The 500,006-nt window shown below is 46.1% G+C and overlaps 14 protein-coding genes, 3 long non-coding RNA genes and 4 pseudogenes across 28 annotated transcripts; 8 read left to right on the forward strand and 13 right to left on the reverse strand.

Annotated features, from left to right (window-relative positions):
- The first annotated feature begins 397 nt into the window (after positions 1-397).
- Positions 398-34,047, forward strand: MAPRE1 (microtubule associated protein RP/EB family member 1). The gene is made up of 7 exons (XM_036924695.2): positions 398-551; positions 5,174-5,297; positions 15,021-15,166; positions 16,806-17,013; positions 26,018-26,139; positions 30,473-30,625; positions 32,301-34,047. The coding sequence occupies exons 2-7, from the start codon at positions 5,177-5,179 to the stop codon at positions 32,355-32,357; spliced, it is 807 nt and encodes a 268-aa protein (XP_036780590.1). The 5' UTR covers positions 398-551; positions 5,174-5,176; the 3' UTR covers positions 32,358-34,047.
- An 11,340-nt stretch (positions 34,048-45,387) lies between these two features.
- On the forward strand, positions 45,388-57,004 carry LOC130683890 (uncharacterized). Of its 2 annotated transcripts, XR_008997928.1 has the most exons (4): positions 45,388-45,967; positions 48,213-48,357; positions 55,481-55,587; positions 55,900-57,004. It is a non-coding gene; the product is annotated as an uncharacterized LOC130683890 (long non-coding RNA). The 2 variants fall into 2 exon arrangements; XR_008997927.1 differs by lacking the exon at positions 55,481-55,587 and having other exon boundaries at positions 45,414-45,967.
- A 926-nt stretch (positions 57,005-57,930) lies between these two features.
- On the reverse strand, positions 57,931-65,090 carry LOC130683993 (nuclear envelope pore membrane protein POM 121C-like). Its single transcript, XM_057503285.1, has 6 exons — positions 64,960-65,090; positions 63,909-64,059; positions 59,547-59,638; positions 58,854-58,927; positions 58,274-58,386; positions 57,931-58,146 (listed from the first exon to the last, which is right to left on the reverse strand). The coding sequence occupies exons 1-6, from the start codon at positions 65,088-65,090 to the stop codon at positions 57,931-57,933; spliced, it is 777 nt and encodes a 258-aa protein (XP_057359268.1).
- An 18,769-nt stretch (positions 65,091-83,859) lies between these two features.
- Positions 83,860-84,993, reverse strand: LOC130683889 (rho-related GTP-binding protein RhoQ-like). Its single transcript, XM_057502908.1, has one exon. It carries the CDS (start codon positions 84,758-84,760, stop codon positions 84,152-84,154), a length of 609 nt encoding a protein of 202 aa, XP_057358891.1. The 5' UTR covers positions 84,761-84,993; the 3' UTR covers positions 83,860-84,151.
- Positions 84,994-105,028: 20,035 nt separating this feature from the next.
- Positions 105,029-118,794, reverse strand: LOC130683883 (syntenin-2-like). 5 transcript variants are annotated; one of them, XM_057502900.1, is made up of 6 exons: positions 118,539-118,752; positions 110,942-111,012; positions 110,236-110,304; positions 109,496-109,596; positions 105,836-105,994; positions 105,029-105,446 (listed from the first exon to the last, which is right to left on the reverse strand). In XM_057502900.1, exons 3-6 carry the CDS (start codon positions 110,279-110,281, stop codon positions 105,402-105,404), a joined length of 351 nt encoding a protein of 116 aa, XP_057358883.1. In that variant the 5' UTR covers positions 110,282-110,304; positions 110,942-111,012; positions 118,539-118,752; the 3' UTR covers positions 105,029-105,401. The 5 variants fall into 5 exon arrangements, with proteins under 5 accessions (XP_057358883.1, XP_057358882.1, XP_057358881.1 ...); XM_057502899.1 differs by having other exon boundaries at positions 105,030-105,461; XM_057502898.1 differs by lacking the exons at positions 105,029-105,446; positions 109,496-109,596 and adding an exon at positions 117,377-117,509 and having other exon boundaries at positions 105,469-105,994; positions 118,539-118,794.
- A 38,871-nt stretch (positions 118,795-157,665) lies between these two features.
- On the reverse strand, positions 157,666-163,976 carry LOC130683882 (nuclear envelope pore membrane protein POM 121C-like). Its single transcript, XM_057502894.1, has 5 exons — positions 163,810-163,976; positions 159,449-159,540; positions 158,756-158,829; positions 158,176-158,288; positions 157,666-158,048 (listed from the first exon to the last, which is right to left on the reverse strand). The coding sequence occupies exons 1-5, from the start codon at positions 163,870-163,872 to the stop codon at positions 157,833-157,835; spliced, it is 558 nt and encodes a 185-aa protein (XP_057358877.1). The 5' UTR covers positions 163,873-163,976; the 3' UTR covers positions 157,666-157,832.
- Positions 163,977-170,888: 6,912 nt separating this feature from the next.
- LOC130683994 (uncharacterized) lies at positions 170,889-203,252 on the forward strand (annotated as a pseudogene).
- Positions 183,232-184,736, reverse strand: LOC130683881 (rho-related GTP-binding protein RhoQ-like). The gene has a single exon (XM_057502893.1). It carries the CDS (start codon positions 184,629-184,631, stop codon positions 184,023-184,025), a length of 609 nt encoding a protein of 202 aa, XP_057358876.1. The 5' UTR covers positions 184,632-184,736; the 3' UTR covers positions 183,232-184,022.
- A 1,643-nt stretch (positions 203,253-204,895) lies between the features above and the next one.
- Positions 204,896-218,496, reverse strand: LOC130683884 (syntenin-2-like). The gene is made up of 6 exons (XM_057502902.1): positions 218,416-218,496; positions 210,807-210,877; positions 210,101-210,169; positions 209,361-209,461; positions 205,703-205,861; positions 204,896-205,313 (listed from the first exon to the last, which is right to left on the reverse strand). Exons 3-6 carry the CDS (start codon positions 210,144-210,146, stop codon positions 205,269-205,271), a joined length of 351 nt encoding a protein of 116 aa, XP_057358885.1. The 5' UTR covers positions 210,147-210,169; positions 210,807-210,877; positions 218,416-218,496; the 3' UTR covers positions 204,896-205,268.
- LOC130678885 (uncharacterized) lies at positions 214,605-346,831 on the forward strand. 4 transcript variants are annotated; one of them, XM_057502889.1, is made up of 5 exons: positions 214,605-214,987; positions 228,461-228,512; positions 230,751-230,894; positions 237,589-237,710; positions 345,952-346,831. In XM_057502889.1, exons 1-4 carry the CDS (start codon positions 214,620-214,622, stop codon positions 237,661-237,663), a joined length of 639 nt encoding a protein of 212 aa, XP_057358872.1. In that variant the 5' UTR covers positions 214,605-214,619; the 3' UTR covers positions 237,664-237,710; positions 345,952-346,831. The 4 variants fall into 4 exon arrangements, with proteins under 4 accessions (XP_057358872.1, XP_057358873.1, XP_057358875.1 ...); XM_057502890.1 differs by lacking the exons at positions 237,589-237,710; positions 345,952-346,831 and adding an exon at positions 237,096-237,463; XM_057502892.1 differs by lacking the exons at positions 237,589-237,710; positions 345,952-346,831 and adding an exon at positions 234,919-234,942.
- LOC130683995 (uncharacterized) lies at positions 270,770-301,451 on the forward strand (annotated as a pseudogene).
- LOC130683887 (rho-related GTP-binding protein RhoQ-like) lies at positions 281,518-283,051 on the reverse strand. Its single transcript, XM_057502905.1, has one exon. It carries the CDS (start codon positions 282,731-282,733, stop codon positions 282,125-282,127), a length of 609 nt encoding a protein of 202 aa, XP_057358888.1. The 5' UTR covers positions 282,734-283,051; the 3' UTR covers positions 281,518-282,124.
- LOC130683885 (syntenin-2-like) lies at positions 303,019-316,981 on the reverse strand. The gene is made up of 6 exons (XM_057502903.1): positions 316,894-316,981; positions 308,895-308,965; positions 308,188-308,256; positions 307,447-307,547; positions 303,800-303,958; positions 303,019-303,410 (listed from the first exon to the last, which is right to left on the reverse strand). The coding sequence occupies exons 3-6, from the start codon at positions 308,231-308,233 to the stop codon at positions 303,366-303,368; spliced, it is 351 nt and encodes a 116-aa protein (XP_057358886.1). The 5' UTR covers positions 308,234-308,256; positions 308,895-308,965; positions 316,894-316,981; the 3' UTR covers positions 303,019-303,365.
- A 3,152-nt stretch (positions 346,832-349,983) lies between the features above and the next one.
- LOC130683892 (uncharacterized) lies at positions 349,984-356,124 on the reverse strand. The gene is made up of 3 exons (XR_008997933.1): positions 356,047-356,124; positions 354,353-354,503; positions 349,984-350,075 (listed from the first exon to the last, which is right to left on the reverse strand). It is a non-coding gene; the product is annotated as an uncharacterized LOC130683892 (long non-coding RNA).
- Positions 356,125-363,891: 7,767 nt separating this feature from the next.
- LOC130683996 (uncharacterized) lies at positions 363,892-395,639 on the forward strand (annotated as a pseudogene).
- LOC130683886 (rho-related GTP-binding protein RhoQ-like) lies at positions 373,733-376,024 on the reverse strand. The gene has a single exon (XM_057502904.1). The coding sequence runs from the start codon at positions 375,703-375,705 to the stop codon at positions 375,097-375,099; it is 609 nt and encodes a 202-aa protein (XP_057358887.1). The 5' UTR covers positions 375,706-376,024; the 3' UTR covers positions 373,733-375,096.
- Positions 395,640-396,383: 744 nt separating the features above from the next.
- On the reverse strand, positions 396,384-411,275 carry LOC130678888 (syntenin-2-like). Its single transcript, XM_057502901.1, has 6 exons — positions 411,188-411,275; positions 403,184-403,254; positions 402,484-402,552; positions 401,743-401,843; positions 398,081-398,239; positions 396,384-397,706 (listed from the first exon to the last, which is right to left on the reverse strand). The coding sequence occupies exons 3-6, from the start codon at positions 402,527-402,529 to the stop codon at positions 397,647-397,649; spliced, it is 366 nt and encodes a 121-aa protein (XP_057358884.1). The 5' UTR covers positions 402,530-402,552; positions 403,184-403,254; positions 411,188-411,275; the 3' UTR covers positions 396,384-397,646.
- Positions 411,276-420,370: 9,095 nt separating this feature from the next.
- LOC130683891 (uncharacterized) lies at positions 420,371-441,779 on the forward strand. Of its 4 annotated transcripts, XR_008997931.1 has the most exons (6): positions 422,118-422,604; positions 430,705-430,756; positions 431,309-431,468; positions 433,001-433,144; positions 440,256-440,362; positions 440,675-441,779. It is a non-coding gene; the product is annotated as an uncharacterized LOC130683891 (long non-coding RNA). The 4 variants fall into 4 exon arrangements; XR_008997929.1 differs by lacking the exons at positions 422,118-422,604; positions 431,309-431,468 and adding an exon at positions 420,371-421,921; XR_008997932.1 differs by lacking the exon at positions 431,309-431,468 and having other exon boundaries at positions 422,125-422,604; positions 432,990-433,144.
- Positions 441,780-442,314: 535 nt separating this feature from the next.
- LOC118931789 (nuclear envelope pore membrane protein POM 121C-like) lies at positions 442,315-448,846 on the reverse strand. Its single transcript, XM_057502895.1, has 5 exons — positions 448,683-448,846; positions 444,323-444,414; positions 443,630-443,703; positions 443,050-443,162; positions 442,315-442,922 (listed from the first exon to the last, which is right to left on the reverse strand). The coding sequence occupies exons 1-5, from the start codon at positions 448,743-448,745 to the stop codon at positions 442,707-442,709; spliced, it is 558 nt and encodes a 185-aa protein (XP_057358878.1). The 5' UTR covers positions 448,746-448,846; the 3' UTR covers positions 442,315-442,706.
- Positions 448,847-458,531: 9,685 nt separating this feature from the next.
- Positions 458,532-488,638, forward strand: LOC130683997 (WD repeat-containing protein on Y chromosome-like; annotated as a pseudogene).
- LOC130683888 (rho-related GTP-binding protein RhoQ-like) lies at positions 468,820-470,335 on the reverse strand. The gene has a single exon (XM_057502906.1). The coding sequence runs from the start codon at positions 470,017-470,019 to the stop codon at positions 469,411-469,413; it is 609 nt and encodes a 202-aa protein (XP_057358889.1). The 5' UTR covers positions 470,020-470,335; the 3' UTR covers positions 468,820-469,410.
- Positions 488,639-500,006: the final 11,368 nt, after the last annotated feature.

Below are 500,006 nucleotides of genomic sequence, written 5' to 3' on the forward strand. Positions count from 1 at the left end.
AGGCATAAACAAGATGACCTGTGCTAGGAAGAAAATAAACGGATGATGAAATTACCGGATCATTATAGAGTGGTCGCAGAATGTTTCTAAGGTTACTTTTAAGTCTTTCCTCAGCGCCTCTCAAGTATCGTTATTACCCAATAACCATTTTTGTAGAAATTCATTGTAAAACCTGTTCTTTGGCTACTGGGTGGAGAATTTGTAACCGCTGGGTGGAGAACCCGCCTTCTAGGTGGAGTCATATCCTGCCTGAGGCGAAATCTCATTGGCCGCGACACGCCACGTGGTCGCATCTCTCCGGCAGTCGGTGTCCCGCCCCTTGGACATCTCAGCTGTCAATCAAAGGCCGGACTCCGTCCCTGGAGCGGGGGCTGGAGTCCCTCTCTATAAAGGGAGCCAGCGGGCGATGACGAGCCTTAACGTCAGCGCGTAACGAGGGGGTGCGTGTGAGGTCATCGTGCGACCGGGCGGGCGGGGTCGAGCGGTTTGAACGAGACGAAGACGGAACCGGAGCCAGGCGCAGGCAGTGGACGCCGTCCCGCCAAGAACCGGTGAGCCGGCTAGCGAACACTAGGCGGCGGCCGGGGGGCGGCCCAGTGGGCCTCGGGCCGGGCAGGCGCCTGCGGGCCCTTCGGGCAATGCTTGGGCCACTCCCCAAGGCTATACGGTTTGGGCCGGGTGGGGGGAAGGGAGGGGCCCTGACCCGGCGCGCGCGGGCTGGGGGCGCGCGCTCCACTCTGCCGGGGGCGGGGCCTCGGGCCGGAAGTGGGGGCTGCCTCTCGGCAGCGTGGGGGCTTCTGGGCCACAGCGGAGGTGTGGAACCCGGACAGAAGTGACGGAACCTTCCGGGCGGGTCCGGTACGGGTAGGGGGTGTGTGGTTGAAGTGGGTCCCACTGGGAGTTTTGGGGGCCCCCGCTGTAGGAGGCGGTGTCGCCTGATGGTTAAGAGTTCAGGTTTTGGATTCGGACCTGGGTTTGATTCCTTGCTGTGCGACCTTGGGCAGGTGCTTTAACCTCTCTGGGCCCCAGTTCTTTAAAGAAGGAAGATGATACTGCTAGAAACAGAAAGCTCTTGCTGCGGTGTGCGCAGAATGTACGCCACTCGTTGGGGTCCGTCCTTTCTTCGTCGGGTACTTGTGGAGCGTTTACCAAGTTCTAGGCACAGTGTTAAGCCCTGGCAATAACCTGGTAGCAGGAGGCCTGCTTTCTAGAAGTCTGTATTGTGGTGGGAATACGAATAGGAAATAAGAAAGTGAATACATAAACAAGATAATTCCACATAATTACTGGGAAGACTATAACAGGGTGATAGGAACAAGGCTTCCCCAGTCCCTGCTTCGCAGCTGCCCTGGGGTGCTTTGCTCTGTCCTATTTTGGTGTTGAGGATCCTGAGGAAGGTACACCAGGCCCATATTCATCTCTGTGATGGAAAGTCTCAAAGAGTAGTAATCAGCAATTGTTTGCTGATTGGGCATTTGCTATATGCCAGGCATTGTGTTAAATGGTTGATGTGGCATATTATTTAATACCACACTATCTCTAAGAGATACTATCTTCATTTTATGAATGAAGGGACAGACTGAGAGGGAAGTGATTTGCTTTATGCTCTCCAGCAAGTGGCAGAACCTATGTGACTCCTGAGTCCAGGCTCTTAACCTCTGTATTACTCTGCCTCTCTGAGGTCCAGAGCCAGAGAGCATTTTTCTTTCCATTGTGCCCCTTTGTCATGGTGTGTCAAAGTGCCTAGCACAGTTTCTGGCACATAGGGAAGCTGAGGACATGATGTGTTTTTCACTGAAGTATTTTCACGTAGATCCTCATTTAATTCTCACCACCACCTTACGCAGAAGATACTATTCACTGTCTATTGATGAGCCATTTGTGATCCAGAAAGGTGAGTTTATGCAAGGTTGCATTGCTTTTTCTGGTGGCATCTCCTATCCTCTCTTTCCTTAAGGCTCAATATGGTGCCTTGAAAGTAATATGGTGTAATATGAGAGTAATATTCAGCCATCATTGAATAAGAATGGGTTTGGGAACCTGGTAGAAGAAAGTCTGAAGGAGGAGAAATACCTGGAGAGGCAAGAGAGAGCTTTTTCAAGGCAGAAGAAACCGGGATCAAGGATCCGAGGACCTTTTAAGGGTGAGGTTTGCATGGTAGTCGTGGGGGTCTTCCATTGAGTCCAAGTAGTGAAATACGTATGAAGGAAGAGTGAGCTGTAGCTGGCTGTAGCTCTAGCTCTGAGAACTAGATTCTGTTTTGACTGCCTGGAAGACCAATTAATTGGTTGAGTCAGTGGATGTTTATTGCACTTCCACAGGGTGCCTAACCTCATGTATTCAGTGACTGTGGAGTGTTCCGAGCACATGGGACCAGGTATTAATGTACTGCTAATGAAAGAGTTTTAAATTATATGATGATGAAAGGCTGTTAACATTTTCTGAGCTAGGGTGCAGTCAGGAGACACACGTGGCTTAACCAGATGCTTACATTTATGGTAGCATGACACATACAAAACCCAATTTATGCATGATTGTTGTCAAAATAGATTACAAGTGTTCAACTGGTTTTTTGTTTGGATATGTCTTTCCTTGGTACCTGCTAATAGGATTTTGCACACAGTATGCATTTCATTTATTTATTTATTCAGGGATTTTAAATGGGAGACACTGATCTGTTTTGTGATTCAGAAAATTCAGTCTGGCTGCTGTATAAGAACAAACTGAGCCAGTGAGACTAATTTGAAGGCTGTTAAATGGATCTGTGTGAGAGATGCAGGTCTTAGCACTGTTTTTGGTACAGGAGATAGGATGAGACAAGGTCCCTCACTACCTGGACCTTGTTAGTTTAATACCTGTATGTATTAGATGCCATGCCAGGTATTTTATTTTACCTTATCTCATTTTAACCTCACCTTTTAATTTTCACACAGGTGGCATTGACTCATAAGATAACTGAGGTATATTGAGGTTAACTTGCCCAAGGTCATACAACTAAAAGAGTATTCTTTTATATCCTGCTGTTCAAACCTTGGTCCTCCTCCTGGCTTGAAATCCTCAGCTCTTTGCATAGAGCAAATTGCCTCCTGGCCAAATCTAGCCTGGGAATGATCCAGAAATGAAGACATAATAACAATCCATTGTGATAATGCCTATCATAGAAGTTTGAATGAAGTGCTGTGGGAACAAAGGGATTAATTTCCTAGAGGAGTCAGGAACTAAATTGTGTTGGCTTTCTTGTATAACAGTTTTATCATCTGAGTTAAAGGATGTAAGAGTGTTGACGGTTTGCTTTCTGAGAAAAGTTTACATAATACATTTTTCTCTCTCTGACACTGTCCTGTCAGTCTGAAAACATAGCACTTACTGAGTGCTCACTGTGTGCAAGGCACTGTGTGAAGGGCTGTGGGGAATGTGGGATGTGAGGGCACAGACCTGAGAAGTAATTTAATTTTCCAGACCCTAGTCTCCCTGCTCATAAAACGGGGATTGGATGGGTAGATCTTGATCTCTTGCAGCTCTCACGTTCTGTATTTATGTGGCTTAGGAAGTTTACAACATCATAGAGCAGGAGATGGTGTGGAAATACCACTTGGCACCCAATCACCTGGAGGGAATGAAGTGACACTAGAGTGCATGGGGTCTTACAGTGTTTCCAGACTTATTCTGAGTTTCCCTCCCACCCCCATTGTAATATTGATATCTCAAGAAATGAGGAAGATTATAACTGTCAAAGATCATTATGAAATCCACTGTTTTATAGTTGTGTGTACTCATGGTAATTGCCCGGGATTTCCTTTGGATCTGGATTAGCCTGTCCTTATGACATACTGCTTGAATCTTCCTTTCCCATTGTCTGTGCTTTACCAGCAGTCAAGGTGACCTTTTTCAAACATAAATGAGAGTGTGATTTTACCCCATTTAAATCCTACAACGGATTAACAGTTAGAGAATAAAATTGAAACTCTTTTCCATGGCCTGCAGAGTTCTCATAAAATCTAGCTGCTTCACTTGTGTCCTGCTCTCCCTCTTGCTCCCTGGACTGTAGCTACCCTTCCTTCTTCCAGATCTCCATGGGACTCCTTCCTTCTGATTCTTAAGCTCAGGTGCCCACTCAGAGAGGCTTTCCCTGACCATTGTCTGAATGGTCCATGTGACACGACATTTGTGTATTTGGTCAGTGGCAGACTACTACTACTAGAATATGAATGTAAACTCCCTTTTTACTTGTCTCTCCTGCTTATCTGTTTCCCAGTGCCTAGAACAGTGCTTGGTAAACATTGGTTGACTGAGTGAGAATGACAGTGGTGTCCACATTTAATAGCATTTTAAGTTAATGTGTTCTTGTATGTGTGTTTCGAATTTTAAAGCTTGGCAGAAGGGTGAGGGACAACATTTCCTGCGGAAGATTGTGGATGATGGGTCTGGACATTCTTGGCTACCAATTTCCAGGGTTTCTATGTTGAGTTTCTCTTTCATCATCTGTAAAATGAGGAGAATAAAGTGAACTTGCAGAGAGTTGTCAGGGTTAAATGATAAGTGTTTGTGAAACTCCTGCTACTTAGTAGGCCCTTAGATGTCCCCCTGTCCCCACGTGGTTCAGCAGACAATTAATACCAAGGACTCTTGACTAAAATAATGTAACACCACCTTTGTAGTACATAGGTTATTGAAAAGTTTATTTACTCTTTTGTTATAAAAGTAGATACAGTCCTTAAAGAAAATCTGGAAAACAGTGAAAACTATAAAGAGGAATTAATAAAAAGCCTATCATCTGAAGAAAGCTGATGTAAATATTTGTTATGTTAATGGACTAACACTTTCTAAACAGAGGATATTCTTGTTTGTTCATCAGCCTCCCTTCATAAAGCACTTAATCATCCCTTTATTTTGTGCCTCTTGTAGCTTAAAATTTGATACCAATTGCATTAAAATGAATCCTAAATTTTAGGCTTGTTGGTGTTCGGCAGTTCATTTCAGGTCATGTTTACGTGTGGAAATCCAGACTCATGACTGGAATCCTAGTATCCCTGATTTGGCCTCTTGGGGAAGAAGGCTAGGGTTAAAAATTAAGTGTTCCCCCAGGTCTGCTTTGGGTGACTCTCCAGAAAACGCTTGCTCTCCCTTGCATGCCTAATAATACGAGCCCATCTCTTTTCCTCACATGCTGTAGAAGATGGCAGTGAACGTATACTCAACGTCAGTCACCAGTGATAATCTAAGTCGACATGACATGCTGGCCTGGATCAATGAGTCTCTGCAGTTGAATCTGACAAAGATCGAACAGTTGTGCTCAGGTAAGAGAAATCCACTACCACTTTTCCAGGAAAGCCTGCAGGTCCTTCAGGAATGTGCAGGTCCCTGTCTGACTGCAAAAGCTTCATGTTCAGGTTCTATTAGGGCTACCCTATTTCTTCCTTTCAGCCCCTCCCCACTTCCACTTCTGAGAGGAACTGTGCTTAAAAATGACATGCTTCTGGCCTGTGTGTCCACCATCTCCTGTTGCAGACACTGTATTCTGAGGCCTGCAGCTTAACTCCAGCTGCTCCCTCTGCACTCTTGTGCATCCAGATATGAAATGTTTTGAGGACAATAATTGTAATTTTTCTAGTTCTGTATTAGTTTATCAGTGGCATTTCTTCTTCCCACGTAGCACAGGACCAGAGTCTTCAGAATAAATCTATTTCAGCTGCAATTTTATCGAACTACTGTTATTAATAAGAATTGGCAGTGAGGTGATGATTTAAAAGAAGAAAAAAAACATGTTCTGTTTCTGCATTTAGTAATTATGTAACATTTAGAAAACCAGAAAGATAAAAATAAAATTCCAGTAGTTCCGTTATGCAGAGAAAGCCACTGTTTTATGTTTTCTTTCACTTTTCGATGCACATACATACTTCTATTTGTATCATATACCAGCTTTTTCCACTTAACATTATATTGTGGGTATTCCTTAGTGTCAGTCACTGTCTTGGAAATACTTATTTTTAATGGCTCTATACTGTTTTTTTCTATGGATATACTGGAGTTGTTGAATATCATCCCACTTGTTTGGACATTGAGGTTTCTAATTTTTCCATTGTGAATGATGGCTGGTTGAGCATCCTTTGACGTTTTATTAACACTGTTTATTTCCTCAGTGACACCTAGAAATAGAATTACTAGATCAAAGGGTATGAACTTCAGCCTCTTGATAATTATTTTTCATTAAGGTGTTATCAGTTTCTACTTCCTCTAAAGACTTCCTGTCTTAGCTTTTGAGAGTTCTCCTGACTGCCCCTGACTGTCTTCACGTGTTACAGAATGTGTCAGGGTATTCAAAACTGGATTTACCATAGATAGAAGGTGAGATCAAGAAACAGAAGGAGAAGATACGTACCTGGCTGCTCCTTAAATTCTTACCTTGTTTGTGGGATAATTAGAACCTCAGCTTCTCTTAGTAATAAGAGTAACAGTTATTTAATTGAACATTTGTGTGCCAAGGTCATCTAAGTATTTCTTAAGTATCTCTTCATTTAATTCTCACTGTACCTCCCTGAAGTAGGGATGTTTATTAATCCCATTTTATAGATGAGGAAATGGACTTAGAGAATTGAGTAAGAAGTCCAGGGTTATATAATCTATTACAGAATTGAGACCAAATGTTCACTTTGTTCAAATCAAGAGCCCATACTCTTTGACCCCTGTACCCTGCTCATTCTCCAGACTTTTCCTTTACCAGCTGGTGCCATGTCAGCTTCTGTACTTCTTTATTTTATAACTGGGTCCTTGACTTGGCCTTAGTTTCACTTGCTCCTCTTGTCATTTTCCTTATGAGGGTTCATCTCGGTTTCACAGACGGTTAGAGGGAGGCTCCATGTGAAGTTGTACAGTGAAGCAGGGGTGCCCAAGAGTCTTGCCTATTAGGCATTAGTTACTGAGTTGTGGTGGGCACAGGTTAGTCGTAGGCATGGGTTGTTAGCCTCAGATCTGTGCTGCTTTCCCCCATTTTCTATTAGTTCCTCAGTTTCATCACCACATCCGCATTTGTTTGAGGCCTTTAAAGCACTTGTTTGCCCCATGATTTATGACTAATGTGGGGATGAGATCATCTGAGTCTTCATTGGAGCCAGGTTTTTCAATAGCAGTTTCTCCCTAAAATTTACCTCTCTCTATAAATACCTTCCAATATATATTTCACTTAGTTAATTGGAAAATGAGATCTCTTTTCATGTGTGGGTAAGTTGTACATGTGCTGATCTGGCTCCAGATTTACCTCAGACATGGAGCTGTCATGGACAGTCAGGATGGGCACAAAAAGACTCCAGTCTGCTCTGAGTCCTGTGACTCTGGATGAGTCCCTTGATAGTCTAGTTCCACGTCCATAAAGTGGGGTAGTAGGACCTGGCTCACCTCTTGGGCTACTGTAAGAGTCATCTGTAAAAACAGCTCTCATGTACAGATTCTGTGCCAGACCTGGAGGCGAGTGTAGGTCTCTTGAGGGAGGGCACATCCTTGTTTTACAGGTGAGGAAACTGCCCGTGGGGCACAGCTTATGCAGTACAGAGCCTGGTTTTGAACCTAGATCTCTGACCTGTTAGCCCACACTCTTTCTGCTGTGTACATGTTCTGTCTTTTTTAAAGAAGCATTTGGAAGAGAATTAAGCAAGTGTAAAAAGTACGTGTAATTAATAACAGTGATATCTCATTAAGAACTCTGTGAAGAGTTTCAGTTTTGCTTGCTACTTGTCCTTTTTCTATTCCTAGATAAAGTGCTTTTCCCCAGTAGAAAGTGGTAAGGGCAGGATGGTTAGCGGAGATTTGTAAACAAACTTATTCATTCATAGCTAGTGCACTTCCTGAGAGTTGTGTAGGGCTTCTCTCAGAGCGTGTAGGTGGTTGAATTGTGTTTCACATTGGTGTTTAGAAAACTAGGTCTCGGCTTCCAGTACGAGACCAAACAGGATGAGCTGCAGATACTGCGCCCCTGAAGGCCTGCTGCGGGGGGATTCGTGTCAGAAAGTGAAGCTCCTCATATCTTGTGTTTACTGAGGGCCAAGGAGAATCCCAGTCGCCTTTAACACTGGTGTCTGGCCCCTCCTGTTCTTATCTCCGATGAGCAAAGGATCAGGCTGACCAGAATTCTCTACCAGATACAAGCTTTGCAAGGTAGGAATAGACATTTCCCTTGAGAGGGCAAAAGAGCACAACACTAGTAATGAGCTGGCTGCCTGTGAAATGGCTGAGTTTTGTCAGCATTGTGAGCTCCCTGTCCCTCAACAGAAAACAAGCCTTTGCTTAGCTCTTGTGTTGAGATGTGGAGAGGATAACTCTTCAGTGACAGAGTTGGCAGGTGGTTTCGATTCATTACATTCCGTTGTCTCTCTATTTTGGCGAGCTAGTCATCAAAGAAAAAACCTCTGATCACAGAATGATTTTGATGAGCTTGTGCCAGAGTGGGGATGCTGGTTGCTTTTCACCATCCATTCCTCTGTTCCCTCTGTTCCACTCCAAATTCAGGCCCCTCTGCACTTTCCCTAGGGCTCAGCATGGGGGGTGGCCCCCACTGAATGTTCTTGGCTTCTCCTCCTCTCCTCCTTCTGCCCTCCAGCCTGGCCCCCTCCATAGTTCCTGTTCTGCACAGGATAGAAGAGGTATTCACATACTCCCAGGCAAATGCTAGAATTCCTTTTTTCCTCAGCTTACTATGGGGCCCTGCCAACCCTTGTGTCTCTGTAGAACAGCTGCCAGCCTTGCTTGTGGTGCTCTGAGAGTGTGTGGCCAGGCCTCCCTCACGTTGTTGTCGATTCAGGTTGGCTCTTTTTTCCACACCCTCCATTTTGGGACATGATTCCACTGTTCTTCCAATGTTCCAGGCTTGAGAAGCATCTTTTGGGGCAAATTCACAAAGTTCTGTGTGTCTTCTGAGGAGTCTTTCAGGTCTAGCCCTTCTCAGTTTGCTCACTACTGCCTCAGTGGCCCCCTAACTGGGCACTAGCTGCCCCACTCCCACTTGTCTCGTTGTACCACATGAGTCTGCACCTTTTCTATGAGACCATTTTTATTGAGTGACTTCTCTGCTCAAGGAATTGTCTCTTCAGATTTCTGCCTAACTCTTAAGTACCTCCTTGATTTTATTTTCCTGAATTAAAGCAAAACAAAGGACAAGAAACTTACTTTCTTCTGATTATAAGTACTTAGGTCTTTGTTAATAGAAATACATTAAGAAGAAAACCATATTCTGCTTTAATGTCACAAGTTAGTGGTGGTCATTGTTATCTTTCAGCTGTATTTTTTCTCCTAATTATGGCTTTATTGAGCATTCACCAGGGCCAGGCTCTTTCTAAAGTCCTTTGTATATGTAACCAGAAGGTAGGGACTCCCATCTCCATTTTATAGGTGGAGAAACTGAGGTATCAAGAGGTTAAACAGCTTGCTCAAGGGTACTCATTTTAGCTGTACTTTCAGTATTTTCCTATAATTTTTAAAAAATTGACATTGTATATATAGGTTTTACTTTTTGCCTAACAAAGTCTCAAAATTGTTTAAAATTCAAAAAGAACAAAATAAAATAAAAACAGTAAAAAATCTTCCTCTTAACCCCTGTCTACCAACCACCCAGTTTCCCACCCCAGAAACAACCAGTTGTTAACCAGCTGGGTATCCTCGAGGGAGAGTATGTATGTATAAGCAAAAACATCCATCTATCCATATTTTTTTTTGTGTGTGTGTTCTCTTTTTCCCTCTATTTTTATTTATTTATTTATTTATTATTTTGTTTCCCTAAAATAATAGTTTTTTTTTTCTTTTAAGGTATCATTGATAAACACTTATGAAGGTTTCACAAGAAAAACAGTGTGGTTATTACATTCACCCTTATTATCGAGTCCCTCCCCACGCCCCATTGCAGTCACTGCCCATCAGTGTGGTAAGATGCCATAGAGTCCCTATTTGTCTTCTCTGTGCTACACTGTCTTCCCCGTGATCCCCCACACCATGTGTACCAATCATGATGCCCCACAGTCCCCTTCTTCTTTTCCTTCTTTTTATACAACGGCAATATGTTTAATCACACTGTATATTCTGGAGAGTATTCTATATACAGATATCATATGCCACTTTATTGTCTTTTATGGCTGAGTAGTATGTAATTTCCCTGGATTAGTCCCTTATTAGCACACATTAAGTTTCCAGTCTGTTGCCGTGTATAACAAATACAAACACATTTGTGTTGTACAGTTTTGCTTCCTGCCTTTAAAATTAAAATAAGATAATTTTTCCCAGGTTAAATATCTTGAGGCTGCTTTTAATGTCTGCATTAATGACTCCTCACTGTCCTCTATTTCTAAATTTTATTCATCCTTTAAGATGACTCAAGCCTCACCTATTCCCTAAAGCCTGAACACTCTTACATTTTATAGTCATAGTGTTTGCTGTGTGCGTGTGTTAGAACATTGGGAGTTCTTAAACTGGAGTTTTCTGATAGGAGAGCATACATTCTGTGTAGAATGTTGGCCGCAGCTTTCATCTCATTCTCCAAGGGACCCTTGACCTGAAAGGGCTGAGAGCCAGTGCACTTGAGATATGGCATGCTTTTGGAGCAGGTGTTGCATTATGCCTTAGTTTTGTGTTTTCTGCCTGTGGTACAGATTTGGTGGGGGGGCTGTGGTGGTCAGTAGAGACTTGGTAGTTGACGCAGTGAGATAGCTGGTCCTACCCTAAGTCTGTCAGCATCCTCAAGCCCCACATTAAGTGGTCTTGTTTCCTGCCACAGATCTTTGGGTCAGTGGCCATCTAAGAGGGGTCCTTTTCCAGCCCTGCTTTTCTGTGGGCCTCTGTTACTAAGGTGGAGACTGAAAGGAAGGCCCCTTTTTAACCTGTTCTGTACCCGGTTGAGACATTTATAGGCCAGGAGTTTTCAGCGCTTTCGTAAACAGCAACTGGTAAACTTTTTCCTTTTAAACGTTAACCTTTTTTGTGTGTTCTGATTTTAAAAGTAAATCACTATAGTATGTAATTGAATATTTAAAAAATAGTATTCAATACAGCCCCCCAGCGATGGCCACTTTTCAGTCATTTTTGATCTACAAAACAATTTCATGTGGTTAACCTAATATGTTTTTTTCTATGCATAAATATTAAGATGGATATTTTTACATATGTGAAGACATAGATAGGTTTTTTATCTTTTTCTCTGAATGTTAAATCTTTTTTACTGAGGTAAAATTAATATGTAACATTATATTAGTTTCAGGTGTACAACATAATTGGTATTCACATACACTACAAAGTGATCTCTGCAATTAAGTCTGGCTATCATCTGTTACCATATAATTGACCCCCTTCACCTCTTTACCCATCCCAGCCTCCTCCCCTCTGATAACCACCAATTTGTTTTCTTTATCTGTGTATTTTATTTTGTTTTTACATTCCACATATAAGTGAAATTGTACATTATTTGTCTTTATGTGACTTATTTCTACTATTTAATCATGAGCTTTTCCCCCGCAAAAAAGCTAAACAATGTGTTTTCAATGCTGGTGTAATATTCTCTCAGGCAGATGTTATGTTCAAATGTATGTAATTGATTGCTCCTACTGTTGGACATACAGGTTGTTTCAATTTTTTACTCCTGTGAATAAAGTTAATGTTACTTAGTTTCATGTATAAATCTGTGCCCTATATATTTTTTTAAATTACTTCCTTAGGCTGGACCCCACACTTTCGTGTGTTTATTATCCATTTACAGTTCTTTTGTGGATTGTCCAATTGCTTTGTCCATTTTTAGTGAGGTCTTAATGTTTTTCTTTTTTTTGTTTTTTTTTTTTGTTTTTTTTGTTTTTTGTAGATAGTTATTTTTTTATTGAAGGGTAGTTGACACACAGTATTACATTACATTAGTTTCAGGTGTACAACATAGTGATTCAACATTTATATACATGACAATTCTAGGTACCAGCTATCACCATACCAAGCTGTTACAATATCTTGACTATATTCATTACATCCCGGTTACTTATTATTTTACCACTGGAAGTGTGTACATTTTTTTTTTCTTTTTTGTGAGGGCATCTCTCATATTTATTGATCAAATGATTGTTAACAACAATAAAATTCTGTATAGGGGAGACAATGCTCAATGCACAATCATGAATCCACCCCAAGCCTAATTTTCGTCAGTCTCCAATCTTCTGAGGCATAACAAACAAGTTCTTACATGGAGAACAAATTCTTACATAGTGAATAAGTTCTTACATGGTGAACAGTACAAGGGCAGCCATCACAGAAACCTTCGGTTTTGCTCATACATTATGAACTATAAGCAGTCAGTTCAAATATGAATACTCATTTGATTTTTATACTTGATTTATATGTGGATACCACATTTCTCTCTTTATTATTATTATTTTTAATAAAATGCTGAAGTGGTAGGTAGATACAAGATAAAGGTAGAAAACATAGTTTAGTGTTGTAAGAGAGCAAATGTAGATGATCAGGTGTGTGCCTGTAGACTATGTGTTAATCCAAGCTAGACAAGGGCAATAAAACATCCACGTATGCAGAGGATTTCTCTCAGAACAGGGGGGTGAGGTTCTAAGCCTCACCTCTGTTGATCCCCAATTTCTCACCTGATGACCCCCCTGCGACTGTGCCTGTCTTAGGTTGTTCCTCCCTTGAGGAATCTTACCTGTCTCTGGCTAACCAAATGTTTTTCTTTATATGTTAATTTTGTTTCAGCCAGTTAGAATGTGCACAGTATATCTTTTCTCCCATCCAAGAAAATGCGTCTTTATTCAACTGTAGGATATTCTAAGAGGGTGTATAATGGCACTGGAAAAGAGCAGTGGGTAGGGGAGTCAGGACACTGCGGGTCTGATCCTAAGCTTGATGTCTGGTCTCTGTGGTCGTGGGCCACAGTTTCTGATCCTCAGTTTTAAAATTTATAATGGCTCTAAGGATTCTTCTAACTCTAAAATAAAAAGTAGTCTTTAAGCAGGTTTTTTCTGAGGAGCAGATGACTGCTGCTTTCAAGTGGTTTTGGTTGACTTGAGCAGGAAGTCCCATGGATTGCTTGAGAATAGTCTGGATTTAGTAAGTGCATATTATTTTGCTATTTGAGAAAAATATCTTTCATGTGTAAAGCAGTGCTGGAGGTATTAATGCTTAATAGATTATCTGTGTGTGTGTGTGTGTGTGTGTGTGAAGTTGATTTGTATGTGTCAGAATACAGCCAAGGTCTATACATTGCACTTGGTAAATTATGACTTTTAAATCATTTTTCAAAATGTAACAGGCCTCTTCCTGCTATTAGTTTGTTAAAGAAACTGGGTCATTGTCCTCTGGAATTTAGGAAGCTATTAGTGTCCTTATTTTTAAAATTGTAAGTATTGCTACTTCAGTGCCTGGTACATAGAATTCCCTCAGTGTGTTTTTGTTGGATGAGTAATTAAATCAGCCACCTAAAAAAATCAAGCTTTCAATTTCCGATGCTCCTTTCTACTAAGAATGTTACTCTGGCCACTGAAGTGCTTTTGCTCTCTTTGCATCTTCTTCCCCAAAATAATGATGGCATCAGCCTTTGTGCTAGAACTGGCAGGAGCCAGTTTGGCCTGATTTAAACTAAGTTGAATACAGACATATGACATTGTCTTACTGTGCTTTGCTGATACTGCATTTTTTAAGAATTGAAGGTTTGCAGTAGCCCTGCATTGAACAAGTGTGTTGGTGCCACTTTTCCAACAGCATTTGCTTACTTAGTGTTTCTGTGTCGCATTTTGGTAATCTCAGTATTTCAAAGTTTTCCATTATTATATTTGTTGTGGTGATCCATGACAGTCATATATGACTCACTGAAAGCTCAGATGTTGGTTGGCATTTTTTGGCAATAAAGTATTTTTTAATTTGTATGTAATATGTTCATTGTTTTTTTAGACAATACTATTGCACACTTAATAGACTACAGTATAATATATACATAACTTTTATAGGCACCAGAAAACCAAAAGAATTATTTGACTGGCTTTATTGCAATATTTGCTTTATCGCAATGGTCTGGAACCAACCTACAATATTTCCAATAGTGCTTGTATGCATATTATGGTGGTCTCAGGTTCTGCAGAACACCTATTGCTTAGTTCCTGGATTTCCTTCCTCCTTCCCTTGTTCCTTTGGCAGATTAGCCCTGGAAGGACAGTAAATGCACAGTGATGCCTACCCTGTTTTAGAACAGTGCAGTGTAGTGGGCAGTAGAGAAATAAAGTTATTGGAAGTTATAAGTGCCAAGAAAACATTTCTTGAGGTTGGTGATGGAAAAATATATATAGTCGAGGAGGAAGGAATGTGGAGGATGTAAAAATACAGTAGAGGAGGAAGGAATATAGTAGGGGAAGAAAGAATGAAATTGGGGAGCAAATAGGATCAAATATATGCAATAATTTCCTATAGTTGCCTTTAAACTAAAAAAATTTTAATGGAGGTACACAAAAATGTCTTCAACTTTTTTTTGTAAAATGATAGTTTAGTTTTAAGAGATGTAAAAAGCTCAAGGGACACAGATATCTTAGAAAAAGACATTTTTTAACCTAGGTCAGAGAATGCATCTTTAAAATAGTTGGGAAATTCCTTTTCCTGCAGGTGGGGAAGAGGGTATGTCCTTGTGGAAAAATCAGACAGCGTTATTTCTGTTTCTCTTCTAGGCGTTCATTTTTCTTTGTAAAGGTCATTTCATTGTCATGCTTGTTTTTTATAAAAACACTTTTAAAATTCATAGAAACATTCCTTTTCTCCTCTAAGACTTCCAAGTTGCCAGGGTGTTGTAGAACTCATCAGGTAAAACCACAGTACTGTTATAGATTAGAAGATACTGATTTCGAAGTCAAGTAAGTGGTGAAGCTTTTGGGTTTTGTAGGTCTGCTTTACAACTTAATTGTATTTGGGTTAAGTGGGTTTGGGTAAAAGTTCTCCCTGCTTCTCTGGTAGTAGCATATTATGACCTAATGTGTGTTTAATTTTTTTGTTTTTTGTTTTTCTTGTTCATTTAGGAGCTGCCTATTGTCAGTTTATGGACATGCTCTTCCCTGGCTCCATTGCCTTAAAGAAAGTGAAATTCCAAGCTAAGCTAGAACATGAATACATCCAAAACTTCAAAATACTACAAGCAGGTTTTAAGAGGATGGGTGTTGACAAAGTAAGTTTTATTCTTTACCTAGGTTGGTAATGGTTATTAAAGATACTGGTATTGACCCAATTTATATAGTTATCTTTTCTCTAGTTAACAGAGAATTTACTGGAAGCAAAGTTTCCCTCTTCCCTCCTACCTCTAGTTCCCTTGCTGTCCTTTTCTCCATTTTAAAGTTAGTAGTTTTGGGAAGACTCAACCTGTAACTCTTTACTCATCTTTTTTTTTTTTTTTAACATAATACTGTTTAATCTCTGTTAGTCTGAGATCTAACTCTTTTAATCTATGGATTTACTTCTGTAAAGCATACTATATGGTAGAATAAGTAGTTCTAATAGAGAGGATTCTAGAAATACTTGCTTTTTATAACAAGGGACAGGGACAGTCCTTGATAGGTGTTAGGAAGTTCCCTCTTGCCCCCAGGGTATTTGAAGTTACCAGAAACAAGGTGCACTAGGGTTCATTAGCAAAAATATTATCTCTGTTTTAGGAGATAATAGATTATTGCAAAATAAAGCAGTTTCTCTCCCCTCTACCCCCATTAGAAAGGTTTATCCTTTTAAGCCATTTTGGGGGGGAACCATTTTTCTAGTAAAGCTTGTAATCACTCCCTGATTATCTTGCTCTGGTGTATCTGGTTTTAATTTACTTTGAAGTCAGTCTTATTTTTATTTTAGTTTTGTCTCTATAATATATAAAATAAGTATTTGTATTATAATAATATCACTTAGTTACCAGACATAGTTTAAACTAGGTGTAGCTTATTATATATAGTAATTTTTCTTTATATGGAATTTTATTTTTTTCAATTAGGAATACATCTTAAGTATATGAAAATAGAATAGTACAGTGATCCCTCATGTACTTCAATGATTATTAAGCCAGTTTTGTTTCAGTTACACTTCCATACTGTCCCCTGTACTCCTGGATTATTTAGAAGTGTGTACCAGACACAATGTTTTGTTTGTACATGTTTCAGTATCATACAAAGGAATTTTTAAAAATTATATTTGCTCAGAGGAGTGGGTATAGTTCAGATTATTGCATTTTTTTTTTTTTAATAGAAATACCATCGTAGTTTGAATCCTTGAAGAGTTGAAAGATAGTTAAGCTTTGGCCAGTCCAATGATTAAAGTGTTATCTAGTAACAGTTTTTCTTATACAGACAAATTACAGGCCCCTTAAAATATGTTTTAATAGGGTGGAATTACTTGAAAAACAGCATTTTGTAGAAATCCATCCTGGAACTGTCCTTGACATATTTTTAAGACAGAAGTTTCTTTAACACAGTTCCTTGTAGGTACTTGTGCTTAGTTTGTGCTCTGGATTTCATTTTGTGATAGGCACTGTGGCCATGCAGGTTACATGGGAGATTTGACTCTTTCCAGTGGAATGACATATCTTAGGATGTGTTTGGCTCTTTCCTTGTGATGGACTTAGAGGGGAGTTGGCAGGTGTAAGTACTCTGTGGGAGGCCAACTGAATGAAACTTGCTTTATAAACTTCCTCACTTATTACTAAGTTCTTGCCTCTAAAATAATTTTTTCTCCTTTTGGCAGAGCTTTATACCGATTTGATGCATGGATACATTTGGTGCTTGCCAAAAGCCTCTTGCTTTGGGCTAAACAATGTTGATATTTCTCTGCAGATAATTCCTGTGGACAAATTAGTAAAAGGGAAGTTTCAGGACAATTTTGAGTTCGTTCAGTGGTTCAAGAAATTTTTTGATGCAAACTATGATGGAAAAGACTATGACCCTGTAGCTGCCAGACAAGGTCAAGAAACTGCAGTGGCTCCCTCCCTTGTTGCTCCAGCTCTGAACAAACCGAAGAAACCTCTCAGCTCTAGCACTGCAGGTAAAAAACAAAACAAAAACACCAATTTCCAAATAATAGCATTCATTCAACATTCAACCAGAATTTTTTGAGTAGCCCTAGTCTTAGGGAGCTCCAGGAGCAGAAACTTAGCCCTTGGCAGGAAGGAGCATGGATTGTGGCATTAGGCAGGGCTGTGTTTGTTCCTAAGTCGGTGTAACCCTGTGTAAGCCATGCCACCTCTGCCCACAGTTTCTTCCTCTATAAAATGGGAATTCCAGTACCTGCCCCTGAGGGTTCTTCTAGAGGCCTGAATGAGTTACCATATACAATTTTGCCAACACTATAATAGAAATCAGGTTAGCTCACATAAAAGAGAGCTTTAGTTTGAACACAAGGACATTTCACAAGGTCCTAGGATGGGAAGTAGAGCAGAAGGAGCTTTCTGGGTCTCTGAGGGACTGCGCTTGGCTCTCTGCATCATCGTTCTGTCTGCATCCCAGCTTCCTGTGCTTACTTACGGCTTCTCTGCCCACCCTAGGACTTCAGCTGCTAAGTGGCTTTGGCCTGCTGTGATGTCAGCAGAATCTGGGAGGCTGTTTTTAGAGACCTCTAAAAAGGTCTTGGACTGGTAGGTTTCCCAAAATGTGCTTGCAATAGTATATTCATAGAACATATGTAGACTTTGGGCAGGGTGGATGTTCTGCAGATGCTAACTCCTTTCCCAGAAGGTGGCAAGCACATTAGTTAAGGGCCCGTAGTACCTTGAGAGAGAGAGAGGCTGATCCATCTGGTAAGTAGAGGGAGGAACATTGAGTACTTTTAAATCTTTATTTATTTTTATTTTGGTATCGTTAATCTACAGTTACATGAAGAACATTATGTTTACTAGGCTCCCCACTTCACCAAGTCCCCCTGACATAGCCCTTCACAGTCACTGTCCATCAGTGTAGTAAGATGCTGTAAAATCACTACTTGTCTTCTCTGTGTTGTAGAGCCCGCCCCATACCCCGCCACACACATTATACATGCTAACTGTGGTGCCCCCTTTCTTCCCCCCACCCTTATCCCTCCCTTCCCACCCACCCTCCCCAGTCCCTTTCCCTTTGGTAACTATTAGTCCATTCATGGGTTCTATGATTCTGCTGCTGTTTTGTTCCTTCAGTTTTTACTTTGTTCTTATATTCCACATAAGAGTGAAGTCATTTGGTACTTGTCTTTCTCTGCCTGGCTTATTTCACTGAGCATAATACCATCTGGCTCCATCCATGTTGTTGCAAATGGTAGGATTTGTTTTCTTCTTATGGCTGAATAATATTCCATTGTGTATATGTACCACGTCTTCTTTATCTGTTCATCTACTGATGGACAATTACGTTGCTTCCATTTCTTGGCTATTGTAAATAGCGCAGTGATAAACATAGGGGTGCGTCTGTCTTTTTCAAACTGGGCTGCTGCATTCTTAGGGTAAATTCCTAGAAGTGGAATTCCTGGGTCAAATGGTATTTCTATTTTAAGCATTTTGAGGAACCTCCGTACTGCTTTCCACAACAGTTGAACTAATTTACATTCCCACCAGCAGTGTAGGAGGGTTCCCCTTTCTCCACAACCTCACCAACATTTGTTGTTGTTTGTCTTTTGGATGGTGGTGATCCTTACTGCTGTGAGGTGATATCTCATTGTGGTTTTAATTTGCATTTCTCTGATGACAAGCAATGTGGAGCATCTTTTCATGTGTCTGTTGGCTGTCTGAGTTTCTTCTTTAGAGAACTGTCCATTCAGCTCCTCTGCCCATTTTTTAATTGGATTATTTGCTTTTTGTTTGTTGAGGAGTATGAGCTGTTTATGTATTTTGGATGTCAACCCTTTATCGGGTCTGTCATTTACAAATATGTTCTCCCATACTGTAGGGTACCTTTTTGTTCTATTGATTGTGTCCTTTGCTGTACAGAAGCTTTTCAGCTTGATATAGTCCCACTTGTTCATTTTTGCTTTTGTTTCCCTTGCCCGGGGAGATATGTTCATGAGGAAGTCACTCATGTTTATGTCTAAGAGATTTTTGCCTATGTTTTTTTCTCAGAGTTTTATGGTTTCATGACTTACATTCAGGTCTTTGATCCATTTCAAATTTACTTTTGTGTATGGGGTTTGACAGTGATCCAGTTTCATTCTCTTACATGTAGCTGTCCAGTTTTGCCAGCACCATCTGTTGAAGAGACTGTCATTTCGCCATTGTAAGTCCATGGCTCCTTTATCATATATTAATTGCCCATATATGTTTGGGTTAATGTTTGGAGTCTCTATTCTGTTCCACTGGTCTGTGGGTCTGTTCTTGTGCCAGTACCAAATTGTCTTGATTACTGTGGCTTTGTAGTAGAGCTTGATGTTGGGGAGCGAGATCCCCCCACTTTATTCTTCCTTCTCAGGATTACTTTGGCTATTCGGGGTCTTTGATGGTTCCATATGAATTTTTGAACTATTTGTTCCAGTTCATTGCAGAATGCTGTTGGTAATTTGATAGGGATTGCATCGAATCTTTATATTGCTTTGGGCAGGATGGCCATTTTGATGTTATTAATTCTTCCTAGCCATGAGCATGGGATGAGTTTCCATTTGTTAGTGTCCTCTTTAATTTCTCTTAAGAGTGTCTTGTAATTTTCAGGGTATAGGTCTTTCGCTTCCTTGGTTAGGTTTATTCCTAGGTATTTTATTCTTTTTGATGCTATTGTGGATGGAATTGTTTTCCTGATTTTTCTTTCTATTAGTTCATTGTTAGTGTATAGGAAAGCCACAGATTTCTGTGTGTTAATTTTGTACCCTGCAACTTTGCTGAATTCCGATATTAGTTCTAGTAGTTTTGCAGTGGAGTCTTTAGGGTTTTTTATGTACAGTATCATGTCATCTGCAAATAGTGACAGTTTAACTTCTTCTTTACCAATCTGGATTCCTTGTATTTCTTTGCTTTGTCTAATTGCTGTGGCTAGGACCTCCAGTACTATGTTGAATAACACTGGGGAGAGTGGGCATCCCTGTCTTGTTCCTGATCTCAGAGGAAAAGCTTTCAACTTCTCTCTGTTCAGTATGATGTTGGCTGCGGGTTTATCATATATGGCCTTTATTATGTTGAGGTACTTGCCCTCTATACCCATTTTGTTGAGAGTTTTTATCATGAATGGATGTTGAATTTTGTTGAATGTTTTTTCAGTATCTATGGAGATGATTATGTGGTTTTTATCCTTTTTTGTTTATGTGGTGGATGATGTTGATAAGATTTTCGAATATTGTACCATCCATGCATCCCTGGGGTGAATTCCACTTGGTCATGGTGTATGATCCTTTTGATGAATTTTTGAATTCGGTCTGCTAATATTTTGTTGGGTATTTTTGCATCTACATTCATCAGGGATATTGGTCTGTAGTTTTCTTTTTTGGTGGGGTCTTTGCCTGGTTTTGGTATTAGGGTGATGTTGGCTTCATAGAATGAGTTTGGGAGTATTTCCTCCTCTTCTATTGGAAAACTTTAAGGAGAATGGGTATTATGTCTTCTCTCTATGTCTGATAAAATTCCGAGGTAAATTCATCTGGCCTGGGTGTTTTGTTCTTGGGTAGTTTTTTGATTACTGCTTCAATTTCGTTGCTGGTAATTGGTCTGTTTAGATTTTCTGTTTCTTTCTGGGTCAGTCTTGGAAGGTTGTATTTTTCTAGGAAGTTGTCCATTTCTTCTAGGTTTTCCAGCTTGTTAGCATATAGGTTTTCATAGTATTCTCTAATAATTCTTTGTATTTCTGTGGGGTCTGTCGTGATGTTTCCTTTCTTGTTTCTGATTCTGTTGATGTGTGTTGATTCTCTTTTTCTCTTAATAAGTCTGGCTAGAGGCTTATCTATTTTGTTTATTCTCTCAAAGAACCAGTTCCTGGTTTCATTGATTTTTTTTTCTATTGTTTTATTCTTCTCTATTTTATTTATTTCTTCTCTGATCTTTATTATGTCCCTCCTTCTGCTGACCTTAGGCCTCATTTGTTCTTCTTTTTCCAATTTCGATAATTGTGACATTAGACTATTCATTTGGGATTGTTCTTCCCTCTTTAAGTTTGCCTGGATTGCTGTGTACTTTCCTCTTAAGACTGCTTTTGCTGCGTCCCACAGAAGTTGGGGCTTTGTGTTGTTGTCATATGTTTCCATATATTGCTTGATCTCTAATTTAATTTGGTTGTTGATCCATTGATTATTTAGGAGCATATTGTTAAGCCTCCATGTGTTTGTGAGCCTTTTTGCTTTCTTTGTACAATTTATTTCTAGTTTTATACCTTTGTAGTCTCAAAAGTTGGTTGGTAGGATTTCAGTCTTTTTGAATTTACTGAGGCTCTTTTTGTGGCCTAATATGTGGTCTATTCTGGAGAATGTTCCATGTGCACTTGAGAAGAATGTATATCTGTTGCTTTTGGATGTAGAGTTCTGTAGATGTCTATTAGGTCCATCTGTTCTAGCGTGTTGTTCAGTGCCTCTGTGTCCTTACTTATTTTCTGTTTGGTGTATCTGTCCTTTGGGGTGAGTGATGTGTTGAAGTCTCCCAAAATGAATGCGTTGCATTCTATTTCCCCCTTTAGTTCTGTTAGTATTTGTTTCACATATGCTGGTGCTCCTGTATTGGGTGCATATATATTTATAAAGGTGATGTCCTCTTGTTAGACTGACCTGTTTATCATTATGTAATGTCCTTCTTTGTCTCTTGTTACTTTCTTTGTTTTGAAGTCTATTTTGTCTGATACTAGTACTGCAACACCTGCTTTTCTCTACCTGTTGTTTGCATGAAATATTGTTTTCCATCCCTTGACTTTTAGTCTGTGCATGTCTTTGGGTTTGAGGTGAGTCTCTTGTAAGCAGCATATAGATGGGTCTTGCTTTTTTATCCATTCTATTACTCTGTGTCTTTTGATTGGTGCATTCAGTCCATTTACATTTAGGGTGCTTATTGAAAGATATGCACTTATTGCCATTGCAGGCTTTAGGTTCGTGGTTACCAAAGGTTCAGAGTTAGCTTCTTTACTATCTTACTGTCTAACTTAACTCGCTTATTGAGCTATTTTAAACACTGTCTGATGATTCTTTATTTCTCTCCCTTCTTATTCCTCCTCCTCCTTTCTTCATATATTGGGTGTTTTGTTCTGTGCTCTTTTTAGGAGTGCTTCTACCTAGAGCAGTCCCTCTAAAATACCCTGTAGAGGTAGTTTGTGGGAGGCAAATTCCCTCAACTTTTGTTTGTCTGGGAATTGTTTAATCCCTCCATCATATTTAAATGATAATCGTGCTGGATACAGTATCCTTGGTTCAACGCCCTTCTGTTTCATTGCATTAAACATATCATGCCATTCTCTAATGGCCTGTAAGGTTTCTGTTGAGAAGTCTTATGATAGCCTAATGGGTTTTCCTTTGTAGGTGACCTTTTTTTTCTCTCTGGCTGCCTTTAATACTCTGTCCTTGTCCTTGATCTTTGCAATTTTAATTATTATGTGTCTTGGTGTTGTCCTCCTTGGGTCCCTTGTCATGGGAGTTCTGTGTGTTTCTGTGGTCTGAGAGGCCATTTCCTCCCCCAGTTTGGGGAAGTTTTCAGCAAGTATTTCCTCAAAGACACTTTCTATCCCTTTTTCTCTCTCTTCTTCTTCTGGTACTCCTATAATGTGGATATTTTTCCGTGTCGATTGGTCACACCGTTCTCTTCATATTCTTTCATTCCTGGAGATCCTTTTATCTCTCTCTGTGTCAGCTTCTCTGCATTCCTGTTCTCTGGTTTCTAGTCCATTAATGGCCTCTTGCATCTTGTCCATTCTGCTTTTAAGTCCTTCCAGAGATTGTTTTACTTCTGTAATCTCCCTCCTGACTTCATCCCTTAGCTCTTGCATATTTCTCTGCAAGTCCATCAGCATGACTCTTATTTCAAATTCTTTTTCAGGAAGATTGGTTTAATCTGTCTCCCCAGATTCCTTCTCAGGGGTGGTTGCCTGGGTTAGTCTGGTCTGGATCAGATTTTTCTGCCTTTTCATGTCGAAACTTGCAGTGATAAGCTGAGAGAACCAGGACCCTTTCCTCTTGCCCCTGGCCTTTCTTGCCTGGGACAATGGCGACCCCTAGCGGCTTGTGTTGGGCAGTTGCACGCAGTTGGGGTCTCTGATTCTTGCCCGGCCGCTATGGAGGAAGCTCCCTGCGCGGTTGCTGTGGGTGTGGCCGCTTTCAAGCTGCTGCGGGACTGTGCTGGAGGGGGAACGGGTGGGGGGCTGTTTATCGCCGTGAGGGGTCTCAGAGCTGCACTGCCGCCTAGAAGGTTAGGGCACCCGGAGTTCCCTGGAACTCCCAGCTGCTGGACTGTGTGCTCCGGGATGTTTCCTTCCAGCTGCGAGGCCTCAGTCCCTTTAAGACTTTCAAAAAGTACTCACTTTTCTTCATCCCAAGGGCGCTGGCTGTGGGGACCTGCTCACAGGTTTTACTGTCCTGTTTCCCTGGTATCCAGCACACCATACACTGTGTGTCTGTGCTCCCAGTGCGTATTTAGCAGTTGCTTGCTCCCTCTCCCTCCCACTCCGACTCCTCTCCTCCTGCCTGGAGCTGGGGTGAGGGGTGCTCAGGTTGTGCCAGGCTGCGGCTTGTATCTTACCCCCTTTGTGAGGTGCTGTGCTCTCGCAGGTGTAGATGTAGCTTGGCTGTTGTCCTGTATCTTCTGGTCTCTCTTTTAGGATAGTTGTATTTGTTGTATTTTCAGTAATATATATGTTTTTGGGAGGAGATTCCTGCTGTCCTACTCACGCCGCCATCTTGGCTCCGTCCCTGACTTACATTTTCATAGCTTTACTGTGATAGGGTTTACTTGCCATACAATTTACCCTTTTAAAGTGTACACTTGAATGGCTTTTAGTATATTCACAGGTGTGCTCAGCTATCACCATGATCAATTTTAGATCATTTTCATTACCCCCCAAAAAAGACCTCGTTTATGTCAATAGCAGTCATTTCCCATTTTCCCGCTGCTCCCCTTCCCCAACCCCCAGCCCTAGGAAATCAGTAATCCACTTTCTGTCTATAGATTTACCTATTCTGAACATTTTCATATAAATGGGATCATAGAATATGTGGCCTTTGTGTCTGGCTTCTTTCAAATAGCATCATTTATTCAGGGTTCACCCTGAAAGCATGTAGCAGTACTTGATTCCTTTTAACAGCTAAATAATATTCCACTGCATGGCTATAGCACATTTTATTCATCAGCTGATGGTTATTTGGGCTTTTTACACTTTTTAGCTAATATGAATAATGCTGCTGTAAACATTGCTATGCAAGTTTCTGCACTGACATGTGTTTTTCTTTCTTTTGTGTATAATATATTCAAGAGTATATATTTTTGGAGCAGAATTCTTGGGTTGTATGGTAGCTGTTTACCTTTTGGAGAACTGTTAGTTTTCTGAAGTGGCGGCATCATTTTACATTCCCATCAGCAGAGTATTATGAGGGTTCTGATTTCTCCAAATTGAGTACTTTTGTTCCTTAGCTTCTTACAATGGGAAACTGCCTAGGTAACCCTGTGCATTTCATATTTCAGATGCTGCTAACAGGCAAGTGGAGACTTGCATTAAGCATTTAGTTTTTGAGAGAAACTTGTACTAGAGATTATCCAGAGGAAATGCCTGTAACTGTGGGTGAAAGGCCTTATGGTTATTGAATAGTTTGGGGTGTTAGGAAGACCAGTTTTCTAAGCCTGGCATAATGTATGAGCCTTACAAAATAATTGCTGAATGAATGAATAAAGTGAATGATACATTTCCCTTGAGGTAGCCCATCCTTGGTTACTTTTGATTGTTTTAACTGATAGATAGATTGATGCCTGTACTACTTTTTCCTTGTCTGTCTGCTTTTGGCTATTACTACTGAAAGAAGTCTGTAATTTTCCTAGTCACAGTGTTGCTTTTCTCTCCTAATCCTTGTGAACACCTTCTAAAAGGTGAGCAAGGTATGTGTTTTGAAATACTGCATGATATCACTTATATATGGAATTCATAGAACAGAGAGTAGAAAGGGACAGTTGCTAGGGATTGGGGGGTTGGGGGAAATAGGGAAGGTTGGTGAAAGTTGGCAAACTTCCAGTTATAAGATAAATAAAGCCATAAAATCTAAGTGTCTAATGTATAACATGGTGACTCTAGATAGTAGTACTGTACTGTATAGTTGAGATATGCTGAGAGTACTTGTGTTCTCAACAAAAAAAGGTAAATATGTGAGGTGACGGATGTGTTAACTCAATGGTAATAAACTGTGTGTGTATGTATATTCAAATCACTAAGATGTACACTTTAAAAATATAATTTTATTTGTCAATTGCATCTCAATAAGGCCAGAAAAAATACTCTGTATCTCGATTATGGTGTTGGTGACCAGGTGAATACTTTGGTTGATACACTGAAATCGTCATTTTTATTTTGAAAGCTGTACTTCAATAAAGTTGATTTTTTTTTTTAATGAAAGGAAAAGATACGGATTTTGAAGTAAATTAGTGGTAAGAACGGTGTCTACCACCCTCCTTCCTGGTCCAAAGAGCCCGGGGTTCTAAATTAGGAAGCCCCCTTCCAAAGGGGAACTGTGTACCCAGCAGCAGTTGGGACTGTGCGCTTACTTCTGGCGTGAAGTTTGCCTGTGCTCCGTGAAGCTGCCCTGTTTGTGGATTGGGTTGAAGCTGGGTTAAGGTAAATCATCTGTCTGCACCAGCATGACTGTGCCTCTTTCAGATGATAGCCCTAATCACCCCAGCGGAAAAAAGACCCCAGCGAAGGACTTACTCCCAGCACAAATGATCGTGACTAAGATCGGTACTTAACTCTGGTGTCGGGATAAAAAACCACTTTGGGCAGACATGGGGGTGTTGTCTTGCATGCTGGCTCTCAACATTGGGTCCCTTCACTGTATAGCTGTGGAGGGCAGTTGCTAACAGCCTCCTCTTACTGTCTGGTGGATTCTTTCTGTCTTGAAAATTCTCCTCTTAAATAAACCTCTGCTCCTCTCTCAGCTCCACAGAGGCCCATTGCAACACACAGAACTACTACAACCCCTAAGGCCGGCCCGGGTGTGGTGCGAAAGAATCCTGGTGTGGGCAATGGGGATGACGAAGCGGCTGAGTTGATGCAGCAGGTAGGCACCTCCCCTGTCCAAGATGGGAGTCACTTCTGGGGAAAGGATGCCTGCAGCACTGACCAGGGGGCGCCTGTCTGGGTTCTTGTAGGAAGACCTGCCTTGTCTGCTTGTTGAAGCAATCCTCATGACATGTGCGAACACTTCAGGGGCTGTGTGGGGAGTGAGCATGGAGGTAGAGGTGGAAAAGGGAGTCAGGAGTTCCTGAGATCTATTAGTGTGATGGAAACGGGTGTCTGTTTGGAAACATGCCCATACAAAAGAACCCTTTTGAAAGTCTCTGGAATGCTTTCAGGGTTTTGTGGGATTCAGAGAGTGTCTCTTGAATTTTGGCTTTGACAGAAGATAGAGTTCCTTTCTAAATAATAATTTAAAAAAGAAAAGATTCCATGGTCTCTGTTGAAATCCTAGGTCAGTAGAGATTCAAGTTAAATCTCTATTCAAATGCTATTCCTCTGTTCTTAATAGGACAGCGATTTGACATGTTTTCTTCAGGATTAAATACCTGAAGGTACTTGTCAGAGGTCACTGGATCATAACAAATTTTAGACTTTTAGACATTTTCTCACTAATTCTTACAGTTTTGTTTGCTTGCTTTGGGGTGATTCTCTGGATTATTTCCAGTTTTAGAATTTGGAATGCTTTGGGGTTGAACCTTTTTTCACTTTCCTAAAAGGCACGTCCTAAAACTTGGGGGAAATGGCCTCACTTAACCCAGAACTTCTTGTGCCTCAACCCTGCTCCCAGGAGATAAAGACATAAGAGCCTGCCCAAAGATCCCATTGTGTTTTTTTCATTCTGTGAATGTGTGTGTGCCCTATGGTCCTTGGTGCTTCGGGAGTGTTGAGTGACTGGGTCTCCATCATTAGTGTGGCTGCCTTGAGCATCCTCTGGGCACTGTCACTGTGAAGTCCAGAAGTCCTGGAGAATGGGACTTCTGTGTAACTGTTGGTTTCCAGGCATGGATGGACACAGGAAAGAGTCTCTGAGAAAACAGAGTTGCTAGCTGCCAGCACAGGGTTGATGGTGCACACTCCAGGTGAAGATCCAGCAGGCTCTGTGCTGCCCGTGGCTCAGCTAGTGTCGTGTATTATGGAGCACAGGCTTTGGGTTGCATAGATTTGAGGATTGTCCTGGCTCTGCCACTTAACTTGTAACTGGGAGAGGTAGTTAACCTCTGAACTTACAGCCTCATGTGAAGTGGGGCAGTTACTTTGCTCATAGTTGAGCAGATTATGTAAGCTGATGTTATGTCAAGTGCCTGGAATGGTGTTTGGAATAAATGGGGTAAATGGCATTGGATAAAATACAGTTGTGATTATTATGATTCTTATCTGTGACCCTGATAGAACAAAATAATGTTCTGAAGTATTTTTTAAAAGTTCACAGGAATCAGACTGTTTTGGTGAAATACAGGAATGTTGATAATGAAAAAAAAATTCGTATTTCTAAAGTGGCATCCCATAATCTACTAAGCATGTTAATTCAACTTTTGCATTGCCCTGTGAGGTCACAGATGAGGACAACGCACCTGGGGAGGTTAAATTATCTGTGCCGGCTTTTGAGCCAGCTCATGCCTGGCTGCTGCAGCCCTGCCCCAGAAGTGCTCTGTTTAACTTACACAAAGTTTTAATTTTCATTATTTTTTTTAATAGGAAGGATTTTAGGTTCTCTCCAGGTTACCAAAGTCCTTACCGCATCCTGTTAACTGACTCCCTTGGCTCATTTACATGGTCTCTCTGGCCTCTGGCAGTATTTGAGTTTATGGCCCTTGATGAAGGTGTGAAGGTTTGGGGGACATGAGGGATGTTGGGAAGTAGAGTCAGATGAGCTTGTTAGGCTAAGAGAAGAGAGTGTATTCGGCACAAATTACCTTGTATAGTATTCACTTTCTTGGGAGATCTCCAGCAATTCTGCATTCTTAAATCATCCTGGAGAAACTTCTTTCATTTGATTTTACTCCAATATAGTGCTATTCAATAGATATAGAATGCAAACCAGATAAGTGAGGCACATGTATAAGATTTTCTAGTAGCCACATTAAACATGTAGAAAGAAATAGGTAAATTAATTCTAGTAATGCAATATGCAATATATCCGAAGTATTATATCCTTCTAACATGCAGTCGTGACATAACAATTATCGAGATGTTTTACATTGAAAGACTGTACTAGGTCTTTGAAGTCCTGTGTGTATTTAATATTTACAGCTCTTCTCAATTGCCCTGGCCCGTTTCAAGTTCTCATCTGTGGCTCATGGCTACCTTATTAGCCAGTGCAGGTCCAAAGCATTTCCTTGGGCTTCTCAGGTCATAGTTATTACTTTACTGTAAGAGAAGGTTTCAGAGTGGTAATGATTATCAGCCATAGACTTTTTTTTTTACAACCTCATAGGTGGTAAGTATTTAGATGAGCGCCAAGTGAAAGCCAGTGACTTAGTGTATACTCTTTGTTTCTTGTGAGCACATAGTTATTGAGTGATAGCGAGGAGGAATGTTCTTTGGCTGTAAAGGTGGGGCCTAGAAGGCTGTGTTCTAGTGCCCTTGATAGTTTGTTGGCCAGAGAAGGTGTTAGTGGGTTTGTGAGGGAACCATGAGTGTACAGGTGGGCTCCAGGCACGCATACCTTTTTAAGCTCTTGTGACTCTCTTTCCTCCTCGGTCACTAATGTGATTAGAAGGCCTGTTCCTTGGGTCTTAGATCTTAGAGCTGAAGATGCAGGGTAGCTTCGTACCGCTGAGGTTGGCCCCTTCTTGCCCTGCTGTCTCCCTCCTGAACTCTGCTATGGGGCTCTGGTGGGTTAAGGAAAGGCAGCAGCAGTTAGAGCAGAGACGGTAGGGATGGGGGAAATGGGTGATTTCGCTTTGTTGGCTGCTAGGTGATGGTAGTACTTTAACTATTTTTAAGTTTTTTTGTGGTTGATAAAGGAATAGTGAAAGGTTTTCTAGAGCCTTGATCTGGTTTGGTCTCTTGAGGCCTTTGATGATGAACATGGAAGTTAAGGCTTTGACAAAATGGTTCTGGTGGGTCCAGTCACCTGCCCCTCATCTCGGGATGCTTCCTGACTGCAGGTTCTGAAGGGGGGCATTCTTCCACCCTGGGATGGGGCTTGATCCTTTCATTTGTGTCTAGCTGCTGCTTCATCAGGCTGTAGGGGAGCTGGATAAGCTGTTTGCTTGTTTTGCAGCTAGAAGTTCAGAAGGTTGGACTAGATTTCTGTAGTGCATTCTGGCCATCAGAGTTCCCTGCTACCCAGTCGTTATCAACAGCTGCACTTCTGTGATTTCCTGGCTTGGCTTCCCATGTGACATTAGCCTATAAGTACTGTGCCACGTAATTTGCATTCAGTGAGAGTTAAACTGAATTCACACATCATAGATTTGAGTACACTGGTATGAAGATGCACCATACTTAAAAGACACAAAGGACTGTGAGAGTTGTTAAGACTTTTGTTTTTCCCAGCTAGATAGTCCTGGCCTAAGAACTGAGATTTATTTCTTCATTGCCACATTGTGGAAATAAGAGCCCCTCTGTGGGGCTCATGGAGGATCCTGTAGCACGTGTGGTGAGCAGATGAGAGGCTCAATGATTCTAGCAATGGAGTGTGGTGGAGACTGCTCTCTGCCTCTGCTGTCTTTTCTCCTTTTTGAGACTCTTGGGAGAGAGACAGGTACAGGGACCCTCTCCTCAGAGGACATTTTTCTTTTGAGTCGTGGAGCACACCCTATCCCCAGCAAAGGTGGGCAGGGGAGAAGAGCCATTGTGTTTTCTGTGCCCAGGCCTCCCTCAGCCCTAGCTGTGTCTGGCTGGCATCAGTCACCTTTAGCCAGTCTTCACCCCTGGATTGCTGTTCCACCCTGCTGCCAGATAAGAGAGGGTCTGGCGCCTTATCTGCCCTGGACCAGACTGTCTCTATTGACCTCCACGGCAGAAAGACTTGGACTTGATTGACCAGTGCCCTAGTAAGGGCCCAGTTTGTGATGGGAAGCTACTCTCTGTCCTGGATTGTGGGTTCTGCTGCTCTATTTGTCTCAGGTGTCCACAGTTTTTTCTCCTTGATCTTTTCTCAGCCCCCAGGAAGTTGCTGTATTTTCATGGTTGTAGTCTGCCTTTTCTTGGGAGTTAATATCATCAGGGTGGTTATGAACAAGCCCATATTATTTATCATGAGACTGAATAAAGTTGACATTAATGACATTAACCTAAAATGGGTTTTTGTCCATGTTAGAGTGTTTGAGGAAAGAGCACATCTCCTTTTGGGTTAGGTACAATATTGGGTAATGTTACTGGTACACGAATAACGTGTTGCTCACCCTTTTTAATGTCTTGTGCAGGTCAATGTATTGAAACTTACTGTTGAAGACTTGGAGAAAGAGAGAGATTTCTACTTTGGAAAGCTAAGGAATATTGAATTGATTTGCCAGGAGAATGAGGGAGAGAACAACCCTGTATTGCAGAGGATTGTGGACATTCTCTATGCTACAGATGTACGTGTTGACATGAGGATATTTTCCTGCCGTTTTGCCACCTAAAAGAAAATAAATTTTATCTGGTTGGTTTCAGCAAACTGACACTGTAGGTAAACCCTAAGCCCCCAGAGGACCCATAATAGCTGCTAGACTGAGCCAGCATTAGTGGCATGGGAAAATTCCAGATTCCAGCATAAGATCCGTCGGGATTTTATTTCTGACCCCTCAGAGTCAGTCAGAGGGTCACTGCCCGACCTCAGCCTCTGCCTTGAGGTCTGTGAGCCTTTGAGGCAGGCATAGGATAAGGAGGGGCTGGCTTGCCATGTCTGCTTCTGTAGTTTGTGGCCACTGACAGGCGGTAAGTGCCACAAAATGCTCTTAACGCTGCCATTCTCACTCCAACCCCCTGCAGTTTGGACCCTTCAGCAGGAGATTCCACCTCCATTTTATCAGGGCCTCAGGCATGCTCTGGAGAACTGGACACGTGGCTCCTTTTTGATGTCTGCTGCCCACAGCTGTCACCCTGCACCTTTGCTCCTCCCTCCCAGAGGTGTGCCTGGTTCCCACCCTCGCAGTGCTTTGTGGTCCTGTTTCATGGAATCCCTGTGTACTACACAGCCAAATCTTCTGATATTATTCATGATAAGTTAACTGATCAGGAAACTCCGATTTTCCCTAAGTTTAGGATTTGGTATCCTGTTGATTAATGGCTGTGTTTATTTATAATTTTTCTGCATGCCTGGTAGAGTCCGCAGGATCAAACTGTAGTGTCTGTCTGAGTGTTCTGTCGTATGTGTAGCAGTACAAGTATAAAGTAATATTAGCGCTGTTATTACCACTGTCCTGTGAACATATCAACTGGATTTGGGGGGATTAAGACATGACTGAAAAGTTGATAATGTGTTCAATAAATCCTTATTTTGAGCTTGCTCTGTGCCAGATAATGAAAAGAAAGATAAGATATAGGGGTCCTTGGTCTAGTCTTGAGTATTATTTTAGTGGAATTGTAGCTTAGGTAAATTCAACTGTAGAGATTTCGTTTAAGAAGGAAGTCTAAGTTCTGTGGTAGTGTAGCTGTTCAGCAGCACATGCCGGAGTGCCCTGGAGCAAGTGTGAGGTGGGCACCACGAGTCTGCTGTTTTCCCGTGCCACTCATCTCGGGTCATACTTGAAGCTGTTGTAAGTGTTGTGGGAATTTTGGGTTTACCAATGCATGCATGGTTCCTAAGGGCAATCAAAGGAATATGTAAAGGAAAAGCTGGCCGTATAGATAATTTACTGGGAAGAGGTGGAATGGTACTGAGCTTTATGGTGATGTAAAGGATTTTTTAAGGTAAATTTTCTCTTTTTAAAAAACTTTGTTGAGGTACAATTGACGTAATGAACTACATGTATATTTCAGTATAACTTGATGACGTGAAATTGTCATAATCAAGAGAGTGTACACATCCATTGCCTCCATAAGTTTGGGGGTGAATTTATGCTCAGGCTTTGCCTTTTGTAAGATGTGATTCTACAGCCTAAGTAATAAAATAGTGGTCACATGACTGTGCCATTATTACCCAGTGTGTGGTAGATACAGGAAGAACTGTTGACTGAGACGCTTTACATATGAGGGACGTGAACCCACATAGAAACGGATCTTCCATTCAGTGTTGAGTAATAGCTTTTCCCTCTCATTTCCCCATTTTAGGAGGGCTTTGTGATACCTGATGAAGGGGGCCCACAGGAGGAACAAGAAGAGTACTAACAGCCTGGACCAGCAGAGCAACACCCCAACTCTTCACTCCAAATCATGTGCTTAACTGTAAAATACTCCCTTTGTTATTGTTAGAGGACTCACTGGTTTCTTTTCATAAGCAAAAAGTACCTCTTCTTAAAGTGCACTTTGCAGAAGTTTCACTCCTTTTCCGATGAGTTTGAGTCAGGAGGTTTACGTTTTGGCAGAGCAGCATTAACATCCAGTTGGTTCACCTAGGGAGCAAGGAGGCTGACCGTGGGGCTCACTGTGTGGATGCCGGTGACCCTGGTTGCTGAAGAAGGTGTTCATGTAACATTCTGAGGTGGAGGCCTCAGGAGAGAAATGTCAAGACTGGTTTGGATTTTAAGCTAATGTGAAATCTTGGCAGAGAATGTCAACGTTTTAATAAATAAATGCCTTAACAGTATTTCAAACATGCTTCCATATTTCAGAATATAAAATGTAACATGATAGGAGATTTTGGCTGTTTGACATTATGTCTGGGAAGGAAGGGCCAGACCTTGGAACCTATGGAATCTGCGTTCACAGGCCTTGCGGGGCTGCCTGAATCCTCATAGGCTTAGGCTGTGGCCCAAAAAGAAAGTGTAACAAGTTGCTCTGTAAAGCCCTTTGGTGTCCTTGACCAATTGTGTCCCCGCTAGGAAGTAAGAGGCACAGCCGCCTGGCTGAATAGAGGGTGTGTTTCAGCCCTGGTATGTTGAGTTGAGGAGCTTGAATTTCATTGAGATTTCTCTGACGATTTTTCCAATTATCCCTGAAATTTCTGTGTATTGTGTTTCTTAGGAAAGGAGCTGTGTCCAGTTTTTAAATCTTAACAACTACTTTTTGGGACCTGCCCACTGCTCTGGGATTTGAATGGGGGTTGTGTCCCATTTTACTGTCTTTTAAGTTTACATTTAACATGTTTCTCTTCTCTGCTCCCCTTGCCCACTGGGGACCCCTCTTTGGCTCCTTAAAGTCTGCTATTTGAGTGGGAGTTGAGCAGGCAGGCTGTTATGCTGCAGGCTCTCTCTGGGCCTCTGGCGGAGGGAGTGACCAGTGAAGGCCATCTCTTTCTTGGGATCTGCAAGGCTGGGTGTTTTTGGTACCTGCTGTCCCCAGCCCTCCACTGTTACTGGACTATTTTGCCAGTGCACTAATCTCCTTGGAGATAAAATTCATTAGCGTGTTACTAAATGTTGATTTTCTTTTGCAGAAAATACAGTACCATGTCTGAATTAATTATTAATATTTAAAATATTTCATTCCTTAACACTCCCTCATTTGCTTTGCCCATGGCCTATTCAGTTCCTTTGTTAGGCAGAATTCTGCAAAATGTGTCCCACCCACTACTGAGATTGTTCTGCCCCTGATGTGTTTGTATTGATTTGTTTCTGGTGGTAGCTTGTCCTAAAATGTGTGTAGAAAGCAGGTATTTTATGATAAAATTGTTGTGTAGTGCATGCTCTGTGTGGAATTCAGAGGAAAATTCAGATTCAGTGATTAACAATGCCAAAAAAATGCAAGTAACTAGCCATTGTTCAAATAACAGTGGTGCTATTTCTCTTTTGAGGCCTTTTAGACTTTTGTTGCCCTACAATGCCATTTTACTGGGAACCCATTTGCCACCTGGTCTTTCTTGACAGGGTTTTTTTCTACTTTTAAACAGTTTCTAAATAAAATTCTGTATTTCAAGAGTGTCATGTCTTCTGAAGTTTGTCTTGCCCTGGGTATGTTCTTTTAGGTTCAAATAAAAAGGTACTGATATCTTTTTCTTAAATTAGGACTGGCCCTTTGAGGTCCTTCAATTTTTTCAAATGTGCTTATTTCTAAGCCTGTTCTTTTCTCTCTTTTCTTCACATTACATTTCTCAGCCTCTTGCTATTTCACATTCTCATAGTACTGTGAGAGGTCTTCAGGAGACCAAGGCTTGGCCTAGCTGTTGTGAAGCCCTTTCAGGCTATTTCCTCCTGAGCGATATGGCAGGGCAGTGCTTGGTGGATAGCATACATTTAAAAAAATACCATATTTTTTATAGAAAGTATGTTTCAAAGTCTGTGAATACAGTCTTGACAAAATCTGAAGTCATCACCATTTTTTCCTCTATTTAAAATTTAAAAATTCTACGTAAGAAATGAGTTCAGAAGGATACCTGCTGCCACTTTCAGTAGGAAACAAAGGTAAATGGGCAGCAGGTACCTATGACAATTATGAATGCTCTGTAAACCCAACTTGATTTTGGTGAGGGTTATGGCCACATCACTTACTCTAGAAGTTAATAGTATGATACTTGAAATGTTATGCACCTTCAGAAGGAATTTGGCACCCTGCATATTGGTAATCTACAAGAAGAACCTCCAGGAGTGCATGGCATTTGTGAAGGTTTGGGTAATGTCAGCCAAGAAGCCTCCTTGGAAGGAGTGAAGCTGGTACCGTGAGTACCTCTGGCCTAAGTTCATTGACCTGGCTCTTGAGGCTGAGGCACATCAAATGTGATATGACCAATTCAGGGTAGGGCATAGGTTAGGTGCAGTAAACTTGAATGAGCTGCTTGGTTTGCTTGGCAACTTCTGTGTGGAGGGTAGCTAAACAAATGGGTTCTCTGGCTGGATTTGGCTTTAGGATTCACTCAGGCTGATGATCCTCAGCCTGATGGGCTTCAGGATCACCTGGGGAACTTGATGGACATAACATATTTCTGGAGTCCCTCCCTAGAAATTCTGAGTCAGGAGATTGAAAATCTGCACTTTACTATGTACTTCAGGTGGCCTGGGCGTGAAGTAGTCCTCAGACTTGTTTAGGCTTGAACCGGCAGGTGTATATGTAAGGCCAGACTCTGGCAAGGGGAGCATCAGGTCTGCATCCCTGCAGGTCCCTTCTTTGTGACTTTCGAACTAATCTTGTTCTGACAAAACGAGTGTGATAATGTGGACATAGTGCTTCCCACACTGGGTGCTTGCTGAGGTCAGAATGAGCTGACAAAATGCAGCCACAATGTTTGAAATTTCTGTGTGGCTTCTTCAGATCCCGTCTGCAGTGCTGTTTACAGATCAGAAGAGCATAGGGCAGAGTTTTAGTATCCTGAGAACTCAGGCGGGCATTCCTTAAATAAAATAGGCTGTATTTTGTGAAACAAGCAACAAGTTCTTTAATATTTCTTTGTCAGTCTGGTAGTAGGGATGAGTCTAGCTCCTTTCAGTTCTCAGACTGACTGTCAACCTGTTTTTCCTCAAGTGAAGTCAGGGTCTAAACACCTCCACCATTTTCTTTTAAATGAAGATTCAGTGATTGAATATTCAGATTTGTTGATTTTAAAAGTTTTATTTTCTCAGGGTTTACTCTAGACTGTAATATGGTGTTGGAAAGGAAGCAGTTTTCTTTTGCTATAACCAGAGTGACTCTAGAGGAATTTTTCTTTAAGGGTTGTTTTTTATAAGATTTGGTATGAGGAGCTCCTTTGATGTTTATTTTACCATAGTGCACCATAGGCTTTAGGCCTGATCATCTTACTCAGATTAGCTTGCTGCTATGTGGGTGCCCCATATCTTTCAGCTGTCAGCAGAGAGAGCGGAGGTGATCGCTTTGACCAAGCTGAACCTGAGCCTGTGGTCAGTGTTCAAGATGCACCAGTCATTTTGCTGGCCTGGTGCTGTTGCTGTAAAATTAGGAACATGTCATACTTTTGAGTTGACACATTCCAATTGCAGTGTTTTAAAACCAGATGAGTTCACATTTATTTCTGACACTTGCTGCTGCGTTCTCACAGTTCTCACACGTGAGGATGTAACTGAATGTGCAGTCGGTGAAAGAAAGCCTATGGAGGGATTCTGTGCTTTTACAATGAACTTGACTATAGTTAGAACCCATTAACCCAGATGTCATCAACTGGATAGTTACGCAGCTTTAACTGGTGAAGTTCTGTTTTCCTTTTGGCTTCATCTGTATTGGAAAATAACGTTACCCTAGTCCCTGGAGCACAGAAGTTTGTGGTGTGGTTGTAATCAGGTAGCTTCTTCAGTTTGACTTTCTAGGTAGGCAGGTCTAGCCTTAGAATTGGATTTCTAGGCCCCTCAATCTAGGACTTTAAGTCTATACATTAAAAAAATTAAAATTTAACCTGTATTTACTTTGTATTGGAGGCTCTGAGGTTCTGTGGTATAGAATGAATACAGCCTTTACACATACATTTCTGTGGTGGGGAGAAGCAAATATTTGTCCTATGACCATTTGAAATCAAGCCAGGTTAGCCACCAAAGCCTAGAACTTTGCGAACAGCATCAAGGGAAGGTTTTAGAATTACAAAGTGACCTGTCGGCAGTTTGGAATTCTGTAAGATATCTCACCTAAAAATTTTTTTAAAGGTTTTTCTCTCTTAGCTTTTTCCTGGCTTTCTTTGAATGTCTTTTGTAGTCTGCAGGAATTGTTAGTGAGGATATGGTGGGTTTGGGTATGAGGAAGGGGAGGAAGAGCTATTTATTCCATTTACTGATGTCTTTAACTTTCAGTTTTGGTGGGAGAATGAGATTTGCATAGCTGGCAGGTGAGATTCAGTCCATCAGGATAAGTCTTAACAAAGCTGGCTTTAAGGCTCTTAATAGTTTCTAGTGGGGACAGAGGTGAGGTTCTAAGATTCAGCCTTAATGGATGATTTACACATTGCAGTGGAGACTATTAAAAGTTAAGTCCAAGGTCAAGCATCCAAGTGCATAATTGGAATATATAAAGGGAGTGTGTGGCCAGAGCCCTTCTCTGATCTTTATCAAAGTAAACAAGGAAGACCGTGCGTGGTCAGGAGGCAGAGGACCCGGAATTGAGACTACAGTCCTTCAGGCCTTGCATCCCTGGTATGCAGAACACAACTTTTCGTTGGCTTGATGAGATGAGTGAGGATGGTTTCCCCAAGATCCTTTCTGGGCCAGAAAAGGTTACTTAGGCTGGTAAAAGTGATAGGATACTGGCACAGGAAAGAGTGGAAGAGCGCCCTGTTCTGGCAAATGTTGCCTCTGGAGGTCAATTTTCCTCAGTTGAGGGACAGGTTCCCAAGGATAGTACAATGTTTCTTAGCATCAGCTACATACACTTTGCATGTGAAATTTTGAAAAAATTCACTCACAGTGAAGTCATTTATAAAGCATATAACTTCTGAGTTTTAATTAAAATTTTGACTGAAAGAAGAGGCTTTGTCAAAAGGGGTGGTTCAGCACGTGCATTTGGCCTTTTTTCCCCACAGGTTGCATGCTGCAGGGAGATCTTTACTAGTACAGTGGTTCCTCCTCATCCTTGGGGGATATGCAGTGGCTGCCCGGATCCGTGGACAGGACCGACTTTTGTATATACTGTGGTTTTTCCTATACACAGACCCATGATAAAGCTTAATTTATAAATTAGGTACAGTTAGCATTCAATAACAATTACTGTTAATAACAGGACAGTTTTAACAATATACTGTAATAAAAGCTGTGTGAAAGTGGTGTCTTGCTCCCAAAATACCTTACTGTACTGTCCTCACCCCCTTGTGACGATGTGAGGTGATGTAATGCCTGTGTAGCGAGGGAAGTGAGGTGAATGGCACAGACGTTGTGATGTCGTGTTAGACTTCTGTTGACCGGACCAAACATCAGAAGGAGCATCGTTTTGCCTCTGGGCCGTGGCTGGCTGCGGATGACTGAGAGGATGGAAAGTGAAACTGGGTAAGGGGGGACTGACTTCTCAAATCCCCGCATCGCCCCACAGGGCAAGAATTCTCGGCACTGTACGCGGGACCTGTCATGGTGTGTCCTCGTCTAAGCTTGAGTGACCATCAGATTTCTTTCCTTGCTTTGCAGTTGTTTTGTCATGGTTTGTATTTATATTTCTCATAATGGGGCCTGTTTATGTATTTTGAAGCAGTTATAGTGGCTTTAGGATCCAGCATACCTGAAGGTCATTTGGATTTTAGCATTCTTAAGGTTTCTTAACTGATACTGTCTTTTTGTGTGTGTTTTACTTGTTTTTCTATAAAATAATGTGAGTTAAACATGTAATTATACATGACTGCTGTTTTTACTCTGAAATTTTAAACGCTGCTTGGCAAAATGGGGTAAACCATTTGTGTTTTTACAGTTAGCTGCAGGCCGTCCCAGCTTGCCTGTGTATGTGCGCCTTCCTTCCTGTTAATTTTAAAGGCTGATAGAAGAAATAGTCATTCAGTGTTCAATGAAATAAAATATTTTGAAAAATTTCCTAAGAATTTTTAACTCTCTAACTTTATTTCTTCAATCTTTAATTAAAGTCCCCCTTTTTTTCTGTGGGAAGGAGATGGTTAAGTAGCCACTGAACTACATGGAGAATCTCCCTTCTTTCTGAAACTCATGATTTGGCATTTGAACTGTGCTTTGGCATTTGAGCCCAGGGTTTACTGAGGTTACGGTGTGGTAGGAGCATTGCCGTCAGTGCGTCTTTGGCCTCCACGGAAGGTAGGATCCTGTGATTAACCTTCATGGCCCTCCTGGTTCCAGCAGTCATTGATGTTTATCTTGCTTGTTTGTATTGGAAAAGGAAAAAGCCTCTCTTCTTGGCTATTAAGTTGCATCTTAAAATTTTTGACAAATTATATAAAGCTGAGGATGATACAGGTTATTTTTTTAAACTTTATTGAGGAATAATCAGCACATATGTATTAGGATGCAGGTTTTACATTTCAGAACCCACAGTGGCAAAGCTGAGGAGGACAGCATGTGGAGGGCCTGCGTCTTGCCACTGCGGCCCTCACTGTGGAATTGCTCCCTTCTGCAAGCGTCACATCCCTGCTCTTGGCGGTCACTGAGGCAAGTGACACCTGAGCTAAGTCTCAAGGACTTTGAGCTTTTATCAGAATTACTTTTGCGCAGAGGTTAATCTAGGCGATTTTTTTCTCCTACGTGTCTTCCAGCCTACTTCTGTTGTTCTTTTTGTTAACCTGGGTTTTTGATGATCAAGTTTTCACTCTTTTATAGGTGAGAATCCTCTGAACTTTTCTTTACCTGAAATGTAGAATGTTTCTTAGTATTTCCTCTTTTTTTTTTACATGTTTCTTCCCAAAGAAGGAATAATAAATTGTGACAGAATTCAGCATATGCTAAACCTGTATAAAAATACTGATAAATGCAGGAACTGCTGTAAATTGAAAGGTAACATTGGATTGAAAAGTGAAAGCACTGAGCCCGAATCAAACTGGGAAACAGTCAAATGTAGGGCTATTGGTCTTTTTTAAAAAAAAATATTCTAGTTTATCAATACCTAGTTTAATGAAACGCATTTAAATAAGGTCTGCACCTTTTTTAAATGACATTTCATTGAACCACTGTTAATGTTAGACAATGTGACAAAACCTTTTGTCTCCATTACTGATGAAATGGGAGTAGAAATTTTTTCTGCATGTTGATGTTTCCTTTGTGGTATAGGCCTGGGACCATGTCTTGTTTGGTGGTCAGTTCGCACTTTGGTACCATTTAGGTGATCATGAAAGTGATTGAGCTGGCTTTCTTTGAAGCCTGGAATCCATGACACTGGTTGAAATCCCCCCTAGGGATTTACCTTTGACCAGCTCATCCTGCTGTATTATGGGTGGTCCAAGATTGAACAGTGCTGCATCAAATAGGCCTGCTCTCAAGTCTGGGTTTCTAAGGCCTCTGCCCGCAATGCCCTTGTAGCCTTCCTCTTTTGAGAGAATTGGAGCTCAGGCAGAGGGCGTGTTGAGAGAGCTTTTGTACCTTCCACTCTCCCAGCTTCGGGGGCACTTGGCATTTGGTATTGGTGAACGCAGCTTTCTCATAAGGCGCCCTGGCATTTTCCACAGTTTCCATGAGAGGTGGGCATCCTGTGCTGCATTTGTCCAGTGGGTCATTTTGTACTCATACTTGTTCCGGTCACATGGGCTGTCTGTAGTTCCTGTCACTGTCTGCTGTAAGTTCAACTTCATCAATAAAAAGATTGTCTTATGTTGGAGGAAAAATGGCTTCATGGTCATGGTTTGTGGGATGGATTCTGATACTCTGTTTTGCGTTCCGAACACATGAAATGCTGTCTCATATTCTCAGTTCTAAACGTAGTCAGCTGACTCTGTGGTTGGGTGGCAGCCCTTGGAGTTCCACAGCAACTTCATTGTGAAGCTACTTTGGACTTAAGGACAGCTGCCAAGATGTCCCGCTGTTGAGTTGCAAGTCTAAAGCCAGTAAGTGTCCGTTGAATTGCCAGCTAATATTGCCAGCAAGATTATCTCCAAAAGGTTGGACTTCTGAGATCAAAGGCTGGACAGGAACGTCTGTTAGCCATTCCCAGGAGAGCTTCACTGCATTTGTCAGTAATACCACCAGCGGATGGTCCTGAAGTGTGGCACCCTGAGAGGCACTTTGCTCCCTCATCAGTGATGTTAGCTAGGACTTAAAAGCAGAATGAAATGTACTCGGTTTCTTTATTCATACCCATGCCTTCCTGCTTTATGTAAAAGTGATGATACATGTGCCTTTGATTAGTGTAGACTTTTTAGTATGCCTTTATTTTTGGCCCATCTTTCTTTATTTATTTTCTTTTATTTTTTTTTTATTAAGGTATGATTGGTATACACTCTTATGAAGGTTTCTTATGAAAAAACAATGTGGTCACTACATTTACCCATATTATCAAGTCCCCACCCACACCCCAATGCAGTCACTGTCCATCAGTGCAGCAGGATGCCACAGATCCACTATGTGCCTTCTCTGTGCCACACTGTTCTCCCCGTGACCCCCCACAGCATGTGTACTAATCATAATACCCCTCAATCCCCTTTTCCCTCCTTCCCCACCCGCCCTCCCACACCCCTCCCCTTTGGTAACCACTAGTCCCTTCTTGGAGTCTTGAGTCTGCTGCTATTTTGTTCCTTCAGATTTGCTTCATTGTTATACTCCACAAGTGAGGGAAATCATTTGGCATTTGTCTCTCTCCGCCTGGTTTATTTCACTGAGCATAATGTCCTCCAGCTCCATCCATGTTGTGGCCCATCTTTTTTTTGCCACATTATCCCCCAACTCATCATAACCCATATCCGCACTCTAGTGTGTGCCCTCCCACATTTTTCTCTGTACTCATAATTTTATGCATACAGTAGAGTAACCCCCTTAGACCCAGGCCAGAAAGGCCCCTGCTCAGGGGGTTATCATACTCTGTCCCTCCTCTGGCCATGACACTCTCCATTGGAGGAGGAGTCCAAGGGGTAAAAGGACCCAGCCACCCAGGCCCCCCGTCCCCCTATCCTAAGTACTGGAATTCCCTGCCCAAATCACTTTGAACCTGATTGTAGAGTCTTTGTGGGCTCATTCCCTGGTGCATTGTGTTTGAGGGCAGCCCTCCCTAGGCTTGTGGTGACCATGGAGCAATGGAGGTGAAGTGTAGCCCAGATGTGGGTTGCGATATCCATCCACGTGCTGCCATCCACAAGCCCCTTGAGCAGGACAGGGAGGGCATTGAAGGTAGGCAGAGGGCTTGGAGGCTGGCTGTCCTAAAACTGCCAAATTCTGGCACCGAGCTGAGAAGTTCAGGATTTCTAAATTTGAATCTGGCTTTCCAGGTTGTTAAGAAAGTATATTTGTCAAGGTAGCAGAATATAATTTATTTATTTAAATTAAGGTATCATTGATATATAATCTTACAAAGGTTTCACATGAACAACATTGTGGTTTCAACATTCATGCATATTATCAAGTCCCCCCCGCCCCCAACCCTATTGCAGTCACTGTCTGTCAGTGTAGTAAGATGTCATAGAGTCACTAGTTGTCTTCTCCTTGTTGTACTGCCTTCCCCGTGACCTATCTATATTATAGTGCTAATTATGATGCCCCGTAATCCCCTTCTCACTCCCTCCCCAGTCTCTTCCCTTTGGTAACCACTAGTCTCTTCTTAGAGTCTGTGAGTCTGCTGCTGTTTTGTTCCTTCAGTTTTGCTTTGTTGTTGCGCTCCACAAATGAGGGAAATCATTTGTTACTTGTGTTTCTCTGCCTGGCTTATTTCGCTGAGCATAATACCCTCTACCTTCACCCATGTTGCGGCAAATGGCAAGATTTGTTTTCTTTTTGTAGCTGAATAATATTCCATTGTGTATATGTACCACATCTTTATCCATTCATCCACTGATGGACACTTAGGTTGCTTCCATATGTTGGTTATTGTAAATAAGAGCTGCGATAAACATATGCACATAGGGGTGCATATGTCTTTTTGAACCAGGGATCTTGTTTTCTTTGGAAAAATTCCCAGGAGTGGAATTCCTGGGTCAAATGGTATTTCTATTTTTAGTTTTTTTAGGAATCTTCATATTGCTTTCCACAATGGTTGAACTAATTTACATTCCCAGTAGCAGTGGAGGAGGGTTCCCCTTTCTCCGCACCCTCGCCAGCATTTGTTGTTGTTTCATGTCTTTTCCTTGTTGGCCATCCTAACTGGTGTGAGGGGATATCTCATTGTGGTTTTAATTTGTATTTCCCTGATGATTAGTGAAGTGGAGCATCTTTTCATGTGCCTGTTGGCCATTTTTATTTCTTCTTTGGAGAAATGTCTGTTTAGGTCCTCCAGTCATTTTTTTTTTTTTTTGGGAGGGCATCTCTCATATTTATTGATCAAATGATTGTTGACAACAATAAAATTCTGTATAGGGGACTCAATGCACAATTATTAATCAACCCCAAGCCTAATTCTCAACAGCCTCCAATCTTCTGAAGCATAACGAACAAGTTCTTACATGGTGAACAAGTTCTTACATAGTGAGTAAGTTCTTATATGGTGAACAGTGCAAGGGCAGTCATCACAGAAACGTTCGGTTTTGATCACGCATCATGAACTATAAACAAGTCAGATATGATTATTCATTTGATTTTTATACTTGATTTATATGTGACTCCCACATTTCTCCCTTATTTATTTATTTTAATAAAATGCTGAAGTGTTAGGTAGATGCAAGATAAAGGTAGAAAACATAATTTTGTGCAAATGTAGATGGTCAGGTCTGTGCCAATAGACTAAGTATTAATCCAAGCTAGACAAGGGCAACAAAACATCCACAGATGCAGAAGATTTCTCTCAAAACGGGGGGTGAGGTTCTAAGCCTCACCTCTGTTGATCCCCAATTTCTCACCTGATGGCCCCCCTGCGACTGTGCCTGTCTTAGGTTGTTCCTCCCTTGAGGAATCTTACCCGTCTCTGGCTAACCAGTCATCTTCCGGGGCCATAAGGGAAATGTAAAGTTGGTAAGTGAGAGAGAAGCAATATTCTTTGAAAAGGTTAGCTTTTTACTTCTTTGCAGATTGATGCCCTGCTCCACCCATTTTTTAATCGGGTTATTTGTTCGTTGGGTGTTGAGGTGTGTGAGTTCTTTATATATTTTGGATGTTAACCCCTTATGGGATAAGGCGTTTACAGATATATTCTCCCACACTAGGATGCCTTACTGTTCTACTGATGGTGTCCTTTGCCGTACAGAAATTTTTTAGTTTGATGCAGTCCCATTTGTTCATTTTTGCTTTTGTTTCCCTTGCCTGAGAAGATGTGCTCAGGAAAAAAGCTGCTCATGTTCATGGACAATAGAATGAATTTTATGTAGTAGTATATTAACTAGATTTATAAACATTTAAAATAGCCAGACTTACTGATGTGGACCTATATTTGTTCTCTTGCCCTCAGCCCATAATTATTAAAGGTAGTCCTATTTGCAGTTGTGTGTGTATATACATACACACATGTTCTTACATGTATAAACACGTACCTGTCAGTTCTGTCAAAACTGGCATCGTTCTGTATACCCTTTGCTGTATCTTTCCTTAGTTGTTAGTACTTCATGGAAATCCCTCCTAATTGCTGGAGTCAGACTCCTCCCCTTGAGTGCTTTGGTGATGTTTGAGTGCAGGTGTATTAATTCAGCCGTTCCTATTCTGATAGCCATTTATTTTTGCCTCTATGAACAATGCTATCGCAATGATTCTTCTAGTCTTCATAGATGGTCTTCATAGATGAGCAGTTTACGTCACTACCCACCACTCTACCCATTCCACTGAAATAAATCCTAACGAATGCCATAAATCTTTTTTGAATGAAAAATAGAGAAATGCATGATTTAGACTGTAGAAACACCTTCCATAATCTTACCTGCCAAAGATAACTTCCATTACATTTGGAGTATATTTTTCCAAGCTCTCTTTCTATGCATGTGCCAACATACACGTGCACATATTAACAGAGATGGACTTACGCATTCATTTCAGCTTCTTTCAGTGGTGGTCTTTAACTGCTGACCTTAGTGGCCCTCTTCTTACCATCGGGGCCCACCCGGACACACCCAGCCCTCCTCAGTGACTCACTGTCTTGTATGTACCTCCTCCTCTTCTATCCCCTAAACTGTAGCCAATCCTCAAGTTTCAGTCCCCATATTTCCAGGTATTTGTGCTTTGTTTCTAATTGGACAGCCCTGCATCCCAGGCGTCAGGCCACTTTCCCTCTCTGCTCCCTTCTCTGGGAATGTTTCCTGCGTTTCCCTGGGTTGCCCTGGTTCTTGCTCCCGAATCTCCTTTCCTCTGGCCCCGCTCTCTCCTTTGGTCCTCGCACCGGAGCTCCGCCGGGGCACTGCTAGGTTGGAGGCCCTCGGCCCTCGTCAGCCCTCCTCCTCCTCTCTGCATCTTGCACTGAGGAATTTCATGATGCCCTTCAGCCTGCTCAGACTCCCTGGTGAAAGATAAGATTCTACATTCTGCTTCCACTTCTCTTTTCCCTCTTCTCTTTCACTAGGCCTTCCCCCACTGCCGGGAGCTCTGTGTCACGCCCAGCTGGCTCATTTGCTCTGTCCCCTGAGCGTGTCTGGGCTTGACTCTTTCCTGGCCGTCCCCTGCCATCCTAGAGTGCCCTCTCCATGCCTGCTGGTGGGACTCGCTGAGGAGGTGGATGGACAGTCCGATAATACTAACCAGATCCTGTCTTCCGTCTCATATGGAGGTGCCATTGTCCCAGGAGCATGCCCTTCCTAGAGCAGAGCTCTGCACATGGACCTCTCCCGCTGCTGTGCGCAGGGTTCTGCCAGCTCTCCCAAAGCACTCCTGTCTCCAGGGGTATTGGAGGGCAGGTGAGGGTGTTTGTACTGTCCTGCCCCATCGTAGAGCATGTGTTTAAAACCTTTGGATACGTGCCTGCCCCGGGACCTTGTTTTCCTAATCTGAATATAGTTGGACTACCACATGGCCTCGAAACTGCTTCTAATTCTTTAAAACCTATGGTCTTTTAGGAAGCCTCTGGCATTAAGCCGGGAGTATAGTAACTGGAGAAGCCCCAGGGCTTCAGCAGGACACCTTCACTCCATCACGGGAGAGGAGTCTCACAGGTGTAAGGTTGGAAAAAGCTCCCTGCTGGTGAAGCCCCTGGGGAAAGGGGATGCTCATCAAATGCATTCTGGGTGTCCATGGGTATGTGGCGGCACTCCCCACCCCCACCTTGACCCTGACTTCTTTTCCACCCCCTTGTGACCGGGCTTGGTAAGCCTCCCACATGATCCTTACAAAACTGGAGTTAAAACAACTATGATTCCCTATTCTAGGTCAAAACCAGTGTCTTCTGAGGACTTGAGAGAGAACCCTCAACCTCAAAAGGTAAGAAAATTGTCTGAGTTGATGATGGGAGGAAACATTCTAGAGCTACCCAATCGCTCATCAGCATAGAAGTCTATTGGCTCTCAGTCTCTGTGCCAGGGCTTGCATATTGCCATGTTTACAAGACCATGTAGGTAACTTAAGTGTGCCATGCAGCAGGCTGGTTTTTCCTTTTAAAACACTGCATTGGCCAAATGCAATGAGTCTGAGGCTACCAATTTGCAGTCTCCACATGGACTATACTTAATTCATCCAGCCAAGTTGTGATAATGGTGGGGTGAGCTGTACAAATTACCATCAAGCCAGTTAAGTATCTAGTGTCTATGACATGCTTGGGACTGCCGAATATAGAGATAATTAGTAATATCAAATTAGGATTAAATTAAGATAAACATGCCATTGCCTTCAGAGAGTTCTCTCTGAGGCTGGGAGCTTCCCAAGAACTATCATTTATGGTGCAACTCCAGTTTGCTGGGGCTTCACCTGTGTTCGGGTGTCATCTAGGGCTCACCACAACCCTGCAAGGTGGGTAGTGTGGATTTTGTTTTGCAGATGAGCAAACTTGTGGCTCAGAGAAGTGATGTGATATGCTCAAGATGAATTAGCTAGGAAGTTGAGAGCCAGGCAGAATTCTAACCCAGAGCTCTGGGACTCAGCAGCATGGGTTTCCCATCACATCTTGCTGTCTTTATGTATGGACAGACATGCACAAGTATGTATGTGTGGCAGATAGAAACAAAGAGTTTGGGAGCATGGAGGTGATAGTGAGGACTCTCACCTGAAACTTAATGGAAAAGCTCCTTGAAGGAGGTGCCATATGAGCCAGACTTTGAAGAATGGGTAGGAGTTAACCTCTGGGGGAGATGGTCTGTATTAGGGGGAACAACGTGAGTAAAGTGGAATGTTTGCTTGTGTCCAGGATGGTGGGGAGCAGCTGTTGTCCATGGGCCATGGTGTGTGCATTGCAACTAGAAAGACATGTCAGGGCTGTGCAGCAAAGGGCTTTGCATGCCTAGCTCAGGAGGTGGGGTGCAGGGATCACCTGGAATGCGTCAGAGCCAGGGTAATCAGATTTGCCTTTCAGAAAGAGGGCTGGTGCCAGTGTTGGGAGGTGGATGGAAGGGAAGGCCAAACTCTTGTCCCGGTTAGGGGAGGTCATCATGCTTGTCCCAGCAACAGGCCAGGGTTTGGAGTAGGGCAGGGATTTGGGAGAGGAGGTTTTAGACATGAGAGATGGATCGCAGAATCAATAGGAGCGGCAGTAGGAATGCGTAGGGGGAGGAGGGAAGAGAAACAGATGGTGCTGAGATTTCTAAGCCAGGGGCCCACATGGATGATGAGACCATTAATTAGCTCATCTGTTGGGCTCCGTGAAGGCAGGTCCCCGCTCTGTTCCCCCCTGTGTCCACAGTGCCTGGTGCTCAGCAAGTGTGTATAGACCATGAGGGAATGAATGACAGTTCCTGGGAAGCTGAGCACATTTTCTCCTTCGGTGGAGTTGGGGTGGAAGAGTGAGCAACACTCAGTGGTTATCCCGTCGTCCACCCCTGGAGTCTTTTGGGGGAGGCAGCCTTTGAAGAGCTGAGCTTTTAGCGACTTAAAGCATTGTGCTAAGTGAGGTGTCGGGGCTGTGGAGACATTGCTGAGGGCTGGAGGGGTGGGAAGGCTACATGGGGGACGTGGGGCGGTGAGCAGGAGGAGGCAGCAGAGAGCCCCTGACGGGGGTGGTGGTGGGGTCTGCGTGAGCTTTGGGGTGTGCACAGATGATCAGATCTGACCCAGGGGAATCTGGGCTGGTCAGGATGAAATCAACCTGGCTGGGAAGATGAAGCTGGATTCTTTGGGGCCTTGAATTCTGAGCACTGGAGATCTGAAAAAATATAGTTACTGAACTGAAGCACCTTATAAATTAGAGTCCTTTTAAGTGTGAGGTGGGACTTCAGCTGTGTCCACTAACCTGGCTGAGCCTCAGTTGTGACGTCTGTTAAAGGGGAAGAGTAGTTAACTCTCCAAAGGAAGGAGAAGCAGTTTAGATCTTCCTTCGTCTTTCTAGGTCTAAAAGTGATAAAGACTTAGGTGTTTGCATCGGTAAGCAACACTCTGTAATACACCATGCTCTGACCTTCCCCAAAGAGTCTCTCTTTTAGTAAGATGTGCTTTAAAATGTTCAGTTCAGGAAACCAACCCTCAGTCCCTGGTTCTTGTAGTCATATTTGTTCTAGATGTCCCCACAGGTGGATCCCAGGAGTGCAAGGAGGTTCTTAGCTCCCGGACACCATCCGTCATTCTTAGCCAGAAGTCTGACTTCCAAGAAGAGTCCCAGCTGTTTGCCCAGCTGCACCTGGCTGAGATGGAGAAGGTGTTTGAGGAGGACACTCACTCTCCTGCAGGTAAAGCTGCACTGGAGGTTTAGTCTCTGTGGCTTCTGTGCAGCGGGTGCCCCAGTACCCTGGGTGTGTGGGCAGTTTCGATATAGCAAGTAGTTTTTCTCCTGGTGTCTCCTTTAAAACTTTCTATTGTTATGTAAGTATTATAAGCATATTGGAGGCTATATCCTCCTTAGGAAGATACCCCTAATCCCAATACCCACATGTAACCACTATCATCATTTCAGTATATTTTCTTCCAAATGATTTCATATGTCTGATTTATTATCTATTGCTGCCTAACAATATTCCCACAAACGTAGTGGCTTAAGCCAACACACATTTATTACATGACAGTTCCAGTGGGTGAGGAGTCTGGGCTCTGCTTCTCTGGCTCCTCTGCTTAGGGTCTCACTAGGCTGTAGTCACTGTGTCATTTGGGGCTTGACTGGGGAAGGATCCGCTTCTGAGTGCACTCAGGTTGTTGGAAGAATTCAGTTCCTGGCAGCTGCGGGCTGATGGCTGCTGTTTCTTCTTGGCTATTGGCTGGAGACTGCCTTCAGCTCCTAGAGCTGCCCACAGTTCTTGGTTACACGGGACTCAGCAACATAGCTAATTTCAAGGCTCAAACTAGCTAGGGAAATGGAAACTCCAGCAAGATGTGGTGTGCTTCAGTCTTACAATGTAATCATGTACACATAATTCCATATATCCTGTCACCTTTCCCATATTCTGTTGGTTAGAAGCAAGTCAGAAGTTCTGCCTCATTCAAGGGGAGGGGATCACGGAGGCGCTGAACACCACGAGATAGACACCACTGGGTTACCTTAAGTCACTGCCACAGTGTGGCATCTTGCTGCACTGATGGACAGTGACCGCATTGGGGTATGTATGGGTGGGGACTTGATAATATGGCTAAATGTAGTAATCACATTGTTTTTTCATGTGAAACCTTCACCAGAGTGTATATCAATAATGCCTTAATAAAAAGTTAATTAAAAATTAAGACGCCAGAGTCACTACTTGTCTTCACTGTGCTACACTGTCTTCCCCGTGATGCCCCAACCACACCGTGTACTAATCCTAGTACCCCTCAATCCCCTTCTCCCTCCCTCCGCACCCACCCTCTCGCATCCCTCCCCTATCCCTCCCCTTTGGTAACTGCTAGTCCCTTTTGGAGTCTGTGAGTCTGCTGCTGTTTTGTTCCTCCTTTGTTTCACTTCATTGTTATTCTCCACAAAGGAGGGAAATCATTTGTTACTTGTCTTTCTCTGCCTGGCTTATTTCACTGAGCATAATACCCTCTACCTCCATCCATGGTGTTGCAAATGGTAGGATTTGTTTTCTTCTTATGGCTGAACAGTATTCCATTGTGTATATGTACCACATCTTTATCCATTCATCTACTGATGGACACTTAGGTTGCTTCCATATCTTGACTACCATCAATAGTGCTGCAATAAACATAGGGGTGCATATGTCTTTTTGAATCTGAAAACTTGGTTTCTTTGGGTAAATTCCTAGGAGTGGAATTCCTCGGTGAAATGGTATTTCTATTTTTAATTTTTTGAGGAACTTCCATACTGCTTTCCACAATGGTTGAACTAATTTAAATTCCCACCAGCAGTGTAGGAGGGTTCCCCTTTCCCTGCATCTTCACCAGCATTTGTTGTTCCTTGTGTTTTTGATGTTGGCCATCCTAACTGGTGTGAAGTGTTATCTCATTGTGGTTTTAATTTGCATTTCCCTGATAATTAGCAGTGTGGAGCATCTTCTCATATGCCTGTTGGCCATCTGAACTTCTTCTTTGGAGAAGTGTCTGTTCAGATCTTCTGCCCATTTTTTAATCGGTTGTTTTCTTTTTGGGTGTTGAGGCATGTGAGTTCTTTATATATTTTCGATGTTAACCCCTTGTCAGACATGTCATTTATGAATATATTCTCCCATACTATAGAATGTCTTTTTGTTCTACTGATGGTGTCCTTTGCTGTACAGAAGGTTTTTAGTTTGATGTAGTCCCATTTGTTCATTTTTGCTTTTGTTTCCCTTGCCCAAGGAGATACATTCAGGAAAAAGTTGCTCATGTTTATATTCAAGACATTTTGGCTATGTTTTCTTCTGAGAGTTTTGTGGTTCTATGACTTACATTCAGGTCTTTGATCCATTTTGAATTTACTTTTGTGTATGGGGTTAGACAATAATTCAGTTTTATTTTCTTACATGTAGCTGTCCAGTTTTGCCAACACCAGTTGTTGAAGAGGCTGCCATTTCCCCATTGTATGTGCATGGCTCCTTTATCATATATTAATTGACCGTATATGTTTGGGTTTATATCTGGACTCTCTAGTCTGTTCGATTGATCTATGGGTTTCTTCTTGTGCCAGTACCAAATTGTCTTGATAACTGTGGGTTTGTAGTAGAGCTTGATGTCAGGGAGCATAATCCCCCCAGCTTTATTCTTCCTTGTTAGGATTGCTTTGGCTATTCGGGGTCTTTTGTGGTTCCATATGAATTTTATAACTGTTTGCTTTAGTTCACTGAAAAATGCCATTGGTATTTTGGTAGGGATTGCATTGAATCTTTAGATTGCTTTAGGCATGATGTCCATTTTGACAATATTAATTCTTCCTATCCATGAGCATGGGATGCATTTCCATTTATTGACATCTTCTTTAATTACACTCATGAGTGTCTTGTAGTTTTCAGGGTATAGGTCTTTCACTTCCTTGGTTAGGATTATTCCTAGGTATTTTTTTGATGTAATTGTGAATGGAATTATTTTCTTGATTTGTCTTTCTGCAAGTTCATCATTAGTATATAGGAATGCAACAGATTTCTGTTTATTAATTTTGTATCCTTCAACTTTGCTGAATTCAGTTATTCTAGTAGTTTTTGGGTGGATTCTTTTGGGTTTTCTTCGTACAATATCATGTCATCTGCAAACAGTGACAGTTAAACTTCTTCCCTATCAATCTGGATGCTTTTTATTTCTTTGTGTTGTCAGATTGCCATTGCTAGGACCTCCGGAACTCTGTTGAGTAAAAGTGGGGAGAGTGGAAGTGCTTGCCTTGTTCACAATCTCAAATGAAAAGCTTGCGGCTTCTTGTTGTTAAGTGACATGTTGGCTGTGGGTTTGTCATATATGGCCTATATTATGTTGAGGTAGTTGCCCTCTATACCCATTTTGTTGAGAGTTTTTATCATGAATGAATGTGAATTTTGTTGAATGCTTTTTCTGCATTTATGGAAATGATCATGTGGTTTTGGTCCTTCTTTTTGTTGATGTGGTGGGTGATGTTGATGGATTTTCAAATGTTGTCCCATCCTTGCATTCCTGGAGTAAGTCCTACTTGATCATGAAGGATGATCTTTTTGATGTATTTTTGAATTTGATTTGGAGTATTTTGTTTAGCATTTTTGCATGTATGTTTATCAGGGATATTGGTCTCCAATTTTTTTTTTTTGTGATGTCTTTGCTTGGTTTTGGTATTAGTGTTGTTGGCCTCATAGAATGAGTTTGGAAGCATTCCCTCTCCTCTTCTCCTGTTTTGGAAATCTTTAAGGAGGATAGGTATTAGGTCTTCACTAACTGTTTGATAAAATTCAGCAGTGAATCCATCTGGTCCAGGGGTTTTGTTCTTAGGTAGTTTTTTGATTGCTAGTTGGATTTTGTTGCTGGTAATTGGTCTGTTCAGATTTTCTATTTCTTCCTGGGTCAGCCTTGGAAGATTGTATTTTTCTAGAAAGTTGTCCATTTCTCCTAGGTTATCCAGTTTGTTAGCATATAATTTTTCATAGTATTCTCTAATAATTCTTTGTATTTCTGTGGTGTCTGTAGGGATTTTCCGTTCCTATTTCTGATTCTGTTTACGTGTGTAGACTCTCTTTTTTTCTTCATAAGTCTGGCGAGGGGTTTATCTATTTTGTTAATTTTTTTGAAGAACCAGCTGCTGCTTTTATGGATTCTTTGTATTATTTTATTCTTCTCAATTTTATTTATTTATGCTCTAATCTTTATTATGTCCCTCCTTCTACTGACTTTGGGCCTCATTTCTTCTTTTTCTAGTTGCATTAATTGTGAGTTTAGACTGTTCATATGGGATTGTTCTTCTTTCCTGAGGTAAGCCTGTATTGCAATATCCTTCCCTCTTAGCACAGTCTTCACTGTGTCCCACAGATTTTGCAGTGTTGAGTTATTGTTGTCGTTTGTCTCCACATATTGCTTGATCTCTGTTTTTATTTGGTCATCGATCCATTCATTATTTAGGAGCATGCTGTTAAGCCTTCATGTGTTTGTGGGCTTTTTTGTTTTCTTTGTGTAATTTATTTCTAGTTTCATACCTTTGTGGTCTGAGAAGCTGTTTGGTACAATTTCAATCTCTTTGAATTTACTGAGGGTCTTTTTGTGGCCTACTATATGATCTATTCTTGAAAATGTTCCATGTGCATTTAAGAAGAATGTGTATTCTGCTGCTTTTGGATGGGATGTTCTGTAGATGTGTGTTAGGTCCATCTGTTCTGATGTGTTTTTCACTGCCTCTGTGTCTTATTTTCTGTCTGGTTGCTCTGTCCTTTGGAGTGAGTGGTGTGTTGAAGTCTCCTAAAGTGATTGTATTGCATTCTATTTCCCCCTTTAATTCTGTTAGTATTTGTTTCACATATGTAGGTACTCTTGTGTTTGGTGCATAGGTATTTATGATGGTTATATCCTCTTGTTGGACTGACCCCTTTATCATTATGCAATGTCCTTCTTCGTCTCTTGTTACTTTCTTTGTTTTGAAGTCTATTTTGTCTGATACAAGTACTGCAACTCCTGCTTTTTTCTCCCTATTAGTTGCATGAAATATCTTTTCCCATCCCTTCGCTTTTAATCTGTGTATGTCTTTGGGTTTGAAGTGAGTCTCTTGTAGGCAGCATATAGACAGGTCCTGTATCTTTATCCATTCAGTGACTCTATGTCTTTTGATTGGTGCATTCAGACCACTTACACTTAGGGTGATTATCAAGAGGTATGTACTTACTGCCATTGTAGGCTTTAGATTTGTGATTACCAAAATTTCAAGGGTAGCTTCCTTACTATTTAACAGTCTAACTTAACTCACTTAGTATGCTATTACAAACACAATCTAAAGGTTCTTTTTTTTCCCTCCTTTTTCTTCCTCCTCCATTCTTTACATAGTAGGTATCGTATTCTGTACTCTTTGTCTGTCCGTTGACCATCTTTGGGGGTAGTTGATCTGATTTTGCATCGGCTTAGTAATTAATTGGCCTACTTTCTTTACTGTGGTTTTATTTACTCTGGTTTTATTTTCTTTACTCTGTTGACAGCTATTTAGCCATAGGAATACTTCCATCTATAGCAGTCCCTCCAAAATACACTGCAGAGATGGTTTATGGGAGGTAAATTCTCTCAGCTTTTGCCTATCTGGAAATTGTTTAATCCCTCCTTCAAATTTAAATGATAATCTTGCCAGGTAGAGTATTCTTGGTTCCAGGCCCTTCTGCTTCATTGCATTAAATACATCATGCCACTCCCTTCTGGCCAGTAAGGTTTCTGTTGAGAAGTCTGATGATAGCCTGATGGGCTTTCCTTTGTATGTGATCTTTTTTCTCTCTTTGGCTGCTTTTAAGGCTCTGTCTCTACCGTTGATCTTTGCCATTTTAATTATTATATGTCTTGTTGTTGCGTTTCTTGGGTCTCTTGTTTTGGGAGATTTGTGCACCTCCATGGCCTGAGAGACTGTCTCCTTCCCCAGATTGGGGAATTTTTCACCAATTACCTCCTCAAAGACACTTTCTATCCCCTTTTCTCTCTTTTCTTCTTCTGGAACCCCTATAATGCAAATATTATTCCATTTGGATTGGTCACACAGTTCTCTCAATATTCTTTTATTCTTAGAGATCCTTTTTTCTCTCTGTGCCTCAGCTTCTTTTTATTCCTCTCCTCTAATTTCTATTTCATTTATCATGTCCCCCACCATATCTAATCTTCTCTTAAAACTTTGCATTGTATGTTTCATGTCTAATACTGTGTTCCATAATGATTGGATCTCCAACCAGAATTCCTCCCTGAGGTCTTGAATATTTTTCTGTACCTCCATGAGCATGTTAATGATTTTTATTTTGAAATCCCTTTCAGGCAGATTCATGAGGTTGATTTCATTTTAATCTTTCTCAGGGGTTGTATTCATGTTCATAATTTTCAGGTTCCTTTGGCGTTTCATATTTGTATTTGGCGCCCTCTAGTGCTCAGAAGCTGTACTCTCTGTAGCTGCTCAGCCCCTGAAGCAATGTCAGGGGTTGTAGGGGAGTGGTATTGATGCCTGGAGGGAGGAAAGAGCTGTTTCCCGCTTCCTGGCTGCTGTGCCTGTCTCCACTGCCAGAACCAGTGGGCCGAGCACACAGGTATAAGCCTCTATGCTTTGCATTTGTAGTTGCTGTAGACACTGCTTCCCTCTGATCGGCTTAATGCCAGGGTACGGTTTGTCGGTTTTGGAGCCAGGTGGGTCTGGCCGGGAGAAAGGCGCAGTAGGCTGCTTATCACGGAGGAGTTCTTGGAGCTGTGCAGCCAGCCAGGGAGCTGGAGTTCCTGAAGATCATGAAAGTTCCCAACCTGCTGGGCAGAGTGACCCTGGAAATTTTTGTCTATCTGTCCTTTCTCCTGAGCAGTAAGCTCTGTGTCATCCTTGACCCTTTAGCAGCCCTCTTCCTGTTAGGAAGTCTCTTAGACTGCCCACTTTTCTTTTGTCTCAAAGCTGCCAGATATGGATCCCTGCTTTCCACAAGTGGCTGGAGTCTCAGTGTCTCCAGGAATTCTGCCTGTCTTAGCTTTCCAACCCCCTAATCACGAGAGCACCATGAAAACACCATGAAATGTAGGTTTGTGCTCCCAGAGCAAATCTCCAGAGTTAGGTGTTCAGCAGTCCCAGGCCTCCACTCCCTCCCTGCTCCATTTCTCTTCCTCCTGCCTGAGAGCTGGGTTGGGGGTAGGGCCTGGGTCCTGCCGGGCCACAGCTTTGGTATGTTACCCTGTTCTGTGAGATTTATTCTTTTCTCCAGGTGTTTGTAGTTTGGCGCAGTCCTCTTTCCTGTTGGTTTTTCAGGAGTAGTTGTATTAGTTATATTTTCATATTATATGTGGTTTTAGGAGGAGGACTCTGTCTCACCTCTCACGCCGCCATTTTTTTAGCTGGTGGTCCAGATGTTTCTTGATTCTGTCCAGCCTCACCAGTGGAACCGTTCAAGTAAACAAAGGTATCAATCAGGCTCTGCTCTGCCACATCCTGCCTCCCCTCCTGCACAAAGCCAGAGGCACTGCTTCCTCCAGGAGAGGGCAGTGGCCTCCAGGGCTGCCCCTCCCTCCCTGCAAGCTGAAGCCAGAGATCTGCTGTAGTCAATTTGCTTTATGCAACAGGTCAGAGGCTCTTCCCAGGAGGAGCCGAAGTCTCCATCTGGGTAAGGGGTCCAGGGTGGGGGCAAGGGATGTAGGCTAGTTCCTGCCGATGTCGATGTCTTCGATGTTGTTATCTTCGATGTCGTTATCTAAACACGTGCGTTTTCTCTCAGGCTCCTCGGGGCTTTGATCCTGTACCAATGGAAAAAGACCTCATCAGCGCGCGGCTTCTACCAGAAAGTGCTTCTCTGTGAGCCCTAAGCTGTGGAGGGCCAGGCCAACAGAACACTGGGTGCTTCAACAGGACTTCCCAGGCTGAGTTCCTTGGGAGGCAGGAGGCCCAGGAAGATATTTTTACCTGGCTTTCCTGTGGTTTGGGAAAAGTTCTGCCAGAAACGGCTAGTCTCGGAGCTCTGCTGCTTACCTGCAGATCTTGGTCGTGGGTGACTGCCAGCGAAGTCAGATCTTTCTCGTGCTTCTGATCCTGTTCTTTCCCAGAGGGGAAGGGACTCCACCCTGATAGGCAGGAAACTAGATGTGAGTGGGATGGAAAGAGAATAAGGCCAGAAAAAAGCCCATTAAAGGAGACCCAGAGTTAATCAGTTGAAGCTCAGAAAAGCCATGGAGCAGTTTGGCCTGGAATGTGTGAATATTCCCCAGAGAGAGGAGGGTACCTCAGCAGAGCCCATGGCTTTATTGTGTTAATCATACAGGCCCAGCTTATTTTTTTAACTTTACCTATATACTGTTTTTCCCTAATCAAGTAGTTTGCAATCTGTCCAATTAATAATGACAAGCAAGCCCAGCATAAACAACACAGTAACAGGCAGGAAGGATTCCATCTTAAAAATAAGATTGGGTTTTAACAGCCAGGACATTAAGAAGATTCTTAACTTACACTTTAGCAAACAGACAATAACTCAGCCCACCTTGGGGGCCGGGCAGGCAGTCTTGATACACTCCCAGGCCAAGAAATGCCGGGCTCCCAGGGAGAAATCAGAGCAGGAAGTTCCCTGTGCTACATTAGTTCTAAGTATTGAAAGACCACCTAACAGGTCTGCACCCCCAGCCCATAGTCACATTCCTGAAGGATCCTTAAAAGGGGGAACCCCCAACCTTTCAGGGCACTCCTCTCCTTGAAGTCGCCCGCACTTTCTAAGTGCATGACTTTTTCACTGTAAACTCTCTCTTTTGAACCTTGCAGGGTGCTGCGCTCTCTCTGAGGTCACCTGCTCTTTTTCTCTAAGTAACGTTAAATAAATCTTTTCCTCTGTTTCACTACTGTGTCTCCGCCTTTCAATTCCTTGTCACGGGGGGGACAAGGACCGAGGAAAATACACAATGCCTCCCCCCCAACACTGCCACTGCAGCAGATTCTAGGAAGAACAGAAAACGTGAATTCTGGTATCTCAAATGTGATGGTATTGGTGCTCTAGAAGCCTTGCTGTGCCAGGGATTCAGGTGCCAGCAAATATGACTCATCTCTACCACAGGTTCTTAAAGTATTCATTGCTCAAAATCAGGGAAGGGCTCTTTATTTCTACCCTTCACAGATCATAAGACAGACAGCAGGGGATAAAACTTGGCCTACCAGGGGATAAATGTGTGGACACTAAGGAAAATCCAATCATCTGAACCCAAGCACAGCTGAGAGCAGCTAAGGAACGGGGCTGCAAGCCAGCAGCCCTCTGACTACCAAAATGAGGCGGCCTTCTCCAGCTTTAAGGATGGCAGCCCCTTCCCTACAATCTGCTCCTGACGAGAGGGTCCTGAAGCCATCAGGCCTCCACCAGCTCAGGTGTGCTAAGCCAGAGCAGGTTCAACCGTTTCAGTGACTGACTGGCATGCTGCTTTCACCTAAGCAGAGGCTGATGACACTTTGTGCTCCCCAGAAAGCTGTCCCGCTCACCTGGGAAAGATGGTAGGCCCAGGGAGTTTGCCAACTCCCCAAGCTGCCCAGCAGCAGGTTAGTGCTTGGGGCTGGGAGGGAGGCTGAGGAAGCAGCAGTCCCTGCAGCAGGCAGGATGAGATTAGAAGGTGGAGGGCCAGGAGGGTTCGCACTCTCAGAGTTTGGGGCAGTTTCCAAGGAAGAAAGAAAGAAAGGCTTGTCCTCCCTGGTGGGAGAATTTTTTCCAGGGGCCTCGCAGGGCACGGGGAGGCTCAGGGACTCAGGGGAACTCGTGTAGAAATGCTTCATCTCAACGTCAGTGCTCACTGTGCTCGGAGTCCACTGAGAACCCAAGAGCTGGATTTCTCAGAGGAGAAAGACCAAAATAAAACCAAAGGGAACCATCTCTGGGGTGTGAAATTAACCCGTATTCCTCACCAGTCTTATCCTCGAAGATGGTCTTCACCCAGTCGGTCTGAACTTGCTCATAATCCTCGACTGTGATGGGATAGCCGAGGATGGGTGTTTCAGGCTACCAAGAGGAAAAGGAGAAGCCGAGCCAGTCAGAAGGCAGTGAAAGAAACCTGCACTGACCCTTCCATTCCTGGGACTCAGGGGAGCCAGGCTGGGGTGGGCAGGGGCGGGTGGACAGACCATACCAAGATAAGCGGGATCCCTCGCCTGGAGGGCACCAGTTGGAATTTGCGTTTGCGTGGCCGGGTGCTGCTGGGTGGAGAATCCCTGGAGTTGGCCTTCCCAGATGTGGTTGTAGCTGCAAATAAAATATCAGACTTACTTTCTTCCTCTTCTCTTTGTCTTTCCAACCTAGTTTTTAATACTGAACTTTCACTAGGTGTCTCTGAGATTCTATCTTCCATGGTGTGGGTTCTTGGATGGTGTTGTCAAGATTATTTCTAACAGTCAAGAAGCCATGAGGTGGTAATTGCTCCAAATGTATGCACATGGTTGCTTACTGGACAGAAATTGCCTGGACTGCGCAGATTACCCCACCTAGGCTTACCTTACCCTGAACCCCCCATGTGGCCTGGGTTATGCTATATGAGTCTGGGCCACCTTTCTCCCTTACCGGACCATAAAGCCCGAAGGTGAGGAACATCTATCTCTGTAACTACCAGGCCCCACACAAATCAACGCTTAGTACATGTTTCTGGTGGGTTGTAGTCCATGCGCTCTCCATACACACTACCGCCAACACATGCCATGCGTTCGTCATCTTACCCTGTTCTCCCTGGGACTGCGTGTCACTTCCCAAGGGAGCTGAGGAGCCAGAGTTAGGAGGAAGCTCCTCTTCTCTGTAGGAGGAAGAGGCACAATTAAGTTTAGAAAAGTGCTGGATAACATCTTACACCCTCCTAACTACCAACTGGCCAAAGTCTAGAACAACCAAGAGTAAGATCTCAGTGTGTCAAGACAACAAATAAAATAAATCAAAGAGAATTCCTAAAGAAATGAAGGGAGGCAGTTGAGAGAAGCCACAGAGACACCTTTGTCTTAAAACAAGCACAAAACAATCTCCAGAACCTTACATACATCCTGCCAAATTTCTGAGAGTTCTAGTCACAGCTCTCTCTCTAAGAAAGCAGCATTCTAGTCGGGCTCCTAGAGAGTCAGCTGGGGTCTAGAATGTGAAGCCTGCTGCCCACTCCCATCAGTCACTCTGTTCACTCTGTCCCGTGCGGCCCTTCCCCTTACACCCCAGCCCCTCACACTGAAGATGAGGGGGAGCAGAGGCCAGTGTGGTCAGTATGTGACGACTGCAAGAGACAGAGCGATTCAGGGAGGCACCGTCGCTGTCCTTTGGATGTGAAGTGCTTTGATTCTCCAAATCGGAGTCTCAGAAAGCCTGAGAGCCAAGTGAATTCCCCTCCTTTCCTACCCTCTCATTAATCCACAGAGCAAATCAGCAATTACCTCATTTTCTTTGCTGGCCTCTCTATTGTCTTCATGTAGCACGAGGTGGGGATGGAGAAGGATGAGGCACCGGAACCTCTTCTCTTACGGAGCTAAAAGCCAAACACAAGTCACGTGACTGACCCTATGTAATAACTTAGGAGCTGACCGTCAGCATAATTCTGTGGCTCTAACCCATCACTGTATATAAAGTCTCCTCTCCAAGTGACTAAAAAACATTTCTTTGTGAAGAGGGGCTTCTGAAAAGTGAGTTAATTGCCAGTATTAACTATGGGGAATGAAGTCGGAAAAAGTAATGGAATGCTAATAAATGGCAGAGGAATGAGCGTGCTCTCTGCGTATCCTGGAGAGCGGAACGTCATGCTCAGTAGCGGCTGAGAGCGAGCTCTGATGCATCCTAGGTCACTGTATTAGTCCATGGACATGATAAAGGGAAACTCAGAAACTGTTCCTGTGAAAATAAACTAGGAAGCTAGTTTGGTCTTGCTTTCATTAAATTTTCAGTTTTATTTTATTAAGTATTAAAAATATGCTATTGTGACACTTGCGACTTTTGCAACATCTATGGTATTTACTGTCCCATGATAATTATCCATACAGCCATCCATCCGTGACTAGCCAGGGTTCAGGATAATCCAGTTCAACAATTAGGGGAAAAGTGTTTTCTCTTTACCTCATAGACTGTGCATGCACACACAACACAGACGTGTTAAAAGATTTACATTTGGAAGTGTAACAAACAAAAGGACTATAACAAAACAGACAAGTTGCTAGATCAGGTTGGGTAGGGAGAGACTGTACCAGAGAGAGAAGACAGAAAGCTGACAGACTGTTACATAAAACTAGGAACCTTTCTGTATAGAAATATTGTCACATGGGAAAGAGACTTTACTGTATACCCTTTGTGCCATTTGAATTTTCAACCATACTAATGTTTCCATAAACTATAAAGAAAATAGGAAACCAAAAGACCCCAAAACAAAAATAAAACTATAAGCAACATTAAAAGGCAGGTCTTTTTCATTAAACTGATGAATTAATATCCGTACCATGTAAAAATGGCGTCTTGCAGTTCCATATGAATATAATGAACGTGTCAAATCTAAAGTGGGCAAGGAATGCGCAACAAGGCTACTCATAAAAACAGTCTATGTCTCTGGCAGTTAGTTCTGCATTGGAATTCCATTTTTATTTGCCTAGTTCCTGCTTCATAAGGATTCAAACTATACCTTCAAACTCTACAAAGAATCTGAAGATAAGTATGGCGGTTCCATCATCAAGAAATTTACAATCTGGAAGAGACAGGACAGGACACAAAATGATGACAGCAACCAAAGATAAAGAAGGTCTCTGGCCAGGAGCCTAAGAAGAGATTATGCAGAGTTCAGTTAGAAGAATCAGTGGATGAAGGTGGTATTTGAGATGGTCCTTCATGATTTAACTTTAAAAAAAGAACACTTTTAGACAGACAAACTTTATAGGCTTGCAGTGGGATGGGTAGTCATTCTGGACAGAGAACAGAGCAAGGAAAGGCAAGAAAGCAGGGAAGTATCAGTATTAGGTGCTCTTAGGAACCATTTTGATTTGCCTTAATTATGGGGTATATATAAAGGGATAAGAAGTTAGAAACGCAAGCTTGAGGTTTGACAATTTAAGGCCATTGTAAATACTTCTGCTCTGGAAAACAGTATGTCCTGTTAAGACAAATGGAGACACCAATGCCACACACAGAGAGGTCAGAGGACTGTTCACCTTCTCTGTTACATAATTAGTACCAGTTTGATGCTGGTACTAATTTACATAATCAGTATCAGTTTAATGCTTGTAATGATTTACAATGGCAAAGCTAGAACTTCTAATTTGCACAGCTTAGATTTGGGTGTTTATGAGTGTTCCTCTGGAAAAATCAAATTAAGTCAAGTAGCTATGCTACCACTCCAAACATGAGGGCTGCCATCTGGGCTGATCGCACTGTATTCACTATTCACCGCCCGTTCTTCCCATGAGGCATCATGTAAAGAAGGTTCATATATAGTCTCTGCTTCCTGAGAACTGCTTCTGAGAACTTACATTTTCAAACATTGCACATCTATAGGGGGCTGCTAACTACTCACAACAGAATATCCAAAAAATGTCAGTGTCAGTGAGTGTACATCTTGCAGTAGGCCGCAGGCTCCACTGGTAATGGGAACTTTACAACAAAATGTGGCAAAGGCCTAGTACAGTGTTCCACACCAACCACCTGCTGAGGGCAAGCAGCAAATGCTGAGGAAGATGAAGAGCACATCTGTTTGGAGGCATGGCAGTGTGAAAGAGCTGCTAAAGCAGTGAGACACTGCGGAGACAAGACAGAGAAGAGAAGCCCAGAGACGAGCCTACATTTAGGTCTGCATTTTCCCCCAGGTGACCGCCATTTCCAATTAATTCAAATTAACATAAACTAACGAACATTTCTAGAATAAGAAAAAACAAAACCTATATTTAAAACCCAAGTTTAAAGGCATCTATACAATAAATACCTCATGATTTTCAATGAATAACCTTTTAAATAAAATGATAGTGTACATTATGCTACTGATTAAAGTGAAGATAATTTACAATTATGAGTCCTTCATTTTCTCTATGACTGAAATTCAATCCCATGAGGACAATGTAATTTTGTTGTGATACAAAAGTACATCATAATAATTTAAACATAACTATTGCTCAAGACTGAAGTTACACTATGTGAAAACATGCATAATTTCAAAGCATTATAATTAGATTAAAAGCCAAAAAGGGTACTTCTGAAAAATATAAAACAACCTGTTGAAAAGTTTAAGAATATTGTTACCCTGCCTGCTTGTTAGGCCACCATACATAGCACTGTATAATGTTAAGTCTGAAGCTCTGAGTGTGAATTAAGTTCCCTGAAATTAAATGACTGTACTTATTTAAAATAATAGTAATAGGTGGCACTTCTTGAATGTTTACTATGGACAGTGTAAAGTCTTGAACACTTTATATGTACTACCTCACAACTACCTTATGAAGTAGGTCAGAATCATTATTTCCATAAGTGTACAGTCTTACCTTCAGATTTTTTGTTACATATATTGATTACATACCTTGAATGTTCAAAAAAAAAAAAAGTATAAGAGACATGTGAACCAAATGCAATGAGTTGATTTTTGGTCCCTGATTCAAAGTAACTATAATAAGACAGGGTAATAAGGGCAAATTGGAGTGATAATAACTAACATTAAGTCATAATTATTCAGAGGAATAAAGGTATTGTGGTGATTAATGTTCAAAAAGTTAAAAAAATACACTGAAGTACCTACAGGTGAAACAACATGTTTGTACTTTAAAACACAAGAGCAAAACCAATGTCGGGTGGGGGTAATGATCGAACAGGACTGATAAAACAGTTAACTGCTGGAGCTACATGGAGGTTCATTATGATATTTTCCCTTCCTTTTGTGTATGTATGACATTTGACGTGAAATTGTAATGAGGAGCAATGACTATGTATCTCATAGGTCTGTTGTGATCAGTGATTGAGGAAATGTATGTACAGTGCTCATCAGAGGGCCTAGTGCAGAATAAAGACTTCATACTATTGTCCTCTGCATTGCCATAACTGCCTGGCTGGGGCCTTCATCTCCTATATTTGTCATTTATCATTAACATGTCATTTATATTACTCTAAGAGCCCTCTGTATGGATGAAAACTTATGTCAAGTTCTTTCTCCTCTCAAAAACCTCCTCCACACATGCATTATTTTTTTCAAGCTCCTATATATTGGGTGCCCACTTACTGACAAGCACTGTAATGGGTGCTTTTCAAACATTACCTTCAATCTTTACAACAGTCCTTTAGAGATGAGAAAAAGAGAGTTTGAGTCATTTACCTGCCAAGAATCTATAGCTACTAAGTGCCAAAGCCAAGATTTGAACCCAAGTCATTCTGGTAGCAAAACTTGATCTGTTCTCCGGTCTACACTACATCCTTTCTAAAAAGAATTATAACCACTTATTTTAAAAACTTTCATTAAATTCCCAGTGCCTATAGGATTAATTTATGACCCAATGCAATCCAGACTCAATCTGCCTTTTTAATCAAATTAGTACCACTTTTTGAATTATTCATCCTTTGTCCATTTATCTATAATAATGGCTGTGTCTTGTATTCAGGTATCCACATAAGCATTCTGGGCTTTGTAGTTTGTTCCACTAGTCTATAGCGATCATTCAAGGGTTGGTAACTGCTGTTACCTTAGAGGTGATCTCAGCATCTGACAGAAGGCGGCTAGTAAACTCTGCATAATCAACTAATAAATGCAAAGAACCCACTTCTTCCACACCACTGGGTGAATGTACCTGAGACACCCCTCCAGTCGAGCTGTAGTCGCTGGGAATGGCATTGTGACTGCGACCAGACATAGGGATGCCACGTTTGTAGGGGCGGAATCTCTTATTTAGGTGGCCATCTGAGCTCTGGACATTGAGGCCTCTCTTCAGAGGCCCAGGCCTAAAAGGGAAATGAAAGGGAAAAACACAGATGTGCTACTGAAAGGCAACAACATTGTTTTAGGGCTTTATCCCATGGTCACAAAATCATTCTAATGTAATGAAAAAGGATAATGTTGTTAATTTTACTGTTAATTCAGCTAAACCTGTCTCACAAAGTCAGAAAGGGAAAGCTAAGTATTTAAAAAATTAAACGTGTCATTCTACTTATGTGTAGTCTAGGAAACGCACACAAATCTATAGTGACAGAATGGGGATCAAGGGATGCCTGGCAACAGAGGCAGGGTGAGAGGGAGGTTTTAAGGCTTCATCAAGGGGCACGGGGAAACTTCTGGCAGGAATGATGATGTTCATTATCTTGACTGTGCTGATGGTTTCATGGGTGTGAAATTAGACAAAATAGTTATTGTGGCAAGTTCCTCAAAATGTTCCTCTCTCATTTCAAAGAGGAAAATGTATAGGACAATAATTCTGATAAGGATACGTATCAAAATTTATCAGATAGTACACTTTAAAGAGGCACAGTATTTTATGTCCATTGTACCTCAATAAAGCTGTTAAAAAAAAATTAGGAGGAACCAACCACTTTTTCTAAGATTCAAACTGAAACAGAAATTTCCTAAACATCTTTCCTGTGAACTAGTCATTCAACCTTTGTGACAGCGCAGACAGCTCACTATCTCCTGGCTGATGAATGCCAACCAGAGGCCAGTTTATTCCTACACTGGATGGAAACATACTTCCCCCTTCACCTACTTCACCTATGGATCCCATCTGGAGCCAAACCAGGCCAATTGTCCTCCTTTCCTGTGATAGCCCTTCAGACTCTGGCAGACCATTGTCCTTCCCTCCCTCACTTCCTTGCGCCCCTCAGGTTTTTCTCCTCTGGGCCAGGACTTACGTACCTTTGGAAGCCCCTTGCCCGCCACCGCCACCCCGGGACATCTTGCGCTGCTTCCCTCTCTCACAGTGAATTTCGGTCTGTGTCTGCCTCGTCTTGCAGGGCAGCACAGCCCACCAACCGTGCTCCATGGACCACGGGACTAAGGCATTCAGCACTACCACTGACCGGCCTCCTCCCCATCTTTGTTCTTCTATCAGCACAGAGTAGGAGCACGTTAAGCTTTCTTGGCAGCCGTGACACTGTGCTGACCCAAATTAAAGATGTAAGTTACCCCAAGTCTTTTCACGCACATTTGCAGCCTCTTTCTCTCCCAGCCAATTCTTCCTCAAGTATAATTAAGCTCAAATGCAGAAATCTAACATTTTTCTTAGATTTTGTACTGTTGCATGTTATCCGTTGCACAAACCTTGTGATCTTTTAGTTACATACTTGGTTATTCAATGTATCTACAAACCCTCTTAGCCTTAGCATATTTTATGCATATTAATGAAAAATAGTAAAAGGAATTAGACAAAGTAGTTATTGTGGCTAGTTCATCAAAATGTTCCTCTCTGATTTGAAAGAGGAAAATTTACTGGACAATAACTCTGATAATGACCTTTTTTCAAATAGGAAATCCCACCCAGATGGATTCTCACTTACTTAGGCACAAAAGGAGTACGGACTCCTTTGGTCAGCACGGGCGTAAAAGCTGACCTCACACTGCTGTCTTGGTACCTGTGACAAATCACAAACCCTCAGTTAGATGATATGACTTTCTCTTTAAAGCATACACTCATATTCCTGAGATCTTACACTCTTTCTATGGAACATAGGTTCATGGTAGACGAGAAAAGATTGCTTCAAATCTCAAAGATTCAGGAAGGTAAATTTATTATAGGCCTGTCCTAATCTAATAAGAAAAGTATAAAAATGCTTCAAGACCTTTTGAACTATTGAGGTGTACTGATTATTTCCTACCTTCTCCCCAAAGCACTTCAATCACAAATTTAATATCCTCCCACCCATAAATTAAAGACAAAAAAACACTTTAGTGACCCAACTGCACACATCCCCCAGTGCTCTCATTTAGTTCAGTCTGTAAGAGAAGAACTTCACATATTACACATAAGGGCCTGTGCATGGTGCACATAATCACTGTTTATTCCAATTATGGGAAAGATAATACAGAGCCCTCAGTTATAGGCTCACTGGGGTCTAGAAAAATTACCAACCTGGAGAACATGAGAAACCTGTTTGGACCATAATAATAGTAATTTTCTCTCTGACCTCCACAAGAATCCTTCAATCTTTTATGCTAAGTCATCAGAAATACACACCCAAAGTCAAACGTTTTAAAAACCTGAATGTTCACCTTTTCAAATAAATGTACTTATCAAGGATCTAGTGCTGCCACCCACGTTTTGAATTTTGTTGTTATCAGTCAGCTAGTGGGACCAAACGAAAACTCAAGTCTTTTAATCTAATCATCTTTATCCCAAGTTATATCCATCAAGGAGGTTTCCTGGGTACACCTCTTTGAGCTCCGCTGATACAATGTATTGGCCCAAAGAAATAAAGTAGCAAAACCTATTATAGTACTATGCTTTAAAGACAGATGGTATTTTCATGTGAAGTAGGGATATTTTAAGTGATTCACCAAGTATTCTGCTAAACCCATACTGTATTAAAGCTCAGAGCTTTAAGAACTGAAGGAAGGGAACAGTTCTGGCAGCACATCTCATAGCAAAGGCCAAAGGAAGGCAGGATATGGCTGATACACACCAAAGTGCTTAAAGAGGTCAAACACCTTGTTTTTTGGGTGTTGAGAGGCATGTGAGACACACAAACCCACTTAGGACTTAAGAAGAAAAAAGGATTTCAAAGTCAAGTCCTCCACCCCGAATAACCAAAGCAATCCTGAGGAAGAAGAAGAAATCAGGTAGATTACGCTCCCCGGCTTCAAGCTCTACTACAAAGCCACAGTAATCAAGACAATTTGGTACTGGCACAAGAATAGACTCATAGTTCAGTGGAAAAGACTAGAGGGCCCAGATATAAACCCAAGCATATATGGTCAATTAATATATGATAAAGGAGCCATGGATATACAATGGGGAAATAGCAGCCTGTTCAACAACTGGTGTTGGCAAAACTGGACAGCTACATGCATGTGAATGAAACTGGATTATTGTGTATCCCCATACACAAGAGTAAACTCAAAATGGATCAAAGACCTGAATGTAAGTCATGAAACCATGAAACTGCTAGAAAATAACATAGGCAAAAATATTCTGAATATAAACATGAGCAACTTTTTACTGAATGCATCTCCTCGAGCAAGGGAAACAAAAACAAAGATGAACACATGGGAGTACGTCAAACTTAAAAGCTTCTGTGCAGCAAAGGACACCATCAACAGACAAAAAGGCATCCTATAGTATAGAATATATTCGTAAATGACATATCCGAGAAGGGGTTATGATCCAAAATATATAAAGAACTCACATGCTTTAATACCCAAGAAGCAAATAACCTGATGAACAAATGGGCAGAGGATATGAACAGACCACTTTTCAAAGAAGAAATTCAGATGGTGAACAAGCACATGAAAAGATGCTCGCTCCACATCACTAATCATCAGGGAAATGCAAGTAAAAACCACAATGAGATATCACCTCACACCAGTAAGGATGGCCAGTATGAGAAGACTAAGAACAACAAATGCTGGTGAGGATGTGGAGAAAGGGGAACCCTCCTACACTGCTGATGGGAATGTAAGCTATTTCAACCATTGTGGAAAGCAATATGGAGGTTCCTCAAAGAATAGAAATAGCATTTGACCCGGGAATTCCACTCCTAGGAATTTACCCAAAGAATAGAATTCTCAGATTCAAAACGACATATGCACCCCTATGTTTATTTCAGCACTATTTGCAATAGCTAGAATACAGAAGCCACCTAAGTGTCCATCAGGAGATGAATGGATAGAGAAGAGTTGGTACATGTGCACAATGGAATACTACTCAGCCATAAGAAACAAACAGATTCTACAATTTGCAGCAACATGGGAGGAGCTGAAGGATATTATGCTCAGTGAAATAAGCCAGGCGGAGAAAGACAAGTACCAAATGATTTCCCTCCTTTGTGGAATATAACACGAAGCAAAACTGAAGGAACGCAACAACACAGACTCTCAGACTCCCAAGAAGGGACTAGCAGTCACCAAAGGGGAGGGGTGTGGGAGGGTGGGAGAAGGGGATTCAGGGGTATTCTGATGGGCACACATGGCGTGGGGGGGATCAGGGGGACTACAGTTTAGTACAAAGACGGCAAATAGTGACTCTGGCATCTTACTACGGTGATGGGCAGTGACTGCAATGGGGTTTGGCGGGGACACGATAACAGCGGTGAATGTAGTAACCACATTGTTTTTTCATGTGAAACCTTCCTAGGAGTGTATATCAGTAATACCTTAATAAAACAGAATAAAAAGAAAAAACAAAAAAACGAAGTCGAGTCCTCGGTCTGGGGAGGGTCAGCGTATCTTACCAGCAGGAAGGCCTCCAAGGGGATCGGAGGAAAGGAGTGGGGACTGAGGGGTGAACGGGATAGCGATGGGCCGCGGGAGCCGGCGGGGCGGGGCGGGCGGGTGGGCGGCTCCCGGCCTCCGGGGCGGGGCCGAGCTGCGGGGGGCGTAGCTTGCTGAGAAAATTTCCCATGCGGGCGATCGGCGAGATCTGTCGGGCGAGCGGAGCCCAAGGCTCTCTGAGAGACTGACTCCCTTCGCTGGCGCGCCTGGGCCAGAGGCGAGGCGAGCTTTGTGCGTTGGCCGCGCGCGTTCCCAAGTTGCCGGGAGACGGCGCGCGAAGGCCGCCTCGGGGCTCGCGGCTCCGTGCCCACCCCTCCTGTGGGAGTCAGCGCATGGGGCAAAATCACACCCACCCTTATGCTGCCTTGAGCACTTTGACCATGTTTTTATGAACGTTAACGTCTCTCCTCATTGTTTCCTCCTTTTGCGCCCCTTCCAGGAGGGAAGTAGAGGATTAGGGACGTGCTTAGGCTTCTCTGCCACATGGTACTTGTTGTGGGGAGGGGCCAGCTCATGGTCCCACTGGCTGGGAATGTCCTGTGAGGCCCTCCCCTTCCTCCCTCCCCATCCATTGCCTTGATGGGCTTCGTCATGGCCAGAAATCGGGGAACTCTTGGGCACATTCTGCCCCAAATGTGGGCAGGCATGGGGACAGCCTGTCCACGTGGGCCTGCCTTCTCCCCAGGCTGGGAAGTCAGGGGCCGCAGACCCAGGTCTTTCTAGCCCGGGGGCTCTTAAATATGGTGGTAGGAGGGGCCAGCCTGAAGGACATGGGCCTCTGTGTCAGCCCTAGGGTCAGGCTGTTAAGATACAGTGGGTCAGGGCATGGGTCATATACCAGGGAAGCTCTGCTTGGGGGTGAGGTCCTGCTAAGCCAGGGCCTGGTTTTGAGTCCAGGCTCTGGGCCCAGCTGACCTCTTCATGTGCCAGGGCAGGCCCCCTGTGCAGGCACATACATCCAAACAGCTGGCCAGCCCTGCCCAGCACATAGCCCAGCTGTAGTTGTCTTGGCAAAGCAGCCAAACAGCCGGCAGGCAGTGATTGGGAAAAATCACCACAAACAGCATGTGGCTGGGAGGTGGGCAGCAGTCAGTTTCTGTAGGTCGTCCTAAGCCCACGAGTGAATGGTGTATGCACTGGCAACTGGGTCCCTTTGCACGCACTGGCCATTGCTGGGTGACAGGGTGTGTCATGCAGTAGACACGCATGCGCATGAAGGCTGCTTGCAGAAACTGACCGAGTGGCGGTAAGCAGGTGTTAGTCCTCCACACGGGCATGTTGGGCTAGGGTTCAACCTGATTACAAAAACAAAAACAGGTTTACTGAACTCTAAAGATCACTTTCAGAAACAAAATTTTTTAAGCTGGTAAAAGATTGAAAACTTTTAAATACATTGCTTCCAAATTGATGGCCATTGACAAGGTCAGGATGGAGTTTTAGAGGATGAAGCTTCTCATCTCAGGGTTTTCCATCAGAAGGTGGGTCTGGGAGCACAAATTTTGTTCTGCTTTAGGCATTAAACCCTTCCTTGGCCACGGCCTCCGGACAGCTCCTGTGATTCAACCCCAACTGTCTGGGGACCTTCCAAGAGCAGGACAATGCAAAATTCCCTGTCATCTCTGCTCTTTAAAATGAGAAAGAACGTAGAGAAAGCCATAACTGCTGCTTTGTCCAAGCCACCTTGGGCAGCAGGGACAGTTGACTCCTTGAATCACTGGGGTATAAGCCAGGGAAGTCTTCCTGGAGGCTGTGGCAGGCAGGGCCACAGACAGCCGGCACTCAGGTGGAGGTGGGCGCCCTTCCCTTCCTGTCGGCCACCCCGACTGTGGCTGGGGCCCTTGAGTGGGGAGGCCCCGCCTTGCCCCTGTGGAGTCCTCAGACAGCCCATTGACCCCAGCCTTCCTCTCTTCCTGGTGGCTGAGCACAGTGGCCGAGAAGTCGCGGGTGCCGCAGCTGGAGGAGGAGCTGATTCTGCGGCGCGGCGAGATCCAGGAGCTGCAGCAGTGCTTGCCGCACCCCGGCGCGCCCCCCGCCGCCCACACGGAGGCTGCTGAGACACTGCAGCCGCGGGAGCGGCTGCTGTCGGCCAGCAAAGAGTACCAGAGGGAGAGCAGAGAGCGGTGCTGCGGGATAAGTACGAGAAGGCCCTGAGGGCCTACCACGCGGAGGTGGAAAAGCTAAGGGTGGCCAACGAGAAGTACACGCAGGAGTGGGGGAAGGTCCAGCAGGCCACCAGCGAGAAATGGGGCTCATGGACAACTGGAAGTCCTAGCTGGACTCACTGGCCTCGGACCACCAGAAGTCCCTGGAGGACCTCAAGGCCACCCTGAACTCAGGCCCTGAGAACTGGGGCCCAGCAGAAGGAGAACAGAGAGCTGAAAGTAGGGACGGAGGCCATCAAGATGGAGCAGCCGCTGGAACCGGGCAACCTGCGGACCAAGCGCCGCATCGAGACGGCCATGCACATGAAGGAGAAGGAGGCCCTGCGGCAGAAGCTGCAGGAGGCCCAGGATGAGGTGGCTGGGCTACAGCAGCACTGGTGGGCCCAGCTGGAGGTGCAGGCTGGCCAGCCCCGGCTGGAGCTGCAGGAGGCCCAGGACGGGTGCCGCGATGCCGACCTGCGTGTGCACGAGCTGGAGAAGCTGGATGCGGAGTCCCGGGGGCAGGCACAGGCCATCGAGTCTCTCAAGGAGCAGATCTCCCTGGCCAAGAGGAAGATGCTGGATTAGCAGGTGCTGCAGTGGGCAGAAGCCCAGAGCAAGCAGGAGGCTGAGAGGCTGCAGGAGAAGCTTCTGGTTGATGAAAACAGACTCCAGTCTCTCGAGTCTCTGTGCATTCCCAGCACACCAATGTAGACAGCCACCCCTGCTGCTAGGGCGGACCCATGGGTTGCGTGTGAGGGTCCAGCTGTGGAGGGCCTGGGTGTTTACGAGCCACTTTGTCCCAGCCTGGGGAGGCATTCTCCTTGTCCCCAGGTGCATGGCGGGGAAGATCCTTGTCCCTCCATCAGTCAGAAGGGCAGCTGGGCCTGGTGACTGAGGCCCCAAGCTGGTCTGATCGGACATGGCTGGGACCCCACAGGCCAGGCAGCAGAGAAGAACACCTCGGCACTGAGAACGGGTTTCTCCGACTCCCCGCATCCTGATTCACCCAGATGTCTTCCTGTGGAGGGCAAGCCCTGTGCATTCCCAGGGGGCCCATCTCCAGCACAAGCACCTGAAGGTGGCCCCCTTTCTGCCAGTCCTAATGAGACTGAGCGACAGTCCAGCAGCCACTTCCTGAGAGTGTGGGCGTCCCCAGAGTGGGCTCTGGAAGGCTAGAGGTGGATGGCCAGAGAGGCTGCTCCCACTAGTACCAGTTTTACCCCAAATTCGGAAGGCTGAGGCCCTTGGTAGCGTAGGCTATGTCCACTCCAGCATGACCAGGAAAGGCCTTCACGTGTTTCCTGCCACTAAGGCCGCACACTGCCCCGTCTCCCCCGAACTCCCACGAAGTTGGTATTTTCTCCATAGATGAGCAAACCAAGCCTCTGAGATGAGTAACTTTCCCAGGTTTCTTGCTCATCAATGACAAAGGGCATATCTAGCCTACTGCAGAAGGGCTGACAGGGGCCCAGGATGACAGTGATCAGATCTTGCCTGAAGGGACACCCAGCAGCATAATCATTGATTTCATCCAAGCCCTGGGGCTTGTTGAGCCTGTGGTTCTCCTTGTTCATTTAAACCAGAATTTGGCATCTGAGCAGTAAGTGTTCAGGAATTCCAAGTGCTGGGTACCTTTTTCGTGAAAGGAGCTCTGCCTGCATCATACCTCGAGGTCCCCCTGCAGGGGCCTTCTCGCCCACTCCTCCGTGTTTTTAGCAAGTGCTTTGCCAGGACCCTGGGTAGAGGGAAGAGGAAGAGCCCCAGGTGAGCTTGTGTGCACGTGGCCTGACTGGCTGCCCAGGGCAGGGGTTTAGGCCTGGACCCCTAGTCTCCCTGGACCACCCTATTTAGGGAGGTTTTGGACGGCTGTGGTTCCACAGAACAGCACCCCCTTCAGTCACACACCTTGGGCTGAAGATTGGGTGGTGACCTCAAGAATCCCATCTCTTGACTTCCATACATATGGGGCCTCCACCCAGATCCACATGCCTCCCAAATTCAGAATTTTAAGTCCAGGGACAGCTAGATTTTGGTCTCATGTAGAAAGTGTGGAAAATTTAAAGAAATGTTTTAGTGTGTGTCTCATTTTGGGTGCTTAATCATAGCTAGCTGAGACTAAAATGGGGCTTGGGATGTATGAGCAGAAGCATGAGGGGCAGGCTGATGGAGGTGACTGCCTGTTCAGTGCTGTGCTGCCGTGATTGGATTCTGCAGTGTTCGATTCTGGGAAACTGCATGCTCAGTGGACAGCCAGCTTGGATGGTGCCCCCTACCTGCCACGTCCTGGAGGGAGGTCTCCAGGTGGAATGTGCTAGAGGTGGGGGACTCTAACAGCCCCCGCTACAAGCCTGAGGCCAGCTCTGAGCAGTCCACTGGAGTTTCGTTCCCAGGAAGCCCAGCCTGGCTTCTTCCTCTGTGGTGCTGCGCAAGGCCTTTTCTGCATCTCAGTCTTCTCCGTAGAACAGGGAGTTGAGTAGTTTAGAGGAGACTGCTGGTGAAAGAGCAGTGTCCTGTCTGGCACACAGTAGGTGCACACTGTAACACATGGGATCCTGTCCCCTGCCCTTCCCCTCCCCCTCAACCCAAGTGGACCTCTCACGTCTGCGGTGACCCATTCTGGCAGCCCTAGCCGTCACGGCCAGACCGGAACTTTCTCAAATGCCTGGCTCATGGCTCAAGGCCTGGCACCTTGCTTCTCTGCAGCTCTTGGCTCAGGGAACCACCCCATCTGCTGGGCTGCTCGGGCATTCTGGCCAGTGTGGGGATGCGGGCCCATGGTTCCAGGTGCCCCCTTCAGGGGACAGTTTTGTGTCTTCTGGGACTCAATAGATTGAGAATTGGCAGGACCCTTGGGGTCCCCCAGCCACCCTCCCCACATGCCTGATACCTGCTGTTGTCGAATTCTCCCAGCAGTTCGCAGCCCTGGGAGCCGGACGTCTTCACCTCTGCCGTAGGCCCGGAGGCTGGAGTAGGCACAGGGACGGGCTTGCTGAGATCCTCATGGTCATAGCTGCCCGGCCCTGCTTGAGCAGGGGAGAGGCCCTAGGGAAGGCTCTGTGACTGAGCCTCGATCTCCAAAACTGAGCATGGGGACACCCCTCCTATACGGGTACAGTGCGTGGCAGACATGTAGTGTGGTGGGTGTGTTGGAAGTGCTGGTGCCGTGGACCCCTGGCCCTGCTGCCATGAGCGCCCCACAGCCTCACGTGCCAGGTGCATCCCTGAGGACCCAACTGTGGCCTCTGCCTGTTTCCTCCCCTGCAGAATATCCGTGTGTGGGACTTGCAGGACCACGTATGCCTCCAGCCCTTCTGTGGAAAGCTGTTTGCCCCCGGGAAACTGCCCTGTCACCAGTGCCTACTTCCACCCAAACGACAACACCCTGGTCTGCAGCACCTTTTCAGTGAGTGCTGTGCAGCTGGGGCGTGGCTACACATAGAGGGTGGCCACTGTGGCCAGGGTCTGTGTCCCCCAGGACTCCCAAGGGATGGTCATGTCCTGTCCCTCCTGAGACTGTGCTTTATTTACGCCATGAGGATGAAGCTGAGAGTGTTTCTTTCCCATGAGGATCCCATCTCTTGGGATTTCCTGGAAGACTGTTTGTATTCCCCCAGCCTGTCACCCTCTCAGATGCTGCTCTTTTCCTGATCTGTGCATCCTCCGGACTCTCCTCCTGGAAGCCCGCCCTGATCCCCACTCTGGGTCAGGAGCCTCCCCCCTAAGCGAACTTGGCCCCATGCCTTCCCCTCAGTATTGGCCCTCATAACTGTCCTGTCCGTCTCTTGGGACTTTCCTGCTAAATCATGACTTCCCTCCAGGAAGGCAGGGCCCACACCTGAGCAGTCCCTCTGGAGAGGACTTGGAGAGAAGTGATGTGAAGACCATCTGTGAGCTGTGACATAGCTGGTGCCCATGTGCCCTGTGTCCTGCCCCTGCCCCTGCCCCTGGATGACAAGATATACGGGAGAAGCACAAGGGGCTGACTGTCCGGGTTGATGTGGGGCCTAACGACAATATGGGGATTTAGGAGAGGCCTGGACAATGGGCAGCCAGTGGATGGGAGGTTCTAGAAAGGCTGATGAGGTGTCATTTGTGGTTGGCAGGAAGGGGTAGCTCCACAGAGGCCTGTACTCCCTGTCGGCCAGCCACCCTGGCACATATGCCAGCCTTGTGCCCCTGACTGGCTCTCCCCAGATAGTGAGTTTCATGGGTTCCTCCACCTCTGCTGAGTGCCAGAGCGGCTGCAAGCATTTGTTGAATTAAGCAGACCTTTGAAGCTCATTTCAGGTCATCACACATTATCAAATCCCTGCTCTTTGTCAGGAGCAGAAAATACATTAATTAGACACTGTCCCATCCCTCAAGGAATCTACAGAGTAGAAGGAGAACAGGGAATTGCAGTACAAAATGCCATGTGTTGTCATGAAGATGAGTTAGGTGGCTCGTGGAGCACAGAGGCATTGATCCTTAGACGGTCCCAGGATAGAGGGTAGTCAGGGAAGGCTTCCCAGTGGAGGGACATCAGATTGAGGCTTTAAGCTCCTCTGAAGTCATGAGGGACCTTGGGCTTGGACTTTGGGGGTTATGAGAACACTAGGGTTTGGGAGTCCTGATCTCAGGGAGTAGAGGTCACAGAGTAGGGGTGAGAGGCATGCTGGGGAGCTGAGGGGCCTGGCTGGCTCAGGCGCGTGCACAGTCTGGATGTCTTAATGTCTGAAAAGTCTCTCTCTGGGCCCAGTCACCGAGGGCAGAGCCCTCTGACTGCCCAGCTGTCTACCCCTCTCCTCGCTTACAGATTGGAATCCTAACAGGGTACTTGGAGACCCAGGGGCGTGGGAACGGACGGGAGAAGACCACACTTACAGCTCACCCCTGTGCGCCATCCTCTACAACACGAATGTGAAGCAGGTGAGTGGGCCACGCTCGTCTCTGCGGCAGGCGTTCCCGGTGGCACAGGCAGGACCCAGACCTCCTGATGTGTCTGAATCAGCATCCAAGGGGCAGTCGGTGCCCGTGGTGGGGTGGGGCGGACTCTCCCGGCCGGCAGCTCGGTAGAGACTTGGCCGGAGGTGAGGTGGGAGCTCCGCCACTCGGCCAGTGGATCGCCTGCCTCCTCTGACCTGCGGCCTGGCCACCGCCTCAGTCGGTCCCGACAGGGGGCCTCTCTATATGAGTGGGAGACGGTGTGCTAGGTGAGGGCTGCTCTGCCAGGTTCCCAGGGGGGTTCTGATCCTGGGCACCACTTTCTAGGGGAGCTGTTTTTGGACTTTGTCCACTGTGGGAAGAAAGAGAGGCCCAGACTGTGGGTAGCACCCTGCTCCCAAGAAGAGATCTCTGCACTGGGCAGGGCAACTGGGCACATGGTGTGGGGACATGGTTTCTGAAGTGTGGGGACAGAGAGGGTTCTTGGGACCGCTGCCTCCTTCCCCTGGGACGCCTTTCCTGGCCTGGGGTCTGGGCAGGGCAGGCTGCATCTGCTGCAGCTTCGGCCGCCCGAGGCCAGAGCTCCCGTCTCTGCACTCCCCTCTCGTCTGGGCTCCTGGCACCACCATCCTCCACACTTTGGGTCTCTCGCACGCCTTCAGCCGGTTTTTAGCACCCCCTATGTCTCAGGCTTTTCAGATGTTTTCAGGAGGAGGGGTGGTCAGAAAGAGAACTCACCTACCACTACTGCAGCAAGGGCTGCAATGGCAGCAAAATGTTGTGTTGTATGAGGTGACCATCCTTTACTCTCAACATGTCCCTACTTAGGGGAAAGTTAGCCTATTTCCTGTAGGTTTCCCTGCCTTTCACCCCACCACCCCATGATTAATGCTTCAGTAAATGTCTTTTCTGAATTAGAGATGATTTTGTCTGCATAGATTCTGATACATGCTATTTCCAAGTTAAAGGGGATTTCTCCTATCTGGTTCCTTCCAAAAGAGCTGTGCCTGTTGGTACTGCCCTGTGCACAGAGCAGAGGAAGGCCAGTTTACAAGAGTGTCTTATCTGTCATCAGGGGAGCCCTGAATGCCTGTCTTCTCAATGTATGGAGGGGTGTTGAGCTAGTCCCAGCCGTGACAGGCGGAAGCCACCTGTGGGAGTGGGGACACTCTCCTGTCCAGGAGCCCCAGTTGTGTGCTTCCCCACAGGTGGTAAGCGGCCACCCTGTTTTCCCCTATTGGGAATTGCCTGACAGGGTTATAGGGACAGTCTGTGGGTGTGACATAAACCAAAGCCAGTCCACAGAGCAGTCCCACTTTGGGACTTGAGCATTCCTAACCCTATGACAGTCCTTTAACCCACTCAGGTGGAGCACTTGGCCAAGAAGCTAGGGATCTGAGTGCTGGTCCAGATCCTATCACTCAGATGTTTGACCTTAACCAAGTCACTTGTCTGTTTCCCACTTATTGCCCTACAAAACAGACATGGATATCTACGTTTTCTACCTCCTCCAAGTTCATCTAATGAGTTAATGGGATGTGAAGGCACTCTAGGGAATTCTCACCCTCCTGGGGAGTTTTGACTTCTTGCTTAGTACAGTTAGGAAGGCATTCGGGGCCCAGAACCATTTTCTCTGAGGTGCCTCAGACTTTGACTTTCTTTCATTTGGAACAGATTAGTGGGATTATCCATATGAACAAAGTATTCCACGTGACTGGGTGGAGTAGGAGAGTCACGTACTTCATGTGAGTAGCGAGGGCGCATGCGGGAAGCAAGGGCGACTGACTGTTCTCTCTCTCATTTAGACAGCTTCCTCCCTTCCAGCTTTGCTTGCGGTTGGAACACTAGGCAGGAAGTAAGTGGTGGGCAGCGTCCAGTGCTTCATCTGCCCATCCATCCATTCATCCTCGCCCCTTGAGGTCAATATATTCTAGACTTTGAGCAAGGTGCTGCAGATGGGTATAAACAAGAAGAGTGGAGTCTCCATCCTCCTGGAGCCTCTAAGGGGAGGCAGACACTAATCAAATAACTGCATTCATAATGATAAAGACTGTTGAGTGCTGTGGAAAACAAGTACAGGTTTCTAAATTAGTCTCAGGAGGGGTCAGAAAAGGCTCATGTGAAGAGGTCAGGGGTGAGGTGGGACCTGAAGAGTGGGCAGGAGGAGTGTCAGTGAGGCCGTGAGCACCTGGGGTAAGAGGAGCATTCCAGGCAGAGGGAACAGCCTGGGCCATGCCTTTTCCTCGTTGGAGGGCCTTTCTAGGGCCATGGCTTTCCCTGCTCTAACCCTCAATCCTTACTCAGTTCTCTGAAGGGGGCGAATCTGTCGGGTTTGTTTTTGTCAGCCTCCCAGGACAGGGCCTTGTAGCAAGTACTTAGTAGGTGAGGTCAGAGGAACAGAGCTTCAGTCCTTCTCTGACACCCGAGGGTGTCTTCTGAGTCAGCTCCTGGGATCCCAAAGACCTTGAGTTTCCCCCAGTGGACCGTGAAGGCTGAGCTCTCGCCCTCCTGCCTCTGGCCATGCGTGCAGGATCCACAAGACCGGGCTGGTGCTCCTGTACCACCACTGGCCGACCTTCCACAGGGAGGACGTCCTGCGCATGGGCACATACCAGAGCTAGTGTCTCGGGACCTCCTCGTGCAGTGGGGACATCCTCTTCTGGAACATCAACACGTTCAAGCCCATCTTCGGTTTCAATGCCTCTGTGAGCGCCTTGCCCCAGTCAGCCAAGGAGGTCTGGTCAGCAGGGACACACTCTCCTTTCGCCTCTCTCAGCTGTGGGTGAATCTCATAGGCCTAGGCAGTAAGGAGCACCCCAGGAAGTAGAGAGGACGGTGGCCACTTGTTCTGGAGGAGGGTGGGAGCTAGGTAGGTAGGTGGTGGTTTCTATAATCATCCTCATTTGGCAGATGAGCAAACCAAGGCACAGAGAGGTTAAGCATCTTGCCTAAGGTCACACAGCTAGGAAGCGATAAATCCAAACCCGGGCAATCTGACTCTGGTGGAGCCAGCCGTGTTCCCTCTAGTAGATTACTCTTTCCTTGAAGCTGGCTCCCAACTTACCCATCACCATTACACATTACCTCTCCAGGCTCACTGGGCTCACGGTAGGGACTTAGGAAACCCATACAGTCTCTGAATTCACCATATCTTTGCAGATTAAAACTGGAAGGGGACTCTGAGGTCACTTCCTCTAGTACTTTCCCAAACATTTTGGGGAGAGATGCTTGCAGGCTATTTCAGGAGCTGTTCCAAGAGCAGCACAGTTTTTAAAAATTGCTTTTATACTTTCGAGCTTTCCTTAAGATGAAAAACAACCTCAAAAATATTTGGAAACCACTGTCCATTTTACAGGTGGGGAAGCTGAGTCCCTGAGGGAAGCAGGCTCCTGCCTAGCTGTACTTAGGGCATCAGTGACTGGCCAGGGGTCAAGGTAATAAGCTCCTTGTCCAAGGCTTGATGCCTTTAAGGGCACTTTGTTTCAGGGCACTAAGGCCTGGTACCCGGAGGGTCCTCTGGTATTGGCATTGGGCATGAATTTTCCCTCTGGGACATTGCAGTGCTCCAGGGGCTGCTGTCTTCCTGGCACAGGTGCAAGAAGTAGACGAATGTCTGGTTGAGAGTTCCAGGCCCAGCAAGCCCTGTGTGGGGCACAAGAGATGGGCATGCAAAACCCCCATGCAGCCCCAGGGCCCCAGTGCCTAGACTGTGGCAAACGTCAACCTGAGGCGGAACCTGAGGTCAGCACCCCCAGTGATGTGATGCCCTAGAGACAAGGAGCCAGACGACCCCAGAGACAAAGAGTCAGATGGGCCTGTGCCCCTGCAGGTGTGAGCAAGAGCCGAGCCAGGTGGCCACTTCACTGTCCAGCTACCTGAGTCCACCTGTTGTGTGTTTCTTTTCCTATTCAGACACTTTCCAGAGCACATTTAGATCTATCAGCTCACCTGTCTTGAGCACTGAGGCCTGGGCCGGGCACCTCCTGATTAGCCCACCTTGTCTAGCCTGCTTAAACCTGGGCAGGGTCCCTTCCAGAGCATGGCCAATACCAGACCCCAGTTTCTGGAAGCTTGGGGGCAGGGCCTGGAGAGAAGACAACCCAGAGAACTACAGCTAGAGGTTAGATCCTTTTTCAGCATGTTCCAGCTCATGGCAGAGGTGAGCCACCAGGCCTGCCTACCTCCTCCAAAAAGCATCACCAGCCTGGAGACCAGGTGCCCAGGGCCTGAAGCCCAGATGCAAGCAAAGCACTTTCTGCCCATCTGAGCCCTTGTCTGTGCCCCAGGACTAACCCTTCCAGGCTTGACTGATGGTCCCATTGGGGGAAGAGTAGAGAGAAAGAACAGGGGAGCTATCCTTCCCCTACTCACAGGGTGGTTTGACCCTAAGCAGGGAATACAGGAATCTCTTGTGTGGGGCTTGGGGAGCCTTCCAGATGGTCTCAGGAATTGAAGTCTGATTCCCATTCCTGGGAGCTGAGGCCTGAAAGAGAAGCCCCACCTTCCCCAAACACACAATTCTTGTCATGCAGATGGCAGTCTAGCCCGTGGTCCACATGACCTACGAGGACGCAGTTCTGCTGTCGGGTGCATGCGCTGTCCATTACTGTAAGACACTCATAGCATCTTTGAAATATCAGGGTTGCAGCCTGCATTCAAATCTTCTAGAGCAATGGGTGTGCATCCCTTTATTCTCACCTTTGGCAAGGCAAGGGTGTCTCTTCTAGAACAAAGAAGGGGGCTTCCCCAAAGGCAAACTCAAACCTCTGCCCTGAGAGCAGAAGCTGCTGGTAACTTAACGTGGAGACTACTCAGCATCAGCGTGTCACGCCCAGCACCGTTAGCCCCGCTGTGCCTTCTTCACAGGGTGGTGCTCTGTCTACCGAGTGGGGCTGGGGCGGCCGCCCTTTCAGCATCTGCCTCTGGTCTCTGATCCTCTGTAGGGTGGGAGAAGCCCTCATGATGACCTGGGAGGCCCGTTTTGCTTTCCAGAAACCTCTCAGCACTGGCAGCCCCACGATGTTGTGAAAACCCCATTTCAGGCAGACAGTTATCCAAGAGAATGAAAGGAGCAAAGGGGAATTGCAGAAGATGTTGCTGCAATCCCACCCATCGGTGGAGAAGGTTGACTCTGCCCAGGCAGGGTGTGGGTTGTGAGCTGGGGGCAAGCTGTTGGAAAGCGGCTGGGACACGCTGTGCCGGGGGTCCTGGAAGGTCCAGCCCGGTTCTCCCTAGGGCATGGAAAGGCATGGTGGAGATGATGGAACCACTCAGGATTCCAGCTTCAGGGCTGCTGTGCCTGGGGGAAGCTCCCAGGTGTGGGGGGCCTGGCTATGGAGATGAGCAGTGTCCCCTCCTGGTTGGTGGCCTGGACCTGGGAGGCAGGACTATTTCCAGAATCCACTGTTAAAAATGCCCTTCTGTGCCCTGCTGGTGTGTTTGGTATGACACCTGTGCGGGGATCGGTCACGTGTGCTCTCCCTTCCTCCTGTATCTTTCTGCTTCTTACCATGGACTCCCCTTACTGTGCTGTCCCTGCTGGATGAGGTGACTCCTAAGGCCCCTTGCAGCTTTAATCTGCAAAGATATAGTCATTCAGAGATTATGTGGATTTCCTAAATCCCTACCATGAGTGCAGTGAAAATACAAATTATAGTTGTGTTAGGGTGTGGAAGGACTGTCCCCTTAGTCCCCTCCAGGGACCAGGGACTGGAGGACGTGGGGGTGGTACCCCGCAGAGCAGGGTTGGTTTAGCCTCTGTCCTTTAACTTTTCAGACCAATGATGTAAAATTGTAGCTATGTCCTGCCATTTGCTTTTTTAAAAAATTTAACTGCATATCATGATGTTTTCATATCAGTAATTTAGACTTGGCTTAATATTTGTTATCTTATTTTTTCAAATAATTGCATAATACCCAGTAGTTTAGATGTATTATAATCTACTAAGTCAGTTTGCTATTGATAGACATACAGGTTCATTCCAGTTCTTAACTTTTGTGATGGCAATACATTGAACATCCCTGTACGTAAATTTCTGTGCACTTGTGTGAGTATGTAAAAAGGATGGACTCCTGGAAAGAGAATTGCTCATGAGACCACATCTCTTTCAGTCTGAGAATTGGACCAAGGAATATGAATCAGAGCCCCACCTTTGACTGCGACGAGTCCTGTCAGGGCACAGATAGTTATTATTTTTTTTTATTGAATAGTTAATATACAATAGTATATTGGTCTCAAGTATACAACAGTGATTTGACAGTTATCTGCATTATTAGTTGCTCACCCCAACTAGTGCGGTTACTATCAGCATAGAACGATGTTACAGAATCGTTGACTGTTCTCTAGGCTGTACTACCATGCCTGTGACTAGTTTATATATGATTGAGATTTTGAGGGTACACACAGTTATGTGGTGAGCATTTGCCCCTTGCCAGGCACTGGAGAGGCAGAGGTGAAGGAGACGAAAGCCTGTGCCCTCCTGGAGCTGATATTCTAGTCAGGGTGAGACAGATAATGAACCAGTCAGTAAAATAAATGGGAGGTCATAGGGTGAGTGAGTCCAATGGAGAACAAGAAAACTAGGAAGAGGTAGGGAGAATGGCATGCGAAGGGGAGAGGGTACTGCTGTTTAAATAGGGTGGTCAGGGTGGGCTTTATGGAGGAAGTGGCATTTGCACCGAGCGTGAAGCCTGCAGCTATCTGGAGGGACAGTGACCCAGGCAGAGGGACTTACAGGCACAAAGGCTCTCACAGGGAGCTTATTTGGGGTGTTCAAGAAATAGTCCTTCTCTCCTTCTCCCTCTAATTAAAAAGTGATATGTGTCCTTCATTCAAACTAAACAATTCAAGCCTCATAGGAATGTGTGAAGTAAAAGAATGACTACCTCCCTCCTAAATCTCCAGAGGCGATTGCTGTTAAGACGTGTTCTCCTAGGCTTTTTTCTGGGCATGTGCAAGCACAGACATGTATGAATGTATATATGTACCTGTCGATATTTTTTTCACTAAGTAATGTCATATTATATATATTATTCGGCCACTTGCTCTTTTTCATCCAACACCTGATGGCATTTTTTTTTTTGCGGTGGTGGTTATGGAACCACAGCTTTCCTTTCACTAGTTGCATAGTGTTCTGGTGTTTACTATGCGTAGTCTATTAAATAAATAATATTATTTCGGAACCTAAAAATGAATTATTTTATTTTATCTAGCCAGACTGCTGTTGCTGATGGGCGATTAGGTTCCTAGGTTTTCACTTTGTAAGCAATATTGCCATGAGCATCCTTGTACATAAATTCTGGATCTCTTGTCTGTTTCCCAGGTATAAAACTGTAGGATTAGAAATGCATTCTTGGGAAGTTTTTGATGTGTTGTGTCATATTTCAGTCTAATAATAATATAAACAACAGATAATATTTATTGAGCTCTTCAGTTACATTATTTGTTATATATTCTATAATACATATATTATTAATTATATCATTAAATCTGTTAAAAGTTTACATGAATTATTATTATTATTATTTTTTTGAAAGGTAACATCAGTTTTATTATGGAAGCAGTTGCTTTGTTATAAATTCCATGTAAAACACTTGAATTCTAGGTCTTTCTCTTTAACATGATTTAGTTTCTTGTGATTTGGTCAGCATACACATTTATCATTTCATTTGATATACAAGCCAATGTGGAAATGAAGGAACAAAATTACCAACTAGTTCAGAGAGCTATATTGAGTCCAGTATTGTGGCAAAGTCTGACCCAAAATTTTAATCTATAATTTTAGCATGTATCTCATGCAGTTTGGGGAGCATCAAACTAAATCTACAATCGCCAGAAGCGTTGTTACAGTTAAATGCACATTAACTAAAATATGTACATTGTTAGTGTTCATGATAAATGCAGTTATGACCTTATTACACTTTTGGCGTTCTTTAAGAAAGCACATTAGGCTTTAATATAGAAATGTTTAGGTTACACTTAACTTGTGTTCAGGTTGTAATAAAACATCTGTTCTTTCTGATCTCATACATTCTCTCCTCAGGTATGGCCCATCTCCTGTACACTTGGAGCAACCTTTGGCTACATGGCTGGCCTTATTATTTCGCCCCTCTGGATATACTGGAATAGAAAGTAACTTACAAAGAAGAACAATTAACTGAAGCAAAGGGAGAAGATATTTCTTTGTGCAGATTCCATAAAGACTGTGCAGAAATGCATGCGGTCTAAGCCAGGCAGTTCCATTCACAGCACTGTTTTTATGTAGTTACAACATGATGTGATTGTAGCTTTTTAAACTATGAAACCCCTGAGAGATTGTACCTTCTAGTTGAAATAAAGTATTTATAATAGATTGTGGCTTCAGATGCTGTCTGCTGCTCTTGTACCTTTAAGAAACATTCTTAGTGAACTTGACAGAATTCTGAGGACAGGGTTGTGGGATTTTTTTCTTTCAAATTTTAAACTGCTTCATTCTCAGAGGTCTGGGTGTAGCTGTGGCATTTCATATGCTTTCTGAGAGAAACGGACAGTTCCTTGACCACGGAAGATGTTTCACGTAATCAAACAACAGTTCATACATCTTGATCCTATTCTTTGTTTTACTGTGTGTTTCTTTGGAGTTAAAATAGCCTCATCAAAAACAGTCTTCAATCCCTTCTGGGTTAAAGCTGAACATTCCACATAGCAGCATGCTCCTATCTCTTTGGCTAGTTTCTGTCCTTGTTCCACACATACAGGTTTTTCTTTCATACCATTCAGTCTTGCTAAAGTTTTGGGGTCATCTCGGAGATCAATCTGAGTTCCTATTAATAAAAAGAGTACATCTGGTGCGTATTCCTTCAGTTCTGGTACCCACTCCTCTTTCACATTTTGAAATGAGGCTGGATTTACCACAGAGAAGCATGTAAGGAAGACATCGGTCATTGGATAAGATAAAAGCCTCAGACGATCATAGTCTTCCTGTCCGGCCGTGTCGTAGAGTCCCAGGAGGTACTGCTTGTCGCCCACGGTGACGCTGACTGCGTAGTGGTCGAAGACGGTGGGCACGTACTCCTCCGGAAAGGCGTCGTTGGCATAGCTCATGAGTAGGCACGTCTTGCCCACCGCCCCGTCGCCGACCACCACGCACTTGAGCATCAGCGCGCCGGGTCCGTGAGCCATGCTGCGGCCCGCCGGCCTCCGGGCATGGTCCTCCCGGAGCCCCCGCTCCGGACCCGGGCTCAACCCCAGCCCTCCTGGGGGGTCCGCCGCCGCCGGTCCGCGCAGCACGGCCGTCCCCCTGGCCCCATGCAGCGGCTTCCCCGGCCCGAGAGGAGGGGGTGGCGGGCCCGGGGCGCTGCCTGCGCCTTGGTCCCTTCCTGGATCCCCGTCCGGACCCCGGTCGCCTTGCCCGCCTGCTGCTCCCGCCTCTCCGTGCCCGCCCCCTCTCCCAGGCCCGGCCTCCCCAGGAGGACCCGCTGGATCATAAGACTGTCCGGCCCCGGGGAAGACAGCAACTTTGGGGAGGGAAACGGAGGGGACGGGCCAGGCGGCTCTCTCCGCCCCGCGTCGGCCCACGCCCCCCACCCGGCTGAGCCCGGGAGGAGGGCTGGCTGAGGCGCCACCCCCGGTGCCCGCCGCCGGCCGCGCGCCCCTGCACGCCGGCCCCTGCGCCCCGCGCCGGTGCCCGACAGCAGCCGCCTCGCGTCCCTCCCTGCGCACCCTAGCTTGACTCCCTGCCCGGGCAGGGGCGGCGAGGAGGAGGAGTCCTACATGAATTATTTTCATTTTATCCCTAAAACAGTCCTGATAGGTATATACTATTATTATTCCCATTTTATGGATAAGAAAACCGAGGCTCCACAAAGTGGAGTGATCTGCCCAGAATTCTCACTGCCAGAAAAACGGCTGAGCCAGGACCTGCTTTCAGAGCTGTTTGTTTTTAAAGTCTGAGTCCTTATCTCTTTGTCACTGTCACTGTTGGGAATACCTTGGGCTTTTTATCTGACCAGATGTGTGTCATATGGATTTGTAACATGAATCTTGATTGAATTTTTGACCGGCAAGTTACATGCAAAGGACTGAATATCTGTTGGTGAGATTTCAGGCACTATGGTAGGGGTTGTGGGGTGTGTGTGTGTGTGTGTGTGTGTGTGTGTGTGTGTGTGAGTCACTGTCTAAGGCTGGCCCACTCTGGCTTCTCAGTGTTCTGCCTCCCACCCTACTACTCCTCAAGCAGCAAAGTCCTTTTCCTCTGGGGAGGTGGACAGTGGACAGAGGGAAACTTCTCGGGATGGTGCCCTGGAGAGTGTCCCCAGCTCTTGGGTCACCCTTGACCTCAGGCTTTCCTTAGTGGATGAGGGGGTGAGGGTGGGCTGGGGAAAGGACACTTCAGGGGGTCTTACCTGTCAGGCCTCTCCTCCCACCATTTCTGTCTGGCCATGTCAGAAGAGCACGGGTAAGACAGAAAGGACGCTGGAAAGGAGGCACGGCCACGGATTCAGGCAAAGCTGTGTCCCTTACAGTGTGCAGGTGAAGCCCCAGTCCTCGGCTGCCTCCCTAGGGGTGAAGGTCAAATCGGTGGGGGTGGCAAATTGCTCTGAAAGCTATGAAGTCAAGCTCATGTGTAGGCTCAGCTTCTGAACGGGCCTCCAGGGAGACCGTTAGTCCCCTGTGGCTGAGAACCGTCTGGAACCACTGGGCTGAGTGAGGCTGGGCTGCCCAACTTTGTTCAGGAGTTCTTTCCAAAATGGGCAGGGGGATATGTTTGAGGTGTTGGGGGCTGGGTGCAGAGGGCAGAAGGAATAGCGTTGGTTAGCTGCCTCCTGGCCGTGTGGGTCCTGCTCCGTCCTGTGTAGGGCCCAGCATCCTGTCGGTGCCCCTCTTCACTGTGCCCACTCCTGACCCTGGCTACACAGCCCCGACCATGTGGTCCCATGGCCCCTGGCCTTCTCCAAGCCTGCCACAGTCCCTACCGCTCATGCACCTTCATCCTGCTCTAGCTGTCCCAGGCTGGATCGGGAAGGGTTGTGAAGAAAGCCTTGGCTTCCCCCAGTTCAGAAATGGCACATGCCATCTGGAGATCTTCCTGGCACATGCATCACTTAGGGGAATCCCGTACAGCTGTGAGGAATCACATTTTAGGAGAAATGATCTGGATATTGCTGATGACAAAAATTTTCAAATTTCCTTAAAAAATGACAACTACTATAAAGAAGTAAATGTGTATCTCTGAGATTTATTGTTATTTTCCTATATTCTGTACACACAGGTATGGTTTTGATTTCAACCCAAACTGTTAGCATTTGAGACCATAGTCCAGCTGCTTGCTTTTTCTGGTTTTAACCTAGTAATGTACCATGGACTTTTCCTCTCAGCACAGGTGAATCAGCTTCATTCTTTTTAATAGCTTCATACAGAAGGCCAGTCTATGTGTTTTGGAGCCCATTTGGGAGGCAACCTTTATGAAAAATAACACAAAATTATGAATAAGAAATGAGATGCAAACATGAAAACTTATTTAGAATGAGAAAAGAATGACAACGAATTTCCAAACCTACAAAGCTGACAGTTGTAACAATCACTGCGTGTTACTATTCTTCCCAGGACCTTGGAAGGGCCTTGAACTTGACCTCGGCCTTGAACTTCATAGGTAAATCTGCCTATGTATTTCTGCAGTGTATTCCTTTGGGTTCACGGTAATTTATTTAATGAATGCCCAATTGATAGACATTTAAGTCGTCCCTAGTTTTTGGCTATTATAATCAGTGGTGCAGTTGGGACACTTATAGGTTTGTCTGCGCAGTAATGCAGGGTTTCTATTGTTGGGTCACCAAGTATGCACAGTGTACATTCTGGTTACCAAGCTGATTTGCTCTCCACGAAGACCGTGGGGATCTACACACTCTCCAACAGTGTGTGCGTCTGCCTCTGTCCTCACACAAAGCAGGTAATAACCATTAGCCTTTTCTTAATTTCTGACTGTCTGGTAGGTGGAAAATAGCATTGTTCTTTTACAGTTCTCTAGTTATTGGTGATACTGAGATTTTTGTATATTTGTTAGTCATTTCTGTTTTTTCAGTGCATTAAATTTCTAGGATATGTCTGTGTGTTGCTATTCCTCTCTGGAACTTGGAAGGGCCTTGAACTTGACCTTGGCCTTGAACTTCACAGGTAAATCTGCCTATGTATTTACATATGCTTTGTCCCTTTTTTAAAATTAATTTCTTGGAGCTCTTTATATGCTTTGGATATGAATCCTTTGCCTGTTGTATGTTACAGATATTGTCATCTCATCTGCCTTTGTGTTATGACCTAAGATTTCATTTTTATCTAGCTATCTTTGTTTTTTTTTGTGTGTGACAATAGAGAAAGGCATGGTGTATCCCTAGATCTCAGGAAAGCTTATGTTTTTTTATAACTGTTTCTAATATTATATATATTTAGTCAGCTTTTTGTCCCATCTAAGTAATTTTGTGTATGTTGTGATGTATGAATCTAATTTTTAAAATAAACTGGTGGCCAGTTGTTCAGATACCATTTCTTGAACTGTTTATCTTTTCCCCACCGGCTTAAGATTCTATCATTTTTATATATTATAGTCTTCTATAATCTATTTCTGGATCTTCTCTATTTTTCCATTGGTTTGATCTTGCATGTATATTTCATAATTTAAAAATATATGCTTAAAGTCTACATAGACAATGAGATTAGAAAAAAGCTGGAGGGAAATGCATTTAAATCTTAATGGTGCTGGTTTCTGGGTATTTCTGGGATTCTGTGGTTTCAATTTCTTCCCATCAGTTTGTGCTGTCCACATTTAGTGCTATGCACAAGTATGTTTGCATAAAGCAGGAAAATGTTTGCCCTTTGTCGTTGTTTAGGGGCGCCTGGTTTTGTGACCCTGGCACCTGGAGCAGTGGAGAGTGGGTTGAGTGTTTTGTTTTATCCTCTCTGACAATAAAGATGACTGAGATTTTGTGGGTGGTGGTGACATATTTTGGGGACACATATGCTACCACACCGGACTTAGCAGGAGTGAAGAAACCTCCGATTTCCCATCTAGCATGATTCTCTCTATTTCCACCCGTCTGTGCTCTCTGCCTCATGCAGGGTGGCAGCCAGCAGAGGAGCTGAATCTTCTCATGTCCACTGTGCAGGGTCACTTTCCACCGTGGTCCCCACATGGGCCAGAGAAGTGGCAAGAAAAGTGAAAGTGAGCAAAGGGGAGAATTAGCAAAGGGCATAATCAAAACAAGACCTGAGGAACTTGGCTAAAATGCTTTCTTGGTGAATGGCTGGAAATATGACATTTCACTGTAGATTATGTGAAAGGGAATGAGTCTGTTCTTCAAACCACTTTAAATTGAATTACAAGTCTTAGAAAATCTTGTTTGTTTTAGGATAAATAAAACTTGTATGTCTTCATTCAATAACCACTCATGGTCACATACTATGTGTCGGGCACCGTTGGAATTGCTGGGGTAAAGTAGTGAACAAAAATGATACACATTCCTGCCCTTAAGGAGCTCATAGTGCAGAAAATGTTCCTCATCACTAGCTGGGTCAGAAGGGTAGTAGACCATCACCATTCTCATCGGGTGTCTAGGAAATTTGGGGACCAGATGGGAGTGGTGACTTGCCTGGGCCCCCAGCACCATGCACCGTGTCCAGGGTGAGCCCGGCTCACAGCACCCCTGAGTGGGCGCACCTCTTGCACAGATAATCTTCCTACAGACCAGGCCTTGTCTGCCACACATGGCTGCCCTGCTGAGTAGCTGCATGGATGGCTACATCTATGCCTGGTCCATACACCAGAATGGGGGCCTACTGGGGAAGTTCCCTGTGGACTTTGAAGACAACGGGAATGTAGTCGTGGGCGCCATGGCCACTGATGAAAATGACTGGATCCTTGTCACAGGGGACTGTAAAGGACACATCAAGGTGAGGAAGGATGGGCAATGAGGCTGAGGGCTGGTGTCAGCCAAGCTCTGACACCTCTTTGCCACATGTGGCACTGGCCTAGGCCCTAGGCCCTCTGGGAGTGGTTTCATTTGTAAAACAGTGGGCAGTAGGGTGGATTACCTCTGAAGTCCTTTCCTGCTCTGGTGTGCCTAGTGAAATGAATGAGGGCTTGGTTCAAAAGGCCCCTCCAAAGAAGCCATTCCCAGTGGGTCCCACACTCTATGGTTCTCTTCCTACAGGTCCCTCACCCCCGAGCTGTGCATCTCATCTGCGATCAGCTGTCTCAGGAACTGGTTTTGTGCTTTGTGGTGAGACGTGAGGCAAGACTGTCTTGTCCTTCAGCCAGTCAAACCCTCTTTGCATGCTAGCTCAGATCTGGCCTGAAAGATCCCTTGGGCCCCTTATGGCCCTGAGTGTCTGGGTATTTCAGAGATGTAAGTAAGAACTGCCCCTCAGGCGAAGAGAAATGGTCTGGGAGGAGCCCACAGAATGAGCTGGTGTTGGGGGTCCACTAACTCACCCTTTGTGCCTAGATCTGGGACATCAAGGATTACTGCACATTCACTGACAAGTGGCCATTCCAATCCAGTAGAACAAACAAGTTCTGGTACTTAATTCCTAAACAGGGCCAGATCAGCCTCCCATACTACATCCCCTTGAAGGAGAAGGAGGTAGGCAGGTTACTGAGTGGCTGCCCAGAAAAGTGCCTTTGATCTCCACTAAGGAGCTGGGATCATAGTTCTTTTACTGAGATTCTATCTTTTCTGTTTCCTGTTCAAGGTTGTGGAAGAGTTTCTGTTAACCTAAAGTCATCATTAAACAGTAAAACACAAGTGTGTACACACCAAATATACCCACATACATACACATGCACATGTGTACACACACATACGCACACATTCCATGGGCGTTGATCTTTGCAAGGAGAGCCCTGGAGTCATGAATTCTTTTTAAAAATAATGAAAATATTTATGTATTTTCTCAGGTAGGTAATACCATTTATATAGTTTAAAAATCACTTGATATTTCCCTGATGACTAATGAAGTTGAGCACTGTTTCATTAGTTATTGGAAAAATACAAATTAAAGTGGTATCACAATATGATACCACTACACACACCCCAGTATGGCTAAAACTAAAAAGACAGACAATACCAAATGTTGACAAGGATATAAATCAACTGTAATTTACACTGCTTGTAGGAATGCAACTTGGAATAGTCATTTTGGGGAACTGTTTGGCAGTAGCTATTAAAGCTGAATATGCCTACTCTGTGACCTAACAATTCCACTTCTAATACACAAGAGAAATATGCGGGTGGATAGAATTACTGTGTGCAATAACTCCACATTTGGAAAATCCCAAATGCCTAATTAATGTAGTCTGAAAAAATAAATTGTGATATATGCACTATATAGAATAATATCTGGCATTGGCAATGAATCATCTGCAACTACTCAACACAAAATGAGCAATTCTTTAAACAATTTAAGTGAAAGAAATAAGACGCAAGAGAATATATATGTTTTATACTTCCATTCATATAAAGTACAAAAACACAGAAACCTATGAAAAGTGATCATCTTTGTTGGGGGAGTGGAGTGGCTAGAAGGAGTCACATGGGGAACTTCTGGGGCACTGACCATGCTCTGTTCATTATCTGTCTTGTTCAGTTTGTAAAAATGTATTCAATGGTACATTTATGGTATATATATATTTCCTATATGTATATTATAAATCAATGGAAGTTTATAAAATCAGGCAATGTAACAAGTCTTAGTCCTCCTCCTGTCTCCTGCCAAAAATGGTTCTCCTTGTTCCCTGAAGTAACCACTTTCATTGACTCTTGGTTATTTTTCTAGGGTTTGTTTTTGCAAACACAAATGTGTAAAGTTAGGGTTATTATTTAACATTATAGTAGCGTTATTTTTTACATGACGGTAGCACGTCTTACCTACTAGTACTCACCTTGCTTTTCTTACTCCATAATGTGTCTTAATCTTTGCATAGCAGTACATTAATTTTTATAGCTGTGTAGTAAGCCATAGAATATGTTATTGATCTAATTCCCTTTTAAGGGACATTGAGCTTCTTTTCTATGTTTTGTTTTTAACTAGAAGGGAATAGTGACTATGTCATTTTACATGTGTGAAAAAATATCTGTTGGACAAATTCCTGGAAGTGAGATTGCTAGGTCAAAGGCTTATATACATTTGCCATTTTCACAGTCATCTTGAAGTCTTAGGTGCCCTTTGAATTTCTATAGAAATATATTCTGTCCAGGCTAGTTTTAGTAAGAAGAGAACTTCACTGCACTCAGATCTGTTGGGAACTGATTACCCATGGGTTCAGTATATGAAGAATCTCTAGTTAATACAATCATTATAAGGACAACAATAAAAGTGTCAATTATTGACTGTTTACTATGTTTCAGGGATTGTGATTAGTGTTATTATGTATCCTCTCATTGAATCTCTAGAGTGACTCTGTGAGGGAGATGTTATTTTTCAGATAAGGGAGATGAAACTGAAGAGTTGGGAGGTCCTGTCTGAGCTCACATGGCTGCCAGTGCTAGACTGAGGAGTAAACCCATGTCTGTGTGACTTCAGAATTTGTGCTTCTCACTAGCTGCTCTTAGTTTTTATAATGATATATTTTAAACGAATTGGGATCACACTGTATGAACTGGAAGTTCATATATTATCAAATATTCTTGAAAATCAGACTTTGTAATAATTAATGTTCACTTTATAGAGGTACAGTCATTTATTTAACTTGTTTTTAATTTTTCATTATCAAAATAATGATAGAAAATGGACAAATTCTTAAGAAGATATCAACTACCAAAATGGGCTCAAGAAGGAATAGAAAATCTAAAGAAATGCAAAATCTGAACATTCCAAGTGAAGAGATTGAGTTAGTAATAAAGCTTCCCATCAGGGAAAGCTCAGGTACAGATGCCTTCACTGGTGAATTCTGTGAACAATTTCAAGAAAGATTAATGTCAGTTCTTCAAAAGTTCTTGCAAAAGGACTTTCTATGAGACTGGCATTACCTTGTTACCAAAACCAGACAAAGACACCACAAGAAAATAAAACTGCAGACCACTATCTCTGGTGAATATACGTGCAAATATCCTAAGCAAAATACTAGCAAATTGAATCCAGCAACATATGAAAGGATTACACAGTAAGAATATCTCAGGAATGCAAGGCTGGTTTAACGTCCTAAATCAATTGATATAGATACTAATTGAATGAAGAAAAAAGACACATGATCATCTCACTAGATGTAGAAACAGCATTCGATAAATATTTTTTCTGATAAAAAAAAACCCTCTCAACAAGGAATGGAGGGGAAAACCTGATAAAGGCCACTTACAAAAAATTCACAGCTAACGTCATATTTAATGGAGAAAGATTAAATTCTTTCCTCCTAAGATCAGGAACAAGACAAGGATGTCTGCTCTTGCCACTTCTGAGGGCATCCAGATTACAAGAGCATGAAAAAGAATGAAATATTTAGGAATGAATTTATGAAAGTAGTGTAAAATTTGTACTCTGAAAACTACAAAATGTTATTTGAAGAAATCAAAGAACCTGAACAAGTGGAAACATGGCCCATATTCATGGATTAGAAGACTTAACCTTGTCAATATAGCAGTATTTCCCAAATTGATTCAATGCAATTTATATGAAAATCCCAGCTGCCTTATTTTGCAGAAATTGACAAGCTGATCCTGAAGTTCATATGGAAATACAAAGGAACTAAAAATAAAAACAATCTTGGAAAAGAAAGAATTGGAGGACTCACACTTCCCAATTTCAAAATTTACTAAAATGCTACAGTAAAGATAGCGTGGTACTAGCATTAGGATAGACAATGGAATAGAATTAAGAGTAGGAAAATAAACTTTCATATTTCTGGTCAATTGATTTTCAACAAGCATACCAAGACAATCAAATGGGGGAAAGAATAGTCTTTCTAAACAAACATAGCTGGGAAAACTGGATATACCCACCAATAGAATGAACACAAAAACTTCACGAAACCATGCCTCACAACATTCACAAAAATTAACTTTGGTCATAGACCTAAATGTAAGAGTGAAAATTATAAAACTCTTATGAAAAAAATATAGAGATTTTCATGACCTCGGGTCAGGGAATGTTTCTTAGAAATGACACCAAAAAACACATGCAACAAAAGAAAAAATAAATTGAACTTCATTACAATTAAAAACTTTTAGCCTCCAAAGGGCACCACTAAGAAAGAGAAAAGATAACATACAGAATGGAAGAAACTATTTGCAAATGACATATAAGACACTAGAATCCAGAATTTATGAAGAACTCTTACAATTCAACAGTAAAAAAAGACAAGTAACGCAATTAAAAATGAGCAAAGCCTCCAAATAGACACTTCTTCAAAGAAGGTATACAAATTGCCAACAAGGATATCAAAGGATGCTGACCATCATTAGTCATCAAAGAAATGTATGTCAAAACCATAATGAGATCCCACTTCACCCTCATTAGGATGGTTACAGATACGTGTTGGCTAAGATAAGGGCAAATTGGAAATCTCATACATTGCTGGTGAGAGTGTAAACTGGTGCAGCTACTTTGGAAAACAGTTTGGTAGTTCCTCAGAAAGTACAACATAGAGTTGCCGTCTGACCCAGCAATTTCACATCTAAATATATACCCAAGAGAATTGAAGACATATTTCCACACACAAATTTTGTTAACAAGTATTTATAGCAACATTAGTTGTATAGCCAAGAAGTGAAAACTACCCAAATGTCTAAAACTAATGAATGGGTCAAGTGTGGTGTGGTCTGTCCATATGATGGAATATTATCCAACCATAAAAAAGAATGGAATTCTGATGCATACTACATGATAAACCTCTAAAACATTACGCTAAGTAAGCAAAGCCAGCCACAAGAGATCACACTATATTGTGTGATTCCATTTGCATGTATTGTGAGGTGATGAAACAGTCTAAAATTGATCATGATGGTAGTGCAAACTCTGTCAATGATGTGAGTCATTCCCATTGTCCATTCAGTTCATTCATCCATCAACTGTCCATCTATTCAACATTATTTGCCTTTGTATATTTTTGCAAATCATGTATCTGATAAGGTACACTTCTTTTTCTTTATAAAATGAACTGAATTGTTGTATAATAATGTACATGAAGAAAAGCACACAAATCAAAAGGGTTCAGCTTGGTGAATATTCAGAAAATAAGCCCATATGCAAATAGCCACATCATATCAAGAAACAGAATAATACCAGCACTTGGTGTTCCCCCCATTCCCCCACTCGTCCATTTTGACCTACCCTTCTCCCCTATTCTAAATCCAGATATTAGGTTTGTCTGGTTTTGAACTTTCTATGAATGAAATGGTGAGATAGGTTCTCCTTCATGGCTGGGTCTTTTCTCTCAAATACCATTATGTTTGTGCAGTTCAGTCTTCAGTTGAATGTAGGTGTTGAGTCGTCATCATTGCTGAGGAGTATTCTGTTGCTGATATACCACAATTTATTCATTGGTGCTACTTGGTGTCATTGAGGTTGTTTCTAGCTATGTGGGGCTACTAAACATAACATTGTTATGAAGTTTCTAATTTAATTTGAATTTCACTGATGAGTAGTGAGGTTGAGCATCTCATGTATTTGTTGGTCAGGTGGCTATTATTAAGTGCTTATTCAGATGTTCTCCCCATTTTTCTACTGACTTGCCTTTTTCCTTTGGATTTGTAGGAGTCCTTTCTATATTCTGGATATGAGTTCCTTGACAATCATATTTTATAGATGTCTTCTTCCATTTTGAGCCTGCTTTTTATTCTGTGATGTCTCTTGATGAACAGAAGTTAATTTTAGTATTATCCATTTTATCAATCCCACCCTTCATAGTTGTGCTTTTATAGTCCCTTCCAAAAGTCTTTTAAAATTGTGGTAAAAACAAATAACATGACAACCACTGATCCAGCAATTTCATTTCTGGATATATATCCAAACCAAATAAAATCACTATCACAAAGAGATATCTGTGCCTCTATGTTCATTGCAAAATTATTTACAGTAGCCAAGACATGGAAGTGTGTAGCAACAGATGAGTGGATAAAGAAAATGTGATAAATTGTGTATAACATATATATATTATTGTATAGACACTGTATACGTATATGTATATAGTTTTTATATGTGTGTACATACATATACAATGGAATATTAGTCAGCATGAAAAAGCAGGAAGTCTTGCCATTGGCAATGACATGAATGAAACTGAAAGGCATTATGCTCAATAAAATAAGCCAGAGAGAGAAAGGCAAATGCTGTATGATCTCACTTTATGTGGAATCTAAAGAAACCAGACTCATAGAAACAGAGAGTAGATTGGTGGCTGCCAGGGGCAGGAGGCAGGGTGGGGGAAATTGATGAAGGTGGCTCCAGTTATTGGGTGAGTAAATTCTGAGGCTTTAATGTACAGAAAAGTATATATACAGTTATGAATACTATACTGTATACTTGTAAGTTAAGAGAGATCTTAAAAATTCTCACCACAAAAAATAAAAAACAATGTTAACTGTGACTTGATGGATGTATTAACTAAACTTGTGGCTGTCATTTTCCAATGTATACATGCAGCAGATCATCCTGTTGTGCACCTTAAACCTACACAATGTCAGATGTCAATTATATAATATTCGTGGGGAGAAAAAAACCAGAAATCTACCCTCTTAACAAAATTTTAAGTGTCAGTACAGTAGTGTTAACTTACTTCACTTTTGAACCACAACTGCCCAAGCCCCTCCCCTCTGGCTCAAGCAGCCATTATTCTACTTTTTGTTTCTATGTGTTTGCTTTAGTGGAATCATGCAATATTTCTTTTTAAACAGTAGCTGTCTCTTTCCCTAGTTAGCTGAGAGATTTTTTTATAATTATTAATGAATTATTATATAAAAAAAGAATTTTTTATAATCACGAATGTTGGGTTCGGTCAAATGACTGTTCTGCTTCTATTGCAATGATCATACGGTTTTTCTCCTTTATTATACTAATGTGGTGAGTTACATTCTTTGAATTTTGAATGTTAATCCAATCTTGCATTCCTGGTATAAACCTCACTTAGTCAAGTATTATTCTTTTTAATATACTGTTGAATTCTGTTCAGTAAAATTTTGTTTAGAGTTTTTGCATCTATGTTCATGAAGAATATTGATCTACAGTTTTCTTTTCTTGTAGTTTCTTTGTCTTGTTCAGTATCAGGGTAATGCTAGCCTCATAGGATTTGGAAAGTTCTCTTCTTATTTCTGGGAGAATTGGCATAGAATGGGTATTATATCTTTCTTAAATATTTGATAGAATCCACTGATTAAGCTCTCTGGGTCTAGAGTTGTTTTTTATGAAAAAGATTTTGATTATGAATTTAATTTCTTTAGTAGATATAGGGCTACTTAGATTTTCTATTTCTTGTGTCAGTTTTGATAAACTCATTTTTTTCAGGGAATTTTTCCATTTTATCCAAGTTTCAAATATGCTATCATTAAATTCTTCACAATAGTCCCTTATCATCTTCTTAATGTCACAGGATCTCTATTAATGTCCCCTTTTCATTCTTGATCCTGGCAATATGTGTGTTCTCTTTCTCTTTGAATTTTGCTGGAGGTTTTTGGATTTGTTAATACTTTAAAAGAATCAGCTTTGGTATTGTTGATTTTCTCTATTCTTTGTTCATTTTCTATTTTATATATTTCTGCATTTAAGTAATGGCATATAATTATGTATGTTTTTTCTATAAAATTGTCAAATAACATTTTTCTTTTTTTTTATTGTGGTGAAGACACATAACATTAGATTTACCATCTTAACCATTTTTAAGTGACCAGTTCGGCAGTATTCAGTATATCCACATTGTTGTGCAACAGATCTCCAGAACTCTTCCATCTTGCAAGTCTGAAATTCTATACCCATTAAACAACTACTTCCTTTTTATTTTAAAATTATTCCTTTTCCTTTATTTACTTTGAATTTGATTTACTCTTCTTTTCCTAACTTCTTAAAGTAGAAACCTAGCTCATGTGTTTTACAGCCTCCTTTTTCTAATGTAGGTATGTGAAGCTATAAATTTTCCTTCAAGCACTGCTTTAGTTGCATCCCATAAATTTTCATGTTATAACTTTTTAGTTTCCTAGTCTTATCATCATTCAGTTGGAAGTGATTTCTAATTTTCCCTTTGACCTATGAATAACTTAGAAGTGTTTTGATTAGTTTTCAAATACTTGGCCAAATTTCCAGCTATTGTTATTGATATTCAATACCATTGTAGTCAGAAAATAAATTCTACACTCTATGATTTTGATGATTTGAAACTTTCTGCATCTTTTATATGTCCCATTTTCTTGGCTATTTTGGTAAGTGTTCCATGTGTACTTTGAAAAGAATGTGTGTTCTGCTGTTGTTGGATGTAAAATGTTATAAATGTTAGTTAGGGCCAGTTAGTTGATAGTCTTGTTCAAATCTTTTATATCTCTACTGTTTTGATGTCTACTTGTTGTATGAACAGCTGGGAGAGGTCTTAAAATTTCCAAATATGATTGTGGACTTGTCTGTTTCTCCCTTTAGTTCTTTCAGTTTCTTTTATTTTTGAATCCCTAAATTGCTAGGCATATATGCATTTAGGATTATTATGTCTTCCTGAGGAATTGGTTCTTTTATCACTACAAAATTGACCTTTTAATTTTCAGTAATGTTCCTTGTCCTGAAGTCTTTCTCTGTTTGTAGAGACAGACACATTTTCCTAAGCTTTCTTTGCTTAGTACTTTCATGATATATCTTTTACCATCCTTTCACTTTTAATCTTTGTATTTATAAGTAAAGTCTTATTTCTTCTAAATGATATGTAGTTGGATCTTGCCTTTTCATTTAATAGTCTGAAAATCTCTCCATCTTAATTGTTGTATTTAGTCCATTTTCATTTTATATAACTATCTACATGGTTGGATTTAAGTCCACTGTGGTAATTTTTACTTTCTGTTGGTTTCATCTGTTCTTTCTCTATTCCTCTTTTCATTTTTATTTTGGGTGAATGGGTTTTTTACTTTTGTTTTGTATTCTGTTCTAGTCTATCTTGTGTGTTGACTTTCCAGTCTCTTTGTGTGTATGTCTTTAACTGTGTCTGTCCAAAGCTCTGCTGGTTTCTCTTCCTTGCAGTTGCTTTCTTCCTCCTAATCTGAGCCTGATTCTTACTCAGCCAACGCCCAGACTCAGAAAATGCTCCCAGAGAAGAAAGCAGCTCCTGATTTCAATTCTTCTTTGAAGGACTCTTCCTTTTCTGTAATTTTAGTTTGTCTTGATTTCTTTGCTTCTACAGCTCTCCAATTATTATTATTATTTTTATTTAATTTATCAAATGTACATCACAGTGGTTCAACAGTCCCCCTCTCCCTCCCCCTGCCCCTGCCTATTCCTCTCCCCCTTGGTAACCACTAGTCACTTCTCAGTGTCTATGAGTTGAATGGTGTTTTGTTCCTTCTGCTTTGTTTTGTTTTTATATTCCACAAATAAGTGAAATCATATGGTATTTGTTTTTCTCTATCTGGCTTATTTCACTGAGCATAATACCCTCTAGATCCATCCATGTTGTTGCAAATGGCAGGATTTCATTTTTTTAATGGCTGAATAGTATTCCATTGCGTATATGTACCACCTGTTCTTTATCCATTCATCTATTGATGGACACTTAGGTTGCTTCCATATCTTGGTTATTGCATGTAGTGCCATGATAAACACAGGGGTGTATTTATCTTTTCAAGTCAGGGTTTTTGTTTTCTTTGGGTCAATTCCTAGGGGTGGAATTACTGGGTCAAATGGTATTTCTATTTTTAGTTTTTTGAGGAACCTCCATACTGCTTTCTACAGCAGCTGCACCAAGTTGTAGTCCCATCAACAGTGTCAGAGGGTTCCCCTTTCTCCACACCCTCGCCAGCATTTATTTCTTCTCTTTGGGATGTTGGCTGTTCTAACTGGTGTGCGGTCATATCTCACTGTGGTTTTAATTTGCATTTCCGTGATGATTAGTGAAGTGGAGCATCTTTCATGGGCCTGTTAGCCATTTGTATTTCTTTGGAGAAGTGTCTGCTCAGGTCTTCTGCCCATTTTTTGATTGGGTTATTTGTTTTGGGGGTGTTGAGGCATATGAGTTCTTTATATATTTTGGATGTTAACCCCTTATCAGATGAGTCATTTATGAATATATTCTCCCATACTGTAAGATGCCTTTTTGTTCTGCAGATGGTGTTCTTTGCTGTACAGAAGCTTGCTTTTTAGTTTGATGAAGTCCCACTTGTTCATTTTTTATTTTGTTTCCCTCCAATTATTTTTAAAAAATATTTGTAACATATGTGTTTAGTTTTTCTTAATTAAAGAAAAATTCTGCAGCAGGGGAATAGCCTGCAACTAACTCACTGCACCCTGCCCAGGAGGATTTCATGTTTCACTCTTCTCACTACCTGCTTGCTACCCCAGCCCCTGTTCTTCCCAGCCCCATCCCTAACCTCACATTTGATGGACACCTGATCATTTTGTGCCATTGCTATTTTATACATGAGCTACATGAAGCCTAACTGAGAATCACTTGGTCATTACTGCAGTTCTCTATTTCGGCCTCCATGTGGGGCAAAATGCTTTAGGCCTGAGCTCTAAGTATATCCTATGGCTAGTGTCCGATTCCTCCAGGTATTTGTAGAGTAGCCAGCATAATGCCTGGCATATGGTAGGCATCAACAGGTGTAGGCCAGGGGCAAGGGACTGTTGGCTGAGGGTGGAGGATGAGGGACAGAGGGTTCAGAGGAAGGGGAAGCTCTGTCATTGCTACTGAGCTGGATGTGTTAAATTACAGGGACATTTGGCCTGAATGTTTGGAAAAGGCTGCAGGATGTCCAGATGGTTAGTGAGTATGATCTAAGAATAAGGGTAAAGGAGGATGACGACTCCCTAGATGCTTCCCAGGCCTTCACTGAGCTGCAGTGAGTTATCATGGCCCACCTGGTCTCCTCTGGCCCAAGGAAGGGGATGCTGGGCATTTCCCCAAGTCCCAGGCAGCCTTACTTGGAGAGTGCAGGGCACACTCGGTGGGGGGGGGGGGGGGGGGAGGGGGTGCTCAGAAGGCCAAAGATTTGGGACCTACAAGCACATTTGACTCCACAGGTGTCAGTGGTGGCCAAAGAGCTCTGTTTTAGCCCAGCAAAGCTGAAAGACTCAGAAGTACAAAACAGTGGAAAATAAAAAAACCCAAGTCCCTTCCCCAGAACCAGGTTCAGATTTGTTCAGGCTGGTTCCCTGCAGAGGTTAATTCTGTGTGGCCAGAGTTCCCTGGGAGGATAGACACTCACGTTATTTCCCTGTTTCATGGGGAAGGCAGGTTGCTTGCTTTGGAAACCTTCTCTTCAGGTTTTTCCTCCATACATGTTCCACCCTATTTCTGACCAAGTCTTGGATAATTTAGATCCTTCAGAGAATATTTATTGAGGTCCTGATGACTGCCAGGCCCTGTGCTAGGTTCTAGAAATCTAGCCAGATACAAGTCCTGCCTTAAGCAACTCACAGTCCATTTGGAGAGATGGATATGCAAACTCGTGACTGCAGTTCTATGTGGTAAGTGGCAGGACTGTTAAGAACAGGGATAGCGTAGAGGAAAAATCTCCTGATTGGGTGGATCAAGTAAAAGAAAGGCTTCATAGAAGAATAGATTTTGGAGTTGTGTTTTGAATATAAGTGGGAGTTTTCCAGGCACTTCCAACAGTCCTTGTGGCTCCTATACTCCTGGGAAGGCATAAGTCTTATCTGTTGGGGGGGATATCAAATAAGGCAGAGGCAGGGCTTCCCTAGGAGGGAGAGGATGTTTAAGTATTCCACAGGGGGAGGTCCAGGTAAGGTCAGGATGGGGTGCCAGGTCTCCACGGAGGAGAGCACAGGGTGGTGGGGAGGTGGCAGGACTTGGTGGGAACCAGTTTACTCTGGGCTTCGCTAATGTTAATTGAACACTTGCTAATTGACCAGGCCTGGGCAATATGGCCTCAAGGGAGGGATGAGAAGCTTGGAAAGGCCCAGGCCCAGGAGGGAGGAACTGCGCCTAGGGCACCTTCTGAAAGAAAGCCCCTCATGGCAGGGGGGAGCGGGATCTCGCTGAGGCCCTGGAGTACCAGCAGCGGGAGCAGGTAGCTCCATGGCGCTCCGAACGGGAAGGAGGACGCCGAGGCTGAGGCGTGGGCCAAGCTGCGGAGGTGCAGGGGGCCCTGCTGTCCCCATGGGCCGGAGAGCGCTCCCCAGAAGACACTGAGAACAGCTGGCACAAGTGGGAGCCCAAGGGCAAGCAGGTGAGGCTGGGGGTGTAGAGGGGCCCCCAGCACCTCAAGCCTGAGCCCTCACGCTTGCCCTTGACTCCTGCAGGTGAGCCAAGTCCTGGGAGCAGCATACACGTCCAAGTGCAGCCTCCAAGTCCCAAACTCCTGTTCACCAATGTGCAGTACGCCTGGGTGAAGTGCCAGGTGAGGCGGGGCGGGGCTGTCTCCTTGAGATGCCGGGGCTGGAGGCCGGGGATCCCGCCTCCATCGGTGACCACTCGTGCCCACCTGGCCCTCCAGTGGGGCTGAGGGGAACATCGGGCCTTTCACAGGATTCTGGGCCACAGACAGTTCTGGGATAAAGCTGGTCGGGCTGGTTTCTCTGCCAAGGCCCTGGTTGAGGCCATGGAGATGGGTTTGACCTTGAGGGCAAGCCTCACTGGGCCCTTGTGGGGGGTCCTCTGGGCCTGGGGCTCCCACAGCGTCCAAAGCATTGCCTGAGTGTGTGGTTTTGGTTTATCAGTGTGTTTACTGCTCATGTTGCTCCTGTGCAGGTACAGGGTCTCATGGTGCCAGGTAAACGATCAGGAGGAGATGGAGGGCATGGAGGGGGTTTTCCTTGGAAAGAAGGAAAAGGAGCCAGGGACTCTGGAAAGGCAGCCTCAAGCCCCATCATGCCTCTTGCTGGGCAGATCCCAGCCGTTCCCTCCTCGAGTGCCATGAGGCACTGTGGGGGCTCCCTCCCTCTGTGTCGGGGTCTCAGCATTAAGTGAGACAGCTCCTCTGTGCCTGCTGGGGAGAGGTCAGAGTGCAGAGGGAGATGCGCCCAGAGCCAGCCTGGCAGGCGGTGAGAGCACGTCTGGGCAGTAGCTGGTACCTGGGCCTCCTCCTAAGACAGGGACAGTCCAGTGCCCACCTCGCAGGCTGCTGCTATACCAAGAGAAGGGTGGGTTTGGTCATCAGTGACAGCCGTGGCCCTCCAGAGACTTCTTCTGCATGGAAGTGTCAGGCCCATCCTCCTGGGGCCTCCCTCTTGGTCCTGCTGCCCCTGCACTCCCCTCTCTGTTCCCCACAGATCGCTCCTCAGATCTACCAAATGCTGCACTTCAATGAACTGGCACCCACCCACCCGCCTGACTTGATGAAGCACAAGGTGCTAAGCAGCAGGGCCGGCTCCTTCACCTGGAGACCCACACCTTCCAGAAGGACCTGGATCCTGATAGGGAGACGGCACCCAGCACCACTGCCAGCACGCCCACTGCCTCCTCCACGTACACCTCATTGTCACCTTCAGCCCCGGCCTCTGGGTTTCCGGAGTACAACCTGTCCACCTCCCTAGGGCTGCAGTCCCCCCAGGTGTCCAGGTACATCGTGCAGAGGTCAGCAACCCCCATGCCTGTCAGCTCCTCCCCAAAGCAGCTCTCACGGCCTCTGAAGACCCCTCCTCTGTCCTCCGTGAAGAAGAGCTCCCGCATCAGGTTCTGAGGTGGCCCGTCCTTCTCCCCTGTCCTCCAGCAGGTACCCAGGCCAGGGGGGCCTGGCTTTCCCTGGCTTACCCCTACCAGGGCCAGGGATATAGGCCTCCTGGCTGTCTCTGCCCGGCCTGGCTGGTGTAGCTGACCTTCTTCCTCACCAGGGACTTGGAGAAGGAAATAAATGTTCTCAGATGTTGGAGTCCCACAGGCCCTGAGTTGGGCTGTGTGTCCCTCGTGCTCTTAGGTGCCAGGCTATGTCTCTGAGATCGTTTCATACTCCCCCTGTGAGGCCCTGGGCAGGCGCAGGGGGAGAGGCCTGCCCCCAGGAGGCGGGTGCAGCTGTCTGGCAGGGGGTCTGGGTGATGCCGCTGGGGTGAGCTATTTGGCTCTGAAAAGTGGTTCACCCTCAAGGCAAGAGTGAGGCCCAGCAGTCATCTGGAGGTAACAGTGGCTGTATGTCTCCTACCCCTGCTGTGTGTCTGTCCTCTTCCACCACAAGTGTTGCGGTCGGGGTCCGTGAAAACGAGAAACCGAGGCAGAATGACGTTTAATACAGAGGGCTTAGGCTCCTTTAGAGACTAAGCACCAAGCCAGGGTTCCCATGTGCTTTTATTAAGCTACAGCAAGTAAAAAGACAAGCATCAATTAATGATTATAGGATGAGTTTTTTCATCAAGCTAAATAATTGCAGACTATTCACCTCTTAAAGTTTATCTTCTGTCTCGTCAAGTCAACCACCACGTGAGTCTCACGGTGTGCTCCTTATCTGGGTTTACCTCGGAAAGGACAACGGGAACTGTTTGCAGTCCTTGTCACATCGCTCATGACTCGCACCAGATTCCAAGACGCAGCACCTATTCTCTCTTAGATTAGTTTCAGCTATAGATTAAGCTTAAACAGAAATTAAATTACAGCAAGATTAACTGCTGGAGTATCTACACTGGGGTATCTACAACCAGGCGCTCCTCTGCAGGGAACCCTCTGTTTACAAACTGTTCAGTCCCTCATGTAAGGGAGGCCCAGAGCGTGGATGGCACCTGAGCCTGGCTCTGCTACAGTCTGGCTTTGGAGTCCGCTGTTGACTCTGGGCTCATTGTCCCCCTCTGGCCCAGAGGCATCTGTCCAGGCCTCTGCTGGCCCACCATCCCTCTCAGCAGCACCACACTGGGTTCTGGGGCATTCAGAGACTCTGAACACCCAACAGCAGCCACTGCTGCTGTTCCACAGCTCCCATGGTGCCATCTAGGCTGGGGCTCACTGGAGCCATGAAAGGTGGGTTGCAGGCCTGGTTTCTCAGAGGTCTCTGCAGCTCTTGTTCCCACGGACCCTACTGCCCAGCCAAGGCTCAGCCCTGGGCAATGAATGTGTGGCTTCCCCTCTCTCTCTCTCTCTCTGCTTCCATCTCCCTTTCTCACTTCCCAGGGTGCAAGCACAGGGCTTCTCTCTCCTCTAGCGAGGAGTCCCCGTGTCACTGTGCCCCCTCCCTAGGGCCAGTGCATCCTCTCTGCTACGGAAAACTGTGATCTGAGCCCTCCAAGGCTTGGTTCTTGGATTAAAGATCAGGGACCACCCAGGAGCCCGGATTACTGAGGCCAAAATACATATGCATGCTGTACCCCAATGTCTTCCCTGCATCCATTTCCTAGGGCAGCTGTAACAAAGTACAACACACCAGGGGCTTAAAACAACAGAAATGTATTGTCTCACAGTTCTGGAGGCCAGCAGTCCGGTGTGGGCAGTGCCACGCTCCCTCTGTAGGGGAGAATCCTTCCTTGTTTCTCTGGCTTCCGGTGGTGGCCAGCAATACTCGGTTCCTTGGCTGGCAACGGCCCACTCCATCCCTGCCTCTGCTGTCACGTGGCCTTCTCCCTGTGTTTGTGTCACGTGGTCATCCCCTCCAGGTGTCTCTCCTCTTGTAAGGACACCAGCCATTCCACAGGACGACCTTGCCACACAACTGGGCCGCCACTGAGGCAGGGTTTCAACCCTGGGCTGCATCCCCAAGCTCTGGACTGTACAGGCCTCTCACAGAGGCATCAGTGTCCCTGGCTTCTGGCGACAGACAGCCATCTGGAAGCCAGATCCCTGTCAGTTGTTGGGTAGGGAGGAAGGGAGGTTCTGAGCCACAGGAGCCCCCAGAGGGGCAACCCATCCCTGCTGCTGCAACCCAGGCCAGCCCCAGGCCTTGGGGGAGGCAACTGAGAGGAACAGCTAGCGCCTGGGAGTTAGGCGGCACGCGGCTCTGCACCTGCCCTACTGGGGACGACCGCCCCCTCACCCCACCTCCACCGCGCTGCCGGCCCTGACGCTGACGCGAGTGCGCCGAACAGGGCAAAGCCCAGGACGTAATGGGAGCAGGGAGTGCCCGCAGCTGGGGCCTGCGGGGGGCGGAGGGGGCGCTGTTCAGACGCTCCCTTGTCCTCGGCGGTGCGTCCCCTCCGGCCGGCCCCCGGCCCTACCTGGTCAATGGCCCGCAGCCGCAGCCCGGTCTTCCCACGCTCATCCTTGCACAGGTGGATCTCGCGCACCCCAGGCTTGATCTCCGCACGCCGCGTGCCCAGGCTGTTCCCAGACACCGGCGCCACCAGCATGCCCGGCGAGGGGCCCGAGACCACTGTCTGCAGACACCAGGGGAACAGGGAGTCACGCGGGGCGGGGAGTTGGGGTGGGAAAAGGCGGATGGAGTGATCCCTGGGCCCTATCCCACCCGCGCACCACACACTTCTCAGGGGCAGAGAGGGAACAGGGTTCCATGAAGCCACCAGGGGGCGCCAAAGTCCCCCTAAAAACAGCGAGGAAAATGGGGAGAGGATGGGTATGCACAGAAAGGGGACCCTCATTTTCTAAGATAAACTGGTATTAGGAGAACACCCCATTAAAATACATTTAAAGATGAAAAAGATTTTCACAGCAAGTAGCAATGAGGAAAAGAGGGCTTGATTTGATTTTTGTCTTGAAAAAACTTAAGGTAAAATTGTAATAATGAATGAATGCTTTTCCCCTAAGACCCAGAACAAGGCAAGGATGTCCACTCTCACCACTGCTGTCAAACATGGTACTCGAAGTACTAGCCAGAGCAACAAGGCAGGAAAAGGAAATAAAAGGCATACAGACCAGAAATAAAATGGTCTCTATTTGCAGATGACATGATGGTGTACTAGAAAATTCCAAGGAATCTACAAATAAACGCCTAGAACTAATAAATGAGTGCAGGCAGGTAACAGGATAAACGATTGTCATACAAAATCAACTTTTCCTCTATCTACTAACAAAGAACATGTGGAAACTGAAATTTAAAGTACAATGCCACTTACAATCACTCAAAAAAAAGCCTACTTCGGTATAAATTTCACAAAACATGTGTAAGAATTGTATGCTGAAAACAACAAAAGACGGATGAAAGATAAAAAGATGGCAACAGAGAGATAGTTTCTATTCAAGGATTGGAAGAACACAGTAAAGCTGTCAATTGTCCCCAAACTGATACCCAGAGTGAATGCAATTTCTATTAAATCTCTACAAGATGTTTTGTCAATATAGGCAAGGTTAATCTAAAGTTTATATGAAAAGACAAAGAAACTAGACTAACGAAAACTATTCTGACATAAAGAGTAAAGTGGGAGGAATCATTTTACCAAATTTCAAGACTTACTTTATAGCTACAGTCATCAAGACAGTGTGGTGATGGTGAAAGACAGACACACAGTGAGTGAGACAGAAGAGAGAGTCCAGAAGCAGCCTCACACGTTAGGGCCAAGTGCTTTTTAACCGAGGTGCAAGAGCAGCTCAACGAGAAAGAACAGTCTTGTCAGCAAGTGCTGGGGAGCAACTAAACATCCATTGGCAAAAATATGAACCCTGACCCAAACCTCACACACCTTGTACAAAAATTAAATGAAATTATAAGCTTAATGTAAAACATTAAACAATAACTGTTTTAGAGAACGGTTTTAGAGGAAAACAAAGGAGAAAATCTTCAGGTCCTAGGTCTTGTATAAATTTCTCAAACAGGACACTGAAGCATGACCCACAAAAGAAAAAGAACAAATTGGACCTCAGCAAAATTTAAATTTTGTGCTCTGCAAGAAACCCTTTTGATAGGTTGAAAAGAGAAGCTACAACCCCAGGAGAAAGTATTTACAAACTGCATATCTGATAAAGGACTCTAAAATAAAGAACTGCCACAACTTGACTTAAGAAAGCAAACATTCCATTTAGAAAATAAGCAAATATACGAAGAAACATTTTTATGGTAAGAGTTTGCAGCTGGTAAGTTAAGCACATGAAAAGATGTTTGACACCACTAGCCATTAGGGAAATGCAAATTAAGATGGGGCAACCATAATGACAGGAATTATTATGGCAAAATAATTTGTAGTTTTGACAAAATTATAATGGCAAAAATTAAAAACAGGGACAACACCAAATGCTGGCGAGGAACAGGAACACTCATACATTTCTGGCAGGAATATAAAATGGGACAGCCACTCTGGAAATAGTTTGGCAGATTCTTAAAAAAAAAATTAAGTATACATTTATCACATGACCTAGCAACTGCTAGCAATTGCACTCCTGGGTATATATCCCAGAGAAATGAAAACATATGCCCATATAAACAGCTGCACACAAACATCCCCGATAGCTTGGTCTGTAATAACCAAAAACTGGGAACAACCAAGATGTCCCGCAACAGGTTGAAAATACAGCAGGGCCCACCGCGGAATCCTACACCACAGTGAAAAGGGAAAACCACGATGCCCACAGCGCCTGGGAGGCATCCCATGGGCATGGTGCTGTGAGTGAAAAGGCCAATCTGGAAAGGTCAAACATATATGACTGCATTTACATAACATTCTGAAACAACAAAATTATAGAGACAAAAAACAGCCCTGGTGGCCAGGGCTCAGGGAGTGTGAGGGGGACAGGGTGGCCTGATTATGAAGGGGCAGTGTGAGGAGACCTCTGTGGAGATGAAATAGTTCTATTCTTGATTATACCTGTGGTTACATGAGTCTGTTCAGGTGCTAAAGTAACCCACAGAGCTACAGACACAGGCTGTGCCAATGGAAAATGCCTGCTTTTAATATTGTGATACATTGAGCTACGTGAAATGCAGCCACTGGGAAAATTTGGTGAAGGTACAATCTTCTATACCCTTCTCTGTACTATCTTTGTGACTTCCTGTGAATCCATGATTATTCAAAAGTTAAGTTAAAAATTTTAAATAAAATGTTTTATAAATATATCTGTCATAGTTTCATCAAAATTTAGGTGAAATGAACCTATGTCCTAATGTAACTATAGACAACACAACGTTCTTTTCTATGTGTTTGCACTTCACAGCATAACTATTAAGGGGATCATTTTGGAGAAATATACCAGGGTGTCACCAGTTTTTCTCAGGGTCCCACAGGTCCCTGTCCCTGTCCGTTTCCTCCCGTGAGATCCTCCATCAGCTTTGTATGTGACAGTGGCAGTTCTCATTGTCACTTCCGTCAACTTCATGAAACCTTCCCGCTTTAGCGAGATTTGCAGTTGCCCTTTGCCACCCGTTTTCATGGGCTCAGGGAGAGGTGGCAGACCAGGACACTGACAAATGGCCCACAAGGATGCTGGGGTTGGGGGAGGGGGCTGTTGAGTGGGGATGGAGTCCATAAGTGAGCACATTTTCCAGAGTGAATATTTCTGCATCACCCATTCTTTGGCTCCCTGAAGCCACAGAGAGCAAGAATCGACCATCGCTGTTTAATTTGGGGGACCAGAGCTGGGTGACAAGGTCCTTCTGCTTGGCTCTGCCATCCACACTGCTGCTCTCAAGGCACAAGCAGCCCTTCCTGAGAAGCCCCCGGGTTCAGGCTGTGTTTAATGTCTTCCCTTCTTGTCCAGCAGGCTCAGGCCCACAGCCTGAAGCCAGAGGTCAGAGGGCAGCTAGTGGCCCCCCAACCCCAAGGCCCTCGGGAAACCACAAAGCCCCACAGCACTTGTGCTGAAGGTTCAGAACAAGAAATGCTGCCAGAAACAGTGGCAGGCATGCTGGGGAAAGAGGAGATTGAGGTCTGTTTAAACGTCAAGACCAAGGAACACTCTGTGCCCACACTAGGCAGGAGACGAATACCTACACGGCAGCCTTCTGGAGTCTGAAACAGGCTCCGCTGGACTTCTTGGCTGGAGAGGGAAAGACCCATATAATTTTCCAGTTCTGCCAGGTTTGGGTATAAAACTGATGGGAAGGAAAAGAGGAAGGAGAAAGGTGATACAGGGTGTGAGCGGAGCCATGCCTGCCTGGCTCCCAGGTGGCCGCTCGTTTTCACTGAGAGCCTGGGCCCTGGGATCTCCACGGCTGCAGTACATCCCCGAGAGCGTGTGTACCCCAGGGACATGGGACCTGCGGGAGGGGGCAGGGATGCTTGCTGGGGATGTGGGCCTGCCTTCCTCCAGGAGCACGTGAGACACCAAGTCCCTCGTGTGCCACTTTGGTGGTCAGCTCCACTGATCTTACTTGGCACTGGCAAGACATCCAACACAGAGAGCGGGACTGGTGCTGAGACCATGAGTGCCTTGCTCTTAAGAAATCCACAGTCTGTGGGAGGCGGGCGTCTGACCTGAGGGCTCACTGGCCTGAATCGAGACTGCCGCGAACATCTCTAAGGGCCAAACATCCTAGTCGCCTCGTGTGACCCCAAATCAGGGACGTTAGTGTCCCACTGAGCCGCAGCTTTCTCAGTGTCCCCCTCAAAGGGCTCTAGTGAGGCTTAAATGTGCATACAATGCTCAGCACAGTGGCATGCAAGATACAAGTGCTGGGAAATGGCCAGAGAGGCCACTCTCAGTCAGGAGCACCCCACCACAGCTCACTCACCTGAAGGCTGGGAGACAGCCGTGCCCTGGACCGGCAGGGCGGACATCCTGGGTGTGGTCTGGCCTGGGCCTGGGGAGGGGTGGGGAATGCTGGTCAGCTGTGGCCAGGACCCTGAAACACTTGTTGCCTGGGGCTCCCTGAGGCTGGTGGTCAGGGCATCAGTATGCTGGGGAGGCGAGTCCATACATCTACATCTTCCAGGTGGTGTGCAAATGTAAGCTCTGTAGGTGTCTATGCTTCTGCAGGGAGCTTCTTCCTGGGCCCATGACCTACCCCATGGCATGACCCTTTTACGACCCGAAGCAGCCAGAACACTGAGGCCCAGTTCACAACTAAATGCTCAGTTGAAGAGCCTCAAATTCTCAAAACCCATGGGTCCACAGGTGGGATGGAAGGTGAAGGGGTCTTTTAGGGGCCGAGCAAAAGTACCATGCCATGGGCTGTCATGGGGTGTGCTCTGGAACTGGCCTTATGGTGTGGGGTCCACCCAAACCCACATGGAGGAAGCTCGGGGCAGAGCAGGCCCAAGAGATGCCTGTCTGCAGCTGCTGGGTCTGTTCTGTTCCTGCTGCAACTCCACTGCCAGGGCCCCCGGGCACCTGCTCCACCCAGCGGGCCCTGCACTGGCCCCAACACCCAGCACTCTGCAAGACAAGCCTCCATGGGTTACCCTGAGGTAATCACGAAGGCTGCCGCGGCTGCTTACCTGAATGGCGTGGTCCACCTTCAGGTCCTCCAGAGATGGGTACAGGGTGGACATGGCTGTTCCTTAACACCCTGCAGGGCACACAGCGTGAGGAGGGGTGAGGGCTGAGAAGGCACGGACATCCACCACCTGCCCACGTGCCACTCAACACTCTCAGGATGAGAAAGACATTCGGGAGGCATTGCTGCCCCTGATCTGGAGATGGGGGGCTGGACCTTAACCCAAGTCTGGTTCCAAGTCCATGGCCTACACCCTCATTCCATCCCACCATGTTAAACTGACTTGGGGCTTTAGAATCTGGACCCAGGGTTCCACCCAGGTGGACATGCTGGCCAGGAAAGGCAGGACAAGGGGCATGTCCGTGCCTGATGTGTTTGAAAGGTTGGAAGGGCTTACAAGATCTGATCACTTGAGACCTAACTTCAACCAGCAGGTGTATAGTAGCACCTGCTGCATACCCAGCCTATGTCTGAGGTTTGCACAGCATTGTCCCACAATTACACAAAATCCAGTCCAGTGTCAAGAGGGTGGGGCCTTAATATTACAACAGAAAGGCAGTGAGGCACGTTGGAATTCCTCCCTGCCTCCCACCCTACTTCACCTCTGGGTACTTGCACTTGTACCATAAACCACTTATATGCAGCCTTGATCTTTGCCCCAGTGAAGTAAGACCAATGGAAATTCTTTAAACAGGCACACAGTCTGTAGCAGAATTCAAACACTCATCAGAGTATCGCTCCAAAGGGCAGAGGGGAGGGGTCTGGAGGAGCATCGGGAACATTTATTGAATAGCTTCTGTCCCAGGGAAGAATCAGTGGGACCTCAGAGCAAGGTACCTGAAGAAATGCAAAGGAAGCACCTTGGAAGAAAGGCTGAATTTCCCTCGTAGGTGAAATGTGGTGGGGCAGTTTGTCTTTCTGTGTTCTTTTTGGGTCACCCACTAACCCACTGGCCCTGTCACATCTCAAGGCCTTTGCTGGGCCAGTCCACTCCAGCCAGATGCCCTGCCCTGCCCCACGCCTCATCACCTTTGGTTCCTGCTGGACAGGCCTCCCCGGCTCCTCAGGTGACAAGGTCCCTGCAGCTCCCCGCAGGGCCCTGCTCTCTGGGAGATGCTGGGCCATCTTCCCGCCCCGGACTCATCGGTTATCCTCAGTCTGTCTCCCTGGCTGGACTGCAGTTCCTTTAGGTCAAGGGGTGCCCTTTTCACCCCATTGGGCCTACATGTGACAGGTGAGCACAGTAAAGGGATGCCTGGGTGCCACAAAGAACCAAGTGGGCTGTGGCAGGTGATGTGACTCCAGCCCCAGGTCCAGGTTACTCTGAGTGACCTAGAGGGGCCGAGGTCATCTTCATCCATCACTGCTCCTGCTCCTTCCTCTGTAGCTGCTGCTTTGACCCTTGTGTTAACCTTGACACCCCCCACCAACACACACCCACACCCACACACACACCATTCCTTCTAATCTGCCATCAAATCCCATCTGTCCCACATCCCAGCCCTAATCCCCTTGCTGTGTTCAGGCTTCCGTCATCACCCTGTCCCTCCCCAGGAGCCACAACATCCCCCCACGGGCCCTGCCTCCTCTCTTGCTGTTCTCCAGATGGATGGCAGCCAACAGGCCCTTCTGCAGGAGCCTGGGATTCTGTGCCCTTGCTTAAAGCCCTCCATGGCTCCCCACTCTCAGAATGTCCCCCACATTCAAGAAAGGGGCCCTCAAGGCCTACACGATTTCTCCAGAGACTGGAAAGAATGGTGACTCACAGGCCAGATGCAAACAGATTTTATCTGACCTAGCACAGTACGTTATACATTCAAATTAGCAGCCTAAATGCAAAACTCAAGACACTGCCTTAATAATCTCGTTTTATTAGGAGTACTGCTCCTAAAACACAGGAGGCTTTGGCAACCCTGGATGCAGCTGAGTAGTTGCAGTTGAGTTGCAGCAAACTCCCAGATGCCACAGACCCCACCACTCTCTATTCAGTCTCTTACACAGAGACACTTTACTCACTGGAGCTGAGTCCCAACTGGCACTGAGTCGCAACATTTGTTTGCAACCCCTCCCTAACTCTCCAGCTTCATTTTTTGCCTTGGGTCCTTTTCCAACCCCCACTCTCATCTCCAGCCACAAAGAGCTGCTTTCAGAACATTAAATTAACGGAATTTTCTCATGTCTCCAGGCCTTTGCATGTGCTGTTCCATCTGGATTTCCCCTCCGCTATCTCTACTCCCTGCCTGGCTAACTCCTAATCATTTTGAAGTCCCAAACCAAAAGACACTTCTTTCAGGAAGCTTGCCTTGATTTGTGCTTCCTACCTCCCCTTAACTCTGGCCCCATGTCCTAAATGCTAATGTTATCCATTTATATCTGTTCACATTTGAGTGTCTACTGAGTGCCAGGGCCCCTGGGCCTGTTTTTCTCATACTGGTCCTTCTGCTTGGCACACCAGCCTTCTCTGTGTGGGTGTGGATAAAGTGAAGGTTCCTATGGCCAGGATTCTCACCTGGCCCTGGTTGGCTAGCTCACTACACACATTTGGGCAATACGTTGTTACTGACTCTATATAAAGAGCTCCGCCCAGTGCTTTGGGCGACACGGTGGCACAGCTGCAAAGCTGCAGGAGAGCAGAGACGAAGACAGAGACTGAGATGGCTGAGCGGGTAGAGAGGCCCAGAGGCAGAGACCGGCTTGCTGCACGCAGACTCGCTCTGAGTGGACAGGATTCTAGTGACTGACCTGCCACCATGGAAATAAAGTTGGGTGTAATCCTTTCACCCCAAGAATGTTCTACTGTCATTTCTTTGGTCTCACTGAATCCATAGTGAACTTGCCCCGGCAACACAGTGGGGCTCTTTTCAAGTCTCAGCTCAAATGCTACCTCTCTGGCTGGCTTTGTCAGGCAATGGGAAAACTGCTAGTTGGCTGGTTCTTCTCGTGCTTCCCTAACCCTGATTTGTGCTGCCTCTTTTGTCAAGCTATTTATCATATTATTTGATTAATATCTGGGTTTTTCTCATACTGGACCTCACAAGGGCAGAGGCTATGTTCTGTTCACCACACTATGCTTCCCCATCGAAAGTGGTATAAATTGTTATTTGGCTGAATAAATCAGAACAGATTGGAAATTTGTGTGGACATTTTTGGGTGCCACAGACTGAGGGGACAGAACTAGCCTTTATGAAGCAGGGCATGGAGAACTGGACATCTTGGAATGCACACACAAAAGTTCACCACAACAAACTGTCCTCATGACTTGTACGGCTCACATGACTTTCCAGTATCTTCCCAAAATGTATGCAAAAACCTCATCATAACCTGTTCTACATACAAATACAATAAGATTTCCCCCGGTTTTAATATACAATATATTATCCAGAAATGCACATGTCAGGCTAATCGGGGGGAAGTTCACCCTTTTGGAAAATCAGTCTATCCTCACCAGGTGAGGATAGGTCACTGGTGAGTCACCAGAAACACACCCACGTACATCTGCATTTGTAGCTGTCACAGCAACTCCATGCGTGTATACAAATACATCAGCCTTCGACCCAAGATGTCGAATATAAACTTGGCAAAATTCAGTTGAATATTTTCTTGTATTAAACCTAAACTGCTCGTTTTATTATCTACAAGCGTGACTGAGTGTAATCCAGTCTGATGTTTACATAATGAAATGCGCCGTCTTTCCTTACAAATTACTTTTATTGCCCTAATTTCTCCTCTATAATAAAGACTGGGGCGTCATATTGATTTTTTTGCTCTGGACGAACCCGCCCGCTCCCTCAGACTCAACTTCCCGCTTTGTGAAATGGGAGCACTCCACGCGCTGGGGCAGCAGAGAGAGCCGCAGTGGTCCTGGGGTCTGTTCCGTTCTGCAGCCCCAGGCCTCAGTTTCCAATCTGTCACACCGCCCGACAACCCCCCGAGGACTCCCACCCGCCTCCAGTCGCTGCGGGCTACGGCGCCGGTGCGGAGACCCAGCAAGGACGCTACGGGGCGCTGCGGCGTCCAGAGCGCCTTCGTCGGTGGCCCCAGGAAGCCTTGCGGCTGCCGGGTGGGAAACGGCGGTTCGCTCTTCAAGCCGATGGTCGGCCGGGTGGGTGACTGGAGCCCACCCAGCCTCTCGCGCTCGGCAGGCGCCTGCGGCTGGCGCCGGTATCCACAAAAAGAGATCAGGTAAAGCAGCAGAGCAGAGGATGGGGGCTCGGTCGGGGTCCGCGTCCCCTCTTTGCCGGACTGGAGGTTGCGCGGATCAAATCGAGGTTTAAAGGGAGCGAGTGTCCCTTCGCCTGCCCACTACCCTGACCTCTGAGGGCCATTTACGGCCTCGGAAGGAAGGAGGATGAGGTTGACCGGCCCCCTGTTTGCCTGATAAGATTATGCGCTGAGACAGCTGTTGGGGGTCGAGGAGGCAAAGTCGACGCGGCTGCGCTCTGCGCTGCCTGTTGCCCGAACTGAAAAGGAAGCCCCCTCGCTCTCGGGGCGGTGCGGAAACGCCTTCAGGCCCTGAGTATGTCCTGCCCGTCGTGACGTCACGGTTCCTCCCACTTTTTGGCTCCCGCTCAACGGTTTCTTGCTGCGCGCTGACACCTGACACGGTGCTGAGCTGCAAGGGCCCCGCCCCGTTCCACGCAGACTGACCCTGGGATCTCACCCAAGAGTGCCCGAGTGAGAGAGCCTGCTGCTCAGGGTGGGGGTGTTGTGCTTGGCCGGGCACATCACCTGCCACAGCAGAATTGGACCCACTGCTGGTTATAAGAGTTGTTAGGCAGTTGGGTCTCTGGGGTGCTGGACAAATGGCTAGGGCAGCTGGGGAGGGTGGGGGTGGAGTGTCCTCCTCCAGGGATAGGGAGGCCCAGGTCTGAGTCCATCAGCTTTCCAGGTCTCTACCACCTCTTGCAGGTTATTCAAACTGAACTCATCTTCACCCAGCTTTACTGCCTCTCTGCAGTGGCCCCAGCAAACCTACCCCAAGGTCTGAGCCAGAAATCGGGGGGTTATCCTCAACTCCTGCTCTTGAAGCCACAGCCAGCTCTGTGCTCAGGATAAATCTCAAACCTCAACTTGGCATTCAGATCTCCGTGTCCTGTCTCCTGGCACCATCTTCAGTCTCACCTCCTCACTCTTCCACCTGCCTTCATTCCAGACACTTTGCTTCTTCTAGTTCTCACCTGCTAGTTCCTGATTCCTTCCTTTTGCAGGTGCTGTTCCCAGTCTCTAATACCATTCATGCCTTCTCCCCCTTGCTCATCTGGTGAACCATTCTTCCTTCAGTACTAAGCTCTCCCCAAAATCTCCACACCCACACACCACAGAATTAGGCAAGCCTCCCTTCTCTAGACCACAGAACATGACATTCACCTATTCGTCATTCATTCCACTAATGTTTATTAAGCACCTCTTGTGAGCAATTTCCTGGGTTAGATTTCCACTGTGCTGTATTCGTTTGCCTATCTCCCTCTCTGGTTGCGAATGCTGTTCATTTCTGAATCCTCAGTGCTGGGCCCAATGCCTGGCACACAACAGGGGTCTGGTTACTATTTCTTAAAAGAGTGGAGAAGCAGAGACAGAGGGAAGAGAGAATCCAAAAAAATCCCTTGAAGAAAAACCTAGGCCTGAAGTGAAGAAACATAATCCTGAGGAGGCGGATTGAAAGGCGGGCTCCTGAATCTGACAGTGGAGGAGGGCTCAGGTCAGTGATCATGGCTCCCACAGCCCACCGGCTCCTCTGGCAGGAAAAGAGCCACCTAACCGATCCCTTTTAGAGGAGTTTTTCTCTCTCACTGCACTTTCCAGAATTTCCATCCCTGAGCCAATGTAGTTTTTGATGTTATAAGTAATAACAACACCCACAGCAAACTGGCAGCGAGGCCTCAGAGATGAGTGGGGCTGAAAAGAGGTTGTCAGCCCCCATCTTTGGACTTTGTAATGAGGTCACTTCTTTGTTCCAAAGAGCTGAAACTCCGGGACTCCTACTTGTTTCTGGGGGCAACTCATCCATCCTTCAGAAGACAGCACGTGGGAGGGAAGCATGGGTTAGAATGTCAGAGGAAGAACTGGAAGGCCAGATTAGCCCAGAGATGTGATAAGTGGGGAAGGAGGAAGCTGTTGCTAGGCTGCCAGCATGTGCCTCTCCTCTCAGGGCTGTACTGCCTGCTGGAGAGGAACTGTGAGTTGCTTCAGGGAATGCAGATGCCCCTGGATCCAGGCCCAGGAGGGGCAGAGCAGGAGCAAAGACCCTGGGAGCAGGCAGGGCTGGATTCAGACTGCTGCCTCTGCCTTGTGAGAGCAAGCACGGACAAGTCCCTTTTGAGTGTCATTTCTTCCTCTGTATTGTGGGTAACCATACTTGTATCACAGAGTTATGATGGAGATGAAAAGAGTCTTAGAAGGAAGTGTGTGGAAAGCAGGTGGCACAGTACCTACTCACAGAGGGTGTGCAGGATCGTTAGCTTGGTTCCTTCCTTCAGTGCATCTACTGAGCACTAAGTGCCCCTACTGTTCTGGGGACGGTGAGAAGGGGGTGAGCCGACCAGTCTGTCCTGGAGGAGTGGTACTTCTAGCTGGATGGATAGGAACAAATGCTGTGTCCACTGGTGGGAATTGATGGGCGAAGGAAAGCGGGATGGAGGGTAGCGGGTGTCAGAAGGTCCAGAAGAGCCTCACTGTGGGGCTGACAGGTGCCTTAAGGACTAGGGAAGTGCCTTGAGGCTGAGGGCATAGCGCTGCAGCAGCCCTGAGATGGGAGGGCCCGTTGCGTGTACAGAACGTCTGCCCAGTGAGACTGAAGTCAGTCTTTCAGGGGGCACGTAACAGGAGAGGAGCTTGGAGAGGCAGTGAGGTCCAGATCCTCCCGGGCCTGTGGGCCATGGGAAGGATGTGGCATTTCCTCCACTGAGCTGGGGTCCCCTGGAGAAGTGTGAGCAGCAGAGTGACATGGCCCAACTTTGATTTTAACAAGCTCCCTCTGGCTGATGTTTGGAGAGTGGACTAGAGGGTAAGGGGCAGGAGCCCAGGTGAGAAGGCTGGGGAGGTAGGGTCATTAGTTTGGGCTGCCACATGTAACACCCCTGCCTGCTGCCCAGCCCCCAGCAGCCCCATTTCAGCACCATCTTCTGGGGCTGCTGCGTACACTGGCCCCCTGTGTCCATTACCTCACTCAGTTCTGACTGGGGGGATGTGTCCAGTGTCCACATGAAGAAACCAGTTCTGAGAGTGGCTAAGCCCCTGGCCCAGCTTCCTTGCCTGGTAGAGAACTTGTTGGTAGAAATAGCTTCAGGCAGAGAAGTAACAGAAACTGAGGCCTGCACTCAGTTTCTTAGGACAATCAGTTCTTTGCCTGGCCTTCCATGGGCCCGCTTCAGGGAGCAAGGTGTGGGTCCCATCTCTGTGAACACTGTCACCAGCAGTCAGGAGCCTGGCGCCCTCATGATACTGGAAGAAGGTCACTCGACCCTCAGACCTGGCCCAGGGCTGGGGTCGTAGGAGAAACCCCAGTTCACACTTGGCTCCCAGAGTGACGCGCCTTGAAAGGAAACTGCCAGGAAGTCCCAGAGGGTCAGGACAGTGAGGGAAGGAGGCAGGGCTCTTACCTGTGCCAGGTGCTGCTGCCCGTCCTTCTCCAGCCACTGCCGAGTCTGTTTCTCTCCTTGGAAGGTAGTGGCCCTTGTCCCAGCTGGGTTCCTGCTTGGGGAAGGGTGGTGCCGTGGTCAGCTGACTCACCTGGGACTGGGATGAGCCCAGGTGAGGCCCTTTGCCTGAGTAAACAAATCAGGTCACCTGCCCCAGCCCTAGTCTAGATGTGGTGGTGGGGTTAGGGGCACATACACCTGCTGTTGAGTGATATATGAACCAGGACCTTGTGGTCTTGAGGAAATCAGATTTGGGTTAGACACCGAGGCCTGCTGAGCAAAGTGAGGACAGTTTGGTGGGTCTCCAGGGTGTTTAAAAATGGCCACGCCTGTGACCCAGTATTTTCTCTCCTAGGACTTTGTTACAACAAACAAGTAGGCATTGGGGTCTGAGGGCCCATCACCACACTGGAAATTCCAAATGCCCTTCACTAGGGTCTAGTTAAATAAGCAGTATTTCTGGAAGATCACAAAGCTATCAAAAGTCATTCAAGGAAGAAGCCATGAGGAAGTGTTCCTGAGACACTGGCAAGATAGTGAAAAATCGATATTGTGGTTCTGCTCTTGAGTTTGTGTTTTGCGTTTTGGAAAGTGGATGTGCACTGGCAGCAGGGAGGGCATGTACTGAAATGCTGGTGGTCCCTTGAGGGGATTGTGGGTGGGCTTTTGTTTGTACTTTTGAGTGTGCTCCAGGTGGTAGGATTTGTTTTGTTTTGAAGTCAGTTTTTGCTTCAAATGCTTATGATTTTTACAAGACAGGAGCCGACTAAGTTTGTTTTAAGAAGGGATTTAGATTGGTTGTCCCCAGGAAGGGGAACTAAGGGTGTGGGTGCTGGGTGGGAGGGGACTTTCTTTACAGCACACTTCATGGTGCCTTTTAAATTTTGAAAAACTTGAATGTATAACCCATTACCAAAGTAATCAGATACCATTGATCAGAATTGGAAGTGAAATTTAGTTTAGGTCGTGGTGGGTTTGGTTGGACAGAGGTGCCTGTCACACTTGGTGTCTGGGGAGAGACTGGGGACCTGTGTGCTGGCAGCCCTGTGAGGAATGACAGGGCCCCCACCCAGGGAGGGGTGAGGGTTGGGACTGCTCACCAGGTCTGGCAGCCAGCCCTACGTCACAGTCTGGGGGAGGAGCCTGGCCAGAGCTACACTGGCCTTGGGTGTCAGATCCTGACCAGGGGCCCAGCTGGGGTCAGTCCCATGGAGGAGACACTGATAGCTTGTGAGGAACTTAAAGCCAAGATTCCTATGCAGGAAACAATGGAACAATAGCAGGAAAGGCAGTTGTCACTGATTGAGCACTTACTGCCTGAAGAACAGTAAGACCTGCCCCTATGTGCTTTAAAGGCATCTTCACAATGGCTCATCTCCTGCTGCTAAGGAGCTGTGACCAGCAAAGTACATCTCTCAAGTTACACAGCTGGAACAGGGTTCCAGGGTCATGTTTTCTCTTCTGTTAGACAAATGCAACTTGAAGCTGAGGCATGGACATACCTGAGGACTGAGCTATATGGGCCTGAAGCATGAGGTGAACCATGGGTGATGGACCTTAGGCCAGGACGTCTAGGCCAAATAAAAAGTAGGAAATTGAAATTTGGACTGAACCAAGTGACCCCACATACACACACATTTTACTCAGTCATGGTCTGAAAGGGCCTTTAAGAGAAAATGGTGCAGCATGGATAGGAAGAATTAATATTGTCAAAATGGCCATCCTGCCTAAAGCAATCTACAGATTCATTGCAATCCCTATCAAAATACCAGCAGCATTCTTCAACAAAATAGAGAAAATAGTTCTAAAATTCATATGGAGCCACAAAAGACCCCAAACAGCCAAAGCAATCCTAAGAAGGAAGAATAAAGCTGGGGGGATTATGCTCTGCGACATCAAGCTCTACTCCAAAGCCACAGTAATCAAGACAATTTGATACTGGCACAAGAACAGACCCACAGACCAATGGAACAGACTAAAGAGCCCTGATATAAACCCAAGCATATATGGTCAATTAATAGATGATAAACGAGGCATGGATATACAATGAGGAAATGACAGCCTCTTCAACAGCTGGTGTTGGCAAAACTGGACAGCTACATGCAAGAAAATGAATTGTCTAGTCCCATACACAAAAGTAAACTTGAAATGGATCAAAGCCCTGAATGTAAGTCATGAAACCATAAAACTCTTTGAAGACAATATGGGCAAAAATCTCCTGAATATAAACATGAGCAACTTTTTCCTTAAAGCATCTCCTCGAGCAAAGGAAAAAAATGCAAAAATGAACACATGGGACTACATGAAACTAAAAAGCTTCTGTACGGCAAAGGACACCATCAACAGAACAAAAAAGCATCCTACAGTATGGGAGAATATATTTGTAAATGACATATCTGAAAAGGGGTTAACATCCAAAATATATAAAGAACTCACATGCCTCAACAACCAAAAAGCAAATAACCTGATTAAAAAATGGGCGGAGGACATGAAGAGACAATTCTCCAAAGAAGAAATTCAGATGGCCAACAGGCACAAGAAAAGATGATCCACATCACTAATTATCAGGGAAATCCAAATAAAAACCACAGTGAGATATCACCTCACACCAGTTAGGATGGCTAGCGTCGAAAAGACTAAGAAGAACAAATGCTGGTAAGGATGTGGAGAAAGGGGAACCCTCCTACACTGCTGGTGGGAATGCAAACTAGTTCAACCATTGTGGAAAGCAACATGGTGGTTCCTCAAAAAACTAAAAATAGAAATACCATTTGATCCAGGAATCCCACTTCTAGGAATTTACCCAAGGAATACAAGTTCTCAGATTCAAAAAGACAGATGCCCCCCTATGTTTATCACAGCACTATTTACAATAGCCAAGATATGGAAGCAACCTGAGTGTCCATCAGTAGATGAATTGATAAAGAAGATGTGGTACATATACACAATGGAATACTATTCAGCCACAAGAAAGAGAGAAATCCTACCACTTTCAACAACATGGATGGAGTTGGAGGATATTATGCTCAGTGAAATAAGCCAGGCGGAGAAAGACAATTACCAAATGATTTCCCTCATTTGTGGAGTATAACAATGAAGCAAAACTGAAGAACAAAATAGCAACAGACTCACAGACTCCAAGAAGGGACTAGCTGTTACCAAAGGGGGGGGGGGAGGGGAGGGCGGGTGGGAAGGGAGGAAGAAAGGGATTGAGGGGTATTATGTTTAGTACACATGGTGTGTGTGGGGTCACGGGAAAGACAGTGTAGCTCGGAGAAGGCAAATAGGGACTCTGTGGCATCTTACTACACTGATGGGCAGTGACTGCAGTGGGGTGTGGGGGGATACGATAATATGGGTGAATGTAGTAACCACATTGTTTTTCATGTGAAACCTTCATAAGAGTGTATATCAATAATACCTTAATAAAGAAAAAAGAAGATGGAGCAGCAGGAAAGCAGCGCAGAAGGGTAAAGGACTTGCCTGTGGTCATGCAGCACGTCAGCATAGAGCTGGGACTAGAACCTAGGCCCCTAACTCCCACATACACGCGGGAGCGTCTTCCATTCCATGGTGTAATAACTAACTCCAACTTCTGGCTTCTCCCCTTATTCCAGCCACCAAGAAGTATCTTTCACTGGGCATGCCCTTGCTCCAAGTCGTCATTGGCTCCCTACTGAAGGGTCAAGATCAGGCCTGACATTGAGGTTTCCATGGCTCATCCCATTATTACCTTTTCAACCTTGTTCCCCCTGCTGTTCCACTCCAGCAGGGCAGGAGTCCTCTCCATGCCCACCCACCCCAACCCACTGCACACTCCCATGCCTGTGCCGCTGCTGGGAAGCCCCCCTACCCACTCCACCTAGCCAAGTCCTGGAGCTCTACTGCCAGGAAGCCTCCCTGATCATCCCCGTCCATATGGCCTCCTTGGCTTCTGAGCTCTGGTTCAGACTTCCTGTTCTATGTACTGTATACCTTAGGCTGCCTTGAGGACAGGGCCTAGTTAGGTCTACAGTGGCCATTTTCAAATAAAAATTGGAACCTGTGCTCCAACCAGGATGTTTCTGCTTTGTTACACATTTATACAAACGACCTTCAGAAGTCTAAAATGGGTATCCAATAGGCAGCAAACACTCAGAAACTCCCTAACATTGCCCTTGGCAGACCTGAGTAGTCAGCCACTACACCCCTCCTGCTGGGAAGCTCGGAGTCCTCTCAGCAATGTCACAGGCAGTGACTGCCACCTGGATTTGGCCTATGAGGTGAAACCTCTGTGCCATCTGGAATGGTGCTCCCTGAGGGCAGGGGCTTGGATATGGGCCTCTTACCCCTGGGGCCTAGTATCATGCCTGGCACAGAGGATGCTCTTAGTAAGTATTGAGTAAATGAATGATTGCCTCTGCTAGAAAAATTGATTGCTGTTATGAACTGAAGACCTCACTCTTATTTAAAAGATGGGCTGCACTAGGGCATCTGAGCTGTGAGGTTACACAGGTTCCTAAACCTCTCTTGAGCTTCTGTTTCCACATCTACAAGTGGGAGGAGTGACACTTGCCTTGCAGGCTCGCCCGAGGATTGTGAATTAATCATAGGTGCCTAGGACACAGCTGGCGCTCAATAAATGTGAGTCTCCAACTTCCTCTTGGAATCAGTCCAGCTACAGGTTACAGAGATACCAGTCCTCTGGTACAAGTGAAAATGGAGGTGCTCTTTCTAGAAGAAGGGGGAATGGCTTCTGGGCAGAGAGAAGCACCAGCCGTGTACTATGGTCTCAGCAAGGAATCCAGATGGTGTGGCAAGACCCAGGTTATGTCACCACAGCTGCACCTGTACCACTGAATGACGGCAGGAAGATGTGTGATGAGCTCCTGCACTCGGGGCACTCTGCTGGGCGCAGCACAACCCATCTAATATTGTTCACAGTGGTCCCAGATTCACAGAGAGAAGCACCTTGCCCAACACCACACAGCCTGCGTGGTAAGGAGCGGCCCAGGCTCCAGGTCTGTCCCATCCCTGCGCAGCTGAGTCATAGATTTCCCAGGTGTTAGCTGAGGGAGGGCCAGTGAGTCAGAGGCCCAGGGGCCTGCCTAACATTCCCACACTCCTCACACTTCTACCCCACTTAGTCTTATGCCTGGAGGCACAGGCACTTTGCAGAGACCCGTGCAATGTCCTCACAGTACCCCAAAGTGACATGCTGGAGGGGGCAGAGCTTACTGCATAGGCTGTGGGATCCCAGCCTGCCTGGATTCTAATCCCTACTCTTGGACAAGTGACTTTGCCTCTCTGGGCCTCAATTATATCACCTGTGAGAAGGGGAAAATGATTTTATTGGTATTTATTAGCACAAACACTCACATAATGCCTGGCCCATGGGAAGTGCTAACTAAATTTGAAATACTATATCCATGTTACTGGATTATTACAGTATCCAAGTGAGGAAAATGTGTCCCTTACTGCTCTAAATGTGAGCTAAGATCAAACACAAATTACCTGCATCTTCCTGGAACATAAGTCGGGGTTGGACTCTCACAGAGACGGTTGCTCTAGAAGTTTCCAGCAAGAGAGAAGCTACCGTTTCGAGAGTTTCCTCTGCTGTGGTGGTTCAGCCATCTGGGCCCTCACCTTTCTCCTCAGATCCTTTCCTTCTCCAAATGCAGTGGCCCCAGCTACCTGCAGCAGAGACCTCTAGGCAGGGGATGCTTTTGGAAAATAGAGGTCCCAGGGGCCCACCCAGCCTCACGTCACCCAACTCTGGGTATGTGTCCAGGAATCTGCATCTGACTTATCCTTTCCCGTGATTCTGATGCAAACCACACTGTGAGGACTGGTGTTCTGTGTCTTCCTGACGCAGTGTCTTCTCAAATCCAGTACCTACAATGTGCTAAGTATGAGGCGAGGGGCTTTCCATCCCTTACCTCCTTTAAACCCCAAAACACAAAAAATGACCATTGGGAGTGTTGTGCCAAATAAGGAAACAGGTTCAGAAGTATGCTGTGGGCCGTGATTGGACATATGGTAAGTTGGGGAGCTGGGATTCTTACCCAGAGCCTTCTTGCTTTCCCTTTGCAATGTGTACACATCCCATAAACACAGCTTGTGCCTCCCTGGATCTGGGCCTGGGTCTAATTTTCTACATCCCTGGCAAAAGCTGGTCACTCCCGCCAGCCTTCTTGGCCAGATGCACGGGAGGGGCATCTAAACACATATAGGCAACTTGGAGTGGAGGGTGGTCAGCCGTTTGGAGGAGAGCCTTGAAAGGGAGTGTCATCTGTCCCTTTGTCAGTCCCTGCAGAAACTGTCCCTGGTGGCTGCCGACCCTGGACGCGGGCCACACCGGAATGGGGCTCTGTGCTCCTGCCTCGCTGGGTGGTGGGTTCACCCATAGGTCTGTGCTGAGGGCACGTGGTAGGTGGGGCCTGGGCCATGTGCTTTCCTTTATTCATGGCCATCTTTACTGGAAGCGTCGTTAGGTGGGGACTCACCAGACATAGGAAGGAGGTGTGAAAACAGGACAGCCAGTAAGAACAACAAATGTCCCCAGAGCCCAGGAGTGGGTGGGGGAAGGCCTGCCAGTTACTGAGGGCTGCTATGAGCCAGGCATGGCGCCAGGTGGCTCACATTCATTAGCCACAGGAATAATGCCCAGTTGATGGGTGAGAGCTCAGGCCCAGCTTGACAAGGCACGATAGCGGTGGGTCACACTGTTGAACCCAGGTCCATCAGACACCTGAGCCAGGGCTCCAGACCAAACAAGACGTATGTCATTGCTTTCAGCCTCTTGTGATGGGGACTAGCCCACACAGCCAGACTGCACACTCGTCTTTCCTGTGCCTCCTGTGTGACCCCCAAGCACCCTGAGAGGGAGGCAATATTATTTTCCCATTTTATAAATGGGGAACCTGAGTGCCGGTTACGGGGCTTGTCTGGCTCATGGAACAGTCAGTGTAGGGCTGGGGTGTCTCCCCACTGGTCTTCTCTCCCTCTCTGGCCCTCAGCTTGGGGAGTCGTGGCTGTCCCTTGGAAGGCTGCAAGGGGAGCCAGGTGGGGGAGCTCCCTCTTCCTACCGTTGCTTGGCAGAGAGCCAGCATCTGGGGCTGGGGGTTGGGGGGTGCGGGCTCTGGCAGTACCTGCGCAGGAGAAGGAACACAATGGAAGCTCTAGAAGGTGTGTGTTCAAGGCCCCACTTCTCCAGTTAGTCACTTTGGCCAAGAGTTGCCCTCCTCTGTGGCTGAGGAATGTCCCTAGACCCCAAAGCTCACCCAGAAAGATCACTTCCAGGACCTTCTGTGACTTACTTGATACAGCAGGGCTTCTCTCTAGCTGAGCACAAAACCATGTGAGACTCGTGGCACACCTCCCTGGGGAGTCTGTTTTTATAGGAGGCTACAAAGCATTCATTACGTACTAAAACATCTTCCAAGGCTTGACAGTTTTCACATTCGTTGTGCCACCCCAGATGGCTGCTGGTGCTGTGACACGACAACTACATTCCGGGCAGCAGGAAGGAGGAAGCGAGACCACAAAGTAAACCCCCAGCTGAGTCGGGATCCTATAGGAAGCCCACCGGTAATTCCAGGTAGACTGCAACTCACAGGTGGCAAGATATCCTCACATGGCCACACAGCCGCATGGGAGGCTGAGAAATGGAGTCTGTTGGCTGGGCATTTTGCCATATAATATGGGGGTTCTGTTATAAAGGAAAAATGGGAGCGTGGATATTGGGGTAACAAGCAGTCTCAGCCACTCATGCCAAGATGTGCTAACATCCAACAAAGGGCAAATTCAGGGTCCCCCCAGTCCCTGCTGGGCCTGAGATGCCACAGATACCCAGCTTGGGCATTCAATACTGTATATCCAGGGCCAGACTGCCTCCCCGCTGTGCACCCCGGGAGGCAATACTCTGCTCCATAATCATCCCAGGGCCGGATACCAGGCAAGGAACGACCACCCCTGTAGCCCAGGGCCCACTGAAATTATTCAAACTAGCCCCTCCTGAACCGTTCGCCCTGCCCTGCCTTTACCATGGAAACCCAAACAAAAGTGCGCAAGCATTTCCTGGCCCCCACTCCTGTCTTCCGCCCACCCGCCACCATGCCACCAATGCCCCTGTCTCAGCCCTGTGAGTGTGAGGCACCTTAGCCCAGAGCCTTTTCTCTGTCTCCTGTGGGACCGCACCTGGCTGGCCATCTCGTGAAAAAATACAAAACAGGTCTCCAGACACAACGTCGTCCACACCACTTCTCAGCTCCACCTTCGTTTTGCTTTCTGGAGATTTGTACTAGTCAAGGCCGGCTAGGCCCTGCTGCGGTAACAACCCAAATCCCATGGCTCCTGACAGTATTTCTCACACAAGGCATGTCCATGAAGGGCCCCAGGCTCTCCATGTCCCCACTCCAGAGCCCAGGGCAGTGGGTCAGCCACCATGTGAAAGGCTGTCAGTAGCCATGGCAGAGGGAGAGAGTCTCCATCTGGCAATTAAGTGCTCCAGCTGAAGGTGACAACTGTCCCTTCTCATACTTCAGTGGCCAGGGCTAGTCAGTGACCTCACCCAATCACAAGGGGACAGGGAGGTGCCATCCTACCACAGGCCTGGAGGGCAGAGTATGGGAAATAATATGGAGAATGACATTAACAAGAACCCCAGGCCTCGGGGGTGTCTGCCAGGAGGTGGTGGTCACCTGCGTGGGGGCAGGGGAAGCAGCCGTGTCCTGGGAGGCTGCTGCCTTGGGCCAGCTGGGACCTGCCTGGGGCCCAAGGGGGCTGGAGAGGTGGAAAGACAGCTGACAGTCCGGAGCCTGGGCTGTGCTGCCAGAAGCCTCAGCTTCCGCTTCTGTAAAATGGGAGCAGTATTTCCTCACCTGCGGAACTTCAATGACGATTAACTGAAATACATGAATGGAAACGTGCCTTTACTCCCAGCAGCCTTCCACAGAAGGTGATACTTTTTGATGGAAGAGGCTTTGTCCTGCTGAGAGCCCTTTGATGAATCTGGGTAGGCAAATTGAGAGCAGGAGCTTGACAAAAAGGGGCAGGTTGGAGAGGTTTATTTTAAGACTGTTTACAAAAGAACAACATATTCCCTAAGATTTCTTTGGAGGTAACTCTATTTGGGATGACTTTGGGAGTTGATGGAGATTATGGGGGCATCCAAGCCCCCTACACCCAACCCCCAGAAACTGGGAGCAGATCCACTGTTCTGTGTAACAGAAAATTTGGGGGTTCCTGTGGCAGTTCACAAGATTGGGAAGCAAAAAGGGAGGGAAGGAGCAGGAAAGCAGCATGATGGGTAGAGGCTGGCCGGTAGAGTCATCTCAGGGGGAGGGAAGGTGACAGGAGGGCACTCCAAGAATAGGCTCTGAAGCACTGATATGAAAAAGGCCCCAGCTCCTCACTCCTCAAATACTGCGTAAGCTCCCTCTGCTGACGGGAGGTTCACTCCTGGACCATGGGCACCAGACATGCTGCCCTGGGTCATGCATGTCAACGCCAACCTGTGAACACTCAGGCCCTCTCTGCTTCCTTAGCGTTGGGGTGGGAAGGCAGAGTAGCAAAAGTCATGTGCTGGTAGCTGCCCAGTGAAGAAAGACGTGCTGCTTAGGCTTAGATTTACTCTGCAGAGCCCCAGTTGGTGGCACGGTTCCTCTTCTGAGCAGAGAAATGGGGGAAAGGGTGGCAGAGAGATAAACATCAGGAATTTTCTCATTAATCTGCCTGGCCATGCCATTTTGCAGATAAGACAAACTGACCCCTGGAGTGGTGGGACAACTTTCCCATAGTGACCCAGATAACCAGTGGTACAGCCAGGGTGAGGAGCCACCCCCACCTTCCAAACCATCTGAGGGAAACCAGGACACAGACTGGGAAGGCCTTGCCCAAGGTCACACAGCAATTGGGCAGTAGAGCCAGGATGCAAGGCCTCCCGACTGAGGTCTCCTGTGGCTGCAGCCTGGGAAAGCTGCCCAGCCCTTTCACCTGCTGCTGGTCGCCTGCTGGAGGAAAGCATGAGGCTGCTAGGGACGGGCAGCATGAGTGAAGAATCCCTCAGGCCCAGACATTAGGTGTTGAACGGGTCTCCCTCGCACCCTGTTCTGAAAGCCCACCCCAGCGAGACAACAGCTCTGGGGACACAAGTGCCCAAGGCAGTTAACCAGGAACCGTGCTGGACTTAGTGCACGTGTGACCTCACTTAACCCTCAGGCCGCAGGGAGATGTGGGCTCCTTCCTGTTCCTATTTTTCCACAGAGGACCCCAAGGCGACTGAGACCCCAGGGCTCGCACCCCCGGGTTGGGGAGGCGCCTGGACGAGCGCCCACTGCTGCGTTGGGGAGGTGGCCTGGAGCCCGGATGCTTTCCCCGCCTGGGCTGGAGCTGCTCCCGCCGGATCCCGAGCAGCCCGAGAGGAAGGCCGAAACAATGGCAGCCGCAGCGGCCGGTCCTGGGTTCCACAGCCAGGGTGGGGCCGGCTCGCGGCCAGAGAGCCAGTGGGAAAGAGGTCCCTGCGCAGGAGACTAACAAGATTAACGACTAACATCGGTTGAGCAGTTACTGTGTGCCAGGACCTGCAGTAAACGCCTTAGATGGATTATATCACGGATCCTCACCTTACCCTCGATGATTAGCCCCATTTTACAGATGAAGAGACTGAGTGAGGCACAGAGAGTTTAAGTAAAATGTCCAAGGTGAGTAAGTGGTGGAAGCGTTATCTGAACCTGGGCATTCGGGCTCCAGATCCTGTGCTCTTAACCACCATGTATTTATATACACATTCACGCTATATATGCTTTCTCATAATTTTCTTTTTTCACTTATATCATTGACTTTCTATGTCATAGCATAGTCCTCAGTTAACATCCTTGTTTAAAGTCCTACGATGCTGGGAAGATCTCATCCATGTGCTCTGCTCTCACCCCATACGTCTTCCCACCAGCTGAGAGGCCTGGATTTCAAACCCTACTGGTACTATCATTAAGATATGTTCCTCTAATTTAAATTGGTGATGACATTAGTGACACCAAGGGGTGCCGGAGGGTGCTTAAGCCCCTTCTAATATCCATCTGCAGCCTCTCTGCCACCTAAATTACACACTATCTAGATCAAATAATGTGCTTATTACACAAACGAAACTTTATAAAGACAGGCTTCCTCTCACATCCAATCAGATTGCAGCACCCAAGCCCCTCCCCCAGAGACTACAGAGACAGCCCCGCTGCTGGGTTCACACCTGCGCTGTTCTGGGCTTTGAACACAAGGTGTAAAAACTCTGTGGGTTTCTTAGAATCTGGTTGAGTGAAGATCCAGGGTCACGGAAGACAGGAAAGCCCAGCCTGGCCAGGTGGTGACAGCTCCAGAATCTCCAGAAGGTATGGATGGGGCAGCTGGAGCAGGTTAGAAGCGCTGGCCAGTAAATTACGTAAAATTTACTGCATTTTACGTAAGATTAAGGCCTTAGACTGGGGTCCCCAGTGACTGGGTAGGCCTGTAGGAATCTAGGACACTTATTACTTGTCTCCCACCTGAGACAGACCGGGAGACCCCAGTGCAGTGGGGCAGGTGTGGGCTAGAGACTTGCTAAAGACACCACTACAGCTGTTGGGAAGAAATCCCTTTCCTTTGGGGATTGCTGATGGGCTTCTCCAAGAGTGACGAACCAGCTGGCGTCCCCCTTCCGAGAGCCTCTTTGGCCCTTACAAGGCCAGCTGGGAGCGCTGGATGGGAGCTAAATATCTGAGATTTGTGTTCCGGTTTCATTCCCACCTGCGGGCTACTGCAAAGGCGTCACTCTCCCTCTCTGCGCCTCTAGTTTCCCACTCCTGCCACACCAGGGATCATCCAGGACTCTTCTCGCTGTCGGGTGCTCTTAACAACGATGCTTCCCTTGTGGGGTCACCTGAGCTGCCCGGTGGATGATCCAGTAGAATTCCCTTCTGTAAATCGTCCTTGTGCCCCCCGTTATTATCTTAACAGATGGCTGTTACTTGGGGGCCACCCAGCATGCATTTCACCTTCTTAGGGTAGCAGCCACAAGTTTTCTCAGGGGAAGCCTCCCTTCTCCACCTCAGCCAGGTACAGTGGATGAAGTTGACTATACCGTGGACTCCAAGGGGAGGAGGGTGACCTGGGGACAAAGGCCTGCATTCCATTCCCTGAGCCTCCATGGAGCTGTCCAAGTGGTAGTCATGTGACCCAATTCCAGCCAACAGCAGGCCAGTTTAGGAGTGTGGAAGCATAACACCTGGGAGGGTTGGCGGCTGGAGCTGCTGACAGCCGTCCTGCCTCTACTGGGAGGGGGGCTGTCGGAAACACGATGGAGCTGGGGCCCGAGAGCTGAGGGCCTGCTGCCGTAGCTTCATCTCTCCAACTCTGCTGAGCCTGAAGCCAATGCCTCCCTTTAGGCATGTTCCTTGGACATCCATTGTGGGGCACATCCTCATTCCAGAAACATTAAGATGTGGGGGGGGGACCAGTGTGTCAGAACTAGTTACGGTCTAGTTACTATTTCCTATGGGACAGTTAATGAGCTGATAGCAGAGGTATGACCTTGGGCAAATCACACCTTTTCACCTAAGGCAGTTTGACTTGTGTTTTCTGTTGCTCACAACCAGACTAATCTTGACTGTTCTGTTGGGTTTACTTGCTTCTTGACGCCATCGATTAAGATGATTTTTTTAAAGGAAAATATATTTTATAACAGCTTTTGGTGAAAAAGCATCTCCAGTGTGTCCTTTAGGAAGCTGACAATAGTTTGTTTTCATTTATAAAATTGCATATCATGGTCTCCTTTGGTGATTTTTATCAACATTCTTCACATTCAGAGTTTAAGCTTTCTTTGGATGAATTTGGCGATTTTTACTTGTAATTGCATTGCCTGACTGGTGACAGCTTTCTGTACACTCCAACCTATTTCCATGTGCCATCATTTTAGAAGTCACTTTGAGTGGTAGTTAGGGTTCCAATCTGAAAAAGCAATGTAAACCCTTAGAACAGTGTTGGTACATAAGAAGTGCACAGGGGAGGCGGACGATGGCGGCGTGAGTAGAGCAGCAGAAATCTCCTCCCAAAACCACATATATCTATGAAAATATAACAAAGACAACCCTTCCTAGAATAAAGACTAGAGGACACAGGACAATATCCAGACCACATCCGCACCTGAGAGAACCCAGCGCCTCGCGAAGGGGGTAAGATACAAGCCCCGGCCCGGCGGGAGCTGAGCGCCCATCCCCCCAACTCCCAGCGGGAGAAGAATAGGCAGAGCGGGAGGGAGACGGAGCCCAGGACTGCCGAACACCCAGCCCCAGCCATCCGGGCCAGAGTGCAGACACAGTACATGCCCAGGGGGCCCTGGATACTAGGAAAACAGGGCAGCAAGAACAGTGAGCGGGCACCGGAGGCCGGGCGCCGAAGGACATAAGAAAAGCGCGTGACCAATTTTTTTTTTTTTTTTTTTTTTTGGCGAGCGCTTTTTGGAAGTCTTAAAGGGATAGGGACCCCAATACTAGGGAAACAGTGCAGCAAGACCGGTGAGCAAATGCCTGAGGCTGGCGCTGGAGAATAAAGAAAAACGAGCGGCCAACTTTTTTTTTTAATTAAAAAAAATTTTTTTTTTTAAATTTAAAAACTTTTTTTTTTTTTGGTGGTCATTGTTTTGTTTTGGCGGGTGCTTTTTTGAAGTCTTAAAGGGGCAGGGCGGGACACTTAATCCAGAGGTAGGGAATCCGGGGATCTCTGGGCACCCTAACCCCTGGGCTGCAGGGAGCAGGGAGGCCCCTTACGGAGATAAATAGCCTCCCAGCAGCTCCTGCTCCATCGCGACTCCACCACTTTGGAGCAGCTGCCTGAGCAAGACCATGCCCACAGCAACAGCGGAGATTAACTCCATAGCAGCTGGGCAGGAAGCAGAAACCCTGTCTGCGCGCAGCTGCGCAGCACAAGCCACTAGAGGTGGCTGTTCTCCCAGGAGAGGAGGACCACAAACCAACAAGAAAGGAAGTCCTTCCAGCCGTCACTCGTCCAAGCTCTGCAAACTATTCCTATCACCATGAAAAGGCAAAGCTACAGGCAGACAAAGATCACAGAGACAACACCAGAGAAGGAGACAGACCTAATCAGTCTTCCTGAAAAAGAATTCAAAATAAGAATCATAAACATGCTGACAGAGATGCAGAGAAATACGCAAGAGAAATGGGATGAAGTCCGGAGGGAGATCACAGATGCCAGAAAGGAGATCAAAGAAATGAAACAAACTCTGGAAGGGTTTATAAGCAGAATGGATAGAATGCAAGAGGCCATTGATGGAATTGAAACCAGAGAACAGGAACGCATAGAAGCTGACATAGAGAGGGACAAAAGGATCTCCAGGAATGAAACAATATTAAGAGAACTGTGTGACCAATCCAAAAGGAACAATATATGTATTATAGGGTTTCCAGAAGAAGAAGAGAGAGGAAAAGAGATGGAAAGTTCTTAGAAGAAATAATTGCTGAAAACTTCCCCAAACTGGGGGAGGAAATAATTGAACAGACCATGGAAATACACAGAACCCCCAACAGAAAGGATCCAAGGAGGACAACACCAAGACACATAATAATTAAAATGGCAAAGATCAAGGAAAAGGAAAGAGTTTTAAAGGCAGCTAGAGAGAAAAAGGTCACCTATAAAGGGAAACCCATCAGGCTAACGTCAGATTTCTCAACAGAAACCCTACAGGCCAGAAGAGAATGGCATGATATATTTAATACAATGAAACAGAAGGGCCTTGAACCAAGGATACTGTATCCAGCACGACTATCATTCAAATATGACGGTGGGATTAAACAATTCCAAGACAAACAAAAGCTGAAGGAATTTGCTTTCCACAAATCACCTCTACAGAACATCTTACAGGGACTGCTCTAGATGGGAGCACTCCTAGAAAGAGCACAGCACAAAACACCCAACATATGAAGAATCGAGGAGGAGGAACAAGAAGGGAGAGAAGAAAAGAATCTCCAGACAGTGTATATAACAGCTCAATAAGTTAGGCAGTAAGATACTAAAGAGGCTAACCTTGAACCTTTGGTAACCACGAATTTAAAGCCTGCAATGGCAATAAGTACATATCTTTCAATAGTCACCCTAAATGTTAATGGGCTGAATGCACCAATCAAAAGACACAGAGTAATAGAATGGATAAAAAAGCAAGACCCATCTATATGCTGCTTACAAGAAACTCACCTCAAACCCAAAGACATGTACAGACTAAAATTCAAGGGATGGAAAAACATATTTAAAGCAAACAACAGCGAGAATAAAGCAGGGGTTGCAGTACTTATATCAGACAAAATAGACTTCAAAACAAAGAAAGTAACAAGAGATAAAGAAGGACACTACATAATGATAAAGGGCTCAGTCAAACAAGAGGATATAACCATTATAAATATATATGCACCCAACACAGGAGCACCAGCATATGTCAAACAAATACTAACAGAACTAAAGGGGGAAATAGACTGCAATGCATTCATTCTAGGAGACTTCAACACACCACTCACCCCAAAGGATAGATCCACTGGGCAGAAAATGAGTAAGGACACGGAAGCACTGAACAACACAGTAGAGCAGATGGACCTAATAGACATCTATAGAACTCTACATCCAAAAGCAACAGGATATACATTCTTCTCAAGTGCACATAGAACATTCTCCAGAATAGACCACATACTAGGCCACAAAAAGAGCCTCAGAAAATTCCAAAAGATTGAAATCCTACCAACCAACTTTTCAGACCACAAAGGCATAAAACTAGAAATAAACTGTACAAAGAAAGCAAAGAGGCTCACAAACACATGGAGGCTTAACAACACACTCCTAAATAATCAATGGATCAATGACCAAATCAAAATGGAGATCCAGCAATATATGGAAACAAATGACAACAACATCACTAAGCCCCAACTTCTGTGGGACACAGCAAAAGCAGTCTTCAGAGGAAAGTATATAGCAATCCAAGCATATTTAAAAAAGGAAGAGCAATCCCAAATGAATGGTCTAATGTCATAATTATCGAAGTTGGAAAAAGAAGAACAGATGAGGCTTAAGGTCAGCAGAAGGAGGGACATAATAAAGGTCAGAGAAGAAATTAATAAAATTGATAAGAATAAAACAATAGCAAAAATCAATGAAACCAAGACCTGGTTCTTCGAGAAAATAAACAAAATAGATAAGCCTCTAGCCAGACTTATTAAGAAGAAAAGAGAGTCAACACAAATCAACAGTATCAGAAACGAGAAAGGAAAAATCACGACGGACCCCACAGAAATACAAAGAATTATTAGAGAATACTATGAAAACCTATATGCTAACAAGCTGGGAAACCTAGGAGAAATGGACAACTTCCTAGAAAAATACAACCTTCCAAGATTGACCCAGAAAGAAACAGAAAATCTAAACAGACCAATTACCAGCTACGAAACTGAAGCGGTAATCATAAACTACCAAAGAACAAAACCTCCGGGCCAGATGGATTTTCCTCGGAATTTTATCAGATATACAGGGAAGACATAATACCCATTCTCCTTAAAGTTTTCCAAAAAATAGAGGAGGAGGGGATACTCCCAAACTCATTCTATGAAGCTAACATCACCCTAATACCAAAACCAGGCAAAGACCCCACCAAAAAAGAAAACTACAGACCAATATCCCTGATGAACATAGATGCAAAAATACTCAACAAAATATTAGCAAAACGAATTCAAAAATACATCAAAAGGATCATACACCATGACCAAGTGGGATTCATCCCAGGGATGCAAGGATGGTACAATATTCGAAAGTCCATCAACATCATCCACCACATCAACAAAAAGAAAGACAAAAACCACATGATCATCTCCATAGATGCTGAAAAAGCATTTGACAAAGTTCAACATCCATTCATGATAAACACTCTCAGCAAAATGGGAATAGAGGGCAAGTACCTCAACATAATAAAGGCCATCTATGATAAACCCACAGCCAACATTATATTGAACAGCGAGAAGCTGAAAGCATTTCCTCTGAGATCAGGAACTAGACAGGGATGCCCACTCTCCCCACTGTTATTTAACATAGTACTGGAGGTCCTAGCCATGGCAATCAGACAAAACAAAGAAATACAAGGAATCCAGATTGGTAAAGAAGAAGTTAAACTGTCACTATTTGCAGATGACATGATACTGTACATAAAAAACCCTAAAGACTCCACCCCAAAACTACTAGAACTGATATCGGAATACAGCAAAGTTGCAGGATACAAAATCAACACACAGAAATCTGTGGCTTTCCTATATACTAACAATGAACCAACAGAAAGAGAAATCAGGAAAACAACTCCATTCACAATTGCATCAAAAATAAATAAAATACCTAGAAATAAACCTAACCAAAGAAGTGAAAGGATACTCTGAAAACTACAAGTCACTCTTAAGAGAAATTAAAGGGGACACTAACAGATGGAAACTCATCCCATGCTCGTGGCTAGGAAGAATTAATATCGTCAAAATGACCATCCTGCCCAAAGCAATATATAGATTTGATGCAATCCCTATGAAACTACCAGCAACATTCTTCAATGAACTGGAACAAATAATTCAAAAATTCATATGGAAGCACCAAAGACCCCGAATAGCCAAAGCAATCCTGAGAAAGAAGAATAAAGTAGGGGGGATCTCACTCCCCAACTTCAAGCTCTACTATAAAGCCATAGTAATCAAGACAATTTGGTACTGGCACAAGAGCAGAGCCACAGACCAATGGAACAGACTAGAGAATCCAGACATTAACCCAGACATATATGGTCAATTAATATTTGATAAAGGAGCCATGGACATACAATGGCGAAATGACAATCTCTTCAACAGATGGTGCTGGCAAAACTGGACAGCTACATGTAGGAGAATGAAACTGGACCATTGTCTAACCCCATACACAAAAGTAAACTCAAAATGGATCAAAGACCTGAATGTTAGTCATGAAACCATTAAACTCTTGGAAGAAAACATAGGCAAAAACCTCTTAGACATAAACATGAGTGACCTCTTCTTGAACATATCTCCCCGGGCAAGGAAAACAACCGCAAAAATGAGTAAGTGGGACTATATTAAGCTGAAAAGCTTCTGTACAGCAAAAGACACCATCAATAGAACAAAAAGGAACCCTACAGTATGGGAGAATATATTTGAAAATGACACATCCGATAAAGGCTTGACGTCCAGAATATATAAAGAGCTCACACGCCTCAACAAACAAAAAACAAATAACCCAATTAAAAAATGGGCAGAGGAACTAAACAGACAGTTCTCCAAAAAAGAAATACAGATGGCCAACAGACACATGAAAAGATGCTCCACATCGCTAATTATCAGAGAAATGCAAATTGAAACTACAATGAGGTATCACCTCACACCAGTACGGATGGCTGCCATCCAAAAGACAAACAACAACAAAGGTTGGCAAGGCTGTGGAGAAAGGGGAACCCTCCTGGTGGGAGTGTAAGTTAGTTCAACCATTGTGGAAAGCAGTATGGAGGTTCATCAAAATGCTCAAAACAGACTTACCATTTGACCCAGGAATTGCACTCCTAGGAATTTACCCTAAGAATGCAGCAATCAAGTATGAGAAAGATCAGTGCACCCCTATGTTTATCGCAGCACTATTTACAATAGCCAAGAATTGGAAGCAACCTAAATGTCCATCGATAGATGAATGGATAAAGAAGATGTGGTACATGTACACAATGGAATACTACTCAGCCATAAGAAAAGGGCAAATCCAGCCATTTGCAGCAACATGGATGGAGCTGGAGGGTATTATGCTCAGTGAAACAAGCCAAGCGGAGAAAGAGAAATACCAAATGATTTCACTTATCTGTGGAATATAAGAACAAAGGAAAAACTGAAGGAACAAAACAGCAGCAGAATCACAGAACTCAAGAATGGACTAACAGGTACCAAAGGGAAAGGGACTGGGGAGGATGGGTGGGTAGGGAGGGATAAGGGGGGGAAGGAGGAGGAGGGTATTAAGATTAGCATGCATGGAGGGTTAGGAGAAAAGGGAGGGCTGTACAACAGAGAAGGCAAGTAGTGATTCTACAACATTTTGCTATGCTGATGGACAGTGACTGTAAAGGGGTTTATAGGGGAGACCTGGTATAGGGGAGAGCCTAGTAAACGTAATATTCATCATGTAAATGTAGATTAGTCATACCAAAAACCAAACAAAAAAAAAAGAAAAAAACAAAACAAAAACAAAAAAAGGGCAGTTCCTGTGTGGTAACCTCCAATGAGTTCTACACAAGTGTATAAAGGGCATATAAAAGTGTAGGCAAAGGGTCTGTTTGTGTTTATACAGAGGATCAAAGCCTAACTGGGCTACCCCAAAAATGAACTAAGATACGATATGAAAAAGAACTTCCAACATCAGCACTCTCTGGAAGACTCATGCCAGAAGATGATCATCAAAAAACCCCAACAAAGATCCACGCACTGCTACAGCTGTAGATGCACTCATCCCACCAGCTCCTGGACTTGCCATGGGAATGAAGGAGATATCTAAGCTGGCCTGTGCATACAGTAAAACAAATTTGACTGGATCTATACTGTTGGAACTCAACCAAGAATTAGGCGAAGTGCAAATTGTAGCGCTCCAAAATCTTACAACTACAGACTATTTACTGTTAAAAGAACGTAAGGGATGTGAACATTCCCCAGGAATGGGTTGTTTTAATTTGTCTGATTTCTCTCAGACTGTAAAAGTTCAGTTGCACAATATCCACCATATCATAGATAAGTTTTCACAAATGCCTAAGGTGCCTAACTGGTTTTCTTGGTTTCACTGGAGTTGGCTGGTAATTACAGATATGCTTTGGTTATGTAACTATACTCCTATTATGTTAATGTGTGTGTGCAATTTAAGTAGTAGCTTAAAACCTATACATGCTGTAGTTACTCTACAAGAAGATATGTCAAAGAAATAATCAATCTTCCCATGTTTTCTTCCGCCTGCTATTTCTATAGCTTTTCTTCTTCCTTCCTAATTACAACCCTTAAATAGAATTCGTGCCTCATATCAAATTTACCGAGTATCATAATTCTTCCAAGTGGTAAAGATACCTCAAGACAAATGCTGGGCATAGAAGCTACAGGGCAAAAATATGCAAAGAACTAAAAAGCTAACCATTTCAAACAATAAGGCTTCTCTCTCACTTACCAACTTTACATTTCCCTGTATGGCCCCGGATGATGACTGGTTAGCCAGAGACGGGTAAGATTCCTCAAGGGAGGAACAACCTAAGACAGGCACAGTCGCAGGGGGGTCATCAGGTGAGAAATTGGGGATCAACAGAGGTGAGGCTTCGAACCTCACCCCCCCTGTTCTGAGAGAAATCTTCTGCATACGTGGATGTTTTATTGCCCTTGTCTAGCTTAGATTAACACATAGTCTACAGGCACACACCTGATGATCTACATTTGCTCCCTTACAACACTAAACTATGTTTTCTACCTTTATCTTGTATCTACCTACCACTTCAGCATTTTATTAAAAATAATAATAATAAAGAGGGAAATGTGGTATCCACATATAAATCAAGTATAAAAATCAAATGATATTCATATTTGAACTCTGTTTATAGTTCATAATGCATGAGCAAAACCGAAAGTTTCTGTGATGACTGCCCTTGTACTGTTCACTATGTAACCTATTCACTATGTAAGAATTTGTTCAAAAAATAATTATCTACAAAAAAAAAAAAGAATTTGTTCTCCATGTAAAAAAAAAAGAAGTGCCCAGTTCATGAGGTATTATTATTTTGTTTCATTCTAACTACCACCCTTTGAGGTAAATATCATGATACTATTTTATGGTTTAGCACATTGAGATCGGTGACAAGGGGCATGTCCAAGGTCATTCATCTGGGAAGGAGGTAGTGGACCCCATCTGGATTCCAGCCAGAGGCTGGGCTCCTAAGCACCCCCTGGGGGATTTGGGGGTTAAGTTCTTAGACATGGGGAAGGGGAAGTTTATGCTCGCTCACGAGCCACACCCACTGCCCAGACCTTTCTTTACTTGATTGTGGAATCCTGGGCCTTTGAAAACCCCAGTGAAGGAACATAAGTCCCCAGGAGGGAAAGGACGTGTCTAAAGCTGTATAGCCAGCGAGCGACAGGGCTCAGGCTGGACCCCCATTCCCTGACTCCTCACATCCAGGAAGCCCTGAGCAGCCCAGCCCACATTCCTGTGCCTTGCTCTGGCAGGGTCCCCACACTTGCTGGCATTTCAGAAATGCACTTTGCATTCAGGCCAGCCCTGAGTTTGAGTCCCTTCTGCCACTTATTAACTGTAATCCTGGGTTCATTTTCCCTTCACTGAGTCTCAGTTTCTGCACCTGTAAAATGAGCTACCAAAGCTCTTATCACAGGGTCAGTATGAAGTTTCCAGTGAGGTCAGGGCTGAACACAGTCCAGCACCTGGCACGGAGTTCACCTTCATGCAGCAGCCATTTTTCCCTCCCCTGCCTCACCCATGCAACATACTTATTGACATTAATAATCACAAAATAAAATGAATAATAAGAATGGCCAGAAAAGAAATGCAGATAGTGGCAATTTTCTTTTATTGAACTTTGCATATAAATAATTGTTGCAGGGAAAAATAACAAACTAAACCAATGCAATATTACAGTATTAAAAAACAGTAATGAACTAAGACTTTTAAGTCACATTTTTTTCCCCAAAAAAGGAAAACACCCCATTAGAAAACACTTGCAAAAGAGTAAATCTGGGAGACTCGGAGTGGGAGTTGCACATGGAAGGACAGGGCAGTCACTCACATGCTGTTCCTGCCCTTCACACTCCATGCAGTCACCGCTTATCTCACATTTGCTGTTTAAATGCAGGCCTGTGGGGCATGGGGTGGAGTACCAACCGTGTCTGAGGCTGAGTTGAACCATTCCAAGCTGTTGACAGACTTGAAACAGATGCCTGTAGTTGAGTCTGGGTGTGTTGGAAGCCCAGTGTATAATGAAATTCCCTGAATTAGGTTCTATGTAGAACATAGTGTTTATTACAGGACAGTTTTAAAATGTGCTCATATCATATTAAAGGGTAACAGTAACGACAGTGATTCTGTAGAATTTAGACCAACAAAGGAGTTTCCTGGGGGTGGAGCGGTGGGGGAAGGCAATGTAATCGTTGACTTCGGTTAGCAAATATAAAAAGCAGGCCAACTTTTAGTAGGTTCCTTATTGCTTTTGCACTCTACCCAGTCTGGAGAAGCGGCTTACCTTTTCAATCTTCTAACATTCTTTCACAGACCACAACTTTTTACTTTTAATGAAGTTCAAAGTAATTAATTTTTTCTTCTATGGATTGTGCTTTTAGTGTTGAATTAAAAAATTCATCACCGAACTCAAGGTCACTTAAATTTACCGTTATGTTATCTTCTGTAAGTTTTATGTCCAATTGTCCTAGCACCATTTGTTAAAAAGATTGAATTGCCTTTGCTCCTTGTCAAAAATCAGTTGTCTGTGTTTGTGTGGGTCTGTTTCTGGGCTCTGTATTCTGTTCCATCAGTGAATCTGTCTATCCTTTCATGAATACCACCCTGCTTGATTACTATAGTTTCTATGGCAAGTCGGGTAGTGCCACTTTTCTCACTTTATTCTTTTTCTTCAGTATTATGTTGACCATTCTGGATCTTTTGCCTTCTTATACACACTTAGAATCAGTTTGTCAATACCCATGAAAAAAGTCTTACTGGGGTTTTGATTGGGATTGTGTTAAATTTATAGATCTAACTGGATAGAACTGATATCTTGAAAATATTGAGTCTTCCTATCCTGTACATGGACTGTCTCTCCACTTATTTATATCTTCTTTGATATTTTCCATCAGTTTTATAATTTTCCTTGTGTAGATCCCATACATACTTTGTTACTTTGTGCCTAAGTATTTCATTGTTTTTGGTGCTAACGTAAACACTATTGTGTCTCTAATTTCAAATTCCAACTGTTCATTGCTGGCATACAGGAAAGCAATTAACTTTTACATGTTAACTTTATATCCTATGACCTTGGTATAATCATGTATTAGTTCCAGGAGTTTTCAAGTGTTTGGGATTTTATACATAGGAAATCATATCATCTGTGCATAAAGATAGTTTTATTTCTTTCTTCCTAATCTGTACATCTTTCCTGTTCTTACTGCATCACCTGGGACTTCAGTACAGTGTTGAATAAGAGTGAGGAGAGGGGGCATCCTTTACTTGTTCCTGGTCTTAGGGGAAAAGCATCCAGATTCTCACCATGAAGTGTGATGCTAACTGTAGGTTTATTGTAAATGCCCTTTATCAATAAGTTTGAGAATATCCCTATTATTCCTAGGTCACTGAGAATTTTATCATGGTTGTTGGGTTGTGTCAAATGCTTTTTCTGCATCTATTGATATGATCATATATTTTTCTCCTTTAGCCTGTTGATGTGATGAATCACATTAATTGATTTTGAGCATTGAACCAGATTTTCATACCTAGAATAAATCTTACTTGGTCGTGGCACATAATTCTTTTTATACATTACTGGATTTGATTTGCAGATATTTTTTAGGATTTTTGTATCTACACTTATGAAAGGTCTGTAATATACTTTCTTATAAATGACAATCTGATGTTTTAGTTTTAGGGTAACACTGGCCTCAGAATGAGTTAGGAAGTGATCGCTCTGCTTCTGTTTTCTGGAAGAGATTGGTATCATTTATTCCTTAAATGTTTGTTAGAATTAGTCATTGAAACCATCAATGACTAATACAAGATTATTAATTCTTGATTTTATTTAATAGATATAGGCCTATTTAGATGATTTATTTTTCCTTTTGTGAGTTTTGGTAGTTTGTGTCTTTGAAAGAATTGGTCCATTTCATCTGTTATCAAATTTGTGAACATAAAGCTGATCACAAAATTCCTTTATTATCCTTTCATTGTCCATTTTTCAGTAAAAATGATCCCTCCTTCATTTGTAAAATTTGTAATTTGTGTTCACTTTTTGTCTTGGTTAACTTAGCTAGAGATTTATCAGTTTGAATGATTTTTTTTTCAAAGAACCAGTTTTGGTTTTTTTTAAATCTCTATTGATGATTAGTGAAGTGGAGCATCTTTTCATGTGCCTGTTGGCCATTTTTATTTCTTCTTTGGGGAAATGTCTGTTTAGGTCCTCCACTCATTTTTTTTTTGAGAGGGCATCTCTCATATTTATTGATCAAATGGTTGTTAAGAACAATAAAATTCTGTATAGGGGACTCAATGCACAATCATTAATCAACCCCAAGCCTAATTCTCAACAGTCTCCAATCTTCTGAAGCATAACGAATAAGTTGTTACATGGTGAACAAGTTCTTACGTAGTGAATAAGTTCTTACATGGTGAACAGTGCAAGGGCAGTCATATCACAGAAATGTTCGGTTTTGATCATGTATCATGAACTATAAACAAGGCAGATATGATTATTCATTTGATTTTTATACTTGATTTACATGTGAATCCCACATTTCTCCCTTATTTTTTTTTTAATAAAATGCTTAAGTGGTAGGTAGATGCAAGATAAAGGTGGAAAATATAATTTTGTGCTGTAAGAGGGCAAATGTAGATAGATGGTCAGGTGTGTGCCTATAGACTAAGTATAAATCCAAGCTAGACAAGTGCAACAGAACATCCACGGATGCAGAAGATTTCTCTCAAAACGCGGGGTGAGGTTCTAAGCCTCACCTCTGTTGATCCCCAATTTCTCACCTGTTGGCCCCCCTGCGACTGTGCCTGTCTTAGGTTGTTCCTCCCTTGAGGAATCTTACCCGTCTCTGGCTAACCAGCCATCTTCCGGGGCCATACAGGGAAATGTAAAGTTGGTAAGTGAGAGAGAAGCAATATTCTTTGAAAAGGTTAGCTTTTTACTTCTTTGCAGATTGATGCCCTGCTCCGCCCATTTTTTAATTGGGTTATTTGTTTTTTGGGTGTTGAGGTGTGTGAGTTCTTTATATATTTTGGATGTTAAGCCCTTATGGGATAAGGCGTTTACAGATATATTCTCTCATACTGTAGGATGCCTTACTATTCTACTGATGGTGTCCTTTGCCGTACAGAAATTTTTTAGTTTGATGCAGTCCCATTTGTTCATTTTTCCTTTGTTTCCCCTGCCTGAGAATATGTGCTCAGGAAAAAACTGCTCATGTTCATAGACAATAGAATGAATTTTATGTAGTAGTATATTAACTAGATTTATAAACATTTAAAATAACCAGACTTACTGATGTGGACCTATATTTGTTCTCTTGCCCTCAGCCCATAATTATTAAAGGTAGTCCTATTTGCAATTGTGTGTGTATATACATACACACGTGTTCTTATATGTGTACACACGTACCTGTCACTTCTGTCAAAACTGGCATCGTTCTGTGTACCCTTTGCTGTATCTTTCCTTAGTTATTAGTACTTCATGGAAATCCCTCCTAATTGCTGGAGTCAGACTCCTCCCCTTGAGTGCTTTGGTGATGTTTGAGTGCAGGTGTATGAATTCAGCCGTTCCTATTCTGATAGCCATTTATTTTTGCCTCTATGAACAATGCTATCACAATGATTCTTCTAGTCTTCATAGATGGTCTTCATAGATGAGCAGTTTAAGTCACTACCCACCACTCTACCCATTCAACGGAAATAAATCCTAACGAATACCATTAATCTTTTTTGAATGAAAAATAGAGAAATGCATGATTTAGACTGTAGAAACACCTTCCATAATCTTACCTGCCAAAGATAACTTCCATTACATTTGGAGTATATTTTTCCAAGCTCTCTTTCTATGCATGTGCCAACATACACGTGCACATATTAACAGAGATGGACTTACGCATTCATTTCAGCTTCTTTCAGTGGTGGTCTTTAACTGCTGACCTTAGTGGCCCTCTTCTTACCATCGGGGCCCACCCGGACACACCCAGCCCTCTTCAGTGACTCACTGTCTTGTATGTACCTCCTCCTCTTCTATCCCCTAAACTGTAGCCAATCCTCAAGTTTCAGTCCCCATATTTCCAGGTATTTGCGCTTTGTTTCTAATTGGACAGCCCTGCATCGCAGGCATCAGGCCACTTTCCCTCTCTGCTCGCTTCTCTGGGAATGTTTCCTGCGTTTCCCTGGGTTGCCCTGGTTCTTGCTCCCGAATCTCCTTTCCTCTGGCCCCGCTCTCTCCTTTGGTCCTCGCACCGGAGCTCCGCCGGGGCACTGCTAGGTTGGAGGCCCTTGGCCCTCGTCAGCGCTCCTCCTCCTCCTCTCTGCATCTTGCACTGAGGAATTTCATGATGCCCTTCAGCCTGCTCAGACTCCCTGGTGAAAGATAAGATTCTACATTCTGCTTCCACTTCTCTTTTCCCTCTTCTCTTTCACTAGGCCTTCCCCCACTGCTGGGAGCTCTGTGTCAAGCCCAGCTGGCTCATTCTCTCTGTGTCCTGAGCGTGTCTGGGCTTGACTCTTTCCTGGCCATCCCCTGCCATCCTAGAGTGCCCTCTCCGTGCTTGCTGGTGGGACTCGCTGAGGAGGTGGATGGACAGTCCGATAATACTAACCAGATCCTGTCTTCCATCTCATATGGAGGTGCCACTGTCCCAGGAGCATGCCCTTCGTAGAGCAGAGCTCTGCACATGGACCTCTCCCGCTGCTGTGCGCAGGGTTCCGCCAGCTCTCCCAAAGCACTCCTGTCTCCAGGGGTATTGGAGGGCAGGTGAGGGTGTTTGTACTGTCGTGCCCCATCGTAGAGCATGTGTTTAAAACCTTTGGATACATGCCTGCCCTGGGACCTTGTTTTCCTAATCTGAATATAGTTGGACTACCACATGGCCTCGAAGCTGCTTCTAATTCTGTAAAACCTGTGGTCTTTTAGGAAGCCTCTAGCATTAAGCCGGGAGTATAGTAACTGGAGAAGCCCCAGGGCTTCAGCAGGACACCTTCACTCCATCAGAGGAAAGGAGTCTCACAGGTGTAAGGTTGGAAAAAGCTCCCTGCTGGTGAAGCCCCTGGGGAAAAGGGATGCTCATCAAATGCATTCTGGGTGTCCATGGGTATGTGGCGGCACTCCCCACCCCCACCTTGACCCTGACTTCTTTTCCATCCCCGTGTGACCGGAGTAGGTAAGCCACCCACATAATCCTTACAAAACTGGAGTTAAAACAACTATGATTCTCTGTTCTAGGTCAAAACCAGTGTCTTCCAAGGAGTTGAAAGAGAACCCTCAACCTAAAACGGTAAGAAAATTGTCTGAGTTGATGACGAGAGGAAAATTCTAGAGCTACCCAATCGCTCATCAGTATAGAAGTCTACTGGCTCTCAGTCTCTGTGCCAGGGGTTGCATATTGCCATGTTTACAAGACCATGTAGGTAACTTAAGTGTGCCATGCAGCAGGCTGGTTTTTCCTTTTAAAACACTGCATTGGCCAAATGCAATGAGTCTGAGGCTACCAATTTGCAGTCTCCACATGGACTATACTTAATTCGTCCAGCCAAGTTGTGATAATGGTGTGGTGGGCTGTACAAATTACCATCAAGCTAGATAAGTATCTAGTGTCTATGACATGCTTGAGGCTGCCGAATATAGAGATAAATAGTATAAATTAAATTAGGATTAAATTAAGATAAACATGCCATTGCCTTTAGAGAGTTCTCTCTGAGGCTGGGAGCTTCCCAGGAGCTATCATTTATGGTGCAACCCCAGTTTGCTGGGGCTTCACCTGTGTTCGGGTGTCATCTAGGGCTCAGCACAACCCTCTAAGGTGGGTACTGTGGATTTTGTTTTGCAGATGAGCAAACTTGTGGCTCAGAGAAGTGATGTGATATGCTCAAGATAAATTAGTTACGAAGTTGAGAAGCAGGCAGAATTCTAACCCAGAGCTCTGGGACTCAGCAGCATGGGTTTCCCATCACATCTTGCTGTCTACACGTATGGACATACATGCACAAGTATGTATGTCTGGCAGATAGAAACAAAGAGTTTGGGAGCATGGAGGTGATAGTGAGGACTCTCACTTGAAACTTAATGGAAAAGCTCCTTGAAGGAGGTGCCATATGAGCCAGACTTTGAAGAATGGGTAGGCGTTCATCTCTGAGGGAGATGGTCTGTATTAGGGGGAACAACGTGAGTAAAGTGGAATGTTTGCTGTGTCCAGGATGGTGGGGAGCAGCTTTTGTCCATGGGCCATGGTGTGTGCATTGCAACTAGAAAGACATGTCAGGGCTGTGTATCAAAGGGCTTTGCATGCCTAGCTCAGGAGGTGGGGTGCAGGGATCACCTGGAATGCGTCAGAGCCAGGGTAATCAGATTTGCCTTTCAGAAAGAGGGCTGGTGCCAGTGTTGGGAGGTGGATGGAAGGGAAGGCCAAACTCTTGTCCCGGTTAGGGGAGGTCATCATGCTTGTCCCAGCAACAGGGCAGGGTTTGGAGTAGGGCAGGGATTTGGGAGAGGAGGTTTTAGACATGAGAGATGGATCTCAGAATCAATAGGAGCGGCAGTAGGAATGCGTAGGGGGAGGAGGGAAGAGAAACAGATGGTGCTGAGATTTCTAAGCCAGGGGCGCACATGGATGATGAGACCATTAATTAGCTCATCTGTTGGGCTCCGTGAAGGCAGGTCCCCGCTCTGTTCCCCCCTGTGTCCACAGTGCCTGGTGCTCAGCAAGTGTGTATAGACCATGAGGGAATGAATGACAGTTCCTGGGAAGCTGAGCACATTTTCTCCTTCGGTGGAGTTGGGGTGGAAGAGTGAGCAACACTCAGTGGTTATCCCGTCGTCCACCCCTGGAGTCTTTTGGGGGAGGCAGCCTTTGAAGAGCTGAGCTTTTAGCGGCTTAAAGCATTGTGCTAAGTGAGGTGTCGGGGCTGTGGAGACATTGCTGAGGGCTGGAGGGGTGGGAAGGCTACATGGGGGACGTGGGGCGGTGAGCAGGAGGAGGCAGCAGAGAGCCCCTGACGGGGGTGGTGGTGGGGTCTGCGTGAGCTTTGGGGTGTGCACAGATGATCAGATCTGACCCAGGGGAATCTGGGCTGGTCAGGATGAAATCAACCTGGCTGGGAAGATGAAGCTGGATTCTTTGGGGCCTTGAATTCTGAGCACTGGAGATCTGAAAAAGTATAGTTACTGAACTGAAGCACCTTATAAATTAGAGTCCTTTTAAGTGTGAGGTGGGACTTCAGCTGTGTCCACTAACCTGGCTGAGCCTCAGTTGTGACGTCTGTTAAAGGGGAAGAGTAGTTAACTCTCCAAAGGAAGGAGAAGCAGTTTAGATCTTCCTTCGTCTTTCTAGGTCTAAAAGTGATAAAGACTTAGGTGTTTGCATCGGTAAGCAACACTCTGTAATACACCATGCTCTGACCTTCCCCAAAGAGTCTCTCTTTTAGTAAGATGTGCTTTAAAATGTTCAGTTCAGGAAACCAACCCTCAGTCCCTGGTTCTTGTAGTCATATTTGTTCTAGATGTCCCCACAGGTGGATCCCAGGAGTGCAAGGAGGTTCTTAGCTCCCGGACACCATCCGTCATTCTTAGCCAGAAGTCTGACTTCAAGAAGAGTCCCAGCTGTTTGCCCAGCTGCACCTGGCTGAGATGGAGAAGGTGTTTGAGGAGGACACTCACTCTCCTGCAGGTAAAGCTGCACTGGAGGTTTAGTCTCTGTGGCTTCTGTGCAGCAGGTGACCCAGTAGCCTGGGTGTGTGGTCAGTTTAGATGTGGCAAGTAGTTTTTCTCCTGGTGTCTCCTTTAAAACTTTCTGTTGTTATGTAAGTATTATAAGCATATTGGAGGCTATATCCTCCTTAGGAAGATACCCCTAATCCCAATACCCACATGTAACCACTATCATCATTTCAGTATATTTTCTTCCAAATGATTTCATATGTCTGATTTATTATCTATTGCTGCCTAACAATATTCCCACAAATGTGGTGGCTTAAGCCAACACACATTTATTATATGACAGTTCCAGTGGGTGAGGAGTCTGTGCTCAACTTCTCTGGCTCCTCTGCTTAGGGTCTCACTAGGCTGTAGTCACTGTGTCATTTGGGGCTTGACTGGGGAAGGATCCGCTTCTGAGTGCACTCAGGTTGTTGGAAGAATTCAGTTCCTGGCAGCTGCGGGCTGATGGCTGCTGTTTCTTCTTGGCTATTGGCTGGAGACTGCCTTCAGCTCCTAGAGCTGCCCACAGTTCTTGGTCACACGGGACTCAGCAACATAGCTAATTTCAAGGCTCAAACTAGCTAGGGAAATGGAAACTCCAGCAAGATGTGGTGTGCTTCAGTCTTATAATGTAATCATGTACACATAATTCCATATATCCTGTCACCTTTCCCATATTCTGTTGGTTAGAAGCAGGTCAGAAGTTCTGCCACATTCAAGGGGAGGGGATCACGGAGGCGCTGAACACCACGAGATAGACACCACTGGGTTACCTTAAGTCACTGCCACAGTGTGGCATCTTGCTGCACTGATGGACAGTGACTGCATTGGGACATGTATGGGTGGGACTTGATAATATGGCTAAATGTAGTGATCACATTGTTTTTTCATGTGAAACCTTCAGAAGAGTGTATATCAATAATAACTTAATAAAAAGTTAATTAAAAATAAAGATACCAGAGTCACTACTTGTCTTCACTGTGCTACACTGTCTTCCCCGTGATGCCCCAACCACACCGTGTACTAATCCTAATACCCCTCAATCCCCTTCTCCCTCCCTCTGCACCCACCATCTCGCATCCCTCCCCTATCCCTCCCCTTTGGTAACCGCTAGTCCCTTGTTGGAGTCTGTGAGTCTGCTGCTGTTTTGTTCCTCCTTTGTTTCGCTTCATTATTATTCTCCACAAAGGAGGGAAGTCATTTGTTACTTGTCTTTCTCTGCCTGGCTTATTTCATTGAGCATAATACCCTCTACCTCCATCCATGGTGTTGCAAATGGTAGGATTTGTTTTCTTCTTATGGCTGAACAGTATTCCATTGTGTATATGTACCACATCTTTATCCATTCATCTACTGATGGACACTTAGGTTGCTTCCATATCTTGACTACCATCAATAGTGCTGCAATAAACATAGGGGAGCATATATCTTTTTGAATCTGAGAACTTGGTTTCTTTGGGTAAATTCCTAGGAGTGGAATTCCTGGGTCAAATGGTATTTCTACTTTTAATTTTTTGAGGAACCTCCATACTGCTTTCCACAATGGTTGAACTAATTTAAATTCCCACCAGCAGTGTAGGAGGGTTCCCCTTTCCCTGCATCTTCACCAGCATTTGTTGTTCCTTGTCTTTTTGATGTTGGCCATCCTAACTGGTGTGAGGTGTTATCTCATTGTGGTTTTAATTTGCATTTCCCTGATAATTAGCAGTGTGGAGCATCTTCTCATATGCCTGTTGGCCATCTGAATTTCTTCTTTGGAGAAGTGTCTGTTCAGATCTTCTGCCCATTTTTTAATCGGTTGTTTGCTTTTTGGGTGTTGAGGCATGTGAGTTCTTTATATATTTTCGATGTTAACCCCTTGTCAGACATGTCATTTATGAATATATTCTCCCATACTGTAGGATGCCTTTTTGTTCTACTGATGGTGTCCTTTGCTGTACAGAAGCTTTTCACTTTGATGTAGTCCCATTTGTTCATTTTTGCTTTTGTTTCCCTTGCCCAAGGAGATACATTCAGGAAAAAGTTGCTCATGTTTATATTCAAGACATTTTGGCTATGTTTTCTTCTGAGAGTTTTGTGGTTTCATGCCTTACATTCAGGTCTTTGATCCATTTTGAATTTACTTTTGTGTATGGGGTTAGACAATAATCCAGTTTTATTCTCTTACATGTAGCTGTCCAGTTTTGCCAACACCAGTTGCTGAAGAGGCTGCCATTTCCCCAATGTATGTCCATGGCTCCTTTATCATATATTAATTGACCATATATGTTTGGGTTTATATCTGGACTCTCTAGTCTGTTCGATTGATCTATGGGTTTCTTCTTGTGCCAGTACCAAATTGTCTTGATAACTGTGGGTTTGTAGTAGAGCTTGATGTCGGGGAGCATAATCCCCCCAGCTTTATTCTTCCTTCTTAGGATTGCTTTGGCTATTTGGGGTCTTTTGCGGTTCCATATGAATTTTATAACTGTTTGCTTTAGTTCACTGAAAAATGCCATTGGTGTTTTGCTAGGGATTGCATTGAATCTTTAGATTGCTTTAGGCATGATGGCCATTTGGACAATATTAATTCTTCCTATCCATGAGCACGGGATGCATTTCCATTAATTGACATCTTCTTTAATTACTCTCATGAGTGTCTTGTAGTTTTCAGGGTATAGGTCTTTCACTTCTTGGTTAGGATTATTCCTAGGTATTTTTTTGTTGTAATTGTGAATGGAATTATTTTCTTGATTTGTCTTTCTGCAAGTTCATCATTAGTATATAGGAATGCAACAGATTTCTGTTTATTAATTTTGTATCCTTCAACTTTGCTGAATTCAGTTATTCTAGTAGTTTTTGGGTGGATTCTTTTGGGTTTTCTTCGTACAATATCATGTCATCTGCAAACAGTGACAGTTTAACTTCTTCCCTGTCAATCTGGATGCTTTTTATTTCTTTGTGTTGTCAGATTGCCATTGCTAGGACCTCCGGAACTCTGTTGAGTAAAAGTGGGGAGAGTGGAAGTGCTTGCCTTGTTCACAATCTCAAATGAAAAGCTTGCGGCTTCTTGTTGTTAAGTGACATGTTGGCTGTGGGTTTGTCATATATGGCCTATATTATGTTGAGGTAGTTGCCCTCTATACCCATTTTGTTGAGAGTTTTTATCATGAATGAATGTGAATTTTGTTGAATGCTTTTTCTGCATTTATGGAAATGATCATGTGGTTTTGGTCCTTCTTTTTGTTGATGTGGTGGGTGATGTTGATGGATTTTCAAATGTTGTCCCATCCTTGCATTCCTGGAGTAAGTCCTACTTGATCATGAAGGATGATCTTTTTGATGTATTTTTGAATTTGATTTGGAGTATTTTGTTTAGCATTTTTGCATGTATGTTCATCAGGGATATTGGTCTCCAATTTTTTTTTGTGTGATGTCTTTGCTTGGTTTTGGTATTAGTGTTGTTGGCCTCATAGAATGAGTTTGGAAGCATTCCCTCTCCTCTTCTCCTGTTTTGGAAATCTTTAAGGAGGATAGGTATTAGGTCTTCACTAACTGTTTGATAAAATTCAGCAGTGAATCCATCTGGTCCAGGGATTTTGTTCTTAGGTAGTTTTTTGATTGCTAGTTGGATTTTGTTGCTGGTAATTGGTCTGTTCAGATTTTCTATTTCTTCCTGGGTCAGCCTTGGAAGATTGTATTTTTCTAGAAAGTTGTCCATTTCTCCTAGGTTATCCAGTTTGTTAGCATATAATTTTTCATAGTATTCTCTAATAATTCTTTGTATTTCTGTGGTGTCTGTAGGGATTTTCCGTTCCTATTTCTGATTCTGTTTACGTGTGTAGACTCTCTTTTTTTCTTCATAAGTCTGGCGAGGGGTTTATCTATTTTGTTAATTTTTTTGAAGAACCAGCTGCTGCTTTTATGGATTCTTTGTATTATTTTATTCTTCTCAATTTTATTTATTTATGCTCTAATCTTTATTATGTCCCTCCTTCTACTGACTTTGGGCCTCATTTCTTCTTTTTCTAGTTGCATTAATTGTGAGTTTAGACTGTTCATATGGGATTGTTCTTCTTTCCTGAGGTAAGCCTGTATTGCAATATCCTTCCCTCTTAGCACAGTCTTCACTGTGTCCCACAGATTTTGCAGTGTTGAGTTATTGTTGTCGTTTGTCTCCACATATTGCTTGATCTCTGTTTTTATTTGGTCATCGATCCATTCATTATTTAGGAGCATGCTGTTAAGCCTTCATGTGTTTGTGGGCTTTTTTGTTTTCTTTGTGTAATTTATTTCTAGTTTCATACCTTTGTGGTCTGAGAAGCTGTTTGGTACAATTTCAATCTCTTTGAATTTACTGAGGGTCTTTTTGTGGCCTACTATATGATCTATTCTTGAAAATGTTCCATGTGCATTTAAGAAGAATGTGTATTCTGCTGCTTTTGGATGGGATGTTCTGTAGATGTGTGTTAGGTCCATCTGTTCTGATGTGTTTTTCACTGCCTCTGTGTCTTATTTTCTGTCTGGTTGCTCTGTCCTTTGGAGTGAGTGGTGTGTTGAAGTCTCCTAAAGTGATTGTATTGCATTCTATTTCCCCCTTTAATTCTGTTAGTATTTGTTTCACAGATGTAGGTACTCTTGTGTTTGGTGCATAGGTATTTATGATGGTTATATCCTCTTGTTGGACTGACCCCTTTATCATTATGCAATGTCCTTCTTCGTCTCTTGTTACTTTCTTTGTTTTGAAGTCTATTTTGTCTGATACAAGTACTGCAACTCCTGCTTTTTTCTCCCTATTAGTTGCATGAAATATCTTTTCCCATCCCTTTGCTTTTAATCTGTGTATGTCTTTGGGTTTGAAGTGAGTCTCTTGTAGGCAGCATATAGACAGGTCCTGTATCTTTATCCATTCAGTGACTCTATGTCTTTTGATTGGTGCATTCAGACCACTTACACTTAGGGTGATTATCAAGAGGTATGTACTTACTGCCATTGTAGGCTTTAGATTTGTGATTACCAAAATTTCAAGGGTAGCTTCCTTACTATTTAACAGTCTAACTTAACTCACTTAGTATGCTATTACAAACACAATCTAAAGGTTCTTTTTTTTCCCTCCTTTTTCTTCCTCCTCCATTCTTTACATAGTAGGTATCGTATTCTGTACTCTTTGTCTGTCCGTTGACCATCTTTGGGGGTAGTTGATCTGATTTTGCATCGGCTTAGTAATTAATTGGCCTACTTTCTTTTCTGTGGTTTTATTTACTCTGGTTTTATTTTCTTTACTCTGTTGACAGCTATTTAGCCATAGGAATACTTCCATCTATAGCAGTCCCTCCAAAATACACTGCAGAGATGGTTTATGGGAGGTAAATTCTCTCAGCTTTTGCCTATCTGGAAATTGTTTAATCCCTCCTTCAAATTTAAATGATAATCTTGCCAGGTAGAGTATTCTTGGTTCCAGGCCCTTCTGCTTCATTGCATTAAATACATCATGCCGCTCCCTTCTGGCCAGTAAGGTTTCTGTTGAGAAGTCTGATGATAGCCTGATGGGCTTTCCTTTGTATGTGATCTTTTTTCTCTCTTTGGCTGCTTTTAAGACTCTGTCTCTACCGTTGATCTTTGCCATTTTAATTATTATATGTCTTGTTGTTGCGTTTCTTGGGTCTCTTGTTTTGGGAGATTTGTGCACCTCCATGGCCTGAGAGACTGTCTCCTTCCCCAGATTGGGGAATTTTTCACCAATTACCTCCTCAAAGACACTTTCTATCCCCTTTTCTCTCTGTTCTTCTTCTGGAACCCCTATAATGCAAATATTATTCCATTTGGATTGGTCACACAGTTCTCTCAATATTCTTTTATTCTTAGAGATCCTTTTTTCTCTCTGTGCCTCAGCTTCTTTTTATTCCTCTCCTCTAATTTCTATTTCATTTATCATGTCCCCCACCATATCTAATCTTCTCTTAAAACTTTGCATTGTATGTTTCATGTCTAATACTGTGTTCCATAATGATTGGATCTCCAACCAGAATTCCTCCCTGAGGTCTTGAATATTTTTCTGTACCTCCATGAGCATGTTAATGATTTTTATTTTGAAATCCCTTTCAGGCAGATTCATGAGGTTGATTTCATTTTAATCTTTCTCAGGGGTTGTATTCATGTTCATAATTTTCAGGTTCCTTTGGCGTTTCATATTTGTATTTGGCGCCCTCTAGTGCTCAGAAGCTGTACTCTCTGTAGCTGCTCAGCCCCTGAAGCAATGTCAGGGGTTGTATTGGAGTGGTATTGATGCCTGGAGGGAGGAAAGAGCTGTTTCCCGCTTCCTGGCTGCTGTGCCTGTCTCCACTGCCAGAACCAGTGGACCGAGCACACAGGTATAAGCCTCTATGCTTTGCATTTGTAGTTGCTGTAGACACTGCTTCCCTCTGATCGGCTTAATGCCAGGGTACGGTTTGTCGGTTTTGGAGCCAGGTGGGTCTGGCCGGGAGAAAGGCGCAGTAGGCTGCTTATCACGGAGGAGTTCTTGGAGCTGTGCAGCCAGCCAGGGAGCTGGAGTTCCTGAAGATCGTGAAAGTTCCCAACCTGCTGGGCAGAGTGACCCTGGAAATTTTTGTCTATCTGTCCTTTCTCCTGAGCAGTAAGCTCTGTGTCATCCTTGACCCTTTAGCAGCCCTCTTCCTGTTAGGAAGTCTCTTAGACTGCCCACTTTTCTTTTGTCTCAAAGCTGCCAGATATGGATCCCTGCTTTCCACAAGTGGCTGGAGTCTCAGTGTCTCCAGGAATTCTGCCTGTCTTAGCTTTCCAACCCCCTAATCACGAGAGCACCATGAAAACACCATGAAATGTAGGTTTGTGCTCCCAGAGCAAATCTCCAGAGTTAGGTGTTCAGCAGTCCCAGGCCTCCACTCCCTCCCTGCTCCATTTCTCTTCCTCCTGCCTGAGAGCTGGGTTGGGGGTAGGGCCTGGGTCCTGCCGGGCCACAGCTTTGGTATGTTACCCTGTTCTGTGAGATTTATTCTTTTCTCCAGGTGTTTGTAGTTTGGCGCAGTCCTCTTTCCTGTTGGTTTTTCAGGAGTAGTTGTATTAGTTATATTTTCATATTATATGTGGTTTTAGGAGGAGGACTCTGTCTCACCTCTCACGCCGCCATTTTATTAGCTGGTTGTCCAGATGTTTCTTGATTCTGTCCAGCCTCACCAGTGGAACCGTTCAAGTAAACAAAGGTATCAATCAGGCTCTGCTCTGCCACATCCTGCCTCCCCTCCTGCACAAAGCCAGAGGCACTGCTTCCTCCAGGAGAGGGCAGTGGCCTCCAGGGCTGCCCCTCCCTCCCTGCAAGCTGAAGCCAGAGATCTGCTGTAGTCAATTTGCTTTAAGCAACAGGTCAGAGGCTCTTCCCAGGAGGAGCCGAAGTCTCCATCTGGGTAAGGGGTCCAGGGTGGGGGCAAGGGATGTAGGCTAGTTCCTGCCGATGTCGATGTCTTCGATGTCGTTATCTTCGATGTCGTTATCTAAACACGTGCGTTTTCTCTCAGGCTCCTCGGGGCTTTGATCCTGTACCAATGGAAAAAGACCTCATCAGCGCGCGGCTTCTACCAGAAAGTGCTTCTCTGTGAGCCCTAAGCTGTGGAGGGCCAGGCCAACAGAACACTGGGTGCTTCAACAGGACTTCCCAGGCTGAGTTCCTTGGGAGGCAGGAGGCCCAGGAAGATATTTTTACCTGGCTTTCCTGTGGTTTGGGAAAAGTTCTGCCAGAAACGGCTAGTCTCGGAGCTCTGCTGCTTACCTGCAGATCTTGGTCGTGGGTGACTGCCAGCGAAGTCAGATCTTTCTCGTGCTTCTGATCCTGTTCTTTCCCAGAGGGGAAGGGACTCCACCCTGATAGGCAGGAAACTAGATGTGAGTGGGATGGAAAGAGAATAAGGCCAGAAAAAAGCCCATTAAAGGAGACCCAGAGTTAATCAGTTGAAGCTCAGAAAAGCCATGGAGCAGTTTGGCCTGGAATGTGTGAATATTCCCCAGAGAGAGGAGGGTACCTCAGCAGAGCCCATGGCTTTATTGTGTTAATCATACAGGCCCAGCTTATTTTTTTAACTTTACCTATATACTGTTTTTCCCTAATCAAGTAGTTTGCAATCTGTCCAATTAATAATGACAAGCAAGCCCAGCATAAACAACACAGTAACAGGCAGGAAGGATTCCATCTTAAAAATAAGATTGGGTTTTAACAGCCAGGACATTAAGAAGATTCTTAACTTACACTTTAGCAAACAGACAATAACTCAGCCCACCTTGGGGGCCGGGCAGGCAGTCTTGATACACTCCCAGGCCAAGAAATGCCGGGCTCCCAGGGAGAAATCAGAGCAGGAAGTTCCCTGTGCTACATTAGTTCTAAGTATTGAAAGACCACCTAACAGGTCTGCACCCCCAGCCCATAGTCACATTCCTGAAGGATCCTTAAAAGGGGGAACCCCCAACCTTTCAGGGCACTCCTCTCCTTGAAGTCGCCCGCACTTTCTAAGTGCATGACTTTTTCACTGTAAACTCTCTCTTTTGAACCTTGCAGGGTGCTGCGCTCTCTCTGAGGTCACCTGCTCTTTTTCTCTAAGTAACGTTAAATAAATCTTTTCCTCTGTTTCACTACTGTGTCTCCGCCTTTCAATTCCTTGTCACGGGGGGGACAAGGACCGAGGAAAATACACAATGCCTCCCCCCCAACACTGCCACTGCAGCAGATTCTAGGAAGAACAGAAAACGTGAATTCTGGTATCTCAAATGTGATGGTATTGGTGCTCTAGAAGCCTTGCTGTGCCAGGGATTCAGGTGCCAGCAAATATGACTCATCTCTACCACAGGTTCTTAAAGTATTCATTGCTCAAAATCAGGGAAGGGCTCTTTATTTCTACCCTTCACAGATCATAAGACAGACAGCAGGGGATAAAACTTGGCCTACCAGGGGATAAATGTGTGGACACTAAGGAAAATCCAATCATCTGAACCCAAGCACAGCTGAGAGCAGCTAAGGAACGGGGCTGCAAGCCAGCAGCCCTCTGACTACCAAAATGAGGCGGCCTTCTCCAGCTTTAAGGATGGCAGCCCCTTCCCTACAATCCGCTCCTGACGAGAGGGTCCTGAAGCCATCAGGCCTCCACCAGCTCAGGTGTGCTAAGCCAGAGCAGGTTCAACCGTTTCAGTGACTGACTGGCATGCTGCTTTCACCTAAGCAGAGGCTGATGACACTTTGTGCTCCCCAGAAAGCTGTCCCGCTCACCTGGGAAAGATGGTAGGCCCAGGGAGTTTGCCAACTCCCCAAGCTGCCCAGCAGCAGGTTAGTGCTTGGGGCTGGGAGGGAGGCTGAGGAAGCAGCAGTCCCTGCAGCAGGCAGGATGTGATTAGAAGGTGGAGGGCCAGGAGGGTTCGCACTCTCAGAGTTTGGGGCAGTTTCCAAGGAAGAAAGAAAGAAAGGCTTGTCCTCCCTGGTGGGAGAATTTTTTCCAGGGGCCTCGCAGGGCACGGGGAGGCTCAGGGACTCAGGGGAACTCGTGTAGAAATGCTTCATCTCAACGTCAGTGCTCACTGTGCTCGGAGTCCACTGAGAACCCAAGAGCTGGATTTCTCAGAGGAGAAAGACCAAAATAAAACCAAAGGGAACCATCTCTGGGGTGTGAAATTAACCCGTATTCCTCACCAGTCTTATCCTCGAAGATGGTCTTCACCCAGTCGGTCTGAACTTGCTCATAATCCTCGACTGTGATGGGATAGCCGAGGATGGGTGTTTCAGGCTACCAAGAGGAAAAGGAGAAGCCGAGCCAGTCAGAAGGCAGTGAAAGAAACCTGCATTGACCCTTCCATTCCTGGGACTCAGGGGAGCCAGGCTGGGGTGGGCAGGGGCGGGTGGACAGACCATACCAAGATAAGCGGGATCCCTCGCCTGGAGGGCACCAGTTGGAATTTGCGTTTGCGTGGCCGGGTGCTGCTGGGTGGAGAATCCCTGGAGTTGGCCTTCCCAGATGTGGTTGTAGCTGCAAATAAAATATCAGACTTACTTTCTTCCTCTTCTCTTTGTCTTTCCAACCTAGTTTTTAATACTGAACTTTCACTAGGTGTCTCTGAGATTCTATCTTCCATGGTGTGGGTTCTTGGATGGTGTTGTCAAGATTATTTCTAACAGTCAAGAAGCCATGAGGTGGTAATTGCTCCAAATGTATGCACATGGTTGCTTACTGGACAGAAATTGCCTGGACTGCGCAGATTACCCCACCTAGGCTTACCTTACCCTGAACCCCCCATGTGGCCTGGGTTATGCTATATGAGTCTGGGCCACCTTTCTCCCTTACCGGACCATAAAGCCCGAAGGTGAGGAACATCTATCTCTGTAACTACCAGGCCCCACACAAATCATGGCTTAGTACATGTTTCTGGTGGGTTGTAGTCCATGCGCTCTCCATACACACTACCGCCAACACATGCCATGCGTTCGTCATCTTACCCTGTTCTCCCTGGGACTGCGTGTCACTTCCCAAGGGAGCTGAGGAGCCAGAGTTAGGAGGAAGCTCCTCTTCTCTGTAGGAGGAAGAGGCACAATTAAGTTTAGAAAAGTGCTGGATAACATCTTACACCCTCCTAACTACCAACTGGCCAAAGTCTAGAACAACCAAGAGTAAGATCTCAGTGTGTCAAGACAACAAATAAAATAAATCAAAGAGAATTCCTAAAGAAATGAAGGGAGGCAGTTGAGAGAAGCCACAGAGACACCTTTGTCTTAAAACAAGCACAAAACAATCTCCAGAACCTTACATACATCCTGATAAATTTCTGAGAGTTCTAGTCACAGCTCTCTCTCTAAGAAAGCAGCATTCTAGTCGGGCTCCTAGAGGGTCAGCTGGGGTCTAGAATGTGAAGCCTGCTGCCCACTCCCATCAGTCACTCTGTTCACTCTGTCCCGTGCGGCCCTTCCCCTTACACCCCAGCCCCTCACACTGAAGATGAGGGGGAGCAGAGGCCAGTGTGGTCAGTATGTGACGACTGCAAGAGACAGAGCGATTCAGTGCGGCACCGTCGCTGTCCTTTGGATGTGAAGTGCTTTGATTCTCCAAATCGGAGTCTCAGAAAGCCTGAGAGCCAAGTGAATTCCCCTCCTTTCCTACCCTCTCATTAATCCACAGAGCAAATCAGCAATTACCTCATTTTCTTTGCTGGCCTCTCTATTGTCTTCATGTAGCACGAGGTGGGGATGGAGAAGGATGAGGCACCGGAACCTCTTCTCTTACGGAGCTAAAAGCCAAACACAAGTCACGTGACTGACCCTATGTAATAACTTAGGAGCTGACCGTCAGCATAATTCTGTGGCTCTAACCCATCACTGTATATAAAGTCTCCTCTCCAAGTGACTAAAAAACATTTCTTTGTGAAGAGGGGCTTCTGAAAAGTGAGTTAATTGCCAGTATTAACTATGGGGAATGAAGTCGGAAAAAGTAATGGAATGCTAATAAATGGCAGAGGAATGAGCGTGCTCTCTGCGTATCCTGGAGAGTGGAACGTCATGCTCAGTAGCGGCTGAGAGCGAGCTCTGATGCATCCTAGGTCACTGTATTAGTCCATGGACATGATAAAGGGAAACTCAGAAACTGTTCCCGTGAAAATAAACCAGGAAGCTAGTTTGGTCTTGCTTTCATTAAATTTTCAGTTTTATTTTATTAAGTATTAAAAATATGCTATTGTGACACTTGCGACTTTTGCAACATCTATGGTATTTACTGTCCCATGATAATTATCCATACAGCCATCCATCCGTGACTAGCCAGGGTTCAGGATAATCCAGTTCAACAATTAGGGGAAAAGTGTTTTCTCTTTACCTCATAGACTGTGCATGCACACACAACACAGACGTGTTAAAAGATTTACATTTGGAAGTGTAAGAAACAAAAGGACTATAACAAAACAGACAAGCTGCTAGATCAGGTTGGGTAGGGAGAGACTGTACCAGAGAGAGAAGACAGAAAGCTGACAGACTGTTACATAAAACTAGGAACCTTTCTGTATAGAAATATTGTCACATGGGAAAGAGACTTTACTGTATACCCTTTGTGCCATTTAATTTTCAACCATACTAATGTTTCCATAAACTATAAAGAAAATAGGAAACCAAAACACCCCAAAACAAAAACAAAACCATAAGCAACATTAAAAGGCAGGTCTTTTTCATTAAACTGATGAATTAATATCCGTACCATGTAAAAATGGAGTCTCGCAGTTCCATATGAATATAATGAACGTGTCAAATCTAAAGTGGGCAAGGAATGCGCAACAAGGCTACTCATAAAAACAGTCTATGTCTCTGGCAGTTAGTTCTGCATTGGAATTCCATTTTTATTTGCCTAGTTCCTGCTTCATAAGGATTCAAACTATACCTTCAAACTCTACAAAGAATCTGAAGATAAGTATGGCGGTTCCATCATCAAGAAATTTACAATCTGGAAGAGACAGGACAGGACACAAAATGATGACAGCAACCAAAGATAAAGAAGGTCTCTGGCCAGGAGCCTAAGAAGAGATTATGCAGAGTTCAGTTAGAAGAATCAGTGGATGAAGGTGGTATTTGAGATGGTCCTTCATGATTTAACTTTAAAAAAAGAACACTTTTAGACAGACAAACTTTATAGGCTTGCAGTGGGATGGGTAGTCCTTCTGGACAGAGAACAGAGCAAGGAAAGGCAAGAAAGCAGGGAAGTATCAGTATTAGGTACTCTTAGGAACCATTTTGATTTGCCTTAATTATGGGGTATATATAAAGGGATAAGAAGTTAGAAACGCAAGCTTGAGGTTTGACAATTTAAGGCCATTGTAAATACTTCTGCTCTGGAAAACAGTATGTCCTGTTAAGACAAATGGAGACACCAATGCCACACACAGAGAGGTCAGAGGACTGTTCACTTTCTCTGTTACATAATTAGTACCAGTTTGATGCTGGTACTAATTTACATAATCAGTATCAGTTTAATGCTTGTAATGATTTACAATGGCAAAGCTAGAACTTCTAATTTGCACAGCTTAGATTTGGGTGTTTATGAGTGTTCCTCTGGAAAAATCAAATTAAGTCAAGTAGCTATGCTACCACTCCAAACATGAGGGCTGCCATCTGGGCTGATCGCACTGTATTCACTATTCACCGCCCGTTCTTCCCATGAGGCATCATGTAAAGAAGGTTCATATATAGTCTCTGCTTCCTGAGAACTGCTTCTGAGAACTTACATTTTCAAACATTGCACATCTATAGGGGGCTGCTAACTACTCACAACAGAATATCCAAAAAATGTCAGTGTCAGTGAGTGTACATCTTGCAGTAGGCCGCAGGCTCCACTGGTAATGGGAACTTTACAACAAAATGTGGCAAAGGCCTAGTACAGTGTTCCACACCAACCACCTGCTGAGGGCAAGCAGCAAATGCTGAGGAAGATGAAGAGCACATCTGTTTGGAGGCATGGCAGTGTGAAAGAGCTGCTAAAGCAGTGTGACACTGCGGAGACAAGACAGAGAAGAGAAGCCCAGAGACGAGCCTACATTTAGGTCTGCATTTTCCCCCAGGTGACCGCCATTTCCAATTAATTCAAATTAACATAAACTAACGAACATTTCTAGAATAAGAAAAAACAAAACCTATATTTAAAACCCAAGTTTAAAGGCATCTATACAATAAATACCTCATGATTTTCAATGAATAACCTTTTAAATAAAATGATAGTGTACATTATGCTACTGATTAAAGTGAAGATAATTTACAATTTTGAGTCCTTCATTTTCTCTATGACTGAAATTCAATCCCATGAGGACAATGTAATTTTGTTGTGATACAAAAGTACATCATAATAATTTAAACATAACTATTGCTCAAGACTGAAGTTACACTATGTGAAAACATGCATAATTTCAAAGCATTATAATTAGATTAAAAGCCAAAAAGGGTACTTCTGAAAAATATAAAACAACCTGTTGAAAAGTTTAAGAATATTGTTACCCTGCCTGCTTGTTAGGCCACCATACATAGCACTGTATAATGTTAAGTCTGAAGCTCTGAGTGTGAATTAAGTTCCCTGAAATTAAATGACTGTACTTATTTAAAATAATAGTAATAGGTGGCACTTCTTGAATGTTTACTATGGACAGTGTAAAGTCTTGAACACTTTATATGTACTACCTCACAACTACCTTATGAAGTAGGTCAGAATCATTATTTCCATAAGTGTACAGTCTTACCTTCAGATTTTTTGTTACATATATTGATTACATACCTTGAATGTTCAAAAAAAAAAAAGTATAAGAGACATGTGAACCAAATGCAATGAGTTGATTTTTGGTCCCTGATTCAAAGTAACTATAATAAGACAGGGTAATAAGGGCAAATTGGAGTGATAATAACTAACATTAAGTCATAATTATTCAGAGGAATAAAGGTATTGTGGTGATTAATGTTCAAAAAGTTAAAAAAAATACACTGAAGTACCTACAGGTGAAACAACATGTTTGTACTTTAAAACACAAGAGCAAAACCAATGTCGGGTGGGGGTAATGATCGAACAGGACTGATAAAACAGTTAACTGCTGGAGCTACATGGAGGTTCATTATGATATTTTCCCTTCCTTTTGTGTATGTATGACATTTGACGTGAAATTGTAATGAGGAGCAATGACTATGTATCTCATAGGTCTGTTGTGATCAGTGATTGAGGAAATGTATGTACAGTGCTCATCAGAGGGCCTAGTGCAGAATAAAGACTTCATACTATTGTCCTCTGCATTGCCATAACTGCCTGGCTGGGGCCTTCATCTCCTATATTTGTCATTTATCATTAACATGTCATTTATATTACTCTAAGAGCCCTCTGTATGGATGAAAACTTATGTCAAGTTCTTTCTCCTCTCAAAAACCTCCTCCACACATGCATTATTTTTTTCAAGCTCCTATATATTGGGTGCCCACTTACTGACAAGCACTGTAATGGGTGCTTTTCAAACATTACCTTCAATCTTTACAACAGTCCTTTAGAGATGAGAAAAAGAGAGTTTGAGTCATTTACCTGCCAAGAATCTATAGCTACTAAGTGCCAAAGCCAAGATTTGAACCCAAGTCATTCTGGTAGCAAAACTTGATCTGTTCTCCGGTCTACACTACATCCTTTCTAAAAAGAATTATAACCACTTATTTTAAAAACTTTCATTAAATTCCCAGTGCCTATAGGATTAATTTATGACCCAATGCAATCCAGACTCAATCTGCCTTTTTAATCAAATTAGTACCATTTTTTGAATTATTCATCCTTTGTCCATTTATCTATAATAATGGCTGTGTCTTGTATTCAGGTTTCCACATAAGCATTCTGGGCTTTCTAGTTTGTTCCACTGGTCTATAGCGATCATTCAAGGGTTGGTAACTGCTGTTACCTTAGAGGTGATCTCAGCATCTGACAGAAGGCGGCTAGTAAACTCTGCATAATCAACTAATAAATGCAAAGAACCCACTTCTTCCACACCACCGGGTGAATGTACCTGAGACACCCCTCCAGTCGAGCTGTAGTCGCTGGGAATGGCATTGTGACTGCGACCAGACATAGGGATGCCACGTGTGTAGGGGTGGAATCTCTTATTTAGGTGGCCATCTGAGCTCTGGACATTGAGGCCTCTCTTCAGAGGCCCAGGCCTAAAAGGGAAATGAAAGGGAAAAACACAGATGTGCTACTGAAAGGCAAAAACATTGTTTTAGGGCTTTATCCCATGGTCACAAAATCATTCTAATGTAATGAAAAAGGATAATGTTGTTAATTTTACTGTTAATTCAGCTAAACCTGTCTCACAAAGTCAGAAAGGGAAAGCTAAGTATTTAAAAAATTAAACGTGTCATTCTACTTATGTGTAGTCTAGGAAACGCACACAAATCTATAGTGACAGAATGGGGATCAAGGGATGCCTGGCAACAGAGGCAGGGTGAGAGGGAGGTTTTAAGGCTTCATCAAGGGGCACGGGGAAACTTCTGGCAGGAATGATGATGTTCATTATCTTGACTGTGCTGATGGTTTCATGGGTGTGAAATTAGACAAAATAGTTATTGTGGCAAGTTCCTCAAAATGTTCCTCTCTGATTTCAAAGAGGAAAATGTATAGGACAATAATTCTGATAAGGATACGATTCAAAATTTATCAGATTGTACACTTTAAAGAGGCACAGTTTTTTATGTCCATTGTACCTCAATAAAGCTGTTAAAAAAAATTAGGAGGAACCAACCACTTTTTCTAAGATTCAAACTGAAACAGAAATTTCCTAAACATCTTTCCTGTGAACTAGTCATTCAACCTTTGTGACAGCGCAGACAGCTCACTATCTCCTGGCTGATGAATGCCAACCAGAGGCCAGTTTATTCCTACACTGGATGGAAACATACTTCCCCCTTCACCTACTTCACCTATGGATCCCATCTGGAGCCAAACCAGGCCAATTGTCCTCCTTTCCTGTGATAGCCCTTCAGACTCTGGCAGACCATTGTCCTTCCCTCCCTCACTTCCTTGCGCCCCTCAGGTTTTTCTCCTCTGGGCCAGGACTTACGTACCTTTGGAAGCCCCTTGCCCGCCACCGCCACCCTGGGACATCTTGCGCTGCTTCCCTCTCTCACAGTGAATTTCGGTCTGTGTCTGCCTCGTCTTGCAGGGCAGCACAGCCCACCAACAGTGCTCCATGGACCACGGGACTAAGGCATTCAGCACTACCACTGACCGGCCTCCTCCCCGTCTTTGTTCTTCTATCAGCACAGAGTAGGAGCACGTTAAGCTTTCTTGGCAGCCGTGACACTGTGCTGACCCAAATTAAAGATGTAAGTTACCCCAAGTCTTTTCACGCACATTTGCAGCCTCTTTCTCTCCCAGCCAATTCTTCCTCAAGTATAATGAAGCTCAAATGCAGAAATCTTACATTTTTCTTAGATTTTGTACTGTTGCATGTTATCCGTTGCACAAACCTTGTGATCTTTTAGTTACATACTTGGTTATTCAATGTATCTACAAACCCTCTTAGCCTTAGCATATTTTATGCATATTAATGAAAAATAGTAAAAGGAATTAGACGAAGTAGTTATTGTGGCTAGTTCGTCAAAATGTTCCTCTCTGATTTGAAAGAGGAAAATTTACTGGACAATATCTCTGATAATGACCTTTTTTCAAATAGGAAATCCCACCCAGATGGATTCTCACTTACTTAGGCACCAAAGGAGTACGGACTCCTTTGGTCAGCACGGGCGTAAAAGCTGACCTCACACTGCTGTCTTGGTACCTGTGACAAATCACAAACCCTCAGTTAGTTGATATGACTTTCTCTTTAAAGCATACACTCATATTCCTGAGATCTTACACTCTTTCTATGGAACATAGGTTCATGGTAGATGAGAAAAGATTGCTTCAAATCTCAAAGATTCAGGAAGGTAAATTTATTATAGGCCTGTCCTAATCTAATAAGAAAAGTATAAAAATGCTTCAAGACCTTTTGAAATATTGAGGTGTACTGATTATTTGTTGACTTCTCCCCAAAGCACTTCAATCACAAATTTAATATCCCCCCACCCATAAATTAAAGACCAAAAAACACTTTAGTGACCCAACTACACACATCCCCCAGTGCTCTCATTTAGTTCAGTCTGTAAGAGAAGAACTTCACATATTACACATAAGGGCCTGTGCATGGTGCACAGAATCACTGTTTATTCCAATTATGGGAAAGATAATACAGAGCCCTCAGTTACAGGCTCACTGGGATCTAGAAAAATTACCAACCTGGAGAACATGAGAAACCTGTTTGGACCATAATAATAGTAATTTTCTCTCTGACCTCCACAAGAATCCTTCAATCTTTTATGCTAAGTCATCAGAAATACACACCCAAAGTCAAACGTTTTAAAAACCTGAATGTTCACCTTTTCATATAGATGTACTTATCAAGGATCTAGTGCTGCCACCCACGTTTTGAATTTTGTTGTTATCAGTCAGCTAGTGGGACCAAACGAAAACTCAAGTCTTTTAATCTAATCATCTTTATCCCAAGTTATATCCATCAAGGAGGTTTCCTGGGTACACCTCTTTGAGCTCCGCTGATACAATGTATTGGCCCAAAGAAATAAAGTAGCAAAACCTATTATAGTACTATGCTTTAAAGACAGACGGTATTTTCACCTGAAGTAGGGATATTTTAAGTGATTCACCAAGTATTCTGCTAAACCCATACTGTATTAAAGCTCAGAGCTTTAAGAACTGAAGGAAGGGAACAGTTCTGGCAGCACATCTCATAGCAAAGGCTAAAGGAAGGCAGGACATGGCTGATACACACCAAGGTGCTTAAAGAGGTCAAACACCTTGTTTTTTGGGTGTTGAGAGGCATGTGAGACACACAAACCCACTTAGGACTTAAGAAGAAAAAAGGATTTCATCAAGTCCTCCACCCCGAATAGCCAAAGCAATCCTGAGGAAGAAGAAGAAAGCAGGTGGATTATGCTCCCCGGCTTCAAGCTCTACTACAAAGCCACAGTAATCAAGACAATTTGGTACTGGCACAAGAATAGACTCATAGTTCAGTGGAAAAGACTAGAGGGCCCAGATATAAACCCAAGCATATATGGTCAATTAATATATGATAAAGCAGCCATGGACATACAATGGGGAAATAGCAGCCTATTCAACAACTGGTGTTGGCAAAACTGGACAGCTACATGCATGTGAATGAAACTGGATTATTGTGTATCCCCATACACAAAAGTAAACTCAAAATGGATCAAAGACCTGAATGTAAGTCATGAAACCATGAAACTGCTAGAAAATAACATAGGCAAAAATATTCTGAATATAAACATGAGCAACTTTTTACTGAATGCATCTCCTCGAGCAAGGGAAACAAAAGCAAAGATGAACACATGGGAGTACGTCATACTTAAAAGCTTCTGTGCAGCAAAGGACACCATCAACAGAACAAAAAGGCATCCTATAGTATAGAATATATTTGTAAATGACATATCCGAGAAGGGGTTATGATCCAAAATATATAAAGAACTCACATGCTTTAATACCCAAGAAGCAAATAACCTGATGAACAAATGGGCAGAGGATATGAACACACCACTTTTCAAAGAAGAAATTCAGATGGTGAACAAGCACATGAAAAGATGCTCCACATCACTAATCATCAGGGAAATGCAAGTAAAAACCACAATGAGATATCACCTCACACCAGTAAGGATGGCCAGTATGAGAAGACTAAGAACAACAAATGCTGGTGAGGATGTGGAGAAAGGGGAACCCTCCTACACTGCTGATGGGAATGTAAGCTATTTCAACCATTGTGGAAAGCAATATGGAGGTTCCTCAAAGAATAGAAATAGCATTTGACCCGGGAATTCCACTCCTAGGAATTTACCCAAAGAATAGAATTCTCAGATTCAAAACGACATATGCACCCCTATGTTTATTTCAGCACTATTTGCAATAGCTAGAATACAGAAGCCACCTAAGTGTCCATCAGGAGATGAATGGATAGAGAAGAGTTGGTACATGTGCACAATGGAATACTACTCAGCCATAAGAAACAAACAGATTCTACAATTTGCAGCAACATGGGAGGAGCTGAAGGATATTATGCTCAGTGAAATAAGCCAGGCGGAGAAAGACAAGTACCAAATGATTTCCCTCCTTTGTGGAATATAACACGAAGCAAAACTGAAGGAACGCAACAACACAGACTCTCAGACTCCCAAGAAGGGACTGGCAGTCACCAAAGGGGAGGGGTGTGGGAGGGTGGGAGAAGGGGATTCAGGGGTATTCTGATGGGCACACACGGCGTGGGGGGGATCAGGGGGAAGACAGTTTAGTACAAAGACGGCAAATAGTGACTCTGGCATCTTACTACGGTGATGGGCAGTGACTGCAATGGGGTTTGGCGGGGACACGATAACAGCGGTGAATGTAGTAACCACATTGTTTTTTCATGTGAAACCTTCCTAGGAGTGTATATCAGTAATACCTTAATAAAACAGAATAAAAAGAAAAAACAAAAAAACGAAGTCGAGTCCTCGGTCTGGGGAGGGTCAGCGTATCTTACCAGCAGGAAGGCCTCCAAGGGGATCGGAGGAAAGGAGTGGGGACGGAGGGGTGAACGGGATAGCGATGGGCCGCGGGAGCCGGCGGGGCGGGGCGGGCGGGTGGGCGGCTCCCGGCCTCCGGGGCGGGGCCGAGCTGCGGGGGGCGTAGCTTGCTGAGAAAATTTCCCATGCGGGCGATCGGCGAGATCTGTCGGGCGAGCGGAGCCCAAGGCTCTCTGAGAGACTGACTCCCTTCGCTGGCGCGCCTGGGCCAGAGGCGAGGCGAGCTTTGTGCGTTGGCCGCGCGCGTTCCCAAGTTGCCGGGAGACGGCGCGCGAAGGCCGCCTCGGGGCTCGCGGCTCCGTGCCCACCCCTCCTGTGGGAGTCAGCGCATGGGGCAAAATCACACCCACCCTTATGCTGCCTTGAGCACTTTGACCATGTTTTTATGAACGTTAACGTCTCTCCTCATTGTTTCCTCCTTTTGCGCCCCTTCCAGGAGGGAAGTAGAGGAATAGGGACGTGCTTAGGCTTCTCTGCCACATGGTACTTGTTGTGGGGAGGCGTCTTCACTGGCCAGCTCATGGTCCCACTGGCTGGGAATGTCCTGTGAGGCCCTCCCCTTCCTCCCTCCCCATCCATTGCCTTGATGGGCTTCGTCATGGCCAGAAATCGGGGACCTCTTGGGCACATTCCGCCCCAAATGTGGGCAGGCATGGGGACAGCCTGTCCACGTGGGCCTGCCTTCTCCCCAGGCTGGGAAGTCAGGGACCGCAGACCCAGGTCTCTCTAGCCTGGGGGCTCTTAAATATGGTGGTAGGAGGGGCCAGCCTGAAGGACATGGGCCTCTGTGTCAGCGCTAGGGTCTGGCTGTTAAGATACAGTGGGTCAGGGCATGGTTCATAGGCCAGGGAAGCTCTGCTTGGGGGTGAGGTCCTGCTAAGCCAGGGCCTGGTTCTGAGTCCAGGCTCTGGGCCCAGCTGACCTCTTCATGTGCCAGGGCAGGCCCCCTGTGCAGGCACATACATCCAAACAGCTGGCCAGCCCTGCCCAGCACATAGCCCAGCTGTAGTTGTCTTGGCAAAGCAGCCAAACAGCCGGCAGGCAGTGATTGGGAAAAACCACCACAAACAGCATGTGGCTGGGAGGTGGGCAGCAGTCAGTTTCTGTAGGTCGTCCTAAGCCCACAAGTGAATGGTGTATGCACTGGCAACTGGGTCCCTTTGCACGCACTGGCCATTGCTGGGTGACAGGGTGTGTCATGCAGTAGACACGCATGCGCATGAAGGCTGCTTGCAGAAACTGACCGAGTGGCGGTAAGCAGGTGTTAGTCCTCCACACGGGCATGTTGGGCTAGGGTTCAACCTGATTACAAAAACAAAAACAGGTTTACTGAACTCTAAAGATCACTTTCAGAAACAAAATTTTTTAAGCTGGTAAAAGATTGAAAACTTTTAAATACACTGCTTCCAAATTGATGGCCATTGACAAGGTCAGGATGGAGTTTTAGAGGATGAAGCTTCTCATCTCAGGGTTTTCCATCAGAAGGTGGGTCTGGGAGCACGAATTTTGTTGTGCTTTAGGCATTAAACCCTTCCTTGGCCACGTCCTCCGGACAGCTCCTGTGATTCAACCCCAACTGTCTGGGGACCTTCCAAGAGCAGGACAATGCAAAATTCCCTGTCATCTCTGCTCTTTAAAAAGAGAATGAACGTAGAGAAAGCCATAACTGCTGCTTTGTTCGAGCCACCTTGGGCAGCAGGGACAGTTGACTCCTTGAATCACTGGGGTACAAGCCAGGGAAGTCTTCCTGGAGGCTGTGGCAGGCAGGGCCACAGACAGCCGGCACTCAGGTGGAGGTGGGCGCCCTTCCCTTCCTGTGGCCCACCCCGACTGTGGCTGGGGCCCTTGAGTGGGGAGGCCCCGCCTTGCCCCTGTGGAGTCCTCAGACAGCCCATTGACCCCAGCCTTCCTCTCTCCCTGGTGGCTGAGCACAGTGGCCGAGAAGTCGCGGGTGCCGCAGCTGGAGGAGGAGCTGATTCTGCGGCGCGGCGAGATCCAGGAGCTGCCGCAGTGCTTGCTGCACCCGGGCGCGCCCCCCGCCGCCCACGCGGAGGCTACCGAGACACTGCAGCTGCGAGAGCGGCTGCTGTCGGCCAGCAAAGAGCACCAGAGGGAGAGCAGAGAGCGGTGCTGCGGGACAAGAACGAGAAGGCCCTGAGGGCCTACCAGGCGGAGGTGAAAAAGCTCCGGGTGGCCAACGAGAAGTACACGCAGGAGTGGGGGAAGGTCCAGCAGGCCACCAGCGAGAAATGGGGCTCATGGACAACTGGAAGTCCTAGCTGGACTCACTGGCCTCGGACCACCAGAAGTCCCTGGAGGACCTCAAGGCCACCCTGAACTCAGGCCCTGAGGCCCAGCAGAAGGAGAACGGAGACCTGAAGGTAGGGATGGAGGGCATCAAGATGGAGCACCAGCTGGAGCCGGCAACCTGACGGCCAAGCGCCGCATCGAGACGGCCATGCACATGAAGGAGAAGGAGGGTCTGCGGCAGAAGCTGCAGGAGGCCCAGGATGAGGTGGCTGGGCTACAGCAGCACTGGTGGGCCCAGCTGGAGGTGCAGGCTGGCCAGCCCCGGCTGGAGCTGAGGAGGCCCAGGACGGGTGCCGCGATGCCGACCTGCGGGTGCACTAGCTGGAGAAGCTGGATGCGGAGTACCGGGGGCAGGCACAGGCCATCGAGTCTCCCAAGGAGCAGATCTCCGTGGCCAAGAGGAAGATGCTGGATTAGCAGGTGCTGCAGTGGGCAGAAGCCCAGAGCAAGCAGGAGGCTGAGAGGCTGCAGGAGAAGCTTCTTGTTGATGAAAACAGACTCCAGGCTCTCGAGTCCCTTTGCTTACCCAGCACCCTGCTGCTACGGGGGACCCATGGGCTGCATGTGAGGGTCCAGCTGTGGAGGGCCTGGGTGTTTACGAGCCACTTTGTCCCAGCCGGGGGAGGCATTCTCCTTGTCCCCAGGTGCATGGCGGGGAAGATCCTTGTCCCTCCATCAGTCAGAAGGGCAGCTGGGCCTGGTGACTGGGGCCCCAAGCTGGTCTGATCAGATGTGGCTGGGACCCCACAGGCCAGGCAGCAGAGAAGAACACCTCGGCACTGAGAACGGGTTTCTCCGACTCCCCGCATCCCTGATTCACCCAGATGTCTTCCTGTGGAGGGCAAGCCCTGTGCATTCCCAGAGGGCCCATCTCCAGCACAAGCACCTGGAGGTGGCCCCCTTTCTGCCAGTCCTAATGAGACTGAGCGACAGTCCAGCAGCCACTTCCTGAGAGTGTGGGCGTCCCCAGAGTGGGCTCTGGAAGGCTAGAGGTGGATGGCCAGAGAGGCTGCTCCCACTAGTACCAGTTTTGCCCCAAATTCGGCAGGCTGAGGCCCTTGGTAGTGTAGGCTATGTCCACTCCAGCATGACCAGGAAAGGCCTTCGCGTGTTTCCTGCCACTAAGGCCGCACACTGCCCCGTCTCACCTGAACTCCCATGAAGTTCGTATTGGCTCCATAGATGAGCAAACCAAGCCTCTGAGATGAGTAACTTTCCCAGGTTTCTTGCTCATCAATGACAAAGGGCATATCTAGCCTACTGCGGAAGGGCTGACAGGGGCCCAGGATGACAGTGATCAGATCTTGCCTGAAGGGACACCCAGCAGCATAATCATTGACTTCATCCAAGCCCTGGGGCTTGTTGAGCCTGTGGTTCTCCTTGTTCATTTAAACCAGAATTTGGCATCTGAGCAGTAAGTGTTCAGGAGTTCCAAGTGCTGGGTACCTTTTTTGTGAAAGGAGCTCTGCCTGCATCATACCTTGAGGTCCCCCTGCAGGGGCCTTCTCACCCACTCCTCCCTGTTTTTTGCAAGTGCTCTGCCCGGACCCTGGGCAGAGGGAAGAGGAAGAGCCCCAGGTGAGCTTGTGTGCACGTGGCCTGACTGGCTGCCCAGGGCAGGGGTTTAGGCCTGGACCCCTAGTCTCCCTAGAACCCCCTAGTCAGGGAGGTTTTGGACGGCTGTGGTTCCACAGGACAGCACCCCTTCAGTCAGAGACCTTGGGGCAAGATTGGGTGGTAACGTCAAGAATCCCATCTCTTGACTTCCATACATATGGGACCTCCACCCAGATCCACATGCCTCCCAAATTCAGAATTTTAAGTCCAGGGACAGCTAGATTTTGGTCTCATGTAGAAAGTGTGGAAAATTTAAAGAAATGTTTTAGTGTGTGTCTCATTTTGGGAGCTTAATCATAGCCAGCTGAGACTAAAATGGGGCTTGGGATGTATGAGCAGAAGCATGAGGGGCAGGCTGATGGAGGTGACTGCCTGTTCAGTGCTGTGCTGCCGTGATTGGATTCTGCAGTGTTCGATTCTGGGAAACTGCATGCTCAGCGGACAGCCAGCTCGGATGGTGCCCCCTACCTGCCACGTCCTGGAGGGAGGTCTCTGGGTGGAATGCGCTAGAGGTGGGGGGCTCTAACAGCCCCCGCTGCAAGCCTGAGGCCAGCTCTGAGCAGTCCACTGCAGTTTTGTTCCCAGGAAGCCCAGCCTGGCTTCTTACTCTGTGGTGCTGCGCAAGGCCTTTTCTGCATCTCAGTCTTCTCCGTAGAACAGGGAGTTGAGTAGTTTAGAGGAGACTGCTGGTGAAAGAGCAGTGTCCTGTCTGGCACACAGTAGGTGCACACTGTAACACATGGGAGCCTGTCCCCTGCCCTTCCCCTCCCCCTCAACCCAAGTGGACCTCTCATGTCTGCGGTGATCCTTTCCGGCAGCCCTGGCCGTCACGGCCAGACCAGAACTTTCTCAAATGCCTGGCTCATGGCTCAAGGCCTGGCACCTTGCTTCTCTGCAGCTCTTGGCTCAGGGAAGCACCCCATCTGCTGGGCTGCTCAGGCATTCTGGCCAGTGTGGGGATGTGGGCCCATGGTTCCAGGTGTCCCCTTCAGGGGACAGTTTTGTGTCTTCTGGGACTCAATAGATTGAGAATTGGCAGGACCCTTGGGGTACCCCAGCCACCCTCCCCACATGCCTGATACCTGTTGTTGCCGATTTCTCCCAGCAGTTGGCAGCCCTGGGAGCTGGACGTCTTCACCTCTGCCGTAGGCCCGGAGGCTGGAGTGGGCACAGGGACGGGCTTGCTGAGATCCTCATGGTCATAGCTGCCCGGCCCTGCTTGAGCAGGGGAGAGGCCCTGGGGAAGGCTCTTGACTGGGCCTCAATCTCCACAACTGAGCATGGGGACACCCCTCCTATAGGGGTACGGTGCGTGGCAGACATGTAGTGTGGTGGGTGTGTTGGAAGTGCTGGTGCCGTGGACCCCTGGCCCTGCTGCCCTGAGCACCTCACAGCCTCACGTGCCAGGTGCATCCCTGAGGACCCAACTGTGGCCTCTGCCTGTTTCCTCCCCAGCAGAATATCCGTGTGTGGGACTTGCAGGACCACGTATGCCTCCAGCCCTTCTGTGGAAAGCTGTTTGCCCCCGGGAAACTGCCCTGTCACCAGTGCCTACTTCCACCCGAACGACAACACCCTGGTCTGCAGCACCTTTTCAGTGAGTGCTGTGCAGCTGGGGCGTGGCTACACATAGAGGGTGGCCACTGTGGCCAGGGTCTGTGTCCGCCAGGACTCCCAAGGGATGGTCATGTCCTGTCCCTCCTGAGACTGTGCTTTATTAACGTCATGAAGACAAAGCTGAGAGTGTGGCTTTCCCATGAGGATCCCATCTCTTGGGATTTCCTGGAGACTGTTTGTATTCCCCCAGCCTGCCACCCTCTCAGATGCTGCTCTTTTCCTGATCTGTGCATCCTCCTGACTCTCCTCCTGGAAGCCCGCCCTGATCCCCACACTGGATCAGGAGCCTCCCCGCTAAGCTCCCTTGGCCCCATGCCTTCCCCTCAGTATTGGCCCTCATAACTGTCCTGTCTGTCTCTTGGGACTTTCCTGCTAAATCATGACTTCCCTCCAGGAAGGCAGGCCCCACACCTGAGCAGTCCCTCTGGAGAGGACTTGGAGAGAAGTGATGTGAAGACAGTCTGTGAGCTGTGACTTAGCTGGTGCCCATGTGCCCTGTGTACTGCCCCTGCCCCTGGAGGACAAGATATACGGGAGAAGCACAAGGGGCTGACTGTCCGGGTTGATGTGGGGCCTAACGACAATATGGGGATTTAGGAGAGGCCTGAACAATGGGCAGCCAGTGGATGGGAGGTTCTAGAAAGGCTGATGAGGTGTCATTTGTGGTTGGCAGGAAGGGGTAGCTCCACAGAGGCCTGTACTCCCTGTCGGCCAGCCACCCTGGCACATATGCCAGCCTTGTGCCCCTGACTGGCTCTCCCCAGATAGTGAGTTTCATGGGTTCCTCCACCTCTGCTGAGTGCCAGAGTGGCTGCAAGCATTTGTTGAATTAAGTAGACTTTTGAAGCTCATTTCAGGTCATCACACGTTATCAAATCCCTGCTCTTTGTCAGGAGCAGAAAATACATTAATTAGACACTGTCCCATCCCTCAAGGAATCTACAGAGTAGAAGGAGAACAGGGAATTTCAGTACAAAATGCCATGTGTTGTCATGAAGATGAGTTAGGTGGCTCATGGAGCACAGAGGCATTGATCCTTAGACGGTCCCAGGATAGAGGGTAGTCAGGGAAGGCTTCCCAGAGGAGGGACATCAGATTGAGGCTTTAAGCTCCTCTGAAGTCATGAGGGACCTTGGGCTTGGACTTTGGGGGTTATGAGAACACTAGGGTTTGGGAGTCCTGATCTCAGGGAGTAGAGGTCACAGAGTAGGGGTGAGAGGCATGCTGGGGAGCTGAGGGGCCTGGCTGGCTCAGGCGCGTGCACAGTCTGGATGTCTGAATGTCTGAAAAGTCTCTCTCTGGGCCCAGTCACCGAGGGCAGAGCCCTCTGACTGCCCAGCTGTCTGCCCCTCTCCTTGCTTACAGATTGGCCTCCGAACAGGGTACTTGGAGACCCAAGGGCGTGGGAACGGACGGGAGAAGACCACACTTACAGCTCACCCCTGTGCGCCATCCTCTACAACACGAATGTGAAGCAGGTGAGTGGGCCACGCTCATCTCTGCAGCAGGCGTTCCCGGTGGCACAGGCAGGACCCAGACCTCCCGATTTGTCTGTATCAGCATCCAAGGGGCAGTCGGTGCCCTTGTTGAGGTGGGGCGGACTCTCCCGGCCGGCAGCTCGGTGGAGGCTTGGCCGGAGGTGAGGTGGGAGCTCCGCCACTCGGCCAGTGGATCGCCTGCCTCCTCTGACCTGCGGCCTGGCCACCGCCTCAGGTCGGTCCCGATAGGGGGCCTCTCTACATGAGTGGGAGACGGTGTGCTAGGTGCGGGCTGCTCTGCCAGGTTCCCAGGGGGTTTCTGATCCTGGACACCATTTTCTAGAGGAGCTGTTCTTGGACTTTGTCCACTTTGGGAAGAAAGAGAGGCCCAGGCTGTGGGTAGCACCCTGATCCCAAAAAGAGGTCTCTGCACTGGGCAGGGCAACTGGGCACATGGTGTGGGGACATGGTTTCTGAAGTGTGGGGACAGAGAGGGTTCTTGGGACCGCTGCCTCCTTCCCCTGGGATGCCTTACCTGGCCTGGTGTCTGGGCAGGGCAGGCTGCATCTGCTGCAGCTTCGGCCGCCCGAGGCCAGAGCTCCCGTCTCTGCCCTCCCTTCTCGTCTGGGCTCCTGGCACCACCATCCTGCACACTTTAGGTCTCTCACACGCCTTCAGCCGGTTTTTAAACCCCCTACGTCTCAGGCTTTTTCAGATGTTTTCAGGAGGAGGGGTGGTCAGAAAGAGAACTCACCTACCACTACTGCAGCAAGGGCCGTAATGGCAGCAAAATGTTGTGTTGTATGAGGTGACCATCCTTTACTCTCAACATGTCCCTACTTAGGGGAAAGTTAGCCTATTTCCCGTAGGTTTCCCTGCCTTTCACCCCACCACCCCATGATTAATGCTTCAGTAAATTTCTTTTCTGAATTAGAGATGATTTTCTCTGCATAGATTCTGATACATGCTATTTCCAAGTTAAAGGGGATTTCTCCTATCTGGTTCCTTCCAAAAGAGCTGTGCCTGTTGGTACTGCCCTGTGCACAGAGCAGAGGAAGGCCAGTTTACAAGAGTGTCTTATCTGTCATCAGGGGAGCCCTGAATGCCTGTCTTCTCAATGTATGGAGGGGTGTTGAGCTAGTCCCAGCCGTGACAGGCGGAAGCCACCTGTGGGAGTGGGGACACTCTCCTGTCCAGGAGCCCCAGGTGTGTGCTTCCCCACAGGTGGTAAGCGGCCACCCTGTTTTCCCCTATTGGGAATTGCCTGACAGGGTTATAGGGACAGTCTGTGGGTGTGGCATAAACCAAAGCCAGTCCACAGAGCAGTCCCACTTTGGGACTTGAGCATTCCTAACCCTATGACAGTCCTTTAACCCACTCAGGTGGAGCACTTGGCCAAGAAGCTAGGGATCTGAGTGCTGGTCCAGATCCTATCACTCAGTTGTTTGACCTTAACCAAGTCACTTGTCTGTTTCCCACTTATTGCCCTACAAAACAGACATGGATATCTATGTTTTCTACCTCCTCCAAGTTCATCTAATGAGTTAATGGGATGTGAAGGCACTCTAGGGAATTCCACCCTCCTGGAGAGTTTTGACTTCTTGCTTAGTACAGTTAGGAAGGCATTCGGGGCCCAGAACCATTTTCTCTGAGGTGCCTTAGACTTTGGCTTTCTTTCATTTTCAACAGATTAGAGGGATTATCCATATGAACAAAGTATTCCACGTGACTGGGTGGAGTAGGAGAGTCACGTACTTCATGTGAGTAGCGAGGGCGCATGCGGGAAGCAAGGGCGACTGACTGTTCTCTCTCTCATTTAGACAGCTTCCTCCCTTCCAGCTTTGCTTGCGGTTGGAACACTAGGCAGGAAGTAAGTGGTGGGCAGCGTCCAGTGCTTCATCTGCCCATCCATCCATTCATCCTCGCCCCTTGAGGTCAATATATTCTAGACTTTGAGCAAGGTGCTGCAGATGGGTATAAACAAGAAGAGTGGAGTCTCCATCCTCCTGGAGCCTCTAAGGGGAGGCAGACACTAATCAAATAAGTGCATTTATAATGATAAAGACTGTTGAGTGCTGTGGGAAACAAGTACAGGTTTCTGAATTAGTCTCAGGAGGGATCAGAAAAGGCTCATCTGAAGAGGTCGAGGGTGAGGTGGGACCTGAAGAGTGGGCAGGAGGAGTGTCAGTGAGGCCATGAGCACCTGGGGTAAGAGGAGCATTCCAGGCAGAGGGAACAGCCTGGGCCAGGCCCTTTTCTCATTGGAGGGCCTTTCTAGGGCCATGGCTTTCCCTGCTCTAACCCTCAATCCTTACTCAGTTCTCTGAATGGGGCGAATCTGTCGGGTTTGTTTTTGTCAGCCTCCCAGGACATGGCCTTGTAGCAAGTACTTAGTAGGTGAGGTCAGAGGAACAGAGCTTCAGTCCTTCTCTGACACCCGAGGGTGTCTTCTGAGTCAGCTCCTGGGATCCCAAAGACCTTGAGTTTCCCCCAGTGGACCGTGAAGGCTGAGCTCTCGCCCTCCTGCCTCTGGCCATGCGTGCAGGATCCACAAGACCGGGCTGGTGCTCCTATACCACCACTGGCAGACCTTCCACAGGGAGGACGTCCTGCGCATGGGCACGTACCAGAGCTAGTGTCTCGGGACCTCCTCGTGCAGTGGGGACATCCTCTTCCGGAACATCAACACGTTCAAGCCCATCTTCGGTTTCAATGCCTCTGTGAGTGCCTTGCCCCAGTCAGCCAAGGAGGTCTGGTCAGCAGGGACACACTCTCCTTTCGCCTCTCTCAGCTGTGGGTGAATCTCATAGGCGTAGGCAGAAGGGAGCACCCCAGGAAGTAGAGAGGATGGTGGCCACTTGTTCTGGAGGAGGGTGGGAGCTAGGTAGGTAGGTGGTGGTTTCTATAATCATCCTCATTTGGCAGATGATCAAACCAAGGCACAGAGAGGTTAAGCATCTTGCCTAAGGTCACACAGCTAGGAAGTGATAAATCCAATCCCAGGCAATCTGACTCTGGTGGAGCCAGCCGTGTTCCCTCTACTAGATTACTCTTTCCTTGAAGCTGGCTCCCATCTTACCCATCACCATTACACATTACCTCTCCAGGCTCACTGGGCTCACGGTAGGGACTTAGGAAACCCATACAGTCTCTGAATTAACCATATCTTTGCAGATAAATACTGGAAGGGGACTCTGAGGTCACTTCATCTAGTAGTTTCCCAAACATTTTGGGGAGAGATGCTTGCAGGCTATTTCAGGAGCTGTTCCAAGAGCAGCACAGTTTTTAAAAATTGATTTTATACTTTGGAGCTTTCCTTAAGATGAAAACAACCTCAAAAATATTTGGAAAACACTATCCATTTTACAGGTGGGGAAGCTGAGTCCCTGAGGGGAGCAGGCTCCTACCTAGCTGTACTTAGGGCATCAGTGACTGGCCAGGGGTCAAGGGAATTAGCTCCTTGTCCAAGGCTTGATGCCTTTAAGGGCACTTGGTTTCTGGGCATTAAGGCCTGGTACCCGGACGGTCCTCTGGTATTGGCATTGGGTATGAATTTTCCCTCTGGGACATTGCAGTGCTCCAGGGGCCTCTGTCTTCCTGGCACAGGTGCAAGAAGTTGATGAATGTCTGGTTGAGAGTTTCAGGCCCAGCAAGCCCTGTGTGGGGCACAAGAGATGGGCATACAAAACCCCCATGCAGCCCCAGGGCCCCAGTACCAAGACTGAGGCAAACGTCAACCTGAGGCAGAACCTGAGGTCAGCACCCCCAGTGATGTGATGCCCTAGAGACAAGGAGCCAGATGACCCCAGAGACAAAGAGCCAGATGGGCCTGTGCCCCTGCGGGTGGGAGCAAGAGCCGAGCCAGGTGGCCACCTTCACTGTCCAGCTACCTGAGTCCACCTGTTGTGTGTTTCTTTTCCTATTCAGACACTTTCCAGAGCACATTTAGATCTATCAGCTCACCTGTCTTGAGCACTGAGGCCTGGGCCGGGCACCTCCTGATTAGCCCACCTTGTCTAGCCTGCTTAAACCTGGGCAGGGTCCCTTCCAGAGCATGGCCAATATCAGACCCCAGTTTCTGGAAGCTTGGGGGCAGGGCCTGGAGAGAAGACAACCCAGAGAACTACAGCTAGAGGTTAGATCCTTTTTCAGCATGTTCCAGCTCATGGCAGAGGTGAGCCACCAGGCCTCCCTACCTCCTCCAAAAAGCATCACCAACCTGGAGACCAGGTGCCCAGGGCCTGAGGCCCAGATGCAAGCAAAGCACTTCCTGCCCATCTGAGCCCTTGTCTGTGCCCCAGGACTAACCCTTCCAGGCTTGACTGAAGGTCCCATTTTGGGAGGAGTAGAGAGAAAGAACAGGGGAGCTATCCTTCCCCTACTCACAGGGTGGTTTGACCCTAAGCAGGGAATACAGGAATCTCTTGGGTGGGGCTTGGGGAGCCTTTCAGATGGTCTCAAGAATTGAAGTCTGATTCCCATTCCTGGGAGCTGAGGCCTGAAAGAGAAGTCCCACCTTCCCCAAACACACAATTCTTGTCATGCAGATGGCAGTCTAGCCCGTGGTCCACATGACCTACGAGGACGCAGTTCTGCTGTCGGGTGCATGCGCTGTCCATTACTGTAAGACACTCATACCATCTTTGAAATATCAGGGTTGCAGCCTGCATTCAAATCTTCTAGAGCAATGGGTGTGCATCCCTTTATTCTCACCTTTGGCAAGGCAAGGGTGTCTCCTCTAGAACAAAGAAGGGGGCTTCCCCAAAGGCAAACTCAAACCTCTGCCCTGAGAGCAGAAGCTGCTGGTAACTTAACGTGGAGACTACTCAGCATCAGTGTGTCACGCCCAGCACCGTTAGCTCCGCTGTGCCTTCTTCACAGGGTGGTGCTCTGTCTACCGAGTGGGGCTGGGGCGGCCGCCCTTTCAGCATCTGCCTCTGGTCTCTAATCCTCTGTAGGGTGGGAGAAGCCCTCATGATGACCTGGGAGGCCCATTTTGCTTTCCAGAAACCTCTCAGCACTGGCAGCCCCACGATGTTGTGAAATCCCCATGGCAAGCAGACAGTTATCCAAGAGAATGAAAGGAGCAAAGGGGAATTGCAGAAGATGTTGCTGCAATCCCACCCATCGGTGGAGAAGGTTGGCTATGCCCAGGCAGGGTGTGGGTTGTGAGCTGGGGGCAAGCTGTTGGAAAGCGGCTGGGACACGCTGTGCCGGGGGTCCTGGAAGGTCCAGCCCGGTTCTCCCTAGGGCATGGAAAGGCATGGTGGAGATGATGGAACCACTCAGGATTCCAGCTTCAGGGCTGCTGTGCCTGGGGGAAGCTCCCAGGTGTGGGGGGCCTGGCTATGGAGATGAGCAGTGTCCCCTCCTGGTTGGTGGCCTGGACCTGGGAGGCAGGACTATTTCCAGAATCCACTGTTAAAAATGCCCTTCTGTGCCCTGCTGGTGTGTTTGGTATGACACCTGTGCGGGGATCGGTCACGTGTGCTCTCCCTTCCTCCTGTATCTTTCTGCTTCTTACCATGGACTCCCCTTACTGTGCTGTCCCTGCTGGATGAGGTGACTCCTAAGGCCCCTTGCAGCTTTAATCTGCAAAGATATAGTCATTCAGAGATTATGTGGATTTCCTAAATCCCTACCATGAGTCCAGTGAAAATACAAATTATAGTTGTGTTAGGGCGTGGAAGGACTGTCCCCTTAGTCCCCTCCAGGGAGCAGGGACTGGAGGACGTGGGGGTGGTACCCCGCAGAGCAGGGTTGGTTTAGCCTCTGTCCTTGAACTTTTCAGACCACTGATGTAAAATTGTAGCTATGTCCTGCCATTTGCTTTTTTAAAAAATTTAACTGCATATCATGATGTTTTCATATCAGTAATTTAGACTTGGCTTAATATTTGTTATCTTATTTTTTCAAATAATTGCATAATACCCAGTAGTTTAGATGTATTATAATCTACTAAGTCAGTTTGCTATTGATAGACATACAGGTTCATTCCAGTTCTTAACTTTCGTGATGGCAATCCATTGAACATCCCTGTACGTAAATTTCTGTGCACTTGTGTGAGTATATAAAAAGGATGGACTCCTGGAAGCAGAATTGCTCTTGAGACCGCATCTCCTTCAGTCCAAGAATTGGACCAAGGAAGATGAATCAGAGCCCCACCTTTGACTGCGACGAGTCCTGTCAGGGCACAGATAGTTATTATTATCTTTTTATTGAATAGTTAATATACAATAGTATATTGGTCTCAAGTATACAACAGTGATTTGACAGTTATCTGCATTATTAGATGCTCACCCCAACTAGTGCGTTTACTGTCAGCATAGAAAGATGTTACAGAATCGTTGACTCTGTTCTCTAGGCTGTACTACCATGCCTGTGACTAGTTTATATATGATTGAGATTTTGAGGGTACACACAGTTATTCGTTGAGCATTTGCCCCTTGCCAGGCACTGGAGAGGCAGAGGTGAATGAGACGAAAGCGTGTGCCCTCCTGATGCTGACATTCTAGTCAGGGTGAGACAGATAATGAACCAGCCAGTAAAATAAATGGGAGGTCATAGGGTGAGCGAGTCCAATGGAGAACAAGAAAACTAGGAAGAGGTAGGGAGAATGGCATGGGAGGGGGAGAGGGTACTGCTGTTTAAATAGGGTGGTCAGGGTGGGCTTTATGGAGGAAGTGGCATTTGCACCGAGCGTGAAGCCTGCAGCTATCTGGAGGGACAGTGACCCAGGCAGAGGGACCTACAGGCACAGAGGCTCTCACAGGGAGCTTATTTGGGGTGTTCAAGAAATAGCCCTTCTCTCCTTCTCCCTCTAATTAAAAAGTGATATGTGTCCTTCATTCAAACTAAACAATTCAAGCCTCATAGGAATGTGTGAAGTGAAAGAATGACTACCTCCCTCCTAAATCTCCAGAGGTGATTGCTGTTAACACGTGTTCTCCTAGGCTTTTTTCTGGGCATGTGCAAGCACAGACATGTATGAATGTATATATGTACCTGTCGATATTTTTTTCACTAAGTAATATCATATTATATATATTATTCGGCCACTTGCTCTTTTTCATCCAACACCTGATGGCATTTTTTTTTTTTGCGGTGGTGGTTATGGAACCACAGCTTTCCTTTCAGTAGTTGCATAGTGTTCTGGTGTTTACTATGCATAGTCTATTAAATAAATAATATTTTTTGGAACCTAAAAATGAATTATTTTATTTTATCTAGCCAGACTGCTGTTGCTGATGGGCGATTAGGTTCCTAGGTTTTCACTTTGTAAGCAATATTGCCATGAGCATCCTTGTACATAAATTCTGGATCTCTTGTCTGTTTCCCAGGTATAAAACTGCAGGATTAGAAATGCATTCTTGGGAAGTTTTTGATGTGTTTGTCATATTTCAGTCTAATAATAATATAAACAACAGATAATATTTATTGAGCTCTTCAGTTACATTATTTGTTATATATTCTATAATACATATATTATTAATTATATCATTAAATCTGTTAAAAGTTTCCATGAATTTTTATTATTACTATTATTTTTTGAAAGGTAACATCAGTTTTATTATGGAAGCAGTTGCTTTGTTATAAATTCCATGTAAAACACTTGAATTCTAGGTCTTTCTCTTTAACATGATTTAGTTTCTTGTGATTTGGTCAGCATACACATTTATCATTTCATTTGATATACAAGCCAATGTGGAAATGAAGGAACAAAATAAGCAACTAGTTCAGAGAGCTACATTGAGTGCAGTATTGTGGCAAATTCTGACCCAAAATTTTAATTTGTAATTTTAGCATGTATCTCATGCAGTTTGGGGAGCATCAAACTAAATCTACAATCGCCAGAAGCGTTGTTACAGTTAAATGCACATTAACTAAAATACGTACATTGTTAGTGTTCATGATAAATGCAGTTATGACCTTATTACACTTTTGGCGTTCTTTAAGAAAGCACATTAGGCTTTAATATAGAAATGTTTAGGTTACACTTAACTTGTGCTCAGGTGGTAATAAAACATCTGTTCTTTCTGATCTCATACATTCTCTCCTCAGGTATGGCCCATCTCCTGTACACTCGGAGCGACCTTTGGCTACATGGCTGGCCTTATTATTTCGCCACTCTGGATATACTGGAATAGAAAGCAACTTACAAAGAAGAACAATTAACTGAAGCAAAGGGAGAAGATATTTCTTTGTGCAGATTCCATAAAGACTGTGCAGAAATGCATGCGGTCTAAGCCAGGCAGTTCCATTCACAGCACTGTTTTTATGTAGTTACAACATGATGTGATTGTAGCTTTTTAAACTATGAAACCCCTGAGAGATTGTACCTTCTAGTTGAAATAAAGTATTTATAATAGATTGTGGCTTCAGATGCTGTCTGCTGCTCTTCTACCTTTAAGAAACATTCTTAGTGAACTTGACAGAATTCTGAGGACAGGGTTGTGGGATTTTTTTCTTTCAAATTTTAAACTGCTTCATTCTCAGAGGTCTTGGTGTAGCTGTGGCATTTCATATGCTTTCTGAGAGAAACGGACAGTTCCTTGACCACGGAAGATGTTTCACGTAATCAAACAACAGTTCATACATCTTGATCCTATTCTTTTTTTTACTGTGTGTTTCTTTGGAGTTAAAATAGCCTCATCAAAAACAGTCTTCAATCGCTTCTGGGTTAAAGCTGAACATTCCACATAGCAGCATGCTCCTATCTCTTTTGCTAGTTTCTGTCCTTGTTCCACACATACAGGTTTTTCTTTCATACCATTCAGTCTTGCTAAAGTTTTGGGGTCATCTCGGAGATCAATCTGAGTTCCTATTAATAAAAAGAGTACATCTGGTGCATATTCCTTCAGTTCTGGTACCCACTCCTCTTTCACATTTTGAAATGAGGCTGGATTTACCACAGAGAAGCATGTAAGGAAGACATCGGTCATTGGATAAGATAAAAGCCTCAGACGATCATAGTCTTCCTGTCCGGCCGTGTCGTAGAGTCCCAGGAGGTACTGCTCGCCCCCCACGGTGACGCTGACTGCGTAGTGGTCGAAGACGGTGGGCACGTACTCCTCCGGAAAGGCGTCGTTGGCATAGCTCATGAGTAGGCACGTCTTGCCCACCGCCCCGTCGCCGACCACCACGCACTTGAGCATCAGCGCGCCGGGTCCGTGAGCCATGCTGCGGCCCGCCGGCCTCCGGGCATGGTCCTCCCGGAGCCCCCGCTCCGGACCCGGGCTCAACCCCAGCCCTCCTGGGGGGTCCGCCGCCGCCGGTCCGCGCAGCACGGCCGTCCCCCTGGCCCCATGCAGCGGCTTCCCCGGCCCGAGAGGAGGGGGTGGCGGGCCCGGGGCGCTGCCTGCGCCAGGGTCCCTGCCTGGATCCCCGTCCGGACCCCGGTCGCCTTGCACGCCTGCTGCTCCCGCCTCTCCGTGCCCGCGCCCTCTCCCCGGCCCGGCCTCCCCAGGAGGACCCGCTGGATCATAAGACTGTCTGGCCCCGGGGAAACAGCAACTTTGGGGTGGGAAACGGAGGGGACGGGCCAGGCGGCTCTCTCCGCCCCGCGTCGGCCCACGCCCCCCACCCGGCTGAGCCCGGGAGGAGGGCTGGCTGAGGCGCCACCCCCGGTGCCCGCCGCCCGCCGCGCGCCCCCGCCCGCCGGCCCCTGCGCCCCGCGCCGGTGCCCCGCCTGCAGCCGCCTCGCGTCCCTTCCTGCGCACCCTAGCTTGACTCCCTGCCCGGGCAGGGGCGGCGAGGAGGAGGAGTCCTACATGAATTATTTTCATTTTATCCCTAAAACAGTCCTGATAGGTATATACTATTATTATTCCCATTTTATGGATAAGAAAACCGAGGCTCCACAAAATGGAGTGATCTGCCCAGAATTCTCACTGCCAGAAAAATGGCTGAGCCAGGACCTGCTTTCAGAGCTGTTTGTTTTTAAAGTCTGAGTACTTATCTCTTTGTCACTGTCACTGTTGGGAATACCTTGGGCTTTTTATCTGACCAGATGTGTGTCATATGGATTTGTAACAAGAATCTTGATTGAATTTTTGACCGGCAAGTTATATGCAAAGGACTGAATATCTGTTGGTGAGATTTCAGGCACTATGGTAGGGGTTGTGGGGTGTGTGTGTGTGTGTGTGTGTGTGTGTGTGTGTGTGTGTGAGTCACTGTCTAAGGCTGGCCCACTCTGGCTTCTCAGTGTTCTGCCTCCCACCCTACTACTCCTCAAGCAGCAAAGTCCTTTTCCTCTGGGGAGCTGGACAGTGGACAGAGGGAAACTTCTCGGGATGGTGTCCTGGAGAGTGTCCCCAGCTCTTGGGTCAGCCTTGGCCCCAGGCTTTCCTTAGTGGATGAGGGGGTGAGGGTGGGCTGGGGAAAGGACACTTCAGCGGGTCTTACCTGTCAGGCCTCTCCTCCCACCATTTCTGTCCGGCCATGTCAGAAGAGCACGGGTAAGACAGAAAGGACGCTGGAAAGGAGGCACGGCCACGGATTCAGGCAAAGCTGTGTCCCTTACAGTGTGCAGGTGAAGCCCCAGTCCTCGGCTGCCTCCCTAGGGGTGAAGGTCAAATCGGTGGGGGTGGCAAATTGCTCTGAAAGCTATGAAGTCAAGCTCACGTGTAGGCTCAGCTTCTGAACGGGCCGCCAGGGAGACCGTTAGTCCCCTGTGGCTGAGAACCGTCTGGAACCACTGGGCTGAGTGAGGCTGGGCTGCCCAACTTTGTTCAGGAGTTCTTTCCAAAATGGGCAGGGGGATATGTTTGAGGTGTTGGGGGCTGGGTGCAGAGGGCAGAAGGAATAGCGTTGGTTAGCTGCCTCCTGGCCGTGTGGGTCCTGCTCTGTCCTGTGCAGGGCCCAGCATCCTGTCGGTGCCCCTCTTCACTGTGCCCACTCCTGACCCTGGCTACACAGCCCCGACCATGTGGTCCCATGGCCCCTGGCCTTCTCCAAGCCTGCCACAGTCCCTACCGCTCATGCACCTTCATCCTGCTCTAGCTGTCCCAGGCTGGATCGGGAAGGGTTGTGAAGAAAGCCTTGGCTTCCCCCAGTTCAGAAATGGCACATGCCATCTGGAGATCTTCCTGGCACATGCATCACTTAGGGGAATCCCGTACAGCTGTGAGGAATCACATTTTAGGAGAAATGATCTGGATATTGCTGATGACAAAAATTTTCAAATTTCCTTAAAAAATGACAACTACTATAAAGAAGTAACTGTGTATCTCTGAGATTTATTGTTATTTTCCTATATGCTGTACACACAGGTATGGTTTTGATTTCAACCCAAACTGTTAGCATTTGAGACCATAGTCCAGCTGCTTGCTTTTTCTGGTTTTAACCTAGTAATGTACCATGGACTTTTCCTCTCAGCACAGGTGAATCAGCTTCATTCTTTTTAATAGCTTCATACAGAAGGCCAGTCTATGTGTTTTGGAGCCCATTTGGGAGGCAACCTTTATGAAAAATAACACAAAATTATGAATAAGAAATGAGATGCAAACATGAAAACTTATTTAGAATGAGAAAAGAATGACAACGAATTTCCAAACCTACAAAGCTGACAGTTGTAACAATCACTGCGTGTTACTATTCTTCCCAGGACCTTGGAAGGGCCTTCAACTTGACCTCAGCCTTGAACTTCATAGGTAAATCTGCCTATGTATTTCTGCAGTGTATTCCTTTGGGTTCACGGCAATTTATTTAATGAATGCCCAATTGATAGACATTTAAGTCGTTCCTAGTTTTTGGCTATTTCAATCAGTGGTGCAGTTGGGACACTTATAGGTTTGTCTGCGCAGTAATGCATGGTTTCTATTGTTGGGTCACCAAGTATGCACAGTGTACATTCTGGTTACCAAGCTGATTTGCTCTCCACGAAGACCGTGGGGATCTACACACTCTCCAACAGTTTGTGCGTCTGCCTCTGTCCTCACACAAAGCAGGTAATAACCATTAGCCTTTTCTTAATTTCTGCCTGTCTGGTAGGTGGAAAATAGCATTGTTCTTTTACAGTTCTCTAGTTATTGGTGATACTGAGATTTTTGTATATTTGTTAGTCATTTCTGTTTTTTCAGTGCATTAAATTTCTAGGATATGTCTGTGTGTTGCTATTCCTCTCTGGAACTTGGAAGGGCCTTGAACTTGACCTTGGCCTTGAACTTCACAGGTAAATCTGCTATGTATTTACATATGCTTTGTACCTTTTTTAAAATTAATTTCTTGGAGCTCTTTATATGCTTTGGATATGAATCCTTTGCCTGTTGTATGTTACAGATATTGTCATCTCATCTGCCTTTGTGTTATGACCTAAGATTTCATTTTTATCTAGCTATCTTTGTTTTTTTGTGTGTGACAATAGAGAAAGGCATGGTGTATCCCTAGATTTCAGAAAAGCTTATGTTTTTTTATAACTGTTTCTAATATTATATATATTTAGTCAGCTTTTTGTCCCATCTAAGTAATTTTGTGTATGTTGTGATGTATGAATCTAATTTTTAAAATAAACTGGTGGCCAGTTGTTCAGATACCATTTCTTGAACTGTTTATCTTTTCCCCACCGGCTTAAGATTCTATCGTTTTTATATATTATAGTCTTCTATAATCTATTTCTGGATCTTCTCTATTTTTCCATTGGTTTGATCTTGCATGTATATTTCATAATTTAAAAATATATGCTTAAAGTCTACATAGACAATGAGATTAGAAAAAAGCTGGAGGGAAATGCATTTAAATCTTAATGGTGCTGGTTTCTGGGTATTTCTGGGATTCTGTGGTTTCAATTTCTTCCCATCAGTTTGTGCTGTCCACATTTAGTGCTATGCACAAGTATGTTTGCATAAAGCAGGAAAATGTTTGCCCTTTGTCGTTGTTTAGGGGCGCCTGGTTTTGTGACCCTGGCACCTGGATCAGTGGAGAGTGGGTTGAGTGTTTTGTTTTATCCTCTCTGACAATAAAGATGACTGAGATTTTGTGGGTGGTGGTGACATATTTTGGGGACACATATGCTACCACACCTGACTTAGCAGGAGTGAAGAAACCTCCGATTTCCCATCTGGCATGATTCTCTCTATTTCCACCCGACTGTGCTCTCTGCCTCATGCAGGGTGGCAGCCAGCAGAGGAGCTGAATCTTCTCATGTCCACTGTGCAGGGTCACTTTCCACCGTGGTCCCCACATGGGCCAGAGAAGTGGCAAGAAAAGTGAAAGTGAGCAAAGGGGAGAATTAGCAAAGGGCATAATCAAAACAAGACCTGAGGAACTTGGCTAAAATGCTTTCTTGGTGAATGGCTGGAAATATGACATTTCACTGTAGATTATGTGAAAGGGAATGAGTCTGTTCTTCAAACCACTTTAAATTGAATTACAAGTCTTAGAAAATCTTGTTTGTTTTAGGATAAATCAAACTTGTATGTCTTCATTCAATAACCACTCATGGTCACATACTATGTGTCGGGCACCGTTGGAATTGCTGGGGTAAAGTAGTGAACAAAAATGATACACATTCCTGCCCTTAAGGAGCTCATAGTGCAGAAAATGTTCTTCATCACTAGCTGGGTCAGAAGGGTAGTAGACCATCACCATTCTCATCGGGTGTCTAGGAAATTTGGGGACCAGATGGGAGTGGTGACTTGCCTGGGCCCCCAGCACCATGCACCGTGTCCAGGGTGAGCCCAGCTCACAGCACCCCTGAGTGGGCGCACCTCTTGCACAGATAATCTTCCTGCAGACCAGGCCTTGTCTGCCACACATGGCTGCCCTGCTGAGTAGCTGCATGGATGGTTACATCTATGCTTGGTCCATACACCAGAATGGGGGCCTACTGGGGAAGTTCCCTGTGGACTTTGAAGACAATGGGAATGTAGTCGTGGGCGCCATGGCCACTGATGAAAATGACTGGATCCTTGTCACAGGGGACTGTAAAGGACACATCAAGGTGAGGAAGGATGGGCAATGAGGCTGAGGGCTGGTGTCAGCCAAGCTCTGACACCTCTTTGCCACATGTGGCACTGGCCTAGGCCCTAGGCCCTCTGGGAGTGGTTTCATTTGTAAAACAGTGGACAGTAGGGTGGATTACCTCTGAAGTCCTTTCCTGCTCTGGTGTGCCTAGTGAAATGAATGAGGGCTTGGTTCAAAAGGCCCCTCCAAAGAAGCCATTCCCAGTGGGTCCCACACTCTATGGTTCTCTTCCTACAGGTCCCTCACCCCCGAGCTGTGCATCTCATCTGCGATCAGCTGTCTCAGGAACTGGTTTTGTGCTTTGTGGTGAGACGTGAGGCAAGACTGTCTTGTCCTTCAGCCAGTCAAACCCTCTTTGCATGCTAGCTCAGATCTGGCCTGAAAGATCCCTTGGGCCCCTTATGGCCCTCAGTGTCTGGGTATTTCAGAGATGTAAGTAAGAACTGCCCCTCAGGAGAAGAGAAATGGTCTGGGGGGAGCCCACAGAATGAGCTGGTGTTGGGGGTCTACTAACTCACCCTTTGTGCCTAGATCTGGGACATCAAGGATTACTGCACATTCACTGACAAGTGGCCGTTCCAATCCAGTAGAACAAACAAGTTCTGGTACTTAATTCCTAAACAGGGCCAGATCAGCCTCCCATACTACATCCCCTTGAAGGAGAAGGAGGTAGGCAGGTTCCTGAGCGGTGCTCAGAAAAGTGCCTTTGATCTCCACTAAGGAGCGGGGATCATAGTACTTTTACTGAGATTCTATCTTTTCTGTTTCCTGTTCAAGGTTGTGGAAGAGTTTCTGTTAACCTGAAGTCACCATTAAACAGTAAAACACAAGTGTGTACACATCAAATATACCCACATACATACACATGCACATGTGTACACACACATACACACACATTCCATGGGCGTTGATCTTTGCAAGGAGAGCCCTGGAGTCATGAATTCTTTTTAAAAATAATGAAAATATTCATGTATTTTCTCAGGTACGTAATACAATTTATATAGTTTGAAAATCACTTGATATTTCCCTGATGAATAATGAAGTTGAGCACTGTTTCATTAGCTATTGGAAAAATACAAATTAAAGTGGTATCACAATATGATACCACTACACACACCCCAGTATGGCTAAAATTAAAAAGACGGACGATACTAAATGTTGACAAGGATATAAATCAACTGTAATTTACACTGCTGGTAGGAATGCAACTTGGAATAGTCATTTTGGGGAACTGTTTGGCAGTACCTACTAAAGCTGAATATGCCTACTCTGTGACCTAACAATTCCACTTCTAATACACAAGAGAAATATGCGGGTGGATAGAATTACTATGTGCAATAACTCCACATTTGGAAAATCCCAAATGTCTAATTAATGCAGTCTGGAAAAATAAATTGTGATATATGCACTATATAGAATAATATCTGGCATTGGCAATGAATGATCTGCAACTACTCAACACAAAATGAGCAATTCTTTAAACAATTTAAGTGAAAGAAATAAGACACAAGAGAATATATATTATATGTTTTATAGTTCCATTCATATAAAGTACAAAAACACAGAAACCTATGAGAAGTGATCATCTTTGTTGGGGGAATGGAGTGGCTAGAAGGAGTCACATGGGGAACTTCTGGGGCACTGACCATGCTCTCTTCATTATCTGTCTTGTTCAGTTTGTAAAAATGTGTTCAATGGTACATTTATGGTATATATATTTTTCCTATATGTATATTATAAATCAATGGAAGTTTATAAAATCAGGCAATGTAACAAGTCTTAGTCCTCCTCCTGTCTCCTGCCAAAAACGGTTCTCCTTGTTCCCTGAAGTAACCACTTTCATTGACTCTTGGTTATTTTTCTAGGGTTTGTTTTTGCAAACACAAATGTGTAAATTTAGGGTTATTATTTAACATTATAGTAGCATGTTATTTTTTACATGACGGTAGCACATCTTACCTACTAGTACTCACCTTGCTTTTCTTACTCCATAATGTGTCTTAATCTTTGCATAGCAGTAGTACATTAATTTTTATAGCTGTGTAGTAAGCCATAGAATATGTTATTGATCTAATTCCCTTTTAAGGGAAATTGAGCTTCTTTTCTATGTTTTGTTTTTAACTAGAAGGGAATAGTGACTATGTCATTCTACATGTGTGAAAAAATATCTGTTGGACAAATTACTGGAATTGAGATTGCAAGGTCAAAGGCTTATATACATTTGCCATTTTCAAAGTCATCTTGAAGTCTTAGGTGCCCTTTGAATGTCTATAGAAATATATTCTGTCCAGGCTAGTTTTAGTAAGAAGAGAACTTCACTGCACTCAGATCTGTTGGGAACTGATTACCCATGGGTTCAGTATATGAAGAATCTCTAGTTAATACAATCATTATAAGGACAACAATCAAAGTGTCGATTATTGACTGTTTACTATGTTTCAGGGATTGTGATTAGTGTTATTATGTATCCTCTCATTGAATCTCTAGAGTGACTCTGTGAGGGAGATGTTATTTTTCAGATAAGGGAGATGAAACTGAAGAGTTGGGAGGTCCTGTCTGAGCTCACATGGCTGCCAGTGCTAGACTGAGGAGTAAACCCATGTCTGTGTGACTTCAGAATTTGTGCTTCTCACTAGCTGCTCTTAGTTTTTATAATGATATATTTTAAACGAATTGGGATCACACTGTATGAACTGGAAGTTCATATATTATCAAATATTCTTGAAAATCAGACTTTGTAATAATTAATGTTCACTTTATAGAGGTACAGTCATTTATTTAACTTGTTTTTAATTTTTCATTATCAAAATAATGATAGAAAATGGACAAATTCTTAAGAAGATATAAACTACCAAAATGGGCTCAAGAAGGAATAGAAAATCTAAAGAAATGCAAAATCTGAACATTCCAAGAGATTGAGTTAGTAATAAAGCTTCCCATAAGGGAAAGCTCAGGTACAGATGCCTTCACTGGTGAATTCTGTGAACAATTTCAAGAAGGATTAATGTCAGTTTTTCAAAAGTTCTTGCAAAAGGACTTTCTATGAGACTGGCATTACCTCGTTACCAAAACCAGACAAAGACATCACAAGAAAATAAAACTGTAGACCTATATCTCTGGTGAATATACGTGCAAATATCCTAAGCAAAATACTAGCAAATTGAATCCAGCAACATATGAAAGGATTACACAGTAAGAATATCTCAGGAATGCAAGGCTGGTTTAACGTCCTAAATCAATTGATACAAGTATTAATTGAATGAAGAAAAAAGACACATGGTCATCTCACTAGACGCAGAAACAGCATTTGATAAATATTTTTTTCTGATAAAAAGAAACCTCTCAACAAGGAATGGAGGGAAAAACCTGATAAAGGCCATTTACAAAAAATTCACAGCTAACGTCATATTTAATGGTGAAAGATTAAATTCTTTCCTCCTAAGATCAGGAATAAGACAAGGATGTCTGCTCTTGCCACCTCTGAGGGCATCCAGATTACAAGAGCATGAAAAAGAATGAAATATTTAGGAATGAATTTATGAAAGTAGTGTAAAATTTGTACTCTGAAAACTACAAAATGTTATTTGAAGAAATCAAAGAAAACCTGAACAAGTGGAAACATGGCCCATATTCATGGATTAGAAGACTTAACCTTGTCAATATAGCAGTATTTCCCAAATTGATTCAATGCAATTTATATGAAAATCCCAGCTGCCTTATTTTGCAGAAATTGACAAGCTGATCTTGAAGTTCATATGGAAATACAAAGGACCTAAAAATAAAAACAATCTTGAAAAAGAATTGGAGGACTCACACTTCCCAATTTCAAAATTTACTACAATGCTACAGTAAAGATAGCGTGGTACTAGCATTAGGATAGACAATGGAATAGAATTAAGAGTAGGAAAATAAACTTTCATATTTCTGGTCAATTGACTTTCAGCAAGCATACCAAGACAATCAAATGGGGGAAAGAATAGTCTTTCTAAACAAATGGAGCTGGGAAAACTGGATATACCCACCAATAGAATGAACACAAAAACTTCACGAAACCATGCCTCACAACATTCACAAAAATTAACTTTGGTCATAGACCTAAATGTAAGAGTGAAAATTATAAAACTCTTATGAAAAAAATATAGAGATTTTCATGACCTTGGGTCAGGCAATGTTTCTTAGACATGACACCAAAAAACAATGCAACAAAAGAAAAAATAAATTGAACTTCATTACAATTAAAAACTTATAGCCTCCAAAGGGCACCACTAAGAAAGAGAAAAGATAACATACAGAATGGAAGAAACTATTTGCAAATGACATATAAGACACTAGAATCCAGAATTTATGAAGAACTCTTACAATTCAACAGTAAAAAAAGACAAGTAACGCAATTAAAAATGAGCAAAGCCTCCAAATAGACACTTCTTCAAAGAAGGTATACAAATTGCCAACAAGGATATCAAAGGATGCTGACCATCATTAGTCATCAAAGAAATGTATGTCAAAACCATAATGAGATCCCACTTCACCCTCATTAGGATGGTTACAGATACGTGTTGGCTAAGATAAGGGCAAATTGGAAATCTCATACATTGCTGGTGAGAGTGTAAACTGGTGCAGCTACTTTGGAAAACAGTTTGGTAGTTCCTCAGAAAGTACAACATAGAGTTGCCGTCTGACCCAGCAATTCCACATCTAAATATATACCCAAGAGAATTGAAGACATATTTCCACACACAAATCTTGTTAACAAGTATTTATAGCAACATTAGTTGTATAGCCAAGAAGTGAAAACTACCCAAATGTCTAAAACTGATGAATGGGTCAAGTGTGGTGTGGTCTGTCCATATGATGGAATATTATCCAACCATAAAAAAGAATGGAATTCTGATGCATACTACATGATAAACCTCTAAAACATTACGCTAAGTAAGCAAAGCCAGCCACAAGAGATCACACTATATTGTGTGATTCCATTTGCATGTATTGTGAGGTGATGAAATAGTCTAAAATTGATCGTGATGGTAGTGCAAACTCTGTCAATGATGTGAGTCATTCCCATTGTCCATTCAGTTCATTCATCCATCAACTGTCTATCTATTCAACATTATTTGCCTTTGTATATTTTTGCAAATCATGTATCTGATAAGGTACACTTCTTTTTCTTTATAAAATGAACTGATTGTTGTATAATAATGTACATGAAGAAAAGCACACAAATCAAAAAGGTTCAGCTTGGTGAATATTCAGAAAATAAGCCCATATGCAAATAGCCACATCATATCAAGAAACAGAATAATACCAGCACTTGGTGCTTCCCCCATTCCCCCACTGGTCCATTTTGACCTACCGTTCTCCTCTATCCTGATTTCTAAATCCAGAGATTAGGTTTGTCTGGTTTTGAACTTTCTATGAATGAAATGGTGAGATAGGTTCTCCTTCATGGCTGGGTCTTTTCTCTCAAATACCATTATGTTTGTGCAGTTCAGTCTTCAGTTGAATGTAGGTGTTGAGTCGTCATCATTGCTGAGGAGTATTCTGTTGCTGATATACCACAATTTATTCATTGGTGCTACTTGGTGCCATTGAGGTTGTTTCTAGCTATGTGGGGCTACTAAACATAACATTGTTATGAAGTTTCTAATTTAATTTGAATTTCACTGATGAGTAGTGAGGTTGAGTATCTCGTGTATTTGTTGGTCAGGTGGCTATTATTAAGTGCTTATTCAGATGTTCTCCCCATTTTTCTACTGACTTGTCTTTTTCCTTTGGATTTGTAGGAGTCCTTTCTATATTCTGGATATGAGTTCCTTGACAATCATATTTTATAGATGTCTTCTTCCATTTTGAGCCTGCTTTTTATTCTGTGATGTCTCTTGATGAACAGAAGTTAATTTTAGTATTATCCATTTTATCAATCCCACCCTTCATAGTTGTGCTTTTATAGTCCCTTCCAAAAGTCTTTTAAAATTGTGGTAAAAACAAATAACATGACAACCACTGATCCAGCAATTTCATTTCTGGATATATATCCAAACCAAATAAAATCACTATCACAAAGAGATATCTGTGCCTCTATGTTCATTGCAAAATTATTTACAGTAGCCAAGACATGGAAGCAACCTAAGTGTATAGCAACAGATGAGTGGATAAAGAAAATGTGATAAATTGTGTATAACATATATATATTATTGTATAGACACTGTATACGTATATGTATATAGCTTTTATATGTGTGTACATACATATACAATGGAACATTAGTCAGCATGAAAAAGCAGGAAGTCTTGCCATTGGCAATGACATGAATGAAACTGAAAGGCATTATGCTCAATAAAATAAGCCAGAGAGAGAAAGACAAATGTTGTATGATCTCACTTTATGTGGAATCTAAAGAAACCACACTCATAGAAACAGAGAGTAGATTGGTGGCTGCCAGGGGCAGGAGGCAGGGTGGGGGAAATTGATGAAGATGGCTCCAGTTATTGGGTGAGTAAATTCTGAGGCTTTAATGTACAGAAAAGTATATATACAGTTATGAATACTATACTGTATACTTGTAAGTTAAGAGAGATCTTAAAAATTCTCACCACAAAAAATAAAAAACAATGTTAACTGTGACTTGATGGATGTATTAACTAAACTTGTGGCTGTCATTTTCCAATGTATACATGCAGCAGATCATCCTGTTGTGCACCTTAAACCTACACAATGTCAGATGTCAATTATATAATATTCGTGGGGAGAAAAATCCCAGAAATCTACCCTCTTAACAAAATTTTAAGTGTCAGTACAGTAGTGTTAACTTATTTCACTTTTGAACCACAACTGCCCAAGCCCCTCCCCTCTGGCTCAGGCAGCCATTATTCTACTTTTTGTTTCTATGTGTTTGCTTTAGTGGAATCTTGCAATATTTCTTTTTTAACAGTAGCTGTCTCTATCCCTAGTTAGCTGAGAGATTTTTTAATAATTATTAATGAATTATAAAAAAAGAATTTTTTATAATCATGAATGTTGGGTTCGGTCAAATGACTGTTCTGCTTCTATTGCAATGATCATACGGTTTTTCTCCTTTATTACACTAATGTGGTGAGTTACATTCTTTGAATTTTGAATGTTAATCCAATCTTGCATTCCTGGTATAAACCTCACTTAGTCAAGTATTATTCTTTTTAATATACTGTTGAATTCTGTTCAGTAAAATTTTGTTTAGAGTTTTTGCATCTATGTTCATGAAGAATATTGATCTACAGTTTTCTTTTCTTGTAGTTTCTTTGTCTTGTTCAGTATCAGGGTAATGCTAGCTCATAGGATTTGGAAAGTTCTCTTCTTATTTCTGGGAGAATTGGCATAGAATGGGTATTATATCTTTCTTAAATATTTGATAGAATCCACTGATTAAGCTCTCTGGGTCTAGAGTTGTTTTTTATGAAAAAGATTTTGATTATGAATTTAATTTCTTTAGTAGATATAGGGCTACTTAGATTTTCTATTTCTTGTGTCAGTTTTGATAAACTCATTTTTTTCAGGGAATTTTTCCATTTTATCCAAGTTTCAAATATGCTATCATTAAATTCTTCACAATAGTCCCTTATCATCTTCTTAATGTCACAGGATCTCTATTAATGTCCCCTTTTCATTCTTGATCCTGGCAATATGTGTGTTCTCTTTCTCTTTGAATTTTGCTGGAGGTTTTTGGATTTGTTAATACTTTAAAAGAATCAGCTTTGGTATTGTTGATTTTCTCTATTCTTTGTTCATTTTCTATTTTATATATTTCTGCATTTAAGTAATGGCATATAATTATGTATGTTTTTTCTATAAAATTGTCAAATAACATTTTTCTTTTTTTTTATTGTGGTGAAGACACATAACATTAGATTTACCATCTTAACCATTTTTAAGTGACCAGTTCGGCAGTATTCAGTATATCCACATTGTTGTGCAACAGATCTCCAGAACTCTTCCATCTTGCAAGTCTGAAATTCTATACCCATTAAACAACTACTTCCTTTTTATTTTAAAATTATTCCTTTTCCTTTATTTACTTTGAATTTGATTTACTCTTCTTTTCCTAACTTCTTAAAGTAGAAACCTAGCTCATGTGTTTTACAGCCTCCTTTTTCTAATGTAGGTATGTGAAGCTATAAATTTTCCTTCAAGCACTGCTTTAGTTGCATCCCATAAATTTTCATGTTATAACTTTTTAGTTTCCTAGTCTTATCATCATTCAGTTGGAAGTGATTTCTAATTTTCCCTTTGACCTATGAATAACTTAGAAGTGTTTTGATTAGTTTTCAAATACTTGGCCAAATTTTTAGCTATTGTTATTGATTTTCAATACCATTGTAGTCAGAAAATAAATTCTACACTCTATGATTTTGATGATTTGAAACTTCCTGCATCTTTTATATGTCCCATTTTCTTGGCTATTTTGGTAAGTGTTCCATGTGTACTTTGAAAAGAATGTGTGTTCTGCTGTTGTTGGATGTAAAATGTTATAAATGTTAGTTAGGGCCAGTTAGTTGATAGTCTTGTTTAAATCTTTTATATCTCTACTGTTTTGATGTCTACTTGTTGTATGAACAGCTGGGAGAGGTCTTAAAATTTCCAAATATGATTGTGGACTTGTCTGTTTCTCCCTTTAGTTCTTTCAGTTTCTTTTATTTTTGAATCCCCAAATTGCTAGGCATATATGCATTTGGGATTATTATTTCTTCCTGAGGAATTGGTTCTTTTATCACTACAAAATTGACCTTTTAATTTTCAGTAATGTTCCTTGTCCTGAAGTCTTTCTCTGTTTGTAGAGACAGACACATTTTCCTAAGCTTTCTTTGCTTAGTACTTTCATGATATATCTTTTACCATCGTTTCACTATTAATCTTTGTATTTATAAGTAAAGTCTTATTTCTTCTAAATGATATGTAGTTGGATCTTGCCTTTTCATTTAATAGTATGAAAATCTCTCCATCTTAATTGTTGTATTTAGTCCATTTTCATTTTATATAACTATCTACATGGTTGGATTTAAGTCCACTGTGGTAATTTTTACTTTCTGTTGGTTTCATCTGTTCTTTCTCTATTCCTCTTTTCATTTTTATTTTGGGTGAATGGGCTTTTTTACTTTTGTTTTGTATTCTGTTCTAGTCTATCTTGTGTGTTGACTTTCCAGTCTCTTTGTGTGTATGTCTTTAACGGTGTCTGTCCAGAGCTCTGCTGGTTTCTCTTCCTTGCAGTTGCTTTCTTCCTCCTAATCTGAGCCTGATTCTTACTCAGCCAACGCCCAGACTCAGAAAATGCTCCCAGAGAAGAAAGCAGCTCCTGATTTCACTTCTTCTTTGAAGGACTCTTCCTTTTCTGTAATTTTAGTTTGTCTTGATTTCTTTGCTTCTACAGCTCTCCAATTATTATTATTATTTTTATTTAATTTATCAAATGTACATCACAGTGGTTCAACAGTCCCCCTCTCCCTCCCCCTGCCCCTGCCTATTCCTCTCACCCTTGGTAACCACTAGTCAGTTCTCAGTGTCTATGAGTTGAATGGTGTTTTGTTCCTTCTGCTTTGTTTTGTTTTTATATTCCACAAATAAGTGAAATCATATGGTATTTGTTTTTCTCTATCTGGCTTATTTCACTGAGCATAATACCCTCTAGATCCATCCATGTTGTTGCAAATGGCAGGATTTCATTTTTTTAATGAATGAATAGTATTCCATTGCGTATATGTACCACCTGTTCTTTATCCATTCATCTATTGATGGACACTTAGGTTGCTTCCATATCTTGGTTATTGCATGCAGTGCCATGATAAACACAGGGGTGTATTTATCTTTTCAAGTCAGGGTTTTTGTTTTCTTTGGGTCAATTCCTAGGAGTGGAATTACTGGGTCAAATGGTATTTCTATTTTTAGTTTTTTGAGGAACCTCCATACTGCTTTCTACAGCAGCTGCACCAAGTTGTAGTCCCATCAACAGTGTCAGAGGGTTCCCCTTTCTCCACACCCTCGCGAGCATTTATTTCTTCTCTTTGGGATGTTGGCTGTTCTAACTGGTGTGCGGTCATATCTCACTGTGGTTTTAATTTGCATTTCCGTGATGATTAGTGAAGTGGAGCATCTTTCATGGGCCTGTTAGCCATTTGTATTTCTTTGGAGAAGTGTCTGCTCAGGTCTTCTGCCCATTTTTTGATTGGGTTATTTTTTTGGGGGGTGTTGAGGCATATGAGTTCTTTATATATTTTGGATGTTAACCCCTTATCAGATGAGTCATTTATGAATATATTCTCCCATACTGTAAGATGCCTTTTTGTTCTGCAGATGGTGTTCTTTGCTGTACAGAAGCTTGCTTTTTAGTTTGATGAAGTCCCACTTGTTCATTTTTTATTTTGTTTCCCTCCAATTATTTTTAAAAAATATTTGTAACATATGTGTTTAGTTTTTCTTAATTAAAGAAAAATTCTGCAGCAGGGGAATAGCCTGCAACTAACTCACTGCACCCTGCCCAGGAGGATTTCATGTTTCACTCTTCTCACTACCTGCTTGCTACCCCAGCCCCTGTTCTTCCCAGCCCCATCCCTAACCTCACATTTGATGGACACCTGATCATTTTGTGCCATTGCTATTTTATACATGAGCTACATGAAGCCTAACTGAGAATCACTTGGTCATTACTGCAGTTCTCTATTTCGGCCTCCATGTGGGGCAAAGTGCTTTAGGCCTGAGCTCTAAGTATATCCTATGGCTAGTGTCCGATTCCTCCAGGTATTTGTAGAGTAGCCAGCATAATGCCTGGCATATGGTAGGCATCAACAGGTGTAGGCCAGGGGCAAGGGACTGTTGGCTGAGGGTGGAGGATGAGGGACAGAGGGTTCAGAGGAAAGGGAAGCTCTGTCATTGCTACTGAGCTGGATCTGTTAAATTACAGGGACATTTGGCCTGAATGTTTGGAAAAGGCTGCAGGATGTCCAGATGGTTAGTGAGTATGATCTAAGAAAAAGCGTAAAGGAGGATGACGACTCCATAGATGCTTCCCAGGCCTTCACTGAGCTGCAGTGAGTTATCATGGCCCACCTGGTCTCCTCTGGCCCAAGGAAGGGGATGCTGGGAATTTCCCCAAGTCCCAGGCAGCCTTACTTGGAGAGTCCTGGGCCCACTCGGTGGGGGGGGGTGCTCAGAAGGCCATAGATTTGGGACCTACAGGCATATTTGACTCCACAGGTGTCAGCGGTGGCCTAAGAGCTCTGTTCTAGCCCAGCAAAGCTGAAAGACTCAGAAGTACAAAACAGTGGAAAATATAAAAACCCAAGTCCCTTCCCCAGAACCAGGTTCAGATTTGTTCAGGCTGGTTCCCTGCAGAGGCTAATTCTGTGTGGCCAGAGTTCCCTGGGAAGATAGACACTCATGTTATTTCCCTGTTTCATGGGGAAGGCAGGTTGCTTGCTTTGGAAACCTTCTCTTCAGGTTTTTCCTCCATACATGTTCCACCCTATTTCTGACCAAGTCTTGGATAATTTAGATCCTTCAAAGAATATTTATTGAGGTCCTGATGACTGCCAGGCCCTGTGCTAGGTTCTAGAAATCCAGTCAGATATGAGTCCTGCCTTAGGCAACTCACAGTCCATTTGGAGAGATGGATATGCAAACTCGTGACTGCAGTTCTATGTGGTAAGTGGCAGGACTGTTAAGAACAGGGATAGCATAGAGGAAAAATCTCCTGATTGGGTGGATCAAGTAAAAGGAAGGTTTAATAGAAGAATAGATTTTGGAGTTGTGTTTTGAATATAAGTAGGAGTTTTCCAGGCACTTCCAACAGTCCTTGTGGCTCCTATACTCCTGGGAAGGCATAAGTCTTATCTGTTGGGGGGGGATATCAAATAAGGCAGAGGCAGGGCTTCCCTAGGAGGGAGAGGATGTTTAAGTATTCCACAGGGGGAGGTCCAGGTAAGGTCAGGATGGGGTGCCAGGTCTCCACGGAGGAGAGCACAGGGTGGTGGGGAAGGCGGCAGGACTTGGTGGGAGCCAGTTTAATGGCTTTGCTAATGTTAATTGAACACTTGCTAATTGACCAGGCCTGGGCAATATGGCCTCAAGGGACGGATGAGAAGCTTGGAAAGGCCCAGGCCCAGGAGGGAGGAACCGCGCCTAGGGCACCTTCTGAAAGAAAGCCCCTCATGGCAGGGGGGAGCGGGATCTCGCGGAGGCCCTGGAGTACCAGCAGCGGGAGCAGGTAGCTCCATGGCGCTCCGAACGGGAAGGAGGACGCCGAGGCTGAGGCGTGGGCCAAGCTGCAGAGGTGCAGGGGGCCCTGCTGTCCCCATGGGCCGGAGAGCGCTCCCCAGAAGACACTGAGAACAGCTGGCACAAGTGGGAGCCCAAGGGCAAGCAGGTGAGGCTGGGGGTGTAGAGGGGCCCCCAGCACCTCAAGCCTGAGCCCTCACTCTTGCCCTTGACTCCTGCAGGTGAGCCAAGTCCTGGGAGCAGCGTACACGTCCAAGTGCAGCCTCCAAGTCCCAAACTCCTATTCACCAATGTGCAGTACGCCTGGGTGAAGTACCAGGTGAGGCCCAGCAGGGCTGTCTCCTCGAGATGCCGGGGCTGGAGGCCGGGGATCCCGCCTCCATCGGTGACCACTCGTGCCCACCTGGCCCTCCAGTGGGGCTAAGGGGAACATCGGGCCTTTCACGGGATTCTGGACCACAGACAGTTCTGGGATAAAGCTGGTCAGGCTGGTTTGTCTGCCAAGGCCCTGATTAAGGCCATGGAGATGGGTTTGACCTTGAGGGCAAGCCTCACTGGGCCCTTGTGGGGGGTCCTCTGGGCCTGGCGCTCCCACAGCGTCCAAAGCATTGCCTGAGTGTGTGGTTTTGGTTTATCAGTGTGTTTACTGCTCATGTTGCTCCTGTGCGGGTACAGGGTCTCATGGTGCCAGGTAAACGATCAGGAGGAGATGGAGGGCATGGAGGGGGTTTTCCTTGGAAAGAAGGAAAAGGAGCCAGGGACTCTGGAAAGGCAGCCTCAAGCCCCATCATGCCTCTTGCTGGGCAGATCCCAGCCGTTCCCTCCTCGAGTGCCATGAGGCACTGTGGGGGCTCCCTCCCTCTGTGTCGGGGTCTCAGCATTAAGTGAGACAGCTCCTCTGTGCTTGCTGGGGAGAGGTCAGAGTGCAGAGGGAGATGCGCCCAGAGCCAGCCTGGCAGGCGGTGAGAGCACGTCTGGGCAGTAGCTGGTACCTGGGCCTCCTCCTAAGACAGGGACAGTCCAGTGCCCACCTTGCAGGCTGCTGCTATACCAAGAGAAGGGCGGGTTTGGTCATCAGTGACAGCCGTGGCCCTCCAGAGACTTCTTCTGCATGGAAGTGTCAGGCCCATCCTCCTGGGGCCTCCCTCTTGGTCCTGCTGCCCCTGCACTCCCCTCTCTGTTCCCCACAGATCGCTCCTCAGATCTACCAAATGCTGCACTTCAATGAACTGGCACCCACCCACCCGCCTGACTTGATGAAGCACAAGGTGCTAGAGCAGCAGGGCCGGCTCCTCCACCTGGAGACCCACACCTTCCAGAAGGACCTGGATCCTGATAGGGAGACGGCACCCAGCACCACTGCCAGCACGCCCACTGCCTCCTCCACGTACACCTCATTGTCACCTTCAGCCCCGGCCTCTGGGTTCCCGGAGTACAACCTGTCCACCTCCCTAGGGCTGCAGTCCCCCCAGGTGTCCAGGTACATCGTGCAGAGGTCAGCAACACCCATGCCTGTCAGCTCCTCCCCAAAGCAGCTCTCACGGCCTCTGAAGACCCCTCCTCTGTCCTCCGTGAAGAAGAGCACCCGCATCAGGTTCTGAGGTGGCCCGTCCTTCTCCCCTGTCCTCCAGCAGGTACCCAGGCCAGGGGGGCCTGGCTTTCCCTGGCTTACCCCTACCAGGGCCAGGGATATAGGCCTCCTGGCTGTCTCTGCCCGGCCTGGCTGGTGTAGCTGACCTTCTTCCTCACCAGGGACTTGGAGAAGGAAATAAATGTTCTCAGATGTTGGAGTCCCACAGGCCCTGAGTTGGGCTGTGTGTCCCTCGTGCTCTTAGGCGCCAGGCTATGTCTCTGAGATCGTGTCATACTCCCCCTGTGAGGCCCTGGGCAGGCGCAGGGGGAGAGGCCTGCCCCCAGGAGGTGGGTGCAGCTGTCTGGCAGGGGGTCTGGGTGATGCCGCTGGGGTGAGCTATTTGGCTCTGAAAAGTGGTTCACCCTCAAGGCAAGAGTGAGGCCCAGCAGTCATCTGGAGGTAACAGTGGCTGTATGTCTCCTACCCCTGCTATGTGTCTGTCCTCTTCCACCACCAAGTGTTGCAGTCGGGGTCCGTGAAAACGAGAAACCGAGGCAGAATGACGTTTAATGCAGAGGGCTTAGGCTCCTTTGGAGACTAAGCACCAAGCCAGGGCTTCCATGTGCTTTTATTAAGCTACAGCAAGTAAAAAGACAAGCATCAATTAATGATTATAGGATGAGTTTTTTCATCAAGCTAAATAATTGCAGACTATTCACCTCTTAAAGTTTCTCTTCTGTCTCGTCAAGTCAACCACCACGTGAGTCTCACGGTGTGCTCCTTATCTGGGTTTACCTCGGAAAGGACAACGGGAACTGTTTGCAGTCCTTGTCACATCGCTCATGACTCGCACCAGATTCCAAGACGCAGCACCTATTCTCTCTTAGATTAGTTTCAGCTATAGATTAAGCTTAAACAGGAATTAAATTACAGCAAGATTAACTGCTGGAGTATCTACACTGGGGTATCTACAACCAGGCGCTCCTCTGCAGGGAACCCTGTGTTTACAAACTGTTCAGTCCCTCATGTAAGGGAGGCCCAGAGCGTGGATGGCACCTGAGCCTGGCTCTGCTACAGTCTGGCTTTGGAGTCCGCTGTTGACTCTGGGCTCATTGTCCCCCTCTGGCCCAGAGGCATCTGTCCAGGCCTCTGCTGGCCCACCATCCCTCTCAGCAGCACCACACTGGGTTCTGGGGCATTCAGAGACTCTGAACACCCAACAGCAGCCACTGCTGCTGTTCCACAGCTCCCACGGTGCCATCTAGACTGGGGCTCACTGGAGCCATGAAAGGTGGGTTGCAGGCCTGGTTTCTCAGAGGTCTCTGCAGCTCTTGTTCCCACGGACCCTACTGCCCAGCCAAGGCTCAGCCCTGGGCAATGAATGTGTGGCTTCCCCTCTCTCTCTCTCTCTCTGCTTCCATCTCCCTTTCTCACTTCCCAGGGTGCAAGCACAGGGCTTCTCTCTCCTCTAGCGAGGAGTCCCCGTGTCACTGTGCCCCCTCCCTAGGGCCAGTGCATCCTCTCTGCTACGGAAAACTGTGATCTGAGCCCTCCAAGGCTTGGTTCTTGGATTAAAGATCAGGGACCACCCAGGAGCCCGGATTACTGAGGCCAAAATACATATGCATGCTGTACCCCAATGTCTTCCCTGCATCCATTTCCTAGGGCAGCTGTAACAAAGTACAACACACCAGGGGCTTAAAACAACAGAAATGTATTGTCTCACAGTTCTGGAGGCCAGCAGTCCGGTGTGGGCAGTGCCACGCTCCCTCTGTAGGGGAGAATCCTTCCTTGTTTCTCTGGCTTCCGGTGGTGGCCAGCAATACTCGGTTCCTTGGCTGGCAACGGCCCACTCCATCCCTGCCTCTGCTGTCACGTGGCCTTCTCCCTGTGTTTGTGTCACGTGGTCATCCCCTCCAGGTGTCTCTCCTCTTGTAAGGACACCAGCCATTCCACAGGACGACCTTGCCACACAACTGGGCCGCCACTGAGGCAGGGTTTCAACCCTGGGCTGCATCCCCAAGCTCTGGACTGTACAGGCCTCTCACAGAGGCATCAGTGTCCCTGGCTTCTGGCGACAGACAGCCATCTGGAAGCCAGATCCCTGTCAGTTGTTGGGTAGGGAGGAAGGGAGGTTCTGAGCCACAGGAGCCCCCAGAGGGGCAACCCATCCCTGCTGCTGCAACCCAGGCCAGCCACAGGCCTTGGGGGAGGCAACTGAGAGGAACAGCCAGCGCCTGGGAGTTAGGCGGCACGCGGCTCTGCACCTGCCCTACTGGGGACGGCCGCCCCCTCACCCCACCTCCACCGCGCTGCCGGCCCTGACGCTGACGCGAGTGCGCCGCCCAGGGCAAAGCCCAGGACGTAATGGGAGCAGGGAGCGCCCGCAGCTGGGGCCTGCGGGGGGCGGAGGGGGCGCTGTTCAGACGCTCCCTTGTCCTCGGCGGTACGTCCCCTCCGGCCGGCCCCCGGCCCTACCTGGTCAATGGCCCGCGGCCGCAGCCCGGTCTTCCCACGCTCATCCTTGCCCAGGTGGATCTCGCGCACCCCAGGCTTGATCTCCGCACGCCGCGCGCCCAGGCTGTTCCCAGACACCGGCGCCACCAGCATGCCCGGCGAGGGGCCCGAGACCACTGTCTGCAGACACCAGGGGAACAGGGAGTCACGCGGGGCGGGGAGTTGGGGTGGGAAAAGGCGGATGGAGTGATCCCTGGGCCCTATCCCACCCGCGCACCACACTTCTCAGGGGCAGAGAGGGAACAGGGTTCCATGAAGCCACTAGGGGGCGCCAAAGTCCCCCTAAAAACAGCGAGGAAAATGGGGAGAGGATGGGTATGCACAGAAAGGGGACCCTCATTTTCTAAGATAAACTGGTATTAGGAGAACACCCCATTAAAATACATTTAAAGATGAAAAAGATTTTCACAGCAAGTAGCAATGAGGAAAAGAGGGCTTGATTTGATTTTTGTCTTGAAAAAACTTAAGGTAAAATTGTAATAATGAATGAATGCTTTTCCCCTAAGACCCAGAACAAGGCAAGGATGTCCACTCTCACCACTGCTGTCAAACATGGTACTCGAAGTACTAGCCAGAGCAACAAGGCAGGAAAAGGAAATAAAAGGCATACAGACCAGAAATAAAATGGTCTCTATTTGCAGATGACATGATGGTGTACTAGAAAATTCCAAGGAATCTACAAATAAACGCCTAGAACTAATAAATGAGTGCAGGCAGGTAACAGGATAAACGATTGTCATACAAAATCAACTTTTCCTCTATCTACTAACAAAGAACATGTGGAAACTGAAATTTAAAGTACAATGCCACTTACAATCACTCAAAAAAAAGCCTACTTCGGTATAAATTTCACAAAACATGTGTAAGAATTGTATGCTGAAAACAACAAAAGACGGATGAAAGATAAAAAGATGGCAACAGAGAGATAGTTTCTATTCAAGGATTGGAAGAACACAGTAAAGCTGTCAATTGTCCCCAAACTGATACCCAGAGTGAATGCAATTTCTATTAAATCTCTACAAGATGTTTTGTCAATATAGGCAAGGTTAATCTAAAGTTTATATGAAAAGACAAAGAAACTAGACTAACGAAAACTATTCTGACATAAAGAGTAAAGTGGGAGGAATCATTTTACCAAATTTCAAGACTTACTTTATAGCTACAGTCATCAAGACAGTGTGGTGATGGTGAAAGACAGACACACAGTGAGTGAGACAGAAGAGAGAGTCCAGAAGCAGCCTCACACGTTAGGGCCAAGTGCTTTTTAACCGAGGTGCAAGAGCAGCTCAACGAGAAAGAACAGTCTTGTCAGCAAGTGCTGGGGAGCAACTAAACATCCATTGGCAAAAATATGAACCCTGACCCAAACCTCACACACCTTGTACAAAAATTAAATGAAATTATAAGCTTAATGTAAAACATTAAACAATAACTGTTTTAGAGAACGGTTTTAGAGGAAAACAAAGGAGAAAATCTTCAGGTCCTAGGTCTTGTATAAATTTCTCAAACAGGACACTGAAGCATGACCCACAAAAGAAAAAGAACAAATTGGACCTCAGCAAAATTTAAATTTTGTGCTCTGCAAGAAACCCTTTTGATAGGTTGAAAAGAGAAGCTACAACCCCAGGAGAAAGTATTTACAAACTGCATATCTGATAAAGGACTCTAAAATAAAGAACTGCCACAACTTGACTTAAGAAAGCAAACATTCCATTTAGAAAATAAGCAAATATACGAAGAAACATTTTTATGGTAAGAGTTTGCAGCTGGTAAGTTAAGCACATGAAAAGATGTTTGACACCACTAGCCATTAGGGAAATGCAAATTAAGATGGGGCAACCATAATGACAGGAATTATTATGGCAAAATAATTTGTAGTTTTGACAAAATTATAATGGCAAAAATTAAAAACAGGGACAACACCAAATGCTGGCGAGGAACAGGAACACTCATACATTTCTGGCAGGAATATAAAATGGGACAGCCACTCTGGAAATAGTTTGGCAGATTCTTAAAAAAAAAATTAAGTATACATTTATCACATGACCTAGCAACTGCTAGCAATTGCACTCCTGGGTATATATCCCAGAGAAATGAAAACATATGCCCATATAAACAGCTGCACACAAACATCCCCGATAGCTTGGTCTGTAATAACCAAAAACTGGGAACAACCAAGATGTCCCGCAACAGGTTGAAAATACAGCAGGGCCCACCGCGGAATCCTACACCACAGTGAAAAGGGAAAACCACGATGCCCACAGCGCCTGGGAGGCATCCCATGGGCATGGTGCTGTGAGTGAAAAGGCCAATCTGGAAAGGTCAAACATATATGACTGCATTTACATAACATTCTGAAACAACAAAATTATAGAGACAAAAAACAGCCCTGGTGGCCAGGGCTCAGGGAGTGTGAGGGGGACAGGGTGGCCTGATTATGAAGGGGCAGTGTGAGGAGACCTCTGTGGAGATGAAATAGTTCTATTCTTGATTATACCTGTGGTTACATGAGTCTGTTCAGGTGCTAAAGTAACCCACAGAGCTACAGACACAGGCTGTGCCAATGGAAAATGCCTGCTTTTAATATTGTGATACATTGAGCTACGTGAAATGCAGCCACTGGGAAAATTTGGTGAAGGTACAATCTTCTATACCCTTCTCTGTACTATCTTTGTGACTTCCTGTGAATCCATGATTATTCAAAAGTTAAGTTAAAAATTTTAAATAAAATGTTTTATAAATATATCTGTCATAGTTTCATCAAAATTTAGGTGAAATGAACCTATGTCCTAATGTAACTATAGACAACACAACGTTCTTTTCTATGTGTTTGCACTTCACAGCATAACTATTAAGGGGATCATTTTGGAGAAATATACCAGGGTGTCACCAGTTTTTCTCAGGGTCCCACAGGTCCCTGTCCCTGTCCGTTTCCTCCCGTGAGATCCTCCATCAGCTTTGTATGTGACAGTGGCAGTTCTCATTGTCACTTCCGTCAACTTCATGAAACCTTCCCGCTTTAGCGAGATTTGCAGTTGCCCTTTGCCACCCGTTTTCATGGGCTCAGGGAGAGGTGGCAGACCAGGACACTGACAAATGGCCCACAAGGATGCTGGGGTTGGGGGAGGGGGCTGTTGAGTGGGGATGGAGTCCATAAGTGAGCACATTTTCCAGAGTGAATATTTCTGCATCACCCATTCTTTGGCTCCCTGAAGCCACAGAGAGCAAGAATCGACCATCGCTGTTTAATTTGGGGGACCAGAGCTGGGTGACAAGGTCCTTCTGCTTGGCTCTGCCATCCACACTGCTGCTCTCAAGGCACAAGCAGCCCTTCCTGAGAAGCCCCCGGGTTCAGGCTGTGTTTAATGTCTTCCCTTCTTGTCCAGCAGGCTCAGGCCCACAGCCTGAAGCCAGAGGTCAGAGGGCAGCTAGTGGCCCCCCAACCCCAAGGCCCTCGGGAAACCACAAAGCCCCACAGCACTTGTGCTGAAGGTTCAGAACAAGAAATGCTGCCAGAAACAGTGGCAGGCATGCTGGGGAAAGAGGAGATTGAGGTCTGTTTAAACGTCAAGACCAAGGAACACTCTGTGCCCACACTAGGCAGGAGACGAATACCTACACGGCAGCCTTCTGGAGTCTGAAACAGGCTCCGCTGGACTTCTTGGCTGGAGAGGGAAAGACCCATATAATTTTCCAGTTCTGCCAGGTTTGGGTATAAAACTGATGGGAAGGAAAAGAGGAAGGAGAAAGGTGATACAGGGTGTGAGCGGAGCCATGCCTGCCTGGCTCCCAGGTGGCCGCTCGTTTTCACTGAGAGCCTGGGCCCTGGGATCTCCACGGCTGCAGTACATCCCCGAGAGCGTGTGTACCCCAGGGACATGGGACCTGCGGGAGGGGGCAGGGATGCTTGCTGGGGATGTGGGCCTGCCTTCCTCCAGGAGCACGTGAGACACCAAGTCCCTCGTGTGCCACTTTGGTGGTCAGCTCCACTGATCTTACTTGGCACTGGCAAGACATCCAACACAGAGAGCGGGACTGGTGCTGAGACCATGAGTGCCCTGCTCTTAAGAAATCCACAGTCTGTGGGAGGCGGGCGTCTGACCTGAGGGCTCACTGGCCTGAATCGAGACTGCCACGAACATCTCTAAGGGCCAAACATCCTAGTCGCCTCGTGTGACCCCAAATCAGGGACGTTAGTGTCCCACTGAGCCGCAGCTTTCTCAGTGTCCCCCTCAAAGGGCTCTAGTGAGGCTTAAATGTGCATACAATGCTCAGCACAGTGGCATGCAAGATACAAGTGCTGGGAAATGGCCAGAGAGGCCACTCTCAGTCAGGAGCACCCCACCACAGCTCACTCACCTGAAGGCTGGGAGACAGCCGTGCCCTGGACCGGCAGGGCGGACATCCTGGGTGTGGTCTGGCCTGGGCCTGGGGAGGGGTGGGGAATGCTGGTCAGCTGTGGCCAGGACCCTGAAACACTTGTTGCCTGGGGCTCCCTGAGGCTGGTGGTCAGGGCATCAGTATGCTGGGGAGGCGAGTCCATACATCTACATCTTCCAGGTGGTGTGCAAATGTAAGCTCTGTAGGTGTCTATGCTTCTGCAGGGAGCTTCTTCCTGGGCCCATGACCTACCCCATGGCATGACCCTTTTACGACCCGAAGCAGCCAGAACACTGAGGCCCAGTTCACAACTAAATGCTCAGTTGAAGAGCCTCAAATTCTCAAAACCCATGGGTCCACAGGTGGGATGGAAGGTGAAGGGGTCTTTTAGGGGCCGAGCAAAAGTACCATGCCATGGGCTGTCATGGGGTGTGCTCTGGAACTGGCCTTATGGTGTGGGGTCCACCCAAACCCACATGGAGGAAGCTCGGGGCAGAGCAGGCCCAAGAGATGCCTGTCTGCAGCTGCTGGGTCTGTTCTGTTCCTGCTGCAACTCCACTGCCAGGGCCCCCGGGCACCTGCTCCACCCAGCGGGCCCTGCACTGGCCCCAACACCCAGCACTCTGCAAGACAAGCCTCCATGGGTTACCCTGAGGTAATCACGAAGGCTGCCGCGGCTGCTTACCTGAATGGCGTGGTCCACCTTCAGGTCCTCCAGAGATGGGTACAGGGTGGACATGGCTGTTCCTTAACACCCTGCAGGGCACACAGCGTGAGGAGGGGTGAGGGCTGAGAAGGCACGGACATCCACCACCTGCCCACGTGCCACTCAACACTCTCAGGATGAGAAAGACATTCGGGAGGCATTGCTGCCCCTGATCTGGAGATGGGGGGCTGGACCTTAACCCAAGTCTGGTTCCAAGTCCATGGTCTACACCCTCATTCCATCCCACCATGTTAAACTGACTTGGGGCTTTAGAATCTGGACCCAGGGTTCCACCCAGGTGGACATGCTGGCCAGGAAAGGCAGGACAAGGGGCATGTCCGTGCCTGATGTGTTTGAAAGGTTGGAAGGGCTTACAAGATCTGATCACTTGAGACCTAACTTCAACCAGCAGGTGTATAGTAGCACCTGCTGCATACCCAGCCTATGTCTGAGGTTTGCACAGCATTGTCCCACAATTACACAAAATCCAGTCCAGTGTCAAGAGGGTGGGGCCTTAATATTACAACAGAAAGGCAGTGAGGCACGTTGGAATTCCTCCCTGCCTCCCACCCTACTTCACCTCTGGGTACTTGCACTTGTACCATAAACCACTTATATGCAGCCTTGATCTTTGCCCCAGTGAAGTAAGACCAATGGAAATTCTTTAAACAGGCACACAGTCTGTAGCAGAATTCAAACACTCATCAGAGTATCGCTCCAAAGGGCAGAGGGGAGGGGTCTGGAGGAGCATCGGGAACATTTATTGAATAGCTTCTGTCCCAGGGAAGAATCAGTGGGACCTCAGAGCAAGGTACCTGAAGAAATGCAAAGGAAGCACCTTGGAAGAAAGGCTGAATTTCCCTCGTAGGTGAAATGTGGTGGGGCAGTTTGTCTTTCTGTGTTCTTTTTGGGTCACCCACTAACCCACTGGCCCTGTCACATCTCAAGGCCTTTGCTGGGCCAGTCCACTCCAGCCAGATGCCCTGCCCTGCCCCACGCCTCATCACCTTTGGTTCCTGCTGGACAGGCCTCCCCGGCTCCTCAGGTGACAAGGTCCCTGCAGCTCCCCGCAGGGCCCTGCTCTCTGGGAGATGCTGGGCCATCTTCCCGCCCCGGACTCATCGGTTATCCTCAGTCTGTCTCCCTGGCTGGACTGCAGTTCCTTTAGGTCAAGGGGTGCCCTTTTCACCCCATTGGGCCTACATGTGACAGGTGAGCACAGTAAAGGGATGCCTGGGTGCCACAAAGAACCAAGTGGGCTGTGGCAGGTGATGTGACTCCAGCCCCAGGTCCAGGTTACTCTGAGTGACCTAGAGGGGCCGAGGTCATCTTCATCCATCACTGCTCCTGCTCCTTCCTCTGTAGCTGCTGCTTTGACCCTTGTGTTAACCTTGACACCCCCCACCAACACACACCCACACCCACACACACACCATTCCTTCTAATCTGCCATCAAATCCCATCTGTCCCACATCCCAGCCCTAATCCCCTTGCTGTGTTCAGGCTTCCGTCATCACCCTGTCCCTCCCCAGGAGCCACAACATCCCCCCACGGGCCCTGCCTCCTCTCTTGCTGTTCTCCAGATGGATGGCAGCCAACAGGCCCTTCTGCAGGAGCCTGGGATTCTGTGCCCTTGCTTAAAGCCCTCCATGGCTCCCCACTCTCAGAATGTCCCCCACATTCAAGAAAGGGGCCCTCAAGGCCTACACGATTTCTCCAGAGACTGGAAAGAATGGTGACTCACAGGCCAGATGCAAACAGATTTTATCTGACCTAGCACAGTACGTTATACATTCAAATTAGCAGCCTAAATGCAAAACTCAAGACACTGCCTTAATAATCTCGTTTTATTAGGAGTACTGCTCCTAAAACACAGGAGGCTTTGGCAACCCTGGATGCAGCTGAGTAGTTGCAGTTGAGTTGCAGCAAACTCCCAGATGCCACAGACCCCACCACTCTCTATTCAGTCTCTTACACAGAGACACTTTACTCACTGGAGCTGAGTCCCAACTGGCACTGAGTCGCAACATTTGTTTGCAACCCCTCCCTAACTCTCCAGCTTCATTTTTTGCCTTGGGTCCTTTTCCAACCCCCACTCTCATCTCCAGCCACAAAGAGCTGCTTTCAGATCGTTAAATTAACGGAATTTTCTCATGTCTCCAGGCCTTTGCATGTGCTGTTCCATCTGGATTTCCCCTCCGCTATCTCTACTCCCTGCCTGGCTAACTCCTAATCATTTTGAAGTCCCAAACCAAAAGACACTTCTTTCAGGAAGCTTGCCTTGATTTGTGCTTCCTACCTCCCCTTAACTCTGGCCCCATGTCCTAAATGCTAATGTTATCCATTTATATCTGTTCACATTTGAGTGTCTACTGAGTGCCAGGGCCCCTGGGCCTGTTTTTCTCATACTGGTCCTTCTGCTTGGCACACCAGCCTTCTCTGTGTGGGTGTGGATAAAGTGAAGGTTCCTATGGCCAGGATTCTCACCTGGCCCTGGTTGGCTAGCTCACTACACACATTTGGGCAATACGTTGTTACTGACTCTATATAAAGAGCTCCGCCCAGTGCTTTGGGCGACACGGTGGCACAGCTGCAAAGCTGCAGGAGAGCAGAGACGAAGACAGAGACTGAGATGGCTGAGCGGGTAGAGAGGCCCAGAGGCAGAGACCGGCTTGCTGCACGCAGACTTGCTCTGAGTGGACAGGATTCTAGTGACTGACCTGCCACCATGGAAATAAAGTTGGGTGTAATCCTTTCACCCCAAGAATGTTCTACTGTCATTTCTTTGGTCTCACTGAATCCATAGTGAACTTGCCCCGGCAACACAGTGGGGCTCTTTTCAAGTCTCAGCTCAAATGCTACCTCTCTGGCTGGCTTTGTCAGGCAATGGGAAAACTGCTAGTTGGCTGGTTCTTCTCGTGCTTCCCTAACCCTGATTTGTGCTGCCTCTTTTGTCAAGCTATTTATCATATTATTTGATTAATATCTGGGTTTTTCTCATACTGGACCTCACAAGGGCAGAGGCTATGTTCTGTTCACCACACTATGCTTCCCCATCGAAAGTGGTATAAATTGTTATTTGGCTGAATAAATCAGAACAGATTGGAAATTTGTGTGGACATTTTTGGGTGCCACAGACTGAGGGGACAGAACTAGCCTTTATGAAGCAGGGCATGGAGAACTGGACATCTTGGAATGCACACACAAAAGTTCACCACAACAAACTGTCCTCATGACTTGTACGGCTCACATGACTTTCCAGTATCTTCCCAAAATGTATGCAAAAACCTCATCATAACCTGTTCTACATACAAATACAATAAGATTTCCCCCGGTTTTAATATACAATATATTATCCAGAAATGCACATGTCAGGCTAATCGGGGGGAAGTTCACCCTTTTGGAAAATCAGTCTATCCTCACCAGGTGAGGATAGGTCACTGGTGAGTCACCAGAAACACACCCACGTACATCTGCATTTGTAGCTGTCACAGCGACTCCATGCGTGTATACAAATACATCAGCCTTCGACCCAAGATGTCGAATATAAACTTGGCAAAATTCAGTTGAATATTTTCTTGTATTAAACCTAAACTGCTCGTTTTATTATCTACAAGCGTGACTGAGTGTAATCCAGTCTGATGTTTACATAATGAAATGCGCCGTCTTTCCTTACAAATTACTTTTATTGCCCTAATTTCTCCTCTATAATAAAGACTGGGGCGTCATATTGATTTTTTTGCTCTGGACGAACCCGCCCGCTCCCTCAGACTCAACTTCCCGCTTTGTGAAATGGGAGCACTCCACGCGCTGGGGCAGCAGAGAGAGCCGCAGTGGTCCTGGGGTCTGTTCCGTTCTGCAGCCCCAGGCCTCAGTTTCCAATCTGTCACACCGCCCGACAACCCCCCGAGGACTCCCACCCGCCTCCAGTCGCTGCGGGCTACGGCGCCGGTGCGGAGACCCAGCAAGGACGCTACGGGGCGCTGCTGCGTCCAGAGCGCCTGCGTCGGTGGCCCCAGGAAGCCTTGCGGCTGCCGGGTGGGAAACGGCGGTTCGCTCTTCAAGCCGATGGTCGGCCGGGTGGGTGACTGGAGCCCACCCAGCCTCTCGCGCTCGGCAGGCGCCTGCGGCTGGCGCCGGTATCCACAAAAAGAGATCAGGTAAAGCAGCAGAGCAGAGGATGGGGGCTCGGTCGGGGTCCGCGTCCCCTCTTTGCCGGACTGGAGGTTGCGCGGATCAAATCGAGGTTTAAAGGGAGCGAGTGTCCCTTCGCCTGCCCACTACCCTGACCTCTGAGGGCCATTTACGGCCTCGGAAGGAAGGAGGATGAGGTTGACCGGCCCCCTGTTTGCCTGATAAGATTATGCGCTGAGACAGCTGTTGGGGGTCGAGGAGGCAAAGTCGACGCGGCTGCGCTCTGCGCTGCCTGTTGCCCGAACTGAAAAGGAAGCCCCCTCGCTCTCGGGGCGGTGCGGAAACGCCTTCAGGCCCTGAGTATGTCCTGCCCGTCGTGACGTCACGGTTCCTCCCACTTTTTGGCTCCCGCTCAACGGTTTCTTGCTGCGCGCTGACACCTGACACGGTGCTGAGCTGCAAGGGCCCCGCCCCGTTCCACGCAGACTGACCCTGGGATCTCACCCAAGAGTGCCCGAGTGAGAGAGCCTGCTGCTCAGGGTGGGGGTGTTGTGCTTGGCCGGGCACATCACCTGCCACAGCAGAATTGGACCCACTGCTGGTTATAAGAGTTGTTAGGCAGTTGGGTCTCTGGGGTGCTGGACAAATGGCTAGGGCAGCTGGGGAGGGTGGGGGTGGAGTGTCCTCCTCCAGGGATAGGGAGGCCCAGGTCTGAGTCCATCAGCTTTCCAGGTCTCTACCACCTCTTGCAGGTTATTCAAACTGAACTCATCTTCACCCAGCTTTACTGCCTCTCTGCAGTGGCCCCAGCAAACCTACCCCAAGGTCTGAGCCAGAAATCGGGGGGTTATCCTCAACTCCTGCTCTTGAAGCCACAGCCAGCTCTGTGCTCAGGATAAATCTCAAACCTCAACTTGGCATTCAGATCTCCGTGTCCTGTCTCCTGGCACCATCTTCAGTCTCACCTCCTCACTCTTCCACCTGCCTTCATTCCAGACACTTTGCTTCTTCTAGTTCTCACCTGCTAGTTCCTGATTCCTTCCTTTTGCAGGTGCTGTTCCCAGTCTCTAATACCATTCATGCCTTCTCCCCCTTGCTCATCTGGTGAACCATTCTTCCTTCAGTACTAAGCTCTCCCCAAAATCTCCACACCCACACACCACAGAATTAGGCAAGCCTCCCTTCTCTAGACCACAGAACATGACATTCACCTATTCGTCATTCATTCCACTAATGTTTATTAAGCACCTCTTGTGAGCAATTTCCTGGGTTAGATTTCCACTGTGCTGTATTCGTTTGCCTATCTCCCTCTCTGGTTGCGAATGCTGTTCATTTCTGAATCCTCAGTGCTGGGCCCAATGCCTGGCACACAACAGGGGTCTGGTTACTATTTCTTAAAAGAGTGGAGAAGCAGAGACAGAGGGAAGAGAGAATCCAAAAAAATCCCTTGAAGAAAAACCTAGGCCTGAAGTGAAGAAACATAATCCTGAGGAGGCGGATTGAAAGGCGGGCTCCTGAATCTGACAGTGGAGGAGGGCTCAGGTCAGTGATCATGGCTCCCACAGCCCACCGGCTCCTCTGGCAGGAAAAGAGCCACCTAACCGATCCCTTTTAGAGGAGTTTTTCTCTCTCACTGCACTTTCCAGAATTTCCATCCCTGAGCCAATGTAGTTTTTGATGTTATAAGTAATAACAACACCCACAGCAAACTGGCAGCGAGGCCTCAGAGATGAGTGGGGCTGAAAAGAGGTTGTCAGCCCCCATCTTTGGACTTTGTAATGAGGTCACTTCTTTGTTCCAAAGAGCTGAAACTCCGGGACTCCTACTTGTTTCTGGGGGCAACTCATCCATCCTTCAGAAGACAGCACGTGGGAGGGAAGCATGGGTTAGAATGTCAGAGGAAGAACTGGAAGGCCAGATTAGCCCAGAGATGTGATAAGTGGGGAAGGAGGAAGCTGTTGCTAGGCCCCAAGCATGTGCCTCTCCTCTCAGGGCTGTACTGCCTGCTGGAGAGGAACTGTGAGTTGCTTCAGGGAATGCAGATGCCCCTGGATCCAGGCCCAGGAGGGGCAGAGCAGGAGCAAAGACCCTGGGAGCAGGCAGGGCTGGATTCAGACTGCTGCCTCTGCCTTGTGAGAGCAAGCACGGACAAGTCCCTTTTGAGTGTCATTTCTTCCTCTGTATTGTGGGTAACCATACTTGTATCACAGAGTTATGATGGAGATGAAAAGAGTCTTAGAAGGAAGTGTGTGGAAAGCAGGTGGCACAGTACCTACTCACAGAGGGTGTGCAGGATCGTTAGCTTGGTTCCTTCCTTCAGTGCATCTACTGAGCACTAAGTGCCCCTACTGTTCTGGGGACGGTGAGAAGGGGGTGAGCCGACCAGTCTGTCCTGGAGGAGTGGTACTTCTAGCTGGATGGATAGGAACAAATGCTGTGTCCACTGGTGGGAATTGATGGGCGAAGGAAAGCGGGATGGAGGGTAGCGGGTGTCAGAAGGTCCAGAAGAGCCTCACTGTGGGGCTGACAGGTGCCTTGAGTAAAAGCCTTAAGGACTAGGGAAGTGCCTTGAGGCTAAGGACATAGCGCTGCAGCAGCCCTGAGATGGGAGGGCCCGTTGCGTGTACAGAACGTCTGCCCAGTGAGACTGAAGTCAGTCTTTCAGGGGGCATGTAACAGGAGAGGAGCTTGGAGAGGCAGTGAGGTCCAGATCCTCCCGGGCCTGTGGGCCATGGGAAGGACGTGGCATTTCCTCCACTGAGATGGGGTCCCCTGGAGAAGTGTGAGCAGCAGAGTGACATGGCCCAACTTTGATTTTAACAAGCTCCCTCTGGCTGATGTTTGGAGAGTGGACTAGAGGGTAAGGGGCAGGAGCCCAGGTGAGAAGGCTGGGGAGGTAGGGTCATTAGTTTGGGCTGCCACATGTAACACCCCTGCCTGCTGCCCAGCCCCCAGCAGCCCCATTTCAGCACCATCTTCTGGGGCTGCTGCGTACACTGGCCCCCTGTGTCCATTACCTCACTCAGTTCTGACTGGGGGGATGTGTCCAGTGTCCACATGAAGAAACCAGTTCTGAGAGTGGCTAAGCCCTGGCCCAGCTTCCTTGCCTGGTAGAGAACTTGTTGGTAGAAATAGCTTCAGGCAGAGAAGTAACAGAAACTGAGGCCTGCACTCAGTTTCTTAGGACAATCAGTTCTTTGCCTGGCCTTCCATGGGCCCGCTTCAGGGAGCAAGGTGTGGGTCCCATCTCCGTGAACACTGTCACCAGCAGTCAGGAGCCTGGCGCCCTCATGATACTGGAAGAAGGTCACTCGACCCTCAGACCTGGCCCAGGGCTGGGGTTGTAGGAGAAACCCCAGTTCACACTTGGCTCCCAGAGTGACGCGCCTTGAAAGGAAACTGCCAGGAAGTCCCAGAGGGTCAGGACAGTGAGGGAAGGAGGCAGGGCTCTTACCTGTGCCAGGTGCTGCTGCCCGTCCTTCTCCAGCCACTGCCGAGTCTGTTTCTCTCCTTGGAAGGTGGTGGCCCTTTTCCCAGCTGGGTTCCTGCTTGGGGAAGTGTGGTGCCGTGGTCAGCTGACTCACCTGGGACTGGGATGAGCCCAGGTGAGGCCCTTTGCCTGAGTAAACAAATCAGGTCACCTGCCCCAGCCCTAGTCTAGATGTGGTGGTGGGGTTAGGGGCACACACACCTGCTGTTGAGTGATATATGAACCAGAACCTTGTGGCCTTGAGGAAATCAGATTTGGGTTAGACACCGAGGCCTGCTGAGCAAAGTGAGGACAGTTTGGTGGGTCTCCAGGGTGTTTAAAAATGGCCACGCCTGTGACCCAGCATTTTCTCTCCTAGGACTTTGTTACAACAAACAAGTAGGCATTGGGGTCTGAGGGCCCATCACCACACTGGAAATCCCAAATGCCCTTCACTAGGGTCTAGTTAAATAATCAGTATTTCTGGAAGATCACAAAGCTATCAAAGTCATTCAATTAAGAAGCCATGAGGAAATGTTCCTGAGACACTGGCAAGATAGTGAAAAATCGATATTGTGGTTCTGCTCTTGAGTTTGTGTTTTGCGTTTTGGAAAGTGGATGTGCACTGGCAGCAGGGAGGGCATGTACTGAAATGCTGGCGGTCCCTTGGGGGGGTTGTGGGTGGGCTTTTGTTTGTACTTTTGTGTGTGCTCCAGGTGGTAGGATTTGTTTTGTGTTGAAGTCAGTTTTTGCTTCAAATGCTTATGATTTTTACAAGACAGGAGCCGACTAAGTTTGTTTTAAGAAGGGATTTAGATTGGTTGTCCCCAGGAAGGGGAACTAAGGGTGTGGGTGCTGGGTGGGAGGGGACTTTCTTTACAGCACACTTCGTGGTGCCTTTTAAATTTTGAAAAACTTGAATGTATAACCCATTACCAAAGTAATCAGATACAATTGAACAGAATTGGAAGAGAAATTTAGTTTAGGTCCTAGTTTTCGTTGGACAGAGGTGCCTGTCACACTTGGTGTCTGGGGAGAGACTGGGGACCTGTGTGCTGGCAGCCCTGTGAGGAATGACAGGGCCCCCACCCAGGGAGGGGTGAGGGTTGGGACTGCTCACCAGGTCAGGCAGCCAGCCCTATGTCACAGTCTGGGGGAGGAGCCTGGCCAGAGCTGCACTGGCCTCGGGTGTCAGATCCTGACCAGGGGCCCAGCTGGGGTCAGTCCCATGGAGGAGACACTGATAGCTTGTGAGGAACTTAAAGCCAAGATTCCTACACAGGAAACAATGGAACAATAGCAGGAAAGGCAGTTGTCACTGATTGAGCACTTACTGCCTGAAGAACAGTAAGACCTGCCCCATGTGCTTTAAAGGCATCATCACAATGGCTCATCTCCTGCTGCTAAGGAGCTGTGACCAGCAAAGTACATCTCTCAGGTTACACAGCTGGAACAGGGTTCCAGGGTCATGTTTTCTCTTCTGTTAGACAAATGCAACTTGAAGCTGAGGCATGGACATACCTGAGGACTGAGCTATATGGGCCTGAAGCATGAGGTGAACCATGGGTGATGGACCTTAGGCCAGGACTTCTAGGCCAAATAAAAAGTAGGAAATTGAAATATCCATCTGCAGCCTCTCTGCCACCTAAATTACACACTATCTAGATCAAATAATGTGCTTATTACACAAACGAAACTTTATAAAGACAGGCTTCCTCTCACATCCAATCAGATTGCAGCACCCAAGCCCCTCCCCCAGAGACTAAAGAGACAGCCCCGCTGCTGGGTTCACACCTGCGCTGTTCTGGGCTTTGAACACAAGGTGTAAAAACTCTGTGGGTTTCTTAGAATCTGGTTGAGTGAAGATCCAGGGTCACGGAAGACAGGAAAGCCCAGCCTGGCCAGGTGGTGACAGCTCCAGAATCTCCAGAATGTATGGATGGGGCAGCTGGAGCAGGTTAGAAGCGCTGGCCAGTAAATTACGTAAAATTTACTGCATTTTACGTAAGATTAAGGCCTTAGACTGGGGCCCCCAGTGACTGGGTAGGCCTGTAGGAATCTAGGACACTTATTACTTGTCTCCCACCTGAGACAGACTGGGAGACCCCAGTGCAGTGGAGGCAGGTGTGGGCTAGAGACTTGCTAAAGACACCACTACAGCTGTTGGGAAGAAATCCCTTTCCTTTGGGGGTTGCTGATGGGCTTCTCCTCTAAGAGTGACGAACCAGCTGGCGTCCCCCTTCCGAGAGCCTCTTTGGCCCTTACAAGGCCAGCTGGGAGCGCTGGATGGGAGCTAAATATCTGAGATTTGTGTTCCGGTTTCATTCCCACCTGCGGGCTACTGCAAAGGCGTCACTCTCCCTCTCTGCGCCTCTAGTTTCCCACTCCTGCCACACCAGGGATCATCCAGGACTCTTCTCGCTGTCGGGTGCTCTTAACAACGATGCTTCCCTTGTGGGGTCACCTGAGCTGCCCGGTGGATGATCCAGTAGAATTCCCTTCTGTAAATCGTCCTTGTGCCCCCCGTTATTATCTTAACGGATGGCTGTTACTTGGGGGCCACCCAGCATGCATTTCACCTTCTTAGGGTAGCAGCCACAAGTTTTCTCAGGGGAAGCCTCCCTTCTCCACCTCAGCCAGGTACAGTGGCTGAAGTTGACTATACCGTGGACTCCAAGGGGAGGAGGGTGACCTGGGGTCAAAGGCCTGCATTCCATTCCCTGAGCCTCCATGGAGCTGTCCAAGTGGTAGTCATGTGACCCAATTCCAGCCAACAGCAGGCCAGTTTAGGAGTGTGGAAGCATAACACCTGGGAGGGTTGGCGGCTGGAGCTGCTGACAGCCGTCCTGCCTCTACTGGGAGGGGGGCTGTCGGAAACACGATGGAGCTGGGGCCCGAGAGCTGAGGGCCTGCTGCCGTAGCTTCATCTCTCCAACTCTGCTGAGCCTGAAGCCAATGCCTCCCTTTAGGCATGTTCCTTGGACATCAATTGTGGGGCACATCCTCATTCCAGAAACATTAAGATGTGGGGGGGGGACCAGTGTGTCAGAACTAGTTACGGTCTAGTTACTATTTCCTATGGGACAGTTAATGAGCTGATAGCAGAGGTATGACCTTGGGCAAATCACACCTTTTCACCTAAGGCAGTTTGACTTGTGTTTTCTGTTGCTCACAACCAGACTAATCTTGACTGTTCTGTTGGGTTTACTTGCTTCTTGACGCCATCGATTAAGATGATTTTTTTAAAGGAAAATATATTTTATAACAGCTTTTGGTGAAAAAGCATCTCCAGTGTGTCCTTTAGGAAGCTGACAATAGTTTGTTTTCATTTATAAAATTGCATATCATGGTCTCCTTTGGTGATTTTTATCAACATTCTTCACATTCAGAGTTTAAACTTTCTTTGGTTGAATTTGGCGATTTTTACTTGTAATTGCATTGCCTGACTGGTGACAGCTTTCTGTACACTCCAACCTACTTCCATGTGCCATCATTTTAGAAGTCACTTTAAGTAGTAGTTAGGGTTCCAATCTGAAAAAGCAATGTAAACCCTTAGAACAGTGTTGGTACATAAGAAGTGCCCAGTTCATGAGGTATTATTGTTTTGTTTCGTTCTAACTACCACCCTTTGTGGTAAATATCATGATACTATTTTATGGTTTAGCACATTGAGATCAGTGACAAGGGGCATGTCCAAAGTCATTCATCTGGGAAGGAGTTAGTGGACCCCATCTGGATACCAGCCAGAGGCTGGGCTCCTAACCCCCCCTGGGGGATTTGGGGGTTAAGTTCTTAGACATGGGGAAGGGGAAGGTTATGCTCGCTCATGAGCCACACCCACTGCCCAGACCTTTCTTTACTTGATTGTGGAATCCTGGGCCTTTGAAAACCCCAGTGAAGGAACATAAGTCCCCAGGAGGGAAAGGACGTGTCTAAAGCTGTATAGCCTGCGAGCAACAGGGCTCAGGCTGGACCCCCATTCCCTGACTCCTCACATCCAGGAAGCCCTGAGCAGCCCAGCCCACATTCCTGTGCCTTGCTCTGGCAGGGTCTCCACACTTGCTGGCATTTCAGAAATGCACTTTGCATTCAGGGCAGCCCTGAGTTTGAGTCCCTTCTGCCACTTATTAACTGTAATCCTGGGTTCATTTTCCCTTCACTGAGTCTCAGTTTCTGCACCTGTAAAATGAGCTACCAAAGCTCATATCACAGGGTCTGTGTGAAGTTTCCAGTGAGGTCAGGGCTGAACACAGTCCGGCACCTGGCACGGAGTTCACCTTCATGCAGCAGCCATTTTCCCCTCCCCCGCCTCACCCATGCAACATACTTATTGACATTAATAATCACAAAATAAAATGAATAATAAGAATGGCCAGAAAAGAAATGCAGATAGTGGCAATTTTCTTTTATTGAACTTTGCATATAAATAATTGTGGCAGGGAAAAATAACGAACTAAACCAATGCAATATTACAGTATTAAAAAACAGTAATGAACTAAGACTTTTAAGTCACATTTTTTTCCCCCAAAAGGAAAACACCGCATTAGAAAACACTTGCAAAAGAGTGAATCTGGGAGACTCGGAGTGGGAGTTGCACATGGAAGGACAGGGCAGTCACTCACATGCTGTTCCTGCCCTTCACACTCCATGCAGTCCCCGCTTATCTCACATTTGCTGTTTAAATGCAGGCCTGTGGGGCATGGGGTGGAGTACCAACCGTGTCTGAGGCTGAGTTGAACCATTCCAAGCTGTCGACAGACTTGAAACAGATGCCTGTAGTTGAGTCTGGGTGTGTTGGGAGCCAAGTGTATAATGAAATTCCCTGAATTAGGTTCTATGTAGAACATAGTGTTTATTACAGGACAGTTTTTAAATGTGATCATATCATATTAAAGGGTAACAGTAACGACAGTGATTCTGTAGAATTTAGACCAACAAAGGAGTTTCCTGGGGTTGGAGGGGTGGGGGAAGGCAATGTAATCGTTGACTTCGGTTAGCAAATATAAAAAGCAGGCCAACTTTTAGTAGGTTCCTTATTGCTTTTGCACTCTACCCAGTCTGGAGAAGCGGCTTACCTTTTCAATCTCCTAACATTCTTTCACAGACCACAAGTTTTTACTTTTAATGAAGTTCAAAGTAATAATTTTTACTTCTATGGATTGTGCTTTTAGTGTTGAATTAAAAAATTCATCACCGAACTCAAGGTCACTTAAATTTACCGTTATGTTATCTTCTGTAAGTTTTATGTCCAATTGTCCTAGCACTATTTGTTAAAAAGATTTTCTCCATTGAATTGCCTTTGCTCCTTGTCAAAAATCAGTTGTCTGTGTTTGTGTGGATCTGTTTCTGGGCTCTGTATTCTGTTCCATCAGTGAATCTGTCTATCCTTTCACGAATACCACGCTGCCTTGATTACTATAGTTTCTATGGCAAGTCAGGTAGTGCCACTTTTCTCACTTTATTCTTTTTATTCAGTATTATGTTGACCATTCTGGGTCTTTTGCCTTCTTATACACACTTAGAATCAGTTTGTCAATACCCATGAAGAAAGTCTTACTGGGGTTTTTATTGGGATTGTGTTAAATTTATAGATCTAACTGGATAGAACTGATATCTTGAAAATATTGAGTTTTCCTATCCTGTACATGGACTGTCTCTCCACTTATTTATATCTTCTTTGATATTTTCCATCAGTTTTATAATTTTCCTTATGTAGATCCCATACATACTTTGTTACTTTGTGCCTAAGTATTTCATTGTTTTTGGTGCTAATGTAAACACTATTGTGTCTCTAATTTCAAATTCCAACTGTTCATTGCTGGCATACAGGAAAGCAATTAACTTTTACATGTTAACTTTATATCCTATGACCTTGGTATAATCATGTATTAGTTCCAGGAGTTTTCAAGTGTTTGGGATTTTATACATAGGAAGTCATATCATCTGTGCATTAAGATAGTTTTCTTTCCTTCTTCCTAATCTGTACATCTTTCCTGTTCTTACTGCATCACCTAGGACTTCAGTACAGTGTTGAATAAGAGTGAGGAGAGGGGGCATCCTTTACTTGTTCCTGGTCTTAGGGGAAAAGCATCCAGATTCTCACCATGAAGTGTGATGCTAACTGTAGGTTTATTGTAAATGCCCTTTATCAATAAGTTTGAGAATATCCCTATTATTCCTAGGTCACTGAGAATTTTATCATGGTTGTTGGGTTGTGTCAAATGCTTTTTCTGCATCTATTGATATGATCATATATTTTTCTCCTTTAGCCTGTTGATGTGATGAATTACATTAATTGATTTTGAGCATTGAACCAGATTTTCATACCTAGAATAAATCTTACTTGGTCATGGCACATAATTCTTTTTATACATTGCTGGATTTGATTTTCAGATATTTTTTAGGATTTTTGCATCTACACTTATGAAAGGTCTGTAATATACTTTCTTATAAATGACTTAATCTGATGTTTTAGTATTAGGGTAACACTGGCCTCAGAATGAGTTAGGAAGTGATCGCTCTGCTTCTGTTTTCTGGAAGAGATTGGTATCATTTATTCCTTAAATGTTTGTTAGAATTAGTCATTGAAACCATCAATGACTAATACAAGATTATTAATTATTGATTTTATTTAATAGATACAGGCCTATTTAGATGATTTGTTTTTCCTTTTGTGAGTTTTGGTAGTTTGTGTCTTTGAAAGAATTGGTCCATTTCATCTGTTATCAAATTTGTGAACATAAAGCTGATCACAAAATTCCTCTATTATCCTTTCAATGTCCATTTTTCAGTAAAAATGATCCCTCCTTCATTTGTAAAATTTGTAATTTGTGTTCACTTTTTGTCTTGGTTAACTTAGCTAGAGATTTATCAGTTTGAATGATTTTTTTTTTTTCAAAGAACCAGTTTTGTTTTTTTTTTAAATGTCTATTGACGATTAATGAAGTGGAGCATCTTTTCATGTGCCTGTTGGCCATTTTTATTTCTTCTTTGGTGAAATGTCTGTTTAGGGCCTCCACTCATTTTTTCTTTTGAGAAGGCATCTCTCATATTTATTGATCAAATGGTTGTGAACAACAATAAAATTCTGTATAGGGGACTCAATGCACAATCATTAATCAACCCCAAGCCTAATTCTCAACAGTCTCCAATCTTCTGAAGCATAAAGAACAAGTTCTTACATGGTGAACAAGTTCTTACATAGTGAATAAGTTCTTACACGGTGAACAGTGCAAGGGCAGTCATCTCACAGAAACGTTCGGTTTTGATCACGCATTATGTACTATAAACAAGTCAGATATGATTATTCATTTGATTTTTATACTTGATTTATATGTGAATCCCACATTTCTCCCTTATTTTTTTTAAATAAAATGCTGAAGTGGTAGGTAGATGCAAGATAAAGGTGGAAAATATAATTTTGTGCTGTAAGAGGGCAAATGTAGATGGTCAGGTCTGTGCCTATAGACTAAGTATTAATCCAAGCTGGACAAATGCAACAGAACATCCAGAGATGCAGAAGATTTCTCTCAAAACGGGGGGTGAGGTTCGAAGCCTCACCTCTGTTGATCCCCAATTTCTCACCTGATGACCCCCCTGCGACTGTGCCTGTCTTAGGTTGTTCCTCCCTTGAGGAATCTTACCCGTCTCTGGCTAACCAGCCGTCTTCCGGGGCCATACAGGGAACTGTAAAGTTGGTAAGTGAGAGAGAAGCAATATTCTTTGAAAAGGTTAGCTTTTTACTTCTTTGCAGATTGATGCCCTGCTCCGCCCATTTTTTAATCGGGTTATTTGTTTTTTGGGTGTTGAGGTGTGTGAGCTCTTCATATATTTTGGATGTTAAGCCCTTATGGGATAAGGCGTTTACAGATATATTCTCCCACACTAGGATGCCTTATTGTTCTACTGATGGTGTCCTTTGCCGTACAGAAATATTTTAGTTTGATGCAGTCCCATTTGTTCATTTTTGCTTTTGTTTCCCTTGCCTGAGAAGATGTGCTCAGGAAAAAAGCTGCTCATGTTTATAGAGAATAGAATGAATTTTATGTAGTAGTATATTAACTAGATTTATAAACATTTAAAATAACCAGACTTACTGATGTGGACCTATATTTGTTCTCTTGCCCTCAGCCCATAATTATTAAAGGTAGTCCTATTTGCAATTGTGTGTGTATATACATACACACGTGTTCTTATATGTATAAACACGTACCTGTCACTTCTGTCAAAACTGGCATCGTTCTGTGTACCCTTTGCTGTATCTTTCCTTAGTTATTAGTACTTCATGGAAATCCCTCCTAGTTGCTGGAGTCAGATTCCTCTCCTTGAGTGCTTTGGTGATGTTTGAGTGCAGGTGTATTAATTCAGCCGTTCCTATTCTGATAGCCATTTATTTTTGCCTCTATGAACAATGCTATCGCAATGATTCTTCTAGTCTTCATAGATGGTCTTCATAGATGAGCAGTTTACGTCACTACCCACCACTCTACCCATTCCACTGAAATATAAAACCTAACGAATGCCATGAATCTTTTTTGAATGAAAAATAGAGAAATGCATGATTTAGACTGAAGAAGCACCTTCCATAATCTTACCTGCCAAAGATAACTTCCATTACATTTGGAGTATATTTTTCCAAGCTCTCTTTCTATGCATGTGCCAACATACACGTGCACATATTAACAGAGATGGACTTACGCATTCATTTCAGCTTCTTTCAGTGGTGGTCTTTAACTGCTGACCTTAGTGGCCCTCTTCTTACCATCGGGGCCCACCCGGACACACCCAGCCCTCCTCAGTGACTCACTGTCTTGTATGTACCTCCTCCTCTTCTATCCCCTAAACTGTAGCCAATCCTCAAGTTTCAGTCCCCATATTTCCAGGTATTTGCGCTTTGTTTCTAATTGGACAGCCCTGCATCACAGGCGTCAGGCCACTTTCCCTCTCTGCTCCCTTCTCTGGGAATGTTTCCTGCATTTCCCTGGGTTGCCCTGGTTCTTGCTCCCGAATCTCCTTTCCTCTGGCCCCGCTCTCTCCTTTGGTCCTCGCACCGGAGCTCCGCCGGGGCACTGCTATATTGGAGGCCCTTGGCCCTCGTCAGCGCTCCTCCTCCTCCTCTCTGCATCTTGCACTGAGGAATTTCATGATGCCCTTCAGCCTGCTCAGACTCCCTGGTGAAAGATAAGATTCTACATTCTGCTTCCACTTCTCTTTTCCCTCTTCTCTTTCACTAGGCCTTCCCCCACTGCCGGGAGCTCTGTGTCACGCCCAGCTGGCTCATTCTCTCTGTGTCCTGAGCGTGTCTGGGCTTGACTCTTTCCTGGCCGTCCCCTGCCATCCTAGAGTGCCCTCTCCATGCTTGCTGGTGGGACTCGCTGAGGAGGTGGATGGACAGTCCGATAATACTAACCAGATCCTGTCTTCCATCTCATATGGAGGTGCCACTGTCCCAGGAGCATGCCCTTCCTAGAGCAGAGCTCTGCACATGGACCTCTCCCGCTGCTGTGAGCAGGGTTCTGCCAGCTCTCCCAAAGCACTCCTGTCTCCAGGGGTATTGGAGGGCAGGTGAGGGTGTTTATACTGTCCTGCCCCATCGTAGAGCATGTGTTTAAAACCTTTGGATACGTGCCTGCCCCGGGACCTTGTTTTCCTAATCTGAATATAGTTGGACTACACATGGCCTCGAAGCTGCTTCTAATTCTTTAAAACCTGTGGTCTTTTAGGAAGCCTCTGGCATTAAGCCGGGAGTATAGTAACTGGAGAAGCCCCAGGGCTTCAGGAGGACACCTTCACTCCATCAGGGGAAAGGAGTCTCATAGGTGTAAGGTTGGAAAAAGCCCCCTGCTGGTGAAGCCCCCGGGGAAAGCGGATGCTCATCAAATGCATTCTGGGTGTCCATGGGTATGTGGCGGCACTCCCCACCCCCACCTTGACCTGACTTCTTTACCACCCCATTGTGACCTGGCTAGGTAAGCCTCCCACATGATCGTTACAAAACTGGAGTTAAAACAACTATGATTCCCTATTCTAGGTCAAAACCAGTGTCTTCCGAGGAGTTGAAAGATAGCCCTCAACCTCAAAAGGTAAGAAAATTGTCTGAGTTGATGACGGGAGGAAACATTCTAGAGCTACCCAATCGCTCATCAGCATAGAAGTCTATTGGCTCTCAGTCTCTGTGCCAGGGGTTGCATATTGCCATGTTTACAAGACCATGTAGGTAACTTAAGTGTGCCATGCAGCAGGCTGGTTTTTCCTTTTAAAACACTGCATTGGCCAAATGCAATGAGTCTGAGGCTACCAATTTGCAGTCTCCACATGGACTATACTTAATTTATCCAGTCAAGTTGTGATAATGGTGGGGTGGGCTGTTCAAATTACCATCAAGTCAATTAAGTATCTAGTGTCTATGACATGCTTGGGGCTGCCGAATATAGAGATGATTAGTAAAATTAAATTAGGATTAAATTAAGATAAACATGCCATTGCCTTCAGATAGTTCTCTCTGAGGCTGGGAGCTTCCCAGGAGCTATCATTTATGGTGCAACTCCAGTTTGCTGGGGCTTCACCTGTGTTCGGGTGTCATCTAGGGCTCACCACAACCCTGCAAGGTGGGTACTGTGGATTTTGTTTTGCAGATGAGCAAACTAGTGGCTCAGAGAAGTGATGTGATATGCTCAAGATAAAGTAGTTACGAAGTTGAGAGGCAGGCAGAATTCTAACCCAGAGCTCTGGGACTGAGCAGCATGGGTTTCCCATCACATCTTGCTGTCTACACATATTGACAGACATGCACAAGTGTGGCAAAGAGAAACAAAGAGTTTGGGAGCATGGAGGTGATAGTGAGGACTCTCACCTGAAACTTAATGGAAAAGCTCCTTGAAGGAGGTGCCATATGAGCCAGACTTTGAAGAATGGGTAGGAGTTCACCTCTGCGGCAGATGGTCTGTATTAGGGGGAACAACGTGAGTAAAGTGGAATGTTTGCTGTGTCCAGGATGATGGGGAGCAGCTGTTGTCCATGGGCCATGGTGTGTGCATTGCAACTAGAAAGACATGTCAGGGCTGTGCAGCAAAGGGCTTTGCATGCCTAGCTCAGGAGGTGGGGTGCAGGGATCACCTGGAATGCGTCAGAGCCAGGGTAATCAGATTTGCCTTTCAGAAAGAGGGCTGGTGCCAGAGTTGGGAGGTGGATGGAAGGGAAGGCCAAACTCTTGTCCCGGTTAGGGGAGGTCATTATGCTTGTCCCAGCAACAGGGCAGGGTTTGGAGTAGGGCAGGGATTTGGGAGAGGAGGTTTTAGACATGAGAGATGGATCGCAGAATCAATAGGAGCGGCAGTAGGAATGCGTAGGGGGAGGAGGGAAGAGAAACAGATGGTGCTGAGATTTCTAAGCCAGGGGCGCACATGGATGATGAGACCATTAATTAGCTCATCTGTTGGGCTCCGTGAAGGCAGGTCCCCGCTCTGTTCCCCCCTGTGTCCACAGTGCCTGGTGCTCAGCAAGTGTGTATAGACCATGAGGGAATGAATGACAGTTCCTGGGAAGCTGAGCACATTTTCTCCTTCGGTGGAGTTGGGGTGGAAGAGTGAGCAACACTCAGTGGTTATCCCGTCGTCCACCCCTGGAGTCTTTTGGGGGAGGCAGCCTTTGAAGAGCTGAGCTTTTAGCGACTTAAAGCATTGTGCTAAGTCAGGTGTCGGGGCTGTGGAGACATTGCTGAGGGCTGGAGGGGTGGGAAGGCTACATGGGGGACGTGGGGCGGTGAGCAGGAGGAGGCAGCAGAGAGCCCCTGACGGGGGTGGTGGTGGGGTCTGCGTGAGCTTTGGGGTGTGCACAGATGATCAGATCTGACGCAGGGGAATCTGGGCTGGTCAGGATGAAATCAACCTGGCTGGGAAGATGAAGCTGGATTCTTTGGGGTCTTGAATTCTGAGCACTGGAGATCTGAAAAAATATAGTTACTGAACTGAAGCACCTTATAAATTAGAGTCCTTTTAAGTGTGAGGTGGGACTTCAGCTGTGTCCACTAACCTGGCTGAGCCTCAGTTGTGACGTCTGTTAAAGGGGAAGAGTAGTTAACTCTCCAAAGGAAGGAGAAGCAGTTTAGATCTTCCTTCGTCTTTCTAGGTCTAAAAGTGATAAAGACTTAGGTGTTTGCATCGGTAAGCAACACTCTATAATACACCATGCTCTGACCTTCCCCAAAGAGTCTCTCTTTTAGTAAGATGTGCTTTAAAATGTTCAGTACAGGAAACCAACCCTCTCAGTCCCTGGTTCTTGTAGTCATATTTGTTCTAGATGTCCCTACAGGTGGATCCCAGGAGTGCAAGGAGGTTCTTAGCTCCCGGACACCATCCGTCATTCTTAGCCAGAAGTCTGACTTCAAGAAGAGTCCCAGCTGTTTGCCCAGCTGCACCTGGCTGAGATGGAGAAGGTGTTTGAGGAGGACACTCACTCTCCTGCAGGTAAAGCTGCACTGGAGGTTTAGTCTCTGTGGCTTCTGTGCAGCGGATACCCCAGTACCCTGGGTGTGTGGGCGGTTTCGATGTGGCAAGTAGTTTTTCTCCTGGTGTCTCCTTTAAAACTGTCTGTTGTTATGTAAGTATTATAAGCATATTGGAGGCTATATCCTCCTTAGGAAGATACCCCTAATCCCAATACCCACATGTATCCACTATCATCATTTCAGTATATTTTCTTCCAAATGATTTCATATGTCTGATTTATTATCTATTGCTGCCTAACAATATTCCCACAAACTTAGTGGCTTAAGCCAACACACGTTTATTATATGACAGTTCCAGTGGGTGAGGAGTCTGGGCTCAGCTGCTCTGGCTCCTCTGCTTAGGGTCTCACTAGGCTGTAGTCACTGTGTCATTTGGGGCTTGACTGGGGAAGGATCCGCTTCTGAGTGCACTCAGGTTGTTGGAAGAATTCAGTTCCTGGCAGCTGCGGGCTGATGGCTGCTGTTTCTTCTTGGCTATTGGCTGGAGACTGCCTTCAGCTCCTAGAGCTGCCCACAGTTCTTGGTCACACGGGACTCAGCAACATAGCTAATTTCAAGGCTCAAACTAGCTAGGGAAATGGAAACTCCAGCAAGATGTGGTGTGCTTCAGTCTTATAATGTAATCATGTACACATAATTCCATATATCCTGTCACCTTTCCCATATTCTGTTGGTTAGAAGCAGGTCAGAAGTTCTGCCACATTCAAGGGGAGGGGATCACGGAGGCGCTGAACACCACGAGATAGACACCACTGGGTTACCTTAAGTCACTGCCATAGTGTGGCATCTTGCTGCACTGATGGACAGTGACCGCATTGGGGTATGTATGGGTGGGACTTGATAATATGGCTAAATGTAGTAATCACATTGTTTTTTCATGTGAAACCTTCAGAAGAGTGTATATCAATAATACCTTAATAAAAAGTTAATTAAAAATTAAGATACCAGAGTCACTACTTGTCTTCACTGTGCTACACTGTCTTCCCCGTGATGCCCCAACCACACCGTGTACTAATCCTAGTACCCCTCAATCCCCTTCTCCCTCCCTCCGCACCCACCCTCTCGCATCCCTCCCCTACCCCTCCCCTTTGGTAACCGCTAGTCCCTTTTTGGAGTCTGTGAGTCTGCTGCTGTTTTGTTCCTCCTTTGTTTTGCTTCATTGTTATTCTCCACAAAGGAGGGAAATCATTTGTTACTTGTCTTTCTCTGCCTGGCTTATTTCACTGAGCATAATACCCTCTACCTCCATCCATGGTGTTGCAAATGGTAGGATTTGTTTTCTTCTTATGGCTGAACAGTATTCCATTGTGTATATGTACCACATCTTTATCCATTCATCTACTGATGGACACTTAGGTTGCTTCCATATCTTAACTATCATAAATAGTGCTGCAATAAACATAGGGGTGCATATGTCTTTTTGAATCTGAAAACTTGGTTTCTTTGGGTAAATTCCTAGGAGTGGAATTCCTGGGTCAAATGGTATTTCTATTTTTAATTTTTTGAGGAACCTCCATATTGCTTTCCACAATGGTTGAACTGATTTAAATTCCCACCAGTAGTGTAGGAGGGTTCCCCTTTCCCTGCATCTTCACCAGCATTTGTTGTTCCTTGTCTTTTTGATGTTGGCCATCCTAACTGGTGTGAGGTGTTTTCTCATTTCCCTGATAATTAGCAGTGTGGAGCATCTTCTCATATGCCTGTTGGCCATCTGAATTTCTTCTTTGGAGAAGTGTCTGTTCAGATCTTCTGCCCATTTTTTAATCGGTTGTTTTCTTTTTGGGTGTTGAGGCATGTGAGTTCTTTATATATTTTCGATGTTAACCCCTTGTCAAACATGTCATTTATGAATATATTCTCCCACACTATAGAATGTCTTTTTGTTCTACTGATGGTGTCCTTTGCTGTATGGAAGCTTTTTAGTTTGATGTAGTCCCATTTGTTCATTTTTGCTTTTGTTTCCCTTGCCCAAGGAGATACATTCAGGAAAAAGTTGCTCATGTTTACATTCAAGATATTTTGGCTATGTTTTCTTCTCAGAGTTTTGTGGTTCCATGACTTACATTCAGGTCTTTGATCCATTTTGAATTTACTTTTGTGTATGGGGTTAGACAATAATCCAGTTTTATTCTCTTACATGTAGCTGTCCAGTTTTGCCAACACCAGCTGTTGAAGAGGCTGCCATTTCCCCATTGTATGTCCATGGCTCCTTTATCATATATTAATTGACCATATATGTTTGGGTTTATATCTGGACTCTCTATTCTGTTCGATTGATCTATGAGTTTCTTCTTGTGCCAGTACCAAATTGTCTTAATAACTGTGGGTTTGTAGTAGAGCTTGATGTCGGGGAGCATAATCCCCCCAGCTTTATTCTTCCTTCTTAGGATTGCTTTCGCTATTTGGGGTCTTTTGTGGTTCCATATGAATTTTATAACTGTTTGCTTTAGTTCACTGAAAAATGCCATTGGTATTTTGGTCGGGATTGCATTGAATCTGTAGATTGCTTTAGGCATGATGGCCATTTTGACAATATTAATTCTTCCTATGCATGAGCATGGGACGCATTTCCATTTATTGACATCTTCTTTAATTACACTTATGAGTGTCTTGTAGTTTTCAGGGTATAGGTCTTTCACTTCCTTGGTTAGGATTATTCCTAGGTATTTTTTTGATGTAATTGTGAATGGAATTATTTTCTTGATTTGTCTTTCTGCAAGTTCATCATTAGTATATAGGAATGCAACAGATTTCTGTTTATTAATTTTGTATCTTGCAACTTTGCTGAATTCAGTTATTCTAGTAGTTTTTGGGTGGATTCTTTCGGGTTTTCTACGTACAATATCATGTCATCTGCAAACAGTGACAGTTTAACTTCTTCCCTATCAATCTGGATGCTTTTTATTTCTTTATGTTGTCAGATTGCCATTGCTAGGACCTCCGGAACTATGCTGAGTAAAAGTGGGGAGAGTGGAAGTGCTTGCCTTGTTCACAATCTCAAATGAAAAGCTTGCGGCTTCTTGTTGTTAAGTGTCATGTTGGCTGTGGGTTTGTCATATATGGCCTTTATTATGTTGAGGTAGTTGCCCTCTATACCCATTTTGTTGAGAGTTTTTATCATGAATGAATGTGAATTTTGTTGAATGCTTTTTCTGCATTTATGGAAATGATCATGTGGTTTTGGTCCTTCTTTTTGTTGATGTGGTGGGTGATGTTGATGGATTTTCAAATGTCCCATCCTTGCATTCCTGGAGTAAGTCCTACTTGATCATGAAGGATGATCTTTTTGATGTATTTTTGAATTTGATTTGGTAGTATTTTGTTGAGCATTTTTGCATGTATGTTCATCAGGGTTATTGGTCTCCAATATTTTTTGTGTGTGTGATGTCTTTGCTTGGTTTTGGTATTAGTGTTGTTGGCCTCATAGAATGAGTTTGGAAGCATTCCCTCTCCTCTTCTCCTTTTTTGGAAAACTTTAAGGATGATAGGTATTAGGTCTTCACTAAATGTTTGATAAAATTCAGCAGTGAATCCATCTGGTCCAGGGATTTTGTTCTTAGGTAGTTTTTTGATTGCTAGTTGGATTTTGTTGCTGGTACTTGGTCTGTTCAGATTTTCTATTTCTTCCTGGGTCAGCCTTGGAAGATTGTATTTTTCTAGAAAGTTGTCCATTTCTCCTAGGTTATCCAGTTTGTTAGCATATAATTTTTCATAGTATTCTCTAATAATTCTTTCTATTTCTGTGGTGTCTGTAGTGATTTTCGGTTCCTATTTCTGATTCTGTTTATGTGTGTAGACTCTCTTTTTTTCTTGATAAGTCTGGTGAGGGGTTTATCTATTTTGTTAATTTTTTTGAAGAACCAGCTGCTGCTTTCATTGATTCTTTCTATTGTTTTATTCTTCTCGATTTTATTTATTTCTGCTCTAATCTTTATTATGTCCCTCCTTCTACTGACTTTGGGCCTCATTTCTTCTTTTTCTAGTTGCATTAATTGTGAGTTTAGACTGTTCATATGGGATTGTTCTTCTTTCCTGAGGTAAGCCTGTATTGCAATATCCTTCCCTCTTAGCACAGTCTTCACTGTGTCCCACAGATTTTGCAGTGTTGAGTTATTGTTGTTGTTTGTCTCCACTTATTGCTTGATCTCTGTTTTTATTTGGTCATCGATCCATTCATTATTTAGGAGCATGCTGTTAAGCCTTCATGTGTTTGTGGGCTTTTTTGTTTTCTTTGTGTAATTTATTTCTAGTTTCATACCTTTGTGGTCTGAGAAGCTGTTTGGTACAATTTCAATCTCTTTGAATTTACTGAGCGTCTTTTTGTGGCCTACTATATGATCTATTCTTGAAAATGTTCCATGCGCATTTAAGAAGAATGTGTATTCTGCTGCTTTTGGATGGGATGTTCTGTAGATGTGTGTTAGGTCCATCTGTTCTGATGTGTTTTTAACTGCCTCTGTGTCTTATTTTCTGTCTGGTTGCTCTGTCCTTTGGAGTGAGTGGTGTGTTGAAGTCTCCTAAAGTGATTGTATTGCATTCTATTTCCCCCTTTAATTCTGTTAGTATTTGTTTCACATATGTAGGTACTCTTGTGTTTGGTGCATAGGTATTTATGATGGTTATATGCTCTTGTTGGACTGACCCCTTTATCATACGTAATGTCCTTCTTTGTCTCTTGTTACTTTCTTTGTTTTGAAGTCTATTTTGTCTGATACAAGTACTGCAACTCCTGCTTTTTTCTCCCTATTAGCTGCATGAAATATCTTTTCCCATCCCTTCACTTTTAATCTGTGTATGTCTTTGGGTTTGAAGTGAGTCTCTTGTAGGCAGCATATAGACAAGTCCTGTATCTTTATCCATTCAGTGACTCTCTGTCTTTTGATTGGTGCATTCTGACCACTTACATTTAGGGTGATTATCAAGAGGTATGTACTTACTGCCATTGTAGGCTTTAGATTTGTGGTTACCAAAGGTTCAAGGGTAACTTCCTTACTATTTAAAAGTCTAACTTAACTCACTTAGAATGCTATTACAAACACAATCTAAAGGTTCTTTTTTTCCTCCTTTTTCTTCCTCCTCCATTCTTTATATATTAGGTATCGTATTCTGTACTCTTTGTCTATCTGTTGACCGTCTTTGGGGGTAGTTGAACTGATTTTGCATCAGCTTAGTAATTAATTGGCCTACTTTCTTTACTGTGGTTTTATTTACTCTGGTTTTATTTTCTTTACTCTGTTGACAGCTATTTAGCCATAGGAATACTTCCATCTATAGCAGTCCCTCCAAAATACACTGTAGAGATGGTTTATGGCAGGTAAATTCTCTCTGCTTTTGCCTATCTGGAAATTGTTTAATCCCTCCTTCAAATTTAAATGATAATCTTGCCAGGTAGAGTATTCTTGGTTCCAGGCCCTTCTGCTTCATTGCATTAAATACATCATGCCGCTCCCTTCTGGCCAGTAAGGTTTCTGTTGAGAAGTCTGATGATAGCCTGATGGGCTTTCCTTTGTATGTGATCTTTTTTCTCTCTTTGGCTGCTTTTAAGACTCTGTCTTTACCGTTGATCTTTGCCATTTTAATTATTATATGTCTTGTTGTTGTGTTTCCTGGGTCCCTTGTTTTGGGGGATCTGTGCACCTCCATGGCCTGAGAGTCTATCTCCTTCCCCACATTGGGGAATTTTTCAGCAATTACCTCCTCAAAGACACTTTCTATCCCCTTTTCTCTCTGTTTTTCTTCTGGAACCCCTGTAATACAAATATTATTCCATTTGGATTGGTCACCCAGTTCTCTCAATATTCTTTTATTCTTAGAGATCCTGTTTTCTCTCTGTGCCTGAGTTTCTTTGTATTCCTCTCCTCTAATTTCTATTTCATTTATCGTCTCCTCCACCATATCTAATGTGCTCTTAAAACTTTGCATTGTATGTTTCATGTCTTATACTGTGTTCCATAATGATTGGATCTCCAACCAGAATTCCTCCCTGAGGTCTTGGATATTTTTCTGTACCTCCATGAGCATGTTAATGATTTTTATTTTGAAATCCCTGTCAGGCAGATTCATGAGGTTGATTTCATTTTAATCATTCTCAGGGGTTGTATTCATGTTCATAATTTTCAGGTTCCTTTGGCGTTTCACATTTGTATTTTGCGCCCTCTAGTGCTCAGAAGCTGTACTCTCTGTAGCTGCTCAGCCCCTGAAGCAATGTCGGGGGTTGTAGGGGAGTGGTATTGATGCCTGGAGGGAGGAAAGTGCTGTTTCCCGCTTCCTGGCTGCTGTGCCTGTCTCCTCTGCCAGAAGCAGTGGGCCAAGCACACAGGTATAAGCCTCTATGTTTTGCATTTGTAGTTGCTGTAGACAGGGCTTCCCTCTGGTCGGCCTAATGCCAGGGTACGGTTTGTCGGTTTGGGAGCCAGGTGGGTCTGGCCGGGAGAAAGGCGCAGTAGGCTGCTTATCTCGGAGGGCGTTCTTGGAGCTGTGCAGCCAGCCAGGGAGCTGGAGTTCCTGAAGATCGTGAAAGTTCCCAACCTGCTGGAAAATTTTGCCTACCTGTCCTTTCTCCTGAGCAGTAAGCTCTGTGTCATCCTTGACCCTTTAGAAGCCCTCTTGCTGTTAGGAAGTCTCTCAGACTGCGCACCTTTCTTTTGTCTCAGAGCTGCCAGATATGGATCCCTGCTTTCCACAAGTGGCTGGAGTCTCAGTGTCTCCAGAAATTCTGCCTGTCTTAGCTTTCCAACCCCCTAATCACGAGAGCACCATGAAAACACCATGAAATGTAGGTTTGTGCTCCCCGAGCAGATCTCCAGAGTTAGGTGTTCAGCAGTCCCAGGCCTCCACTCCCTCCCTGCTCCATTTCTCTTCCTCCTGCCTGAGAGCTGGGGTGGGGGAAGGGCCTGGGTCCTGCCGAGCCATGGCTTTGGTATGTTACCCTGTTCTGTGAGATTTATTCTTTTTTTTTTTTTTTTTTTTAAATAATTATTTTTTATTGAAGGGTAGTTGACGCACAGTATTACATTACATTAGTTTCAAGTGTACAACACAGTGGTAAAACATTTGTATACATAATTCTAGGTTCCAGCTATCACCCTACCAAGCTGTTACAATATATTGACTATATTCCTTATGCTATACATTACATCCCGGTTACTTATTTATTTTACCATTGGAAGTCTGTCCTTTTTTTTTTTTTTTTTTGTGAGGGCATCTCTCATATTTATTGATCAAATGGTTGTTAAAGACAATAAAATTCTGTATAGGGGAGTCAATGCTCAATGCACAATCATTAATCCACCCCAAGCCTAATTTTCGTCAGTCTCCAATCTTCTGAGGCATAACAAACAAGTTTTTACATGTAGAACAAATTCTTACATAATGAATAAGTTACATAGTGAACAGTACAAGGGCAGTCATCACAGAAACTTTCGGTTTTGCTCATGCATTATGAACTCTAAACAGTCAGTTCAAATATGAATACTCATTTGGTTTTTATACTTGATTTATATGTGGATACCACATTTCTCTCTTTATTATTATTATTTTTAATAAAATGCTGAAGTGGTAGGTAGATACAAGATAAAGGTAGAAAACATAGTTTAGTGTTGTAAGAGAGCACATGTAGATGATCAGGTGTGTGCCTGTAGACTATGTGTTAATCCAAGCTAGACCAGGGCAATAAAACATCCACGTATGCAGAAGATTTCTCTCAGAACGGGGGGGGGTGAGGTTCTAAGCCTCACCTCTGTTGATCCCCAATTTCTCACCTGATGGCCCCCCTGCGACTGTGCCTGTCTTAGGTTGTTCCTCCCTTGAGGAATCTTACCCGTCTCTGGCTAACCAGTCATCTTCCGGGGCCATACAGGGAAATGTGAAGTTCGTAAGTGAGAGGGAAGCCTTATTGTTTGAAAAGGTTAGCTTTTTAATTCTTTGCATATTTATGCCCTGTGGCTTCTATGCCCAGCATTTGTCTTGAGGTATCTTTACCACTTGGAAGAATTATGATAGTCGGTAAATTTGATATGAGGCACGAATTCTATTTAAGGGTTGTAATTAGGAAGGAAGAAGAAAAGCTATAGAAGTAGCAGGCGGAAGAAAACATGGGAAGATTGATTATTTCTTTGACATATCTTCTTGTAGAGTAACTTCAGCATATATAGGTTTTAAGCTACTACTTAAATTGCGCACACACATTAACATAATAGGAGTATAGTTACATAACCAAAGCATATCTGTAATTACCAGCCATCTCCAGTGAAACCAAGAAAACCAGTTAGGCACCTTAGGCATTTGTGAAAACTTATCTATGATATGGTGGATATTGTCCAACTGAACTTGAACAGTCTGAGAGAAATCAGACAAATTAAAACAACCCATTCCTGGGGACTGTTCACATGCCATATGTTCTTTTAACAGTAAATAGTCTGTAGTTGTAAGACTTTGGAGTGCTACAATTTGCACTTCTCCAAATTCTTGGTTGAGTTCCAACAGTATAGATCCAGTCAAATTTGTTGTTTTACTGTATGCACAGGTCAGCTTAGATATCTCCTTCCTCATTCCCATGGCAAGTCCAGGAACTGGTGGGATGAGTGCATCTACAGCTGTAGCAGTGCGTGGATCTTTGTTGGGGTTTTTTGATGATCATCTTCTGGCATGAGTCTTCCAGAGAGTGCAGATGTTGGAAGTTCTTTTTCATATCGTATCTTAGTTCATTTTCGGGGTAGCCCAATTAGGCTTTGATCCTCTGTATAAACACAAACAGACCCTTTGCCTACACTTTTATATGCCCTTTATACCCTTGTGTAGAACTCGTTGGAGGTTACCACACAGGAACTGCCCTTTTTTTTTTTTTTGCTTTGTTTTTGGTATCACTAATCTACACTTACATGACGAATATTATGTTTACTAGGCTCTCCCCTATACCAGGTCTCCCCTATAAACCCCTTTACAGTCACTGTCCATCAGCATAGCAAAATGTTGTAGAATCACTACTTGCCTTCTCTGTGTTGTACAGCCCTCCCTTTTCTCCTACCCCCCCATGCATGTTAATCTTAATACCCCCCCTACTTCTCCCCCCCTTATCCCTCCCTACCCACCCATCCTCCCCAGTCCCTTTCCCTTTGGTACCTGTTAGTCCATTCTTGAGTTCTGTGATTCTGCTGCTGTTTTGTTCCTTCAGTTTTTCCTTTGTTCTTATATTCCACAGATAAGTGAAATCATTTGGTATTTCTCTTTCTCCGCTTGGCTTGTTTCACTGAGCATAATACCCTCCAGCTCCATCCATGTTGCTGCAAATGATTGGATTTGCCCTTTTCTTATGGCTGAGTAGTATTCCATTGTGTATATGTACCACATCTTCTTTATCCATTCATCTATTGATGGACATTTAGGTTGCTTCCAATTCTTGGCTATTGTAAATAGTGCTGCAATAAACATAGGGGTGCATCTGTCTTTCTCAAACTTGATTGCTGCATTCTTAGGGTAAATTCCTAGGAGTGGAATTCCTGGGTCAAATGGTAAGTCTGTTTTGAGCATTTTGATATACCTCCATACTGCTTTCCACAATGGTTGAACTAACTTACATTCCCACCAGCAGTGTAGGAGGGTTCCCCTTTCTCCACAGCCTCGCTAACATTTGTTGTTGTTTGTCTTTTGGATGGCAGCCATCCTTACTGGTGTGAGGTGATACCTCACTGTAGTTTTAATTTGCATTTCTCTGATAATTAGCGATGTGGAGCATCTTTTCATGTGTCTGTTGGCCATCTGTATTTCTTTTTTGGAGAACTGTCTGTTCAGTTCCTCTGCCCATTTTTTAATTGGGTTATTTGTTTTTTGTTTGTTGAGGCGTGTGACCTCTTTATATATTCTGGACGTCAAGCCTTTATCGGATGTGTCATTTTCAAATATATTCTCCCATGCTGTAGGGATCCTTCTTGTTCTATTGATGGTGTCTTTTGCTGTACAGAAGCTTTTCAGCTTAATATAGTCCCACTTACTCATTTTTGCTGTTGTTTTCCTTGCCCGGGGAGATATGTTCAAGAAGAGGTCACTCATGTTTATGTCTAAGAGGTTTTCGCCTATGTTTTCTTCCAAGAGTTTAATGGTTTCATGGCTTACATTCAGGTCTTTGATCCATTTTGAGTTTACTTTTGTATATGGGGTTAGACAATGGTCCAGTTTCATTCTCCTACATGTAGCTGTCCAGTTTTGCCAGCACCACCTGTTGAAGAGACTGTCATTTCGCCATTGTATGTCCATGGCTCCTTTATCAAATATTAATTGACCATATATGTCTGGGCTAATGTCTGGATTCTCTAGTCTGTTCCATTGGTCTGTGGCTCTGCTCTTGTGCCAGTACCAAATTGTCTTGATTACTATGGCTTTATAGTAGAGCTTGAAGTTGGGGAGTGAGATCCCCCCTACTTTATTCTTCTTTCTCAGGATTGCTTTCGCTATTCGGGGTCTTTGGTGTTTCCATATGAATTTTTGAATTATTTGTTCCAGTTCATTGAAGAATGTTGCTGGTAGTTTCATAGGGATTGCATCAAATCTGTATATTGCTTTGGGCAGGATGGCCATTTTGACGATATTAATTCTTCCTAGCCACGAGCATGGGATGAGTTTCCATCTGTTAGTGTCTCCTTTAATTTCTCTTAAGAGTGACTTGTAGTTTTCAGAGTATAAGTCTTTCACTTCTTTGGTTAGGTTTATTCCTAGGTATTTTATTTTTTTTGATGCAATTGTGAATGGAGTTGTTTTCCTGATTTCTCTTTCTGTTGGTTCATTGTTAGTATATAGGAAAGCCACAGATTTCTGTGTGTTGATTTTGTATCCTGCAACTTTGCTGTATTCCGATATCAGTTCTAGTAGTTTTGGGGTGGAGTCTTTAGGGTTTTTTATGTACAGTATCATGTCATCTGCAAATAGTGACAGTTTAACTTCTTCTTTACCAATCTGGATTCCTTGTATTTCTTTATTTTGTCTGATTGCCGTGGCTAGGACCTCCAGTACTATGTTAAATAACAGTGGAGAGAGTGGGCATCCCTGTCTAGTTCCCGATCTCAGCGGAAATGCTTTCAGCTTCTCGCTGTTCAATATAATGTTGGCTGTGGGTTTATCATAGATGGCCTTTATTATGTTGAGGTACTTGCCCTCTATTCCCATTTTGCTGAGAGTTTTTAACATGAATGGATGTTGAACTTTGTCAAATGCTTTTTCAGCATCTATGGAGATGATCATGTGGTTTTTGTCTTTCTTTTTGTTGATGTGGTGGATGATGTTGATGGACTTTCGAATGTTGTACCATCCTTGCATCCCTGGGATGAATCCCACTTGGTCATGGTGTATGATCCTTTTGATGTATTTTTGAATTCGGTTTGCTAATATTTTGTTGAGTATTTTTGCATCTACGTTCATCAGGGATATTGGTCTGTAGTTTTCTTTTTTGGTGGGGTCTTTGCCTGGTTTTGGTATTAGGGTGATGTTAGCTTCATAGAATGAGTTTGGGAGTATCCCCTCCTCCTCTATTTTTTGGAAAACTTTAAGGAGAATGGGTATTATGTCTTCCCTGTATGTCTGATAAAATTCCGAGGTAAATCCATCTGGCCCGGGGGTTTTGTTCTTTGGTAGTTTTTGGATTACCGCTTCAATTTTGTTGCTGGTAATTGGTCTGTTTAGATTTTCTGTTTCTTCCTGGGTCAATCTTAGAAGGTTATATTTTTCTAGGAAGTTGTCCATTTCTCCTAGGTTTCCCAGCTTGTTAGCATATAGGTTTTCATAGTAGTCTCCAATAATTCTTTGTATTTCTGTGGGGTCCGTCGTGATTTTTCCTTTCTCGTTTCTGATACTGTTGATTTGTGTTGACTCTCTTTTCTTCTTAATAAGTCTGGCTAGAGGCTTATCTATTTTGTTTATTTTCTCGAAGAACCAGCTCTTGGTTTCATTGATTTTTGCTATTGTTTTATTCTTCTCAATTTTATTTATTTCTTCTCTGATCTTTATTATGTCCCTCCTTCTGCTGACCTTAGGCCTCATCTGTTCTTCTTTTTCCAATTTCAATAATTGTGACATTAGACCATTCATTTGGGATTGCTCTTCCTTTTTTAAATATGCTTGGATTGCTATATACTTTCCTCTGAAGACTGCTTTTGCTGTGTCCCACAGAAGTTGGGGCTTAGTGTTGTTGTTGTCATTTGTTTCCATATATTGCTGGATCTCCATTTTCATTTGGTCATTGATCCATTGATTATTTAGGAGCGTGTTGTTAAGCCTCCATGTGTTTGTGAGCCTCTTTGCTTTCTTTGTACAGTTTATTTCTAGTTTTATGCCTTTGTGGTCTGAAAAGTTGGTTGGTAGGATTTCAATCTTTTGGAATTTTCTGAGGCTCTTTTTGTGGCCTAGTATGTGGTCTATTCTGGAGAATGTTCCATGTGCACTTGAGAAGAATGTATATCCCGCTGCTTTTGGATGTAGAGTTCTATAGATGTCTATTAGGTCCATCTGCTCTACTGTGTTGTTCAGTGCTTCCGTGTCCTTACTTATTTTCTGCCCAGTGGATCTATCCTTTGGGGTGAGTGGTGTGTTGAAGTCTCCTAGAATGAATGCATTGCAGTCTATATCTCCCTTTAGTTCTGTTAGTATTTGTTTCACATATGCTGGTGCTCCTGTGTTGGGTGCATATATATTTAGAATGGTTATATCCTCTTGTTTGACTGAGCCCTTTATCATTATGTAGTGTCCTTCTTTATCTCTTGTTACTTTCTTTGTTTTGAAGTCTATTTTGTCTGATATTAGTACTGCAACCCCTGCTTTCTTCTCACTGTTGTTTGCTTGAAATATGTTTTTCCATCCCTTGACTTTTAGTCTGTACATGTCTTTGGGTTTGAGGTGAGTTTCTTGTAAGCAGCATATAGATGGGTCTTGCTTTTTTATCCATTCTGTTACTCTGTGTCTTTTGATTGGTGCATTCAACCCATTAACATTTAGGGTGACTATTGAAAGATATGTACTTATTGCCATTGCAGGCTTTAAATTCGTGGTTACCAAAGGTTCAAGGTTAGCCTCTTTAGTATCTTACTGCCTAACTTAGCTAGCTTATTGAGCTGTTATATACACTGTCTGGAGATTCTTTTCTTCCCTCCCTTCTTGTTCCTCCTCCTCGATTCTTCATATGTTGGGTGTTTTGTGCTGTGCTCTTTCTAGGAGTGCTCCCATCTAGAGCAGTCCCTGTAAGATGTTCTGTAGAGGTGGTTTGTGGAAAGCAAATTCCCTCAGCTTTTGTTTGTCTGGGAATTGTTTAATCCCACCGTCATATTTGAATGATAGTCGTGCTGGATACAGTATCCTTGGTTCAAGGCCCTTCTGTTTCATTGTATTAAATATATCATGCCATTCTCTTCTGGCCTGTAGGGTTTCTGTTGAGAAATCTGACGTTAGCCTGATGGGTTTCCCTTTATAGGTGACCTTTTTCTCTCTAGCTGCCTTTAACACTCTTTCCTTGTCCTTGATCTTTGCCATTTTAATTATTATGTGTCTTGGTGTTGCCCTTCTTGGATCCTTTCTGTTGGGGGTTCTGTGTATTTCCGTGGTCTGTTCGATTACTTAATCCCCCAGTGTGGGGAAGTTTTCAGCAATTATTTCTTCTAAGATACTTTCCATCTCTTTTCCTCTCTCTTCTTCTTCTGGGACCCCTATAATACGGATATTGTTCCTTTTGGATTGGTCACACAGTTCTCTTAATATTGTTTCATTCCTGGAGATCCTTTTGTCTCTCTCTATGTCAGCTTCCATGCGTTCCTGTTCTCTGATTTCAATTCCATCAATGGCCTCTTGCATTCTATCCATTCTGCTTATAAACCCTTCCAGAGTTTGTTTCATTTCTGCGATCTCCTTTCTGGCATCTGTGATCTCCTTCCAGACTTCATCCCATTTCTCTTGCGTATTTCTCTGCATCTCTGTCAGCATGTTTATGATTCTTATTTTGAATTCTTTTTCAGGGAGACTGGTTCGGTCTGTCTCCTTCTCTGGTGTTGTCTCTGTGATCTTTGTCTGCCTGTAGCTTTGCCTTTTCATGGTGATAGGAATAGTCTGCAGAACTGGGACGAGTGACGGCTGGAAGGACTTCCTTTCTTGTTGGTTTGTGGCCCTCCTCTCCCCCTTCGCGAGGTGCTGGGTTCTCTCAGGTGTGGATGTGGTCTGGATATTGTCCTGTGTCCTCTGGTCTTTATTCTAGGAAGGGTTGTCTTTGTTATATTTTCATAGATATATGTTGTTTTGGGAGGAGATTTCCGCTGCTCTACTCACGCCGCCATCTTCCGCCCCTCTCAATACTGTGACTCTTTAAAGTGTACATTCTGATAAATTTTGATACGTATCCTTATCAGAATTATTGTCCTATACATTTTCCTCTTTGAAATCAGAGAGGAACATTTTGAGGAACTTGCCACAATAACTATTTTGTCTAATTTCACACCCATGAAACCATCAGCACAGTCAAGATAACGAACATCATCATTCCTGCCTGAAGTTTCCCCGTGCCCCTTGATGAAGCCTTAAAACCTCCCTCTCACCCTACCTCTGTTGCCAGGCATCCCTTGATCCCCATTCTGTCACTATACATTTCTGTGCGTTTCCTAGACTACACATAAGTAGAATGACACATTTAAATTTTTAAATACTTAGCTTTCCCTTTCTGACTTTGTGAGACAGGTTTAGCTGAATTAACAGTAAAATTAACAACATTATCCTTTTTCATTACATTAGAATGATTTTGTGACCATGGGATAAAGCCTTAAAACAATGATGTTGCCTTTCAGTAGCACATCTGTGTTTTTCCCTTTCATTTCCCTTTTAGGCCTGGGCCTCTGAAGAGTGGCCTCAATGTCCAGAGCTCAGATGGCCACCTAAATAAGAGATTCCGCCCCTACACACGTGGCATCCCTATGTCTGGCCGCAGTCACAATGCCATTCCCCGCGACTACAGCTCAACTGGAGGCATCTCTCAGGTACATTCACCTGGTGGTGTGGAAGAAGTGGGTTCTTTGCATTTATTAGTTGATTATGCAGAGTTTACTAGCCGCCTTCTGTCAGATGCTGAGATCACCTCTAAGGTAACAGCAGTTACCAACACTTGAATGATCGCTATAGACCAGTGGAACAAACTAGAAAGCCCAGAATGCTTATGTGGAAACCTGAATACAAGACACAGCCATTATTATAGATAAATGGACAAAGGATGAATAATTCAAAAAGTGGTACTAATTTGATTAAAAAGGTAGATTGAGTCTGGATTGCATTGGGTCATAAATTAATCCTATAGGCACTGGGAATTTAATGAAAGTTTTTAGAATAAGTGGTTATAATTCTTTTTAGAAAGGATGTAGTGTAGACTGGAGAACAGATCAAGTTTTACAACCACAGTGACTTGGGTTCAAATCTTGGCTTTGGCACTTAGTAGCTATAGACTCTTGGGCAGGGAAATGACTCGAACTCTCTTTTTCTCATCTCTAAAGGACTGTTGTAAAGATTGAAGGTAATGTTTGAAAAGCACCCATTACAGTGCTTGTCAGTAAGTGGGCACCCAATATATAGGAGCTTGAAAAAAATAACGCATGTGTGGAGGAGGTTTTTGAGAGGAGAAAGAACTTGACATAAGTTTTCATCCATACAGAGGGCTCTTAGAGTAATATAAATGACATGTTAATGATAAATGACAAATATAGGAGATGAAGGCCCCAGCCAGGCAGTTATGGCAATGCAGAGGACAATAGTACGAAGTCTTTATTCTGCACTAGGCCCTCTGCTGAGCACTGTACATACATTTCCTCAATCAGTGATCACAACAGACCTATGAGATACACAGTCATTGCTCCTCCTTACAATTTCGTATCAAATTTCATACATACACAAAAGGAAGGGAAAATATCATAATGAACCTCCATGTAGCTCCAGCAGTTAAGTGTTTTATCACTCCTGTTCGATCATTACCCCCACCCCACATTGGTTTTGCTCTTGTGTTTTAAATTACAAACATGTTGTTTCACCTGTAGGTACTTCAGTGTATTTTTTTAACTTTTCGAATATTAATAACCACAATACCTTTATTCCTTTGAATAATTGACTTAATGTTAGTTATTATCACTTCAATTTGCCCTTATTACCCTGTCTTATTATAGTTACTTGGAATCAGGGACCAAAAATCAACTCATTGCATTTGGTTCACATGTCTCTTATACTTTTTTTTTTTTTTTAACATTCAAGGTATGTAATCAATATATGTAACAAAAAATCTGAAGGTAAGACTGTACACTTAAGGAAATAATGATTCTGACTTACTTCATAAGGTAGTTGTGAGGTAGTACATATAAAGTGTTCAAGAGTTTACACTGTCCATAGTAAACATTCAAGAAGTGCCACCTACTACTATTATTTTAAATAAGTACAGTCATTTAATTTCAGGGAACTTAATTCACACTCAGAGCTTCAGACTTAACATTACACAGTGCTATGTATGGTGGCCTAACAAGCAGGCAGGGTAACAATAATCTTAAACTTTTTAACAGGTTGTTTTATATTTTTCACATGTACCCTTTTTGGCTTTTAATCTAATTATAATGCTTTGAAATTATGCATGTTTTCACATAGTGTAACTTCAGTCTTGAGCAATAGTTATGTTTAAATTATTATGATGTACTTTTGCATCACAACAAAATTACATTGTCCTCATAGGATTGAATTTCAGTCATAGAGAAAATGAAGGACTCATAATTGTAAATTATCTTTACTTTAATCAGTAGCATAATGTACACTATCATTTTATTTAAAAGGTTATTCATTGAAAATCATGAGGTATTTATTGTATAGATGCCTTTAAACTTGGGTTTTAAATATAGGTTTTGTTTTTTCTTATTCTAGAAATGTTCATTAGTTTATGTTAATTTGAATTAATTGGAAATGGTGGTCACCTGGGGGAAAATGCAGACCTAAATGTAGGCTCGTCTCTGGGCTTCTCCTCTCTGTCTTGTCTCCGCAGTGTCTCACTGCTTTAGCAGCTCTTTCACACTGCCATGCCTCCAAACAGATGTGCTCTTCATCTTCCTCAGCATTTGCTGCTTGCCCTCAGCAGGTGGTTGGTGTGGAACACTGTACTAGGCCTTTGCCACATTTTGTTGTAAAGTTCCCATTACCAGTGGAGCCTGCGGCCTACTGCAAGATGTACACTCACTGACACTGACATTTTTTGGATATTCTGTTGTGAGTAGTTAGCAGCCCCCTATAGATGTGCGATTTTTGAAAATGTTAAGTTCTCAGAAGCAGATCTCAGGAAGCAGAGACTATATATGAACCTTCTTTACACGATGCCTCATGGGAAGAATGGGCGGTGAATAGTGAATACAGTGCGATCAGCCCAGATGGCAGCCCTCATATTTGGAGTGGTAGCATAGCTACTTGACTTAATTTGATTTTTCCAGAGGAACACTCGTAAACATCCAAATCTAAGCTGTGCAAATTAGAAGTTCTAGCTTTGCCATTGTAAATCATTACCAGCATTAAACTGGTACTGATTATGTAAATTAGTACCAGTATCAAACTGGTACTAATTAGGTAACAGAGAAGGTGAACAGTCCTCTGACCTCTCTGTGTGTGGCATTGGTGTCTCCATTTGTCTTAACAGGACATACTGTTTTCCAGAGCAGAAGTATTTACAATGGCCTTAAATTGTCAAACCTCAAGCTTGCATTTCTAACTTCTTATCCCTTTATATATACCCCATAATTAAGGCAAATCAAAATGGTTCCTAAGAGCACCTAATTCTGATACTTCCCTGCTTTCTTGCCTTTCCTTGTTCTGTTCTCTGTCCAGAAGGACTACCCATCCCACTGCAAGCCTATAAAGTTTGTCTGTCTAAAAGTGTTCTTTTTTTTAAGTCAAATCATGAAGGACCATCTCAAATACCACCTTCATCCACTGATTCTTCTAACTGAACCCTGCATAAGCTCTTCTTAGGCTCCGGGCCAGAGACCTTCTTTATCTTTGGTTGCTGTCATCATTTTGTGTCCTGTCCTGTCTCTTTTCCAGATTGTAAATTTCTTGATGATGGAAACGCCATACTTATCTTCAGATTCTTTGTAGAGTTTGAAGGTATAATTGGAATCCTTATGAAGCAGGAACGAGGCAAATGAAAATGGAATTCCAATGCAGAACTAACTGCCAGAAACATAGACTGTTTTTATGAGTTGCCTTGTTGCGTATTCCTTGCCCACTTTCAATTTGACACGTTCATTATATTCATATGGAACTGCGAGACTCCATTTTTACATGGTACGGATATTAATTCATCAGTTTAATGGAAAAGACCTGCCTTTTAATGTTGCTTATGGTTTTGTTTTTGTTTTGGGGTGTTTTGGTTTCCTATTTTCTTTATAGTTTATGGAAACATTAGTATGGTTGAAAATTCAAATGGCACAAAGGGTGTACAGTAAAGTCTCTTTCCCATGTGACAATATTTTTATACAGAAAGGTTCCTAGTTTTATGTAACAGTCTGTCAGCTTTCTGTCTTCTCTCTCTGGTACAGTCTCTCCCTACCGAACCTGATCTAGCAGCTTGTCTGTTTTGTTATAGTCCTTTTGTTTGTTACACTTCCAAATGTAAATCTTTTATCACGTCTGTGTTGTGTGTGTATGCACAGTCTATGAGGTAAAGAGAAAACACTTTTCCCCTAATTGTTGAACTGGATTATCCTGAACCCTGGCTAGTCACGGATGGATGGCTGTATGGATAATTATCATGGGACAGTAAATGCCATAAATGTTGCAAAAGTTACAAGTGTCACAATAGCATATTTTTAAAATTTAATAAAATAAAACTGAAAATTTAATGAAAGCAAGACCAAACTAGCTTCCTGGCTTATTTTCACGGGAACAGTTTCTGAGTTTCCCTTTATCATGTCCATGGACTAATACAGTGACCTTGGATGCATCAGAGCTCGCTCTCAGCCGCTACTGAGCATGACGTTCCGCTCTCCAGGATACGCAGAGAGCACGCTCATTCCTCTGCCATTTATTAGCATTCCATTACTTTTTCCGACTTCATTCCTCATAGTTCATACTGACAATTGACTCACTTTTCAGAAGCCCCTCTTCAAAAGAAATGTTTTTTAGTCACTTGGAGAGGAGACTTTATATACAGTGATGGGTTAGAGAAACAGAATTATGCTGACGGTCAGCTCCTAAGTTATTACATAGGGTCAGTCACGTGACTTATGTTTGGCTTTTAGCTCCGTAAGAGAAGAGGTTCTGGTGCCTCATCCTTCTCCATCCCCACCTCGTGCTACATGAAGACAATAGAGAGGCCACCAAAGAAAATGAGGTAATCGCTGATTTGCTCTGTGGATTAATGAGAGGGTAGGAAAGGAGGGGAATTCACTTGGCTCTCAGGCTTTCTGAGACTCCGATTTGGAGAATCAAAGCACTTCACATCCAAAGGACAGTGACGGTGCCGCACTGAATCGCTCTGTCTCTTGCAGTCGTCACATACTGACCACACCGGCCTCTGCTCCCCCTCATCTTCAGTGTGAGGGGCTGGGGTGTAAGGGGAAGGGCCGCACGGGACAGAGTGAACAGACTGACTGATGGGAGTGGGCAGCAGGCTTCACATTCTAGACCCCAGCTGTCCTTCTAGGAGCCCAACGAGAATGCTGCTTTCTTAGAGAGAGAGCTGTGACTAGAACTCTCAGAAATTTGGCAGGATGTATGTAAGGTTCTGGAGATTGTTTTGTGCTTGTTTTAAGACAAAGGTGTCTCTGTGGCTTCTCTCAACTGCCTCCCTTCATTTCTTTAGGAATTCTCTTTGATTTATTTTATTTGTTGTCTTGACACACTGAGATCTTAGTCATGGTTGTTCTAGACTTTGGCCAGTTGGTAGTTAGGAGGGTATAAGACGTTATCCAGCACTTTTCTAAACCTAATTGTGCCTCTTTCTCCTACAGAGAAGAGGAGCTTCCTCCTAACTCTGGCTCCTCAGCTCCCTTGGGAAGTGACAAGCAGTCCCAGGGAGAACAGGGTAAGTTGACGAATGCGTGGCATGTGTTGGCGGTATTGTGTATGGAGGGCGCATGGACTACATCCCACCAGAAACATGTACTAAGCCTTGATTTGTGTGGGGCCTGGTAGTTACAGAGATAGAAGTTTCTATCCTTCGGGCTTTACGGTCCGGTAAGGGAGAAAGGTGGCCCGGACTCATATAGCATAACCCAGGCCACATGGGGGGTTCAGGGTAAGGTAAGCCTAGGTGGGGTAATCTGCGCAGTCCAGGCAATTTCTGTCCAGTAAGCAACCATGTGCACGCATTTGGAGCAATTACCACCTCATGGCTTCTTGACTGTTAGAAATAATCTTGCCAACACCATCCAAGAGCCCAAACCATGGAAGATAGAATCTCAGAGACACCTAGTGAAAGTTCAGTATTAAAAACTAGGCTGGAAAGACAAAGAGAAGAGGAAGAAAGTAAGTCTGATATTTTATTTGCAGCTACAACATCTGGGAAGGCCAACTCCAGGGATTCTCCACCCAGCAGAACCCGGCCACGCAAACGCAAATTCCAACTGGTGCCCTCCAGGCGAGGGATCCCGCTTATCTTGGTATGGTCTGTCCACCCGCCCCTGCCCACCCCAGCCTGGCTCCCCTGAGTCCCAGGAATGGAAGGGTCAGTGCAGGTTTCTTTCACTGCCTTCTGACTGGCTCGGCTTCTCTTTTTCCTCTTGGTAGCCTGAAGCTCCCATCCTCGGCTATCCCATCACAGTCGAGGATTATGAGCAAGTTCAGACCGACTGGGTGAAGACCATCTTCGAGGATAAGACTGGTGAGGAATACGGGTTAATTTCACACCCCAGAGATGGTTCCCTTTGGTTTTATTTTGGTCTTTCTCCTCTGAGAAATCCAGCTCTTGGGTTCTCAGTGGACTCCGAGCACAGTGAGCACTGACGTTGAGATGAAGCATTTCTACACGAGTTCCCCTGAGTCCCTGAGCCTCCCCGTGCCCTGCGAGGCCCCTGGAAAGAATTCTCCCACCAGGGAGGACAAGCCCACCTTTCTTTCTTCCTTGGAAACTGCCCCAAACTCGGAGAGTGCGAACCCTCCTGGCCCTCCACCTTCTAATCTCATCCTGCCTGCTGCAGGGACTGCTGCTTCCTCAGCCTCCCTCCCAGCCCCAAGCACTAACCTGCTGCTGGGCAGCTTGGGGGAGTTGGCAAACTCCCTGGGCCTACCATCTTTCCCAGGTGAGCGGGACAGCTTTCTGGGGAGCACAAAGTGTCATCAGCCTCTGCTTAGGTGAAAGCAGCATGCCAGTCAGTCACTGAAACGGTTGAACCTGCTCTGGCTTAGCACACCTGAGCTGGTGCAGGCCTGATGGCTTCAGAACCCTCTCGTCAGGAGCGGATTGTAGGGAAGGGGCTGCCATCCTTAAAGCTGGAGAAGGACGCCTCGTTTTGGTAGTCAGAGGGCTGCTGGCTTGCAGCCCCGTTCCTTAGCTGCTCTCAGCCGTGCTTGGGTTCAGATGATTGGATTTTCCTTAGTGTCCACACATTTATCTCCTGGTAGGCCAAGTTTTATCCCCTGCTGTCTGTCTTATGATCTGTGAAGGGTAGAAATAAAGAGCCCTTCCCTGATTTTGAGTAATGAATACTTTAAGAACCTGTGGTAGAGATGAGTCGTATTTGATGACACCTGAATCCTTGGCACAGCAAGGCTTCTAGAGCAGCAATACCATCACATTTGAGATACCAGAATTCACGTTTTCTGTTCTTCCTAGGATCTGCTGCAGTGGCAATGTTGGGGGGGAGGCATTGTGTATTTTCCTCGGTCCTTGTCCCCACCGTGACAAGGAATTGAAAGGCAGAGACACAGTAGTGAAGCAGAGGAAAAGATTTATTTAACGTTACTTAGAGAAAAAGAGCAGGTGACCTCAGAGAGAGAGCAGCACCCTGCAAGGTTCAAAAGAGAGAGTTTACAGTGAAAAGGTTACACACTTAGAAAGTGCGGGCGACCTCAGGAGAGGAGTGCCCTGAAAGGTTGGGGGTTCCCCCTTTTAAGGATCCTTCAGGAATGTGACTAAGGGCTGGGGGTGCAGACCTGTTAGGTGGTCTTTCAATACTTAGAACTAATGTAGCACAGGGAACTTCCTGCTCTGATTTCTCCCTGGGAGCCCGGCATTTCTTGGCCTGGGAGCGTATCAAGACTGCCTGCCCGGCCCCCAAGGTGGGCTGAGTTATTGTCTGTTTGCTAAAGTGTAAGTTAAGAATCTTCTTAATGTCCTGGCTGTTAAAACCCAATCTTATTTTTAAGATGGAATCCTTCCTGCCTGTTACTGTGTTGTTTATGCTGGGCTTGCTTGTCATTATTAATTGGACAGATTGCAAACTACTTGATTAGGGAAAAACAGTATATAGGTAAAGTTAAAAAAATAAGCTGGGCCTGTATGATTAACAACACAATAAAGCCATGGGCTCTGCTGAGGTACCCTCCTTTCTCTGGGGAATATTCACACATTCCAGGCCAAGCTGCTCCACAGCTTTTCTGAGCTGCAACTGATTAACTCTGGGTCTCTTTTAATGGGCCTTTTCCTGGCCTTATTCTCTTTCCATTCCAATCACATCTATTTCCCTCCCTAACAGGGTGCGGTCCCTTCCCCTCTGAGAAAGATCTGACCTCTCTGGCAGTCACACAAGACCAAGATTTGCAGGTAGGCAGCAGAGCTCAGCGACTAGCTGTTTCTGGCAGAACTTTTCCCAAACCACAAGAAAAGCCAGGTATAAATACCTTCCTGGGCCTCCGGCCTCAAAAGGAAGTCAGCCTGGGAAGTCCTGTTGAAGCACCCAGTGTTCTGTTGGCCTGGCCCTCCACAGCTTAGGTCTCACAGAGAAGCACTTTCTGGTAGAAGCCGTGCGCTGATGAGGTCTTTTTCCATTGGTACAGGATGAAAGCCCCGAGGAGCCTGAGACAAAACACAGGTGTTTGGAAAACGACATCGACATCGGCAGGAATTAGCTTACGTCCCTTGCCCCCACCCCGGACCCCTTACCCAGATGGAGACTTCGGCTCCTCCTGTTAAGAGCCTCTGACCTGTTGCATAAAGCAAATTGACTACAGCAGATCTCTGGCTTCAGCTTGCAGGGAGGGAGGGGCAGCCCTGGAGGCCACTGCCCTCTCCTGGAGGAAGCAGTTCCTCAGGCTTTTTGCAGGAGGGGAGGCAGGATGTGGCAGAGCAGAGCCTGATTGATACCGCTGTTTACTTGAACGGTTCCACTGGTGAGGCTGGACAGAATCAAGAAACATCTGGACCACCAGCTGATAAAATGGCGGCGTGAGAGGTGAGACAGAGGCTTCCTCCTAAAACCACATATAATACGAAAATATAACTAATACAACTAAGCCTGAAAAAGCAACAGGAAAGAGGACTGCGCCAAACTACAAACACCTGGAGAAAAGAATAAATCTCGGGAGGGGCGGAAGATGGCGGCGTGAGTAGAGCGGCGGAAATCTCCTCCCAAAACCGCATATATCTATGAAAATATAACAAAGACAACCCTTCCTAGAATAAAGACCAGAGGACACAGGACAATATCCAGACCACATCCGCACCTGAGAGAACCCAGCGCCTCGCGAAGGGGGTAAGATACAAGCCCCGGCCCCGCGGGAGCCGAGCGCCCCTCCCCCCAGCTCCCAGCGGGAGAAGAGCAGGCAGAGCGGGAGGGAGACGGAGCCCAGGACTGCCGAACACCCAGCCCCAGCCATCCGGGCCAGAGTGCAGGGCGCTCGATACTAGGAAAACAGGGCAGCAAGAACAGTGAGCGGGCACTGGAGGCTGGGCGCCAGAGGACATAAGAAAAGCGCGCGACCATTTTTTTTTTTTTGCATTTTTGCTGTTTTGTTTTGGCGAGCGCTTTTTGGATATCTTAAAGGGATAGGGACCCCAATACTAGGGAAACAGGGCAGAAAGACCGGTGAGCAGAGGCCTGAGGCTGGCACCAGAGAATAAAGAAAAACGAACAACCACCTTTTTTTTTTTTTTTTTAAATTAAAAACTTTTTTTTTAATTTAAAAATTTTTTTTTCTTTTTTTTTTTTTTTTTTGTTGGTCGTTGTTTTGTTTTGGCGGGTGCTTTTCGGAAGTCTTAAAGGGGCAGGGCAGGTCACTTAATCCAGAGGTAGGGAATCCGGGATCTCTGGGCACCCTAACCCCTGGGCTGCAGGGAGCAGGGAGGCCCCTTACGGAGATAAATAGCCTCCCAGCAGCTCCTGCTCCAACGCGACTCCACCATTTTGGAGTAGCTGCCCGAGCCAGGCCACGCCCACAGCAACAGCGGAGATTAACTCCATAGCAGCCGGGCAGGAAGCAGAAACCCTGTCTGCGCGCAGCTGCCCAGCACAAGCCACTAGAGGTCGCTGTTCTCCCAGGAGAGGAGGGCCACAAACCAAGAAAGGAAGTCCTTCCAGCCATCACTCGTCCCAGTTCTGCAGACTATTCCTATCACCATGAAAAGGCAAAGCTACAGGCAGCAAAGATCACAGAGACAACACCAGAGAAGGAGACAGACCTAACCAGTCTTCCTGAAAAAGAATTCAAAATAAGAATCATAAACATGCTGACAGAGATGCAGAGAAATACGCAAGAGAAATGGGATGAAGTCCGGAAGGAGATCACAGATGCCAGAAAGGAGATCGCAGGAATGAAACAAACTCTGGAAGGGTTTATAAGCAGAATGGATAGAATGCAAGAGGCCATTGATGGAATTGAAATCAGAGAACAGGAACGCATGGAAGCTGACATAGAGAGAGACAAAAGGATCTCCAGGAATGAAACAATATTAAGAGAACTGTGTGACCAATCCAAAAGGAACAATATCCGTATTATAGGGGTCCCAGAAGAAGAAGAGAGAGGAAAAGAGATGGAAAGTATCTTAGAAGAAATAATTGCTGAAAACTTCCCCACACTGGGGGATTAAGTAATCGAACAGACCACGGAAATACACAGAACCCCCAACAGAAAGGATCCAAGAAGGGCAACACCAAGACACATAATAATTAAAATGGCAAAGATCAAGGACAAGGAAAGAGTGTTAAAGGCAGCTAGAGAGAAAAAGGTCACCTATAAAGGGAAACCCATCAGGCTAACGTCAGATTTCTCAACAGAAACCCTACAGGCCAGAAGAGAATGGCATGATATATTTAATACAATGAAACAGAAGGGCCTTGAACCAAGGATACTGTATCCAGCACGACTATCATTCAAATATGACGGTGGGATTAAACAATTCCCAGACAAACAAAAGCTGAGGGAATTTGCTTTCCACAAACCACCTCTACAGAACATCTTACAGGGACTGCTCTAGATAGGAGCACTCCTAGAAAGAGCACAGCACAAAACACCCAACATATGAAGAATCGAGGAGGAGGAACAAGAAGGGAGAGAAGAAAAGAATCTCCAGACAGTGTATATAACAGCTCAATAAGCGAGCTAAGTTAGGCAGTAAGATACTAAAGAGGCTAACCTTGAACCTTTGGTAACCACGAATTTAAAGCCTGCAATGGCAATAAGTACATATCTTTCAATAGTCACCCTAAATGTTAATGGGTTGAATGCACCAATCAAAAGACACAGAGTAACAGAATGGATAAAAAAGCAAGACCCATCTATATGCTGCTTACAAGAAACTCACCTCAAACCCAAAGACATGTACAGACTAAAAGTCAAGGGATGGAAAAACATATTTCAAGCAAACAACAGTGAGAAGAAAGCAGGGGTTGCAGTACTAATATCAGACAAAATAGACTTCAAAACAAAGAAAGTAACAAGCGATAAAGAAGGACACTACATAATGATAAAGGGCTCAGTCAAACAAGAGGATATAACCATTCTAAATATATATGCACCCAACACAGGAGCACCAGCATATGTGAAACAAATACTAACAGAACTAAAGGGAGATATAGACTGCAATGCATTCATTCTAGGAGACTTCAACACACCACTCACCCCAAAGGATAGATCCACTGGGCAGAAAATAAGTAAGGACACGGAAGCACTGAACAACACAGTAGAGCAGATGAACCTAATAGACATCTATAGAACTCTACATCCAAAAGCAGCGGGATATACATTCTTCTCAAGTGCACATGGAACATTCTCCAGAATAGACCACATACTAGGCCACAAAAAGAGCCTCAGAAAATTCCAAAAGATTGAAATCCTACCAACCAACTTTTCAGACCACAAAGGCATAAAACTAGAAATAAACTGTACAAAGAAAGCAAAGAGGCTCACAAACACATGGAGGCTTAACAACACGCTCCTAAATAATCAATGGATCAATGACCAAATGAAAATGGAGATCCAGCAATATATGGAAACAAATGACAACAACAACACTAAGCCCCAACTTCTGTGGGACACAGCAAAAGCAGTCTTCAGAGGAAAGTATATAGCAATCCAAGCATATTTAAAAAAGGAAGAGCAATCCCAAATGAATGGTCTAATGTCACAATTATTGAAATTGGAAAAAGAAGAACAGATGAGGCCTAAGGTCAGCAGAAGGAGGGACATAATAAAGATCAGAGAAGAAATAAATAAAATTGAGAAGAATAAAACAATAGCAAAAATCAATGAAACCAAGAGCTGGTTCTTCGAGAAAATAAACAAAATAGATAAGCCTCTAGCCAGACTTATTAAGAAGAAAAGAGAGTCAACACAAATCAACAGTATCAGAAACGAGAAAGGAAAAATCACGACGGACCCCACAGAAATACAAAGAATTATTGGAGACTACTATGAAAACCTATATGCTAACAAGCTGGGAAACCTAGGAGAAATGGACAACTTCCTAGAAAAATATAACCTTCTAAGATTGACCCAGGAAGAAACAGAAAATCTAAACAGACCAATTACCAGCAACAAAATTGAAGCGGTAATCCAAAAACTACCAAAGAACAAAACCCCCGGGCCAGATGGATTTACCTCGGAATTTTATCAGACATACAGGGAAGACATAATACCCATTCTCCTTAAAGTTTTCCAAAAAATAGAGGAGGAGGGGATACTCCCAAACTCATTCTATGAAGCTAACATCACCCTAATACCAAAACCAGGCAAAGACCCCACCAAAAAAGAAAACTACAGACCAATATCCCTGATGAACGTAGATGCAAAAATACTCAACAAAATATTAGCAAACCGAATTCAAAAATACATCAAAAGGATCATACACCATGACCAAGTGGGATTCATCCCAGGGATGCAAGGATGGTACAACATTCGAAAGTCCATCAACATCATCCACCACATCAACAAAAAGAAAGACAAAAACCACATGATCATCTCCATAGATGCTGAAAAAGCATTTGACAAAGTTCAACATCCATTCATGTTAAAAACTCTCAGCAAAATGGGAATAGAGGGCAAGTACCTCAACATAATAAAGGCCATCTATGATAAACCCACAGCCAACATTATATTGAACAGCGAGAAGCTGAAAGCATTTCCGCTGAGATCGGGAACTAGACAGGGATGCCCACTCTCTCCACTGTTATTTAACATAGTACTGGAGGTCCTAGCCACGGCAATCAGACAAAATAAAGAAATACAAGGAATCCAGATTGGTAAAGAAGAAGTTAAACTGTCACTATTTGCAGATGACATGATACTGTACATAAAAAACCCTAAAGACTCCACCCCAAAACTACTAGAACTGATATCGGAATACAGCAAAGTTGCAGGATACAAAATCAACACACAGAAATCTGTGGCTTTCCTATATACTAACAATGAACCAACAGAAAGAGAAATCAGGAAAACAACTCCATTCACAATTGCATCAAAAAAAATAAAATACCTAGGAATAAACCTAACCAAAGAAGTGAAAGACTTATACTCTGAAAACTACAAGTCACTCTTAAGAGAAATTAAAGGGGACACTAACAGATGGAAACTCATCCCATGCTCGTGGCTAGGAAGAATTAATATCGTCAAAATGGCCATCCTGCCCAAAGCAATATACAGATTTGATGCAATCCCTATGAAACTACCAGCAACATTCTTCAATGAACTGGAACAAATAATTCAAAAATTCATATGGAAACACCAAAGACCCCGAATAGCGAAAGCAATCCTGAGAAAGAAGAATAAAGTAGGGGGGATCTCACTCCCCAACTTCAAGCTCTACTATAAAGCCATAGTAATCAAGACAATTTGGTACTGGCACAAGAGCAGAGCCACAGACCAATGGAACAGACTAGAGAATCCAGACATTAGCCCAGACATATATGGTCAATTAATATTTGATAAAGGAGCCATGGACATACAATGGCGAAATGACAGTCTCTTCAACAGGTGGTGCTGGCAAAACTGGACAGCTACATGTAGGAGAATGAAACTGGACCATTGTCTAACCCCATATACAAAAGTAAACTCAAAATGGATCAAAGACCTGAATGTAAGCCATGAAACCATTAAACTCTTGGAAGAAAACATAGGCGAAAACCTCTTAGACATAAACATGAGTGACCTCTTCTTGAACATATCTCCCCGGGCAAGGAAAACAACAGCAAAAATGAGTAAGTGGGACTATATTAAGCTGGAAAGCTTCTGTACAGCAAAAGACACCATCAATAGAACAAGAAGGATCCCTACAGTATGGGAGAATATATTTGAAAATGACACATCCGATAAAGGCTTGACGTCCAGAATATATAAAGAGGTCACACGCCTCAACAAACAAAAAACAAATAACCCAATTAAAAAATGGGCAGAGGAACTGAACAGACAGTTCTCCAAAAAAGAAATACAGATGGCCAACAGACACATGAAAAGATGCTCCACATCGCTAATTATCAGAGAAATGCAAATTAAAACTACAGTGAGGTATCACCTCACACCAGTAAGGATGGCTGCCATCCAAAAGACAAACAACAACAAATGTTAGCGAGGCTGTGGAGAAAGGGGAACCCTCCTACACTGCTGGTGGGAATGTAAGTTAGTTCAACCATTGTGGAAAGCAGTATGGAGGTATATCAAAATGCTCAAAACAGACTTACCATTTGACCCAGGAATTCCACTCCTAGGAATTTACCCTAAGAATGCAGCAATCAAGTTTGAGAAAGACAGATGCACCCCTATGTTTATTGCAGCACTATTTACAATAGCCAAGAATTGGAAGCAACCTAAATGTCCATCAATAGATGAATGGATAAAGAAGATGTGGTACATATACACAATGGAATACTACTCAGCCATAAGAAAAGGGCAAATCCAATCATTTGCAGCAACATGGATGGAGCTGGAGGGTATTATGCTCAGTGAAACAAGCCAAGCGGAGAAAGAGAAATACCAAATGATTTCACTTATCTGTGGAATATAAGAACAAAGGAAAAACTGAAGGAACAAAACAGCAGCAGAATCACAGAACTCAAGAATGGACTAACAGGTACCAAAGGGAAAGGGACTGGGGAGGATGGGTGGGTAGGGAGGGATAAGGGGGGGAGAAGTAGGGGGGGTATTAAGATTAACATGCATGGGGGGGTAGGAGAAAAGGGAGGGCTGTACAACACAGAGAAGGCAAGTAGTGATTCTACAACATTTTGCTATGCTGATGGACAGTGACTGTAAAGGGGTTTATAGGGGAGACCTGGTATAGGGGAGAGCCTAGTAAACATAATATTCGTCATGTAAGTGTAGATTAGTGATACCAAAAACAAAGCAAAAAAAAAAAAAAGGGCAGTTCCTGTGTGGTAACCTCCAACGAGTTCTACACAAGGGTATAAAGGGCATATAAAAGTGTAGGCAAAGGGTCTGTTTGTGTTTATACAGAGGATCAAAGCCTAATTGGGCTACCCCGAAAATGAACTAAGATACGATATGAAAAAGAACTTCCAACATCTGCACTCTCTGGAAGACTCATGCCAGAAGATGATCATCAAAAAACCCCAACAAAGATCCACGCACTGCTACAGCTGTAGATGCACTCATCCCACCAGTTCCTGGACTTGCCATGGGAATGAGGAAGGAGATATCTAAGCTGACCTGTGCATACAGTAAAACAACAAATTTGACTGGATCTATACTGTTGGAACTCAACCAAGAATTTGGAGAAGTGCAAATTGTAGCACTCCAAAGTCTTACAACTACAGACTATTTACTGTTAAAAGAACATATGGCATGTGAACAGTCCCCAGGAATGGGTTGTTTTAATTTGTCTGATTTCTCTCAGACTGTTCAAGTTCAGTTGGACAATATCCACCATATCATAGATAAGTTTTCACAAATGCCTAAGGTGCCTAACTGGTTTTCTTGGTTTCACTGGAGATGGCTGGTAATTACAGATATGCTTTGGTTATGTAACTATACTCCTATTATGTTAATGTGTGTGCGCAATTTAAGTAGTAGCTTAAAACCTATATATGCTGAAGTTACTCTACAAGAAGATATGTCAAAGAAATAATCAATCTTCCCATGTTTTCTTCCGCCTGCTACTTCTATAGCTTTTCTTCTTCCTTCCTAATTACAACCCTTAAATAGAATTCGTGCCTCATATCAAATTTACTGACTATCATAATTCTTCCAAGTGGTAAAGATACCTCAAGACAAATGCTGGGCATAGAAGCCACAGGGCATAAATATGCAAAGAATTAAAAAGCTAACCTTTTCAAACAATAAGGCTTCCCTCTCACTTACGAACTTCACATTTCCCTGTATGGCCCCGGAAGATGACTGGTTAGCCAGAGACGGGTAAGATTCCTCAAGGGAGGAACAACCTAAGACAGGCACAGTCGCAGGGGGGCCATCAGGTGAGAAATTGGGGATCAACAGAGGTGAGGCTTAGAACCTCACCCCCCCCCGTTCTGAGAGAAATCTTCTGCATACGTGGATGTTTTATTGCCCTGGTCTAGCTTGGATTAACACATAGTCTACAGGCACACACCTGATCACCTACATTTGCTCTCTTACAACACTAAACTATGTTTTCTACCTTTATCTTGTATCTACCTACCACTTCAGCATTTTATTAAAAATAATAATAATAAAGAGAGAAATGTGGTATCCACATATAAATCAAGTATAAAAACCAAATGAGTATTCATATTTGAACTGACTGTTTAGAGTTCATAATGCATGAGCAAAACCGAAAGTTTCTGTGATGACTGCCCTTGTACTGTTCACCATGTAACTTATTCATTATGTAAGAATTTGTTCTCCATGTAAGAACTTGTTTGTTATGCCTCAGAAGATTGGAGACTGACGAAAATTAGGCTTGGGGTGTATTAATGATTGTGCATTGAGCACTGACTCCCCTATACAGAATTTTATTGTCGTTAACAACCATTTGATCAATAAATATGAGAGATGCCCTCACAAAAAAAAAAAAAAAAAAAAAAGACAGACTTCCAATGGTAAAATAAATAAGTAACCGGGATGTAATGTATAGCATAAGGAATATAGTCAAGATATTGTAACAGCTTGGTAGGGTGATAGCTGGAACCTAGAATTATGTATATAAATGTTTTATCACTGTGTTGTACACTTGAAACTAATGTAATGTAATACTGTGCGTCAAATACCCTTCAATAAAAAATAATTATTAAAAAAAAAAAAAAGAGTCACAGTATTTTATGTCCATTTTACCTCAATAAAGCTGTTAAAAAAAATTAGGAGGAACCAAACACTTTTTCTAAGATTCAAACTGAAACAGAAATTTCCTAAACATCTTTCCTGTGAACTAGTCATTCAACCTTTGTGACAGCGCAGACAGCTCACTATCTCCTGGCTGATGAATGCCAACCAGAGGCCAGTTTATTCCTACACTGGATGGAAACATACTTCCCCCTTCACCTACTTCACCTGTGGATCCCATCTGGAGCCAAACCAGGCCAATTGTCCTCCTTTCCTGTGATAGCCCTTCAGACTCTGGCAGACCATTGTCCTTCCCTCCCTCACTTCCTTGCGCCCCTCAGGTTTTTCTCCTCTGGGCCAGGACTTACGTACCTTTGGAAGCCCCTTGCCCGCCACCGCCACCCCGGGACATCTTGCGCTGCTTCCCTCTCTCACAGTGAATTTCGGTCTGTGTCTGCCTCGTCTTGCAGGGCAGCACAGCCCACCAACCGTGCTCCATGGACCACGGGACTAAGGCATTAGCACTACCACTGACCGGCCTCCTCCCCGTCTTTGTTCTTCTATCAGCACAGAGTAGGAGCACGTTAAGCTTTCTTGGCAGCCGTGACACTGTGCTGACCCAAATTAAAGATGTAAGTTACCCCAAGTCTTTTCACGCACATTTGCAGCCTCTTTCTCTCCCAGCCAATTCTTCCTCAAGTATAATGAAGCACAACTGCAGAAATCTGACATTTTTCTTAAATTTTGTACTGTTGCATGTTATCCGTTGCACAAACCTTGTGATCTTTTTGTTGCATACTTGGTTATTCAATGTATCTACAAACCCTCTTAGCCTTAGCATATTTTATGCATATTAATGAAAAATAGTAAAAGGAATTAGACAAAGTAGTTATTGTGGCTAGTTCGTCAAAATGTTCCTCTCTGATTTGAAAGAGGAAAATTTACTGGACAATATCTCTGATAATGCCCTTTTTTCAAATAGGAAATCCCACCCAGATGGATTCTCACTTACTTAGGCACAAAAGGAGTACGGACTCCTTTGGTCAGCACGGGCGTAAAAGCTGACCTCACACTGCTGTCTTGGTACCTGTGACAAATCACAAACCCTCAGTTAGTTGATATGACTTTCTCTTTAAAGCATACACTCATATTCCTGAGATCTTACACTCTTTCTATGGAACATAGGTTCATGGTAGACGAGAAAAGATTGCTTCAAATCTCAAAGATTCAGGAAGGTAAATTTATTATAGGCCTGTCCTAATCTAATAAGAAAAGTATAAAAATGCTTCAAGACCTTTTGAAATATTGAGGTGTACTGATTATTTGTTGACTTCTCCCCAAAGCACTTCAATCACAAATTTAATATCCCCCCACCCATAAATTAAAGACCAAAAAACACTTTAGTGACCCAACTACACACATCCCCCAGTGCTCTCATTTAGTTCAGTCTGTAAGAGAAGAACTTCACATATTACACATAAGGGCCTGTGCATGGTGCACAGAATCACTGTTTATTCCAATTATGGGAAAGATAATACAGAGCCCTCAGTTACAGGCTCACTGGGATCTAGAAAAATTACCAACCTGGAGAACATGAGAAACCTGTTTGGACCATAATAATAGTAATTTTCTCTCTGACCTCCACAAGAATCCTTCAATCTTTTATGCTAAGTCATCAGAAATACACACCCAAAGTCAAACGTTTTAGAAACCTGAATGTTCACCTTTTCATATAGATGTACTTATCAAGGATCTAGTGCTGCCACCCACGTTTTGAATTTTGTTGTTATCAGTCAGCTAGTGGGACCAAACGAAAACTCAAGTCTTTTAATCTAATCATCTTTATCCCAAGTTATATCCATCAAGGAGGTTTCCTGGGTACACCTCTTTGAGCTCCGCTGATACAATGTATTGGCCCAAAGAAATAAAGTAGCAAAACCTATTATAGTACTATGCTTTAAAGACAGACAGTATTTTCACCTGAAGTAGGGATATTTTAAGTGATTCACCAAGTATTCTGCTAAACCCATACTGTATTAAAGCTCAGAGCTTTAAGAACTGAAGGAAGGGAACAGTTCTGGCAGCACATCTCATAGCAAAGGCTAAAGGAAGGCAGGACATGGCTGATACACACCAAGGTGCTTAAAGAGGTCAAACACCTTGTTTTTTGGGTGTTGAGAGGCATGTGAGACACACAAACCCACTTAGGACTTAAGAAGAAAAAAGGATTTCATCAAGTCCTCCACCCCGAATAGCCAAAGCAATCCTGAGGAAGAAGAAGAAAGCAGGTGGATTATGCTCCCCGGCTTCAAGCTCTACTACAAAGCCACAGTAATCAAGACAATTTGGTACTGGCACAAGAATAGACTCATAGTTCAGTGGAAAAGACTAGAGGGCCCAGATATAAACCCAAGCATATATGGTCAATTAATATATGACAAAGCAGCCATGGACATACAATGGGGAAATAGCAGCCTATTCAACAACTGGTGTTGGCAAAACTGGACAGCTACATGCATGTGAATGAAACTGGATTATTGTGTATCCCCATACACAAAAGTAAACTCAAAATGGATCAAAGACCTGAATGTAAGTCATGAAACCATGAAACTGCTAGAAAATAACATAGGCAAAAATAGTCTGAATATAAACATGAGCAACTTTTTACTGAATGCATCTCCTTGAGCAAGGGAAACAAAAGCAAAGATGAATACATGGGAGTACGTCAAACTTAAAAGCTTCTGTGCAGCAAAGGACACCATCAACAGAACAAAAAGGCATCCTATAGTATAGAATATATTCGTAAATGACATATCCGAGAAGGGGTTATGATCCAAAATATATAAAGAACTCACATGCTTTAATACCCAAGAAGCAAATAACCTGATGAACAAATGGGCAGAGGATATGAACAGACCACTTTTCAAAGAAGAAATTCAGATGGTGAACAAGCACATGAAAAGATGCTCGCTCCACATCACTAATCATCAGGGAAATGCAAGTAAAAACCACAATGAGATATCACCTCACACCAGTAAGGATGGCCAGTATGAGAAGACTAAGAACAACAAATGCTGGTGAGGATGTGGAGAAAGGGGAACCCTCCTACACTGCTGATGGGAATGTAAGCTATTTCAACCATTGTGGAAAGCAATATGGAGGTTCCTCAAAGAATAGAAATAGCATTTGACCCGGGAATTCCACTCCTAGGAATTTACCCAAAGAATAGAATTCTCAGATTCAAAACGACATATGCACCCCTATGTTTATTTCAGCACTATTTGCAATAGCTAGAATACAGAAGCCACCTAAGTGTCCATCAGGAGATGAATGGATAGAGAAGAGTTGGTACATGTGCACAATGGAATACTACTCAGCCATAAGAAACAAACAGATTCTACAATTTGCAGCAACATGGGAGGAGCTGAAGGATATTATGCTCAGTGAAATAAGCCAGGCGGAGAAAGACAAGTACCAAATGATTTCCCTCCTTTGTGGAATATAACACGAAGCAAAACTGAAGGAACGCAACAACACAGACTCTCAGACTCCCAAGAAGGGACTAGCAGTCACCAAAGGGGAGGGGTGTGGGAGGGTGGGAGAAGGGGATTCAGGGGTATTCTGATGGGCACACACGGCGTGGGGGGGATCAGGGGGAAGACAGTTTAGTACAAAGACGGCAAATAGTGACTCTGGCATCTTACTACGGTGATGGGCAGTGACTGCAATGGGGTTTGGCGGGGACACGATAACAGCGGTGAATGTAGTAACCACATTGTTTTTTCATGTGAAACCTTCCTAGGAGTGTATATCAGTAATACCTTAATAAAACAGAATAAAAAGAAAAAACAAAAAAACGAAGTCGAGTCCTCGGTCTGGGGAGGGTCAGCGTATCTTACCAGCAGGAAGGCCTCCAAGGGGATCGGAGGAAAGGAGTGGGGACGGAGGGGTGAACGGGATAGCGATGGGCCGCGGGAGCCGGCGGGGCGGGGCGGGCGGGTGGGCGGCTCCCGGCCTCCGGGGCGGGGCCGAGCTGCGGGGGGCGTAGCTTGCTGAGAAAATTTCCCATGCGGGCGATCGGCGAGATCTGTCGGGCGAGCGGAGCCCAAGGCTCTCTGAGAGACTGACTCCCTTCGCTGGCGCGCCTGGGCCAGAGGCGAGGCGAGCTTTGTGCGTTGGCCGCGCGCGTTCCCAAGTTGCCGGGAGACGGCGCGCGAAGGCCGCCTCGGGGCTCGCGGCTCCGTGCCCACCCCTCCTGTGGGAGTCAGCGCATGGGGCAAAATCACACCCACCCTTATGCTGCCTTGAGCACTTTGACCATGTTTTTATGAACGTTAACGTCTCTCCTCATTGTTTCCTCCTTTTGCGCCCCTTCCAGGAGGGAAGTAGAGGATTAGGGACGTGCTTAGGCTTCTCTGCCACATGGTACTTGTTGTGGGGAGGCGTCTTCACTGGCCAGCTCATGGTCCCACTGGCTGGGAATGTCCTGTGAGACCCTCCCCTTCCTCCCTCCCCATCCATTGCCTTGATGGGCTTCGTCATGGCCAGAAATCGGGGACCTCTTGGGCACATTCCGCCCCAAATGTGGGCAGGCATGGGGACAACCTGTCCACGTGGGCCTGCCTTCTCCCCAGGCTGGGAAGTCAGGGACCGCAGACCCAGGTCTCTCTAGCCTGGGGGCTCTTAAATATGGTGGTAGGAGGGGCCAGCCTGAAGGACATGGGCCTCTGTGTCAGCGCTAGGGTCTGGCTGTTAAGATACAGTGGGTCAGGGCATGGTTCATAGGCCAGGGAAGCTCTGCTTGGGGGTGAGGTCCTGCTAAGCCAGGGCCTGGTTCTGAGTCCAGGCTCTGGGCCCAGCTGACCTCTTCATGTGCCAGGGCAGGCCCCCTGTGCAGGCACATACATCCAAACAGCTGGCCAGCCCTGCCCAGCACATAGCCCAGCTGTAGTTGTCTTGGCAAAGCAGCCAAACAGCCGGCAGGCAGTGATTGGGAAAAACCACCACAAACAGCATGTGGCTGGGAGGTGGGCAGCAGTCAGTTTCTGTAGGTCGTCCTAAGCCCACAAGTGAATGGTGTATGCACTGGCAACTGGGTCCCTTTGCACGCACTGGCCATTGCTGGGTGACAGGGTGTGTCATGCAGTAGACACGCATGCGCATGAAGGCTGCTTGCAGAAACTGACCGAGTGGCGGTAAGCAGGTGTTAGTCCTCCACACGGGCATGTTGGGCTAGGGTTCAACCTGATTACAAAAACAAAAACAGGTTTACTGAACTCTAAAGATCACTTTCAGAAACAAAATTTTTTAAGCTGGTAAAAGATTGAAAACTTTTAAATACACTGCTTCCAAATTGATGGCCATTGACAAGGTCAGGATGGAGTTTTAGAGGATGAAGCTTCTCATCTCAGGGTTTTCCATCAGAAGGTGGGTCTGGGAGCACGAATTTTGTTCTGCTTTAGGCATTAAACCCTTCCTTGGCCACGGCCTCCGGACAGCTCCTGTGATTCAACCCCAACTGTCTGGGGACCTTCCAAGAGCAGGACAATGCAAAATTCCCTGTCATCTCTGCTCTTTAAAAAGAGAATGAACGTAGAGAAAGCCATAACTGCTGCTTTGTTCGAGCCACCTTGGGCAGCAGGGACAGTTGACTCCTTGAATCACTGGGGTACAAGCCAGGGAAGTCTTCCTGGAGGCTGTGGCAGGCAGGGCCACAGACAGCCGGCACTCAGGTGGAGGTGGGCGCCCTTCCCTTCCTGTGGCCCACCCCGACTGTGGCTGGGGCCCTTGAGTGGGGAGGCCCCGCCTTGCCCCTGTGGAGTCCTCAGACAGCCCATTGACCCCAGCCTTCCTCTCTCCCTGGTGGCTGAGCACAGTGGCCGAGAAGTCGCGGGTGCCGCAGCTGGAGGAGGAGCTGATTCTGCGGCGCGGCGAGATCCAGGAGCTGCCGCAGTGCTTGCTGCACCCGGGCGCGCCCCCCGCCGCCCACGCGGAGGCTACCGAGACACTGCAGCTGCGAGAGCGGCTGCTGTCGGCCAGCAAAGAGCACCAGAGGGAGAGCAGAGAGCGGTGCTGCGGGACAAGAACGAGAAGGCCCTGAGGGCCTACCAGGCGGAGGTGAAAAAGCTCCGGGTGGCCAACGAGAAGTACACGCAGGAGTGGGGGAAGGTCCAGCAGGCCACCAGCGAGAAATGGGGCTCATGGACAACTGGAAGTCCTAGCTGGACTCACTGGCCTCGGACCACCAGAAGTCCCTGGAGGACCTCAAGGCCACCCTGAACTCAGGCCCTGAGGCCCAGCAGAAGGAGAACGGAGACCTGAAGGTAGGGATGGAGGGCATCAAGATGGAGCACCAGCTGGAGCCGGCAACCTGACGGCCAAGCGCCGCATCGAGACGGCCATGCACATGAAGGAGAAGGAGGGTCTGCGGCAGAAGCTGCAGGAGGCCCAGGATGAGGTGGCTGGGCTACAGCAGCACTGGTGGGCCCAGCTGGAGGTGCAGGCTGGCCAGCCCCGGCTGGAGCTGAGGAGGCCCAGGACGGGTGCCGCGATGCCGACCTGCGGGTGCACGAGCTGGAGAAGCTGGATGCGGAGTACCGGGGGCAGGCACAGGCCATCGAGTCTCCCAAGGAGCAGATCTCCGTGGCCAAGAGGAAGATGCTGGATTAGCAGGTGCTGCAGTGGGCAGAAGCCCAGAGCAAGCAGGAGGCTGAGAGGCTGCAGGAGAAGCTTCTTGTTGATGAAAACAGACTCCAGGCTCTCGAGTCCCTGTGCTTACCCAGCACCCTGCTGCTACGGGGGACCCATGGGCTGCATGTGAGGGTCCAGCTGTGGAGGGCCTGGGTGTTTACGAGCCACTTTGTCCCAGCCGGGGGAGGCATTCTCCTTGTCCCCAGGTGCATGGCGGGGAAGATCCTTGTCCCTCCATCAGTCAGAAGGGCAGCTGGGCCTGGTGACTGGGGCCCCAAGCTGGTCTGATCAGATGTGGCTGGGACCCCACAGGCCAGGCAGCAGAGAAGAACACCTCGGCACTGAGAACGGGTTTCTCCGACTCCCCGCATCCCTGATTCACCCAGATGTCTTCCTGTGGAGGGCAAGCCCTGTGCATTCCCAGAGGGCCCATCTCCAGCACAAGCACCTGGAGGTGGCCCCCTTTCTGCCAGTCCTAATGAGACTGAGCGACAGTCCAGCAGCCACTTCCTGAGAGTGTGGGCGTCCCCAGAGTGGGCTCTGGAAGGCTAGAGGTGGATGGCCAGAGAGGCTGCTCCCACTAGTACCAGTTTTGCCCCAAATTCGGCAGGCTGAGGCCCTTGGTAGTGTAGGCTATGTCCACTCCAGCATGACCAGGAAAGGCCTTCGCGTGTTTCCTGCCACTAAGGCCGCACACTGCCCCGTCTCACCTGAACTCCCATGAAGTTCGTATTGGCTCCATAGATGAGCAAACCAAGCCTCTGAGATGAGTAACTTTCCCAGGTTTCTTGCTCATCAATGACAAAGGGCATATCTAGCCTACTGCGGAAGGGCTGACAGGGGCCCAGGATGACAGTGATCAGATCTTGCCTGAAGGGACACCCAGCAGCATAATCATTGACTTCATCCAAGCCCTGGGGCTTGTTGAGCCTGTGGTTCTCCTTGTTCATTTAAACCAGAATTTGGCATCTGAGCAGTAAGTGTTCAGGAGTTCCAAGTGCTGGGTACCTTTTTTGTGAAAGGAGCTCTGCCTGCATCATACCTTGAGGTCCCCCTGCAGGGGCCTTCTCACCCACTCCTCCCTGTTTTTTGCAAGTGCTCTGCCCGGACCCTGGGCAGAGGGAAGAGGAAGAGCCCCAGGTGAGCTTGTGTGCACGTGGCCTGACTGGCTGCCCAGGGCAGGGGTTTAGGCCTGGACCCCTAGTCTCCCTAGAACCCCCTAGTCAGGGAGGTTTTGGACGGCTGTGGTTCCACAGGACAGCACCCCTTCAGTCAGAGACCTTGGGGCAAGATTGGGTGGTAACGTCAAGAATCCCATCTCTTGACTTCCATACATATGGGACCTCCACCCAGATCCACATGCCTCCCAAATTCAGAATTTTAAGTCCAGGGACAGCTAGATTTTGGTCTCATGTAGAAAGTGTGGAAAATTTAAAGAAATGTTTTAGTGTGTGTCTCATTTTGGGAGCTTAATCATAGCCAGCTGAGACTAAAATGGGGCTTGGGATGTTTGAGCAGAAGCATGAGGGGCAGGCTGATGGAGGTGACTGCCTGTTCAGTGCTGTGCTGCCGTGATTGGATTCTGCAGTGTTCGATTCTGGGAAACTGCATGCTCAGCGGACAGCCAGCTCGGATGGTGCCCCCTACCTGCCACGTCCTGGAGGGAGGTCTCTGGGTGAAATGCGCTAGAGGTGGGGGGCTCTAACAGCCCCCGCTGCAAGCCTGAGGCCAGCTCTGAGCAGTCCACTGCAGTTTTGTTCCCAGGAAGCCCAGCCTGGCTTCTTACTCTGTGGTGCTGCGCAAGGCCTTTTCTGCATCTCAGTCTTCTCCGTAGAACAGGGAGTTGAGTAGTTTAGAGGAGACTGCTGGTGAAAGAGCAGTGTCCTGTCTGGCACACAGTAGGTGCACACTGTAACACATGGGAGCCTGTCCCCTGCCCTTCCCCTCCCCCTCAACCCAAGTGGACCTCTCATGTCTGCGGTGATCCTTTCCGGCAGCCCTGGCCGTCACGGCCAGACCAGAACTTTCTCAAATGCCTGGCTCATGGCTCAAGGCCTGGCACCTTGCTTCTCTGCAGCTCTTGGCTCAGGGAAGCACCCCATCTGCTGGGCTGCTCAGGCATTCTGGCCAGTGTGGGGATGTGGGCCCATGGTTCCAGGTGTCCCCTTCAGAGGACAGTTTTGTGTCTTCTGGGACTCAATAGATTGAGAATTGGCAGGACCCTTGGGGTCCCCCAGCCACCCTCCCCACATGCCTGATACCTGTTGTTGTCGATTTCTCCCAGCAGTTGGCAGCCCTGGGAGCTGGACGTCTTCACCTCTGCCGTAGGCCCGGAGGCTGGAGTGGGCACAGGGACGGGCTTGCTGAGATCCTCATGGTCATAGCTGCCCGGCCCTGCTTGAGCAGGGGAGAGGCCCTGGGGAAGGCTCTTGACTGGGCCTCAATCTCCACAACTGAGCATGGGGACACCCCTCCTATAGGGGTACGGGGCGTGGCAGACATGTAGTGTGGTGGGTGTGTTGGAAGTGCTGGTGCCGTGGACCCCTGGCCCTGCTGCCCTGAGCACCTCACAGCCTCACGTGCCAGGTGCATCCCTGAGGACCCAACTGTGGCCTCTGCCTGTTTCCTCCCCAGCAGAATATCCGTGTGTGGGACTTGCAGGACCACGTATGCCTCCAGCCCTTCTGTGGAAAGCTGTTTGCCCGGGAAACTGCCCTGTCACCAGTGCCTACTTCCACCCGAACGACAGCACCCTGGTCTGCAGCACCTTTTCAGTGAGTGCTGTGCAGCTGGGGCGTGGCTACACATAGAGGGTGGCCACTGTGGCCAGGGTCTGTGTCCGCCAGGACTCCCAAGGGATGGTCATGTCCTGTCCCTCCTGAGACTGTGCTTTATTAACGTCATGAAGACAAAGCTGAGAGTGTGGCTTTCCCATGAGGATCCCATCTCTTGGGATTTCCTGGAGACTGTTTGTATTCCCCCAGCCTGCCACCCTCTCAGATGCTGCTCTTTTCCTGATCTGTGCATCCTCCTGACTCTCCTCCTGGAAGCCCGCCCTGATCCCCACACTGGATCAGGAGCCTCCCCGCTAAGCTCCCTTGGCCCCATGCCTTCCCCTCAGTATTGGCCCTCATAACTGTCCTGTCTGTCTCTTGGGACTTGCCTGCTAAATCATGACTTCCCTCCAGGAAGGCAGGCCCCACACCTGAGCAGTCCCTCTGGAGAGGACTTGGAGAGAAGTGATGTGAAGACTGTCTGTGAGCTGTGACTTAGCTGGTGCCCATGTGCCCTGTGTCCTGCCCCTGCCCCTGCCCCTGGATGACAAGATATACGGGAGAAGCACAACGGGCTGACTGACCAGGTTGATGTGGGGCCTAACAACAAGATGGGGATTTAGGAGAGGCCTGAACAATGGGCAGCCAGTGGATGGGAGGTTCTAGAAAGGCTGATGAGGTGTCATTTGTGGTTGGCAGGAAGGGGTAGCTCCACAGAGGCCTGTACTCCCTGTCGGCCAGCCACCCTGGCACATATGCCAGCCTTGTGCCCCTGACTGGCTCTCCCCAGATAGTGAGTTTCATGGGTTCCTCCACCTCTGCTGAGTGCCAGAGTGGCTGCAAGCATTTGTTGAATTAAGTAGACTTTTGAAGCTCATTTCAGGTCATCACACGTTATCAAATCCCTGCTCTTTGTCAGGAGCAGAAAATACATTAATTAGACACTGTCCCATCCCTCAAGGAATCTACAGAGTAGAAGGAGAACAGGGAATTTCAGTACAAAATGCCATGTGTTGTCATGAAGATGAGTTAGGTGGCTCGTGGAGCACAGAGGCATTGATCCTTAGACGGTCCCAGGATAGAGGGTTGTCAGGGAAGGCTTCCCAGTGGAGGGACATCAGATTGAGGCTTTAAGCTCCTCTGAAGTCATGAGGGACCTTGGGCTTGGACTTTGGGGGTTATGAGAACACTAGGGTTTGGGAGTCCTGATCTCAGGGAGTAGAGGTCACAGAGTAGGGGTGAGAGGCATGCTGGGGAGCTGAGGGGCCTGGCTGGCTCAGGCGCGTGCACAGTCTGGATGTCTTAATGTCTGAAAAGTCTCTCTCTGGGCCCAGTCACCGAGGGCAGAGCCCTCTGACTGCCCAGCTGTCTGCCCCTCTCCTCGCTTACAGATTGGAATACGAACAGGGTACTTGGAGACCCAGGGGCGTGGGAACGGACGGGAGAAGACCACACTTACAGCTCACCCCTGTGCGCCATCCTCTACAACACGAATGTGAAGCAGGTGAGTGGGCCACGCTCGTCTCTGCGGCAGGCGTTCCCGGTGGCACAGGCAGGACCCAGACCTCCCGATGTGTCTGAATCAGCATCCAAGGGGCAGTCGGGGCCCGTGGTGGCGTGGGGCGGACTCTCATGGCCGGCAGCTCGGTGGAGGCTTGGCCGGAGGTGAGGTGGGAGCTCCGCAACTCGGCCACTGGATCACCTGCCTCCTCTGACCTGCGGCCTGGCCACCGCCTCAGTCGGTCCCGACAGGGGGCCTCTCTATATGAGTGGGAGACGGTGTGCTAGGTGAGGGCTGCTCTGCCAGTTTCCCAGGGGGGTTCTGATCCTGGACACCATTTTCTAGGGGAGCTGTTCTTAGACTTTGTCCACTGTGGGAAGAAAGAGAGGCCCAGGCTGTGGGTAGCACCCTGCTCCCAAGAAGAGATCTCTGCACTGGGCAGGGCAACTGGGCACATGGTGTGGGGACATGGTTTCTGAAGTGTGGGGACAGAGAGGGTTCTTGGGACCGCTGCCTCCTTCCCCTGGGACGCCTTTCCTGGCCTGGGGTCTGGGCAGGGCAGGCTGCATCTGCTGCAGCTTCGGCCGCCCGAGGCCAGAGCTCCCGTCTCTGCACTCCCCTCTCGTCTGGGCTCCTGGCACCACCATCCTGCACACTTTAGGTCTCTCGCACGCCTTCAGCCGGTTTTTAGCCCCCCCTACATCTAAGGCTTTTCAGATGTTTTCAGGAGGAGGGTGTTCAGAAAGAGAACTCACCTACCACTACTGTAGCAGGGGCCGTAATGGCAGCAAAATGTTGTGTTGTATGAGGTGACCATCCTTTACTCTCAACATGTCCCTACTTAGGGGAAAGTTAGCCTATTTCCTGTAGGTTTCCCTGCCTTTCACCCCACCACCCCATGATTAGTGCTTCAGTAAATGTCTTTTCTGAATTAGAGATGATTTTCTCTGCATAGATTCTGATACATGCTATTTCCAAGTTAAAGGGGATTTCTCCTATCTGGTTCCTTCCAAAAGAGCTGTGCCTGTTGGTACTGCCCTGTGCACAGAGCAGAGGAAGGCCAGTTTACAAGAGTGTCTTATCTGTCATCAGGGGAGCCCTGAATGCCTGTCTTCTCAATGTATGGAGGGGTGTTGAGCTAGTCCCAGCCGTGACAGGCGGAAGCCACCTGTGGGAGTGGGGACACTCTCCTGTCCAGGAGCCCCAGGTGTGTGCTTCCCCACAGGTGGTAAGCGGCCACCCTGTTTTCCCCTATTGGGAATTGCCTGACAGGGTTATAGGGACAGTCTTTGGGTGTGGCATAAACCAAAGCCAGTCCACAGAGCAGTCCCACTTTGGGACTTGAGCATTCCTAACCCTATGACAGTCCTTTAACCCACTCAGGTGGAGCACTTGGCCAAGAAGCTAGGGATCTGAGTACTGGTCCAGATCCTATCACTCAGTTGTTTGACCTTAACCAAGTCACTTGTCTGTTTCCCACTTATTGCCCTACAAAACAGACATGGATATCTACCTTTTCTACCTCCTCCAAGTTCATCTAATGAGTTAATGGGATGTGAAGGCACTCTAGGGAATTCTCACCCTCCTGGGGAGTTTTGACTTCTTGCTTAGTACAGTTAGGAAGGCATTCGGGGCCCAGAACCATTTTCTCTGAGGTGCCTTAGACTTTGGCTTTCTTTCATTTTCAACAGATTAGAGGGATTATCCATATGAACAAAGTATTCTACGTGACTGGGTGGAGTAGGAGAGTCACGTACTTCATGTGAGTAGCGAGGGCGCATGCGGGTAGCAAGGGCGACTGACTGTTCTCTCTCTCATTTAGACAGCTTCCTCCGTTCCAGCTTTGCTTGCGGTTGGAACACTAGGCAGGAAGTAAGTGGTGGGCAGCGTCCAGTGCTTCATCTGCCCATCCATCCATTCATCCTCGCCCCTTGAGGTCAATATATTCTAGACTTTGAGCAAGGTGCTGCAGATGGGTATAAACAAGAAGAGTGGAGTCTCCAACCTCCTGGAGCCTCTAAGGGGAGGCAGACACTAATCAAAGAAGTGCATTTATAATGATAAAGACTGTTGAGTGCTGTGGAAAACAAGTACAGGTTTCTGAATTAGTCTCAGGAGGGATCAGAAAAGGCTCATCTGAAGGGGTCAGGGGTGAGGTGGGACCTGAAGAGTGGGCAGGAGGAGTGTCAGTGAGGCCATGAGCACCTGGGGTAAGAGGAGCATTCCAGGCAGAGGGAACAGCCTGGGCCAGGCCCCTTCCTCGTTGGAGGGCCTTTCTAGGGCCATGGCTTTCCCTGCTCTAACCCTCAATCCTTACTCAGTTCTCTGAATGGGGCGAATCTGTCGGGTTTGTTTTTGTCAGCCTCCCAGGACAGGGCCTTGTAGCAAGTACTTAGTAGGTGAGGTCAGAGGAACAGTGCTTCAGTCCTTCTCTGACACCTGAGGGTGTTTTCTGAGTCAGCTCCTGGGATCCCAAAGACCTTGAGTTTCCCCCAGTGGACCGTGAAGGCTGAGCTCTCGCCCTCCTGCCTCTGGCCATGCTTGCAGGATCCACAAGACCGGGCTGGTGCTCCTATACCACCACTGGCAGACCTTCCACAGGGAGGACGTCCTGCGCATGGGCACGTACCAGAGCCAGTGTCTCGGGACCTCCTCGTGCAGTGGGGACATCCTCTTCTGGAACATCAACATGTTCCAGCCCATCTTCGGTTTCAATGCCTCTGTGAGTGCCTTGCCCCAGTCACCCAAGGAGGTCTGGTCAGCAGGGACACACTCTCCTTTCGCCTCTCTCAGCTGTGGGTGAATCTCATAGGCCTAGGCAGTAGGGAGCACCCCAGGAAGTAGAGAGGATGTTGTCCACTTGTTCTGGAGGAGGGTGGGAGCTAGGTAGGTAGGTGGTGGTTTCTATAATCATCCTCATTTGGCAGATGATCAAACCAAGGCACAGAGAGGTTAAGCATCTTGCCTAAGGTCACACAGCTAGGAAGCGATAAATCCAAACCCGGGCAATCTGACTCTGGTGGAGCCAGCCGTGTTCCCTCTAGTAGATTACTCTTTCCTTGAAGCTGGCTCCCAACTTACCCATCACCATTACACATTACCTCTCCAGGCTCACTGGGCTCACGGTAGGGACTTAGGAAACCCATACAGTCTCTGAATTAACCATATCTTTGCAGATTAAAACTGGAAGGGGTCTCTGAGGTCACTTCCTCTAGTAGTTTCCCAAACATTTTGGAGAGAGATGCTTGCAGGCTATTTCAGGAGCTGTTCCAAGAGCAGCACAGTTTTTAAAAATTGCTTTTATACTTTGGAGCTTTCCTTAAGATGAAAAACAACCTCAAAAATATTTGGAAACCACTGTCCATTTTAGAGGTGGGGAAGCTGAGTCCCTGAGGGGAGCAGGCTCCTGCCTAGCTGTACTTAGGGCATCAGTGACTGGCCAGGGGTCAACGTAATAAGCTCCTTGTCCAAGGCTTGATGCCTTTAAGGGCACTTGGTTTCAGGGCACTAAGGCCTGGTACCCGGAGGGTCCTCTGGTATTGGCATTGGGCATGAATTTTCCCTCTGGGACATTGCAGTGCTCCAGGGGCCGCTGTCTTCCTGGCACATGTGCAAGAAGTAGACGAATGTGTGGTTGAGATTTCCAGGCCCAGCAAGCCCTGTGTGGGGCACAAGAGATGGGCATACAAAACCCCCATGCAGCCCCAGGGCCCCAGTGCCTAGACTGTGGCAAATATCAACCTGAGGCGGAACCTGACATCAGCACCCCCAGTGATGTGATGCCCTAGAGACAAGGAGCCAGACGACCCCAGAGACAAAGAGCCAGATGGGTCTGTGCCCCTGTGGGTGGGAGCAAGAGCCGAGCCAGGTGGCCACTTCACTGTCCAGCTACCTGAGTCCACCTGTTGTGTGTTTCTTTTCCTATTCAGACACTTTGCAGAGCACGTTTAGATCTATCAGCTCACCTGTCTTGAGCACTGAGGCCTGGGCCGGGCACCTCCTGATTAGCCCACCTTGTCTAGCCTGCTTAAACCTGGGCAGGGTCCCTTCCAGAGCATGGCCAATACCAGACCCCAGTTTCTGGAAGCTTGGGGGCAGGGCCTGGAGAGAAGACAACCCAGAGAACTACAGCTAGAGGTTAGATCCTTTTTCAGCATGTTCCAGCTCATGGCAGAGGTGAGCCACCAGGCCTGCCTACCTCCTCCAAAAAGCATCACCAGCCTGGAGACCAGGTGCCCAGGGCCTGAAGCCCAGATGCAAGCAAAGCACTTCCTGCCCATCTGAGCCCTTGTCTGTGCCCCAGGACTAACCCTTCCAGGCTTGACTGATGGTCCCATTGGGGGAAGAGTAGAGAGAAAGAACAGGGGAGCTATCCTTCCCCTACTCACAGGGTGGTTTTACCCTAAGCAGGGAATACAGGAATCTCTTGGGTGGGGCTTGGGGAGCCTTCCAGATGGTCTCAGGAATTGAAGTCTGATTCCCATTCCTGGGAGCTGAGGCCTGAAAGAGAAGCCCCACCTTCCCCAAACACACAATTTTTGTCATGCAGATGGCAGTCTAGCCCGTGGTCCACATGACCTACGAGGACGCAGTTCTGCTGTCGGGTGCATGCGCTGTCCATTACTGTAAGACACTCATACCATCTTTGAAATATCAGGGTTGCAGCCTGCATTCAAATCTTCTAGAGCAATGGGTGTGCATCCCTTTATTCTCACCTTTGGCAAGGCAAGGGTGTCTCCTCTAGAACAAAGAAGGGGGCTTCCCCAAAGGCAAACTCAAACCTCTGCCCTGAGAGCAGAAGCTGCTGGTAACTTAACGTGGAGACTACTCAGCATCAGTGTGTCACGCCCAGCACCGTTAGCTCCGCTGTGCCTTCTTCACAGGGTGGTGCTCTGTCTACCGAGTGGGGCTGGGGCGGCCGCCCTTTCAGCATCTGCCTCTGGTCTCTAATCCTCTGTAGGGTGGGAGAAGCCCTCATGATGACCTGGGAGGCCCATTTTGCTTTCCAGAAACCTCTCAGCACTGGCAGCCCCACGATGTTGTGAAATCCCCATGGCAAGCAGACAGTTATCCAAGAGAATGAAAGGAGCAAAGGGGAATTGCAGAAGATGTTGCTGCAATCCCACCCATCGGTGGAGAAGGTTGGCTATGCCCAGGCAGGGTGTGGGTTGTGAGCTGGGGGCAAGCTGTTGGAAAGCGGCTGGGACACGCTGTGCCGGGGGTCCTGGAAGGTCCAGCCCGGTTCTCCCTAGGGCATGGAAAGGCATGGTGGAGATGATGGAACCACTCAGGATTCCAGCTTCAGGGCTGCTGTGCCTGGGGGAAGCTCCCAGGTGTGGGGGGCCTGGCTATGGAGATGAGCAGTGTCCCCTCCTGGTTGGTGGCCTGGACCTGGGAGGCAGGACTATTTCCAGAATCCACTGTTAAAAATGCCCTTCTGTGCCCTGCTGGTGTGTTTGGTATGACACCTGTGCGGGGATCGGTCACGTGTGCTCTCCCTTCCTCCTGTATCTTTCTGCTTCTGACCATGGACTCCCCTTACTGTGCTGTCCCTGCTGGATGAGGTGACTCCTAAGGCCCCTTGCAGCTTTAATCTGCAAAGATATAGTCATTCAGAGATTATGTGGATTTCCTAAATCCCTACCATGAGTCCAGTGAAAATACAAATTATAGTTGTGTTAGGGCGTGGAAGGACTGTCTCCTTAGTCCCCTCCAGGGAGCAGGGACTGGAGGACGTGGGGGTGGTACCCCGCAGAGCAGGGTTGGTTTAGCCTCTGTCCTTTAACTTTTCAGACCACTGATGTAAAATTGTAGCTATGTCCTGCCATTTGCTTTTTAAAAAAATTTAACTGCATATCATGATGTTTTCATATCAGTAATTTAGACTTGGCTTAATATTTGTTATCTTATTTTTTCAAATAATTGCATAATACCCAGTAGTTTAGATGTATTATAATCTACTAAGTCAGTTTGCTATTGATAGACATACAGGTTCATTCCAGTTCTTAACTTTCGTGATGGCAATCCATTGAACATCCCTGTACGTAAATTTCTGTGCACTTGTGTGAGTATATAAAAAGGATGGACTCCTGGAAGCAGAATTGCTCTTGAGACCGCATCTCCTTCAGTCCAAGAATTGGACCAAGGAAGATGAATCAGAGCCCCACCTTTGACTACGCCGAGTCCTGTCAGGGCACAGATAGTTATTATTATCTTTTTATTGAATAGTTAATATACAATAGTATATTGGTCTCAAGTATACAACAGTGATTTGACAGTTATCTGCATTATTAGTTGCTCACCCCAACTAGTGCGGTTACTATCAGCATAGAACGATGTTACAGAATCGTTGACTGTTCTCTAGGCTGTACTACCATGCCTGTGACTAGTTTATATATGATTGAGATTTTGAGGGTACACACAGTTATGCGGTGAGCATTTGCCCCTTGCCAGGCACTGGAGAAGCAGAGGTGAATGAGACGAAAGCCTGTGCCCTCCTGGAGCTGACATTCTAGTCAGGGTGAGACAGATAATGAACCAGCCAGTAAAATAAATGGGAGGTCATAGGGTGAGCGAGTCCAATGGAGAACAAGAAAAGTAGGAAGAGGTAGGGAGAATGGCATGGGAGGGGGAGAGGGTACTGCTGTTTAAATAGGGTGGTCAGGGTGGGCTTTACGGAGGATGTGGCATTTGCACCGAGCGTGAAGCCTGCAACTATCTGGAGGGACAGTGACCCAGGCAGAGGGACTTACAGGCACAAAGGCTCTCACAGGGAGCTTATTTGGGGTGTTCAAGAAATAGTCCTTCTCTCCTTCTCCCTCTAATTAAAAAGTGATATGTGTCCTTCATTCAAACTAAACAATTCAAGCCTCATAGGAATGTGTGAAGTAAAAGAATGACTACCTCCCTCCTAAATCTCCAGAGGCGATTGCTGTTAAGACGTGTTCTCCTAGGCTTTTTTCTGGGCATGTGTAAGCACAGACATGTATGAATGTATATATGTACCTGTCGATATTTTTTTCACTAAGTAATATCATATTATATATATTATTCGGCCACTTGCTCTTTTTCATCCAACACCTGATGGCATTTTTTTTTTTGCTGTGGTGTTTATGGAACCACAGCTTTCCTTTCACTAGTTGCATAGTGTTCTGGTGTTTACTATGCGTAGTCTATTAAATAAATAATATTATTTCGGAACCTAAAAATGAATTATTTTATTTTATCTAGCCAGACTGCTGTTGCTGATGGGCGATTAGGTTCCTAGGTTTTCACTTTGTAAGCAATATTGCCATGAGCATCCTTGTACATAAATTCTGGATCTCTTGTCTGTTTCCCAGGTATAAAACTGTAGGATTAGAAATGCATTCTTGGGAAGTTTTTGATGTGTTGTGTCATATTTCAGTCTAATAATAATTAAACAACAGATAATATTTATTGAGCTCTTCAGTTACATTATTTGTTATATATTCTATAATACATATATTATTAATTATATCATTAAATCTGTTAAAAGTTTACATGAATTATTATTATTATTATTATTTTTTTTTGAAAGGTAACATCAGTTTTATTATGGAAGCAGTTGCTTTGTTATAAATTCCATGTAAAACACTTGAATTCTAGGTCTTTCTCTTTAACACGATTTAGTTTCTTGTGATTTGGTCAGCATACACATTTATCATTTCATTTGATATACAAGCCAATGTGGAAATGAAGGAACAAAATAAGCAACTAGTTCAGAGAGCTACATTGAGTGCAGTATTGTGGCAAATTCTGACCCAAAATTTTAATTTGTAATTTTAGCATGTATCTCATGCAGTTTGGGGAGCATCAAACTAAATCTACAATCGCCAGAAGCGTTGTTACAGTTAAATGCACATTAACTAAAATAAGTACATTGTTAGTGTTCATGATCAATGCAGTTATGACCTTATTACACTTTTGGCGTTCTTTAAGAAAGCACATTAGGCTTTAATATAGAAATGTTTAGGTTACACTTAACTTGTGCTCAGGTGGTAATAAAACATCTGTTCTTTCTGATCTCATACATTCTCACCTCAGGTATGGCCCATCTCCTGTACACTTGGAGCGACCTTTGGCTACATGGCTGGCCTTATTATTTCGCCACTCTGGATATACTGGAATAAAAAGCAACTTACAAAGAAGAACAATTAACTGAAGCAAAGGGAGAAGATATTTCTTTGTGCAGATTCCATAAAGACTGTGCAGAAATGCATGCGGTCTAAGCCAGGCAGTTCCATTCACAGCACTGTTTTTTATGTAGTTACAACATGATGTGATTGTAGCTTTTTAAACTATGAAACCCCTGAGAGATTGTACCTTCTAGTTGAAATAAAGTATTTATAATAGATTGTGGCTTCAGATGCTGTCTGCTGCTCTTGTACCTTTAAGAAACATTCTTAGTGAACTTGACAGAATTCTGAGGACAGGGTTGTGGGAATTTTATCTTTCAAATTTTAAACTGCTTCATTCTCAGAGGTCTGGGTGTAGCTGTGGCATTTCATATGCTTTCTGAGAGAAACGGACAGTTCCTTGACCACGGAAGATGTTTCACGTAATCAAACAACAGTTCATACATCTTGATCCTATTCTTTGTTTTACTGTGTGTTTCTTTGGAGTTAAAATAGCCTCATCAAAAACAGTCTTCAATCGCTTCTGGGTTAAAGCTGAACATTCCACATAGCAGCATGCTCCTATCTCTTTTGCTAGTTTCTGTCCTTGTTCCACACATACAGGTTTTTCTTTCATACCATTCAGTCTTGCTAAAGTTTTGGGGTCATCTCGGAGATCAATCTGAGTTCCTATTAATAAAAAGAGTACATCTGGTGCATATTCCTTCAGTTCTGGTACCCACTCCTCTTTCACATTTTGAAATGAGGCTGGATTTACCACAGAGAAGCATGTAAGGAAGACATCAGTCATTGGATAAGATAAAAGCCTCAGACGATCATAGTCTTCCTGTCCGGCCGTGTCGTAGAGTCCCAGGAGGTACTGCTCGCCCCCCACGGTGACGCTGACTGCGTAGTGGTCGAAGACGGTGGGCACGTACTCCTCCGGAAAGGCGTCGTTGGCATAGCTCATGAGTAGGCACGTCTTGCCCACCGCCCCGTCGCCGACCACCACGCACTTGAGCATCAGCGCGCCGGGTCCGTGAGCCATGCTGCGGCCCGCCGGCCTCCGGGCATGGTCCTCCCGGAGCCCCCGCTCCGGACCCGGGCTCAACCCCAGCCCTCCTGGGGGGTCCGCCGCCGCCGGTCCGCGCAGCACGGCCGTCCCCCTGGCTCCATGCAGCGGCTTCCCCGGCCCGAGAGGAGGGGGTGGCGGGCCCGGGGCGCTGCCTGCGCCTTGGTCCCTGCCTGGATCCCCGTCCGGACCCCGGTCGCCTTGCCCGCCTGCTGCTCCCGCCTCTCCGTGCCCGCGCCCTCTCCCCGGCCCGGCCTCCCCAGGAGGACCCGCTGGATCATAAGACTGTCTGGTCCCGGGGAAACAGCAACTTTGGGGAGGGAAACGGAGGGGACGGGCCAGGCGGCTCTCTCCGCCCCGCGTCGGCCCACGCCCCCCACCCGGCTGAGCCTGGGAGGAGGGCTGGCTGAGGCACCACCCCCGGTGCCCGCCGCCCGCCGCGCGCCCCCGCCCGCCGGCCCCTGCGCCCCGCGCCGGTGCCCCGCCTGCAGCCGCCTCGCGGCCCTGCCTGCGCACCCTAGCTTGACTCCCTGCCCGGGCAGGGGCGGCGAGGAGGAGGAGTCCTACATGAATTATTTTCATTTTATCCCTAAAACAGTCCTGATAGGTATATACTATTATTATTCCCATTTTATGGATAAGAAAACCGAGGCTCCACAAAGTGGAGTGATCTGCCCAGAATTCTCACTGCCAGAAAAATGGCTGAGCCAGGACCTGCTTTCAGAGCTGTTTGTTTTTAAAGTCTGAGTACTTATCTCTTTGTCACTGTCACTGTTGGGAATACCTTGGGCTTTTTATCTGACCAGATGTGTGTCATATGGATTTGTAACATGAATCTTGATTGAATTTTTGACCGGCAAGTTATATGCAAAGGACTGAATATCTGTTGGTGAGATTTCAGGCACTATGGTAGGGGTTGTGGGGTGTGTGTGTGTGTGTGTGTGTGTGTGAGTCACTGTCTAAGGCTGGCCCACTCTGGCTTCTCAGTGTTCTGCCTCCCACCCTACTACTCCTCAAGCAGCAAAGTCCTTTTCCTCTGGGGAGCTGGACAGTGGACAGAGGGAAACTTCTCAGGTTGGTGTCCTGGAGAGTGTCCCCAGCTCTTGGGTCAGCCTTGGCCCCAGGCTTTCCTTAGTGGATGAGGGGGTGAGGGTGGGCTGGGGAAAGGACACTTCAGCGGGTCTTACCTGTCAGGCCTCTCCTCCCACCATTTCTGTCCGGCCATGTCAGAAGAGCACGGGTAAGACAGAAAGGACGCTGGAAAGGAGGCAAGGCCACGGATTCAGGCAAAGCTGTGTCCCTTACAGTGTGCAGGTGAAGCCCCAGTCCTCGGCTGCCTCCCTAGGGGTGAAGGTCAAATCGGTGGGGGTGGCAAATTGCTCTGAAAGCTATGAAGTCAAGCTCACGTGTAGGCTCAGCTTCTGAACGGGCCGCCAGGGAGACCGTTAGTCCCCTGTGGCTGAGAACCGTCTGGAACCACTGGGCTGAGTGAGGCTGGGCTGCCCAACTTTGTTCAGGAGTTCTTTCCAAAATGGGCAGGGGGATATGTTTGAGGTGTTGGGGGCTGGGTGCAGAGGGCAGAAGGAATAGCGTTGGTTAGCTGCCTCCTGGCCGTGTGGGTCCTGCTCTGTCCTGTGCAGGGCCCAGCATCCTGTTGGTGCCCCACTTCACTGTGCCCACTCCTGACCCTGGCTACACAGCCCCGACCATGTGGTCCCATGGCCCCTGGCCTTCTCCAAGCCTGCCACAGTCCCTACCGCTCATGCACCTTCATCCTGCTCTAGCTGTCCCAGGCTGGATCGGGAAGGGTTGTGAAGAAAGCCTTGGCTTCCCCCAGTTCAGAAATGGCACATGCCATCTGGAGATCTTCCTGGCACATGCATCACTTAGGGGAATCCCGTACAGCTGTGAGGAATCACATTTTAGGAGAAATGATCTGGATATTGCTGATGACAAAAATTTTCAAATTTCCTTAAAAAATGACAACTACTATAAAGAAGTAAATGTGTATCTCTGTGATTTATTGTTATTTTCCTATATGCTGTTCACACAGGTATGGTTTTGATTTCAACCCAAACTGTTAGCATTTGAGACCATAGTCCAGCTGCTTGCTTTTTTCTGGTTTTAACCTAGTAATGTACCATGGACTTTTCCTCTCAGCACAGGTGAATCAGCTTCATTCTTTTTAATAGCTTCATACAGAAGGCCAGTCTATGTGTTTTGGAGCCCATTTGGGAGGCAACCTTTATGAAAAATAACACAAAATTATGAATAAGAAATGAGATGCAAACATGAAAACTTATTTAGAATGAGAAAAAAATGACAACGAATTTCAAAACCTACAAAGCTGACAGTTGTAACAATCACTGCGTGTTGCTATTCTTCCCAGGACCTTGGAAGGGCCTTGAACTTGACCTCGGCCTTGAACTTCATAGGTAAATCTGCCTATGTATTTCTGCAGTGTATTCCTTTGGGTTCACGGTAATTTATTTAATGAATGCCCAATTGATAGACATTTAAGTCGTCCCTAGTTTTTGGCTATTTCAATCAGTGGTGCATTTGGGACCCTTATAGGTTTGTCTGAGCAGTAATGCAGGGTTTCTATTGTTGGGTCACCAAGTATGCACAGTGTACATTCTGGTTACCAAACTGATTTGCTCTCCACGAAGACCGTGGGGATCTACACACTCTCCAGTAGTGTGTGTGTCTGCCTCTGTCCTCACACAAAGCAGGTAATAACCATTAGCCTTTTCTTAATTTCTGATTGTCTGATAGGTGAAAAATAGCATTGTTCTTTTACAGTTCTCTAGTTATTGGTGATACTTGAGATTTTTGTATATTTGTTAGTCATTTCTGTTTTTTCAGTGCATTAAATTTCTAGGATATGTCTGTGTGTTGCTATTCCTCTCAGGAACTTGGAAGGGCCTTGAACTTGACCTTGGCCTTGAACTTCACAGGTATATCTCCCTGTGTATTTACATATCCTTTGTCCTTTTTTAAAAATTAATTTCTTGGAGCACTTTATATGCTTTGGATATGAATCCTTTGCCTGTTGTATGTTACAGATATTATCATCTCATCTGCCTTTGTGTTATGATCTAAGATTTAATTTTTATCTAGCTATCTTTGTTTTTTTTTTTTGTGACAATAGACAAAGGCATGGTGTATCCCTAGATCTCAGAAAAGCTTATGTTTTTTTATAACTGTTTCTAATATTATATATATTTTGTCAGCTTTTTGTCCCATCTAAGTAATTTTGTGTATGTTGTGATGTATGAATCTAATTTTTAAAATAAACTGGTGGCCCGTTTTTCAGATACCATTTCTTGAACTGTTTATCTTTTCCCCACCAGCTTAAGATTCTATCGTTTTTATATATTATAGTCTTCTATAATCTATTTCTGGATCTTCTCTATTTTTCCATTGGTTTGATCTTGCATGTATATTTCATAATTTAAAAATATATGCTTAAAGTCTACATAGACAATGAGATTAGAAAAAAGCTGGAGGGAAATGCATTTAAATCTTAATGGTGCTGGTTTCTGGGTATTTCTGGGATTCTGTGGTTTCAATTTCTTCCCATCAGTTTGTGCTGTCCACATTTAGTGCTATGCACAAGTATGTTTGCATAAAGCAGGAAAATGTTTGCCCTTTGTCGTTGTTTAGGGGCGCCTGGTTTTGTGACCCTGGCACCTGGATCAGTGGAGAGTGGGTTGAGTGTTTTGTTTTATCCTCTCTGACAATAAAGATGACTGAGATTTTGTGGGTGGTGGTGACATATTTTGGGGACACATATGCTACCACACCTGACTTAGCAGGAGTGAAGAAACCTCCGATTTCCCATCTGGCATGATTCTCTCTATTTCCACCCGACTGTGCTCTCTGCCTCATGCAGGGTGGCAGCCAGCAGAGGAGCTGAATCTTCTCATGTCCACTGTGCAGGGTCACTTTCCACCGTGGTCCCCACATGGGCCAGAGAAGTGGCAAGAAAAGTGAAAGTGAGCAAAGGGGAGAATTAGCAAAGGGCATAATCAAAACAAGACCTGAGGAACTTGGCTAAAATGCTTTCTTGGTGAATGGCTGGAAATATGACATTTCACTGTAGATTATGTGAAAGGGAATGAGTCTGTTCTTCAAACCACTTTAAATTGAATTACAAGTCTTAGAAAATCTTGTTTGTTTTAGGATAAATCAAACTTGTATGTCTTCATTCAATAACCACTCATGGTCACATACTATGTGTCGGGCACCGTTGGAATTGCTGGGGTAAAGTAGTGAACAAAAATGATACACATTCCTGCCCTTAAGGAGCTCATAGTGCAGAAAATGTTCTTCATCACTAGCTGGGTCAGAAGGGTAGTAGACCATCACCATTCTCATCGGGCGTCTAGGAAATTTGGGGACCAGATGGGAGTGGTGACTTGCCTGGGCCCCGAGCACCATGCACCGTGTCCAGGGTGAGCCCAGCTCACAGCACCCCTGAGTGGGCGCACCTCTTGCACAGATGATCTTCCTGCAGACCAGGCCTTGTCTGCCACACATGGCTGCCCTGCTGAGTAGCTGCATGGATGGTTACATCTATGCTTGGTCCATACACCAGAATGGGGGCCTACTGGGGAAGTTCCCTGTGGACTTTGAAGACAACGGAAATGTAGTCGTGGGCGCCATGGCCACTGATGAAAATGACTGGATCCTTGTCACAGGGGACTGTAAAGGACACATCAAGGTGAGGAAGGACGGGCATTGAGGCTGAGGGCTGGTGTCAGCCAAGCTCTGACACCTCTTTGCCACATGTGGCACTGGCCTAGGCCCTAGGCCCTCTGGGAGTTGTTTCATTTGTAAAACAGTGGGCAGTAGGGTGGATTACCTCTGAAGTCCTTTCCTGCTCTGGTGTGCCTAGTGAAATGAATGAGGGCTTGGTTCAAAAGGCCCCTCCAAAGAAGCCATTCCCAGTGGGTCCCACACTCTATGGTTCTCTTCCTACAGGTCCCTCACCCCCGAGCTGTGCATCTCATCTGTGATCAGCTGTCTCAGGAACTGGTTTTGTGCTTTGTGGTGAGACGTGAGGCAAGACTGTCTTGTCCTTCGGCCAGTCAAACCCTCTTTGCATGCTAGCTCAGATCTATCCTGAAAGATCCCTTGGGCCCCTTATGGCCCTGAGTGTCTGGGTATTTCAGAGATGTAAGTAAGAACTGCCCCTCAGGAGAAGAGAAATGGTCTGGGGGGAGCCCACAGAATGAGCTGGTGTTGGGGGTCCACTAACTCACCCTTTGTGCCTAGATCTGGGACATCAAGGATTACTGCACATTCACTGACAAGTGGCCATTCCAATCCAGTAGAACAAACAAGTTCTGGTACTTAATTCCTAAACAGGGCCAGATCAGCCTCCCATACTACATCCCCTTGAAGGAGAAGGAGGTAGGCAGGTTACTGAGTGGCTGCCCAGAAAAGTGCCTTTGATCTCCACTAAGGAGCTGGGATCATAGTTCTTTTACTGAGATTCTATCTTTTCTGTTTCCTGTTCAAGGTTGTGGAAGAGTTTCTGTTAACCTAAAGTCATCATTAAACAGTAAAACACAAGTGTGTACACACCAAATATACCCACATACATACACATGCACATGTGTACACACACATACGCACACATTCCATGGGCATTGATCTTTGCAAGGAGAGCCCTGGAGTCATGAATTCTTTTTAAAAATAATGAAAATATTTCTGTATTTTCTCAGGTAGGTAATACCATTTATATAGTTTAAAAATTACTTGATATTTCCCTGATGACTAATGAAGTTGAGCACTGTTTCATTAGTTATTGGAAAAATACAAATTAAAGTGGTATCACAATATGATACCACTACACACACCCCAGTATGGCTAAAACTAAAAAGACAGACAATACCAAATGTTGACAAGGATATAAATCAACTGTAATTTACACTGCTTGTGGGAATGCAACTTGGAATAGTCATTTTGGGGAACTGTTTGGCAGTAGCTATTAAAGCTGAATATGCCTACTCTGTGACCTAACAATTCCACTTCTAATACACAAGAGAAATATGCGGGTGGATAGAATTACTATGTGCAATAACTCCACATTTGGAAAATCCCAAATGCCTAATTAATGTAGTCTGAAAAAATAAATTGTGATATATGCACTATATAGAATAATATCTGGCATTGGCAATGAATCATCTGCAACTACTCAACACAAAATGAGAAATTCTTTAAACAATTTAAGTGAAAGAAATAAGACACAAGAGAATATATATTATATGTTTTATAGTTCCATTCATATAAAGTACAAAAACACAGAAACCTATCAGAAGTGATCATCTTTGTTGGGGGAGTGGAGTGGCTAGAAGGAGTCACATGGGGAACTTCTGGGGCACTGACCATGCTCTCTTCATTATCTGTCTTGTTCAGTTTGTAAAAATGTATTCAATGGTACATTTATGGTATATATATATTTTCCTATATGTATATTATAAATCAATGGAAGTTTATAAAATCAGGCAATGTAACAAGTCTTCGTCCTCCTCCTGTCTCCTGCCAAAAACGGTTCTCCTTGTTCCCTGAAGTAACCACTTTCATTGACTCTTGGTTATTTTTCTAGGGTTTGTTTTTGCAAACACAAATGTGTAAAGTTAGGGTTATTATTTAACATTATAGTAGCGTTATTTTTTACATGACGGTAGCACGTCTTACCTACTAGTACTCACCTTGCTTTTCTTACTCCATAATGTGTCTTAATCTTTGCATAGCAGTACATTAATTTTTATAGCTGTGTAGTAAGCCATAGAATATGTTATTGATCTAATTCCCTTTCAACGGACATTGAGCTTCTTTTCTATGTTTTGTTTTTAACTAGAAGGGAATAGTGACTATGTCATTTTACATGTGTGAAAAAATATCTGTTGGACAAATTCCTGGAAGTGAGATTGCAAGGTCAAAGGCTTATATACATTTGCCATTTTCACAGTCATCTTGAAGTCTTAGGTGCCCTTTGAATTTCTATAGAAATATATTCTGTCCAGGCTAGTTTTAGTAAGAAGAGAACTTCACTGCACTCAGATCTGTTGGGAACTGATTACCCATGGGTTCAGTATATGAAGAATCTCTAGTTAATACAATCATTATAAGGACAACAATCAAAGTGTCGATTATTGACTGTTTACTATGTTTCAGGGATTGTGATTAGTGTTATTATGTATCCTCTCATTGAATCTCTAGAGTGACTCTGTGAGGGAGATGTTATTTTTCAGATAAGGGAGATGAAACTGAAGAGTTGGGAGGTCCTGTCTGAGCTCACATGGCTGCCAGTGCTAGACTGAGGAGTAAACCCATGTCTGTGTGACTTCAGAATTTGTGCTTCTCACTAGCTGCTCTTAGTTTTTATAATGATATATTTTAAACGAATTGGGATCACACTGTATGAACTGGAAGTTCATATATTATCAAATATTCTTGAAAATCAGACTTTGTAATAATTAATGTTCACTTTATAGAGGTACAGTCATTTATTTAACTTGTTTTTAATTTTTCATTATCAAAATAATGATAGAAAATGGACAAATTCTTAAGAAGATATCAACTACCAAAATGGGCTCAAGAAGGAATAGAAAATCTAAAGAAATGCAAAATCTGAACATTCCAAGTGAAGAGATTGAGTTAGTAATAAAGCTTCCCATAAGGGAAAGCTCAGGTACAGATGCCTTCACTGGTGAATTCTGTGAACAATTTCAAGAAGGATTAATGTCAGTTTTTCAAAAGTTCTTCCAAAAGGACTTTCTATGAGACTGGCATTACCTCGTTACCAAAACCAGACAAAGACATCACAAGAAAATAAAACTGTAGACCTATATCTCTGGTGAATATACGTGCAAATATCCTAAGCAAAATACTAGCAAATTGAATCCAGCAACATATGAAAGCATCACACAGTAAGAATATCTCAGGAATGCAAGGTTCGTTTAACATCCTAAAGCAATTGATACAAATATTAATTGAATGAAGAAAAAAGACACATGGTGATCTTACTAGACGCAGAAACAGCATTCGATAGATATTTTTTTCTGATAAAAAGAAACCTCTCAACAAGGAATGGAGGGGAAAACCTGATAAAGGCCATTTACAAAAAATTCACAGCTAACGTCATATTTAATGGTGAAAGATTAAATTCTTTCCTCCTAAGATCAGGAACAAGACAAGGATGTCTGCTCTTGCCACCTCTGAGGGCATCCAGATTACAAGAGCATGAAAAAGAATGAAATATTTAGGAATGAATTTATGAAAGTAGTGTAAAATTTGTACTCTGAAAACTACAAAATGTTATTTGAAGAAATCAAAGAAAACCTGAACAAGTGGAAACATGGCCCATATTCATGGATTAGAAGACTTAACATTGTCAATATAGCAGTATTTCCCAAATTGATTCAATGCAATTTATATGAAAATCCCAGCTGCCTTATTTTGCAGAAATTGACAAGCTGATCCTGAAGTTCATATGGAAATACAAAGGACCTAAAAATAAAAACAATCTTGAAAAAGAAAGAATTGGAGGACTCACACTTCCCAATTTCAAAATTTATTACAATGCTACAGTAAAGATAGCGTGGTACTAGCATTAGGATAGACAGTGGAATAGAATTAAGAGTAGGAAAATAAACTTTCATATTTCTGCTCAATTGATTTTCAGCAAGCATACCAAGACAATCAAATGGGGGAAAGAATAGTCTTTTTAAACAAACGGAGCTGGGAAAACTGGATATACCCACCAATAGAATGAACACAAAAACTTCACGAAACCATGCCTCACAACATTCACAAAAATTAACTTTGGTCATAGACCTAAATGTAAGAGTGAAAATTATAAAACTCTTATGAAAAAAATATAGAGATTTTCATGACCTTGGGTCAGGCAATGTTTCTTAGAAATGACACCAAAAAACACATGCAACAAAAGAAAAAATAAATTGAACTTCATTACAATTAAAAACTTTTAGCCTCCAAAGGGCACCACTAAGAAAGAGAAAAGATAACATACAGAATGGAAGAAACTATTTGCAAATGACATATAAGACACTAGAATCCAGAATTTATGAAGAACTCTTACAATTCAACAGTAAAAAAAGACAAGTAACGCAATTAAAAATGAGCAAAGCCTCCAAATAGACACTTCTTCAAAGAAGGTATACAAATTGCCAACAAGGATATCAAAGGATGCTGACCATCATTAGTCATCAAAGAAATGTATGTCAAAACCATAATGAGATCCCACTTCACCCTCATTAGGATGGTTACAGATACGTGTTGGCTAAGATAAGGGCAAATTGGAAATCTCATACATTGCTGGTGAGAGTGTAAACTGGTGCAGCTACTTTGGAAAACAGTTTGGTAGTTCCTCAGAAAGTACAACATAGAGTTGCCGTCTGACCCAGCAATTCCACATCTAAATATATACCCAAGAGAATTGAAGACATATTTCCACACACAAATCTTGTTAACAAGTATTTATAGCAACATTAGTTGTATAGCCAAGAAGTGAAAACTACCCAAATGTCTAAAACTGATGAATGGGTCAAGTGTGGTGTGGTCTGTCCATATGATGGAATATTATCCAACCATAAAAAAGAATGGAATTCTGATGCATACTACATGATAAACCTCTAAAACATTACGCTAAGTAAGCAAAGCCAGCCACAAGAGATCACACTATATTGTGTGATTCCATTTGCATGTATTGTGAGGTGATGAAATAGTCTAAAATTGATCGTGATGGTAGTGCAAACTCTGTCAATGATGTGAGTCATTCCCATTGTCCATTCAGTTCATTCATCCATCAACTGCCCATCTATTCAACATTATTTGCCTTTGTATATTTTTGCAAATCATGTATCTGATAAGGTACACTTCTTTTTCTTTATAAAATGAACTGAATTGTTGTATAATAATGTACATGAAGAAAAGCACACAGATCAAAAGGGTTCAGCTTGGTGAATATTCAGAAAATAAGCCCATATGCAAATAGCCACATCATATCAAGAAACAGAATAATACCAGCACTTGGTGCTTCCCCCATTCCCCCACTGGTCCATTTTGACCTACCGTTCTCCCCTATCCTGATTTCTAAATCCAGAGATTAGGTTTGTCTGGTTTTGAACTTTCTATGAATGAAATGGTGAGATAGGTTCTCCTTCATGGCTGGGTCTTTTCTCTCAAATACCATTATGTTTGTGCAGTTCAGTCTTCAGTTGAATGTAGGTGTTGAGTCGTCATCATTGCTGAGGAGTATTCTGTTGCTGATATACCACAATTTATTCATTGGTGCTACTTGGTGCCATTGAGGTTGTTTCTAGCTATGTGGGGCTACTAAACATAATATTGTTATGAAGTTTCTAATTTAATTTGAATTTCACTGATGAGTAGTGAGGTTGAGCATCTCATGTATTTGTTGGTCAGGTGGCTATTATTAAGTGCTTATTCAGATGTTCTCCCCATTTTTCTACTGACTTGTCTTTTTCCTTTGGATTTGTAGGAGTCCTTTCTATATTCTGGATATGAGTTCCTTGACAATCATATTTTATAGATGTCTTCTTCCATTTTGAGCCTGCTTTTTATTCTGTGATGTCTCTTGATGAACAGAAGTTAATTTTAGTATTATCCATTTTATCAATCCCACCCTTCATAGTTGTGCTTTTATACTCCCTTCCAAAAGTCTTTTAAAATTGTGGTAAAAACAAATAACATGACAACCACTGATCCAGCAATTTCATTTCTGGATATATATCCAAACCAAATAAAATCACTATCACAAAGAGATATCTGTGCCTCTATGTTCATTGCAAAATTATTTACAGTAGCCAAGACATGGAAGCAACCTAAGTGTATAGCAACAGATGAGTGGATAAAGAAAATGTGATAAATTGTGTATAACATATATATATTATTGTATAGACCCTGTATACGTATATGTATATAGTTTTTATATGTGTGTACATACATATACAATGGAATATTAGTCAGCATGAAAAAGCAGGAAGTCTTGCCATTGGCAATGACATGAATGAAACTGAAAGGCATTATGCTCAATAAAATAAGCCAGAGAGAGAAAGACAAATGCTGTATGATCTCACTTTATGTGGAATCTAAAGAAACCAAACTCATAGAAACAGAGAGTAGATTGGTGGCTGCCAGGGGCAGGAGGCAGGGTGGGGGAAATTGATGAAGATGGCTCCAGTTATTGGGTGAGTAAATTCTGTGGTTTTAATGTACAGAAAAGTATATATACAGTTATGAATACTATACTGTATACTTGTAAGTTAAGAGAGATCTTAAAAATTCTCACCACAAAAAATAAAAAACAATGTTAACTGTGACTTGATGGATATATTAACTAAACTTGTGGCTGTCATTTTCCAATGTATACATGCAGCAGATCATCCTGTTGTGCACCTTAAACCTACACAATGTCAGATGTCAATTATATAATATTCGTGGGGAGAAAAAACCCAGAAATCTACCCTCTTAACAAAATTTTAAGTGTCAGTACAGTAGTGTTAACTTACTTCACTTTTGAACCACAACTGCCCAAGCCCCTCCCCTCTGGCTCAGGCAGCCATTATTCTACTTTTTGTTTCTATGTGTTTGCTTTAGTGGAATCATGCAATATTTCTTTTTTAACAGTAGCTGTCTCTTTCCCTAGTTAGCTGAGAGATTTTTTTATAATTATTAATGAATTATAAAAAAAGAATTTTTTATAATCATGAATGTTGGGTTCGGTCAAATGACTGTTCTGCTTCTATTGCAATGATCATACGGTTTTTCTCCTTTATTACACTAATGTGGTGAGTTACATTCTTTGAATTTTGAATGTTAATCCAATCTTGCATTCCTGGTATAAACCTCACTTAGTCAAGTATTATTCTTTTTAATATACTGTTGAATTCTGTTCAGTAAAATTTTGTTTAGAGTTTTTGCATCTATGTTCATGAAGAATATTGATCTACAGTTTTCTTTTCTTGTAGTTTCTTTGTCTTGTTCAGTATCAGGGTAATGCTAGCCTCATAGGATTTGGAAAGTTCTCTTCTTATTTCTGGGAGAATTGGCATAGAATGGGTATTATATCTTTCTTAAATATTTGATAGAATCCACTGATTAAGCTCTCTGGGTCTAGAGTTGTTTTTTATGAAAAAGATTTTGATTATGAATTTAATTTCTTTAGTAGATATAGGGCTACTTAGATTTTCTATTTCTTGTGTCAGTTTTGATAAACTCATTTTTTCAGGGAATTTTTCCATTTTATCCAAGTTTCAAATATGCTATCATTAAATTCTTCACAATAGTCCCTTATCATCTTCTTAATGTCACAGGATCTCTATTAATGTCCCCTTTTCATTCTTGATCCTGGCAATATGTGTGTTCTCTTTCTCTTTGAATTTTGCTGGAGGTTTTTGGATTTGTTAATACTTTAAAAGAATCAGCTTTGGCATTGTTGATTTTCTCTATTCTTTGTTCATTTTCTATTTTATATATTTCTGCATTTAAGTAATGGCATATAATTATGTATGTTTTTTCTATAAAATTGTCAAATAACATTTTTCTTTTTTTTTATTGTGGTGAAGACACATAACATTAGATTTACCATCTTGACCATTTTTAAGTGACCAGTTCGGCAGTATTCAGTATATCCACATTGTTGTGCAACAGATCTCGAGAACTCTTCCATCTTGCAAGTCTGAAATTCTATACCCATTAAACAACTTCCTTTTTATTTTAAAATTATTCCTTTTCCTTTATTTACTTTGAATTTGATTTACTCTTCTTTTCCTAACTTCTTAAAGTAGAAACCTAGCTCATGTGTTTTACAGCCTCCTTTTTCTAATGTAGGTATGTGAAGCTATAAATTTTCCTTCAAGCACTGCTTTAGTTGCATCCCAAAAATTTTCATGTTATAACTTTTTAGTTTCTTAGTCTTATCATCATTCAGTTGGAAGTGATTTCTAATTTTCCCTTTGACCTATGAATAACTTAGAAGTGTTTTGATTAGTTTTCAAATACTTGGCCAAATTTCCAGCTATTGTTATTGATATTCAATACCATTGTAGTCAGAAAATAAATTCTACACTCTATGATTTTGATGATTTGAAACTTCCTGCATCTTTTATATGTCCCATTTTCTTGGCTATTTTGGTAAGTGTTCCATGTGTACTTTGAAAAGAATGTGTGTTCTGCTGTTGTTGGATGTAAAATGTTATAAATGTTAGTTAGGGCCAGTTAGTTGATAGTCTTGTTCAAATCTTTTATATCTCTACTGTTTTGATGTCTACTTGTTGTATGAACAGCTGGGAGAGGTCTTAAAATTTCCAAATATGATTGTGGACTTGTCTGTTTCTCCCTTTAGTTCTTTCAGTTTCTTTTATTTTTGAATCCCTAAATTGCCAGGCATATATGCATTTAGGATTATTATGTCTTCCTGAGGAATTGGTTCTTTTATCACTACAAAATTGACCTTTTAATTTTCAGTAATGTTCCTTGTCCTGAAGTCTTTCTCTGTTTGTAGAGACAGACACATTTTCCTAAGCTTTCTTTGCTTAGTACTTTCATGATATATCTTTTACTATCCTTTCACTTTTAATCTTTGTATTTATAAGTAAAGTCTTATTTCTTCTAAATGATATCTAGTTGGATCTTGCCTTTTCATTTAATAGTCTGAAAATCTCTCCATCTTAATTGTTGTATTTAGTCCATTTTCATTTTATATAACTATCTACATGGTTGGATTTAAGTCCACTGTGGTAATTTTTACTTTCTGTTGGTTTCATCTGTTCTTTCTCTATTCCTCTTTTCATTTTTATTTTGGGTGAATGGGTTTTTAAATTTTGTTTTGTATTCTGTTCTAGTCTATTTTGTGTGTTGACTTTCCAGTCTCTTTGTGTGTATGTCTTTAACTGTGTCTGTCCAAAGCTCTGCTGGTTTCTCTTCCTTGCAGTTGCTTTCTTCTTCCTAATCTGAGCCTGATTCTTACTCAGCCAATGCCCAGACTCAGAAAATGCTCCCAGAGAAGAAAGCAGCTCCTGATTTCACTTCTTCTTTGAAGGACTCTTCCTTTTCTGTAATTTTAGTTTGTCTTGATTTCTTTGCTTCTACAGCTCTCCAATTATTATTATTATTTTTATTTAATTTATCAAATGTACATCACAGTGGTTCAACAGTCCCCCTCTCCCTCCCCCTGCCCCTGCCTACTCCTCTCGCCCTTGGTAACCACTAGTCAGTTCTCAGTGTCTATGAGTTGAATGGTGTTTTGTTCCTTCTGCTTTGTTTTGTTTTTATATTCCACAAATAAGTGAAATCATATGGTATTTGTTTTTCTCTATCTGGCTTATTTCACTGAGCATAATACCCTCTAGATCCATCCATGTTGTTGCAAATGGCAGGATTTCATTTTTTTAATGGCTGAATAGTATTCCATTGCGTATATGTACCACCTGTTCTTTATCCATTCATCTATTGATGGACACTTAGGTTGCTTCCATATCTTGGTTATTGCATGCAGTGCCATGATAAACACAGGGGTGTATTTATCTTTTCAAGTCAGGGTTTTTGTTTTCTTTGGGTCAATTCCTAGGGGTGGAATTACTGGGTCAAATGGTATTTCTATTTTTAGTTTTTTGAGGAACCTCCATACTGCTTTCTACAGCAGCTGCACCAAGTTGTAGTCCCATCAACAGTGTCAGAGGGTTCCCCTTTCTCCACACCCTCGCCAGCATTTATTTCTTCTCTTTGGGATGTTGGCTGTTCTAACTGGTGTGCGGTCATATCTCACTGTGGTTTTAATTTGCATTTCCGTGATGATTAGTGAAGTGGAGCATCTTTCATGGGCCTGTTAGCCATTTGTATTTCTTTGGAGAAGTGTCTGCTCAGGTCTTCTGCCCATTTTTTGATTGGGTTATTTTTTTGGGGGGTGTTGAGGCATATGAGTTCTTTATATATTTTGGATGTTAACCCCTTATCAGATGAGTCATTTACGAATATATTCTCCCATACTGTAAGATGCCTTTTTGTTCTGCAGATGGTGTTCTTTGCTGTACAGAAGCTTGCTTTTTAGTTTGATGAAGTCCCACTTGTTCATTTTTTATTTTGTTTCCCTCCAATTATTTTTAAAAAATATTTGTAACATATGTGTTTAGTTTTTCTTAATTAAAGAAAAATTCTGCAGCAGGGGAATAGCCTGCAACTAACTCACTGCACCCTGCCCAGGAGGATTTCATGTTTCACTCTTCTCACTACCTGCTTGCTACCCCAGCCCCTGTTCTTTCCCAGCCTCATCCCTAACCTCACATTTGATGGACACCTGATCATTTTGTGCCATTGCTATTTTATACATGAGCTACATGAAGCCTAACTGAGAATCACTTGGTCATTGCCGCAGTACTCTATTTCGGCCTCCATGTGGGGCAAAATGCTTTAGGCCTGAGCTCTAAGTATATCCTATGACTAGTGTCCGATTCCTCCAGGTATTTGTAGAGTAGCCAGCATAATGCCTGGCATATGGTAGGCATCAACAGGTGTAGGCCAGGGGCAAGGAACTGTTGGCTGAGGGTGGAGGATGAGGGACAGAGGGTTCAGAGGAAGGGGAAGCTCTGTCATTGCTACTGAGCTGGATCTGTTAAATTACAGGGACATTTGGCCTGAATGTTTGGAAAAGGCTGCAGGATGTCCAGATGGTTAATGAGTATGATCTAAGAATAAGGGTAAAGGCGGATGACGACTCCCTAGATGCTTCCCAGGCCTTCACTGAGCTGCAGTGAGTTATCATGGCCCACCTGGTCTCCTCTGGCCCAAGGAAGGGGATGCTGGGCATTTCCCCAAGTCCCAGGCAGCCTTACTTGGAGAGTGCAGGGCACACTCGGTGGGGGGGGGGGGGTGCTCAGAAGGCCAAAGATTTGGGACCTACAAGCACATTTGACTCCACAGGTGTCAGTGGTGGCCTAAGAGCTCTGTTCTAGCCCAGCAAAGCTGAAAGACTCAGAAGTACAAAACAGTGGAAAATATAAAAACCCAAGTCCCTTCCCCAGAACCAGGTTCAGATTTGTTCAGGCTGGTTCCCTGCAGAGGTTAATTCTGTGTGGCCAGAGTTCCCTGGGAGGATAGACACTCACGTTATTTCCCTGTTTCATGGGGAAGGCAGGTTGCTTGCTTTGGAAACCTTCTCTTCAGGTTTTTCCTCCATACATGTTCCACCCTATTTCTGACCAAGTCTTGGATAATTTAGATCCTTCAAAGAATATTTATTGAGGTCCTGATGACTGCCAGGCCCTGTGCTAGGTTCTAGAAATCCAGTCAGATATGAGTCCTGCCTTAGGCAACTCACAGTCCATTTGGAGAGATGGATATGCAAACTCGTGACTGCAGTTCTATGTGGTAAGTGGCAGGACTGTTAAGAACAGGGATAGCGTAGAGGAAAAATCTCCTGATTGGGTGGATCAAGTAAAAGAAAGGCTTCATAGAAGAATAGATTTTGGAGTTGTGTTTTGAATATAAGTGGGAGTTTTCCAGGCACTTCCAACAGTCCTTGTGGCTCCTATACTCCTGGGAAGGCATAAGTCTTATCTGTTGGGGGGGATATCAAATAAGGCAGAGGCAGGGCTTCCCTAGGAGGGAGAGGGTGTTTAAGTATTCCACAGGGGGAGGTCCAGCTAAGGTCAGGATGGGGTGCCAGGTCTCCACAGAGGAGAGCACAGGGTGTTGGGGAAGGCGGCAGGACTTGGTGGGAGCCAGTTTAATCTGGGCTTTGCTAATGTTAATTGAACACTTGCTAATTGACCAGGCCTGGGCAATATGGCCTCAAGGGAGGGATGAGAAGCTTGGAAAGGCCCAGGCCCAGGAGGGAGGAACCGCGCCTAGGGCACCTTCTGAAAGAAAGCCCCTCATGGCAGGGGGTAGCGGGATCTCCCTGAGGCCCTGGAGTACCAGCAGCGGGAGCAGGTAGCTCCATGGCGCTCCGAACGGGAAGGAGGACGCCGAGGCTGAGGCGTGGGCCAAGCTGCAGAGGTGCAGGGGGCCCTGCTGTCCCCATGGGCCGGAGAGCACTCCCCAGAAGACACTGAGAACAGCTGGCACAAGTGGGAGCCCAAGGGCAAGCAGGTGAGGCTGGGGGTGTAGAGGGGCCCCCAGCACCTCAAGCCTGAGCCCTCACGCTTGCCCTTGACTCCTGCAGGTGAGCCAAGTTCTGGGAGCAGCGTACACGTCCAAGTGCAGCCTCCAAGTCCCAAACTCCTGTTCACCAATGTGCAGTACGCCTGGGTGAAGTACCAGGTGAGCCGCAGCAGTGTTGTCTCCTCGAGATACCGGGGCTGGAGGCCGGGGATCCCGCCTCCATCGGTGACCACTCGTGCCCACCTGGCCCTCCAGTGGGGCTGAGGGGAACATCGGGCCTTTCACGGGATTCTGGACCACAGACAGTTCTGGGATAAAGCTGGTCGGGCTGGTTTGTCTGCCAAGGCCCTGGTTGAGGCCATGGAGATGGGTTTGACCTTGAGGGCAAGCCTCACTGGGCCCTTGTGGGGGGTCCTCTGGGCCTGGCGCTCCCACAGCGTCCAAAGCATTGCCTGAGTGTGTGGTTTTGGTTTATCAGTGTGTTTACTGCTCATGTTGCTCCTGTGCGGGTACAGGGTCTCATGGTGCCAGGTAAACGATCAGGAGGAGATGGAGGGCATGGAGGGGGTTTTCCTTGGAAAGAAGGAAAAGGAGCCAGGGACTCTGGAAAGGCAGCCTCAAGCCCCATCATGCCTCTTGCTGGGCAGATCCCAGCCGTTCCCTCCTCGAGTGCCATGAGGCACTGTGGGGGCTCCCTCCCTCTGTGTCGGGGTCTCAGCATTAAGTGAGACAGCTCCTCTGTGCTTGCTGGGGAGAGGTCAGAGTGCAGAGGGAGATGCGCCCAGAGCCAGCCTGGCAGGCGGTGAGAGCACGTCTGGGCAGTAGCTGGTACCTGGGCCTCCTCCTAAGACAGGGACAGTCCAGTGCCCACCTTGCAGGCTGCTGCTATACCAAGAGAAGGGCGGGTTTGGTCATCAGTGACAGCCGTGGCCCTCCAGAGACTTCTTCTGCATGGAAGTGTCAGGCCCATCCTCCTGGGGCCTCCCTCTTGGTCCTGCTGCCCCTGCACTCCCCTCTCTGTTCCCCACAGATCGCTCCTCAGATCTACCAAATGCTGCACTTCAATGAACTGGCACCCACCCACCCGCCTGACTTGATGAAGCACAAGGTGCTAGAGCAGCAGGGCCGGCTCCTCCACCTGGAGACCCACACCTTCCAGAAGGACCTGGATCCTGATAGGGAGACGGCACCCAGCACCACTGCCAGCACGCCCACTGCCTCCTCCACGTACACCTCATTGTCACCTTCAGCCCCGGCCTCTGGGTTCCCGGAGTACAACCTGTCCACCTCCCTAGGGCTGCAGTCCCCCCAGGTGTCCAGGTACATCGTGCAGAGGTCAGCAACCCCCATGCCTGTCAGCTCCTCCCCAAAGCAGCTCTCACGGCCTCTGAAGACCCCTCCTCTGTCCTCCGTGAAGAAGAGCTCCCGCATCAGGTTCTGAGGTGGCCCGTCCTTCTCCCCTGTCCTCCAGCAGGTACCCAGGCCAGGGGGGCCTGGCTGTCCCTGGCTTACCCCTACCAGGGCCAGGGATATAGGCCTCCTGGCTGTCTCTGCCCGGCCTGGCTGGTGAAGCTGACCTTCTTCCTCACCAGGGACTTGGAGAAGGAAATAAATGTTCTCAGATGTTGGAGTCCCACAGGCCCTGAGTTGGGCTGTGTGTCCCTCGTGCTCTTAGGCGCCAGGCTATGTCTCTGAGATCGTGTCATACTCCCCCTGTGAGGCCCTGGGCAGGCGCAGGGGGAGAGGCCTGCCCCCAGGAGGCGGGTGCAGCTGTCTGGCAGGGGGTCTGGGTGATGCCGCTGGGGTGAGCTATTTGACTCTGAAAAGTGGTTCACCCTCAAGGCAAGAGTGAGGCCCAGAAGTCATCTGGAGGTAACAGTGGCTGTATGTCTCCTACCCCTGCTATGTGTCTGTCCTCTTCCACCACCAAGTGTTGCGGTCGGGGTCCGTGAAAACGAGAAACTGAGGCAGAATGACGTTTAATGCAGAGGGCTTAGGCTCCTTTGGAGACTAAGCACCAAGCCAGGGCTTCCATGTGCTTTTATTAAGCTACAGCAAGTAAAAAGACAAGCATCAATTAATGATTATAGGATGAGTTTTTTCATCAAGCTAAATAATTGCAGACTATTCACCTCTTAAAGTTTCTCTTCTGTCTCGTCAAGTCAACCACCACGTGAGTCTCACGGTGTGCTCCTTATCTGGGTTTACCTCGGAAAGGACAACGGGAACTGTTTGCAGTCCTTGTCACATCGCTCATGACTCGCACCAGATTCCAAGACGCAGCTCCTATTCTCTCTTAGATTAGTTTCAGCTATAGATTAAGCTTAAACAGGAATTAAATTACAGCAAGATTAACTGCTGGAGTATCTACACTGGGGTATCTACAACCAGGCGCTCCTCTGCAGGGAACCCTGTGTTTACAAACTGTTCAGTCCCTCATGTAAGGGAGGCCCAGAGCGTGGATGGCACCTGAGCCTGGCTCTGCTACAGTCTGGCTTTGGAGTCCGCTGTTGACTCTGGGCTCATTGTCCCCCTCTGGCCCAGAGGCATCTGTCCAGGCCTCTGCTGGCCCACCATCCCTCTCAGCAGCACCACACTGGGTTCTGGGGCATTCAGAGACTCTGAACACCCAATAGCAGCCACTGCTGCTGTTCCACAGCTCCCACGGTGCCATCTAGGCTGGGGCTCACTGGAGCCATGAAAGGTGGGTTGCAGGCCTGGTTTCTCAGAGGTCTCTGCAGCTCTTGTTCCCACGGACCCTACTGCCCAGCCAAGGCTCAGCCCTGGGCAATGAATGTGTGGCTTCCCCTCCCTCTCTCTGCTTCCATCTCCCTTTCTCACTTCCCAGGGTGCAAGCACAGGGCTTCCCTCTCCTCTAGCGAGGAGTCCCCGTGTCACTGTGCCCCCTCCCTAGGGCCAGTGCATCCTCTCTGCTACGGAAAACTGTGATCTGAGCCCTCCAAGGCTTGGTTCTTGGATTAAAGATCAGGGACCACCCAGGAGCCCGGATTACTGAGGCCAAAATACATATGCATGCTGTACCCCAATGTCGTCCCTGCATCCATTTCCTAGGGCAGCTGTAACAAAGTACAACACACCAGGGGCTTAAAACAACAGAAATGTATTGTCTCACAGTTCTGGAGGCCAGCAGTCCGGTGTGGGCAGTGCCACGCTCCCTCTGTAGGGGAGAATCCTTCCTTGTTTCTCTGGCTTCCGGGGTTGGCCAGCAATACTCGGTTCCTTGGCTGGCAACGGCCCACTCCATCCCTGCCTCTGCTGTCACGTGGCCTTCTCCCTGTGTTTGTGTCACGTGGTCATCCCCTCCAGGTGTCTCTCCTCTTGTAAGGACACCAGCCATTCCACAGCACGACCTTGCCACACAACTGGGCCGCCACTGAGGCAGGGTTTCAACCCTGGGCTGCATCCCCAAGCTCTGGACTGTACAGGCCTCTCACAGAGGCATCAGTGTCCCTGGCTTCTGGCTACAGACAGCCATCTGGAAGCCAGATCCCTGTCAGTTGTTGGGTAGGGAGGAAGGGAGGTTCTGAGCCACAGGAGCCCCCAGAGGGGCAACCCATCCCTGCTGCTGCAACCCAGGCCAGCCCCAGGCCTTGGGGGAGGCAACTGAGAGGAACAGCCAGCGCCTGGGAGTTAGGCGGCACGCGGCTCTGCACCTGCCCTACTGGGGACGGCCGCCCCCTCACCCCACCTCCACCGCGCTGCCGGCCCTGACGCTGACGCGAGTGCGCCGCCCAGGGCAAAGCCCAGGACGTAATGGGAGCAGGGAGCGCCCGCAGCTGGGGCCTGCGGGGGGCGGAGGGGGCGCTGTTCAGACGCTCCCTTGTCCTCGGCGGTACGTCCCCTCCGGCCAGCCCCCGGCCCTACCTGGTCAATGGCCCGCGGCCGCAGCCCGGTCTTCCCACGCTCATCCTTGCCCAGGTGGATCTCGCGCACCCCAGGCTTGATCTCCGCACGCCGCGCGCCCAGGCTGTTCCCAGACACCGGCGCCACCAGCATGCCCGGCGAGGGGCCCGAGACCACTGTCTGCAGACACCAGGGGAACAGGGAGTCACGCGGGGCGGGGAGTTGGGGTGGGAAAAGGCGGATGGAGTGATCCCTGGGCCCTATCCCACCCGCGCACCACACTTCTCAGGGGCAGAGAGGGAACAGGGTTCCATGAAGCCACTAGGGGGCGCCAAAGTCCCCCTAAAAACAGCGAGGAAAATGGGGAGAGGATGGGTATGCACAGAAAGGGGACCCTCATTTTCTAAGATAAACTGGTATTAGGAGAACACCACATTAAAATACATTTAAAGATGAAAAAGATTTTCACAGGAAGTAGCAATGAGGAAAAGAGGGCTTGATTTGATTTTTGTCTTGAAAAAACTTAAGGTAAAATTGTAATAATGAATGAATGCTTTTCCCCTAAGACCCAGAACAAGGCAAGGATGTCCACTCTCACCACTGCTGTCAAACATGGTACTCGAAGTACTAGCCAGAGCAACAAGGCAGGAAAAGGAAATAAAAAGCATACAGACCAGAAATAAAATGGTCTCTATTTGCAGATGACATGATGGTGTACTAGAAAAGTCCAAGGAATCTACAAATAAATGCCTAGAACTAATAAATGAGTGCAGGCAGGTAACAGGATAAACGATTGTCATACAAAATCAACTTTTCCTCTATCTACTGACAAAGAACATGTGGAAACTGAAATTTAAAGTACAATGCCACAATCACTCAAAAAAAAAACTACTTCGGTATAAATTTCACAAAACATGTGTAAGAATTGTATGCTGAAAACAACAAAAGACAGATGAAAGATAAAAAGATGGCAACAGAGAGATAGTTTCTATTCAAGGATTGGAAGAACACAGTAAAGCTGTCAATTGTCCCCAAACTGATACACAGAGTGAATGCAATTTCTATTAAATCTCTACAAGATGTTTTGTCAATATAGACAAGGTTAATCTAAAATTTTTATGAAAAGACAAAGAAACTAGACTAACGAAAACTATTCTGACATAAAGAGTAAAGTGGGAGGAATCATTTTACCAAATTTCAAGACTTACTTTATAGCTACAGTCATCAAGACAGTGTGGTGATGGTGAAAGACAGACACACAGTGAGTGAGACAGAAGAGAGAGTCCAGAAGCAGCCTCACACGTTAGGGCCAAGTGCTTTTTAACCGAGGTGCAAGAGCAGCTCAACGAGAAAGAACAGTCTTGTCAGCAAGTGGTGGGGAGCAATTAAACATCCATTGGCAAAAATATGAACCCTGACCTAAACCTCACACACCTTGTACAAAAATTAAATGAAATTATAAACTTAATGTAAAACATTAAACAATAACTGTTTTAGAGAAAGGTTTTAGAGGAAAAGAAAGGAGAAAATCTTCAGGTCCTAGGTCTTGTATAAATTTCTCAAACAGGACACTGAAGCATGACCCACAAAAGAAAAAGAACAAATTGGGCCTCAGCAAAATTTAAATTTTCTACTCTGCAGGAAACCCTTTTGATAGGTTGAAAAGAGAAGCTACAACCCCAGGAGAAAGTATTTACAAACTGCATATCTGATAAAGGACTCTAGAATAAAGAACTGCCACAACTTGACTTAAGAAAGCAAACATTCCATTTAGAAAATAAGCAAATATACGAAGAAACATTTTTATGGTAAGAGTTTGCAGCTGGTAAGTTAAGCACATGAAAAGATGTTTGACACCACTAGCCATTAGGGAAATGCAAATTAAGATGTGGCAACCATAATGACAGGAATTATTATGGCAAAATAATTTGTAGTTTCGACAAAATTATAATGGCAAAAATTAAAAACAGTGACAACACCAAATGCTGGCGAGGAACAGGAACACTCATGCATTTCTGGCAGGAATATAAAATGGGACAGCCACTCTGGAAATAGTTTGGCAGATTCTTAAAAAAAAAAATTAAGTATACATTTATCACATGACCTAGCAACTGCTAGCAATTGCACTCCTGGGTATATATCCCAGAGAAATGAAAACATATGCCCATATAAACAGCTGCACACAAACATCCCCGATAGCTTGGTCTGTAATAACCAAAAACTGGGAACAACCAAGATGTCCCGCAACAGGTTGAAAATACAGCAGGGCCCACCGCGAAATCCTACACCATAGTGAAAAGGGAAAACCACGATGCCCACAGCGCCTGGGAGGCATCCCATGGGCATGGTGCTGTGAGTGAAAAGGCCAATCTGGAAAGGTCAAACATATATGACTGCATTTACATACATTCTGAAACAACAAAATTATAGAGACAAAAAACAGCCCTGGTGGCCAGGGCTCAGGGAGTGTGAGGGGGACAGGGTGGCCTGATTATGAAGGGGCAGTGTGAGGAGACCTCTGTGGAGATGAAATAGTTCTATTCTTGATTATACCTGTGGTTACATGAGTCTGTTCAGGTGCTAAAGTAACCCACAGAGCTACAGACACAGGCTGTGCCAATGGAAAATGCCTGCTTTTAATATTGTGATACATTGAGCTACGTGAAATGCAGTCACTGGGAAAATTTGGTGAAGGTACAGTCTTCTATACCCTTCTCTGTACTATCTTTGTGACTTCCTGTGAATCCATGATTATTTAAAAGTTAAAAATTTTAAATAAAATGTTTTATAAATATATCTGTCATAGTTCATCAAAATTTAGGTGAAATGAACCTATGTCCTAATGTAACTATAGACAACACAACGTTCTTTTCTATGTGTTTGCACTTCACAGCATAACTATTAAGGGGATCATTTTGGAGAAATATACCAGGGTGTCACCAGTTTTTCTCAGGGTCCCACAGGTCCCTGTCCCTGTCCGTTTAATCCCGTGAGATCCTCCATCAGCTTTGTATGTGACAGTGGCAGTTCTCATTGTCACTTCCGTCAACTTCATGAAACCTTCCCGCTTTAGCGAGATTTGCAGTTGCCCTTTGCCACCCGTTTTCATGGGCTCAGGGAGAGGTGGCAGACCAGGACACTGACAAATGGCCCACAAGGATGCTGGGGTTGGGGGAGGGGGCTGTTGAGTGGGGATGGAGTCCATAAGTGAGCACATTTTCCAGAGTGAATATTTCTGCATCACCCATTCTTTGGCTCCCTGAAGCCACAGAGAGCAAGAATCGACCATCGCTGTTTAATTTGGGGGACCAGAGCTGGGTGACAAGGTCCTTCTGCTTGGCTCTGCCATCCACACTGCTGCTCTCAAGGCACAAGCAGCCCTTCCTGAGAAGCCCCCGGGTTCAGGCTGTGTTTAATGTCTTCCCTTCTTGTCCAGCAGGCTCAGGCCCACAGCCTGAAGCCAGAGGTCAGAGGGCAGCTAGTGGCCCCCCAACCCCAAGGCCCTCGGGAAACCACAAAGCCCCACAGCACTTGTGCTGAAGGTTCAGAACGAGAAATGCTGCCAGAAACAGGGGCAGGCATGCTGGGGAAAGAGGAGATTGAGGTCTGTTAAATGTCAAGACCAAGGAACACTCTGTGCCCACACTAGGCAGGAGACGAATACCTACACGGCAGCCTTCTGGAGTCTGAAACAGGCTCTGCTTGACTTCTTGGCTGGAGAGGGAAAGACCCATATAATTTTCGAGTTCTGCCAGGTTTGGGTATAAAACTGATGGGAAGGAAAAGAGGAAGGAGAAAGGTGATACAGGGTGTGAGCGGAGCCATGCCTGCCTGGCTCCCAGGTGGCCGCTCGTTTTCACTGAGAGCCTGGGCCCTGGGATCTCCACGGCTGCAGTACATCCCCGAGAGCGTGTGTACCCCAGGGACATGGAACCTGCGGGAGGGGGGCAGGGATGCTTGCTGGGGACGTGGGCCTGCCTTCCTCCAGGAGCACGTGAGACACCAAGTCCCTCATGTGCCACTTTGGTGGTCAGCTCCACTGACCTCACTTGGCACTGGCAAGACATCCAACACAGAGAGCGGGACTGGTGCTGAGACCATGAGTGCCCTGCTCTTAAGAAATCCACAGGCTGTGGGAGGCGGGCATCTGACCTGAGGGCTCACTGGCCTGAATCGAGACTGCCGCGAACATCTCTAAGGGCCAAACATCCTAGTCGCCTCGTGTGACCCCAAATCAGGGACTTTAGTGTCCCACTGAGCCGCAGCTTTCTCAGTGTCCCCCTCAAAGGGCTCTAGTGAGGCTTAAATGTGCATACAATGCTCAGCACAGTGGCATGCAAGATACAAGTGCTGGGAAATGGCCAGAGAGGCCACTCTCAGTCAGGAGCACCCCACCACAGCTCACTCACCTGAAGGCTGGGAGACAGCCGTGCCCTGGACCGGCAGGGCGGACATCCTGAGTGTGGTCTGGCCTGGGCCTGGGGAGGGGTGGGGAATGCTGGTCAGCTGTGGCCAGGACCCTGAATCACTTGGAGCCTGGGGCTCCCTGAGGCTGGTGGTCAGGGCATCAGTATGCTGGGGAGGCGAGTCCATATATCTACATCTTCCAGGTGGTGTGCAAATGTAAGCTCTGTAGGTGTCTATGCTTCTGCAGGGAGCTTCTTCCTGGGCCCATGACCTACCCCATGGCATGACCCTTTTATGACCCGAAGCAGCCAGAACACTGAGGCCCAGCTCACGACTAAATGCTCAGTTGAAGAGCCTCAAATTCTCAAAACCCATGGGTCCACAGGTGGGATGGAAGGCAAAGGGGTCTTTTAGGGGCCGAGCAAAAGTACCATGCCATGGGCTGTCATGGGGTGTGCTCTGGAAGCTGGCCTTATGGTGTGGGGTCCACCCAAACCCACATGGAGGAAGCTCGGGGCAGAGCAGGCCCAAGAGACGCCTGTCTGCAGCTGCTGGGTCTGTTCTGTTCCTGCTGCAACTCCACTGCCTGGGTCCCCGGGCACCTGCTCCACCCAGCGGGCCCTGCACTGGCCCCAACACCCAGCACTCTGCAAGACAAGCCTCCATGGGTTACCCTGAGGTAATCACGAAGGCTGCCGCGGCTGCTTACCTGAATGGCGTGGTCCACCTTCAGGTCCTCCAGAGATGGGTACAGGGTGGACATGGCTGTTCCTTAACACCCTGCAGGGCACACAGCGTGAGGAGGGGTGAGGGCTGAGAAGGCACGGACATCCACCACCTGCCCACGTGCCACTCAACACTCTCAGGATGAGAAAGACATTCGGGAGGCATTGCTGCCTCTGATCTGGAGATGGGGGGCTGGACCTTAACCCAAGTCTGGTTCCAAGTCCATGGCCTACACCCTCATTCCATCCCACCATGTTAAACTGACTTGGGGCTTTAGAATCTGGACCCAGGGTTCCACCCAGGCGGACATGCTGGCCAGGAAAGGCAGGACAAGGGGCATGTCCGTGCCTGATGTGTTTGAAAGGTTGGAAGGGCTTACAAGATCTGATCACTTGAGACCTAACTTCAACCAGCAGGTGTATAGTAGCACCTGCTGCATACCCAGCCTATGTCTGAGGTTTGCACAGCATTGTCCCACAATTACAGAAAATTTAGTCCAGTGTCAAGAGGGTGGGGGCTTAATATTACAACAGAAAGGCAGTGAGGCACGTTGGAATTCCTCCCTGCCTCCCACCCCACTTCACCTCTGGGTACTTGCACTTGTACCATAAACCACTTATATGCAGCCTTGATCTTTGCCCCAGTGAAGTAAGACCAATGGAAATTCTTTAAACAGGCACACAGTCTGTAGCAGAATTCAAACTCTCATCAGAGCATCGCTCCAAAGGGCAGAGGGGAGGGGTCTGGAGGAGCATCGGGAACATTTATTGAATACCTTCTGTCCCAGGGGAGAATCAGTGGGACCTCAGAGCAAGGTACCTGAAGAAATGCAAAGGAAGCACCTTGGAAGAAAAGCTGAATTTCCCTCGTAGGTGAAATGTGGTGGGGCAGTTTGTCTTTCTGTGTTCTTTTTGGGTCACCCACTAACCCACTGGCCCTGTCACATCTCAAGGCCTTTGCTGGGCCAGTCCACTCCAGCCAGATGTCCTGCCCTGCCCCACGCCTCATCACCTTTGGTTCCTGCTGGACAGGCCTCCCCGGCTCCTCAGGTGACAAGGTCCCTGCAGCTCCCCCCAGGGCCCTGCTCTCCGGGAGAAGCAGGGCCAAATTCCCGCCCCGGACTCATCGGTTATCCTCAGTCTGTCTCCCTGGCTGGACTGCAGTTCCTTTAGGTCAAGGGGTGCCCTTTTCACCCCATTGGGCCTACATGTGACAGGTGAGCACAGTAAAGGGATGCCTGGGTGCCACAAAGAACCAAGTGGGCTGTGGCAGGTGATGTGACTCCAGCCCCAGGTCCAGGTTACTCTGAGTGACCTAGAGGGGCCGAGGTCATCTTCATCCATCACTGCTCCTGCTCCTTCCTCTGTAGCTGCTGCTTTGACCCTTGTGTTAACCTTGACACCCCCCACCAACACACACCCACACCCACACACACACCATTCCTTCTAATCTGCCATCAAATCCCATCTGTCCCACATCCCAGCCCTAATCCCCGTGCTGTGTTCAGGCTTCCGTCATCACCCTGTCCCTCCCCAGGAGCCACAACATCCCCCCACGGGCCCTGCCTCCTCTCTTGCTGTTCTCCAGATGGCAGCCAACAGGCCCTTCTGCAGGAGCCTGGGATTCTGTGCCCTTGCTTAAAGCCCTCCATGGCTCCCCACTCTCAGAATGTCCCCCACATTCAAGAAAGGGGCCCTCAAGGCCTACACGATTTCTCCAGAGACTGGAAGGAATGGTGACTCACAGGCCAGATGCAAACAGATTTTATCTGACCTAGCACAGTACGTTATACATTCAAATTAGCAGCCTAAATGCAAAACTCAAGACACTGCCTTAATAATCTCGTTTTATTAGGAGTACTGCTCCTAAAACACAGGAGGCTTTGGCAACCCTGGATGCAGCTGAGTAGTTGCAGTTGAGTTGCAGCAAACTCCCAGATGCCACAGACCCCACCACTCTCTATTCAGTCTCTTACACAGAGACACTTTACTCACTGGAGCTGAGTCCCAACTGGCACTGAGTCGCAACATTTGTTTGCAACCCCTCCCTAACTCTCCAGCTTCATTTTTTGCCTTGGGTCCTTTTCCAACCCCCACTCTCATCTCCAGCCACAAAGAGCTGCTTTCAGATCGTTAAATTAACGGAATTTTCTCATGTCTCCAGGCCTTTGCATGTGCTGTTCCATCTGGATTTCCCCTCCGCTATCTCTACTCCCTGCCTGGCTAACTCCTAACCATTTTGAAGTCCCAAACCAAAAGACACTTCTTTCAGGAAGCTTGCCTTGATTTGTGCTTCCTACCTCCCCTTAACTCTGGCCCCATGTCCTAAATGCTAATGTTATTCACTGCTCCAGTATTTGTCTCTTTACTTGTCCATTTACCTTGTTAGATTGAGAGGTCACAGGCAGTACTGAGCCTTCTCATTTAATGCAGAACCTGGAGCCCCTTGCATGGATACTAACTCAACAATATTGCTGGAAGCCATACATTCCACCTGGGCTTCCACTCTGCTCTTTGTAAAGCAAATGCTCTTTGACGTCCTAAGGACGCCTACCTTCCTAGGATGGAAACCAGGACCAGATGGCTGGGACCCTTTCATTACTGTCACCTTCTCTGGGTCCCAACTCAGTTCTGGGCAGAATAGGAAAGCAGATGTTCCCCTGCCTTTCAGCGGCTCATCACATAGTGGGAAGGGCTCCCAGCCAGCAAATATGCTCTGAGTCTCAATTCAATCATCCATTTATATCTGTTCACATTTGAGTGTCTACTGAGTGCCAGGGCCCCTGGGCCTGTTTTTCTCATACTGGTCCTTCTGCTTGGCACACCAGCCTTCTCTGTGTGGGTGTGGATAAAGTGAAGGTTCCTATGGCCAGGATTCTCAGCTGGCCCTGGTTGGCTAGCTCACTACACACATTTGGGCAATACGTTGTTACTGACTCTATATAAAGGGCTCCGCCCAGTGCTTTGGGCGACACGGTGGCACAGCTGCAAGGCTGCAGGAGAGCAAAGACAAGACAGAGACTGAGATGGCTGAGCGGGTAGAGAGGCCCAGAGGCAGAGACCGGCTTGCTGCACGCAGACTCGCTCTGAGTGGACAGGATTCTAGTGACTGACCTGCCACCATGGAAATAAAGTTGGGTGTAATCCTTTCACCCCAAGAATGTTCTACTGTCATTTCTTTGGTCTCACTGAATCCATAGTGAACTTGCCCCGGCAACACAGTGGGGCTCTTTTCAAGTCTCAGCTCAAATGCTACCTCTCTGGCTGGCTTTGCCAGGCAATGGGAAAACTGCTAGTTGGCTGGTTCTTCTCGTGCTTCCCTAACCCTGATTTGTGCTGCCTCTTTTGTCAAGCTATTTATCATATTATTTGATTAATATCTGGGTTTTTCTCATACTGGACCTCACAAGGGCAGAGGCTATGTTCTGTTCACCACACTATGCTTCCCCATCGAAAGTGGTATAAATTGTTATTTGGCTGAATAAATCAGAACAGATTGGAAATTTGTGTGAACATTTTTGGGTGCCACAGACTGAGGGGACAGAACTAGCCTTTATGAAGCAGGGCGTGGAGAACTGGACATCTTGGAATGCACACACAACAGTTCACCACAACAAACTGTCCTCATGACTTGTACGGCTCACATGACTTTCCAGTATCTTCCCAAAATGTATGCAAAAACCTCATCATAACCTGTTCTACATACAAATACAATGAGATTTCCCCCGGTTTTAATATACAATATATTATCCAGAAATGCACATATCAGGCTAATCGGGGGAAAGTTCACCCTTTTGGAAAATCAGTCTATCCTCACCAGGTGAGGATAGGTCACTGGTGAGTCACCAGAAACACACCCACGTACATCTGCATTTGTAGCTGTCACAGCGACTCCATGCGTGTATACAAATACATCAGCCTTCGACCCAAGATGTCGAATATAAACTCGGCAAAATTCAGTTGAATATTGTCTTGTATTAAACCTAAAGTGCTCGTTTTATTATGTACAAGCGTGACTGAGTGTAATCCAGTCTGATGTTTACATAATGAAATGCGCCGTCTTTCCTTACAAATTACTTTTATTGCCCTCATTTCTCCTCTATAATAAAGACTGGGGCGTCATATTGATTTTTTTTGCTCTGGACGAACCCGCTCGCTCCCTCAGCCTCAACTTCCCACTTTGTGAAATGGGAGCACTCCACGCGCTGGGGCAGCAGAGAGAGCCGCAGTGGTCCTGGGGTCTGTTCCGTTCTGCAGCCCCAGGCCTCAGTTTCCAATCTGTCACACCGCCCGACAACCCCCCGAGGACTCCCACCCGCCTCCGGTCGCTGCGGGCTACGGCGCCGGTGCGGAGACCCAGCAAGGACGCTACGGGGCGCTGCGGCGTCCAGAGCGCCTGCGTCGGTGGCCCCAGGAAGCCTTGCGGCTGCCGGGTGGGAAACGGCGGTTCGCTCTTCAAGGCGATGGTCGGCCGGGTGGGTGACTGGAGCCCACCTAGCCTCTCGCGCTCGGCAGGCGCCTGCGGCTGGCGCCGGTATCCACAAAAAGAGATCAGGTAAAGCAGCAGAGCAGAGGATGGGGGCTCGGTCGGGGTCCGCGTCCCCTCTTTGCCGGACTGGAGGTTGCGCGGATCAAATCGAGGTTTAAAGGGAGCGAGTGTCCCTTCGCCTGCCCACTACCCTGACCTCTGAGGGCCATTTACGGCCTCGGAAGGAAGGAGGATGAGGTTGACCGGCCCCCTGTTTGCCTGATAAGATTATGCGCTGAGACAGCTGTTGGGGGTCGAGGAGGCAAAGTCGACGCGGCTGCGCTCTGCGCTGCCTGTTGCCCGAACTGAAAAGGAAGCCCCCTCGCTCTCGGGGCGGTGCGGAAACGCCTTCAGGCCCTGAGTATGTCCTGCCCGTCGTGACGTCACGGTTCCTCCCACTTTTTGGCTCCCGCTCAACGGTTTCTTGCTGCGCGCTGACACCTGACACGGTGCTGAGCTGCAAGGGCCCCGCCCCGTTCCACGCAGACTGACCCTGGGATCTCACCCAAGAGTGCCCGAGTGAGAGAGCCTGCTGCTCAGGGTGGGGGTGTTGTGCTTGGCCGGGCACATCACCTGCCACAGCAGAATTGGACCCACTGCTGGTTATAAGAGTTGTTAGGCAGTTGGGTCTCTGGGGTGCTGGACAAATGGCTAGGGCAGCTGGGGAGGGTGGGGGTGGAGTGTCCTCCTCCAGGGATAGGGAGGCCCAGGTCTGAGTCCATCAGCTTTCCAGGTCTCTACCACCTCTTGCAGGTTATTCAAACTGAACTCATTTTCACCCAGCTTTACTGCCTCTCTGCAGTGGCCCCACCAAACCTACCCCAAGGTCTGAGCCAGAAATCGGGGGGTTATCCTCAACTCCTGCTCTTGAAGCCACAGCCAGCTCTGTGCTCAGGATAAATCTCAAACTTCAACTTGGCATTCAGATCTCCGTGTCCTGTCTCCTGGCACCATCTTCAGTCTCACCTCCTCACTCTTCCACCTGCCTTCATTCCAGACTCTTTGCTTCTTCTAGTTCTCACCTGCTAGTTCCTGATTCCTTCCTTTTGCAGGTGCTGTTCCCAGTCTCTAATACCATTCATGCCTTCTCCCCCTTGCTCATCTGGTGAACCATTCTTCCTTCAGTACTAAGCTCTCCCCAAAATCTCCACACCCACACACCACAGAATTAGGCAAGCCTCCCTTCTCTAGACCACAGAACATGACATTCACCTATTCGTCATTCATTCCACTAATGTTTATTAAGCACCTCTTGTGAGCAATTTCCTGGGTTAGATTTCCACTGTGCTGTATTCGTTTGCCTATCTCCCTCTCTGGTTGCGAATGTTGTTCATTTCTGAATCCTCAGTGCTGGGCCCAATGCCTGGCGCACAACAGGGGTCTGATTACTATTTCTTAAAAGAGTGGAGAAGCAGAGACAGAGGGAAGAGAGAATCCAAAAAAATCCCTTGAAGAAAAACCTAGGCCTGAAGTGAAGAAACATAATCCTGAGGAGGCGGATTGAAAGGCGGGCTCCTGAATCTGACAGTGGAGGAGGGCTCAGGTCAGTGATCATGGCTCCCACAGCCCACCGGCTCCTCTGGCAGGAAAAGAGCCACCTAACCGATCCCTTTTAGAGGAGTTTTTCTCTCTCACTGCACTTTCCAGAATTTCCATCCCTGAGCCAATGTAGTTTTTGATGTTATAAGTAATAACAACACCCACAGCAAACTGGCAGCGAGGCCTCAGAGATGAGTGGGGCTGAAAAGAGGTTGTCAGCCCCCATCTTTGGACTTTGTAATGAGGTCACTTCTTTGTTCCAAAGAGCTGAAACTCCGGGACTCCTACTTGTTTCTGGGGGCAACTCATCCATCCTTCAGAAGACAGCACGTGGGAGGGAAGCATGGGTTAGAATGTCAGAGGAAGAACTGGAAGGCCAGATTAGCCCAGAGATGTGATAAGTGGGGAAGGAGGAAGCTGTTGCTAGGCCCCAAGCATGTGCCTCTCCTCTCAGGGCTGTACTGCCTGCTGGAGAGGAACTGTGAGTTGCTTCAGGGAATGCAGATGCCCCTGGATCCAGGCCCAGGAGGGGCAGAGCAGGAGCAAAGACCCTGGGAGCAGGCAGGGCTGGATTCAGACTGCTGCCTCTGCCTTGTGAGAGCAAGCACGGACAAGTCCCTTTTGAGTGTCATTTCTTCCTCTGTATTGTGGGTAACCATACTTGTATCACAGAGTTATGATGGAGATGAAAAGAGTCTTAGAAGGAAGTGTGTGGAAAGCAGGTGGCACAGTACCTACTCACAGAGGGTGTGCAGGATCGTTAGCTTGGTTCCTTCCTTCAGTGCATCTACTGAGCACTAAGTCCCCCTACTGTTCTGGGGACGGTGAGAAGGGGGTGAGCAGACCAGTCTGTCCTGGAGGAGTGGTACTTCTAGCTGGATGGATAGGAACAAATGCTGTGTCCACTGGTGGGAATTGATGGGCTAAGGAAAGTGGGATGGAGGGTAGCGGGTGTCAGAAGGTCCAGAAGAGCCTCACTGTGGGGCTGACAGGTGCCTTGAGTAAAAGCCTTAAGGACTAGGGAAGTGCCTTGAGGCTAAGGACATAGCGCTGCAGCAGCCCTGAGATGGGAGGGCCCGTTGCGTGTACAGAATGTCTGCCCAGTGAGAGAGAAGTCAGTCTTTCAGGGGGCGCGTAACAGGAGAGGAGCTTGGAGAGGCAGTGAGGTCCAGATCCTCCCGGGCCTGTGGGCCATGGGAAGGACGTGGCATTTCCTCCACTGAGCTGGGGTCCCCTGGAGAAGTGTGAGCAGCAGAGTGACATGGCCCAACTTTGATTTTAACAAGCTCCCTCTGGCTGATGTTTGGAGAGTGGACTAGAGGGTAAGGGGCAGGAGCCCAGGTGAGAAGGCTGGGGAGGTAGGGTCATTAGTTTGGGCTGCCACATGTAACACCCCTGCCTGCTGCCCAGCCCCCAGCAGCCCCATTTCAGCACCATCTTCTGGGGCTGCTGCGTACACTGGCCCCCTGTGTCCATTACCTCACTCAGTTCTGACTGGGGGGATGTGTCCAGTGTCCACATGAAGAAACCAGTTCTGAGAGTGGCTAAGCCCTGGCCCAGCTTCCTTGCCTGGTAGAGAACTTGTTGGTAGAAATAGCTTCAGGCAGAGAAGTAACAGAAACTGAGGCCTGCACTCAGTTTCTTAGGACAATCAGTTCTTTGCCTGGCCTTCCATGGGCCCGCTTCATGGAGCAAGGTGTGGGTCCCATCTCCGTGAACACTGTCACCAGCAGTCAGGAGCCTGGCGCCCTCATGATACTGGAAGAAGGTCACTCGACCCTCAGACCTGGCCCAGGGCTGGGGTCGTAGGAGAAACCCCAGTTCACACTTGGCTCCCAGAGTGACGCGCCTTGAAAGGAAACTGCCAGGAAGTCCCAGAGGGTCAGGACAGTGAGGGAAGGAGGCAGGGCTCTTACCTGTGCCAGGTGCTGCTGCCCGTCCTTCTCCAGCCACTGCCGAGTCTGTTTCTCTCCTTGGAAGGTGGTGGCCCTTGTCCCAGCTGGGTTCCTGCTTGGGGAAGGGTGGTGCCGTGGTCAGCTGACTCACCTGGGACTGGGATGAGCCCAGGTGAGGCCCTTTGCCTGAGTAAACAAATCAGGTCACCTGCCCCAGCCCTAGTCTAGATGTGGTGGTGGGGTTAGGGGCACACACACCTACTGTTGAGTGATATATGAACCAGGACCTTGTGGCCTTGAGGAAATCAGATTTGGGTTAGACACCGAGGCCTGCTGAGCAAAGTGAGGACAGTTTGGTGGGTCTCCAGGGTGTTTAAAAATGGCCACGCCTGTGACCCAGCCTTTTCTCTCCTAGGACTTTGTTACAACAAACAAGTAGGCATTGGGGTCTGAGGGCCCATCACCACACTGGAAATCCCAAATGCTCTTCACTAGGGTCTAGTTAAATAATCAGTATTTCTGGAAGATCACAAAGCTATCAAAGTCATTCAATTAAGAAGCCATGAGGAAATGTTCCTGAGACACTGGCAAGATAGTGAAAAATCGATATTGTGGTTCTGCTCTTGAGTTTGTGTTTTGCATTTTGGAAAGTGGATGTGCACTGGCAGCAGGGAGGGCATGTACTGAAATGCTGGTGGTCCCTTGGGGGGTTGTGGGTGGGCTTTTGTTTGTACTTTTGTGTGTGCTCCAGGTGGTAGGATTTGTTTTGTTTTGAAGTCAGTTTTTGTTTCAAATGCTTATGATTTTTACAAGACAGGAGCCGACTAAGTTTGTTTTAAGAAGGGATTTAGATTGGTTGTCCCCAGGAAGGGGAACTAAGGGTGTGGGTGCTGGGTGGGAGGGGACTTTCTTTACAGCACACTTCGTGGTGCCTTTTAAATTTTGAAAAACTTGAATGTATAACCCATTACCAAAGTAATCAGATACAATTGAACAGAATTGGAAGAGAAATTTAGTTTAGGTCCTAGTTTTCGTTGGACAGAGGTGCCTGTCACACTTGGTGTCTGGGGAGAGACTGGGGACCTGTGTGCTGGCAGCCCTGTGAGGAATGACAGGGCCCCCACCCAGGGAGGGGTGAGGGTTGGGACTGCTCACCAGGTCAGGCAGCCAGCCCTATGTCACAGTCTGGGGGAGGAGCCTGGCCAGAGCTGCACTGGCCTCGGGTGTCAGATCCTGACCAGGGGCCCAGCTGGGGTCAGTCCCATGGAGGAGACACTGATAGCTTGTGAGGAACTTAAAGCCAAGATTCCTACACAGGAAACAATGGAACAATAGCAGGAAAGGCAGTTGTCACTGATTGAGCACTTACTGCCTGAAGAACAGTAAGACCTGCCCCATGTGCTTTAAAGGCATCATCACAATGGCTCATCTCCTGCTGCTAAGGAGCTGTGACCAGCAAAGTACATCTCTCAAGTTACACAGCTGGAACAGGGTTCCAGGGTCATGTTTTCTCTTCTGTTAGACAAATGCAACTTGAAGCTGAGGCATGGACATACCTGAGGACTGAGCTATATGTGCCTGAAGCATGAGGTGAACCATGGGTGATGGACCTTAGGCCAGGACTTCTAGGCCAAATAAAAAGTAGGAAATTGAAATTTGGACTGAACCAAGTGACCCCACATACACACACATTTTACTCAGTCATGGTCTGAAAGGGCCTTTAAGAGAAAATGGTGCAGCATGGATAGGAAGAATTAATATTGTCAAAATGGCCATCCTGCCTAAAGCAATCTACAGATTCATTGCAATCCCTATCAAAATACCAACAGCATTCTTCAATAAAATAGAGAAAATAGTTCTAAAATTCATATGGAGCCACAAAAGACCCCAAACAGCCAAAGCAATCCTAAGAAGGAAGAATAAAGCTGGGGGGATTATGCTCTGCAACATCAAGCTCTACTCCAAAGCCACAGTAATCAAGACAATTTGGTACTGGCACAAGAACAGACCCACAGACCAATGGAACAGACTAAAGAGCCCTGATATAAACCCAAGCATATATGGTCAATTAATAGATGATAAACGAGGCATGGATATACAATGGGGAAATGACAGCCTCTTCAACAGCTGGTGTTGGCAAAACTGGACAGCTACATGCAAGAAAATGAAACAAAATTATTGTCTAGTCCCATACACAAAAGTAAACTTGAAATGGATCAAAGCCCTGAATGTAAGTCATGAAACCATAAAACTCTTTGAAGACAATATGGGCAAAAATCTCCTGAATATAAACATGAGCAACTTTTTACTTAAGGCATCTCCTCAAGCAAAGGAAAAAAATGCAAAAATGAACACATGGGACTACATCAAACTAAAAAGCTTCTGTACGGCAAAGGACACCATCAACAGAACAAAAAAGCATCCTACAGTATGGGAGAATATATTTGTAAATGACATATCTGAAAAGGGGTTAACATCCAAAATATATAAAGAACTCACATGCCTCAACAACCAAAAAGCAAATAACCTGATTAAAAAATGGGCGGAGGACATGAAGAGACAATTCTCCAAAGAAGAAATTCAGATGGCCAACAGGCACAAGAAAAGATGATCCACATCACTAATTATCAGGGAAATCCAAATAAAAACCACAGTGAGATATCACCTCACACCAGTTAGGATGGCTAGCATCAAAAAGACTAAGAAGAACAAATGCTGGTGAGGATGTGGAGAAAGGGGAACCCTCCTACACTGCTGGTGGGAATGCAAACTAGTTCAACCATTGTGGAAAGCAACATGGTGGTTCCTCAAAAAACTAAAAATAGAAATATCATTTGATCCAGGAATCCCACTTCTAGGAATTTACCCAAGGAATACAAGTTCTCAGATTCAAAAAGACAGATGCACCCCTATGTTTATCACAGCACTATTTACAATAGCCAAGATATGGAAGCAACCTGAGTGTCCATCAGTAGATGAATTGATAAAGAAGATGTGGTACATATACACAATGGAATACTATTCAGCCACAAGAAAGAGAGAAATCCTACCACTTTCAACAACATCGATGGAGTTGGAGGATATTATGCTCAGTGAAATAAGCCAGGCGGAGAAAGACAATTACCAAATGATTTCCCTCATTTGTGGAGTATAACAATGAAGCAAAACTGAAGAACAAAATAGCAACAGACTCACAGACTCCAAGAAGGGACTAGCTGTTACCAAAGGGGAGGGGGAGGGGAGGGCAGGTGGGAAGGGAGGAAGAAAGGGATTGAGGGGTATTATGTTTAGTACACATGGTGTGTGTGGGGTCACGGGAAAGACAGTGTAGCTCGGAGAAGGCAAATAGGGACTCTGTGGCATCTTACTATACCGATGGGCAGTGACTGCAGTGGGGTATGTGGGGATACGATAATATGGGTGAATGTAGTAACCACATTGTTTTTCATGTGAAACCTTCATAAGAGTGTATATCAATAATACCTTAATAAAGAAAAAAGAAGATGGAGCAGCAGGAAAGCAGCGCAGAAGGGTAAAGGACTTGCCTGTGGTCATGCAGCACGTCAGCACAGAGCTGGGACTAGAACCTAGGCCCCTAACTCCCACATACACGCAGGAGCGTCTTCCATTCCATGGTGTAATAACTAACTCCAACTTCTAGCTTCTCCCCTTTTTCCAGCCTCCAAGAAGTATCTTTCACTGGGCATGCCCTTGCTCCAAGTCGTCATTGGCTCCCTACTGAAGGGTCAAGATCAGGCCTGACATTGAAGTTTCCATGGCTCATCCCATTATTACCTTTTCAACCTTGTTCCCCCTGCTGTTCCACTCCAGCAGGGCAGGAGTCCTCTCCATGCCCACCCACCTCACACTCACTGCACACTCCCATGCCTGTGCCGCTGCTGGGAAGCCCCCCTACCCACTCCACCTAGCCAAGTCCTGGAGCTCTACTGCCAGGAAGCCTCCCTGATCATCCCCGTCCATATGGCCTCCTTGGCTTCTGAGCTCTGGTTCAGACTTCCTGTTCTATGTACTGTATACCTTAGGCTGCCTTGAGGACAGGGCCTAGTTAGGTCTACAGTGGCCATTTTCAAACAAAAATTGGAACCTGTGCTCCAACCAGGATGTTTCTGCTTTGTTACACATTTATACAAATGACCTTCAGAAGTCTAAAATGGGTATCCAATAGGCAGCAAACACTCAGAAACTCCCTAACATTGCCCTTGGCAGACCTGAGTAGTCAGCCACTACACCCCTCCTGCTGGGAAGCTCGGAGTCCTCTCAGCAATGTCACAGGCAGTGACTGCCACCTGGATTTGGCCTATGAGGTGAAACCTCTGTGCCATCTGGAATGGTGCTCCCTGAGGGCAGGGGCTTGGATATGGGCCTCTTACCCCTGGGGCCTAGTATCATGCCTGGCACAGAGGATGCTCTTAGTAAGTATTGAGTAAATGAATGATTGCCTCTGCTAGAAAAATTGATTGCTGTTATGAACTGAAGACCTCACTCTTATTTAAAAGATGGGCTGCACTAGGGCATCTGAGCTGTGAGGTTACACAGGTTCCTAAACCTCTCTTGAGCTTCTGTTTCCACATCTACAAGTGGGAGGAGTGACACTTGCCTTGCAGGCTCGTCCCGAGAATTGTGAATTAATCATAGGTGCCTGGGACACAGCTGGCACTCAATAAATGTGATCTCCAACTTCCTCTTGGAATCAGTCCAGCTACAGGTTACAGAGATACCAGTCCTCTGGTTCAAGTGAAAATGGAGGTGCTCTTTCTAGAAGAAGGGGGAATGGCTTCTGGGCAGAGAGAAGCACCAGCCGTGTACTATGGTCTCAGCAAGGAATCCAGATGGTGTGGCAAGACCCAGGTTATGTCACCACAGCTGCACCTGTACCACTGAATGATGGCAGGAAGATCTGTGATGAGCTCCTGCACTCGGGGCACTCTGCTGGGCACAGCACAACCCATCTAATATTGTTCACAGTGGTCCCAGATTCACAGAGAGAAGCACCTTGCCCAACACCACACAGCCTGCGTGGTAAGGAGCGGCCCAGGCTCCAGGTCTGTCCCATCCCTGCGCAGCTGAGTCATAGATTTCCCAGGTGTTAGCTGAGGGAGGGCCAGTGAGTCAGAGGCCCAGGGGCCTGCCTAACATTCCCACACTCCTCACACTTCTACCCCACTTAGTCTTATGCCTGGAGGCACAGGCACTTTGCAGAGACCCGTGCAATGTCCTCACAGTACCCCAAAGTGACATGCTGGAGGGGGCAGAGCTTACTGCATAGGCTGTGGGATCCCAGCCTTCCTGGATTCTAATCCCTACTCTTGGACAAGTGACTTTACCTCTCTGGGCCTCAATTATATCACCTGTGAGAAGGGGAAAATGATTTTATTGGTATTTATTAGCACAAACACTCACATAATGCCTGGCCCATGGGAAGTGCTAACTAAATTTGAACTACTATATCCATGTTACTGTATTATTACAGTATCCAAGTGATGAAAATGTGTCCCTTACTGCTCTAAATGTGAGCTAAGATCAAACACAAATTACCTGCATCTTTCTGGAACATAAGTCGGGGTTGGACTCTCACAGAGACGGTTGCTCTAGAAGTTTCCAGCAAGAGAGAAGCTACCGTTTGGAGAGGTTCCTCTGCTGTGGTGGTTCAGCCATCTGGGCCCTCACCTTTCTCCTCAGATCCTTTCCTTCTCCAAATGCAGTGGCCCCAGCTACCTGCAGCAGAGACCTCTAGGCAGGGGATGCTTTTGAAAAATAGAGGTCCCAGGGGCCCACCCAGCCTCACGTCACCCAACTCTGGTATGTGTCCAGGAATCTGCATCTGACTTATCTTTTCCCGTGATTCTGATGCAAACCACACCGTGAGGACTGGTGTTCTGTGTCTTCCTGACGCAGTGTCTTCTCAAATCCAGTACCTACAATGTGCTAAGTATGAGGCGAGGGGCTTTCCATCCCTTACCTACTTTAAACCCCAAAACACAAAAAATGACCATTGGGAGTGTTGTGCCAGATAAGGAAACAGGTTCAGAAGTATGCTGTGGGCCGTGATTGGACATATGGTAAGTTGGGGAGCTGGGATTCTTACCCAGAGCCTTCTTGCTTTCCCTTTGCAATGTGTACACATCCCATAAACACAGCTTGTGCCTCCCTGGATCTGGGCCTGGGTCTAATTTTCTACATCCCTGGCAAAAGCTGGTCACTCCCGCCAGCCTTCTTGGCCAGATGCACGGGAGGGGCATCTAAACACATATAGGCAACTTGGAGTGGAGGGTGGTCAGCCGTTTGGAGGAGAGCCTTGAAAGGGAGTGTCATCTGTCCCTTTGTCAGTCCCTGCAGAAACTGTCCCTGGTGGCTGCCGACCCTGGATGCGGGCCCCACCGGAATGGGGCTCTGTGCTCCTGCCTCGCTGGGTGGTGGGTTCACCCATAGGTCTGTGCTGGTGGCACGTGGTAGGTGGGGCCTGGGCCATGTGCTTTCCTTTTTTCATGGCCGTCTTTACTGGAAGCCTCGTTAGGTGGGGACTCACCAGACATAGGAAGGAGGTGTGAAAACAGGACAGCCAGTAAGAACAACAAATGTCCCCAGAGCCCAGGAGTGGGTGGGGGAAGGCCCGCCAGTTACTGAGGGCTGCTATGAGCCAGGCATGGCGCCAGGTGGCTCACATTCATTAGCCACAGGAATAATGCCCAGTTGATGGGTGAGAGCTCAGGCCCAGCTTGACAAGGCACGATAGCGGTGGGTCACACTGTTGAACCCAGGTCCATCAGACACCTGAGCCAGGGCTCCAGACCAAACAAGACGTATGTCATTGCTTTCAGCCTCTTGTGATGGGGACTAGCCCAAACAGCCAGACTGCACACTCGTCTTTCCTGTGCCTCCTGTGTGACCCCCAAGCACCCTGAGAGGGAGGCAGTATTATTGCCCCATTTTATAAATGGGGAACCTGAGTGCCGGTTACAGGGCTTGTCTGGCTCATGGAACAGTCAGTGTAGGGCTGGGGTGCCTCCCCACTGGTCTTCTCTCCCTCTCTGGCACTCAGCTTGGGGAGTCGTGGCTGTCCCTTTGAAGGCTGCAAGGGGAGCCAGGTGGGGGAGCTCCCTCTTCCTACCGTTGCTTGGCAGAGAGCCAGCATCCGGGGCTCAGGGTCGGGTGGTGCGGGCTCTGGCAGTACCTGCGCAGGAGAAGGAACACAATGGAAGCTCTAGAAGGTGTGTGTTTCAAGGCCCCACTTCTCCAGTTAGTCACTTTGGCCAAGAGTTGCCCTTCTCTGTGGCTGAGAAATGTCCCTAGACCCCAAAGCTCACCCAGAAAGATCACTTCCAGGACCTTCTGTGACTTACTTGATACAGCAGGGCTTCTCTCTAGCTGAGCACAAAACCATGTGAGACTCGTGGCACACCTCCCTGGGGAGTCTGTTTTTATAGGAGGCTACAAAGCATTCATTACGTACTAAAACATCTTCCAAGGCTTGACAGTTTTCACATTCGTTGTACCACCCCAGACGGCTGCTGGTGCTGTGTGTGACATGACAACTACATTCCGGGCAGCAGGAAGGAGGAAGCGAGACCACAAAGTAAACCCCCAGCTGAGTCGGGATCCTATAGGAAGCCCACCGGTAAGTCCAGGTAGACTGCAACTCACAGGTGGCAAGATATCCTCACATGGCCACACAGCCGCATGGGAGGTTGAGAAATGGAGTCTGTTGGCTGGGCATTTTGCCATATAATATGGGGGTTCTGTTATAAAGGAAAAATGGGAGCGTGGATATTGGGGTAACAAGCAGTCTCAGCCACTCATGCCAAGATGTGCTAACATCCAACAAAGGGCAAATTCAGGGTCCCCCCAGTCCCTGCTGGGCCTGAGATGCCACAGATACCCAGCTTGGGCATTCAATACTGTATATCCAGGGCCAGACTGCCTCCCCGCTGTGCACCCCGGGAGGCAATACTCTGCTCCATAATCATCCCAGGGCCAGATACCAGGCAAGGAACGACCACCCCTGTAGCCCAGGGCCCACTGAAATTATTCAAACTAGCCCCTCCTGAACCGTTCGCCCTGCCCTGCCTTTACCATGGAAACCCGAACAAAAGTGCGCAAGCATTTCCTGGCCCCCACTCCTGTCTTCCGCCCACCCGCCACCATGCCACCAATGCCCCTGTCTCAGCCCTGTGAGTGTGAGACACCGTAGCCCAAAGCCTCTTCTCTGTCTCCTGTGGGACCGCACCTGGCTGGCCATCTAGTGAAAAAATACAAAACAGGTCTCCAGACACAACGTCCTCCACACCACTTCTCAGCTCCACCTTCATTTTGCTTTCTGGAGATTTGTAGTCAAGGCCGGCTAGGCCCTGCTGCGGTAACAACCCAAATCCCATGGCTCCTCACAGTATTTCTCACACAAGGCATGTCCATGAAGGGCTGCAGGCTCTCCATGTCCCCACTCCAGAGCCCAGGGCATTGGGTCAGCCTCCATGTGAAAGGCTGTCAGTAGCCATGGCAGAGGGAGAGAGTCTCCATCTGGCAATTAAGTGCTCCAGCTGAAGGTGACAACTGTCCCTTCTCATACTTCAGTGGCCAGGGCTAGTCAGTGACCTCACCCAATCACAAGGGGACAGGGAGGTGCCATCCTACCACAGGCCTGGAGGGCAGAGTATGGGAAATAATATGGAGAATGACATTAACAAGAACCCCAGGCCTCGGGGGTGTCTGCCAGGAGGTGGTGGTCACCTGCGTGGGGGCAGGGGAAGCAGCCGTGTCCTGGGAGGCTGCTGCCTTGGGCCAGCTGGGACCTGCCTGGGGCCCAAGGGGGCTGGAGAGGTGGAAAGACAGCTGACAGTCCGGAGCCTGGGCTGTGCTGCCAGAAGCCTCAGCTTCCGCTTCTGTAAAATGGGAGCAGTATTTCCTCACCTGCGGAACTTCAATGACGATTAACTGAAATACATGAATGGAAACGTGCCTTTACTCCCAGCAGCCTTCCACAGAAGGTGATACTTTTTGATGGAAGAGGCTTTGTCCTGCTGAGAGCCCTTTGATGAATCTGGGTAGGCAAATTGAGAGCAGGAGCTTGACAAAAAGGGGCAGGTTGGAGAGGTTTATTTTAAGACTGTTTACAAAAGAACAACATATTCCCTAAGATTTCTTTGGAGGTAACTCTATTTGGGATGACTTTGGGAGTTGATGGAGATTATGGGGGCATCCAAGCCCCCTACACCCAACCCCCAGAAACTGGGAGCAGATCCACTGTTCTGTGTAACAGAAAATTTGGGGGTTCCTGTGGCAGTTCACAAGATTGGGAAGCAAAAAGGGAGGGAAGGAGCAGGAAAGCAGCATGATGGGTAGAGGCTGGCCGGTAGAGTCATCTGAGGGGGAGGGAAGGTGACAGGAGGGCACTCCAAGAATAGGCTCTGAAGCACTGATATGAAAAAGGCCCCAGCTCCTCACTCCTCAAATACTGCGTAAGCTCCCTCTGCTGACAGGAGGTTCACTCCTGGACCATGGGCACCGGACATGCTGCCCTGGGTCATGCATGTCAACGCCAACCTGTGAACACTCAGGCCCTCTCTGCTTCCTTAGCGTTGGGGTGGGAAGGGAGAGTAGCAAAAGTCACGTGCTGGTAGCTGCCCAGTGAAGAAAGACGTGCTGCTGAGGCTTGGATTTACTCTGCAGAGCCCCAGTTGGTGGCACGGTTCCTCTTCTGAGCAGAGAAATGGGGGAAAGGGTGGCAGAGAGATAAACATCGCGAATTATCTCATTAATCTGCCTGGCCATGCCATTTTGCAGTAAGACAAACTGACCCCTGGAGTGGTGGGACAACTTTCCCATAGTGACCCAGACAACCAGTGGTACAGCCAGGGTGAGGAGCCACCCCCACCTTCCAAACCCTCTGAGGTAAACCAGGACACAGACTGGGAAGGCCTTGCCCAAGGTCACACAGCAATTGGGCAGTAGAGCCAGGATGCAAGGCCTCCAGACCGAGGTCTCCTGTGGCTGCCAGCCTGCGAAAGCTGCCCAGCCCTTTCACCTGCTGCTGGTCGCCTGCTGGAGGAAAGCATGAGGCTGCTAGGGATGGGCAGCATGAGTGAAGAATCCCTCAGGCCCAGACATTAGGTGTTGAACGGGTCTCCCTCGCACCCTGTTCTGAAAGCCCACCCCAGCGAGACAACAGCTCTGGGGACACAAGTGCCCAAGGCAGGAAACCAGGAACCGTGCTGGACTTAGTGCACGTGTGACCTCACTTAACCCTCAGGCCGCAGGGAGATGTGGGCTCCTTCCTGTTCCTATTTCTCCACAGAGGACCCCGAGGCGACTGAGGCCCCAGGGCTCGCACCCCCGGGTGGGGGAGGCGCCTGGACGAGCGCCCACTGCTGCGTTGGGGAGGTGGCCTGGAGCCCGGTTGCTTTCCCCGCCTGCGCTGGAGCTGCTCCCGCCGGATCCCGAGCAGCCCGAGAGGAAGGCCGAAACAATGGCAGCCGCAGTGGCCGGTCCTGGGTTCCGCAGCCAGGGTGGGGCCGGCTCGCGGCCAGAGAGCCAGTGGGAAAGAGGTCCCTGCACAGGAGACTAACAAGATTAACGACTAACATCGTTTGAGCAGTTACTGTGTGCCAGGACCTGCAGTAAACGCCTTAGGTGGATTATATCACGGATCCTCACCTTACCCTTGATGATTAGCCCCATTTTACAGATGAAGAGACTGAGTGAGGCACAGAGAGTTTAAGTAAAATGTCCAAGGTGAGTAAGCGGTGGAAGCGTTATCTGAACCTGGGCATTCGGGCTCCAGATCCTGTGCTCTTAACCACCACGTATTTATATACAAGTTCATGCTATATATGCTTTCTCATAATTTTCTTTTTTCACTTATATCATTGACTTTATGTCACAGCATAGTCCTCAGTTAACATCCTTGTTTGTTTAAAGTCCTACGATGCTGGGAAGATCTCATCCATGTGCTCTGCCCTCACCCCATACGTCTTCCCACCAGCTGAGAGGACTGGATTTCAAACCCTACTGGTACTATCATTAAGATATGTTCCTCTGATTTAAATTGGTGATGACATTAGTGACACCAAGGGGTGCCGGAGGGTGCTTAAGCCCCTTCTAATATCCATCTGCAGCCTCTCTGCCACCTAAATTACACACTATCTAGATCAAATAATGTGCTTATTACACAAACGAAACTTTATAAAGACAGGCTTCCTCTCACATCCAATCAGATTGCAGCACCCAAGCCCCTCCCCCAGAGACTACAGAGACAGCCCCGCTGCTGGGTTCACACCTGCGCTGTTCTGGGCTTTGAACACAAGGTGTAAAAACTCTGTGGGTTTCTTAGAATCTGGTTGAGTGAAGATCCAGGGTCACGGAAGACAGGAAAGCCCAGCCTGGCCAGGTGGTGACAGCTCCAGAATCTCCAGAAGGTATGGATGGGGCAGCTGGAGCAGGTTAGAAGCGCTGGCCAGTAAATTACGTATAATTTACTGCATTTTACGTAAGATTAAGGCCTTAGACTGGGTCCCCCAGTGACTGGGTAGGCCTGTAGGAATCTAGGACACTTATTACTTGTCTCCCACCTGAGACAGACCAGGAGACCCCAGTGCAGTGGGGGCAGGTGTGGGCTAGAGACTTGCTAAAGACACCACTACAGCTGTTGGGAAGAAATCCCTTTCCTTTGGGGATTGCTGATGGGCTTCTCCAAGAGTGACGAACCAGCTGGCGTCCCCCTTCCAAGAGCCTCTTTGGCCCTTACAAGGCCAGCTGGGAGCGCTGGATGGGAGCTAAATATCTGAGATTTGTGTTCCGGTTTCATTCCCACCTGCGGGCTACTGCAAAGGCGTCACTCTCCCTCTCTGCGCCTCTAGTTTCCCACTCCTGCCACACCAGGGATCATCCAGGACTCTTCTCGCTGTCGGGTGCTCTTAACAACGATGCTTCCCTTGTGGGGTCACCTGAGCTGCCCGGTGGATGATCCAGTAGAATTCCCTTCTGTAAATCGTCCTTGTGCCCCCCGTTATTATCTTAATGGATGGCTGTTACTTGGGGGCCACCCAGCATGCATTTCACCTTAGGGTAGCAGCCACAAGTTTTCTCAGGGGAAGCCTCCCTTCTCCACCTCAGCCAGGTACAGTGGCTGAAGTTGACTATACCGTGGACTCCAAGGGGAGGAGGGTGACCTGGGGACAAAGGCCTGCATTCCATTCCCTGAGCCTCCATGGAGCTGTCCAAGTGGTAGTCATGTGACCCAATTCCAGCCAACAGCAGGCCAGTTTAGGAGTGTGGAAGCATAACACCTGGGAGGGTTGGCAGCTGGAGCTGCTGACAGCCGTCCTGCCTCTACTGGGAGGGGGGCTGTCGGAAACACGATGGAGCTGGGGCCCGAGAGCTGAGGGCCTGCTGCCGTAGCTTCATCTCTCCAACTCTGCTGAGCCTGAAGCCAATGCCTCCCTTTAGGCATGTTCCTTGGACATCAATTGTGGGGCACATCCTCATTCCAGAAACATTAAGATGTGGGGGGGGGACCAGTGTGTCAGAACTAGTTACGGTCTAGTTACTATTTCCTATGGGACAGTTAATGAGCTGATAGCAGAGGTATGACCTTGGGCAAATCACACCTTTTCACCTAAGGCAGTTTGACTTGTGTTTTCTGTTTCTCACAACCAGACTAATCTTGACTGTTCTGTTGGGTTTACTTGCTTCTTGACGCCATCGATTAAGATGATTTTTTTAAAGGAAAATATATTTTATAACAGCTTTTGGTGAAAAAGCATCTCCAGTGTGTCCTTTAGGAAGCTGACAATAGTTTGTTTTCATTTATAAAATTGCATATCATGGTCTCCTTTGGTGATTTTTATCAACATTCTTCACATTCAGAGTTTAAACTTTCTTTGGATGAATTTGGCGATTTTTACTTGTAATTGCATTGCCTGACTGGTGACAGCTTTCTGTACACTCCAACCTATTTCCATGTGCCATCATTTTAGAAGTCACTTTGAGTGGTAGTTAGGGTTCCAATCTGAAAAAGTAATGTGAACCCTTAGAACAGTGTTGGTACATAAGAAGTGCCCAGTTCATGAGGTATTATTGTTTTGTTTCATTCTAACTACCACCCTTTGAGGTAAATATCATGATACTATTTTATGGTTTAGCACATTGAGATCAGTGACAAGGGGCATGTCCAAAGTCATTCATCTGGGAAGGAGGTAGTGGACCCCATCTGGATTCCAGTCAGAGGCTGGGCTCCTAAGCACCCCCTGGGGGATTTGGGGGTTAAGTTCTTAGACATGGGGAAGGGGAAGGTTATGCTCACTCACGAGCCACACCCACTGCCCAGACCTTTCTTTACTTGATTGTGGAATCCTGGGCCTTTGAAAACCCCAGTGAAGGAACATAAGTCCCCAGGAGGGAAAGGACGTGTCTAAAGCTGTATAGCCAGCGAGCAACAGGGCTCAGGCTGGACCCCCATTCCCTGACTCCTCACATCCAGGAAGCCCTGAGCAGCCCAGCCCACATTCCTGTGCCTTGCTCTGGCAGGGTCTCCACACTTGCTGGCATTTCAGAAATGCACTTTGCATTCAGGGCAGCCCTGAGTTTGAGTCCCTTCTGCCACTTATTAACTGTAATCCTGGGTTCATTTTCCCTTCACTGAGTCTCAATTTCTGCACCTGCAAAATGAGCTACCAAAGCTCTTATCACAGGGTCTGTGTGAAGTTTCCAGTGAGGTCAGGGCTGAACACAGTCTGGCACCTGGCACGGAGTTCACCTTCATGTAGTAGCCATTTTTCCCTCCCCTGCCTCACCCATGCAACATACTTATTGACATTAATAATCACAAAATAAAATGAATAATAAGAATGGCCAGAAAAGAAATGCAGATAGTGGCAATTTTCTTTTACTGAACTTTGCATATAAATAATTGTGGCAGGGAAAAATAACGAACTAAACCAATGCAATATTACAGTATTAAAGAACAGTAATGAACTAATACTTTTAAGTCACGTTTTTTTCCCCAAAAAGAAAAACACCCCATTAGAAAACACTTGCAAAAGAGTGAATCTGGGAGACTCGGAGTGGGAGTTGCACATGGAAGGACAGGGCAGTCACTCACATGCTGTTCCTGCCCTTCACACTCCATGCAGTCCCCGCTTATCTCACATTTGCTGTTTAAATGCAGGCCTGTGGGGCATGGGGTGGAGTACCAACCGTGTCTGAGGCTGAGTTGAACCATTCCAAGCTGTCGACAGACTTGAAACAGATGCCTGTAGTTGAGTCTGGGTGTGTTGGGAGCCAAGTGTATATTGAAATTCCCTGAATTAGGTTCTATGTAGAACATAGTGTTTATTACAGGACAGTTTTAAAATGTGCTCATATCATATTAAATTGTAACAGTAACGACAGTGATTCTGTAGAATTTAGACCAAGAAAGGAGTTTTCTGGGGGTGGAGAGTTGGGGGAAGGTAATGTAATCGTTGACTTCAGTTAGCAAATATAAAAAGCAGGCCACCTTTTAGTAGGTTCCTTATTGCTTTTGCACTCTACCCAGTCTGGAGAAGCGGCTTACCTTTTCAATCTCCTAACATTCTTTCACAGACCACAAGTTTTTACTTTTAATGAAGTTCAAAGTAATTAATTTTTACTTCTATGGATTGTGCTTTTAGTGTTGAATTAAAAAATTCATCACCGAACTCAAGGTCACTTAAATTTACCGTTATGTTATCTTCTGTAAGTTTTATGTCCAATTGTCCTAGCACTATTTGTTAAAAAGATTTTCTCCATTGAATTGCCTTTGCTCCTTGTCAAAAATCAGTTGTCTGTGTTTGTGTGGGTCTGTTTCTGGGCTCTGTATTCTGTTCCATCAGTGAATCTGTCTATCCTTTCACGAATACCACGCTGCCTTGATTACTATAGTTTCTATGGCAAGTCAGGTAGTGCCACTTTTCTCACTTTATTCTTTTTCTTCAGTATTATGTTGACCATTCTGGGTCTTTTGCCTTCTTATACACACTTAGAATCAGTTTGTCAATACCCATGAAAAAAGTCTTACTGGGGTTTTGATTGGGATTGTGTTAAATTTATAGATCTAATTGGATAGAACTGATATCTTGAAAATATTGAGTCTTCCTATCCTGTACATGGACTGTCTCTCCACTTATTTATATCTTCTTTGATATTTTTCATCAGTTTTATAATTTTCCTTATGTAGATCCCATACATACTTTGTTACTTTGTGCCTAAGTATTTCATTGTTTTTGGTGCTAATGTAAACACTATTGTGTCTCTAATTTCAAATTACAACTGTTCATTGCTGGTATACAGGAAAGCAATTAACTTTTACATGTTAACTTTATATCCTATGACCTTGGTATAATCATGTATTAGTTCCAGGAGTTTTCAAGTGTTTGGGATTTTATACATAGGAAATCATATCATCTGTGCATAAAGATAGTTTTATTTCTTTCTTCCTAATCTGTACATCTTTCCTGTTCTTACTGCATCACCTGGGACTTCAGTACAGTGTTGAATAAGAGTGAGGAGAGGGGGCATCGTTTACTTGTTCCTGGTCTTAGGGGAAAAGCATCCAGATTCTCACCATGAAGTGTGTGTGATGCTAACTGTAGGTTTATTGTAAATGCCCTTTATCAATAAGTTTGAGAATATCCCTATTATTCCTAGGTCACTGAGAATTTTATCATGGTTGTTGGGTTGTGTCAAATGCTTTTTCTGCATCTATTGATATGATCATATATTTTTCTCCTTTAGCCTGTTGATGTGATGAATTACATTAATTGATTTTGAGCATTGAACCAGATTTTCATACCTAGAATAAATCTTACTTGGTCATGGCACATAATTCTTTTTATACATTGCTGGATTTGATTTTCAGATATTTTTTAGGATTTTTGCATCTACACTTATGAAAGGTCTGTAATATACTTTCTTATAAATGACTTAATCTGATGTTTTAGTATTAGGGTAACACTGGCCTCAGAATGAGTTAGGAAGTGATCGCTCTGCTTCTGTTTTCTGGAAGAGATTGGTATCATTTATTCCTTAAATGTTTGTTAGAATTAGTCATTGAAACCGTCCATGACTAATACAAGATTATTAATTATTGATTTTATTTAATAGATACAGGCCTATTTAGATGATTTATTTTTCCTTTTGTGAGTTTTGGTAGTTTGTGTCTTTGGAAGAATTGGTCCATTTCATCTGTTATCAAATTTGTGAACATAAAGCTGATCACAAAATTCCTCTATTATCCTTTCAATGTCCATTTTTCAGTAAAAATGATCCCTCCTTCATTTGTAAAATTTGTAATTTGTGTTCACTTTTTGTCTTGGTTAACTTAGCTAGAGATTTATCAGTTTGAATGATTTTTTTTTCAAAGAACCAGTTTTCGTTTTTTTTTTTATCTCTATTGATGATTAATGAAGTGGAGCATCTTTTCATGTGCCTGTTGGCCATTTTTATTTCTCCTTCGGGGAAATGTCTGTTTAGGTCCTCCACTCATTTTTTTTTTGAGAAGGCATCTCTCATATTTATTGATCAAATGGTTGTTAACAACAATAAAATTCTGTATAGGGGTCTCAATTCACAATCATTAATCAACCCCAAGCCTAATTCTCAACAGTCTCCAATCTTCTGAAGCATAATGAACAAGTTCTTACATGGTGAACAAGTTCTTACATAGTGAATAAGTTCTTACATGGTGAACAGTGCAAGGGCAGTCATATCACAGAAATGTTTGGTTTTGATCACGTATCATGAACTATAAAGAATCAAGTCAGATTAGATTATTCATTTGATTTTTATACTTGATTTATATGTGAATCCCACATTTCTCCCTTATTTTTTTTTAATAAAATGCTGAAGTGGTAGGTAGATGCAAGATAAAGGTGGAAAATATAATTTTGTGCTGTATGAGGGCAAATGTAGATGGTCAGGTCTGTGCCTATAGACTAAGTATTAATCCAAGCTAGACAAGTGCAACAGAACATCCACAGATGCAGAAGATTTCTCTCAAAATGGGGGGTGAGGTTCTAAGCCTCACCTCTGTTGATCCCCAATTTCTCACCTGTTGGCCCCCCTGCGACTGTGCCTGTCTTAGGTTGTTCCTCCCTTGAGGAATCTTACCCGTCTCTGGCTAACCAGCCATCTTCCGGGGCCATACAGGGAAATGTAAAGTTGGTAAGTGAGAGAGAAGCAATATTCTTTGAAAAGGTTAGCTTTTTACTTCTTTGCAGATTGATGCACTGCTCCGCCCATTCTTTAATCGGGTTACTTGTTCGTTGGGTGTTGAGGTGTGTGAGCTCTTTATATATTTTGGATGTTAACCCCTTATGGGATAAGGCGTTTACAGATATATTCTCCCACACTGTAGGACGCCTTATTGTTCTACTGATGGTGTCCTTTGCCGTACAGAAATATTTTAGTTTGATGCAGTCCCATTTGTTCATTTTTGCTTTTGTTTCCCTTGCCTGAGAAGATGTGTTCAGGAAAAAAGCTGCTCATGTTTATAGAGAATAGAATGAATTTTATGTAGTAGTATATTAACTAGATTTATAAACATTTAAAATAGCCAGACTTACTGATGTGGACCTATATTTGTTCTCTTGCCCTCAGCCCATAATTATTAAAGGTAGTCCTATTTGCAAATGTGTGTGTATATACATACACACGTGTTCTTATATGTATAAACACGTACCTGTCAGTTCTGTCAAAACTGGCATCGTTCTGTGTACCCTTTGCTGTATCTTTCCTTAGTTGTTAGTACTTCATGGAAATCCCTCCTAATTGCTGGAGTCAGACTCCTCCCCTTGAGTGCTTTGGTGATGTTTGAGTGCAGGTGTATTAATTCAGCTGTTCCTATTCTGATAGCCATTTATTTTTGCCTCTATGAACAATGCTATCGCAATGATTCTTCTAGTCTTCATAGATGGTCTTCATAGATGAGCAGTTTAAGTCACTACCCACCACTCTACCCATTCCACTGAAATAAATCCTAACGAATGCCATGAATCTTTTTTGAATGAAAAATAGAGAAATGCATGATTTAGACTGTAGAAACACCTTCCATAATCTTACCTGCCAAAGATAACTTCCATTACATTTGGAGTATATTTTTCCAAGCTCTCTTTCTATGCATGTGCCAACATACACGTGCAGATATTAACAGAGATGGACTTACGCATTCATTTCAGCTTCTTTCAGTGGTGGTCTTTAACTGCTGACCTTAGTGGCCCTCTTCTTACCATCGGGGCCCACCCGGACACACCCAGCCCTCCTCAGTGACTCACTGTCTTGTATGTACCTCCTCCTCTTCTATCCCCTAAACTGTAGCCAATCCTCAAGTTTCAGTCCCCATATTTCCAGGTATTTGCGCTTTGTTTCTAATTGGACAGCCCTGCATCGCAGGCGTCAGGCCACTTTCCCTCTCTGCTCCCTTCTCTGGGAATGTTTCCTGCGTTTCCCTGGGTTGCCCTGGTTCTTGCTCCCGAATCTCCTTTCCTCTGGCCCCGCTCTCTCCTTTGGTCCTCGCACCGGAGCTCCGCCGGGGCACTGCTAGGTTGGAGGCTCTTGGCCCTCGTCAGCGCTCCTCCTCCTCCTCTCTGCATCTTGCACTGAGGAATTTCATGATGCCCTTCAGCCTGCTCAGACTCCCTGGTGAAAGATAAGATTCTACATTCTGCTTCCACTTCTCTTTTCCCTCTTCTCTTTCACTAGGCCTTCCCCCACTGCCGGGAGCTCTGTGTCAAGCCCAGCTGGCTCATTCTCTCTGTGTCCTGAGCGTGTCTGGGCTTGACTCTTTCCTGGCCATCCCCTGCCATCCTAGAGTGCCCTCTCCATGCTTGCTGGTGGGACTCGCTGAGGAGGTGGATGGACAGTCCGATAATACTAACCAGATCCTGTCTTCCATCTCATATGGAGGTGCCACTGTCCCAGGAGCATGCCCTTCCTAGAGCAGAGCTCTGCACATGGACCTCTCCCGCTGCTGTGAGCAGGGTTCTGCCAGCTCTCCCAAAGCACTCCTGTCTCCAGGGGTATTGGAGGGCAGGTGAGGGTGTTTGTACTGTCCTGCCCCATCGTAGAGCATGTGTTTAAAACCTTTGGATACATGCCTGCCCTGGGACCTTGTTTTCCTAATCTAAATACAGTTGGACTACCACATGGCCTCGAAGCTGCTTCTAATTCTTTAAAACCTGTGGTCTTTTAGGAAGCCTCTGGCATTAAGCCGGGAGTATAGTAACTGGAGAAGCCCCAGGGCTTCAGGAGGACACCTTCACTCCATCAGGGGAAAGGAGTCTCACAGGTGTAAGGTTGGAAAAAGCTTCCTGCTGGTGAAGCCCCCGGGGAAAGGGGATGCTCATCAAATGAATTCTGGGTGTCCATGGGTATGTGGCGGCACTCCCCACCCCCACCTTGACCCTGACTTCTTTACCACCCCATTGTGACCTGGCTAGGTAAGCCTCCCACATGATCGTTACAAAACTGGAGTTAAAACAACTATGATTCCCTATTCTAGGTCAAAACCAGTGTCTTCCGAGGAGTTGAAAGATAGCCCTCAACCTCAAAAGGTAAGAAAATTGTCTGAGTTGATGACGGGAGGAAACATTCTAGAGCTACCCAATCGCTCATCAGCATAGAAGTCTATTGGCTCTCAGTCTCTGTGCCAGGGGTTGCATATTGCCATGTTTACAAGACCATGTAGGTAACTTAAGTGTGCCATGCAGCAGGCTGGTTTTTCGTTTTAAAACACTGCATTGGCCAAATGCAATGAGTCTGAGGCTACCAATTTGCAGTCTCCACATGGACTATACTTAATTCATCCAGCCAAGTTGTGATAATGGTGGGGTGAGCTGTACAAATTACCATCAAGCCAGTTAAGTATCTAGTGTCTATGACATGCTTGGGACTGCCGAATATAGAGATAATTAGTAATATCAAATTAGGATTAAATTAAGATAAACATGCCATTGCCTTCAGAGAGTTCTCTCTGAGGCTGGGAGCTTCCCAGGAACTATCATTTATGGTGCAACTCCAGTTTGCTGGGGCTTCACCTGTGTTCGGGTGTCATCTAGGGCTCACCACAACCCTGCAAGGTGGGTAGTATGGATTTTGTTTTGCAGATGAGCAAACTTGTGGCTCAGAGAAGTGATGTGATATGCTCAAGATGAATTAGCTAGGAAGTTGAGAGCCAGGCAGAATTCTAACCCAGAGCTCTGGGACTCAGCAGCATGGGTTTCCCATCACATCTTGCTGTCTTTATGTATGGACAGACATGCACAAGTATGTATGTGTGGCAGATAGAAACAAAGAGTTTGGGAGCATGGAGGTGATAGTGAGGACTCTCACCTGAAACTTAATGGAAAAGCTCCTTGAAGGAGGTGCCATATGAGCCAGACTTTGAAGAATGGGTAGGAGTTCACCTCTGCGGCAGATGGTCTGTATTAGGGGGAACAACGTGAGTAAAGTGGAATGTTTGCTGTGTCCAGGATGGTGGGGAGCAGCTGTTGTCCATGGGCCATGGTGTGTGCATTGCAACTAGAAAGACATGTCAGGGCTGTGTATCAAAGGGCTTTGCATGCCTAGCTCAGGAGGTGGGGTGCAGGGATCACCTGGAATGCGTCAGAGCCAGGGTAATCAGATTTGCCTTTCAGAAAGAGGGCTGGTGCCAGTGTTGGGAGGTGGATGGAAGGGAAGGCCAAACTCTTGTCCCGGTTAGGGGAGGTCATCATGCTTGTCCCAGCAACAGGGCAGGGTTTGGAGTAGGGCAGGGATTTGGGAGAGGAGGTTTTAGACATGAGAGATGGATCACAGAATCAATAGGAGCGGCAGTAGGAATGCGTAGGGGGAGGAGGGAAGAGAAACAGATGGTGCTGAGATTTCTAAGCCAGGGGCCCACATGGATGATGAGACCATTAATTAGCTCATCTGTTGGGCTCCGTGAAGGCAGGTCTCCGCTCTGTTCCCCCCTGTGTCCACAGTGCCTGGTGCTCAGCAAGTGTGTATAGACCATGAGGGAATGAATGACAGTTCCTGGGAAGCTGAGCACATTTTCTCCTTCGGTGGAGTTGGGGTGGAAGAGTGAGCAACACTCAGTGGTTATCCCGTCGTCCACCCCTGGAGTCTTTTGGGGGAGGCAGCCTTTGAAGAGCTGAGCTTTTAGCGACTTAAAGCATTGTGCTAAGTGAGGTGTCGGGGCTGTGGAGACATTGCTGAGGGCTGGAGGGGTGGGAAGGCTACATGGGGGACGTGGGGCGGTGAGCAGGAGGAGGCAGCAGAGAGCCCCTGACGGGGGTGGTGGTGGGGTCTGCGTGAGCTTTGGGGTGTGCACAGATGATCAGATCTGACCCAGGGGAATCTGGGCTGGTCAGGATGAAATCAACCTGGCTGGGAAGATGAAGCTGGATTCTTTGGGGCCTTGAATTCTGAACACTGGAGATCTGAAAAAGTATAGTTACTGAACTGAAGCACCTTATAAATTAGAGTCCTTTTAAGTGTGAGGTGGGACTTCAGCTGTGTCCACTAACCTGGCTGAGCCTCAGTTGTGACGTCTGTTAAAGGGGAAGAGTAGTTAACTCTCCAAAGGAAGGAGAAGCAGTTTAGATCTTCCTTCGTCTTTCTAGGTCTAAAAGTGATAAAGACTTAGGTGTTTGCATCGGTAAGCAACACTCTGTAATACACCATGCTCTGACCTTCCCCAAAGAGTCTCTCTTTTAGTAAGATGTGCTTTAAAATGTTCAGTACAGGAAACCAACCCTCTCAGTCCCTGGTTCTTGTAGTCATATTTGTTCTAGATGTCCCCACAGGTGGATCCCAGGAGTGCAAGGAGGTTCTTAGCTCCCGGACACCATCCGTCATTCTTAGCCAGAAGTCTGACTTCAAGAAGAGTCCCAGCTGTTTGCCCAGCTGCACCTGGCTGAGATGGAGAAGGTGTTTGAGGAGGACACTCACTGTCCTGCAGGTAAAGCTGCACTGGAGGTTTAGTCTCTGTGGCTTCTGTGCAGCGGGTGCCCCAGTACCCTGGGTGTGTGAGCAGTTTCGATATGGCAAGTAGTTTTTCTCCTGGTGTCTCCTTTAAAACTTTCTATTGTTATGTAAGTATTATAAGCAATTGGAGGCTATATCCTCCTTAGGAAGATACCCCTAATCCCAATACCCACATGTAACCACTATCATCATTTCAGTATATTTTCTTCCAAATGATTTCATATGTCTGATTTATTATCTATTGCTGCCTAACAATATTCCCACAAATGTGGTGGCTTAAGCCAACACACGTTTATTATATGACAGTTCCAGTGGGTGAGGAGTCTGTGCTCAGCTTCTCTGGCTCCTCTGCTTAGGGTCTCACTAGGCTGTAGTCACTGTGTCATTTGGGGCTTGACTGGGGAAGGATCCGCTTCTGAGTGCACTCAGGTTGTTGGAAGAATTCAGTTCCTGGCAGCCGCGGGCTGATGGCTGCTGTTTCTTCTTGGCTATTGGCTGGAGACTGCCTTCAGCTCCTAGAGCTGCCCACAGTTCTTGGTCACACGGGACTCAGCAACATAGCTAATTTCAAGGCTCAAACTAGCTAGGGAAATGGAAACTCCAGCAAGATGTGGTGTGCTTCAGTCTTATAATGTAATCATGTACACATAATTCCATATATCCTGTCACCTTTCCCATATTCTGTTGGTTAGAAGCAGGTCAGAAGTTCTGCCACATTCAAGGGGAGGGGATCACGGAGGCGCTGAACACCACGAGATAGACACCACTGGGTTACCTTAAGTCACTGCCACAGTGTGGCATCTTGCTGCACTGATGGACAGTGACTGCATTGGGACATGTATGGGTGGGACTTGATAATATGGCTAAATGTAGTGATCACATTGTTTTTTCATGTGAAACCTTCAGAAGAGTGTATATCAATAATAACTTAATAAAAAGTTAATTAAAAATAAAGATGCCAGAGTCACTACTTGTCTTCACTGTGCTACACTGTCTTCCCCGTGATGCCCCAACCACACCGTGTACTAATCCTAATACCCCTCAATCCCCTTCTCCCTCCCTCTGCACCCACCCTCTCGCATCCCTCCCCTATCCCTCCCCTTTGGTAACCGCTAGTCCCTTTTTGGAGTCTGTGAGTCTGCTGCTGTTTTGTTCCTCCTTTGTTTCACTTCATTGTTATTCTCCACAAAGGAGGGAAATCATTTGTTACTTGTCTTCTCTGCCTGGCTTATTTCACTGAGCATAATACCCTCTACCTCCATCCATGGTGTTGCAAATGGTAGGATTTGTTTTCTTCTTATGGCTGAACAGTATTCCATTGTGTATATGTACCACATCTTTATCCATTCATCTACTGATGGACATTTAGGTTGCTTCCATATCTTAACTATCATAAATAGTGCTGCAATAAACATAGGGGTGCATATGTCTTTTTGAATCTGAAAACTTGGTTTCTTTGGGTAAATTCCTAGGAGTGGAATTCCTGGGTCAAGTGGTATTTCTATTTTTAATTTTTTGAGGAACCTCCATATTGCTTTCCACAATGGTTGAACTAATTTAAATTCCCACCAGCAGTGTAGGAGGGTTCCCCTTTCCCTGCATCTTCACCAGCATTTGTTGTTCCTTGTCTTTTTGATGTTGGCCATCCTAACTGGTGTGAGGTGTTATCTCATTGTGGTTTTAATTTGCATTTCCCTGATAATTAGCAGTGTGGAGCATCTTCTCATATGCCTGTTGGCCATCTGAATTTCTTCTTTGGAGAAGTGTCTGTTCAGATCTTCTGCCCATTTTTTAATCGGTTGTTTGCTTTTTGGGTGTTGAGGCATGTGAGTTCTTTATATATATTTTCGATGTTAACCCCTTGCCAGACATGTCATTTATGAATATATTCTCCCATACTATAGAATGTCTTTTTGTTCTACTGATGGTGTCCTTTGCTGTACAGAAGCTTTTTAGTTTGATGTAGTCCCATTTGTTCATTTTTGCTTTTGTTTCCCTTGCCCAAGGAGATACATTCAGGAAAAAGTTGCTCATGTTTATATTCAAGACATTTTGGCTATGTTTTCTTCTAAGAGTTTTGTGGTTCCATGACTAACAGTCAGGTCTTTGATGCATTTTGAATTTACTTTTGTGTATGGGGTTAGATAATAATCCAGTTTTATTCTCTTACATGTAGCTGTCCAGTTTTGCCAACACCAGTTGTTGAAGAGGCTGCCATTTCCCCATTGTATGTCCATGGCTCCTTTATCATATATTAATTGACCATATATGTTTGGGTTTATATCTGGACTCTCTATTCTGTTCGATTGATCTATGGGTCTCTTCTTGTGCCAGTACCAAATTGTCTTGATAACTGTGGGTTTGTAGTAGAGCTTATAGTTGGGGAGCATAATCCCCCCAGCTTTATTCTTCCTTGTTAGGATTGCTTTGGCTATTCGGGGTCTTTTGTGCTTCCATATGAATTTTATAACTGTTTGCTTTAGTTCACTGAAAAATGCCATTGGTATTTTGTTCGGGATTGCATTGAATCTGTAGATTGCTTTAGGCATGATGGCCATTTTGACAATATTAATTCTTCCTATGCATGAGCATGGGACGCATTTCCATTTATTGACATCTTCTTTAATTACACTCATGAGTGTCTTGTAGTTTTCAGGGTATAGGTCTTTCACTTCCTTGGTTAGGATTATTCCTAGGTATTTTTTTGATGTAATTGTGAATGGAATTATTTTCTTGATTTGTCTTTCTGCAAGTTCATCATTAGTATATAGGAATGCAACAGATTTCTGTTTATTAATTTTGTATCTTGCAACTTTGCTGAATTCAGTTATTCTAGTAGTTTTTGGGTGGATTCTTTCGGGTTTTCTACGTACAATATCATGTCATCTGCAAACAGTGACAGTTTAACTTCTTCCCTATCAATCTGGATGCTTTTTATTTCTTTATGTTGTCAGATTGCCATTGATAGGACCTCCGGAACTATGCTGAGTAAAAGTGGGGAGAGTGGAAGTGCTTGCCTTGTTCACAATCTCAAATGAAAAGCTTGCGGCTTCTTGTTGTTAAGTGTCATGTTGGCTGTGGGTTTGTCATATATGGCCTATATTATGTTGAGGTAGTTGCCCTCTATACCCATTTTGTTGAAAGTTTTTTTCATGAATGAATGTGAATTTTGTTGAATGCTTTTTCTGCATTTATGGAAATGATCATGTGGTTTTGGTCCTTCTTTTTGTTGATGTGGTGGGTGATGTTGATGGATTTTCAAATGTTGTCCCATCCTTGCATTCCTGGAGTAAGTCCTACTTGATCATGAAGGATGATCTTTTTGATGTATTTTTGAATTTGATTTGGTAGTGTTTTGTTGAGCATTTTTGCATGTATGTTCATCAGGGTTATTGGTCTCCAATTTTTTTTGTGTGTGTGATGTCTTTGCTTGGTTTTGGTATTAGTGTTGTTGGCCTCATAGAATGAGTTTGGAAGCATTCCCTCTGCTCTTCTCCTTTTTTGGAAAACTTTAAGGAGGATAGGTATTAGATCTTCACTAAATGTTTGATAAAATTCAGCAGTGAATCCATCTGGTCCAGGGATTTTGTTCTTAGGTAGTTTTTTGATTGCTAGTTGGATTTTGTTGCTGGTAATTGGTCTGTTCAGATTTTCTATTTCTTCCTGGGTCAGCCTTGGATGATTGTATTTTTCTAGAAAGTTGTCCATTTCTCCTAGGTTATCCATTTTGTTAGCATATAATTCTTCATAGTATTCTCTAATAATTCTTTGTATTTCTGTGGTGTCTGTAGTGATTTTCCGTTCCTATTTCTGATTCTGTTTATGTGTGTAGACTCTCTTTTTTTCTTCATAAGTCTGGCGAGGGGTTTATCTATTTTGTTAATTTTTTTGAAGAACCAGCTGCTGGTTTCATGGATTCTTTCTATTGTTTTATTCTTCTCGATTTTATTTATTTCTGCTCTAATCTTTATTATGTCCCTCCTTCTACTGACTTTGGGCCTCATTTCTTCTTTTTTTAGTTGCATTAATTGTGAGTTTAGACTGTTCATATGGGATTGTTCTTCTTTCCTGAGGTAAGCCTGTATTGCAATATCCTTCCCTCTTAGCACAGTCTTCACTGTGTCCCACAGATTTTGCAGTGTTGAGTTATTGTTGTTGTTTGTCTCCACTTATTGCTTGATCTCTCTTTTTATTTGGTCATCGATCCATTCATTATTTAGGAGCATGCTGTTAAGCCTTCATGTGTTTGTGGGCTTTTTTGTTTTCTTTGTGTAATTTATTTCTAGTTTCATACCTTTGTGGTCTGAGAAGCTGTTTGGTACAATTTCAATCTCTTTGAATTTACTGAGGGACTTTTTGTGGCCTACTATATGATCTATTCTTGAAAATGTTCCATCCGCATTTAAGAAGAATGTGTATTCTGCTGCTTTTGGATAGGATGTTCTGTAGATGTGTGTTAGGTCCATCTGTTCTGATGTGTTTTTCACTGCCTCTATGTCTTATTTTCTGTCTGGTTGCTCTGTCCTTTGGAGTGAGTGGTGTGTTGAAGTCTCCTAAAGTGATTGTATTGCATTCTATTTCCCCCTTTAATTCTGTTAGTATTTGCTTCACATATGTAGGTACTCTTGTGTTTAGTGCATAGGTATTTATGATGGTTATATCCTCTTGTTGGACTGACCCCTTTATCATTATGTAATGTCCCTCTTCGTCTCTTGTTCCTTTCTTTGTTTTGAAGTCTATTTTGTCTGATACAAGTACTGCAACTCCTGCTTTTTTCTCCCTATTAGCTGCATGAAATATCTTTTCCCATCCCTTCACTTTTAATCTGTGTATGTCTTTCGGTTTGAAATGAGTCTCTTCTAGGCAGCATATAGACAGGTCCTGTATCTTTATCCATTCATTGACTCTCTGTCTTTTCATTGGTGCATTCAGACCACTTACATTTAGGGTGATTATCAAGAGGTATGTACTTACTGCCATTGTAGGCTTTAGATTTGTGGTTACCAAAGGTTCAAGGGTAACTTCTTTACTATCTAACAGTATAACTTAACTCACTTAGAGTGCTATTACAAACACAATCTAAAGTTTCTTTTTTTTTCCTCCTTTTTCTTCCTCCTCCATTCTTTATATATTAGGTATCGTATTCTGTACTCTTTGTCTATCCGTTGACCGTCTTTGGGGGCAGTTGATTTGATTTTGCATCAGCTTAGTAATTAATTGGCCTACTTTCTGTACTGTGGTTTTATTTACTCTGGTTTTATTTTCTTTACTCTGTTGACAGCTATTTAGCCATAGGAATACTTCCATCTATAGCAGTCCCTCCAAAATACACTGTAGAGATGGTTTATGGCAGGTAAATTCTCTCAGCTTTTGCCTATCTGGAAATTGTTTAATCCCTCCTTCAAATTTAAATGATAATCTTGCCAGGTAGAGTATTCTTGGTTTGAGGCCCTTCTGCTTCATTGCATTAAATACATCATGCCGCTCCCTTCTGGCCAGTAAGGTTTCTGTTGAGAAGTCTGATGATAGCCTGATGGGTTTTCCTTTGTATGTGATCTTTTTTCTCTCTTTGGCTGCTTTTAAGACTCTGTCTTTACCGTTGATCTTTGCCATTTTAATTATTATGTCTTGTTGTTGTGTTTCTTGGGTCCCTTGTTTTGGGGGATCTGTGCACGTCCATGGCCTGAGAGACTATCTCCTTCCCCAGATTGGGGAAGTTTTCAGCAATTACCTCCTCAAAGACACTTTCTATCCCCTTTTCTCTCTGTTCTTCCTCTGGAACCCCTATAATACAAATATTATTGCATTTGGATTGGTCACCCAGTTCTCTCAATATTCTTTTATTCTTAGAGATCCTTTTTTCTCTCTTTGCCTGAGCTTCTTTGTATTCCTCTCCTCTAATTTCTATTTCATTTATCGTCTCCTCCACCATATCTAATCTGCTCTTAAAACTTTGCATTGTATGTTTCATGTCTAATAGTGTGTTCCATAATGATTGGATCTCCAACCAGAATTCCTCCCTGAGTTCTTGGATATTTTTCTGTACCTCCATGAGCATGTTAATGATTTTTATTTTGAAATCCGTTTCAGGCAGATTCATGAGGTTGATTTCATTTTAATCATTCTCAGGGGTTGTATTCATGTTCATAATTTTCAGGTTCCTTTGGCTTTTCATATTTGTATTTTGCGCCCTCTAGTGCTAAGAAGCTGTACTCTCTGTAGCTGCTCAGCCCCTGAAGCAATGTCGGGGGTTGTAGGGGAGTGGTATTGATGCCTGGAGGGAGGAAAGTGCTATTTCCTGCTTCCTGGCTGCTGTGCCTGTCTCCTCTGCCAGAAGCAGTGGGCCGAGCACACAGGTATAAGCCTCTATGCTTTGCATTTGTAGTTGCTGTAGACAGGGCTTCCCTCTGGTCGGCCTAATGCCAGGGTACGGTTTGTCAGTTTGGGAGCCAGGTGGGGCTGGCCTGGAGAAAGGCGCAGTAGGCTGCTTATCTTGGAGGGCATTCTTGGAGCTGTGCAGCCAGCCAGGGAGCTGGAGTTCCTGAAGATCGTGAAAGTTCCCAACCTGCTGGAAACGTTTGTCTACCTGTCCTTTCTCCTGAGCAGTAAGCTCTGTTTCATCCTTGACCCTTTAGAAGCCCTCTTACTGTTAGGACGTCTCTCAGACTGCGCACCTTTCTTTTGTCTCAGAGCTACCAGATATGGATCCCTGCTTTCCACATGTGGCTGGAGTCTAGTGTCTCCAGGAATTCTGCCTGTCTTAGCTTTCCAGCCCCCTAATCACGAGAGCACCATGAAAACACCATGAAATGTAGGTTTGTGCTCCCAGAGCAGATCTCCAGAGTTAGGTGTTCAGCAGTCCCAGGCCTCCACTCCCTCCCTGCTCCATTTCTCTTCCTCCTGCCTGAGAGCTGGGGTGGCGGAAGGGCCTGGGTCCTGCCGGGCCACGGCTTTGATATGTTACCCTGTTCTGTGAGATTTATTCTTTTCTCCAGGTGTTTGTAGTTTGGCGCAGTCCTCTTTCCTGTTGCTTTTTCAGGCTTAGTTGTATTAGTTATATTTTCGTATTATATGTGGTTTTAGGAGGAAGCCTCTGTCTCACCTCTCACGCCGCCATTTTTTCAGCTGGTGGTCGAGATGTTTCTTGATTCTGTCCAGCCTCACCAGTGGAACCGTTCAAGTAAACAACGGTATCAATCAGGCTCTGCTCTGCCACATCCTGCCTCCCCTCCTGCAAAAAGCATGAGGCATTGCTTCCTCCAGGAGAGGGCAGTGGCCTCCAGGGCTGCCCCTCCCTCCCTGCAAGCTGAAGCCAGAGATCTGCTGTAGTCAATTTGCTTTATGGAACAGGTCAGAGGGTCTTAACAGGAGGAGCCGAAGTCTCCATCTGGGTAAGGGGTCCGGGGTGGGGGCAAGGGACATAGGCTAGTTCCTGCCGATGTCGATGTCGTTATCTAAACACCTGTGTTTTCTCTCAGGCTCCTCGGGGCTTTGATCCTGTACCAATGGAAAAAGACCTCATCAGCGCGCGGCTTCTACCAGAAAGTGCTTCTCTGTGAGCCCTAAGCTGTGGAGGCCAGGCCAACAGAACACTGGGTGCTTCAATAGGACTTCCCAGGCTGATTTCCTATTGAGGCCGGAGGCCCAGGAAGGTATTTTTACCTGGCTTTCCTGTGGTTTGGGAAAAGTTCTGCCAGAAATGGCTAGCCGCTTAGCTCTGCTGCCTACCTGCAAATCTTGGTCTTGTGTGACTGCCAGCGAGGTCAGATCTTTCTCGTGCTTCTGATCCTGTTCTTTCCCAGAGGGGAAGGGTCCGCACCCTGTTAGGCAGGAAAATAGATGTGATTGGAATGGAAAGAGAATAAGGCCAGAAAAAAGCCCATTAAAAGAGACCCAGAGTTAATCAGTTGAAGCTCAGAAAAGCTGTGGAGCAGCTTGGCCTGGAATGTTTGAATATTCCCCAGAGAGAGGAGGGTACCCCAGCAGAGCCCATGGCTTTATTGTGTTAATCATACAGGCCCAGCTTATTTTTTTAACTTTACCTATATACTGTTTTTCCCTAATCAAGTAGTTTGCAATCTGCCCAATTAATAAAGACAAGCAAGCCCAGCATAAACAACAGAGTAACAGGCAGGAAGGATTCCATCTTAAAAATAAGATTGGGTTTTAACAGCCAGGACATTAAGAAGATTCTTAACTTACACTTTAGCAAACAGACAATAACTCAGCCCACCTTGGGGGCCGGGCAGGCAGTCTTGATACGCTCCCAGGCCAAGAAATGCCGGGCTCCCAGGGAGAAATCAGAGCAGGAAGTTCCCTGTGCTACATTAGTTCTAAGTATTGAAAGACCACCTAGCAGGTCTGTACCCCCAGCCCTTAGTCACATTCCTGAAGAATCCTTAAAAGGGGGAACCCCCAACCTTTCAGGGCACTTGTCTCCCTGAGGTCGCCCGCACTTTCTTAGTGTGTAACCTTTCCACTGTAAACTCTCTTTTGAACCTTGCAGGGTGCTGCGCTCTCTCTGTCACCTGCTCTTTTTCTCTAAGTAACGTTATGTAAATCTTTTCCTCTGCTTCACTACTGTGTCTGCCTTTCAATTCCTTGTCACGGTGGGGACAAGGACTGAGGAAAATACACATTCCCCCCCCCCACAACATTGCCACTGCAGCAGATTCTAGGAAGAACAGAAAACGTGAATTCTGGTATCTTAAATGTGATGGTATTGGTGCTCTAGAAGCCTTGCTGTGCCAGGGATTCAGGTGTCAACAAATATGACTCATCTCTACCACAGGTTCTTAAAGTATTCATTGCTGAAAATCAAGGAAGGGCTCTTTATTTCTACCCTTCACAGATTATAAGACAGACAGCAGGGCATAAAACTTGGCCTACCGGGGATAAATGTGTGGACACTGAGGAAAATCCAATCATCTGAACCCAAGCACAGCTGAGAGCAGCTAAGGAACGGGGCTGCAAGACAGCAGCCCTCTGACTGCGAAAACGAGGCAGCCTTCTCCAGCTTTAAGGATGGCAGCCCCTTCCCTACAATCCACTCCTGACGAGAGGGTCCTGAAGCCATCAGGCCTCCACCAGCTCAGGTGTGCTAAGCCAGAGCAGGTTCAACCGTTTCAGTGACTGACTGGCATGCTGCTTTCACGTAAGCAGAGGCTGATGGCACTGTGTGCTCCCCAGAAAGCTGTCCCACTCACCTGGAAAAGATGGTAGGCCCAGGGAGTTTGCCAACTCCCCAAGCTGCCCAGCAGCAGGTTAGTGCTTGGGGCTGGGAGGGAGGCTGAGGAAGCAGCAGTCCCTGCAGCAGGCAGGATGAGATTAGAAGGTGGAGGGCCAGGAGGGTTCGCACTCTCAGAGTTTGGGGCAGTTTCCAAGGAAGAAAGAAAGGTGGGCTTGTCCTCCCTGGTGGGAGAATTCTTTCCAGGGGCCTCGCAGGGCACGGGGAGGCTCAGGGACTCAGGGGAACTCGTGTAGAAATGCTTCATCTCAACGTCAGTGCTCACTGTGCTCGGAGTCCACTGAGAACCCAAGAGCTGGATTTCTCAGAGGAGAAAGACCAAAATAAAACCAAAGGGAACCATCTCTGGGGTGTGAAATTAACCCGTATTCCTCACCAGTCTTATCCTCGAAGATGGTCTTCACCCAGTCGGTCTGAACTTGCTCATAATCCTCGACTGTGATGGGATAGCCGAGGATGGGTGTTTCAGGCTACCAAGAGGAAAAGGAGAAGCCGAGCCAGTCAGAAGGCAGTGAAAGAAACCTGCACTGGCCCTTCCATTCCTGGGACTCAGGGGAGCCAGGCTGGGGTGGGCAGGGGCGGGTGGACAGACCATACCAAGATAAGCGGGATCCCTCGCCTGGAGGGCACCAGTTGGAATTTGCGTTTGCGTGGCCGGGTGCTGCTGGGTGGAGAATTCCTGGAGTTGGCTTTCCCAGATGTGGTTGTAGCTGCAAATAAAATATCAGACTTACTTTCTTCCTCTTCTCTTTGTCTTTCCCCCCTAGTTTTTAATACTGAACTTTCACTAGGTGTCTCTGAGATTCTATCTTCCATGGTTTGGGCTCTTGGATGGTGTTGGCAAGATTATTTCTAACAGTCAAGAAGCCATGAGGTGGTAATTGCTCCAAATGCGTGCACATGGTTGCTTACTGGACAGAAATTGCCTGGACTGCGCAGATTACCCCACCTAGGCTTACCTTACCCTGAACCCCCCATGTGGCCTGGGTTATGCTATATGAGTCCGGACCACCTTTCTCCCTTACCGGACCGTAAAGCCCGAAGGAGAGGAACATCTATCTGTAACTACCAGGCCCCACACAAATCAAGGCTTAGTACATGTTTCTGGTGGGTTGTAGTCCATGCGCCCTCCATACACACTACCGCCAACACATGCCACGCGTTTATCAACTTACCCTGTTCTCCCTGGGACTGCTTGTCACTTCCCAAGGGAGCTGAGGAGCCAGAGTTAGGAGGAAGCTCCTCTTCTCTGTAGGAGGAAGAGGCACAATTAAGTTTAGAAAAGTGCTGGATAACATCTTACACCCTCCTAACTACCAACTGGCCAAAGTCTAGAACAACCAAGAGTAAGATCTCAGTGTGTCAAGACAACAAATAAAATAAATCAAAGAGAATTCCTAAAGAAATGAAGGGAGGCAGTTGAGAGAAGCCACAGAGACACCTTTGTCTTAAAACAAGCACAAAACAATCTCCAGAACCTTACATACATCCTGCCAAATTTCTGAGAGTTCTAGTCACAGCTCTCTCTCTAAGAAAGCAGCATTCTAGTCGGGCTCCTAGAGGGTCAGCTGGGGTCTAGAATGTGAAGCCTGCTGCCCACTCCCATCAGTCAGTCTGTTCACTCTGTCCCATGTGGCCCTTCTCCTTACACCCCAGCCCCTCACACTGAAGATGAGGGGGAGCAGAGGCCGGTGTGGTCAGTATGAGACGACTGCAAGAGACAGAGCGATTCAGTGCGGCACCGTCACTGTCCTTTGGATGTGAAGTGCTTTGATTCTCCAAATCGGAGTCTCAGAAAGCCTGAGAGCCAAGTGAATTCCCCTCCTTTCCTACCCTCTCATTAATCCACAGAGCAAATCAGCGATTACCTAATTTTCTTTCCTGGCCTCTCTATTGTCTTCATGTAGCACGAGGTGGGGATGGAGAAGGATGAGGCACCGGAACCTCTTCTCTTACAGAGCTAAAAGCCAAACATAAGTCACATGACTGACCCTATGTAATAACTTAGGAGCTGACCGTCAGCATAATTCTGTGGCTCTAACCCATCACTGTATATAAAGTCTCCTCTCCAAGTGACTAAAAAACATTTCTTTGTGAAGAGGGGCTTCTGAAAAGTGAGTTAATTGCCAGTATTAACTATGGGGAATGAAGTCGGAAAAAGTAATGGAATGCTAATAAATGGCAGAGGAATGAGCGTGCTCTTTGCGTATCCTGGAGAGCGGAATGTCATGCTCAGTAGCGGCTGAGAGCGAGCTCTGATGCATCCTAGGTCACTGTATTAGTCCATGGACATGATAAAGGGAAACTCAGAAACTGTTCCAGTGAAAATAAGCCAGGAAGCTAGTTTGGTCTTGCTTTCATTAAATTTTCAGTTTTATTTTATTAAATTTTTAAAATATGCTATTGTGACACTTGTGACTTTTGCAACATCTATGGCATTTACTGTCCCATGGTAATTATCCATACAGCCATCCATCCGTGACTAGCCAGGGTTCAGGATAATCCAGTTCAACAATTATGGGAAAAGTGTTTTCTCTCTACCTCATAGACTGTGCATACACATACAACACAGACATGATAAAAGATTTACATTTGGAAGTGTAACAAACAAAAGCACTATAACAAAACAGACAAGCTGCTAGATAAGGTTGAATAGGGAGAGACTGTACCAGAGAGAGAAGACAGAAAGCTGACAGACTGTTACATAAAACTAAGAACCTTTCTGTATAAAAATATTGTCACATGGGAAGGAGAATTTACTGTACACCCTTTGCGCCATTTGAATTTTCAACCATACTAATGTTTCCATAAACTATAAAGAAAATAGGAAACCAAAACACCCCAAAACAAAAACAAAACCATAAGCAACATTAAAAGGCAGGTCTTTTCCTTTAAACTGATGAATTAATATACGTACCATGTAAAAATGGAGTCTCGCAGTTCCATATGAATATAATGAATGTGTCAAATGGAAAGTGGGCAAGGAATATGCAACAAGGCAACTCATAAAAACAGTCTATGTCTCTGGCAGTTAGTTCTGCATTGGAATTCCATTTTCATTTGCCTAGTTCCTGCTTCATAAGGATTCCAACTATACCTTCAAACTCTACAAAGAATCTGAAGATAAGTATGGCGTTTCCATCATCAAGAAATTTACAATCTGGAAAAGAGACAGGACAGGACACAAAATGATGACAGCAACCAATGATAAAGAAGGTCTCTGGCCCGGAGCCTAAGAAGAGCTTATGCAGGGTTCAGTTAGAAGAATCAGTGGATGAAGGTGGTATTTGAGGTGGTCCTTCATGATTTGACTTAAAAAAAAAAAACACTTGGAGACAGACAAACTTTATAGGCTTGCAGTGGGATGGGTAGTCATTCTGGACAGAGAACAGAACAAGGAAAGGCAAGAAAGCAGGGAAGTATCAGTATTAGGTGCTCTTAGGAACCATTTTGATTTGCCTTAATTATGGGGTATATATAAAGGGATAAGAAGTTAGAAACGCAAGCTTGAGGTTTGACAATTTAAGGCCATTGTAAATACTTCTGTTCTGGAAAACAGTATGTCCTGTTAAGACAAATGGGGACACCAATGCCACACACAGAGAGGTCAGAGGACTGTTCACCTTCTCTGTTACCTAATTAGTACCAGTTTGATACTGGTACTAATTTACATAATCAGTACCAGTTTAATGCTGGTAATGATTTACAATGGCAAAGCTAGAACTTCTAATTTGCACAGCTTAGATTTGGGTGTTTACGAGTGTTCCTCTGGAAAAATCTAATTGAGTCAAGTAGCTATGCTACCACTCCAAATATTAGGGCTGCCATCTGGCCTATCCCACTGTATTCACTATTCACCGCCCGTTCTTCCCATGAGGCATTGTGTGAAGAAGGTTCATATATAGTCTCTGCTTCCTGAGACCTGCTTCTGAGAACTTACATTTTCAAACATCGCACATCTATAGGGGGCTGCTAACTACTCACAACAGAATATCCAAAACCTGTCAGTGTCAGTGAGTGTACATCTTGCAGTAGGCCATAGGCTCCACTGGTAATGGGAACTTTACAACAAAATGTGGCAAAGGCCTAGTACAGTGTTCCACACCAACCACCTGCTGAGGGCAAGCAGCAAATGCTGAGCAAGATGAAGAGCACATCTGTTTGGAGGCATGGCAGTGTGAAAGAGCTGCTAAAGCAGTGAGACACTGCGGAGACAAGACAGAGAAGAGAAGCCCAGAGACGAGCCTACATTTAGGTCTGCATTTTCCCCCAGGTGACCGCCATTTCCAATTAATTCAAATTAACATAAACTAATGAACATTTCTAGAATAAGAAAAAACAAAACCTATATTTAAAACCCAAGTTTAAAGGCATCTATACAATAAATACCTCATGATTTTCAATGAATAACCTTTTAAATAAAATGATAGTGTACATTATGCTACTGATTAAAGTGAAGATAATTTACAATTATGAGTCCTTCATTTTCTCTATGACTGAAATTCAATCCTATGAGGACAATGTAATTTTGTTTTGATACAAAAGTACATCATAATAATTTAAACATAACTATTGCTCAAGACTGAAGTTACACTATGTGAAAACATGCATAATTTCAAAGCATTATAATTAGATTAAAAGCCAAAAAGGGTACATGTGAAAAATATAAGACAACCTGTTAAAAAGTTTAAGATTATTGTTACCCTGCCTGCTTGTTAGGCCACCATACATAGCACTGTATAATGTTAAGTCTGAAGCTCTGAGTGTGAATTAAGTTCCCTGAAATTAAATGACTGTACTTATTTAAAATAATAGTAATAGGTGGCACTTCTTGGATGTTTACTATGGACAATGTGAACTCTTGAACACTTTATATGTACTACCTCACAACTACCTTATGAAGTAGGTCAGAATCATTATTTCCTTAAGTGTACAGTCTTACCTTCAGATTTTTTGTTACATATATTGATTACATGCCTTGAATGTTCAAAAAAAAAAAAAACAGTATAAGAGACATGTGAACCAAATGCAATGAGTTGATTTTTGGTCCCTGATTCAAAGTAGCTATAATAAGACAGGGTAATAAGGGCAAATTGAAGTGATAATAACTAACATTAAGTCATTATTATTCAAAGGAATAAAGGTATTGTGGTTATTAATGTTCAAAAAGTTAAAAAAATACACTGAAGTACCTACAGGTGAAACAACACGTTTGTACTTTGAAACACAAGAGCAAAACCAATGTGGGGTGGGGGTAATGATCGAACAGGACTGATAAAACAGTTAAATGCTGGAGCTACATGGAGGTTCATTATTGATATTTTCCCTTCCTTTTGTGTATATATGACATTTGATACGAAATTGTAAGGAGGAGCAATGACTGTGTATCTCATAGGTCTGTTGTGATCACTGATTGAGGAAATGTATGTACAGTGCTCAGCAGAGGGCCTAGGGCAGAATAAAGACTTCGTACTATTGTCCTCTGCATTGCCATAACTGCCTGGCTGGGGCCTTCATCTCCTATATTTGTCATTTATCATTAACATGTCATTTATATTACTCTAAGAGCCCTCTGTATGGATGAAAACTTATGTCAAATTCTTTCTCCTCTCAAAAACCTCCTCCACACATGCATTAATTTTTTCAAGCTCCTATATATTGGGTGCTCACTTACTGACAAGCACTGTAATGGGTGCTTTTCAAACATTACCTTCAATCTTTACAACAGTTCTTTAGAGATGAGAAAAAGAGAGTTCGAGTCATTTCCCTGCCCAAGAGTCTATAGCTACTAAGTGCCAAAGCCAAGATTTGAACCCAAGTCACTGTGGTTGTAAAACTTGATCTGTTCTCCAGTCTACACTACATCCTTTCTAAAAAGAATTATAACCACTTATTTTAAAAACTTTCATTAAATTCCCAGTGCCTATAGGATTAATTTATGACCCAATGCAATCCAGACTCAATCTACCTTTTTAATCAAATTAGTACCACTTTTTGAATTATTCATCCTTTGTCCATTTATCTATAATAATGGCTGTGTCTTGTATTCAGGTTTCCACATAAGCATTCTGGGCTTTCTAGTTTGTTCCACTGGTCTATAGCGATCATTCAAGGGTTGGTAACTGCTGTTACCTTAGAGGTGATCTCAGCATCTGACAGAAGGCGGCTAGTAAACTCTGCATAATCAACTAATAAATGCAAAGAACCCACTTCTTCCACACCACCGGGTGAATGTACCTGAGAAACCCCTCCAGTCGAGCTGTAGTCACTGGGAATGGCATTGTGACTGCGACCAGACATAGGGATGCCACGTGTGTAGGGGCGGAATCTCTTATTTAGGTGGCCATCTGAGCTCTGGACATTGAGGCCACTCTTCAGAGGCCCAGGCCTAAAAGGGAAATGAAAGGGAAAAACACAGATGTGCTACTGAAAGGCAACAACATTGTTTTAGGGCTTTATCCCATGGTCACAAAATCATTCTAATGTAATGAAAAAGGATAATGTTGTTAATTTTACTGTTAATTCAGCTAAACCTGTCTCACAAAGTCAGAAAGGGAAAGCTAAGGATTAAAAAATTAAACGTGTCATTCTTCTTATGTGTAGTCTAGGAAACGCACAGAAATGTACAGTGACAGAATGGGGATCAAGGGATGCCTGGCAACAGAGGCAGGGTGAGAGGGAGGTTTTAAGGCTTCATCAAGGGGCACGGGGAAACTTCTGGCAGGAATGATGATGTTCATTATCTTGACTGTGCTGATGGTTTCATGGGTGTGAAATTAGACAAAATAGTTATTGTGGCAAGTTCCTCAAAATGTTCCTCTCTGATTTCAAAGAGGAAAATGTATAGGACAATAATTCTGATAAGGATACGTATCAAAATTTATCAGATAGTACACTTTAAAGAGGCACAGTTTTTTATGTCCATTGTACCTCAATAAAGCTGTTAAAAAAAAATTAGGAGGAACCAACCACTTTTTCTAAGATTCAAACTGAAACAGAAATTTCCTAAACATCTTTCCTGTGAACTAGTCATTCAACCTTTGTGACAGCGCAGACAGCTCACTATCTCCTGGCTGATGAATGCCAACCAGAGGCCAGTTTATTCCTACACTGGATGGAAACATACTTCCCCCTTCACCTACTTCACCTGTGGATCCCATCTGGAGCCAAACCAGGCCAATTGTCCTCCTTTCCTGTGATAGCCCTTCAGATTCTGGCAGACCATTGTCCTTCCCTCCCTCACTTCCTTGCGCCCCTCAGGTTTTTCTCCTCTGGGCCAGGACTTACGTACCTTTGGAAGCCCCTTGCCCGCCACCGCCACCCCGGGACATCTTGCGCTGCTTCCCTCTCTCACAGTGAATTTCGGTCTGTGTCTGCCTCGTCTTGCAGGGCAGCACAGCCCACCAACCGTGCTCCATGGACCACGGGACTAAGGCATTCAGCACTACCACTGACCGGCCTCCTCCCCGTCTTTGTTCTTCTATCAGCACAGAGTAGGAGCACGTTAAGCTTTCTTGGCAGCCGTGACACTGTGCTGACCCAAATTAAAGATGTAAGTTACCCCAAGTCTTTTCACACACATTTGCAGCCTCTTTCTCTCCCATCCAATTCTTCCTCAAGTATAATTAAGCTCAAATGCAGAAATCTGACGTTTTTCTTAAATTTTGTACTGTTGCATGTTATCCGTTGCACAAACCTTGTGATCTTTTTGTTACATACTTGGTTATTCAATGTATCTACAAACCCTCTTAGCCTTAGCATATTTTATGCATATTAATGAAAAATAGTAAAAGGAATTAGACAAAGTAGTTATTGTGGCTAGTTCGTCAAAATGTTCCTCTCTGATTTGAAAGAGGAAAATTACTGGACAATAACTCTGATAATGACCTTTTTTCAAATAGGAAATCCCACCCAGATGAATTCTCACTTACTTAGGCACCAAAGGAGTACGGACTCCTTTGGTGAGCACGGGCGTAAAAGCTGACCTCACACTGCTGTCTTGGTACCTGTGACAAATCACAAACCCTCAGTTAGATGATATGACTTTCTCTTTAAAGCATACACTCATATTCCTGAGATCTTACACTCTTTCTATGGAACATAGGTTCATGGTAGACGAGAAAAGATTGCTTCAAATCTCAAAGATTCAGGAAGGTAAATTTATTATAGGCCTGTCCTAATCTAATAAGAAAAGTATAAAAATGCTTCAAGACCTTTTGAACTATTGAGGTGTACTGATTATTTCCTACCTTCTCCCCAAAGCACTTCAATCACAAATTTAATATCCTCCCACCCATGAATTAAAGACAAAAAAATACTTTAGTGACCCAACTGCACACATCCCCCAGTGCTCTCATTTAGTTCAGTCTGTAAGAGAAGAACTTCACATATTACACATAAGGGCCTGTGCATGGTGCACATAATCACTGTTTATTCCAATTATGGGAAAGATAATACAGAGCCCTCAGTTATAGGCTCACTGGGGTCTAGAAAAATTACCAACCTGGAGAACATGAGAAACCTGTTTGGACCATAATAATAGTAATTTTCTCTCTGACCTCCACAAGAATCCTTCAATCTTTTATGCTAAGTCATCAGAAATATACACCCAAAGTCAAACGTTTTAAAAACCTGAATGTTCACCTTTTCAAATAAATGTACTTATCAAGGATCTAGTGCTGCTACCCACGTTTTGAATTTTGTTGTTATCACTCAGCTAGTGGGACCAAATGAAAACTCAAGTCTTTTAATCTAATCATCTTTATCCCAAGTTATATCCATCAAGTAGGTTTCCTGGGTACACCTCTTTGAGCTCCGCTGATACAATGTATTGGCCCAAAGAAATAAAGTAGCAAAACCTATTATAGTACTATGCTTTAAAGACAGACAGTATTTTCACGTGAAGTAGGGATATTTTAAGTGATTCACCAAGTATTCTGCTAAACCCATACTGTATTAAAGCTCAGAGCTTTAAGAACTGAAGGAAGGGAACAGTTCTGGCAGCACATCTCATAGCAAAGGCTAAAGGAAGGCAGGACATGGCTGATACACACCAAGGTGCTTAAAGAAGTCAAACACCTTGTTTTTTGGGTGTTGAGAGGCATGTGAGACACACAAACCCACTTAGGACTTAAGAAGAAAAAAGGATTTCAAAGTCAAGTCCTCCACCCCGAATAGCCAAAGCAATCCTGAAGAGGAAGAAGAAAGCAGGTGGATTATGCTCCCCGGCTTCAAGCTCTACTACAAAGCCACAGTAATCAAGACAATTTGGTACTGGCACAAGAATAGACTCATAGTTCAGTGGAAAAGACTAGAGGGCCCAGATAAAAAACCCAAGTATATATGGTCAATTAATATATGATAAAGGAGCCATGGACATACAATGGGGAAATAGCAGCCTGTTCAACAACTGGTGTTGGCAAAACTGGACAGCTACATGCATGTGAATGAAACTGGATTATTGTGTATCCCCATACACAAAAGTAAACTCAAAATGGATCAAAGACCTGAATGTAAGTCATGAAACCATGAAACTGCTAGAAAATAACATAGGCAAAAATAGTCTGAATATAAACATGAGCAACTTTTTACTGAATGCATCTCCTCGAGCAAGGGAAACAAAAGCAAAGATGAATACATGGGAGTACGTCAAACTTAAAAGCTTCTGTGCAGCAAAGGACACCATCAACAGAACAAAAAGGCATCCTATAGTATAGAATATATTCGTAAATGACATATCCGAGAAGGGGTTATGATCCAAAATATATAAAGAACTCACATGCTTTAATACCCAAGAAGCAAATAACCTGATGAACAAATGGGCAGAGGATATGAACAGACCACTTTTCAAAGAAGAAATTCAGATGGTGAACAAGCACATGAAAAGATGCTCCACATCACTAATCATCAGGGAAATGCAAGTAAAAACCACAATGAGATATCACCTCACACCAGTAAGGATGGCCAGTATGAGAAGACTAAGAACAACAAATGCTGGTGAGGATGTGGAGAAAGGGGAACCCTCCTACACTGCTGATGGGAATGTAAGCTATTTCAACCATTGTGGAAAGCAATATGGAGGTTCCTCAAAGAATAGAAATAGCATTTGACCCGGGAATTCCACTCCTAGGAATTTACCCAAAGAATAGAATTCTCAGATTCAAAACGACATATGCACCCCTATGTTTATTTCAGCACTATTTGCAATAGCTAGAATACAGAAGCCACCTAAGTGTCCATCAGGAGATGAATGGATAGAGAAGAGTTGGTACATGTGCACAATGGAATACTACTCAGCCATAAGAAACAAACAGATTCTACAATTTGCAGCAACATGGGAGGAGCTGAAGGATATTATGCTCAGTGAAATAAGCCAGGCGGAGAAAGACAAGTACCAAACGATTTCCCTCCTTTGTGGAGTATAACACGAAGCAAAACTGAAGGAACGCAACAACACAGACTCTCAGACTCCCAAGAAGGGACTGGCAGTCACCAAAGGGGAGGGGTGTGGGAGGGAGGGAGAAGGGGATTCAGGGGTATTCTGATGGGCACACATGGCGTGGGGGGGATCAGGGGGACTACAGTTTAGTACAAAGACGGCAAATAGTGACTCTGGCATCTTACTACGCTGATGGGCAGTGACTGCAATGGGGTTTGGCGGGGACACGATAACAGGGGTGAATGTAGTAACCACATTGTTTTTTCATGTGAAACCTTCCTAGGAGTGTATATCAGTAATACCTTAATAAAACAGAATAAAAAGAAAAAACAGAAAAACGAAGTCTAGTCCTCGGTCTGGGGAGGGTCAGCGTATCTTACCAGCAGGAAGGCCTCCAAGGGGATCGGAGGAAAGGAGTGGGGACGGAGGGGTGAACGGGATAGCGATGGGCCGCGGGAGCCGGCGGGGCGGGGCGGGCGGGTGGGCGGCTCCCGGCCTCCGGGGCGGGGCCGAGCTGCGGGGGGCGTAGCTTGCTGAGAAAATTTCCCATGCGGGCGATCGGCGAGATCTGTCGGGCGAGCGGAGCCCAAGGCTCTCTGAGAGACTGACTCCCTTCGCTGGCGCGCCTGGGCCAGAGGCGAGGCGAGCTTTGTGCGTTGGCCGCGCGCGTTCCCAAGTTGCCGGGAGACGGCGCGCGAAGGCCGCCTCGGGGCTCGCGGCTCCGTGCCCACCCCTCCTGTGGGAGTCAGCGCATGGGGCAAAATCACACCCACCCTTATGCTGCCTTGAGCACTTTGACCATGTTTTTATGAACGTTAACGTCTCTCCTCATTGTTTCCTCCTTTTGCGCCCCTTCCAGGAGGGAAGTAGAGGATTAGGGACGTGCTTAGGCTTCTCTGCCACATGGTACTTGTTGTGGGGAGGCGTCTTCACTGGCCAGCTCATGGTCCCACTGGCTGGGAATGTCCTGTGAGGCCCTCCCCTTCCTCCCTCCCCATCCATTGCCTTGATGGGCTTCGTCATGGCCAGAAATCGGGGACCTCTTGGGCACATTCTGCCCCAAATGTGGGCAGGCATGGGGACAGCCTGTCCACGTGGGCCTGCCTTCTCCCCAGGCTGGGAAGTCAGGGACCGCAGACCCAGGTCTTTCTAGCCCGGGGGCTCTTAAATATGGTGGTAGGAGGGGCCAGCCTGAAGGACATGGGGCTCTGTGTCAGCCCTAGGGTCAGGCTGTTAAGATACAGTGGGTCAGGGCATGGGTCATAGGCCAGGGAAGCTCTGCTTGGGGGTGAGGTCCTGCTAAGCCAGGGCCTGGTTCTGAGTCCAGGCTCTGGACCCAGCTGACCTCTTCATGTGCCAGGGCAGTCCCCCTGTGCAGGCACATACATCCAAACAGCTAGCCAGCCCTGCCCAGCACATAGCCCAGCTGTAGTTGTCTTGGTAAAGCAACCAAACAGCCGGCAGGCAGTGATTGGGAAAAACCACCACAAACAGCATGTGGCTGGGAGGTGGGCAGCAGTCAGTTTCTGTAGGTCGTCCTAAGCCCACGAGTGAATGGTGTATGCACTGGCAACTGGGTCCCTTTGCACGCACTGGCCATTGCTGGGTGACAGGGTGTGTCATGCACTAGACACGCATGCGCATGAAGGCTGCTTGCAGAAACTGACCGAGTGGCGGTAAGCAGGTGTTAGTCCTCCACACGGGCATGTTGGGCTAGGGTTCAACCTGATTACAAAAACAAAAACAGGTTTACTGAACTCTAAAGATCACTTTCAGAAACAAAATTTTTTAAGCTGGTAAAAGATTGAAAACTTTTAAATACACTGCTTCCAAATTGATGGCCATTGACAAGGTCAGGATGGAGTTTTAGAGGATGAAGCTTCTCATCTCAGGGTTTTCCATCAGAAGGTTTGTCTGGGAGCACAAATTTTGTTCTGCTTTAGGCATTAAACCCTTCCTTGGCCACGCCCTCCGGACAGCTCCTGTGATTCAACCCCAACTGTCTGGGGACCTTCCAAGAGCAGGACAATGCAAAATTCCCTGTCATCTCTGCTCTTTAAAATGAGAAAGAACGTAGAGAAAGCCATAACTGCTGCTTTGTTCGAGCCACCTTGGGCAGCAGGGACAGTTGACTCCTTGAATCACTGGGGTATAAGCCAGGGAAGTCTTCCTGGAGGCTGTGGCAGGCAGGGCTACAGACAGCCGGCACTCAGGTGGAGGTGGGCGCCCTTCCCTTCCTGTGGGCCACCCCGACTGGGGCTGGGGCCCTTGAGTGGGGAGGCCCCGCCTTGCCCCTGTGGAGTCCTCAGACAGCCCATTGACCCCAGCCTTCCTCTCTCCCTGGTGGCTAAGCACAGTGGCCGAGAAGTCGCGGGTGCCGCAGCTGGAGGAGGAGCTGATCCTGCGGCACGGCGAGATCCAGGAGCTGCCGCAGTGCTTGCTGCACCCGGGCGCGCCCCCCGCCGCCCACGGGGAGGCTGCCGAGACACTGCAGCCGCGGGAGCGGCTGCTGTCGGCCAGCAAATAGCACCAGAGGGAGAGCAGAGAGCGGTGCTGCGGGACAAGTACAAGAAGGCCCTGAGGGCCTACCGGGCGGAGGTGGAAAAGCTCCGGGTGGCCAAGGAGAAGTACACGCAGGAGTGGGGGAAGGTCCAGCAGGCCACCAGCGAGAAATGTGGCTCATGGACAACTGGAAGTCCTAGCTGGACTCACTGGCCTCGGACCACCAGAAGTCCCTGGAGGACCTCAAGGCCACCCTGAACTCCGGCCCTGCGGCCCAGCAGAAGGAGAACAGAGAGCTGAAATTAGGGATGGAGGGCATCAAGATGGAGCACCAGCTGGAGCCAGGCAACCTGCGGGCGAAGCGCCGCATCGAGATGGCCATGCACATGAAGGAGAAGGAGGGTCTGCGGCAGGAGCTGCAGGAGGCCCAGGATGAGGTGGCTGGGCTACAGCAGCACTGGTGGGCCCAGCTGGAGGTGCAGGCTGGCCAGCCCCGGCTGGAGCTGCAGGAGGCCCGGGACGGGTGCCGCGATGCCGACCTGCGTGTGCACGAGCTGGAGAAGCTGGATGCGGAGTCCCGGGGGCAGGCACAGGCCATCGAGTCTCCCAAGGAGCAGATCTCCCTGGCCAAGAGGAAGATGCTGGATTAGCAGGTGCTGCAGTGGGCAGAAGCCCAGAGCAAGCAGGAGGCTGAGAGGCTGCAGGAGAAGCTTCTTGTTGATGAAAACAGACTCCAGGCTCTCGAGTCTCTGTGCATTCCCAGCACACCAATGTAGACAGCCACCCCTGCTGCTAGGGCGGACCCATGGGTTGCGTGTGAGGGTCCAGCTGTGGAGGGCCTGGGTGTTTACGAGCCACTTTGTCCCAGCCTGGAGAGGCATTCTCCTTGTCCCCAGGTGCATGCCGGGGAAGATCCTTGTCCCTCCATCAGTCAGAAGGGCAGCTGGGCCTGGTGACTGGGGCCCCAAGCTGGTCTGCTCAGACGTGGCTGGGACCCCACAGGCCAGGCAGCAGAGAACACCTCGGCACTGAGAATGGGTTTCTCCGACGGCCCGCATCCCTGATTCACCCAGATGTCTCCCTGTGGAGGGCAAGCCCTATGCATTCCCAGAGGGCCCATCTCCAGCACAAGCACCTGGAGGTGGCCCCTTTCTGCCAGTCCTAATGAGACCGAGCGACAGTCCAGCAGCCACTTCCTGAGAGTGTGGGCGTCCCCAGAGTGGGCTCTGGAAGGCTAGAGGTGGATGGCCAGAGAGGCTGCTCCCACTAGTACCAGTTTTGCCCCAAATTCGGAAGGCTGAGGCCCTTGGTAGCGTAGGCTATGTCCACTCCAGCATGACCAGGAAAGGCCTTCGCGTGTTTCCTGCCACTAAGGCCACACACTGCCCCGTCTCCCCTGAACTCCCACGAAGTTGGTATTTTCTCCATAGATGAGCAAACCAAGCCTCTGAGATGAGTAACTTTCCCAGGTTTCTTGCTCATCAATGACAAAGGGCATATCTAGCCTACTGCGGAAGGGCTGACAAGGGCCCAGGATGACAGTGATCAGATCTTGCCTGAAGGGACACGCAGCAGCATAATCATTGATTTCATCCAAGCCCTGGGGCTTGTTGAGCCTGTGGTTCTCCTTGTTCATTTAAACCAGAATTTGGCATCTGAGCAGTAAGTGTTCAGGAGTTCCAAGTGCTGGGTACCTTTTTTGTGAAAGGAGCTCTGCCTCAATCATACCTCGAGGTCCCCCTGCAGGGGCCTTCTCACCCACTCCTCCCTGTTTTTAGCAAGTGCTCTGCCCGGACCCTGGGCAGAGGGAAGAGGAAGAGCCCCAGGTGAGCTTGTGTGCACGTGGCCTGACTGGCTGCCCAGGGCAGGGGTTTAGGCCTGGACCCCTAGTCTCCCTGGACCTCCCTAGTCAGGGAGGTTTTGGACGGCTGTGGTTCCACAGGACAGCACCCCCTTCAGTCAGAGACTTTGGGCCAAAGATTGGGTGGTGACCTCAAGGATCCCATCTCTTGACTTGCATACATATGGGGCCTCCACCCAGATCCACATGCCTCCCAAATTCAGAATTTTAAGTCCAGGGACAGCTAGATTTTGGTCTCATGTAGAAAGTGTGGAAAATTTAAAGAAATGTTTTAGTGTGTGTCTCATTTTGGGTGCTTAATCATAGCTAGCTGAGACTAAAATGGGGCTTGGAATGTATGAGCAGAAGCATGAGGGGCAGGCTGATGGAGGTGACTGCCTGTTCAGTGCTGTGCTGCCGTGATTGGATTCTGCAGTGTTCGATTCTGGGAAACTGCATGCTCAGGGGACAGCCAGCTCGGATGGTGCCCCCTACCTGCCACGTCCTGGAGGGAGGTCTCCGGGTGGAATGTGCTAGAGGTGGGGGACTCTAACAGCCCCCGCTACAAGCCTGAGGCCAGCTCTGAGCAGTCCACTGGAGTTTCGTTCCCAGGAAGCCCAGCCTGGCTTCTTACTCTGTGGTGCTGCGCAAGGCCTTTTCTGCATCTCAGTCTTCTCCGTAGAACAGGGAGTTGAGTAGTTTAGAGGAGACTGCTGGTGAAAGAGCAGTGTCCTGTCTGGCACACAGTAGGTGCACACTGTAACACATGGGAGCCTGTCCCCTGCCCTTCCCCTCCCCCTCAACCCAAGTGGACCTCTCACGTCTGCGGTGACCCATTCTGGCAGCCCTAGACGTCACGGCCAGTCCGGAACTTTCTCAAATGCCTGGCTCATGGCTCAAGGCCTGGCACCTTGCTTCTCTGCAGCTCTTGGCTCAGGGAACCACCCCATCTGCTGGGCTGCTCAGGCATTCTGGCCAGTGTGGGGATGCGGGCCCATGGTTCCAGGTGCCCCCTTCAGGGGACAGTTTTATGTCTTCTGGGACTCAATAGATTGAGAATTGGCAGGACCCTTGGGGTCCCCCAGCCACCCTCCCCACATGCCTGATACCTGCTGTTGTCGAATTCTCCCAGCAGTTGGCAGCCCTGGGAGCCGGACGTCTTCACCTCTGCCGTAGGCCCGGAGGCTGGAGTGGGCACAGGGACGGGCTTGCTGAGATCCTCATGGTCATAGCTGCCCGGCCCTGCTTGAGCAGGGGAGAGGCCCTGGGGAAGGCTCTGTGACTGAGCCTCAATCTCCAAAACTGAGCATGGGGACACCCCTCCTATAGGGGTACGGTGCGTGGCAGACATGTAGTGTGGTGGGTGTGTTGGAAGTGCTGGTGCCGTGGACCCCTGGCCCTGCTGCCATGAGCGCCCCACAGCCTCACGTGCCAGGTGCATCCCTGAGGACCCAACTGTGGCCTCTGCCTGTTTCCTCCCCAGCAGAATATCCGTGTGTGGGACTTGCAGGAACACGTATGCCTCCAGCCCTTCTGTGGAAAGCTGTTTGCCCCGGGAAACTGCCCTGTCACCAGTGCCTACTTCCACCCGAACGACAACACCCTGGTCTGCAGCACCTTTTCAGTGAGTGCTGTGCAGCAGGGGCGTGGCTACACATAGAGGGTGGACACTGTGGCCAGGGTCTGTGTCCCCCAGGACTCCCAAGGGATGGTCATGTCCTGTCCCTCCTGGGACTGTGCTTTATTTACGCCATGAGGATGAAGCTGAGAGTGTTTCTTTCCCATGAGGATCCCATCTCTTGGGATTTCCTGGAAGACTGTTTGTATTCCCCCAGCCTGCCACCCTCTCAGATGCTGCTCTTTTCCCGATCTGTGCATCCTCCGGACTCTCCTCCTGGAAGCCCGCCCTGATCCCCACTCTGGGTCAGGAACCTCCCCTCTAAGCTCCCTTGGTCCCATGCCTTCCCCTCAGTATTGGCCCTCATAACTGTCCTGTCCGTCTCTTGGGACTTTCCTGCTAAATCATGACTTCCCTCCAGGAAGGCAGGGCCCACACCTGAGCAGTCCCTCTGGAGAGGACTTGGAGAGAAGTGATGTGAAGACCATCTGTGAGTTGTGACTTAGCTGGTGCCCATGTGCCCTGTGTACTGCCCCTGCCCCTGCCCCTGGAGGACAAGATATACGGGAGAAGCACAAGGGGCTGACTGTCTGGGTTGATGTGGGGTCTAACGACAAAATGGGGATTTAGGAGAGGCCTGAACAATGGGCAGCCAGTGGATGGGAGGTTCTATAAAGGCTGATGAGGTGTCATTTGTGGTTGGCAGGAAGGGGTAGCTCCACAGAGGCCTGTACTCCCTGTCGGCCAGCCACCCTGGCACATATGCCAGCCTTGTGCCCCTGACTGGCTCTCCCCAGATAGTGAGTTTCATGGGTTCCTCCACCTCTGCTGAGTGCCAGAGTGGCTGCAAGCATTTGTTGAATTAAGTAGACTTTTGAAGCTCATTTCAGGTCATCACACGTTATCAAATCCCTGCTCTTTGTCAGGAGCAGAAAATACATTAATTAGACTCTGTTCCATCCCTCAAGGAATCTACAGAGTAGAAGGAGAACAGGGAATTTCAGTACAAAATGCCGTTTGTTGTCATGAAGATGAGTTAGGTGGCTCGTGGAGCACAGAGGCATTGATCCTTAGACGGTCCCAGGATAGAGGGTAGTCAGGGAAGGCTTCCCAGAGGAGGGACATTAGATCGAGGCTTTAAGCTCCTCTGAAGTCATGAGGGACCTTGGGCTTGGACTTTGGGGGTTATGAGAACACTAGGGTTTGGGAGTCCTGATCTCAGGGAGTAGAGGTCACAGAGTAGGGGTGAGAGGCATGCTGGGGAGCTGAGGGGCCTGGCTGGCTCAGGCGTGTGCACAGTCTGGATGTCTTAATGTCTGAAAAGTCTCTCTCTGGGCCCAGTCACCGAGGGCAGAGCCCTCTGACTGCCCAGCTGTCTGCCCATCTCCTCGCTTACAGATTGGCATCCGAACAGGGTACTTGGAGACCCAGGGGCGTGGGAATGGACAGGAGAAGACCACACTTACAGCTCACCCCTGTGCGCCAACCTCTATAACACGAACGTGAAGCAGGTGAGTGGGCCACGCTTGTCTCTGCGGCAGGCGTTCCGGGTGGCACAGGCAGGACCCAGACCTCCCGATGTGTCTGAATCAACATCCAAGGGGCAGTCGGTGCCCGTGGTGGGGTGGGGCGGACTCTCATGGCCGGCAGCTCGGTAGAGGCTTGGCCGGAGGTGAGGTGGGATCTCCGCCACTCGGCCAGTGGATCGCCTGCCTCCTCTGACCTGCGACCTGGCCACCGCCTCAGGTCGGTCTCGACAGGGGGCCTCTCTACATGAGTGGGAGACTGTGTGCTAGGTGCGGGCTGCTCTGCCAGGTTCCCAGGGGGGTTGTGATCCTGGGCACCACTTTCTAGGGGAGCTGTTCTTGGACTTTATCCACTGTGGGAAGAAAGAGAGGACCAGGCTGTGGGTAGCACCCTGCTCCTGAGAAGAGATCTCTGCACTGGGCAGGGCAACTGGGCACATGGTGTGGGGACATGGTTTCTGAAGTGTGGGGACAGAGAGGGTTCTTGGGACCGCTGTCTCCTTCCCCTGGGATGCCTTTCCTGGCCTGGGGTCTGGGCAGGGCAGGCTGCATCTGCTGCAGCTTCGGCCGCCCGAGGCCAGAGCTCCCGTCTCTGCACTCCTCTCTCGTCTCGGCTCCTGGCACCACCATCCTGCACACTTTAGGTCTCTCGCACGCCTTCAGCTGGTTTTTAGCTCCCCCTATGTCTCAGGCTTTTTCAGATATTTTCAGGAGGAGGGGTGGTCAGAAAGAGAACTCACCTACCACTACTGTAGCAAGGGCCGTAATGGCAGCAAAATGTTGTGTTGTATGAGGTGACCATCCTTTACTCTCAACATGTCCCTACTTAGGGGAAAGTTAGCCTATTTCCTGTAGGTTTCCTTGCCTTTCACCCCACCACCCCATGATTAATGCTTCAGTAAATGTCTTTTCTGAATTAGGGATGATTTTGTCTGCATAGATTCTGATACATGCTATTTCCAAGTTAAAGGGGATTTCTCCTATCTGGTTCCTTCCAAAAGAGCTGTGCCTGTTGGTACTGCCCTGTGCACAGAGCAGAGGAAGGCCAATTTACAAGAGTGTCTTATCTGGCATCAGGGGAGCCCTGAATGCCTGTCTTCTCAATGTATGGAGGCGTGTTGAGCTTGTCCCAGCCGTGACAGGCGGAAGCCACCTGTGGGAGTGGGGACACTCTCCTCTCCAGGAGCCCCTGTTGTGTGCTTCCCCACAGGTGGTAAGCGGCTGCCTGAATGGCATGGTCAATGTGTGGGAGACTGTGACAGGCAGGAGTATGATGGAGTTTTCTGTGACTCGTGACCAGCATGTGGAGCTGACCGAGACGTCCTTGGTTGAGTCAGAGCGGGACCTGCTCACGCGTTTGCGTGATGGCACCGTAAAGATGTTGAACTACAACACTGGTGAATGCCTACTCACCTTCCCCAACCCAGACCAGCTGGAGGTCAGTGTGATTCAGGGGGCCTGTTAAGAAGCAAAGCACAGCTCCCATGACCCTGGGATACACTATTTTTTATGCTGCCCTTAACAGCTGTGCACATGCACTGCCAGGCTTCATAGCTCCCTGAGCCTTTGTGTTCTTGTGAATAAAGTAAAGGTAGGTAACAGTGCCTGTCCCTAATAAGTGTTCTACCAATGTTAACTACCCTGCTTTTCTAGTTTGTTAGCATTTCCTACCCCATGTATGAGAACTTTGGGTTGCATTTCTAATAGTGGGGTCAGGTGATTGAGAACCACCCTGCTTACCCCTATTGGGAATTGCCTGACAGGGTTATAGGGACAGTCTGTGCGTGTGGCATAAACCAAAGCCAGTCCACAGAGCAGTCCCACTTTGGGACTTGGGCATTCCTAACCCTATGACAGTCCTTTAACCAACTCAGATGGAGCACTTGGCCAAGAAGCTAGGGATCTGAGTCCTGGTCCAGATCCTATCACTCAGTTGTTTGACCTTAACCAAGTCACTTGTCTGTTTCCCACTTATTGCCCTACAAAACAGACATGGATATCTATGTTTTCTACCTCCTCCAAGTTCATCTAATGAGTTAATGGGATGTGAAGGCACTCTAGGGAATTCTCACCCTCCTGGGGAGTTTTGACTTCTTGCTTAGTACAGTTAGGAAGGCATTCGGGGCCCAGAACCATTTTCTCTGAGGTGCCTTAGACTTTGGCTTTCTTTCATTTTCAACAGATTAGAGGGATTATCCATATGAACAAAGTATTCCACGTGACTGGGTGGAGTAGGAGAGTCACGTACTTCATGTGAGTAGCGAGGGCGCATGCGGGAAGCAAGGGCGACTGACTGTTCTCTCTCTCATTTAGACAGCTTCCTCCGTTCCAGCTTTGCTTGCGGTTGGAACACTAGGCAGGAAGTAAGTGGTGGGCAGCGTCCAGTGCTTCATCTGCCCATCCATCCATTCATCCTCGCCCCTTGAGGTCAATATATTCTAGACTTTGAGCAAGGTGCTGCAGATGGGTATAAACAAGAAGAGTGGAGTCTCCAACCTCCTGGAGCCTCTAAGGGGAGGCAGACACTAATCAAAGAAGTGCATTTATAATGATAAAGACTGTTGAGTGCTGTGGAAAACAAGTACAGGTTTCTGAATTAGTCTCAGGAGTGATCAGAAAAGGCTCATCTGAAGAGGTCAGGGGTGAGGCGGGACCTGAAGAGTGGGCAGGAGGAGTGTCAGTGAGGCCGTGAGCACCTGGGATAAGAGGAGCATTCCAGGCAGAGGGAACAGCCTGGGCCATGCCTTTTCCTCATTGGAGGGCCTTTCTAGGGCCATGGCTTTCCGTGCTCTAACCCTCAATCCTTACTCAGGTCTCTAAATGGGGCGAATCTGTCTGGTTTGTTTTTGTCAGCCTCCCAGGACAGGGCCTTGTAGCAAGCACTTAGTAGGTGAGGTCACAGGAACAGAGCTTCAGTCCTTCTCTGACACCCGAGGGTGTCTTCTGTGTCAGCTCCTGGGATCCCAATGGCCTTGAGTTTCCCCCAGTGGACCGTGAAGGCTGAGCTCTCGCCCTCCTGCCTCTGGCCATGCGTGCAGGATCCACAAGACCGGGCTGGTGCTCCTGTACCACCACTGGCAGACCTTCCACAGGGAGGACGTCCTGAGCATGGGCACGTACCAGAGCCAGTGTCTCGGGATCTCCTCCTGCAGTGGGGACATCCTCTTCTGGAACATCAACATGTTCCAGCCCATCTTCGGTTTCAATGCCTCTGTGAGTGCCTTGCCCCAGTCAGCCAAGGAGGTCTGGTCAGCAGGGACACACTCTCCTTTCGCCTCTCTCAGCTGTGGGTGAATCTCATAGGCCTAGGCAGTAGGGAGCACCCCAGGAAGTAGAGAGGACGGTGGCCACTTGTTCTGGAGGGGGGTGGGAGCTAGGTAGGTAGGTGGTGGATTCTATAATCATCCTCATTTGGCAGATGAGCAAACCAAGGCACAGAGAGGTTAAGCATCTTGCCTAAGGTCACACAGCTAGGAAGCGATAAATCCAAACCCGGGCAATCTGACTCTGGTGGAGCCAGCCCTGTTCCCTCTAGTAGATTACTCTTTCCTTGAAGCTGGCCCCCAACTTACCCATCACCATTACACATTACCTCTCCAGGCTCACTGGGCTCACGGTAGGGACTTAGGAAACCCATACAGTCTCTGAATTAACCATATCTTTGCAGATTAAAACTGGAAGGGGACTCTGAGGTCACTTCATCTAGTAGTTTCCCAAACATTTTGGGGAGAGATGCTTGCAGGCTATTTCAGGAGCTGTTCCAAGAGCAGCACAGTTTTTAAAAATTGCTTTTATACTTTGGAGCTTTCCTTAAGATGAAAAACAACCTCAAAAATATTTGGAAACCACTGTCCGTTTTACAGGTGGGGACGCTGAGTCCCTGAGGGGAGCAGGCTCCTGCCTAGCTGTACTTAGGGCATCAGAGACTGGCCAGGGGTCAAGGTAATAAGCTCCTTGTCCAAGGCTTGATGCCTTTAAGGGCACTTGGTTTCTGGGCACTAAGGCCTGGTACCCGGAGTTTCCTCTGGTATTGGCATTGGGCATGAATTTTCCCTCTGGGACATTGCAGTGCTCCAGGGGCCGCTGTCTTCCTGGCACAGGTGCAAGAAGTAGACGAATGTCTGGTTGAGAGTTCCAGGCCCAGCAAGCCCTGTGTGGGGCACAAGAGATGGGCATACAAAACCCCCATGCAGCCCCAGGGCCCCAGTGCCAAGACTGTGGCAAACGTCAACCTGAGGCGGAACCTGAGGTCAGCACCCCCAGTGATGTGATGCCCTAGAGACAAGAAGCCAGACGACCCCACAGACAAAGAGCCAGATGGGCCTGTGCCCCTGCGGGTGGGAGCAAGAGCCTAGCCAGGTGGCAACTTCACTGTCCAGCTACCTGAGTCCACCTGTTGTGTGTTTCTTTTCCTATTCAGACACTTTCCAGAGCACATTTAGATCTATCAGCTCACCTGTCTTGAGCACTGAGGCCTGGGCCGGGCACCTCCTGATTAGCCCACCTTGTCTAGCCTGCTTAAACCTGGGCAGGGTCCCTTCCAGAGCATGGCCAATACCAGACCCCAGTTTCTGGAAGCTTGGGGGCAGGGCCTGGAGAGAAGACAACCCAGAGAACTACAGCTAGAGGTTAGATCCTTTTTCAGCATGTTCCAGCTCATGGCAGAGGTGAGCCTCCAGGCCTGCCTACCTCCTCCAAAAAGCATCACCAGCCTGGAGACCAGGTGCCCAGGGCCTGAGGCCCAGATGCAAGCAAAGCACTTCCTGCCCATCTGAGCCCTTGTCTGTGCCCCAGGACTAACCCTTCCAGGCTTGACTGATGGTCCCATTGGGGGAAGAGTAGAGAGAAAGAACAGGGGAGCTATCCTTCCCCTACTCACAGGGTGGTTTTACCCTAAGCAGGGAATACAGGAATCTCTTGTGTGGGGCTTGGGGAGCCTTCCAGATGGTCTCAGGAATTGAAGTCTGATTCCCATTCCTGGGAGCTGAGGCCTGAAAGAGAAGCCCCACCTTCCCCAAACACACAATTCTTGTCATGCAGATGGCAGTCTAGCCCGTGGTCCACATGACCTACGAGGACGCAGTTCTGCTGTCGGGTGCATGCGCTGTCCATTACTGTAAGACACTCATACCATCTTTGAAATATCAGGGTTGCAGCCTGCATTCAAATCTTCTAGAGCAATGGGTGTGCATCCCTTTATTCTCACCTTTGGCAAGGCAAGGGTGTCTCCTCTAGAACAAAGAAGGGGGCTTCCACAAAGGCAAACTCAAACCTCTGCCCTGAGAGCAGAAGCTGCTGGTAACTTAACGTGGAGACTACTCAGCATCAGTGTGTCACGCCCAGCACCGTTAGCCCCGCTGTGCCTTCTTCACAGGGTGGTGCTCTGTCTACCGAGTGGGGCTGGGGCGGCCGCCCTTTCAGCATCTGCCTCTGGTCTCTGATCCTCTGTAGGGTGGGAGAAGCCCTCATGATGACCTGGGAGGCCCGTTTTGCTTTCCAGAAACCTCTCAGCACTGGCAGCCCCACGATATTGTGAAAACCCCATTTCAGGCAGACAGATATCCAAGAGAATGAAAGGAGCAAAGGGGAATTGCAGAAGATGTTGCTGCAATCCCACCCATCGGTGGAGAAGGTTGACTCTGCCCAGGCAGGGTGTGCGTTGTGAGCTGGGGGCAAGCTGTTGGAAAGCGGCTGGGACACGCTGTGCCGGGGGTCCTGGAAGGTCCAGCCCGGTTCTCCCTAGGGCATGGAAAGGCATGGTGGAGATGATGGAACCACTCAGGATTCCAGCTTCAGGGCTGCTGTGCCTGGGGGAAGCTCCCAGTTGTGAGGGGCCTGTCTAGGGAGATGAGCAGTGTCCCCTCCTGGTTGGTGGGCTGGACCTGGGAGGCAGGACTATTTCCAGAATCCACTGTTAAAAATGCCCTTCTGTGCCCTGCTGGTGTGTTTGGTATGACACCTGTGCGGGGATCGGTCACGTGTGCTCTCCCTTCCTCCTGTATCTTTCTGCTTCTGACCATGGACTCCCCTTACTGTGCTGTCACTGCTGGATGAGGTGACTCCTAAGGCCCCTTGCAGCTTTAATCTGCAAAGATATAGTCATTCAGAGATTATGTGGATTTCCTAAATCCCTATCATGAGTCCAGTGAAAATACAAATTATAGTTGTGTTAGGGCGTGGAAGGACTGTCCCCTTAGTCCCCTGCAGGGACCAGGGACTGGAGGACATGGTGGTGGTACCCCGCAGAGCAGGGTTGGTTTAGCCTCTGTCCTTTAACTTTTCAGACCAATGATGTAAAATTGTAGCTATGTCCTGCCATTTGCTTTTTTAAAAAATTTAACTGCATATCATGATGTTTTCATATCAGTAATTTAGACTTGGCTTAATATTTGTTATCTTATTTTTTCAAATAATTGCATAATACCCAGTAGTTTAGATGTATTATAATCTACTAAGTCAGTTTGCTATTGATAGACATACAGGTTCATTCCAGTTCTTAACTTTCGTGATGGCAATACATTGAACATCCTTGTACGTAACTTTCTGTGCACTTATGTGAGTATGTAAAAAGGATGGACTCCTGGAAAGAGAATTGCTCATGAGACCACATCTCTTTCAGTCCGAGAATTGGACCAAGGAATATGAATCAGAGCCCCACCTTTGACTGTGACTAGTCCTGTCAGGGCACAGATAGTTATTATTTTTTTTTATTGAATAGTTAATATACAATAGCATATTGGTCTCAAGTATACAACAGTGATTTGACAGTTATCTGCATTATTAGTTGCTCACCCCAACTAGTGCGGTTACTATCAGCATAGAACGATGTTACAGAATCGTTGACTGTTCTCTAGGCTGTACTACCATGCCTGTGACTAGTTTATATATGATTGAGATTTTGAGGGTACACACAGTTATGTGGTGAGCATTTGCCCCTTGCCAGGCACTGGAGAGGCAGAGGTGAAGGAGACGAAAGCCTGTGCCCTCCTGGAGCTGACATTCTAGTCAGGGTGAGACAGATAATGAACCAGCCAGTAAAATAAATGGGAGGTCATAGGGTGAGCGAGTCCAATGGAGAACAAGAAAAGTAGGAAGAGGTAGGGAGAATGGCATGGGAGGGGGAGAGGGTACTGCTGTTTAAATAGGGTGGTCAGGGTGGGCTTTATGGAGGAAGTGGCATTTGCACCGAGCGTGAAGCCTGCAGCTATCTGGAGGGACAGTGACCCAGGCAGAGGGACTTACAGGCACAAAGGCTCTCACAGGGAGCTTATTTGGGGTGTTCAAGAAATAGTCCTTCTCTCCTTCTCCCTCTAATTAAAAAGTGATATGTGTCCTTCATTCAAACTAAACAATTCAAGCCTCATAGGAATGTGTGAAGTAAAAGAATGACTACCTCCCTCCTAAATCTCCAGAGGCGATTGCTGTTAAGACGTGTTCTCCTAGGCTTTTTTCTGGGCATGTGCAAGCAGAGACATATATGAATGTATATATGTACCTGTCGATATTTTTTTCACTAAGTAATATCATATTATATATATTATTCGGCCACTTGCTCTTTTTCATCCAACACCTGATGGCATTTTTTTTTTGCGGTGGTGTTTATGGAACCACAGCTTTCCTTTCACTAGTTGCATAGTGTTCTGGTGTTTACTATGCGTAGTCTATTAAATAAATAATATTATTTTGGAACCTAAAAATGAATTATTTTATTTTATCTAGCCAGACTGCTGTTGCTGATGGGCGATTAGGTTCCTAGGTTTTCACTTTGTAAGCAATATTGCCATGAGCATCCTTGTACATAAATTCTGGATCTCTTGTCTGTTTCCCAGGTATAAAACTGTAGGATTAGAAATGCATTCTTGGGAAGTTTTTAATGTGTTGTGTCATATTTCAGTCTAATAATAATATAAACAACAGATAATATTTATTGAGCTCTTCAGTTACATTATTTGTTATATATTCTATAATACATATATTATTAATTATATCATTAAATCTGTTAAAAGTTTACATGAATTATTATTATTATTTTTTTTGAAAGGTAACATCAGTTTTATTATGGAAGCAGTTGCTTTGTTATAAATTCCATGTAAAACACTTGAATTCTAGGTCTTTCTCTTTAACATGATTTAGTTTCTTGTGATTTGGTCAGCATACACATTTATCATTTCATTTGATATACAAGCCAATGTGGAAATGAAGGAACAAAATAAGCAACTAGTTCAGAGAGCTACATTGAGTCCAGTATTGTGGCAAAGTCTGACCCAAAATTTTAATTTGTAATTTTAGCATGTATCTCATGCAGTTTGGGGAGCATCAAACTAAATCTACAATCGCCAGAAGCGTTGTTACAGTTAAATGCACATTAACTAAAATATGTACATTGTTAGTATTCATGATAAATGCAGTTATGACCTTATTACACTTTTGGCGTTCTTTAAGAAAGCACATTAGGCTTTAATATAGAAATGTTTAGGTTACACTTAACTTGTGCTCAGGTGGTAATAAAACATCTGTTCTTTCTGATCTCATACATTCTCTCCTCAGGTATGGCCCATCTCCTGTACACTCGGAGCGACCTTTGGCTACATGGCTGGCCTTATTATTTCGCCACTCTGGATATACTGGAATAGAAAGCAACTTACAAAGAAGAACAATTAACTGAAGCAAAGGGAGAAGATATTTCTTTGTGCAGATTCCATAAAGACTGTGCAGAAATGCATGCGGTCTAAGCCAGGCAGTTCCATTCACAGCACTGTTTTTTATGTAGTTACAACATGATGTGATTGTAGCTTTTTAAACTATGAAACCCCTGAGAGATTGTACCTTCTAGTTGAAATAAAGTATTTATAATAGATTGTGGCTTCAGATGCTGTCTGCTGCTCTTGTACCTTTAAGAAACATTCTTAGTGAACTTGACAGAATTCTGAGGACAGGGTTGTGGGATTTTTTTCTTTCAAATTTTAAACTGCTTCATTCTCAGAGGTCTGGGTGTAGCTGTGGCATTTCATATGCTTTCTGAGAGAAACGGACAGTTCCTTGACCACGGAAGATGTTTCACGTAATCAAACAACAGTTCATACATCTTGATCCTATTCTTTGTTTTACTGTGTGTTTCTTTGGAGTTAAAATAGCCTCATCAAAAACAGTCTTCAATCGCTTCTGGGTTAAAGCTGAACATTCCACATAGCAGCATGCTCCTATCTCTTTTGCTAGTTTCTGTCCTTGTTCCACACATACAGGTTTTTCTTTCATACCATTCAGTCTTGCTAAAGTTTTGGGGTCATCTCGGAGATCAATCTGAGTTCCTATTAATAAAAAGAGTACATCTGGTGCGTATTCCTTCAGTTCTGGTACCCACTCCTCTTTCACATTTTGAAATGAGGCTGGATTTACCACAGAGAAGCATGTAAGGAAGACATCAGTCATTGGATAAGATAAAAGCCCCAGACGATCATAGTCTTCCTGTCCGGCCGTGTTGTAGAGTCCCAGGAGGTACTGCTTGCCCCCCACGGTGACGCTGACTGCGTAGTGGTCGAAGACGGTGGGCACGTACTCCTCCGGAAAGGCGTCGTTGGCATAGCTCATGAGTAGGCACGTCTTGCCCACCGCCCCGTCGCCGACCACCACGCACTTGAGCATCAGCGCGCCGGGTCCGTGAGCCATGCTGCGGCCCGCCGGCCTCCGGGCATGGTCCTCCCGGAGCCCCCGCTCCGGACCCGGGCTCAACCCCAGCCCTCCTGGGGGGTCCGCCGCCGCCGGTCCGCGCAGCACGGCCGTCCCCCTGGCTCCATGCAGCGGCTTCCCCGGCCCGAGAGGAGGGGGTGGCGGGCCCGGGGCGCTGCCTGCGCCTTGGTCCCTGCCTGGATCCCCGTCCGGACCCCGGTCGCCTTGCCCGCCTGCTGCTCCCGCCTCTCCGTGCCCGCGCCCTCTCCCCGGCCCGGCCTCCCCAGGAGGACCCGCTGGATCATAAGACTGTCTGGTCCCGGGGAAACAGCAACTTTGGGGAGGGAAACGGAGGGGACGGGCCAGGCGGCTCTCTCCGCCCCGCGTCGGCCCACGCCCCCCACCCGGCTGAGCCTGGGAGGAGGGCTGGCTGAGGCACCACCCCCGGTGCCCGCCGCCCGCCGCGCGCCCCCGCCCGCCGGCCCCTGCGCCCCGCGCCGGTGCCCCGCCTGCAGCCGCCTCGCGGCCCTGCCTGCGCACCCTAGCTTGACTCCCTGCCCGGGCAGGGGCGGCGAGGAGGAGGAGTCCTACATGAATTATTTTCATTTTATCCCTAAAACAGTCCTGATAGGTATATACTATTATTATTCCCATTTTATGGATAAGAAAACCGAGGCTCCACAAAGTGGAGTGATCTGCCCAGAATTCTCACTGCCAGAAAAATGGCTGAGCCAGGACCTGCTTTCAGAGCTGTTTGTTTTTAAAGTCTGAGTACTTATCTCTTTGTCACTGTCACTGTTGGGAATACCTTGGGCTTTTTATCTGACCAGATGTGTGTCATATGGATTTGTAACATGAATCTTGATTGAATTTTTGACCGGCAAGTTATATGCAAAGGACTGAATATCTGTTGGTGAGATTTCAGGCACTATGGTAGGGGTTGTGGGGTGTGTGTGTGTGTGTGTGTGTGTGTGAGTCACTGTCTAAGGCTGGCCCACTCTGGCTTCTCAGTGTTCTGCCTCCCACCCTACTACTCCTCAAGCAGCAAAGTCCTTTTCCTCTGGGGAGCTGGACAGTGGACAGAGGGAAACTTCTCAGGTTGGTGTCCTGGAGAGTGTCCCCAGCTCTTGGGTCAGCCTTGGCCCCAGGCTTTCCTTAGTGGATGAGGGGGTGAGGGTGGGCTGGGGAAAGGACACTTCAGCGGGTCTTACCTGTCAGGCCTCTCCTCCCACCATTTCTGTCCGGCCATGTCAGAAGAGCACGGGTAAGACAGAAAGGACGCTGGAAAGGAGGCAAGGCCACGGATTCAGGCAAAGCTGTGTCCCTTACAGTGTGCAGGTGAAGCCCCAGTCCTCGGCTGCCTCCCTAGGGGTGAAGGTCAAATCGGTGGGGGTGGCAAATTGCTCTGAAAGCTATGAAGTCAAGCTCATGTGTAGGCTCAGCTTCTGAACGGGCCTCCAGGGAGACCGTTAGTCCCCTGTGGCTGAGAACCGTCTGGAACCACTGGGCTGAGTGAGGCTGGGCTGCCCAACTTTGTTCAGGAGTTCTTTCCAAAATGGGCAGGGGGATATGTTTGAGGTGTCGGGGGCTGGGTGCAGAGGGCAGAAGGAATAGCGTTGGTTAGCTGCCTCCTGGCCGTGTGGGTCCTGCTCTGTCCTGTGCAGGGCCCAGCATCCTGTCGGTGCCCCTCTTCACTGTGCCCACTCCTGACCCTGGCTACACAGCCCCGACCATGTGGTCCCATGGCCCCTGGCCTTCTCCAAGCCTGCCACAGTCCCTACCGCTCATGCACCTTCATCCTGCTCTAGCTGTCCCAGGCTGGATCGGGAAGGGTTGTGAAGAAAGCCTTGGCTTCCCCCAGTTCAGAAATGGCACATGCCATCTGGAGATCTTCCTGGCACATGCATCACTTAGGGGAATCCCGTACAGCTGTGAGGAATCACATTTTAGGAGAAATGATCTGGATATTGCTGATGACAAAAATTTTCAAATTTCCTTAAAAAATGACAACTACTATAAAGAAGTAACTGTGTATCTCTGAGATTTATTGTTATTTTCCTATATGCTGTACACACAGGTATGGTTTTGATTTCAACCCAAACTGTTAGCATTTGAGACCATAGTCCAGCTGCTTGCTTTTTCTGGTTTTAACCTAGTAATGTACCATGGACTTTTCCTCTCAGCACAGGTGAATCAGCTTCATTCTTTTTAATAGCTTCATACAGAAGGCCAGTCTATGTGTTTTGGAGCCCATTTGGGAGGCAACCTTTATGAAAAATAACACAAAATTATGAATAAGAAATGAGATGCAAACATGAAAACTTATTTAGAATGAGAAAAGAATGACAACGAATTTCCAAACCTACAAAGCTGACAGTTGTAACAATCACTGCGTGTTACTATTCTTCCCAGGACCTTGGAAGGGCCTTGAACTTGACCTCGGCCTTGAACTTCATAGGTAAATCTGCCTATGTATTTCTGCAGTGTATTCCTTTGGGTTCACGGCAATTTATTTAATGAATGCCCAATTGATAGACATTTAAGTCGTTCCTAGTTTTTGGCTATTATAATCAGTGGTGCAGTTGGGACACTTATAGGTTTGTCTGCGCAGTAATGCATGGTTTCTATTGTTGGGTCACCAAGTATGCACAGTGTACATTCTGGTTACCAAGCTGATTTGCTCTCCACGAAGACCGTGGGGATCTACACACTCTCCAATAGTGTGTGTGTCTGCCTCTGTCCTCACACAAAGCAGGTAATAACCATTAGCCTTTTCTTAATTTCTGCCTGTTTGGTAGGTGGAAAATAGCATTGTTCTTTTACAGTTCTCTAGTTATTGGTGATACTGAGGTTTTTGTATATTTGTTAGTCATTTCTGTTTTTTCAGTGCATTAAATTTCTAGGATATGTCTGTGTGTTGCTATTCCTCTCTGGAACTTGGAAGGGCCTTGAACTTGACCTTGGCCTTGAACTTCACAGGTAAATCTGCCTATGTATTTACATATGCTTTGTCCCTTTTTTAAAATTAATTTCTTGGAGCTCTTTATATGCTTTGGATATGTGTACCTCTGTGGTCTGAGAGGCCATTTCTTCCCCTAGTTTGGGGAAATTTTCAGCAATTATTTCTTCAAAGACATTTTCTATCCCCTTTTCTCTCTCTACTTCTTCTGGAATGCCTATGATTCTTATATTATTTCTTTTATATTGATCACTCAGCTCTCTTAAAATTCTTTCATTCCTGGAGATCCTTTTATCTCTCTCTGCATCAGCTTCTCTGCGTTCCTGTTCTCTGTTTTCTAGTCCATTAATGGTCTCTTGCATCTCGTCCATTCTGTTTTGAAGTCCTTCCAGAGCTTGTTTTATTTCTGAATTCTCCTTCCTTAGTTCTTGCATATTTCTCTGCAAGTCCATCAGCATGGTTATGACTTTTGTTTTGAATTCTTTTTCAGGTAGACTGGCTAAATCTATCTCCCCAGATTCCTTCTCAGGGGAAGATGTAGCAGATGCCGAAGCTGTCTGGGTTAGTCTTGTCTGAATCATATTTTTTTGCCTTTTCATGTTGACAGGTGCTATTGACTGTCAGCTGGGAGGGCCAAAATTTTCACTTACTACTGGCCTTTCTTTACTGGGGCAACTGCGACCCCTAGTGGCTTGTGTTGGGTAATTGCGTGTAGAGTGGGTCTTTGTGTCTTGCCTGGCCGGGAGGGAGAAATTTCCCTTTCTGTGGGCGGAATTTGTCTCAGGCTGCTTCTCTGCTTTCGCAGCGCCCGGTGGGGTGATGGATGGGGGGGCTGCTTGACTGTTTGCCTCCGTGAGGGGTCTCAGAGCTGTTGCCCAGGGGGTTAGTGCACCCGGTTTTCCCTGTAATTTCCAGCTGCTGTACTGTGACCTGGGTTGTTTCCGTCAAGCTGTTAAGTCCCTGTCCCTTTAAGACTTTCAAAAAGCCCCCGCTTTTCTTTGTCACAGGGGCATCAGCTTCGGCACCCGCTCTGAGGTCTTACCCCCTGTTCTCCCAGTATCCAGGGCCCCCTGGGCATATACTGTGTCTGCGCTCTGGCCCGGATGGCTGGGGCTGGGTGTTCGGCAGTCCTGGGCTCCGTCTCCCTCCCGCTCTGCCTATTGTTCTCCCGCCGGGAGCTGGGGGGAGGGGCGCTCGCGTCCCGCAGGGCCGGGGCTTGTATCTTACCCCTTTCACCAGTCGCTGGGTTCTCGCTGGTGTAGCTGCAGTCTGGCCACTGTCCTGCGTCTTCTGGTCTCTCTTTTAGGGCTAGTTGTGTTTGTTGTATTTTCAAAAGTATATATGTTTTTGGGAGGAGATTCCCACTGTCCTACTCACGCCGCCATGTTGGCTCCGCCCCCCTATGCTTTGGATATGAATCCTTTGCCTGTTGTATGTTACAGATATTGTCATCTCATCTGCCTTTGTGTTATGACCTAAGATTTCATTTTTATCTAGCTATCTTTGTTTTTTTGTGTGTGTGACAATAGAGAAAGACATGGTGTATCCCTAGATCTCAGGAAAGCTTATGTTTTTTTATAACTGTTTCTAATATTATATATATTTAGTCAGCTTTTTGTCCCATCTAAGTAATTTTGTGTATGTTGTGATGTATGAATCTAATTTTTAAAATAAACTGGTGGCCCGTTTTTCAGATACCATTTCTTGAACTGTTTATCTTTTCCCCACCAGCTTAAGATTCTATCGTTTTTATATATTATAGTCTTCTATAATCTATTTCTGGATCTTCTCTATTTTTCCATTGGTTTGATCTTGCATGTATATTTCATAATTTAAAAATATATGCTTAAAGTCTACATAGACAATGAGATTAGAAAAAAGCTGGAGGGAAATGCATTTAAATCTTAATGGTGCTGGTTTCTGGGTATTTCTGGGATTCTGTGGTTTCAATTTCTTCCCATCAGTTTGTGCTGTCCACATTTAGTGCTATGCACAAGTATGTTTGCATAAAGCAGGAAAATGTTTGCCCTTTGTCATTGTTTAGGGGCACCTGGTTTTGTGACCCTGGCACCTGGATCAGTGGAGAGTGGGTTGAGTGTTTTGTTTTATCCTCTCTGACAATAAAGATGACTGAGATTTTGTGGGTGGTGGTGACATATTTTGGGGACACATATGCTACCACACCTGACTTAGCAGGAGTGAAGAAACCTCCGATTTCCCATCTGGCATGATTCTCTCTATTTCCACCCGTCTGTGCTCTCTGCCTCATGCAGGGTGGCAGCCAGCAGAGGAGCTGAATCTTCTCATGTCCACTGTGCAGGGTCACTTTCCACCGTGGTCCCCACATGGGCCAGAGAAGTGGCAAGAAAAGTGAAAGTGAGCAAAGGGGAGAATTAGCAAAGGGCATAATCAAAACAAGACCTGAGGAACTTGGCTAAAATGCTTTCTTGGTGAATGGCTGGAAATATGACATTTCACTGTAGATTATGTGAAAGGGAATGAGTCTGTTCTTCAAACCACTTTAAATTGAATTACAAGTCTTAGAAAATCTTGTTTGTTTTAGGATAAATCAAACTTGTATGTCTTCATTCAATAACCACTCATGGTCACATACTATGTGTCGGGCACCGTTGGAATTGCTGGGGTAAAGTAGTGAACAAAAATGATACACATTCCTGCCCTTAAGGAGCTCATAGTGCAGAAAATGTTCCTCATCACTAGCTGGGTCAGAAGGGTAGTAGACCATCACCATTCTCATCGGGTGTCTAGGAAATTTGGGGACCAGATGGGAGTGGTGACTTGCCTGGGCCCCCAGCACCATGCACCGTGTTCAGGGTGAGCCCGGCTCATAGCATCCCTGAGTGGGCGCACCTCTTGCACAGATAATCTTCCTGCAGACCAGGCCTTGTCTGCCACACATGGCTGCCCTGCTGAGCAGCTGCATGGATGGTTACATCTATGCTTGGTCCATACACCAGAATGGGGGCCTACTGGGGAAGTTCCCTGTGGAATTTGAAGACAATGGGAATGTAGTCGTGGGCGCCATGGCCACTGATGAAAATGACTGGATCCTTGTCACAGGGGACTGTAAAGGACACATCAAGGTGAGGAAGAATGGGCAATGAGGCTGAGGGCTGGTGTCAGCCAAGCTCTGACACCTCTTTGCCACATGTGGCACTGGCCTAGGCCCTAGGCCCTCTGGGAGTTGTTTCATTTGTCAAACAGTGGACAGTAGGGTGGATTACCTCTGAAGTCCTTTCCTGCTCTGGTGTGCCTAGTGAAATGAATGAGGGCTTGGTTCAAAAGGCCCCTCCAAAGAAGCCATTCCCAGTGGGTCCCACACTCTATGGTTCTCTTCCTACAGGTCCCTCACCCCCGAGCTGTGCATCTCATCTGTGATCAGCTGTCTCAGGAACTGGTTTTGTGCTTTGTGGTGAGACGTGAGGCAAGACGGTCTTGTCCTTCGGCCAGTCAAACCCTCTTTGCATGCTAGCTCAGATCTATCCTGAAAGATCCCTTGGGCCCCTTATGGCCCTGAGTGTCTGGGTATTTCAGAGATGTAAGTAAGAACTGCCCCTCAGGAGAAGAGAAATGGTCTGGGGGGAGCCCACAGAATGAGCTGGTGTTGGGGGACCACTAACTCACCCTTTGTGCCTAGATCTGGGACATCAAGGATTACTGCACATTCACTGACAAGTGGCCATTCCAATCCAGTAGAACAAACAAGTTCTGGTACTTAATTCCTAAACAGGGCCAGATCAGCCTCCCATACTACATCCCCTTGAAGGAGAAGGAGGTAGGCAGGTTACTGAGTGGCTGCCCAGAAAAGTGCCTTTGATCTCCACTAAGGAGCTGGGATCATAGTTCTTTTACTGAGATTCTATCTTTTCTGTTTCCTGTTCAAGGTTGTGGAAGAGTTTCTGTTAACCTGAAGTCACCATTAAACAGTAAAACACAAGTGTGTACACACCAAATATACCCACATACATACACATGCACATGTGTACACACACATACGCACACATTCCATGGGCATTGATCTTTGCAAGGAGAGCCCTGGAGTCATGAATTCTTTTTAAAAATAATGAAAATATTTCTGTATTTTCTCAGGTAGGTAATACCATTTATATAGTTTAAAAATCACTTGATATTTCCCTGATGACTAATGAAGTTGAGCACTGTTTCATTAGTTATTGGAAAAATACAAATTAAAGTGGTATCACAATATGTTACCACTACACACACCCCAGTATGGCTAAAACTAAAAAGACAGACAATACCAAATGTTGACAAGGATATAAATCAACTGTAATTTACACTGCTTGTAGGAATGCAACTTGGAATAGTCATTTTGGGGAACTGTTTGGCAGTAGCTATTAAAGCTGAATATGCCTACTCTGTGACCTAACAACTCCACTTCTAATACACAAGAGAAATATGCGGGTGGATAGAATTACTATGTGCAATAACTCCACATTTGGAAAATCCCAAATGCCTAATTAATGTAGTCTGAAAAAATAAATTGTGATATATGCACTATATAGAATAATATCTGGCATTGGCAATGAATGATCTGCAACTACTCAACACAAAATGAGCAATTCTTTAAACAATTTAAGTGAAAGAAATAAGACACAAGAGAATATATATTATATGTTTTATAGTTCCATTCATATAAAGTACAAAAACACAGAAACCTATGAGAAGTGATCATCTTTGTTGGGGGAATGGAGTGGCTAGAAGGAGTCACATGGGGAACTTCTGGGGCACTGACCATGCTCTCTTCATTATCTGTCTTGTTCAGTTTGTAAAAATGTATTCAATGGTACATTTATGGTATATATATTTTTCCTATATGTATATTATAATTCAATGGAAGTTTATAAAATCAGGCAATGTAACAAGTCTTAGTCCTCCTCCTGTCTCCTGCCAAAAACGGTTCTCCTTGTTCCCTGAAGTAACCACTTTCATTGACTCTTGGTTATTTTTCTAGGGTTTGTTTTTGCAAACACAAATGTGTAAAGTTAGGGTTATTATTTAACATTATAGCAGCATTATTTTTTACATGACGGTAGCACGTCTTACCTACTAGTACTCACCTTGCTTTTCTTACTCCATAATGTGTCTTAATCTTTGCATAGCAGTACATTAATTTTTATAGCTGTGTAGTAAGCCATAGAATATGTTATTGATCTAATTCCCTTTTAATGGACATTGAGCTTCTTTTCTATGTTTTGTTTTTAACTAGAAGGGAATAGTGACTATGTCATTTTACATGTGTGAAAAAATATCTGTTGGACAAATTCCTGGAAGTGAGATTGCAAGGTCAAAGGCTTATATACATTTGCCATTTTCACAGTCATCTTGAAGTCTTAGGTGCCCTTTGAATTTCTATAGAAATATATTCTGTCCAGGCTAGTTTTAGTAAGAAGAGAACTTCACTGCACTCAGATCTGTTGGGAACTGATTACCCATGGGTTCAGTATATGAAGAATCTCTAGTTAATACAATCATTATAAGGACAACAATCAAAGTGTCGATTATTGACTGTTTACTATGTTTCAGGGATTGTGATTAGTGTTATTATGTATCCTCTCATTGAATCTCTAGAGTGACTCTGTGAGGGAGATGTTATTTTTCAGATAAGGGAGATGAAACTGAAGAGTTGGGAGGTCCTGTCTGAGCTCACATGGCTGCCAGTGCTAGACTGAGGAGTAAACCCATGTCTGTGTGACTTCAGAATTTGTGCTTCTCACTAGCTGCTCTTAGTTTTTATAATGATATATTTTAAACGAATTGGGATCACACTGTATGAACTGGAAGTTCATATATTATCAAATATTCTTGAAAATCAGACTTTGTAATAATTAATGTTCACTTTATAGAGGTACAGTCATTTATTTAACTTGTTTTTAATTTTTCATTATCAAAATAATGATAGAAAATGGACAAATTCTTAAGAAGATATCAACTACCAAAATGGGCTCAAGAAGGAATAGAAAATCTAAAGAAATGCAAAATCTGAACATTCCAAGTAAAGAGATTGAGTTAGTAATAAAGCTTCCCATAAGGGAAAGCTCAGGTACAGATGCCTTCACTGGTGAATTCTGTGAACAATTTCAAGAAAGATTAATGTCAGTTCCTCAAAAGTTCTTGCAAAAGGATTTTCTATGAGACTGGCATTACCTTGTTACCAAAACCAGACAAAGACACCACAAGAAAATAAAACTGCAGACCACTATCTCTGGTGAATATACGTGCAAATATCCTAAGCAAAATAATAGCAAATTGAATCCAGCAACATATGAAAGGATTACACAGTAAGAATATCTCAGGAATGCAAGGCTGGTTTAACGTCCTAAATCAATTGATATAGATATTAATTGAATGAAGAAAAAAGACACATGATCATCTCACTAGATGTAGAAACAGCATTCGATAAATATTTTTTCTGATAAGAAAAAAACCTCTCAACGAGGAATGGAGGGGAAAACCTGATAAAGGCCACTTACAAAAAATTCACAGCTAACGTCATATTTAATGGAGAAAGATTAAATTCTTTCCTCCTAAGATCAGGAACAAGACAAGGATGTCTGCTCTTGCCACCTCTGAGGGCATCCAGATTACAAGAGCATGAAAAAGAATGAAATATTTAGGAATGAATTTATGAAAGTAGTGTAAAATTTGTACTCTGAAAACTACAAAATGTTATTTGAAGAAATCAAAGAACCTGAACAAGTGGAAACATGGCCCATATTCATGGATTAGAAGACTTAACATTGTCAATATAGCAGTATTTCCCAAATTGATTCGATGCAATTTATATGAAAATCCCAGCTGCCTTATTTGCAGAAATTGACAAGCTGATCCTGAAGTTCATATGGAAATACAAAGGACCTAAAAATAAAAACAATCTTGGAAAAGAAAGAATTGGAGGACTCACACTTCCCAATTTCAAAATTTACTACATGCTACAGTAAAGATAGCGTGGTACTAGCATTAGGATAGACAATGGAATAGAATTAAGAGTAGGAAAATAAACTTTCATGTTTCTGGTCAATTGATTTTCAACAAGCATACCAAGACAATCAAATGGGGGAAAGAATAGTCTTTCTAAACAAACAGAGCTGGGAAAACTGGATATACCCACCAATAGAATGAACACAAAAACTTCACGAAACCATGCCTCACAACATTCACAAAAATTAACTTTGGTCATAGACCTAAACGTAAGAGTGAAAATTATAAAACTCTTATGAAAAAAATATAGAGATTTTCATGACCTTGGGTCAGGCAATGTTTCTTAGAAATGACACCAAAAAACACATGCAACAAAAGAAAAAATAAATTGAACTTCATTACAATTAAAAACTTTTAGCCTCCAAAGGGCACCACTAAGAAAGAGAAAAGATAACATACAGAATGGAAGAAACTATTTGCAAATGACAGATAAGACACTAGAATCCAGAATTTATGAAGAACTCTTACAATTCAACAGTAAAAAAAAGACAAATAACGCAATTAAAAATGAGCAAAGCCTCTAAATAGACACTTCTTCAAAGAAGGTATACAAATTGCCAACAAGGATATCAAAGGATGCTGACCATCATTAGTCATCAAAGAAATGTATGTCAAAACCATAATGAGATCCCACTTCACCCTCATTAGGATGGTTACAGATACGTGTTGGCTAAGATAAGGGCAAATTGGAAATCTCATACATTGCTGGTGAGAGTGTAAACTGGTGCAGCTACTTTGGAAAACAGTTTGGTAGTTCCTCAGAAAGTACAACATAGAGTTGCCGTCTGACCCAGCAATTCCACATCTAAATATATACCCAAGAGAATTGAAGACATATTTCCACACACAAATCTTGTTAACAAGTATTTATAGCAACATTAGTTGTATAGCCAAGAAGTGAAAACTACCCAAATGTCTAAAACTGATGAATGGGTCAAGTGTGGTGTGGTCTGTCCATATGATGGAATATTATCCAACCATAAAAAAGAATGGAATTCTGATGCATACTACATGATAAACCTCTAAAACATTACGCTAAGTAAGCAAAGCCAGCCACAAGAGATCACACTATATTGTGTGATTCCATTTGCATGTATTGTGAGGTGATGAAATAGTCTAAAATTGATCGTGATGGTAGTGCAAACTCTGTCAATGATGTGAGTCATTCCCATTGTCCATTCAGTTCATTCATCCATCAACTGTCTATCTATTCAACATTATTTGCCTTTGTATATTTTTGCAAATCATGTATCTGATAAGGTACACTTCTTTTTCTTTATAAAATGAACTGATTGTTGTATAATAATGTACATGAAGAAAAGCACACAAATCAAAAAGGTTCAGCTTGGTGAATATTCAGAAAATAAGCCCATATGCTAATAGCCACATCATATCAAGAAACAGAATAATACCAGCACTTGGTGCTTCCCCCATTCCCCCACTGGTCCAGTTTGACCTACCGTTCTCCCCTATCCTGATTTCTAAATCCAGAGATTAGGTTTGTCTGGTTTTGAACTTTCTATGAATGAAATGGTGAGATAGGTTCTCCTTCATGGCTGGGTCTTTTCTCTCAAATACCATTATGTTTGTGCAGTTCAGTCTTCAGTTGAATGTAGGTGTTGAGTCGTCATCATTGCCGAGGAGTATTCTGTTGCTGATATACCACAATTTATTCATTGGTGCTACTTGGTGCCATTGAGGTTGTTTCTAGCTATGTGGGGCTACTAAACATAACATTGTTATGAAGTTTCTAATTTAATTTGAATTTCACTGATGAGTAGTGAGGTTGAGCATCTCATGTATTTGTTGGTCAGGTGGCTATTATTAAGTGCTTATTCAGATGTTCTCCCCATTTTTCTACTGACTTGTCTTTTTCCTTTGGATTTGTAGGAGTCCTTTCTATATTCTGGATATGAGTTCCTTGACAATCATATTTTATAGATGTCTTCTTCCATTTTGAGCCTGCTTTTTATTCTGTGATGTCTCTTGATGAACAGAAGTTAATTTTAGTATTATCCATTTTATCAATCCCACCCTTCATAGTTGTGCTTTTATACTCCCTTCCAAAAGTCTTTTAAAATTGTGGTAAAAACAAATAACATGACAACCACTGATCCAGCAATTTCATTTCTGGATATATATCCAAACCAAATAAAATCACTATCACAAAGAGATATCTGTGCCTCTATGTTCATTGCAAAATTATTTACAGTAGCCAAGACATGGAAGCAACCTAAGTGTATAGCAACAGATGAGTGGATAAAGAAAATGTGATAAATTGTGTATAACATATATATATTATTGTATAGACACTGTATACGTATATGTATATAGCTTTTATATGTGTGTACATACATATACAATGGAATATTAGTCAGCATGAAAAAGCAGGAAGTCTTGCCATTGGCAATGACATGAATGAAACTGAAAGGCATTATGCTCAATAAAATAAGCCAGAGAGAGAAAGACAAATGTTGTATGATATCACTTTATGTGGAATCTAAAGAAACCAAACTCATAGAAACAGAGTAGATTGGTGGCTGCCAGGGGCAGGAGGCAGGGTGGGGGAAATTGATGAAGGTGGCTCCAGTTATTGGGTGAGTAAATTCTGAGGCTTTAATGTACAGAAAAGTATATATACAGTTATGAATACTATACTGTATACTTGTAAGTTAAGAGAGATCTTAAAAATTCTCACCACAAAAAATAAAAAACAATGTTAACTGTGACTTGATGGATGTATTAACTAAACTTGTGGCTGTCATTTTCCAATGTATACATGCAGCAGATCATCCTGTTGTGCACCTTAAACCTACACAATGTCAGATGTCAATTATATAATATTCGTGGGGAGAAAAAACCCAGAAATCTACCCTCTTAACAAAATTTTAAGTGTCAGTACAGTAGTGTTAACTTACTTCACTTTTGAACCACAACTGCCCAAGCCCCTCCCCTCTGGCTCAGGCAGCCATTATTCTACTTTTTGTTTCTATGTGTTTGCTTTAGTGGAATCTTGCAATATTTCTTTTTTAACAGTAGCTGTCTCTTTCCCTAGTTAGCTGAGAGATTTTTTTATAATTATTAATTAATTATTATATAAAAAAAGAATTTTTTATAATCACGAATGTTGGGTTCGGTCAAATGACTGTTCTGCTTCTATTGCAATGATCATACGGTTTTTCTCCTTTATTATACTAATGTGGTGAGTTACATTCTTTGAATTTTGAATGTTAATCCAATCTTGCATTCCTGGTATAAACCTCACTTAGTCAAGTATTATTCTTTTTAATATACTGTTGAATACTGTTCAGTAAAATTTTGTTTAGAGTTTTTGCATCTATGTTCATGAAGAATATTGATCTACAGTTTTCTTTTCTTGTAGTTTCTTTGTCTTGTTCAGTATCAGGGTAATGCTAGCCTCATAGGATTTGGAAAGTTCTCTTCTTATTTCTGGGAGAATTGGCATAGAATGGGTATTATATCTTTCTTAAATATTTGATAGAATCCACTGATTAAGCTCTCTGGTTCTAGAGTTGTTTTTATGAAAAAGATTTTGATTATGAATTCAATTTCTTTAGTAGATATAGGGCTACTTAGATTTTCTATTTCTTGTGTCAGTTTTGATAAACTCATTTTTTTCAGGGAATTTTTCCATTTTATCCAAGTTTCAAATATGCTATCATTAAATTCTTCACAATAGTCCCTTATCATCTTCTTAATGTCACAGGATCTCTATTAATGTCCCCTTTTCATTCTTGATCCTGGCAATATGTGTGTTCTCTTTCTCTTTCAATTTTGCTGGAGGTTTTTGGATTTGTTAATACTTTAAAAGAATCAGCTTTGGCATTGTTGATTTTCTCTATTCTTTGTTCATTTTCTATTTTATATATTTCTGCATTTAAGTAATGGCATATAATTATGTATGTTTTTTCTATAAAATTGTCAAATAACATTTTTCTTTTTTTTTTATTGTGGTGAAGACACATAACATTAGATTTACCATCTTAACCATTTTTAAGTGACCAGTTCGGCAGTATTCAATATATCCACATTGTTGTGCAACAGATCTCCAGAACTTTTCCATCTTGCAAGTCTGAAATTCTATACCCATTAAACAACAACTTCCTTTTTATTTTAAAATTATTTCTTTTCCTTTATTTACTTTGAATTTGATTTACTCTTCTTTTCCTAACTTCTTAAAGTAGAAACCTAGATCATGTGTTTTACAGCCTCCTTTTTTCTAATGTAGGTATGTGAAGCTATAAATTTTCCTTCAAGCACTGCTTTAGTTGCATCCCATAAATTTTCATGTTATAACTTTTTAGTTTCCTAGTCTTATCATCATTCAGTTGGAAGTGATTTCTAATTTTCCCTTTGACCTATGAATAACTTAGAAGTGTTTTGATTAGTTTTCAAATACTTGGCCAAATTTCCAGCTATTGTTATTGATATTCAATACCATTGTAGTCAGAAAATAAATTCTGCACTCTATGATTTTGATGATTTGAAACTTCCTGCATCTTTTATATGTCCCATTTTCTTGGCTATTTTGGTAAGTGTTCCATGTGTACTTTGAAAAGAATGTGTGTTCTGCTGTTGTTGGATGTAAAATGTTATAAATGTTAGTTAGGGCCAGTTAGTTGATAGTCTTGTTCAAATCTTTTATATCTCTACTGTTTTGATGTCTACTTGTTGTATGAACAGCTGGGAGAGGTCTTAAAATTTCCAAATATGATTGTGGACTTGTCTGTTTCTCCCTTTAGTTCTTTCAGTTTCTTTTATTTTTGAATCCCTAAATTGCTAGGCATATATGCATTTAGGATTATTATGTCTTCCTGAGGAATTGGTTCTTTTATCACTACAAAATTGACCTTTTAATTTTCAGTAATGTTCCTTGTCCTGAAGTCTTTCTCTGTTTGTAGAGACAGACACATTTTCCTAAGCTTTCTTTGCTTAGTACTTTCATGATATATCTTTTACCATCCTTTCACTTTTAATCTTTGTATTTATAAGTAAAGTCTTATTTCTTCTAAATGATATGTAGTTGGATCTTGCCTTTTCATTTAATAGTCTGAAAATCTCTCCATCTTAATTGTTGTATTTAGTCCATTTTCATTTTATATAACTATCTACATGGTTGGATTTAAGTCCACTGTGGTAATTTTTACTTTCTGTTGGTTTCATCTGTTCTTTCTCTATTCCTCTTTTCATTTTTATTTTGGGTGAATGGGTTTTTAACTTTTGTTTTGTATTCTGTTCTAGTCTATCTTGTGTGTTGACTTTCCAGTCTCTTTGTGTGTATGTCTTTAACGGTGTCTGTCCAGAGCTCTGCTGGTTTCTCTTCCTTGCAGTTGCTTTCTTCCTCCTAATCTGAGCCTGATTCTTACTCAGCCAACGCCCAGACTCAGAAAATGCTCCCAGAGAAGAAAGCAGCTCCTGATTTCACTTCTTCTTTGAAGGACTCTTCCTTTTCTGTAATTTTAGTTTGTCTTGATTTCTTTGCTTCTACAGCTCTCCAATTATTATTATTATTTTTATTTAATTTATCAAATGTACATCACAGTGGTTCAACAGTCCCCCTCTCCCTCCCCCTGCCCCTGCCTACTCCTCTCGCCCTTGGTAACCACTAGTCAGTTCTCAGTGTCTATGAGTTGAATGGTGTTTTGTTCCTTCTGCTTTGTTTTGTTTTTATATTCCACAAATAAGTGAAATCATATGGTATTTGTTTTTCTCTATCTGGCTTATTTCACTGAGCATAATACCCTCTAGATCCATCCATGTTGTTGCAAATGGCAGGATTTCATTTTTTTAATGGCTGAATAGTATTCCATTGCGTATATGTACCACCTGTTCTTTATCCATTCATCTATTGATGGACACTTAGGTTGCTTCCATATCTTGGTTATTGCATGTAGTGACATGATAAACACAGGGGTGTATTTATCTTTTCAAGTCAGGGTTTTTGTTTTCTTTGGGTCAATTCCTAGGGGTGGAATTACTGGGTCAAATGGTATTTCTATTTTTAGTTTTTTGAGGAACCTCCATACTGCTTTCTACAGCAGCTGCACCAAGTTGTAGTCCCATCAACAGTGTCAGAGGGTTCCCCTTTCTCCACACCCTCGCCAGCATTTATTTCTTCTCTTTGGGATGTTGGCTGTTCTAACTGGTGTGAGGTCATATCTCACTGTGGTTTTAATTTGCATTTCCGTGATGATTAGTGAAATGGAGCATCTTTCATGGGCCTGTTAGCCATTTGTATTTCTTTGGAGAAGTGTCTGCTCAGGTCTTCTGCCCATTTTTTGATTGGGTTATTTGTTTTGGGGTGTTGAGGCATATGAGTTCTTTATATATTTTGGATGTTAACCCCTTATCAGATGAGTCATTTATGAATATATTCTCCCATACTGTAAGATGCCTTTTTGTTCTGCAGATGGTGTTCTTTGCTGTACAGAAGCTTGCTTTTTAGTTTGATGAAGTCCCACTTGTTCATTTTTTATTTTGTTTCCCTCCAATTATTTTTAAAAAATATTTGTAACATATGTGTTTAGTTTTTCTTAATTAAAGAAAAATTCTGCAGCAGGGGAATAGCCTGCAACTAACTCACTGCACCCTGCCCAGGAGGATTTCATGTTTCACTCTTCTCACTACCTGCTTGCTACCCCAGCCCCTGTTCTTCCCAGCCCCATCCCTAACCTCACATTTGATGGACACCTGATCATTTTGTGCCATTGCTATTTTATACATGAGCTACATGAAGCCTAACTGAGAATCACTTGGTCATTGCCGCAGTACTCTATTTCGGCCTCCATGTGGGGCAAAATGCTTTAGGCCTGAGCTCTAAGTATATCCTATGGCTAGTGTCCGATTCCTCCAGGTATTTGTAGAGTAGCCAGCATAATGCCTGGCATATGGTAGGCATCAACAGGTGTAGGCCAGGGGCAAGGGACTGTTGGCTGAGGGTGGAGGATGAGGGACAGAGGGTTCAGAGGAAGGGGAAGCTCTGTCATTGCTACTGAGCTGGATGTGTTAAATTACAGGGACATTTGGCCTGAATGTTTGGAAAAGGCTGCAGGATGTCCAGATGGTTAGTGAGTATGATCTAAGAATAAGGGTAAAGGAGGATGACGACTCCCTAGTTGCTTCCCAGGCCTTCACTGAGCTGCAGTGAGTTATCACGGCCCACCTGGTCTCCTCTGGCCCAAGGAAGGGGATGCTGGGCATTTCCCCAAGTCCCAGGCAGCCTTACTTGGAGAGTGCAGGGCACACTCGGTGGGGGGGGGGGGGTGCTCAGAAGGCCAAAGATTTGGGACCTACAAGCACATTTGACTCCACAGGTGTCAGTGGTGGCCAAAGAGCTCTGTTTTAGCCCAGCAAAGCTGAAAGACTCAGAAGTACAAAACAGTGGAAAATAAAAAAACCCAAGTCCCTTCCCCAGAACCAGGTTCAGATTTGTTCAGGCTGGTTCCCTGCAGAGGTTAATTCTGTGTGGCCAGAGTTCCCTGGGAGGATAGACACTCACGTTATTTCCCTGTTTCATGGGGAAGGCAGGTTGCTTGCTTTGGAAACCTTCTCTTCAGGTTTTTCCTCCATACATGTTCCACCCTATTTCTGACCAAGTCTTGGATAATTTAGATCCTTCAGAGAATATTTATTGAGGTCCTGATGACTGCCAGGCCCTGTGCTAGGTTCTAGAAATCCAGTCAGATATGAGTCCTGCCTTAGGGAACTCACAGTCCATTTGGAGAGATGGATATGCAAACTCGTGACTGCAGTTCTATGTGGTAAGTGGCAGGACTGTTAAGAACAGGGATAGCGTAGAGGAAAAATCTCCTGATTGGGTGGATCAAGTAAAAGAAAGGCTTCATAGAAGAATAGATTTTGGAGTTGTGTTTTGAATATAAGTGGGAGTTTTCCAGGCACTTCCAACAGTCCTTGTGGCTCCTATACTCCTGGGAAGGCATAAGTCTTATCTGTTGGGGGGGATATCAAATAAGGCAGAGGCAGGGCTTCCCTAGGAGGGAGAGGATGTTTAAGTATTCCACAGGGGGAGGTCCAGCTAAGGTCAGGATGGGGTGCCAGGTCTCCACGGAGGAGAGCACAGGGTGGTGGGGAGGTGGCAGGACTTGGTGGGAACCAGTTTAATCTGGGCTTCGCTAATGTTAATTGAACACTTGCTAATTGACCAGGCCTGGGCAATATGGCCTCAAGGGAGGGATGAGAAGCTTGGAAAGGCCCAGGCCCAGGAGGGAGGAACCGCGCCTAGGGCACCTTCTGAAAGAAAGCCCCTCATGGCAGGGGGGAGCGGGATCTCCCTGAGGCCCTGGAGTACCAGCAGCGGGAGCAGGTAGCTCCATGGCGCTCCGAACGGGAAGGAGGACGCCGAGGCTGAGGCGTGGGCCAAGCTGCAGAGGTGCAGGGGGCCCTGCTGTCCCCGTGGGCCGGAGAGCGCTCCCCAGAAGACACTGAGAACAGCTGGCACAAGTGGGAGCCCAAGGGCAAGCAGGTGAGGCTGGGGGTGTAGAGGGGCCCCCAGCACCTCAAGCCTGAGCCCTCACGCTTGCCCTTGACTCCTGCAGGTGAGCCAAGTCCTGGGAGCAGCATACACGTCCAAGTGCAGCCTCCAAGTCCCAAACTCCTGTTCACCAATGTGCAGTACGCCTGGGTGAAGTGCCAGGTGAGGCGGGGCGGGGCTGTCTCCTTGAGATGCCGGGGCTGGAGGCCGGGGATCCCGCCTCCATCGGTGACCACTCGTGCCCACCTGGCCCTCCAGTGGGGCTGAGGGGAACATCGGGCCTTTCACAGGATTGTGGACCACAGACAGTTCTGGGATAAAGCTGGTCGGGCTGGTTTCTCTGCCAAGGCCCTGGTTGAGGCCATGGAGATGGGTTTGACCTTGAGGGCAAGCCTCACTGGGCCCTTGTGGGGGGTCCTCTGGGCCTGGCGCTCCCACAGCGTCCAAAGCATTGCCTGACTGTGTGGTTTTGGTTTATCAGTGTGTTTACTGCTCATGTTGCTCCTGTGCAGGTACAGGGTCTCATGGTGCCAGGTAAACGATCAGGAGGAGATGGAGGGCATGGAGGGGGTTTTCCTTGGAAAGAAGGAAAAGGAGCCAGGGTCTCTGGAAAGGCAGCCTCAAGCCCCATCATGCCTCTTGCTGGGCAGATCTCAGCCGTTCCCTCCTCGAGTGCCATGAGGCACTGTGGGGGCTCCCTCCCTCTGTGTCGGGGTCTCAGCATTAAGTGAGACAGCTCCTCTGTGCCTGCTGGGGAGAGGTCAGAGTGCAGAGGGAGATGCGCCCAGAGCCAGCCTGGCAGGCGGTGAGAGCACGTCTGGGCAGTAGCTGGTACCTGGGCCTCCTCCTAAGACAGGGACAGTCCAGTGCCCACCTCGCAGGCTGCTGCTATACCAAGAGAAGGGTGGGTTTGGTCATCAGTGACAGCCGTGGCCCTCCAGAGACTTCTTCTGCATGGAAGTGTCAGGCCCATCCTCCTGGGGCCTCCCTCTTGGTCCTGCTGCCCCTGCACTCCCCTCTCTGTTCCCCACAGATCGCTCCTCAGATCTACCAAATGCTGCACTTCAATGAACTGGCACCCACCCACCCGCCTGACTTGATGAAGCACAAGGTGCTAAGCAGCAGGGCCGGCTCCTCCACCTGGAGACCCACACCTTCCAGAAGGACCTGGATCCTGATAGGGAGACGGCACCCAGCACCACTGCCAGCACGCCCACTGCCTCCTCCACGTACACCTCATTGTCACCTTCAGCCCCGGCCTCTGGGTTTCCGGAGTACAACCTGTCCACCTCCCTAGGGCTGCAGTCCCCCCAGGTGTCCAGGTACATCGTGCAGAGGTCAGCAACCCCCATGCCTGTCAGCTCCTCCCCAAAGCAGCTCTCATGGCCTCTGAAGACCCCTCCTCTGTCCTCCGTGAAGAAGAGCTCCCGCATCAGGTTCTGAGGTGGCCCGTCCTTCTCCCCTGTCCTCCAGCAGGTACCCAGGCCAGGGGGGCCTGGCTTTCCCTGGCTTACCCCTACCAGGGCCAGGGATATAGGCCTCCTGGCTGTCTCTGCCCGGCCTGGCTGGTGTAGCTGACCTTCTTCCTCACCAGGGACTTGGAGAAGGAAATAAATGTTCTCAGATGTTGGAGTCCCACAGGCCCTGAGTTGGGCTGTGTGTCCCTCGTGCTCTTAGGCGCCAGGCTATGTCTCTGAGATCGTTTCATACTCCCCCTGTGAGGCCCTGGGCAGGCGCAGGGGGAGAGGCCTGCCCCCAGGAGGCGGGTGCAGCTGTCTGGCAGGGGGTCTGGGTGATGCCGCTGGGGTGAGCTATTTGGCTCTGAAAAGTGGTTCACCCTCAAGGCAAGAGTGAGGCCCAGCAGTCATCTGGAGGTAACAGTGGCTGTATGTCTCCTACAACTGCTGTGTGTCTGTTCTCTTCCACCACAAGTGTTGCGGTCGGGGTCCGTGAAAACGAGAAACCGAGGCAGAATGACGTTTAATACAGAGGGCTTAGGCTCCTTTAGAGACTAAGCACCAAGCCAGGGTTCCCATGTGCTTTTATTAAGCTACAGCAAGTAAAAAGACAAGCATCAATTAATGATTATAGGATGAGTTTTTTCATCAAGCTAAATAATTGCAGACTATTCACCTCTTAAAGTTTATCTTCTGTCTCGTCAAGTCAACCACCACGGGAGTCTCACGGTGTGCTCCTTATCTGGGTTTACCTCGGAAAGGACAACGGGAACTGTTTGCAGTCCTTGTCACATCGCTCATGACTCGCACCAGATTCCAAGACGCAGCACCTATTCTCTCTTAGATTAGTTTCAGCTATAGATTAAGCTTAAACAGAAATTAAATTACAGCAAGATTAACTGCTGGAGTATCTACACTGGGGTATCTACAACCAGGCGCTCCTCTGCAGGGAACCCTGTGTTTACAAACTGTTCAGTCCCTCATGTAAGGGAGGCCCAGAGCGTGGATGGCACCTGAGCCTGGCTCTGCTACAGTCTGGCTTTGGAGTCCGCTGTTGACTCTGGGCTCATTGTCCCCCTCTGGCCCAGAGGCATCTGTCCAGGCCTCTGCTGGCCCACCATCCCTCTCAGCAGCACCACACTGGGTTCTGGGGCATTCAGAGACTCTGAACACCCAACAGCAGCCACTGCTGCTGTTCCACAGCTCCCACGGTGCCATCTAGGCTGGGGCTCACTGGAGCCATGAAAGGTGGGTTGCAGGCCTGGTTTCTCAGAGGTCTCTGCAGCTCTTGTTCCCACAGACCCTACTGCCCAGCCAAGGCTCAGCCCTGGGCAATGAATGTGTGGCTTCCCCTCTCTCTCTCTGCTTCCATCTCCCTTTCTCACTTCCCAGGGTGCAAGCACAGGGCTTCTCTCTCCTCTAGCGAGGAGTCCCCGTGTCACTGTGCCCCCTCCCTAGGGCCAGTGCATCCTCTCTGCTACGGAAAACTGTGATCTGAGCCCTCCAAGGCTTGGTTCTTGGATTAAAGATCAGGGACCACCCAGGAGCCCAGATTACTGAGGCCAAAATACATATGCATGCTGTACCCCAATGTCGTCCCTGCATCCATTTCCTAGGGCAGCTGTAACAAAGTACAACACACCAGGGGCTTAAAACAACAGAAATGTATTGTCTCACAGTTCTGGAGGCCAGCAGTCCGGTGTGGGCAGCGCCACGCTCCCCCTGTAGGGGAGAATCCTTCCTTGTTTCTCTGGCTTCCGGTGGTGGCCAGCAATACTCGGTTCCTTGGCTGGCAACGGCCCACTCCATCCCTGCCTCTGCTGTCACGTGGCCTTCTCCCTGTTTGTGTCACGTGGTCATCCCCTCCAGGTGTCTCTCCTCTTGTAAGGACACCAGCCATTCCACAGCACGACCTTGCCACACAACTGGGCCGCCACTGAGGCAGGGTTTCAACCCTGGGCTGCATCCCCAAGCTCTGGACTGTACAGGCCTCTCACAGAGGCATCAGTGTCCCTGGCTTCTGGCGACAGACAGCCATCTGGAAGCCAGATCCCTGTCAGTTGTTGGGTAGGGAGGAAGGGAGGTTCTGAGCCACAGGAGCCCCCAGAGGGGCAACCCATCCCTGCTGCTGCAACCCAGGCCAGCCCCAGGCCTTGGGGGAGGCAACTGAGAGGAACAGCCAGCGCCTGGGAGTTAGGCGGCACGCGGCTCTGCACCTGCCCTACTGGGGACGGCCGCCCCCTCACCCCACCTCCACCGCGCTGCCGGCCCTGACGCTGACGCGAGTGCGCCGCCCAGGGCAAAGCCCAGGACGTAATGGGAGCAGGGAGCGCCCGCAGCTGGGGCCTGCGGGGGGCGGAGGGGGCGCTGTTCAGACGCTCCCTTGTCCTCGGCGGTACGTCCCCTCCGGCCGGCCCCCGGCCCTACCTGGTCAATGGCCCGCGGCCGCAGCCCGGTCTTCCCACGCTCATCCTTGCCCAGGTGGATCTCGCGCACCCCAGGCTTGATCTCCGCACGCCGCGCGCCCAGGCTGTTCCCAGACACCGGCGCCACCAGCATGCCCGGCGAGGGGCCCGAGACCACTGTCTGCAGACACCAGGGGAACAGGGAGTCACGCGGGGCGGGGAGTTGGGGTGGGAAAAGGCGGATGGAGTGATCCCTGGGCCCTATCCCACCCGCGCACCACACTTCTCAGGGGCAGAGAGGGAACAGGGTTCCATGAAGCCACCAGGGGGCGCCAAAGTCCCCCTAAAAACAGCGAGGAAAATGGGGAGAGGATGGGTATGCACAGAAAGGGGACCCTCATTTTCTAAGATAAACTGGTATTAGGAGAACACCCCATTAAAATACATTTAAAGATGGAAAAGATTTTCACAGCAAGTAGCAATGAGGAAAAGAGGGCTTGATTTGATTTTTGTCTTGAAAAAACTTAAGGTAAAATTGTAATAATGAATGAATGCTTTTCCCCTAAGACCCAGAACAAGGAAGGCAAGGATGTCCACTCTCACCACTGCTGTCAAACATGGTACTCGAAGTACTAGCCAGAGCAACAAGGCAGGAAAAGGAAATAAAAGGCATACAGACCAGAAATAAAATGGTCTCTATTTGCAGATGACATGATGGTGTACTAGAAAATTCCAAGGAATCTACAAATAAACGCCTAGAACTAATAAATGAGTGCAGGCAGGTAACAGGATAAACGATTGTCATACAAAATCAACTTTTCCTCTGTCTACCAACAAAGAACATGTGGAAACTGAAATTTAAAATACAATGCCACTTACAATCACTCAAAAAAAAAAACTACTTCGGTATAAATTTCACAAAAAGTGTAAGAATTGTATTCTGAAATCAACAAAAGACGGATGAAAGATAAAAAGATGGCAACAGAGAGATAGTTTCTATTCAAGGATTGGAAGAACACAGTAAAGCTGTCAATTGTCCCCAAACTGATACCCAGAGTGAATGCAATTTCTATTAAATCTCTACAAGATGTTTTGTCAATATAGGCAAGGTTAATCTAAAATTTATATGAAAAGACAAAGAAACTAGACTAACGAAAACTATTCTGACATAAAGAGTAAAGTGGGAGGAATCATTTTACCAAATTTCAAGACTTACTTTATAGCTACAGTCATCAAGACAGTGTGGTGATGGTGAAAGACAGACACACAGTGAGTGAGACAGAAGAGAGAGTCCAGAAGCAGCCTCACACATTAGGGCCAAGTGCTTTTTAACCGAGGTGCAAGAGCAGCTCAACGAGAAAGAACAGTCTTGTCAGCAAGTGGTGGGGAGCAACTAAACATTCATTGGCAAAAATATGAACCCTGACCTAAACCTCACACACCTTGTACAAAAATTAAATGAAATTATAAACTTAATGTAAAACATTAAACAATAATTGTTTTAGAGAAAGGTTTTAGAGGAAAACAAAGGAGAAAATCTTCAGGTCCTAGGTCTTGTATAAATTTCTCAAACAGGACAGTGAAGCATGACCCACAAAAGAAAAAGAACAAATTGGACCTCAACAAAATTTAAATTTTGTGCTCTGCAAGAAACCCTTTTGATAGGTTGAAAAGAGAAGCTACAACCCGAGGAGAAAGTATTTACAAACTGCATATCTGATAAAGGACTCTAGAATAAAGAACTGCCACAACTTGACTTAAGAAAGCAAACATTCCATTTAGAAAATAAGCAAAAGATACGAAGAAACATTTTTATGGTAAGAGTTTGCAGCTGGTAAGTTAAGCACATGAAAAGATGTTTGACACCACTAGCCATTAGGGAAATGCAAATTAAGATGGGGCAACTATAATGACAGGAATTATTATGGCAAAATAATTTGTAGTTTTGACAAAATTATAATGGCAAAAATTAAAAACAGTGACAACACCAAATGCTGGCGAGGAACAGGAACACTCATGCATTTCTGGCAGGAATATAAAATGGGAGAGCCACTCTGGAAATAGTTTGGCAGATTCTTAAAAAAAAAATTAAGTATACATTTATCACATGACCTAGCAACTGCTAGAAATTGCACTCCTGGGTATATATCCCAGAGAAATGAAAACATATGCCCATATAAACAGCTGCACACAAACATCCCCGATAGCTTGGTCTGTAATAACCAAAAACTGGGAACAACCAAGATGTCCCGCAACAGGTTGAAAATACAGCAGGGCCCACCGCGGAATCCTACACCACAGTGAAAAGGGAAAACCACGATGCCCACAGCGCCTGGGAGGCATCCCATGGGCATGGTGCTGTGAGTGAAAAGGCCAATCTGGAAAGGTCAAACATATATGACTGCATTTACATAACATTCTGAAACAACAAAATTATAGAGACAAAAAACAGCCCTGGTGGCCAGGGCTCAGGGAGTGTGAGGGGGACAGGGTGGCCTGATTATGAAGGGGCAGTGTGAGGAGACCTCTGTGGAGATGAAATAGTTCTATTCTTGATTATACCTGTGGTTACATGAGTCTGTTCAGGTGCTAAAGTAACCCACAGAGCTACAGACACAGGCTGTGCCAATGGAAAATGCCTGCTTTTAATATTGTGATACATTGAGCTACGTGAAATGCAGCCACTGGGAAAATTTGGTGAAGGTACAATCTTCTATACCCTTCTCTGTACTATCTTTGTGACTTCCTGTGAATCCATGATTATTTAAAAGTTAAGTTAAAAATTTTAAATAAAATGTTTTATAAATATATCTGTCATAGTTTCATCAAAATTTAGGTGAAATGCACGTATGTCCTAATGTAACTATAGACAACACAACGTTCTTTTCTATGTGTTTGCACTTCACAGCATAACTATTAAGGGGATCATTTTGGAGAAATATACCAGGGTGTCACCAGTTTTTCTCAGGGTCCCACAGGTCCCTGTCCCTGTCCGTTTCCTCCCGTGAGATCCTCCATCAGTTTTGTATGTGACAGTGGCAGTTCTCATCGTCACTTCCGTCAACTTCATGAAACCTTCCCGCTTTAGCGAGATTTGCAGTTGCCCTTTGCCACCCGTTTTCATGGGCTCAGGGAGAGGTGGCAGACCAGGACACTGACAAATGGCCCACAAGGATGCTGGGGTTGGGGGAGGGGGCTGTTGAGTGGGGATGGAGTCCATAAGTGAGCACATTTTCCAGAGTGAATATTTCTGCATCACCCATTCTTTGGCTCCCTGAAGCCACAGAGAGCAAGAATCGACCATCGCTGTTTAATTTGGGGGACCAGAGCTGGGTGACAAGGTCCTTCTGCTTGGCTCTGCCATCCACACTGCTGCTCTCAAGGCACAAGCAGCCCTTCCTGAGAAGCCCCCGGGTTCAGGCTGTGTTTAATGTCTTCCCTTCTTGTCCAGCAGGCTCAGGCCCACAGCCTGAAGCCAGAGGTCAGAGGGCAGCTAGTGGCCCCCCAACCCCAAGGCCCTCGGGAAACCACAAAGCCCCACAGCACTTGTGCTGAAGGTTCAGAACAAGAAATGCTGCCAGAAACAGTGGCAGGCATGCTGGGGAAAGAGGAGATTGAGGTCTGTTTAAACGTCAAGACCAAGGAACACTCTGTGCCCACACTAGGCAGGAGACGAATACCTACACGGCAGCCTTCTGGAGTCTGAAACAGGCTCCGCTGGACTTCTTGGCTGGAGAGGGAAAGACCCATATAATTTTCGAGTTCTGCCAGGTTTGGGTATAAAACTGATGGGAAGGAAAAGAGGAAGGAGAAAGGTGATACAGGGTGTGAGCGGAGCCATGCCTGCCTGGCTCCCAGGTGGCCGCTCGTTTTCACTGAGAGCCTGGGCCCTGGGATCTCCACGGCTGCAGTACATCCCCGAGAGTGTGTGTACCCCAGGGACATGGGACCTGCGGGAGGGGGGCAGGGATGCTTGCTGGGGACGTGGGCCTGCCTTCCTCCAGGAGCACGTGAGACACCAAGTCCCTCGTGTGCCACTTTGGTGGTCAGCTCCACTGACCTCACTTGGCACTGGCAAGACATCCAACACAGAGAGCGGGACTGGTGCTGAGACCATGAGGGCCCTGCTCTTAAGAAATCCACAGGCTGTGGGAGGCGGGCGTCTGACCTGAGGGCTCACTGGCCTGAATCGAGACTGCCGCGAACATCTCTAAGGGCCAAACATCCTAGTCGCCTCGTGTGACCCCAAATCAGGGACGTTAGTGTCCCACTGAGCCGCAGCTTTCTCAGTGTCCCCCTCAAAGGGCTCTAGTGAGGCTTAAATGTGCATACAATGCTCAGCACAGTGGCATGCAAGATACAAGTGCTGGGAAATGGCCAGAGAGGCCACTCTCAGTCAGGAGCACCCCACCACAGCTCACTCACCTGAAGGCTGGGAGACAGCCGTGCCCTGGACCGGCAGGGTGGGCATCCTGGGTGTGGTCTGGCCTGGGCCTGGGGAGGGGTGGGGAATGCTGGTCAGCTGTGGCCAGGACCCTGAAACACTTGGAGCCTGGGGCTCCCTGAGGCTGACGGTCAGGGCATCAGTATGCTGGGGAGGCGAGTCCATGCATCTTCCAGGTGGTGTGCAAATGTAAGCTCTGTAGGTGTCTATGCTTCTGCAGGGAGCTTCTTCCTGGGCCCATGACCTACCCCATGGCATGACCCTTTTATGACCCGAAGCAGCCAGAACACTGAGGCCCAGCTCACAACTAAATGCTCAGTTGAAGAGCCTCAAATTCTCAAAACCCATGGGTCCACAGGTGGGATGGAAGGTGAAGGGGTCTTTTAGGGGCTGAGCAAAAGTACCATGCCATGGGCTGTCATGGGGTGTGCTCTGGAACTGGCCTTATGGTGTGGGGTCCACCCAAACCCACATGGAGGAAGCTCGGGGCAGAGCAGGCCCAAGAGACGCCTGTCTGCAGCTGCTGGGTCTGTTCTGTTCCTGCTGCAACTCCACTGCCTGGGTCCCCGGGCACCTGCTCCACCCAGCGGGCCCTGCACTGGCCCCAACACCCAGCACCCTGCAAGACAAGCCTCCATGGGTTACCCTGAGGTAATCACGAAGGCTGCCGCGGCTGCTTACCTGAATGGCGTGGTCCACCTTCAGGTCCTCCAGAGATGGGTACAGGGTGGACATGGCTGTTCCTTAACACCCTGCAGGGCACACAGCGTGAGGAGGGGTGAGGGCTGAGAAGGCACGGACATCCACCACCTGCCCACGTGCCACTCAACACTCTCAGGATGAGAAAGACATTCGGGAGGCATTGCTGCCCCTGATCTGGAGACGGGGGGCTGGACCTGAACCCAAGTCTGGTTCCAAGTCCATGGCCTACACCCTCATTCCATCCCACCATGTTCAACTGACTTGGGGCTTTAGAATCTGGACCCAGGGTTCCACCCAGGCGGACATGCTGGCCAGGAAAGGCAGGACAAGGGGCATGTCCTTCCCTGATGTGTTTGAAAGGTTGGAAGGGCTTACAAGATCTGATCACTTGAGACCTAACTTCAACCAGCAGGTGTATAGCAGCACCTGCTGCATACCCAGCCTATGTCAGGTTTGCACAGCATTGTCCCACAATTACAGAAAATTCAGTCCAGTGTCAAGAGGGTGGGGGCTTAATATTACAACAGAAAGGCACTGAGGCACGTTGGAATTCCTCCCTGCCTCCCACCCCACTTCACCTCTGGGTACTTGCACTTGTACCATAAACCACTTATATGCAGCCTTGATCTTTGCCCCAGTGAAGTAAGACCAATGGAAATTCTTTAAACAGGCACACAGTCTGTAGCAGAATTCAAACACTCATCAGAGCATCGCTCCAAAGGGCAGAGGGGAGGGGTCTGGAGGAGCATCGGGAACATTTATTGAATACCTTCTGTCCCAGGGGAGAATCAGTGGGACCTCAGAGCAAGGTACCTGAAGAAATGCAAAGGAAGCACCTTGGAAGAAAGGCTGAATTTCCCTCGTAGGTGAAATGTGGTGGGGCAGTTTGTCTTTCTGTGTTCTTTTTGGGTCACCCACTAACCCACTGGCCCTGTCACATCTCAAGGCCTTTGCTGGGCCAGTCCACTCCAGCCAGATGCCCTGCCCTGCCCCACACCTCATCACCTTTGGTTCCTGCTGGACAGGCCTCCCCGGCTCCTCAGGTGACAAGGTCCCTGCAGCTCCCCCCAGGGCCCTGCGCTCCAGGAGATGCTAGGCCAGCTTCCCGTCCCGGACACATCGGTTATCCTCAGTCTGTCTCCCTGGCTGGACTTCAGTTCCTTTAGGTCAAGGGGTGCCCTATTCACCCCATTGGGCCTACATGTGACAGGTGAGCACAGTAAAGGGATGCCTGGGTGCCACAAAGAACCAAGTGGGCTGTGGCAGGTGATGTGACTCCAGACCCAGGTCCAGGTTACTCTGAGTGACCCAGAGGGGCCGAGGTCATCTTCATCCATCACTGCTCCTGCTCCTTCCTCTGTAGCTGCTGCTTTGACCCTTGTGTTAACCTTGACACCCCCCAACAACACACACCCACACCCACACACACACCATTCCTTCTAATCTGCCATCAAATCCCATCTGTCCCACATCCCAGCCCTAATCCCCGTGCTGTGTTCAGGCTTCCGTCATCACCCTGTCCCTCCCCAGGAGCCACAACATCCCCCCACGGGCCCTGCCTCCTCTCTTGCTGTTCTCCAGATGGCAGCCAACAGGCCCTTCTGCAGGAGCCTGGGATTCTGTGCCCTTGCTTAAAGCCCTCCATGGCTCCCCACTCTCAGAATGTCCCCCACATTCAAGAAAGTGGCCCTCAAGGCCTACACGATTCCTCCAGAGACTGGAAGGAATGGTGACTCACAGGCCAGATGCAAACAGATTTTATCTGACCTAGCACAGTACGTTATACATTCAAATTAGCAGCCTAAATGCAAAACTCAAGACACTGCCTTAATAATCTCGTTTTATTAGGAGTACTGCTCCTAAAACACAGGAGGCTTTGGCAACCCTGGATGCAGCTGAGTAGTTGCAGTTGAGTTGCAGCAAACTCCCAGATGCCACAGACCCCACCACTCTCTATTCAGTCTCTTACACAGAGACACTTTACTCACTGGAGCTGAGTCCCAACTGGCACTGAGTCGCAACATTTGTTTGCAACCCCTCCCTAACTCTCCAGCTTCATTTTTTGCCTTGGGTCCTTTTCCAACCCCCACTCTCATCTCCAGCCACAAAGAGCTGCTTTCAGATCGTTAAATTAACGGAATTTTCTCATGTCTCCAGGCCTTTGCATGTGCTGTTCCATCTGGATTTCCCCTCCGCTATCTCTACTCCCTGCCTGGCTAACTCCTAATCATTTTGAAGTCCCAAACCAAAAGACACTTCTTTCAGGAAGCTTGCCTTGATTTGTGCTTCCTACCTCCCCTTAACTCTGGCCCCATGTCCTAAATGCTAATGTTATTCACTGCTCCAGTATTTGTCTCTTTACTTGTCCATTTACCTTGTTAGATTGAGAGGTCACAGGCAGTACTGAGCCTTCTCATTTAATGCAGAACCTGGAGCCCCTTGCATGGATACTAACTCAACAATATTGCTGGAAGCCATGCATTCCACCTGGGCTTCCACTCTGCTCTTTGTAAAGCAAATGCTCTTTGACGTCCTAAGGACGCCTACCTTCCTAGGATGGAAACCAGGACCAGATGGCTGGGACCCTTTCATTACTGTCACCTTCTCTGGGTCCCAACTCAGTTCTGGGCAGAATAGGAAAGCAGATGTTCCCCTGCCTTTCAGCGGCTCATCACATAGCGGGAGGGGCTCCCAGCCAGCAAATATGCTCTGAGTCTCAATTCAATCATCCATTTATATCTGTTCACATTTGAGTGTCTACTGAGTGCCAGGGCCCCTGGGCCTGTTTTTCTCATACTGGTCCTTCTGCTTGGCACACCAGCCTTCTCCGTGTGGGTGTGGATAAAGTGAAGGTTCCTATGGCCAGGATTCTCACCTGGCCCTGGTTGGCTAGCTCACTACACACATTTGGGCAATACGTTGTTACTGACTCTATATAAAGAGCTCCGCCCAGTGCTTTGGGCGACACGGTGGCACAGCTGCAAGGCTGCAGGAGAGCAAAGACGAAGACAGAGACTGAGATGGCTGAGTGGGTAGAGAGGCCCAGAGGCAGAGACCGGCTTGCTGCACGCAGACTCGCTCTGAGTGGACAGGATTCTAGTGACTGACCTGCCACCATGGAAATAAAGTTGGGTGTAATTCTTTCACCCCAAGAATGTTCTACTGTCATTTCTTTGGTCTCACTGAATCCATAGTGAACTTGCCCCGGCAACACAGTGGGGCTCTTTTCAAGTCTCAGCTCAAATGCTACCTCTCTGCCTGGCTTTGTCAGGCAATGGGAACCCTGCTAGTTGGCTGGTTCTTCTCGTGCTTCCCTAACCCTGATTTGTGCTGCCTCTTTTGTCAAGCTATTTATCATATTATTTGATTAATATCTGGGTTTTTCTCATACTGGACCCCACCTCACAAGGGCAGAGGCTATGTTCTGTTCACCACACTATGCTTCCCCATCGAAAGTGGTATAAATTGTTATTTGGCTGAATAAATCAGAACAGATTGGAAATTTGTGTGGACATTTTTGGGTGCCACAGACTGAGGGGACAGAACTAGCCTTTATGAAGCAGGGCGTGGAGAACTGGACATCTTGGAATGCACACACAACAGTTCACCACAACAAACTGTCCTCATGACTTGTACGGCTCACATGACTTTCCAGTATCTTCCCAAAATGTATGCAAAAACCTCATCATAACCTGTTCTACATACAAATACAATGAGATTTCCCCCGGTTTTAATATACAATATATTATCCAGAAATGCACATGTCAGGCTAATCGGGGGGAAGTTCACCCTTTTGGAAAATCAGTCTATCCTCACCAGGTGAGGATAGGTCACTGGTGAGTCACCAGAAACACACCCACGTACATCTGCATTTGTAGCTGTCACAGCGACTCCATGCGTGTATACAAATACATGAGCCTTCGACCCAAGATGTCGAATATAAACTCGGCAAAATTCAGTTGAATATTGTCTTGTATTAAACCTAAACTGCTCGTTTTATTATGTACAAGCGTGACTGAGTGTAATCCAGTCTGATGTTTACATAATGAAATGCGCCGTCTTTCCTTACAAATTACTTTTATTGCCCTCATTTCTCCTCTATAATAAAGACTGGGGCGTCATATTGATTTTTTTGCTCTGGACGAACCCGCCCGCTCCCTCAGACTCAACTTCCCGCTTTGTGAAATGGGAGCACTCCACGCGCTGGGGCAGCAGAGAGAGCCGCAGTGGTCCTGGGGTCTGTTCCGTTCTGCAGCCCCAGGCCTCAGTTTCCAATCTGTCACACCGCCCGACAACCCCCCCGAGGACTCCCACCCGCCTCCAGTCGCTGCGGGCTACGGCGCCGGTGCGGAGACCCAGCAAGGACGCTACGGGGCGCTGCGGCGTCCAGAGCGCCTGCGTCGGTGGCCCCAGGAAGCCTTGCGGCTGCCGGGTGGGAAACGGCGGTTCGCTCTTCAAGGCGATGGTCGGCCGGGTGGGTGACTGGAGCCCACCTAGCCTCTCGCGCTCGGCAGGCGCCTGCGGCTGGCGCCGGTATCCACAAAAAGAGATCAGGTAAAGCAGCAGAGCAGAGGATGGGGGCTCGGTCGGGGTCCGCGTCCCCTCTTTGCCGGACTGGAGGTTGCGCGGATCAAATCGAGGTTTAAAGGGAGCGAGTGTCCCTTCGCCTGCCCACTACCCTGACCTCTGAGGGCCATTTACGGCCTCGGAAGGAAGGAGGATGAGGTTGACCGGCCCCCTGTTTGCCTGATAAGATTATGCGCTGAGACAGCTGTTGGGGGTCGAGGAGGCAAAGTCGACGCGGCTGCGCTCTGCGCTGCCTGTTGCCCGAACTGAAAAGGAAGCCCCCTCGCTCTCGGGGCGGTGCGGAAACGCCTTCAGGCCCTGAGTATGTCCTGCCCGTCGTGACGTCACGGTTCCTCCCACTTTTTGGCTCCCGCTCAACGGTTTCTTGCTGCGCGCTGACACCTGACACGGTGCTGAGCTGCAAGGGCCCCGCCCCGTTCCACGCAGACTGACCCTGGGATCTCACCCAAGAGTGCCCGAGTGAGAGAGCCTGCTGCTCAGGGTGGGGGTGTTGTGCTTGGCCGGGCACATCACCTGCCACAGCAGAATTGGACCCACTGCTGGTTATAAGAGTTGTTAGGCAGTTGGGTCTCTGGGGGTGCTGGACAAATGGCTAGGGCAGCTGGGGAGGGTGGGGGTGGAGTGTCCTCCTCCAGGGATAGGGAGGCCCAGGTCTGAGTCCATCAGCTTTCCAGGTCTCTACCACCTCTTGCAGGTTATTCAAACTGAACTCATCTTCACCCAGCTTTACTGCCTCTCTGCAGTGGCCCCAGCAAACCTACCCCAAGGTCTGAGCCAGAAATCGGGGGGTTATCCTCAACTCCTGCTCTTGAAGCCACAGCCAGCTCTGTGCTCAGGATAAATCTCAAACCTCAACTTGGCATTCAGATCTCCGTGTCCTGTCTCCTGGCACCATCTTCAGTCTCACCTCCTCACTCTTCCACCTGCCTTCATTCCAGACTCTTTGCTTCTTCTAGTTCTCACCTGCTAGTTCCTGATTCCTTCCTTTTGCAGGTGCTGTTCCCAGTCTCTAATACCATTCATGCCTTCTCCCCCTTGCTCATCTGGTGAACCATTCTTCCTTCAGTACTAAGCTCTCCCCAAAATCTCCACACCCACACACCACAGAATTAGGCAAGCCTCCCTTCTCTAGACCACAGAACATGACATTCACCTATTCGTCATTCATTCCACTAATGTTTATTAAGCACCTCTTGTGAGCAATTTCCTGGGTTAGATTTCCACTGTGCTGTATTCGTTTGCCTATCTCCCTCTCTGGTTGCGAATGTTGTTCATTTCTGAATCCTCAGTGCTGGGCCCAATGCCTGGCACACAACAGGAGTCTGGTTACTATTTCTTAAAAGAGTGGAGAACAGAGACAGAGGGAAGAGAGAATCCAAAAAAATCCCTTGAAGAAAAACCTAGGCCTGAAGTGAAGAAACATAATCCTGAGGAGGCGGATTGAAAGGCGGGCTCCTGAATCTGACAGTGGAGGAGGGCTCAGGTCAGTGATCATGGCTCCCACAGCCCACCGGCTCCTCTGGCAGGAAAAGAGCCACCTAACCGATCCCTTTTAGAGGAGTTTTTCTCTCTCACTGCACTTTCCAGAATTTCCATCCCTGAGCCAATGTAGTTTTTGATGTTATAAGTAATAACAACACCCACAGCAAACTGGCAGCGAGGCCTCAGAGATGAGTGGGGCTGAAAAGAGGTTGTCAGCCCCCATCTTTGGACTTTGTAATGAGGTCACTTCTTTGTTCCAAAGAGCTGAAACTCCGGGACTCCTACTTGTTTCTGGGGGCAACTCATCCATCCTTCAGAAGACAGCACGTGGGAGGGAAGCATGGGTTAGAATGTTAGAGGAAGAACTGGAAGGCCAGATTAGCCCAGAGATGTGATAAGTGGGGAAGGAGGAAGCTGTTGCTAGGCCCCAAGCATGTGCCTCTCCTCTCAGGGCTGTACTGCCTGCTGGAGAGGAACTGTGAGTTGCTTCAGGGAATGCAGATGCCCCTGGATCCAGGCCCAGGAGGGGCAGAGCAGGAGCAAAGACCCTGGGAGCAGGCAGGGCTGGATTCAGACTGCTGCCTCTGCCTTGTGAGAGCAAGCACGGACAAGTCCCTTTTGAGTGTCATTTCTTCCTCTGTATTGTGGGTAACCATACTTGTATCACAGAGTTATGATGGAGATGAAAAGAGTCTTAGAAGGAAGTGTGTGGAAAGCAGGTGGCACAGTACCTACTCACAGAGGGTGTGCAGGATCGTTAGCTTGGTTCCTTCCTTCAGTGCATCTACTGAGCACTAAGTGCCCCTACTGTTCTGGGGACGGTGAGAAGGGGGTGAGCAGACCAGTCTGTCCTGGAGGAGTGGTACTTCTAGCTGGATGGATAGGAACAAATGCTGTGTCCACTGGTGGGAATTGATGGGCGAAGGAAAGTGGGATGGAGGGTAGCGGGTGTCAGAAGGTCCAGAAGAGCCTCACTGTGGGGCTGACAGGTGCCTTGAGTAAAAGCCTTAAGGACTAGGGAAGTGCCTTGAGGCTAAGGACATAGCGCTGCAGCAGCCCTGAGATGGGAGGGCCCGTTGCGTGTACAGAACGTCTGCCCAGTGAGACTGAAGTCAGTCTTTCAGGGGGCACGTAACAGGAGAGGAGCTTGGAGAGGCAGTGAGGTCCAGATCCTCCCGGGCCTGTGGGCCATGGGAAGGACGTGGCATTTCCTCCACTGAGCTGGGGTCCCCTGGAGAAGTGTGAGCAGCAGAGTGACATGGCCCAACTTTGATTTTAACAAGCTCCCTCTGGCTGATGTTTGGAGAGTGGACTAGAGGGTAAGGGGCAGGAGCCCAGGTGAGAAGGCTGGGGAGGTAGGGTCATTAGTTTGGGCTGCCACATGTAACACCCCTGCCTGCTGCCCAGCCCCCAGCAGCCCCATTTCAGCACCATCTTCTGGGGCTGCTGCGTACACTGGCCCCCTGTGTCCATTACCTCACTCAGTTCTGACTGGGGGGATGTGTCCAGTGTCCACATGAAGAAACCAGTTCTGAGAGTGGCTAAGCCCCTGGCCCAGCTTCCTTGCCTGGTAGAGAACTTGTTGGTAGAAATAGCTTCAGGCAGAGAAGTAACAGAAACTGAGGCCTGCACTCAGTTTCTGAGGACAATCAGTTCTTTGCCTGGCCTTCCATGGGCCCGCTTCAGGGAGCAAGGTGTGGGTCCCATCTCCGTGAACACTGTCACCAGCAGTCAGGAGCCTGGCGCCCTCATGATACTGGAAGAAGGTCACTCGACCCTCAGACCTTGCCCAGGGCTGGGGTTGTAGGAGAAACCCCAGCTCACACTTGGCTCCCAGAGTGACGCGCCTTGAAAGGAAACTGCCAGGAAGTCCCAGAGGGTCAGGACAGTGAGGGAAGGAGGCTGGGCTCTTACCTGCACCAGGTGCTGCTGCCCGTCCTTCTCCAGCCACTGCCGAGTCTGTTTCTCTCCTTGGAAGGTGGTGGCCCTTGTCCCAGCTGGGTTCCTGCTTGGGGAAGGGTGGTGCCGTGGTCAGCTGACTCACCTGGGACTGGGATGAGCCCAGGTGAGGCCCTTTGCCTGAGTAAACAAATCAGGTCACCTGCCCCAGCCCTAGTCTAGATGTGGTGGTGGGGTTAGGGGCACACACACCTGCTGTTGAGTGATATATGAACCAGAACCTTGTGGCCTTGAGGAAATCAGATTTGGGTTAGACACCGAGGCCTGCTGAGCAAAGTGAGGACAGTTTGGTGGGTCTCCAGGGTGTTTAAAAATGGCCACGCCTGTGACCCAGCATTTTCTCTCCTAGGACTTTGTTACAACAAACAAGTAGGCATTGGGGTCTGAGGGCCCATCACCACACTGGAAATCCCAAATGCCCTTCACTAGGGTCTAGTTAAATAATCAGTATTTCTGGAAGATCACAAAGCTATCAAAGTCATTCAATTAAGAAGCCATGAGGAAATGTTCCTGAGACACTGGCAAGATAGTGAAAAATCGATATTGTGGTTCTGCTCTTGAGTTTGTGTTTTGCGTTTTGGAAAGTGGATGTGCACTGGCAGCAGGGAGGGCATGTACTGAAATGCTGGCGGTCCCTTTGGGGGGTTGTGGGTGGGCTTTTGTTTGTACTTTTGTGTGTGCTCCAGGTGGTAGGATTTGTTTTGTGTTGAAGTCAGTTTTTGCTTCAAATGCTTATGATCTTTACAAGACAGGAGCCGACTAAGTTTGTTTTAAGAAGGGATTTAGATTGGTTGTCCCCAGGAAGGGGAACTAAGGGTGTGGGTGCTGGGTGGGAGGGGACTTTCTTTACAGCACACTTCGTGGTGCCTTTTAAATTTTGAAAAACTTGAATGTATAAACCATTACCAAAGTAATCAGATACAATTGAACAGAATTGGAAGAGAAATTTAGTTTAGGTCCTGGTGGGTTTGGTTGGACAGAGGTGCCTGTCACACTTGGTGTCTGGGGAGAGACTGGGGACCTGTGTGCTGGCAGCCCTGTGAGGAATGACAGGGCCCCCACCCAGGGAGGGGTGAGGGTTGGGACTGCTCACCAGGTCAGGCAGCTAGCCCTATGTCACAGTCTGGGGGAGGAGCCTGGCCAGAGCTGCACTGGCCTCGGGTGTCAGATCCTGACCAGGGGCCCAGCTGGGGTCAGTCCCATGGAGGAGACACTGATAGCTTGTGAGGAACTTAAAGCCAAGATTCCTACACAGGAAACAATGGAACAAGAGCAGGAAAGGCAGTTGTCACTGATTGAGCACTTACTGCCTGAAGAACAGTAAGACCTGCCCCTATGTGCTTTAAAGGCATCATCACAATGGCTCATCTCCTGCTGCTAAGGAGCTGTGACCAGCAAAGTACATCTCTCAAGTTACACAGCTGGAACAGGGTTCCAGGGTCATGTTTTCTCTTCTGTTAGACAAATGCAACTTGAAGCTGAGGCATGGACATACCTGAGGACTGAGCTATATGGGCCTGAAGCATGAGGTGAACCATGGGTGATGGACCTTAGGCCAGGACGTCTAGGCCAAATAAAAAGTAGGAAATTGAAATTTGGACTGAACCAAGTGACCCCACATACACACACATTTTACTCAGTCATGGTCTGAAAGGGCCTTTAAGAGAAAATGGTGCAGCATGGATAGGAAGAATTAATATTGTCAAAATGGCCATCCTGCCTAGAGCAATCTACAGATTCATTGCAATCCCTATCAAAATACCAACAGCATTCTTCAACAAAATAGAGAAAATAGTTCTAAAATTCATATGGAGCCACAAAAGACCCCAAACAGCCAAAGCAATCCTAAGAAGGAAGAATAAAGCTGGGGGGATTATGCTCCGCGACTTCAAGCTCTACTCCAAAGCCACAGTAATCAAGACAATTTGGTACTGGCACAAGAACAGACCCACAGACCAATGGAACAGACTAAAGAGCCCTGATATAAACCCAAGCATATATGGTCAATTAATAGATGATAAACGAGGCATGGATATACAATGGGGAAATGACAGCCTCTTCAACAGCTGGTGTTGGCAAAACTGGACAGCTACATGCAAGAAAATGAAACAAAATTATTGTCTAGTCCCATACACAAAAGTAAACTTGAAATGGATCAAAGCCCTGAATGTAAGTCATGAAACCATAAAACTCTTTGAAGACAATATGGGCAAAAATCTCCTGAATATAAACATGAGCAACTTTTTCCTTAAGGCATCTCCTCGAGCAAAGGAAAAAAATGCAAAAATGAACACATGGGACTACATCAAACTAAAAAGCTTCTGTACGGCAAAGGACACCATCAACAGAACAAAAAAGCATCCTACAGTATGGGAGAATATATTTGTAAATGACATATCTGAAAAGGGGTTAACATCCAAAATATATAAAGAACTCACATGCCTCAACAACCAAAAAGCAAATAACCTGATTAAAAAATGGGCGGAGGACATGAAGAGACAATTCTCCAAAGAAGAAATTCAGATGGCCAACAGGCACAAGAAAAGATGATCTACATCACTAATTATCAGGGAAATCCAAATAAAAACCACAGTGAGATATCACCTCACACCAGTTAGGATGGGTAGCATCGAAAAGACTAAGAAGAACAAATGCTGGTGAGGATGTGGAGAAAGGGGAACCCTCCTACACTGCTGGTGGGAATGCAAACTAGTTCAACCATTGTGGAAAGCAACATGGTGGTTCCTCAAAAAACTAAAAATAGAAATACCATTTGATCCAGGAATCCCACTTCTAGGAATTTACCCAAGGAATACAAGTTCTCAGATTCAAAAAGACAGATGCACCCCTATGTTTATCACAGCACTATTTACAATAGCCAAGATATGGAAGCAACCTGAGTGTCCATCAGTAGATGAATGGATAAAGAAGATGTGGTACATATACACAATGGAATACTATTCAGCCACAAGAAAGAGAGAAATCCTACCACTTTCAACAACATGGATGGAGTTGGAGGATATTATGCTCAGTGAAATAAGCCAGGCGGAGAAAGACAATTACCAAATGATTTCCCTCATTTGTGGAGTATAACAATGAAGCAAAACTGAAGAACAAAATAGCAACAGACTCACAGACTCCAAGAAGGGACTAGCTGTTACCAAAGGGGAGGGGGAGGGGAGGGCGGGTGGGAAGGGAGGAAGAAAGGGATTGAGGGGTATTATGTTTAGTACACATGGTGTGTGTGGGGTCACGGGAAAGACAGTGTAGCTCGGAGAAGGCAAATAGGGACTCTGTGGCATCTTACTACACTGATGGGCAGTGACTGCAGTGGGGTGTGGGGGGATACGATAATATGGGTGAATGTAGTAACCACATTGTTTTTCATGTGAAACCTTCATAAGAGTGTATATCAATAATACCTTAATAAAGAAAAAAGAAGATGGAGCAGCAGGAAAGCAGCGCAGAAGGGTAAAGGACTTGCCTGTGGTCATGCAGCACGTCAGCATAGAGCTGGGAATAGAACCTAGGCCCCTAACTCCCACATACACGCGGGAGCGTCTTCCATTCCATGGTGTAATAACTAACTCCAACTTCTAGCTTCTCCCCTTATTCCAGCCACCAAGAAGTATCTTTCACTGGGCATGCCCTTGCTCCAAGTCGTCATTGGCTCCCTACTGAAGGGTCAAGATCAGGCCTGACATTGAGGTTTCCATGGCTCATCCCATTATTACCTTTTCAACCTTGTTCCCCCTACTGTTCCACTCCAGCAGGGCAGGAGTCCTCTCCATGCCCACCCACCTCACACTCACTGCACACTCCCATGCCTGTGCCGCTGCTGGGAAGCCCCCCTACCCACTCCACCTAGCCAAGTCCTGGAGCTCTACTGCCAGGAAGCCTCCCTGATCATCCCCGTCCATATGGCCTCCTTGGCTTCTGAGCTCTGGTTCAGACTTCCTGTTCTATGTACTGTATACCTTAGGCTGCCTTGAGGACAGGGCCTAGTTAGGTCTACAGTGGCCATTTTCAAACAAAAATTGGAACCTGTGCTCCAACCAGGATGTTTCTGCTTTGTTACACATTTATACAAATGACCTTCAGAAGTCTAAAATGGGTATCCAATAGGCAGCAAACACTCAGAAACTCCCTAACATTGCCCTTGGCAGACCTGAGTAGTCAGCCACTACACCCCTCCTGCTGGGAAGCTCGGAGTCCTCTCAGCAATGTCACAGGCAGTGACTGCCACCTGGATTTGGCCTATGAGGTGAAACCTCTGTGCCATCTGGAATGGTGCTCCCTGAGGGCAGGGGCTTGGATATGGGCCTCTTACCCCTGGGGCCTAGTATCATGCCTGGCACAGAGGATGCTCTTAGTAAGTATTGAGTAAATGAATGATTGCCTCTGCTAGAAAAATTGATTGCTGTTATGAACTGAAGACCTCACTCTTATTTAAAAGATGGGCTGCACTAGGGCATCTGAGCTGTGAGGTTACACAGGTTCCTAAACCTCTCTTGAGCTTCTGTTTCCACATCTACAAGTGGGAGGAGTGACACTTGCCTTGCAGGCTCGCCCGAGGATTGTGAATTAATCATAGGTGCCTAGGACACAGCTGTCGCTCAATAAATGTGAGTCTCCAACTTCCTCTTGGAATCAGTCCAGCTACAGGTTACAGAGATACCAGTCCTCTGTTACAAGTGAAAATGGAGGTGCTCTTTCTAGAAGAAGGGGGAATGGCTTCTGGGCAGAGAGAAGCACCAGCCGTGTACTATGGTCTCAGCAAGGAATCCAGATGGTGTGGCAAGACCCAGGTTATGTCACCACAGCTGCACCTGTACCACTGAATGACGGCAGGAAGATGTGTGATGAGCTCCTGCACTCGGGACACTCTGCTGGGCACAGCACAACCCATCTAATATTGTTCACAGTGGTCCCAGATTCACAGAGAGAAGCACCTTGCCCAACACCACACAGCCTGCGTGGTAAGGAGCGGCCCAGGCTCCAGGTCTGTCCCATCCCTGCGCAGCTGAGTCATAGATTTCCCAGGTGTTAGCTGAGGGAGGGCCAGTGAGTCAGAGGCCCAGGGGCCTGCCTAACATTCCCACACTCCTCACACTTCTACCCCACTTAGTCTTATGCCTGGAGGCGCAGGCACTTTGCAGAGACCCGTGCAATGTCCTCACAGTACCCCAAAGTGACATGCTGGAGGGGGCAGAGCTTACTGCATAGGCTGTGGGATCCCAGCCTTCCTGGATTCTAATCCCTACTCTTGGACAAGTGACTTTACCTCTCTGGGCCTCAATTATATCACCTGTGAGAAGGGGAAAATGATTTTATTGGTATTTATTAGCACAAACACTCACATAATGCCTGGCCCATGGGAAGTGCTAACTAAATTTGAAATACTATATCCATGTTACTGGATTATTACAGTATCCAAGTGATGAAAATGTGTCCCTTACTGCTCTAAATGTGAGCTAAGATCAAACACAAATTACCTGCATCTTTCTGGAACATAAGTCGGGGTTGGACTCTCACAGAGACGGTTGCTCTAGAAGTTTCCAGCAAGAGAGAAGCTACTGTTTCGAGAGTTTCCTCTGCTGTGGTGGTTCAGCCATCTGGGCCCTCACCTTTCTCCTCAGATCCTTTCCTTCTCCAAATGCAGTGGCCCCAGCTACCTGCAGCAGAGACCTCTAGGCACGGGATGCTTTTGAAAAATAGAGGTCCCAGGGGCCCACCCAGCCTCACGTCACCCAACTCTGGGTATGTGTCCAGGAATCTGCATCTGACTTATCCTTTCCCGTGATTCTGATGCAATCCACACCGTGAGGACTGGTGTTCTGCGTCTTCCTGACCCAGTGTCTTCTCAAATCCAGTGCCTCCAATGTGCTAAGTATGAGGCAAGGGGCTTTCCATCCCTTACCTCCTTTAAACCCCAAAACACAAAAAATGACCATTGGGAGTGTTGTGCCAGATAAGGAAACAGGTTCAGAAGTATGCTGTGGGCCGTGATTGGATATATGGTAAGTTGGGGAGCTGGGATTCTTACCCAGAGCCTTCTTGCTTTCCCTTTGCAATGTGTACACATCCCATAAACACAGCTTGTGCCTCCCTGGATCTGGGCCTGGGTCTAATTTTCTACATCCCTGGCAAAAGCTGGTCACTCCCGCCAGCCTTCTTGGCCAGATGCACGGGAGGGGCATCTAAACACATATAGGCAACTTGGAGTGGAGGGTGGTCAGCCGTTTGGAGGAGAGCCTTGAAAGGGAGTGTCATCTGTCCCTTTGTCAGTCCCTGCAGAAACTGTCCCTGGTGGCTGCCGACCCTGGACGCGGGCCACACCGGAATGGGGCTCTGTGCTCCTGCCTCGTTGGGTGGTGGGTTCACCCATAGGTCTGTGCTGGTGGCACATGGTAGGTGGGGCCTGGGCCATGTGCTTTCCTTTTTTCATGGCCGTCTTTACTGGAAGCCTCGTTAGGTGGGGACTCACCAGACATAGGAAGGAGGTGTGAAAACAGGACAGCCAGTAAGAACAACAAATGTCCCCAGACCCCAGGAGTGAGTGGGGGAAGGCCCGCCAGTTACTGAGGGCTGCTATGAGCCAGGCATGGCGCCAGGTGGCTCACATTCATTAGCCACAGGAATAATGCCCAGTTGATGGGTGAGAGCTCAGGCCCAGCTTGACAAGGCACGATAGCGGTGGGTCACACTGTTGAACCCAGGTCCATCAGACACCTGAGCCAGGGCTCCAGACCAAACAAGACGTATGTCATTGCTTTCAGCCTCTTGTGATGGGGACTAGCCCACACAGCCAGACTGCACACTCGTCTTTCCTGTGCCTCCTGTGTGACCCCCAAGCACCCTGAGAGGGAGGCAGTATTATTGCCCCATTTTATAAATGGGGAACCTGAGTGCCGGTTGCGGGGCTTGTCTGGCTCATGGAACAGTCAGTGTAGGGCTGGGGTGTCTCCCCACTGGTCTTCTCTCCCTCTCTGGCCCTCAGCTTGGGGAGTCGTGGCTGTCCCTTGGAAGGCTGCAAGGGGAGCCAGGTGGGGGAGCTCCCTCTTCCTACCGGTGCTTGGCAGAGAGCCAGCATCCGAGGCTGGGGGTCGGGGGGTGCGGGCTCTGGCAGTACCTGCGCAGGAGAAGGAACACAATGGAAGCTCTAGAAGGTGTGTGTTCAAGGCCCCACTTCTCCAGTTAGTCACTTTGGCCAAGAGTTGCCCTCCTCTGTGGCTGAGAAATGTCCCTAGACCCCAAAGCTCACCCAGAAAGATCACTTCCAGGACCTTCTGTGACTTACTTGATACAGCAGGGCTTCTCTCTAGCTGAGCACAAAACCATGTGAGACTCGTGGCACACCTCCCTGGGGAGTCTGTTTTTATAGGAGGCTACAAAGCATTCATTACGTACTAAAACATCTTCCGAGGCTTGACAGTTTTCACATTCGTTGTGCCACCCCAGATGGCTGCTGGTGCTGTGACACGACAACTACATTCCGGGCAGCAGGAAGGAGGAAGCGAGACCACAAAGTAAACCCCCAGCTGAGTCGGGATCCTATAGGAAGCCCACCGGTAAGTCCAGGTAGACTGCAACTCACAGGTGGCAAGATATCCTCACATGGCCACACAGCCTCATGGGAGGCTGAGAAATGGAGTCTGTTGGCTGGGCATTTTGCCATATAATATGGGGGTTCTGTTATAAAGGAAAAATGGGAGCGTGGATATGGATATTGGGGTAACAAGCAGTCTCAGCCACTCATGCCAAGATGTGCTAACATCCAACAAAGGGCAAATTCAGGGTCCCCCCAGTCCCTGCTGGGCCTGAGATGCCACAGATACCCAGCTTGGGCATTCAATACTGTATATCCAGGGCCAGACTGCCTCCCCGCTGTGCACCCCGGGAGGCAATACTCTGCTCCATAATCATCCCAGGGCCGGATACCAGGCAAGGAACGACCACCCCTGTAGCCCAGGGCCCACTGAAATTATTCAAACTAGCCCCTCCTGAACCGTTTGCCCTGCCCTGCCTTTACCATGGAAACCCAAACAAAAGTGCGCAAGCATTTCCTGGCCCCCACTCCTGTCTTCCGCCCACCCGCCACCATGCCACCAATGCCCCTGTCTCAGCCCTGTGAGTGTGAGACACCGTAGCCCAGAGCCTCTTCTCTGTCTCCTGTGGGACCGCACCTGGCTGGCCATCTCGTGAAAAAATACAAAACAGGTCTCCAGACACAACATCCTCCACACCACTTCTCAGCTCCACCTTCGTTTTGCTTTCTGGAGATTTGTACTAGTCAAGGCCGGCTAGGCCCTGCTGCGGTAACAACCCAAATCCCATGGCTCCTGACAGTATTTCTCACACAAGGCATGTCCATGAAGGGCCCCAGGCTCTCCATGTCCCCACTCCAGAGCCCAGGGCAGTGGGTCAGCCACCATGTGAAAGGCTGTCAGTAGCCATGGCAGAGGGAGAGAGTCTCCATCTGGCAATTAAGTGCTCCAGCTGAAGGTGACAACTGTCCCTTCTCATACTTCAGTGGCCAGGGCTAGTCAGTGACCTCACCCAATCACAAGGGGACAGGGAGGTGCCATCCTACCACAGGCCTGGAGGGCAGAGTATGGGAAATAATATGGAGAATGACATTAACAAGAACCCCAGGCCTCGGGGGTGTCTGCCAGGAGCTGGTGGTCACCTGCGTGGGGGCAGGGGAAGCAGCTGTGTCCTGGGAGGCTGCTGCCTTGGGCCAGCTGGGACCTGCCTGGGGCCCAAGGGGGCTGGAAAGGTGGAAAGACAGCTGACAGTCCGGAGCCTGGGCTGTGCTGCCAGAAGCCTCAGCTTCCGCTTTTGTAAAATGGGAGCAGTATTTCCTCACCTGCGGAACTTCAATGACGATTAACTGAAATACATGAATGGAAACGTGCCTTTACTCCCAGCAGCCTTCCACAGAAGGTGATACTTTTTGATGGAAGAGGCTTTGTCCTGCTGAGAGCCCTTTGATGAATCTGGGTAGGCAAATTGAGAGCAGGAGCTTGACAAAAAGGGGCAGGTTGGAGAGGTTTATTTTAAGACTGTTTACAAAAGAACAACATATTCCCTAAGATTTCTTTGGAGGTAACTCTATTTGGGATGATTTTGGGAGTTGATGGAGATTATGGGGGCATCCAAGCCCCCTACACCCAACCCCCAGAAACTGGGAGCAGATCCACTGTTCTGTGTAACAGAAAATTTGGGGGTTCCTGTGGCAGTTCACAAGATTGGGAAGCAAAAAGGGAGGGAAGGAGCAGGAAAGCAGCATGATGGGTAGAGGCTGGCCGGTAGAGTCATCTCAGGGGGAGGGAAGGTGACAGGAGGGCACTCCAAGAATAGGCTCTGAAGCACTGATATGAAAAAGGCCCCAGCTCCTCACTCCTCAAATACTGCGTAAGCTCCCTCTGCTGACGGGAGGTTCACTCCTGGACCATGGGCACCGGACATGCTGCCCTGGGTCATGCATGTCAACGCCAACCTGTGAACACTCAGGCCCTCTCTGCTTCCTTAGCGTTGGGGTGGGAAGGGAGAGTAGCAAAAGTCACGTGCTGGTAGCTGCCCAGTGAAGAAAGACGTGCTGCTGAGGCTTGGATTTACTCTGCAGAGCCCCAGTTGGTGGCACGGTTCCTCTTCTGAGCAGAGAAATGGGGGAAAGGGTGGCAGAGAGATAAACATCGCGAATTATCTCATTAATCTGCCTGGCCATGCCATTTTGCAGTAAGACAAACTGACCCCTGGAGTGGTGGGACAACTTTCCCATAGTGACCCAGACAACCAGTGGTACAGCCAGGGTGAGGAGCCACCCCCACCTTCCAAACCATCTAGGGAAACCAGGACACAGACTGGGAAGGCCTTGCCCAAGGTCACACAGCAATTGGGCAGTAGAGCCAGGATGCAAGGCCTCCAGACCGAGGCCTCCTGTGGCTGCCAGCCTGGGAAAGCTGCCCAGCCCTTTCACCTGCTGCTGGTCGCCTGCTGGAGGAAAGCATGAGGCTGCTAGGGACGGGCAGCATGAGTGAAGAATCCCTCAGGCCCAGACATTAGGTGTTGAACGGGTCTCCCTCGCACCCTGTTCTGAAAGCCCACCCCAGCGAGACAACAGCTCTGGGGACACAAGTGCCCAAGGCAGGAAACCAGGAACCGTGCTGGACTTAGTGCACGTGTGACCTCACTTAACCCTCAGGCCGCAGGGAGATATAGGCTCCTTCCTGTTCCTATTTTTCCAGAGAGGACCCCGAGGCGACTGAGGCCCCAGGACTCGCACCCCCTGGTGGGGGAGGCACCTGGACGAGCGCCCACTGCTGCGTTGGGGAGGTGGCCTGGAGCCCGGTTGCTTTCCCCGCCTGGACTGGAGCTGCTCCCGCCGGATCCCGAGCAGCCAGAGAGGAAGGCCGAAACAATGGCAGCCGCAGTGGCCGGTCCTGGGTTCCGCAGCCAGGGTGGGGCCGGCTCGCGGCCAGAGAGCCAGTGGGAAAGAGGTCCCTGCGCAGGAGACTAACAAGATTAACGACTAACATCGGTTGAGCAGTTACTGTGTGCCAGGACCTGCAGTAAACGCCTTAGATGGATTATATCATGGATCCTCACCTTACCCTTGATGATTAGCCCCATTTTACAGATGAAGAGACTGAGTGAGGCACAGAGAGTTTAAGTAAAATGTCCAAGGTGAGTAAGCGGTGGAAGCGTTATCTGAACCTGGGCATTCGGGCTCCAGATCCTGTGCTCTTAACCACCATGTATTTATATACACGTTCACGCTATATATGCTTTCTCATAATTTTCTTTTTTCACTTATATCATTGACTTTACGTCATAGCATAGTCCTCAGTTAACATCCTTGTTTGTTTAAAGTCCTACGATGCTGGGAAGATCTCATCCATGTGCTCTGCCCTCACCCCATACGTCTTCCCACCAGCTGAGAGGCCTGGATTTCAAACCCTACTGGTACTATCATTAAGATATGTTCCTCTAATTTAAATTGGTGATGACATTAGTGACACCAAGGGGTACCGGAGGGTGCTTAAGCCCCTTCTAATATCCATCTGCAGCCTCTCTGCCACCTAAATTACACACTATCTAGATCAAATAATGCGCTTATTACACAAACGAAACTTTATAAAGACAGGCTTCCTCTCACATCCAATCAGATTGCAGCACCCAAGCCCCTCCCCCAGAGACTACAGAGACAGCCCCGCTGCTGGGTTCACGCCTGCGCTGTTCTGGGCTTTGAACACAAGGTGTAAAAACTCTGTGGGTTTCTTAGAATCTCGTTGAGTGAAGATCCAGGGTCACGGAAGACAGGAAAGCCCAGCCTGGCCAGGTGGTGACAGCTCCAGAATCTCCAGAAGGTATGGATGGGGCAGCTGGAGCAGGTTAGAAGCGCTGGCCAGTAAATTACGTATAATTTACTGCATTTTACGTAAGATTAAGGCCTTAGACTGGGTCCCCCAGTGACTGGGTAGGCCTGTAGGAATCTAAGACACTTATTACTTGTCTCCCACCTGAGACAGACCAGGAGGCCCCAGTGCAGTGGGGGCAGGTGTGGGCTAGAGACTTGCTAAAGACACCACTACAGCTGTTGGGAAGAAATCCCTTTCCTTTGGGGGTTGCTGATGGGCTTCTCCTCCAAGAGTGACGAACCAGCTGGCGTCCCCCTTCCGAGAGCCTCTTTGGCCCTTACAAGGCCAGCTGGGAGCGCTGGATGGGAGCTAAATATCTGAGATTTGTGTTCCGGTTTCATTCCCACCTGCGGGCTACTGCAAAGGCGTCACTCTCCCTCTCTGCACCTCTAGTTTCCCACTCCTGCCACACCAGGGATCATCCAGGACTCTTCTCGCTGTGGGGTGCTCTTAACAACGATGCTTCCCTTGTGGGGTCACCTGAGCTGCCCGATGGATGATCCAGTAGAATTCCCTTCTGTAAATCGTCCTTGTGCCCCCCGTTATTATCTTAACGGATGGCTGTTACTTGGGGGCCACCCAGCATGCATTTCACCTTCTTAGGGTAGCAGCCACAAGTTTTCTCAGGGGAAGCCTCCCTTCTCCACCTCAGCCAGGTACAGTGGCTGAAGTTGACTATACCGTGGACTCCAAGGGGAGGAGGGTGACCTGGGGACAAAGGCCTGCATTCCATTCCCTGAGCCTCCATGGAGCTGTCCATGTGGTAGTCATGTGACCCAATTCCAGCCAACAGCAGGCCAGTTTAGGAGTGTGGAAGCATAACACCTGGGAGGGTTGGCAGCTGGAGCTGCTGACAGCCGTCCTGCCTCTACTGGGAGCGGGGCTGTCGGAAACACGATGGAGCTGGGGCCCGAGAGCTGAGGGCCTGCTGCCGTAGCTTCATCTCTCCAACTCTGCTGAGCCTGAAGGCAATGCCTCCCTTTAGGCATGTTCCTTGGACATCCATTGTGGGGCACATCCTCATTCCAGAAACATTAAGATGTGGGGGGGTGACCAGTGTCAGAACTAGTTACAGTCGAGTTACTATTTCCTATGGGACAGTTAATGAGCTGATAGCAGAGGTATGACCTTGGGCAAATCACACCTTTTCACCTAAGGCAGTTTGACTTGTGTTTTCTGTTGCTCACAACCAGACTAATCTTGACTGTTCTGTTGGGTTTACTTGCTTCTTGACGCCATCGATTAAGATGATCTTTTTTAAAGGAAAATATATTTTATAACAGCTTTTGGTGAAAAAGCATCTCCAGTGTGTCCTTTAGGAAGCTGACAATAGTTTGTTTTCATTTATAAAATTGCATATCAGGTCTCCTTTGGTGATTTTTATCAACATTCTTCACATTCAGAGTTTAAACTTTCTTTGGATGAATTTGGCGATTTTTACTTGTAATTGCATTGCCTGACTGGTGGCAGCTTTCTGTTCACTCCAACCTATTTCCATGTGCCATCATTTTAGAAGTCACTTTGAGTGGTAGTTAGGGTTCCAATCTGAAAAAGTAATGTGAACCCTTAGAACAGTGTTGGTACATAAGAAGTGCCCAGTTCATGAGGTATTATTGTTTTGTTTCGTTCTAACTACTACCCTTTGAGGTAAATATCATGATACTATTTTATGGTTTAGCACATTGAGATCAGTGACAAGGGGCATGTCCAAGGTCATTCATCTGGGAAGGAGGTAGTGGACCCCATCTGGATTCCAGCCAGAGGCTGGGCTCCTAAGCACCCCCTGGGGGATTTGGGGGTTAAGTTCTTAGACATGGGGAAGGGGAAGTTTATGCTCGCTCACGAGCCACACCCACTGCCCAGACCTTTCTTTACTTGATTGTGGAATCCTGGGCCTTTGAAAACCCCAGTGAAGGAACATAAGTCCCCAGGAGGGAAAGGACGTGTCTAAAGCTGTATAGCCAGCGAGCGACAGGGCTCAGGCTGGACCCCCATTCCCTGACTCCTCACATCCAGGAAGCCCTGAGCAGCCCAGCCCACATTCCTGTGCCTTGCTCTGGCAGGGTCCCCACACTTGCTGGCATTTCAGAAATGCACTTTGCATTCAGGCCAGCCCTGAGTTTGAGTCCCTTCTGCCACTTATTAACTGTAATCCTGGGTTCATTTTCCCTTCACTGAGTCTCAGTTTCTGCACCTGTAAAATGAGCTACCAAAGCTCTTATCACAGGGTCAGTATGAAGTTTCCAGTGAGGTCAGGGCTGAACACAGTCCAGCACCTGGCACGGAGTACACCTTCATGCAGCAGCCATTTTTCCCTCCCCTGCCTCACCCATGCAACATACTTATTGACATTAATAATCACAAAATAAAATGAATAATAAGAATGGCCAGAAAAGAAATGCAGATAGTGGCAATTTTCTTTTATTGAACTTTGCATATAAATAATTGTGGCAGGGAAAAATAACAAACTAAACCAATGCAATATTACAGTATTAAAAAACAGTAATGAACTAAGACTTTTAAGTCACATTTTTTTCCCCAAAAAAGGAAAACACCCCATTAGAAAACACTTGCGAAAGAGTAAATCTGGGAGACTCGGAGTGGGAGTTGCACATGGAAGGACAGGGCAGTCACTCACATGCTGTTCCTGCCCTTCACACTCCATGCAGTCCCCGCTTATCTCACATTTGCTGTTTAAATGCAGGCCTGTGGGGCATGGGGTGGAGTACCAACCGTGTCTGAGGCTGAGTTGAACCATTCCAAGCTGTCGACAGACTTGAAACAGATGCCTGTAGTTGAGTTTGGGTGTGTTGGGAGCCAAGTGTATAATGAAATTCCCTGAATTAGGTTCTATGTAGAACATAGTGTTTATTACAGGACAGTTTTTAAATGTGATCATATCATATTAAAGGGTAACAGTAATGACAGTGATTCTGTAGAATTTAGACCAACAAAGGAGTTTCCTGGGGGTGGAGCGGTGGGGGAAGGCAATGTAATCGTTGAATTCGGTTAGCAAATATAAAAACAGGCCAGCTTTTAGTAGGTTCCTTACTGCTTTTGCACTCTACCCAGTCTGGAGGAGCGGCTTACCTTTTCAATCTCCTAACATTCTTTCACAGACCACAAGTTTTTCCTTTTAATGAAGTTCAAAGTAATAATTTTTACTTCTATGGATTGTGCTTTTAGTGTTGAATTAAAAAATTCATCACCGAACTCAAGGTCACTTAAATTTACCATTATGTTATCTTCTGTACGTTTTATGTCCAATTGTCCTAGCACTATTTGTTAAAAAGATTTTCTCCATTGAATTGCCTTTGCTCCTTGTCAAAAATCAGTTGTCTGTGTTTGTGTGGGTCTGTTTCTGGGCTCTGTATTCTGTTCCATCAGTGAATCTGTCTATCCTTTCATGAATACCACCCTGCTTGATTACTATAGTTTCTATGGCAAGTCGGGTAGTGCCACTTTTCTCACTTTATTCTTTTTCTTCAGTATTATGTTGACCATTCTGGGTCTTTTGCCTTCTTATACACACTTAGAATCAGTTTGTCAATACCCATGAAGAAAGTCTTACTGGGGTTTTGATTGGGATTGTGTTAAATTTATAGATCTAACTGGATAGAACTGATATCTTGAAAATATTGAGTCTTCCTATCCTGTACATGGACTGTCTCTCCACTTATTTATATCTTCTTTGATATTTTCCATCAGTTTTATAATTTTCCTTATGTAGATCCCATACATACTTTGTTACTTTGTGCCTAAGTATTTCATTGTTTTTGGTGCTAATGTAAACACTATTGTGTCTCTAATTTCAAATTACAACTGTTCATTGCTGGTATACAGGAAAGCAATTAACTTTTACATGTTAACTTTATATCCTATGACCTTGGTATAATCATGTATTAGTTCCAGGAGTTTTCAAGTGTTTGGGATTTTATACATAGGAAATCATATCATCTGTGCATTAAGATAGTTTTCTTTCTTTCTTCCTAATCTGTACATCTTTCCTGTTCTTACTGCATCACCTGGGACTTCAGTACAGTGTTGAATAAGAGTGAGGAGAGGGGGCATCCTTTACTTGTTCCTGGTCTTAGGGGAAAAGCATCCAGATTCTCACCATGAAGTGTGATGCTAACTGTAGGTTTATTGTAAATGCCCTTTATCAATAAGTTTGAGAATATCCCTATTATTCCTAGGTCACTGAGAATTTTATCATGGTTGTTGCATTGTGTCAAATGCTTTTTCTGCATCTATTGATATGATCATATATTTTTCTCCTTTAGCCTGTTGATGTGATGAATCACATTAATTGATTTTGAGCATTGAACCAGATTTTCATACCTAGAATAAATCTTACTTGGTCATGGCACATAATTCTTTTTATACATTGCTGGATTTGATTTGCAGATATTTTTTAGGATTTTTGTATCTACACTTATGAAAGGTCTGTAATATACTTTCTTATAAATGACTTAATCTGATGTTTTAGTATTAGGGTAACACTGGCCTCAGAATGAGTTAGGAAGTGATCGCTCTGCTTCTGTTTTCTGGAAGAGATTGGTATCATTTATTCCTTAAATGTTTGTTAGAATTAGTCTTTGAAATCATCCATGACTAATACAAGATTATTAATTATTGATTTTATTTAATAGATACAGGCCTATTTAGATGATTTTTTTTTCCTTTTGTGAGTTTTGGTAGTTTGTGTCTTTGGAAGAATTGGTCCATTTCATCTGTATTCAAATTTGTGAACATAAAGCTGATCACAAAATTCCTCTATTATCCTTTCAATGTCCATTTTTCAGTAAAAATGATCCCTCCTTCATTTGTAAAATTTGTCATTTGTGTTCACTTTTTGTCTTGGTTAACTTAGCTAGAGATTTATCAGTTTGAATGATTTTTTTTTTCAAAGAACCAGTTTTGGTTTTTTTTTTAATCTCTATTGATGATTAATGAAGTGGAGCATCTTTTCATGTGCCTGTTGGCCATTTTTATTTCTTCTTTGGTGAAATGTCTTTTTAGGTCCTCCACTCATTTTTTTTTTTTGAGAAGGCATCTCTCATATTTATTGATCAAATGGTTGTTAACAACAATAAAATTCTGTATAGGGGACTCAATGCACAATCATTAATCAACCCCAAGCCTAATTCTCAACAGTCTCCAATCTTCTGAAGCATAATGAACAAGTTCTTACATGGTGAACAAGTTCTTACATAGTGAATAAGTTCTTACATGGTGAACAGTGCAAGGGCAGTCATATCACAGAAATGTTTGGTTTTGATCACGTATCATGAGCTATAAACAATCAAGTCAGATTAGATTATTCATTTGATTTTTATACTTGATTTATATGTGAATCCCACATTTCTCCCTTATTGTTTTTTAATAAAATGCTGAAGTGGTAGGTAGATGCAAGATAAAGGTGGAAAATATAATTTTGTGCTGTATGAGGGCAAATGTAGATGGTCAGGTCTGTGCCTATAGACTAAGTATTAATCCAAGCTAGACAAGTGCAACAGAACATCCACAGATGCAGAAGATTTCTCTCAAAATGGGGGGTGAGGTTCTAAGCCTCACCTCTGTTGATCCCCAATTTCTCACCTGTTGGCCCCCCTGCGACTGTGCCTGTCTTAGGTTGTTCCTCCCTTGAGGAATCTTACCCGTCTCTGGCTAACCAGCCATCTTCCGGGGCCATACAGGGAAATGTAAAGTTGGTAAGTGAGAGAGAAGCAATATTCTTTGAAAAGGTTAGCTTTTTACTTCTTTGCAGATTGATGCACTGCTCCGCCCATTCTTTAATCGGGTTACTTGTTCGTTGGGTGTTGAGGTGTGTGAGCTCTTTATATATTTTGGATGTTAACCCCTTATGGGATAAGGCGTTTACAGATATATTCTCCCACACTGTAGGACGCCTTATTGTTCTACTGATGGTGTCCTTTGCCGTACAGAAATATTTTAGTTTGATGCAGTCCCATTTGTTCATTTTTGCTTTTGTTTCCCTTGCCTGAGAAGATGTGTTCAGGAAAAAAGCTGCTCATGTTTATAGAGAATAGAATGAATTTTATGTAGTAGTATATTAACTAGATTTATAAACATTTAAAATAGCCAGACTTACTGATGTGGACCTATATTTGTTCTCTTGCCCTCAGCCCATAATTATTAAAGGTAGTCCTATTTGCAAATGTGTGTGTATATACATACACACGTGTTCTTATATGTATAAACACGTACCTGTCAGTTCTGTCAAAACTGGCATCGTTCTGTGTACCCTTTGCTGTATCTTTCCTTAGTTGTTAGTACTTCATGGAAATCCCTCCTAATTGCTGGAGTCAGACTCCTCCCCTTGAGTGCTTTGGTGATGTTTGAGTGCAGGTGTATTAATTCAGCCGTTCCTATTCTGATAGCCATTTATTTTTGCCTCTATGAACAATGCTATCGCAATGATTCTTCTAGTCTTCATAGATGGTCTTCATAGATGAGCAGTTTAAGTCACTACCCACCACTCTACCCATTCCACTGAAATAAATCCTAACGAATGCCATGAATCTTTTTTGAATGAAAAATAGAGAAATGCATGATTTAGACTGTAGAAACACCTTCCATAATCTTACCTGCCAAAGATAACTTCCATTACATTTGGAGTATATTTTTCCAAGCTCTCTTTCTATGCATGTGCCAACATACACGTGCAGATATTAACAGAGATGGACTTACGCATTCATTTCAGCTTCTTTCAGTGGTGGTCTTTAACTGCTGACCTTAGTGGCCCTCTTCTTACCATCGGGGCCCACCCGGACACACCCAGCCCTCCTCAGTGACTCACTGTCTTGTATGTACCTCCTCCTCTTCTATCCCCTAAACTGTAGCCAATCCTCAAGTTTCAGTCCCCATATTTCCAGGTATTTGCGCTTTGTTTCTAATTGGACAGCCCTGCATCGCAGGCGTCAGGCCACTTTCCCTCTCTGCTCCCTTCTCTGGGAATGTTTCCTGCGTTTCCCTGGGTTGCCCTGGTTCTTGCTCCCGAATCTCCTTTCCTCTGGCCCCGCTCTCTCCTTTGGTCCTCGCACCGGAGCTCCGCCGGGGCACTGCTATATTGGAGGCCCTTGGCCCTCGTCAGCGCTCCTCCTCCTCCTCTCTGCATCTTGCACTGAGGAATTTCATGATGCCCTTCAGCCTGCTCAGACTCCCTGGTGAAAGATAAGATTCTACATTCTGCTTCCACTTCTCTTTTCCCTCTTCTCTTTCACTAGGCCTTCCCCCACTGCCGGGAGCTCTGTGTCACGCCCAGCTGGCTCATTCTCTCTGTGTCCTGAGCGTGTCTGGGCTTGACTCTTTCCTGGCCGTCCCCTGCCATCCTAGAGTGCCCTCTCCATGCTTGCTGGTGGGACTCGCTGAGGAGGTGGATGGACAGTCCGATAATACTAACCAGATCCTGTCTTCCATCTCATATGGAGGTGCCACTGTCCCAGGAGCATGCCCTTCCTAGAGCAGAGCTCTGCACATGGACCTCTCCCGCTGCTGTGAGCAGGGTTCTGCCAGCTCTCCCAAAGCACTCCTGTCTCCAGGGGTATTGGAGGGCAGGTGAGGGTGTTTGTACTGTCCTGCCCCATCGTAGAGCATGTGTTTAAAACCTTTGGATACATGCCTGCCCTGGGACCTTGTTTTCCTAATCTAAATACAGTTGGACTACCACATGGCCTCGAAGCTGCTTCTAATTCTTTAAAACCTGTGGTCTTTTAGGAAGCCTCTGGCATTAAGCCGGGAGTATAGTAACTGGAGAAGCCCCAGGGCTTCAGGAGGACACCTTCACTCCATCAGGGGAAAGGAGTCTCACAGGTGTAAGGTTGGAAAAAGCTTCCTGCTGGTGAAGCCCCCGGGGAAAGGGGATGCTCATCAAATGAATTCTGGGTGTCCATGGGTATGTGGCGGCACTCCCCACCCCCACCTTGACCCTGACTTCTTTACCACCCCCGTGTGACCGGAGTAGGTAAGCCACCCACATGATCGTTACAAAACTGGAGTTAAAACAACTATGATTCCCTATTCTAGGTCAAAACCAGTGTCTTCCGAGGAGTTGAAAGATAGCCCTCAACCTCAAAAGGTAAGAAAATTGTCTGAGTTGATGACGGGAGGAAACATTCTAGAGCTACCCAATCGCTCATCAGCATAGAAGTCTATTGGCTCTCAGTCTCTGTGCCAGGGGTTGCATATTGCCATGTTTACAAGACCATGTAGGTAACTTAAGTGTGCCATGCAGCAGGCTGGTTTTTCGTTTTAAAACACTGCATTGGCCAAATGCAATGAGTCTGAGGCTACCAATTTGCAGTCTCCACATGGACTATACTTAATTCATCCAGCCAAGTTGTGATAATGGTGGGGTGAGCTGTACAAATTACCATCAAGCCAGTTAAGTATCTAGTGTCTATGACATGCTTGGGACTGCCGAATATAGAGATAATTAGTAATATCAAATTAGGATTAAATTAAGATAAACATGCCATTGCCTTCAGAGAGTTCTCTCTGAGGCTGGGAGCTTCCCAGGAGCTATCATTTATGGTGCAACTCCAGTTTGCTGGGGCTTCACCTGTGTTCGGGTGTCATCTAGGGCTCACCACAACCCTCTAAGGTGGGTACTGTGGATTTTGTTTTGCAGATGAGCAAACTTGTGGCTCAGAGAAGTGATGTGATATGCTCAAGATAAATTAGTTACGAAGTTGAGAAGCAGGCAGAATTCTAACCCAGAGCTCTGGGACTCAGCAGCATGGGTTTCCCATCACATCTTGCTGTCTACACGTATGGACAGACATGCACAAGTATGTATGTCTGGCAGATAGAAACAAAGAGTTTGGGAGCATGGAGGTGATAGTGAGGACTCTCACTTCAAACTTAATGGAAAAGCTCCTTGAAGGAGGTGCCATATGAGCCAGACTTTGAAGAATGGGTAGGCGTTCACCTCTGAGGGAGATGGTCTGTATTAGGGGGAACAACGTGAGTAAAGTGGAATGTTTGCTGTGTCCAGGATGGTGGGGAGCAGCTGTTGTCCATGGGCCATGGTGTGTGCATTGCAACTAGAAAGACATGTCAGGGCTGTGTATCAAAGGGCTTTGCATGCCTAGCTCAGGAGGTGGGGTGCAGGGATCACCTGGAATGCGTCAGAGCCAGGGTAATCAGATTTGCCTTTCAGAAAGAGGGCTGGTGCCAGTGTTGGGAGGTGGATGGAAGGGAAGGCCAAACTCTTGTCCCGGTTAGGGGAGGTCATTATGCTTGTCCCAGCAACAGGGCAGGGTTTGGAGTAGGGCAGGGATTTGGGAGAGGAGGTTTTATACATGAGAGATGGATCTCAGAATCAATAGGAGCGGCAGTAGGAATGCGTAGGGGGAGGAGGGAAGAGAAACAGATGGTGCTGAGATTTCTAAGCCAGGGGCGCACATGGATGATGAGACCATTAATTAGCTCATCTGTTGGGCTCCGTGAAGGCAGGTCTCCGCTCTGTTCCCCCCTGTGTCCACAGTGCCTGGTGCTCAGCAAGTGTGTATAGACCATGAGGGAATGAATGACAGTTCCTGGGAAGCTGAGCACATTTTCTCCTTCGGTGGAGTTGGGGTGGAAGAGTGAGCAACACTCAGTGGTTATCCCGTCGTCCACCCCTGGAGTCTTTTGGGGGAGGCAGCCTTTGAAGAGCTGAGCTTTTAGCGGCTTAAAGCATTGTGCTAAGTCAGGTGTCGGGGCTGTGGAGACATTGCTGAGGGCTGGAGGGGTGGGAAGGCTACATGGGGGACGTGGGGCGGTGAGCAGGAGGAGGCAGCAGAGAGCCCCTGACGGGGGTGGTGGTGGGGTCTGCGTGAGCTTTGGGGTGTGCACAGATGATCAGATCTGACCCAGGGGAATCTGGGCTGGTCAGGATGAAATCAACCTGGCTGGGAAGATGAAGCTGGATTCTTTGGGGCCTTGAATTCTGAGCACTGGAGATCTGAAAAAATATAGTTACTGAACTGAAGCACCTTATAAATTAGAGTCCTTTTAAGTGTGAGGTGGGACTTCAGCTGTGTCCACTAACCTGGCTGAGCCTCAGTTGTGACGTCTGTTAAAGGGGAAGAGTAGTTAACTCTCCAAAGGAAGGAGAAGCAGTTTAGATCTTCCTTCGTCTTTCTAGGTCTAAAAGTGATAAAGACTTAGGTGTTTGCATCGGTAAGCAACACTCTGTAATACACCATGCTCTGACCTTCCCCAAAGAGTCTCTCTTTTAGTAAGATGTGCTTTAAAATGTTCAGTTCAGGAAACCAACCCTCAGTCCCTGGTTCTTGTAGTCATATTTGTTCTAGATGTCCCCACAGGTGGATCCCAGGAGTGCAAGGAGGTTCTTAGCTCCCGGACACCATCCGTCATTCTTAGCCAGAAGTCTGACTTCAAGAAGAGTCCCAGCTGTTTGCCCAGCTGCACCTGGCTGAGATGGAGAAGGTGTTTGAGGAGGACACTCACTCTCCTGCAGGTAAAGCTGCACTGGAGGTTTAGTCTCTGTGGCTTCTGTGCAGCAGGTGACCCAGTAGCCTGAGTGTGTGGGCGGTTTCGATGTGGCAAGTAGTTTTTCTCCTGGTGTCTCCTTTAAAACTTTCTGTTGTTATGTAAGTATTATAAGCATATTGGAGGCTATATCCTCCTTAGGAAGATACCCCTAATCCCAATACCCACATGTAACCACTATCATCATTTCAGTATATTTTCTTCCAAATGATTTCATATGTCTGATTTATTATCTATTGCTGCCTAACAGTATTCCCACAAATGTGGTGGCTTAAGCCAACACACATTTATTATATGACAGTTCCAGTGGGTGAGGAGTCTGTGCTCAGCTTCTCTGGCTCCTCTGCTTAGGGTCTCACTAGGCTGTAGTCACTGTGTCATTTGGGGCTTGACTGGGGAAGGATCCGCTTCTGAGTGCACTCAGGTTGTTGGAAGAATTCAGTTCCTGGCAGCTGCGGGCTGATGGCTGCTGTTTCTTCTTGGCTATTGGCTGGAGACTGCCTTCAGCTCCTAGAGCTGCCCACAGTTCTTGGTCACACGGGACTCAGCAACATAGCTAATTTCAAGGCTCAAACTAGCTAGGGAAATGGAAACTCCAGCAAGATGTGGTGTGCTTCAGTCTTATAATGTAATCATGTACACATAATTCCATATATCCTGTCACCTTTCCCATATTCTGTTGGTTAGAAGCAGGTCAGAAGTTCTGCCACATTCAAGGGGAGGGGATCACGGAGGCGCTGAACACCACGAGATAGACACCACTGGGTTACCTTAAGTCACTGCCACAGTGTGGCATCTTGCTGCACTGATGGACAGTGACTGCATTGGGACATGTATGGGTGGGACTTGATAATATGGCTAAATGTAGTGATCACATTGTTTTTTCATGTGAAACCTTCAGAAGAGTGTATATCAATAATAACTTAATAAAAAGTTAATTAAAAATAAAGATGCCAGAGTCACTACTTGTCTTCACTGTGCTACACTGTCTTCCCCGTGATGCCCCAACCACACCGTGTACTAATCCTAATACCCCTCAATCCCCTTCTCCCTCCCTCTGCACCCACCATCTCGCATCCCTCCCCTATCCCTCCCCTTTGGTAACCGCTAGTCCCTTGTTGGAGTCTGTGAGTCTGCTGCTGTTTTGTTCCTCCTTTGTTTCGCTTCATTATTATTCTCCACAAAGGAGGGAAGTCATTTGTTACTTGTCTTTCTCTGCCTGGCTTATTTCACTGAGCATAATACCCTCTACCTCCATCCATGGTGTTGCAAATGGTAGGATTTGTTTTCTTCTTATGGCTGAACAGTATTCCATTGTGTATATGTACCACATCTTTATCCATTCATCTACTGATGGACACTTAGGTTGCTTCCATATCTTAACTATCATAAATAGTGCTGCAATAAACATAGGGGAGCATGTATCTTTTTGAATCTGAGAACTTGGTTTCTTTGGGTAAATTCCTAGGAGTGGAATTCCTGGGTCAAATGGTATTTCTACTTTTAATTTTTTGAGGAACCTCCATACTGCTTTCCACAATGGTTGAACTAATTTAAATTCCCACCAGCAGTGTAGGAGGGTTCCCCTTTCCCTGCATCTTCACCAGCATTTGTTGTTCCTTGTCTTTTTGATGTTGGCCATCCTAACTGGTGTGAGGTGTTATCTCATTGTGGTTTTAATTTGCATTTCCCTGATAATTAGCAGTGTGGAGCATCTTCTCATATGCCTGTTGGCCATCTGAATTTCTTCTTTGGAGAAGTGTCTGTTCAGATCTTCTGCCCATTTTTTAATCGGTTGTTTGCTTTTTGGGTGTTGAGGCATGTGAGTTCTTTATATATTTTCGATGTTAACCCCTTGTCAGACATGTCATTTATGAATATATTCTCCCATACTGTAGGATGCCTTTTTGTTCTACTGATGGTGTCCTTTGCTGTACAGAAGCTTTTTAGTTTGATGTAGTCCCATTTGTTCATTTTTGCTTTTGTTTCCCTTGCCCAAGGAGATACATTCAGGAAAAAGTTGCTCATGTTTATATTCAAGACATTTTGGCTATGTTTTCTTCTGAGAGTTTTGTGGTTTCATGCCTTACATTCAGGTCTTTGATCCATTTTGAATTTACTTTTGTGTATGGGGTTAGACAATAATCCAGTTTTATTCTCTCACATGTAGCTGTCCAGTTTTGCCAACACCAGTTGCTGAAGAGGCTGCCATTTCCCCAATGTATGTCCATGGCTCCTTTATCATATATTAATTGACCATATATGTTTGGGTTTATATCTGGACTCTCTAGTCTGTTCGATTGATCTATGGGTTTCTTCTTGTGCCAGTACCAAATTGTCTTGATAACTGTGGGTTTGTAGTAGAGCTTGATGTCGGGGAGCATAATCCCCCCAGCTTTATTCTTCCTTCTTAAGATTGCTTTGGCTATTTGGGGTCTTTTGCGGTTCCATATGAATTTTATAACTGTTTGCTTTAGTTCACTGAAAAATGCCATTGGTGTTTTGCTAGGGATTGCATTGAATCTTTAGATTGCTTTAGGCATGATGGCCATTTGGACAATATTAATTCTTCCTATCCATGAGCACGGGATGCATTTCCATTAATTGACATCTTCTTTAATTACTCTCATGAGTGTCTTTTAGTTTTCAGGGTATAGGTCTTTCACTTCTTGGTTAGGATTATTCCTAGGTATTTTTTTGTTGTAATTGTGAATGGAATTATTTTCTTGATTTGTCTTTCTGCAAGTTCATCATTAGTATATAGGAATGCAACAGATTTCTGTTTATTAATTTTGTATCCTTCAACTTTGCTGAATTCAGTAATTCTAGTAGTTTTTGGGTGGATTCTTTTGGGTTTTCTTCGTACAATATCATGTCATCTGCAAACAGTGACAGTTTAACTTCTTCCCTATCAATCTGGATGCTTTTTATTTCTTTGTGTTGTCAGATTGCCATTGCTAGGACCTCCGGAACTATGTTGAGTAAAAGTGGGGAGAGTGGAAGTGCTTGCCTTGTTCACAATCTCAAATGAAAAGCTTGCGGCTTCTTGTTGTTAAGTGACATGTTGGCTGTGGGTTTGTCATATATGGCCTATATTATGTTGAGGTAGTTGCCCTCTATACCCATTTTGTTGAGAGTTTTTATCATGAATGAATGTGAATTTTGTTGAATGCTTTTTCTGCATTTATGGAAATGATCATGTGGTTTTGGTCCTTCTTTTTGTTGATGTGGTGGGTGATGTTGATGGATTTTCAAATGTTGTCCCATCCTTGCATTCCTGGAGTAAGTCCTACTTGATCATGAAGGATGATCTTTTTGATGTATTTTTGAATTTGATTTGGAGTATTTTGTTTAGCATTTTTGCATGTATGTTCATCAGGGATATTGGTCTCCAATTTTTTTTTTTTGTGATGTCTTTGCTTGGTTTTGGTATTAGTGTTGTTGGCCTCATAGAATGAGTTTGGAAGCATTCCCTCTCCTCTTCTCCTGTTTTGGAAATCTTTAAGGAGGATAGGTATTAGGTCTTCACTAACTGTTTGATAAAATTCAGCAGTGAATCCATCTGGTCCAGGGATTTTGTTCTTAGGTAGTTTTTTGATTGCTAGTTGGATTTTGTTGCTGGTAATTGGTCTGTTCAGATTTTCTATTTCTTCCTGGGTCAGCCTTGGAAGATTGTATTTTTCTAGAAAGTTGTCCATTTCTCCTAGGTTATCCAGTTTGTTAGCATATAATTTTTCATAGTATTCTCTAATAATTCTTTGTATTTCTGTGGTGTCTGTAGGGATTTTCCGTTCCTATTTCTGATTCTGTTTACGTGTGTAGACTCTCTTTTTTTCTTCATAAGTCTGGCGAGGGGTTTATCTATTTTGTTAATTTTTTTGAAGAACCAGCTGCTGCTTTCATTGATTCTTTCTATTATTTTATTCTTCTCAATTTTATTTATTTATGCTCTAATCTTTATTATGTCCCTCCTTCTACTGACTTTGGGCCTCATTTCTTCTTTTTCTAGTTGCATTAATTGTGAGTTTAGACTGTTCATATGGGATTGTTCTTCTTTCCTGAGGTAAGCCTGTATTGCAATATCCTTCCCTCTTAGCACAGTCTTCACTGTGTCCCACAGTTGAGTTATTGTTGTCGTTTGTCTCCACATATTGCTTGATCTCTGTTTTTATTTGGTCATCGATCCATTCATTATTTAGGAGCATGCTGTTAAGCCTTCATGTGTTTGTGGGCTTTTTTGTTTTCTTTGTGTAATTTATTTCTAGTTTCATACCTTTGTGGTCTGAGAAGCTGTTTGGTACAATTTCAATCTCTTTGAATTTACTGAGGGTCTTTTTGTGGCCTACTATATGATCTATTCTTGAAAATGTTCCATGTGCATTTAAGAAGAATGTGTATTCTGCTGCTTTTGGATGGGATGTTCTGTAGATGTGTGTTAGGTCCATCTGTTCTGATGTGTTTTTCACTGCCTCTGTGTCTTATTTTCTGTCTGGTTGCTCTGTCCTTTGGAGTGAGTGGTGTGTTGAAGTCTCCTAAAGTGATTGTATTGCATTCTATTTCCCCCTTTAATTCTGTTAGTATTTGTTTCACATATGTAGGTACTCTTGTGTTTGGTGCATAGGTATTTATGATGGTTATATCCTCTTGTTGGACTGACCCCTTTATCATTATGCAATGTCCTTCTTCGTCTCTTGTTACTTTCTTTGTTTTGAAGTCTATTTTGTCTGATACAAGTACTGCAACTCCTGCTTTTTTCTCCCTATTAGTTGCATGAAATATCTTTTCCCATCCCTTCGCTTTTAATCTGTGTATGTCTTTGGGTTTGAAGTGAGTCTCTTGTAGGCAGCATATAGACAGGTCCTGTATCTTTATCCATTCAGTGACTCTATGTCTTTTGATTGGTGCATTCAGACCACTTACACTTAGGGTGATTATCAAGAGGTATGTACTTACTGCCATTGTAGGCTTTAGATTTGTGATTACCAAAATTTCAAGGGTAGCTTCCTTACTATTTAACAGTCTAACTTAACTCACTTAGTATGCTATTACAAACACAATCTAAAGGTTCTTTTTTTTCCCTCCTTTTTCTTCCTCCTCCATTCTTTACATAGTAGGTATCGTATTCTGTACTCTTTATCTGTCCGTTGACCATCTTTGGGGGTAGTTGATCTGATTTTGCATCGGCTTAGTAATTAATTGGCCTACTTTCTTTACTGTGGTTTTATTTACTCTGGTTTTATTTTCTTTACTCTGTTGACAGCTATTTAGCCATAGGAATACTTCCATCTATAGCAGTCCCTCCAAAATACACTGCAGAGATGGTTTATGGGAGGTAAATTCTCTCAGCTTTTGCCTATCTGGAAATTGTTTAATCCCTCCTTCAAATTTAAATGATAATCTTGCCAGGTAGAGTATTCTTGGTTCCAGGCCCTTCTGCTTCATTGCATTAAATACATCATGCCGCTCCCTTCTGGCCAGTAAGGTTTCTGTTGAGAAGTCTGATGATAGCCTGATGGGCTTTCCTTTGTATGTGATCTTTTTTCTCTCTTTGGCTGCTTTTAAGGCTCTGTCTCTACCGTTGATCTTTGCCATTTTAATTATTATATGTCTTGTTGTTGCGTTTCTTGGGTCTCTTGTTTTGGGAGATTTGTGCACCTCCATGGCCTGAGAGACTGTCTCCTTCCCCAGATTGGGGAATTTTTCACCAATTACCTCCTCAAAGACACTTTCTATCCCCTTTTCTCTCTTTTCTTCTTCTGGAACCCCTATAATGCAAATATTATTCCATTTGGATTGGTCACACAGTTCTCTCAATATTCTTTTATTCTTAGAGATCCTTTTTTCTCTCTGTGCCTCAGCTTCTTTTTATTCCTCTCCTCTAATTGCTATTTCATTTATCATGTCCCCCACCATATCTAATCTTCTCTTAAAACTTTGCATTGTATGTTTCATGTCTAATACTGTGTTCCATAATGATTGGATCTCCAACCAGAATTCCTCCCTGAGGTCTTGAATATTTTTCTGTACCTCCATGAGCATGTTAATGATTTTTATTTTGAAATCCCTTTCAGGCAGATTCATGAGGTTGATTTCATTTTAATCTTTCTCAGGGGTTGTATTCATGTTCATAATTTTCAGGTTCCTTTGGCGTTTCATATTTGTATTTGGCGCCCTCTAGTGCTCAGAAGCTGTACTCTCTGTAGCTGCTCAGCCCCTGAAGCAATGTCAGGGGTTGTAGGGGAGTGGTATTGATGCCTGGAGGGAGGAAAGAGCTGTTTCCCGCTTCCTGGCTGCTGTGCCTGTCTCCACTGCCAGAACCAGTGGGCCGAGCACACAGGTATAAGCCTCTATGCTTTGCATTTGTAGTTGCTGTAGACACTGCTTCCCTCTGATCGGCTTAATGCCAGGGTACGGTTTGTCGGTTTTGGAGCCAGGTGGGTCTGGCCGGGAGAAAGGCGCAGTAGGCTGCTTATCACGGAGGAGTTCTTGGAGCTGTGCAGCCAGCCAGGGAGCTGGAGTTCCTGAAGATCGTGAAAGTTCCCAACCTGCTGGGCAGAGTGACCCTGGAAATTTTTGTCTATCTGTCCTTTCTCCTGAGCAGTAAGCTCTGTGTCATCCTTGACCCTTTAGCAGCCCTCTTCCTGTTAGGAAGTCTCTTAGACTGCCCACTTTTCTTTTGTCTCAAAGCTGCCAGATATGGATCCCTGCTTTCCACAAGTGGCTGGAGTCTCAGTGTCTCCAGGAATTCTGCCTGTCTTAGCTTTCCAACCCCCTAATCACGAGAGCACCATGAAAACACCATGAAATGTAGGTTTGTGCTCCCAGAGCAAATCTCCAGAGTTAGGTGTTCAGCAGTCCCAGGCCTCCACTCCCTCCCTGCTCCATTTCTCTTCCTCCTGCCTGAGAGCTGGGTTGGGGGTAGGGCCTGGGTCCTGCCGGGCCACAGCTTTGGTATGTTACCCTGTTCTGTGAGATTTATTCTTTTCTCCAGGTGTTTGTAGTTTGGCGCAGTCCTCTTTCCTGTTGGTTTTTCAGGAGTAGTTGTATTAGTTATATTTTCATATTATATGTGGTTTTAGGAGGAGGACTCTGTCTCACCTCTCACGCCGCCATTTTTTTAGCTGGTGGTCCAGATGTTTCTTGATTCTGTCCAGCCTCACCAGTGGAACCGTTCAAGTAAACAAAGGTATCAATCAGGCTCTGCTCTGCCACATCCTGCCTCCCCTCCTGCACAAAGCCAGAGGCACTGCTTCCTCCAGGAGAGGGCAGTGGCCTCCAGGGCTGCCCCTCCCTCCCTGCAAGCTGAAGCCAGAGATCTGCTGTAGTCAATTTGCTTTATGCAACAGGTCAGAGGCTCTTCCCAGGAGGAGCCGAAGTCTCCATCTGGGTAAGGGGTCCAGGGTGGGGGCAAGGGATGTAGGCTAGTTCCTGCCGATGTCGATGTCTTCGATGTTGTTATCTTCGATGTCGTTATCTAAACACGTGCGTTTTCTCTCAGGCTCCTCGGGGCTTTGATCCTGTACCAATGGAAAAAGACCTCATCAGCGCGCGGCTTCTACCAGAAAGTGCTTCTCTGTGAGCCCTAAGCTGTGGAGGGCCAGGCCAACAGAACACTGGGTGCTTCAACAGGACTTCCCAGGCTGAGTTCCTTGGGAGGCAGGAGGCCCAGGAAGATATTTTTACCTGGCTTTCCTGTGGTTTGGGAAAAGTTCTGCCAGAAACGGCTAGTCTCGGAGCTCTGCTGCTTACCTGCAGATCTTGGTCGTGGGTGACTGCCAGCGAAGTCAGATCTTTCTCGTGCTTCTGATCCTGTTCTTTCCCAGAGGGGAAGGGACTCCACCCTGATAGGCAGGAAACTAGATGTGAGTGGGATGGAAAGAGAATAAGGCCAGAAAAAAGCCCATTAAAGGAGACCCAGAGTTAATCAGTTGAAGCTCAGAAAAGCCATGGAGCAGTTTGGCCTGGAATGTGTGAATATTCCCCAGAGAGAGGAGGGTACCTCAGCAGAGCCCATGGCTTTATTGTGTTAATCATACAGGCCCAGCTTATTTTTTTAACTTTACCTATATACTGTTTTTCCCTAATCAAGTAGTTTGCAATCTGTCCAATTAATAATGACAAGCAAGCCCAGCATAAACAACACAGTAACAGGCAGGAAGGATTCCATCTTAAAAATAAGATTGGGTTTTAACAGCCAGGACATTAAGAAGATTCTTAACTTACACTTTAGCAAACAGACAATAACTCAGCCCACCTTGGGGGCCGGGCAGGCAGTCTTGATACACTCCCAGGCCAAGAAATGCCGGGCTCCCAGGGAGAAATCAGAGCAGGAAGTTCCCTGTGCTACATTAGTTCTAAGTATTGAAAGACCACCTAACAGGTCTGCACCCCCAGCCCATAGTCACATTCCTGAAGGATCCTTAAAAGGGGGAACCCCCAACCTTTCAGGGCACTCCTCTCCTTGAAGTCGCCCGCACTTTCTAAGTGCATGACTTTTTCACTGTAAACTCTCTCTTTTGAACCTTGCAGGGTGCTGCGCTCTCTCTGAGGTCACCTGCTCTTTTTCTCTAAGTAACGTTAAATAAATCTTTTCCTCTGTTTCACTACTGTGTCTCCGCCTTTCAATTCCTTGTCACGGGGGGGACAAGGACCGAGGAAAATACACAATGCCTCCCCCCCAACACTGCCACTGCAGCAGATTCTAGGAAGAACAGAAAACGTGAATTCTGGTATCTCAAATGTGATGGTATTGGTGCTCTAGAAGCCTTGCTGTGCCAGGGATTCAGGTGCCAGCAAATATGACTCATCTCTACCACAGGTTCTTAAAGTATTCATTGCTCAAAATCAGGGAAGGGCTCTTTATTTCTACCCTTCACAGATCATAAGACAGACAGCAGGGGATAAAACTTGGCCTACCAGGGGATAAATGTGTGGACACTAAGGAAAATCCAATCATCTGAACCCAAGCACAGCTGAGAGCAGCTAAGGAACGGGGCTGCAAGCCAGCAGCCCTCTGACTACCAAAACGAGGCGGCCTTCTCCAGCTTTAAGGATGGCAGCCCCTTCCCTACAATCCGCTCCTGACGAGAGGGTCCTGAAGCCATCAGGCCTCCACCAGCTCAGGTGTGCTAAGCCAGAGCAGGTTCAACCTTTTCAGTGACTGACTGGCATGCTGCTTTCACCTAAGCAGAGGCTGATGACACTTTGTGCTCCTCAGAAAGCTGTCCCGCTCACCTGGGAAAGATGGTAGGCCCAGGGAGTTTGCCAACTCCCCCAAGCTGCCCAGCAGCAGGTTAGTGCTTGGGGCTGGGAGGGAGGCTGAGGAAGCAGCAGTCCCTGCAGCAGGCAGGATGAGATTAGAAGGTGGAGGGCCAGGAGGGTTCGCACTCTCAGAGTTTGGGGCAGTTTCCAAGGAAGAAAGAAAGGTGGGCTTGTCCTCCCTGGTGGGAGAATTCTTTCCAGGGGCCTCGCAGGGCACGGGGAGGCTCAGGGACTCAGGGAAACTCGTGTAGAAATGCTTCATCTCAACGTCAGTGCTCACTGTGCTCGGAGTCCACTGAGAACCCAAGAGCTGGATTTCTCAGAGGAGAAAGACCAAAATAAAACCAAAGGGAACCATCTCTGGGGTGTGAAATTAACCCGTATTCCTCACCAGTCTTATCCTCGAAGATGGTCTTCACCCAGTCGGTCTGAACTTGCTCATAATCCTCGACTGTGATGGGATAGCCGAGGATGGGTGTTTCAGGCTACCAAGAGGAAAAGGAGAAGCCGAGCCAGTCAGAAGGCAGTGAAAGAAACCTGCACTGACCCTTCCATTCCTGGGACTCAGGGGAGCCAGGCTGGGGTGGGCAGGGGCGGGTGGACAGACCATACCAAGATAAGCGGGATCCCTCGCCTGGAGGGCACCAGTTGGAATTTGCGTTTGCGTGGCCGGGTGCTGCTGGGTGGAGAATCCCTGGAGTTGGCCTTCCCAGATGTGGTTGTAGCTGCAAATAAAATATCAGACTTACTTTCTTCCTCTTCTCTTTGTCTTTCCAACCTAGTTTTTAATACTGAACTTTCACTAGGTGTCTCTGAGATTCTATATTCCATGGTGTGGGTTCTTGGATGGTGTTGGCAAGATTATTTCTAACAGTCAAGAAGCCATGAGGTGGTAATTGCTCCAAATGCGTGCACATGGTTGCTTACTGGACAGAAATTGCCTGGACTGCGCAGATTACCCCACCTAGGCTTACCTTACCCTGAACCCCCCATGTGGCCTGGGTTATGCTATATGAGTCTGGGCCACCTTTCTCCCTTACCGGACCATAAAGCCCGAAGGTGAGGAACATCTATCTCTGTAACTACCAGGCCCCACACAAATCAACGCTTAGTACATGTTTCTGGTGGGTTGTAGTCCATGCGCTCTCCATACACACTACCGCCAACACATGCCACGCATTCGTCATCTTACCCTGTTCTCCCTGGGACTGCGTGTCACTTCCCAAGGGAGCTGAGGAGCCAGAGTTAGGAGGAAGCTCCTCTTCTCTGTAGGAGGAAGAGGCACAATTAAGTTTAGAAAAGTGCTGGATAACATCTTACACCCTCCTAACTACCAACTGGCCAAAGTCTAGAACAACCAAGAGTAAGATCTCAGTGTGTCAAGACAACAAATAAAATAAATCAAAGAGAATTCCTAAAGAAATGAAGGGAGGCAGTTGAGAGAAGCCACAGAGACACCTTTGTCTTAAAACAAGCACAAAACAATCTCCAGAACCTTACATACATCCTGCCAAATTTCTGAGAGTTCTAGTCACAGCTCTCTCTCTAAGAAAGCAGCATTCTAGTCGGGCTCCTAGAGAGTCAGCTGGGGTCTAGAATGTGAAGCCTGCTGCCCACTCCCATCAGTCACTCTGTTCACTCTGTCCCGTGCGGCCCTTCCCCTTACACCCCAGCCCCTCACACTGAAGATGAGGGGGAGCAGAGGCCGGTGTGGTCAGTATGTGACGACTGCAAGAGACAGAGCGATTCAGGGAGGCACCGTCGCTGTCCTTTGGATGTGAAGTGCTTTGATTCTCCAAATCGGAGTCTCAGAAAGCCTGAGAGCCAAGTGAATTCCCCTCCTTTCCTACCCTCTCATTAATCCACAGAGCAAATCAGCAATTACCTCATTTTCTTTGCTGGCCTCTCTATTGTCTTCATGTAGCACGAGGTGGGGATGGAGAAGGATGAGGCACCGGAACCTCTTCTCTTACGGAGCTAAAAGCCAAACACAAGTCACGTGACTGACCCTATGTAATAACTTAGGAGCTGACCGTCAGCATAATTCTGTGGCTCTAACCCATCACTGTATATAAAGTCTCCTCTCCAAGTGACTAAAAAACATTTCTTTGTGAAGAGGGGCTTCTGAAAAGTGAGTTAATTGCCAGTATTAACTATGGGGAATGAAGTCGGAAAAAGTAATGGAATGCTAATAAATGGCAGAGGAATGAGCGTGCTCTCTGCGTATCCTGGAGAGCGGAACGTCATGCTCAGTAGCGGCTGAGAGCGAGCTCTGATGCATCCTAGGTCACTGTATTAGTCCATGGACATGATAAAGGGAAACTCAGAAACTGTTCCTGTGAAAATAAACTAGGAAGCTAGTTTGGTCTTGCTTTCATTAAATTTTCAGTTTTATTTTATTAAGTATTAAAAATATGCTATTGTGACACTTGCGACTTTTGCAACATCTATGGTATTTACTGTCCCATGATAATTATCCATACAGCCATCCATCCGTGACTAGCCAGGGTTCAGGATAATCCAGTTCAACAATTAGGGGAAAAGTGTTTTCTCTTTACCTCATAGACTGTGCATGCACACACAACACAGACGTGTTAAAAGATTTACATTTGGAAGTGTAACAAACAAAAGGACTATAACAAAACAGACAAGTTGCTAGATCAGGTTGGGTAGGGAGAGACTGTACCAGAGAGAGAAGACAAAGCTGACAGACTGTTAAATAAAACTAGGAACCTTTCTGTATAGAAATATTGTCACATGGGAAAGAGACTTTACTGTATACCCTTTGTGCCATTTGAATTTTCAACCATACTAATGTTTCCATAAACTATAAAGAAAATAGGAAACCAAAAGACCCCAAAACAAAAATAAAACTATAAGCAACATTAAAAGGCAGGTCTTTTTCATTAAACTGATGAATTAATATCCGTACCATGTAAAAATGGCGTCTTGCAGTTCCATATGAATATAATGAACGTGTCAAATCTAAAGTGGGCAAGGAATGCGCAACAAGGCTACTCATAAAAACAGTCTATGTCTCTGGCAGTTAGTTCTGCATTGGAATTCCATTTTTATTTGCCTAGTTCCTGCTTCATAAGGATTCAAACTATACCTTCAAACTCTACAAAGAATCTGAAGATAAGTATGGCGGTTCCATCATCAAGAAATTTACAATCTGGAAGAGACAGGACAGGACACAAAATGATGACAGCAACCAAAGATAAAGAAGGTCTCTGGCCAGGAGCCTAAGAAGAGATTATGCAGAGTTCAGTTAGAAGAATCAGTGGATGAAGGTGGTATTTGAGATGGTCCTTCATGATTTAACTTTAAAAAAAGAACACTTTTAGACAGACAAACTTTATAGGCTTGCAGTGGGATGGGTAGTCATTCTGGACAGAGAACAGAGCAAGGAAAGGCAAGAAAGCAGGGAAGTATCAGTATTAGGTGCTCTTAGGAACCATTTTGATTTGCCTTAATTATGGGGTATATATAAAGGGATAAGAAGTTAGAAACGCAAGCTTGAGGTTTGACAATTTAAGGCCATTGTAAATACTTCTGCTCTGGAAAACAGTATGTCCTGTTAAGACAAATGGAGACACCAATGCCACACACAGAGAGGTCAGAGGACTGTTCACCTTCTCTGTTACATAATTAGTACCAGTTTGATGCTGGTACTAATTTACATAATCAGTATCAGTTTAATGCTTGTAATGATTTACAATGGCAAAGCTAGAACTTCTAATTTGCACAGCTTAGATTTGGGTGTTTATGAGTGTTCCTCTGGAAAAATCAAATTAAGTCAAGTAGCTATGCTACCACTCCAAACATGAGGGCTGCCATCTGGGCTGATCGCACTGTATTCACTATTCACCGCCCGTTCTTCCCATGAGGCATCATGTAAAGAAGGTTCATATATAGTCTCTGCTTCCTGAGAACTGCTTCTGAGAACTTACATTTTCAAACATTGCACATCTATAGGGGGCTGCTAACTACTCACAACAGAATATCCAAAAAATGTCAGTGTCAGTGAGTGTACATCTTGCAGTAGGCCGCAGGCTCCACTGGTAATGGGAACTTTACAACAAAATGTGGCAAAGGCCTAGTACAGTGTTCCACACCAACCACCTGCTGAGGGCAAGCAGCAAATGCTGAGGAAGATGAAGAGCACATCTGTTTGGAGGCATGGCAGTGTGAAAGAGCTGCTAAAGCAGTGAGACACTGCGGAGACAAGACAGAGAAGAGAAGCCCAGAGACGAGCCTACATTTAGGTCTGCATTTTCCCCCAGGTGACCGCCATTTCCAATTAATTCAAATTAACATAAACTAACGAACATTTCTAGAATAAGAAAAAACAAAACCTATATTTAAAACCCAAGTTTAAAGGCATCTATACAATAAATACCTCATGATTTTCAATGAATAACCTTTTAAATAAAATGATAGTGTACATTATGCTACTGATTAAAGTGAAGATAATTTACAATTATGAGTCCTTCATTTTCTCTATGACTGAAATTCAATCCCATGAGGACAATGTAATTTTGTTGTGATACAAAAGTACATCATAATAATTTAAACATAACTATTGCTCAAGACTGAAGTTACACTATGTGAAAACATGCATAATTTCAAAGCATTATAATTAGATTAAAAGCCAAAAAGGGTACTTCTGAAAAATATAAAACAACCTGTTGAAAAGTTTAAGAATATTGTTACCCTGCCTGCTTGTTAGGCCACCATACATAGCACTGTATAATGTTAAGTCTGAAGCTCTGAGTGTGAATTAAGTTCCCTGAAATTAAATGACTGTACTTATTTAAAATAATAGTAATAGGTGGCACTTCTTGAATGTTTACTATGGACAGTGTAAAGTCTTGAACACTTTATATGTACTACCTCACAACTACCTTATGAAGTAGGTCAGAATCATTATTTCCATAAGTGTACAGTCTTACCTTCAGATTTTTTGTTACATATATTGATTACATACCTTGAATGTTCAAAAAAAAAAAAAGTATAAGAGACATGTGAACCAAATGCAATGAGTTGATTTTTGGTCCCTGATTCAAAGTAACTATAATAAGACAGGGTAATAAGGGCAAATTGGAGTGATAATAACTAACATTAAGTCATAATTATTCAGAGGAATAAAGGTATTGTGGTGATTAATGTTCAAAAAGTTAAAAAAATACACTGAAGTACCTACAGGTGAAACAACATGTTTGTACTTTAAAACACAAGAGCAAAACCAATGTCGGGTGGGGGTAATGATCGAACAGGACTGATAAAACAGTTAACTGCTGGAGCTACATGGAGGTTCATTATGATATTTTCCCTTCCTTTTGTGTATGTATGACATTTGACGTGAAATTGTAATGAGGAGCAATGACTATGTATCTCATAGGTCTGTTGTGATCAGTGATTGAGGAAATGTATGTACAGTGCTCATCAGAGGGCCTAGTGCAGAATAAAGACTTCATACTATTGTCCTCTGCATTGCCATAACTGCCTGGCTGGGGCCTTCATCTCCTATATTTGTCATTTATCATTAACATGTCATTTATATTACTCTAAGAGCCCTCTGTATGGATGAAAACTTATGTCAAGTTCTTTCTCCTCTCAAAAACCTCCTCCACACATGCATTATTTTTTTCAAGCTCCTATATATTGGGTGCCCACTTACTGACAAGCACTGTAATGGGTGCTTTTCAAACATTACCTTCAATCTTTACAACAGTCCTTTAGAGATGAGAAAAAGAGAGTTTGAGTCATTTACCTGCCAAGAATCTATAGCTACTAAGTGCCAAAGCCAAGATTTGAACCCAAGTCATTCTGGTAGCAAAACTTGATCTGTTCTCCGGTCTACACTACATCCTTTCTAAAAAGAATTATAACCACTTATTTTAAAAACTTTCATTAAATTCCCAGTGCCTATAGGATTAATTTATGACCCAATGCAATCCAGACTCAATCTGCCTTTTTAATCAAATTAGTACCACTTTTTGAATTATTCATCCTTTGTCCATTTATCTATAATAATGGCTGTGTCTTGTATTCAGGTATCCACATAAGCATTCTGGGCTTTCTAGTTTGTTCCACTAGTCTATAGCGATCATTCAAGGGTTGGTAACTGCTGTTACCTTAGAGGTGATCTCAGCATCTGACAGAAGGCGGCTAGTAAACTCTGCATAATCAACTAATAAATGCAAAGAACCCACTTCTTCCACACCACTGGGTGAATGTACCTGAGACACCCCTCCAGTCGAGCTGTAGTCGCTGGGAATGGCATTGTGACTGCGACCAGACATAGGGATGCCACGTTTGTAGGGGCGGAATCTCTTATTTAGGTGGCCATCTGAGCTCTGGACATTGAGGCCTCTCTTCAGAGGCCCAGGCCTAAAAGGGAAATGAAAGGGAAAAACACAGATGTGCTACTGAAAGGCAACAACATTGTTTTAGGGCTTTATCCCATGGTCACAAAATCATTCTAATGTAATGAAAAAGGATAATGTTGTTAATTTTACTGTTAATTCAGCTAAACCTGTCTCACAAAGTCAGAAAGGGAAAGCTAAGTATTTAAAAAATTAAACGTGTCATTCTACTTATGTGTAGTCTAGGAAACGCACACAAATCTATAGTGACAGAATGGGGATCAAGGGATGCCTGGCAACAGAGGCAGGGTGAGAGGGAGGTTTTAAGGCTTCATCAAGGGGCACGGGGAAACTTCTGGCAGGAATGATGATGTTCATTATCTTGACTGTGCTGATGGTTTCATGGGTGTGAAATTAGACAAAATAGTTATTGTGGCAAGTTCCTCAAAATGTTCCTCTCTGATTTCAAAGAGGAAAATGTATAGGACAATAATTCTGATAAGGATACGTATCAAAATTTATCAGATAGTACACTTTAAAGAGGCACAGTATTTTATGTCCATTGTACCTCAATAAAGCTGTTAAAAAAAAATTAGGAGGAACCAACCACTTTTTCTAAGATTCAAACTGAAACAGAAATTTCCTAAACATCTTTCCTGTGAACTAGTCATTCAACCTTTGTGACAGCGCAGACAGCTCACTATCTCCTGGCTGATGAATGCCAACCAGAGGCCAGTTTATTCCTACACTGGATGGAAACATACTTCCCCCTTCACCTACTTCACCTATGGATCCCATCTGGAGCCAAACCAGGCCAATTGTCCTCCTTTCCTGTGATAGCCCTTCAGACTCTGGCAGACCATTGTCCTTCCCTCCCTCACTTCCTTGCGCCCCTCAGGTTTTTCTCCTCTGGGCCAGGACTTACGTACCTTTGGAAGCCCCTTGCCCGCCACCGCCACCCCGGGACATCTTGCGCTGCTTCCCTCTCTCACAGTGAATTTCGGTCTGTGTCTGCCTCGTCTTGCAGGGCAGCACAGCCCACCAACCGTGCTCCATGGACCACGGGACTAAGGCATTAGCACTACCACTGACCGGCCTCCTCCCCGTCTTTGTTCTTCTATCAGCACAGAGTAGGAGCACGTTAAGCTTTCTTGGCAGCCGTGACACTGTGCTGACCCAAATTAAAGATGTAAGTTACCCCAAGTCTTTTCACGCACATTTGCAGCCTCTTTCTCTCCCAGCCAATTCTTCCTCAAGTGTAATTAAGCTCAAATGCAGAAATCTAACATTTTTCTTAGATTTTGTACTGTTGCATGTTATCCGTTGCACAAACCTTGTGATCTTTTAGTTACATACTTGGTTATTCAATGTATCTACAAACCCTCTTAGCCTTAGCATATTTTATGCATATTAATGAAAAATAGTAAAAGGAATTAGACAAAGTAGTTATTGTGGCTAGTTCATCAAAATGTTCCTCTCTGATTTGAAAGAGGAAAATTTACTGGACAATAACTCTGATAATGACCTTTTTTCAAATAGGAAATCCCACCCAGATGGATTCTCACTTACTTAGGCACAAAAGGAGTACGGACTCCTTTGGTCAGCACGGGCGTAAAAGCTGACCTCACACTGCTGTCTTGGTACCTGTGACAAATCACAAACCCTCAGTTAGATGATATGACTTTCTCTTTAAAGCATACACTCATATTCCTGAGATCTTACACTCTTTCTATGGAACATAGGTTCATGGTAGACGAGAAAAGATTGCTTCAAATCTCAAAGATTCAGGAAGGTAAATTTATTATAGGCCTGTCCTAATCTAATAAGAAAAGTATAAAAATGCTTCAAGACCTTTTGAACTATTGAGGTGTACTGATTATTTCCTACCTTCTCCCCAAAGCACTTCAATCACAAATTTAATATCCTCCCACCCATAAATTAAAGACAAAAAAACACTTTAGTGACCCAACTGCACACATCCCCCAGTGCTCTCATTTAGTTCAGTCTGTAAGAGAAGAACTTCACATATTACACATAAGGGCCTGTGCATGGTGCACATAATCACTGTTTATTCCAATTATGGGAAAGATAATACAGAGCCCTCAGTTATAGGCTCACTGGGGTCTAGAAAAATTACCAACCTGGAGAACATGAGAAACCTGTTTGGACCATAATAATAGTAATTTTCTCTCTGACCTCCACAAGAATCCTTCAATCTTTTATGCTAAGTCATCAGAAATACACACCCAAAGTCAAACGTTTTAAAAACCTGAATGTTCACCTTTTCAAATAAATGTACTTATCAAGGATCTAGTGCTGCCACCCACGTTTTGAATTTTGTTGTTATCACTCAGCTAGTGGGACCAAATGAAAACTCAAGTCTTTTAATCTAATCATCTTTATCCCAAGTTATATCCATCAAGGAGGTTTCCTGGGTACACCTCTTTGAGCTCCGCTGATACAATGTATTGGCCCAAAGAAATAAAGTAGCAAAACCTATTATAGTACTATGCTTTAAAGACAGATGGTATTTTCATGTGAAGTAGGGATATTTTAAGTGATTCACCAAGTATTCTGCTAAACCCATACTGTATTAAAGCTCAGAGCTTTAAGAACTGAAGGAAGGGAACAGTTCTGGCAGCACATCTCATAGCAAAGGCCAAAGGAAGGCAGGATATGGCTGATACACACCAAAGTGCTTAAAGAGGTCAAACACCTTGTTTTTTGGGTGTTGAGAGGCATGTGAGACACACAAACCCACTTAGGACTTAAGAAGAAAAAAGGATTTCAAAGTCAAGTCCTCCACCCCGAATAACCAAAGCAATCCTGAGGAAGAAGAAGAAATCAGGTAGATTACGCTCCCCGGCTTCAAGCTCTACTACAAAGCCACAGTAATCAAGACAATTTGGTACTGGCACAAGAATAGACTCATAGTTCAGTGGAAAAGACTAGAGGGCCCAGATATAAACCCAAGCATATATGGTCAATTAATATATGATAAAGGAGCCATGGATATACAATGGGGAAATAGCAGCCTGTTCAACAACTGGTGTTGGCAAAACTGGACAGCTACATGCATGTGAATGAAACTGGATTATTGTGTATCCCCATACACAAGAGTAAACTCAAAATGGATCAAAGACCTGAATGTAAGTCATGAAACCATGAAACTGCTAGAAAATAACATAGGCAAAAATATTCTGAATATAAACATGAGCAACTTTTTACTGAATGCATCTCCTCGAGCAAGGGAAACAAAAACAAAGATGAACACATGGGAGTACGTCAAACTTAAAAGCTTCTGTGCAGCAAAGGACACCATCAACAGACAAAAAGGCATCCTATAGTATAGAATATATTCGTAAATGACATATCCGAGAAGGGGTTATGATCCAAAATATATAAAGAACTCACATGCTTTAATACCCAAGAAGCAAATAACCTGATGAACAAATGGGCAGAGGATATGAACAGACCACTTTTCAAAGAAGAAATTCAGATGGTGAACAAGCACATGAAAAGATGCTCGCTCCACATCACTAATCATCAGGGAAATGCAAGTAAAAACCACAATGAGATATCACCTCACACCAGTAAGGATGGCCAGTATGAGAAGACTAAGAACAACAAATGCTGGTGAGGATGTGGAGAAAGGGGAACCCTCCTACACTGCTGATGGGAATGTAAGCTATTTCAACCATTGTGGAAAGCAATATGGAGGTTCCTCAAAGAATAGAAATAGCATTTGACCCGGGAATTCCACTCCTAGGAATTTACCCAAAGAATAGAATTCTCAGATTCAAAACGACATATGCACCCCTATGTTTATTTCAGCACTATTTGCAATAGCTAGAATACAGAAGCCACCTAAGTGTCCATCAGGAGATGAATGGATAGAGAAGAGTTGGTACATGTGCACAATGGAATACTACTCAGCCATAAGAAACAAACAGATTCTACAATTTGCAGCAACATGGGAGGAGCTGAAGGATATTATGCTCAGTGAAATAAGCCAGGCGGAGAAAGACAAGTACCAAATGATTTCCCTCCTTTGTGGAATATAACACGAAGCAAAACTGAAGGAACGCAACAACACAGACTCTCAGACTCCCAAGAAGGGACTAGCAGTCACCAAAGGGGAGGGGTGTGGGAGGGTGGGAGAAGGGGATTCAGGGGTATTCTGATGGGCACACATGGCGTGGGGGGGATCAGGGGGACTACAGTTTAGTACAAAGACGGCAAATAGTGACTCTGGCATCTTACTACGGTGATGGGCAGTGACTGCAATGGGGTTTGGCGGGGACACGATAACAGCGGTGAATGTAGTAACCACATTGTTTTTTCATGTGAAACCTTCCTAGGAGTGTATATCAGTAATACCTTAATAAAACAGAATAAAAAGAAAAAACAAAAAAACGAAGTCGAGTCCTCGGTCTGGGGAGGGTCAGCGTATCTTACCAGCAGGAAGGCCTCCAAGGGGATCGGAGGAAAGGAGTGGGGACTGAGGGGTGAACGGGATAGCGATGGGCCGCGGGAGCCGGCGGGGCGGGGCGGGCGGGTGGGCGGCTCCCGGCCTCCGGGGCGGGGCCGAGCTGCGGGGGGCGTAGCTTGCTGAGAAAATTTCCCATGCGGGCGATCGGCGAGATCTGTCGGGCGAGCGGAGCCCAAGGCTCTCTGAGAGACTGACTCCCTTCGCTGGCGCGCCTGGGCCAGAGGCGAGGCGAGCTTTGTGCGTTGGCCGCGCGCGTTCCCAAGTTGCCGGGAGACGGCGCGCGAAGGCCGCCTCGGGGCTCGCGGCTCCGTGCCCACCCCTCCTGTGGGAGTCAGCGCATGGGGCAAAATCACACCCACCCTTATGCTGCCTTGAGCACTTTGACCATGTTTTTATGAACGTTAACGTCTCTCCTCATTGTTTCCTCCTTTTGCGCCCCTTCCAGGAGGGAAGTAGAGGATTAGGGACGTGCTTAGGCTTCTCTGCCACATGGTACTTGTTGTGGGGAGGGGCCAGCTCATGGTCCCACTGGCTGGGAATGTCCTGTGAGGCCCTCCCCTTCCTCCCTCCCCATCCATTGCCTTGATGGGCTTCGTCATGGCCAGAAATCGGGGAACTCTTGGGCACATTCTGCCCCAAATGTGGGCAGGCATGGGGACAGCCTGTCCACGTGGGCCTGCCTTCTCCCCAGGCTGGGAAGTCAGGGGCCGCAGACCCAGGTCTTTCTAGCCCGGGGGCTCTTAAATATGGTGGTAGGAGGGGCCAGCCTGAAGGACATGGGCCTCTGTGTCAGCCCTAGGGTCAGGCTGTTAAGATACAGTGGGTCAGGGCATGGGTCATATACCAGGGAAGCTCTGCTTGGGGGTGAGGTCCTGCTAAGCCAGGGCCTGGTTTTGAGTCCAGGCTCTGGGCCCAGCTGACCTCTTCATGTGCCAGGGCAGGCCCCCTGTGCAGGCACATACATCCAAACAGCTGGCCAGCCCTGCCCAGCACATAGCCCAGCTGTAGTTGTCTTGGCAAAGCAGCCAAACAGCCGGCAGGCAGTGATTGGGAAAAATCACCACAAACAGCATGTGGCTGGGAGGTGGGCAGCAGTCAGTTTCTGTAGGTCGTCCTAAGCCCACGAGTGAATGGTGTATGCACTGGCAACTGGGTCCCTTTGCACGCACTGGCCATTGCTGGGTGACAGGGTGTGTCATGCAGTAGACACGCATGCGCATGAAGGCTGCTTGCAGAAACTGACCGAGTGGCGGTAAGCAGGTGTTAGTCCTCCACACGGGCATGTTGGGCTAGGGTTCAACCTGATTACAAAAACAAAAACAGGTTTACTGAACTCTAAAGATCACTTTCAGAAACAAAATTTTTTAAGCTGGTAAAAGATTGAAAACTTTTAAATACATTGCTTCCAAATTGATGGCCATTGACAAGGTCAGGATGGAGTTTTAGAGGATGAAGCTTCTCATCTCAGGGTTTTCCATCAGAAGGTGGGTCTGGGAGCACAAATTTTGTTCTGCTTTAGGCATTAAACCCTTCCTTGGCCACGCCCTCCGGACAGCTCCTGTGATTCAACCCCAACTGTCTGGGGACCTTCCAAGAGCAGGACAATGCAAAATTCCCTGTCATCTCTGCTCTTTAAAAAGAGAAAGAACGTAGAGAAAGCCATAACTGCTGCTTTGTCCAAGCCACCTTGGGCAGCAGGGACAGTTGACTCCTTGAATCACTGGGGTACAAGCCAGGGAAGTCTTCCTGGAGGCTGTGGCAGGCAGGGCCACAGACAGCCGGCACTCAGGTGGAGGTGGGCGCCCTTCCTGTGGCCCACCCCGACTGTGGCTGGGGCCCTTGAATGGGGAGGCCCCGCCTTGCCCCTGTGGAGTCCTCAGACAGCCCATTGACCCCAGCCTTCCTCTCTCCCTGGTGGCTAAGCACAGTGGCCGAGAAGTCGCGGGTGCCGCAGCTGGAGGAGGAGCTGATTCTGCGGCGCAGCGAGATCCAGGAGCTGCAGCAGTGCTTGCCGCACCCGGGCGCGCCCCCCGCCGCCCACACGGAGGCTGCTGAGACACTGCAGTGCGGGAGCGGCTGCTGTCGGCCAGCAAAGAGTACCAGAGGGAGAGCAGAGAGCGGTGCTGCGGGATAAGTACGAGAAGGCCCTGAGGGCCTACCACGCGGAGGTGAAAAAGCTCCGGGTGGCCAACGAGAAGTACACGCAGGAGTGGGGGAAGGTCCAGCAGGCCACCAGCGAGAAATGGGGCTCATGGACAACTGGAAGTCCTAGCTGGACTCACTGGCCTCGGACCACCAGAAGTCCCTGGAGGACCTCAAGGCCACCCTGAACTCAGGCCCTGAGAACTGGGGCCCAGCAGAAGGAGAACAGAGAGCTGAAAGTAGGGATGGAGGCCATCAAGATGGAGCACCCGCTGGAACCGGGCAACCTGCGGGCCAAGCGCCGCATCGAGACGGCCATGCACATGAAGGAGAAGGAGGCCCTGCGGCAGAAGCTGCAGGAGGCCCAGGATGAGGTGGCTGGGCTACAGCAGCACTGGTGGGCCCAGCTGGAGGTGCAGGCTGGCCAGCCCCGGCTGGAGCTGCAGGAGGCCCAGGACGGGTGCCGCGATGCCGACCTGCGTGTGCACGAGCTGGAGAAGCTGGATGCGGAGTCCCGGGGGCAGGCACAGGCCATCGAGTCTCTCAAGGAGCAGATCTCCCTGGCCAAGAGGAAGATGCTGGATTAGCAGGTGCTGCAGTGGGCAGAAGCCCAGAGCAAGCAGGAGGCTGAGAGGCTGCAGGAGAAGCTTCTGGTTGATGAAAACAGACTCCAGTCTCTCGAGTCTCTGTGCATTCCCAGCACACCAATGTAGACAGCCACCCCTGCTGCTAGGGCGGACCCATGGGCTGCGTGTGAGGGTCCAGCTGTGGAGGGCCTGGGTGTTTACGAGCCACTTTGTCCCAGCCGGGGGAGGCATTCTCCTTGTCCCCAGGTGCATGGCGGGGAAGATCCTTGTCCCTCCATCAGTCAGAAGGGCAGCTGGGCCTGGTGACTGAGGCCCCAAGCTGGTCTGATCGGACATGGCTGGGACCCCACAGGCCAGGCAGCAGAGAAGAACACCTCGGCACTGAGAACGGGTTTCTCCGACTCCCCGCATCCCTGATTCACCCAGATGTCTTCCTGTGGAGGGCAAGCCCTGTGCATTCCCAGGGGGCCCATCTCCAGCACAAGCACCTGAAGGTGGCCCCCTTTCTGCCAGTCCTAATGAGACTGAGCGACAGTCCAGCAGCCACTTCCTGAGAGTGTGGGCGTCCCAAGAGTGGGCTCTGGAAGGCTAGAGGTGGATGGCCAGAGAGGCTGCTCCCACTAGTACCAGTTTTACCCCAAATTCGGAAGGCTGAGGCCCTTGGTAGCGTAGGCTATGTCCACTCCAGCATGACCAGGAAAGGCCTTCACGTGTTTCCTGCCACTAAGGCCGCACACTGCCCCGTCTCCCCCGAACTCCCACGAAGTTGGTATTGGCTCCATAGATGAGCAAACCAAGCCTCTGAGATGAGTAACTTTCCCAGGTTTCTTGCTCATCAATGACAAAGGGCATATCTAGCCTACTGCGGAAGGGCTGACAGGGGCCCAGGATGACAGTGATCAGATCTTGCCTGAAGGGACACCCAGCAGCATAATCATTGATTTCATCCAAGCCCTGGGGCTTGTTGAGCCTGTGGTTCTCCTTGTTCATTTAAACCAGAATTTGGCATCTGACCAGTAAGTGTTCAGGAATTCCAAGTGCTGGGTACCTTTTTCGTGAAAGGAGCTCTCCCTGCATCATACCTCGAGGTCCCCCTGCAGGGGCCTTCTCGCCCACTCCTCCCTGATTTTAGCAAGTGCTCTGCCAGGACCCTGGGTAGAGGGAAGAGGAAGAGCCCCAGGTGAGCTTGTGTGCACGTGGCCTGACTGGCTGCCCAGGGCAGGGGTTTAGGCCTGGACCCCTAGTCTCCCTGGACCACCCTATTCAGGGAGGTTTTGGACGGCTGTGGTTCCACAGGACAGCACCCCCTTCAGTCAGAGACCTTGGGCCAAAGATTGGGTGGTGACCTCAAGGATCCCATCTCTTGACTTCCATACATATGGGGCCTCCACCCAGATCCACATGCCTCCCAAATTCAGAATTTTAAGTCCAGGGACAGCTAGATTTTGGTCTCATGTAGAAAGTGTGGAAAATTTAAAGAAATGTTTTAGTGTGTGTCTCATTTTGGGTGCTTAATCATAGCTAGCTGAGACTAAAATGGGGCTTGGGATGTATGAGCAGAAGCATGAGGGGCAGGCTGATGGAGGTGACTGCCTGTTCAGTGCTGTGCTGCCGTGATTGGATTCTGCAGTGTTCGATTCTGGGAAACTGCATGCTCAGCGGACAGCCAGCTTGGATGGTGCCCCCTACCTGCCACGTCCTGGAGGGAGGTCTCCAGGTGGAATGTGCTAGAGGTGGGGGACTCTAACAGCCCCCGCTACAAGCCTGAGGCCAGCTCTGAGCAGTCCACTGGAGTTTCGTTCCCAGGAAGCCCAGCCTGGCTTCTTACTCTGTGGTGCTGCGCAAGGCCTTTTCTGCATCTCAGTCTTCTCCGTAGAACAGGCAGTTGAGTAGTTTAGAGGAGACTGCTGGTGAAAGAGCAGTGTCCTGTCTGGCACACAGTAGGTGCACACTGTAACACATGGGAGCCTGTCCCCTGCCCTTCCCCTCCCCCTCAACCCAAGTGGACCTCTCACGTCTGCGGTGACCCATTCTGGCAGCCCTAGCCGTCACGGCCAGACCGGAACTTTCTCAAATGCCTGGCTCATGGCTCAAGGCCTGGCACCTTGCTTCTCTGCAGCTCTTGGCTCAGGGAACCACCCCATCTGCTGGGCTGCTCAGGCATTCTGGCCAGTGTGGGGATGCGGGCCCATGGTTCCAGGTGCCCCCTTCAGGGGACAGTTTTGTGTCTTCTGGGACTCAATAGATTGAGAATTGGCAGGACCCTTGGGGTCCCCCAGCCACCCTCCCCACATGCCTGATACCTGCTGTTGTCGAATTCTCCCAGCAGTTGGCAGCCCTGGGAGCCGGACGTCTTCACCTCTGCCGTAGGCCCGGAGGCTGGAGTGGGCACAGGGACGGGCTTGCTGAGATCCTCATGGTCATAGCTGCCTGGCCCTGCTTGAGCAGGGGAGAGGCCCTGGGGAAGGCTCTGTGACTGAGCCTCGATCTCCAAAACTGAGCATGGGGACACCCCTCCTATACGGGTACAGTGCGTGGCAGACATGTAGTGTGGTGGGTGTGTTGGAAGTGCTGGTGCCGTGGACCCCTGGCCCTGCTGCCATGAGCGCCCCACAGCCTCACGTGCCAGGTGCATCCCTGAGGACCCAACTGTGGCCTCTGCCTGTTTCCTCCCCAGCAGAATATCCGTGTGTGGGACTTGCAGGACCACGTATGCCTCCAGCCCTTCTGTGGAAAGCTGTTTGCCCCCGGGAAACTGCCCTGTCACCAGTGCCTACTTCCACCCAAACGACAACACCCTGGTCTGCAGCACCTTTTCAGTGAGTGCTGTGCAGCTGGGGCGTGGCTACACATAGAGGGTGGCCACTGTGGCCAGGGTCTGTGTCCCCCAGGACTCCCAAGGGATGGTCATGTCCTGTCCCTCCTGAGACTGTGCTTTATTTACGCCATGAGGATGAAGCTGAGAGTGTTTCTTTCCCATGAGGATCCCATCTCTTGGGATTTCCTGGAAGACTGTTTGTATTCCCCCAGCCTGCCACCCTCTCAGATGCTGCTCTTTTCCCGATCTGTGCATCCTCCGGACTCTCCTCCTGGAAGCCCGCCCTGATCCACACTCTGGGTCAGGAACCTCCCCCCTAAGCTCCCTTGGCCCCATGCCTTCCCCTCAGTATTGGCCCTCATAACTGTCCTGTCCGTCTCTTGGGACTTTCCTGCTAAATCATGACTTCCCTCCAGGAAGGCAGGGCCCACACCTGAGCAGTCCCTCTGGAGAGGACTTGGAGAGAAGTGATGTGAAGACCATCTGTGAGCTGTGACATAGCTGGTGCCCATGTGCCCTGTGTCCTGCCCCTGCCCCTGCCCCTGCCCCTGGAGGACAAGATATACGGGAGAAGCACAAGGGGCTGACTGTCCGGGTTGATTTGGGGCCTAACGACAATATGGGGATTTAGGAGAGTCCTGGACAATGGGCAGCCAGTGGATGGGAGGTTCTAGAAAGGCTGATGAGGTGTCATTTGTGGTTGGCAGGAAGGGGTAGCTCCACAGAGGCCTGTACTCCCTGTCGGCCAGCCACCCTGGCACATATGCCAGCCTTGTGCCCCTGACTGGCTCTCCCCAGATAGTGAGTTTCATGGGTTCCTCCACCTCTGCTGAGTGCCAGAGCGGCTGCAAGCATTTGTTGAATTAAGTAGACTTTTGAAGCTCATTTCAGGTCATCACACGTTATCAAATCCCTGCTCTTTGTCAGGAGCAGAAAATACATTAATTAGACACTGTTCCATCCCTCAAGGAATCTACAGAGTAGAAGGAGAACAGGGAATTACAGTACAAAATGCAATGTGTTGTCATGAAGATGAGTTAGGTGGCTTATGGAGCACAGAGGCATTGATCCTTAGACGGTCCCAGGATAGAGGGTAGTCAGGGAAGGCTTCCCAGTGGAGGGACATCAGATTGAGGCTTTAAGCTCCTCTGAAGTCATGAGGGACCTTGGGCTTGGACTTTGGGGGTTATGAGAACACTAGGGTTTGGGAGTCCTGATCTCAGGGAGTAGAGGTCACAGAGTAGGGGTGAGAGGCATGCTGGGGAGCTGAGGGGCCTGGCTGGCTCAGGCGCGTGCACAGTCTGGATGTCTTAATGTCTGAAAAGTCTCTCTCTGGGCCCAGTCACTGAGGGCAGAGCCCTCTGACTGCCCAGCTGTCTGCCCCTCTCCTCGCTTACAGATTGGAATCCTAACAGGGTTCTTGGAGACCAAGGGGCGTGGGAACGGACGGGAGAAGACCACACTTACAGCTCACCCCTGTGCGCCATCCTCTACAACACGAATGTGAAGCAGGTGAGTGGGCCACGCTCGTCTCTGCGGCAGGCGTTCCGGGTGGCACAGGCAGGACCCAGACCTCCCGATGTGTCTGAATCAGCATCCAAGGGGCAGTCGGTGTCCGTGGTGGGGTGGGGCGGACTCTCACGGCCGGCAGCTCGGTAGAGGCTTGGCCGGAGGTGAGGTGGGATCTCCGCCACTCGGCCACTGGATCGTCTGCCTCCTCTGACCTGCGGCCTGGCCACCGCCTCAGGTCGGTCTCGACAGGGGGCCTCTCTACATGAGTGGGAGACTGTGTGCTAGGTGCGGGCTGCTCTGCCAGGTTCCCAGGGGGGTTCTGATCCTGGGCACCACTTTCTAGGGGAGCTGTTCTTGGACTTTATCCACTGTGGGAAGAAAGAGAGGCCCAGGCTGTGGGTAGCACCCTGCTCCCGAGAAGAGATCTCTGCACTGGGCAGGGCAACTGGGCACATGGTGTGGGGACATGGTTTCTGAAGTGTGGGGACAGAGAGGGTTCTTGGGACTGCTGCCTTCTTCCCCTTGGATGCCTTTCCTGGCCTGGGGTCTGGGCAGGGCAGGCTGCATCTGCTGCAGCTTCGGCCGCCCGAGGCCAGAGCTCCCGTCTCTGCACTCCCCTCTCGTCTGGGCTCCTGGCACCACCATCCTGCACACTTTAGGTCTCTTGCACGCCTTTAGCTGGTTTTAGAGCCCCCTATGTCTCAGGCTTTTTCAGATGTTTTCAGGAGGAGGGATGGTCAGAAAGAGAACTCACCTACCACTACTGTAGCAAGGGCTGTAATGGCAGCAAAATGTTGTGTTGTATGAGGTGACCATCCTTTACTCTTAACATGTCCCTACTTAGGGGAAAGTTAGCCTATTTCCTGTAGGTTTCCTTGCCTTTCACCCCACCACCCCATGATTAATGCTTCAGTAAATGTCTTTTCTGAATTAGGGATGATTTTGTCTGCATAGATTCTGATACATGCTATTTCCAAGTTAAAGGGGATTTCTCCTATCTGGTTCCTTCCAAAAGAGCTGTGCCTGTTGGTACTGCCCTGTGCACAGAGCAGAGGAAGGCCAATTTACAAGAGTGTCTTATCTGGCATCAGGGGAGCCCTGAATGCCTGTCTTCTCAATGTATGGAGGCGTGTTGAGCTTGTCCCAGCCGTGACAGGTGGAAGCCACCTGTGGGAGTGGGGACACTCTCCTCTCCAGGAGCCCCTGTTGTGTGCTTCCCCACAGGTGGTAAGCGGCTGCCTGAATGGCATGGTCAATGTGTGGGAGACTGCGACAGGCAGGAGTATGATGGAGTTTTCTGTGACTCGTGACCAGCATGTGGAGCTGACCGCGATGTCCTTGGTTGAGTCAGAGCGGGACCTGCTCACGCGTTTGCGTGATGGCACCGTAAAGATGTTGAACTACAACACTGGTGAATGCCTACTCACCTTCCCCAACCCAGACCAGCTGGAGGTCAGTGTGATTCAGGGGGCCTGTTAAGAAGCAAAGCACAGCTCCCATGACCCTGGGATACACTATTTTTTATGCTGCCCTTGACAGCTGTGCACATGCCCTGCCAGGCTTCATAGCTCCCTGAGCCTTTGTGTTCTTGTGAATAAAGTAAAGGTAGGTAACAGTGCCTGTCCCTAATAAGTGTTCTACCAATGTTAACTACCCTGCTTTTCTAGTTTGTTAGCATTTCCTACCCCATGTATGAGAACTTTGGGTTGCATTTCTAATAGTGGGGTCAGGTGATTGAGAACCACCCTGCTTACCCCTATTGGGAATTGCCTGACAGGGTTATAGGGACAGTCTGTGCGTGTGGCATAAACCAAAGCCAGTCCACAGAGCAGTCCCACTTTGGGACTTGAGCATTCCTAACCCTATGACAGTCCTTTAACCAACTCAGATGGAGCACTTGGCCAAGAAGCTAGGGATCTGAGTCCTGGTCCAGATCCTATCACTCAGTTGTTTGACCTTAACCAAGTCACTTGTCTGTTTCCCACTTATTGCCCTACAAAACAGACATGGATATCTATGTTTTCTACCTCCTCCAAGTTCATCTAATGAGTTAATGGGATGTGAAGGCACTCTAGGGAATTCTCACCCTCCTGGGGAGTTTTGACTTCTTGCTTAGTACAGTTAGGAAGGCATTCGGGGCCCAGAACCATTTTCTCTGAGGTGCCTCAGACTTTGACTTTCTTTCATTTGGAACAGATTAGTGGGATTATCCATATGAACAAAGTATTCCACGTGACTGGGTGGAGTAGGAGAGTCACGTACTTCATGTGAGTAGCGAGGGCGCATGCGGGAAGCAAGGGCGACTGACTGTTCTCTCTCTCATTTAGACAGCTTCCTCCGTTCCAGCTTTGCTTGCGGTTGGAACACTAGGCAGGAAGTAAGTGGTGGGCAGCGTCCAGTGCTTCATCTGCCCATCCATCCATTCATCCTCGCCCCTTAAGGTCAATATATTCTAGACTTTGTGCAAGGTGCTGCAGATGGGTATAAACAAGAAGAGTGGAGTCTCCAACCTCCTGGAGCCTCTAAGGGGAGGCAGACACTAACCAAATAACTGCATTCGTAATGATAAAGACTGTTGAGTGCTGTGGAAAACAAGTACAGGTTTCTGAATTAGTCTCAGGAGTGATCGGAAAAGGCTCATCTGAAGAGGTCAGGGGTGAGGTGGGACCTGAAGAGTGGGCAGGAGGAGTGTCAGTGAGGCCGTGAGCACCTGGGGTAAGAGGAGCATTCCAGGCAGAGGGAACAGCCTGGGCCTGGCCCCTTCTAGGGCCATGGCTTTCCCTGCTCTAACCCTCAATCCTTACTCGGGTCTCTGAATGAGGCAAATCTGTCGGGTTTGTTTGTGTTAGCCTCCCAGGACAGGGCCTTGTACCAAGCACTTAGTAGGTGAGGTCACAGGAACAGAGCTCCAGTCCTTCTCTGACACCCGAGGGTGTCTTCTGAGTCAGCTCCTGGGATCCCAATGGCCTTGAGTTTCCCCCAGTGGACCGTGAAGGCTGAGCTCTCGCCCTCCTGCCTCTGGCCATGCGTGCAGGATCCACAAGACCGGGCTGGTGCTCCTATACCACCACTGGCCGACCTTCCACAGGGAGGACGTCCTGCGCATGGGCATGTACCAGAGCTAGTGTCTCGGGACCTCCTCGTGCAGTGGGGACATCCTCTTCTGGAACATCAACACGTTCAAGCCCATCTTCGGTTTCAATGCCTCTGTGAGCGCCTTGCCCCAGGCAGCCAAGGAGGTCTGGTCAGCAGGGACACACTCTCCTTTCGCCTCTCTCAGCTGTGGGTGAATCTCATAGGCCTAGGCAGTAAGGAGCACCCCAGGAAGTAGAGAGGACGGTGGCCACTTGTTCTGGAGGAGGGTGGGAGCTAGGTAGGTAGGTGGTGGTTTCTATAATCATCCTCATTTGGCAGATGAGCAAACCAAGGCACAGAGAGGTTAAGCATCTTGCCTAAGGTCACACAGCTAGGAAGCGATAAATCCAAACCCGGGCAATCTGACTCTGGTGGAGCCAGCCCTGTTCCCTCTAGTAGATTACTCTTTCCTTGAAGCTGGCCCCCAACTTACCCATCACCATTACACATTACCTCTCCAGGCTCACTGGGCTCATGGTAGGGACTTAGGAAACCCATACAGTCTCTGAATTAACCATATCTTTGCAGATTAAAACTGGAAGGGGACTCTGAGGTCACTTCATCTAGTAGTTTCCCAAACATTTTGGGGAGAGATGCTTGCAGGCTATTTCAGGAGCTGTTCCAAGAGCAGCACAGTTTTTAAAAATTGCTTTTATACTTTGGAGCTTTCCTTAAGATGAAAAACAACCTCAAAAATATGTGGAAACCACTGTCCATTTTACAGGTGGGGAAGCTGAGTCCCTGAGGGGAGCAGGCTCCTGCCTAGCTGTACTTAGGGCATCAGTGACTGGCCAGGGGTCAACGTAATAAGCTCCTTTTCCAAGGCTTGATGGCTTTAAGGGCACTTTGTTTCAGGGCACTAAGGCCTGGTACCCGGAGGGTCCTCTGGTATTGGCATTGGGCATGAATTTTCCCTCTGGGACATTGCAGTGCTCCAGGGGCCTCTGTCTTCCTGGCACAGGTGCAAGAAGTAGACGAATGTCTGGTTGAGAGTTCCAGGCCCAGCAAGCCCTGTGTGGGGCACAAGAGATGGGCATACAAAACCCCCATGCAGCCCCAGGGCCCCAGTGCCTAGACTGTGGCAAACGTCAACCTGAGGCGGAACCTGAGGTCAGCACCCCCAGTGATGTGATGCCCTAGAGACAAGGAGCCAGACGACCCCAGAGACAAAGAGCCAGATGGGCCTGTGCCCCTGCAGGTGGGAGCAAGAGCCGAGCCAGGTGGCCACCTTCACTGTCCAGCTACCTGAGTCCACCTGTTGTGTGTTTCTTTTCCTATTCAGACACTTTCCAGAGCACATTTAGGTCTATCAGCTCACCTGTCTTGAGCACTGAGGCCTGGGCCGGGCACCTCCTGATTAGCCCACCTTGTCTAGCCTGCTTAAACCTGGGCAGGGTCCCTTCCAGAGCATGGCCAATATCAGACCCCAGTTTCTGGAAGCTTGGGGGCAGGGCCTGGAGAGAAGACAACCCAGAGAACTACAGCTAGAGGTTAGATCCTTTTTCAGCATGTTCCAGCTCATGGCAGAGGTGAGCCACCAGGCCTGCCTACCTCCTCCAAAAAGCATCACCAGCCTGGAGACCAGGTGCCCAGGGCCTGAGGCCCAGATGCAAGCAAAGCACTTCCTGCCCATCTGAGCCCTTGTCTGTGCCCCAGGACTAACCCTTCCAGGCTTGACTGATGGTCCCATTGGGGGAAGAGTAGAGAGAAAGAACAGGGGAGCTATCCTTCCCCTACTCACAGGGTGGTTTTACCCTAAGCAGGGAATACAGGAATCTCTTGTGTGAGGCTTGGGGAGCCTTCCAGATGGTCTCAGGAATTGAAGTCTGATTCCCATTCCTGGGAGCTGAGGCCTGAAAGAGAAGCCCCACCTTCCCCAAACACATAATTCTTGTCATGCAGATGGCAGTCTAGCCCGTGGTCCACATGACCTACGAGGACGCAGTTCTGCTGTCGGGTGCATGCGCTATCCATTACTGTAAGACACTCATACCATCTTTGAAATATCAGGGTTGCAGCCTGCATTCAAACCTTCTAGAGCAATGGGTGTGCATCCCTTTATTCTCACCTTTTGCAAGGCAAGGGTGTCTCCTCTAGAACAAAGAAGGGGGCTTCCCCAAAGGCAAACTCAAACCTCTGCCCTGAGAGCAGAAGCTGCTGGTAACTTAACGTGGAGACTACTCAGCATCAGTGTGTCACGCCCAAGCACCGTTAGCCCCGCTGTGCCTTCACAGGGTGGTGCTCTGTCTACCGAGTGGGGCTGGGGCGGCCGCCCTTTCAGCATCTGCCTCTGGTCTCTGATCCTCTGTAGGGTGGGAGAAGCCCTCATGATGACCTGGGAGGCCCGTTTTGCTTTCCAGAAACCTCTCAGCACTGGCAGCCCCACGATGTTGTGAAATCCCCATGGCAGGCAGACAGTTATCCAAGAGAATGAAAGGAGCAAAGGGGAATTGCAGAAGATGTTGCTGCAATCCCACCCATCGGTGGAGAAGGTTGGCTATGCCCAGGCAGGGTGTGGGTTGTGAGCTGGGGGCAAGCTGTTGGAAAGCGGCTGGGACACGCTGTGCCGGGGGTCCTGGAAGGTCCAGCCCGGTTCTCCCTAGGGCATGGAAAGGCATGGTGGAGATGATGGAACCACTCAGGATTCCAGCTTCAGGGCTGCTGTGCCTGGGGAAACTCCCAGGTGTGGGGGGCCTGCCTAGGGAGATGAGCAGTGTCCCCTCCTGTTTGGTGGGCTGGACCTGGGAGGCAGGACTATTTCCAGAATCCACTGTTAAAAATGGCCTTCTGTGCCCTGCTGGTGTGTTTGGTATGACACCTGTGCGGGGATCGGTCACGTGTGCTCTCCCTTCCTCCTGTATCTTTCTGCTTCTGACCATGGACTCCCCTTACTGTGCTGTCACTGCTGGATGAGGTGACTCCTAAGGTCCCTTGCAGCTTTAATCTGCAAAGATATAGTCATTCAGAGATTATGTGGATTTCCTAAATCCCTACCATGAGTCCAGTGAAAATACAAATTATAGTTGTGTTAGGGTGTGGAAGGACTGTCCCCTTAGTCCCCTGCAGGGACCAGGGACTGGAGGACGTGGGGGTGGTACCCCGCAGAGCAGGGTTGGTTTGCCTCTGTCCTTTAACTTTTCAGACCACTGATGTAAAATTGTAGCTATGTCCTGCCATTTGCTTTTTTAAAAAATTTAACTGCATATCATGATGTTTTCATATCAGTAATTTAGACTTGGCTTAATATTTGTTATCTTATTTTTTCAAATAATTGCATAATACCCAGTAGTTTAGATGTATTATAATCTACTAAGTCAGTTTGCTATTGATAGACATACAGGTTCATTCCAGTTCTTAACTTTCGTGATGGCAATACATTGAACATCCTTGTACGTAACTTTCTGTGCACTTATGTGAGTATGTAAAAAGGATGGACTCCTGGAAAGAGAATTGCTCATGAGACCACATCTCTTTCAGTCTGAGAATTGGACCAAGGAAGATGAATCAGAGCCCCACCTTTGACTGCGACGAGTCCTGTCAGGGCACAGATAGTTATTATTTTTTTTTATTGAATAGTTAATATACAATAGTATATTGGTCTCAAGTATACAACAGTGATTTGACAGTTATCTGCATTATTAGATGCTCACCCCAACTAGTGCGGTTACTATCACCATAGAACGATGTTACAGAATCGTTGACTGTTCTCTAGGCTGTACTACCATGCCTGTGACTAGTTTATATATGATTGAGATTTTGAGGGTACACACAGTTATGTGGTGAGCATTTGCCCCTTGCCAGGCACTGGAGAGGCAGAGGTGAAGGAGACGAAAGCCTGTGCCCTCCTGGAGCTGACATTCTAGTCAGGGTGAGACAGATAATGAACCAGCCAGTAAAATAAATGGGAGGTCATAGGGTGAGTGAGTCCAATGGAGAACAAGAAAAGTAGGAAGAGGTAGGGAGAATGGCATGGGAGGGGGAGAGGGTACTGCTGTTTAAATAGGGTGGTCAGGGTGGGCTTTACAGAGGAAGTGGCATTTGCACCGAGCGTGAAGCCTGCAGCTATCTGGAGGGACAGTGACCCAGGCAGAGGGACCTACAGGCACAGAGGCTCTCACAGGGAGCTTATTTGGGGTGTTCAAGAAATAGCCCTTCTCTCCTTCTCCCTCTAAAAAGTGATATGTGTCCTTCATTCAAACTAAACAATTCAAGCCTCATAGGAATGTGTGAAGTAAAAGAATGACTACCTCCCTCCTATATCTCCAGAGGCAATTGCTGTTAAGACGTGTTCTCCTAGGCTTTTTTCTGGGCATGTGCAAGCACAGACATGTATGAATGTATATATGTACCTGTCGATATTTTTTTCACTAAGTAATATCATATTATATATATTATTCGGCCACTTGCTCTTTTTCATCCAACACCTGATGGCATTTTTTTTTTGCTGTGGTGTTTATGGAACCACAGCTTTCCTTTCACTAGTTGCATAGTGTTCTGGTGTTTACTATGCGTAGTCTATTAAATAAATAATATTATTTCGGAACCTAAAAATGAATTATTTTATTTTATCTAGCCAGACTGCTGTTGCTGATGGGCGATTAGGTTCCTAGGTTTTCACTTTGTAAGCAATATTGCCATGAGCATCCTTGTACATAAATTCTGGATCTCTTGTCTGTTTCCCAGGTATAAAACTGTAGGATTAGAAATGCATTCTTGGGAAGTTTTTGATGTGTTGTGTCATATTTCAGTCTAATAATAATTAAACAACAGATAATATTTATTGAGCTCTTCAGTTACATTATTTGTTATATATTCTATAATACATATATTATTAATTATATCATTAAATCTGTTAAAAGTTTACATGAATTATTATTATTATTTTTTTTTTTTTTGAAAGGTAACATCAGTTTTATTATGGAAGCAGTTGCTTTGTTATAAATTCCATGTAAAACACTTGAATTCTAGGTCTTTCTCTTTAACACGATTTAGTTTCTTGTGATTTGGTCAGCATACACATTTATCATTTCATTTGATATACAAGCCAATGTGGAAATGAAGGAACAAAATAAGCAACTAGTTCAGAGAGCTACATTGAGTGCAGTATTGTGGCAAAGTCTGACCCAAAATTTTAATTTGTAATTTTAGCATGTATCTCATGCAGTTTGGGGAGCATCAAACTAAATCTACAATCGCCAGAAGCGTTGTTACAGTTAAATGCACATTAACTAAAATAAGTACATTGTTAGTGTTCATGATCAATGCAGTTATGACCTTATTACACTTTTGGCGTTCTTTAAGAAAGCACATTAGGCTTTAATATAGAAATGTTTAGGTTACACTTAACTTGTGCTCAGGTGGTAATAAAACATCTGTTCTTTCTGATCTCATACATTCTCACCTCAGGTATGGCCCATCTCCTGTACACTTGGAGCGACCTTTGGCTACATGGCTGGCCTTATTATTTCGCCACTCTGGATATACTGGAATAAAAAGCAACTTACAAAGAAGAACAATTAACTGAAGCAAAGGGAGAAGATATTTCTTTGTGCAGATTCCATAAAGACTGTGCAGAAATGCATGCGGTCTAAGCCAGGCAGTTCCATTCACAGCACTGTTTTTTATGTAGTTACAACATGATGTGATTGTAGCTTTTTAAACTATGAAACCCCTGAGAGATTGTACCTTCTAGTTGAAATAAAGTATTTATAATAGATTGTGGCTTCAGATGCTGTCTGCTGCTCTTGTACCTTTAAGAAACATTCTTAGTGAACTTGACAGAATTCTGAGGACAGGGTTGTGGGAATTTTATCTTTCAAATTTTAAACTGCTTCATTCTCAGAGGTCTGGGTGTAGCTGTGGCATTTCATATGCTTTCTGAGAGAAACGGACAGTTCCTTGACCACGGAAGATGTTTCACGTAATCAAACAACAGTTCATACATCTTGATCCTATTCTTTTTTTTACTGTGTGTTTCTTTGGAGTTAAAATAGCCTCATCAAAAACAGTCTTCAATCGCTTCTGGGTTAAAGCTGAACATTCCACATAGCAGCATGCTCCTATCTCTTTTGCTAGTTTCTGTCCTTGTTCCACACATACAGGTTTTTCTTTCATACCATTCAGTCTTGCTAAAGTTTTGGGGTCATCTCGGAGATCAATCTGAGTTCCTATTAATAAAAAGAGTACATCTGGTGCGTATTCCTTCAGTTCTGGTACCCACTCCTCTTTCACATTTTGAAATGAGGCTGGATTTACCACAGAGAAGCATGTAAGGAAGACATCGGTCATTGGATAAGATAAAAGCCTCAGACGATCATAGTCTTCCTGTCCGGCCCTGTCGTAGAGTCCCAGGAGGTACTGCTTGCCCCCCACGGTGACGCTGACTGCGTAGTGGTCGAAGACGGTGGGCACGTACTCCTCCGGAAAGGCGTCGTTGGCATAGCTCATGAGTAGGCACGTCTTGCCCACCGCCCCGTCGCCGACCACCACGCACTTGAGCATCAGCGCGCCGGGTCCGTGAGCCATGCTGCGGCCCGCCGGCCTCCGGGCATGGTCCTCCCGGAGCCCCCGCTCCGGACCCGGGCTCAACCCCAGCCCTCCTGGGGGGTCCGCCGCCGCCGCTCCGCGCAGCACGGCCGTCCCCCTGGCCCCATGCAGCGGCTTCCCCGGCCCGAGAGGAGGGGGTGGCGGGCCCGGGGCGCTGCCTGCGCCTTGGTCCCTGCCTGGATCCCCGTCCGGTCCCCGGTCGCCTTGCCCGCCTGCTGCTCCCGCCTCTCCGTGCCCGCGCCCTCTCCCCGGCCCGGCCTCCCCAGGAGGACCCGCTGGATCATAAGACTGTCTGGTCCCGGGGAAACAGCAACTTTGGGGAGGGAAACGGAGGGGACGGGCCAGGCGGCTCTCTCCGCCCCGCGTCGGCCCACGCCCCCCACCCGGCTGAGCCCGGGAGGAGGGCTGGCTGAGGCGCCACCCCCGGTGCCCGCGGCCGGCCGCGCGCCCCTGCACTCCGGCCCCTGCGCCCCGCGCCGGTGCCCGACAGCAGCCGCCTCGCGTCCCTCCCTGCGCACCCTAGCTTGACTCCCTGCCCGGGCAGGGGCGGCGAGGAGGAGTCCTACATGAATTATTTTCATTTTATCCCTAAAACAGTCCTGATAGGTATATACTATTATTATTCCCATTTTATGGATAAGAAAACCAAGGCTCCACAAAGTGGAGTGATCTGCCCAGAATTCTCACTGCCAGAAAAACGGCTGAGCCAGGACCTGTTTTCAGAGCTGTTTGTTTTTAAAGTCTGAGTCCTTATCTCTTTGTCACTGTCACTGTTGGGAATACCTTGGGCTTTTTATCTGACCAGATGTGTGTCATATGGATTTGTAACATGAATCTTGATTGAATTTTTGACCGGCAAGTTATATGCAAAGGACTGAATATCTGTTGGTGAGATTTCAGGCACTATGGTAGGGGTTGTGGGGTGTGTGTGTGTGTGTGTGTGTGTGAGTCACTGTCTAAGGCTGGCCCACTCTGGCTTCTCAGTGTTCTGCCTCCCACCCTACTACTCCTCAAGCAGCAAAGTCCTTTTCCTCTGGGGAGCTGGACAGTGGACAGAGGGAAACTTCTCGGGATGGTGCCCTGGAGAGCGTCCCCAGCTCTTGGGTCACCCTTGACCTCAGGCTTTCCTTAGTGGATGAGGGGGTGAGGGTGGGCTGGGGAAAGGACACTTCAGGGGGTCTTACCTGTCAGGCCTCTCCTCCCACCATTTCTGTCTGGCCATGTCAGAAGAGCACGGGTAAGACAGAAAGGACGCTGGAAAGGAGGCACGGCCACGGATTCAGGCAAAGCTGTGTCCCTTACAGTGTGCAGGTGAAGCCCCAGTCCTCGGCTGCCTCCCTAGGGGTGAAGGACAAATCAGTGGGGGTGGCAAATTGCTCTGAAAGCTATGAAGTCAAGCTCATGTGTAGGCTCAGCTTCTGAACGGGCCTCCAGGGAGACCGTTAGTCCCCTGTGGCTGAGAACCGTCTGGAACCACTGGGCTGAGTGAGGCTGGGCTGCCCAACTTTGCTCAGGAGTTCTTTCCAAAATGGGCAGGGGGATATGTTTGAGGTGTTGGGGGCTGGGTGCAGAGGGCAGAAGGAATAGCGTTGGTTAGCTGCCTCCTGGCCGTGTGGGTCCTGCTCCGTCCTGTGCAGGGCCCAGCATCCTGTCGGTGCCCCTCTTCACTGTGCCCACTCCTGACCCTGGCTACACAGCCCCGACCATGTGGTCCCATGGCCCCTGGCCTTCTCCAAGCCTGCCACAGTCCCTACCGCTCATGCACCTTCATCCTGCTCTAGCTGTCCCAGGCTGGATCGGGAAGGGTTGTGAAGAAAGCCTTGGCTTCCCCCAGTTCAGAAATGGCACATGCCATCTGGAGATCTTCCTGGCACATGCATCACTTAGGGGAATCCCGTACATCTGTGAGGAATCACATTTTAGGAGAAATGATCTGGATATTGCTGATGACAAAAATTTTCAAATTTCCTTAAAAAATGACAACTACTATAAAGAAGTAAATGTGTATCTCTGAGATTTATTGTTATTTTCCTATATGCTGTTCACACAGGTATGGTTTTGATTTCAACCCAAACTGTTAGCATTTGAGACCATAGTCCAGCTGCTTGCTTTTTTCTGGTTTTAACCTAGTAATGTACCATGGACTTTTCCTCTCAGCACAAGTGAATCAGCTTCATTCTTTTTAATAGCTTCATACAGAAGGCCAGTCTATGTGTTTTGGAGCCCATTTGGGAGGCAACCTTTATGAAAAATAACACAAAATTATGAATAAGAAATGAGATGCAAACATGAAAACTTATTTAGAATGAGAAAAAAATGACAACGAATTTCAAAACCTACAAAGCTGACAGTTGTAACAATCACTGCGTGTTGCTATTCTTCCCAGGACCTTGGAAGGGCCTTGAACTTGACCTCGGCCTTGAACTTCATAGGTAAACCTGCCTATGTATTTCTGCAGTGTATTCCTTTGGGTTCACGGTAATTTATTTAATGAATGCCCAATTGATAGACATTTAAGTCGTTCCTAGTTTTTGGCTATTTCAATCAGTGGTGCAGTTGGGACCCTTATAGGTTTGTCTGTGCAGTAATGCAGGGTTTCTATTGTTGGGTCACCAAGTATGCACAGTGTACATTCTGGTTACCAAGCTGATTTGCTCTCCATGAAGACCGTGGGGATCTACACACTCTCCAACAGTGTGTGCGTCTGCCTCTGTCCTCACACTAAGCAGGTAATAACCATTAGCCTTTTCTTAATTTCTGCCTGTTTGGTAGGTGGAAAACAGCATTGTTCTTTTACAGTTCTCTAGTTATTGGTGATACTGAGATTTTTGTATATTTGTTAGTCATTTCTGTTTTTTCAGTGCATTAAATTTGTAGGATATGTCTGTGTGTTACTATTCCTCTCTGGAACTTGGAAGGGCCTTGAACTTGACCTTGGCCTTGAACTTCACAGGTAAATCTGCCTATGTATTTACATATGCTTTGTCCCTTTTTTAAAATTAATTTCTTGGAGCTCTTTATATGATTTGGATATGAATCCTTTGCCTGTTGTATGTTACAGATATTGTCATCTCATCTGCCTTTGTGTTATGACCTAAGATTTCATTTTTATCTAGCTATCTTTGCTTTTTTGTGTGTGTGACAATAGAGAAAGGCATGGTGTATCCCTAGATCTCAGGAAAGCTTATGTTTTTTTATAACTGTTTCTAATATTATATATATTTAGTCAGCTTTTTGTCCCATCTAAGTAATTTTGTGTATGTTGTGATGTATGAATCTAATTTTTAAAATAAACTGGTGGCCAGTTGTTCAGATACCATATCTTGAACTGTTTATCTTTTCCCCACCGGCTTAAGATTCTATCATTTTTATATATTATAGTCTTCTATATTCTATTTCTGGATCTTCTCTATTTTTCCATTGGTTTGATCTTGCATGTATATTTCATAATTTAAAAATATATGCTTAAAGTCTACATAGACAATGAGATTAGAAAAAAGCTGGAGGGAAATGCATTTAAATCTTAATGGTGCTGGTTTCTGGGTATTTCTGGGATTCTGTGGTTTCAATTTCTTCCCATCAGTTTGTGCTGTCCACATTTAGTGCTATGCACAAGTATGTTTGCATAAAGCAGGAAAATGTTTGCCCTTTGTCGTTGTTTAGGGGCGCCTGGTTTTGTGACCCTGGCACCTGGATCAGTGGAGAGTGGGTTGAGTGTTTTGTTTTATCCTCTCTGACAATAAAGATGACTGAGATTTTGTGGGTGGTGGTGACATATTTTGGGGACACATATGCTACCACACCTGACTTAGCAGGAGTGAAGAAACCTCCGATTTCCCATCTGGCATGATTCTCTCTATTTCCACCCGTCTGTGCTCTCTGCCTCATGCAGGGTGGCAGCCAGCAGAGGAGCTGAATCTTCTCATGTCCACTGTGCAGGGTCACTTTCCACCGTGGTCCCCACATGGGCCAGAGAAGTGGCAAGTAAAGTGAAAGTGAGCAAAGGGGAGAATTAGCAAAGGGCATAATCAAAACAAGACCTGAGGAACTTGGCTAAAATGCTTTCTTGGTGAATGGCTGGAAATATGACATTTCACTGTAGATTATGTGAAAGGGAATGAGTCTGTTCTTCAAACCACTTTAAATTGAATTACAAGTCTTAGAAAATCCTGTTTGTTTTAGGATAAATCAAACTTGTATGTCTTCATTCAATAACCACTCATGGTCACATACTATGTGTCGGGCACCGTTGGAATTGCTGGGGTAAAGTAGTGAACAAAAATGATACACATTCCTGCCCTTAAGGAGCTCATAGTGCAGAAAATGTTCGTCATCACTAGCTGGGTCAGAAGGGTAGTAGACCATCACCATTCTCATCGGGCGTCTAGGAAATTTGGGGACCAGATGGGAGTGGTGACTTGCCTGGGCCCCCAGCACCATGCACCGTGTCCAGGGTGAGCCCGGCTCACAGCACCCCTGAGTGGGCGCACCTCTTGCACAGATAATCTTCCTGCAGACCAGGCCTTGTCTGCCACACATGGCTGCCCTGCTGAGTAGCTGCATGGATGGCTACATCTATGCCTGGTCCATACACCAGAACGGGGGCCTACTGGGGAAGTTCCCTGTGGACTTTGAAGACAACAGGAATGTAGTCGTGGGCGCCATGGCCACTGATGAAAATGACTGGATCCTTGTCACAGGGGACTGTAAAGGACACATCAAGGTGAGGAAGGATGGGCACTGAGGCTGAGGGCTGGTGTCAGCCAAGCTCTGACACCTCTTTGCCACATGTGGCACTGGCCTAGGCCCTAGGCCCTCTGGGAGTGGTTTCATTTGTAAAACAGTGGACAGTAGGGTGGATTACCTCTGAAGTCCTTTCCTGCTCTGGTGTGCCTAGTGAAATGCATGAGGTCTTGGTTCAAAAGGCCCCTCCAAAGAAGCCATTCCCAGTGGGTCCCACACTCTATGGTTCTCTTCCTACAGGTCCCTCACCCCCGAGCTGTGCATCTCATCTGCGATCAGCTGTCTCAGGAACTGGTTTTGTGCTTTGTGGTGAGACGTGAGGCAAGACGGTCTTGTCCTTCAGCCAGTCAAAACCTCTTTGCATGCTAGCTCAGATCTGGCCTGAAAGATCCCTTGGGCCCCTTATGGCCCTGAGTGTCTGGGTATTTCAGAGATGTAAGTAAGAACTGCCCCTCAGGCGAAGAGAAATGGTCTGGGAGGAGCCCACAGAATGAGCTGGTGTTGGGGGTCCACTAACTCACCCTTTGTGCCTAGATCTGGGACATCAAGGATTACTGCACATTCACTGACAAGTGGCCATTCCAATCCAGTAGAACAAACAAGTTCTGGTACTTAATTCCTAAACAGGGCCAGATCAGCCTCCCATACTACATCCCCTTGAAGGAGAAGGAGGTAGGCAGGTTACTGAGTGGCTGCCCAGAAAAGTGCCTTTGATCTCCACTAAGGAGCTGGGATCATAGTTCTTTAACTGAGATTCTATCTTTTCTGTTTCCTGTTCAAGGTTGTGGAAGAGTTTCTGTTAACCTAAAGTCACCATTAAACAGTAAAACACAAGTGTGTACACACCAAATATACCCACATACATACACATGCACATGTGTACACACACATACGCACACATTCCATGGGCGTTGATCTTTGCAAGGAGAGCCCTGGAGTCATGAATTCTTTTTAAAAATAATGAAAATATTTATGTATTTTCTCAGGTAGGTAATACCATTTATATAGTTTAAAAATCACTTGATATTTCCCTGATGACTAATGAAGTTGAGCACTGTTTCATTAGTTATTGGAAAAATACAAATTAAAGTGGTATCACAATATGATACCACTACACACACCCCAGTATGGCTAAAACTAAAAAGACAGACAACACCAAATGTTGACAAGGATATAAATCAACTGTAATTTACACTGCTTGTAGGAATGCAACTTGGAATAGTCATTTTGGGGAACTGTTTGGCAGTAGCTATTAAAGCTGAATATGCCTACTCTGTGACCTAACAATTCCACTTCTAATACACAAGAGAAATATGTGGGTGGATAGAATTACTATGTGCAATAACTCTACATTTGGAAAATCCCAAATGCCTAATTAATGTAGCCTGAAAAAATAAATTGTGATATATGCACTATATAGAATAATATCTGGCATTGGCAATGAATGATCTGCAACTACTCAACACAAAATGAGCAATTCTTTAAACAATTTAAGTGAAAGAAATAAGACGCAAGAGAATATATATGTTTTATACTTCCATTCATATAAAGTACAAAAACACAGAAACCTATCAGAAGTGATCATCTTTGTTGGGGGAGTGGAGTGGCTAGAAGGAGTCACATGGGGAACTTCTGGGGCACTGACCGTGCTCTGTTCATTATCTGTCATGTTCAGTTTGTAAAAATGTATTCAATGGTACATTTATGGTATATATATTTTTCCTATATGTATATTATAAATCAATGGAAGTTTATAAAATCAGGCAATGTAACAAGTCTTAGTCCTCCTCCTGTCTCCTGCCAAAAACGGTTCTCCTTGTTCCCTGAAGTAACCACTTTCATTGACTCTTGGTTATTTTTCTAGGGTTTGTTTTTGCAAACACAAATGTGTAAAGTTAGGGTTATTATTTAACATTATAGTAGCATGTTATTTTTTACATGACGGTAGCACGTCTTACCTACTAGTACTCACCTTGCTTTTCTTACTCCATAAAGTGTCTTAATCTTTGCATAACAGTACATTAATTTTTATAGCTGTGTAGTAAGCCATAGAATATGTTATTGATCTAATTCCCTTTTAATGGACATTGAGCTTCTTTTCTATGTTTTGTTTTTAACTAGAAGGGAATAGTGACTATGTCATTTTACATGTGTGAAAAAATATCTGTTGGACAAATTCCTGGAAGTGAGATTGCTAGGTCAAAGGCTTATATACATTTGCCATTTTCACAGTCATCTTGAAGTCTTAGGTGCCCTTTGAATTTCTATAGAAATATATTCTGTCCAGGCTAGTTTTAGTAAGAAGAGAACTTCACTGCACTCAGATCTGTTGGGAACTGATTACCCATGGGTTCAGTATATGAAGAATCTCTAATATTAATACAATCATTATAAGGACAACAATAAAAGTGTCAATTATTGACTGTTTACTATGTTTCAGGGATTGTGATTAGTGTTATTATGTATCCTCTCATTGAATCTCTAGAGTGACTCTGTGAGGGAGATGCTATTTTTCAGATAAGGGAGATGAAACTGAAGAGTTGGGAGGTCCTGTCTGAGCTCACATGGCTGCCAGTGCTAGACTGAGGAGTAAACCCATGTCTGTGTGACTTCAGAATTTGTGCTTCTCACTAGCTGCTCTTAGTTTTTATAATGATATATTTTAAACGAATTGGGATCACACTGTATGAACTGGAAGTTCATATATTATCAAATATTCTTGAAAATCAGACTTTGTAATAATTAATGTTCACTTTATAGAGGTACAGTCATTTATTTAACTTGTTTTTAATTTTTCATTATCAAAATAATGATAGAAAATGGACAAATTCTTAAGAAGATATCAACTACCAAAATGGGCTCAAGAAGGAATAGAAAATCTAAAGAAATGCAAAATCTGAACATTCCAAGTGAAGAGATTGAGTTAGCAATAAAGCTTCCCATAAGGGAAAGCTCAGGTACAGATGCCTTCACTGGTGAATTCTGTGAACAATTTCAAGAAAGATTAATGTCAGTTCTTCAAAAGTTCTTGCAAAAGGATTTTCTATGAGACTGGCATAACCTTGTTACCAAAACCAGACAAAGACACCACAAGAAAATAAAACTGCAGACCACTATCTCTGGTGAATATACGTGCAAATATCCTAAGCAAAATACTAGCAAATTGAATCCAGCAACATATGAAAGGATTACACAGTAAGAATATCTCAGGAATACAAGGCTGGTTTAACGTCCTAAATCAATTGATATAGATATTAATTGAATGAAGAAAAAAGACACATGATCATCTCACTAAATGTAGAAACAGCATTCGATAAATATTTTTTCTAATAAAAAAAAAAACCTCTCAACAAGGAATGGAGGGGAAAATCTGATAAAGGCCACTTACAAAAAATTCACAGCTAACGTCATATTTAAGGGAGAAAGATTAAATTCTTTCCTCCTAAGATCAGGAACAAGACAAGGATGTCTGCTCTTGCCACTTCTGAGGGCATCCAGATTACAAGAGCATGAAAAAGAATGAAATATTTAGGAATGAATTTATGAAAGTAGTGTAAAATTTGTACTCTGAAAACTACAAAATGTTATTTGAAGAAATCAAAGAAAACCTGAACAAGTGGAAACATGGTCCATATTCATGGATTAGAAGACTTAACCTTGTCAATATAGCAGTATTTCCCAAATTGATTCAATGCAATTTATATGAAAATCCCAGCTGCCTTATTTTGCAGAAATTGACAAGCTGATCCTGAAGTTCATATGAAAATGCAAAGGACCTAAAAATAAAAACAATCTTGAAAAAGAAAGAATTGGAGGACTCACACTTCCCAATTTCAAAATTTACTACAATGCTACAGTAAAGGTAGCGTGGTACTAGCATTAGGATAGACAATGGAATAGAATTAAGAATAGGAAAATAAACTTTCATATTTCTGGTCAATTGACTTTCAGCAAGCATACCAAGACAATCAAATGGGGGAAAGAATAGTCTTTTTAAACAAACGGAGCTGGGAAACCTGGATATACCCACCAATAGCATGAACACAAAAACTTCATGAAACCATGCCTCACAACATTCACAAAAATTAACTTTGAATGGTCATAGACCTAAATGTAAGAGCAAAAATTAGAAAACTCTTATGAAAAAAATATAGAGATTTTCATGACCTTGGGTCAGGCAATGTTTCTTAGACATGACACCAAAAAACAATGCAACAAAAGAAAAAATAAATTGAACTTCATTTCAATTAAAAACTCTTAGCCTCCAAAGGGCACCACTAAGAAAGAGAAAAGATAACATACAGAATGGAAGAAACTATTTGCAAATGACATATAAGACACTAGAATCCAGAATTTATGAAGAACTCTTACAACTCAACAGTTAAAAAAAGACAAATAACCCAATTAAAAATGAGCAAAGCCTCCAAATAGACACTTCTTCAAAGAAGGTATACAAATTGCCAACAAGGATATCAAAGGATGCTGACCATCATTAGTCATCAAAGAAATGTATGTCAAAACCATAATGAGATCCCACTTCACCCTCATTAGGATGGTTACAGATACGTGTTGGCTAAGATAGGGGCAAATTGGAAATCTCATACATTGCTGGTGAGAGTGTAAACTGGTGCAGCTACTTTGGAAAACAGTTTGATAGTTCCTCAGGAAGTACAACATAGAGTTGCTGTCTGACCCAGCAATTCCACATCTAAATATATACCCAAGAGAATTGAAGACATATTTCCACACACAAATCTTGTTAACAAGTATTTATAACAACATTAGTCGTATAGCCAAGAAGTGAAAACTACCCAAATGTCTAAAACTGATGAATGGGTCAAGTGTGGTGTGGTCTGTCCATACGATGGAATATTATCCAACCATAAAAAGAAATGGAATTCTGATGCATACTACATGATGAACCTCTAAAACATTACACTAAGTAAGCAAAGCCAGCCACAAGAGATCACACTATATGGTGTGATTCCATTTGCATGTATTGTGAGGTGATGAAATAGTCTAAAATTGATCATGATGGTAGTGCAAACTCTGTCAATGATGTGAGTCATTCCCATTGTCCATTCAGTTCATTCATCCATCAACTGTCCATCTATTCAACATTATTTGCCTTTGTATATTTTTGAAAATCATGTATCTGATAAGGTACACTTCTTTTTCTTTATAAAATGAACTGAATTGTTGTATAATAATGTACATGAAGAAAAGCACACAAATCAAAAGGGTTCAGCTTGGTGAATATTCAGAAAATAAGCCCATATGCAAATAGCCACATCATATTAAGAAACAGAATAATACCAGCACTTGGTGCTCCCCCCATTCCCCCACTGGTCCATTTTGACCTACCCTTCTCCCCTATTCTAAATCCAGATATTAGGTTTGTCTGGTTTTGAACTTTCTATGAATGAAATGGTGAGATAGGTTCTCCTTCATGGCTGGGTCTTTTCTCTCAAATACCATTATGTTTGTGCAGTTCAGTCATCAGTTGAATGTAGGTGTTGAGTCGTTATCATTGCTGAGGAGTATTCTGTTGCTGATATACCACTTTTTATTCATTGGTGCTACTTGGTGGCATTGAGGTTGTTTGTAGCTATGTGGGGCTACTAAACATAATATTGTTATGAAGATTCTCATTTTATTTGACTTTCACTGATGAGTAGTGAGGTTGAGCATCTCATGTATTTGTTGGTCAGGTGGCTATTATTAAGTGCTTATTCAGATATTCTCCCCATTTTTCTACTGACTTGTCTTTTTCCTTTGGATTTGTAGGAGTCCTTTCTATATTCTGGATATGAGTTCCTTGACAATCATATTTTATAGATGTCTTCTTCCATTTTGAGCCTGCTTTTTATTCTGTGATGTCTCTTGATGAACAGAAGTTAATTTTAGTATTATCCATTTTATCAATCCCACCCTTCATAGTTGTGCTTTTATAGTCCCTTCCAAAAGTCTTTTAAAATTGTGGTAAAAACAAATAACATGACAACCACTGATCCAGCAATTTCATTTCTGGGTATATATCCAAACCAAATAAAATCACTATCACAAAGAGATATCTGTGCCTCTATGTTCATTGCAAAATTATTTACAGTAGCCAAGACATGGAAGCAACGTAAGTGTGTAGCAACAGATGAGTGGATAAAGAAAATGTGATAAATTGTGTATAACATATATATATTATTGTATAGACACTGTATACGTATATGTATATAGCTTTTATATGTGTGTACATACATATACAATGGAATATTAGTCAGCATGAAAAAGCAGGAAGTCTTGCCATTGGCAATGACATGAATGAAACTGAAAGGCATTATGCTCAATAAAATAAGCCAGAGAGAGAAAGACAAATGTTGTATGATCTCACTTTATGTGGAATCTAAAGAAACCAAACTCATAGAAACAGAGAGTAGATTGGTGGCTGCCAGGGGCAGGAGGCAGGGTGGGGGAAATTGATGAAGGTGGCTCCAGTTATTGGGTGAGTAAATTCTGAGGCTTTAATGTACAGAAAAGTATATATACAGTTATGAATACTATACTGTATACTTGTAAGTTAAGAGAGATCTTAAAAATTCTCACCACAAAAAATAAAAAACAATGTTAACTGTGACTTGATGGATGTATTAACTAAACTTGTGGCTGTCATTTTCCAATGTATACATGCAGCAGATCATCCTGTTGTGCACCTTAAACCTACACAATGTCAGATGTCAATTATATAATATTCGTGGGGAGAAAAAAACCAGAAATCTACCCTCTTAACAAAATTTTAAGTGTCAGTACATTAGTGTTAACTTACTTCACTTTTGAACCACAACTGCCCAAGCCCCTCCCCTCTGGCTCAAGCAGCCATTATTCTACTTTTTGTTTCTATGTGTTTGCTTTAGTGGAATCATGCAATATTTCTTTTTTAACAGTAGCTGTCTCTATCCCTAGTTAGCTGAGAGATTTTTTTTATAATTATTAATGAATTATTAAAAAAGAATTTTTTATAATCATGAATGTTGGGTTCTGTCAAATGACTGTTCTGCTTCTATTGCAATGATCATACGGTTTTTCTCCTTTATTACACTAATGTGGTGAGTTACATTCTTTGAATTTTGAATGTTAATCCAATCTTGCATTCCTGGTATAAACCTCACTTAGTCAAGTATTATTCTTTTTAATATACTGTTGAATTCTGTTCAGTAAAATTTTGTTTAGAATTTTTGCATCTATGTTCATGAAGAATGTTGATCTACAGTTTTATTTTCTTGTAGTTTCTTTGTCTTGTTCAGTATCAGGGTAATGCTAGCCTCATAGGATTTGGAAAGTTCTCTTCTTATTTCTGGGAGAATTGGCATAGAATGGGTATTATATCTTTCTTAAATATTTGATAGAATCCACTGATTAAGCTCTCTGGGTCTAGAGTTGTTTTTATGAAAAAGATTTTGATTATGAATTTAATTTCTTTAGTAGATATAGGGCTACTTAGATTTTCTATTTCTTGTGTCAGTTTTGATAAACTCATTTTTTTCAGGGAATTTTTCCATTTTATCCAAGTTTCAAATATGCTATCATTAAATTCTTCACAATAGTCCCTTATCATCTTAATGTCACAGGATCTCTATTAATGTCCCCTTTTCATTCTTGATCCTGGCAATATGTGTGTTCTCTTTCTCTTTCAATTTTGCTGGAGGTTTTTGGATTTGTTAATACTTTAAAAGAATCAGCTTTGGCATTGTTGATTTTCTCTATTCTTTGTTCATTTTCTATTTTATATATTTCTGCATTTAAGAAATGGCATATAATTATGTATGTTTTTTCTATAAAATTGTCAAATAACATTTTTCTTTTTTTTTATTGTGGTGAAGACACATAACATTAGATTTACCATCTTGACCATTTTTAAGTGACCAGTTCGGCAGTATTCAGTATATCCACATTGTTGTGCAACAGATCTCCAGAACTCTTCCATCTTGCGAGTCTGAAATTCTATACCCATTAAACAACAACTTCCTTTTTATTTTAAAATTATTCCTTTTCCTTTATTTACTTTGAATTTGATTTACTCTTCTTTTCCTAACTTCTTAAAGTAGAAACCTAGATCATGTGTTTTACAGCCTCCTTTTTCTAATGTAGGTATGTGAAGCTATAAATTTTCCTTCAAGCACTGCTTTAGTTGCATCCCAAAAATTTTCATGTTATAACTTTTTAGTTTCCTAGTCTTATCATCATTCAGTTGGAAGTGATTTCTAATTTTCCCTTTGACCTATGAATAACTTAGAAGTGTTTTGATTAGTTTTCAAATACTTGGCCAAATTTCCAGCTATTGTTATTGATTTTCAATACCATTGTAGTCAGAAAATAAATTCTACACTCTATGATTTTGATGATTTGAAACTTCCTGCATCTTTTATATGTCCCATTTTCTTGGCTATTTTGGTAAGTGTTCCATGTGTACTTTGAAAAGAATGTGTGTTCTGCTGTTGTTGGATGTAAAATGTTATAAATGTTAGTTAGGGCCAGTTAGTTGATAGTCTTGTTCAAATCTTTTATATCTCTACTGTTTTGATGTCTACTTGTTGTATGAACAGCTGGGAGAGGTCTTAAAATTTCCAAATATGATTGTGGACTTGTCTGTTTCTCCCTTTAGTTCTTTCAGTTTCTTTTATTTTTGAATCCCTAAATTGCTAGGCATATATGCATTTAGGATTATTATGTCTTCCTGAGGAATTGGTTCTTTTATCGCTACAAAATTGACCTTTTAATTTTCAGTAATGTTCCTTGTCCTGAAGTCTTTCTCTGTTTGTAGAGACAGACACATTTTCCTAAGCTTTCTTTGCTTAGTACTTTCATGATATATCTTTTACCATCCTTTCACTTTTAATCTTTGTATTTATAAGTAAAGTCTTATTTCTTCTAAATGATATGTAGTTGGATCTTGCCTTTTCATTTAATAGTCTGAAAATCTCTCCATCTTAATTGTTGTATTTAGTCCATTTTCATTTTATATAACTATCTACATGGTTGGATTTAAGTCCACTGTGGTAATTTTTACTTTCTGTTGGTTTCATCTGTTCTTTCTCTATTCCTCTTTTCATTTTTATTTTGGGTGAATGGGTTTTTTACTTTTGTTTTGTATTCTGTTCTAGTCTATCTTGTGTGTTGACTTTCCAGTCTCTTTGTGTGTATGTCTTTAACTGTGTCTGTCCAAAGCTCTGCTGGTTTCTCTTCCTTGCAGTTGCTTTCTTCTTCCTAATCTGAGCCTGATTCTTACTCAGCCAACGCCCAGACTCAGAAAATGCTCCCAGAGAAGAAAGCAGCTCCTGATTTCAATTCTTCTTTGAAGGACTCTTCCTTTTCTGTAATTTTAGTTTGTCTTGATTTCTTTGCTTCTACAGCTCTCCAATTATTATTATTATTTTTATTTAATTTATCAAATGTACATCACAGTGGTTCAACAGTCCCCCTCTCCCTCCCCCTGCCCCTGCCTACTCCTCTCGCCCTTGGTAACCACTAGTCAGTTCTCAGTGTCTATGAGTTGAATGGTGTTTTGTTCCTTCTGCTTTGTTTTGTTTTTATATTCCACAAATAAGTGAAATCATATGGTATTTGTTTTCCTCTATCTGGCTTATTTCACTGAGCATAATACCCTCTAGATCCATCCATGTTGTTGCAAATGGCAGGATTTCATTTTTTTAATGGCTGAATAGTATTCCATTGCGTATATGTACCACCTGTTTTTTATCCATTCATCTATTGATGAACACTTAGGTTGCCTCCATATCTTGGTTATTGCATGCAGTGCCATGATAAACACAGGGGTGTATTTATCTTTTCAAGTCAGGGTTTTTGTTTTCTTTGGGTCAATTCCTAGGGGTGGAATTACTGGGTCAAATGGTATTTCTATTTTTAGTTTTTTGAGGAACCTCCATACTGCTTTCTACAGCAGCTGCACCAAGTTGTAGTCCCATCAACAGTGTCAGAGGGTTCCCCTTTCTCCACACCCTCGCCAGCATTTATTTCTTCTCTTTGGGATGTTGGCTGTTCTAACTGGTGTGCGGTCATATCTCACTGTGGTTTTAATTTGCATTTCCGTGATGATTAGTGAAGTGGAGCATCTTTCATGGGCCTGTTAGCCATTTGTATTTCTTTGGAGAAGTGTCTGCTCAGGTCTTCTGCCCATTTTTTGATTGGGTTATTTGTTTTGGGGTGTTGAGGCATATGAGTTCTTTATATATTTTGGATGTTAACCCCTTATCAGATGAGTCATTTATGAATATATTCTCCCATACTGTAAGATGCCTTTTTGTTCTGCAGATGGTGTTCTTTGCTGTACAGAAGCTTGCTTTTTAGTTTGATGAAGTCCCACTTGTTCATTTTTTATTTTGTTTCCCTCCAATTATTTTTAAAAAATATTTGTAACATATGTGTTTAGTTTTTCTTAATTAAAGAAAAATTCTGCAGCAGGGGAATAGCCTGCAACTAACTCACTGCACCCTGCCCAGGAGGATTTCATGTTTCACTCTTCTCACTACCTGCTTGCTACCCCAGCCCCTGTTCTTCCCCAGCCTCATCCCTAACCTCACATTTGATGGACACCTGATCATTTTGTGCCATTGCTATTTTATACATGAGCTACATGAAGCCTAACTGAGAATCACTTGGTCATTGCCGCAGTACTCTATTTCGGCCTCCATGTGGGGCAAAATGCTTTAGGCCTGAGCTCTAAGTATATCCTATGACTAGTGTCCGATTCCTCCAGGTATTTGTAGAGTAGCCAGCATAATGCCTGGCATATGGTAGGCATCAACAGGTGTAGGCCAGGGGCAAGGGACTGTTGGCTGAGGGTGGAGGATGAGGGACAGAGGGTTCAGAGGAAGGGGAAGCTCTGTCATTGCTACTGAGCTGGATCTGTTAAATTACAGGGACATTTGGCCTGAATGTTTGGAAAAGGCTGCAGGATGTCCAGATGGTTAGTGAGTATGATCTAAGAAAAAGCGTAATGGAGGATGACGACTCCCTAGATGCTTCCCAGGCCTTCACTGAGCTGCAGTGAGTTATCATGGCCCACCTGGTCTCCTCTGGCCCAAGGAAGGGGATGCTGGGCATTTCCCCAAGTCCCAGGCAGCCTTACTTGGAGAGTGCAGGGCACACTCGGTGGGCGGGGGAGGGGGTGCTCAGAAGGCCAAAGATTTGGGACCTGCAAGCACATTTGACTCCACAGATGTCAGCGGTGGCCTAAGAGCTCTGTTTTAGCCCAGCAAAGCTGAAAGACTCAGAAGTACAAAACAGTGGAAAATATAAAAACCCAAGTCCCTTCCCCAGAACCAGGTTCAGATTTGTTCAGGCTGGTTCCCTGCAGAGGTTAATTCTGTGTGGCCAGAGTTCCCTGGGAGGACAGACACTCACGTTATTTCCCTGTTTCATGGGGAAGGGAGGTTGCTTGCTTTGGAAACCTTCTCTTCAGGTTTTTCCTCCATACATGTTCCACCCTATTTCTGACCAAGTCTTGGATAATTTAGATCCTTCAAAGAATATTTATTGAGGTCCTGATGACTGCCAGGCCCTGTGCTAGGTTCTAGAAATCCAGCCAGATACAAGTCCTGCCTTAAGCAACTCACAGTCCATTTGGAGAGATGGATATGCAAACTCGTGACTGCAGTTCTATGTGGTAAGTGGCAGGACTGTTAAGAACAGGGATAGCGTAGAGGAAAAATCTCCTGATTGGGTGGATCAAGTAAAAGGAAGGCTTCATAGAAGAATAGATTTTGGAGTTGTGTTTTGAATATAAGTGGGAGTTTTCCAGGCACTTCCAACAGTCCTTGTGGCTCCTATACTCCTGGGAAGGCATAAGTCTTATCTGTTGGGGGGGATATCAAATAAGGCAGAGGCAGGGCTTCCCTAGGAGGGAGAGGATGTTTAAGTATTCCACAGGGGGAGGTCCAGGTAAGGTCAGGATGGGGTGCCAGGTCTCCACGGAGGAGAGCACAGGGTGGTGGGGAGGTGGCAGGACTTGGTGGGAACCAGTTTAATCTGGGCTTTGCTAATGTTAATTGAACACTTGCTAATTGACCAGGCCTGGGCAATATGGCCTCAAGGGAGGGATGAGAAGCTTGGAAAGGCCCAGGCCCAGGAGGGAGGAACCCCGCCTAGGGCACCTTCTGAAAGAAAGCCCCTCATGGCAGGGGGGAGCGGGATCTCCCTGAGGCCCTGGAGTACCAGCGGCCGGAGCAGGTAGCTCCATGGCGCTCCGAACGGGAAGGAGGACGCCAAGGCTGAGGCGTGGGCCAAGCTGCAGAGGTGCAGGGGGCCCTGCTGTCCCCGTGGGCCGGAGAGCGCTCCCCAGAAGACACTGAGAACAGCTGGCACAAGTGGGAGCCCAAGGGCAAGCAGGTGAGGCTGGGGGTGTAGAGGGGCCCCCAGCACCTCAAGCCTGAGCCCTCACGCTTGCCCTTGACTCCTGCAGGTGAGCCAAGTCCTGGGAGCAGCGTACACGTCCAAGTGCAGCCTCCAAGTCCCAAACTCCTGTTCACCAATGTGCAGTACGCCTGGGTGAAGTACCAGGTGAGGCCCAGCAGGGCTGTCTCCTCGAGATGCCGGGGCTGGAGGCCGGGGATCCCGCCTCCATCGGTGACCACTCGTGCCCACCTGGCCCTCCAGTGGGGCTGAGGGGAACATCGGGCCTTTCACAGGATTCTGGGCCACAGACAGTTCTGGGATAAAGCTGGTCAGGCTGGTTTCTCTGCCAAGGCCCTGGTTGAGGCCATGGAGATGGGTTTGACCTTGAGGGCAAGCCTCACTGGGCCCTTGTGGGGGGTCATCCGGGTCTGGCGCTCCCACAGCGTCCAAAGCATTGCCTGAGTGTGTGGTTTTGGTTTATCAGTGTGTTTACTGCTCATGTTGCTCCTGTGCAGGTACAGGGTCTCATGGTGCCAGGTAAACGATCAGGAGGAGATGGAGGGCATGGAGGGGGTTTTCCTTGGAAAGAAGGAAAAGGAGCCAGGGACTCTGGAAAGGCAGCCTCAAGCCCCATCATGCCTCTTGCTGGGCAGATCCCAGCCGTTCCCTCCTCGAGTGCCATGAGGCACTGTGGGGGCTCCCTCCCTCTGTGTCGGGGTCTCAGCATTAAGTGAGACAGCTCCTCTGTGCCTGCTGGGGAGAGGTCAGAGTGCAGAGGGAGATGCGCCCAGAGCCAGCCTGGCAGGCGGTGAGAGCACGTCTGGGCAGTAGCTGGTACCTGGGCCTCCTCCTAAGACAGGGACAGTCCAGTGCCCACCTCGCAGGCTGCTGCTATACCAAGAGAAGGGTGGGTTTGGTCATCAGTGACAGCCGTGGCCCTCCAGAGACTTCTTCTGCATGGAAGTGTCAGGCCCATCCTCCTGGGGCCTCCCTCTTGGTCCTGCTGCCCCTGCACTCCCCTCTCTGTTCCCCACAGATCGCTCCTCAGATCTACCAAATGCTGCACTTCAATGAACTGGCACCCACCCACCCGCCTGACTTGATGAAGCACAAGGTGCTAGAGCAGCAGGGCCGGCTCCTCCACCTGGAGACCCACACCTTCCAGAAGGACCTGGATCCTGATAGGGAGACGGCACCCAGCACCACTGCCAGCACGCCCACTGCCTCCTCCACGTACACCTCATTGTCCCCATCAGCCCCGGCCTCTGGGTTCCCGGAGTACAACCTGTCCACCTCCCTGGGGCCGCAGTCCCCCCAGGTGTCCAGGTACATCGTGCAGAGGTCAGCAACCCCCATGCCTGTCAGCTCCTCCCCAAAGCAGCTCTCACGGCCTCTGAAGACCCCTCCTCTGTCCTCCGTGAAGAAGAGCTCCCGCATCAGGTTCTGAGGTGGCCCGTCCTTCTCCCTTGTCCTCCAGCAGGTACCCAGGCCAGGGGGGCCTGGCTTTCCCTGGCTTACCCCTACCAGGGCCAGGGATATAGGCCTCCTGGCTGTCTCTGCCCGGCCTGGCTGGTGAAGCTGACCTTCTTCCTCACCAGGGACTTGGAGAAGGAAATAAATGTTCTCAGATGTTGGAGTCCCACAGGCCCTGAGTTGGGCTGTGTGTCCCTCGTGCTCTTAGGCGCCAGGCTATGTCTCTGAGATCGTGTCATACTCCCCCTGTGAGGCCCTGGGCAGGCGCAGGGGGAGAGGCCTGCCCCCAGGAGGCAGGTGCAGCTGTCTGGCAGGGGCTATGGGTGATGCCGCTGGGTGAGCTGTTTGGCTCTGAAAAGTGGTTCACCCTCAAGGCAAGAGTGAGGCCCAGCAGTCATCTGGAGGTAACAGTGGCTGTATGTCTCCTACCCCTGCTGTGTGTCTGTCCTCTTCCACCACCAAGTGTTGCGGTCGGAGTCCGTGAAAACGAGAAACCGAGGCAGAATGACGTTTAATGCAGAGGGCTTAGGCTCCTTTGGAGACTAAGCACCAAGCCAGGGCTTCCATGTGCTTTTATTAAGCTACAGCAAGTAAAAAGACAAGCATCAATTAATGATTATAGGATGAGTTTTTTCATCAAGCTAAATAATTGCAGACTATTCACCTCTTAAAGTTTCTCTTCTGTCTCGTCAAGTCAACCACCACGTGAGTCTCACGGTGTGCTCCTTATCTGGGTTTACCTCGGAAAGGACAACGGGAACTGTTTGCAGTCCTTGTCACATCGCTCATGACTCGCACCAGATTCCAAGACGCAGCACCTATTCTCTCTTAGATTAGTTTCAGCTATAGATTAAGCTTAAACAGGAATTAAATTACAGCAAGATTAACTGCTGGAGTATCTACACTGGGGTATCTACAACCAGGCGCTCCTCTGCAGGGAACCCTGTGTTTACAAACTGTTCAGTCCCTCATGTAAGGGAGGCCCAGAGCGTGGATGGCACCTGAGCCTGGCTCTGCTACAGTCTGGCTTTGGAGTCCGCTGTTGACTCTGGGCTCATTGTCCCCCTCTGGCCCAGAGGCATCTGTCCAGGCCTCTGCTGGCCCACCATCCCTCTCAGCAGCACCACACTGGGTTCTGGGGCATTCAGAGACTCTGAACACCCAACAGCAGCCACTGCTGCTGTTCCACAGCTCCCACGGTGCCATCTAGGCTGGGGCTCACTGGAGCCATGAAAGGTGGGTTGCAGGCCTGGTTTCTCAGAGGTCTCTGCAGCTCTTGTTCCCACGGACCCTACTGCCCAGCCAAGGCTCAGCCCTGGGCAATGAATGTGTGGCTTCCCCTCTCTCTCTGCTTCCATCTCCCTTTCTCACTTCCCAGGGTGCAAGCACAGGGCTTCCCTCTCCTCTAACGAGGAGTCCCTGTGTCACTGTGCCCCCTCCCCAGAGCCAGTGCATCCTCTCTGCTACGGAAAACTGTGATCTGAGCCCTCCAAGGCTTGGTTCTTGGATTAAAGATCAGGGACCACCCAGGAGCCCAGATTACTGAGGCCAAAATACATATGCATGCTGTACCCCAATGTCGTCCCTGCATCCATTTCCTAGGGCAGCTGTAACAAAGTACAACACGCCAGGGGCTTAAAACAACAGAAATGTATTGTCTCACAGTTCTGGAGGCCAGCAGTCCGGTGTGGGCAGCGCCACGCTCCCTCTGTAGGGGAGAATCCTTCCTTGTTTCTCTGGCTTCCGGTGGTGGCCAGCAATACTCGGTTCCTTGGCTGGCAACGGCCCACTCCATCCCTGCCTCTGCTGTCGCGTGGCCTTCTCCCTATGTTTTTGTCATGTGATCATCCCCTCCAGGTGTCTCTCCTCTTATAGGGACACCAGCCATTCCACAGCATGACCTTGTCTTAACTAATTACATCTGCAGCCACCCGGTTTCTGAATCAGGTCACAATCGGAAGTATTGTGGTTGGGATGTGAACTTATCTTTTTGGAGGATACAGTTCAACCCATACCAGTCTCCATCACAGATCCCCTGAAATGGCCAGGCAGCTCCATGAGCCTTAGGGACCCGCAGCACAGGAAGTGTGGGCTCACAGGGTGGGTCTTCTGAAACCCGGGGGTCTGCTGAGGCCAGGGCCGGGATCGGTCAGGTCGGCCACACCTGGGTCCTCAGTCTGAGCCTCTCTGGTGGCAGGCTTGGTCCTCCGTGCCCATCTTGCCTGGTTCTTCTCAGGGGCCACTAGGTTTCTGGTTGCATTTGAGGCTGGCAGCAACCAGAGAGGCACACTAAGAAAAATCCTGCAGCCCCCCAGGGCAGAGAGTCCCCAGCAGGGGGAGGTCTGATGAGGTGAGATTCTGGCAGGACCTGGGTCTTTGAGCCAGGGTGGCCCTTTCCCTGGCAGAGCCATTAGAGCCTGGTCCTGAACAATGGCCCCTGCCCTGGTAGGGGCAGGAATTGCAGACCCTTCAGCCCCTCCTCAGACTACGCTCAGGGGCGGGCGCTTACATCAGTGTTGCCCCACACTCTCTGCGGTGGGCTCTCTACGGCCTGCCCCTTTTCAGAATCTCAGGGTGTAAGCACTGGGGGGCCCCCAGGGAGACTCAGAGAGGCATGCGGTTTCATATCTAGAAACTGGGACAGTGGGGACTTGAGCCCAGATTGTTCTGAGCCCACACCCTCCGATCCTTCCACTGTTCCCCTCTGGGCAACGTCTCAGATGGAGAACTCTGGAAGTGGGGAAGGATGCGGATAGGACCGTGGCGTAAGCTGCGGCTGGGCCTCGGCTTCTGCCCAGAGGTGCATGGAAGAGGGGAGGGCAGCAGGCTGGGATGTGGCCTCGGGAGTTTTCTTAAAAGTCTCAGCACAGCCCTGACCAGAAGGGAGATTTGGGTCATTTTTTAGGACCCTAGATCCTGACTTAGGGGCCATCTGACTGGACACTAGGGACCAGGACATGTCCACCTCTGGGGAAGCTTCCCTCTGACTCTGGGATCGGGGGGACCCTCCGCTCAATGGACCCAGCCCTGTAACAATATTTTACTGCATTTGCCCACGTGTTTTTGCTTTGGCACCTTGTAGGTAACTTTCAGAAAATAATTGTGGAATCTGAGTCCATCCATCTTCTACCCACCCCCAGCCACAGCCAACCACAGAGATTTGTCTCTGGCCACCAGAGTTCGCAGGTGGCCCTCCAGGTAGTGGGTGTCCAAGGCGCAGAATCCCAGGAAGAAAGGTAGGCTGAGCTCTACTTTTGTGATGTGATGTGTGTGATGTGATGTGAGCACCTCTGTCTGTCCTGCTGCCCCCACCCAGGCCCTCCTTGCCCAGGCCCTTCCTGGGATATCTGGTGGATACTTATGGGGCCTCAGGGTCAGAGGAGCTCAGGACCCAGAGGGGAAATGGAGGCGTCCTACAGGAGTTGGTATGCATGGATCTGGGCTGGAGGCCTCACCTCCTGATCTCAGTACTTTCATTGCCCTCCCTCCCCGTTCTCCCTAGCCCAGGTGCCTGAAGAGTCACACCTATCTCCTCCCCCATCTCTTCTCTGCTTTTTGCACCAGTGGCCTTAAAAAGCTACTTATTTTAGCTCTTTTATGATTCTAAAAGTAGCATAGGCTGAACATAGAAAGTTAGGGAAATACAGAACAGCATAAAAGCTAATAAAACCCATCAGGATTCTATCTCCCAGAGATCATTTTGGTGCATTTTCTTCTGGGTTTCTTCTCTGTTTGTGTGCACTTGTGCACACACTTGTATACACATGCACTCACACCCCCACACACTCACATTCATTTATTGCCTCATACACTCACACCCACATGACCTATAACCTTTGCATTCAAGCGGAATGATGAGCAAATGCCTGTGGCTGCAATTCCTCATAGGCCTCCCACAACCAGCCCCTCCCCAGGTCACCTTCTCCAGGATCCAGGGCCACATCCATGCTGCTCTGAAAAGAAGGGGAAGGCTCACACCTACATTATTATATATGTACCGCTAACAACCAGAAAAAGGAGTATTTATCTCCCACGGAGCAAAAACATTTTCTGGGCCCAGCTGGGCTGGGGGGTCATGGCCCCACTGGCAGACTCAGGGTGGGTGTCCCTCCACCAGATAGGGCATGAGGACATTGAAGAGAGTGTGAGGACAGTTATGTCCTCAGAGAGAAGCCATCATTGACCTCATTTCCTGGCACCTCTTCCATATTTCACACTTGTTCAAACCTTAGTGAGCACCTGCTCTATGCCAGGCACTGTCCCGGGCATGGGGATGCCAGAATGAGGAACACCCAGCCCTTCCCTGTTGGGGGCACAGATCACTCCTCTGTAGTATGACTGCATCTTCTCATTGGTTTGTCCAGCAGATTATCCTACTGAGCACAAGCACGGGGAATCCCGGGGGAGGCTGGTGGGCTCATGGGGCTGTGTGCTGGGGGACCAGGAGACGCAATCTGAGATGACTTCCTAGAGGAAGGACCTTTAAGCCCAGCGCCAGCCAGGACCTTTGCATTTTCTGTCTGCTCTGCCCAAGAAGGACTTCCCCTGGGCCAAAGACCTCTTTTTCATGACCTGCTAAAACATCCCCTCAATTCCTGACACCTTGGCTCTCTACCCCCTGCTCTGCTTTATTCTCATCACCTTGTTTCTTTGTGTGTCTACTTGTCACACACCTCCTTCTCCCAGGACATGACCATGTCTGTCTTGTTCATGGTTCCCATGCCTGGCACGGTTCCTACTTAGCACATAGCAAGTGTTGGATAATTATTTGACCAATAACTAATCATGACTATTACCTCAAAGTCTGCTTACCCCAGGAGATCCCCTGAGACTAATCTCACCTCGGTTTTCCTCCCTGTGGGCCTATGTGCGGCCTCTGTTCGTCAGCCCTGGCTGGACGTTGGAGTATCACTCCCCCGGGGAAGCCACAGACCCTGTCTGTGAGCTCTGAGCTTTTGGTGGAGCTGCTGAGAAGGGGCAGCAGATGGGGGGCCTTGAGGTCCAACTGGCTCTGGGTATCTGGGCTCCTTTTTCTGTATTCTAGGCTGAGTGGGTCCTGACTGGGGTCTGGCAGGGTGGGTAGGTTTCGGATTGCAAGTGATGGGGAATAGAGAACAGTGTAAGTCAAGGGAAACTTCCGGGGCAAAGGTCTGGGGTGGGGCGATGACGGGGTCTGGGAACGGGCCTCACTGGGACTGGGTGTTCTGTGTAGCAGACTGAATGGTGTGTCACCCACCCCTCAGGACATGCACATGTCCCTCATGAGTCCATCACCCAAGGTGGCAGCCGGGGTCCAGGGAGGGTTGGTGCATGGCCCACTGTCACAGGGGCTTTTATATAAACAGTGGCACCTGTGCATATTACCTGTTGCCAGACCAGTGCCAGCAGATCTTTGTGGGGGGTGATAAGGAGGGGGTCTTCCAGCCGAGGGAACAGCCAGGGAGGAGGCCCGCTTTTGAAGAGCTTCAGGAAGCCCGTGTGGCTCAGTGGAGTAAACTGAGGCAGGGGGAGCCATGGAGGAGAGGCCCTGAGGGGCCAGTCGCACAGGGCTTTTTTCTCTTGGGAATCTCAAGGGCATTTTAATAAAAGGCGCAGACAGTCTCATCAGTGTCTTGAAAAACTCCCTCTGGTTGCCTAGTGGGGATGGGCCATGGAGGCAGGAGTGGTCCTGGGAGACCTGGGGGCAGCGGGGGAGGGATGCCTTGGACGGGCTGGGCCAGAGGGGCGCAGACCCTGACGGCCAGGAGCCGGCTGTGGGGGCCTCTGAGGGGTGCTGGAGAGGAGCTGTGGATGGCTTTGGCCTCCTTTTCCTTCAGAACCTTTTATTTTTCTTTTTATTTCAAAAGCATTCTAAACAGGTTTCCTAGATTATCAGACATAATTCTAAAGCTATATCCAAAAACAATGTTAAAAAGTTTTCAAAATGGGACATGTCTTGCAATTGATAAGCACCTTGAATGAGTTTTTCCATCTTGAACAGCAAGGCGGTTAGGGCACTACTGCTGGGCACTCTAGCTCCCCCTGGCGGAATGAGATGCCATCACAGCCCACAGCTCCAGAGATGGCAGAGGAAGGGACTCCGCTGGGAGGGAGTTGGGCTTGCAGACAGACGGGACTGAGGGTGCGGGGGGAACCTCTAGTTCTCTTCCTTGGAGTCTGTTTCAAGGTGGGACAGGGGGATGAAGACACCTTCCAGTTTGCCTGATGTTTGACAGATTTTCTCATTAAGTTCCTATGTGGTAGATCAGCTATCCCCATTTTACTGATGGGAAAACTAAGGCTCAGACGGGCTGATGAGTCGCCCAAGGTCGGCCTGCCAGGAGGTGTGAGAGATAGGTTTCCAGTCAGGGGTTCCAGGTGTTACCACCACATCTGGGTCAAGATGCTCAGGATTTGGGGGTGCTTCATTCGGGTGGAGCATCCCTTCAACACTGGAGGCAGAAAAGTTTTGGGAAGATTGCCTGTGACAGGAAACTGCCACCTCCTGTAGGGGTTCACAGCCCCTCTTGTGGCCTGAGGAGCCGCGTCCTTTTTGGAAAGAATTCCATCAGGATAGGGAGAATAAACAGAGACGTGGCACTGCCAGAGCTGGACCCACAAGGGCAGGAAATGGACCTGGGGGACACAGCCATGAAGTGGTGCCTGCCAACGCCCCTCTGATGTTTGCTGAGATCGGGGTTCCTCTTCACACAGCCTCATGGTTGCAGTCTCATCTGTGCCTCAGAACAGTCCCTGCCAGGCAAAATGCCTGCTCCATTTTGTGGATTAGGAAACTGAGGCTCTGAAGGGTGCTATGACTTGCCTGATGACACACTGGCTCTCTGCACTACCACCTGCAGCCGGAACGCTCACGCATCCAAGGTGGGGTACCGTTACTCTGGCTTCACAGGCGGGGCTGCTGCATGCTGGGTGTCCTCAGGCAAGCCCTGCTCTGCTCTGGGCCTCAGTTTGCCATGTGGGACTTGATTGCATCAATTTTCCAAAATGAGGACCTTGAACCATACATGGTGTGTGAGATGATTTTAGGTGGACATGGGGTTAAGTAACAACTGATGTATAGTGAAAACAAAGATTCTGTTTTTAGTTTTCTTGTTTAAAAGATTGTGTAGAATTGGTATTTTTCCTTGAATGTTCTGTAGATTTCACCAGTGAAAGCATTTCAACTTGAAATTTAATTTCTTTGATAAATGACCACATTTTCTATTTCTTCTTGAGTCACTTTTGGTCATTTATATTTTTAAAGAGATTTGTCCACTTCATCTAAGTTGAATTTATTGGCATAAAATGTTCATAATATTTTCTTATTTTCCTTTTCATATCTGTAGGCCATGTAGTGATGTCCCTTTTAATTTTGATACTGGTAATTTGTGTCTTTTTTTCTTTGATCAAAAGAACTAGGGGTATTGACTTCCAATTTCCTTTAATCTTTCTCATGAAACTGAAGACAAAGCCTACATTTGGTTCTGATAATTCTTCAAAAATAGCTCTTATGTTGACTTGCCCTTTTTAACAGAGAGAGAACAAACATATCAGGGACCTCAGCATCCAGGTACAATTTAATTACATTTTGGGGAAAGTTTATTAACTCTTCAGTGGCTTGTTATTTCTGGAAAATGAGTCTGATTTTCCACTCACACTAGGCAGTTATAGTTCCCTTTGAAAACAAATTTATTTAAAAGAAAAATAGTTTGAACAAAACTATTAAGTTACTAAGACTGAGGTAGATCATAGATTTGCCCAAAGGAATGGCTGCAGTGGGACCCACGGAGTCGGATCACTGTCCTAGCCAGGGGCAGGAGGCACTGCAGCTAGGCACCCTGTCTCCCTGGGAAAAGGCAGGACGCGGTGTGAGCTAGGAGGGCCTGCACAATGCAGAGTGGAGTGGCGCGCCCCTAACAGTACCCTGAATGTGGTCCACTCAGGAAAATTATCTTGAGGCTGTTCCCTGCCTTGGTAAGTGGGTCCTGGGAGCTCTGCCTGGGGGATTGGGGGGAGGTAAAAGGTTTGTGGGCATCTAGAGGGTGAGGCAGACAGGAGAGGTAGTCCCATGTGTGGAGGGTTCCTAAGAAGAGGCCCCGGTCAGTCAGACAGCAAAGCCTGTGCTCTTCAGTCACAGAGAACACAGGACCCCCAACCCCACCCTGTGTGCCAAACCCTGTGGTGGCATCAGGGCAGGACCCTCCACCGCCAAGGTGTCTGTGCCCTGCAGTGTGTAGGGAAGCATCCTCTTTCTCAGAAGGTTTGGAAGGACACTTGGCTCCTCGCACTGGGTAGTGAAAGTACAGCTAGGAGATCTGGGGACCAGCCAGCCCAGGCCACCCGCCCTCACTTCTGTGTGAGGTGACGATGACTTTGCATCCATAAATCAGAGTGTGGCTTTGAGGACCAGTGTCTGCAGGGGAGGCTGGGGCGAGGTAAAGAGGGACCCCCAGAGGCCCCAGGACTCTGAGGAGTCTGAGCCGGCCCTGCCCCCCCCCCACCAGGCAGCTCAGGGCCTCAGCACCTCTGTGTGCCCTCCACTCCTCCAGCTTGGCCTTGTTTATAGAGCCTCCACTGCATGGCAGGCTCTGTGCTAGGCTCTGGGAACACAGTGGGGATACGCCAATGTGGTGCCTGTGCTTGGGGCCCTCACACGCAGCAAACGAGGGAGAAGAGAAAAATGGTCAAAGTAGGTCTGACATGGAAGCAAGTGAAGCAGGGGTGAGGAGGACAATCAGTGAAGTGGGGGGTGTTGGGCATTAATCAGGACCCATGGTCAGGGGAGGACTCTCTGGGGAGGTGAGTCTGAGCAGAGGCCGTGAGTCCTGAGGAACCAGCTGGGGGGAATATTTGGGGGAATAGAGGTCCATGTGGGGCACAGCCGAGATGACAGCCTAGCTGTGAAGTGGGGCCCGTTTCTGGGAGCAGCAAGGCGGCCGGTGCGGAGCCAGAGGGAGCAGCAGAGCAGAGGAGAGGAGGTCAGTGGGGCAGGCAGGGCCATGTAGCTCAAGGAAAGGAGTCTGGGGTTACTCCAGATGAGATGCGAGCCATTGCGGGGTTTGGAGTCGGGGAGCACGTGGTCACATTGCAGCAGGGCCAGGGAGGAGGTGGCTGTGAGCAGCAGTGGCAGAGCCAGTGCAGGGGGGGAGCCGGGGATATTCAGGAGGTGGAGCTGGGGGTGGTGGGGTGTGCGGTGTGCAGGAGCAGATGAGTGGGGAAGGGAGGCGTCCCGCTCGGTGCCCTGGTTTTTGTGCACTGCAAGATCCACCCAATGGTCTTTCCTCCATTTTACAGAAGAGAGGAGAGGCTGAGAGGGGAAGTGACTTGCTCAAGATCACCTGGCACAGATGTCAGAGTGGGATTTGCACCCAGGCCAGGCTCCCCCTTCCCACAGGATTCCCGATTCTGCCGCATGCTGGCTAGGTGACCATGGGCCAGTGGCTAAATCTCTTCCAGCCTCATATGGAAAGCAAGGCAGCCCGGCCCCTCTTGGTGATTCAAATGAGAAAAACAATGTCCTCATGGGTGGCAGCTGGCAGACAGCCCAGTGCTGGGGACCCCTCAGGGAGGCGGAGGAAGGAGCCAGGTTAGATGGGCTTGCACACCTCCTGGGACAGGGGGCTCAGTCTTTGTTGAGTCAGACTGTTAAGAAGGGCCTTCCTTAGCTGGCATCCATTTCTACCTCCTGCTGTGGCCCAGCTCTGCCCAGGAGGGTGACGTGGGTGTGTGTGCCCTCAGCTTCTCCCAGAGGCTGCTGGAGAGACCTAGCCATGCCGGCTGGCAGAGATCCCAACACCTGTTGCTTCAGCCTCCCTGCAGACCCACAGCCATTCACCCCTCTCCCCGCCAGCCCTTCCTTTCCCAGGCACAGCATGAGCAGTGATTCCGGAGCTCCACCGGACTTCCGGCTCTGCAGCTCAGGAGCTGGTTGGCCGCACTCGGGCCACCTTCCCCTTGTTCCCTCCAGCTGCACCTCCCTCATGGGGCTCCAGGGGGAGTGGATGTGGGGTGTGCAGTGAGCACCCAGCCAGGCCCAGCAGGGTGAGCCTCCCGTTCAGGGTGCTCGTTTTTGGTCATTTGTACTGCTCACTCCCTTGCAAAGCTTCCTGGGATGACACCAGCATATCTGTGCTAAATGGGAAAGGCTGTCTGGGAACTGCCACCTTGTCCTAGAGGCCTCCTGGGGGTAATGCTCTCACTCGGCCACACGGCTGGCTGGTGGCACTGATGGTGGACAAGCTGAGAGGGGAGGAAGGGAAGGGTCGCTGAGGAGTTCTGTTATTCTGAGCCCTAGGGGTGGACCAGACCTCTCCGTTCTCCCCTTTTCCACTCCTGACTCACTGCCAAAGGAGAGGGCCTCAGCAGAGTCAGGGCAGCTGCAAGGGCAGAAGCCTGCTGACCCCGGGGCAGGAGGCTGGCCTAGCCCCTCCTTCCCCAGGTCAAACCCCGGCCAGAGCCCAGCCCCGGGGAGCTGCTCCAGGGCCAGTGAATGAGAACTGAACAGAGCAGGAGGAGCAGTTTTTGTGTGTCCACAGACCCAGGAGAGGTGTAGGGCTTCCTGGGGCTCAGAGTCTGGGCCAGCCTTCCAGGCCACCTGCGGCTTCCCATAAACCCTTGGGTTCCGTGGGTGAGAGGTGGGTGGGGAGCTCCAGGGGGGCACTCCCAGCCTATGACCATGATGCTTGGTGACTGGCAGCCTCGGCCCCTCCTCTCTGGGACTGAGTCACCCCCAGAGCCCTGGGAGGGTAAGAGTGACCTGGAAAATGACCCTGTGGGACTTCCCACTGGCTGTGCGCATGGGAGCTTGGAGCTGGGTTTGATTTGAGGAATAACGTGATATTTCCCTTACTTTGTGTGAGGATTTTATACCCATTACCGCAGTTGACAAAGGCCTTTCCCACCAGGATCTTGGGGGCCTCAGTCCACATCTGGTGGGGAAGAGGTGAGGACAAGGAACCCCTGGGAGCATACATGGAAACTGAGGCTAGGAGGGCGCCTTCCTCTGGGCCTGACAGTGAGGGAGCACAGGCAGGGGTGGGCCCAGGGCTTGGTCCCATCACTAGATCAGGGGAACTAATATCTTGGAGGAGCTGAGGCCCCACCACCTGCCCCAGCCCTACCAACCTGGCATCCAGAGATTAGTGGGATTAGCTCAAATCCCGCGGCTGGAGCTGGGTTTATCGGAGGCGCCGCTCTGGGGCCTTGTGGGGCGGTTTGGCACTCTGTACCTCCGGCTCTGTCTCGGTCACCACAGAGAGCTGACTCCTGCCCTGGCTGGCTGCCTACTCCTCTGCTCCAGTCCGGTGGGTGGGCTGGCGGCCAGGCTTGTGCACTGTGGACTGGAAATGGGGGTGGGGGGAGAGAGGACT

This window comes from Manis pentadactyla, chromosome 5, assembly GCF_030020395.1.
Source record: "Manis pentadactyla isolate mManPen7 chromosome 5, mManPen7.hap1, whole genome shotgun sequence".
Taxonomy (NCBI): domain Eukaryota; kingdom Metazoa; phylum Chordata; class Mammalia; order Pholidota; family Manidae; genus Manis; species Manis pentadactyla.

Bases quoted from the DNA above. Each gene is read 5' to 3' on its own strand.
- MAPRE1 (XM_036924695.2), top strand. From the start codon at position 5,177: ATGGCAGTGAACGTATACTCAACGTCAGTCACCAGTGATAATCTAAGT. The intron at 5,298-15,020 runs GTAAGAGAAATC...TTGTTCATTTAG, and splicing joins GATCGAACAGTTGTGCTCAG to GAGCTGCCTATTGTCAGTTT. The intron at 26,140-30,472 runs GTAGGCACCTCC...TGTCTTGTGCAG, and splicing joins CGGCTGAGTTGATGCAGCAG to GTCAATGTATTGAAACTTAC.
- LOC130683993 (XM_057503285.1), bottom strand. From the start codon at position 65,090: ATGGAGCACGGTTGGTGGGCTGTGCTGCCCTGCAAGACGAGGCAGACA. The intron at 64,060-64,959 runs GTAAGTCCTGGC...TTTCCCTTTTAG, and splicing joins CAAGGGGCTTCCAAAGGTAC to GCCTGGGCCTCTGAAGAGAG. The intron at 58,387-58,853 runs GTAAGATGACGA...TTTTATTTGCAG, and splicing joins GCAGTCCCAGGGAGAACAGG to CTACAACCACATCTGGGAAG.
- LOC130683889 (XM_057502908.1), bottom strand. From the start codon at position 84,760: ATGGCTCACGGACCCGGCGCGCTGATGCTCAAGTGCGTGGTGGTCGGC.
- LOC130683883 (XM_057502896.1), bottom strand. From the start codon at position 110,281: ATGTCCGCCCTGCCGGTCCAGGGCACGGCTGTCTCCCAGCCTTCAG. The intron at 109,597-110,235 runs GTGAGTGAGCTG...CCTTCCCATCAG, and splicing joins GGCTGTCTCCCAGCCTTCAG to TTTTATACCCAAACCTGGCA. The intron at 105,995-109,495 runs GTAGGTATTCGT...TGGTGTCTGCAG, and splicing joins AGACTCCAGAAGGCTGCCGT to ACAGTGGTCTCGGGCCCCTC.
- LOC130683882 (XM_057502894.1), bottom strand. From the start codon at position 163,872: ATGTCTGGTCGCAGTCACAATGCCATTCCCAGCGACTACAGCTCGACT. The intron at 158,830-159,448 runs GTAATTGCTGAT...TTCCTCCTACAG, and splicing joins AGGCCAGCAAAGAAAATGAG to AGAAGAGGAGCTTCCTCCTA. The intron at 158,049-158,175 runs GTATGGTCTGTC...TCCTCTTGGTAG, and splicing joins GAGGGATCCCGCTTATCTTG to CCTGAAACACCCATCCTCGG.
- LOC130683881 (XM_057502893.1), bottom strand. From the start codon at position 184,631: ATGGCTCACGGACCCGGCGCGCTGATGCTCAAGTGCGTGGTGGTCGGC.
- LOC130683884 (XM_057502902.1), bottom strand. From the start codon at position 210,146: ATGTCCGCCCTGCCGGTCCAGGGCACGGCTGTCTCCCAGCCTTCAG. The intron at 209,462-210,100 runs GTGAGTGAGCTG...CCTTCCCATCAG, and splicing joins GGCTGTCTCCCAGCCTTCAG to TTTTATACCCAAACCTGGCA. The intron at 205,314-205,702 runs GTAGGGCCGGGG...TCTGGCTTCCAG, and splicing joins GGCCGCGGGCCATTGACCAG to ATGGCTGTCTGTCGCCAGAA.
- LOC130678885 (XM_057502889.1), top strand. From the start codon at position 214,620: ATGGGAGCACTCCACGCGCTGGGGCAGCAGAGAGAGCCGCAGTGGTCC. The intron at 214,988-228,460 runs GTAAAGCAGCAG...TCCCTATTCTAG, and splicing joins TATCCACAAAAAGAGATCAG to GTCAAAACCAGTGTCTTCCG. The intron at 230,895-237,588 runs GTAAAGCTGCAC...CTTTTGTCTCAG, and splicing joins GGACACTCACTCTCCTGCAG to AGCTGCCAGATATGGATCCC.
- LOC130683887 (XM_057502905.1), bottom strand. From the start codon at position 282,733: ATGGCTCACGGACCCGGCGCGCTGATGCTCAAGTGCGTGGTGGTCGGC.
- LOC130683885 (XM_057502903.1), bottom strand. From the start codon at position 308,233: ATGTCCGCCCTGCCGGTCCAGGGCACGGCTGTCTCCCAGCCTTCAG. The intron at 307,548-308,187 runs GTGAGTGAGCTG...CCTTCCCATCAG, and splicing joins GGCTGTCTCCCAGCCTTCAG to TTTTATACCCAAACCTGGCA. The intron at 303,411-303,799 runs GTAGGGCCGGGG...TCTGGCTTCCAG, and splicing joins GGCCGCGGGCCATTGACCAG to ATGGCTGTCTGTAGCCAGAA.
- LOC130683886 (XM_057502904.1), bottom strand. From the start codon at position 375,705: ATGGCTCACGGACCCGGCGCGCTGATGCTCAAGTGCGTGGTGGTCGGC.
- LOC130678888 (XM_057502901.1), bottom strand. From the start codon at position 402,529: ATGCCCACCCTGCCGGTCCAGGGCACGGCTGTCTCCCAGCCTTCAG. The intron at 401,844-402,483 runs GTGAGTGAGCTG...CCTTCCCATCAG, and splicing joins GGCTGTCTCCCAGCCTTCAG to TTTTATACCCAAACCTGGCA. The intron at 398,240-401,742 runs GTAGGTATTCGT...TGGTGTCTGCAG, and splicing joins AGACTCCAGAAGGCTGCCGT to ACAGTGGTCTCGGGCCCCTC.
- LOC118931789 (XM_057502895.1), bottom strand. From the start codon at position 448,745: ATGTCTGGTCGCAGTCACAATGCCATTCCCAGCGACTACAGCTCGACT. The intron at 443,704-444,322 runs GTAATTGCTGAT...TTCCTCCTACAG, and splicing joins AGGCCAGCAAAGAAAATGAG to AGAAGAGGAGCTTCCTCCTA. The intron at 442,923-443,049 runs GTATGGTCTGTC...TCCTCTTGGTAG, and splicing joins GAGGGATCCCGCTTATCTTG to CCTGAAACACCCATCCTCGG.
- LOC130683888 (XM_057502906.1), bottom strand. From the start codon at position 470,019: ATGGCTCACGGACCCGGCGCGCTGATGCTCAAGTGCGTGGTGGTCGGC.